The 535,460-nt window shown below is 50.6% G+C and overlaps 7 protein-coding genes and 5 non-coding genes across 30 annotated transcripts; 9 read left to right on the top strand and 3 right to left on the bottom strand.

Moving 5' to 3' along the window:
• Positions 1–16,904: 16,904 nt before the first annotated feature.
• Positions 16,905–60,685, bottom strand: AACS (acetoacetyl-CoA synthetase). The gene is made up of 18 exons (XM_072880392.1): positions 60,388–60,685; positions 57,005–57,108; positions 52,364–52,484; positions 49,236–49,349; positions 40,763–40,860; positions 36,808–36,922; positions 36,160–36,241; positions 35,334–35,481; positions 31,047–31,127; positions 29,803–29,927; positions 27,086–27,150; positions 26,785–26,907; positions 25,330–25,443; positions 24,702–24,827; positions 23,038–23,107; positions 22,061–22,119; positions 20,991–21,193; positions 16,905–18,238 (listed from the first exon to the last, which is right to left on the bottom strand). The coding sequence occupies exons 1-18, from the start codon at positions 60,503–60,505 to the stop codon at positions 18,101–18,103; spliced, it is 2,004 nt and encodes a 667-aa protein (XP_072736493.1). The 5' UTR covers positions 60,506–60,685; the 3' UTR covers positions 16,905–18,100.
• Positions 60,686–67,180: 6,495 nt separating this feature from the next.
• On the top strand, positions 67,181–73,676 carry BRI3BP (BRI3 binding protein). Of its 2 annotated transcripts, XR_012045272.1 has the most exons (4): positions 67,181–67,413; positions 68,327–68,429; positions 69,077–69,584; positions 72,282–73,676. XR_012045272.1 is itself a non-coding variant. In XM_072880158.1 (3 exons), exons 1-3 carry the CDS (start codon positions 67,225–67,227, stop codon positions 69,493–69,495), a joined length of 711 nt encoding a protein of 236 aa, XP_072736259.1. In that variant the 5' UTR covers positions 67,181–67,224; the 3' UTR covers positions 69,496–73,676. The 2 variants fall into 2 exon arrangements, 1 of the variants encoding a protein (XP_072736259.1); XM_072880158.1 differs by having other exon boundaries at positions 69,077–73,676.
• A 345-nt stretch (positions 73,677–74,021) lies between these two features.
• Positions 74,022–92,025, top strand: DHX37 (DEAH-box helicase 37). The gene is made up of 27 exons (XM_072880345.1): positions 74,022–74,187; positions 75,070–75,239; positions 76,356–76,468; positions 77,206–77,533; positions 78,247–78,395; positions 79,200–79,292; positions 79,779–79,875; positions 80,257–80,370; positions 81,086–81,187; positions 81,693–81,807; positions 82,151–82,246; positions 82,886–82,962; positions 83,734–83,872; positions 84,131–84,207; positions 84,786–85,018; positions 85,468–85,579; positions 86,165–86,271; positions 86,667–86,855; positions 86,984–87,108; positions 87,392–87,508; positions 87,632–87,804; positions 88,208–88,322; positions 88,760–88,897; positions 89,250–89,344; positions 89,806–89,879; positions 90,850–90,947; positions 91,647–92,025. The coding sequence occupies exons 1-27, from the start codon at positions 74,082–74,084 to the stop codon at positions 91,727–91,729; spliced, it is 3,435 nt and encodes a 1,144-aa protein (XP_072736446.1). The 5' UTR covers positions 74,022–74,081; the 3' UTR covers positions 91,730–92,025.
• A 1,511-nt stretch (positions 92,026–93,536) lies between these two features.
• TRNAA-UGC (transfer RNA alanine (anticodon UGC)) lies at positions 93,537–93,608 on the bottom strand. Its single transcript has one exon. It is a non-coding gene; the product is annotated as a tRNA-Ala (tRNA).
• Positions 93,609–93,887: 279 nt separating this feature from the next.
• Positions 93,888–93,959, top strand: TRNAD-GUC (transfer RNA aspartic acid (anticodon GUC)). The gene has a single exon. It is a non-coding gene; the product is annotated as a tRNA-Asp (tRNA).
• Positions 93,960–94,398: 439 nt separating this feature from the next.
• On the top strand, positions 94,399–94,471 carry TRNAF-GAA (transfer RNA phenylalanine (anticodon GAA)). Its single transcript has one exon. It is a non-coding gene; the product is annotated as a tRNA-Phe (tRNA).
• Positions 94,472–94,721: 250 nt separating this feature from the next.
• TRNAD-GUC (transfer RNA aspartic acid (anticodon GUC)) lies at positions 94,722–94,793 on the top strand. Its single transcript has one exon. It is a non-coding gene; the product is annotated as a tRNA-Asp (tRNA).
• A 376-nt stretch (positions 94,794–95,169) lies between these two features.
• Positions 95,170–95,241, top strand: TRNAA-UGC (transfer RNA alanine (anticodon UGC)). The gene has a single exon. It is a non-coding gene; the product is annotated as a tRNA-Ala (tRNA).
• Positions 95,242–98,441: 3,200 nt separating this feature from the next.
• Positions 98,442–99,873, top strand: LOC140659979 (polyubiquitin-B). The gene is made up of 2 exons (XM_072880300.1): positions 98,442–98,595; positions 99,099–99,873. The coding sequence occupies exon 2, from the start codon at positions 99,105–99,107 to the stop codon at positions 99,792–99,794; it is 690 nt and encodes a 229-aa protein (XP_072736401.1). The 5' UTR covers positions 98,442–98,595; positions 99,099–99,104; the 3' UTR covers positions 99,795–99,873.
• A 3,283-nt stretch (positions 99,874–103,156) lies between these two features.
• Positions 103,157–125,143, top strand: SCARB1 (scavenger receptor class B member 1). Of its 4 annotated transcripts, none has more exons than XM_072880285.1 (12): positions 103,157–103,382; positions 107,191–107,348; positions 109,107–109,248; positions 109,705–109,908; positions 110,244–110,339; positions 110,933–111,045; positions 112,986–113,152; positions 113,817–113,935; positions 115,589–115,662; positions 116,578–116,629; positions 117,106–117,252; positions 123,051–125,143. In XM_072880285.1, the coding sequence occupies exons 1-12, from the start codon at positions 103,263–103,265 to the stop codon at positions 123,171–123,173; spliced, it is 1,515 nt and encodes a 504-aa protein (XP_072736386.1). In that variant the 5' UTR covers positions 103,157–103,262; the 3' UTR covers positions 123,174–125,143. The 4 variants fall into 4 exon arrangements, 3 of the variants coding, with proteins under 3 accessions (XP_072736386.1, XP_072736388.1, XP_072736387.1); XM_072880287.1 differs by lacking the exon at positions 123,051–125,143 and adding an exon at positions 119,609–119,886; XR_012045287.1 differs by lacking the exon at positions 116,578–116,629 and having other exon boundaries at positions 123,051–123,187.
• A 74,982-nt stretch (positions 125,144–200,125) lies between these two features.
• Positions 200,126–457,769, top strand: NCOR2 (nuclear receptor corepressor 2). 15 transcript variants are annotated; one of them, XM_072880181.1, is made up of 47 exons: positions 200,126–200,507; positions 277,523–277,734; positions 292,370–292,497; positions 302,204–302,384; positions 325,002–325,181; positions 331,727–331,840; positions 344,615–344,671; positions 350,669–350,721; positions 363,124–363,190; positions 368,502–368,674; positions 370,023–370,116; positions 372,571–372,749; positions 376,414–376,468; positions 378,661–378,759; positions 393,784–393,908; positions 394,792–394,964; positions 397,986–398,048; positions 407,714–407,856; positions 413,374–413,521; positions 415,967–416,522; positions 421,908–422,028; positions 423,008–423,245; positions 427,924–428,079; positions 428,671–428,810; positions 428,889–428,994; positions 429,717–429,821; positions 430,732–430,835; positions 433,302–433,452; positions 437,350–437,502; positions 437,822–437,908; positions 438,394–438,671; positions 439,494–439,857; positions 442,023–442,250; positions 442,364–442,609; positions 443,273–443,422; positions 443,870–444,010; positions 444,122–444,284; positions 444,863–445,296; positions 447,646–447,789; positions 447,965–448,113; positions 448,452–448,645; positions 450,394–450,543; positions 450,851–450,996; positions 452,242–452,295; positions 455,156–455,383; positions 457,063–457,242; positions 457,354–457,769. In XM_072880181.1, exons 2-47 carry the CDS (start codon positions 277,630–277,632, stop codon positions 457,527–457,529), a joined length of 7,479 nt encoding a protein of 2,492 aa, XP_072736282.1. In that variant the 5' UTR covers positions 200,126–200,507; positions 277,523–277,629; the 3' UTR covers positions 457,530–457,769. The 15 variants fall into 15 exon arrangements, with proteins under 15 accessions (XP_072736282.1, XP_072736278.1, XP_072736279.1 ...); XM_072880177.1 differs by having other exon boundaries at positions 368,502–368,689; XM_072880178.1 differs by having other exon boundaries at positions 368,502–368,689; positions 370,020–370,116; positions 393,787–393,908.
• An 18,704-nt stretch (positions 457,770–476,473) lies between these two features.
• RFLNA (refilin A) lies at positions 476,474–491,674 on the bottom strand. Its single transcript, XM_072880097.1, has 3 exons — positions 491,381–491,674; positions 480,075–480,184; positions 476,474–477,861 (listed from the first exon to the last, which is right to left on the bottom strand). Exons 1-3 carry the CDS (start codon positions 491,588–491,590, stop codon positions 477,528–477,530), a joined length of 654 nt encoding a protein of 217 aa, XP_072736198.1. The 5' UTR covers positions 491,591–491,674; the 3' UTR covers positions 476,474–477,527.
• Positions 491,675–535,460: the final 43,786 nt, after the last annotated feature.

Here is a 535,460-nt window from a genome sequence, read left to right as displayed (position 1 = left end):
AATTGCAGATGAATCAACAAAATAAATAGTTACAGCTGATGAAGCGCAGCTTCCTCGGCAAAGCAACGGGACAATAAATGCTCATTGACTGAGTTTGCACAATTCATCGGAGCTTCTGGTTTCTGTGTCAGCCGCTGAGCCGTTTCCAAGCTCCTTAGCTGGCTTACAGCATGGCTTGTCTTTTCCTATCTTCTGCTGGTGCGAGAGCAGCAAAAGGTAAGTGAGGAGCTGCCGCCGAGACAGCCGAGCCGCCCATTGGTGCCGTATTCTGGGTCTCCCATATGCGATCCTCAAAATAATTCTTTTCCCAAAGGAGATTTTCTTTTAAGTTATTCTGGTAGGATGTTGCTATACTTTCTTTGTGCCGGCGTGATTTTGCACACAGAGGCAATCCGTGTTATGAAAGACTTGAAAGACTTTGCAGCATTATGGAAAGCTGTTGGTTTTTTACATCACTCAAATGTCAAAAACACCGCAGGCTTCGGGAGCGCCCCTAGGTAAACAGTAAGGACGAGAATTTTAAAGATGTCCTAGCATATTAGGAGGCAAAAACCCAGCTGGGAGTTAAGGGGAGGTAAGGATGGAGGCCAGATCCTGAGCTGTGTTTAGACACTTATGTGCTGGAGGGAATAAGGAGCCCAAGTACCCCGGGGCTCTGTACAGCACACGGGGGACTGCAGAAATGCCATTGCGTGGGCTAAGTTTGACTCGTGCGGTCACCGCATAGTCGAAGCAGGGTGAAAAAGAAACCCCTCTCCGGGAAGGCTGGGGGTGCCTCCCCATCCTGCCCCGTCTCGTCCGAACGCCCGGCACAGCGGTACTGCCGCCCTGCTGGGTGAAACCCTTGGGTGGCCCCTGCTGCAGGCTGGAGAGCCCGGCCGGCAGGCGTCACCCCTGCTGCTCTCCGCGCTGGGACTTGAGAGCAGGGGAGGGAGGATCTGCAGCAAAGGATCTGCAAACTTACCGCCAGTATGGGAGCGGTATCTGATAAGCGGGGCAGGCGTTGAATATTTTCTTATCCCAGCTTTTCCTCCACCAGTGTTTCATAACGATGGGAAAGAATTGCATTTATTTACCCTTTGAGGTGTGTTACAGTATTTGAAAGCTCCCCGTAGCTTTTATCACTTTGTACCCTTGTGGCCAAGGTCGTTAGACCAGCATTTGTAATAAAAGCCTGCCAGACCTAAAAACAGTTAGGTGATTCCAAAAAAACCAACCCTAGATTTGTCCTAAAACTGCTGTTTTGGGGATCGCTAAAGCAGCTTGTGAATCCAGGTCAAACTCCGCACACAGTTTTGGCTGGGGGAAGAAAATGGTAAGGTCTAAATATTTTTGGTGCTTTTGAACGGAAATATTTTGATTTTGTATGTTGAGCAGCCTTTGGAAATCGACCTTAGTTATTTATTTCATTTTAAGTACAAAGGAGGAGATTCTAGGAAAGCAAATCACTTTCTTTCCGGCTGGACAAGTCATGACCTGCGATGCACCGTGCAATCAGAGGGGCTGCGTTCGTCAAGGCATCAGGTGCCTCTAAAACAAGGAAACCTGTGAGCAGCTCTGGAATCAGGCAGTAAAACCAGGCCCTGTCCGCTGCACGGGGAGCGTCGACGCCACGACCTGCGGTAAGGTCCCCTGGAAGCCGATGAGCCCAGCTCCATGGCTGTCCCCAGGGGACTGCCCTGATGGACAGGGCAAGGTTGGGAAGAAACTGCTATTTTAGCTGGTGAATTTGCCACTACTGAAAGCCGCCGGCCACTGCCCAAGGAAGAGGCTTGACAGGACCAAGATGAAAGTTGCTTGTATGTTAGCATTTCCTTCTCTAAGTGATCAGAGCTTGTGAACAAACAAGGGTACCTTGTCCTATAGCTCATATTGGGCTTCAGATTTAACTCTGGGAGAGAAACCTCAGCAATGAAGAGAATCAAAACTCAGTCCCCGTGGATGTCTCCATGGCCCTGTGGACATCGTACCATGGCATGCTCCAGCTCCGGCACCCTGCGAGAGCCCAGTGCCACGTTACTCAGTGCAAGGATCCCAGGTGGAAACATGAAATGCGGCTGCACGAGCCGCCAGGCTGCTCAACCTCAGCTATTAATCGGCACCAACTGGAAGCTGTAAATCAGTCAGCCGGTTTCCTTGCAAGAAGCCTCCCGAGTGCTGCGTGCAGAGAGCGGATAGCCAGAAACTCTGCCAGTGGTGCCATCTGGCCCCCTTAGAAAAAGCCTGCTTCATTTAGGGCATCATTAAGGCATGCTGTCCCATCAGACCATGTCTGCCGACTGCTTGCTTGCAAGTTGCAAGAAAGAGTATTAGCTCCAGGTCAGAGAAAGCCCAGATTTTGCAAAAATATAATTGCATCCATTTCGCAATGTTGGAAAACACTGGGGTAATGAATCCCCAGTCTGCAGGGCTGAGGCTGGTACGTCGCTGGTGGCTGGTGATAGGGAAGTTACTGCCAGCAGCCCAGCCGTGGGATGTTATGCCCCGTACCTGCTCCGTAGGTTGTTGTACTCTACCTTGAGCAGATGAGCAGAGAAATCATCGCAGTCCCCATTTTACAGATGGGGAAGTGCATTGGCACTGCTATTTAGGGCTACTTTGAAGAAACCCAAGCCCTGTGAGCTGTCCTTCTCCCTCTACAGGAACTTTACCACCTGCACTACAGCTTGTAATGTGGCACCCCTGAAATGCAAAATGGGGTCCTCTGGGGATCTGCCCCTCGCTGGTCCCTGGCATCACCCACAGAGGGAGAAACCAAAGGGCCAAGGCAGGGAGAAGGAGCCGCTGTTCGCCTGGCAGCGTGGGGCCGGCGTGAGTCACGGAGGTAAGTGATTCACCCAGCATCACGCAGGAAACCTGTGAGCAAGGCAGGAACTGAATCAGGGTGGGTTGTTGGGTTTTTTTTTTTTGCTTTTAATCATCTTCTCTCTCTCATTATCCTTAAAGCCTCTTCCCAGAGGTGGAGGGGCTTTGCTTGCCAGAAGGGAGCGGGTTAATCACTCCCAGGAGGAAAAGCGCAGAGCAGTGGGAATTGCGGTGCCCCGCTGCAGCCGATCACCTGCGGAGACTAAAAGGTGATGAATGGCCATAATTTCTGCTCCCTCCTTTACCTGCGTTTAACTAAATTGGTTTAAGACAAGCCTGAGCATGAGACTGACTGATTTCTCTCTGTGTAATTTAAAACACCTGTAAGTGGGGGGGATGCTTGGCAAAACCCACATGTGTGTGCCAGGTTGAAATGCCCTGTGTCTGGCAGCTGCCTGCACTGCGAGCGACCAGCCAAGACCCCCTGCCCTGGGCAGCAACGCCAGTGACCCTGGCCCTGCACAACCAGTATGAGCCACCCGCAAAGGAGGTGGGGCTTGGGCACCTGGTCCCCAACCCCATCACGATGTCTCCTCTCTTCCTCTGGTCGAGGAAGCACCAGAGAGGGCGAAGGCAGGATCAGACCCAGAGAAATGGCTTATTTATTTATGGCAAGGAAGGGGCTTTGCTCCTTTGCTCTGCTTTGCTCTGCAAGCTCAGAGGGCTGGGGAGGGAGTGCAGGAGGGTTTCCAGCGCAGCCGAGTCTGTGCCGGGGGCCAGGAGGGCACCGGGGGGAGTGGGACCGTGGTTCATCACGCACCCCAGGTAGTGGGGAGCACAAAAGGGCCGGGGGACGTGTGTTCATCCTCCCTTGGGCTCCAGCCAGAAAGGCTCAAAGGATGACGGATGAAACCCCCCCCTCCACCAAGTCAAGCTCACAGAGTCATGGGGAGCTCACAAGAGCCTGGGAACTGCTCAGCCCTGGGGAAAAACAGAACAAAACCCCTAAAAAATAAACAGAAGGAGAGCGTGCGCTGCGTGCATGCATTGTGCTTCTCCCAGCAGCCCGGGGCTCTCACAAGCTCGCACAGCTGCAGAGTTTCAGTGCTGCCCTTGGGCCAGGCTGCACCAGCCCAGCTCACACCCCATCCTTCCCAAAACGACAAAAACCGTCCCCCACGCTGTGCCCTGATACCTGCTGTGCGAGGACGGGCTTGCACAGAAACCTGCTGAAGGATTTTGCTCAGTTGCTGTCACTAGACTGGGACCAGCTTGACATGCAGCAGGCAGGCAGCCCGCAGCCCTCTCTTCCAGCACTTGCTCAACAAAAGGCCCACATTCGTATTCGGATGCTGCGAGCACGGGAGCAAGAGTCTCCGCGAGCCAGTGTGACACACCAGGGTGGGAAGGAGGAAAAGTGAAGTGGAACGAGTTAATCTCAGATGACACCAGATGCTCCATCCCTGATCTCTGCTCACGAGGAAGGTGTTTTTCAAAGCACCAACAAAATTCCCCAGAAGAGCAGCCCTGGGTTTTGGATGCAGAGGTCAGAGGAAGGGTTAGGTTAGGGGAAAGGCCTGCTCCGGTTCACACTTCCATCAGTGGAAGTTTCACCACTGACCTCGGGAGAAGCAGGACTGGGACCCACCTCTCTACTTCAGACCTGCAAATCTTTGACAAGAACAACTTCCACTACATCCTTATTAGGGGCAAATTGTTATCCCGACTGCAAACCGCTGTGTACGCCGGCTCGACACGTAGGTGCTGGACACGGCTCGCCTTCGTCGGGCGCGCAGTCAGCGGCACAGCGTGTGCTGGGAGCAATTTGCAATACGCTTCTTCAGGTGGTACACGCTTTTCTAAGCATGTGATCTACTTCTTGCAAGCCAACATAATATCTTTAGGAAGACAATAGGAGCCCCAGGCCTCTTGGAAATTCATATCATTAAGCATCCTTTGATTATTCTTTCTTTATTTTTCCTAATAGCCAGTCATTAAAAACATTCTTTAAGGAAATAATTGTGTATGAAGAAAGTCAGTCGTATGCCACATAGATGCTGTTATTTGCATAATTACAAGGAATGTGATTTTATCTCTTAGCTTTGTCAAAATAAAGAGAAATTATCTCATACCATGTTTTGGATGCATCATTTTCTGATGCCTTTGAACTGATTAAAACGCCCAGCCCCGTACCTCTGGTGAACCCGGGGGCTGTGGCTGGTCCATCAGCTGGCTTTCATTTACCGCTTGGGACCGTGGCCGGGTTGCAAAGACAAGCCCTGATTCTGCCCTTTCTGAGAAACCGTCTGCTCTCCTCCCAGCAGCCACCCAACCCCAGATCGCAGGGCTGTCTCAGCTCTCCTGCTCAGAGCTGTGCTGCCTGGAAATATGACGGAGAGGAGATCTTCGTTAATACTCCTGGGTCCGTCCACACCCACGAAGGCAGCGTGGACTGGGCGGAGATGCTGGGGCTGGTGCCATTCAGGCTTCCCGCGAACTCAGCCTGGGCACCCACCCCTGCTTTGAGTTTTCCCTGCAAAGCGAAGCGATGATGCTGAAAAGCAGGGGGGACATTGCACCCTGCTGCGGGGCCCAGGGCAAACGCTGTGGGCCTGGGGACAGGAGGGACATGGCCATGCCTGGAGGAGCCGCCCTAGGAGGAGGATGGGGAGCTCAGCCCCCAGTACCACGTGCAATTGGGACCAGCGGATGCTCCCATGCTCCTCAAGTAGTCAGGACTTGGTGTTACCCAGAAAACAAAACCAACACCAAAAAATCAAGCGTTTTCCATGGAGGTCATAGCTGGGAAAGTTCTTGGGTAACTCCGTCACCGAAGAGTTGCTAAAAACAAGCGTCACACAAAGCTACCTGCCTGCCGGCTCATTAAAACAAGTCTTTGTGCTCCAGAAATGCATATAAAAGACGCACATAGGTCCTGTCATTCTTACAGATTTCTTCTCTTACATTTGCTCATTCTCAGCTGAACTAAGAAATGCCTGAAGCCGTCAAAGAGGCTGTTTCAAAGGCAGCCTGGAGACAGAAAGGGAGCAAGCCAGCACCTGGAAAGCCTCGCTAATCAAGGGAAGGGGATCCGCCTGGTTTCCTCCTTCCCCGAGCGCAGCTCATGCTTCGGCTTTGAAGACCTGTCATCTGTGACACTGCTTTGCTTCAACATTTATACTGAGAAATTTTTGCCTAGAATATATATATATTTTTTTTAAACCAGTCCGCCCACCCTTCGCCTTGCAGCACAGCTCTGGGATCTCCGAGCAGGAGCATTTCAGAGCCTTAAATAAAATGTAGGGGAGGTGGCCCAGGTGCCAGGACCACATCCCCACCCCAGGCCATCATCTGTATAAACAAAGGGTTTTTTCACAGCATGAGTGAGTGCCAAGCAGGCTGAATCGAATGCCAGGATCTTTAGAAATTCAGGTCTGTCTCTAATGAAAAGGAGAGACTTTTGCCCCCAGGAGAACTACGAAAATTAATGGATATTATGACTGTAACTACTTGAACCGAATGCAAAGCCATGTGTCACACAGCCCTTCTGCAATTTTAGCAGTTTATTGCAAGCCTGTTTACATCTGTCCCTGCCTGCTTTAAGCCAAGCAGGAATAAAACTAATATAAAGTGAGCAAAGTGAATCAGGAGCAGAGATGCTCTTAACATGACTTGTCTGAGTGCAGCCCTCTCCTGGCACCGGGCAGGGGGGTTCTGCTGAGTCAAAGCCCAGCAGGTACCGGGGGGAGGCCCAAAGGCACAAACCCAGACACATCCCAGCCCCAGGACCTGTTCCTTTGTGCCCAGTGGCACCTGTACCATGCAGGCAGGGGCCACCCCATTGCACAGCAGAGGTGCCCCTGCATCCCTCCAGGCTGCAGCAAGGGGTCAGGTCAGGGCATAGAGAGTGGAGTGAAAAACACCATCAGGATGCACTCAAGTAAAAGCGCGTTTCTACAGCAGCCCCAGATGCAGACGTTAACTCTGGGCACGTTCATTAAGCTGAACAATGCCTTCGGACGATATTTGAAGAGCTGATGTAGCTGCCTGTGGCGTGAAAGGCAGAGGTGTGAATTTTCTCCCGTTCTGCGCCGTCAGCGTCTTTAATCTCAACCTGCTCAGCGAGCTGAGCTCTGACACCGTCCGCGTCCCAGCTGGCAAACACAACTAATTAGAGACAGTGCCAAGAGACATCGCCGCATCAAAGGGGGTTTGCGGAGCAAAAAGTGACTGTGGGTACACTGTCTGCAGTGGGGGATTTGTCTTTCAGACAGGACGAGTCACTCCTCTCCCCCTTCCTAGAGGGAACAAGGTCCCTGGCTGAAATTTTAAGAGATTGCATGAATAGATCACCAAACTCATCCATCTGTCAGGGATGGGTTTGGTAGACAACATTTTGCAGGGAAGAAGCATGGATTTGGGCTGGCAGCCCCTGCCCCAAGTTTTAGAGCAAGTGGCAGAGCTGTCGTGCAGCTCCATCGACCCATTGCACTTGCCAGTGCAACAGTGTTTAAAATTACTTACAGGTAGTTGTAGTCCCTGGGCTGGTTTAATATTTTATTGTGTTTTCATCTGTCAGATGCAGGACAAGATCCCAGAGAAATCAAAGTCCAGGGCTGAGTCCTGTCAATGCCACCACTTAAGTTTGCTAAGGAGTCGCGACTGTGCTGCTCATCCCTGCAATTTAGATGTGATGCGCGTGACATGCAGGGGGAATTATCCATACCAAATAATTTCTCCTGCCCATATTAGCTTCTGGGAGAGGTTGCAGCAAATCCACTGGACCATATGAGCCAAGAGCTTCTGCTAAGCAGCTACTTAACAGAAGCAGATCCAAGAGCTGTGTGGCAAAAAGTAAGTCAGGCAAAAAAGAAAGCTCAGGGTTATCCAAAAATCACAGCAAAACCAGCTGCTGTGCAGGGCTGAATGCATCCAAAACCTTCCTCCTACCAGAGCAGCCCAAACTGAAGTCTTTGGCTGCCCAGAGCTCCCCAACACCCTTCCCCAAAGGGAGACAGATCAGCTCACACTGGGCTTTCCCCTCTTTCAGTAGCACAGTTTTACCTTTTAGCTTCCGTCAGGGCATGGCACCATTGTGGTTATCCCTTGGAGCACTGGCCAGGTTGGATCTAGATGATCTTTCAAGGTCCCTCCACCCCAAACCACTCTATGATTGTATAATGTGGGTTGCTGCTGCAAACCCCACAAACTGGAATTTGAAATCCTTTTTTCAAGGAGTTTTCCCTAGGAGCCTCTCTGGGCTAACACCACTTTGGCCTCACCTACGGGTCCAACCTTACTGAGGTAGCAGCTCTGGGGGGCTGCAGGCAGAGCCTCTGCGGGTCACCGTAAGACCAGAAGAGCTCAGCTGATGAGGCACTTCCCTCTGCAATCGATACACAATAAAATTTAAGAACAGCCCATCGCAGCAAGGACGGCTCCTCCTGGTTTCCACAGCTCTCAGCACCTGCCCAGTCGCTCTTCCCCTGCATGGCAGAGGCAGAACAGCAGGATTTGCTGCTCAAGTATTTTTGCAAGGTGTCTTCAAAACAGATTTCTCTGGAATTCAGAGGAGATAAACAGACATTAGACCAGAGCCGACCTCCCTCCTGGCAGCTCAAGCGGCACGTTTTATTCTGCAGGACAAGGGACTTGGACATGGGCCGGTGGCCCCGCTCAGCTGCTGACGGTGTCTTGTTAAGCCAGGGCAACTGGGGTGCCTGGACCGCACGTTTCTGAACTACCAAGAGCAAAACGATTGATTTTTGTTTCTACTTTAATAAATGAGTAGGAAATTTCCACTACTTAGATCAGGAGATGCTCTGAATATTTATGTTATTGTTCACCAACTGGAAAAAAAAGTGCTATAAACGAACATATTTGGTGACCCAATTTGAGTGGCTCATTACAATTAGATCAAGCTAATTGCCAGTCTTGTATTTCATTTGGCAACTTGTTAAGCTAATTGAACAAAATAAAACTAATGAACAATTATAATGAAGTTTATAATTAGACCATTGGAAAAAACTCAGTGTGAGAATATTTAAGGCATAATGAATGTTCAGGAGGTTGGGGGGTGGGGGGCGGAAAGGGGAGGTGTCAGTAAATCATGCCACTTCCCAGGAGCTGAAGTTCCTGGCATATTACCTATTCCCAAATTATGTCAACCTGGTATTTTCTTGATTATTAATTATATTAATGCCTTCAATGTACATACATGGCATTTACAGTGATCCTAAATTCAGGAATTAGCCTGCAAGGGAAGCAGCTCAGAGTTGGACATTATGTTATAGCCCTTCTCAACTCTTTAAGATATGAATCAAAGTCTCTATTAAGGATGGGTTTATAATGCTAAAAGTGAAAAACAAGTCTGCGGTAGAGACAGAGGAGTTCACAAAACCCCAACAAGCTGATCTATCATTTCAATATACAAACCTGCGTTTCCAGTTCAGGAGCCAGGAATGGGGAAGAACAGAAAGAGCAATGCTCTCTGCGTGATTAGAGCCATTTTTTAAAAATAGAGTTATTTTCGTCGCATTCAATTCCTACATAGATTTGAATAAACCCATTCCAGCTTCCTTTCACCCCCTGCTGCTGAAGCACAGAAAATTAAATACCATGATAAGACACAGAGAGTGACCTTTCGGAGTTTCAATTTACAGGGTCAAGCAGGTACCTACCGAAGCCTAATAGAATTGTCACATCAGACTCCTCACAGCTTAAAAACTTCTTTTCCTTCAGTTTGTACATGAAAGTAATTATTTCATATATAACTCAGCAGGAACTGAGGTTTTGCATCAGGGAATAAAGGCAGAACTCTTAAACTAGGGTGGAAATGTGTTCAACCTTCTCTTAGATGTCTAGAGGTTTCCAGTACTTCTTGCGCTCTGAAAGCAAGTGCCGGTTTTCAGCAGGAGCCCGTGGTGCCAAGTGCCATGCACACAGGGCAGGGACAAAGCACACACAGTCCAGATAGACCAGAGGGTGGGAGACGAGGAGAATCATCACCAGAGAAATTAAACAGCGTGGCACTGATCACACTCGCTATTTGTAACCACTGTAACCCCTGCCCAGAGCCCCAGTGATTATAACTTTCTTCCCATTTACATAGCTGCTTTACTTTTCCAAAGATTAAGACAATAAACTGATTCAGGAAAAAGTTTTATTTTTATGAGCTATCAAAGTCTCCATTCCTCCCTCCCCAGTTTTAATTCCAGCTGCACTAAGAAAAATCTCCATTCTTGCAGCAGTCTCAATATTTTTATGCCATCAGAACCAGCTGTCATCTTTTCAATCTAATTACAGGTTTCACCAGGGGAGTGATAACATCCTGGTAGCAGTGTGGGTTTGTAGCTGTCTTTGGCACTCCCCATGTTTCATCACCTCACCATCAGCCTTGTTTGGGGTTTTTTCTGCAGGTGTCTTTTCATCTGTCATCCTGGAACTGCTGGCACAAACACGCTGGGGCCAGGGCTGGCCTCTCCTTGGCTTACGCTGCTCGGAGCCAGGTCCAGTTCCACTTCAGCAGGGCAGGAGAGAGTTTTGGCAGGGAGGGTGCGGGGAGCAGAGCGCCATGGCCACCCGCCCCCCCCCGCATCCTTCTCTGCGGAGATGCAGAGTTTATTGCCGCTGCATCCCCTGTGAAGTTGCCATCTCTTTCCTCGCGCTGGCACCTGGAAGCCCGGGGGGGCCAGCACCGCACAGACACACAGTAAGACACAGCCGGAGCCTCCGAGACAACATTACCCGATGAGACCAGGTGGAGGAAGGACACACACAGCAGCAGCAGCCATGGCACAGAGACAGAGCAACCAGAGTCACCCGGAGAGGGGATGAGCTGAGCTCTCCCCGTGACACCCAGCGCACCCTCCCTCATCCCGGGCAGGACAGCGATGCTTTGCCTCCGAATCCCAACAGCCACAGGGCTGCCACCCAGCAGCATATGAACCCCCATGGGTTACAGATGTGGATTATTCTCATTACGCCAACCCTGGCAACACCTGTATTTTCTGTTTGTTGCACGAAATTAAAGAGAAATCCCTCTGTGTGCTTCCCCTGTTAGGCAAAGCACGTGGACAAAAGGAATCAAGCCTTTTTCTCCCCCACCCCAACAGCCCCAGTAATCCAATTCACACCAGCAGATTTTAATAATGCCTTTCACCAACACATGTACTGAGGACAGAGGGACAAGCAGGCTGACAGGCTGATCTCTCCCACTGCTTCCTCCCAACTATTTCATCTCCTGGTAACAACCAGGAGGGCCCCCGATGTGCTAAAAGCTCCCATACACACACAGGGGTTTACATGGGCTTGTGTGGGGCATTTCCTTCCTAGTTTCCCTCCCCACATGTGCACACACCCTCTCATAATGATATGGTTCAGGAAATGGGAACAACCCCTGAAGTGAAGCATGAAATAGGCTCCATGATTCCAGATAGCCAGGTCCATTTAAAACCTTGCTTGGCATTTGCATTATAAGAACAAATCCTGTACAAGAATCTCTCCATGCTTTATACTCTTGCATTAATTCATGAAGTGTCATGTATCTAGCATATTTTATTATACATGAGAACTAGGCAAATTAAAATTCTCAGTTGAGTATCACATTTGCACACTCAAGGCCACCTCCTTAGGCCCCGTTGAGGCTTAGAAGTCACACCTGTTTAAACTCAGCTCACCTTTTAAACCAAGTTAGTTAAACTAGCACAAATCCTCATAGTTTTCTTTATGCAATTTATTTCAATTTAGCTTTAACCTCTTCATGCTAATATAAGCTGAAGAGAAATACATCAGGTTTAAAGGGAAATAAATGCCCTGCCAGAGAAGTTAATTATGATTGAGTTCTTGGGGTGTGGTGCCTGTGCCTGTCCCAGTCCCTTCATCCAGGTGCCCGCAGGACCAGCAGCACCAGGTAAGTCCCATCAGTTTAAAATCCACTGCAAAGAAAGGACACACAACTCAAGTTGGTGAACTCCTAAAAAAACACCACACCTTTTTCTGGGCAACGAAAGATGCCACAGACCCAGGCAGAGTTCATGAGAGGTGTAACCGTGTTATAAGCAGACTGGGACTCTCCTTCCCTGGCTGCTCTAGAAAGAGCTCGAGATAAACTGTGCTTTTTAGAGAGGGGAAAAAGCCCATCATACTAAGCTGGGGCTTAATGAAAATTGGTCTGCTTGAACATTGAATGTGACCCTAGAGCTCTTGTCCCCATCGAGGTCAAGATAAATTTATCGGTTAAGTGAGACCAGGTTTTGCATATAGCTTCCAAAAGGTATTTTTCAAGGTACCAAAGCCCAACTGAACAGGCATCTCCTAGGGGTGGGCATACAGCCGCAGGCTCCCAAACATGACAGCATCCAAGGACTGCAGAGTGAGCACCGCCGTCACGACCTCCTCCGGCCTCACTTTCTCCTGCCCCAGACACGCACACCCCCATCCATCCACTCTCAAACCTTCACATCGATACTGATTTCAGCTCTCCTCTTGACCAGCTCTCACTGCTCAGCTTAGAGCTTGTTCTCATAAAACAGACCCGTCCTTCAAAGGGTGGCGTTCGAGCCATTCTTTTCTATAACGCTGCATCCAGGGCCTGGGAGAACAAGGTAATAACCAAGCCATGTTTCTAATGCCATGCAAACTACACAATGAGAAGAAATGCTCTCCTATTCCTTGGCAAAACACAGGCTGTAGATCAATAGGCTAGAAGTGTTAGAAACCATATTTTTGTAAAACTAAAACAGAAAACACACAGGAATATACCCATCAGTGGGACTGTTACCCTGCAACAACCAATTCTTACTTTAAGTCACTACAGAAGAAGGAACAGAACTGAAAAAGGGATTTTTTTTTTGAGCAGACCCCTTGTTAGTGATGTGAACTTCTACATGTATACTTTAATGCTATTGTATGTATGCTATTGTAAACTAATTAGCGATCCTGGAGATGATGTTTTTTTCCAAGGGACATTGTCATTTCAGCTGGAATCTTAGGCTGAATGCTGAACAAGCCTCTCGAACTTTGCAAAACCACTTGTCAAAAGTAGTAAGATGAGAATTCATTAAGTTCTTCTAATTAAGAAGTACAAGGTCCAATTAAGCTTTCACTAGTGTGCTACATAACCCTGTTAAACAATGGCATGCCAAGGATTTTCCCACCCCCGCCAAGGCTGTTTTATCACTTAAGTTCATCTCCAACCGGTGGTTTGGAAGAATTTCTCCGGCCATCAGAAGCAATGATGAGAAATTGTGTGGACAGCTGCAGCCTGCTACATTAATACTTTGGGACATCTTATTGTTCTGCAACTGAAATTGTTCTGAGACACTCTTTGACTCACTAATAGCATTTCAGAGACTGCTTCCCTCTCCTTTGCATAACAGATTCACTCCCACTTTGCACACAGATCATGTAGAGCAAGATGCTCAAACTGATGTTGATTATCTCATTATTTGAATCTAAAAAGGCCCCTAATTCCCAGCAAGGAAAATATGTGTGCTCTCATCAGCTCCAAGGCTGCCGTACTGGACTGTGGCCATGCTTCACAGCAACTCGTACCCTGATTTTATTTCTGGAAGAATACGATGTATGACATGTAGCTTCCTCTTTCTACAAGAGATGTAGAAGAAAATTAAGTTGCATCTTGTTGCTGTCTAAGACCTGGTTATTTAAGAGCTAAAAATATCCTCCTCACGAAGGGAGAAAGATGAACCAAGCATTTTCGGATTTCTCAGCTCTGTAGGACACGAGATCCAGCCAACAGACAGACACCTCAGGAAACCAGTAACAAGCTAAAAGATTTAAGTGGAGAAATTGCTCAATGCAGAGCTCCAAAGGTCACCTGTGGGAAGACCAAAGCCTTCGTATGTACTGAAACGTTTCTGATCAGTCTCAAAGGTGGGCAGAGGTTAAGTGCTCAGTAAAGTGACCCACTAGAAGAAAGGGAAGCGCAGAAACAGAGAAATGAAGTGTTATTCAAAACAACACTTCTTCCAAATCAGTGTCTGTTCCATGCTCTAACCCAAGCACAAGCACATCAGGCAATTTCAAATACATTAGTTGACAAACACGTCTTTCCCACCTCACCCAAGCTCTTGTACCTCTGAGCACCAAGGAGACAAATCACAGAATTTAAGGGCCTGATCTCCTGCCCCTCCTGCACCGTGCTCCACCACCAGCCTTCTCCAGCAAAGGTCTCACACGTTTGCAGAAGTGCTCGCTATCCACGAACCTTCTCCTCCCTCAACAGCCTGTTGAGCACCCAGGATTCACACACTATCTAGGAAGGTATTTAATAACTCAGTCTTGATACTTAGCCACACCAAAGCTGGTGTGCCAGCTGGAGCTGCACTTACCAACATGAAGACTATGGCAGCACTTGCATCCAGGGATGTGACATGGGGGAGATTGTTCCCAAACATCTTCCACAAAGACTCGCTCGGACACCAGCCATCACCTGGACACCATCTCCCTGCCAGAGCACTCCCTATAGACGCCGGTTTTCCCAGAAATGAAGCCCTGCAGTTTTGTCTCAAGAACAAACTGGTACTCTTTACTAATGCATTTTAAATATTATTTTAACACCCATTTACCTGTGTGACTGACTGCTCTGCCTTGTAAATGATATCCTTTCACATATGTATGCATTAAACTGAAAGACAATAATGGCCCCAGGGAAGTTGCATTCCATCAGGCAATTACCTGTGTTTTTAAAATCACTAAGTAATTCACACAACCAATTTCTCTTGCACATAACTATAAACAATTTTATCAGCTATGCCCTGCTTGGGCTGTTGTGTACCAGCTGAGAACCACCACTAACCAGGGAAATTAATTGAAATCATAAGGTAGTGGGAGGGGGAAGTACCTGCTCTAACAGAAGCTGACAATAGCACATTTCTAAAAGGGGAGTGATAAAACCATGTCTCTCAAGGAGTCAAGGGTAAACGAGCTGATTCCATCACATAATTCAGAGTCGCTCTCAAATTTGCAGAAGACTGAGAAAAGCACCTAGCCTGAAGTACCTCTGCTCTAAATTTCCTTGTGTTGAACATTTATGTCAGACACTTAAAGCAGTTTCCAGAACTAGTTCTGTTTGCATGCCACTAAAATCTGCATATGTAACTTTCCAGCCAAAACACTGTGAACCCCAAGTTATAAATGGGCAACAAAAATGAAGGGGGCTACACATTACAAGGTACAACTAGTTACACACTGGCAGCCCTAAGGCATCAGGACTTTCTGGATTAAAGACACCTGAGGTACATCAGCACTCCATCCACTCAAGACACATTTTTGCAAGGGTTACCCCGCTTATGCCTTAGGAGCATCGCAGAGCTATGGTACTCACGGGACCTTTTGTTTCTAACACTATGGTATCAGGAGCTGCACTACCATGCCAGACCTTACGGCTGTAGCCAAGCATCTGGGTGCCACCAGTTTCCAAGGACCCCCTTGAAACCACATTTGACCGCAACTACCCTATGCCCAAGCTCTGGAGAGAACACAGCTAATTTATAGCCAAGGCTGGGAAGCAGAAAGAAAACCACTCTCTGCTCTTCCTTTGCAAACTGTGATGACTTCAGCTCCCTGCTTTCATGCCAGTGATATTTTGATGGAGTACAGCCATGTTCACAGCTCCATGGCAGTATCCAAAGAAATGGGCCACCTGCATTTATCTTTGCTTACCTTTGGTGTAAGTTGGTTGTTTGGAGGACAGGATTTGGAATGGGAGGAGTTGGACGCAGGAAGTCTGGATGGTATTCCCAGCTCTGCCACAGCCTCCTTTCGAGTGCAAGTCATTTCACAGCCTAAGGCAAGTACCCACTTACCTCTCCTCCTCCCTGGACTTCCATGAGCTGTCAGTGTCCAGCACTTCTGAAACTCAGATCCTTGAAGCCAGCTATAAAGTACATAGATCAATATACAAATATATCTACTTTTTTTGTTTGTAACTATGGTCTGGGAAAAGCTTTGCAACATCTGACATTTGCAAGAGATCAAATTATATCCATTAACAAAACTTTCCACAGTGTTTCCAGCAAGATAAAGGATTAAAAAAGCAGCCTCTAGGCATTGTATACGTTCTTAATGTATCTGTGCTTCTAAACTATCTTTAATTAATGAAATGTCCCAAAATTACTTATTAATAAGGATCTGTGGGCTTTGTAAACTCCAGACATTTTGCATGAATTAAAGAACGATATAATGAAGTTTTAATGAATACAAAGTCACAGTTAATGTAAAATTTATATATAGCATGCCAGAGGGGAAAGGAATTTAAGAGTACTTTTAATCATAGGTTATTGGCAGCTGGATAGCTCATTTTTATACTTTTCTAATGGGTGCTTGGTATTTATATTATCACATTTATCATGCCAGCATGGTATATTGTCTGACTTGGTACAGTTCAGAAAGTCAAATGGAGACCAGCTCATCTAAAGCCTCATTTGCTAATGAGGCATTTCTGCATCCTGCAGTGAATGTGGAGCTGGTGTCCACAATGACTGTGTTCTTTTGATTCAGTCACAGACCACCTGAGAGGGGCTACTCCTCAGCTGCATTTATAGGCAGTTTCACTCTTACTGAATTATTAGCAGCGATATCTGACACATTCTGCAACAGCCTTTGGCTTACTGGAGCAAGCGAGCTGAGATCTATCACAGGGTGGAAGAAATATACAATAAACTTTCACTAGCTGCAGCTAAACATGAGCATCTAGATTTTCCCTAAGTAACAGAGTACGCACCTTTCAGTACACAGATGTATCCCTTTCAGCAGCATTAACGTATCACAACCTACAACTTCTTACTGTACTGACACAAGGCACATTTTCAGCATACTTTCTTCCACTCCTCTTCACCTGTGACCTTCTCAATGAGCCAACCATGCATACATAACTAGCAGCAATATTTTACTTGTCCTGGGCTCCGCATAAGAAAACAGGATAAAACTTTCAGAGAACAATAATTCTGTAGCAGGGTGGACTTGGATTAAAGCCATTATAATCCATAACAAATCAAGCTAAAAATGATTCCATGACATCCAGTCAAAAGGAAAATAAAAATAAGACAATAACTGAGTTAAAGTTGAAACAAATGTAATATATTTTTACATATATATATAAAGAATCAATTTATTTTAATTAACTCTTTACCAATGCTGAATGCATTCAACACACTTGTAAGGACATCCAGGATTTAAATGCATTAAATACTTAACCCACAAAATTCAAACAGTGCAGGAGATACTGAATGCCAGACGTTTGGTACAACTACTGCAACTGTATTTTATGAAAAACAAACCAACATTTTAGTGCTTCCATTTTACTGTTTTAGTATGCTCACTGCAGTATTTTTCCCTTTATAAACTGGAAGGATACAGAGCTAGAAAACATTTCAGTCTTTCACTTTCAACATGACATTTAGTAAAAAAAGTTACAAAAACATCAGCTTTTCATAAACGAACACACTGGAATTCTTCAGCTAACATAACACAGGATTGTTGCCTTACAGCCAAAGAACTTCAAAACAAGGAAGCAAAATGCTGTCTTCAACTGCAATGATGTTAATCCAGAGTAATGACAGTAAATTCCATGGAAATAACCTGGAGTTACAACAGGAATAAGGAGGTGATTGCTCCCTCACCTTTTGAACCCCTAGAAGTCTATCAACTAAAAGCTTAAAACAATAGGAAGGTTACATCACAAAATGAAGCAGCAATTACCTTCAAGAGTACCGTGAGATTTTCAAGACTGAAATTCTTCTGAGTCGAGTCAAATGGGTTTAGTGCATTATGATTTGGCTTCATAAAAACATTTAAGTGCACACTACATATAGAACACTTCCATGTTTTGCAGTCAAGTAGTTAAAATCACTGTATACTCCTTGCACGTGACAAACACATGGATTGAAAAAATGTTGCTAAAAATCCACTTTAAAAAAAAGAAAATGAACATTTTATGAAAGAAATATTCTATTTGCAACTTTAACTTATGCTATTGGTGCTCCCATTTGATGGGCTGCTGATGTAAATCTAACCAGAAAAGATGCACTCATATATATAAAAATCAAAACAGGCAGGTTCCTCCTTCCAGGCTGGAAAAAACTCCAAGATATATGGCATATCTAAGCAATAAAAGGGAGCTAAGCTTTACCCAAGCCTTTCATAATGCACTTGAAATATTTTTTCTTTTAAAAGAACCACTGGTATTAAATAGAGCTTTTTCTTTACATACAGTATTGGTATATACAAAACAAACACAGAACAAAGACAGATGCAAAAACCCAAACAAGTGACTTCAGAAGTTTTGAAGCTCAGGAATATTTTTGTACAGGTCCAAAGTCTCTGGGTTTGAGAAAGCTCCCCGCTGCTCAACTTCTTTCCCTGCAATTATTTGCTTCACAGCTACTTCCACTTTTTTCCCATTTATCGTATACTGGAAAACAAAACCAGCAATGATAAAGTTACACTTTTCATTTAGTAGCTTTACGGAAATCTTCATGAAACACCACACCAATCCCAGAACTCAATCAAAATTTAGCACAATGTCTTCCCTTTTGTGTTATACTTGAGGCACCAGAATCTTTCTTCTGAAAATCACTTGAAGAGTAAGTAGAATTCAAAGAAGAGTTTATATGTGATTTTAGTTTATTATTCCTATTTGGTAATACTGTGAGAATCTGATCAAGCTCCAGCTTAAACCAATGAAACCAGACCAGAATCATGTTATAAACACTAAAAATCTTTAATATTTTATGTTCTGACACATCCAATTTTCAAACAATTTTTAATTTTCTAAGGATGGGCTCAAACCAAGCCCACTCCACTGGACTTTGGGAGAAGAAAACCATGACTTTTGTATCTTAAATGGACAGTCTTTTTCTAATAGGGTAAAGTGAAACACTGAACTTAAGTGGTCCTCAACATTCAAATGTTTCAAAACAAGCCATAAGAAACAGAGGCTTCACCTCCACTTATAAATCACACAAGTTTATTACATTGTGTTACTCTAAAAGTAAGGATGTTGCAGAAAAAAAAAACCCTAATTCTTCTCTTCTTGGGATCAGACCACTAATTTCTGACTAGTAAAGTATAGTAAGGAAGAACTACTCCAATGTTAACAGGAACTGTCAGGCCCATTTTAGATTATGATCTCTGCTTTTATAGGCACCAAGGCTTTAATTCCACCTTCCTTGGGCTGGTACCACTGAGAAGTTTTGGGAGATGGCAACTTTGAAAAGCTGACCTCCAAATCTCTCCTTAGTCTTGTCTGTCTGCTCTGGGAACAGAAACCACACTTGCTTTACTACTGAATCTGCTGATTGAGGAACCCAGGTTGTTCCTGGCCTCCAAAGCCTCTGAAACTCCTGAACTCCAGGCACCACCACTTTTCATGAGAGATCTTTCAGAGCTGGCTAAATAATCCTCAATTCAATACACTTTTGCAATATTGCTCTTGATACTAGATCAAAAACTTCTCCTTATTAAAACTACTGAAGTCATGTGCAATCTCTTGAACCATCTTAACCAACCAGTCTTCCTCCTCAACAATCATCAACCTAATTTTCACAAGCAGTTAGAAACCAGAAGACCTGTGTGGCCTGCAACAGAACTGCCCCCTTTAGAAAAGGGCAGACAGACCGGTCAGCAAAGCAAATTTGTTTACTTCAATCAGTAAACATCTTGGGGATGTTGACCAGAATGCTTATCTGGTCAGGACAGGACCAGAAAGATTCACACTAAGAGTTTGCAGTATGTTTTTTAACACCTGGATATCTCATTAAAAATCATGCTTTGTATTGCTTCAACACAGCTATACTATTTCTGCCAGTATGCAGTGTCAGTATACAGTCAGGATTAGATTGTACTTTCAGATGAGGATTCAAATACATTTCTAAAACTAGCAGAAAATAGAGAGGTTTCCCTTCCAAGCAAAACTTTCAAAGAAAGATGGGAGATAGCTTTGATCACTTTACCACTGGCATATTTACCTGAAAGGTAATTAAAATTCACTCAATTGTAAATTCAGTCAAAGTGTGAACTAATTAATCATCTAAGCAGGCTTTCCTGAGGGGCAGCCCATCACAAACACCTCACTGCCATCAGCTTCACACTGTACATTCAGGTGATTTACATGGTTTACAAGTTCAACACTTCATGCAGAAGCCAAGTTGCAGCCCAGTAAATCTAGGCTTCGCCATTTAACAGGTGCGGGGGATTTTACACTCATGCAAAGAAGACATTTTGAGCCAAGTATTATTTGCCAACAGTGCCCTGGAACAGAAGTAGCTCAGACCAGAACCAGATTGCTGTATGCACTATAGAGGCTGGCAGTCCTGAACCCTAGACCACTTTCAGAGAAATCTACACTGGCAGTAAATGGGTATCAGAATATCAAACGATTGCTCTGAAGTCTCAAGCCTTTTCTCTAGACACACTCAAGTCTATGTGCAAATGGACTTGAGACAACTACACTCTGCACTCCCATTCTGCTGCTCATAGAGCGGTTGAGGAGACCGTAGCATCAGAGAGCCCTGGCATTCCACAGGCCATTCCCACTGCAAGACAGGCATTCCAACTGAAGAGTTCATACAGCAAGGAAGAGCACTGTAGAGTAACACAGCACCAGAAGACTGAGCATGCAGAACCTTTCGCTATACGCATTTCTCTCCCGACCCCCTTAAGCACAAAAATTTTATTTTATAGTTACTGCTACAGTTAAGACAGTGATAGAGCTACATTTAAGTGGCTAAACAGATGTAAAAGTGAAATGGTTTATAAAACGATTTTATAAATTTGCTCAGTGCTCTCAGCTTTCATAAGAATGTCATTCAAAACAGGAAAACAAAAACAAAATAAGCTTATGGATAGCCAGAAAACCTAAAGTTAAATTACATTTTTAATATTTTCCTTTAAAAGGCTTAAGTGTATATTACTGAGAAAACGCAACATTTATAAACTGAGAATGGGCATTTTTAGGTATTGTTAAAAAACAAAAACATGCTTAGCTGAAAAGGAGATGAAGTGATGTTGCTAGGCAACATAGACAAACTATTTATAAAGCTCGAATACACTTTTGAGATGCTAAAATTTCCATGCATGTGGGTTTGAAGAGTGATGACAACTGCTCCTTAATTACTATTCAAGGTGACAAAGAAAAAAAGTAGGCAGCATTTTTCATGACATACCGGAATGCCTTTGGTTTCTAGAATGAGGCTTGGAACATGCCTGGCAGAAAGCGCTATACGTATTGCATCTCGAATTCTTTTCACCAGATCCTCGCTGAACGCATGGTTTAATGCCATCTTCAGGAAGAGTATCACCCTCTCCTCCCCATCTTTGTTGTACTGAGGGACACAGAGGCTATCAGAAACCTCCTCAAAGGCTTCAACTGAAAATAAAGGAAGAGTCCTTATTAGCACTTGCATTTGTATGCTATTCGGGATGAACATATTTCTTTTGGTGCAACCACAAAAAAAATCACCTCCCCTAGAGCTGCAAAGGCAAAACAGACATCCTGGATAGGTTATTCTACAATGAGCCTCCCCTCTGGGTGCTCTGAAATTTTAACTCCTGCTCATTCAGGTGAAAATCCACATTTAAGGACTATATATATTTAGGCCCAGGACAAAAAAAAATTCTGCTATAACTTTTGGGACAAATAACAAGTTTTTACACTAAGCCATTTTCTTTGGCTTTCCTCACAATCCCTATTGCTGCATAGACAGAAAACTAGCACACGCGATGACACAAGAACAAAGAGAGGCAACAGGTCCTTAAGTCTCAGATTAGCACCTTTGCAGGCACACAGTTTCACCACCTTTCACAAGACAGACCTTCTTTGAAATATGAAGCACAAGCTCAAGAACTTAATCTAATTATTAGGAAAGATACAATAAAACCAGTGTCAAGAGCTTGTCTTGGGGGGAAAAAAGAAAAGCCTCAGAAGTTAGGTATTCTCTTATAAATATGCGTGATATAATTAGTCTGTAAGGCCTTATTATATGAAAGCAACACCTTATGGAGAACACATCTCAACTACTCATCTCCAGTCCTACAGATACTTCAGGAAAGCAACGAATTTCAAGTCTACAAAACAGAATTTTACTGTTAATGCTAATATGCTCTGTCCTGTCTTTCATTTGACAAACGGCAAGTCTTTTATTGCTTAATCCTTCCAAACACCTTTATAATGCTTACATTTCAGATTTAAGGCAACAATGTCACAGCTGAAAGAGGTGGAAAGTTAATTTCATACCTATGTTATAGATTTCAGAACTTCCGAATCTTACTCCATTTGGATTTAATGTACCATCACTGGAAATCACACACAAATAAAAGAAAGAAGCATTAAAATGTGATTATAGTTTGATGAAAAGAGAAAAATTGATGCAATTAACCAAGTCTCTCCACATTTCATGCAGTGAATATGCAGCCACATTAGAAAGAGAATTTTAAAAGAATTTGATTCAAAAAGGCATTTTGGTCATTAGAATGAAGTTGTACAGAGAACCTCAATGTTATTCATTCACCTTTCCTAGTCCCTCCCCTTTCTAGTAGCCTACAAATACACACATACACCACTGACAAAACAGACCAAGAATCTTTGTAGTACTCCATCATATTGCAATTACTTCCCAGTCTCTTATAGCTGGAACTTGTGTTTCATATATAGCAGCCTCACACTGTATGTCTGTTGGAGTAGGTCTATATAGTGACAATGCCAGACAGCTTCAAGGCACTCAGTGAACTTTGTTTTGCACAGCAACTTTTAAACACAAGCAGAAAATTTAGCCACAATTGTGATCTTGAAGGTTACGATTGCTAACACAAGCACAACTTAATACCTGACCTTCTATAATGAAGTTTTGCTGTAAAGCAAGTCAATGGCAAAGCCAAGACCAGAAGACAAGTTTCCTGATTCACCACCTTGAGTGTGCTGCACTCAATTTGAACTCTTATAGATGATCATTATAAACCATGGAACACAAACCCAAGTCCAATACTGTCTTGTGTTCACATATACAAAAGTGGGGTAGAACTTTGAAATGGGCTCTCTTCCCTCTAATCCAGCTGCTCTGATTAATTTAAGGGTTGAAATCTACAATACTGGATTTAACAAAACAAATACAAAGCTAAGAGGCATGACTGAGAATCATGTACATTACGCTCTAAGGTTAAGTTTGCAAATTTTAACACTTGTTTACTCAGAACACTTTCACCAAAATACTATACCTGCGACCCAGCATAACAATTCCTCCTGTTTTGGGATTAATTTTGCAGTAATCACCATGGGCCCAAACACCTATTACAGAACGACAGAGATTAAGCAGCTGATTTCTTATTCATCCAGTCACGGCAGACATTTGTGTAACTCAATTCACATAACTTAGTAAATACATACAAAAATATAACATACCAGATATACTTTGAGAAATACCCACAGCAAATGTAGCAGTACTTAACTACACAAACAACCCACCTTGCATTTACTACAAAGAGCTAGCACACACAAGAGTAGCTCACATATTAGGATCAAACCCTAAGTTATCTTCTGATTGCTTGTTTGCATGACTATACAGCACCCTTTAGAAAACAGAAGAATAGCTGCTCTGAACACCACATTGAGGAAACTGGAAGAATCTTCCACAAAGGTAACTATTCCCACCAGTCTTTCTTGATCCACTTTTATGATGTCAAATTCTGTGCATGAAGCTTTCTGGGTTTGCACAATAGGTCTCAATTCCCTAGGGAGCTTATGTGCTTAATGTTCTTAATTTGTGTTAATGTAAAATCAGATTTGACTTCTCAGAGCTGGAATAACCTTTGTGTTATTTTTAAGATTGATACCACTACAGCAGCCTGCCACAAACAGAAATACAAGCCAATTCTACTCAAATTTTTCTAAAGAAAAAATAAACCTCAATTATTTGCACATAAGATCATTTTCTAACTTATAACTGTTACAACCTTAAGCCCATTTACAAGGAAAAACAGAAAAGGGGTTTCAGACAGAACCTCTGGACCACAGTGATTTCAGTCTAACAACTGTCACAGATTTTTTTTTTCCCCCATTTATTGTTCTCAGGCTTACATGCAGACTGCACCTTCTACATTACTTCAATTTTCCTATACGATTATCTCCTGCTGCACATACTGACTTCTCTTGTGAATCCACTCTATATTGCTGCTATTTATAAAAAAGCTTCCATCTCCAGAAAGAAGCAGCTTGAGGTCCTGCTCCTATAAAAGCCCCTGCCCAGTAGGCAGCAGGGAGTTCAGCATCGCTGTGCCACATAAGCAAAAGCTCTGGATGAGCAGAGTCCTCCACAATTATTAGGAAGAAAGCCTCTGGCCCGCAGTACCTGTTCCTTTACTCTTACCACCACTGGAAGACTGTATGAATGCAGAATATGCATGTCTGAGGCAGCATATACTTAAACCTCACACTAATGAGGTAGCAGGTCAGCACTTATCCCTTAGGATTCACTCTTCCAGCTAGGTAGGAGCAGTCTGGCAGAGGTGCAGTAGCACTCATTAATGGAGGATTGCTCCCTGACCTATTCAGCACTTTCATTTCACACATGCCAAGCAGTCTATGTCTGCACTACAGGTTATCAGGCTGTTACAGTCATATCTGCCTAATGATAGCAGGAGCAAAATGGGATTGAGCTTTACGGAGATTCTTAAACTGATTTGGATCCATATTCAAAACAAAGCACTACAAAACAGAGTGAGATATTATGAAACATGCCATGGAGTTCTCACCCTGGAAATCTAGATTCAAAGCTGTACCTGCCTATCACTGGGCAAGAATAAACCTGTACCTTCCTAAGAGCAGCAATAGAATCTATATCCTTGGTCAGTTTGAGCAATATCCAAAGCTCTTCATTACATACCTGGGAATTTTGAAAAATAAGCCTTCCTGTATTTGTTTCCATTCTCATCATTCCAGAAGTGCGTAGGCTGACAGGGAATAGGCTTGGTACAAACCAGCTCTCCACTTTCACCCCAAACTGGTTTTCCTGTTCACAAAGAAAGAGGCATTTTCTGCATTTCCCTTCTGTAATCAAGAGTATCAAAGCTAAGAGCATCTACAGTTATTACTTACATGCCAGATGCTGACATAGATATGAAGAGAGCCATGACTAGTCATCTTAACAGCTTTTGTCCAATTCTTCAACTCATCCCTATCTTAACCTCAGTAACCTTCAGGAGAGTTACACTGCAGGGTGAAGCCAGCCTGCCATCCACAGCGACATAGCTAATTAGCACGCACACCAGAGGCTAGAATTTGGCCTGATGTGCTTTATCAGAGTAATGGAAAAGGAGGGCCTTTTTACACAATGGTTATCTTCACTAGAGTCCTGTACAATTCAGATCAAATGGATCCAGATCCAGGTTTTGCAGAACATGTTTCCAAAGTGAAATCGCCCATTTACAGCTGTTTACCCATCTGATGACTGAAACATAAGGTCATAACTACTGTATTTCATAAGTGTACACAATATTTCGGATAATAGTTACCTTCATCATTCCACGCTTCTACAGCCATTCCAAGATTTCTGCCCTGAATTTCTCCTTTGTATACTGGAATTGTAACATTCTGGCCCATGAAACACGAAATTATATCCGTCCCACCTACAGTAAAAGAAGTCTATTAGAATACACAGTACTTTTTGGAAAAAGCAAAACTGTTCTAGAGAACAGCAAGCTGACACCTTTGCCAAATGCTCCTGATCCACATTAAGCAGCATAGAATATACAGTCAGTATTATCTAGGATGTTATATGACTTAATAAAACAAGGTTTCTTTTCTTACTTTGTATGTCTTTATATGTGTATGCCCTTCATGCAGAAATATTCCTTAAGGTATAACTTTTCCTCTTCCAACAGTTTCTTTAATCTCTTTTAAGGAAGTTTCCATTTATATAAGAATGAGAATAAAGAGGCCCTAAGTTTACAGACTTAGATATTTAAGATAACTTAGAAATGTTTTCATTAGTTAAAACTAACCAGTCAAGCTATTCCACTCAATATTTACTTAGCTTTTATATCTTGTTCTCATCAGCACAGAGGCTGGGCGGGGGAAAGCCATGCCTATAGGATGAACAGTTATCTTAATAAAAATAGATACTGTCAAAGTGCTTACTTAACTGGAATATTTATAGTCTTTCTGTGACTTCAAGGAAGTAGAATTATAAGAAACAAATCAATCCTGTTAGCTTTACTCATAAAAATAGTCTTGTGCATTTGAGACTATTAATGTCTATAGTAGCAAGTTCAAGATTCAGTACTACTCTTACTAAGACCAGAGTCAGAGGTGACTTTAGAGGCAGAATAGTCAGACTTTAAAAATTAAACTAAACTGAGTTAAAAAGCCCTTTGAAAAAGTCAGTCCTTGTTACAAAGCAGAATGAGGAGTTTGTGGTAGACCTTACATGAACAGAAGCTGCCTCAGCTAGCACTCCTCACAACAAACTGCACAGTATGTGGGCTTGATATTTCTCTAATTACATAATTTACAAAAAATCTGTCTCCAGTGCCAATTACTTGGCACAAAAGAAATGAAATGGGAACATGGAAAAACCTCTCCAAGAGGTATTTTCTGCTAAAGTCAGCTATTTGCAGAACAGCATGTTCTGTGGGTTAATAGAGTCTTTTCTTGATCTCACCCTGCTACCCCTAAGGACAGCCAGTCAAAATAAATGATCCTGCTTAAAAAAAAAGCTAAAACCCAAAACATCTACCATGTCAGAAACATTCCACCTAAAAGCCTTTGAGTGTACAAGCTTCATTATGGCACACTGAATTATGCAGAAAATCTCTGCACTAAAAAGACAATTAATTCCAGTTTAACTATAACCAAGCCTGAATGATCCAAGGCTTAAGCTTCCCAAACATACAGCAGCAAACAATCAAGAAGGAAATGCACAGGCAATGAACAGAATTACTAAGATGCATGCAGCATAGAAGCATCACCTGAAACAGATCCCAGGAGGACACTGCTTTTTATGTGTTTGTAGACATACTCATAGCTTTGAGATTTCAGCGGTGATCCTGTAGACAGTATAGTGTGGAGTGTTTGGAGATTGTGTGTTTCACCTTACAAAAGAGGAAATCAACAAAATAGGTTAAGGTAGAATTTTTACAAGAGTTTGTAACTATTTGTCACTACAATCCAGAATAATTACATAAAGGACTTTGTGACAACAGGGCCAGAACCTGGAGAGGAAAGGCAGGAGGGAGGACAGAAGGGATTCAAGAGCTTTTTGAAGCTTACATGGTTTTAAATTTTTCTCTTCTAGCACAGCCAGCCACTTTGCACCTGTTCCAAGGATGGTGATCCTAGAGGGGGAAAAAGTTTCAATGTTTTGCATATTTAAACATGCTAAGATTCTAAAGACCTGCAATTCCCACTGTAGTAAGCAGAGGCTGTAGACACTCTGTACATTGGTTAGTCAAGCAATGCAGTCTCTTAAATCTGTTTAAGTGCAAGGCACATCCTTTTGAGCAATCAAAATTAGTCAGATCACATGTCATTTCTGCAGCTTTGGAACTTTTAATTCTATCTTTAAATATTAAGCAAAGCTTTCCCACCCCGTGGAAAACGTTCACTATCACTTACAGGAATTCATAACTGCAGAACACTCCAAAGACATCACAAAATCTTATAACATTTACTTCATCAACGGGCCATAATTGCCACTAAGCTGTTTAACACAAGACTGCTGCCTTGTTACAGTCTCACGTATAAAAATTATGCCATTTCAGGGCACAGTTTGACAAAGAATACTTCACACTGAAGACAGCAACCAGTGATTTTTAGACACCTGTTCAGTTTCCACTAATGAAAGTCTGAGTTGCAGGTGCCTAACTGAACATGAAATTCAGCCTAGCTAACTGAACTGAATTCTGCCCTTGCAGAAAGTGTATTTAGAGCTCTCCAATACAACATAATTAAAACTTGAAACGAAGGCTGTACTCCTTTCCTACTCTATTGATGGAAGTACTAGTTTAATGTTTCTGCTGACTTTCAGGAAATCCTCTTCCCTGCCTTCTGCTAATTAATTTTATATTACAGCAATAAACTCAGTCAAGAAAATGCATTAGAGACAGATAAGGATAAGGGATACAGTCTGAGTGCACAGAACATGGGCAATACATATATCAGTAGAACTTAAAATAAGATCCTGCTATCTTTGCTTTTACTCCAAAGGCAAGATGGAAGGTAAAACAGGCCTTGAAATAACAATACAGTTTCAGAAGCAGAGAGAGGGCTACTTCAACACTATCAAAAGGGGATGTCTTCCTTTGCCGTTTAGGTGGATGACAGTTACTGAGACGCTGCCACCTCTTGGGTAAGGACAGGGACAGGCTATTTGCACAAACACACTGGTGCATAGAGCAATTTATCAGGTACAGCACCGTGAGAGCCCACAGAAGTATACTGCTCCCTCAGTTACGTACCACAATCACATGAACTGTTTCTACTCTTGTATAATCTTACTTTTCTTCCATGCTTCAAATTATTGCTTATTTTACAGTTAGAATAAGTAATGCTTCTCTGTTTATTTTTAAGCTCTTTGACACTTCCTCTACAGCACATGTAGAGCCTATTCTCCTATTATTTCCTTCCAAATGCTATATAATTGGTGGTTGGCAACTAAATACAGTTCACTTGAACAGATCTTTAACTGATGTCCACTTAAGTAATTCCTGTCATGCAGTATAAGATATCCTGATGATACTACAAGAATATGCTATCTGAAGGAAAGTATGGTACATCTTCAGAGAAGTAAGGTAGTCTTAACATGTTGAAGCCTTTTTTTTTTAAATATGTAACATATGATTGAGTTGGGAACAGACTGCATTATGAAGTACCACACAGATGGCCACCGCTTTTAGTACCAGATTACAAAAAAGTGAGACATGCAGACACATTTCAGTTATCTTCACTTACTTTTGGCATGTAGAAACAATGCTTAAAAATAAGCTGTGTTATTTCTTGATTCTAAATTTTTGCCTGTTGTTCTAGTGGGGGTTTTTTGGGGGTGGGGGGTGTCTTAAGTTTGTGGTTTTGTGTTGGGTTTTTTTTACTGGAAGCATTCTGACTAGGCATTAACCTTCAATTATAATAGCCAGAGACAAAATGTCAGTCTTTAAATATTACATGTCACAAAAGACAGAGTGAAGTTGAAATTATTAATCATCAAGAGTCAAAGTGAATCTTTTGGCATCCACTTTCCACCACAAAGGAATTAATTTTAATTATAAATTAAAAATGACACTCATTATTTTACCAGTAATAGCATTCAGATCAGTTGGCAAAATAGGGAAGTTACAAAAAAAGTTTAACCAGTGTACAAAGCCAAATACCACCACAGAATTTTACAGCTGTTTATCTGATACCTGCCATTTCTCTAGGCTTCGAGAGAGGGCACTGTGAGCTTTTTTAGGCACAAAGAACTGTGTAAAACAATTAACAAACAGCTTGACAGGGAGAATTAGGCATTATAGATTAAAAAGCAAAACATGAAAATATAAGCAACCCTGCTGAGCCTTTCCAGTCAATTTATGTCTTTAAGTCAAAGTGCTATATTGAGTCTCATGTTGAGCTGCTTGAAATAAAAGATTCTTATTTTCTAAGTTCTGAGTGTGCTCAGAAATTACTCTTCAGATTGCTCCCAATTACTGCCTTTTGAAAAGGCTGCTCTTGAAAACTGACTATTGAACCAAAATTCTTTGTTTACTTGGAATCCAAATACTTGACTCAAATTTGAAACAATCAGCTCTTTGTCTCTTCTGCTCTCTCAAAGATTGCTTTAGTACAAAATTTTAAAAAGTAGTTTCACTCAAGGCTAAGCCAAAAGATAAACTATGTCATGCTACACACTAGTTTCTGACCAAGGGAATGACACCTTTAATGAGGTTGCTTGTATGCAGTCATCTTAACAGAGGCAAAGACCATTATCCTTCCATTTAACCTTGTTTACATACCCTAGTCTGTCAGTCAAGTCCCAGAGCACATTTGGCGATGGAATTAGAGGAGATCCATCATACAGGACCACTGAAGCTCCTGTAGCAAGTGCAGTCACTAACCAATTCCACATCATCCAGCCAGTCTGGAAAAGAAAAAATACCTACGTTAGTTGCAATCTTTGCCAGCTAGCTGTCCACTTTCCTGGCAGCTCTATCACGAGATCATGAGTGTTGCTTGCTGTCATGTGCTGGTAGAGGAGCTACAGGCAACTAGAAAATGATGGACAGGTGTAGCTCTTGGCAGAATCATCTGGACCAAAGCATGCTCCCTGCCCTTATGCAGGAGGTGCCATCTTCCCTTCCACTTTCCTTGCCCAAAGTTTTCCTGCTTTAAGAAACTGTTAAACCAACACTTGAGTTTATGCCCATCTCTGCTGATTACATCTAACGATACTATTTAGGAATCAGATAAGGCTGGAGCACTGTTTATCCTCTCACCTGTCCCAAGACAGGATCAGCTACATGTTCCTGACAGATGTTCATCTACCTTATCTTTACAAATACCTAGTAAGATGAGGATTCCACACCTTTCTATACACATACCTTTAAAGCATAAGAAAGCAAGAGACAGGACAACTTTGGAACAAGGTAATTGTAATATCTCCATGGAGGAATCATTATAAACTGACTAGGTGTGTTAAAGTTCAGAAAGAACCTCATGAGGAAAGACATTAGCCTTCTCAAACCGTTAGAGTAATAGAAGATTTTGGAATAATTTTCTTTACCACAGCATTAGAAAAAACCCCACCACATAACTGAACTCCTACATAGATCAGTTTTATTCTCTTTCCTTTACTAAACTTAGAGTTGTGCAGCTTCTTTCCTCCCCACCAAAACAAAGACATAACAGAAATTATCATCTTCAGTATGGTCAAGCCTTGCATGGAGCAAGAAGGTGGAGCCTGTTTTGCAGGTGGTATTGATGAGGCAGTTAGATCAATAAACCTAAGAGACAGTAAAAATCAATCCATTTTCCTCACTAATTAGATCAGAAACATTTAACATGGGTTTGACCTTTCATCAGAAAGGTCCCTGTTGCATTTTATTATTCCACCTGATTTTTTTAAACTCAGTTAAGTAGGACAATCCCTTGCAGAACAAGAATTAAAAACACATTAAAATGTACTTGTAGATTTGTAGGAAAAACTCTGATTTCTATTAAAAAAAGTGTTTTTTAAAACACCTTAATAAGCCACACTTGCCGTTGTATAGTACATAATAATGTCATTGCTGGTCATGTTGCCATGAAGAATGTGTTCCTTCAGATGCTGTATTAGCGTACCCTGGAAAAAACATAGTGAAAGAAAAATACAAGTTCATATAAATGAAAAGCAAAACTCTGACAGCACATTAAGACTTCAAAAAAAACCTAATGTTGTCAAGCCTTTGCAGGATGTACTCCAGGATTACAGGCAAGTATTTCCTTTTAACCACAGCCAAAATAAATCCCAGGGCCTATCTACAGCAGCAGCAATTGCATTCTCCATTTTCTCACATAACTTTTCAGCCTCCCTCATTAGACCTCAGCAATTCCCACTGCACATCACTTGTAATCCATGGAATAAATAACTTCCTTCACTTCCAACTCTGCCCAGCCAGAGTTGCAGAGTACTCCATGCAGGCTATAATTTTAACAGCATGCTTTTACCAGTCAGATTTTCCAAGATAAGCCCTTTGACAGAGTTTCATTTTCAATACATCTAGGCAACTGGGAGGAATGAGGGACCTAGAGCTGCTATAAACTGTAGCAGCTGTTACACATTAACACTGTTTATCCAAACTATCTTATCTATTAACATCTAGGAGGCAAAAGACCTAACTATACACATCTCTTGTAAATATTGGAGCGACCAGCAATGTGAAAAATCTCGCTGCTCAAAGCATCAATATCAACAATAAAGTAGTTAAATATATTACTTCCTTTCCTCTTTTGTTGGAAATGCTGCTGAAGTACCTTTCTGATCATCATTAAAGCATAACTTGTTAGGATAAATAAATTTACAAACTACTTCACTAAGTCACTTCACTGCAGTGACAAATTAATGTGGTTGATTTTAAAATAAAGATGGTTTTTGCATTTATGCAAGGAGTTATAGTGGAACTATTAAGAACCTCAGAAGCATGAAACAAGATTTATGCTTAAAGAAAACAGATTACAGATAAACATTTGAAATTAAAAAGGAGAGTCATAAAACTGGGACACACTTCGGGAGAAAAGGCAGAAAACAGTAAAGAAAAATAAAGGACTAAATCTTACTTTCTCTTCACAACTCAAAGCAACCAGGTCTGAATTCAGCTGCTACTGTTTGAATACACTAAGCTGTCACAATGCTGCCACCTAGCTATAGCTACCATTATCTACATTTAAAAATGAAAAAAAATTCGGGATTTAGAAACACTGTGTCTAACTTAACAGTTAAGGTTGCCAAAAGAATTGCAGGTGTTAACATAATTATTCCATTTATAAAAGCAAGCACATTGCCTCTGCAGGAAAATCTGAAAAAGCCATACAAAGTAGTGAAATTAAAAGTCAAATTTGATTAAAATAAATATTGGCTTTCTTTTTCCTCCATTTACTTGTTGCTATTCCACAGTTTTGGAGCCAAAAGGAAATTTTTTTAGCAATGACTTTAGGCAGAGGCTATGAACTATTCCCTGCAAAATCTGGTAACTCGCAGTCTGGAAACAAAGGTATTGTGGTAGAAGGCATAGCTGTTCTAAAGAGCTAATGGCCCAAGATGCTCTCTCAAGTTTATTTATAGGACTTGTATGACCCTCAAAATAAGTCCTAAGCATTTAGCATTTCATGACACAGATCTGGTAGCTGATAAAAACTTACTGGTCTGCTTGTCTTCATTGGGCTTAACATATGGCTGAAAGTGCTGAGCATCTGGAGTGTCAAAAAATCAGTAGGCACTGCTGCTCCTGAGCCACACTATCAGCACATAAGGGACCAGTGCTAAGCGGTTACATAGCTGAGAGAGAGCAGCTACTCATGGCTGCTGGTCCTGGTCTCAAATAAGCAGTGTTCTCTATACAGCGTTCAGAAAGTGTCTGAGCATGAAAAATCCTCAGAGAGATTTGCCTACAGTTAATACAAGAAGTCTGTAGCAGCGCAGCTATTTAAGCCCAGGTCTTGAGAGCCCTTACAATGGATAGAAATGAACTGATGAGGGTTTTACCAAAAAAATTCTTAGATAGTTGGGAGTATGGAATAATGGAAAAAGGGCCTATATGAATGGGGTAAGAAGCAGAAGCAACATTTTTAGGACTTAAGAATAACAATTACTCGCTAATGTTTTTTCAATAACCCTCCAAACATCTTTCTGTAGCACACCCAATTTTTCCAGTATGATACAACTTTGCTTCCAAGGCCAGAAAAATCTTACTCCCTCTGAGGCACTAATTTAAATCACCTTCCCTGACCTGGCTTCATTTTCATTATTTACATATGCTATTTCACTGTGTGTCAAGAAAACAGAATATGTGCAGAGAAAACAGACCAGAAACGTACTGCAGAACTAGATAAACTGAGCTACAAAATTTAAAGTAAGCTGCCTATTAGCATCTATAAGATCAGTACAGTAACAGAACAGCATTGAAGTGTGCTGCAAATAAGCAATAATTGAAATGTCTTTACTGAAATGTCATCTCTTCTTGCATTTAACTATCAAAACCAAACTTCAGTTAATCTGAGGCTGGAAAATGAGACAGATACCATGGGCTAATTCTGCTTTTGTTGAAATCAATGAGAATCCTCCTATTAATTACAGTGGAAACAAGATTAAGCCAAGAACAGAGGAACCCAATCAAGTGTGCACAAGACATCTAAGAATTTCTTTGTATGGATTTTACTGTAGGCCCTATTCAAACTGACACATACAAAGCATGCACACCAAGGAAGCCTCTGATGCAACAATTTGCTTTTAGGCCAGAGGTGTTAGCACCAGAACTTAAGAAAAAACACATCACCCTGCAATACAGGAACTACAGAGCTGCTCAGTGGGAACACAGAATCCTCATAAATAACATATCCCATTCAATAAACCATCACATTCTCTCCTCCCCAGCAAGGATGAGTAGTCTGTACCTAAACTCCAAGGTAGCTCCGTATTAACTGAAAAGATGTTTCAGATGGAGAGCAGGGGCATGATTAAGGGCAAGCTAAGCAGCCATACAGATAACATGGGAAGAGGAAGAACTTTGCAACAAAGAAAAATCCTGTTGTCTGATCTACATCTGTGGTTTTCATTTCCCTACTGTTTATCATGCATCACTGAACAAAACACCTGTCCTGTTTTTGCTAGTCCATCTTTGCAGTACTTAACCAGTCTAAAGCCAGCACAGCTTTGAAGTTTGACAGCTGTTTTGAAATATACCTCCTTCTTTCTTCTTCACAGACAGAGGATTTGTGTCCCAAAGGGACCATTTTATATATCACATGCTGCCTGGTATGACCTCCTATCGATAATATGTAAAGCAGAGTGTTTACAGCCAGCATGGGATTTGTCTATGGACAAATCCTCCGGTCCTTGCCATCAAAGAGAGACAATAACATACACACTATGGGCATAACAAAGCGATCCTGCCCTCAGGCTACCTAGACAACTCCATAGCCAGTCTCACAAGATGCTCATCCTGACTTTCAGAGCAAATAACAGAAACAGTGGACACTGGCTAATAGTTGTGCAGTTTAATTTATACAAGTGGGTACAAATGCACTAGACAACACATTCTGCCTGCCTTAAGGGGAAAAAGCCCTGTCTTTTATTAAGGACTATACTAATGGCAGAGTTAAAGTTTCAACACTATGCCTGACTGCTGGAGTAACTTCCTGAACTTTAAGTTGCCTAGAACAACTCTTAGGACATGAACTGTAAGTGGAAAGCATGTGAGCACAGGGGATTTTGGCAGCAATGTCGTATAAACCTTTAGTCATAACAAGACACTGCCTAAAGCAAAGCTTCCATCCAAAGCAAAACCTACACCTAAAGAGATAGCTAACCTTCTGGCTTCCTTCCTTAAAAACGATTGATGAGGATGACATGCTCTGAACTGATAAACATAGGGAGTAAAGTTTAAGGTCAAAAAAATTCTAGATAAAACCTGCAAGCTCCCTATGGCCTCAACTTGACAGTGTCCAAAAATCAGTTCCAAGCACCCAATTCAAGTTCTTTGGCCTTTTTTCTACAAGTATCAGCTGGGCCAGTTCTACTAGTGCTTTTGTGACAGACACTTGCTCCCAGGAAATAGCTGAAATCTCTGAAAGGTCTCCACACCCATCTCTCAACCAAATTATTTTATATCTTTATTAATCCATATTTGCTTTCAAACAGTCACGTACAAACAGACAGTTTCATTGCAAGTTACTGAAAAACTGTCAGCAATCAATTCTTCCTTAAAGTACATTATGATATGATACTGTTAAAGGAAAAACATAACCCAGGTAGTTATATATAGATAGTGCAGCTCCAGGAGGGAAGACATACCCCTGCTGAATGAACCATGCATTTTGGTGCCCCTGTGGTGCCTGATGAATACATGATAAAGAGAGGATGACTGAAAGGCAGCTGTTCAAACTCCAGCTGGGGGGGCTGGTCTCCTTTCCCAGTAGCAAGGAAGTCTTCTAAAAAGACACTGCATAAGAGGAGAATAAATGAACATTTCAAATTTTTTTTTAAAGCATTACCCCAGTGCATAAGACTACCTCTGTATCTAACAGTTCTTTTACAATAAACTATATACTCAAACTATATATATTATTTTTATTCCTAGTCTTTCTACTGTGTTTGAATTGCTAATTGCTTTGTTTCCTCCTCCTGTTTTAAAATAAAACATTAGCATAATATTGAGATGTAACACAAAATCAAGCCAATAAATCTGCACCTATGATTAGCTGCCAGCCTTAATAGCTCAAAGCAGACTGGAACAATCTGACCCCCACACAGTCTGGAACTCAACCATTTCCAAAAGGTATCTAACACATGTAATCTAGACCAGTAAATAAGCAAAACAAATTATCTCTAAAAATGTCACTTATATTATTAATTGTTCATTTCTGGAAGCCACTTTCTTCTCCCTTCTATACACTATTGAATTTTACCTTCATTTGAGAACTATTAATACCAACAGTGGTTTTGAAGCAAAACATCTGCAGCAACACACTAATTCTGTTTTCAGTATGAAGTTGGACCCACATTAAGAAATCTGGCTAAATCCTAGCTTTTGCAAGTTCAAGAGGCCAGGCAGTTTCAATAGCTATCAGCATCCATCTCATCCCTGTTAGGACAGTCACACCTCAAAAGCTCCCATTACCTGTTTGGAATCTTAGAAATATCTATGGTTTCCCTTGAGGAGACATATGGAATCACCACCACTTTTTTTATATCTGGAAGCCCTGGAAGAAAGAAAAAAAATTATTTCCTACATTCAGTTACATAAACCAAAGGTCTTTTCTGTCTGATTGGATCATACAGTGTAAGGCACTAAGTAACGGAAATAATTCTGATGCACCAAGTATTGGATATAGTTTTAAATGTTAAGAAACCCCAAAAGACTACATTGTTACCTAAGATATGATTTCCTCAATACTGCCAGCCTTTTAAAAATACATGTGTAAATCTGCAAGCTTTAATGCTGTAATACCTCTTCATTTGTCTTCAGCAGTACTTCACTTGGGCTTAAAAAAAAACAGTGTCATCAGTCCCTGTTCCCCCACTTATACTGCTGACTAATTTATGGTGACAGATTTAAACTAAGCTAGCAAAAGACTGTTAGAATTACACAAAAGACTGGTTAGTTTTTACTCAAATCAGTTTTGAAATTCTACGTGGCCACAAAGATACTGTATAGGAGGAAGGACAGAGACAAGCAGTCAAAAGCATCACTTTTAATGGCAGTGCAGGCTTTGAGTGCTCACAGAACTACACCATAACTAAGACTAGATGGTATGCAGTGAAATACCTTTTACCACACTAAGCAGCTTTTCCAAGTGGTTATGTTCTTTGCCATTGTATATAACAGCTTCAACAGAGAAGATAAGCTTAGGCTGAATTTGGGAAAATCTGTCCAGCACACCCTAGGGACAAAGAAAAACAAGTTAAAAAAAATGAAATTAATCACTACAGTAGGAAAACCCACTGGATGCTCAATTCAAGCAAGGAATAAGGACAGGAATTAGCAGAGAATTGTTAAAAGACTGCCTGCTTGTCTTTCACTCACTCAAGATCTTCGAAGTAAAACAGTTTTGTAACAAACTATTTCATGACTCCCAAATATATCAACCAATAACGAAGATAAAATCACCACAGATCACAGAACACCATTCACAGAAGGATCAAGTTCACAAAGCGATCTAAGTAGTTAAAAATGCACCTTGAGAATCAGACTTAAACTCATCTAAAGATAAGGACCTAACTGTGATGTGAGCAGGAGTTAGGCACTTAATTAACTTGAAGGCCCACAAGATTCCTCTCTGCATCTGCAGGCAAGTGCTCTATACGCCCTTGTGAACTGCCCCCAGTGCTGCTTTGACAATGTACCAGCAGTTTGGTAGTCTGCATGGGGGGAAACGTGAACACCACCAGTCTTCTGGAAGATGCGTTTATCATATGGCAAGGTGGCACTTCACATGAACTGGCAGCTTTGTTCTGCTACGATTAACAAAGGAAACTGTACCACTGATTTTTACCAGAACAACTAGATATTGAAAACACACACACATACATACCAGCAACAAAAAACTACCACCGCTCCTTTAGAACCTCTCAGGCAGGACACATTCAAATGCTAAATTTTCAGGTGTCTCCTCCAGCTTACACTGTTTTCAGGAATTTACCATAGCTATAATCATATTTGAGAGAAAAACCCTTCTAGCATTTATTTTTTTCCAGGTACACTGCATAAAACAGCCTACCAGAAATGGATCTTTTTGTATTCAACAGCAAGAAACAAATCCTTTTACTAAAAGCTCTCAGCACACAGTAATGTTCATCCCTCTCTAGCTACACTACTTGAAACATTAAGAACTACAAGATCACTTACTGTAAAATTGTCAACTAACTCAAGAACAATCTCCTAAATCATGTTGCAAAAAAATCAGACTTCAGTCATGTTCTTATTCTTCCCAGCATTCTTTATTCTTCTCCATCTCCTGCTTTGTCCTCTACTTTGCAGCCAAAATGAGACAAATTACTACCAAATCAAAAGACCAATGCAAAAACATCACAATCAGCTAATCTCTATTAAACGCCTCCTTTCCAAGCTGGGCTGGTCAGGGTTGCAAGAAAGCCTACTGCAAAAGTACAGAGGTCCTGTCCTGACAGCTTCTCCATGTTGTCTTTTTAGGAAAGCTCACTGAACACCACAGGTAAGGTACAGGGATATGACTAAATATAAATACGCAACTGTCTCTATGAATACATCACTTCACAGCTTTCTCTCCTGTCACCTGAAGATGCATTTCCTTTCCTTTGTTCACATCGTAAGAAAATACAGTGACAATGCACTGACACCTAACTTTATCAATTAGTGTAAAACAGAAATCACCAGAATCTGTTTCAGTGGCAGAAGAAGTTTTCAAGAAGCCCCTAATGCATTAGCTAGCAAACTCAGAAATGTACATTTAATTTATTAAAGTTACTTTTTAAGGACATATGAAATAAAATTTTCTGCTTTTTTAGGTATGTTATCGTACCTACTTCTTTGTACCATTTTCAAAGGACAGACCAAGCAGCCAAATTACATACAGCATGTGTGTGTGTATATACATGTGTGTGTATGTACATGTGTATGCACATTCATGCTGAGCACAGAGCATACATACCCCATATCCATGCTGCCTGATGTTTAAAAATGAAGACCAATGCGAGGACTAAGGGTACTCTAACAGAAGAATCAAATCTCAAGTGTGAATCAGAAACAGAGATGACTACAATTCTCAGGGTCTTACTAGTCCTGCTAACACACCCCATTGGATTCATTAGCACTAGCAGGATCAAATCCCACAGGGCAGCCTGGTATGATACAAAGGCAATACAAACAGATGGAACATGTAATCGCTACACTGGAACTTTAATCCAACCAGATGGCTCAGCAAGGAATTGCTTTCATGAAAAGCGCAGGTATACCAGATATGGCTCATTCTATAAGCCCCAAATCCAGTACTAAAAATTGTGCAGGGCCCCATGAATGGAGCTGCACTGACTTTGCTAGGGCTTAAAGGTTTCCCATAGTTCTAAGAGCAGAGCCTCTTTTTAAACTTACATATCCAACAATTTCTTATGCACAGGCCGCAAAGAACCACTTTCCTATTAATATACGTAAATGGATAACAGGGACTAGAGAAATGAAGCAAAAGCTGCCAAGAGTGGCATTCTGCGTGGGAGGGAGCTCACTGGTTCTCTGACAGCAGACTTCCTGAACACTTGCAAAGTCTTTGGATGTATGGCATTCAGAGCCTGCAATGTGGAGGCACTTCTGAAAAGTGACATTTCTAAGCTTCACAAAACATACACACAATTGGATCTGAAATGTTGAAAATGCTACACTATTTTCCAAACACAGACAAAATCTTCATTTATGTTAACAGGACTAATGCAACTGCACAGAAGGAAGAATATATTTTCCTTAGGGTGGAAGCCAATATCCCTGAGGACCACTGCTGATCTCCCTTAAGATTTTAGGGTTTGAATTCATGCCAACACATGCTGCCAAGCCAAAGGGGAATAAATGATATCGATGGCACTGCTGCTCCAAGGCTAAGCTTCATTAAAAAACTATCACAAAAACTAAATAAAGCTGGGCACTGAAAATAACAGCACATCAACATGGACAGAAAACATACCAGTACTCTGTAATGCAAGCAAAATGAACAATCTTCCCCCAGATGAGAGATCAAATCACATTGCAAAGAAAATATTCCATACTGTCATTTTCTGAGCAAGCAGAAAATATTTGTAGAACAGATTGATCATTACATGCTGTAATGATTTTTTTAATCGTTTTTTCCCCCAATGATATACTCAAAAGTGTAAGAAAGTGGAATGCTGCTGCCCTCTAGTGCTAATCCAGAGATGACAGTTCCATACATTTAACCAGCTACTGGGATTAAACACCGAAACTGAGGGTATATATTACCTAAAAACGTTGGTATTTTCTGTGTTCTGCAATGCACAAACAGTACATTCTCCAAATGCTTTCATGCAAGCTTTTAGATAGAAGAAAGGTTCAACACTCCATTTTAGAAGTGAATTGTATCTGTTCCTGCTTATGATGTGTGCTGAAGACTTTCCAAAGAAAGCAGAATATATTCCCAAATCTTCCAAGGCACACTAACATCTCTTTGGATATCATGATAATTTTTACCATATTTTACACACAGCATTTATTCCTACACTAAAAAGAGTTAACAGGTTAGCAATATTAGCCTGAAACTCCTCACCTTGTTGGCAGACATAAAGCCTTCTGGAAAAGACCAACTGGGGTGTTGCTCAGTTTACCCACAGAGGAGGCAGAGGAAGGGACTACTTAAGCAAAGGAACTGCACTATGGCTAAGCAGCCTGGGGAAAGATTTGGGAAGAAAGGGCCAAGCCCCAGACAACTCTGTTGCATTGCTGCTCATTTGCACATTTAATATAATAAAAGCTCACCAAGACTATGGATTCCGCCTGAAAATATCCCAACAGCGAGTTAGCTAAAGATACTCAAATTACTATGCTGAAAGTCATTACTGACAACTGAAAGCATGGGTTTTCATTCAGTTCGCGGTAACTAGAAAAAAATCTGGTGTACTTGGCTGTGCCAGAAGGTGGCAGTAAGACTAAAGTGAACAGAGTTTATCCTGCCACTTTAATTTATCACCTTCACATTTGTCTGAAACACGATAGCTTTTCTGCAACAGGCAATAAGGCTACTCACGTTAATGCCAAAGTCTGGTGACGTTGAACTCCAGATAGCACCAATACTTGCAGCAGCCAGCATTGCTTCCACCGCATGAATGCTGTTTGGTAAGTAACCTATGGCAGAATTTGAATGGTTAGAGATGGAAGAAAACTAAAAAATATCAAATCTTACAGTAAATATAATTTATACAATAGCCATTTTAAACTGATTAAAAAATGAAAATTCCTAGACTGAAGCATCCTTTAAAGTTTTCCACACAATCATAATGTCCTCCTTTGAAGTCAAATCAGTTATACAAGTAATTAGAAATAACAGTTGTATTAGTTTTTGTATCTACAAGGTTACTCCCAATTTACAAGTGTTTCTGCTTAATTAATGAGACTTTCAGGATAACAGGGCAGCACGCTGAAAAGAACTGGGAGAGAGAGTAAGTTTGTGGATTGAATAGGGTACATAGAGACTAGAGAATACAGCACCATGCAGGGGAATAGAGCAGGTCTGTAGAAACACCCATTAGAGAAGAAACAAGTATCTGGAAGGAAAGATTATAAATACTCAGTTCAAAAGCAGAGATTCAGCTTTACAAAGCTAAACATTGTCTGGTAGACACTGCCAGAATCTTAAAACACAAACAAGCAAAACCAGCGTCTCAGCTGATAAGGGAATACAGGGGGAGAAGCCCTGGAACATTCCCACGCAAATGCAGCTCTTCAGGTTTATCTCATTAGCTTGAAGCAAGATTTCAAGATTTAAATTCAATTTACCAAAGGCATACAGAAGAAATCAACATCAAGAGAGTTAGATTTTCAGTGGGCTCAATTTGAGCAACTCTCCAAAAAGTGCTGGGTGGCCAAGATTGACTCTCGACTGATCAGAAGCCAACCCACAAATGAACACATGCAACTGAAATTCACAAACTACACTAAAGTAGATCAAAGATCGGGAGTTTCAGATCATCCTTCTTAAACACACTTGGACATCACAAAGATGTCCAAGTCCTTAAAAAAGGCACATGACAGGTCTAATTGCAGTACTTGGACATCTAACTCAGTGTTTGAAAGCAAACTTGAATGGCAATAAAAATGCTTTCCAACCTGTTTAACAAAAGTGGTGAGCACTGACAGATCTTGGACTGCAGTGCAAGTTGCAGGTGCTCCACAAGTGTCTACCAGACAGCAAAAACTCACTAGTGCTAGGCACTTTTCAAAGATATTTATGGATGTACTTCTCAGGACAGGAACTAAGATCACAGATCTTAGTAGCAATTCCTGTTACGTTAACTTTATCAGATCTTAGTAGCAATTCCTGTTACGTTAACTTTATCAAGTAGAGGGTACTGAGCTTGATTTTTGGCAGTTTGTCTACACAGCTTGAAAAAATCTATCCTTTTTCAACTTTGTAAAAAGTAGACTTTAGAAGTCAATCTTAAACTGAGATTTTTCTTCACAATTCAAAAAACAGTGGAATCAGTTTCTTAAACCAGCCTGACCAATGAATCTGTAAGCTGTTGTGCTTTTGGGAGTAGCAACTTTGAAAACGGCATTATGACTTAAGCCCAACAATTTCTGGAAAAAAACACAACTGTGAATAAAAACCTCATAACATGTTAAGATACAAATTACTCCCGAGAACTGCTTACGGTTTGTGGTGTTTTGTTTAGTGAAGTTCTTAAGTACATAAAGTGCAGCAAAACCTCAAGCCCATAAAGGCATTATTTATTTTGCTATTTTTTCCTCAGGGTCAAGGTTCATGATACAAGGTACAGTATCCCAAAATTTTTGTGATTTTTCTTTTAAGAGAAATCTTCCTCCCTGAACAATAATTTGAAATATGAACCAGAACAGACTAAAATGTCATTTTGTGTGATGGAAGCAGTTCTTTTTTAATTGATGCCAAACATTTCCACTGAGCATTTCTCAGATAGGACTATCAGGGGGGCAGAGTGCAATGAAAACTAAGAGATGTCTCTTTGTGCTTTGGAGCAGTTACTCCTTGCCATACCTTACAAGCATCAGTTCTATTATAAGCCAAGTTCTCCTTTTCACCACTCTTACAAGAGCCCTCAAGGCAAGAACAAAAGTCTCTGCTTATTATTGTGAGCCAGACAATGAAATCATTACTTTCATTTGTCAGTTGGCTTTGAGGTGGTGTTTGAGTTTTAAAGGATATCAGCCAAAACTGCCAAAAGGTATGAAACATGCAAGGCAACTTACTCCGCATTTCTGTATTTTTACCTGATCATTGCAGGCAGCCAGCCTGCTTGCTCACTGGGATTTTCATGTATTTGTCCTAACCCCAGCACCAGGTATTACGAATAAAAATGTGGTTCTATTCTGGAAAGAGATCCTCCAAACACAGCAATGTAAGAAGTGTTGCTTTTCTCTTTACAGCTCCCAACTCTGACACAAACAATACTTCTCCTGTCAGTCTTTCAGATTAAAACTAGATTCTCAGAAATAAAAATGATTTCTCCCTTTCTCACATCAGAGATTCTGCAAACCAATTACAGCAACTGTCATGTATGTAAAACTCCCTGCATTTGACTGTGCTCCTTAAGATATCAACTGACTCTTCAAAGCATTCAGTAGGCTGACACAGGTCCTAAGTGTCTACAACTTGGTAAAACAGGAACATTGCTAACAAAGAGGATGAAAACCCCAACTTTTTTAGCTGGATTCACATCAGGGATCACAGAGCAGTGACCTATGTACAGAAGCTCTGTACTACAGAAGAGTAATGGTACAGACAATTTAGATATTCATCATATGTTTGTTCATATATTTAACTAGAGCCTCCATGATCCTTCATACAATATTTCAGCTAAGGATCAAAACTATCATTTGTCAACATAGGTAAAGTCTACAGAAGGTACTTCTCTATCTCTGTACCTTAACTTACCCCTTTCTTGAAGCTGGTAAGAAAGGTGGAAACTACTTCTGTTACTAGAAAGAGGATCTTCACGCCTTCTTTGGGTGAACTAGAAAGCAATTGAGTAGAGGGCTCAAAACACAGGAGTTGGGAACCCAGCAACTAGGAATCCGGAGTATGTCATATCAAGAGTCCTAGCAGCACTCCTCCCAACTCATAAGTATGTATAAAATCTCCATAACGACAAAGAAATAAAAGCTTTACTTTGACCTAAAACCTGTGACAAATGTCTAAGCAGGACAAGCAGTATCTTAAAAACACTGTATGGATTTTTTTTTTTTAAGAGGCACTTACAGCCCAATCTGCTCAGGACAGCATTTTCTGTCAGTTGCTATTTACTTAAACTAGCATACGCTAAGATTAAACTTAGATTTGTTCATTTACACTACAGCACCTTTAGCAACAGAATAGGTGAAAATTGTAGTCCAAAAATTTCTGGTATAATCATACTGGAAACTATGTCAAAAGTCTAATTTCTCAGAGTGCTGAGAACACATTCCCTGCAAGCATCTAATGCCTTCATAAAGCAGAATAAGTGTGTGCTCAGAAGCATCCAAACATGCGTAGTCATCTGAACAAAAAAAGCCTCTAACTTGTACCCTGCAAAGATTTAGTTCGAGCCTTGAAAGAAGACATCAGGAGGAAGGAAAGCAGGGAGCTGCAACTGAAATATCCTCTCAATGGCTTATATTATTGATCTGCACCAGCTCTCAAACAGAATAGACAATTCAAAGACCAGACTTCCAGTTTCTCTTTTTGATGTTAATATAGCATTTCATACTCCTTTAGGACTTCAAAGTAGTCATCCTACCTAACATTACTGTGGCCTGAGACTTAGTAACATGCTAATCTTCTTACAAAGCTAGCTTTAAAACCCACGTAAGCAACTAGGGCTAATACAGTTACTATAGATAAAATACCAGCTTTAAACAATGTAATTCATTGATGTTTTGTTGAGGATTTTTTGTGTTAACACATGGGGAAGATTAGTTTGTTTTTAACTGCTGACTTGTAATAGAACAATGCTGGCTACAGGGATATAATAGAAGCAACCTATCCGGAGATGAAAAACACAGATACTCCCCATTTTATTTTATTCCTGCTGCAGTCATTGTTATTTCCCAAAACAGATTTGTGTAGCTTGCATTAGGTATTGTATCTGTTTCTTCCAACCATTCAAGCATCACTGACAGTATTGCAAGACATCTTTAGAAGAGGAGATATGTTTCACCACACATCTGCTTCAATTTTGTTTACTATTAAGTACTATCTCCTTAGTGATGGAAAGGGAAGACTAGGATGAAATCAAACTGAAAAAGTGCTGACATTGCTGCTTGTCCACCCACATTCACCCACCTCCAACTTTAACATACTATTACTGTCATGATGCAACCATAAATTGTATTGAACTAGGGGATATGTTAAATATAATGAAAAGTTAAAGTAGTCTTGTCTTACAGGCAGTAAAGCATGGAGATGAAATTCACAAGAAAACAACAATGTTAATGGTCTTGTGTATAATTCTAACAGCTTAAGATTAAGTGATTTTAAGAGAAAGTGGCAACAAAGGGCATTAGAACCTGGCAGGCTGACTAGGCATTAGGCAACTACAATAAAATCAATAAAATATCTCCCTTCTATTTAAAAGCTGATTTTTCAGAAGCAGTGAAAGCATGCCCTCTATTACTGCTATAAACCACATGAAGAATCACCCTTCCTTCTGCCATCTGCTATAAATTTTGGAACAAATTAGGTCCCAGTAGATTTTGGCAAGCTTCAGAGAGCCTGATCTTTGATACCACAAGTGGGTGTATGACTCAAACTTTCCCACCCAATACTTAACATCTCTACCCCATTTCAGTTTGGGATTTGGAGAAAAGCCCCCAGCCTCAACCTCTGACTAATGTTACAGTTTAGCCCTTCCAAGGACTGCCAATATCCTCTGGCATAGCAGAGAAACATATGAAAGAAGTTGAGACTCAATTTAAAATATCTCTCTCTAAATAGCTGGATTGGTGTTAAAAATTCCTTCAGATTTCTTTCACAGGGAAGTTCTCCCTAGATATGGGCTACTGCTTTGCCCAAGGCAAAGCAATCTGTCAGAGGCAGGAGTCTAGGACTGGGGGCACCAGGCAAAGGGAAGGAGGGGGAACTGTGCAGCAACTCAACTGCTGGGAGCTGATACAGGTTCATCTGGCTGCAGATTACAAGGAAGTGAGTCTCTCACCAGCCAGGGTAAGAGGGCAGCGTGGAAAAAAGAAGAATGTGAGAAATTGCCCAGAAGACAAAAGGCACGTGAAGACTCTGGATAATTTTAAAAGCTCTACCTGAGACCAAAAACGTACCATGATTTTAAGGAAACAGAGAGGTTGCCTAGATTCATTCATCTTTTCTGTGATCAAAAGTAAAGGGCTTTGTAAGGACTGCAAGCACAATGCAAGCCTGCTTCCACAAATAAGCTATAACTGCTCGTAAAGACATGCTTTAAGCTATTGAAATGCTGGAGGGCCCCAGCACAGATACTTGGTACCTACAGCAGCTGGGCAGAAAGGTTTGTTTGTTGTTGGGGGGGGGGGGTTTCTAAATAACAGTAACACCACCAGACAGCCAGAGACTGCAATTTGTGCCTCCTCTTGAAATCACTAAAAATCCTTCCAGCCTTCCCACTGGAGTCAATACACATGTTTTCTCTCCCAATAACAGGACAAAGTGCACGGGTAAAATCTTACCCTTTCTGTGGGAGGAAGCCCTGACATTAAGGATGAATTTTCAACAGAAACTTGGAATTGCTACCTTCTGCAAGCATGTAAAAAAACTGTACAAATAAAAATAAGCAGTATCTAAAGCATACTATTTTATTCATACAATCTTATTTTTTTAGTGTCAACTATGCTTTTTAATTTAAATAAGAGGTGAGACAGCTGCCAAAACAACAAACAAGATTCAAGAGTCAGCCAGCCTCCAGTTGTGCTAAGCAAAATACAGTCATTAACTAAAAGGACCTGTTATTAAAATGACAATGATAATAGCATTATTAGCTTAATTATTAGCACCACTGACTACAGCTATATTTCAATAGCATGTTTTCTCCAGCTAGAAAGCACATTTCCCCTGCACAGTATACCTTACTAAGAACTGCTCACAAGATGAGCACAAAGTGACAGCATCATATGTTGTCATCTTCTCCCAAAAGTATCTCTAACTGGTTTTGATTAGAAGAGTTCTAGCAGTGATAACCAGGTTGCGAACAGGACTAATTCGCACCTTAGAACACAAAACAATCTCATGTAGATAACATTCTTTAATCTTAATTCAGAATGAATGTTCCCATTAAATGTGACTGCACCTGGTCATACTTAAACATATTACATCTGTTACCCTAGTGAGCAGTATTTTCTTCCCAGAGATTTAAAACCTCTCATTTAGCATCAGACATCAATATGTAAAGTCTAAGAAATGGACTTTAACCTGAGAATTAGGACAGCAAAGAATAGCAGGTTTCTACTTGCAGGAACACACCAAAGCTACAGCTGTTGCTACTCACAAATTTACAGCTACTGTCCTCCCCCATCAGTGTGTTCACATACACACAGAGCTTTCATTCACACAAAATATGAAAACATAACCAGTAATTACTCATCCACATTGTCCATCACTTTCCCACAACACATTTCATCATATGGGATCTGAAACTGGTACAGAGTGTCCTTTTTGCCACTTACACATGAGATTTAATCCTTCAGTTTAGCATAACCAGCAATACATATGGAAGAATTGTTTTGAGCCCTGTTATGACTTTATTTACAAAACAATAAGGAACAGTGTATTAAATCCCCACAATCAGTCTACAAAACAGAGCATTTGAATCTTCTTTATACACATCAGGAGAAATTTCATTGCAAAAGTCAAAAAAGAGTGCATTCTGTGTGCCTCACGATGACAAACAAAATTTACAGAAAGCATTAAAGGGGTCAACAAAAACTAGGACTTTGATTGGTTTCATGATGTCCAAGTTTCCAGTTATATGCATAATTACGTATTGTTTTGCCAATGTCTTTGGGGCAACTTTTTAAAATACACACAACCCACTTTTACCATTTGATATACACATCAGAGGACAGGTAGTAAGAAACACTACACTTAAGTTCTAAATACTCAAATTTTGTAGAGTGTAAGTTTTCCTGCTCATTAGTTTGATTTCAGACAGAGCCTGTTGCTCCTCAACAAGTTGTCAGATATTAACATGACAGTGTTAAGATTGAAAAAGGAGACAAAATTAGAGCATCTTGACTTAGTCTTCATTCAGACAAACCTTCCTGACTTCGCTGGATGGTTCTTACCCAATTAAGGATTTAGCTCTAATTCTATGTAAAACACCAAGCCATCAGCTGTGATAATTAAATGTTCAGTGACCAGTTCCATAGAATACTCATGCCATATGCATGAAGTATGACCTCTCAAGTATATTTACATTTACAAGTCATATTTGTGGGTTTAATAAAAATAATAATGCATAACCTTCTGGTTTTGAAGACAAGGGTTTGAGTTCTGGTTTGTAACATGCAGAAAACAAACCAAATAGTTTCATCACTTTAGGTTTGCATCAAAAAAGAATTTACACATACTTAAGATAATGGCCAAGTATTGCTCAAAGAACATGTGATTCGAGTAAGATGGATATGCAGATGAGCAGAACTACCAGGTAGGAGTGAAGGAGCTTCAAGGACACTACAGTTTTGACTTGCACCACACTGACAAAACTAAAGAACGTATGTTACAGAGCACATGAAGTACAGAGATGAAGCAGCTCAGCTGGAAGATCAAAACCAGAAATTTAGAAATAAATGGACCGAGGCCAGCGACTCCTTTCTATGCCTGGACTGTATACTGTACAAGCTGTTCACAAGACAAAAAACTGTTGATATAGAAAAATCCACATGACAGTCTTATGACAGGAAATATTGCTCTAGAAATTTCTGTGAGTTACTGAAAGGATCACAGGGTTCTAACTACTAAGCTCTGCATTAGTATGACTTGAAGAGTTACTGCTCACCAGCAGTTCACTACCACCATTCTGGAAGTCACTACTCCCAAAAGCACTGGTGGCAGAAGGTAGCACAAGTCCATTCCTCAAGAACTGCAATTCACAGTGCACCATATTACCTGGGATCAGTAATTGGCAGCTGGCACCAGAACCAACCAACCTGGGACCGTAATTTCCAAGATCACCCCTGTGTGAATCTGCCAGACCTTGTGAGTAAAAGCTTCAAAGATTCAAAGTCTCCATCACTTCCACAGAGTGCTTATGAAGCAGACCTTAGTGAAGCTTATGAATGAGGTATTTTCCTTCCCCCTCCAGTGCTAGAGAACTCGCAGGCTAATCCAGGTTCCTCCCCTCTAGAAGCGTATTTCATACAAGTGTAAATATAGCAGCATAAGAGCCTTTTCTTTAGAATGTTTCTGTGAAATAGTATTTCATATTCGTGTTTCTACAACCTTGACTACTCACATATTTCAAGAAAATTTCACCTCTTGTCCTTTAAAAAAAAAAGTTACTCACCCACAACTCTGTCTCCTACTTTTACTCCCATCTTCCTCATGGCTGCAGCATACAAAGCTACAGCTTGTCTCAGTTCTTCAAAAGTAACTTTCAAGATTTCTTCTTTGCCTTCCTCTGAGGAAAGAGGATTAAAACAACCAGTCAAAAATTATGCATTGCAACATTAGTAGAGTCTAGTACAAACAACTAATTCTGGAAGAAAAAGAATACGAAGGAATTTTAGGAGAAGAGTTTCCACTAATAATTATACTTTTTGCTTTTCAAGTTCCTCTTATGCTGTGCCAAGCTTTTCTTTTTAATGGGAATCAACTATTAGTCAGTAGTATTCATTCAGCAGGCACCAGGACATTTTTAAAGACAGGAATATATACCTGCAAAAATGCAAACTATACACTGGAGAAAGGTGTGTTCTTGAAGAGTATTAATGATAAATAGATTGTACTCACCAAGGCTACTTTCTAAGATAGAAAGAACAACCTCATGCTCCCTTTTTGCTCAGTTTTCTCATTAGGTCTAGGAAGCAGCAGCAAGGTGCCGACTTTAGATTTTATTACAGCAAGTCACCCTTGACTAGAAAATCATGCACATATAGTTTCTAAGGTCTGACTTCCAATACACTTTTTAAATATCTGCGTTTGCCAACATACCACAAAGCAAATAAACTAAACTGGACTCCATTCATCTCTGAAAAGATCTGCAGGGTGTTTTCATTTTTGTACTGAACATCAGATGTTACATAAGCCATTAATAAATCACTCGTGAAACAAAATGAACAAATCTAAATGTTATGAAAGGCAAAGTTTGTCATCTTAAAGGTCCCTTCCTGTACTTCCTCAATGTGACTCCTGCAAACCATTTGGCCCATCCTGTTTCCAGCATCCAGCACTTCTTATGAAAACACATATGCCAAGGATGTCACAAAAAAAAAGTGTACTGCATGCCCTGGTACGGCAGGTCCTTGCACAACTGCTACCATCAGTCTGATTTCCTTAAGCAGGGAACAGTATTTTTACTCTTTTGCCTTCTTAGACTTCCATCCCAATAAATGTAGACCTACATGGAGCAAAAAAGCAGGTTGTGATGGGAAACAACACAAAAATCAATGTAACATATAGTTCATAAGCTTAGCAGGGACTGCTGACAGATTCTGTGTTCCCGTAGAACAACAGAGAATGGGACTCTGATCCTGCTCCATAATTAAAGCCCCCAGGAGAAGGGAGTCATAAATAAGAGATCCACAGTGGGAGCCAGTGACAAGTGAAATGGTTTAGGAAAGTTACATTTACATTCCTGTGCTCTGTTACACCCACATTGCTCCCACAGAATCATCCCTAGCGAACACACAAATCTGACACAGGTTCCCTAAACACCACTCTGACCTGGCAGTGAGAGGTTAACAAAAGATACTCTGACTTAAGAGATCTTAAGAAGATTAAATACAGCAGAAGGTCATGAAAAGAAATGCAGGTGGAAGTCTGTTCACTGCAGAGAAGTAAATGTGTTCACTCCAGGACTGATACAGTATTCAACTGGAAAATAGTTTTGCTCCTGTTGGTATCATCACCTGTGATTATGTGACACAAAGCAGTGAGTGTCCAGTACACCCCATGACTTCCTAACAAGAAACAAGATCTACAGGGGCAATGTAATCACATATCAAACCAAATAATTTACAAAGTTGATAATAATTCCTTCAATAATTCGAATTTGCAAGTATTTAACTCCACTTTTTCTCAAGTTGCATGTTTAGCTTTTAGCATTAACAAATCAATCACATCAATTCTACATGCATTTAGAGTTGACTTACTAATCAGTGTTTGGCTTTCAGCTGTTGCACAAGATGTACCCAGTAACTACATTGATTTTTTTCCCCACTAAATAATACATAAGAAGCTTTTCTAATGATCTCAAAATTTGAAAGTGATGAGTTCATCACTTTGAAGCCAGCTTTCTGTTACAAGCCCTATTTCTACCAGACTTCACCAGATCAATTCTTATCACACCAAAACTGGGTCACAGATTTTCCCATTCTCTGAACTGGTAGCTGGTTTTATATATATGATCAGAGAGGTTTCCTTCAATACCTCTAAGCAGTAAAATGCAACTGATAAGCATTTCTTCTTCAGCAGTAAGCTTACAGAAGACGATTCTGTTGTCTCGCATTGTTTTTAAACAGCTATCAGAACGACAGTAATACATATATAACTCAAAAACTGATCTCCATGCATCAGAAATCAGAAACTATTCTTTTAACACCTACACAATCAATCCATAGTTCTGCATAATTTTCCCTGCTAACAAGCTGTAAGACTGCATTGTTTATTGTTAAGCTATTAAGAAGCATCACTGCTTGGTCAGTCTTATGATAAGGATTAGGTCCAGCAAAAGGGAAGCTCAGAATACAACTCCCTAAGGAAGCACCCACACACCTGCACAGAAAGTAATCCCTTCTAACAGAGATTAGAATAATTTTTTAAAATTACCAAAGTCAGCAGATATAGGGAAGGGACTTTGTCTTAACATGACCATCCTCATTATGAGTATATCTGGATTTTACCAGACTTATATCTTCTCCAGTATAACAAAAATTAAGACTGAGCTTTAGCGTTCCAGAAAAGTGAAATTCCAAGTCTTCCATGCATGTAACTGTCCTTCCTTTCTGTATTGTCAAAAGCAGAGTTAATTCTTACCTACACCCCATGTAGTCCTTAGTATTCCTAAGATAAAAGGCATAGAAAGAGGGTGGGAAAGACAATATCAAGCAACAGTGCCAAAATACTTCCTGAAGGCAAGCATTAGGCAAATGTTTGTGACAAATGTGAAGCAATAGCTCAAATATTGAGTGATGCTAAGCACAGCATGATCTCCACTACCTTAATGCAGTTAAGCACATTCTAAGAAAACTTCATTTAGTTTGCCAAGGACTTTTCAGAATCATCTCTACTCCCAGAGCATGTTTTGCTGTTTTTTGCAGAGCTGCATCATAGATTCTGCAGAATTACTAACTTTATTTTCCTCTTTTGTCCTCACTCAAGCCAGTTTATTTCAAGTTTTCATAAAAAGCACAGCTGTTTTAAGGCCTAGTCCTGTGAACTATAAATAAATACAAGCCATTAATTCTTTCTTACTTGCTGCATACAGTGCAATCTTGTCATTGTCCTTGTGCTTCAGAAGATTTTCTGCATAGTTCAGACGACTACCTTTAAACCATTCCGGGACATCTGCAATACTTTTGGACGTATCAACCACCTGAAAAAAAAACAAACACACACGTTCCTGGAAAACTGTAGTACAATTTCTTTTTCAGAGTATTGTACAGAAATCAGCTAATTAATTCCAAGCTCTTTATGCACTCTATTAGGCAAGAGTCATTTCTCCCAGCTTACAGATGGCAAACAGACACTAGATCCTGTAATTACAGGCCTGGAAAGATTAATTATTTGTCAACTGTCACAAGCAAAGACATTACAACAAAACTAGAAAGAGTTCCTTGCTGACAGTTCTACCCTTGGACCAGCCTTAAATACACCAGTGAAGCAAACCACTATGGCTACATTCAGACCACAAGATACACGCAAACCACTGTGCACGCTGGGGTTTTGCCTCTGCTACAGCATATTGTAGCTCTCTACCAGGCCATATGCTCCAGCCTCCCTCTTATATAGGAAGGTGTGAATATGCAGTCTTCCGCAGCATGAGTCACAAGGTACAGAGACCAACATCAGACACTTAGACAATGGTAATTCAATTTAACCCTAGGCTAAATGTGTGACCTATATAGTCAAACGTAACTAAAAAGTTCAAGCTTTTTATTCCGATTCTCCATTTTTAAGAATTAAGTTGCAGTAAACATTTAAGTACTCCACAGTTTCATCCAGAGTGCAGAAATACTGCTGACCTCTACAACTAACAAATACGGTATTGCAAACTGTCAGAGTGCACATTTCTACCATCCTTGATTTACTGTTTTCTAAAAAGAGGGGCCAACAACCTAATAAGCCCATATTAAGTAATTCCCCATTTAAGACTAAGACATGCAAGGAATTGAACAATGCAATGAAAATAAGTCACAAAAATATATTCAGCTGAAACAACTTCCCACCATCTTGCACTAATTAAGCCTCAAAATATTAAATTATCCCTTGATAAGTCACAGTTAAGACTATACCTTTAATAACAGTCATAGGTAAAGAACCCCTTGGCATTAGCCACAACGGTCTATAAATTCCTTCTGCAATGCTCCACTGTTTAGAGATTCAACTGCCCAGCAGCACATGTATTTTGTAATCTTTAAATTGAGACTTTATTTTACCATTGTGTTTTTGAAAGCTTCAATTTATACCCTCAGGTTCTCTCTCATGGACTACACATGCATTACAGAAACAGCATTCTTTTGGACCAAGTAAAAGGCTCTTCTGAAAGCCAGATAGAACTCAAAATACCTCCCATTCCAGAAAACCCAGTATTTTTGTGCTTTGAGATGTGCAGTATATGTATTACTGGAGGCAATCCTAAAATTAATTTTTATAAGAGAAGTTAAAGTTCATGTGGAAATGCTCTACTGTATTACTTTATTTCAAACAAATTTTCTAAAAATGGGAACCTAAGGAGATTTCTTTGCTTGTAACAATTAGCTAGAACTGAGTTATAGCATTTATAGTTTATCAACTCAGGCTTCAGAAATTTTTTTATACTAACCTATATTACTGCAGTAATTAGAAGCCACTCTTAAGACTGATTCATTACTGACTTCCTTAGCTTGAAGAAAAGTGAGCAGAATGTTTTCAGCATTTTCCAGGACAAGATCTAATATAATCTTTATTTTTTCCTCAAGTTGAACACCTCTTGGAAGAGCTCCACTAGCATAAGGTGGTGGATTGTTTATGAATACTTGATGCTCCATTATTTTCTACTCAGGTAATGCCTATGACTCCTAGTTAAACCAAATCTCTTTGGTAGAGGTACTTGTTATATGAACAATCTGACCTCTCCCTTAGAGGAAAGTTCTCAGCAAGCAACAGAAACTCAAGGTCTGCTAATTTAGTGAAAGATCCCAGTTCTAGCAAGTATATAAAAATGCAGACCTTTGCAACAAGCCTTTCACTTCATACAGTCCCAACAAGTGCTCAGCAAATCTACAGCAAAGGGCAAGAAGTGCAGTCTACAGTACCGCTGACTGCAGTCCTCACTGAATGAGTAAGGCTTCACTCCTACTCACAGCAGCACCAAGGCATACAAGGCCAATTTGTGTGGTTAGGTGAACATGCCAAGTATCAGCTGTACTCCCATGCCACCAGCTCCTGTTCTACAATTGCTCTTCACAGCAGCTAATCAGTGACCACTTCCCAAGCCTCAGTAGCTATGAATAAGCATCACATTAGCAATATCCTCTGTCCACCCCTCTACTGCATTTCCCCTCCTTGAAGTGGTTTGCTAGTTGTGCATAACCATGCATTATCATGCCCCAGAGATTCTGCTTATGCTAAGCAGAGACTACACCTTTGAAAATGAATCTCACTGTTACAGTGAGACAGATAATCCTTGCCTTACTGTGGTACCTGCTATGTTCTGTATGACCTGAAGAGCAAAATAGCATGCCTCATGAAAAGCTAGAGAGCAGATACTATCAGAATGCTCAAAGCAGCTCCTCCATGGGAACAGCTGTCAGGTGCTTCTTGCAGCACAAAGAGAAGTTTAGACTACATTCCTCATTTAAAATCAACAGCTACTTGTATTTTGACATAACAATGCCAGTGCTGCCATGCCAGGATAGCTTTGTACACTGCAAGTACCTTTGTTCTTTTCAGAGGTGACATGGGTATCAGTTGCTATAGAGTGACATGAGCACATCTACATCAAATACTTAAAAACTTTACTAAGTTTAAATAAAACACTGGCTGCCTGTATTATATATACACAAAATTTTTTACTGTTTTTCTTAGAATGACCTGTGAAAGTAGAAACTGTTTCACTGGCTAGGAACAAAGGAGTCAACTCTGGTTCACGAAAAAATTTATTTTCCTCAAAGCGTAATGCTTACTTCCAACAAGCAGCAGGGATCAAGTTGTAAGACACTTCAAATCAAACTTTTCAGCTCTTTAGCTACCACAGAACAGCTCAGGTACTGTGACCAGCCTTTCCTCCTGACGTGCAGCAGAAATGGACCAATGTTAAGGACTAACAGCAAGTCAGCTTCAAGGCTCAATAAAGCTGGAGTCAAGCCTTGAAGCTGACACTACGCTGACACTGAGGGAAAGTTAGAGGCAAACACCAAGGTCCATAAAGAGTGAGTCAAGTATCTTCTGCAGTACTTGTCTATCAGCTGACTCTGCCTCTCCTGTTTTAAGATCTCACATCGCAGCAAGACCCTTGTAGAATAGGCATGTCCCTGCACACCTAGAAGCTCTCAAGTAGCCTAGTTAAAGCCTTCCTAGGCATCCCCATCTTCTTGCTTCTCATCCTCAGGAAACATCCATTTTTAGGCCACTATTGCCTGCTTCAGTCTCCCTTCCAGTTCACCAGTCATTGGTGGTGTCTCGAGGGACAGACTTCCAGGAGTGCCAGTCCTGTAAGGCAACAGAACAAGATGTGTTACTGTCCAGCCTGCTCAGTACAGATACAAGGGTGCAAAATAGCTCCTCTGAACTACTTAGGACAATTTGCATTCATGTGGAAATTTAGAAAGATAGCCTTGCTAACAGTACAGAAAGTAGAAGAAAATAGACAGTATCTAAATACAATCTGGCCAGATTTTGAACTATAGAAAAAATAAAAGATTAAGTGTTTACAGTCTTCAGACTACACACTTCAGAAAACAGGCTAGTTCTTACATGCCTGCTGAATTCACTCTTCTAAAGGGTGGGTCACATTAAGACACCTGAGCATGCAGTTTCATGGCAGAAGGAACCACTTGATCTATCATAGCTTGCAATACAAATTTTTGTAAGACAGGAAAAGGCAAAAGAAGCTTACCAGTTCCCTCTGCAGAACTGCCAGTACTCTGAGTGTTCTTGGAACAGATGGCCTCCAGTGATTAACATAAAAGTCCAGTCCTCCCTCTGCTAAGTCCCAGGAAGGTTCTTCTGCATCAAGCTTCTGAAGTAATTAGTCCATCTTCCTCAGATGGAAAGCCACAGGATGATGTTGATATCCTACACCAGGACTGTACAAGGGCTCCAGCTTTGTCCTCCATTTGCAAGAGCTTCGAAATCACCTTTACCTCAAAGCAACACTGTGGCATGGTCTGGTATTCCACCTGTGATTGTGTTCAACCACTACTATTCCTGCAGAGATATTTCAAGCCTACATCTGACTGCAGAGACTTCCATAACCAGTTCTACAAAACCAGAGTGGAACAGGTGTGCTTATCAGGTAAGCTAACTCAGGGAACATAAACATGAACTTGACTGCATGCCAGCGTTTATAAAATCAAGATTATATTCTACCAGCATAATCCTAAAGCAGAAGGCAGTATATTGGTAGACTCCTGACAAGCAGCCAGGATTGCCAAGGTATGTGAGAGCACAAGACCACAAGGACACTAGAGCAGAATTGTTTTAGGACAATAGAACTTGAGGAGTTCACTGTGCTAAAGTAGATCAGCAACAGAACACCACCATCCACCACACAAGGAAACTAAGGACTATACACTTGACAGATTCTTCATACCACTTGGAAAGGTTCCAGGAACAGATCAAAAGACCAGCTGTAAAATTGGTTTATCTCCCCTTTGTGGTGCACTTGACTGTTTAAGATAAGTATTTACTTACCTCATCATACAGGCGAGAAAATATGATGTTACTGTACTTCCAGAATTCTGCCCAGAAGTCTGAGTAGGATTCCACCGACCACTGGTATAAGTCATCGTAGTTGGCTAGAAGTAATAGATATCTGTTAGCATTATGCAAAGAATTACAGTAATTTAGACAAACTACAATTAAGGATATCCCAGATAAAGAACATTTGTGGCTAAAACAACTAGTAAGATAAAACTGATCACACAGAGTAGATCGCTTCTCTGTTCAAGGCACACGATTATGGTAACAGAAGTAGTCTACTTGAACACCTGAACACATGGCATCACTTCACCTGCCTGTGTTACAAGCCATTTGCCACCACAGAGATAGGGACCTTTAATAACTCTGTGCAACATCTACCCCCCATCAGTGGAACTGAAGATTACACAGCAAGACGGAGTCCTGCTTGCTGACACTTCCACTCCCTATCATATCATCCACGTAGAGCAAAAGATAAGTCTTCCTGACAAGAGACATTTGCTGTACAGTTCTAGTCCAGGACCAAAGGTCTGATAGCGTGGTAACATGAAGATTAGATACGCTCATTATCTAACTGTAATATCAACAGCACTGTTACAAAGGAAGCATGCATTATTCCTCAATAAATAAGGGGTCTGACAGATTGCAGCTTACCTTTTCATGCTAAAGCAGCATGAATGAAGTGAAACACAATGTTTACTAGCTAGATATTAAAACCATGACCTGGCATTAAAAACATGGAAATAAGCAGTTGAAGTCTTACATGATTGAGACAGATTAAGTAACATGAGGAACACATACCAAAAAACCACAATTCAAACTAAACACTGAAACTCAGTGTGTAAAACAGTTTTAGGTATGAATAACTGAAGCTGATTTCTCATCCCCAGCTTAAAAGTCACACTCCCAAGTCATGTCCATACCATCTGAAGCTGTGCCAACAGGCAAATTAAACATGAATATCTGCCATTAGTGACAGTAGTAACAGTTTCCTGCTCTGCCAACTGTGTTTCCTATTTGATGCTTTCAGCTAAACACTTGAAGTCTTTTTCTCCAATTATCTTTGGTTCGTCGTCCTGTTATCCAGCTGATTGCTTCAGAAGTCATCTTTGCGTCCTCTTCCTACAAGGACATCTCCCAGCTTTGTAAGAGAAAAAACATTCAAAACCATCTCTACACTGTTACCCACACTTGATCACTACAGCTGTTTCCCCACCCAGTCTGTCCCTTCCACATCTTATCCCACTCAATCTTTTCCATCAATGTGAGCTTACTCTCTAGGTATTACTGACATAGTAGAAGCAAAGGCAAATATTCTTCTCCGTAACTCAGCTTTTCCTACATATTGCCTCAATGTCAGCCTCCTACATACCCTTTTTTACACTCCACCCAAATTACTCTTCACTATTCTGTACGCTGTGCATCAGCTGGTGTGATGATAACACTTTACCAAAGGAAAGTTCAAGCTTCCATCTCCTCCTTCAAAAACCAATTGTAGCACATGCTCCGAATCATTTGATAAATGCAAAAAGCTACAAGTCACCACTAATTTGATTTCTTACAATATGAAGAGTTTGTTCTGTCTTGTCTATATAGTTTGTCCCCAAATGAGCTTTAGCATGCAAGTCCTTCAGGGCACAGACCTGTTATTCAGCAATTAAACACTGCATCTCATTACTGTATTTTCAGGGTTGGACAGAGCCATGCTGTTTAAAAGGTTATATTGCCCTTAGCTTTCCTCAGTCAGTCCACATCTTGATGTTACATAAAGAATCCATTCTTGGTTGTTGAATAGCACACAGACCAATGAACATCAGTTCAAGTCTAACAGAAGTTGACAAAGGTTTCTATATATGCACAGGAATCCACTTTTAACTGGAGATAGCCACTTCAGAGTGAGGTGAAAAAAGTTTAGTTGTTACAGCCATAAATATGGGCAGCCCATCTGAAACTGCATTCAGTCTTGATCATATGACTACCAGTTACACAACATTTCTCCTCAGGAGTTATCTAAAATCCTATAGTAGCTTGCTTCCTATATAGCAGGAGAGTTAGACACCATATGTTCCTGTTCAAATGGGAAACCCCCCCAGCAGTCAAACTAATGACCTGGCTTGCCCACATATTAAGTTCCCAATCAATATGCAAATTTTTTGTTTTCCATACATGAACTGCTAAAAGCACCAGATACATTGCTACTGCTCCAGAATGTCTCTGGTTATACCACAGACACATTTATACTGGACTGACAAACTTGTCAGGCCACTTGCCAAAACCCCGTCCCCCATCAGACAAATTATTACAGGAAAGCTACACAAGCAACCTGGTCCCCAAGTACTCAAGGAGAACAGACAGCATAAAGCAAGCTGCTAGTCAGAACTGTAGGGTTTGACCCACACACACACTGAAGTCCACCTGGTTCATGATGTGAATGAGCCCACACAGCCAGCACCACTGACTCCTGATACCCTGGAGACACCACCCACAGTTAGCAGTCATTGAAAAACCAGAACAATCTAGGTTGAAAGACACATCTGGAGGTCCAACCCCCTACTCAAAGCAGGGTTAAATCAAAGTTGACAGGTTATTTCTAAGTCAAAGGACTGCACACCTGTTCACAGCCATCTAGGTATTTCTGAACAAGCATGAAGCAGAGCTTGAAGTTTAAGAGCTTGGGCAAAAAAGAACATAGCCAAAAACCTTGGTTTCCATCACTCAACCAACTTATGCATCACCTTTCACTTCCCAGCATACTTCAAAATTACAAAGACACTCTTCACAAGCAAAGATGAAGTTGCAATCATGGCCTTAACAAGTCTCACATGTGTATGTTGCTAAAGCACCGTATTAAGGCTTACACTAACCTCACAGCCATGATGGCAGTGATCCCTCCTTCCCACATCCCCTTAAAACACTAAGTCACTTCAGTACTGCTGCTCTCCCCAGGAAATCCCTGCAAGCAGGACCTCAGCTATGCACAGGAGCAGTCAGGAGCACACAGCAGGTACCAATGCCGACGCTGCCTGGGCTGACATCTAGCAGCAGCACCAGTAACAGAGAAGGCTGTCTGCATTTCCCAGCAGCGTGTACCTCCACGCTAAGGGAGATGCTGCACCGGAGGCCTCTGCACGAGCAGAACATCCCACTCGCAGCCTGGACCACTTCGCCCCCTCCTTCTGCGGGTACTGCCCGGGCACCCTGACCCCTCTTTAGGGTAAGGGCAGACAGACAGCCCGCAGCCCTGCCGCCGGCCCGCGGTAAGGCCAGCGCCGGAGAAGCAGAGCCCCGCCGGCCCCCACAGCCAGAGCGCGGCCCCGAGCAGGGCCAGAGGGCCTCCCCGCCCGGGCGCTGCCCGCCCGCCCCCGCCCGGCGCTCACCCAGGCGGAGCCCGCAGCTGCTGGCCACGGCGGCGCGGAACCGGTCCATGTGGGTGTTGCGCTTCGTGTCAGGCTCCCACATCACCTGCGACTCCATGATCTCGGGCTCCCGGGACATGGCGGCGGTGGCACACGAGCGAGGCGAGCAACCGTCCCTCCGTCCCTCCCGCGGGGCACCGACACCACACTGCCCCAACGCAGCCCCTCAGCCCTGACTGCGGGGCCCCTCCTCCGGGCGTAGCGCTTTAAGCACCGTCGAGCCCTGCCCGGCCGCCTCACTCCGTAACCATCCGCCGGCGAGAAAAGAGTGCGGGGCGTTGCGCCCCGCCCCCGCCCGCCGAGGGGGCGGCGGGCACGGCGGGGCGCGGAGGGAGGGGCGGCGCGGCCCAGCCCAGCCCAGCCCAGCCCCGCCACCGCCCCCGAGGTCCCCCGCCTGCAGAACGCGGGGGTCGTCCCCCTCCGGCTCCCTCTGGATTGCGGGGAAGGCGCGATCGGTGCGGAATGAATGGGGGGCAGGCGCGGCTGGCGCCCGGCCACGGCACGGCCGAGGCAGGCACTGCGGCTAGGCCCCTCACGGCGGCCGGGCCCGGCCTGCGCCTGACGGGGGTCTCAGCCGTCTCTCACCTCAGGCGGCAGCGACCCCCCCCGGGCCCCTCCCGCCAAGTGACGGGACAGCCCGACCCAGGTGTCCCCCCTGACAGGAATCCGGCGGCGGGATTTTATTTAACCGCCGGCTTGTAACAGGATTACACGGCAGATCCCGCCCGAGCCCCTGCGGCGGCAGGTGTCGTGCGGCGCCTGCGGCCTCGGGGCCATCTCCCGCCGGGGGAGGCCGGTCAGGGCACCGACAGCCGCCCGGCCTGGGCGCTCTGGACAGCCGAGACCCGCCGCTTGGGCCCCCGACACCTCTAAAGGTCACCGAACGCGCTGTCGACACCGCGGAGGAGCCATCGCCTCACGCTTTTCACGAGATCTCTGCAAAATTACGACCACTTTATTTCCCCCCCCCCCAGAGAGGTCTGAAGAAGTCCTCACTGACAAATGTCTTTGACCCAATAATGAGGCAAGACACGCATTTCTCCATAGCCTCACTATCCCAGTTACACTTTTGTAACACTCTCTGCCTCCGTATCTTGCACCTTGGATTAAAATCAATTGCTTCTCATCTTTCAAAATGTGAGGTCTGTCTCTTACTGACAATCGCTATGTCACAACAGCCAATTTCAGCCAAGAAGTGGTGGTAATGAAGTGCTTAATAACAATGCACAAGTGACTGTGTATACGTGCTGCTTATGTAACTTATTATCAAAAACACAGAAGCCTCGAAAAATAAGAATTTCGTGGTAAATTGTACAGGCATACAGTGTAAATATGAAAGTAAAATAAATGCACTAGATAGTAGTATACTTGCTATCAATTTAATTTAGATTCTTGTGCTACTGGGATACAACTACTTTATTAAATTTGCAGGCCACGGCAACATGATTTGAACAATCCTGCCACTTTTATTTGCCTCAAGAAAGACCTGACATATAGCAGATTTTTAAATAACTGTCTCCAGAGTCTAGAGGACTTGGTGGAATCAGGACACATTATCTGCTTTATGCGCCTCCCTTGCCTTGGCAGCAGTGCTCAGAGAGATCAGCGGAGGTGTGAAATCCGTGGCACAGACACCCTGCCAAAGCCCTGGGATAAGGGAGGGACACAGGGCGTGTGCTCCCGTGCCTGGGCCCCGCGTTTACCGTTTCAGCTGGGCTTGGGAGCCACATGTGAAGACATGTATTATGACAACAAAGCGTTAACCAATGCGCATATATATTCTGACTTGGAACACAAAGTACTGTGGTGCAGCTGCCAGGGTCAGATTTTATGGGAGTACTGCCTCCCACCCTCTGCTAGGGATCTCCAGGGACAGCAGACGTGTTCCTCAGCCGCCCTAGCCCTCCGCAGTTATCTACCCCCCGTTGATATATCGTCTGTCCTGTTCTAGGGTGTAAAGTTGAGCTTTTGGTCAGGTCTTCTTCAGTTCTCCGATAATTACACCTGACGCAAATACCTGGGGAGCCTGTTACGGCCGGCGCCGATGCGCTCCCAGCAAGCGCAGGAAGTGAACCTCACTTTCGTTTCATCCGGCCCCACTCTGAGGCCGCTCGCCCATCTGTGCCCCGAGGGAGTCGCAGCTCCGACGTCCCCCGCCGTCCCCTCGCTCAGGGGGCGGCCGCGAGGCCACCGCCCGCCGCCGCCCCTCAGGCGCTGTGGGACGGGGCGGCCCCGCGCTGCGGACGGATCCCGCGCGGCGCACGGAGGCCGCGACGCCGCCGCGCCTGATTGGCTGCCACGCGCCTGGCCCCACATCAGCCCAGAGCCCGCTCTCCTCACGGCTGGGCTGACGGCAGAAGAGCTGACACCATGAAGAACCAATTGAACCAGAGGTTTCTCAAGCCCTCTTCTCTGTTGACCAATGAGCGACCGGATCAGAAGGAGGTGTGCCCAATCGGGGAGGAGTTCTCATCCGGCTCGGCGGGAGGGGGTGGGGTCCCTCCGTGATTCCCTCAGCGCTGAGGCGAGGCCGGCGTGGCACCTCGGCGATGTCGGTATTGCCCGTTTTAAGGTAAAAAGGCAGAAGCAGACCAGCACCTTTCCTCCACCCAAAGCAACTTGTGCATCTAAAAAGAAAAAGCGCAGGCAAATCACCTGAGAAGGGACACAAAAATCCTCTCACTGAGCTGAAAAAGGCATAGTTTAACATGGACTGACCCACTTACTGTTCAAGGCGCACTGGGAATTTGGTGATAAAACTTGGGCTTTTAGGAAAGCCTGACAGACCTTCTCATTTATTAACAGCAGTTTTACTATTGCATCCTTATTTAGAATCGGTCATGCCTCCATGCTTCTCGCCCTCATTCCAGTTTTTCCTTATCCAAAACGATTTTTTCTTCTTTCAAAAGTGACTTCAGAAAAATGGGAACAAAAAGAAGGAAAATGAAGCAAGCGTTTAATGAGAAAATGGGCATTAAGAGGACTGCAGTGACTATTAAAAATAGTTTGGAGACTAGATTAGGATAGCTGGAGGAAAATGGCCAGAATAAGATTAACTGGAATTGGCCATTTTCAAATCTTTAAGCCTTGCTTTATACCTACTAACAGTAATAATAGGTTAAAAAATAAATCATGTTTTCTGCTTTAGATTGGATTAGGGGCCCTTCAAAAGATGCTTCAGAACCGATTGACAGTAATAATGATGATGATGGCACTACCTTGTTTGTGGCCAATGAGGTAACTAATCTGCAGTCAGTCTGTGAAATTAAAACGAGTGATGAAATGCATGGACCTGTGAGATAAAAGTTTCGTAATAATACCTCACGGTAATCTGTGCAGTATGCTGAGGCCTGACCATGATCCATTGATCCAACACCCGGATTAGAAAATCTAAAGATTTTGGAAAGTTTAAAACAAATCGTATAGTCAGAGTGGCCACCAGCTGGTTAATGAGCCTGTATAAGAATAAGAAACTTCTGGCTCATTTGACATCCATGATCTCTGCAACCGCTACATGGTGTCAGGAGTATGAGTAACCAGAATCAAAATCAAAAGCACTTGCAGAAAGGGAAGAAGAAAGAAAAGGAAAAGGAAAAGAGAAAGAGATAAAGAAAAAGAAGAAGAAAAGCAGCAGCGACACATTGCAAGAAAAGCCTCACAGGGCTAGCAGCAAAACATGAAGAGAAAAGACCTAAAATGACAAGAGGTCATAAAGCGATCAGCTATGACAAGTTAAGGCTGTGAGATGAAGTAAAGACAGAAAAATAAGGGTCAGTGAGGTTAAGGGCTGGTCCACAGTAACACCAGTTGGCTTTCCTTAAGGCTGTGCCATTTTTTTCAGCATAAAAATGATTTTAAAAGAGAGAACCCTATGATCTGCTAAAACTTTGACATCTAGAAGACCCCAGTTTATTCTAAATACTGTGCAGATTGTTGTTAAATCCTTATATCTGAGTAAGACATCTTACACGGTTTCTAGTTCAGATCAGGAAACAGAGAAGTACACTCATGCTTCTTCTTCACAGTAAGACCTTCATCAAAGGACCTTTCTACAAACCTCACAGTTGTCCTAATTAAAAAGTTCAGTGTGGCTGAGATCAATATTTCATGCCATGATGCAATGTATTCTTTGAGCAGACGCGATTTCATTTATTTAAACGAGAAGGGTGAAATACTGCATAATTTCATAAGAGCTGTGGATGAACGTACCTGAAATAGACTCATTGAGACAGGTCAGGAAATCAATTAAATACCAGGGAAGATTCCCAGATTATCCTGACCTCATGTGAAGGACAACCCTGAGCGCAGGCTTCCAAAGGCAGCCGCTAAAATAGGCTTCTGAGCCTCTGTAAAGAATGGATGGAAAGAAAGAAGAAGCACTTTGTGGAAGTGATTTTGAGGGGATCCCACGATGGAAACTCATGTAGAGAAACAGGAACGTCCCCAAATCCGCAGAAACAAGATCCATCGGACCAGAAACAGCACAAGGGGACCCAGAGAAGGCCTTGCCAGCTGGAAGCAAACTGAAGAATTGTAACTGGTGCAGGAAAAAACACTCATGACAGCTAATTATATTACAGCTGTGTTTTTGTACCGCAAGGTTCTTTACATGCAGGAAACACCCTAGAATTGGCCACTTTACCACGTGGTGGGAGTTTAGACACAGCGTGACACTGAGGGCAGATAACCAGAAACCTCAAAAATACCGGTCATCAGTCACCAACCCATTCTGGAAGACCATGAGATAGAGACTTCAGAATATACACAGGTGTTAACATATAAGCATCTTCGGGGCAACCTTAAAAGAGAATGAAAGCACCATTTATAAATATATAAAGCATCTATATCCGACCGAAATCAAGTAAGATCGTAAGTACCTTCCTGGATCTGGGCCCAACCCTTTCAGGGCCAAATAGAAATAAATGCTAAAAGGTCTAGGCCATTCTGCTAAATGTGAAAATAAGTGTTTTGGCCAGACTAAAGCTGAAAAAAGGCCATAGCAAAGATATCTATATTCCGGATGTCTACTCGACTACTCAGCAACCAGGCTTAGGCCACGAGGTTTAAACATGACAGGCACGGTACAAAATCAGAAAGAGATACTTCAGGTTATTCCAGTGACTGGAAGAGCTACGAGCTGCACCCCTGACTCTGCAGGAACTCCCCAGGAAGGGGCAGGAAAAGCAGAGCGCTGCCCTGGAATTTTGAGAACAGAGATCCTGCATGGTGTGCAGACATGGGCATGGGCTGCCTACACCTTCCCAAGCACAATCAGAAGCTCAGGGGAGGGTGTCGGGATCCCCTGGGCCTTGCACTTACTGTTGGGCAATTTAGCAAACATTTTCTGCCCCAGCTCAAGTCATCAGCCAGTGCAGAATCTACACTACAAAGCTGTTGATCTGTTTTTACATTACCATCGTTGCGTTCCTATCTCATCTAACTCGGGCTCCTGTCAATTAAGGATGAATCAGAATGTGCGCTGAAGGCAATAAAGTACTTTTCTGTCTCCTGGGGATTCTTTCTTCACTCTGCTAACATCCTGGCTGGGTTTCACTACCCAGAAGGAGCTGATAACATTGTCTAATTTATACTTCCCAACTGGTGTTTTGTTGGCCTGGTTACTCAGGAAAGATCAACGTAAAACCTGTCAGGAGGGGGAGTCGCACCATTAAGCGTGCTGAACTTCAGCATATACATCTGAGTCAGAGTTTCTCAAGGGTAAAGGACATGAGAGTCCTTCAGAATCCCTTGATCTGCAGTTGGTAGTGTAGAAAAGATGTCATTTTTTGACATTAGACTTCTACATTCCCTTTGTTATTTGGGGATCGCGCCTGGGAATCTCCTCAGAGAGGGATACCCACGCAGGAAAGGCAGCTCACTGTATGAGTGGCGAATGAGCAACGATGAGTCTCGAGAGCCCAAACAGATAGCTGAATAATTTAAAAGCTCCTCAGGAGAGGATCTGGGGGCCAAGAAAGCTGATCATGAGTCGGCAATGCGCCCTTGCAGCAAAGAAGCCCAACAGCATCCTGGGCTGCCTTAGAGCGTAGCCGGCAGGGCAAGGGACATGTTCCGTCCCCTGGGTTTGGCACTTCTGAGACCACGTCTGGAGTAGCGTACCCGGGTTTGGGCGCTGCGCTGCGAGAGGGGTATTGATACCGGAGTGAGTCCAAGGGAGGGCACTGAGCAGGGCAGGGTGCCCGAGACGGCTTGGAGAGGGCAAAGGCAAGATCTTATCTCTGCCTACACCTACCTGAGCGGAGGGTGCAGGGAAAACGGGGCCAGAGCCTTCTGGAAGGTGCACGCTGACAGCCAGGAGAGTCAACGGCCCTCCATTGAGACATGGGAAATCCTGATTAGACAGTAGGGAAAAAAAAATTGCCAGGTGGATTATTAAATATAAAATTTAGCCCAGAACAGGGTAAATACTGTGACAGGTCAAATGCTGGAGGAGGCTAAAAACTGGGACTGGTTATAGAGCGGGACAAGCTAAATCCCGGGGCAGGTTGCTGGGGGAGGCTGCGGGATCTCGTCCTTGGAGGTGTCCAGGGCCCGGCTGGAGCCAGCAAAAGACGTGAATAGACCTTTGTGGCTCGGGTGGGCTGCACAGGAAGACCTTCGGCTGCCCCATTTCCAACTGAATTGTTATTTCGGGATGTCAGTAAAGCTATTGCTTCGGGGGGAAGCACTCTGCGAGCGCACCGCCCCCCCCCAGGACGGCGGCGGAGTTCGCGGCGCGGCCTCTAGGCGGCGCTACAATCGCGGCGCTGCCTGGCGCGGGGCGCAGCGCGGGCGGCCATGGCGGCGGGGCGGCTGCCGGCGCTGCTGCTCCTCGCCCTGCTGCTGGGCGGCACGGCGGGACCCGGCGCTTGGGCAGCGCGGAGCCGCGGCGCCGAGAAGCAAAACAGCCTCCGCCGCGCCGCCAGCGGTCTCTACCAGGGCATCAGCGGCCTCTTCGGCGAGGACAACGTGCGGGCCCTGCAGAAGGTGAGGCGCCGGCCGGTTCCTCCCCACAAGCCCTTCGCTTCCTTTCCCTTCGCGCCCTCTCCCCGCGCCGTTGCTCCCGGGGGTGACCGGGCGGTTCGGTGAGGCAGAGCCCCGCGGGAGGCCGGCCCCCCCCCCCCGGCGCGGTGCTCGGCGCTGGAGCCGCGGCGGCCTGTGCGAGCCCGGCTGCTGGTGAGGCGGTGGAACGGCTGGAGCGTTGCTTTGGGAAGAAGAACGGGAGGCGAGGCTTGACGTGGAGCAAACTGCAAAAAATATTAATAGAAGAAATCTCTAAAGAAAGATTATTTTAGGTGGGGGAGGCGGCCGGGGCAGACCGCTGTCGGTGAGGAGCTCTCCAACTGAAACAGGGTCTGTCTGCATCAGCAGAGCATCCTGTGTTTGCGGGGCCACATATGAACTTGCAGGAAATAAGGCATGCAGGCAGGCGGACCTATACATTCCTCTGTTCCTTCTCTCCTCAGCCAGTAGGAAGAAATAATACTGCTAAATTGACCTGTAAATGCATTTCAGACACTTGGGTGTGATGCTGGGGACATCTCTCAGATGCTCGATAAAACTAATTCTCTGGTTTGCTTTACCAATGTCCATTTGCTCGTAACAGTGTTTTCTTTAAACTTCAGAACAATGGTAAAGCTAATAAAGTGCATTTTTAAATCCTGTCAACATATACATTTACATGCCAAAAAAACTAGAATAAGGACAATTGTAATAAGTACATTTATGATTCACAGAGTTAAAAAACATTTACAGAGTCATATTTTTTTCCGTTGGGAACTTCAAAATAGCCTGCAATTCTTGTTTAATGAATTGTAATTCTACTCATGACCAGTAAGTCTCAAAGTGTGTTTAAGGAATTGAGGATTTTTTTTTTTAATTTTCAATTTTTATTTCTCAGTTTTTCTCAAGGTTGACAGAGAGGTTTGTGAATGGGGTGGATATATTAATGGACACATTCTGGAGAATATGGACTGATTTGTTAGATGTTCTTGGAATTGATGGTAAGTGTGATGCCTGCTAACTCTTGAACTATATCAGCCTGTATCAATGTTTACAAGCATAGGCTGAGTGGGAAAATAATTACATTTTATCACAGTGTGTTAAACATCCATCAGTGGTATCTCTGTCCGCTTCACATGGCTTTGATTTTGCTATCAGTACCTTCAAACAAGAGGACTAAAACCAGCCATTCTGTTTCGGTATATGTATCTACAGGATGTCTATAAAACACGTTACAAGTCATGGTTGGTTTCGTGGTATCGTCATTAAATGGATGCACATGGCCAGGAATGGTGCAAAGAAATAAAGGAGGACTAGAAGAAGGAAATGAGAGCCTTTGGAATATAACTTTTACAAAGCAGGCTCTTTAGCCTCAGTATGAACTTCGACCTTAGGCCCTACAGTAGTTTGTCTTTAAAGAACCTTTAGCACCTCTACTTTAAAGGAATTAATTCAGTTGCATCATTGGAGCTGAGCCAGTGATTTGAGAAAGGTCCATCCAGAAATAGATGAAGAAACTTTACCCCTTACTTTAGAAAACACAGCTGTGACCCCATTGCATAGCCCTTTGAAGCTGTGCTTGCGTTTTTACCCTTATCACTTTGGCATGCGCTCGTTAATACTCTGTAAATTTTCCTTTGTTTTTCAGCCTCCAACTTGACTCATTATTTCAACCCAGCGGCAATTGCCAACAACCCGACCCGTGCTCTTCTGCTGATTGGTGCCATTTTACTTGCCTATTGGTTTTTATCTCTCTTCCTTGGATTCTTCTTCTATCTCCTGCACATGCTGTTTGGTCGTTTTTTCTGGATTGCGAGGGTTGCCCTTTTCACTCTCTCGTGCATCTACATCCTCCAGAAGTATGAAGGTGACCCAGAACACGCAATCCTGCCTCTCTGCTTTGTTGTGGCAGTCTACTTCATGACAGGGCCAGTTGGATTTTACTGGAGAAGAAACAGCAACAGCAGCCTTGAGGAGAAGATGGACCACCTGGATAGTCAGATCAGACTTCTGAACATACGTCTTTCTAGGGTGATTGAAAACCTGGACAGAGGCAGTGACCAGTGAACCAACCCTTATAGACCACTGTACACCAGCTCTAGAAAATTCCTAAGCACTGTCTCATTCGAAGTTACAAAGCAACAAAACATCACATGGTAAAAAGTGTGCAAAGTTATAACTTTTCATCATGTGTAAGACTAATTTATCTAGATTATACACTCAGCCATTATACTTGTAGGGAAAAAAAAACATTTAAAAAACTCAGCTGTATATTCAGAGAGTTTTATCCAGTACTAGAATTTTCTCAGTAGATAAACGCTTACTTTTACAAGCATTTAAAAACATCTTTTGTAAAGTTTTTATAAAAGCAAATTGAGTAGTCTTTCAAATATTGAAATTGAGCTAAACATATGCAAATTTGACACTTAAAAAGTTAAAAAGAAAAAAAAAAATCTCAAGCTACCTAACACTTCCATTGAGAAGTAACTGCTGTGGGTCCGCATTTTTTTTCAAAGTTGCAAATGTTTTTGTTTTATCATTGGCTTATCATTGCCTCCAAGTTGCCTTTCATAGAGTATCGGATGAGGAATTTTCTGGTATCCAGGCCAAAAAATTCGCACCATAGCTTTTAATAGGAGGTGGGGAATAAGGGAGAAGGAAGATTTCATCAGTTTGAAGTCCTTAAATGCCAGTCCAACATGAAGAATTGAGAAGTGCACGTGTGGCATTATTTCATTGCATTTCATCTCAAGAACTTTAATTTAGTGTCTGAAAGGAAATCTCTTTTAATAAATTGACACAAAGGGAAGAGATGTAGCGTGGCAAATTGTAATTCATATTTGATCTTCACAGTGAAGCATTTTCCAAGCATAAGTGCATAGAATAAAACATGATTTTTAATCTCAGGACCCACGTACTTTCTCAAAAAAGGCAGCAGTTAAAACACTTGCAAATGTATTGTTGCTTAAAGCTTTCTCAGGACCAATAAGCGGCAATAAATTATCTTCAGGAAGATCTGGATTTTTTTCTAAAATTGTGATAGTTTTATAGGAGCTTTTTGCTTGAAGTCTGTGTCCTCACTATATTGGGTTTTGGGGAAAGTGAGTCACCTTATGAGAAGGGTGTATTAAACAGCCGTATTTCAAAGAGATGTAGGAGCTTTGAAGCAATTTTATTTTGAAGGATTGTATGTATTTGTAACCTTAGAATTAACTAGCTTGGTAGACTACCACTGGCTTTGTAAGGTGTGCTGAAATGCATTGAAACAAAGGTAACCTCAGGGAAGAAAGTCCGGTAAGTGGTAACCTGTAGCATTCAAGGATATAAATGGGGGGAGGGAGGGGAAGCATCTAAACCATAGTGACGAGCACAGTATCAATACCACGAGAGGTAAAGCGGACCACAGCTGAAGAACTACATATTCCGTAATAGCTAAACCAACAAGTAGAGAAAAAAACGCAACAAAAATTGGTCTGTGATAGGGCCTGGCTAAAAAGGAAGGGGAACAAATGGGAGTAGATGATCCACGTGCTGTTGCTTGGCCTGCGAGTGCCGGCTCCAGCGGGACTGGCCAGGGGCAGCTGAGCACAGCTTGGCACTCGGTCTTCGGCTTCTTGTTGCCTTGGGTAGAGCTTTTGTTGGATGTGACGCTTAACTGAATGTAACGGGGGGAGGAATTTATTTTTCTCTTTATGCTGAAGTTTAATACTCTTCTTAAAATGCGTGTTACTTGCCTAACCTCTTTTGGTCTGTATGTGACGTTTACATGAGGGATTATTTTAAAATCCATGTTAATGGCCTTTACTCCAAACTGTGATCACTTAAGTTCAACGCGGTTGAAGTTCATATGCAGTTGGCACTGTCGTAATCCATTTTAATTTTTTATGTCCTCTGTAAATCCCCCTGCACCCCGTTTTTCAAGAAATACGCATTTAGAATTGCAAAGTAACTGCTTTTCATAACTTAAAATCTTCCCCATGAACAGATAAGTACTATGGCAACAAATGCTTTGTAAAGCTGAAACTGTACATTGCCGTATATTCATTTTTACAGCTCATTTTCACAGTTCATTTTCCATAGTATATAATAAAACTCAGTTTTCCCTGCTGTTGTGCACAGAGGACTGGGCTGAGACACCAACCTGGAAATTAGGAATTGGTTAGCAAAGCCTGTCGGGTCTTTATGTATTTTGCTAAATTTGAGGCCTGAGGACCAAAGTCTGCAAACCTTGCTCGTGTAAGCGGCTCCATTGACTTCAGTAGGACGATGTGCATGAGTCGGTTTCGCATAGATTGTATTTTATGTAATCCATATTTAATGTGGAAGTTAAAAATACTGAATCGTTTATATAGTAAGAGTTGTCTATGATAAATATTTCTTTTAAGATACTATATAAAAGTTAATTTGCATTATAGGTTCTCCCTGTCTCGCTCTAATAATTTATCTTAGTTTTGTAAAATCAGCCCTCCTATATTAATACTCTTAATTTTGATCACCCTGCTGCTTGAAAAAAAGTATTTTTGTATTTACGTGCATCCCATGTATAGCAAAATGTTATGTGAAAAGCAGTATATATAAAATTGGATATTTTTAATCAGTATTTTTCCCAGCACTCAGTTTTCACGTTAGTCAAATTCAGAAGTAATGATTTTTTTTAAAGCACAATCTAATCTTCAATATATATACTTTAAAAATGCTCTGTATTTTTAAACATGCACTGTAGTGAAAGCGCTTTTGGGACATGAATGCGGTATTGTATTTAATCTCTTTCAACTTTTGTAAATACCTTTTAAAAATATTTTCCATACCAAGCCATCTAGTTCATCCATCGAGGTTTTTGCTCTGTTTTTTAGAACTCGTTCCAGTGGCAGTGGTTGCACTGCTTTTGTATTGCTGTTGGTAGGAGCATCTCGTACGAGTTCGTGGAGGTGTGCAGGTATCACCTTGTCACCCACGGATAAACCGAGACACAGAATTTGAGAGACTTGCCCGAGTCGGTGGCAGAAATGGGAATAAACCCAGCTCTCGCAGCTCCGCGCCTTTTGCTCTAACCACTAGACGGCTTGATCGAAGGTGGGTAGCAGCACTTATGCACTGCTCTAACGGTCCGCTCCCCTCGGCGTCTGGCCTGGTGCAAGCTGCTTGCGACGTGGCACGGGTTGCCTGCGGTGCAGTCGGGTGTGGGGATGCACCCCGTCCCTCCTCTCCTCCGAAGGCTGCTCGTCCGGAACGGTTCCGCTTTATTAAAACGGACCTTCCCGTCTGCAGCAGCCGCTTGAACGAACGTCGCCCTGTGTAACCGGCTGGCACAACCGTTCAAGGTGGGCTTCAGGCCATCCAGTGTCAGAAATCCCGGTAGGGTTTTAAGTGTTTTGAACCTCATACTTTAAGACCTAATATTTGAAACTACTGTAGTATTTTAAATACATTCACATTTTTGCAAAACTAACATCGGCAGCAATGTCTTTGAAAGTACACGCCTCACCTATAGATAACCGATCTGTCGTATTCGGAATGTAATGCTTTTAGAAGTGGTATTGGGTGTCAGAGTACAACGTATAAAATCTGGTGTAATTCAGTGCTGTACTTAATAGTGCGTCCTTCAAATCGTGATTTGCTTTTAAAGACTTGTTGCATAGTTAGTGTGGAAAATAGACCAGTATCAATCTTAGCTCTTCGATGGTGTAGAAGTTTTTAAGTGTGATTTGCCTCACGTACTGATCTGTATTTGGCAGCTAATGATGTAAATGACCGTAAGTTCTCTTTGTCTGGATTGGAAAATAAAAGGTTTTATTGTATCCGCATGTATTTTAGACTTTTGGATAATTCCATTGAACTGTGATGACAGCACATTTAAAAATCAATCTTTTCCTTTTAATCAGAAATTCTGTTTGCGATGGTAGCGCTCGTCGTCGGCACTGATGTTAGTGATTTCACATCCTGTTTTGTACATCGGATTTCAAGATTACGGTGTTTAAGTTTGTACAATTGTGTTTATGTAAAAAATAATTTGGTCTGAAGAAATGATGTATGTATACTTTTGACATATGATCCATAGGGAAATATTAGATTCTGCTGATAATATTGTTAAGTAGTTACAAATATATGACATTTTTTACAGAGCTATACATGCCTTTATTACTTACCTGACCACCAAATCAGTGTACTATGTAGTTAAATATTTGTAGACCAATTTCACAAATCAACTATGGTATTGTGACAAAGCTTAAAATAAATGTTTACTGAGACTTTGCACTGAGAAACGAATTGTATTTAAGACTTCGCTTTGTCGGACGTCTCCCCCCTGGGGAGTTCTGGCGCCCGGCCTGGTGTCACGCCAGGGCTTCGAGGGACCCGGCTCGCTTGTGAAACACCCGGGAGGCAACGGAGGAGCGACCGGGCGGCTGAGCCGCGCCAGGCCCGGGGAGAGGGCGGCGGTGGGGGCAGCCCGGCGGCGGGGGCAGCCCGGCGGCGGGGACAGGCCGCGGCCGCCGCCACAGCGGGGCTCCGCCCCCGCGGGCCAAACCGCCTCCCGCGCCTGCGCCGGCCGCCGCGCCCCGCCCCCTTCTCGCGAGACCGCGGACCCCCCGGAAGTGGCGGCCACCGGAGCCGCACGTGGGGCCGGGCTGGGCCGGGCCGTTCCCGCCACCGCCATGGGCCGGGCGCGCCGCAGGCACAACTGGAAGGCGCGGGTGCCGCAGGGCACCGTGCAGCCTCCGCCCGCCGCCGAGCCGCTGGAGCTGCCGCTGGAGCTGGGAGGTGCGGCGGGCCCCGGCCCGGACGCCGCGTCGGGTCGCCCGGCCCGGCCCGGCCCGGCCCGGCCCGGCCCGGCCCGGCCCGGCCCGGCTCTCCTCTCCTCTCCTCTCCTCTCCTCTCCTCTCCTCTCCTCTCCTCTCCTCTCCTCTCCTCTCCTCTCCTCTCCTCTCCTCTCCTCTCCTCTCCTCAGGCGTTATGTTCGTGACTGCAGACAGGGGTTGTTAACGTTGCTAAAGTGACCGTAGAGTTGCTGAGATTAGAATTTTTTTGTCTGTCTTCACTCTATTTTTCTTATCCTTTCATTGGAAGCATTAAAATTGTTATTTAAAAGTTTCTCGTAGGCTTTTTGTTAATAGCTCTATTGAAGCAGTTACTGCGTTTTAGCGATTCTTCATTAAAGCAATTATTTAAAATATTTTTATGTTTAACATCTGCATTCTCAAATATTACTTTTAAAAAAACACGTTTATTGTCCTGTTTTTATTATTCAGACTTTATTAATACGTTTTTTTAGTATTAAAACCTGCCTATGCCTGGGAGAGGCGGGAGGCTGCGGGGTCACCCCAAGACACGCTGTGTCCCGGGCTGCTCCGCTGCCCCTGACCCTGGGGGGCTTAAATAAAAAAGCACAAAAATTTCATCACGTTGTTACCTAAGTCAAGGAAAATTACCCTCCCGGCTGTAGCGAGCACAGGGTTACCAAGTCCCCAGTTTCATGGTCTTTTGCCCTTGCTGATGATATGGGACTCTTTTTTTTTTGGCTGGGGGCGAGGGTTGTGTTTGTTTAAAACAGCTAAATCTGGTATGGTTGGTGATAAGGCTGTTAAACATTGTGCTGAAAATAATCTGCCTGGCACAGGTGAATAATCAAACAAATGCTTTCAGATGAAGCAACGCTGAAGGGAATTGATGGAAGTAATGCCCTGGTCCTGCCAGGAAAAAAAGCAAAGAAGAAGAAAGTACCTTGTGTTGTGCAACAGCAGAAGAAACCCCTAAGCAAGAAACAGAAGAAAAACTTGCAGAAAGTTTTAGAGCAGAAGGAGAAGAAAAAACAGGTACGCTGCTGCTTTTGCTGGTAACTCCAGCTTTGTGACTTCTGTTAAAACGGTAAAGTTAACTTAATGTCGGCGTATGGAAAAGGTTGACATTTATAAGCATCTGTAGAGGTTTCCCCTGCGCTGTGACTCTGGTGATCCCCGATACGTGATGTGATAGCATTGCTGGTGCGAAAAACCAGAGATGGGGTGACCACTCTGCAGTGCCAGCGAGCGGTGTTGGGATGTGAACTGTCCAGGGCGTCTCAAGGACGTGCAGATGCTGAAGTTTTAAGAGTTTATGTTACAACAGCATTAGCTGTCCCTTTGCTGGGTGTTTTGGCAAAAACACGCCACCACCCGTGGACTCTTCAGTGTAACCCCAGCAGGGAAAAGCATTCCCCTCCCTCTCAGTGGACCAGGTGTTGCAGGAACACATCATTTCTGGGTCCTGGTTCCTGTTCTCTCTTTGACCCTGACTGAATAGATGCGTGTTGTGAAGTACATCACTAGCAGAGTAAATGACGTTATATTTTAAAAGCATTCTTACAGATTGTATGAGAAGCTTTGTCCTGCTGCAAAATGCAAAGCGTGATGCACCCCGAACTCTGCTACTGCCGGTGCTTCTGAAATATTTATTTCCAACGCTTGTAGATTTTCTGTATGCAAATACAGCTTTTCTGTCTTTGTAAAAGCTTTCCAGGCAAAATTCCTGTTCATTTTAGTGTCTGAATAATGGCTTTGACAAATGAACTCTATTTTTGGAGGTAGTTTAAAACTGCGGCTCTCTGACCTCCTGCCAGGGCTGTGTCCCAATAGTTGAAGGGAAGCTTCCATTGCTTCAGCCCTCACTCCAGCATTTTAGTTCAAATCCATTTTCTTCGCTGTTGTTTGAAGGGTGCAGCTGAGCTTTTCATTGCAGTGATGAAGGGTCAAGTCCACATTTCTTCTATTTTTGCTCTAGTGCAGGGCTGAAATCTTCATCGGGGAGGAGTGACCATGTAGCAGCAGGAACGTTTTTACAACTTCACAGCAAGATTTGCCAGAGCACACCCTTTAAAACTCAAGCGTGAATCTTGAAACAAAATTATTTCCTGGTGAAAATAAGCACTGATTTTGGTTGTTTTTCCCAAATAGCGAGCTGAGTTGTTGAGCAAGCTGAATGAAGTCCAAGCTTCTGAGGCAGAAATGAGGCTTCTGTACACTACTTCCAAACTGGGTATTGGCGAGCGCATGTATCAGACTAAAAGGTAAAGCATTATTTGGAAAGAACCATTCTGGTTTACCGCTGTGGTTGAAAACTTGGCGACCTTCATAGCTTTTTTGGTTGATTTTTTTTTTTTCTTCTTGCTGCATACAGATTCTTCAGAATGGATGGAGTTAAATAACTTTCTATTTTTATCTGATAATATAGTAGTTGTTTTCCTAAGGAGAGGATGTTAGTTAAAATAACCTGGTCTTCCCTTTCACAAGGGGGTAGGGTGGGTGACAATTATATATGCGTGCTCTTACAATTATGCTAAACTACATAATTGGTGGAATAAACCTTTGCTTGCTTGTTGTATTGGAAAACATCGACTGATGTGGTCCTTAGTTACTGGATTTATCAAGAGCTGCATTTAGCAGAAGCTGAATTAAATTAAACTACAAAGATGCCTTCTAAAGAAATGAATAAATATCAGTATAGAGCATGCTTAGATACGAATCCAGCAATTGGGTCAGCCGAGGATTTACCTAGCAGAGTTGTGAAAACCTCCAAGAATGGAGATCCATGGAGAACTGGGGGAACCTCTCTGGGTAACCTCTTCTGGCGCTGCACTACACCCAAGGTACAGAAGTTTTCCCTATTTGAGTAAAACCTGGGTTCAGGCTCAGGCAGTGACTTTTGATGACATGACTTTTCTGGTTTGTGTGGAAGACGTGTCTGGCTTGAGGTCCTGGAGAACATTGACCGAAACATAGTTCACGTGTTGATGTTTTGTTCTAGGATGATACAGGAGCCAGGGACTGCTGTACCTGAAAAGATCAGGAGTATCAGCGGTGCAAACAAGGGAAGACACAGCTCAGATTCAGAATCGGAGCCTGAGGAAGAAACAAGTAGCTCTAAGGAGGAGAAGGAAGAGCAGAAACAAGAAATTGAAAAGTCTTCAGCCAGTGATTTGAATACTGCTGAAAAGCCAGAGGAAGGCATGAAGAAGGCAGAGGCTAACCAGCAGCCGGCTGGCCCTAGTGTGCCGGTTTGCCAGACAGCCTCCAACAAACCTTCTTGCAAGCCTGCGGTTTTCATTCCAGTGGACAGGTCTCCTGAGATTCAGGTGAGGCTCTGTGAACAGTAAAGTGCTTATTAAGGGGTTGGAGATTATGGTATCTTCCATCAGACTGGGTCACTGCAGACACTATAGCATTATCTTGTGTGTCTTGCAGAAGAGTGCATGCAGCAGTGTGCACTTAGGGTCCTTGTTCTGGCAAGTTGTACATGGACATTTCTGAGCTTTAAGCTTGTCTAATCTAGCAGAAGGAAAACTAGTTTTGTTTTAGGATATAAGCATTTGTCTCTAGTTTTAAATATAGAATCTATTAACAGTCTTTTATCATTCTTTGCTGTGAAGTCACTTTTAGCTCTCCATTATGCTGTATCTTAGGCAGAGTAGTTTTATTCCATTTGCTGTAGGTAGGGCGTTCTGTAGAAATGGGAAAAGCTCTGCATGTGTCTGAACAGATGAGACAGAGTTGTGAAATGAGTTTTTGCTTGAAGTGCTGTATTAATATACTCAAGGGACTCTGAAGATTCACAGATTAAAGTGCAGGGCTTGCCAGCTGCTTTCTGGGAAGCTGTTCTGATGACTAGTTCTTGGACATGCTGGTGTGATATTAGCTGGTTTAGAGCTTTTCAAGCCACAAAGCTTGCAGAATTCCTTTTTGTGGGTTTTATAATCTGAGGAAGGTAACAGTTTTCAATCCTGGGGAAGACAAAAACGGAGCGAGAGACAAAACAGTGCAACTAAAATACGTGTTTTATATTACTTAGGAAGCAAGACTAAAGCTTCCAATCCTTGCTGAAGAGCAAGTAATCATGGAAGCCATTAGTGAGAATCCCATTGTCATCATATGTGGAGAGACGGGAAGCGGTAAAACCACACAAGTACCTCAGTTTCTTTATGAAGCTGGCTATGCCAGGTATGAATCTTCTTTTATTTACAGCAAATGTAATTAGAAGAATTCACGCTAAGCTCAGTCACTTCTGATTTTGTTCTTTTCTTCTGATATGGCTGAACTGAACCTGATCTTTTCTGTGCAGTGGTAGTAGCCATGTTGAATGGGCTTTTAAAAAATCTGAAGGGCGTAAGAACTGACTTGCAAAAGTCTCTCCATGTAAGCAATCTTTTGGTAAGAAATCTCTAAGGTAAAAGTTTTCTTTGAAGACACCAGCTTGTTTTTCACAGAGGGGCTTTATTGCCTGCCCATCTTGTGTAGTTTAGCCTCTGCTTACAGAAGTTTGTTTTTACCTTTGCAAGAAAATGTGCATATTTCTTAAGAACATCTTTGAAAATAGCTGTGGCTCGTCTGGTGCTATTGGTAACATTTGTAAGCTTGAGCACCTCATAAGACGCTTCTTGCGTGCTGCATCAAGGTGTGCCCAGCTTCTGTGCTGCTGCCGCCCCAGCCTGAGTTTCTTCTGAAATGGACCCTGTTGCCAGAGGGATGTCCAGGGGGACTGGAGTTCAGTGAGCTGGATTTACAGAGACAACGTTTGGGGAAAAAATTCCTGTGATACAGGCATCTTCAGATCAATACACATATAATAGAAGGGTAATCCCAAAGCTTCCTTTCTGTCTTCTAACTGTAAAAGTGATAGTGTGTGAGTGATGCTACTTCATTCAGAACCATTGTGCAGAAATCCTGTTGTCATCTTTCTAAGTGTTTCTCTCTTTAAAACAAGCAATGAAACAAGCCCTCCTTTTCTTTCCTTCACCCCTTTAGTTCAAATGGTGCTATTGGGATCACCGAGCCTCGGCGTGTGGCTGCAGTGTCTATGTCCCAGCGGGTCGCTAAGGAAATGAACTTGTCACACAGGTGAGGAGAAAAAAGCTGAGACCTTGCTAGGAAGATAACGCTGAGATGCTCTGTGTATGCGATAGACTGGAATCGAGACTTGCACATGGCTTGTTCAGTCTTTGGTGAAGAACTGTGGGAAAGTTACTTATAAACTCTGTGGGATTGTCTATTAAAAAAAAAATACGCAGATTTGTTGCTACTAATGGTTGTAAGCTACTTTTTAGAGAGAGCCTTGTGGAGATGGTGCGTGGGAAGTGGTCCTAGTTTGTCTCCATGTGACAAAGCGTCCCGTAACAGTGAAATAATTCAAAGTGACATTACTGTATATCCCACCTTCTAGCATTTTGTGTGTGCTAGGCTCTGGGGAGCTAATGGTGTGCGTTTTGTCTTGTCTTGGCATCAAGTCTTAATTTAGTTAGGCTGAAGGCTGCCTCCTGATCTGAACGTGAATTTTTTGTTTCTCCCAATACTTTTTCTTGTGGCTATCCTGGTATTTCCTCACAGACTGGTGTCATATCAAATCCGATATGAAGGCAATGTTACAGATGAAACACAAATCAAGTTCATGACGGATGGTGTCCTGCTGAAAGAAATTCAGAAGGTAAGTTGCTGTCCCCGGTGCTATAAAAAGGAAAGTATTTTGTATAGCTAGGAAGAGAGGCCAGTTGCTTTGCGTGGATTTGTTGCCAACCTTTCAAAGCAAAATCCTTTTCAGCACCAGGGATGTATTTCATCTCAACCCTTTATACTCCTGCCCAAGTCCCTAAATGTTAGGTTGTCTTGCTGTGTAAAAAGAGAGGAAGAGAATCTCGGGAGCTAGGCTGCTTCATGTAGGGTAAATGTGTTAAACTCTGCTCAAATATGTGGGAGAGACTACAGCCATGAGGGTGGCGGGGTCAGTGTTTGCGTAGCCGTAGGTTGTCTTGACTTAAAGATAGCCTTGGGTGAGGTTTCATGTGGTGAAATTGATCTCTCTTCTCAGGACTTTCTGCTTTCAAAGTACAAAGTCATTATTATCGATGAAGCCCATGAAAGGAGTATGTACACAGATATCTTGATAGGCCTCTTGTCTCGCATCGTGCCTCTTCGTGAAAAGGTAAGAGAAGCAGTATTTCTATATTGCAGGTGTGCTGGGGAGGGGGATGTTAAACATGAAGAGATTCTGTGTGAGGAGGGACTCTGTGATGTGGAAGTCAATGGAAATCTGATGGAAACCATGGAATAACGCTCAGATAATGTGTTTGTCTTTCCATATGATTGAAGAAGCACAGAGCCTACAAAAAGGGGAAAAATAGTACATATCAGTACCAACAGATAGTTTTTCAGTCAATGTCCAACTAATTTTAGACTTACAGTGCCACGAGACACATGTAAATAAAATTAGCAGATGCTAAGAAAATGAGATGCTTACTGTTACACTGGAATAAGCCGCCAACAGCAGCGCTTAGGAAGAGACATTTCGGGGCTGATGTGTTTGGTCCTGAGTGGTGCTGGGGGACTGTAGGGCAGTGCTTGGCATCTGTTTCCATTTTACTTACGGATGTCAGGGAGATGGAGAGAGAATGCAGTGGTTTAGAGGCAGGTCACTGTCAGCATCAGGATTGCCAGCGTGGGTTTTTGTCTGTGTTAAGACACGTTGCATTTGAAGCTGTGTGTGTCTTCTGTCACTTGACACGACGCTTTTGTTGTCTTAGATTTTGAGTGCTTTGGTGCAGAGACTTGTATCCAGTCCTGCTAATAGCTCTGGGTTTGTGTGTAGCTTAACTGCCATATGCTTTTAGGCACAGAATAACATGTTTGTGTCCCTTCAGAAAGGGCTGCCGCTGAAGCTGATCATCATGTCAGCTACCCTTCGTGTTGAAGACTTCACCGATAACAACAGGCTGTTTTATGCTACACCTCCTGTTATTCAGGTATCGTTCTCCTCACTGGGATCTGCATCAGATGTAACGGCTGAAATACAATGAAGGCTTCCTTTATAAAACAAATTAAAAAATAGGGGCTCTCTAATCTTTCCAGTTGGCACTGAAATCTTCCAGATATCAATTTCAAAACAGTTATTTTGTTTAGACTATTTTTCTTTTGGGACTTGGTATTTTTCTTTCCACTTTTATCAGGAAACTGCCCTGGCAGAATCTGATTATCTTAAGGACTGGAAGTTACAGTTTGGGAGAACTAGAAAGCCTCAGTCAGAGTTGATGATCTGAAAGAGAGAAGAGTTTTGGTTTCTAACTTGGTTTTGTGGTGTTCAGGATAGACGACACTGGTAACTTGTGTGGGTCCAGTGTTTCGTAGGTTACCAAAAACAAGAGCTGAACAGAAATACAGGGTGAGCTTTTCTAGTCCTCCTGTGAAAGCTGCAACGATTGTGCTGGAGTTACAACAGCAAAAAAACCCTGTTTTGTATTTCCTCTCTAGGTAGATGCAAGGCAATTCCCTGTGACCGTTCATTTTAACAAGAAAACCCCCCTAGATGACTACAGTGGGGAGTGCTTCAGGAAGGTCTGTAAAATCCATCGAATGTTGCCCTCAGGTAAGGTCACTGCCGAGAACCTCTCAAATTCTTTACACTTGACATGTCTCAGGTTTTCTGGGTTTTGTTTTGTTCATTTTATTTTTGTAAGTTAAACATGGGACTGCAATGATGTATTGTGTACTTTTACTTAGAAGGTGTTTCTTGTGAAAATTACCCTTCAATTAAATCATAACATTAGCATGCTTTGTCAGGGAGTAGTAGAAGACAGATGCAGTCAAACGCCCTGTTCCTCCTTGTTACTTCACAGTATATTTGACCTGTCTTTTATCAGGAATGAGATCTGAAGCTTTCCAAGGTGAAATACCTATGCTGAGGTTGAGAGTGATTTCTTCTCTTGCAGGTGGGATTTTGGTGTTTTTAACAGGCCAGGCAGAAGTTCACTCTCTCTGTAGAAGGCTAAGGAAAGCCTTTCCGTTCCAAAAAAACAACACTGCAGGTAATGCTATAGAATAAAGGACTGTTAAACTTTGAATTTATCCCACCGAGAAGTGAGCTTTCTTTGCACCTAAAAATAAGAGCTTTTATTTAAAAAAAAAACAAAACAAACAAACCAAAACAAACCAAAAACCAAGGGTTGGGGAAAGGGTTCATTGTGGATGATTTTGATGACTGATTGTTAAGTTTGTGCTGTTTTCAGTTTGGGGAAAAGGTTTATGTGTGTGATGCCTTCCCCAGAATCCATTGCATTTCTTCACTTACTCTGTTGGTTGTGAATTAAAGTGGAAATGCTGCTGCTTGTTGGAGACTGGTTATTTTCAGGATAGTGGACTTCCCCAAGATGACTTTAGAAAGTCAAATTCTAATATAGCTCATCTAATCGTCTCCTAAACCTCAAGGCATACAGTTGCTCTGTGTGCTGCTGTTGATCCTCTGTATGGTTCCTAAATGGAATTATAATGCTAAACTAGTGTGTCATCGCTGTCCCCTCTGCCTTCGATGTGACTATTTGCTTCTTTCATACTGTGACACTTTTTGAATCCCCAGAAAGATGGGAGTGGGACCAGACTCTCCCCACTACCTTTTCCAAGAGGAAAGCATGCTCAGCTAACAGTAATTCCTCTGGCTCTTTTTGTAGGAGGAGATGATGACAAAGAAGACTCAGTGGAAGAAATCAGAAAATTTAGGAAATCGAGGAAGCGGAAGAAAGTTATGGTAATGTGTGATGGCTAGAATTCCTCCAACAGACAGGAAGGAGCAGGTACCTCCCTGCAAAACAGCACTCCTGTGTAGCTGTGTTTCTCACCGGGCTGTTTTAGATTTGCATGAAGCTTTGTAGCCTTTATAGCCTAGCTCTGTAGCCAATATGTCCTCTTCAGGAAATCCAGTAATACCACCTACACTGATAACTGCTGCATTACGAGCAGCAGAGTGCTAAAATGTGCCCCTGGATATTATGGGCAGGAGATTGATTTCGGTTGAGTACTGATCATTAAAACTTCAATGGAAGGAATTCCAGACTCGCTGGCTCCAAGGCTGCTCCTCATCTCGCCGTTTGTTACCCAAAGTGGAACAGATGCATCTGTGATGAAGGGTAGTGTTTGGCTTCTGCCCAAGTCCTACATGCGCTTTGTTAGCAGGAGATCTTGATGTTATAGATACACTGTCCACTCCACTGGCATCGGATCCTGGTAGCTGAAGGGGCCTGAATTAAAGAAGTTTTACCCTTTACCACTATCTTCAAGTGAAGAAGCTTGGCTTGTCACAAAATGATGTTTAAAATACTTGGGCTATCTCCCCCTGACTCTCACAGTTACCAAATGCTGAACCTCAGCCTTGAAATACAAATGAAATCTCTCAATCCCTCTGTCACCTTTACATCAACAAATGTTTGGAGTAAGTGCTCAGCTTTGCTTTCAAAGCAATAAAAAGTGCTGTTCGTGTCCCCCCTTAATGCTCTGTGGTGGTCTTTCCTGTCTTTCTCAGACACTCCCCAAAATTGATCTGGACAATTACTCTGTTGTACCAGTAGATGAAGGAGATGAAGACAGAGATGCCGAAACTGATGATGATATTGCAGGATCTGATATCGATCTTGATTTAGGAGATGGAGAGTCAGAAGAAGGTTTGGCACTTATGAAATAAAAATTCCGTGTCTCCTGACACCTGTGAAATGTGTGACATAAGCTAGTTGTCCTTTGCTAAACTGGTGTGATAGCACATCAGACCTGTGTCGTGGAAAAGCTATTAAGATTTTCCAGCGTCAGCTTTGTAGCAAATACTTTGCTGGTTTTAAATGAAGTGGTGTTTGAAGACATTATTGGGGCTAAGCCTGGAAGTTGACTCACTGTGTATTTAAGAGCATTGTTTTGTTTCTTCACAGATGAGAAATCTGATTCATCCCTTCCACTCTATGTGCTCCCGCTGTATTCTTTACTAGCACCAGAGAAACAAGCAAAGGTAAAGGATTTATTGTCACAATGAGTAAATAATTCTTATAGACAATGACCACGTATATCTAAAGTCATATGTGCTTTGTGAGTTAAAATTTCCATCTTGGACTATCCATCAGTGGGCAAATTTGGGCAAGTTGGGATGGGATCGGGGCAGGCCTTGCTTGGGCTGGGATCTCCCTGATGTGCCAGCTCAGCAAGTTGGGAGAGGTGAAAAGCAACAGTCCTTCAGCGTGTGTTAAATTTAGTCACGGCCACGAGGCACATCAGGATCCCACTGCTAACAAGCAGTTCTTAAAAATTCTTGCGTTCCCTCTTGGGCTGCGGAGGTGGCAGCAGTATTTCTAAATACGACTCAACACTGGTGTCTCCTCCACCTGGAGCCCCCGTGGATGTTTCTGAGGGATTAACTGAGCTGGATAGAGAGCTCCAGAGCTGGAGACAAAGAGTTAAGTCTTTGGTCTCACTCGGGTTTCACCTGCAGTGCCATGTGTATTGTCATCCCTTTGCAACCCATCCAAGTTGAGTGCCTGTCTTTTTTCCGTTGTTGGCAATGCGTTTCACATGCCCATCTGTTTCTTGTAGGTATTCAGGGCTCCTCCTCCTGGTACAAGACTGTGTGTTGTAGCCACCAACGTGGCTGAAACATCGCTTACCATCCCGGGCATCAAATATGTGGTTGACTGTGGAAAGGTCAAGAAACGTTTCTATGACAAAATTACTGGGGTTTCATCTTTCAGAGTCACCTGGATATCTCAAGCTTCAGCTAACCAGCGGGCAGGTCGGGCTGGCCGGACGGAACCAGGGCACTGTTACAGGTTAGCTACCTGCCATGGAGAGGGCTAGGAGAAACAAAAAGCCCAACGAGTGTCAGTGTGAATTTGACAGCTTCCCTCGTCCTGCTCCCCCTTTCACAAGGACCTAATGGTACTTGAAACATTTTGGTTTTGTCTGCTCTTCATTAAAGTAGGAGAGGTGAAGCCAAACATGAACTGTCACTGGTTATGTTGGTTTGACAATTTGGCTTCTCAGTGGCTTTTCTCTTTCTGAAAACCCATATTTTGGTGGCTAGATTAGCATGGATGCCACTCCAAGCCAAGTCAACGTTTTGTGAATAAGGTGCTATGCCCCAACCATGTAAATAATTACGTGGTTATGTAAATAGTACCCGCAACTGCCTTTTTTTAAATCCCTTGCCAATTTCTCATGCATATCTTTTGAGTTAAGATTTCTTTTAAGTCTCTAAGCAGCACTTCTGGTCCACTAGGTTATACTCTTCAGCAGTCTTCATGGACTTTGAGAAATTTTCTGCTCCAGAAATAACAAAGCGACCGGTAGAAGACTTAATTCTGCAAATGAAGGCATTAAATATAGAAAAGGTGAGGTGTAAATTGGCTTTGTACTACAACACTCATTAAAGTGGTTGCCCCTAGGAGCCAGAAACAAACACAAATGTCTTTTATCGTTGTTGCCTGAGGCTGTGCCTTGTGTTAGAAATTAGGATCCTGGGACTTGATTTTCATTCTGCAAATTGCAGAAGCTGCTATGAATTCCACCAGGCCTTAACAGATATGTTTGTTCAGGTAATAAGAGCTTTCTTATATTCTTAGTAGTGAAAAAAACTCTGTCCAAACATGAGTTGTGTTTTGGAGATACTTGAGCACTTGCAGAAAGCACAATACTTGGAGCTTAAAGCAGCCTGCCCTAGGTGGTGGCTGGAGTCAGTGGCAGCTAAGGGTGATGCTGGTATTCCTGTTTCCTAATGTTTTTGTTCTAAGCGTTTCCTCCCATTATATGTCCTTTCCTCTCGCTCCTGGCAAACATCCTAAATGTTTTTCTTTGGTATATGTAAGCAGAGGGGAGGGTTTCACTCCCTTCCACGACTTCTTAGTGCATTCAGACTCTGTTTTTCAGGGAGCCTTGTCAAAGATGTACTGAGAGGCATTTTCTCTTGGTGTCTGTAGGTAATCAACTTCCCGTTCCCAACACCACCTCCAACGGAAGCACTTGCAGCAGCTGAGGAGTTGCTGATAGCCCTGGGTGCCTTGAAGGAACCCCCTATGACAGGAAGGTAACATCTGTGGTCCCCCACAAATTTCCTCGCGGCACCAGTTATCGAGGCAGTGAACACTGCTGTCCTCCCGCCTGCTTTTCCATCTCAGCCCTTGCATCTGAGGGTGTGCTTTTGTACAGAGACTGGCATCATTGTAACAGTCTCTGGTTCAGCTGTGTTTGCTTTACTGGCCCTGGGTGTGTTTGGGCAGGGAAAGACTGTTCTAGGAGTGTGCCGTGCAGGGCAGGTGGGAGCTGCATGCGGAAGAGGAATCTTTCCCCCAGCCTTTGGGACCAGCACGTAACAAAATCTGTGAAAACACATCAAATTAATTGGGCTGCCAAAACCAGAAACACAACCTTGTTCTAATGCAGAAGTTACTTCATTACATGACTTTTCTTTTCCTCCCCCAGGCTGAAGCAGCAGCTGGCAGCAAAGCTGAGTTGCCCTATTAGTCCCCTGGGCAGAATAATGGCCACTTTTCCTGTAGCCCCCCGCTATGCGAAGATGTTGGCGTTGAGCAGACAGCACGACTGCCTTCCGTACACCATTACCATAGTGTCTGCAATGACCGTCCGGGAGCTTTTTGAAGAGTTTGACAGGTGAGTGAGTTAGCCTGACATCCTATTTACAGGATGCATCACCTTGTCACAGCTGATGCTTCTTTTACATTGAGGCCCCTCTGCATGTAAGCACAATACTCATTTATGCTGTTCTATGTTTCTTTTAGGCCAGCAGTAAGTGAGGAAGAGACAGCAAAACTGAAGGGGAAGAAAGCAAGGCTTTTACAGATGCAAAGGATCTGGGCTGGGCAGGGGCCCATGCAAAAGCTAGGAGACCTCATGGTGATGTTAGGTATTGCAGACAGCGATTTCCCTGTACTGTTAACTTCCATTCTGTTCTCCCCATCACCCTGAGCTCTCAGCTTTATACAACCAAAGGCATCCTTGTGCTGTAGGACTGAGTCCAGCACTATATTTTATAGGCTGTTCTCTGGGCAGCCTGCCGGTGTCCCAGGCTAACAGTGAGTGGGAACTGCATATGTGTGTGTCGACCATGACGGTACTGTCCCACAGTTGGTTTAATTAGGAGAACTGATCAGCTGAGTCGTTTTCTCCATGTGACTGTTCACTTCCAGGAGCAGTGGGGGCCTGTGAATATGCTGGGTGTACCCGTAAATTCTGTGAAGAAAATGGGCTCCGATACAAAGCCATGCTGGAAATCAGGCGCTTGAGGGGGCAGTTGACAACAGCAGGTGAGTGGGTTTTGAGAGGAATTGCCGTGTTTATCCTCTTTTGAGGAGTGACAAATCAACTGGGCTGTTTGTTACAATCTTTTTTTTTCTATTGAATCTTAACTCGTCTTTTTTTCCGCACAGTGAACTCAGTCTGCACCGACGCTGGCCTCTATGTTGATCCAAAGATGAAGCCCCCAACAGAAGCTCAAGCAACGTACTTGAGACAGATTGTGCTGGCAGGGCTGGGGGATCACGTTGCCCGAAGGGTTCAGGCAGAAGAGCTTCTGGATGACAAGTGGAAAAATGCTTACAAGGTAAACCTTGATTTGACCAAATTCCTCCTTCCTGTGGGGCAGAAAGACAGTCCTGTGCAAAGCCTGGGCTTCTGGCTAGATACAGCGTTGGGGCTGCGCACGCTGGCTTTTTATAACTTCTCTCCATAGAATTTAAGTTTCCAGTGTTGCAATTTCCCAGTCCTCACATAGGAATTGTTATAAAAGAGCTAAGAAGCTAAGAAGTAGCATTAGTCCATCTTGCGAAGTGCTTGATGTCTCCAGAGAAGGTGAAGCAGAAAATTATGGGGTTATTAAAAACCTCCATCACTTAAGGAAACCATATGAATGTACATCTGAGAGAGACTGAAATCAGGTGCAATCAAGAAATTGGATTGCCAGTAACTCATCTTACTCTGCTTCCATCCTCTGTGCTTTCTTAAAGACTGCTCTTCTGGACGACCCAGTGTTCATCCATCCAAGCTCAGTCCTCTTCAAACAACTCCCAGAGTTTGTGGTGTATCAAGAAATTGTTGAGACTACGAAACTGTATATGAAAGGTGAGACTGCTGCAGTCCCTACTTGTTCTGCAGGTATGGTGAGGAATTCAGAAATGCCTTAGCAGAATGTTTCCCTTGCTGCAGTGACCGAGTGCTCTCCTTACAGAGCGGTTGTGCCTCCTGAGATTTGGATCCTTGTACTTTCTAGATCTGGACCAGGGGAAAAATCGGCCTGCTTTATTCTTCCTCTAGCAGAATGGGCTGGAGCAAAGCTCAGCTTCTGAAATAGCTGCCCTGCACCAGCCCTCTCAGCAATACTTACCTATTGCTGGTCTCCGAACGAAAGAACATAAATCTGTACAGTTGACTTGAAAAATGAGATACAAGTAAATCTGTGGAGATGAGATCCTGACCATGTGCTTCACTCATGGGACTGCTAGCGAGTGGCAGCTCCTGGCAGCAAGCCTGCATTCAGGTGTGTGTGTTCCCTTCCTAAGGTGTGTCCGCAGCCGAACCTGAGTGGATTCCTGCCCTGTTGCCGCCTTACTGCCACTTTGGGAAGCCTCTGGAAAATCCTCCTCCATCTTACTGTCCCGAAACAGGCCGAATTCGATGTCACAGGCCAAGTGTCTTTTGTAAGTGTCTTGAAAAGCGTCACTCGGTAGTTTTGTCCGAGAGCTGCTCTGTAGTTACTGCAATGGTGCTTTTAACAAGACTGTCAGCAGACCCAAAAGGTCAAGCTCAGCTCAGGCTGTTCATAGAGCTTAACAGCGGTAGCTCCATGGGATTTGTAGCATTTAAATATCAGCATCTTCCCATTGGCGTGGCCATTTGATGCCCATCTGCTCCCCCTGTTAAGGAGCAAGGCGAGCTGGGTGGTGGCAGTATCCTCTCCACTTCTGTTAGCACCGGTGTTGCCACAGTTCCCTTGGAAATCTGCTGTCCTCTTCAAGCATTTAGGAGACTCGGTGTGATCTTTCTTTGCAGATCGAGTTAGCTGGCAGCTCCCTGCTGTGGAAGTTGATTACCCGGAAGGTATTGATCGCTACAAATACTTTGCCAGGTTCCTGCTTGAGGGAAAGGTAAGTGTGTTTCAGCTGTGTTACTTCCTTGACATTAGCAATAAGTTTTTAGCCCAGTTTCTGGAGGAGACGAGCCTTCTGGCTTTTTTCTTTGTGTGTGTGCCCATTCCTCATAACTTGCTGGTGACTGGAGGAGTTTGCTGCAGTTGGTGGGGTGGGGAAGAAATCTTTAAAATACCAAATGGCATGAAAATCAACATTTGGGTGAAGGAGCCCCCAAATTTAAGTCCTGTTTTTGCAAAGAAAAAAAGCTATAGCTCATGTCTTTGTCCATTCTGAGACATAAGAGTCATCTAGCAAGCCAGTCAGGACAAGACTGGTATGGAGACATGGATGGGAGAGAGATGGTAATAGTGGATATGGGATGGAAATCTATAGCGGTCCAAGTTCATTAATGATTGTCTCCACAGAACAATTCATGTACCTTGTTCTTTATATACTTGTTACAACAAACCTTCCAGGTCATTGAAAAGTTGAGTTCTTATAGCCGGTGTCTGCTGTCCAGTCCTCTCATAATGCTGAAGACATGGTCCAAGTAAGTTGTTAAAAACAAACTTAAGTTTGTTGTCTCCACAGAAAGCTTTTAACTTCCTTTAAAAAAAAAAAAGTAAAAATAATAAAAAATTCAATGCTGGGAAGGGTGTTTTAGATAGTGATCTAGGCTGTAGCTGCAGGGAGAGGAAAATTAGTTTTCTTACCAAGAATAACTGTGTCTCGAGAACTGGGCTATTGTAAGGGCGGTATGGAAGCACACAGCAACCCGCTGGTCACACTGACCTCTGCGGGCTGCTTCATGCAAATCAATGGCTCACACATGTAAGAAGCTGTCAAATGAGCACTCTTACTTTCCTTGCTTTTCTTTGCAGGTTGGCCAATTACACTGTCTTTATTTCTTTTCAAAAACATATTTCCAACAGACCATGTTTTTCTCATGGTTTTGATTCCATTTAAAGAACTGTGACCCTCAAAAGCGCTGTCAGCTATTGCTTCCCTTGCTAACCCCCCAATGTCCTCTCTTGTTTACTAAAATAACCTTTCTCTGAGTTTTCTGTGAGTTTTCATGGAGTCGATAGATGCAAGGATTTTGAAAGACTTTGTTAAAAGTGACCGATGTCACAAATTGTTATCTGAGGGTCCCACAATTACAAAGTATTTTCCTTTTTTAGTCAGTTCAGAGTTCAGCATGGAGCCTGTGGATTCCTTTTGTTTTACAGTGTGCGATGCAGCTGTATAGCAGACAGCTTCATGCTGTCAGCAACAAGAGCAACCTGCTGCTACTTTTAACAACAAAAAGTTGTGGCAGAGGGAACAAACTACTTCTGGTCAACTTTCTTGAGCCAATGACATGTCTCTGTATCCAGAGGTCATGTATTTCTACATCTATATTTAGCCTTTTAAAAATATTGAGAGTATGAATTCAGAAGGGTAAGCTGAATGCTGTAACACTTCGCTTAACTGCTAATGAATATTGTTTTATTGCACCATTTTATTTGGGACCGATTTAGGCTTCAGCCCAGGACAGAATCCCTCCTGCAGGCTCTAGTTGCAGAAAATTGTGATAATCGTGATGCTTTACTGGCTGCATGGAAGAAAAATCCTAAATGTAAGTGTCCTGCTTGCTTAATTATTAGCCATATCGGTGCAGACTTTGTTGTACCTCAAGCACAGTTGGTGTTTTGAATTATAATTTTAGAAATGGACGGTTTCACTTGATACACTCCAAATATTTGCTATTTTCTTACCAGAAACAATAATGCTCTGTGTTCTGGTTCTTGTGAAGAACTGGAGTATCCTTTACTTTAGAAAGCAACATTTCTTTGTATTTAAGATTTTTTTTTTTCTTTAGTTCTAACCACAGTTAAAATGTGGTTAGAACTAAAGAAACAGTTAAAATGTTTGGTTTGGGCCGTTGAAAAACTAGACTATGATGGTACTGTCAGTGGATACAGGAAAAATTCTTTGCCAGGTAAAATGGATTTTGTTCAATTTAGGGTACCAGACTATGCGAGTTCTTTTATAGAAGCAGCAGCAAAGATTGGGGAAAAAAAAAATAAATTCCTCCAAATGGGATTGCAGTGATGGCTTCCCCCCATACTTGATACTTTTATATCTGCATGCAGATGTCCGAGCTTGAACACTGTCCCAGTGATGGGAGGTTGGTTCTTGCTCTCAGCAGGAGAGGTGCCTTCATTCCCCAGCCTGCCTGCGAGCAGGGTGATGCCACAGGGCCTCGTCTTACCAGCAAAGCCGCTCTAGTCCCGGACTCCCGTAGCCGTCTAATCGCTCCTCTCTTTCGTTCCAGATTTGCTTGCAGCCTATTGTCAGTGGATCCCTGAAGCTATGCATGATGATCTAGCCAAGAAGTGGCCACCAGTAGCACTGTGAAGTGCCCGACTAATTCTTGAGAGACTCCTTTTCTCCAAGATGTTTCGAGAGCTTGGGTTTCCTTGGAAATCTGATGACACAGGTGGACTTGCTAACTGTTAGTGATACCTTTTTGTAAGCAAACTGGGTGTTACTCTGGTTTTCTGGGAAGCCCTCTGTGTTCTCAGAAGCCCTACCAGCTGTTTTGCTGCTATTTATTAATATTAATGTTTGGATAATTGTATCCATTGTATTTTACAGATTATTTTTCAAGTTTCTCTTTGGACTATATTAGTCATATGGACTATAATAAATATGTATAGTTCTTGGTTTGGATGGGAGAAATGTTTTCTATGTGGGATGCTGCAATAAGCAGAATTTCAGACCTTTGCGGACCCTTCCTCAGGCGTGACTGCAGATCCAAACGCAGACTGAACCTGTGGTCCTCGTGGTGGGTTGATGCTGGCCAGCAGCACGCAGCCGCTCGCTCCCTCCCTATCCCTCTGGCAGGACAGGAACCGCAAGAGTGAGAGAACTCGTGGGTTGAGGTAAAGATAGTTTAATTAGTGAAGGGAAGAAGACGAAGAAAAAATCCAAATGATGCAGAGGTGATCACTCGCCACCTCCCACACGATGGGCAGCTGGTATCCGGGCATGACATTATCTGGCATGGACTATCCCTTGGGCCAGCTCAGGTCAGCTGTCCTGGTTGTGTCCCCTCCCAGCGTCTTGCCCACCCCTGGCCTACTCATGGGGGAAGCAGAGGGGGGGAAGGAGAAGGCCTTGACCCTGTGCAAGTACTGCTCAGCAACAGCCAAAATACCGGTGTGTTATCAACACTGTTTTAGTCACAAATCCAAAACACCGCAGCATGTGGGCTGCTATGAAGAAATCAACTCCAGCCCAGTCAGACACAGTACGGTCCTAATATTTATTTTCCTGCTTCTCTAGGAGTTTGCCATGAGTTGAGAGTATCCATTAATCTTGCTTTCAATAATTTTTTTTCAAATCTCTCCTTCTACCTGGCTTGGTGCTGCAAGCACTCGGATCTCCTGGTGCCTTTGCTCTGCCACATGGTTTGCCCGTGCTGTTCTGCATAGTCCGGTGTTCCTGAGCCACCCTGCATTTCATGGGCCAGAGCACTTCTGGGAATGCAGCAGCTTTTAGGAAATGGGGCAGGCTTTAACCATGCCATCTGCTAATTTTGCAGAAAGAAATTTTGGTAGTCCCAGAAGAAAATGTACAGCTTGAGTTTACCTTCCCTTTCACCTGATCTTTTTCCTCCTTGGTAAACTTTGCGCTCACGCTGTGTTGATTTGCTGTTGCTTGCTTGTAACACCGCAATATGAGAAGGTGTGGGCAGTGACCCTCCTGTCCCCGCGTTCTGGAGGCATGGAAAAGGCTGGGTGCCTGCACGCACGGCTCCCACACGCTGCAGGGGCTGGGGGCCAGGACACAAATAAGTGTTGAACATAGCTAATGCTGATGAAACATCAGCTTTTGTTTTCGAGCAAGAAGGAAAATACCTTGTTGTAGCTGTGAGTTTATAACGTCAGTGCTGCAATGCTGTAGTGTTTTGCAGTCACCACAGGCAGGAGGGTGCTGGGAGCTCTTGGCTGGGCTCCTTTCTCTAGCAGGAGTTGCAGCAGAAGTTTGGAAACCACTCTGTGCTGATTGGAGGGAAGAAAAAAAAGGGAAACATCGAGCCTATTTACAAATTACAAAACTGAAATTACGGCTCCTTTGGAAAACCTGACAAGGGAAAGCAAAACAACTGGCCGGGCAGGAAACTCACCCTTCCCTTCCCCCAAGGCGGGATAAAAACGAGTGGAGATGCCGGGGATTGAACCCGGGGCCTCATACATGCAAAGCATGCGCTCTACCACTGAGCTACATCCCCTCGCGGTAGCGCCCTCTCTGCGCAGCATATACAGGCCGTGCCGCCGGCCGCACGCCCGGCCCCGCGGCCCCTCAGCCCAGCTCAGCTCAGTTCAGCCCGGTCCAGCCTCGCTCTGCTCCGCTCCGCTCCGCGCCGCCTCCCCCGGGCCGCGCCCCGACCCCGGCAGCAGCCGCGGGAGCGGCGCGGGGGGTGCGGGCGGCTCTGCCGGGGCGGGCCCCGCGCTGCGGGAGGCGGCTGCGTCCTTATACTGGAAGGCGGGAAAAGCGTCCTGCGTGCCCGTCCTCGTTAGTATAGTGGTGAGTATCCCCGCCTGTCACGCGGGAGACCGGGGTTCGATTCCCCGACGGGGAGGTTGCCTATTTTGGCCCCGGCTGCCGTTTTCCCCGGGCGGCCCCCGCGCCGGGCTGGGTCCGTGGAGCGGCGGGACCGGGGGGCCGCGTCCGTCGTCCCGTCCCGTCCGTGTGTCCCCCCCCCCGCGGGGCGGCGAGGTACGGCGGGCAGAGCTGCTGTTCTATGGCGGGGCGGGGGATCGGGCTCCGCCGCTCTTCCCCGGCTGCCTTCCGAGCACCCCGGTGCCGCTGCTGGTAGGGGGGGCGTTGCCGGGGTCCCATCCCCGCCACGCGGGGGACCGGAAAGCAAGGCGAAGGAAGGGGCGGGGGGGGAAACCCCTGAGCGCCCCACGAGCCGGGCGCTGACCCGCGTGGGGAGGGCAGGGAACAGCCGGGGCCGCAGGCATCCACGGGTGCGCGGGGCGGGGTCGTATCCGCGGCCAGCGTGGGGGCTCCCAGCCGCCGAAATAGCTCAGTTGGGAGAGCGTTAGACTGAAGATCTAAAGGTCCCTGGTTCGATCCCGGGTTTCGGCAGAAGCTTTTTTTTTTTTTTCCCCGTTCACCCCGCGGGTGACGGCGGGTCCTTCCGCGCCGAGCGCAGCGGGGGCCACGTCTGCGGTCCGCGACGCGGGCGAGGGGCGGCTGCCGCGCGTGTCACGGCAGGCGCTCACGCGTGCGGGAGTTCTGCGGCAGGAAGGGCTTCCCCGGGGGCGCCGCGGTAAATCCCTTCGCAGCGGCGGGGGGCTCGGCTATGGCCGGCCGGGCGGGAGAGCGCGCCAGGCCGTCCTCGTTAGTATAGTGGTGAGTATCCCCGCCTGTCACGCGGGAGACCGGGGTTCGATTCCCCGACGGGGAGGTTCTCAGACTCTTTTTAAGCTACTTTTTTTTCTTCCGGCACGGATTTTTCTAATTTCCGAAGGAGGAAGGAAAAAAAAAAAAAGGCAGAGTGTTGTGTGCGAACCCCGAGCGTTCCCGTCCTTCTGAGAGCTGTCTGGAGTTCACACGGGGCTTTGCACACAGCCGTACAGCACTCGCAGCCCGATCCCGGGCCTGGGGGCCGCACGGCTGCCCGTGTGCCCGCACTGCCTGGCCGCTGCCCGCGCCCAGGCCCCTCTCGGCCCTGCCTTCCCCGCACACGCCCCCTTCGCCGCTCCCCCCCCGCGCCAAGGAAGGGCAGCGCGGCCCCGGCCGGCTGCGGACCTGCCAACAGGCAGGGCGGGCGGTGAGCGGCGGGGGATGTAGCTCAGCGGTAGAGCGCATGCTTTGCATGTATGAGGTCCCGGGTTCAATCCCCGGCATCTCCACTATGTTTTTTAAATTTTTTTTTTTTTGGACGGGGGGCTGTTTGAGTGTCCCCCTGATGATTTCTTTTACCCGGGGTTAAAGTTTCCACGTCACATTAAACAACAGAAAACCGCACCGTGAACGTGCTGCCCGCAAAGGCCCACGATGGCAGTTTGCCAGTGGGCACAAAATGGCTTTTCTTGGTCACTTGGTTCTCCTCAGGACTATGCAAACACACTAGATTCTCGTGTCTCTCTGGATATTTCATTGCCACACTAAGGCCCTGCAGACGCAGAGCCACCCAAAAGGACATCAAACGCTGAAATGCAGGGGGATGCTGGCCTGCTAACGCTGCCTGACACCTCTTCCCCTCAGAACCTCGCAGAGCTGGCTACGTGCAAACCCACAGTCGGCACAGAGCTGGCTCCGGGTCTCTGCACCACGTTCCCAGAGCCAGAGCCAAAGGAGAAGGCACAAAAGCCGGGACGCCGCAGGTGCCTGCACTCACTGGCTGCAGCGGTGCAGGAGCTCTCCCCTGGCCCTGCGCTGGCTCTGCGGTGGCTGCCCACCTCTGCTGTCCTGCTCCAGCTGGAGCCTCGCGGGCAGCCCCTTGGCTTTGCTCGGAGCAGGCCGGGAGGAGCGCTCGGGAAACAAGCTCCCTGCTCTGATCTCCTTGGGTTGGCCGGGCTCACACGGTTCTGTCTCGCCCAGGAAACTCTTCAGAGCCGGGAGGGCTGAAAGAGAGACCACAGAGAGACCAAAGCCCACGCAGAGCTTGAAACAGCTTTTATCTACACAGTTCAGTTACCAGCTGTTGTATCTGCACTGTTCAGTTATCAACGGCGTATCCAGCTCTCTCTGGTAGGGAGAGCTGACTAGCGACAGATGTAAAATGACATTTCCTGCCAGAGTGGTTAAAATGCTCCTTGTGCTATTTATTTACTCGTGTTACTTGTAGCTGTTATTTTGAGCCAAATGTTGGCTACAGCACTGGTAAGTGTGAAGATCCCTGTTGTAAATAGCTCCCTGGACAGGATCTCTCTGGGCAGCTGTACTTCTGGAATATACCCTGCACATGAATACAAGAAAGAGACAGTTCCTGCCCCAGAGAGTTTGTAGTAACAGGCACGAAGTAACAGACTTTTTGGCACAGGAAATCAGTATTTGTCAGTATAATAGGTCATGGTCTGTTAGGACCAACATCCTACTGTTCACCGAGCTTGTCTTGAAATCGTAGCAAGGGGTACTTGTTTGTACAGACAGTGTCGGAGAAACACGGAGTGGCTTTGTTCACAGAAAGCCCCTCCCAGCTGGGGAAAGCACTGTTCTGCAAACCAGCCAGACGTATTTACGGGCTCTGTTGCATTAGGGCCTAACATCTGCCTCGCGATCTGAATATAACACAAACCTGAACCTTTAGGGGTGTGCTGCTCCACCATTTGATTCAGACATCAGGTACAAACTCACTCGGGATGCTCAGTGGTTGGCTGCCTTACCCTAATTAGATGAAGAACAGCACTGTATCATCTTAATTTCTTACCGTTACAAAACTCCCATCTGGTCACAAAATGCATTGCCGTGTGCCGTTTTGACTATTTCAGACCAGTCCTGAGTGCTCACTCTGTAACTAAAAGAATAAGCTTAGCATTATTATTCACTTCCAGATGGGGAAAGACCTAAACCTGAAAGGCTATTCCAATCTTTTATGTTTATACAACTCCGAATGCACACAATATAAGCCACTGAGCACGATTCTAACCTGAGAGGAAACCAAAAGACTTTTGTGGATTTTTTTTTTTTTTTTTCCCCAGCTAAACGACCTGGGTGTCTGAGATTATTATTCCTATGGCAATGCTGAGTTTTAATACAAACTCAAGGCAGCAGAGGCTGAGAAGCTCCCCAGAGCGTTCCCCTCCCACAAAAGCTCCATGTGTCAGACAAACGCAGGCCAATTTCCCTCAAACCAATCACAAAGCTGTTGCTGGGCCTCTGCTCCCTTCCTACTGGTGTGCAGCCCTGGGTGATATCTTCGTCCTTCGGTAGGCAGCAGTTTTCCTTGGGTGCCGGCAAACGCAGGATTTCGTAGGCGGATTGAACCGAATGGCATCTCATGAATCCTGCAAACAAAGCCCCATGTTGTTCTCAGCTATGCCCTTGAATTGCTGTATAGTTTGACTGGGATGGCACGGGAGCCAACTGAGTGCAACAGAGATCTACCAGAAGGTGCTCTGTAAGCGAGAACAGAGTAAGAATTAGGCATTATTTCTATTTACGATTGATTTTATCCCAGTGGCAAGGCCTTATAAACTCCATTATAAACTCTATTGTATCTCAGATGCATACTCCACTTTATGTGTGCATATATATGTAAATATACTCACTGATTATATCTCAGGCAGACAGACTGTCTGCAGGACTCGGATCTCTTTGTCCATCAGGCCTTTTTTGTCCCTCATTTCCCCTCTCCGGGCTGCCTGATCTCCATCCCCTGGCAGGAGCCTCCTGCAGCCTCCCTGCCCTGCTGCGGTCTCTGCCCTTCAGGCTGCTCCAGCCTCGGGCCCTGCCCGGCATCCCCGCATCATTACAGCTGCTGGACACCAACGGGTTCTCCCTGTGCCTTGCTCCACAGGCCGCGGTGGCACAGAGGGCCTGGCACAAACCTGACTGCAGGCTCCACCTGTGCCAGTCCCAGCGGGTTTGTGCCTCCTCACACCGGTCCCGGTCCTGGGTGGGGGAGACCACGCTCCCCCGCTGCTTCTCTCCCTCAGAAACACATCGGAGACTTCTTAAATAGAAATACGGGTCTTCCTCTGGACTAAAACAACGGTCCCTCTCCCTGCTGGCACCTCAGAGCCTGCCTCCCAGCAAGGCCCACAGGCAGAGCTGCCCCTCACCCTGCCCCAGGGAAGAAAATCAAGGAGGCGCTTTCGAAACAGGGACGCAACTGTACGGGTTTGCGTCCCCGAATAAAACGTAAGGCTCTGACAAGAAGCTTTAAGCACAGGGGCGTCTCCAAAGCCGAGAGGGCTCGGCTCGCGGAGGCACCACAGGCCCTGGCCCCGCTCCGGCGGCTCCACGCCAGGTTTTCCTCCGCGCTCCTTTGCGCACTCACCGCCGCCCCCCCCCCCGCCAACCGATCGGCATCACCGCGCGAGGCGCTGACTCCTCCGCGCTGCCGGGCCTCGCTTCCTTCCACCCGCACAGGAGAGCTGCGGCGCGCGCCACAGGAAAAATAGTGCCTGGCGGAGTGATCTGAGCCGCAGGGGCGGGGCGGCAGAGGCTATATAAAAGGCGGGAGGGGCATAGGTGGCGCAGTTGCAGCTGGGTAAGAGTTGGGGAGTGTCGTGCTGTCGGCTTGGCCTGCGAGCCCCGCGGTGAGTGCTCCGTGGCTCGACTTCGCCGTGCCTCCGCGGGGAAGGCGGAGGGTAGAGCCGCTTGTCGTGGCGGCGGCAGGGCTTAGATGCGTGCTGGGTGGCCGGGCGGGGGGTGTGTGCGCGCTGAGGGGGAAGGGGACGCGGCTAGAAGGGATGGCGGGCTGCGGGCGGGCCGTGGGCCGGGCCGTTCCCCTCCCCCTTAGCGGCAGCACCGCGAGCCGGCGGTGGAGAGGAACGGCAGAGGGGAGAGCACCCACCGGCAAATGGCGGCCGCGCAGGCGCAGCGGCCCCTCAAGATGGTGGCGGGCGCGCGCGCCTTGGGCGGGAAGGGGAACGGGCCGGGTGGGCGGTCCTTCCACTCTGACGTCACAGGGCGGGGGCGGGGACAGGGACAGGCCGCTGGCGGCGCGCGCTGCCCCGGCGGCGCGGGGCCTCGGGGAGGAGGCAGGCTGGTGCTGGCGGGGGGGAGAGCGACTGACGGGCAGCGGTTTCTCCTTTTCCAGAGGAAAATGCAGATCTTCGTGAAGACCCTGACTGGCAAGACCATCACCCTGGAGGTTGAGCCCAGTGACACCATTGAGAACGTCAAGGCCAAGATCCAGGACAAGGAAGGCATTCCCCCCGATCAGCAGAGGCTGATCTTCGCTGGCAAGCAGCTGGAAGATGGGCGCACCCTGTCCGACTACAACATCCAGAAGGAGTCCACTCTGCATCTTGTGCTGCGCCTGAGGGGTGGCATGCAGATCTTCGTGAAGACCCTGACAGGCAAGACCATCACCCTGGAAGTTGAGCCCAGTGACACCATTGAGAACGTCAAGGCCAAGATCCAGGACAAGGAAGGCATTCCCCCCGATCAGCAGAGGCTGATCTTTGCTGGCAAGCAGCTGGAAGATGGGCGCACCCTGTCTGACTACAACATCCAGAAGGAATCCACTTTGCACTTGGTGCTGCGTCTCAGAGGTGGCATGCAGATCTTCGTGAAGACCCTGACAGGCAAGACCATCACCCTGGAGGTTGAGCCCAGTGACACCATTGAGAACGTCAAGGCCAAGATCCAGGACAAGGAAGGCATTCCCCCTGATCAGCAGAGGCTGATCTTCGCTGGCAAGCAGCTGGAAGATGGGCGCACCCTGTCCGACTACAACATCCAGAAGGAATCCACTCTGCACTTGGTGTTGCGCCTGAGGGGTGGTAATTGAACTGGCTGGTTGTTGCTTACTTCTAAGTAAAAGCTTCTCTGCACTTGTTCATTCCAATAAAGCTGTTGCATCCACAAAAGTTCATGTCTCAAGTTATGTGAACAACTATTCATGCCATTAAATAGGTCTAGCTATTTAATAATTGCATAGCTTCCAGTTAAAAGGTATTGCAAAACTGCCTTATGCAAGGCTTACATGTGCCTGGCAAGCAGAACTAATCCTTCAGCTGTGGTTTCCCCGAGGTTGTAGAAGTGTTCTCATAACTGGCTGAAGTAGTGCCAATCTGCAGATGTTACACAGCTGCCAGGGTTGCATAAGCATGCATATGTAATGCAAAACCGCAATTGTTTTTTTGCTGGGAGGCTTTGGTAATGCTGCTGGGCTCAGTAGTTCCCAGGTCCTGACCCTGGTGTTTCTGCATTGACAATAACAGCCCCAGAGTAATCCTACAGTTCCTCAAAGGCCAGCAGCCTGCTCCGACAGTCGGATGGCTGCGTGGAGGGCAGTGGTAGAGTGCCGCTGCTGATCCTGCAGCCCTTGGAGCAGGGGCTCGGAAAGCGTTGTGGCTAGCCTGAGTCGTCACCCAGTTTATGGGGTAGACTTCATTTTCTGAAAAGCTTAAGCATATTGAGGGAGCTTTGTAATTTCAGATGTACTAGCTTCCTTAAAATTTGTAGGAACGTCTTTTCATTCCTGCTTTGCACTAAGTGGAAATACTACAGTATTAATGAGCTAAGGCAGTTGTCACGGAGCAGTTCCCGTAGGCTGTGAAAAGGCTGGCGAAAGGGAAGTCTCCACTGAAGTATTTCGTGGTGAAGTGGAGGGTGGTGAACGCAGGAGCTCGTGAGTAGTTGACCGTGCTGGGGATGGGGAAGTGGGGAGACTGAAGGGTAAAAACCCCGAAACGTCCCTGACCAGAGTGGTGATGGGACTTGCCTTTGGAAGGGGGTGTGGTGGGGGTCGGAATAGAGGTTTCACTGGTTTCACCAGTGGGACCTGAAGTGGTCGTACACCATGCAGAGTGGAAGGGTGGGCTGGCAGGATTTGACTCGAGTAGCACCGATTGTTAATTATTCTTGATGAAGAGAGTGGTGGAAGATCCTTTCAGTGCCTTGTGGCCTGTAAGGAGCAAGTTTGGATAATCAAGATCTGTGTTGAATTGGAGAAAGCTTTTGAATGCCACTGAGCTAAAACCTGGCGCCAGGTAAGAGTTGGTGTCGTGCCATCGCTGAGCTCCTGCTGCGTCCCCGGCGGGGCTGGCCCCGGGCTCTGCCCACCCGTGTCCTGGTGGCACGGGGCGGTCGGTGCTGGTGGGCTGGGTGGGAGCCTCACGGGTGGTGCCGGTGCAGCACCCTCGCGGTGGACGGAGGACCCTTGCTCGGGTTATGTACTCCTCAACTAATGTAACTGAACCCTCAACAAATACAAACAATAAAGCTTGCTGTTGTATGGTTTTTCTGGCCTCTTGAGTCTGAATTTATGCAGCAATTAAAAATTCAGCAGTTTTGGGTATGCTGTAATGGAGCTCCTGAAACGTGGGTGTCTGATCCAGTTCAGGGATGGGTGTTTCTGGAATGAAGGGAGCTGCTCTTACCTAAAAAGGGAGAAGTTGCAGCCTGGTTATGTGTTTCTACATCCCTGGGAAGCTTTTCCTTGGAAATCTGATTATCAAAATAAAAAAAAAAGCTGGGAAAAAACAACTGTAAGCAGTTCTGATGTGAAGGTGGCTTGGTCCCTGAGGGGGAAGAGCTGCGGGAGGATGTGGGGACGCTCGAGGAACATCAAAACCCTACACAATGACTGCAGTGCTGTGTTTTAAGAAATTTGTTTTAAATGCCTCGGTGAAAAGAACCCCCTACGATACTGTACTTTAAAACTACAATGCCATACAAATACGTAACGGCCTGGAGTGTGACCCAAGTGGCTGTGCCGCAACCAGGCGAAGCGCGGAGCTGCTTGGAGGAGAAACCTGCACCGTGGTCTCGTAAGCGGAGTCAAAGCACTGACCTCTGCAGGCCGCTTTGCTGGACTCGAGGAACTTGAAGGGGCTGTTAATGGTGGCAGTGCCAACGCTTCAGAGCGGGCACCCGTGAGCAGAGACCGCAGCTCGGGTAGGATAAACTGCAGAACAGCAATGTTTGATGAAAACAGCAAAGCGTTTCGTAAGTGTTAACGATGTCTTTTGTTCCAACCATGAAAGTACCTGCTGTCTTGCTTCAGTCAAGTTCACACGGCTCGCGTTGTCCCGCGGTGCCTCAGGGTATCTCCTGGGAGTTACTTGGGTTTACTGGGTTTTGAAGGAAAACTCCTTTTGTGGGATTTTTTTCCAGCAAAACATTTTAAAGTAAAGGAAAAAACAGCACCTACTTTGTGCTGGACCTGAAAGCGTTGCTGCTGGGGAAATGGGGTATGGCCAGCAGCTGCCTCCACAGCGGAGACCCGGCTGGTATTGAACGGAGACATGTTAATTGCTGCAGCAATTAAACACAGGCAACAAGCGAGGAAAAAGGTCTGGAATGAAAAAAAGACATAATTAAGCTTAAAGACACAAATGTAGGTGTTCCACCAAGGTGGAGGCCATGGCAAGAGCTGGGTCCTCTGCTGTCCTGGCCTCTGACCGGGTGGGAGCCGTGGGCTTCTGTCCCCCCCCGGCACCCACACGTCATGTCACGGAGACAGCGTTTTGCAGGTAGATGCACTCCGGTTTCTAGACCCTTTAGCTCAGATCAGCTTACAGTTTGGAGAGCGGGATGATGCGTATAATTCTTTTAAAATGGGCTGCCACAAACCAGACTCTCTGTTTTTCATTTTCTGCTGAATTCTAGACACTTAGAGATGCGTCTCAACCAGGCTTTTATTCCGGGCCACTTTAGAGGCCGAGCTAGACAAAAGACGGGTTAGAAGGCGGTGATGGGTGTTTTCTCCTCGGGGAGAGCCTGGGGTTGAGCCCCGGGTCACCGGCCAAAGGCCGCCGAGCCCCTTACAGCCGCCTGCGCTTGCCCCCTTTCCCGAGGCCCCGAATACCGGCTGTGACACCGAATACCGGCTGTGACACGGGGCTCGCAGCCACCCTGCCTGCGGATGCGGTGGCCACGGAGGGCCCGCTCCCTGCCGGGGGTGGCCTGGGCCGCATGTGTGTATGTGTGTATATGTGTATATATATATACACACACGCGCGTACATATTTTTATCTATTTAAACACATTGATACACTAATCTATGTTTTTAGAGTTATATACAGGGATCCGTCCCTCACAGGCTCACCCGCCTGCCGCTCCCCGCCCCGGCTGCGCGGACCGAGGGGGCGGGGCTCGGCTCGGGCCCGCCCCCGCCCCGCCCCTCCCCGCCCCCGCCCCCGGCCCTCCCCGCTCCCCCCCGCTCCCTCCGGCGGGCCGGGCCCGGCCGGGCCGCGGGGCCATAAAGCGGCGGTGGCGGCTGCAGCCCCGCTCCGCTCTGCTGCGCTGCGCCATGGCCGCGGCCCGGCGCAGGGTGTCGGTGGGGCGGGGGCGGGCCGGGGCGGCCTGCGCCCTGCTGGGGGTCTGCCTGCTGCTGGTGGGGCCCCTCATCATCAAGGAGCAGGTCGTCAAGGTCAGCGGGGCCGGGGGTTTTTGGGGGTGGGGGGCGCGTGTCTGCCGTGGGGACGGGGCGGGGGGGTGCGGGGTTGGTGCATGGCGGCTGGAGCCGGTGCGTGGCTGGGGGCTGGCTGTGGGGCTGGCGCGCATCCAGGACGCGGTGCAAGGTGCAGGGGGTGCCGGTGGTGCAGAGTGCGCTGGAGCCGGTGTGCAGGCAGGGCTGGGGCATGGGCTTGTGTTCCCTGTCCTCATCCCTGACTAGCGAGGGCTTTTTGCGGAGCTGGAGTTGGCTGGGGGGCCGGTGCTGGTGGTGCTGGGCTGAGCAGCTGGGCAGGGCTGAACATTGTCCCGAGCGCCGGCCCTTCCTCCTGTCCCTGCTGCCTCCACCTGCAGCACTCCTTTTGTCAATAGGTGTACGGGTTACCAGGCTCAGATGCGCTCTGGTGAGATGCTTTCCAAACTGGACATGGGGCAGGTGATGTGTGGGAGCGCTGTGAAGGAGCCTTGTGCGTGGAGCAGCCTCCAAGTCATCTTCTCCTGCTCAACTGGAAAACCTAAAGAGCTGCCTCTCTCAAGACCTCTCTTACCCACAAGAGAGGTCCTGAGGCCGAAGGGGTGTTTGACCCCCACGGCCAAGGTGTGGGGCTGTGGATGGGGTTGTGGGTCTGTTCAGTAACTGCTGCACAGAGACTTGGGAACCAGTGCTCCTGTCCTCGCTGTGGGGACACCAGTTATGCTGCTGTAACGAACCAATTGGCTCATTCCCACATTTAGCCAAACCTCTTTCTCCTTGCCCAAAGGAGATGTACCCCCTGCCTGGGCATTTCTCCAAGCTTGCACCTACGCAGGTCAGCACCTGGAAACGTGCTTCTGATGAAAGAGGTGAATAAAGACCCCATAGCCAATGGCTGTGGTTACATGTGCCGCAAAGTTGCTGCCACAACCAAACTTCTGCTTAAATGTATTCTCTAGAAGTGCTTCTGGCTGGGCAAAGCCAGACAGTCCTGCGGCTTAAGCAGTAAAAGTCAATCTTTGTCCAGTTTCATGGACATCAGGAGCTGGTACCTGCAAAGAAGAGGCTTAATGGCCCCTGCAGAACAGGAGTGACACTTTTTGTGCAAAAACCTTTCTGCCCTCTTCTTTTTAGCCAGTCCTGATCCTTTCTGCCTGATTAGCCAATTCCTAATAACTTGCAGTGAGAACAGATGAGGAAAAGATCAACCCCTGTCTCTCCTCAGGTCTCCCTTCATCTCAAGCCCTTGGTCTCCACATCTTCAGCATGACCCAAATGGTCCTGAGTTCTTAGGAAGCTTAATGTGAAATGGAAAAAAATAACTGAGTGCTGATGTCTAGGGTGGTGAGACATATCCAGAGCCTTACCGAAACTCCTGGGTTGTTTTCAGAGTGGCGGATAAGAAGTAGAGCTGTGCCTGAAGGGCTGGTGGCAGGGGTTGGGCAGGTGAAGGCTGGCTTGCCACTCCTGGCTTCCCAAGATCTGCATGGAAGGTCAGGTTGGTGTATCCTGATGGAAAAGCCCTTAGTTGCAAAAAAGGTTGTAGCTTTGGGGATATCTTTGAGTAAAGTCTGTAGGGGAATGCACAGTAGAAACAGGGAACTCGGAGTCCCATTTGCAGAAGCCGAATCTGCATCGGCTGCAGTCCTAGCAGCTGGGCTGCCTGTGGCATTGGCCCTGTAAAACCTGGGGATACTGCTTTTCTGGAAGCACCTGGAGTGCCATGGACCTGCCTAAGATGTGAGCTTTATCAGTGAGACTGCATCAACTCATCCATCTGCCACTTCCCATTTCTTCTCCACCTGGGAACTCCTGTGCTGTCCCGCCTGAAAGCTGGCAGAAGACGACAGCGCTGTCTTTGCTGTTTTAGCAGGGTGATGAGAATGGTGGTGAGAGGATGTGGAGGATGAGGTCTGACACTGAGGTCGTGCTTGCACGCAGCATGAGGGCTCCTGTCAATCTGAAGAGGAAACCTTGACTCTTGGTTTTACTGAGCAGGGTGGCTGAAGCCTCCCTCTTGGAGAAGCAGGATTTGGGCACTGTTGATGGAGCTGCTGGTCGTGTCTGGAGGAGATGAGCAGTAGCCGGTTCCTTTCAGTTCCTCAGGAACAGAGACCAGTGTGGTCAGGAGGGGTCGAACCTCTCAGTGACACTTTGTAACCCATCTAAGTGAAAAATATTCTAATTTTGTTTCAGACATATGACCATGTTTGTTTTGACCTACAAGTAGCTTAATTCTAAGGCTACCCTGTTAAGTAGATCTTGCTTAGCAGCATCTGTGGAGTACCTTGAGCTGTTGTGCCCAGATAGGAGAGGACTGAGAAAGGGAGCTGGGATGCAGCTCCATCTGACTGTGTACATTTTATAAATAAATGCATATGCAATAAGGGATCCAGGGAGTGCAAGACAGAATAAGCAAGTAAAGGGAAGCAGATGTTGCTATTCAGAATCTATTGGACACTCAGGAGTAGGGATGATAAAGCAGGCTAAATAAAATCTTGTCCTCTAACTGCTTCTTTGGCGTGAATTCCTTGAGGCTGGCAGGATGGCGGCTCTCGGCCAGCAGCAGGTGGGTGTTGACGTGGAGGTGGGAAGGGTTTGCTAGGTGGGTTACACTGCACTGTGGAGATGTCTGCTCAGTGGTGGGGCTTGGAGGATCTGGGCTCGAGCGAGGGGCTTGCAAAGCCCTGCTGCTTGCAGGTGGCACAGCCTCGCCCTGAAATGGCTAAAGAAAGATGGGGCATTGCGGGGAAGCCTCTGGCAGCTTTCCTTCTCAACCCCCTGTGGCAGCAAATACGTGCACAGTCAGGTCAAGCTGGTCCAGGGCAGGAGAGCTGTTGTGGGGCTGCCAAGCTGCGGTGAGATAATGCCCACATGCCTTCACCAATTAGCAGATCACACCCGCTTCCATAAGCTGGCTGGGTTACTTAACCACGGCAAGGGCTTGTGCTTACAGAAGAAGCAAAGATTACGGTGGAACACACCCCAGAAAAATAGTCAAGAAGGAACAGGCCTTTAGCCATAAGGCAGCCCCCAGGAGGCGGGGAGGGAGTGGAGACAGATGTGCCCAGATGCCGGTTCCCAGGCTGGGGAGCTGGTGAAGGTTTAAGTCATGTTTGGGCACCTGCAGGCATTTTCCAGCAAACAGGACAATGACATGGAAACCACGATTGTGCGTTGCCTTTGACATGGCTTATGACCAACCATGAGTCACTGCAGGATGGCAGCTGAGAAGAGGCAAAGTGTCCTGCACGGCACTGTCAGGACACAGCTGGGTCACCATCCCAGTTCTCTATCTGCTTTTTGGGAATTTAGTGGGCCCTCCCTGCTGGTACTCAAACAGTTGTGTGGATGAGTGTGCCACATCTCCCGGCCCTTGCCTGCTTCTGGCTGCGTGGAGCTGCCAAACCTGGCAGATGAGCGGAGGCCTTCAGGACAGGGTTGTTTGTGCCAGGCAAGTCAAACATGCAGAGCTGTGATTAATTCAGCGCTGGCTTGTCTCGCTCAGAGCACGCTTCCAGCACATCAAAATAGCTCAAAAATCCTGTGGGTAGGATCTGGAAAGTTGAGCCTGAATAAATAAGCCTAGAGACATCCTGTGGCATGAACTTGATGCTTCTGCATACATATGAGTTCCCAGTTTAGATCTGGCTCAGTTTCAGCTTGCATAACACACCTGGATCCTCTGGAGAGCTCCTGCTGGAGCGGCCACTTTTGGCTGGGCCTGAAATGGAGCCAAGGCTGGATGTGCTCAGCTGCAGTCACTGAGCTGAAGAGTTGTCTCCTTTTTTTTTTTTTTTTTTCCTTGCAGAACGTCAGGATCGACCCCAGCAGCATCTCCTTCAGCATGTGGAAAGACATTCCCGTTCCTTTCTACCTGTCAGTGTACTTCTTTGAAGTGCTGAACCCCAAGGAAGTCCTCCAGGGAGCGAAGCCAGTGCTGAACCAGCGTGGACCCTACGTTTACAGGTCAGGTACCACTTGTGGTCCAGTTAGGCGTGAGCCTGGCCACTGTGCTGCCTGCCAGGCTTCTGGCTGACTCCTCTGGCAGGAAGGCACGGCATTAGCATGCTTGGCGCAAGTCCAATGGCATAGGATTTTAAAGTGACCCAAATGTGCTCTAATTGCTCTGATCTTGCTAAAGCCACAAGTAGGACCTCTGACTGCTGGGGTGGTAAGGTTGGTCTGTGCTTCACTGAGTTGTGGAGCTCAGTCCTGTGCTGGGACCTGTTGGGCAGCCAGACCTGGGCTGATATGGTCCAAACATAGGTATGAGGGGTGTTGGTGTGGTGATGGGCAATGCTCATCTTCAGAGTGGACTTGTTTCACCTTCACTGTGCATTTAAGAGTCCAGCTCCAGAGCTGGAGTCACCTCAATATCAAACTTCATGGATTGGCCTAAGACCTCTTATCTAACATGAGACCCAGAATCTGCCTAATGTGAATGGTCTGGTCATGAGAACCAGTGTGGAGCACTAAAACTTGCTCAGGCCCACCTACAGCAGGGCTGGGTCTGTTTGCCATGGCTGAGGATGGTGGTTGAAGTCCCAGATGCTTCTCTGGACCTGAAATGTGAAGTGATGGTTGATGTTGAGTTGAGCATGTGAACTTACCCATAAATAGCAATATTCAACACATTAGTGCCTACACATGTAGGCAAAGTTAGGTCAGCAGCCTAAGCAAGCTCATGTGGGAAGATTACTGGTTTAATCCAAAGCTGTTTGAGTAGTGTTGGCGGGAAACCTGGCAGTACGTATATGCCCTTGTTTCCCCTCGGCTTGCTAGGTCACACCATAAGACCATGTGGATTCTGTATGTTGTGATCGCATCAGTCACTTGGCTTGGGGAAAAGGCTTCACTTACCATAAATAAGAATAAACAAAGGGGCAAAGCTTATTAGTGTCCTTGTGTTCCTGCTGAGGAAGATTAGTGCCCTTCCCTAATGTGGGCCATAAAACAGAGGCTCCACAATAAAGGACTTTGTTTTTGCTGGTGGGTTGAGCTTCAGCTTCCTCAGGAGCCGTAACAGGCTTGCAATGTTGGGGACAATCTCATGCTACTGTGGAGCATTGCAGCCCCCATGAGACTGGGCTGCACCCATGGCACGGAGCAGAGTGATGTTGGGCAGTGTGCAGGAGATGGCGTGGCCCAAAGCCCTGAGGAGCAGGAGAGCCGTGATGCTGCATGGAGGGTTGAGCTGCCCTGAACCTGGGAGCCATCAGGGAGCTCTGGGGCAAATCAGTGTGGACTCATTGGTGGGGCTTGTGCCATTTTGTTTGGTCCTCTCCTGTTTTGCAGGTTGTTTTGGCGTGTGGGTTGGTGTAGGTCTGCTTATCTGGGCGTCTCTCTGATAGGGCTGGGCTTTTCAGCGGCTGTAGGCGAAGTGGCAGAGGGGATTTATGCTTTTGTCTCAGACTTCTTGTCAGCTGAGAAGAAACACTTGGTGTCTGCAAGTTGCTGCAGAATCCCATCTGTCAGGGATGCCTCCCTCCCAGGCTGCCATCTCCTCCTGCTAGACCCTAACCCTGGTCGGGGTGCGAGGTTGATACCGCCTGTTCCCTGGCATGCTGCCTGCCCTGCTGTCCCATGGCTTCTTGCTGGGGTTCAGTCTCCTTCCTCTACTCTTCAGAAGCAAGCCGAGGCCTGTGCAGCCCATCCTTGCTCCACAGGCGTTGCAGGGGCACTGTGTGGGGGAAGGTTCCCATGATCTCTCTTGTCTCTTTGCAGAGAGTTCAGGTATAAAACAAATATCACATTCCATGACAATGACACTGTCTCCTTCCTGGAGTACCGGAAGCTCTTCTTCCAGCCAGACTTGTCCAATGGCAGCGAAGAAGAGTACATCGTTGTGCCAAACATTTTGATGATGGTAAGAACTTGCTCCTTGGGTGGGTACCAACTTCTGAGCTTGCGGGGAGGGCAATGATGTCCAATGCTGACTCAAAGCTTACTTTCTTGTAGGGCTTAAGCCTAATCAAGCCATGAGGTAGTTAAGCTTATAAAATGCAGTTTTCTGCTTTCTGGGTGTTGGTTGTCATGTTGGGCTGTTACCCTTCCAAAAGCAGAGTGTGCAGAGGGGCTGGCAAAGCAGCTGGGCTCAAACCTGCAGCCTTGTCTGAGTGTCCTCTGAGGAACTGAAGCCTGTGAGCCTTCAACTGCTTTCTTCCCAAACTGGGGATAAATGGTGAACCTCAGTTTGTCCAAAGGATTTCTCTTGGGCTGTAGATCGGTGCAGCAGAAGGACCTTGCTAAGCACCAAAGATGCATTGCTTCCTCTTTTGTAAAGATGGGGCTCTTATCTCAAGAGGTTTGTTTTCTTTCCCAGGGAGCAGCTGTAATGATGGAAAACCTGCCAAACTTTGTGAAACTTTTACTAAGTGGAGCCCTGGCTGGCCTGAAACAGGAGGCGTTCATGAACCGGACGGTGGGGGAGATCATGTGGGGGTATGAAGACCCTCTTGTAGACACAATAAATATGCTTGTTCCTGGCCTGATCCCTTTCAAGGGGAAGTTTGGCTTATTTATAGAGGTAAGCAAACTGTTGCTGGGAACACTAACATTGCAGCAATATTGGTCTTGGGATTGAAGTTCTGGGCTATCCCCCTCACAAACTGTTTGGAGCAGCTGTGTGTAACTGTTTGGAGCAGCCATGTGTAGGTGGTAGTGGTTGTGTAAGGCTGCCTTAATTCTCCCCTCAAGCAGAAATGCACGTGTTGGAAGCTGTCATACTTGGCAACTGAAATAAGTAAAAGTTCATTAGCTTCATGTGAAGCACCCCTAGAGCTGACAAAGCATGCAAAGTCACTAACATACTGCAGTCTTGCTGTGTATAATGGATTAAAAGTTAGTTTCTTCCCTCTGCAGTTTAACAACTCCAATTCAGGACTGTTCACAGTGAACACGGGCATGAAGAACATCAGTAGAGTTCACATAGTGGATTCATGGAATGGACTAAAGAAGGTAAGTGTCGGGCAGCAAACCTCTAATATGGGGTCAATGCCTGATCTAAGGCAAGATAAACTGAAAGCTCTCAGTGCTGTTGTAGCTTTGAAGGCAAGTTTCTATGGGACTTCAACTGCTGCAACTTCAGTCCTATCAAATTGCCAGAAGGCAGCCATATGACAAGAGGCTTGTCCTGAAGCATTAAGTGCAGCTCATCATCAGTGTCACTTGGACTCCCTTCAAATGCTGACCGAGGTGGTTGCTTCTAATGGTTGAAGTCCCAGGCTCCTCTGGCCTGTGTTTAAGGTGTTATTTAAATGTCCTTGTTAAAGAAGTGCTTATTCTTCCCTTGTGGAATTCCACTCCTAACTAAAATGAACTGAATCTACAGATCAGCCACTGCGGGAGCACTTGGGACAGGGGGATCTTGTCCTGTTTTTCCGTTAATTGGGCAGGTGTTTGAACGGGAAGGATCTTGGAAGCTCTTCAGTGTTGCTATCTCAAGCTCCTATGGAAGCAGTGTAGAGTGGTGGATGTCCCACGCAGGGGTGGAAGCCAACCCTCCAGCAAGCTCGTCATTCTGAGCTCTTCTCTCTACATCTGTCCTGCAGGTGAGCTACTGGCGGAGCAGCGAGTGCAACATGATCAATGGGACCGCAGGGGAGATGTGGCCACCGTTCATGTCCCCAACATCATTGGAGTTCTACAGCCCTGATGCCTGCAGGTGAGGCCACAGCTGCCAGCTCGTCCCCGTGCAGGTGGCAGGAGATGCAGTGCTTGTCCTGCGCACACAGATTACCTGTGCAGTGACGCAGAGGGCTCGGGACTAGTTTCTGTAGTTAAAGTTCAGCTGCAGTTCAGTGTTGCCGTATCTGAGCTTTGCAAACAACAGTAGTCTAATTAGCAGTGTCTTGTGGTATTCATAAATACCTTCCTGATCACTGGAGGAGTCTAACTTGCCCATGTTGAATCAGTAGAAAATAACCAGTCTAGATAAGAAGTGGGAGGCAAGAGGGAGAAGTAGGAGCTGTCATAAGGAAATGCTGCTATAACCATTTGCAGAACTCTTTCAGCTGACTCAATGCTTGCAGAAGTGGTGATGTGGAGGCTTGTGCCACCGTTTCCAGGCTTCTTCAGTTTTTTTGTTTTGCTGCCTACTTCATGCACTGCTGTGCATGTCGGTTCTGTATAAGACACCCTGACTGTAGCTGATCACACAGGGGTTAAAGTATCCTGCAGAGCCTGCCTGTGTGGAAACTCCCTGAGGCTGGAAGGAGGGGAGGCCGGGAGGCAGGCAGTGGCACAAACCCCTGTCCCCAGCTTGGGGAAGATAATCTTAATTCAGGCTTTGTAGATAGTGCTGCAAAACAAGCAAGTGCCTATGCTGAATAGAGAACAATGACCTCTTCAGCGGAACAAGCAAAGTCAGCTGAGCCAAGTATTAGTGCAGGAATTCCTCTATGCAAGGGACATCAGCAAATACCCAAAGGACACAGAGCCAAGGACTTACAGGGAAGTTTACCAGTAATCAAAGTTTAAATACACATACCTGTTTCTGTAAAACTACAGAAATTTTATGGGGAATGGAGCATGTTTCCAGGCAAGGCATGAAGTGAAGTGGAGGAAACCAAGCTTGGTTTCTTATTAGCGCAGGAGGTTCCCACAGGACAGTGCTGTGGAGGAAGTGGCTCTGCCTCTTCACCAGGCAGTGCTGTCTCTTCTCCCCAAATCTTTATTTCAGCCTCTCTGCTAGCCCAGATGGCTAGGAAGGAGTCACAAACATCAGCTGATAGACTAAGAGCATATCTGCCCTGCTGCAGGGCATGCAGGGCTCATCTCCTATGCTGTTTGCATGTTAAGTGCAGCTGATGCTGAGATGCAACTACCTGGATATTCTGCAAGGTAGGCAAGACTTTATCCTGCTGATGTGCTGCAGCAGCCTCTGCCTCCTTGCTGGAAGGTGAGCACAGCCAAGGGGCATGCACATAACTGCTGAACATGCCTTGAATCCCCCGTCCTTGGTCCTGGTGTCAGAAGGCAGCTGTAGGAATAAGCATCCCCTTGGCCTGCCCAGGCTTTCTGCATCCCTGCAAACCTTGCTTGAGTGTGAAGGGAGCAAACTTCCCTCCTGGAAACTTGCATCTGTCCTGGCCAGCTGGTAGCAATAATGCAGCATAATGTCACTACCCTGTGTATCAAGAAAAAAATCTTGCTGCATAACGTAGTAAAACTTTCCACTCCCCTGACAGCCTATATGCTGGAGTTGTGCTGCAAAAGAGATTTAGCTGGTGTTCATCCCCTGTGACAGAGCACTTCTACCTCAGAGCCAAGGCTTGCACAAAGAGGGTATTATCTCTTGGAGAGCAGTCCTGGGGATTACTACATGCCTTTAAACAAATATCGTCTGGATACTGCGAACAGACTTATAAGCCTGTGGCTTCTCTCCATAACTAGTCCTGACCAGCTCTTTATCTGTGCTTAAAACATGGAAAGGAAATGGCTTAAATACTCATGCCCCATCCAAAGCATTGGTCCAAGTGTTTATCTTGATCTCAAAGTCTAAGTTACGTTGCAGTGGCATCTTATCCAGTGAAGATAAGAGCTAGGTTCTGGAGTGGAAACCTGTTGGCTGATCCTGATCCTTCTCCACTGAAACCCTTCCAGATCCATGACACTGGTGTACGAGCAGTCTGGGAAGTTCGAGGGTGTGCCCACCTATCGCTTTGTGGCACCGAAAACTCTCTTTGCCAATGGCACGGACTATCCACCCAACGAAGGGTTCTGCCCCTGCATGCAGTCTGGCATCCAGAACGTCAGTACCTGTAGGCAAAGTAAGTCCTTTCCTCCCCAGGCTGTCCCTGCTGTGCTGTTATTAAACAGCAGGGACATGATATAAGCTTGTCTGTCTGGAAAATTGGCTCTGCATCTGCCAGAGTGCTCAAAGGTACTGCTGGGGTCTGCGTGCGTGGCGTTCTTGCTTGCACTCCCGCAGGCATCTCAGCAAGGAGGGAAGGAAGGAAAATCCTTGTGGCCAAAGTCCCCTTGGTCCATGGCCCTACGACAGCCTGGCGTTTGTGGGAATGCCCAAGGATATGATGGGAGCGTTGTGTCCCTGGGCTGGGGAGGGAGCAGGTAGGGGAGCAAGGGTGGGAGGAGGCAGGCCATGTAACTACCAAATTAAATGTTAACTTTGGATGCCAAGTGCCAGTCACGCAGGAGTGAGAATTCAGACTTAGTGTCCTAACCCGTGTCTGGGTACAGCAAGTTACCACAGCATTGTGTCATGTGTGGGGGGAGAAGGTGGCTTAAACACCGGGTCTCAACCCTCCCAGAGCAATGGAATAAGCTGCAGGGAGGGAAGGGAAGGAGCCTTCTGCCTGGGAGGAGAAGAGTATAAAAGCCTGTTCAGGAGAAAATGCTGCAACGGCTTAAAAACCTCAACAAAAAATCTCAGATAGGTTTGGATGAGCTTAAGGTGTCTTTGTTCTCATCCAGATGCACCAATGTTCATTTCCCATCCTCACTTCTACAATGCTGACCCAGCCCTGGTGAACGCTGTTGAAGGCCTGCACCCCAGCAAGGACCAGCACGCGCTCTTCCTTGACGTGCACCCGGTGGGTGAGCCTGGGGGGTCCTCTCCTTGTGCTGGGGGTCCAGGCTGGGCTGGGTGGGGAAGCCTGCCAACGGCTGCGTGGTGGCCTCGCTCTGCTCTCATGGCACTGATTTGAGCAGGTTCCAGAGTGCAAAGACTGGTGAGGTCGTGCAGATAAAAATGTTGAAGCCATAAACTAATTGAGTAATTAGCCTGGCTTCTAGAGAATTGCAGAACTAATTATAAGCATAATTGTTCTGATAAGCACAGTCAAGTTCTTTCTACTGACTCAGGTCTATAACACCAGGAGGTGTATCTAGAAGCAGCCCAGTTATGCCCCAAATCTGCAAACATGTACTGCCATGACTGGCAAAGTCTGAAGACCATGCTGTAGCTGAAGCTATCGCCCTAATTCTTGGGCTGGCTTCTGCTCTCAACTTGCTTATCTGGCTGCTTCTGCACTGGACTGTCGCAGTGTTATGCTTTGTGCATATCTGTAGCACAAGGGTGAAGTCCCAGCTCCAGTGGTGATGAGCTGGGCTGTCCTGAGCCATCATTATCCCAGCTGCTGATGGGGAGGGGACTCTGGGATCTTCTGCTCATGGCCTGTGTTGCATGTGGTCAGATCTTCCAGACGTTCAGTGGTGTTTCCTCAAGCAAGAAACCAGTCACCTCTCTTGAGGTAAAGTAAGATGTGCTTCTTATCTAGGCATTGGGTTCTCTCTGCTTTTCTTATCGGAGTTAGGGAAATCTAATTAAGCTTATTACAGTATAAAACATCTACTGATAACAGTACAATTAACTGTATTCTTATCTAGCTGCAGCCTGCTGAGTACAAACAGGGGAAATCCAACAAACTTTCTGACCTTAATGTGTTGCAAAACTGCAGTGTCATGAGAAACCAATGCCTTAATGGGTGTCAACAAGACCAACTTTGAAGTGTGGTGTTTTCATGGTCTTAGGGTGTTGCTGGACAGTGGCTGTTGGTTCCTAGTTATGAGAAATGTTTTGTCCTCTGCTGTGTGCAGGAATCTTTTGCATTGATGTGTTTCCATCCTGCTGCTGGTAGGATGAACAACAAGAGGCTCATCAGGCTTCAGAAAACACTGAAGTTGCTTTTAAAACATCCTGCCTAGGGAGTTACTTAGCATATGCAACCTGTGCTTGGTAATTTGAACTTGTCTAGGTTCAGTCCTACAAGCTCTGGGTCACACAACACCTCTCTGGTTCACGCTGTCTGCCCACAGAATGTGTGCTGCCGCCTTCTACAGCAGCCACGTATGTTCAGGTTGGCTTTGTGCCTTCAGACCACCCCAAGGGAGGTGCTCCCTTCTGGATGCTGCTGTGTGCAACACTTGCTGGCTGTTGAGCATTCAAGTGAAGGGGACAGACTGCAAACTGCCATGGGGACAGTGCCATCCCCCAGTGAGCAGTCATCCCCAGAGCCTGCGGACTGGTGCCTGGTTTGACCGATGCTTGTGCTTTGGTGGAAACCCCAGCCACGCTCCTGGTCTTGTGTGTGGTGACTGCAGGGGATCTCTGGATGATCCAGTCCATCGCTCTGGAAGGTGGCACCCAGAGCAGCTATGCTGAAAAGCAAAGGGCTGCTCTTCTGCAAAGCTCTCCAGAAAAATATTGACTGTACTGATGAACTGGTTCATCTCTTCCTATGCAGGTGACGGGCATCCCCATGAATTGCTCCATCAGGCTCCAGCTGAATCTGTACATAAAGCAGGTGTCTGGTATAATGTAAGTAGTCACCTTTTAGAAATGGCCATCTTCCTTTCTCAAGCAGGGAGTGCTGCTGACACTGGGGTCACTGCAGAGTTTACTCTCCCCAAAGATGAAGTAGCTATAACATTACCAGTTGTCACAGTTGCAGAAGCCAACTGGCTCGTGTGGTGAAGTATCAGCTATTCCAGTGGCCTCCAACTGCCATCCTTTAGCAGTGCAGCGTGTGGCTGCCTGTTTGCTTGGCTCCTGCAGCATTCCTGCACCTGACCGGACAGCTGGTAAATGGACTGTGTCTCCTGGTGAGGCACAGGAGCAGTTCCCCTGCACTGTGCTGCTGCTCAGAAGGTGTTACATCCAACATGGGGAGGCAACAGACACTGCCTACAGGGTTGGCAGTTGAAGCCTATGTCCAAAAAGACACTTTCAGCTCTAAAAGCAAACAGAAGGGCTCCAACAATTGTGTGGTGCCAGATGTTAAATACCCACAAGGGTGGGAGCGTGCACTTGCTGCTTTGACTGGCTCTCCTGCGTACACCAGCAGACAGCCCCGACGCTGTGAACTTGCCTGCACTACCCTCTGGTACCATGCAGGTGACTGAGACATCTTGGAGCTGCATGAAGTTTAGCATTCCAGTTCACTGAGTTCATGTCCCTGGAGCCCAGACTTGGGATGGCACTTGCTGCTGTCATCAGGCAGTTAAGCACGAATGGAAGCATAAGCTCTGCTCTTGCATGAAAGGCCCAAGTTGGACCTGGTCCCTCAAGGGGGAGCAGCTCACTGAAGCAGCAGGAATTGCTACCTCCTTACACCGGTTTCCTGGCCACTATCAGTCTGTCAGACCTGTCCCTTTAGGAAGAATTTTGACACTGGTTGTAGCCTGATCAACCAGAAATCTAAGTGTGTATCTTTTTTTTTCTTCCCCCACCTAGTCAAACAGGGAAGATTAAGCCAGTGGTCCTGCCGCTGCTGTGGTTTGCAGAGGTGAGCTGCCTTCCTCGACCTGATTCTGCAGAGCCACTCCTGTGGGAGGGGGGAAACTGCTTCCCCATCACCCAGGGCTGGGAAAACTCCACTTTGAATAATGCTTTAAGCCAGCCAGACTAATTAAGCACCAACAGAAGGCTTTGCAATACTTGGCTATGTCGTTTAATCCATCTGAGCTGAACAAACCCTGCACTATACTTGGTAAACCTCCGGCTCTGTCCTAGATGTGGGGTTAAATAGGGCCCAGAACAGAGCTGCCAGCATCCCCATGCTCATGTGGGCCAGGGAGTGCAGTCTCCAGCTGTGTGCAGGTCCAGCTGACTCCAGCTGTTTAGTAAAAGCTTCCAGCCTGACTGAATATTGCATAAATTCCCTAATCTGTGCTGGGAGGTGGTGGGAGAGGAGTTTGTGCAGCTGGTCTCGGCCCTGGATGAGAGGGAAATGCCACTGACAACTTTGCTTTTTTTGAGCAGAGTGGATCCATTGAAGGCTCAGTCCTAAAGCAGTTTTACACCAATCTGGTGCTGATCCCATCCCTGCTGGACTACCTGCAGTATATCTTCCTTGGGCTGAGTGTCCCGCTCATTATCTCAGCAGCTGTACTCATGGCAACAAGTCAGGTAAAACTTGCAGATGTCTAATGGGAAATGCTGTTAGTCAAATCAGACTTAATCAGATGATGTAGATTAGGCTGACAATCTAACACTCCTGAGGAAATATTGGCTGATGGCAGAAACCATGTCCTAGTGATGCCAGGTGCCAGCACGTAGCAGCAGGACTTCCTTGGCCGTCTAGAAATTGGGCTGCAAATAGATAACATAAAAGCATTTCTGGCCATCTCAGTGCACAACAGTGATGGAAGTGGGTTCCTGTAGGAGGAGGCATTTCTCAGCTCATCCAGCTAATCAAAGAGCAAGCCTAGCTCATCAGCCCAGCCTCCGTGGAAAGCAGCAGGTCTGTGCCATTGCACAAATCTGAGCATCTCTGCAGGGTCCCAACAGTTTTCTAATCTGAACAGAGCCTTCTCGAGGGGATGTAGCTACTTGAGCACAACTTTTCCACAAAGGAAATGCAGTCGCTGTGTTCTTGCAGAAGGGGCACAGACACCGTGGCTGCTTCTCAGCGCAGACTGGACCCTGTCTTTCACTGAAACTCACTCGTCTCCCTGCAAACTTCTCCAAATAGCTCTGGAAGTTAAACCCCCAGGGCCCTTGTGGATCTGGGCTTACTGAGAAGCAAAGAAGCCTGCAGGGAGCTGGCAGCTGGGTAGCAGTTGGCCCACGATGGGGCGGGCAGTGAGGGTGCCTGGCTGGCACATGAGTCTGAGCTGAGCTGTAAAGGCAGAATATAAAACAGCTAAAACACTTGACGGAGATCTGTGGCTCCGGCTCCAAAACATTCATCTGATAACACTAAGCTCTCTAAAAGCTTTAGCTCTTGAAGTAGGGATCTAACTCCCTACCCTAACCTATATCAAAGCAAGCTTATTTAGTTTTGCACTACAGTCAAACAGCTTGAGCTGGCTCTAAAGCTACAGAAGTGAAGAGGCTACTTATGGGGATAAAAAGGCAATGCTTAGGATGAGAGCAGGCTAAGGGGAGAGCACGTGCAAGGGGCTGCTTTTGCTCAACCTCCTGTAACTGCCCTTACTGAAACACTAATGCAAACCCACTTTAAATAGTGCCAGAGTTCTCAGAGTATCATGTAATTGGATTTTAACCAAGCCTACAACTGCTTAATTGACTTAAACACATGATCCCAAATCTCCTTGTTCCTCCAGGCACTTCCCTGCAGGGTGGGAGCGATGCTAGGGCCGAGGGCTCAGTGTTAAACCCTTACTGTGCTCCCGAGATGGTCAGGCTTTGTGTGCTGAACCTCTCTGCTTCTGCAAATGCAAGTGGTTGCTGGCAAACAGACTTCACTCTGCTGCATAGCACCAGCATATCTGAAAAATACCTGTATTTGCTGGGCAGCTATTTCTAAGACCTTATGCAGCCCTGGGCTGGCATTTCCTCACCCTGCTTTCTGCAGGTCTTAATTCCTGGTATCAGAGCCTTAACCATGCCAGAAAGGGTCAGGAAGAAAAGATGGATTTTAAATTCACTCAAGTCAGCTGAATATCTGCTTGTGAAATATCCCAAACCCAGGTGTAAGCCAGCTGTATTCGGGTGCTCAGCCAAAAGTGTCATGAAGTGCTAGAACTAAAAATCAACTACAGGAAGTGCCTGACTACCTGGGAAGTGATTGAAAAGCTTCAGTGACCTTATAAATCTCTAAGGAAGCTGTGCAACAACACATGAAATTCTCTGACTAATAAGTAGATAAGAGTTTATGAACTGGAAGATAGCAATTTGCAGCCAAGGTGTGTTCCTCATGTGATTGAAGTGTTGCTGATCTAGCGATGATTGCTTAATCATGTAATCATGCACAGTCCTTGCTCTTGAAGTCACAGGCAGTGTCAGAGGGGACCCTGAGTGGGGGCATTGTCCGCACCTTCGTGTGTCTGCCAGCACGAACGTCTCCCTGAACCCAACTCCTTCCTGGAGTATCTTATGTGCCTCTGGCTTCTGGAGGGAGCAGTGTGCTCTAAACCCAGTCCAGATGAGGTACTGTGAAACACTTAAATCTTAGTCTAGTGTATAGTGGAGCCAGTTTGAAATGCATCTGTTGGACCTGCAGTTCTAAAAATGTGTAAATCTACAGCCACAAAACATGCCCAGATGCAGCATTATAGCTCTCCTCTGCTAACATGGCCTAAAGCCTGTGTGGTGACACATTTAAAAGGCAAACAGACCATTTTAAAACTGGTTTGACACTGACCAAAATCTTAACTAGAGCTTAGTTTAACCTAAATTTTGAAATCTTCATTAATAACTAGATTCTAGTTAAACAATGATTTAAAATCTCCTCCTGAAATTGGAACTCTTGTAGAATTCATGTCCAAGTGCACCATAAACTAGCCTGATTGTCTTCTAGGAAAAATGCTCTTTATTTTGGAGTAGCAATAAAAAGAACTCAGACAGTAATAAGGCCAACCAGGCCGCCTCTGCCAAAAAGCTGCCTCCAGTTAAGGGGATGGTGTTGCGGGAAGCCAGACTGTAGGTGGGTACCCAGTCAAGGTAACACACTTTTCTCTCATCCTGATTTGATTAAGCCTTGCTTAAAACCAATCAAATGGAAATGTGTACTGTCCACATCTACCAGACATACCCTCTTGGCAATGATATGATGATGCTGTCTCGTGGCTTTATTCAGGGCACTTTAGATGTCTTGATACTCACACTTAACCGGGCTGCAAGCACATGCTCTTATTATTTCTCCTGGTGTACCTGATCTGCAGCCCTAATAATGTTAGCAGGGATCAGAGTGAAAAGTAGGACTGGTGTGAGGAAACACTTTTCTCACCTTTTCCCCCTCCTCTAAGTGTTTGAGATCCAGAGGTAAGTTTTTTAAATGGGTAAAAACTTGGGGAGGGTAACGGCGGTTGTCAACTGGTGGGTGGTCACTCCCCTCCTGCATGCGGGGAGCCTCGATGGAAAGGCTTTCGAGAGGGAATTTCTGATGTGGAAAATATCTGGGTTTGTATTACAGGGTCACAAAATCACTGAATCGTTGAGGTTGGAAGGGACCTCTGGAGGTCATCTAGTCTATGCCTGCTGCTCAAGCAGGGTCACCTAGAGCCTGTTGCCCAGGACCATGTCCAGATGTCTCTTAATATCTCCAAGGATAGAGATTCCCCAACCTCTCTGGGCAACCTGTTCCAGTTTTTATGGTTTTCACAGTAAAAAAAAACAACAGAAAAAGTGTTTCCTAATGTTCAGATGGAACCTCCTGCATTTAAATTTGTGCCTGTTGGCTCTTGTCCTGTCCCCTGGACACCACTGAGAAGAGCCTGGCTCTGTATTTATACCCTCCCTTCAGATACTTGTATACATTGATAAGATCCCCCTGAGACACCTTTTCTCCAGGCTAAGCAGTCCCAGCTCTGTTGGCCTTTGCTCACATACAAGATGCTCCAGTCCCTTAATCATTTTAGTGGCCCTTTGCTGGACTCTTTCCAGTAGCTCCATCTCTCTTGTCCTGGGAAGCCCAGAATTGGACACAGGACTCCATGTGTGGCCTCACCAGTGATGAGTAGAGGGGGAGGATCACCTCCCTCGATCTGCTGGCAACACTCCTAATGCAGCCCAGGATATCATTAGCTGCCTTTGCTACATGGGCACACTGCTTACTCATGTTCAACTTGGTGTCTACCAAGACCCTCAGGTCCTTTTCTGCCAAGCTGCTTAAGAGTTGGGTGACCCTTCGCATGTACTGGTGCATGGGCTTGTTCTTCCCCAGGTGCAAGACTTTGTACATCCTCTTGTTGAACCTCATGAGGTTCCTGCTAGCCCATTTCTCCAGCCTGTTGAGGTCCCTCTGGAGGGCAGTGTGACCCTCTGCTGTATCAGCCACTCCTCCCAGTTTTGTGTCATCAGCATTAATAAAGATGTTAAACAGGATTGGACCCAGTATTGACCCCTGGTGTACACTGCTAGTTACTGGCCTCCAACTAGACTTCACGCCACTTCTCATGACCCTTGGGGCCTGGCTGTTCAGTCAGTTTTCAGTCTACCTCACTGTCTGCTCATCGAGCCCATACTTCATAGCTTCTCCATGAGGATCTTATGGGAGACAGTGTTGAAAGCCTTACTGAAGTCCAAGTAGACAACATCCACTGCTCTCCCCTCATCTACCAAGCCAGTCATTTCATCATAGAAGTTTATCAGGTTGGTCAAGCATGTTTTCCCCTTGGTGAAGCCATGCTGACTACTCCTGATGACTTTCTTGTCCTTCATGTGCCTGGAAATGGTTCTTAGGATTAGCTGCTCTAGCACCTTCCCAAGGGTTGAAGGGAGGCTGACTGGCCTGTAGTGCCCTGGGTCTTCCTTCTTGAACTTCTTCAAGATAGGAGTGACATTTGCTTTCCTCCAGTCTTTGGGCACCTCTCCCAGTTGCCAGGTTGTTCAAAGATTATGGGAAGTGGCCTTGCAGTGACAGTACACAGCTCCCTCAGCACTCATGGGTGCATCCCATCAGGGTCCATGGACTTATGTATGGCTAGGTTGCTTAAGTATTATCTGACCTCATCCTCTTCCACCAAGGGCACGTCTTCCTTGCTCCAGGCTTTCTGCTGGTCTCTGGGGTCCCCTGCCTTGTTCAGCAGCAGGCCCACATGTCCCCTAGTCTTCCTTTTGTCACCTGTGTACTTACAGAAGCTGTTCTTGTCTCTGACATCCCTGGCCAGGTTCAATTCCAGTTGGGCTTTGGCTTTCCTAACTTCATCCCTGCATGCTGGGAGAGTGCCTCTGTATTTCTGCCAGGTTGCCTGTCCCTGCTTCCACCTTCTGTATGCTTCCTTTTTGCGTTTGAGTTTGGCCAGGAGCTCCTTGTTCATCCACATAGGCCTGCTGGCATTTTTGCCTGACTTGGGATGCTCGTTGGGATGGACCACTCTTGAGCTTGGAGGAGGTGATCTTTGAATATCAACCAGCTTTTTTGCCCTCGCTATCTCCCCCCACCTGAGCTCTGTAGTCACTTTTGATACTTTCCAGGTGGCCCTGGTGGTATTATTGGTGCCCACACAGAAGAAGCAGTAGGTGATAGTCAAAGGGTTAGATAAGCCTCACAGTCCCTCCACAACACCCTGGATCCAGGTCCCCAGCAAGCAGCAAATGTCTCTAGGTGGCTGGTCAGGTGGGCAGATGGGTGCCGCTGTCCCCAGCAGCAGGGAGTGACCCACTACTGTCACTTGCTGCTTCCTCCTGGGGGTCTTGCATGATTTAGGGTTGGGGGCCCACATGATCTGCTTTAAAACATAATCTGGCTCCTTTTCAACTTTGAGGGCGGTAAACCTATTTTGTAGTTGTAAGCCTTTAGGTGGAGCAGGAGCCTTCCTCTTGGTGCCAGAAAGCACCAGCTTCCATCCTTCGCTTTCCCCAGAGGTTGCACTTACCATTATACGAGGGATGGGTGCTGTCTGTGTCTCTACTGCAGCTGGGGTCTGGGGGTCTTCAAGCTGTTGTGTCCCTGAGAAGACCCTGTCCATCTCCCTTTCATTTTCCCGGATGCTGTGCAGCACGCTGACTTTGTCCCGTAGGTCCTCTGCTCGGTGACACAGCTCTTCAGGCTGGGCATTGGGGAGTGTTACAAGTGTCAGCGGGCAGGAATGCAAGTAACTTCCTTTTGTTAGGGGAGGAGGTGCAAAAATCTTCGGTTTAAGAAGCCTTCAGAAAAGGGTTCAGGGTCACGTGAAAGTCCAAGAGGTTTGGGGCACGTGTGTCCCAAGTGGGGATGTGGTTGCACCTGCGCACTGTAAGGTCTGACCCCAGTGCCACTGCTGAGTGCGGGGCTGTAACCGCTGTCCTCTCCTCTTCAGAGACCTGCCTCCAAGAAGAGCCCGCGCCATCCCACCGCACAGAGCAAACCGCCCCCCTCCTCCGAGACAACACCGCTCCTACACGACGCTGGCACGCTGAGCCAGGACGCCGCCGAAGCCTGAGCTGCCGGCCCCGGCACGCTTCCCACTGAGACACGTCTGTGCTGGGGCGAGACCTGCTTTGGATGCCCAGAGGTCTCTGGAAGGTGAAGTCATCCCGGGCAACTCAGCGGAGACCCTGCGCACCACGCCAAAGCCACGGGACAGTACTGCTGCACCAGCACTCCCACGCTGGGGCACAGGAGACCTCATCGAGACACCCAAAACACAGTGTTCAAGAGCCCTTGTCCCCAAGGGGCCGGCGTTTGCCACAGCCCCTCTCTCCCTGTGGGCCAGCAGGAATGAAGACGGTTGCTGGCTGATCCGAGAAGTTATTTTGCGATTTAAAACTGCCTGTTGCTAGGAATAAAAGGCACTTTAACAGGAGCCTTTAAAATAAATGAGGTTTGTATACGTAGCGCTGATGGGATTTAGTGATCTTTTTAAAAGCCACCGTTCATCTCAGGCAAATGGGGCTTGCTGTCCTGAAGCCACTTATGTTTTTATTGCCACTTGATGTGACTGGACTACACCGCAAATCAATTCTGGGTGCTGTCACTTCAGTTATGTCTCTCCTAAAGGCTTCCCAGGGTGCCTGGAGCCTGCCTGGGGTTGCTCCCGCCTTTGCGTGTGTTGGAGAGTACAGTGGTGACTTTTAAAGCCCGAATTCTGTGCCATGACCTTGTGCTCCAGCGATTCCAGTCCAGAGCCCTTTTACTTAGCCTCTCCTTGCTTTAGGTGACTGCGTGAGATGAGCCTTGCCAAAAAAGTTGGCGGTGCATCTGACCTGTCACTCAGCTCCTGACAGACAGTTGTCCCTGCTGCCGGCTCAGCCGTCCGGGGTCAGCTCTTCTGGCTGTGCACTGTCGGTGCTGGAGGCCATCGCGTCGCTCTGCCCGTGCTGCCTGCGCTTGACCCTCTCCTTGAGCATTAACGAAGATACTTGTGCTTTTGAGTTGGAGGAAGCTCTGTGCAATCGTGAAAGTAACGATGGCCTTAGTAAGATTTGATGAAACTATTGCAGATTTCTGAAATGAGGATTAACCCTGCATGTTAACTGGGGGGTGGGTGGGCTGGGGTCACTCTTTAGTGGGAAGGAAGCCCAAAGCCCAGGGGTATTCTCGGCTAACTACAGATCAGTAGTTGTCTACCACACCTGCCTTCCCTGCTTCCAACTGGGAGCCAGGGTAGCCCTTAGGAAAGCCAAAAGGGACGGTGCTGGTGCCTCTGACAAGGATGAAACAGAGTGTGGAGGGTGTCTGGTCTCTCTTGGACCAGAGGACTTGTTGCACTGCATATGGCATGGATACTGCTGTGAACTGGACACCATTGCAATTGTCTAGGACAGCCCTGTGACCTTCTAGTGGGGTAAGCAATACTTGTCCTCTTCCACCTCCGTCCCTCTTACTAGGCAGGACGAGCTAAAACTGACACCAGCAGTTCCTATGCTGGTGCATTCCTGGCCGGCCATGTCCCCAGTCCTGCAGCTGGGCTTAGGCTGTCTTATCATGGAAACAGTTGGGGTATAGCCCAGGCCACCAAGGGGGAGGGTAGCACCTACCCAGAACTTGGCCCATAGGCTGAACTCGCCTAGATGCCCAAAGCATGTCTTGCAGGGAGGATGGGACTAGCCAAGTCCCTTCTTGTGGCCAGTACTGCTGGATTATTTCTGCGGCATTAGTCCTCATGGATGCTTAAAATACAGCTGTAATTTCTCTCTTGCCTTGAATCCAAAATTATCTACCTGCAAACAGCGGCTTACAACCTACAGCCTCAGCAAGCGGCGACTGAGATGGGAAGAGGGCAGAGGCACTGTCTCCGGCGAGGCACTGTAGGAGACTCAACCGGTCAATTCACACGAATACAACCCAGCTCCATTCGGCAAAGCTAACGGCAGATCAAAGATAACCACCCTTGGGCTCACCTGCTTGAAGCTTTAATGATGTACTGGTGCTAATTGCTGTTGTACAGGTGAAAATAAATAATAAAATAAAGTACTGGAATACTGGTCCTCGTGCAAGCTTTTCTTTCTTTTTTTTTTTTTTTTGGTGTCTTTGCAGAAGAATATGTTGCAAGAGCTCTTGTTTTTAACGCAGCGCTGCACGCCGCGGTAGGTCAGTGTCTGGGGGGTGGTAGGGGGATGGGGTGTCTGGGGGTGCCTGGCTGCCCGGGGGCGTAGGGGGATGGGGTGTCTGGGGGTGCCTGGCTGCCCGGGGGTAGGGGGATGGGGTGTCTGGGGGTGCCTGGCTGCCCTTGGGGGTAGGGGGATGGGGTGTCTGGGGTGCCTGGCTGCCCTTGGGGGGTAGGGGATGGGGTGTCTGGGGGTGCCTGGCTGCCCGGGGGGTAGGGGATGGGGTGTCTGGGGGTGCCTGGCTGCCCGGGGGTAGGGGATGGGGTGTCTGGGGGTGCCTGGCTGCCCGGGGGTAGGGGGATGGGGGGCTCGGCGGGGTCGGGGCGGGCCGCCGGGGGCGCTGTGGGGCCGCGGAGGCGCCGGGCCGGGCCGGGCCGGGCCGGAGGCGGTGGTGGGGCTGGGGGCCCCGGGCACGGGGTCGGGTGCTGAAGCCGGCGAGCCGGGGGGGGGGGGCCGGGGACGGCAGGCGGAACGGGGACGGCAGCTCCCAGGCAGCGCGGCGGCCCCGGGGCGGACTCGCCGCGGCCGTGGCCAAGCCCTCCTCGCAGCGGGGAGCGTGAGCTCAGCCGGCCGGGAGGGCCCTTCGCCTGGAAACGGGGTGCCCGCGCACGTCTAATGCGTGCGTGGGCCGCAGGGCGCTTTGCAAACCCCGCTCCGGCCCCCGCGCGATGGTGGGGAAACTGAGGGGGGGATGGCGAGCCCCAGGGCCCGGCCTGCCGGAGCGCGGGTGGGCGCAGAAACCCCCGCAGGCTCTTCAGCCCTCGCCCACCCGGAGCAGCCCCTGCCCGCCCGGTTACAGCGCTGCCAGGCGGGCCTGGCCCGCAGAGCTGCTGGCGCTCGGCCCCCCCCTCCGGCCGGCCGCGCTGCAATACAGTTACTCATCGTCTCAGAGCGCTCTGATTACATTTCTCCTGCGCTTCAGTCACCTTGTTGGCTGCTCGTGAAGTTTCCAATTCATTTTAAAATGCTTCTCATAACCCCCAAGTCCTTTCCTGGCCCTGACTCATCCTCCCTTGCCAGTTCCCTTTGCCTTTGTACGCGGTGTTCAGGGCTCCTACAGCCCGAACGCCGACGAGGCACAGCCCGCACCCCTGGTGCAGCGCTCTCTGCAGGGGGGCCGGCACAGCACCTCTCCCTCCCCTGCTCCAAGGCGGGTTAAAGTCTTTCACATTCTCCCAAGGATTTTAACTGGCCTCCACAAGCTCAGGAATTATCACAGCAATCTCATTTTACTGTGCAGAGCTTTGGGAGCTTCCTCTCACCCAGGCTGGCACGGCCACAGGAGATGAACGGGTCATCTCCGTCCAGGAGGTGCTTCATGGCTGGGAGCGTCCCAGCTGTGAGCGGTTGCCTTTTGGTCTGGGCAGCAGCACGGGGTGGAATCAGAGGAGATGGGGGGGACTTTCAGGGCTTTGTGTCTACCTTATTTCCCCCCGCTGTGTGGCAGAGCCTCCTCCGGAAGACAGAGCAGGAATAACACAGCCCTCCCCATTCGCACCAGGGGTAGGGTGCTGTTATAAATGCTGTATAAATGCAGCACGGGAGCTGTTCCTGCTCCCTTCTCCAGCCCTATCCCACCTTCCCTGAAGCACAGACAGCCTAGCTCTGCTCTGGGGCTGCAGGGCCAGGGAGGGGACTCAGCCCCTGCTCAGCCCCTCCTGCACCAGGAGCAGCCTCTGTGTTAATCCCCTCCACCTGCACCCCAGTGCTCCCAGGTGCCCATCACTGGTTGTGCTGGGTTAAAACCCCAGCAGGCACAGGAAGCTGTGGTTTGAGTCCCAGCAAGTCTTTGCTCTGCTTCTCCTCATCACGTTCAGATTTGTTCCTGAGCACGCACAAGCTGTGGCTCTGGTCCCCTGCATGCAAGACTCCTACGGCAGTGACAACATCCCCCAGCGATGCGGAGTGGTGAGTGAGGCTGCTGCTGTGGAGGCTGTGGGCAGGCGCGTCTCCTGGGGCAGAGCTGTGGCTCTTACTGCTTAAAAAACTTGAAACAAAACACACAAAAAAAGCAATGTGTAGCTGATGCTGTTGCTGTTATAGGGGTGGCATCATGATGTTTGATGGGGGAGTGTTTTTCTCCCTGGCAGCTATAGGGGACCAAGCTTTGCGTGTGCACCGCCTGTGTGAGGCTAGAGTGTGGGACTGCAGGGCCCCAAGTCCAGCCGAGAGGTGCTGGGAGGACATGAAGTCAATTGTGGCACCTGGTTTCTCCTGCGTTTTGGCCATAATGAACCTCTCTGTCTGGGAGGAAATAGCTGGAGGGAGGACCACAAGCTCATGTGATTTTGGAGGAGAGCCTGCATGGCCTGCCCGTGCCTGGGCACAGCAGGGTTTGCCTGTGCTCCCATGCTGGTTGGGTTTAATCCTATCTCTGGCAGGGATCTCTGCTGTGTCACATCATGGTGCAGGACTCAGGTCCTGGTTGAGTGCATGCAGCTTAACTCAGCATCCCTCCTGCGTGTGAGCTGGGGCTTCAGCCTGGACCCCCCTCCCTCGCGTGTGCATGGGGATCTGCCCTGTTTTAAGCCTTTTCTCAGTCTGACACCGAGCAGAAAGTGTTTTTCCACTCTGTGCCGCAGTGCTGGCTCAAACAGTGCCCGGCAGCCCTGGCCCTCAGCTGCCCTCGGTGCTTGGCCAGCACAGCGCTCTGCGCAGCCGTCTGCCACCTTGGCTGCCGACCAGCCTGCCTGAGAGGTGCCCCGTGCTGCAGAGTTCTCTGCCTGCATCCCTTCCTTTGCAGCACGGTGGAGGGGCAGTGCTGGGTGACCCCAGCATCGCCCCCAGCGTGAGCCATGCTGTGGGTGCACCCTCCACGCGTGCAAACGTGTTGAGGCCTGTGTCGAGTGCGTTATCAGTGCAGAAAGCAAATAAGGGCTGCTGGGCTTTGGCAGCGAAGTCTCTGTTCCCAAGTGTGCATTGGCTGTCGGTGTTAAACTTTATGGTGTTCAATGCCTCATCTAAAGAGTGTGACTAAATGTCCTTCTACCTCCTGCTCGTGAGGACACAGGAGCTTAATTTTATCGCCTCACTAGTCACCAGAGTCAGGGCTGGACCATTTCTGGGAAAAAGCCTGTGCATGCACGAGCTCCTCCACCCAGTGCTGTCAGAAATTCTCCTGCCCTTCAAAAAGGGAAGGAAAAAAACACGATGTATTTGCTGCTTTGAGCAGTTCCTTTTACTGAAGTGCCGCTGTGTCCTGGCAGTGAGAGCCACAGCCTTAGCCCATCACACAGAGCATCGGGGATGCTCTCCTTGGGATGCTCCATCCTTGCTGCTGTGGGCACAGGGCTCCCCGAGTCACCCTGCCATCACCTTCCCAAGGCGGTTCACGTGCCGAACGCCGGCTCTGTTGGGGCAAACCAGACCGTGGCCCTGTATCAAGTCCCTGTTTCCCTTTCCCATTGCCTTGTGCATCCGTGCGGGGCAGTGCCCTGCGGGGAGGTCCCGCTGCGATCTGGGGCCGTGGGGCTCGGAGTGGTGACGTGCAGCCGGCGTGGAGCCAGGGCTCCCTGTACTCAGTGGCTCCCTGGGAGCGCTCGTTTTCTGGAGCAAGAGAAACAATTCCTAAAAAGGAGCAGTCAGATGGAAAATTGATACCAAATGGTGATACCAGTCCCTTGAGTAATAAGGTTTGATCTCTAAACCCATGGTTCCTGGGGGTTAGGACACAGGCACACAATGCTATTTTAGAGGGATTTTTTTTTTAAAGTTTATTATTTTCCCCTTTTTTAAGTTCATGATTTTCCCAGACGCGAGCTGGCTTCAGATTTGATGCTGATGGCACAGGCTGCCGCTTTGGATGCGCGCAGCGTCTGCAGGGTGAGGAGGGTCTGCAGAGCTGTGCCTGGCCCTGTTCCTGCTCTGGCCGCTTTATGGGTCCTGCAGAGCCAGGGACCATCCCCAGCAGCTGACAGTGGACTGGGGGGCTGGCCAGCCCCACACGGTCGTCGTCGTCAGGTAGAGGCAATCCTCAGCAGGCAGTAGCCGTGCTGGGGGCTGCCAGCCTGCTTCCCAGACCGGTGAGCCTTCCTGTCTCTGCTCTCTACCTTTGCGACTACAGATGCTGCTGCTGAGCACCGTTTCTGGGGGTATCCAGCTGAATTTCTGGGCTTAATAGTATTGCTTGTGGCTGCACTGGCTCTGTTAAAAACCCCACCTCCCTACATCGCCCAGCTGCTTTCTGCCTTTTCCATCTGAACTGGTTTCTGGACCCGTTCTTGTGGGAAATTGCCTGCTGAGCCACCGGTGCCACAGACAGGAGGCTTCCCCTTGTACCCACAAACCGTGGGGCCGTGGGTAGCCATGTCCTGCTGCACGTGCTGCCGAGCACGAGGCATTGCGTGGGCCTGGCAGCCGTGGAGGGGAGGGAGCTGAGCTTCCAGGGAAGGAATTTCCAGCAACTGCAGTTCCCATCCCCAAAGACAGCATGTCAAGGAATTACCTTCTCCCCCCTCACCGCAGACTTCCTCTGCTTTTCCAGGTAAGTCTCTGGCTTAGGGCCAAGTACGTAGAAACCGGAGTGGAGCAGATCCATGGGAATGTTAGGGGCTGAAGGTCGGTGCTGGCCAGGTTCACAGTGCGTGGCTCTTATCTGCATCAAGTGCCCCTAATTAAGATGCTGAGCCGCTCCCTCTTAGCTATTTCCCTTGTGAGCACCATGTTTCCACTGCTCTGGATGCCGCGAGGAGCAGTGAAACCACCTTCAGTGCCAACAAAAATAAATGGTGATTAGGATTTTTTTCTGAGCACTACTTTAGCAAATAGCAGTTCCCGGTGTTGGTAACTCAGTCCCCTCGCTTGTGGGATTCTGGCAGGGCTTCTCCGGGTCCAGCTGTGCTGAGCATCCTGGAGGGGTGTAGGGAAGGCCCCCCGTGGGATCCGTCTCGCCTGCACCCCGATAACCAACTAGCTTGTCTGACCCCACGGGGAGGCAGAGACCAAGGGGCAGTCCCTGCCTGCCTGCAGAGAGCTGCTGAACAGCCCCGTGCTTGCTCTTCCCTCTTATCTAGAAGATGCTCTGTGCACAGCACTAATTTCCGTGCCCTGGTGGGGATAGTTGGGGGGCTCTGGCCGGGCCCCCCGGGGAGGCAACTCATCCCCCCGGCAGCCAGGGCTGAAGGCAGGGGTCACGTTCCCCCCCTCCCTGCTTCAACAGCGCTTGGTGCCCTGCCGGTGCATCCCCAGAGACATACCTTGTGGATTTTCTTTGGCTCATAAATATTCCCCTGCCCTCCCCAGTGCTCCTAGCAAATAAATTATCTGAAGCTACATTTCCCCATTTCAAAGCCTTGTGAAAGAAACCAGAGGGTTTAGCAGCCCTGGCTGGCTGGAGTATTTCACATACCATCCACCCATTTGCATTTGATCTACTCCATCCTGTGTTAAGTAATCCTTGAAAGCCGCAGTGGGTTGCAGGCCCTCTGCGTGCCTGTAAATCATTGGGGCATGTCACATGCTGTAAATGAGTGGGTACAGAAGCGTGTCCCACCCCTTAATCTGATCGGAAAAGTCCCCCTGCCCCAGAAAGAAACCATCCTTGTTAAATCAGAAATGCAGCTTGCTGGGCTGGGGTCATTAAGGATGGTGGGGTGGGAGCGTGCCTGGCCCGGGAGGTGCGTTTCCACGCAGGGACTCGAGCAGAGGGCTCGCCTCGAGGGGCAGCTCCCTAGGGAGGCAGTTGGGGGATGGTTTTGGTGTCCTCCAGGTGCCTGCATTTGCCTTGGTCTGGGTGCTGCCGGCTCCCCTGGGCCCCTTGCCCGCACACCCCCCGGACCTCCCTCGCTCACCCACTAATGGGGGCTGCCCTACGGCTAAGGGCAGTCACGGCCACGGGCATCTGCTGCACCTCCCACCTTGCCGAGTTTGCTCTCCATCACTGGAAGTCTCCTGGGATGGAGAAGAAGCCCTGCCCCACGCAGCAAGGCTATGGACTCTCTCTCTTGTAATAAATCAAAGATTATTCCCCTCTTCCCATTGCCTCCCCCCAAAGGTCGCTATTGCTCAGCTGTGGCCTGACTTTAATTACGAAATAAGAGCAGCCAGAGCAGGCAGTAGGTGCTGTTAATTGGCTTTCCAGGAAAGGTTTCAGCAGAGAAAGTTTAACGCACCAGCGATCGATTCGCTTGGTGCCTCGCGTGCATTAGCTCAGCCTGACGCAAGCCCTTCGCCAGGTCCTAAATTCAGTGTACTGGGTGGCATTCGCCCAAGAGCTGCAGCCATCCTCAAGGCTCCAAGGTACTTTTCCCCGGCTAATTGAAGCCTCGAGGGCTCAGAGCTCCCCTGTCTGCACTGAGATGGATTTTAGCTGCTGAGAACAAATTCCAAGGGGGGATGCTGAAATAAAGCAGATGGGATGATTGCGGAGGTCAGAGCGAGGGAGAGGATGCCCTGCCAGGCATCATGTGATGAAAACATACTTACTGCTCCAGCAGCTGTCAAAAGCCTGAACAGATGAGGCAAGGTGCCCAAGGAGTGTGCGGGGATCTCATTTACCTGGTAATTAATGGAAATCGTGAAACAAATCAACACATGCTCCCTATGGAGAGCTTCACGCTCCGGTTTCAAACTGCTGATGGAGAACTGGGTATGGCTTGAATGTGAGAGCAGTGAGCGCTGCCATGGAGCCGAGACAGGACTTGGTCCCCACCGCCGTGTCACTGACAGAGCTCCTGGTTATTCGAGGGGTGCCCTTACCTGCCCGCGTGCTCCCCCATAACGTGTGGCTGCGGGATGCCTGACCCCACCTGCGCTGTTAGGGCACTGCTAATTGCTCTGCCCCCGCAGCACACGGGGGACTCGAGTGCTGCCTGTCACCGGCAAAGATGCTTTGACTTAAGGCTGCAGAGCAAGAATGAAGATGTTATGGTGGGCCCCGGCATCTCCCTCTGATCCCGCTTGGCTGAACATGTCACAGCTGATTGTCCCCGTCCCGCCACGCCGCACAGGCACCTACGCCCCGAGCACCAGCCCTGCCAGGAGAGGGGTGTTGGTGGGAGCCTGAGCTGGCGACCAGACGTGCCCTTTGTCTTCTGCTGTAAAGAAAGCTCATCCCAGTACAAAGTGCTGTGCCATTTTTTCTTGCAAGTTAATTAAGTTGGCTCAGTTTAAATACTAAAAATGCTGTTCTCTGATATTTTCCTCCTTCCAGAGCAGCGATGTGCTGCTCTGCAGTGCTCTCGGATGGGAGCAGGCACGCTTTCTCTGATTCAGGGATTTAAGGATGAGAGTGTGCTTTGGTTCCCCGTCTTGTTTATTCACTGTGTGCAAAACGGTTTTGCAAAACAAAATCTCGCAAACAATTAATGCCAATCAGACTTGCTGACAGCCCAACCCCGGCTGCTTGGAGCATGGGCTGAGCTGTGCACAGCAGTGTCCGGGCTCTGCCTGCTCCTGGGGGCTTCCAGGGAGGGGAACTAACCCCAAAATAGCAAAGGCGAGTGGGTAACTCACCTCCTCGGTCCCCTCCTGCCAGTAGTTAGCAACTGGCACAATCTCTGAAGCATAAGGTTTATGATCCCTTCCAAAAACTTTATCTGAATGTTAACTATATTCTGAGGTATAGTAAATGCCAAATCCCCTTTGAATCTTGCTAAAAAATCTTGTTTTAAAATATGCAAATGACCTTTCTGTCATTCTAAAAAGCGCCCTGTTTCTGGAAATTAAAAAAAAACCACAACCAAACAAAGCACTTGCTACTGGATAAAAATTAATAGCCCTTGAGCTTGTGTGAAGTGGTGCCGCTGCCCTGGCTGCGATGGAGGTGGGTCAGGTAAGGATCCTGCCCCTCCTCAACCTTTTGCAGGCTGGACTTTAGCAGAGCATTGAACTGCTGTAGTAAAATCTCTCCCAGATACCCTGACAGGAGAAACTGCAGAAACTCTGTCTGAGGAATTGGTGGGCTCTCGCTCTCTTTGATATCACTCACATTATAATTAAGAGATAATGTCAATAGAATAAAACATTGTCTCAGGATAATGGTCTCCTGCTGCTACAGGAGTGTCAAGGCGAAGTCAAATCATTTATCAAAAATGAATGTTCAGGCAAGTCTGGGACGTTTATTTTCACAGCAAGAAGCATTAATCCTGGGACAACAATATTCCAGTGCTTTTATTTCTCCTGCGCCTGGTGATTGATGCCAATGCATCATCGTGCCTGTGAGCCGCGGGTGCGGCTGAGCGATGGGCTCTCGTTGCAGCATTATTGACCAGGTGAATTTTGACTTGTTAAAATACATAACAGTAAATCGAGGAGCGCTGGATCATGCGGTGGTGTGTCAGTAAGTGTGATTTTTATTTCTAAAGGTGAATAGTGCTGTGTGCGTGCTGACTCTGGCTGGCCAGAGTGCATTTCGGGGCTGTGCCTGCCTTACTGCTGCAGCTGCTGGAGGGTTGCTTGTTCATTAAACCGTCCATGGCTAATCTCAGAGCCTGCTCCCGTCCCCAGCCTGATTTCACACCGCTTCGGACGTTTTTTGGAGTCCCCCTCTGATCATCGGGGCTGGCCGTGCCCCTCTGGCCGGGCTTGTCTGGGATCTCGGCACAGAGCTGAGCAGCTTTCTGGCTTTACGTATTTTTTTGAAGTGCTGCTGAGTAGAAATACCCACAGCCCAGCCGAGGCGAGTGTCCGTGGGTCCAGGTCCTTTGGCAGAGGCTGGGGCAGCCTCAGCCCCATCCCTGGCCCTGCGGAGGGCCGGGGGGCTGGGAAAACCAGTGCTGTCGCCTGACACGACACCAGTGCTGTCGCCTGACACGACACCCGCTGCAATCCCTGCTGCCTCCAGGGCTGGGGAGAGGAGCAGCCTCTGCAGTCCAGCCTCAGTTTGCATTAGGAGAAGTTGTGAGGTCAACACCTGAAATTAAAGACGTGTAAGTGCCAATTAGACTTGAAACAAAGTCCCAGGAGGGTGTACAAAAGCCCTTCCAGATATTTTTTTTTTTCCCCTCTTGGATTTGTTAGTGGAGAGAATTACACATCTAGAAAACATTTGGGCTTTGTACCATCTCCAAATGGCAAATCTGTTTTTCTGAAGCATCCGCGGGTACCTTGTACATAGAAGCTGCCTGTTGGCACAAGCACATTTGGTTCTCATGAGCCCCCGGCCCCTCTGGGGACGGTCCCCTCTGCCAATATGCTCTCCACAGCTCCGTGCCTTTTGCAGAAGAAGCAGGGGGATTAGGCTGGAGCACAACTAACTGTATTTCATACACAGGGTGGTCCTGGAAGAACTAATTGGAGCTGACTTCATTACACAGGGTTACTCTTAAATTGTCCCCTAGCATTGCACTAGTCTCAAGGACCTGAACGGGATCGAAGCCCGGTGGTGGCAGGCAGTGTCTGGATGAGTGACTGCTCGATTAACTTGTCCTCTCCTCTCCCTGGGCCGTTAATCCTTCGTTGCAGTACATTGCATCGAGATGCCGTCAGCAGCTTGGAGACAGGACAAGGACTGGGGTGCATGTGGCCTTTTGGGTGCAGACTCTGTCTTTTGAAGCTCTAGGTGGTCCCGGTCTCCCTGCAGAGCCGGGCGAGCTGCTCCCTTCCCAATAACTCCCAGCTGTGGGTCTGATCACCTGAGCTGAGTTTGGCAGCGAGGCTGCCTGCCGGGGCGTCCGCAGAGCTGACTGCGGGCAGCGCTGCCGGCAGCGGGCAGGAGGAGAAATGCCCTTGACGTTTGAGCAGCAGCAGCAGCAGAGATCTGCAGAGGTAGCTGGGGTCAGGCAGTGGCTGTGCCGGCACAGTGACAGTCAGTGCTGGAGTCTGAAACCGCCTGCAAACGGCTTTCACGTGCTCTGTATCCCCGGTGTAATGAGATGCAGATTCACTGGGGTTTGGTGCATTCTCCTCCGTCGTTTCTATAACCTTCCTCTATAGCGACTGCCCTTATGGTGCTGCTTTGCCTGATGCTCAGGGCAGGCGAGGGCATCCCACTGGGTGCATGGGGAGGGCAGCTCGGCTGGGGCGGGAGCACGTTTTGGACTGTGTCTTTCTCTTTTTCTCTTGCTCGCCAGCTCTAGGAAGGGGCAGGGGCCATGGAGAACGCTCTCCGTTCAGAGGAGGCTGTGACTTTCCGCCGTGGCATGGCTCGGGGCACACCAGGGTTGTGCTGCCCAGCAGCTCGCACCAAGAGAGCCCCGTGAGCGTCACCCCTGTGAGCACTGCATGAATGGCCACAGCAGAGGAGTGAGACCGGCTCAGGCTATTACAGGAGGAGACCGAGAGGCACAGCGTGACATAAAGGACCTTTAAAAGGCCAAGAAAGCGACCAGGGAGAGCCCAGCCAGCACAGATGCCTGGGGGGCAACCTGGCCGTGTGGCTGTGGTGTCTTTCAAAGCCAGGCATGCCAGGGCGGGCTGGAAAAGCAAAAGATGTGTGTGCCACGGCATGCTGTCGGGCAGCGTGGCAGGGAGCAGCGGTTTGCGAGCAGGGGGAGTGCTGCTGCCTCGCTCACTCTCCCGGCCCGGGTGCACTGCTCACATCATGCTGTGGAAGCTCGAAATGCAGCACAGAGCTGGGCCAGAACCTGCTGGCTGCCAATACAGGTGCATTTTGTGCATATCTGGCTTAAAAAAAATTAAAATAAAATTAGATTCCTCGATTTAGACACCCAAATCCACAGGCTTGGCACTTTTGCAAGAGGATAGTGGAGGCAGAGAACTGGTTCTCCAGCTGGGACTCAGAACACTGAATCAGGAGCTTAGAACTGTAATTATGCTTCTGCGTAGCATCGGGCAGGTTAACTAAAAGAGAGGAGGGAAGAAACTATGCGTCTTCTGGGCTGGTGTTAAAGTCTGAGGCCAGAGAGCTCCAACTTGTTTGAAAAGGGACATTTTCCACCGCCGCTTACCCACTTACCCTCGGAGAGTGGGCACTCAGACCAAGCTCAAATATAAGATGGGCACTCGAGGAAAAAAACCAGAAGAAAGCCTTGCCCTCTAGCTGCCAACCCCAGCCTGAGGCATAGCGAGCTCCTGCACACGTTGTTACCCTGGCAGCCGCAGCCATATGGTGATTTAGCCAGGAAATGATTCACTCCAAACGAGGGATGTTCAAGGGCGTCCTGAGACCCTGGAGCACCCTGTGCTGGGCGTTGGAAAATGCAATTGCATGTCGGGGTCTGTATGTGCAGTCCCTCTCCTGCACCGAGGTCTGTTCCTGCTGTAAACACCGATAAAGATGTCAAGCCGATGCGTGCGGGGAAATAAATCACGGCATTTGTTTTCTTGCCCAGAGCATCAAGGTGTCTTCTGGTGCGGCATAAGGGGAGCAGAGGAGAGGCAAGCTGTGACTGCAGATGAGTGCTGCGCTGGCGGCGAGGGCTCCCGTGTGCTGCCCGCACCGGGCACAGCCACTCGCAGCCCCTTCCCACTGTCACCGACTGTCATGGTTGTGCACAGCCACCAACCCAGGCGTTTGGGACGTGACTGCCAGCTCGCTGCAGAGGGGCCGCTTGCCCTGCCGAGCCACCCATCACCGTGGCCTCAGGGCGGATATGAACAGGAGCCCTCACCCGAGAGGCTCTGTGTCCCCTCACCTTTGCTCTGTGCTGCAGGAGGACCTGACTGTAAGATATTGCTATTGCCTGAGAGTGGTCAAAGAAAAAAAAAAAGGTGGAAAACTTAAAATGATGAAGTGCTTTGAGCCAGACCTTTGCTGTCAGTGTGAAACAGCAAGCCCTGATTTAAACAGCCCCTTCAGTAACTGACCTACACCGAACAAATCCATTTACAGTGTCTTGTTTCTCCTCACTGTTTAACTACCAGAGTTCAGAGACGATTCCTTAAATGTTAATGGTGCAGGAATTTGGAAACTTTCCCAGAGTTGCTAGGGGAGCTGTGCAGGAATATGTCCGCCGTGCTTGTGCAGTTCAATTTCCTGCTGAACATCAGGCGGGCTGTTCTCGCCTACTGCTTTGTAATTAAAGTGCTGAAAGACCATCACTCTTTGAGGTTGATCGTGCTCAGATTCAGCCCCTGGGCAAGGTCCGGCTTTGTGCCTAGCTCCAAGGAGGACAGGTTGCAAAATATATAAAGACGTGGTCCTAGCCTGCTCTCGTCCTGCTCCCACCGTCCCACGGCTTGGATGGGGACCGGGGACCGGTCTCTGTACCCTGGACAGGCTGTCTGATAGACCCACAGGGCCTGATCTCTGCTGCATCCCTTGTGCTACCATCCGTGGGCACCATCCGTGGTGCCCATTGCTCAGGGGCCGGGGTGAGGGGTTTGCCCCATCCCTCGAACAGCTCGTTCACAGGGCTGGGCGTCAGCAATCTGGCAGGTGAAGGTCGCACACCGTGGATGTGTAGGAGCCTGGCCGCTGGAGTAAGTCTGGGCCGTACCTGAGGCTGTCAGTGCTTCCCAAGAGCCCTTTTCCAGAGGAGCGTAGCTAGCTTTGGGCACGCTAAAATACAGGGTTTCGTGAAAGCTGAGCTCAGGGTATCGAGCCTTGGGCGTGCGTCAGCCTGAAAGGTCGTAGTTTCTCTTCTTCCTGCGATGGGGTGAGTGTGAATGTAAATGCATCGAATACCTGGGGCTGGAGGGCAAAGGGTAGAGCCCCACGCCTGGAAATGCAAAGCCTCTTCATCAAACCACACGTCTGTGCCCGCAGCAAAGGGGCGGCCGTGCCTTGGGGCACCCTCCTGCCCGCGGGCGTCCCGGGGCTGCTGGGGTCCGTGCTGAGGGATGTCCTGCCAGGGTCACCAGCACCTCCCGTCTGTGGTGGGACAGGGACGGGTCCTGGTTTGGGAGCAGGGGGAGCCAGCCGTCAGCACCAGGGCAACGCGCTCGCCACGGACGTTGCTGGTGAAAACAAGGGCTTTAAAAGGAGCCGCGAGAGTTGAGCTGGCATGTCCTCCTCCGGCTCTTTCGACTCTAAACTTGGATCCAAATCCTTCCACTGTCTTGTTAAGAACAAGTGCTTGGCCCAAGTTACATGGCAAATTTTGACATTTTAAAAATTGATGCCTTTTTCTGCTCATAACTTAGGCTGTCTAGTTTATCAGAGACATATGGAAAGTTTATTACATTCTTATTACAGATCCAGCCAAGTGAGCTGACTAATGAATGTGATTTTTTTTTTTTTTTTTAAGCTAGGACTTGGCATGGGAGACCTCCTCTGAAAGGGATAGCTTTGGGTCGAGAAATAAATCACCAGAAGTTTTTTCCCTCTGTCCTAAGAGATCAGCTCGGCAAAAGGCACAGCGTGTCTGATTTGGGGGTGGAAAGTGAGGCACAGGTGGAAATCAAGGGTTTGCAGGAGATTTATTGTGTTGCCCTGTGACGACCCCAGCGGCATCCAGCAGTGTGGCACCCTCGGTGCTGCCAGCTCCCTGCCACCGTCCTGCCCATGTCATGGGCAAGGAGCATGGACAGGCTGCCAGGACAAATTGCACAAATTCATGGGAAACCATCATTTTGTTGCTTAGAACAACTTGGGTTTTATTAATAAGTAGTAGGGGCACAAGTGTCCTGGGGGCCGGGTGGGTCTCGGGTGGCCCGTGACAGCCAGGGCCGTGAGGGTGCAAACCTGCACGTGGCTTTTGGCGGCCGAGGGAAGTGTTAAACTCTTTGCAGGCTGCTCTGGGGGAGCTCAGCCGGTTGCCAGGTATGAGAAAGTGGAAACACGGCCTCACGCTGGCCGCCCTCCAAACCCCGCTGCCGGGGGACGCTCCCGTGCTTTGCAGCGGACGCAGAGCTCCTGTACCCACCGTCCCGGTGCGGTGCAGCGGCCACCGCCCCGAGCAGCCCCTTTCCCTAACCCAGGTGCCTGCCTGCGTGCGGCTCTGCTAGTGTTTTTAGGTTGAAAACGGCGTGTTTCTGGGCTGTTGCTGTGCTCGGACTGGTGAGGCTGTGCTTGGTGAGGATGGCCAGTGTGTGCCAGTCCCATCCTCCGGCTGTGCCGGGTCCTCTCCTCCTGTGCATCCTCCGTCCCTTTCAGTCCCAGGTGTCAGAGGGTGCAACCCTCACATCTTTCAGAGCTGATGCCACAGTTACACACTTTCCAGCACAAACTGTTTCTTGCGCTCAGAAGATGCTCCATCCCTTCCAGCGATGCCCCGGTTAACCCTAGCACACGGCTCCCTGTGTCTCAGCGGTTCTGGGCACAAATTTTGTTTTTTGCTTTGTAGGAACCACTCACTTCAGCTTTGAGCTCATTTGATTCATGAATTCAGTTGGTTATAACTGATATTATTGTTGGTTTTCCACTACTCAAAATATCCGCCTGTATCTTTCCTCTGCTGTTCTGCAGTTTATAGTGCCCGCTGGGACGATGACAGCAGCACTGCAGAATGCGAGTTTTTTGGCTGGGCTGTTGTAGTTTTACTGTCTTGCCTTGCATAATGTGGAGATCTTCAGGCCAGCTCCCATGCTTCTCCTGCTTTACAGCTGGTGTTTCGTGGCGTGTTGTGTCACCTCATCTGGTGGCCGTTTCCACCCCCACCTGCCCCCTTTACGTCTCATGCGCTCTGTGTTGCATTTCTACCATCTATAGGCAAAATCTCTTCCTCTGACTCACTACTTGGTGCTCTTTCCCCCCTTCAGTCTGCTAACTTTGGCATAATTTCTTCTTGCTGTAAGCGGTGTAGGGGGTAGCACATACAGGGCACTTCTCCGGGAGAGGTTTTTCTCTGTAGCACACTAGGGATGAGCCTTTGCCAGTTTTTCTCCTTTGCTATTTACTTCTCATCTGTCTACGTTCTGCTTTTGTGTGACATCAGAGGCGCATTCCCCTGCCGAGTCTGGTAAATCATCTCTCCTCTAGACTCTGCTTCTTCCCCGGGTCTCTTTCTAGACCGCGTTCACCAGCTTTGAACACATTTGTAGGTCTTGGCAGAGCAGGAGCTTGCCTGCAAGGGTGCTCGGTGAGCCAGGGGTGAATGTTGCACCACATCATCTCTGTAGCCCTTTCTCCTTATGGCTCCACAGCCGAGCACTGGCTGAGCCCGAGGCCGCTCTGCTCTGTTCCTCACCCCTGCTCCTCCTCTACAGCAGCTTAGTGCATCTCTTAAACTTGGATCCTCACAACATCAGCCATCTGGTGCGTTTTAGCAATACAAAGAGCTATTGTTTGCTGCGGAATCCGTGTTCTGGCGAGGTAGCTCTGCTTCGGGAGCACTCTGCGGGTTTGCCAAGGGTCCTTCTGCTCTGCTGGCAAGTGCAGGTGCGTTTGGAGCAGCCTTTGTCCCTGACAGAGGCACTGCTCAGATTTTCTTTTCTTGTTTTTCCTTGTCTAATCATAATCCTGAAGTTTCCCACAGTGAGCCTACACTGAGAAGTGCCCCCATCCTTTGGCAGGGATGGGACCTGGGGGTGCTCCTGGCTATCTTTTCATGGGAGCGATGTTCTGAGCTTTGGGCTTGAAGTCTTAATGTCTTTTCTAGCATTAAATCTCTTAATGTCCTTTAGCATCAAACCCTTCCTCAAAGTCAGGGTCTTGGTCAAAATGCGATGCCCAAAGCATGCCCCTTGGGAAGCTACATGGAGAGGAAAGCAAGGGGTTAAAAGCAGAGCCCTGTTGCCAGCTGGGGACACTGGTGCATGACAAATGTGGCTTTTGCATTTCCCTCTGCAAATGAGCCCGTAGTCAGCCTAATTTCAGAGAGAGCCGCCTCTGAACCAGAGTGACTCAGAGGAATTTGTTTTGCGAACAGGGTGGCTGTGTCTGGCGGGGCTGCGGCAGCCGCTTGCAGGTTTAATTTGTAAATGCTGACACATGGCATTTCCTCACCGTCTCGTTGGGAAGGGCGGCGTGTCTGCCGGCACTTCCAATTTGTCACTGTCAGGACTGGCCCCATCTCCTGCTCATCTCTGAAATGTCTTCTGATTGGTGCCGGGGAAGTTATTGGCACATAATTTATCATTTAATATTACCAGAAGGGTTTCTTCTACAAACATCCCCCAAATGATTATCCAGATTATGTTAGGTAGCTCTTCCCTTCACCTGCAAAGATCTTTCTCAGTGTCTGTTTGGTGCTCTGCTGTAGTGCTGGGGAGAAAATCTGCCATTGATGTGACATCTCCTTCACCGAAAAGCCCCGATTAACAACCAGCTGAGGCTGCCCCAATGCGGCACCTTCCTACATCCGTGCTCTTGCAGGAGACGTTGCATTAGGGACTTTTTCAGGACTGCACCTTCCCATTCGCATGTCTCATCAGGCAGCTGGGGAACATTTCCCCAGATCTTATTTCTCTCTATGGAGGAAGGATTTGGGGGTGAATCAAGGCCACCAGGTGCCTGGACACCCCTGGATGGTGCAAGGGTGCTGGTACTGGGGTGCTGTGCCCCTGGGAACAGAGGTCTTCTGCATCGCTCATCATGGTGGTGGTGGCAACTTACTCTGCAGATGAGTGCTGAGATGTTGCATGGCACCCAGGGGGAAGCAAACCTGTCCCCAAAGGCTGGCACAGGGAAAGCACATCTCTGTGAAAGTCTGGGGCAGAAGGCACCTGGGCTTCTGTCCTGGTTCAGACCTCTCCAGTGCAGAGGAAGGGGCTGATCCTGATGGTCCCCAGCTCCCGCCGGTGTTCAGCAGGACCCGGATGCCACAGGAGCACGGCGTGGGCTGCGGTACCAGCACAGAAGGAGGCAGTTGACTTGCATGCGGCTTTCTCCAACTCGCAGCCAAAGGCAGGAAGTGGCAGCTGCTTTTGGGGCTAAAACACAGTATTTCTCAAAAGGGGCATCATAAAAATGTCTTTGCACGTGCTTCTGTAGTGACCAAAGCAGATCTGCAGGGTGGGATCTGCAATGTGGTGAGCTGGGTGCCTGCTCCTACCGAGCAGCCCTGGTGCCAGCCCCAGTGCAAGCACAGCAGGGCTGGCGGGGGGAGCTGGGTGCCACGCCGGTGTGCACCGGCCTGGCCCTGGGCACCCGCATCTGCAGGATGCTCTGGGGGATGCTGGTAACCCCCAGAAGGACCATGCTGAGCACTCCTCTCCAACTGTGGCTTTCCTCCCTGACTCTCTAAACCGCATCTTCCTGCAAGGTATCCAGTATCTCTGCAGCTCCAGTGCACCTCAGGGCAGTGTTAATGCTTCCTTCTGCCCGCGGGCTTGGCCAAGCTGCAGCACCCAGTGCAAACAACCCCGACCGCAGCGAGGCCGAGCCCTGGGGCCGTGCCACATCCCTTGTGAGGATGGGACACGCTCCCCCAGCACAGCCCCTCTGCTCACGCTTGTCTTGGCCGCCGCTTTCTCCAGCTCCTCCTTGGCTGCAGCCGTGCAATCAGTTAAAACCCCGGCTGGCGCCCTGACTCGCACAGGGCAGCTTTTCTTGGAAGCTGGCTCATGGTTTTATAGTTTGGCTTTATTAGAGACATGTAAGTGATTGTTGTTGTTGTTGCTGTTTTATGAGCCAGACTTCAAAGGATGCAATTACATGGACTGGGCAAAGACCTGCTGGTATCTCATGGAAAACTGTGGAAAACCCCTTCCCTTCAGAGGCTGTTCCACAGCTAGGCTGCACTTCCGTTATTTTGATTGAAATTTCTGATTTCTGGGGAAGAGTGCAGTCAGACAAGGTCTTTAGTACCTGTGGTCATTGCCTGCCTTGGCTGGATGTCCTTATCCCCCGTGACATGGCAGGAGTGGCCGTGGAAGTCACTGTGATGTTGCCAGCGGCGGATGATGGCTTTAGAGTCAAGGAGGATAAACTTATGGGAGACAAAGGAGACGTTGCTGGAGAATCATCTCAGGAAAGTGCAGAATGGCTGGAAAAGGGATGTTTTTCCCATGAGAGCCAGGCAGTGCTCCCACTGTGGGCAGTGCTGGGCATGGCTGTGCTTCGGCTCTGTCTTGCCGCATGTTCTCTCTCCAGCTGGGTTTTCGCTCTCTGATGAGGTCCCTGGGGTGGGGGCTTGCTGTTCCTTAGGGACCTTGCATACAGGCCCCGGTCCCTGCTCAGGGAAGAGGGGGTGCAGGGCAGGTACCTCCTAACCGGGCGTCCCAGGAGCGGTCAGGCACCTCCTCCGGCAGATGTCCGTGCTGGGCTGGTCCTTCACCCGTCCTCCCAAATCTCAGGCTGTTTGGGAGTCAGTGTTGTATCCGCAGCTGCTTCCCTCTCCGCACGGCCAGGGAAGGGTGCCAGCTCCCCTTCCTGCACGCCGCAGCTGAACTTGGCAGGGACCCTGCCTGAAACACGAGTGATGCTCTCGCTGGGTAAGGGGTTGGTTCCCATCGGTCCCATCAGATGGATAGTGTTTTGGGGGTTTTTTTTGATTGCGGAGGGATTGTGCTGCCAAGAGTTGCGGCTCAGATGACAGTTTTCCCTGTGTCCCCTGAGCTTCCTAATGCAGATACTCCCCTAAAAAATCCCTGCCAGCTTCCCGATTTCCAAAAGCAAACAGTGGGCACGGGGCAGCTTCCCGAGAGGCGACAGGTCTCTTCTCCCAGGCTTTGTTCTGCTGCTCTTCCCCAAGCCCGTAGGCGAGGGGAGCCGAGCCCTTTATCAGCTCCTGTACACCAGGAAATTTTGTAAGTGTCTGAGAAGACCCTGAGGCTATATAAAAGTTCAACTTGTGATTCATTTCCTTCCTATTCAGGGATAGGCTAATTTGAGAGTATGCGCTGAACATTAATTACCTTCCTTGCCACGGTTTCCTATTCAGGCATCCTTTCCCAGATGACTTTCAGCTCACTCAGGTCCAAGGCCATAAAAGCTCCCCTATTAGGAAAGGAAATATTTTACATCAGGTTTATACTCTATGCCTGAGGTCATCAGAAGTACAGATCGAGTGGCAGAAATACACACTGTGCTCTCTCCTTCCAGCATGAAAAATGAATCAATAACTCATCGATTTAAATTAAAATGTCTGCCTTGCAAAATGCCTCCGAGCGCTAATATTTGCAGTCCCCGTGTTTTGCGACAGCGATTGGAAATCTGCTGCCCCTGTAAAGCGTGCAGGGATCCATCTCCGCTAACGGCATGCAATTGCTGATGCCCAGAAAAAAACCTGCTTTCCCTTCCCCTGGAAGGATCCAACAAGGTGAACTTTTGGAAATTGCCTCTCCTGGCACATGAATTATGTATCGAACAGGCGGCAGTCAATATATCTGACTTCTTCACGAGGTAATTAAGAATGAATGTGGGAATTCAGGCAGAACTGTTGCCCTGCGCGGGAGGTGAGCGAAACTGTACGGAGCCGGCTCTGAAGCAAATGGCTTTGCGGCAGGGAGCGGGGATGCTGCAGGGATGCGGGGCTCAGGAAAACCCCGTCGGTCGCTTTGCCTCTCGCCGTGTCCTGCTGGTGCCCGGGCACCGTGCTGGACCAAGCCGCTGTTTGCATTCCCTCCTTCCTCCCGACAGTGGGAATATCCCAGATTTTCCATAATTCGTTGGGTCATTCACTGCTCCGGTGTACCTGTGTGTGCTGCCAGCCCTGGGTAGTGAAACCAGCCCAGATCTGGCTATCCAAGCCTCCACAGGGTTATTACCCCCAAAGGAGGCTGCGCACTTTAACTTGTGCCACCTCGGGTACCTTGGGATAATATTGACTTCCATTAAAAAAATCTGAGCTTTCCTCTCCACTCAAATCTCTTCTTGTGAGCTAATTAAAAAGTAGCTGTATTAGCGAACACATTTATGGTCATTAGCAAACAGTCAACTAACTAATTTTAAAGATTTATGGTGTTGGCAGCAGGTAAATTATAGTCTACGGAGAGATTTCTTGCAAATTATCTGAAAGTAAGGTTTGTTCTAGCCTCAGGGAAACATAAAGGAAGTGCATTTAATGACCACAAATTGCATGTGCTCATAGTCTCAATAAGATATTTAATGCCTACTTGCAATTTTAGTGGTTGGAAAAGTGCAACAGCCTTAATAGCAGTGTGCGGGCTGCGTGTCCTCTCTACCCCTCAGCTGGTTTGCTCCAGGATCTGCCATCTCCAAGCAGCTCATGAGGCCCCAGGGGAAGGATTTCCTCCTCTTACCTGGTTAGGGAAAAGCTGTGATGTATTGAAAATAAGTATGTGACTTTTGTTTTCCAGATTTGGTTATAAAAACGTGCTAGTCTCCAACCGTGACATGTATTATGGTCTCGGTTTCACAGTTAGAATAATGTTTAGGTTGGCAATGAAAGCCCTAAGTGTGCTTGCAGAGGAAAAGACACTTGCTACACTCACTAGAAATTACTTTCAGCCGCTCTGGTCTTTATTTCTCCCCTGGACAACCCTTTCCACCTGCACTGACAGGTCACTGCAGTATTTCCCTGGCATGGCCGAGGTTCGGGGCTGTGTTGCAGGCTCGGATGAGATGCGTCAGATGGGCAGAAGTCGGGGGATGGCATCTCCTCCAGCCCTCCTTTCTCCGGGCGTCATGGCAGGGAGCTGCTGAGAGGCGCCCGCAGCTGTCAGGCCCGTTGCAAATCACATATGGGCTATTAAATCCCCACTTCCGAATTTATCCCCAAAACCCCATGCGTGAGTAAGAGCACCAAGGCTAATAATGAACAGCTCTGGGTCCAGAGAAGCTGTAGATGGTCCTAAGTGATTGAAGAAGGCAATTTCCCTGATGGAGCCACGAGGCCCTGGCAGCGATTAGTGCCTGAGCAGAAATGCATCACTTAGCTTGTATTATTTAAACATAAGATACTTGAGCGAGGGCACGAAATTTTGTTTGCTGTATATTTTTTCCCTCGTTGGAAGGAGCCGTTATTTACACATGCAAGTGCTTGCGGTGTGCGTGGGAGCTTCCTTGCCTGCTCCTGGACCCACACGGAATATAAATGACCACGTTTCTCCTTGGTAGCAACGACTCCATCCAAGGGCTATCTTCCCTGCATGTTAACTGTTAATTATAGAATACATTTATATCATTAAGGTTTATCTGCGGTCCTTTCCTTCCCCCTGTTAAATCGCTAATGCATCTTGCACAGATTAATTCCCTAGACTTCCCCTTCTTTTCTGCAAAGGCGGTGGGCAGCCGTGCGGGAGGGACGCCCGTCGCCGGTGAGAGCGGGGCTGCGCTGGGCTGGGATCTCGGAGGATGGCCCAGCGTAGCGGAACAGCTGACGGGACGCAGTACTGATGCTCTTGGCTCAGTGCCTGCCAAAAACATCGCAGTGAAGCGATGAAAGGTGGAGATGCAGTGGTCCCCTGGATGAGAAAACCGTGCTGCATGGCACGGGCGAGGGACTTTGGTGTGAGCCCCGCTGCTGCTCGGGAGGTGGAAAAACTGTTGCTTTCCCTTCCTTTAATGAAGAGGCGTTTCACGGGCCTGGGAACGTGCCTGACTCCAGCAGATTATTAAATACCCGATGTGTTGGCTGGGGAGGATGCCTCCAGGGGCGTGCAGCTTAGCTGCCAGCGGGAAGGGCTCCTCTCTCCCCCCAGCCGCAATTAAGCTCTTGTCAGCCCGAACCGGCCCGGGTGCGGGGGGAGACGGACAGCCGTCCCCGCAGTCCCCCGGCACCTCCGGCTGCTGGTTGAGCAATTTGTATTTCAACTGCCCGTTAATTGGCATAAGCCCTGGCAGGGGCTGCTTCCCCGTCCTCCTGGGACAGGGCTGGCCTGCAGGAGGCTGCCCTGGAGGCTTGGGGGCTGGATCCTGCTTTTCTATGGAAATCGAAGGGGTTTTCATGCCTTTATTTTGGGGCGCCCGGTTTCTGATGTATCACGAGAGGGCTGTGTTTCTGCAGAGGTCTGAGGGCTAACGTGCTCCCCAACATTGGCGTGGGTTTGGGATGTCAGAGGCTGGCCCTGAGCGTGCCCTTGGAGCAGGGCAGGTCCCAAGGCTGTGGGAAGCCAGGGATTCATCACCCAACTTTATATTTATATGGTACCTGTTTATGTTGAATTACAAACAAGGTTTTTCCTGGGTTTAGAGAACTTGTCTGTGTGTCTCTGTCTCCTTCGCCTTTTCTTTCCATAACTGCTGATGGTGGATTTCTGCCATGCCTGAAAACCTGTTCACATAAAAACATTAAAGGGAGCAAATTATTTAAGAGCTGGGAGCATGGGTGGGAGAGGAGGCAGAAGGCCAGATCTGCGGTTTTTGGCCATTAAACTGTGTATCATGCTTAATATAGCAGGTGATATCTTCAGCCTCCCCACAAGTTCAGGGCAAGAGCCAAGAAACAGAGAAACTGGTTCTTGTCAAGACCGACTTACTTTTACTAGATACTGCCTTTAAGTGTATTCCTTTAAATATGTGGCCCGAGCTCTGTGGGCATTTGCTGGGGGAGTCGCTCCCGTTGCAGGAGATGTGTCCGTGGGATATGGCAGTCGCCAGGCAGATGCTGCTTCTCCTTTCCTCCCTTTCCGTGCTGTGGGAAGGCAGGACACGATGCCTGGTCCCATGCCTAGCCGGGCGAGAGGAGCTCTCGGGCACCCTGGGTGCTCTGCCCGGGCTCCTCCGCCGGCTGCAAGCACCGTCTGGGTCTTGGAAATACCAAGTCTGGGTGTTTCGCCAGCCCCAGGGTCTGTGTCACGGGGCCAAGCTTTGGCAAATGTCTTGTGGATCATTGGAGATTTAAAAAAACAAAACAAAATCCCCCCAAAACCTGCTTCCTTGGGTATCCCCTTAACTCCCCTGGGCTTTGGGTCTGGGCTAAGCCAGAGGGACCCAACAGGTTGGTGCCCCAGACAAGCCACTTACCAGGAAGCCAAAGGCAAAAGTCCTGGAACTTTGGATATTTGCAGGTTTTTGAGCGAGTTTCAGGCGTGCTTGTGAGATCAGGGCCCACTGGGTGCCCTTGCTGGACGGGAGCTGTGCCAGCCCTCGATGGTCCTCGGTGTGGGTACGGGAGGTGGGAAGCATCAGGGTGGGTGTGGGTGGCATGAAGCAGTGGTGTACAGCCACAGCCGGACCGCGCCGCTGCCTTGCAAGGCAGACAGTTAAACCCTGCGTATCTTCAAGCTCTGTTTGCATTTTTGCTACTAAAGCAATCATAAAACTTCAGCACAAAAGCGTTTATGTGTGTCAATAAACAGAGACGGGCTTGTTACGTGGCCACCCTTCCAAACACGCTGGGTTCCTGGGGAATGGGCTGACCAGGCAGCGCTGCTTGGCCGGCTGTGAGTGCCTACCTGCCAGATCCCTGCCTGTCCTTTAGAGGATAACTCTGACACTACGGAAAGCCAGCTTATAACTCCTTTAAATGTTTTGGCATCGGGGTCTGCCGAGCGCTCCATGTATCGTCATTTCCACACATTTCCTCCATCCATAATTCTATGTATGAGTGCACCTGGGTGCCAAGGTTGCTTAAAATATTCCTGCTTGGCACACGTGCACGTTACAGCTTGAGAAATGTGAATGTTCCAGAGATGATGGCGATACGGCAGAAGGCACATGAAGCAGTGAGAGGAAACCTAATGCGTCAACCTCCAGACTTTCCATCCAGAGCCGTGCTTGGGGCTTTTCCAGGCTTCGTTAATCGGAGGGAGGTGATGTTTCCTTAACCATCCCCAAGGCCTGAATTCAGCCCCTGCCTTCCTCCCTCATCCTCAGCTGATGTCTTCATTTGGAGAAGGCACGAGGTCAGAGGTATCCTCTTAAATCCAGCACACCGGCTCTTCTCACCGCCTTTTTTCCCCCCATTTGGAAAAGGCAGAGGGGGAGGCCAGAGGGTTCGTGCTTCGGTTTGCGTCTTACTGCGCCTTTGCTGTATCTGTGCCTAAAAACCACAAGTTCTTTTCCCCATCATAAGCTTTTCCCTTATTCAGAGCAAGCCTTTCACCCTGGGGGCTGTACCCCGTGGTCCCCCAGGATGCTCCAGTGTAGATTTGGGGCTCTTTACACCTCTGTCCAGTGGGGGATGCCAAGGCAGTTGTTTCTCTTAGGAATTCAGAGCAAAAACTCCCCCAAAGAGCCAATTACCCCCTGTTTAAACCAGGCTACTAAAAGCCAGGCTGGGACCACCTAAACCAGCCCCAATCCTTTTAACGTGCTCCGCGGGCTCTGCTTTGGCATCGCTGTGGGCTCCGTCCCAGAGCAGCGCCGGCCAGACCAGGGCTGTGAGGGCTGCCGCACACGTCGTCCCTGCTCCCGTCCTGCCTACCACCTTCTGCAGCCGCCTCACGGAAATGCCAGCACCCGCTGAATGCCGTGGTTGCAATTTTTGGCCAGCATGCCCAAGGACTCAGAGGGCTTTCCCTGGGGCAAGAGCTCTGCTGGCTGTTCCTCTGCTGCTCCACATCACTCAGTCCCATATTTGCAACCTTTAAATAGGTTTATTTTCAGCATTAATAGATTTTTTAGGGGTGTGTTTTTTTTTTTTCCTGCTCTCAGGGATTCATGAAATTTGGTGATTGGAGCAGCTGAAGGAGGAGCTGGGGGAAGCGAGAGTTAAAAATGATTAAAAGGTGGTGGTGGGAGCAACTCCAGCGCGGATGCACGGATGAGGCAAAGCCCCTGAGAGACGGACAGGAATTTCCTCTGTGCAGCTGAGAGCAGGAGTTGGCCCCTCTGCTTTTTAAATCATTTTATTGTGGAAATGACCTAAAATTCACAATCCCACAAGGTACAGCGTGGGGGGAGGAAGAGAGGGAGGCTGCTGGCACCGGTGCCAAGAGGCCACGGTGAGAGGCAGCCCTCCCTCGGGAGGATGCAAGCCAGAAGGAAGGGGGGTGAGGAGCAGCACCGGCTCACAGCCGGGTGACCCCACGTGGGGCAGGATCTGGCCCGGTGCTACCCTGCGCAGCGGTCCTGAGCGAGCATCTCCCATTTCCGGGCATTTTCAGGTTGCTTTTCTCCCTTTCCCCAGAACCCGTGCCTTCCCTTCCCATCGCCAGTCGTTTTGGCTGGGGACGGGAACTTTATCTTCACTTTTGTCCTTGAAGAAGATGTCATCGCTCCGGCGTTAAGACAGGAACATTGCCTTCTGCTTGCCAGCACTTGCCGTTCCCGCAGAGCCTCCTCAGTGGCGGTCACTGCTGCAATAGGCTTTTTTTTTTCTTAATTTCCTGAGTTTTTCTGTGGCTGAGCTAGGAATACGGGAGCTGCTTTGGGGCAGGGGCAACCTTGTTCACCAAATGAAGCCTGCGTTTGGGATAGTTCATTTGGCAGCTTTGAGGTCTGGTCATCTCCACCTCTGATGGGACCCAAAACCCACGTGGGTGTGTTGCTGTGGGCGTTGAGCTGGTATTTGGCGACTCTTTGGTGGCCCAGCTTTGTGTGACTCCATCTAAGAGAAATAACCAGCTTCTCCCCAAAATGATGCTCTTAAATTTAGCTTTATCTCCCCACTGTGCGTTGCTCCACGGGCACTGCGGGACTCACTCACTGCCTGGGCTCAGGGCTGGGTAAACCCATAGGCAGACGTTGAGCATCTCCAGGAGCCACCCCACCGCCCCGGTGTCGCCTCTGGTTTTCAATCATTTTAATTCTTTAGCAACGGCATCCCTGTATATTAGCTTAACACATCGCTAGTGTAATATCTGCGATGCTGATTAAATTAAAGAAAGGTTTCTGCTAAAACTGGGATTCGATTATGGCTGTTAATCCCTTTTTCCCCCCAGAGGAGACGTTCCAGGGAGCGTGGTAGGTGCTCTCCTGCTGCGTGCGAGGCTTTACCCAACGCGCGGTGTGAGCGACTGGGGAATTAAGATGACGAGAGAAGATGCTGCACAGTTGGGTTAGTCAAGCAAAAGGAACATTTCCTTCCCAGACAGGAAAATCCCACTTTATACTTGTCTCTAGTCTTCAACTTAACAAGATTTTGCTCATTTATCTCTTTAAAAGAAATTATCCTGTTGGAAATATTTGTTGTGCTGTCTCCCCCGTGGTACTGAGAGCACAGATGGAGCAAAATGGTAGTGGTTTTAAAAATTTATTTATTGTTTTTTGGATCGCAGGAAAGCTTGGGGATGTCTTCATCCGCGTCCAGGGAAACGCTGGTCCAGGATGCTGCTGGTAGGGCACGGCGCAAGCTCCCGTGCTGCACAGATGAGGCTTTCGTGGCCTGGGGCTGGGTTTGGGCTGGATTGAGCAGAGTGAGAGCAAAATCAAAAAGCAGAGGTGCTGGGGCTTGCCTCGGTCCTCTCCCTGAAGGGGAATTTCCCTCCCTGCCCATGCCTGGCAAGCAGCACTGAAGGTTTTTCAAGCACTTTGAGAGCTCCTGTTAAAAGGTGCTATCAAAATGAAAAATGTGATTTTTTCTCTGAGTGGCCCCACCTGTGACTCATCCATCTCTATTAGGGCAGAGAGTCACAGAGAGTTATGGGAAGTCCTTGTTAACCTCGAGGGAATTTTTTTCCTAATTTTGGGGGTGGTTGTGCTCGCTGGGGAGATCTAGCAGAGGTTTCTCAGGGAAAAAAATAGTTTAATGCTAATATAGCATTATTAAAAGCATATATTATATAGCATTTATTAAAAGGAAATATTTTACACTTCAAAGAATCTATCAAAGGCATGAATTTAGAAACAAAAAAAAAGACTTTATCTGACCATAAAACCTTGTCAATGCATTATCTGTTTGCGGTGGGTAATCAAATTTGAAACCGGGTTCTCACCAGGGCGGTTGTTTCCATCCCTGGTCAGGGAATGAGATAACTAGCTTTAAAAAACCCACCAAACAAATAAAAAGTAAACATTTAGTTTGGCCTGAAAAATGGAAACCTCTCTCTTCTGCAAGACCACTTGCTCCCCAAGACACTGCTGACCTCAGGGAGATTATTTTTAGACGATCTCATTTTTAGGCTTCTTCCCACCAGAGTGGGATGGGGCGAGAAAGCAGGACCTCTCCCCAGAGCATCGCCGGGCGGCTTGAGGAGCTTGTCGGTGTCGCTCAAACCCATCCTGACCCATCTTTACAGGGGCAGGGGGAGAAGCAGATGCTGTGACGGTCACGTTGGCAAGTCAAGAGGGACGGTGCATGGGGCAGCATCTCTTTGGGGCTTTCTGCTCCGGCCTTTAAGTTATTTAGTTGATGGTTTTGGAGCATTTTTCTTTAATTTATGAAGTTCGTGTGAAAGGGTATTGAATTAAAGCAGGGTTTTGCCAAATCAGAGCACTTTCCTGAAAGCTCGAAATGAGTTCTTGCTTTTTTTCTGCCTATTAGAAAGAAATATTATTATTTTCTTCAGAGGAGGGGAAAAAAAATCTATAAATTCCTGGTTTTAATCTGAAACTAGAAAATAAAATATTTCTCCTTGCTGCTGGTTGTTGTGAAAAGCCTCATTTGGGGATGGGCAAGTGGTGCTGCCCTGTGCTGCTGGCGTGGGCTACCCTGGGGCAAAGCTCACGCCATTTTCCATGTTGAGAGGATGGAAATCCTGGCCGAGAAACTTTCCCCGTGTCCCCCCGAGACCCTGGCATGCCATAATACCCTATATTTAACTTCGGAGTCCGCTTAGGCTAAATAGGAGCCCTTTTATAGGGAATGGGAAAAGTTAAACATATTGCTTGGGTTTACAAGTAGTCATTAAATATTTGTTGCTGGGCTGTGATGGGTTCCCATTCTGTCTCTAGCTCGCTGTCAAGTCTGTTTAAAGGGATATAAATAAGCTCGGAGGGGCTCTGTGGCTGCCGTGGCCCAGCTCTGCCAGGGACGAGCCCCAGGCTTTGAATTTTTGGAGGGATTTTGGCTCCCCAGGTTTCTCCTTCCCCCCGCTGTACAGAACTGCCTGATAAAGCAGTAACTCAGTTTTATTGATTATGTCAAAGGCAGTAATTCAAGAAAGCTATTTAAATTCACAAGCGGAAGCTATCGCAATTATAAGTGTCTGCAGCAGATTATTAATCATTTTTGTTATGGCTATCAAGCCACGAGACAGACATTTTCTGTAAGGCTTACGTGAGCGCCTGCTTTTCAGTAATGACTTGGGTTTTGCTCGCTTATTGGTTCATAATGTGGAATAAAAAATAAGCAAACTGTTCTTTATCTAAATCAATATGCATAAAGCTTTACAGGATATTGCTACAGGAGCGTACAAACTTCCAGTAGTTTAATCCAGCCAAATCCCAGCGCTAGCTCCGCACTCCCCTTCCCTTTCTTTCTCCAGCCTTATTCCCACAATAACGCCGCGATCTGGGGCAAAGCAAGTTGATTTCTTGCAGTATTTACCTGCATGTAAGCATTAGTGAAAGGCTAAACCCAGACCCCTCGCAGCAGCCGGTGCCCTTGAAGGAGGCTTGCCAGGTTGCAGAGCTCCCGGGGCTTTCGCCAGCATGCTGCACGTGGCCGTGGCCATATCGTGGTCCCCGGTGGGTTTTTGGGTCTGAGCCTGCATGTCCGGCACTTCACATCACCCGCCGCCGCCCAAATCACTGTGCCATTGTCTTCCCCCTCTGCTTTATTGATGCCTCGCCTCCGCCCAGACTCCCGTGATGTTTTGCAGCCCACGGCAGTGGGGAAACCACCCGTGAGCTATTCCTTCATACCAGGAATATCCAACAAATTAGCGGAAATTTAGGCAAGGGGAATAAAAACCAGTGAAGTGATGGAGAGCGTGACTGATGGGGAATGATTAATAAGAAATCGAGGACCCATGTGGGAAGGGGGACGTCGTGTCACCGGAGAGCTGTGATGGTTTGCTGGATGGGGCTGGGGCACCAGCGAAGGGAAGGGGCAGAGCTGGGTCTTGTGTCTCTGCCGTGCATTGGGTGCTTTGGGTGCAGAGGATCCGGGTCCAGGTGATGCCCTGCTCCCTCCCCCCAGCTGGAGCTGGCCTGGGGCCATTCCTCCCCATCTCCTTGCTCCGGGTCTGCTGCAGACGGGTGGTTTTGGGGCTGGTGATTGCTGTTCAGCTCTCCTGTGAATATCTGGCTCTTCCAGCCAGGGAAAATGGGCTTTTACACCACTCCTTTAAATTACTACTTACCTTTGGTTACCAGCAAGACCCCAGAGCTGATAATGCCGGCAGGTTAAAGCCGGGCAGCCTTGGCTGATGGCCAGTCCCCATTTATACTGTGGACCCTTTTTTTTTTCCCTGAAAGGCAGTTAAGCAGAACATTTCTCTATAAAAAGCTGCAAAAGAGATCAGAGCAGCTCTCCCTCTCCTCTTCCATCTCCTTTGCTTAGTGACCTAGAACTAAATGTTTTATTATTAGAAGGAAAAAAAAGTAATATATATATATATTCAAGGCAGGTCTTTGATACAGGGTTTTGGGAGGGCTGTTCTCTACAGCAGGATGAGCTGATGCTTGCATGGGTCACCCGCTGAAGAGGATAAGAGGCCTGAAGCATCCTCTCCAGCGGATGAAGAGCTGTGGGGTCCCTGCAAGCACGGAGTCAGCTCCCCGCTTTCGTCCGCTCCCTGCTGAACTGGGGCTTTGAAGCAGCAGCTTTGGTTTGGGAAGGTGGGGGGCTGGTGGGCTCAGCAGCCCTGCGGAGCGGGGTCCTCTGTGGGACCAGCTCTGGGTCGCTCATAAGGGACCAGCCCTGGTCCCCTATGGGCTTCTGATGAGAGTCCAGGTTTTGGTCGCTCGTCTCTTGTAAAATCAGGATGGTGGGGTGGGAGGCAAACTGCAGCAACACATCCCTTTTTCCCCCTCAAAGTTGTGCTGGTTTTGATTAAAATCCTTATCAGATGTTTATTTTGCCTGAAAGGAAGCTTTTGTTCTTGTTCTGGAGCCTTTCGGTTATAAAAACTTTAGCCGAAACCACTTAATTAAAAGTGTATTTTTCCTGCTCTGTCCATCGGAAGGTTATTTCAAGGCGCATCGGTACCATGGTGCGTAATGGGGTGTCTACGGGGGTAGCAAAGCCTGGACGTGCAAGCTGGGTGGGAGGCAGGGCTGCGGGCAGCGACGGCTCCTCTGGACCCTGAAAACAGCAGCGTGAACTCTCATAGAATCCTGGAATATCTCGAGTTGGAAGGGACCCGTAAGGATCATCGGGTCCAACTCAGAGGTGAGTGAGGACATGGGACAGGCAACAAGCAGCCTTCTTGAGGAAATGGCCTCCAGTTGCGCCAGGGGAGGTTTAGACTGGATATTAGGAAATGTTACTTCACTGAAAGGGTTATCAAGCATTGAACAGGCTGCCCAGGGAAGGGGTTGAGTCGCCATCCCTGGGGGTATTTAAAAGCCATTTGGATGAGGTGCTTAGGGACATGGTGTAGTGGTGGGCTTGGCAGTGTTAGGTTTACGGTTGGACTTGATGATCTTAAAGGTCTTTTCCAACCTATACGATTCTGTGATTCTGTGATTCTCTGGGAAGGATGGCACTATTTTCCTTTTGGGTCGGATTTACACTTGGAGGAAAAAAGTAATTCATAAAGTAGTCACGTTGGCTCAGGTTGCCAATGGATGCGTGACCATGATGGAGCAGAAAACAAGGTTTAATTTAAATGAAAGATCTCTTCCTAGAAGATGCTCTCTGCAGCATCCCCACAGCCCCGTAGGGCTTTGGCTTTCTCTCCTCCATCAATATCAGTTACTCCATGGCTGGCAAATAGGCCCTCCCCCGGGCTCTGCCTCTGAATACTCGTGTACATTCGGATAGCTAAAAATGGCAACGTAGAGGCGAGATGTTCCTCGCCTTACTGAGTGCGGGTTTTTTTATTTTGGCTCTATCACATCAGCTATAAACGGCTATTAGAAATTCTCCTGCAAGAGTCAACGTACAAAATGCTTCAGTTTCTGTCCCAATTATAGAGCAGCAGAATGGAAAGAATTAATGCTGCAGTAGCACATGTCAGGCAAAGAGGTTTTTCTAGGGGAATTGCCCTGAAAATCTATGTGATGGTCGCCTTGTATTTCTGGGTGCAGAGCACACAGCCCCTGAGAGATGCTGATGATTTTGATGCGAAAGACAGCTACGCCCGTGTTACATACACCGCAGGGCGGGCGTGATTGCACTGCTGGGTCATCTCTCAGCTGGGCATCGCAGTTCTTAATTGAAGAGCAATATGCAATTAAAAACTTGTCTCTTCAGGCAGCTCCTGGATGTTGCATACGGCCCTGGCCAAGAGCAAATGCATCCAGGACGGGTGCCCTGTTGGTGATGGTCGATAGTGGGGTTTCCTCTCGGTGCTGCCCTGGTCCAGGGCATGGGGAGAGGTGTCTCGAGGCCACGCTTCGGCCACCCCTCCTTAACTTCCCAGTACGATGCCCTCTTGATACAGCATCTCCATGGAGGAGCCGGTGCTTGCACATCCCAGCGGGTTCTGCCATGGTGAATTTGAAGCTGTGCTCCCCAGCACTGCTGCTCCCCGTGGGCACGGGCATGAGGCGCTGCCTTGCTGGCTTTTCCATCTTTCCTATCTTAATTTTCCAAGAAAACCTTTTTTTTAAGGCAGGCGCTGTGCCATTGACCAACAGAGCTTAGCTGGAGGTTTCACGATAGGTGAAAAAGGGACGCGATGTATTATTTACTGAGCTGTTGGTGCTGGGCTGCCACAGGGACAGAGCGAGGAGCGGCAGCTAAAAACTGCCCTTCATTTGGGGATGGATTTAATTTTCTTTCCTTAAATGTAAATGTGTCTTAAATAAATGGCCTTGCTTTATTGTGGCCTATGTTTTGGTTGCCTCGTTCATCTTTCTTTGTCCTTTTACACCTTTTAGTGCAGAGAGGGATGGGTTACGCAGCACAGACGGGAGGAAAGCCAGGCTGAAAAAGTGCAGTAATGTCCCCTTTCCCTTTTGTAATGGTCACGAAACTAATAGCCAGAGCCTCCACTTTGTAAGCAAACATCTCAGAACTGATGGATGCTGCCATTTTACTGTGCATCACTTGGATCATATTTTTATTTGCGCTATACAACCTCTCCCTTCCATTAGCACCAATGTTTTTAGCTCTCATTTTCACATAAATTTTGCTGTGCCGGCTCCCAAAGGCAATGATGCTTTCAGCTTCTCATCGCGGCTGCTGTCGGCACGTCTCGGAGGAGCAGTCATCCTGCTGGGATGCGCAGACGGATGGACGGCACTGCCTGCCCCGGCACCGAGGGCGAGACGGGAAGAGCCGAGGTGAGGGTTTGCCGTGGGTAGGAGGAGGATCTGGAAGTCAGGCAGGAGATGCTCTGAACGGACTGGGCACCAACTTCATTTTTCTTTCTTTTGTTTCATGCGAGACGAGGACTAAATGTTGCGTACGGTCTGCTGCGCCAGTTCTCGAGATAAAAAAAAAAAAATTACTGCAAACAACCCCCGAACAGTCTGTTCGAGCTGGAAATCTCACCGCTTACTTGATATGACCTTTTTGGCTGCGGGGAAGGGAAAGCGGGTTTGTATTTCTCATAAATAGCAATCTTGTACGACAGCAGGAGGTGCAGAGGGAAAGCTTCTCCCAGGGCAGCCCAAGGGTAACCCCATTTCGCAGCTAGCCCTGCCGCTGACTTCTGCCGGCGGCATCGGCTGCCGATCACCGTGCCTGGGTGATGCTCCCGCCTGGTGATGCTGGCACGTCCGCTGCAACACCTTGTCTTCCCGGGCGTGAAATTCAGCAAGTGACGGCTGTTTGGGGGGTCCATGTGTCCCGTGAGGGGTGTCTGCTGGCAGAGAGCTTCAGCCAAAAAGGCTAGAGGGAAAAATACATGTTTGTGGGGGTGTGGCGGCATCCCTTGGTGGTAGGAGACTTTCTGGTCAACATGCGATGGGCAAACTGGGGCAACAAACCCCGCTGGGCAACAAGCCAGTCTCTGGCAGGGACCTGTTATTGGGATCCGAGAGTCACCCAGGAAAGAGCCGTGGGAGACCTGGTGCGAGGAGCTACATCTTCCCTGTTCCCTTCCTTTCTGCCTCTCAGAAAGGATGGGAAAGGTGTAAAAGGAGCAGATGACACTTTAAACTGAAAACAGTTAGAAATGTCTTGTGTTTTGCAGGATTTAATGAAAAAAAAAAATTTCCTTCCCTGCCTCTTTTTGCTATCAGCTTGCTCTTTAAGTCTGCCTTCCCCGTAAGCCGGGCTGTATGCTGCAGCCTGTCTGCAAGCCTACAGAAAGCAGGTTTCTCTGGTCTGTGGGCGAGCTAATTGCACCAGCACAGGGACCAAAACCATGGGGATTTACCCCAAGATGAATGACTGGGCTCCGTGGCCCAACGGGGTCTTCTTATGGCTCTCCTGGAGCTTCGGCAGCAGCGTGGGGATGAGGAGGGAGCAGGACAGACCTTCCCAGGCACAGCCACATGGCCAAAGAGGTTTCAAAGGAGACATGCGTCCGAAAAACCCCTGGGCTGGCAGCGAGGGTTTGCCTCCGGCCAGCAGCCAGGCACCGGCAGTGGCTCTGGGCACTGTCGGTGGCTGCGGCCACCCCACAGCACGTCCCCAGGGCTGTCCCGTGGGTCCGCGTGCCTGCCGATGCCTGCATCTGTGGCGGCACAAGGCGCTTTCTCTTTGGCAAAACGATGGGGTAATTAATTTCAGGGCCATTGTGCTGCGGTGGCAGGCTCTGATTTATAGCCCAGGGAACAGCTTCTGGTTCAGAGTGCACATCCGTTGTGTTAATGCTCCATGATCTTTACCCCCTTGAGGAAATGGCAGAGAATGAGGAGATTATCGCCACCAGACTGGGCTCCCGGTATTACCATGATAAAGCCGGCACAGATGAGGGGTGGGCTGTGCATGCAGAGCAGCTTCCCCTCCCCGCAGCAAAGAGCCCGGCGGTGCCTTCCCAAGGACGGGGCTGCTGAGGGAGTGTTGGTCGCACAGTTCCTGTGCCCAGCTGCTGCTCGGGCCCCTTCTTCTTCCCCCGCCATCCCTTTTTGTCTATTTTGTCTATTAATTGTGCTGCTAAAAGGCACTTTAGGAAATCAGTGCGATGGGACAGGCCAGTGGGAAAAGCCTGGCGGCTGCCTGGCTCCTCCGGGGCTGAAGGTTTCCAAATTCCTCCTTTTCCCAAAGGAGAAGGCTCGGGGGCTGAGAAGGGCAGGTGGGTGGCGAGCGGGTGTGCAGGGCACTGCCCATCCCCAAACGCCTCCTTCCAGCCCCCTCCTGCCAGCAGCCACCCCGACCCTCAGCTTCTCAGTTCAGCAGCTTTTCGAAGCTGCTTTTCGATGTGCAGAGTCTGTGAGCCATGTAAGTCATTCACCTGGCAGAACAACATCTCTTTTTACTGGATCTTTTTACTGGATTGGTTTTCTGCTGGTTTCTGGGAGCGGTTTCAGCCCTGAGGTCCTGAGACCCGGCGAGGCAGGTGGGCAGTGCCGGGGATTCCCAGGAGCGGCTGTCAGTCTGCGATGAGTCTGTCTTGCCTTTCCTGACACCAAGCGCTGACTGATTTCGGGCCCACCGAAGCTTTTGAGAGTTTCACTTTTCATCCCTGCTGAGGATTGTTTTGCTTTTTGAAAATAAAGAGCTACGTTTCTGGTCTGCATCATTTCCGAAGTAAGCCCAGCTGTGACCAAGGCTTGCCAAAAGGACTTGGGGCAGGTCATGAGATTGCTGCGAGGAGCCGAGTGTTGCCTTTTTGGCTGAGGTGGGTGCCTGAGATGAAACAAACCCTGCGTGGGAAACGCGCTCTGGGCACCCCAGCCCACCCAGGCTCAGCACCGCTCCCCACGGTCGCGAGGGTCCCTTGCAAAATGGTACCTTGGTGGGGAGAAATGCCGCATCCAGCTCCCGGGGATGAGGACGCGGAACTGTTGCAGAGATGTGTGTTGGGCAAAGGATGACGTCGGGTCTGTAGCCTTGCAGGGTGAATGCGAAGAGGCAAGGTCTTTTTTGGAAACTCTCATCAACCCCCACCTGAGCTTTCATTTGGGAAAGATTTGTGGCTGCACTTGGGTGATTTGGGGTAATTTCATCATTATCTGACTGTTCCTTGGAAAGCAGCTTCTTGCTGCACCTGGTTTGGGGTCTCCCTGAGCCGCAGCGGCAGCAGCGAGGGGGCCCTGGGAAGCTCCTGAGCACCTTCACGGGGTCCATCCCTTCCAAGGGGTCTTACCCAGACCCCGGGGAGATCGGTGGGCTCAGATCCTGGGTCGCTTCAGCAGGATTTGGATCAAACCCGAAATATCCAGTGCCATGAACAGGAGGGCTCTGCATGCTGCTAGGGTTTCTAGGTGTTGTTCTAATACTAATAATTAATAGTGATGTGTATAATCCCGTGCACGGAGAGCTGAAGCATTCCCCAAAGCTTCTTTGCATCATAAAACTCCTAATCAAATACAGAATAGATCCCTGCCCTCTCCATAGCTTTAATCCTACTTCTCTTCCAGAACTAAATGGCTTTAAATTCCTCAGCCCTTCAATTGCAGAGGCAAAAACTTTGCCATTTTTAAATCCTCCCCTAGTGCCAGACCAAAATCTCTGCAAACACAGACTCCATAATCCTCGCTAATTTGTCAAAGGTGCTCCTGAATGCTAATTTTCCCGTGCTGCGCTCCTGGATCAGAATTACAATTGATTGACTATAAAATGATAATTATACACTAGGAGCTTTGCATTGTGTAAACACCTTAAATTGATTCTCCTGCCCTGCCAATTGTGAAATTCTTTCCGTCGTGTGCTGGCTCTATCTGAGATCAAAATGATTATGCCTTTTAAAAACTTTTCTACCATGTATGGATTTTCTTGTTTAAAGCAGGCAGCAAGCGTGCCTTCTCCTCTGCGTGGGGCTGCTGCTGGAGCTGCAGAAACTCCCCCTGAAAACAGCAAGTGGAAATGCAGGTTTTCTAAGGGCTGTGGCTGCAAAATAAGGTCTGCACAAGGACCACCGGTTCCAGGGGTGACAGATGAAACGGGGCAGTGGCTTGGGTGCTTCCCCAGGCGCGTGGTGGGAGCTGCTGGAGATGCTGTGGCTGGAGTGAGCCTGTCCCATGCTTGCCCAGGCACAGCGTGGGCATCTGGAGATGCACCTACTTCAGAGGCAATCACCAGCACAAATAGGATAGGATAGGATAGGATAGGATAGAATAGAATAGAATAGAATAGAATAGAATAGAATAGAATAGTTTGGTTGGAAGGGACCTACAATGATTATCTAGTCTATCTGCAATATTGCGCATCCCTTCGAAGACTGTGGTTCAGCCAGGGATGCCCTCCCCAGGAATCCCCTGGTTTTCCTCCAGCCTTCTGTTTCCTGCGTGCACGGGACTATCCCGCATTGAAATAGCGATTTCCTCTGCTGAAGCAAGCTCTTAACTTTAGACATTTTAGGAAAGGCTCATTTTACATCAGTGTTCGGGCTATAAAAAGAATCCCACAACCATAGCAGTGAAGGGGAAGAGCTGCCCGTCGATTTCTTGACACATCTGTATTTTTAGTCTCCTGCTTTGAATAGAAGAAAATATTCCTGCAATCTGCCTTTGGACTTTAATGTTAGTTCACATTTCACATATTGCAGGGAGGGCCCTTTCTGTGAAAGGCATCAAGAGGCATCCCCAGACAGCCAAACCATCTGGAAAACCCAGAAACCTGGACTGAACTGACTTGAAAACAAACTTCCCTTCCAATCCTCCCGAGTGCTGCGGTCGGCCCTGCCGAGGGGGGCAGCCACAACGGCTGCTGGGCTGCTCCGCAGCTTCTCCGTCCCGGCCGGGGGGAAGGAGAGGTTTTTCTCCCTCCTCTAATAGGACGCTAATGTAGCATTCAGAGGACCGCACAGCTAAATCAATATCGCAGCGGCAGCATTTATTTAAATGCATGTGAACGATGTCTTTAATGTCTGTTCGGCGGGCGCACGTGCGGCAGGAGGATGCTGCGGTGCGGGGGGACTGGGGATGGCACCGGGGCGGCAGAGCTGGGACCGATGCGGAGTTAATGCACCAAATCCCCGGTGTGACCCTGCTGCCGGGCAAATAAAAGGGAGGGCAGGCTCCCTTCCCCTCGTCCCTCTCCTGTTTGCGCGCAGGCTGATCCATCCGTCTCCGTCAGCCGGCGGGGAGCTGGGCGGATGGAGAATGAGCCTTGGGGGTGGGTGTCAATGCTTCAAACCCCCCACGTGCTCAATGGAGAGAGCATCCTATGTATGGGGCCATAGGGGAGGACACCGGCGCATCCCACTGCCACAGAGAATGAGCAGTGGCTGTGGGGACCAGAGGGAGAGAAAATTAAAAAAGGAAGATAGATAGGTAATTAAGTCTGGCTTATCCACAGTCCCCGGGGGCTCGCACTCGCTGGGAGGCTGCGCCGTGGTCTGCCCCACGGAAAGCGTGCGGGGTTTCACGGTGGTTTGCTCGGCCTGGAGGGCAGGACGGGGCGGCAAAGGGCCTCGGGCTTTCTCTAGGATGAAGAGTGCAAGAATTGTTTTTGCCCCTTTTTTTTTTTTTTTTTTTAAAGCTGCTGTGTATGTCCTGAGGTGGTTTCTGTCGGTGGGTAACCACCGGGCATACTCAGAAATAAATAAAGCCAACCTTACTGGGCATTGGAGGCTGTTGGGGCAGGCAGGGCTATCCCAGGGAGTGCCAGCACAGGGCTGGAACAGCGGCTCCTGGGAACACTCAAACTGGCCTTCCCCTAAGAGCAACCCCTTATACTTCTGGATTTTTGGAAATCTCTTCTTCAGTTGTTCCCTTAAGTATTTGTTGGACGTCTTCCTTTTTTTTTTAAAGTGTCTTCATCCAAATTCTTCGCTCTGTTATTCCCCTAAGGATCATGTTTGCATTTGGCAGGGAGGGAGCTGGCTTGGTCAACATAGACCTTGGTGAAGTGAAGCCAGAGGGATTGCAGAGACCTCTCTGTACCTCTGTCTGCAGCTCGAAATGATCTGCCTTTCTGTCTTACCCACGTCAGAGACTCGGTACGCACAAATCCTGGCATCCCGCTGGCTGGCAATGGCTCTCCTCCCTGGCGTTTTCCGTGCAGGAGGCAGGCGAGGGCTGGAGGACTGTGCTTCGTTATTTACTGCCCTGCCGAGTGTGCAAACACCGCATCGCATCGCACGCCTGCCTCGGCTATATGCTCTGGGAGGAGTAGATTACTCCCATTTAGCAATTTTGTTAGCTGGAGGAAGGATATTATTTTTTAGCAAGGTCATGTTTGCCCGTGTCACTTTGGAGCCCCAAATCGGTCTCCGTCCCGTCCTCTGCTTTCTCTGGGACTGGTGTGAAAGCTCCTTCAGCAGCGCTGGGGAGAGCAGGGGAGAAAACAGCCCCCAGTTCCTCCGAGGTGCCAAGAGGAGCAGCGTGGATAACCTGGAGATTAGGGGAGGAATGTGAACAATTCGGGACGAGCCAGCAGTACCATGGTGCTGGCTGGCACGGCCAGGCCTCCCTTCCGCCAGCTGTGATCCCCGGGCCCCGTGCCGGCAAAGCACCGAGCAGGGCACGGTGCACGGAGGGGCTCTTCCCCTCCCCTCTCCTCTTCTCCGGGATTGCAGGGGAGCCCCGGGATGCAAATGTGCATGGTACTCCAAGAAATCTCGTGAAATCCCTCGGCCCCATCACAGAGCCGGGCTAACGGGGGGAGCTGTGCTTTTTCTTCATTAAATGCATGGCCAGGCTGTTTTGCAGCATCTCCTTTTCTCTTCCCTCTCTCCCCTCCGGGGCGACACAACCGGGCGGTAATCTAAATCCATGTCACAAAGTAAATTGACTTTAATCCTGCGATTGCAGCTTCTGGTGGGCAGAATTGGCTTGGGCTGCCAATTCCGTGATCGTAGGTGGGCAAATTTGGCTTGAGCAGCAGCTACCTGCAGGGCCGATGTGCTGTTTCTGTTTGGCTGGGTTTTTGGTGGGCGTCCCCAGGCCCAGGGACCTGGTTTTGCAGCAGCACCCGGGCTCCCATGCACATGCGATGGGACGTGGGCACCCCAGTGCTGCACCGAGGGATCCGTTCCATCCCCGAGTTACGTTTAAATTCAGCTTTGCTCAGGTGAAGGCTGGGTTGCATTAACAAATGCCAAATACACACGGAGCCGCTCTGTATCCATTTTAAAACAGCAGAGCCCATCCCGTCAGCACTGTGGTGTGCCAGGGTGCCCACTCTGAGGCCACATGGGGTCCATGTCCCCCAGGACCCCATCTCAGCCCCATATTAAACAAGGCCACTGGGTTTGGTGGCCTTCAGGGCACTGCCCGTGGCTGGGGAGCAGGATCATGTCTAGGCTCAGCATTTTCTCCACGAGTCGGCTTGTTCTCGGAAAAGCGTTATCGCTGTAGTCAAAATAAGCTGATTTACATACACGGTCCTTTTACTGTTACAGCGAGTTTTAATATGTGGCTGGTCTGGTTTTCCTTTCACCTCCTTCAAATGACTCATCTTTGCATGCATCTGGTGTCCTTATTTCAGGCTAATGATTCATAACGACGACAACGCGCAGAGAGCGAAGGGAGAGGTGCAGGCTTGGTGCCTCCATGGGGAGACTCACGGGGTGAATCATGGCAAGCCGCCCGGCAGGACGTGGCATGCCGGGCACTCTGGCTTCCCAGGGAAAAACTGGTGACTCGAAGGCGGCAGGAGGCTCAGCCTGCCCCGGCGGCGCTGGCATCACCCGGGGGCCAGGGAGCTCCGACTCCAGCCTTCGCTCCTTCCCAAGCCAGTTATTCATCGGTGTAACAGCCGAAAACAAATCTCGTGCAGTATCAACGGGCATTTTCATCACCTTTTATGAATTACCTTGGTTTTCAATCCCTACATGCAATCGGTTGCTTAATCGCGCTGCGGGCATGGTCAATGCCAGATGTCCGTTGCCCCCCGCGGCCGCGGGAGCCCCTCTGCCCCTCGTGGGTTTGGGCAACCCTGGGACTTTAGGGGAAGCAGTTTCAGTGCCCTGGCCATGCTGGGGCTGCCCGGGTCCCACCGCAGCCCCGTGCCACCGGCGGGCAGGTGCCCGCTGGTTCTGGCGTGGGCGTTGAGAGGGTTTGCAGGGGCTGCTTGGGGATTATTCACTGCCCGAGCTACGTGGCAAATTGAGCACAAAAATAGATATTTCTGTTAATTTATTCTGGCCAAAACATTGAAGAAAAGCCATGAGCTGCAGGTGGGGGTGCCCAACGGGGCACCAAAGGTGCAGAGCTGGAGGGGCAGCTGTCGAGGATGTGGGTGCATGGATGTGGCCAGCCTCAAACCAGGGACCAGGGACACCCGGCACCCTGAGAAGGAGGGAGAGCCTCTAGTGTGGATATGAAACGCTTTGGTGCAATATGGCATTTCTGAACCCAAATTGCCCTGCTCCCAGCCCAGGAGTGGGAGAGCTGGGGGGTCTCCATCTGCTCCCGCACCTCGGGGAGGAGGGACAGACCCACAGGAGAGCGGGAGGAACAACTGCAGAAACAAGATTCCCAGCTACCCATCATAAAATGACTTCCACGAGCAGATAACTCACATATTGCAGGAGTCAAATGTGAGGAGCTAAGTGAAACTGTGGCGTAAGCCCTTTGGGCTCGGCATGGTTGTGGTGGGGATGAATTTGGCCCGGAGATTTTTGTTCAGCTGCATTGAGTTACCGGCCATCTGGCTCCGTGTGCTGTAATCCGCAGCTTCTCCAAGCCCATATGGGGAAGCGGTATTTTTTTCACTGTGTATGTTATGTTTCCCAGAACGTATGGCCCATACATTTAAAATATTTGAGAACTGCCTCCTGTACTAGCAGATAATCTGGAGCCGTGGCACCAGAGATTTCTTTGGAGGAGAATTTATTTCCCTGTGTTTTAGGTGGCTTTAAAACATGATCCCGGGAAATGCAGAGCCGGGAAGGGAGCGGTTGGCTTTGGGCATGCAGAGGTGCTGGGCAGCCGAGGGCTGGCAGCACGGGCACTGCCTGTGCCCGCTCCCTAATGCTGATGCTCTAATAATAAAAGTCTTTTTTTACCCTCTCCTCTCTCCATTTGCAATAGTCTGGGACCTAAAGCCCTGCCTGTTTGCAACCTGCCTGCCCCTGGGTTCAGCAGGGAGGGAGCAGCAAGCATGGGAAAGCACACTTAAGCCCAGGGTCAGCCCAGCCTGGAGGGGGGATCCGGGAGGACCCAGGGCACAGGGGGCTCCTTCCCCATCCAACAAACAAGCCACGGCTTTGCTGCACTCTGCAGCCCCGAACCTGCATGCCCTGGAGCCAAACTGGCCTCTGCCAGGGACGGGTGCTGCCTGGGCTTGGTGCCTGCCCCCTGTGCTGGCAGGGAGGGTTGGGGTGTTTTAGCTGGCTGCGGATGTGGCAGAGCATCGTGAGCATCATTCTCTGAAAGGCAATAGCTCCAGACAGGGCTCCGATAAAGATCAAGCATTTAAAAATATGTTCATGGTGTAATTTTATACCCAAAATACATGGCAGTGCACTATACAGCTTAAGTGTAAGTGAATGATTTTGTATTACTTTGAATATATGGACAGCTTAGCTTATGAAATGTATAACTCATCCGGTGTATGGAAAACCAATACGTCTTCCATATGGGCAACAAATCAGAGATGATTATCCTCGGGAAAAAAAAATGGCCATGCTGTATTGAGTATTTTGACTTGGAGTAGATGCAAGTTTTCATTCCTGCTTCATGACTAAATTTCCTAAGCTGAACAGTCAAATAAAATGATCTCACTCCCTCTCTGTGCCATGGCACAGGTTTGCCGAGAGCTTCTTGCTCTGCGCAAGAGCTGGAGCAGGCTGGTTTCCAGCCGGGGAGGCAGCGGGAGCCTCGCCATCAGCCCCCGGTTTGTGTTTGTTCGAAGGCGAAGGGCTGTTGGTGGCTCAGCGCTGGGTTTGTGGCCCCGGCACGACGGACCACGCCGGTGCCTGCCGGGGTGAGCCAGCTCTGAGAGCTGCGCTTTGGTGCCAGTATGGGGAGAGGGCGCGAGGTGTGGGAGCCGAACTCCCACAAAACAGCCAAGCCCTTGGCTGAAGCCCGACCCCCAACAGCGGGAAAAGCTGGCAGGGTGCAGGCAGAGCCCCGCTCGCCTCCGCTGGTTTCGGCATCCGAGGGCCACGGCCGCTCCGACACGGTTCCTCCTCCTGGTACCGGCTTGTAAATATGTCAAGCTCAGAAGATGATCTTGTTATGGGAAGATTATGCTAATGAAATGTTTCCTGAGATCAAACTCATTTTGTGTTCAAAAGCATTAAAATAAATGGCTTCTAATTGAATCTTATAAACGGTCCCCTCCTGATAATGAGCCGCTATTAATTATAATTGAAGGAAGGCAGAACACAAACACAGTGGCGGCACGGGGGGGGCGATGGCACGCCGGGGCGGCCGCGGCTCTGCGCTGCCCCTCCTTGAGGGGTCCCAACCTTCCGCCCCCCGTCCCTCCCGTGCTGTAGGGACCATGATCCCTGGGGTGACACACGGGGGCTTTGCCAGGGACGTCCCCAACTGCCTGGGGACATCCCAGGGGACCCTCCTTGGGTCTTTGGAGAAGAGGGGAAGCAGATGTGTGTGCTGAGCTGCTGCATACACCGCCCTGCAGCCTTTAAAATCTCAGTCCTTCATTACTACTATTATTGTTATTACCTTTTTTTTCTTTCCATAGGCCCCAGTCCCTGCCAGGCACAGCGTGTGCTGTCCAGCCAGGGTGACCTCATCTGCTTCAGAGCAGAAAACGGGCATCTGAGCTCAACCAAAGAAAATTTACAGGAATTAATCTGTCAACAGGGACGTTTCCATTTAATAAGTGCTCAGTTTGAGATCACATTAGTCCTTCAATTATTTATAAGCTGAAATTGTACAACTTCTCCATTTGGGTCTAAAAAAAGAAGCAAATGTCTTTTGTTTTCCCTCCACCTGAGCCTGTCAGCTGAAACTCAGCGGGGCCGTGGCAGGCGTCCCCGAGGGGTGATGGGGGTGACAGCCTTGTGGGACTGTCCCCAGTGCAGAACCGGGGGGGTTGGGTGCTGTGAATATGGGATCAGCAGAAAAACCCACCGAGGATGCTCGGTCCTTGGCTGCTTTTTGCAACGGGTGCCCATGGCCGTGGGCTGGAGTGCCCCTGGGGGGGTGGAAATGGGTGCTGGGGCACCCTTGGCAGTTTCCTCCTTGTTTTTCCCCCTTTGACGTCTCTATTTAAAGCGCTGCTCCCTCCGGCATGCCTCTTCCCACATGGCTGTCCAGCGCCGAGGTGGTAGGTGGGTGGTGTGATCCGGGCTGGGATTTGCTCTGCCCGCCAGGCTAATGCCCCTGCACATCGCTCCTGAGTCACTAATGGCCTTTGCTTTTATGTCTCATCTGCTTGGAGGGATTAAAAGGGAATAATTAAATAGCCAGCAATACAGCCATCGATAAAATTGCACTGGTAATGATGGAAAAAAAGTACCACCAGAAGAATATAAAGCTCTCCTGACTTGTGCACAGCGAGGGAGTGCTCCACAGCCACAGTGTGTTGGCAGAAATCATTAAGCCGGGGCAGGCTGTGCCCGAGAAGCTGCATGTCCCCTGGGCATGCCTGGTATCTGTGCATTTAGCTGCTGTGAAATCAATGAGAGACTCAGATTTCCAGGCTGGAGCAAGGCGGCTATTAGACAGCACTAATGCTATATTTAAAAATGTGCTCATCTTGTGCAGTCAAGGGGAGAGAGAGGAAAATTCCCCGGGAAGAGGGATCGCTGCCTTCCCCGCCTCGGCGTGCCTGTTGCTGGCAGCGTCGTGCCCCTGGGGTCCCGCACCTCGGATGCGGGGGGAGAGGGGGTCCTGCAGCCCGTGCACGGCCCAGACCTCCCCCATTTCAGCAGCAAGGGCTGCAGAGAGTAAACCCGCTGGTGCCGCAGAGGGGAGGATGTTAATTCAGCGCAGGGGATGCTTACGCGGATATAACGCGGGGTGAGGAGGACCTGATGGAGTTCCCCGGGGGAACGTGGAGCGGTGGATGCGATTTCGGAGGTTGACTCCATGTAGCTGTGGGTGTTTGCAATACCCAGAGGAGGCCCTTTGGGCTGCTCCATTGCTCGATGGTTTCGTGGCTTTTTGTGGGGATTAGGGCTGGGAAAGAGAGGGCCCAGGCCAGCTACACAGGGCCACATGCCGTTCCTCCATCGGGATGCTCAAAAGCCTCTTTGTGCAAAGATCCTTGTGATTAGAAGTAAAAATTTTGCATCCCTTTGGGTTGAATTTTGCTCTGTCCCAGCAATGATTCAAACCCACCATGAACTTTTGCACGAGGTCTGTGCACAAAATAAAATGAGCTCTGCTTACCCCACGGTGCTTTCTGGGTACTTTCCCATTCGACACAACAGCTCGTGTTTATTTTCCTGGCAGGGGGAGGTTGAGGCACCAGCGCCTTTGTCCACTTGTGCTCTGGTCTGGGGCAAAACCCGGCTTTCCGGGGCGCGGGGACGGGGGGAAGCTGCCAAAGCAACGCACGCCTTTGTCTCTGGCGGTTTGTAGGGATTCCCCCTGCTGTTTTACTGCTGGGAAAGCCAGCACCAACGTGCTAATTAGATTTAACACCCGAGCTAGGAAAGTGGCAAATTAGCCAAAGCATCGCAGTGTTAACCCTGCGATCAGGCTGGGTGTCTGCGTCCTTCCCCGCAGCAACCCGGGCGGCGTGAGCGCAGCGTGGATCACTGGCACGGCCAGCCACCGGGGATATCTCAAGGCGCCGTGGTGCGCGTTACGCCTGTTGCTCCGCTTTTGATGCCTCCTAGTGCAAATCCATCTGTCAGGATGGAACTCTCCGTCCCGCATCCCTTTCCGTCTCTCTCGATGAATGAACGCACGTGGGTAGCGGGGTGGGGAGAGGAGGGCAGGAGCTAGTGCTGCTCGCACGGGTCCCCATCACGGTTATCCCACGGGGGATAATCAACTGCTGAGGTTCCCACCCAGCTCGCGGAGCTGCCCCAGCTCCTGGGTGGAAAGCGCAGAGACCCCCTCTCCAACAGCACCCCCCACCCCAGCAGCACAAACAAGAGACATGGGGTTTTTTTAAGCAGCACATAAAATCCCGTCGTGCACTGAATCAGCTGCTCGTTTCAACAAGATGTGGCAGGGACGGTAATTGTATGTTGAGTGCTCTCCGGTTGATTAAGAACATATTTATTGAAGTTTATCTACTGTAATATGTATGAGTCTCTTATTTGATAATTGCTAAACCTCAAACACCTGTTTAACAGATCATATATATAACCCATTACATAGTTGTTAAACCACACTGGTTTTTAATTCATCAAACGCGAATGTGAAATCCATTCTAAATTAAATTCATTTTGAGGCACTTTACAGGCGGCATTCCCTCCCCTTCCCTTGTGCAAAGGGGATGTAAGCATCGTATTTCCCGACAGTGACGATGTCTCAGGACAGCTCTACCCTCCGAGTGCTAATATTGTCCTTTTTTGTTGGGCAGCCAGCTCACTGGAGATGTGAAAAAAAAAGCACTTAAGTGTTTTCATGAGAAAACAGAATTAAAAAAGCTTGGTGTTAACCCCAGGGATGCTCCCGCTGCCTGATCCTGTCTGCAGATATCTGGGGGAGAAAAAGGGCAGGGAAGGGGAAAGGCGGGTGGGCTGCAGGCAGGCTGTGCAAGGATGAGGGTCGCTAAGCCCAACACAAAATGGGACGGTTTGCATGGCTCTATTGCTTTGTGCCCTATATCAGCAAATTCCCATTTCAGCCCCGAAACGCCGCTGATTTACACCCCCTGCGAGCGTAGCGGTGCCGGGCAGCCCTGTGCTGCTGCCGGAGCCCCCCATCCATCCCGCCTGGATGATCAGCCCTGAGGTCTTTTTTCGTGGGTTTAAAGCCCTTAATCCCCCCAGCCGGCCCTGCCGCCCTCCCCGCCGGGGACGTGCTCGCTGACGTGCCCCGTGCAGACAGGGTGCAGCCCCATCCCGCCCCGGCCCTGCGCTCCCACATGCAGTGAGAGGTCTTTGCTCGTGCAGAGCTGATCCTTTGTTTTCTTCTCTCTTTATTTAGTTGTCCCATGGGGGAATCGCTGAGTGCCCTTCATTTTGCGATGCAGAACTGGTGTTGACACGCTTATTTATTAAATGAGTAAGGGTAAGGCCCTTGGAGACGCTATTTAAATAAGGGAGAAATCTTGCTGCTGGGTTAGGAACGAATAAATACGCATCGGGCTCTGGTAACCCATTTATTTCCATCCTGGTCCTGTGAAAAATTGTGCCAACATGGTTATTTGTGCAACTCTGCAGCAAACTGGGCCGTGAAGTTACAAAGCCTCCATCCCGCCGTAGACACATCCCTGCAGAGACCCATCCCTCCATCCCGCCGTAGACACGTGGTCTCCGTCTCCATCTTTGGGGGATTTTATAGCAAGATGTGGAACAGCCGAGTGATATTTATTATCAATATCAGGCTGCAGCCTCGCAGCCCAGGTGCGCGGTGCTTTATCCTCCTTTCCTTTTTTCGGAGCAGGCAGTTTGCTGCGTCCGTCCCAAGGGCAGGGATGGGTGGGTCGGCTCAGGGGCTCAGGCAGAGGTGGATGTGGGTGCAGGAAGGGACCCCGAGGTTGGGAGAGCCTGACCCAACGTCACCATTGCTGCGTTTCTGGCCGGTGTCTGCACAAAACCAGCACAGCTGCAGTGTTTCTGCCCTCATTCCCTTCCTCCCCTGCCGGCTCCGCGGGCAGTGAGAGGGCAGACTGGTACCCGGCTTTGCTGCAGCCCCGCTCGTAGTCATGCAAGGCTTTGGATGCTTTATCAAGGGTTTCGGCTCTAAAGTTAGCATAAATCACACAGTTGGCAGGCTCTCCCTTTCTGTCTCTCTCCCGTTATTTTCTGTTCGTGATAAAACAATGTGGAAAGGAAGCATGCAAGCCAAGGGGAGGGTGAGAAGAAACAAGATCCCTTATCTAATGCATGCCTGAGCTGCTCAAATGTTTCTGTATCAGCAATTATTTTGCCTGGCTTTGGGTTTTCACAAAGCTCTTGAGTCTTGCAAATGCCGTCTGAGATCACGCTGGCAAAGCACAGACCCAGATTCTTCCCTGCTCTCTGAATCTTTCAGTAGCCTTTGGATGAGACCCGTGAAACATCTCACGTGCGCACCGACACCGGGGAAGCGAGCTGGAAGAAAGAATTTGCCGGGCTCTGGGGAGATGCTGAGCATCTCCGGCTCGGCCCCGGAGCCCCCAGCGCGGGCTGTCCCCAGCCTCCGCTTGCTGGATTCATTAAAAACTGGACAGGATCAGGCAGCTTTGAGGTTCCTGACTGCTGTGAGCGAAGATGAATATATTCCATGCAAATGACTGCAAATGCACTATATGTTAAGGCATTGCACTCTGTGTAGGCTTGCATGGTGAATATGCATTATAGGGATGATTTCTGTACACATATCCGTGCCTGATGGCCCAATCGTTTAGAGCATGAGCTTATAAACTTCTTGCTAAGTAGAAAGAAAAGAGAAAAAAATGCCTTACTATTAATAGGAAAGGAATAATATCTCTTCATCTGGGTCTGAAACCACCTTTAAAGTTGTACATATATGCTACATTTCAACTAAAGCAATACACAGCGCTCAGAAAAGTAATACCCCTAAGCTCTGCTCTAGCTCTCGTGTTGATTTTGATATTTTTAATATCGCACTCAGACGACGGAGCCTGTCAACCACTATGCGAAGCGTTCATTTAACTAAGCCAATTTAAAATGTGTAACAATTATAAAGAGATGGGCTCAGATGAGTCAATTTGTCTCGAGTGTTTTCTAGCTGAACTTAATAATATTGGAGATGTGAGAGAAATTGGAAAAAATTCACCCTCTGCGTTCAATTCTTTTGAGAAGTTGAAATACCTAATTCACTCTGGCAAATGATAAATGTTCCTCCCCTCTTCTAATTACATCTTGCCTTAGTCACAGCGGTGTCTAGTAAATCTCCTTTTGAGACTATACACATCACATACCGTCCTTGTTTAAAAAAAAAAAGCGAAGAAAGGAAAAGTTCTTGATTAGATTTTTTTTTAAGAGCGATTCATTCTGCTCACACGGGATCTGGAATTGACTTTTCGTGCTGCTAACCCCCTTCATCGTCGCTACTCTTTCATGTGTCACATCCTAAAAAAACCCTGAGGTTTTACTTAAAAGAAGAGAAGTGGCGTGCTGTGGAAGTCGTTGGGTGGGTGTCCCTATGGGGTGCTTTATAGGCATCGACGGGAGGGAGAGCACCCCTGCACACATAGATTTTAGTGTCGATGGTGATTTAATCGCTGGGACGAACGAGGGGTTTGCATTTCCACGCCTAGAAGATGTGCTGTGCTCACGGGCAGTGCCTGTGGTTCAGCATAGGTGCAGTTGTTCCCCCTTATTTGAAACGGTTGCTGTTTCAAGGCACACTAAATTTTAACAAAATTTCTCCAATTAACAGGAAATTCAAGTTGTTCAACCAATAAGGATTCCAGTGTAAGAGTCGTTTTTGGCTCGCTGGCTGGGCTGCTGGAGGGGAAACCGTTCAAACCCCTCCAGCACCCCAGGAGTGGTGGCCAACGTCCCCCACAAACCTTGATGGCCAAGCCCTACCTGTGGGCAGCCCCATCACCTGCAGATCTGCCCCCCCAAAATCTTCCATTTGCATTTTAAATAGAGCTGCCTGGGGCTAAAATGCCCTTTACGGATGTCATTTATCTTCCTAATCTCTTACCTGCCTGGAGATAGTCCCCATCATACTGTGATTACAAAATTTATCAGCTAATGTGCTCTTTTTAAAAAGTTGGAGTGGTTTCATGGCCCTGAGTGGGTGGGAGGTGGGTTTGCCGCAAGGGCTGGCTTCCCCAGTCCCTCACGGAGACGAACTGGCAGGAAAAAAGAGACGGATTCATTCAATTTTCAAAAAAAACGATAGACTTGAGGCTCGCTGGTGGGTTTTGACACCAGCTGTGGGCTGAAAGCACCCGAGGAGAGCCTGGGGAGGAGGGGTGGGATCCCCTCCTTGGGGCTTCCAGCCACGTGCTTTTGGTCTGACCTTTTTTACTGAGCGTGGCCACAAATATGAGCAACATTTCATCTCGAGGGTGTCGCCTGGAGCAGCAGAAATGAGCTGGAAGCTGGGATTTACGGCTGGATTTAACAGCAGGTTATAGGGGAATGGCTCCGGCTGGTGCCCATAAAGCTCGTCAGTGACGGAGGCAGAGAGGAGGGAGGGAGAGGAAAGCCCTGCTGCCGGGGCGGTCAGTTGGGATGCCAAAGCGGGGTTTTCTGGCCCGGAAAGTGGCTCCAGCACCCCACGTGCACCCTGCCCTCACCGCAGGCTCTGAGCTGCAGAGGGGGCTTCTGCTTGTACCTGGGGGCGGCAGGTCGGGCACTTCTGAGGGGACACGAGCACCGAGATCTTTATTTTTTCTGGGTAGTCTGGCAAAATAACGGCTTTGAGGGAACAGGGACACAATGAGTCCAAAGGCTTGTCTTGGTGAGAGGCTGTGAACAGCTTTAAACCTCCTAACGGGGTCTGGGAAGGAGATGCTGATGCTCCTGCTGGGTCTGTTGGGTCGGAGGCAGGTGCTGGGTCCCGGTGGCCCCTCAGGGAGGGCTGGGGCCCCCACGCTGGACGTCATCCCCCCTCCTTGCTTTCCTTGGGGTTGAGAAGGGCAGCGAAGCTGGGGAAGGGTCTGGAGCACAAGGCTGATGGGGAGCGGCTGAGGGAGCTGGGGTTGCTCAGCCTGGAGAAAAGGAGGCTGAGGGGAGACCTCATCGCTCTCTCGACCTGCCTGAAAGGAGGGTGTAGAGAGGTGGGGTCGGTCTCTTCTCCCAGGTAACAAGTGATAGGACGAGAGGAAATGGCCTCCAGTTGCGCCAGGGGAGGTTTAGACTGGATATTAGGAAATTTTACTTCACTGAAAGGGTTGTCCAGCACTGGAACAGGCTGCCCAGGGAAGTGGTTGAGTCGCCATCCCTGGAGGTATTTAAAAGCCGTTTGGATGAGGTGCTTAGGGACATGGCTTAGTGGTGGGCTTGGCAGTGTTAGGTTTACGGTTGGACTCGATGATCTTAAAGGTCTTTTCCAACCTATACGATTCTGTGATTCTGTGAGCCACTCCCTGCACTGCCAGGGACATCCCTGCTCCCCCTGCGCACTGAGTTCATTGCTGCCCTGGTGCAGGGTGATGCTGCCCCTCCTCGGCATCGCAGCTCCCCGCTGGTCGTCTTCACTCCTGCTGAATACATACAGCCTTGATAAATATATGTGCCCTTGCTAAATGTATATGGCCTTCTGGGTTATGCATTGAGAGGACCCGTTACATTGCAGTGGGGCACTGCTGTTTGCATGCATTCACGTTAGCGGCTCGGCTGCTGAACCACATGCCTGTCGTCTTTCCACCCTCTTCTTTCGGGCCGCGGCACTAGGAATAACTGGCGTTCCTCCAGGAGGGAGAAAAAAAGGAATACCAGCCCTTTGCCATTGCAGCAGAGGCTCGGCGCGCCTGTCCCTGTGCACTGCCACCCCATGCTGTAGCAGGGCGAGCCGCAGCCGCGCATGAAAGGGGCCCTGTGCCGCCCCGACCCGCTCTGACGCCGCGACCTCCACTCTGCAGCTGGAGATAGAAAAGAGGTTTAGAAATCTGCTTAGAAGTCTGGCTCATTAATATCCTGCCCAAAGCTTTTATCAAATAATTAGCTTTTGTATTGCACTTCCCAGTCAGCAATAAATAAATAAAGAGGCAGATAAAATGAGCATTACGCTTAAGCCGTGCTTTTGGAAATGGCTCCTCTGACCCTGCCTGAGGCCACTTCCCTGGGCCCTGGGGCTCGGCCACTGGCCCCTTGTCACGGGGCTGGTAAGAGGCACGGGGATCTGAGCGGCTCCTCCTGAATTCGGCAGACGGGGCCAGCCCTGCCTGCCTTGCTGTGATGGGAGCTTTGGTCTGGTTTGCACGCTGGGATGTGCTGTCCCTGTGGACATGTGGTGGTTCGGCAGGAGGGTGTGCAGCGTGGTGGTGGCAGTGGCTGCATCCTCCCCGCATCCTCGCCGGTGGCTTGGGTTTGGTCCCCGCGGTGGCTGGGGAAATGCTGGACCACGGGGTAGCTCTGCTTGATGTGAGAGATGGGAACATCCCCGCTGCCATGCGGTACCTCCACGCTGGGCTCGGCACAAGCTCGAACGGGCACCGTGGGGTCAGCTGGCGATGCTCCATGTCCCTCCTGCCCGCGGGATGTCCCTTCTCCCACTGCCCCCCACCACTGTCCTGCAGCCATGCGGTGGAGTGAGCTGGGACTGTAAATGTGCCGAAGCTGCAGTTGCTATTTGGACTGTTTATCTTGTTTGGTCTAATTACGCCAAGAAAGTAATAATTTTATGCTCTTTGGATTAACGTTCTTGCCTGGGGCACCATAATTAGTGTATGGTTTGTAGCTTAATGATTCTGAGCACAGTCAATGCAAACTTTCTAACTGTAAATCAGGGGACTTAAGACGTGGGGACTGACATGGTAGCGGCTCTTCTCAAGAAATAAGCATTTATCTCCCTGTTTATAAGCTGGGCATTCGGCTTCACAGCACCCTTGAGCTCTCTCTCCATCCTGATGCAACCAAGATGCTGCTGAGAAATGGCAATGAGCAGCAACCCTCTTCTGAGTCCAGAAAGCCTCTCCCAGGCGTCTCCTGCTTTGGGGGGATCCTGTGGGGTGTTACTGTACGGGGGTCCTCAGCCCTTCACCCCCTCACCCCGGTGCTGCTGAGGAGCCGTCCTGCTCGGGGAGCACACAGCATCCCCTGGCCACCCAGGGAAACGGGATCCAGCGCATCCCTGGAAGTCTGCCCAGCTCTCTCCAAGGAGCAGGCAATTTCCATAATGATAATCTCTCTTTTAGCCTCAGCTATTAGTCGCTTTAAGCATCTCTTCTTTCTTGATTTTATTGTCAACAGTGGCCAGGGATGTCCGTGCTGGGGTTTGGAGGTGCTGCGGTCCAGGTTTTGAAGGACTGCAGCACCTCTACCCTTACCGTGGGGTTTATTGATATTTTAAAGAATATCGATATTCTTGATATTTTAAAGAAACCCATCATCCAACACACTGAGCTCCTGCAAACCTGCATCTCCACTTCTCCCGGGTCTTCTCACTGAGGGGTATTGATGGAGCCAAAGACCCCCGACTCATCCGTGGCATCTGCCGTCATCCTCCTGGTTTCTTATTTATTGCTTGTTAGGCTGGCGATGAGCTCAGAGCCCACGTGAGACGCCGAGCGGCCAGACTGCAGTCGGCTTGACTTGACAGATTGTTTGGGTCGAATCAGAAGCTCCTGGGAGAGTTTCACAATTTCTTTTCCACTGGCAAATGTCATGAATTCATTACCAAATTGTTGACAGAATCAGGGTCTCTGGTTTTAACTGAAGGATGTTCTCGTGATAAATGTCACGGTTTTCCTTGAGCACAAGTCCAGGGGAAGGTTAAAGAGCCAAAGCCCATCACCTGCAGTGCTGGGCGTCTCACTGCACACGTTCGGTTCCCACGGAGGAGTTTTTCCTTGCAGCTGATGGCAGGCTGGGAGCGATCCGTGGGGCCTTGCCGGGACTCCTGCCTGGGAAATGGGGTGGGCCGGGCCCATGAAGATGCTCCCCACTCTCCCAGACCCCCTCGGTGCTCACAGGAATATTCACAGAAGTGTAAAAAGCTTTTTGCGCCTAAAGCCTCTCCAGCCTGCGTGGCACCGGAGCTGCTCGGTCACCTTTCCTCCGCAGCGCTGAGGACCAGCGCGTCCCAGTGCTGCAGCCCTGGAGCAGCCAGGGAACGGCTGGGGTGGTGCGGGCGCTGCTTTTCCCCGGGGACAGCTGAGCTGTCCTGAGTGGGTGGTGAGCTCGAAGCCTTCAGCAGAGGAATAAATCGTGGTGAAGTGCATGTGAAGAGCAGCTATTAGATTTTGTGCTGGGGCAATTAAATTTTCATGCCGTTTTTGCAAGGCTGTCTTAAAAACAAAGCATTACCAAAACCCAGGGAAGGGATGCAGGGAAGGGAGAGGTGTCTCACTTGGCTGCCAAGTCTTAACCTCAGGGTTTTCCCCTTCATCTGCCGGGGAAGATGGGCTTCCCGATGCCCGGACCTGGGCGCTGGGCTGGGGTTAACTTGTGCTGGTGGCACAGCGGCTCTGCCAGCTCCCGGCGCTGGGGCCATGGCACAGCGGTTTGGAAGTGGGATGGAGAATGAGCTCACCCACTAGGAAGAAGCCAGCCTGCACAAGTGGTGGGGAAGCATTTTACACCATTAAACAAGCCATGCCTTTTTGTATTTTTTTTTTCCCCTGGCGCTGGTCTGAAGCCTGGGAACTGGCAGGGCCCTGGGGATGCCGTGTCTGGCAAACAAGGGACTCCTGACTTCTTCTGACGCTCGCAGCCCCATGGCACGGCATCTCAGTAAGGCATCGTGATTTCTCTCTCTCTGTAGTTCACGGTGGCTGGAGCATTTTTCTCCTCGGCATTTCGCTGAGGGTTAGCACTGTGCTGAGCTCTGCTGTCGCTCATTCCAGCGGTGGCTGCATTTCAGGAAACTAATGAAGTGCTGGTTTTCCTTAATTGGCCTCTCAAATTTGCTGAGCACTCTTAAGGATCTCAGGTTAGAAAGCAAGCTGGTGCCCATTATTATTGGTGCTGTGTTTCATGGGCAGTGCAGGTGTAGAAGAAGGTTTCGGTGCACGAGCTGGGTTTTCTGAGCTCTCTCGTGATTTACCATCCCCAGGTGCTCACCGGGACGGTGTAGAGTCCTTCAGCCGGCGAGACAGACGTATGGGGTCAGACTGATTTTTGGAGGTGCCTCGGTTGTTAAGGGGGGTTTCTGCGGCGCTGCCTCCATTGGGCAGTGCCGGCAAGGAGCCGGGTGTCACTGCAGTCCCCAGCCCCGAAAAACCCGCGGGAGTGGCTGGGAGGTGGAAACCCAACCCCAGGACATGGGGCCAGTGCCGGGCTTCCGGACAGGGAAGCTGTCGCTGCGGTCATCCACACGTGAACCAGAGCAGGGACGTCAGGGCACAGATGCCCTGGGAAGCTCAGAAGGGATGGATAACGCTTGAAACTACACTGGATAAAACCACTTCACGTCAGTGATGAGCTGTCTCTGTTTGCACTCGCCTTCCCAATGCATCCGGAAAGATGTCCTGCTGCGGAGCCCTGGGGGAGAACGGCGCTTGCATTTTAAGGATGACATTGGGTGTACGGACCCGGCGAGCTCCCGACTGAGCAGTATGAACAGTCGCTTCAAGTTAATGAGAGGCGACGGGGAAAGGGTGCTGCGGCACGCTCCCTGCCACGCGCCGGTTGCGCAGCAGCTCCTGCCGCGGGACGCGCTCGGCCGTGGCACCGTGGCCGGGGGACTTGTGCTGCCACCAGCCTGCCTGGGAGCCCGGCAGCAGGAGAAAGGTATTAATAACCTTCCCCGAGCCAAAGAGCTGGGGAGCGCGCATCGCTCCGGGAGGCTGTGGCAGGGCAGCAGCCCTTCACCGCTGAGCCGAGTAATTTGATAAGGGCAGTTAGCGTTTCAGGGACAGCGGCAATCATGCTCCCACTGCATCATCACTGCGGCGTTAGAGGGAGGAGAGGGGGGCCTGTCTCGTGGGGGTCACCCTGCCCCGCACCCCCCAAGTGCTGTCCCTCGTCTGTCACCCTGCCCCAGGCTGCGCGGCTCCCACTCATCTCCGGAACATGTGGAGCTTTGCAATGAGGGGGGATGATTTTGGGTAGGACGTCGGTGTGTTATTGCAATAGGAATAATTATTTTGCAGGAGGGGCGAGGTTGAATCCATAGCCAACATCTTGGCACAGGCTTTGCAAGGTGTCTCTCTGCCTGGCGGTGCGGGGCTGGGTGGGGAAAAACACGCTCAACCAGCGGGGAGGGGGAATCTGTTCCTCTCCAGAGTTTGTATCTTATTTGGCTCATTTGGGTAGCAGCATCTTCAGGGAAGGGCAGCGGCCGGGAGCGTTGCCTTCCAGTTGTGAGCTCAATAAAAAAACATGTTCATGCCACCACCGCGGGACGGCCCAATTGGCCGAGAAAAGAAACCCAAGTCCCAGATTTCATTCACAGTAAGTGCCCATCCTGGGAAGCGAGTTTCGGGAGGAATCGGTGCTCGTGTGAGCGTGGAGGAGCCCTGCGGCGGCCGAGCAGCTGGAGCGCAGCCCGAGGCACAGCTGCGGGGAGTTAAGTTACTCGGTTTCCAAAATTACATTTTTCTGTGGTTCCCTCATTTGAATGTGGAATAACGTAGATATTGTGAGCAGAGCCTGCCTGGGAGGCGCTTGTAAAACCAAACCTATGGCGGGTGCACTTGTGCTGCTGGTGGCACTTTGCTGGGTGGCGGTGGCACTGTGGGGACAGCGGGCGGGAGGGTGCCCTGGCTGCCCGCGGGGCTCTGGGAGGAGGCAGGAATTCAGCCGGTCACTTTTCAGGGAACGGATTCTGGGATCAGAAAGCTGGATGCCAACTTTACACACAGGGCCACAACCAGAGCACCCCCCAGAACATCCCCTGTGGGTGTCTGAGAAGGTTTGGGAAGAAGGGAAACATAAAACCGTGCATTGCCAGGGATGATGCCCCGAGCCGCGGCAGAAAACAGCCTGCACACAGCAAAGGGACGCGTAAGCCACGATGTCCCTTGCCCGGCATAGGCAGAACATGAGCGACGACAACCCCTCCGCCCTCCTGCTCCCTCTGCTCATTGAATGAAGGTCCTGGTCCGCCGTGGCGGTGAACATTTCAGCACAGGACACCCAAGGGTGCCAAATAAGCTCCTTGGGCGTGTGTTTGAGCTCATGCACCAGCAGGTGTGTGCAGTTACTGTCCCCATGTCCCAGAGCATCCCTCCAGCCGTCCCATCCCACACAAGGTCTTTGCTGGAGGAGCAGCTCGGTGGCAGAGAGGCCTCTGTGCATGGATCATCCCCACGCGTGAAGGGGAGATGCTTTCACAGTGCCCGGGAGGGAATCGGTGACAGCAGGGGTGTTGGCTCAGAACAAAATGATTTTGAGGATGGATTTGTACAGCTTAATCTCTGAACTCTTGTGTTATACATGCAATAGCCCAGCTTTACATCTGTCAGGCTGCCAATTCCCACCCCGCACCCCAGGGCCAGATCCTGGACAGGTTCCTCTGCACAAACAAGCCAGGCTGTGCTGACGGATGCAAAACCCCGTTAACAGGACGTTCAGCATTTCTATCATTCCAGAGATGCCTGCAAGGTTTCATCGCAGACCAAAAGGCAGCCATGTCAGGGAAACCAGCACACACAAATACTTCTCATTCCGGGCCATAACCCAGGCTTATTTTAACCACTCAGTGCCCATTTTTATCCTCCTGCCAGCGCAGAGCCCCCCGGGAGGGTCCTGGGTTGCACTCAGTGGTGTTGAGCTGGTGGGATGTCCCCGTCCCACTGCTGCTGGTCACCTTCACGGATTGCTTCTACCTTTGAACGGGGAGGAGACCCACACGGGGACATGAGCGGGTGCCTTCCCTGTCACTTTGGGGAGTACCTGGTGGCTGCAGAAGCCAGGAAGATGTTTGCACCCCATCACACTGCGTTCACAGCTCAGGGTGTCGGGGCGAAAGCTCTCCACCCAGCGCTGGCCATCATCTGGAGCTGGACACAGGGTGAGGCTGGGTTTCCAAATACAGCAATTCCTTCTGCCACCTCCTGAATTCCCAACCACTTCTTGTTTCGCAGCCTGTTGGCTGTGCTGCCCAGGGAGGCCGCCGCTCCCCTGGGTGTACCATGTGTGTGCGTATTACGCTCCCAAAATCTTGATCCTACTGATTGCGTTTCCCAAATATTTGTGCTTTGCCCCATGCTGCAGCCCATAAAGGTCTTTGGTGATAAGGGATTGCAAGATGAGGGATGACTTGAGCTCAGCCTTGCCTGGACTGACCCGCTGGCTGTGCCCAGGCTGGCATGGAGAGGGCAAGGCAGGGGCACCGAGGCTGTGCAAGTGGGTGAAGCCACTCCAGAGGACCACGGCTTTTGAAAACGAACACAGCATCTTGAATGTCCACCATGAGCACAGAGCTGTGAGGTGGGGAGGAGGCTCCGGTCCCCATGCTGAGCGAGTGCTACCACTTCAAAATTAAATGCAGTTGCCATAGAAATATTAATTGGGAACAAAATCTGAAGATGACACTTAAGCAGAAGATGGAGCGTTATGGAGAGATGAGGGTAGTGATGAAAATAGAACAGTTAAAAGGAAAATTCTTCAAAGGAAGGATCACGTAGGTGAATATTTAATGCACAATCAGCAGGTCGCCACGTCAGTGGTGCTTTTAATACTGTAGGGTGAAGGATGGGAAGTGCTTGCTGGAGGATGGCGCATCCTCTCCAGCCAAGGTCACCAGGCGCTGGAAGGTGAGTCTGAGGATGGATCCTGCAACAGCAGCAAGTTTCTTCTCTCGCTTGCAGCGGGGCTGGGGTGCAGGAGCCGGGCGGGTGCTGTCTCTGCTAACGGGCACCTGCCTCTGAGCTGCACGCTGTGCTTGCTGGTTTGCAACCAACACACAACCCAAAAGTCAGACGAGGCACATGATGGACATCCTCCTCGCAGTCTGGATTCTCTGCCTCTGGGCAGAGACTGGCAGGAGGTTCCCAGCGCACGGCTGGGTCTGGGCCTCCTCCTCCCGGGAATATTTGCATGGAGGGCAGGGAAAAGCTCCCAGCCCCGCCAGACAATGCGGGGGAACCGGCTCTTTCAGGTCCCTCTTGCCCACAAACCGTTTCTTGGCCTGGGTTTTTTGGGAATGTGGCTGGAACACCCATAAGCAGAGAGGGTTTTTTTAGGTGAAGGAGGGCTGATGCAAGGCAAAGTGGTGTCAAAGTGTCCCACTGAGCAAAAGTCCTGCTGGGACCCTGCTACAAGGGGTACCCAGAGCTCTCCAGGGAAGGATGTGCTACTGGGCCACCTCTTCTCGTGGTGGTACTGTCACCAGTGAGGAAGAAGAAAAGGACATTTCTGCAGAAAGATCACAATTTAATTTTTTGCAAAAAAAATATTAGGTGATAATAACAACCCGCCCTCTTTTAGGCAGTGTTCAGCCCAGCGAGAGGAAGGGCAGCTCCATCCTGCCACCCCGCCGGGCGCTCGCTCTGCCAGCTCCAACCCGATAAGCACCAGCTCCTGTTCTTCCCAGAGAAGACGGTTGCTCTTCCAGGCTGTTATCAGCCTCTCATCCCTTTTCTCCCTCTGCTTTGGGAAGGTGTCTCCTGGGGGCTGCGGTGTGGCATCTGCGTTCAGATGGAGATGGGGATGGGGATGGAGATGGGGATGGGAATGGGCATGAGGATGGAGATGGATGGGGATGGGGATGGAGGTGGGGATGGGGATGGAGGTGGGGATAGGGATGGGGATGGAGATGGGGATAGGGATGGGGATGGAGATGGAGATGGGGATGGAGATTGGGATGGGGATGGAGATGGGGATGGAGATGGGGATGGGGATGGGGTTGAGGATGAGGACGGAGATGGGGATGAGGATGAGGATGGGGATGGGGATGGGGATGGGGATGGAGCATCTCACACAGGACCACAGTGTCCCACAGTGCAGGTGGTGACCACAGGCAATCAGAGAAAGCCCAGTTGCTGTCCTAGCACCCTGCCAGGGCAGCAACACAGGGATGCAGCATGGGGCCGGCAGCTCTTGCTGCCCTCACCTCTCCCCAGTGGCAGGCAGCCCGGAGGGAGCGGGGGGGCTGCGACCTGGCAGGGAGCAGCAGCTGCCTGGGCACATCTATCTGCACCGATCTTTCCACTTAAAAGGAGGGAGGATTACAATGAAGTCGTACTTTTCCCATGAACCACCTCCCACTGTGTTATGCTCTGAAGTTAATTGCAAATGAGGAGATGGAAATAGCTTATTTTGACTTTCCTTAAACAGTGCTTCATTGATTTTTTTTTTTCCTTATTTTTTTTTTCTGTCTCGAGAGGCAGGCCTGTATCTATTGGAAAATAGCAATTATTTCTGTAATTCCCTAGAATTAGTGGAATTAGTTGAATGGGTAAAATCTGAAGCGAAATGCTGATTAGAAATATACTTGAGTTGGAAGCACCATGCACATTGTGGTGGAGCATCGGGCACTCCTCCTCCATCCCAGGCTATGATGAAGCTCAACAAAGGTTTCTTGGAGAGTAGTCAAAGACATTTCAGTTATGGTGGGAGCCTGTACCACCAGACCAGCTTGCCCCGAGACAGAGGGGAGATGCACCGTCAGCTTCAGCAAGCTGCCATTGGGCTGCAGACGTGCCTGCGGACGTGCCGAGCGGATTTGCAGCTCCGGCAGAGGCTACAATAATGCAGCTGAGGATGGGCCCGTCCTCCTGCTTCAGAAAAAGGAGGAAAAAACCCACCCCAGACACTTTTCTTAAATGAAATGAGGTCGGAGTGGTCCATCCTGGGCACCTCCTGCAGCACGCAGGGCACGACCCAGGTCTTGGGATCCTTGGTTCTGCCAAAGACTTGGGGCTCGTGGTACTTCATTAAAAAAGTAAAAATGATCCTGTGGTATTTTTAATAACCTGCTGGTTTAACTCAATTATGAGAGCATAATTAACTTGCTGAGATGAAACAGGAGATAAACCTTTGATTTTTTTTTTTTTCTTGAAGGATGCTGCAGATAGATTTTGAACTTTGTATTCAATTACTTAAAAGAGAAAAAAATTAACAGGTTTCTGATGAGAAAAGCATACTACCTCCTTCATAAAGAGAGATTTATTAAGGATAGTGAACGAGCGTACCTCAGGGCTCAATCATCTACTGTTTTTTTTTCAAGGGGTGATTCAATTACTTTAAGATGTGTTGCCTAAAAGAACAAACCGGGCTCTGTTACTTGGCAAATTAATCAAGTTCCTTTAGTGGTTTCTCTGGGTTAATAATTTCATTTAGGCGGCCTTCTGTTTCGTGGTTTCATCCCTACCAAGAAAACTCTCAAATGAGAGGGAGGAAAAAAGTGCTATTCATTTTCTGTACGAGGCAGCGAACACAACCGCGACAGGAGAAGTTTTTCCGAAATCGGCTTGCTCAGAGGTGCCTGTGAAAGCAGCAACTGGTTGGAAGATATTTAAAAAAAAAAAAGTGTTAAGGCTAATATTTTCACTGTGTAAAAAGGCCATTTGGATTTGTTGTCATCTGTGAAGGGCTGTGGATTTTATTCATAATTACTGCGAATGACGTTCTCTGGCTAGTGCGAGCCAATCCTGAAAATGTCACCAATTTTTAACACATTTTTCTCTTGAATATTCATTAGCTCTGCTATTTGATACAGATGGAGAAAGCGCAACAAGAAAAAAGAGGAGTATGCAAAACTGGGCTGTCCGTGCCCTCGTAATTACGGTGTTTTCCCAAAGCCCTGCCATGGGCACGGGGGAGGCTGCAGCGGGACCCCGCGCTGGGACGGATGCTGCCTCTGCCTGCGGGGTAGGTGCGGCGTGGGCACAGCATCCTTGGACTGGCAGCTTCCAGTCCTGCCAAAAACCACCACGAGCCGGTATTTTGGGAGTTATTCCCAACACCGTTTCTTGGTAGCAAAGCTTTCTCGGTGGAAAGCTAACTGCTCCCGCTGCCTTTGCCTGGAGGCAGAGGATGGGGATGCTCAGCAGACACGGGTCCCCCGGCACAGCCAGACTGGCCCTGGCTGGCTATTCCCGAACCCCATCAGGGAGACTTTTGGGAAAAGCTTTAGGGCTATTTTCGTACATCGTAAAACATCTCTAGAAAGGGCGTGCGCAATCCGGTTTTATTCTCCCATCGGTTGGTTATAAACACAAAAAAACTTGAACTGTGGCCAGGGCTGCATCCGCTTCACATGAAATATGGGTGTTGAAACACCAAATTCTGCAGCTGGCAACATTTTGGTTGAGGGGAGAGATGCTCGGTGTAACCTTTCTGCATAAAAACATGACTCCTGCAGGCACCTGGGGCTGCACCGAGGGCTTAAACATCAGCCTGCACCGGCAGAGAGCAAATACCGACCCTGCAAAAATGCCCTGGGAAAAGCAGACAGCCCAGGCGGGCGGATCCGTGAGCCCCGGCCCCGTTAGCCCTAACGAGGCCCTTCGTTAGGGGCTGGTTGGGAAGCACCTCCCTCCCTCCAGCCTGCGGCTGGGACACGGATGCTCATGCCATGGCTTATTGCTTTTCATTTGGGCAGGGTTCAGGCGGTGATCAAGTTAAAGGGAGGGACTGTAGCTGTTCCCAGAACAAGAGGTCATCTGTTTTCTTTCAGGGGATTTGACTCCAATTTCATCATTTTGAAGAACAGTGAGGCCCTTTTATCTGCTGGAGAAGGGCTTTTGGGGAGCGGAGCATGGTAAGCTTGTCTCTCCCTTGTGTGATAACTCATTTTAGACCCTCACATAAAACCTGAGATCTGCTCTGTGGCTTGGGAAAGTGCCCTAACGAGGCAGAGCGGAGGCTGGGGATGCTGCGGAGATGTTGCGACCCCGATCCCCGGGACCAGGCGGGGGTGCGAGCACCGGCCATGCCCCACGCAGAGCACCCCACTGCTTGTACGGTGCTGTGGAGATGGCCAAATTGTTCTTTTTCCCCTTTATATTCCCTGCAGTGCCTGTAATAGCTCTCGTCAAGGCCACAGCACCCGGTGCTAGTCTTAGCCTCCACCTCCCAAATACGTTTTTGGATAAAAATGGGAGTGCCAGCGTGCTGAGGTGGGGTGGATATTTTTAAAGCGGCTAGCAGACTCCACAGAGCAATTACGGTCCAGGTTGCCAAATAGCCCCGAGCTCAGCCACTGGCCGAAAATGCCGCGTGGTCCATTTGTCTGGGGCTGGTGTAGGTCGGGGAGCTTCGCAGGCAACCCTAAATGTTGGGATTAGGCACAGCTGGAGCTCGAGCAAGGCCAGAGGGGCCCCTTGCCCGGCTGCCCGAGCCCACATGAAAGGGAATGGCTCCCAGATGTTGCACAAAACTCACCTTTGGAAAAAAAAAAATCTCTGATCTTATCCTCAGGACTCCAGGCATTAACTTTCCCTTCTTCTCACCCTCCACACCAACAGCAGAGGCCTGGTGCTGCTAGTGAAGCATCTTTGGATGGGGAGCTTCTGTCGCACCTGGGTAACGGTGGCTTTTTGTGCAAACAATTCCCAGTTCTTTTAATGCTTTCCCACTTCGATTGAATGTGCTCAGCCCACTGCGCCAGCAGCTGCTTTTACGCTGAGAAAAATCTGTGAATTTTGAAGGTAGTGGATGGTCCTTTGCTGGGGATGCTCGGAGGTGCTTGAACACATGCTCGCGGGTGCCGGAGCAACTGCTGGTTTTTAGGACAGTAATTCCCCCTCGCTGTCCCCGGGACCGAGGTCCGGGAAATCTGCCGCGCCTGGGGAGTGGGTCTTTCCAAGGAAGGTTTATCGTTCCTTTTCAGCAGCTCTCCAGAAGCATCGCTGCGACTTGGGACCTGCGATGCCCGGCAGACAGCCCAGATCCTGTCAGTGCCCAGGAGGGTTTTTCAACCTGCATAGGAGGATATTTTGGGAACAAGGTGTTTGCAGGGGGCTGGGGGCAGGCAGAGACATGGCGAACCCCACAGCATTCATCCCTGGCTCCATCTTTTCTCCCCCCGGTTTGCTACAAGGGTTGCTTTTCCCACGTGAGCAAGGGAAGCGGTGATCTTGCTTTAATTATCACCGGCCTTCTCCTCTCAGCAGAGGATTATTGAATTAGAGATGGCACGCACCAACACTCGGCTCCACCTATTCCCCTCTTTAATGCCTTTTTGCACCACTGGCTGCTCCTGGCCCCAGGTTTCTCCAGCTGCCCATCACCGCCCTCTCCCTGGCCGGCTGCTGCAGGCAGGCAGTTGCAGGCAGGAACATAATGTGGCACAGCCCCTAGAGCTCTTTTGCTCTATGGTTTTTAAGACATCCAGGAGGGCTGGGTGTGCTGCCACCACCCCGTCCCCCCTCGGCTCCGCTCTGCCTGCCAGGCTGTGGCTCCTGCAGTCTGCAGGAGGATTTATCGCTGGGGAAATGCAGTGCTCTGACTTAAAAAAGTAGGGCATTCGCTTGGCAGCTCGAGAAATAATGGGAGATCAGTTTAATTATTCCACAGAAATGCTCAGATTGTGCAGATGCCTAACTTAGGTTTAATATAATTAAGATAACTCATGTCTATAAACATGTCTGGGACTGAACCTGATGTTCGAGCTGTGGATCCAAGCCTGCAGTTTTCCTCCCTGATTTCAACTGGAGCTTCAAGTGTCCAACAAGAGCAGGGTGCACCCAGGCTCGGCCTCGTGCCTGACCCCACCAGGCACCGCCGGGCCCTTCGGTTTGGGTCTGGGATGCTGAGGAAGATGTTTTTCCCAGGTTCCCAGCTGGTTTTTCACGCGGATGCTGGGGGGCAGCCGGGCAGGCATGTCCCACGCTGGGGCACGCTGCCAGCCTTGGTGCTGGCATCAGTTGTGCTTAATGGAACAGGATAGAAAAGAAAAAAAACACCTATTGCTGGCAATGTCAATGCTCTAGGGTTAAATTGAGCCTCTTTCTTCTTCTTTTATAGAAAATGGCCCTTTCCTCCCCGGCACACATTTGGGACCAGCCGGGCTGCCCTGCCTGGGGTAGTTTTGCAGCCTGGCTGAGCCCAACTGCTTCTCCCCGGGGCGGATGCTTGGGATCTGCTTTGCAAGGTGAGCATCTCCTTGGCATGGCAAATCCAGGAACTTGTTAGGCACTTAACAGCTGAAATATTGCCTGTTTTTCTCCACTTCCACCTCCCTCTGGGCTCTTTCCTCCCCCAGCCTGGCTTGTCCCTCCCTCCCCTGGTGTGCACTGCTCTTCACACCTTGAAATGCCTCCTAACACCCCTGTAATGGCTTGTCAGCCCAAAATATCGAAGCCGGGATGTTACTCGCTAGCGGGCACCTTGGCCGGGGTGGCCAGGGAGCTGATGCTGAGAAACACCAGGCAAAACCCAGCCCCTCGCCCTGCCAGGGGTGCAGCATCCCTCCAGCGCCAGCCGGTCCCCGTCCCCATCCATCCAGGCCGCAGTTAATCTTCTCATTTTTAACTCTGACTTTAAAGTCCCATGCAGTACCAAGGTAAATGTGCGAATGACACACATCACTGCGGAGTAATTAGACCAAACGCGTGCGCACACACACACACAGAGGCGCAGCAGTACTGATTTCTGCATTAGCATGATAATGAATGTTCTCACTAGAAGCTTGTAATTATGTTTCCTCTTTTTTTCCCCTCCCCCTGAAAGTATAATTAATTATGAATAGAGCCAGAGTTTGACGCTAACGCTTTTTTTTTTTTTTTAAATCCCTTTTGGTTCTATTTCTGCCCTATTAAAAATTTATGAAGGAACAAGAGGTAAAGTCATTTTTCCAGACAGTTGCTCCTATAAATTCAATGGGAATAATATTAAAACTAATAATAACAGAAGAAGGCAGGAGGGGACTTTGCAGAGGGTTTTCTCCCCTCTTCTTTAGGCCGTCGCTCAAGTAAGGAGCTGCATTTGCCAGTCGAAAGCCATGGTCCATCCATGCCGTGGCAGCTCGGGGGAGCAGTGCCAGGTGCTGCGGATGTGCCCGTGGCTATCGCGAGGGGACAAGCAGCCCCGGGAGGTGCCAACCCTGCAGGTCCCCTCCCCAAAGCCGCTGTAGCCACACAGGGTGGGGGTCAGAACGCGGTGGTGACATGCTCTGGGAGGAAAAAAACTTTATTTTTTTAAAATAGAAAAAAAAAAACCAAACCAAGCACTTTCAACACCTTGGGAAAGTTATTTAGGAATTGGATGCAAAATCGAAAACTTTTAAGGAAGTGCTTTTCTTTTTCAGTCAGCTCACAAAGAGGAATATAAAGGACGCGCTTCTTGCTGATAAAGCGTTAGTGCCTGTGTGGCTGCAGTGCACCAGGACCCTCCCGGGATGCCCATCCCCGTGGTGCCCCGGCTGCACGGATGCAGGACAGACCTCAGGGTTTGGTCCCAAAGGCTGTGACGGTGTGGCTGCTCGCAGCGGGGGAAGATGCTTCCTCCCCACCTCCAGCATGCCTCATCCTTTCCATAGGAAGCTTGTGTTTCATCACACCATCCTTTGGGGACAGAAAGTGGGAAAATGGTTGAAACCGGCTCAGCAGTTTGGGGTGATTGGTAGAGATGTGACACGTGGGGACAGGGACCGAGGACGAACTGTTCACAGGATCTCCATCCTTCCCGCCACCCCAGAAGAGCCCCTTCCAGTGCCGCAGGCTTTGCCCCCCTGCCGACAAAGCCCGTTTTGTTTCGCCCTCCTCCTCCGCCGGTTGCCATTCATACCACCAGCCTTCCCTTGCCGTAGGTGTGAACTGTTTTTCTTTTTAAATTGCATTTATTCTAACAAATGTCTCATGCAAACACAATTGCAGGTTTGCTAGAGGGAGATGCTATTTGCAGGCAGCCTTGCACAAAGGCAGATTTATTCTCCTTCCATTCATTTGAAGCTAAAGTAATAGCTCTAACTACATCTGACTTATAATAAGCGCGTTACTGGGAACAAACCTGTATTCTGCATGTATTTCCCTCTTTGTCAGCTCCATCTAGGCACTTTTTCTCCCTCTCTCTTTTTTTTTTTTTTACAATAACAAAATCAGAGCCTTGTCAGTTGAAAGTTTATATGCCCTATTTATAGCACTCCGCTGTCTCCCGGCTTTTATGTTCCAGCATAAGTAGCTCTTTAGCCTCTGCTCGCAAGGAGCCTAGCGTGAGCCTGAACAGAGCCTGCACCTCCATAATAGCTCTTTTATCCTTCCCCGCGGAGGGAAGCATGCCCTGCTTTCCATGGACTCGCCTGCTTCGGCTCCAGCCTTGCTGGAGGCAAGCACCCGTCCCTGTGGGCCGGAGGGCTCTGCCCTGGGAGTTTCGGTATCTTTTTCGGTCAGCGGGCCCTTGAACTTGGGGGGTTGCTTTAGGGAATGGGGGTGCATTGCTGGGCAGAGCACCAGCATGGTTTGCTGCTTGCGGGTATTGAGCAGCTTGCTGGTAGTCATCGGTCCCGTCTTTCGGCATGTGATGGCTGGGAAGGCATCGCCGAAGTTTGACACAGAAACTTGCCATCCGCTTGATGACTTTCATTAATAAGAAAAATATAAGTGTTCCTCCAGGGAGCTTCAGTGTTTTTTTCGATGATTTTTGTAGTTAAGCTGGCACCTCGATACAGTTTGTGTATTTAGGAGGTCTCCGTAGACAGGCAAGCAGGGATTCAGCATCCCCCACAGCTGCTCTGCGGGCTGAGGCTGGTTCCTGAACTGCTCTGTTCCTCGTCTCCAGGTGTTTTTTGGGACGAGGACTCAGGACGGGGTCCGGTAGAGATACTGAGGGAGGGCTCCCTGCGGGCAGCACCTTCCAGCACGGCGGTGGCTGAGATAGAAGGCAGAGACGGTGGTTTGAGAACAAGTCAGAGTCACCATAACCCGCAGCAGCCTTGCAACCCTCCCTCCCCAGTGTGCCAGCTCTCCCGGGTGCTTCCCAAACCTCCGGGTCTCTTGCCTTTATCCCGGCCGGCGGGCTGAGGGAGCGGAGCTGGTGGGAGCCAAGCGCGGGTGCTCCCATCCCACTCGGTGCTCCCTGGCCGGAGCACGCACACGCTCTTTTCCCCTCTCTCAGCAGAAGGCACAGCGTCTCCTCTGTTGCCGTGTCTTTCGTGGCACGTCATCGGGGCTCAGGCAGGACCTTCCCATCTGTTCCAGGTGGAAACATTAGGATAAAAGGGTCCATTGTGCTCTTCTCCCTCCAACTAACTTTAATCCTGGTGAAGGGAAAACTCTAAATGCTAAAAAACCTGGATGGAGAGGGTCCTGCTCAGATGAGATGTTTACAGGATAAACAACCATTACAAAATAAAATTGCAAAATAAAAAAAATTGCAAAATAAACAGTGTTTCAGGCAGTAACACAACCGTCTCTCGCCTGGTCCAGCGCTGGAGAGCCGGGGCTGGGGGAGCGCAGCTCTGCTGCAGCCGGCTCCACCGCGGGGTTTTGCTTGCCGAGGAACCGGCCTGTCTGTTAAATATAGCTGATGAGCTGTTCTTGAATTGCACCTAATTACGTCTCCTCTCCAGCACACCGGCACTTCCCGGCTCTTTGGAGCTACAAGGAGCTGGATGATTGCGGCTTGAACTCTTCAGGTGGAGCGGGACGCTCATTTGTTATCCCCCGTTTGGCTGCCTTGTGCTTGGGAGGAGAGAGATGAAAAGTTGAATTTTCTGAGAAGGGAGGAAAAAAAGGAAAAAAAAAAAAAATCCTGGTGAGATTCCTTTTGAACTCTTTGCTCATTAAGATGTCAAAAGGTTGGGTGCCCTGGCAACTGCTTCTCCTGCCTAAGCAGGGCTTGAAATTGCTGCAGTCATCATGCAGGGAATTCGCAGGCGCTTGCCCAGCTCCATGCCCATGGGAAGATGCCCGTAGCCAGGTGCCTGACAGCTACAGGATCCCTCCTGAAAAGCTTCCTAGTTTAAGCAAATACAGCTCTCCCAGCTGGGGGCCACCTCCCCTCTGGGACCTGGGTGCCAGGTCCCCGTCCTGCATCAGCTCACCACCGCTCCATGTGCCCCTTCTGCGCCAGCCACACCAAAAATACCAGTTCAGGGCCACGTGGGTCATTCCCGTGGCATTCATCCAGAAAGAGTCATTGCCTGAAAGATATTTGGATTTCTTTTAGAGACTGACTCCCAAGCATGGGTTTGGTTTTGCTGAGGGTTTTTTTTTCCCCCAAGATTTTGACAAATTTCAGCCAGCCGCTTGCCAGTCACTCTGCCCATCTCCCATTTGCAGGGCTTGCAAAATTTCTGCCCCATTTTTTCTGGCTCCTCCTTGGGATGCACATCTTCTGTCTTTTATTAAAAGATGCTTCTCCATCCCAAAGCAGGGCTCTCGCTGGAGTTTAAGTGGGTACAGAAGAGGGAAATGGGTTTTTCCCAGTCTCAAAAAATACCAAATGTCTTAAATGAAAAACCTCCATCAACAAAATTTCCCAGTTCGTGCACAGAGCAGCACATCCGAACTGGGGAAGCCCTTCTTTTGCAAGGACAGCGTTGGAGGGGTGAGAAGGGGCTCCGGATCCACTCCAACTTCAGCTCAGCTTTTTGAGCAAGGACACCAAATCCTGCTATCCCTGCGGGGCTGGAAGCTGGAAGCACAGGGAGGCTTCAGCACCCCGCAGCAGCGGGTGATTCCCTCCCGTGGGAGTTATCGCAGCGGGGCCACGTCAGGTCCCCAAGGGCCACCGTGGGAAAGGAGGGAAAAGGCGCAGAGTGAGGCCACGGGCTGAAACGCTGGTGAGGGGTACCCCAGCCCCCAGGAAAGGGGCCGCCCCACGTGGATGCGTGCTGGGGCATCCCCACCAAAACACCGCAGGGTGGGTGAGGCTGGGCCCCCTCCTCGCTGCCGTCGGGGAAGGCTCCCACGCTGCCGGCTGGGTTCAGCCGAGAAAGAGACAGCAGCGTAGTTACAAATACACTTCAGATCTCTTCCATGGAGGAGGAAAAGTGCCAACATGACCAAAACTATGCAAAAGATCAACTCTCTGGTTAGAAGTGGCCTGGCTACCAGTTTCAGTCTCAGGCATTTGGCTTTGCTGTGGGAAGCCCTCATCATTTTCTACTGTTTTACTCATAGCCAAAAATATGATGAAACCAGAACTGAATGTGTTTTTTTCTGTCTTATTACAGTAAGCATCATAAATTATTCACCCATGAGACTCAACCACATTTCTTACTCAAACGGAGCTTCCTTTTGTCTTCAGGGGCTCCGACCTTGGAGCCTTCCTGGGCGGGTGGTGGCCGTCAGGGCTTTCCCACCCGCCACAGCCCGAACACATGCGGATATCACTGCTGGCTTTTACCCGGCATCCCCACAGTCCCCTGGACCCAACTGTCCCCATGGTGGGAGCAAACCTCATTAGGTGGTGCGGGTGCGGGTGGCGGGTCGGAGATGGGGCAGAAGCAGGTTTTGGGGCAGTTCCTGGCAGGCAGTGAGGACCCCATCACAGCACCCACGCACCCCGAGCCTTAGTGCCAGATCCTTCTAGAAATGCACGTCCTAGGACAATGTCAGTCTAATCAGTGCCTTCTTCATTAGCAGGGACCTATAATTAGAAGCAGCAGCCAGCCATCTGCTTTTATCTCATCACATCACACGGTGCCTCTCCGCTGTCCTTTATTACTGGCCATCATTTTAGATCAACGTTTCCCTCCACCCCCACTGCGTCTTATCTCACTTTCGTTATTGCTAATGACCAGCACTGGCAATGCTCCGTGGCGGAGGAGCGAGAGCGGGCAGTGCTGGGAGAGCTGCAGAAAGCGAGCCCGTGTTTGCTGCCTGCCTGCCCATTATTCCCTCCCATGGGATATTTTTGGGGTTCACAACCTTGCCTGTGGATCTTCCCGAAATACCCTCTGCCTTGCACCAGGCACTGGGGCTGAGAATAAGAAAGCATTGGGGAAAATATACCTGATTTCCAATATTCTGAGTTTTTTCAGCTTGTAAAATGCTTTCCCAAGTTTCCATTGCGTCCTGCTCCTGGCGAGGATGGCATCTGCCGGGACATCGAGGGGACACCCTTGTCCACACCAAGCGGCCAGGGGCTGCGGGGTAGCAAGACCTTGGAGGAAGGGAAGGAGAAAACCCCTTTTTATGTATCTTTAAATTTGGTGCCTAGACAAAAGCGTAAGACATATAAATGGATTAACAGCCATGGTTTATTAGCGCTCCTTGATTCACTTCACAGGGCTGAGGGAAAAGTTATTAGCAGATGTATGGCCGGTAATAAGCTAATTATAACCCTGTCAGATCAGAGATTTGAAGAGGTGGGTAGTTTTGTGTGTGAGATAACTATAATTGTCTGTTAAAGATTATGAATTAATATTGATTTAATAAAGCTGTGGCCATTTATTTCCGTGCTAAAGACTACTTATTTATTCTGTGAGCTGCCCCAGCTCCATGGGAGGAAGCAACCCATCTGTCAGGGGTGCGTATTTGGGAGGCCAAAATGCACAGGGGACCGATTGCCGAGCCTGCGTCCTGCCCGTCCCCATCGCTGGCTTTGACGGGGACGGCTTCAGCACCTGGCTCCAAATTCGTGCTCCATGCCCCGCTGTACCGCGGCTTAGCTGCGGGGCCGCGAGGCACCTTGCGGGTGCGGAGAGCATCCCCTAGACACCTCTGGTCCCCGGGGACAGCACCGGCGGGGGCTGGGACGGCGTGCCTCGCGAAGGCACGGTGAGTCAGCGTGTGCGAGGAGCCATGGGGCCGCAGCGCTTTTGTTGTGGGTAGGAAGCAGAGAGCTCGCCATGCTTCTACCGAAGCGCATTAATCACTGCTCCGATCTTCCGCTCATTTTAACCATTTCTCTGTCTGATGCCCGTAAAAGGCGTCTTTATTCGGCACCAAAGGAAAGCACACCGCTGCCTGGCGAGGGATGTTTGCTTTTTCTGTCTTGTTGGGGGAGAAACTTTGCCGCCGCCGTACGCCATTACACACACGCCCGCCATAGGATGCCCTGCCGGATGAGGGTACCTGAGCGCGGCCGGCTGCCCTCTGCGCAGCGCGGGACGTGCTCCTGTGCCCGACGCCCTCGTTGCCAGGACGCTGGCCCGGGACAGTGCACAAGCACTTCTGCTTCAAGGCTCTTCCCCAGTGAGAGCCATTGGGTGGCTTTGAGTATTTTATTTTTTTTTAAGTGACTTGCTTCTCCAAACTGAGTTGGAGTTGAATGCATTCATTCCATCCTCTCTATTATTATTTCTGTGCCGTTTATTGAAATAATGTGGTAGCCATCTCTAGCTGCTACCACTGCATCTGATATTAGCCGGCAGCACCGAGGAGCCGCAGGAGGAGCCGCAGGTCCTTCGGGAAGAGGCACCGCTGCCCAGGAGCAGCGTTCCGTGGGCAGGAGGCAGCCGCTCGCCCCTGCCTGCTCTCCCTGCCAGGTCAGCAGGCACGAGGGCAGGCAGCACATGTCCGTCCAGCCCCACTGGTTTGCAAACAGCCCCTCTACCCATCCCCATCATGGGGCAGAAAATAGCATTTGCACTTGCACCATGAATGCATTTGCTGCTTTTAGCTGGATTTAAAAGCAGTCTGTATTTATCTGAATTTAAAAGCTGATCCCTTCAGGAGAGACGTGACCCTTTTGGGGTCCCGTCTGCCCCCTGACGCGTTAAAACCTGCAGGCAGCCTCAGCACAACTTGCAAGGAGCCGATGCAAGCGTGCAGGTCTGCTGGTGACGGGTGTTTTGGGGTGGCCAGACGGACCATTACCCACTGCCAGGCCCTGGCACGGGGCTTGCAAACCCAACCCAAACCTGCCGCGGGGAGGGGGAATGGGGCAGCTGCTCAGGACTGCTTGGCCCAGCTGTTTGGGAGACAGAGCCAAGGAAACGGCCAGAGAAAGAGGAGAGGCCAAACCTTGTGGCCGCAGTCAGGTCTGGCTGGGAAAGCACAGCCCCTTTGCAACTGCAGCACGCTGGGATGCTGATGGGGGTCCCTTCCCCATGGCAGGACTGATGCACTGGCGTGGGATCACCCTCACGCCTTGGGGACAAAGGCAGCCCTGATGCTGCTTAGATCATTTCCCAATTTAGAGCCACCATCCAGGATCACTTCAGTTTTTCCCCTCTCGGCACGTAGCTGAGTGCCACCTACTTCGGGATATTCACATCGCGTCATTTGTTTCCATAAACCATTGCCAGCTTGAAGGCAAGCACGGAAAAAGGCAGGAGCAGTCGCCTCCGGCAGACGGAGCGTGGTCGTGGGGAGCCGGTGCAAGCCCCCCGCACTGCCAGCCAGCTCCCCAGGCTTTTTCTTTCCTCCTCCTCCAGCCTGGCAGGCAGAGATCTTTAGTTTGGGGTTTTTTTTCCAAGATGGATCTGCTCCCCAAGGTGAACTCCAGCCTTTCATACCACCTGAGTCCCACCAAATTCCTCTCATGCCTGGAGCAAGTAAAGGCAGGTCACTGGGGCGGTGGAAGGGTGCTTTGGAGGGGAGTAGCGTTGCATCATGCAGGGCAGGGGTGCAAACCTCCTCACTGTACATCCCCCCCAGTCCCTCCGCAGTGCCGGGGGCTCCAAGCCCCCGCGTCCCCGTGCTGGCACCATGGGTCACGCGTGGTTGTGGAGGGTAAACTGCCGCAGTGGTTTTTACACACATTGGTCCTAGTGGGCTGATGCTCTGATAAAGTCAATTACAGGATGACTTAGTTTAAAGGCTGCAGCTTGCTTTAAATGTAATTACTTTCCCCTGAAGCTTTCCATGGGAGGTGGTTTCAAAGTGAGGGTGGCTCCTGTTTTGTATCTCGCTTCTTTTCCTGGAGGAGTTTAGGTGAACCCAAGCGAGAAAATACCCAAATTTCTTGCATTGGTGCTGGGCATGGGGCAAGTTTAATGTAAAACATCTCAAGAATCTGAGGCAGGACTCCAGTTTTCCACTGAGATCTGAAATCCCCGTCTTTGCTGCTGCGACGTTTCAGAGGCGTGTCGCATTACCATTTTATCTGATGGAATAGCTATCAACGGCAGCTTCGAAGTGAAACGCTACGGAAAAATCTGTGTAAGCTATCTGCAGCCTGGCAGTACAGATATACTTTGATTACAGCGACAGCCCAGATCTGTCTCCTGTGTTTAATGTGTGTGTACGTGTCCGGCTGCGGCACGGTGACCCGCGCCAGCTCTCCCTCTGCTCCGTGATGCTGAAGGCAGGCTTGCCATAGTCTCTGCTTTTGTGAAGCCGCAGCTCCCAGAGCCTTGGGATGCTGCCACAATCTCATCTGTGATTTAACCAGAACAAGAAGCTTCCAGCTTCCCCGATCACAGGGAAAAAGCTTGAAAACACGAAGCCTCAAGGCTCCGACAGCCAGAACCACGTTGCACAGAGCACACCGTTGCTGTCTGGTGTTTGCGATGCCATTATTTTAAAGCCAAGCTCGTTATTCTTGCTTTGACGTGGGGAAGGGGTTTGCTTTCCCCGGCTCAGCAATACCGTACAAACACATCCAGGCTCTTGTGTTTAGGAGAGGCACACGCTCCTCGTTAGGAGGTTGTTAAGATGAGGATGATGAAGACGGGATCTGGTCCAGAGGGATTCACCACTCAGTCTTGAACCACGCTGGAAGTCACCTAGCCCCACAACACTGGGGCAACCATTATTTTTTGGTATTATTGGGTAATTTGGGTATTATTTGGGGTATTTTGGGATTACTGGGTGCAGTGGTTTTGCGTAATGGTTTTATAAACACCATTGGGATCTGGTAGCTGCTAGTTACAGACAGCCAGGCTGCCAGAAGATGTAGAAATGCAAAAGGAAATCATCCCTGCTGTTATAAGAGCAACGCCACCATGAAAAGCCATATTCACACTGCGATACCGGCCCAGCGATTCCCTTCGGGACCATGGCCTTCTGGACAGTAGGAACATGGGCAAAAAATCCATCTGTGCTCTGGCAGGATATTCAGCATTGCTGGAAAGTGTGTTCAACCCTAAGGGGTTTTTTTAAATACATTTGATTATAATGTTGTTCTAAGGTCACTGGAATCTAAAAGCCTGTCTCCTGTCTCCTGTAAAATTAATGTCTTGAGTCTTTTTGCCATGGTACGGGACTTGCCTTCCATTCATTAAGTGAAACATCACAGATGTAAAAAAAAAAGAAGCTCCAGCTCAAGAAATGCTAAATGGCTGGAGCAGAGGCACCCCACAATGCAACACAGATAAATTCGGTCCTTTATCTTCCAAGATGATCGCATCTTCGAGGGGAAGATTTGGTCTGCTGCTTTGCTTCACAAGATGCTCAGCCTGTGAGACGAGCACTTACAAACAAGGACTTGAACCGCATGGCAGGTACTGCCCAAAATCGCTGGACACCCAGCTGCCGCGGGCACGGGACGGCAACTTTTCCTGCTTTTCTCGGCATATCAGGCTCTTTCGAGGCAATTTGACTCATGCTCCTGATGTTTACGCTCACGTTTATGCTCACACCGAGGCATGCATCTGTGCTTACATATTGAGTCGGGTGACTTAAGGAGACTGGGTCCAGGCCTGGGGAAGTCCCTCTGCCCCGTGGCGGTGCAGCCGTATTGGGGCAAGGAATGCGGTGAGCTGCCTGCCCCGCTGTCCTGCTCCCCGGGAAAATGCCACTCGTGGAGATGCGGCAAAAGAGAAATAAACTGCAGGGAGCAGAGTGGCAGGGAACCCGTGCGTGCCCACCTCTGCCCACATTGCCTGCTGCCTGCTGGAGCGGGGAGGGAACAGCGGAAGTTTGCAAGATGCTTTTCCAGCTTTTGGGGTCATGCATCACCCGTGGCAGGGAAGGGCGGTGGATTCGCCCTGGCAGGGGCACCCAGCGGCAGAGCAGAAATGGTGGTGGATGAGGGGGCCTGACCTTCCTTATCCCCCCTGGGAGGATGGAGGGGAAGAAAAATTACGAAAAAGCGGGACACTAGTAAAAAGCAGAAGCTGGGCTGTGAAACTGGAAGATGGGAAAGGCATGGGAGCGACTTGGGCTGCCTCAGCACCTGGTTCCTGCTGACGTTCACTTGTTAAACTGTTCAGATTTCCCTGCAAAAATCACCCCGCGGGGAAGGTTTTTGATGCGGCCGGGATGGCAGTGCAGACCCCAAGCCGGGGCTGGGAACGCACAGCACGGCGTCTTCTCCTGGAGACCCCCGCCTTCCTCCGGGGGAAAACCGAGGGTTCCCCACTCTGGCGCTGCGGGACAGACCCAGGCACCAACTTCCCATGGGCTGAAACTTTGCTGGGTGGTAGCTGTCAAGAAACACCTCCAACACCCTCCCCAAAGCCCTGGTGTCTGAAGAAGCACCGGGGTGGCTTTTGCTGGGCCAGCCCGTGGCGTGGCCGAGAATCCCAGATTTTCACCAAAACTATTATTAATTACACCCAATGGCATTAATACAGCCAGGGGCACCAGTAAAGCTGGGAACACCGACATAGCTGGTGGCACCAGTGTAGCCAGTGGCACCGATATAACCGGTGGCACCAGTACAGCCAGTGGCACCGATATAACTGGTGGCAGTGGTGCAGCTGGTGACAAGCAGCGGAGACCTGCCGGGATCCATCCATCCATCCATCCATCCATCCATCCATCCATCCATCCATCCATCCATCCATCCATCCATCCGCCCCCTCCTTGCCCACACGCCGGGTGCTCGGCGCTGCAGGCGGCGGGCGCGGCCCCTTTAAGGCGCGCGGGCGGCGCGGCCCCGCCCCGCCCCGCCCCGCCCGGCCGCCGGGGCGGCTGTGGGGCGGCCTGAGGGACCGCCGCCGCCTCCCGCCGCCTCCCGCCGCGCCGCGCCGAGGCAGGGCAGGGCAGGGCAGGGCAGGGCAGGGCAGGGCGCTGCTGGGCCAGTGCTGCGGCGGAGGGGCGGTCCGGCCCGGCCCCGCGGACGCGCGGACGGACGGACGGACGGACGGACCCACCGACCCACCGCCAAACCGCCTGACGGACGGACGGACGAACGGCGAGGCTTGCGGGGGAGCAGCCCCATGGCTCTGGATTTATAAACACGGCGCAGATGGCGGGGCTGGGCCCCCGCGCCGAGCGCTGCCCCGCCGGCCGCTGAGGCGGGAGGCGAGGAGAGGAGAGGCGAGGAGAGGAGAGGAGGGAGCGGCGGCGGCGGCGGCGATGGGGGGCGGCAGCTGCCGGCGGGATTAGGTAAGGCGGGGGCTGCCCCGGGCGTGGCGCTGCCCGGAGCGGGCCCGGGGCCGCGGGGACCCCCGCTGTCAGGCTGCGACCAGCCCGCTCGGGGCGGGGGCCGGGCCGGGCCGTGCGAGGCCGCTCCCCGCCAGGTAGGGCTGCGGGCGGCCGCCGTTACGTAAAAATGAAAATGTGCCGCGGGAGCTGCTCGCTGGGGAGAAACTTTCTTTTTTTTTTTTTTTTGGTTGGTTTTCCTTGCTTTACCCTCAAGGGAAAGCGCTGCCCAGGGAGCTGCGGGGTTTGGGGGTGCTCGGGGGAAGCCCCGCGCTTTGCAAACTAGCGGGGACAGCCGTCTGTGGGGTGAGGGGCACCCCAAGGGCCTCTTTTTACCCCCCTCCTTTTTTTCCCCCTTCTTCTTTCAATTCTGCTTTATTTTTTTATTCTGCTTCATTTTTCGGCTCTTGCCCCACATACGTATCTGAAGCCGGTGGTTTCACGCTGACACGAGAGCCCGGAGAAATAAATCTGCATCCGAGGCGTCGGTCAGCGCCGAGTGGGAAATCCAGCCCTGGCCGAGGCTCTCCCTGGTGCCCCAGAAATGTGACATTTGTGTGTTGGCGAGAGGGCCGGGGTTCTGGGCACGGCCAGCGGCGACGAGAACTACAGAGCTCACTTATCTGGCGATGTGGCGTTTGGTGGCTGATGTGTAAATATTTATGGTGGGTAAACAGGGCCGGTGTCTGCAGGCAACAAGTGTACGTTTCTCTAAAGCCCAGCTGCAGTCTCTGGAGTGATTGCTTTTTTCTGTCGATTCTTATAATTTCCTGTTCCCTCTTCTCCCTCGTCCCTTCCTCCTGCTCCCTTGCCCTGACAATGCACAAAGAGCAGGCTGCAGTGGGTGCAGACAGCTGCCTGCCATGTGGGCTGCTGCCAAAGCCACTGAAGCAGCAAAACCTACACGGCTCTGGCCCTCCTGGGGCTCACGCTGCCTGGGGCAAGGGGCTGTGTTGACCCAATAAACCCATCCCTCTTTCCACCGCTTTGAACCCGGTGGATGTCCCTGCCTGTGCAGCGCAGCATGCCTGCAGGCGCTTCTGCCTGCGCCGGAGGCTGGGTCTGCTCCGTGAACTTTGTGTTTTGGGTCAGCTCAAGAATTTGCCCGAGAGGACGGTGCTGCTGGAGGTGATCTGTGCAGTGGGTATTTCCTAACGCCACCCTTTCGGTTCACAGGCGTTTATGGTTTGAACTCTTTCTGCAGCCTCTCCTTCAGTATTCGCACAAAGCAAAGGTTGGTGCTCTGAATGCCTGAAAACAGCAGGGTTTTGCTGAATCCAGTATTTTTAATCTGACTTCGGTGGATGTGATGTTGTTCCGCTGGTATTCCTTGGCCATGTGGGCTGAGAGTTTTTCCATTTATTGTAGGGTTTTTATCAGCAAGGTTGAGTTCTAGTTTGCCGTGTGTTTTACAGATAAAGGTTTGGTACTACTACTAATTCATAAAGGGAAGGAATGTGAGTCGGGACAACTGGGTGAGTATTTCCATCTCTTCTGAAAGCGGTGACAAAACTCCTGGAGGGCTTTAGTGAAGTTGTACTTAATTCTCTGAATTTCACTGCTGACTCGTTGGGTGACTTTGGGACTTAGCTGAGCCTCCCATGTGCCTGTGTCTGCCCGGCTCTGCACAGAAGCCATGCCTTGGGTGGGGAATACGGTAAGCAAGGCTCGCAATGTGTTTTGGGGCTCAGTCCCAAGATGCCATGGGAGGGAAGGGAAGTTCTGTGTGTGATAATATTTTATAACTTCAATTGAGTAAGTTTCAATATGAGAGAGACTCTTGCAAAATGCGTTTAGTTTATTGAAAGCAAATGCACTCAAACCCCAGTTTGTTGTTGCCAGAAGGGAAAAAGTAGAAGCTATTTTTGGTGCGAGAGAGGAGATGGGGCACGCACATGTCTGGGGCAGGAAAACACTGGTACTTTGTTCTTCTGGCTTCATGTGGGTGGCGGTTTCTGTTATTTAGCTGTGTGTTTCTGCCAAGTTGCAAAACATACCTGGTTCTGAAAACCCTGCAGAGGTCAGGGCCGGCTCTGCAGAGCTGGTACCGGGCCCGTATGAGAACGCCTCCTACGCCAGCATTTCCAGCGCTGGAGAAGTGGGTGGATGCTTCTGGCTTCACACCTTTAGAGCGCCAGGGAGGTGACTGGCATTTTTTCGCAACGGGATCTGGACTGAAACCATAAACTTGTTTCACGTAAGCCACCAAACAGCTGCTGCTTGGCAATGCCTTTCACTTGCTAATGGCTGTGGCTGGATTTGAGCCAAGTTGCCTCGAGTGGAGGTTGTACCAGTCCCTGGAGCAATCCTGCGCTAAATCCAAAGAGGGTTTGGTTCAGACTGTGTTCACGTCTTGTAATTAGGAGATCCAGTCTGGTAAAGGCAGTTTTGTTATGATTGGCGATGAAGGCGTGCATGCAGCTGCGCTGATAGCTACACGTGTTGAGAGCTACCCGTCTCATCTCCACGGCAGCTCTGGACTGCGCTGGCTGGAATTGGGTCATAGGAGACGTCTTCATCTTTCCTGACATGGCTGTAAAGTATTTGATGGCTTGATGGCTCCTGGTGTTCCTCCCACTGCTGGTTCTGGTTGTTAGTGGCCTCTGCTGAAATACGGTCCTGTTTGTGGTCAGGTCATCATGGGAGAAACCCGCTTGAAATCAACCGTAATTTACGTGTTTGAGATATTGTCATCTTCACAGCTCTTTGCAGAGGAGGAAAGTTACGATCTCCCCAGTTTCTAGATGAGTAGGTAGGAAAGGAGGATTAAATTGGTAAATTTTCAGAAGTGGGGTTTGGGTGGCTGATCTGAGCAGTTGCGAAGGGGCATGGGTTTGAGAGGGCCTGTGTTTGGGGTGCAGTACTACCCATCCCTGACCTGGTGTCTCATTCTGACCAGATCACTAGACATGTCTGAAAATTGAGGCCGGGGGGGTTACGTGAAGTTCAGTGTGTCGGAGCGAGTCTACTGGAGAGCTGGTGAAGAGGAATCCCTTTCCCCATGAGTGCTTTGCCCGTTCAGCGTGAGGGCTCATTGCCCCCAGTGGCAAGGTGCTGGTTCCCTCCTGGGTTTTGTGCCTGTGAGCAGCGATCCCCCAAATGCAGGGGGTTCTTGATGCAGGGGTACTTCAGGATGGAAATCCAGGCCAATGTGTTCTTAAAAGGCCCATTTTCTTTGTGCAGCTGCGTTTGTGCGAACTGTGGCTCGCTTTAGTCTTCACTGAGAGATTTCAGCGGAGAGCAGGGTCAGCTCTAATGGCGCTAGAAATGAGGTGTGTAGCAGCACCCAGTCGCCTCCATGATTAGTGACTGAGGCTTTTGCAGCTGCTTAAGGATTTGGGCACCGTGAGGTCACAGATTCTCATCTAGGATGCTGTGGCATAGGCTTTTACATGGCTTTGAAGGGCCCTTGCTGTGTATTGACATAGGGAAGTGGTGGAGAATTGCTATTTATGGCTGGGCTTTTGCTGGCACGCAGGTGTCAGGGTCTCAGATTTGCCCCGTAATGTCGAAGGGATAGATCTTTGCATCACAGCAGAAAATGGAGATGCGCATCACTTAATGAACATGGCTAGAGCAGAGATGCTTCCTAAAAAAGGATTGAAGAGGGGAGCTGGAGCTCCAGAGCAAAGGGCATGAAAATGCCCGCAAGAGCATGGTCAGAGTGAGGGAGGGATCTGGTAGGAAGGGGAGGAGGACAGAAGAGCAGAAGGAAATGAGTGATTTGGCAGTTTTGGGAAGTGAACCCTGACCCGCGCACGAGGCAGCAGTGGGACTGTACTGGGAATTGGGAAATCTGGGTTGCACCCCCAGTCCTGCTGCCCACCCCACTTGTCACTTCCCTTCTTGAGGCCACCAGTTCTTCTTTCCTGCCAACCTGCCTCTGGCAACTGGAGGCTCTCTGGGGTGTGGGCTGTCCCTTATAAAAGGCGAGGAGAGTGCCTGAGGAGGGGGTGTTTCTGGTGAGCAGACAGTGCTCGTGCGGTGCTGCTACCCCTGCCATCTTCCTGGTGGGAAGACCAGAGATGGGACATGGTTGTGGCTGGGCAGGCAAGAAGAGGCGCTGATTGCTGAGGACCCCGCTGTTAACAGCGTGTGCTGGGCTGCTGGTCCGAACTTGACTTGGAGATGTCCGGAGAGGAGCCCTGCCTGCAGGGGAGAGATGACCGGTGCTGCCGCTGGAGGAAAGGCAGTAAAGACAGAGCTAGATGGCCATGGCTGTGATTGCTACCACAGTGCTACGGCTGGAGGAGAGCTGGGGCACGGGGGGGATGCAGGGAGAGCAAAGCAATCGGCATGGTTATGTGCCTGTGTGCCTGCTGGGTGGCACGGAGGATGCTGATAATGGTTAGTGCTCTCAAGCGCTTTATAGCTGCGGAGCACTGAACAAACATTAACGAATGTAAAGGATAGCAGCTTTGTCTAGTTACAGAGAAGGGAAGTTAACTCCAAATTAACTTTATGATCCGTGAAACTGAAGGTTATTTAAAAAAATAATAACATAAATGGAAATGCTGAAGTTTTCCAGAGTCGCTGAGTACGCTGCTTGTTGTTTAATGCCTTCCATTTTTTCACTCCCAGTCTGTGTTTTTGGCTTGGGAACAAATTACAAGCAATATCAGCTTACGCTTGGATTTGAACCCACATTACTCTTAGTCAGCTGAAATATTTCCCCTTATCGCCGCTCCCATAATGTTTATTTTAGACCAGATAGCATCATGGCTTTTCTGCTAGCTGTAGGGAAGAAGCCAGTCTTTGAAACAGCCCAGCACCTTGGAAAGAAATGATCTCAAAGGCGGTTCGGTTTCTGAACGAGGTGCAGCTTAATTTTCCACCAAGAGCTTTATGCAAGGCTGTATCCCAGAACGGTTTGCGGCGTTAAAAACCCAGGAGGCGGCAGATGGATGAATTGCTGACAGATTTAAAATCGTATGACAAACATAAAGCATTCGGACGTGAGGCCAAGCCGGGAGGAAGGTTGCAGGGGGAGGTGGAGGCAGAAAGGTCGAGTAAGTTATTCTGGGCGGGAGGAGATGTGCAGGCAAAGGCAGACTCCAGCGGGCTCAGCCTGCGACGGGAAGGGAAGGTCTTCAAGAGAAGGAATGTGGTCAGGAGCGTGTTCCCATCAAAGGGCAGGGAGCCCTCCTTGTCCTGGACCGGTGGTGGGAGGAGGAAGGGGGCAGAGTCCAGCTTCAGCTGGGGCCAGGAGGAGCGGGGCTGCCCAGGGAGGAGACAATGTGGCGTGGCCCAAATGGTTTCCTCCTGTGGGAAGTGGTCCGAGGGAGAGTGCCAGTGCCCGGGGAGGCAGGGCATGGTGCGGGTATTGTCTTTGGTAGCTGCAGCCCTGGCTGCGGCTCTCCCGGCCGTGCGTGTGTCGAGGGAGGGAGAGCCGGCAGGATTTCCTCTCTGCAGCATTGGCTCCCGGGTTAATAACTAACCAAGCAGTCTAGGTTTATCCTTTCATTGTGGAAGAGAATTATTTACATAATACCACTTGGTGTAATCTTTATTTAGCATTGTTTCCCTGACGTACCACTGGACAGAGTGGTGGTGCCCAGAAATGCAGTTTCGGCCCAAATACGTGGGAAGTTAATACGTGGGAAGTTAACCCTTACTGTCCGGGTGAGCAGTCTGGGCCTGCTTCTCCCTGCCCATGCAGGGAACTGGCTGTAAATTGAAGAAATACTCCAGTGGCGTGGCCATCTGTCATGTAGTTTTGGGGACCTTTATGTCTTCTAAACCCCGTTTTCTGCAGGCTCTGGGCTGGTCCTCTGTGCTGGTACCTGAATGCTTCTCATCAGGTTCCTAAGCCACATGGTTAAGGTTTGTCCTGTGCATGTTAGGGCAAGAGAGTGGTTTGTATTGCACTCTTCTGTGTCTGTAGGTTAAAGAAGGCAGAAGGAAAGAAATGTGTCAGCCTGTGGGTGGATGATGACAGGATTTGGGAAGGTTCCTGGTGCGGATCATCCCATCATCTGTGATCAGTCCCTGAGGACTCGCTGTCTCCTAGGTGGGCAGGTTCCATCCTCCTCGAGGAGTGTGTAATTGAAAGGTCTGGAGGCTTAGGTGGTTGTGTAAGGAGCTGGGGCCTGATTATTGTGGCACACTATGGTGAAGGACTGAACCCTGGGCTTGGGTTTCAGTGGGATGCGGTGGGAGACTGAATAGGTGAGTAGGGTGGCAGGCAAAGCTCAGCTTTCTGAAAATCTGCCTGTACCTCCAGCTGTGCAGTGCTGGCTGGAGAGGGTGGAGGGTGTCTTTCGTCTATGCTGCAGGATGCGTGGGCTTCTAACAAGCTGTGGCAAACAATGGAAAGTTGGCTTTCTTCTGAAAATATTTTAAAACCTTATAAAATGACTCCAACGGCTACATTTTTATAGGACTAGGTCTCAGCTGTGTGCTACTTGATCACTTCGTAAATAGCTCAGTTTTTGGCCTCTGCAAACTTCTCGAACACGTACCTCCCAGTGCTGCAGAAACACTGGTTAGCACATGGTTTATCAGTGGCAGCACCTGGCTCATATAGCAGAAGCACTTTGCAGCTCTGCATAAGTGTTTACTGCCGAGCCCGTGTGATCTCTTTGGCCTGATGTTGCAAGGAGCTGGTTTTGTGAAGGCTGCGAGCCCCCAGTGATTTACACTGGATTACCCGGTGGTACACACACAGTCCAGGCTGGACGTTGGCGTGTGACAGCCTCTCCTGTCAACCTTTCTGGAAGGCGATGCAGAGCCAGTGTCAGTTTTATGCTGGTGGTGTGGATGTTACCTGATCATGCCTGGAACTTGCTGGAACAAAGGTAACTTGTTAACACCCTCCTTGAATCAATTACACCTGGCAGGGTGAGTTTGCGTTGGATCAGCGCTGAGGCGTGTGACTGCAGCGTTCTTGATCCACTGCTTGAAGCCCTAAAGCTTCGTCTACTGACTCGTCAAGCCCTTGCTGTAACCGTCATGCAATTCATGATATCATGTGGTATGTAAATCTTGGATGTGTAACAGAGCGGTGGTGTTTGGTATCAGAGCTGTGCGCTCGGCAAGTTTCTCCAGTCATTTGCCTGGGGGTGTTTTTCTTGCATCGGGACCTTAAATAACTGTGTCCCCTCTTCTCTGGCACAAGAGTTTCTTCTGTTTGGCGAAGGAGATGACTTTTTCCTGTTGGAAAGACTTTCTTGATCAAGCCCTTGTTTTTCTGCATGTAATTCCATGAATAAACTTTTCAAGCTCCACCTTGAAAGCAGTTACAGCTTTTTTTTTTTGTCTTTGCTGCAGAGTTTCAAGCTCATGCCAAAGTCTCAGCTTCATTTCTAGGTCACTGGTCTGCCCTTTCATTTCCCCCCTCACGCTGAAGTTGGCTGGCTTGTTTTGATTTGGTAATATGTGAGGTGGTGTCCACAGACAAAACCAGGCAGGCTGGTGAAATTCATGTTTCCCTGCAGCCTTGTTCCTGTTGTGTGTGTGTGAATAATAATTTCCAAATGCTAGACAAGAGGTGATTAAAAACTGTCAAAGAAATAAAATGCAGCAAAGTCTGCATTACAGGAATCTGTGTATCCAGTGTTTTGGGAAAACTCTCTGAACTGTCAGTGGAAAAAGCCTTCAGTATTCTTTTTTAAGGCTTTCTAGTTTTAAATAAATGTCACTTATTTGGGAGGTGCTGATGAGGCAGCCTGAGCACATCCAGGCCGTGCAGGAGGCTGGTTGCCGCTGGCTGTGTGCGGGGGCCTGGGGCCAGTAGCGCTGCCTTTCTGCCCTGCTCTGCAGAGTTGTTTGGGATCCTGAGCTGCTCTTGAGATGTTTTTGCATGATGTGGCGCAGGCACCTGGGCAGCTGGCTCAGCTGCGGGCTTGTGGCTGGAGCTGCTGAGCGTGACTGGTGGAGGGGTGAAAGGCCTCTCTGCAGCCCGAGTGGATGCTTGAGTGGATGTGAAGAGCTGAAAATCCTACTGGGGAGCAGCATACAGTGTCTGTTGCTTGCTCTGAGTGAGTACAAGTGGTTGCGTTTTACTGAGCTGCAAGGCAATGGATGTTCAGAGGTTTTTACACAACTCCGGTGTTGGGACCGTGAAGCAGTTGTCATGTCATCAGTTGAGCATCTTTATTTTTGGAGCAAATGATCCTGCTGACAGCATGTATAGGAGGTGTCAGCCAGCCCTTTTTTCTTCTGCCTCTCTCTCTTCCCCTCCCCCCCCCTTGTAGATTTTAGTCTTGGCTTTGCTTTGCTGTCTTGACAGGGTAGCTGCTAAAAATTTTTGTTGTGCTTTTTGATTTTTTGATGTCTACGTGTCTTAAGATGCCATGATTAGAGATGCATGTAAAGAGCTGCTGTGGTTTTGGTCCAGAAGCCAGCCAGCTGCCAGCAGCGTTCCTGAGGGCTGTGTGGTGATGGACTGAGAAACGCTGCAGGATTTGGGGTTTTCTCCAGCATTATGAAACAAAAGTAGAGAGAGATGTCTGTGCATACCTTAAGGGTTGTGTTTTTGTTCTGACTCTCTCTCTGTAGAAAGCTAAGGTTTGCACCTTCTCCACTGAGACTGGTGCTCATGAAATCTAGAGCACTTCTGTGAATGTCCTTAAACCCTGCCAAAAGCAGGTGAAAGCTGAGAAACGGGGAGTTTGGTTTGCCCAGAGGTGGAGGAGTCGTGCTGCAGAGACAGACGCAAGCGTGCAAGCTCCCTGGTTGCTCCTGCTTCCCCTTGCCAAAAGCCGTGTGAGTTTTGCTGTCCATTTCAGTGAGACAAGAACTTTAAGCTCTATCTGTGGCTCTTTTTTTTTTCTTTTTGTTAGTTGTGCTTTTTGAAGGTCTGTGGATTTCTTCTCGGCAGGAGGTTTTATTCCCCACACAATGTATTATTGTGTTTGTCTTGCTCTAGTTCCTTGTTTTATGCGGAAACACCTTGAACCTTTGGCTGAGCTGGAAGATGGGTGCAGAGTCAGACCCCTGGCTGCAGGCGTGGGGCTGTTCCAGGAAGAACGTGTCTGTGCACGACTCTTCAGCCTTGAGTTACCTGGTTGCTGCTTGAAGCGCTGGACGTGTTTGGCTAACGCAGACGCTCCCCTGCGTTTTGATCAGGCAGTCTACACACACTTTTTTTACTTTACGGCGGCTGATCCCTAGGGTAAAGAAGGCTGTAGCCAGAAAAAAGTGAGTGTTCACACTTACCTTTATTAACTTCCTGAGTATTTTTCCAATTAATTCTTAGGTAACTGAGGCTAAAATACCTACTGTAAAGGACGTGGCCAGGAATGCTGCTAACCTGGGGCCTGATCTTTCTTCACTCATTCCAGTTTTGCATAAACTTGATAAGGTGCCTGTGATGTCTTGGCCATTTGCAGTCTGCTTTATGAAGCCTCTCAACCAGCAGAAGAAATGTCTAAATAAATACAGTAGCTTCACCTTGCAGTCTTGCCAAGTCAATTTAGTGTGCATGCTGAGGAGGCAGAACAATTAGTTACAGAGACAAATGGGTCTTCTCTGTGTTCTGCACTCTCGTCACACGGCCAGCTCCCAGTGTTGCGATAAGCCTAACGGTGAAATCTGTATTAAGCAACCAATTAAGGCATCTGCAGAAGAAGGGAAAAAAAAGAAGTAGCAGCTTAACATTAACCTGCTAAGAAAGGTGGAGCTGAATTGTATCTCTTAATGGGTTTGGGGCCGTCTCAAACAAGGGTGATTTCTTCTGCCTTTTTCACAGCATCTAAGCTGCCTTCTTTTAGGCTGGGTTTTTGGGATATGGGGGCTTTGGATGTAGTGCTGGGTAAAGGAGTCTCCACCTCTCTGTCCTTCACTATGTTCCTATCCCAGTGCTTCTCCCTCCTGTTGTATTTGACCTGCGTAGTTGAATGAATGTCTTCACCAAGCGGCCATGCTTTTGGTTGAGTTGGCACTGCTTTGGGGGTAGTATGGGTGCTGCAAGGAGGGACGGGGAGCAGGGACAGCCAGCCTGAAATCAGGGGGTAGTGGCTGTAATTTACACAGCCTGGTTACATTTCAAGCCTCTGTCTTTTGCGGGAGTAAACCCACAGTCCCGAAATTCTCCTCTAACTGGGAGATTTTTCTCTCAAACTTCTGTGCAGACAAGTGCTTATCTCTGATGTGTCTCCCTTTAGCAGGGGATAAACCAATTTAGCAACAGGCGATACAGACCCTCATGTAGGGTTTTATTTGCATTCCCACAGCAGCAGTGATTTCAGCCTGGAGTCGTGCTCAGGCAGTATTGGTGGAAGTTAGGTCCTTTCCTGCCATGGTTGGGGCAGCTGGGAAGGTCTGTGGCATTTGCTCCTTTTCCGTGGGCTGGAAATTGACTGCCTGGTTCAGAAACATGGCTGGGAGTGCTCCTCCGTGGCAGGGTTTGGGCTTTTTGCATCGCCCTCCGTGTGCCCGTTACTGCTTTGTGTTAGCTGCGTTACCTTTGTTCCTTGAATCATGCTTGTGCTCCCTGGGAGACTCAAGTAGTCTGTGTTTTTGTGCCTCCAGCCCTGCATATCCAGGGGAGAGCTGATGAAGAGGAGAGTTAGTCAGATGCCGTGCTCTGTGGCAGCTTCTGCAAGCATCACTTGTGGCTCAGTTAGGCACTTGATGAACAGAAAATGAGAGAGGGGAGGGTCCTTTTCCCAAGGGAGTTTAAAACTGCTTTTCTACAGGAGCTTTACTGAATTGCAAATTGCTATTTCTTTCCCACTTCTTTTCTAAATCTGCTGCTCTTCTAGAAGTGGCAGTAGTTTTTACTCGTGTGCTCTAGTACAGGGATGAATGTGTTGCAGCATAGTGTTGTAAGTGACTGATGTGGTGTTGGTAACTGACGTGATGTTGATGATGATTGGGCAGAGTGTAGTTAATGACACTTAAATTATTTGCTTGTTTGGGGAAATGCTGTAACTCGAAGTGGTCTTTCCCAGGCACCGGAATAGATAAACAAGGTTCAGCTGTATTTGGCATGGTGTTTGGAGAGGTGGACAGCTTTCTGTCACTTCTTTGACAGGCAGGTTTTGAATTTTTAAGAGAAAACAGAGCATCTTTTTGTTTCTTCCCCCACTCAAAAACAAATACACAAAAGCCAGGTGGGGGGCAGATCTCATGTGCATTCTGTTTATTTCCGCCTGCAAATGCATCTTCTTGATGTGTCATTAACCTGCTTGCTCTCTGGTGCTATTTTTAGCAGCCGTATGATCTACGGACAAGGAGCTCTTCCAGTAAGCATTTGTAAGCAGCCCAGCCTGGGGTGGGGTGGTGTTTCGGCAGACATTTTGTGTCCCTGGGTGGTGGGGTCCTCCTCCCTACCCTGCCGGGGGCCTGGAGGAGCTGGACACAGCTCTCCCATCCCCAGTCCCACAGAGGGAAATCTGTGTAAAGCATTACTCTTCAGTTCCTGTGACCATGGTAACCGACTTGGATACATCAAACTTGACTAATTAACCTAATGGAGAGTCGTTTCCAGGCTGCGTCTCTCCCCTCGGATTTCAGAGCAGAACTTGTGTTGTCTGATCCACCAGCAGCCTCTGTGGCCAGCGCTGACTTTCTCAGGGTGGTTTCTCTAGCAGGTTTCTTTCCCGGGTCCGGCTGAGCTGAGGAGGATGGCTCTGAACCGGACTGATGTCTCGGGCTCTTTGCTTGCTCTGCATTGCCCTCTCATTTTATCACACCTGAGATTCCCAGGAATTAGGGGAGGAAGGTCCCAAACTCAGATGGGAAAAACTTGCTCTGAGTTCCTCCTTAGGCTGAGTGAGGTGAAAGTGAATACTTTTCTGCATCTCTTCTGTTTCTGTACTGCACTGCAGGATCTCTGCCACCTTGACTTTTGCTGTTTCAAATCCAGTCAAATCCTCAGGCTTGAAGCAAAACAGCACATCCTGGAGATCTCCGTGCATGTCTTTGGGTTTGTTCATCTCAATGTACTAGTTAAAGGCATCACCACTTTGCACTGTTTCTCCTAGGTTTAATTATTATTTCACTGATTGGAGCTGCAGACTGCAGCAGGGACTTAAGAGTTCAGCCTCAGTTAAAAACCATCCTGTGCCAGGCAGATAGCAGCAGGCAGCACTGCTATTCTCAAGTGTCCCAGCAGTCCATCTAAACACCATGTGATCGGTTCAGTTGAGAAATCTGAGTAGGCAGAAAGCAGTTTCTGGGATAAACCTTGTGAGTGCTTCTCAAAATAGCCTGAAAGCCAGGTTTTGCTTTCCACACCCACTCTTGGTCCTTGAGGCTGATCAGAATTTTAGGTGGATTACTAAATATTGCAAACCTCTGATCTTCAAAAATCATGAGATCCTTTTTTTTTTTTCCCCTTTTGATGCTGCCTCTAATGTGTTTGAACTTAAATGATTTGCATTTTCATGTCTTTTTACCCTTAATTGTACGTACTGGGACCTTCCTTGCTTGCGGTTCCAGCTTTTTATATTTTTCAGCGAAGCTGAAATCACCATGCAGTTGATGACCTCGTGTCTGACCCTTCGAAACCTCTTGGGCAGCCCAGCAAACAAATGTGCTGAGTGAGGAGCACATGAGTACCCTGAGCCATTACGCTGGTCAGTCATTGACTAGGACTCTTGTTTTTCTTCCTTTGAAGATCTGCTTAATCATTGGCATTGCAACCCCCACTGCACTGGGCACCTGGAGGGGTTTGCCGGCCGCTCCCCGTGACGTCCCGGGTGACGTGGGAGATGGCAGGGGGGCTTTAGAGAGTCCAGTGCTGTAATCAGGTTTTACTGGGGAAGAGATTGTCATTGATATCCCTGGGATTTGGCATCTATATAAATACACGAGCCAAGCTCTATTTAAGTGTGTAGGTTCACGTCAGTTCATTTGCCTGGGAATGGGGTAGGGAGCATCCCACGATTGTGGTCCTTCCGTGTAATTTCTATTCCCAATATAAAACATAGATGCTGATGAGTTGGGGCTTGCTGAGGGTAAATCCCTGTAAATGCGGGTTCAGCTCGATGGAGGTGACTGCTTCAGACATGGCTGACTTCAGGCGCGATTGAGAGATGGGTATAAAAACTGCGTGACTAAAACTGGTACTGTCACCCTGATGGAGACTAGTGCCCACGGGCCTGGGTGCCGCATGGGTGACTGAAAGTTTGTGAAGCAGCTCTGAGATCTCACGGCTGTGAGTTGGTTTTCCACCCTTATTTACCCTAATACCTCTGGGTGACGCTGAGCGTTCAGGAGATGCTGCAGAACTGAATTCTGCAGCTGAATTCACACAGGAGAAATGAAAATTGCTGCTTTTCGTTGGGAGAAAAAAAATCTGCTTGTATCAAATGCTCGTGATCCTTCCCACTTGTGGCTTGGAAAATGGGAGAAAATTGATAGCAAGGGCTGACTGGCACGTGGAGAGAGGTAAGGGCCTGGCTTTCTGTGGGCCTTATTTAATGAACTTTCTTGTCCTTCATGTGTTTGCTGATGTGTCAATGGAACTAAATTTTATTGGCAGAAATGTGGTTTGAACGGATATCTTAGATTCACTCTCAATTGCTTGCCTAAGGGCCATTTTAAGCTAGGTTTCCAGGAGCATCCCTGCTCTTGCTGTGGCTTTGGCTGGTCCGCTCTCCCCTCCCAGCCTGGCCGCCTGCACGAGGGGCATCTCTGCAGAGAGCAGCGCGCGTTTCATGCTCGCCGTGTACTGAGCAGAAGCTGTGAAAAATGTCATTTGGATGACAGTGATTTGGGGTAGCTCTAGAAAATAATTTTCTGCTGGTGGATAGTTCCAAACTATTCCCCCTCCTTTCCCCAAAACAAAAGAAGAGATGAAAGGATTCATTAGGAATTATTCACTCAGCTCTGCCGCCTGTCTGAGATCTGGCTGTCTACGTTCATCCCCCAGCTCAGGGAAGGTCAGAGGGCATCTCCCTGGGGAGGATTTGCTGTTGACTGAATTGCACTCTGTCATTATCCTGCTGGATAACGAATGCAGTGGCCTCATTGGCACTGGCTTCAGAAAAAGCACGGTCATCTGCATGCGGCCTTGAGGCGAGAGGCGAAAACTTAAGGAGAGCGGTGTGGAAAACCTCATCTTGTGGGAAAGATATGGGAAGGACCCAGGGAGTTTGGCACAGCGGTTTGCTTGCTGCGTGATGCTGAACAGGTCTGTAGCTGCTCTGGACCTCTGCATTATCTTGCTCTTCCTTGGGAGGTGGGGGAACACAGCAAGAGGGTTTAAAGGACAAACCCCCTTCTGATGGGGTGAAACTAGTTAGATTTGCTCCTGTTTTCTTCAGTGGAAAATGTGGCATGTTTGTGACACAGTTTGAGATCTTTTAATGAGATTTAAACTATTTTTTTTGTTTGTTTTGTTTTCAAATACGTTTCCTGAAAGAAAAACATACAAATCCCCCTGAGCTAATTGGTGTGTGATTTGAATTCAGCTGCTACCTTGGAAGAGCTTTTCCAGCAGCTGATCTGAAAACAACCTTTCCCACAATATTGTGGGTTATCAGTCAGTGCTAAAGGATCTTGAAGTTGCTGGTGGGAGGAGAGAGATGTGTTCTGTTTGGTGTGCTGCATCTTTTAGTTCAAGTCATAAAATACTCAGAGATGTGTGAAAAAGACCCTAATGGAGGGAGGCTATCGGAGGGATCAAAGTCTTGGCAGCTGGAAATGAGTAAGAAAACAGTTGTGAGTGCCAGAGCCCGTTGGGCTGGCTGGGGAAGTAGACAGGCCTGAAGAAAGCTTACATTTTAAGCACCGGTTTCAGATGATACCCACCGCCTTGTGCCTTGATCTTCTGGCAGCCGCAGGCTTAGAAGGGCTTGAGGCTGTGCCCTTTTAGCATGTGGTTGCTTGTCGCTGAACTGCGTGGGGGTGGCCAGATGCAGCCCTGTGAAGTAAAGTATTAAGCTTCAAACATTGGCCTTCGTTGCCTTTAGGCTAAGTCGGTTGCCTGGAAGATGCTGTGATAAAATTGCTGGCCCAGGTAATTTGCGTCCTGATGACGAGCAGCAGAGAGGAGGGCAAGAGTTTGTGTGTCTGCTTATTGCTGTCATCCGTCTTGCAATCAGAGATTTATGAAATGGCCTTTTGTGTTACAGCGCAGTGTGTGCGAGTACATATTTAAGTGGTTAGCAAATATATTCAGTTGCTAGATTGGATCACATCACCATCTAACAAGTATAGACGGTGATGGTTCACATCTGGATGTCCTGACAGTACAGTACAGGAGGAGGTGGTCTTAGTGAGTTTTAAATCTTACATCTGAAGCAGGGTAATAATTGCTTGAAATCACTGTAATTCTGCCACCAGCATTAAAGGATGTAAAATTATCCTGTGCTGTAATAAAACAAAAAACCTAACAGCTGCCTGGGAAATTCTTGTTGCTGTAATCCAGCACAAAGTGTGTGGGACTGGTTGTGAATCAGTTTAATTGCTTTTGGGGGTCTGATCTTCCAGATCCTTATCACTGCAAGAAATCCTCCTCAGAAGGGCGGTCGTCTTTGGGCTGGTGTTCAGCTGTGTGATGCATGACCAAGTAGTAGCTTGTAGCATTTATGAACTAGGGCAGAAGTAGATCCCTTTATTCAGGCAGACCCGTATAAGCCTTCAGTACTCTATACTAGGCCCCAAATTTGCCTACGTTATAAATAAGTATGCGGCTGTGTGCTTGTGTGTGTTTCTTTTTTTAAGCTGAAGGCAACCCCTTAAGCTCTTTTCTGCAGGTCTGTTCAAGCTGGGGCATGGGGAATTCCTAAGAGGATTATCATGGTTTACTTGATACAGAACTTGAACTTGAGCAATGGCTTATCTTATCAGTGATAAAAGACATGGAAATGAAGTTTATGTAACCGAGGAGGCCTTGAACATGGCTTTTTTTTTTTCTTCCCCTGCTGGAATGACAGATCTCCTGAGTTCTTCCCTGTTCACAATTGCAGTGTTTTCTGTTATCTGGCGTGTAGTGCCCGGGTACCGCTGGTGATAACTTATTTCCAGTGCTGTGGTTGGGGTGGTTCTCCAAGAAAAGAAAAAGAAAGGGGTGGAGGGGGAGGGCTGCAGAGGCTTAGCAAGGGAGGCTGGGCATTGCTGCTTTTGCTGGAAAGCTTCGTGTCCGGGCCGGAGAGGCTGGTGCTGATCACGGCTTGATTGCAAGCTTCTGCGTTATACTGAGCTTGGCAGGTCATTTGAAGAACAGCAGAGAGCTGACCCACTTCACCAGTGGACTGTGAGCATGGGACTGGAAAGTCTCTAAAAGTTGTGAGTAAACTTGAGCTTGCGAACCAGAAAGGGCCCAGGAATAGGGAAAGATGCCTGGTCTGTTCCCAGCGAATTGGAAAAAGCAAATAAATGGGGAGGGCCAGGATAATCTCTTTGGTGGCAGCTAGTAAATAAATGCAGACGAATGTCTGCTGCTGTACTCCCACTCCGTTGGCCAACTGCACTGATACAGGGTGGGACAAAACACTTATGCCTCTGCACAGCGGGGCGAGCGGTGAAACACCCCAACTGCTGCTGCCGGAGGAGACTGGCCTGAGCATCGCGGCACAGCCGCGGTCTCTCCCACCACCCGACGCCCTGTGCCGGATGCGCCTTTGTGGCGGATGGGGTGAGCAGCTGTGTGCACCAGGGCTGCGGAGCAGGACAGGCTGCAGCTGCCTGCTCGCCTCCCCCCGGTGTGCAGGGGCTGGCTCTCGCTGCCCCGTCCTGTGCTTCGGAGGGGGAGATACGCAGTGCTCAGCCAGCAGCTAATGCGACCGGGTGTTAGGAAGAAGAGAGGAGCCCTTCCACCCTGCTGGATTTTGGTGGGTTTGCTTGCCCTGGTGTCCTACACCTGCCTCATCTGTGCTGCGTGGGAGGAATTGTATTTTTTTAAGCTCTTGCTGTCATAGCTTGTGACAATGCCACAGAGGTCTAGGCAGCGCCGTGCTTCACGCAGAAGGACTCGGCAGACAGTCGAAGGCTGGCAGGCTGACAGCACTTATTAGAGGTAACCTTCAGGAAATGCCACACACAGCCCTCGCTGAGCTTTCTGGCTCCGGGCGCATACAGTATTTACACCACGCTCCTTGAGTTTCCCTTAAGGCTCTCAGCCTGCAGCTGCCTCTCTGTGCTCTGACACCTGCCCCGTGTCCTCATGCTCCAGCGCCTGGGGTTGGTACTGGCTGCTGGGCTCCTCTGTCAGCAACCCGCTGTGCTGGAGGGGGCTGTCGACACCAGCTCTTCCTCTGTGCGTGATACAAAGGTCATCTCCTTTGGCCTCCTAAAAGAGGGGCTTGTGGTAATGTGCTTTTGGAGCCTTGGGTAAAGCCAGCACCAAGTATTCCCTGCACATGCAAGTGTGAAAGAGCTGTTAAGAAGTGCAGCCTCTGCACAGCAGCTCCTTCTTGAAATGCAAGGGAATTACATGGGATCAGCTCCTCTGTCTAAGCAGGTGACTTGCTTGGGTGGCTGTCTGGAGTTAAAAGCCAAATCCTAAGCACTAAGGTTTGAAAACTTTCCTCAGGTTGTCTTGATGGTGTTTCTTCACCTCACATGGGGTGGGAGAAAGGAAATGTGATAATATCTTGTTCTGGTAAGTGACAGTGCTAAACAGTGGCACCTGAAGTACTTTGTGGTGATAGAGCCTGGACTGTGTAGGTGTGGGAAGGCTGTGCTGTGCTGTGCACCGCATTGGGACGTTTGCCCCAAAGGAAGGTCAGATATTTTCTGTGCTTCCTGGGAGAGAGATTGGGGAATGTATATCTGAAGGGTGGGATTATGGGATGTGCATGGGTCTGGCCTTGCACTGCTGCCCCCAGAGTTGGTGGCTCATGTGTCTTCTACAGACCGAGGGGTGACTTTCCCAGCAGCAACTGGCTGGAGGCTGAGCTCGGGTTGAGTTGCCCGAGTTGGTTCAGCTGCTTGATCCACCCACTCTCATCCTGCTGCTTATAGTGCACAGAAGTCATGTGCTTGCTTGATGCTGTGCTCCCTTCAGCAGAGGATCAGCTGTGATCCCTCCCTGGTGGATCTACCATATGAAGAGCAGAAAACTGCTGTCCTCCTGGGTGCGACCCTTCTTGGGGACGACGGGAGCTCGCTGATGCTTGGGGCCAGTGGGGTTACACTTCAGGATGCTCCAAAGCCTGTTGTGGCCCATGCATTTGCAGAGTGGGAAGCTTTCCCTCCCCGCTACCTTGTGAGCATCAGCGTCAGAGGGGAACCCACGGAGGGGCATTAAAATTCCACTTTATTATTGTTAATTTCCAGTAATACTCCGTGAGAGGCTTGGAGTCACTCATTTCTTGGACTTGCTCGGTGGGGAAGAGCGGGACAGACTGCCTCAAGCTGAGGTGCCTTGGCCGTGTCGGCTCTGAATCCCCTGCTCCTCTAGTGTGGATTTAATTTCCACGGTGCTGCAAATGCTTCCCCAGTGCCCAGCTATCAATTGAAAAGCAGTGGGGGGGTCTGCAGGGGGGGTGGTGATGGTGGGGAATGACTTGTGGTCTCCATGGCAACCTACAGATGATAAATGGATCAATGTGCTGTTCTGCACCATCTGAAACTCAAGTGGCACTGGCTAAATCTGGGGGCTGCCTTTGCCTGCCAGATCCTGCTGTGGGGCCATTAGTGTGAGACGGCTCAGCACGAAAGCCTTCCCCCCAGTGTGCCTCTGATAACGGGCACTTGCCGCGTTTGTGGCGGAGTACGCGGGGTTTGTGCTGGAAACGCACGCCTGGCTCCGCAGGGACCTGCGGGGTGTTGGTGTTGGGTGTCTTTGGTGCTGCAACACTGCGTTGGGGTTAGGTGCTGTTACGGGCAACTGGCCAGGCATCTGAGTCCCTGGCATTTGGGGACAGTAAAGAGAAATGGCTTGTTTCCCCTCCACCACTTCTTAAAACCTCCATCTCTTTCTTCACAAGCACAGGGAGATTTATGCTTCCCTTTCTGTGAGTTAAAGGCTCAGGATCCTGGACGAGGTTTGTGTCGGGGTGGTGGGTACGGGCAGCTGCCTTTGTTCTCGATTCTGATTCTGGTGGTGTGGATAAACAGAAAATCTGTCTTGAAGCTGCTGCTCCAGTGTTTTCACAGTGGCCAGATTTACTTAACAAAAGAAAATATTGATCTTCCTCCACTAGATTTCGTAAAAACTTATCTTGGTATGAAGTTTCCAATCTGCTGCTTTTTAAACAAGAGTCTTTCCAGTGCCGAGGTCTCGTACGTGCTCTGGAGTCGCACCTGGCTCGGGTTCAATGAGAGACTCTCCAGTTCTTGGCCAGGACCAGGGGCTGGTGTTACTGGAGCCAGCAGAAAGCAGTGGCTGGCTCAGCCCAGCCAGGCGTGCTCAGCAGCACTTCTTGGGGCCGTGCTTTTCTGGCCGTGTGATGGGATAATCCCAGGTGTCCCCCAGTGCTTTGAGTGCTGCAAATCTAAGGGGCTGCTTTCTTTTGGCATTGGAGGTTGGCTGTGGCAATGAGCATCTGTGCAGGCGAGCTTGTGATCTGAGGCGCTGCCTGGCCTCTGCTGCTCTTGCATCTGGGTGCATCAATGCATTTCCCTCACAAGGGGAGGAAAACTGTTGCTTTCCATTTTACAAAGGGGCCTGGAGAGATGAGTTGCCAGAGGCTGCACCTGAGGCTTGTGATGAAGCTGGGAGTACCTTGCAGAGCTCGTAAGTTCAAGTTTTCTGCCCAGACTTATATCTGAGATGAAAACTGGTATCTGTAGGGATCTTCTCACCTTGATTTCCAAATGCCTTTCAGGATGATTGGAGGGACTTGGATTCCTCAGCCAAGTCTGTTTGGGCAGGGATGCGGGTGCATTTCATTTGTAATTCGTGGTGTTATGTTTGTAATTTTGTTAATGCAGACAGGGAGACCTGCTGTCTGCAGTGGGGTGGAAAATCCCCAAAGTATGCTATGAAACCATTTGTCTGTTGTGGTTCTGTCTGTCCGGCTCTGCCTGTAACCCCTGGCATGCCCTGCAAAGCTGTTAACGGGGTGGTGGCCTGTAACACATTCAGGCACCATTTCAGAGATCAGTATCGCTGCTTATAAAGCAGGGGGACAGCCTGGCCAGATACCTGAGCTGGTAATTGTGTGTGGTGCGTCGCTGAAATGTCCAAGAAATCTGCCATCTCTGTTGCCTTGTGAATAATTTATGGGTCTCTTGACTCCAAGCTTATAAAAATCGATAACTCTTCTTGGTTCTTTTTTTTCAGCAGCAGCTTGGTTAAACTCTACCATTCTTTTGAGCTGCTGATGTTGAAAGGCCATGGCTTGTTCGCTTACCTGAGCCATGTTTTCTTTTTGCAGCAGAATTGATCCAGGCTTTTGCACAGAGCTGTCTGTCGCTGTTCTTCACCAGGACGTCGGGCTCAGGTTACTGCAGGAGAGAATCGTCCTCCCTTACGCCTTTTCCATGGGCTGTCGCAAGTCTTTGCTGTTAAAACTCCTGCTCTGGGGCAAAGCTGTAGAGCTTGAAGAGGTCGAAGCAGTTTGATTTTCTGCTCGAGCATTGTGGCACCAGCTAACAAGAGGTTAAAGGCAGCAGCATGAGGCCAGTTCCTGCTGGCAGAACTGCAGCCCCCTTAGCCCAATGATTTGGATATGGATATGTTAATTTATTCCTGCAATTTCTAGGCCTGTCTCTGAACGCTGAAGCGCTCTGATGATCTTTGCTCCCTGTCAGGCTCGGAAACGAAGCCTGAAGTGTACCAGTAACAGCTGTGCCCTCTGTGTCGGGTTATTATCCTTTCAGAATTTAATAACGTGACACCCCTTTTTACTGGATAGCTTGTCCTTCCCTCTAGGAACAGATCGATAACAGACCTTGTATCTGCTATTTGGATGTAATTGCTAGTGTCAGCTGATGTTTCTCCAAACAGCCTGGGGAAGCGTGGTGGGCTGTGGGGAGTGAGGATTTCTTTTCCAGGTTGGTGCCGCAACAGATCTGAGAGCCTGAAATGAAGAGATGGTTTTGGAGAGAAGTTTCACTGTTCCCTTCTCTTCCTGCTTGCTTTTTGTGATGCGTGGGCTGCGTGTTGGGGAGGGGGAGAGAAGAAACGAAGCCTCTGAAGGCAGTGGCAGATGACTGCGTATGAGCCACGATGCTGCATTTGGAGGACTCCAAGGAAATTAAAGCTGACTGCTTAGTGATGGTCTTGGTCTGCAAAGCATACAGATTTCTGTAGGTTATCTGTAGATGGAGGAAGGGTTCGGCTTTGCGTGGGGAGCAGGCAAGAGGGCTCTCCATTGCAAACAATTTATTCTTCTTGAGTCTTTAGGGTAATTGAAGAGGGTAATTGCTGTACTTTCATGCATCTAATCCATGGGTTGCCTGGGGAGGAAGGAGGAAATGATTCAAGTGCAGTGCAGGGTGTGTAGTAAAAAGGGGAGGTTTATTCCAGGGCTGCTCGTCCCCTGCCTGGTCTTCCCTCTTCTTTGCTCAGGTTTCCTTCTCCCTGGTTGTGGGGAGCCTTTGCTGGGATAACTGTTGGGATGCTGTTGGGAAGGAGAGTGAGTTGTGGGCAATCTGAGGACTATTTTTCAAGGGAGCAGTACTTTTGTTTAATGAGTGGGTTTGAGGTGAAGATTATGTGTGGGGAAATATAGTACTCGGCAAATACAGGAATATAGTAACTATAAAAAGTCTGCAGTATCTAGAACTAAAAAAAAATACTTTATAAATACTTCCTAGCAGTGGGGTTGGTCTGTGTAATCCTACAAGGAAAGAGAAGCAGAGTGATTGATGGTTGGCTCCATCCTGCTTTATCCCTAGACACAGAATGCTGTATTAAATATGGTTGCCTCTTGGTATCGCACCCTTAACGGGAAACATAATATTAAGTTACGGTCTGTGTAGCTAGCTGGGGGAGGTCCATGCGATGGTATTCCTGCCTCATTTCAGTCTGTGGCAAAACTCCCGTAGATGGAGTCAAGGCCGGGCTCTTGCTCTGTGTATTTGTTTAATCGCCCTGTCTCCAGAGAATGCAGAACTGCTGGGAAGTGCAAAACCATTTCTTTAAGAATACTTGATGCCCATTTTCCTAGCCGAAAGCTGCGTGCCATCATGGGCATATTTTTGTTTATTTATAACACCTGCATTTACAGTGATGTGCAAATCATCTGGAGAATGGAATGAGTACCTAAAACCCGGAGGGTGGGGGAGTATTTGGAAATACAAAACCTGCCCTGTGCAGCTGCGTGTGCTTCCACCAACCAGAGCCGTGACCCGCAGTTGGCCTGTGCTATGTACTGCACTTCCCCCTCTCTTTTATTTTTTTATTTTCATTATTATCTCTATTTTTGTACCCAATTAAACTGGGAGGTGGAGGGGTGGGAGCGTGGAACAAGACAGATGGATATAATGGGGCTAAATCCTGCCCAGCTGTTTTCTCAGCAGCCATCTCCCTTACAATCCCAAGAAAATAAATGCTCCTCTTGAGGGTCCTGATGGTTAATGATGATTTGAAGAGCACACACAAACATCTCTGCAGATGCAGCCCGCCTGCGAGATTCCGGTCGTGCAGCGAGCCCTGGGACCCCGCTCCTCTTGCATTCAGTGCGATGATAAATCATTCATAGCCTCAGCAAATGCAATTCTCTTCCTCACTCTGCGCGTAAACAGCCCAGGACCCTGAAGAAAGCCTGCATTTGTAGTCCTCAGAGGATGAGGCAAGCTCTGTGACAGCTGGGAGGATCTGAAACTGAAGTTACGGGAAGGGCTCTGAGTGCATGGGTGTTAAAGCAATTCTGTATGGGTGGTGTTTTGTTTTGTAGCTGTCCTCGGGTGATGAAGGGAGAACAGGGATGTGCTCCTCTCGTGTCTGACAAATCAAAATTATTGCTGTGCTTGGCCCTTGTTTTGTAGGGATCTGGTTGCAAACATTGATCGTGGTGCCTTTTATGTGGCTCTCATGCTCAAGTGGTGAGGGGATAGGTGAAGAGGTGCTGAGGTGGAGAAATGGAGGGACCTGGAGTCCTGACTGTAGTTGTGCAAAACACAGGTTCACGAAGGTCTCCTGGGTTTTTTTGGTTTGTTCCAGCCTGAAATATGCAGCAGGTTGACTGGGTGCAGGGTGAGCCTGGAGCCAGCTGCAGCTTGGAGAAGCAGCCTTGCCCAACATTGTCCCCAAAGCAGGGACGAGTGGCAGCCGTGTCCACGTGAGCTCCTTGCACTGAAGCTGGTGTGGAAACAGAGGGTGTGAGGGAGGAATGGGACCCTGTGTGGACACCAAAATCTCAATGCATGTTACTTCAGACCTGGTTTGAACACCCCTGCTCTCCCGGCGAGCTGAGCTCCCAGCCAGCATGGCGCTGGCCCTGTTAACATCCGTGCTTGCTTCCCCCCTTTCCCGTACACGCTGTGTGTTGGCTGGTTGGTATTCCAGCCCTAATCCCCTGGAAACCCCGGGCGGGAGGAATGCCCTTGGCCATTAACAGCTGCCAGCTCCGGCCAGCGTGCTGAGGAGGGTCACTGGGCTGGAATAACTCCGTCTCTTTCTGTTTCAGACATCCAGCCCTTAGACTTCGCTCCCTTCTGTGAACTAATTTGGGTTTCTGGTTATGAGTGTTGCACACCGAGCTACTACAGGGAAAGGGGAAAACACACACGCACCTACACATGCTCTAGAAATATGTCAGAGTTGGGCTTGCTGAGAAACTCAAGCCCAAGCATGACCTACTTTGAGATTGTTATAATCTGCAGGGGAATGCCCTCTGGATTAGATCAGCATGATCCTATCAATTTGTGCTTTGAGCTGGAGGAAGCACTGACACTGAGTTGCTTATTTTCCCCTTTTGCACATGAGATGAGGGAAGACTTCCCCCCTCACCCCCCCCAGCACTCAGACTTGAGACCAGAGGAGGTGTGTTTGGCAAGTACAGCAGCCTGGGCTCTGCTCTTCCAATACCGATCTGTGCTGAGCACCTTCTTGCTGGGAGACATCTCTACCATGCAACAGCAAAGCCCACCCTTGTTTGTGTCTGCTCGATGAAGTTGGTTGGCAGAGGTTCTGGTCCTGGGCATGGAAGGATGCTTCAGTCGATCTCCTCAGTACCCTTTTGATAGTCAGCTGTTTCAATCTGTTTGTTTGGGTTTGTTCTTTTTGTCTAATCTGCTGCACTGAGAGATACTTTAATAAAATGTGAGAAATTATCTAACCCTTGTCCTTCTCCTCTTGTCACCAGCCATTGTTTATGTAGGAGCTAGAAAGCTTTCTTTATTTTTCCCAACTAACAAATTGCTTCCAGAGCTCAGCAAGGATGTGCATATCCACAGCAAGAAGGAAATAAACAGGGAAGCTGCATTTAATTTCAGCGTCTGCCAGAAAGGGGGAACCCAGCACTTGCCAAGGAAAGACTTTTTGGAATAGAGGTGCACCACACTTAATTTTCCAGGAGGCTTTCTGAAAATAAAGAAGCTGGAATGGAAATAAAGCTTGCTGTGATGAATAGAAATTGCTACCCGTTGGCTGGGAGTTTAGCCTTTGATTGCAGAAGTAGCTTTGCCTCGGGTGACTCTGGGGGGCTTTCAAAGAGGCTTTTCTCCCATCTGCAGTACCTGGCACAGCAAGAGAAATGAGGAGCAAGGGGTGTTTGGTCCACTGGTGTGAATTGTTCTGCCAGACTTCAAAGAGACGTGGAAATACCTAATCTGTCGCTTTCAAAGGGAGGAATAAAATATTCTGATAGATTCTAAATGGAATCGCATCAGCGGTGCCTCTTCCACCGCTGCCTTTGAGCTGCTCACTGATCTTTCTGATTGGGGTAATGCAGTGAGGAAGATACAGTATTCCCTCGAGGGGAGCAGCTTGTGAACATTACTGTTCAGTCAGCCTGAAAAGCTCTATTACAGACAGATTTAGACCCGTCTTTGTGTGCTGAGAGGCACAGCCTGGCTTCTGTGAGCAGGCTTTGTCTGGAGGACAGGTGCATGTTGGGCTGAATTATATTTACCCTTTTTATCTCTTGCGTGTACCACTTTCACCTGCTGTCTTGGCGAGGGGTTGGTGAAAGGGTTAGGGCAGGCTGTGGCGGGACCGTTTATCCGGTTTGTGGGTCCCAGCAGTGAGGCATCTTTCCAGCAGGACTGCAGCATCACTTGCAGGCCCATCCATTTTTGGCAGCTCTCCAGGCACCTAATGAGCTGTCCTCGGCGAGACCAGGAAGGTGAGGGGGGAAATAGATTTGCAAACAACCCGACTAGTATTGATTTTCTTCATTTCTCGCATGCCCCGCCAGGTTTCTGTGTGCTAGCCCGGTAGCTGTGGGTTGCGCTCATTGCTAGCGAGACCGGAGCAAGCTCGCAGTGTGTCTGTGGGGCGAGCTGGGGGGCTGCTCTGCCGTGACCATGGGGTTTCCCTGTGTATGTGGTCAGGCTCAGTTGGTTGTCACTGCACGATTCCTTCAGATGCAGTTGTCACGTACAGAAGTGGGAGGCTTGTGCCTGATGTTGGCTGCTTCTGTTGTTATCTTATGTATTTCCATGCCCTAGTGCTTGAGTTTCAGTCCTGAGAGTCTGATCTTGCAGTGAAAGACACTGGGTACTGCATGTGGAAGAAGTCCCAGGAGGTCTCTGTGTGTTATTGGGAGCTGCTGAAGACAAGTGGGGGAGATTAAAGTTGGGTGGATAAACCATCAGCCTTGTTAATGTGCTGCTTGAGTGTCTTCAAGGTTTTGTCGCTGTTTCCCGAGTTCTGTAATAGCTTGCAGTGATCTAGAGGGGATGTCATGTAGGAGTTTTTGGAACAGTATGAATATGGAAAAATGAGAGGATTTCCTGAAAGCACAGTACAGATTGTTCTCCATGGCTCAGCTACACTGGCACATTTGAGAATATATCTTTTATCTCCATCGTTGTGCTCTTCATGTTCATCCCTTGAGGAATTGCAGCAGGGCAGTTGGGATTGTTCAGCCTTCACATAGATCCATCTCTTCCATGCTTCTCTGTAGTCGTCATGTCTCGGGTGCTCTTTGCGTATCGTGCCTCCCAAGCATCCTGGAAAGACCACAGGCTCCCCTGTCTTGCCCTGCAGAGGCAGCACAGCTGGAAACAGCAGTACGTGCCCCAGAGTAAGTGCCGGCTGCTCACTGACACACTATGGGATTGGACCACATCAGGGAGTTTTAAGAGAACCAGTCTGTAAACCTCTCGTACCACAACAGGAGGGGGAGGCATTTCTTAGAGGTAACTGTGGAAATCCATTGCAGGGTGGTTTTGGTGCCCTGGCTGCTGTAAGAGAAGCGGGACTGATTCCTTTCATGCCTTGAAGCTGGGTATCTCTTCTCAGCAGTCAGCAGGAGGGAGTACACGTGGTGGTGTTGCTGGGATCACAGCCTCCCCTCTGGGGGCTTGAGCTGCTGCTTATGGAGGGCAGGGATAGTATTTTATGGTCGTGCTTCTGGATCAGGTTCATTGGGATGGGGGAGTGCCTTCGAGGCAGCTTCACAGCTGCAGCAGAGGAGCCTGGTCACACTAGCAAAAGTAGCTTGTGGAGATGTCCTAGCTCTGGCAAGCTGCTGTCCCAGAGCACGACATGGTCGGCCCCACAGAGCAGTCTGCCAGATCCGGCTTAGCGTGGTCGCAGCTGTTGGTTTGGCTGCCAGAGGAGCCGATGCAGAAGGGGAGGGAGGAAGGAAAAGTTCCCTTTGAAAAATAGCAGTGACAGCAGGAGAGCAGTGAGGGTGAGGCCTATTGATTACACGCTTATCTCCGTTTCTTTTGTGCCTCTGTTTGGAGGCACACTGTGTGGACAAAGAAACCCTATGCAGTGGTCTGAGGAGGACGGTGGTGGAGCAGGGCCTGGGGAGCCTCTGGGAACTGAAGCTGCAAAGTCTGGTCTGTTTGGGCTTGACCAAACTTTACCAGAAATCCTGACTTCTTGGAGACAACAGAACATCCCTGGTGAGACAAGCTTCCTGGAAGAAAGAGTTTTGCTCTTAGTATGGGGCCTGAACTATCTAGTGAAGGCAGCTAGCATGTGGGCTTACTGAGCAGCTCTGAAATTTTGAGGATGGCTTTGTGTGTCACTGTAGGAATCCATAAAAGTCCTATTCATGCAGTTGGCATTAAAAAATTTAAAGGACCATTTATGTAGGGAACTAGTCTTGCCCCTAGAAAGAGATAGCTGGCTCAGCAGCTGCATGCAGCTCAGTTGTGTCACCACATGGTCTAGGATTTATCCTGCTTGTAAAATGCTGCATTTAAAGAATCTCTCAAGCCCTGAAATGCTTCCCTCAAAGCCACTTGTGCCACATTCTTATTATCTGAGTGTATTCCCTTATCTTTCAGCTCTCTGCTTTCCAAGCACGATACAGATTAGCTGTGGAGAACTTCCAATCTTTTTGGAGGTGGGCAGTGGTGACTGAGCCATCTTCTGAATTGGGAAGCTTCAAGAAGAAGCATCAAGGTGGCTTACCTGCCTGGAAGCTGGGAGACCTGTGGTGATCTCCTAATTCAGGCTGACTTGCCTGGTTATCTTTGCCAGTGTGGTTGTGTCACTGTGTCAGTTCCTGCATCAAAGGTTGTTGGCAACAGGCCCTTCAGTGTAAGGGTACTTTTGTTCCTCTGTACAAGTACGACGACACCTTCCCTAAGTCTTGCTGGGAGTGCTGTATTCTCTGGTAATTGAGCCAAAAGTTGGGACCTGCAGGGCTTGGTGTTTGCAGGGCATTTCTGTCGTCTTAGAGCTGTGCGGAAGATGGGTCTCTTGTAGCAGTTCCTCCTCTTGTTATTCTGTGGCTGTTCATGTGTATGTGAGAGCTGGAGGCAGCCTGGTCCTGGGAAATGCCCCCTTTTCCCTTTTAGGAAGGACTGAAGAGCCAACATGAACTGGAGAAACAAGCTGGTGTCACAGGGCAGTTTGGCAGCCATTCGTACATAGGCTCTCTGGCCAGAAAACCTGGGTGTCCCTGGGCACGGGCCGTGCCGGAGAAGGACAGTTCTTGGTGGATGTAATCAGTGTGACCAACTGGTGAAAGCAGATTGCCTTTCACTCTGCGCACCTCTTGCTAAAAATACCAGGGTGTGTTGGGGAGGGTATGATATTGGTTGGAAAGCCTGTGTGTGGGCAGAGAGGTATGGTAGCAGCCTGTTCCCTTGGGGAAATGCTGAGGAAACCTGGCACCGTTGGAGCGAGGACCCAGCACATGGTGAGCCAGGTGTTGCAGCCTCTCACGAGGTGCATGGTCTCCTCGGGGAGGATGGATGTTCCTCACGGCGTTTGGGAGTGTGAAATGTGGTGGGTGATGCAGCTCCTTTCCCAGCTTTCTTACAAAGCTGGCTGTGTCCTCTGTGTGTCACTAACCGAGTAACACACTTGTTTTGTTGATTTGGAGTGGGAAAACATAGCTGGAGTGGGAGTGCACATGGCAGATGCCTGTTTTCTTTCAGAAAGCCTGGGGGTAGTAAAGACCTAATTAGTATTCTTGTGAAGGCAAGTCATAGGGAGACTCCAAGATTTAGGTTTGCAAGGAGAGAGTTGGCATTGGTGAAAACAACAGATTGCTGGAAATGTGCAAGCAAAGTACTTGATGCTCTGGTGGAGGAGAGAAGGTGGCATGGCAGGGGTGGTGGGAGCAGTCAGGTAGGTGGTACAAGGGCATGGGTTTCCTTCAACACTGATTGAATGATGGCTAGAGTCAGTGTCCTGTGCTAGTGCCTTGTACTTTCCATCGTGAACTCCACTCTGATGGTGCTGAGGTGGGCAGACCTGTCTCAGCGTTTCTGCTCGATGGGGAAAGGTGAGCTTTGCAATGCCTGGGGGTTACCAGCCTGCCCAAGTTCCAGACTCTTGATCCATCAGCACAGGAGTTAAGCGGCAGGTTGCTTCATCTCTGCAGTTCCACTTCATTTGCTGTTTTGGAAGGCTTTCTTTGGAGGTGATCCAGGGATAAAATCCTTGTGTGAGGCCAGTGATTTCCAAAAGTTTGTGATTGTTTTTCCCTGTACCCTTTTGTCTCTGAAGGAGACTATACATGTGCTTATGTTGGCTGGGAAAGATGCTCTTGGAGAAAAACAATTAATGTTTAAGACATTGAACCTCCGGTGTACGTCTAATCACCGTATTTCTGCATTTGGAGTATGTTCAGTGGGTTTCATTTATCATGATGAAGTTTAGTTGAGCACAGCTCTCTTGCTGGTCTTCCAGTCCTCTGCCTGAGGCACATATGCTTCCATTAATTTTCTGCTATTATCCACTCAGGTGTCCTGTGTGATCCAACATGCTTAATTTCATTCTACTGAGCACCAGCTCTTCCGATCTGAAGTTAGCAGTGTGATTTGCAAGCATCATAAGGAAATGAATCTTTCTTTTCTGGAGATAACTGCTTCCTGAATTTCTGTTCTATTTGTAATGCGCTAATAACCTCCATCCACCAAATCCTGCTCAACTGTTTGTGTCCCTTGGGTTTCTGTTGAACTGGAGCGTTCCTTGTTGTATTATCGTTGCATCCAGAGCCTGCTGAGGACCAGTTGTGCTTGGTGCTGCTCCAAGTGAAAGCTGGACAGTGTGTTAGACACATTACAGGCTCTTTGAGGATCGGTGTGGTGCAGAGCTGCAGCAAGCACTTGGAAGACTCGGGTGTCAGAGGCCTTGGGAAAAGCGAAAATGACTACGTTTACATAGGCTGAGCACGTAAATCCCGGGAACGTGGTGATGGGTGTGGTGTAAAGCTCCCATGTAGAACAAAGATGATTATATAAAAGCTGACTTTAAGTGGGCTGAGTTTCAGAGCTGGCCTGCCTACAAAGCATGACCAGGGGCAGAGTCTCTTTGGCGGTGGGTAGGCAGACAGGAGAGCTTTGAGAAGGCTGTACCGTGGCTTTGCAGCTGTTTGATGCTTTCAAAGCGTGGCTTCAAAGATGCGGTGCTTTGGGCGTCTTTGTTCCTGGGTGAAGAGGCCAGGGTCCCCCTTGGCTCTGACACCCTGGAGTCCTCCGCAGCATCCCTGACATCCACTCCGATGCTCAGATAGCAGTGTGCAGAAGCGTGTCTGCTTCTGATGCCTGATGATGCATCACTTCTCCTGCTGGGCTGAAGTCGTTTTTCATAGCCTGGGTCTCTGAGCTGGAAATGCCCGACTGTCAGGCCCTAGAGCTGGACAAAAATGCAGGAAACTTGTGGACTGAGCAAATACCTCTCATAGCAGACTGTTTGCACAGAGAAGCGAAGTTTAGAAGCAAAAGCAAACATGCACTGGCTAACCGAGAGGGTGAGGCAGGGGAAAAACGCTGAGACACGTTTGTCTGTCTGCCGGTCCATTTCTTACTTGGCTGCTCCCAGGATTTAACACGGACGATCCACAACTTGACAAGGCAGCATTTTGGTATGTACTTGTTAAACCCCTCAGCCAGTGCAAGGTGTTTAAAACCAAACAATTTATGATACCTTCTGCCTGCACAGTCACTTAATGGACTAGTGGCCCCGGGGGTCTCTGCTTCCCTTGGGGGTCTGACGCTGCCTGCGAGGGGTGAGCGGGGGGGTCCGTGTGCTTGCATGCAACCTCAGGAGCAGGAAAGAACGGTGGCTGGGCTCTTGCCCTTTGGGCTCAGACAATTGTGCTGCTCAGGTTTGTGTATAAAAGGAATCTCATGAGGCTGCTAACACGGTCGAGTTTCCTTTTGAATGTTCCCCTACCTAAGGATAGCTGTTTCCCAGAACCGAGTGTGAGTGGGCATGGCTGGCCTTAGAGGAAGGAAGAGTGGTGAGGTTTTTCTTTTGCAACTCCCTTTGTAGTCCCCGTGTCTTGCCTTTTGAAATGCTTTTGTGGATTCATAGACTGTGGGGGTCTGCAAGGCAGCAGGAGGAGGAGAGTTGTGTAATGACGGACCCAAATATTTCATTAGCTAATGATGCTGTATAATTTAATTAAAACTATCTTAGAATATCTAGGCAGCAGGAGGAATATGTCTTTGCCTCCCCTTAAGCCTACTGCTGATAAGTGCATTAATCCATTTGCATTTGTTCCGTAAAGGCATGTTTCTATCAGGTTTTCAGGAAAGTCTGTTTCCTTTTAAATGGAATAAAGATAAGGCAAGACACTTGAGTCCTTTGTGGGTAGAGCCTGTAGTCCTCCACGAGGGAAGTTCTGTTTGAAGCTTTGTGTAGTGTTTCAGTGGTACAGAATGTTGCTGGCTATTCTTAGCCTGCTTTGCATGGGTAATTAATTTGTCCCCTACAGTAATTTGTCTGTAGTGATAACGCAGTAAATGCCAAACTTAGGTGGTTATGTGTGAGTAAATGTAAAAGAACTAGTCATGGTATAAATGACTGAGATGATGAGATGGGTGTGTAGAAAATATTGTACATTGAGCGCTAACAACAGGCCATACTGTTTTCAACATGTAATGCAAATAGTTCACACTCTGAACAATTCATAGTCCAAGCCCTGATAATAGTGAGTACAAAGAGTGCATGTCACACTTGGAAAATCTTTTTTACAGGTGTTTTCCATTTAGCCCTTGCAGTGGCAAAGTTTTGTTGGCCTTTTTTTTTTTTTTTTTACAGATGGAGAAGTTGAGGTTTGGAGACCTTAAGTGACATGTTCCAGGAAGATGTTATCAGAACCAAGATTAGCCATCGGGTGTTTTGTGGCTTTCCATCTTGTGCTTGTGCTGCTGAACATCCTTGCAGAGAGAGCGTAGGTTGGACACCCTGAGACACGCCAGCTCTGTGTGTTCCTTTGGGCTGGATGGCGGAGTGCACAAATGCCAGCTTTGCCTTTTTGCTTCAAGGGGCAGAAGGGGCTGGTTGCCAGTGAAGAGAGCAGAGCTGAAGATGGGCGTTTGCTTGCAGTAAAGAGCAGGCCCTTTATGGAAAGGGCACTGTATATAATTGGGCTGAGCTGTGTGTCAGCTGTTTCCTGCTTGTATGGCATTTGATCTGCAGCAGAGATCAAGTCCTGATGACGTCGTCCATTGAGGCTTTTGCTGTTGTTGTTTCAAGGGAAGCCTGTGTTTCTGATTCATGTGGTTTTCAGAAGTTGTCCCGCAAGAATATGTTTGAGGGTCGTCTTGTTTTTGTTTTTCCTTCTCCAGATGCTTTCCATCTATTAGACATCCTCTTTGTCTGTCGTTTCTTCAGAAGCAAAAATTTCTGGCATTCTTGGTAGTTTATATTTAAAGGAAAGAAAGTTGAAAATCAACAAAAAGGCTTCTGTTGTGTGTGCATTTATTTCTCTGTGTGCAGGGTGTTTCACTGCTCAATTCTAAATGGTTGAATTATTAAACTTGAAAAGCATCTGCTCTTTAGAAGGCATTCACATGTACTGTAAACATGATGGATAACAAGGCAGAGCCTAATCTAATTGACACAGCTCTGTTGATGTTTGTAATATGGGTTTGTGTGAACTCTTATTTTAAAGTTGTGGTTTTTATGATTTACTGCTGGGGTAGCTGGTGACTGGTCTTCTGGAGTCATCTCCCTTCTGCAGGACTGAGCACGCTGTGTGGAGCTGGGTTTTCCCTGGGCCGGCAGGGAGGCAGCCCAGGGATGGCCCGTGGGTGGAGGTGAACGGCTGGTCCAGGCTCACCTTGGAGGGGCCAAAGCTCCCCAGCCCAGGGATGTTTGCACAGGTGCTGTTTGGGATGTCTGCTGTGTTCCCCAAGAACTGCAGCCACCCGTGAATGCACGTGTGACCTACAGGGGGGCTTTGGGCACACTTCACCGGGGCTGGAAGTGAACCAGTGCTAACCCGTGCCTGTCCGCTGGCCAGCTCTTGAAGGCTTTTCTTTGGCAAGGCGGTTAGCAGTTAGGGCTGTGTTTTATACCTAGCTGTCTCTTCAGAGCTGCGCTCCGTGGCACAGGGGAGGTGTGCGATGCCCGTGGCAGTTTGCTGCGGACCGGGGGCTCGGTGGTTGTCCTCCCAGCTGCGGGGACGGCTCTGCCTGCGACACGCGTGTGCCTGCCCTGCAGCAGCCCTCCTGTGACCTGGGACGGGTTTGCGCTGGTTTCTGGTGTGGCTCTGCCCGGGGAGGAGCTCGGAGACTGAGGTGCTGCGATGTCCCTGTTGTGTGCGGGGGGGAGGAAGGATTGCGCCCGCTGATCTGCTTGAGGTGTTTCTGGGTCTGTAAGATTTGGGTGCATTACGTTTGGTCATATTGTCTTCATCTCGGTATCGACTTCTAGACCCTTTTCTGGTAGGGAGGCACAAGAGGGACTGATTGATTTGGACCGAGGCGTTCCTGAATCCAGGGTTGGCTTTGCTGCATGCTTCCTTCCCAGTGCCTCTGAGCCTCATTTTTTAAGCTTACGGATCTGCAGAATAAGCAGCTCTGTCAGCAGCTGCCTGGGCGGAACAGGAGGCCTGTGCAGTCCTACCTACAGCATCTGAACCTCTGCTCCGAGTGGCTTCCCCTCCGCCTCCTTTCACCGCACCGTGAATAAGTAACCAGTACAGAACCGATGGTGGTTGGGAGGCCAAACTGGGGTTGAAAACTTTCCCACATGAAATGTGCTGGCAGTGCCAGCAGAGATGAGGGCGAGAGGAGACGGCTCTGCTGTGCCAAAGCACTCTTTCATCTCTTTTCAGCTCTCCCCGTGAGGGGTCCTGGCTCACAGCACATAGATGCCTTGTGCAGATGTCTTGGCTGGGAAAGAAGTGGCCCCTTTTCCCTCCCAAGCAGAGCAGAGAGATATAAGAAAGCTATTGATTTGCTTGTAGCCAGAGTGAGCTGAGCCAGGCTCTGCAGTGCTTTATTGAGCCTGGGTTAAGGCTTTGTTACTCACTGAAATTAAAAAACAAAACAAAAGTAAAGAAAAAAGTTGAAAGTAGAAGGTTTTTTCCACATTGGTAAGCAAATTGCTAGCTGGGTGTTGTTTACCTGCTGGTTATTTCCCAAGCAAATGAGAGGCAGGGACAGACGTTGAATAAGGCCGTGCTTTCTCATCCTGTTCAAGAGGGGAGTGGCGCAGCCCTGGGAGCTGCCAGGCTCAGGTCCGGGCTACTGAGCCTTGGGAGGGCTCGCAGCAGGCAGCCAGGGCTATCTCATCCCATGGGGTGGCACAAGTCCAGCGAGTCAATGGCAGGAGTCCAGTTCTTAATGGGCAGGTGCCTCTCCTGCTGGTGGGAATCGCGGTGGGCTTGTTAGCAGCGGTGAGAAAGATGCCAAGGAGTGGCTGGGGTGGGAAGCCAAACTTTATTGCAGCCCTTCACGTCGGTCGCTTGCCCCTCAGTGGCATGCAGGAGATCTGCCTGGCCGATCTTCACCACTCTATTTCAATTCTGCTGGGGGAGAAACAGAGCAAGTGGTCTCCGGGGCTCTTAATCTGGTCTTTTTACTGAGCCCTAAATTCTGCCTTGAAGGCTTTTCCCTCTGGCAAGCAGGTATTTTTGAGGGAAAACGAATTTTGGGAACAGTGTAATTTATTTCCTTGTCGGTCTCCTGGAAAAGTCATCAATCTTGGCTTTGCATTTCCTTTGCTGCCGTTGCGAAATGGTGCTTCAGTGCCACGCTCCTGGCGCTGCCTGCATCAGCCTGGGCAGGTTGGTTAATGCGTACGGAGCGATGGCTGCAACGGGTGCCAGCACGGATGAAGAGTGCTCTGGATCGCGTTCAGTGTGGGGAGGTTGGCCAGAGGACTGCAGCAGCCAGCTCTGCAAAGAGGATGAATTGGCATCGAGATCCTGCTGTCTAAATGTGTTAAATTTTAACTTTAATTGTGTGGTGGGGCAAAAGCATGGGATCATACAGAATACTTCTGTTGATCTTAAAGGCTGGAAACTCTGTTTGGTACACATGGCGCAGCTGGTTTTGCTTTACTTGATGGAGCCGAGAGGTTGGTCAGAATTAGTGCCTACTGCTTGTCTGAATTGCCCTGCTGAATTCACATCATCTTGTTTTATTTTGAGGAAATAAGGTTGCTTTGTGGTACCGCGTGAACTTCAGCCGAGATGTTCTCTGCATGGTGCCTGTGCGATTGCTGGTGTTACCTCATCCTCGCTTTGCTCATATGCAATGGAAGAAATGCTCCTTGGACTCAGGAGGGGAAAGGGGCTTTTCTGGGTGTTTTCAGTCGCTGGAGAGCCGTAGCGATCTTTAATCTTAAGGTGCAAATTGTCATTGCAGCATTTTCCGGGGGAAAAGCAGCCTTGAGAGGAAATGGAGCTATAAATGAGCCTGGCTGGGCTTCTGGCTGAGTGTTTTGAGTGAGTTTGTGCTCTCCCTTTTGGCTACAGGCCAGGCTTTCAAAGGCAGCTTGGCAGAGCCGTGCTGCGCGCTCAGGTACCTCCTAACCCTCGCCTGCTGATGTACTGATAAGCAAGTGCGTGCACGCTGTGTTGTGGCTGATCACGTGCGCGCTCAACCCTGCTTGCAAGTGGCATGCTTTTATGGATGTAAGTATATGCTGGCATTATGCAGTTTACCCACAGACTTTGAGAATCTAACCTTGTAATTTTAGCAGCTGCTTCAGTGCTGCTTCTGAGCAGATAGGCTGGTTAAAATAAATAAATAAAATACAGGCCTGTGTTTCCTGTGCGTGTCAATATTGGAATAATTTTAAATGGTGTGTTTTCCCCTGGTCACTGACCTATAGTTTATTCCATTATCGACTGCTGGGTTACTGGCTCTTTGTATTCTGTGGTTAAGTGAACTGTAAGGCTGAAATCATTTGGCTGGGATGGTGTTGCTGGGCAGGAACTCGCATCTGGCTGACTCAGATTGGGGTGAAAGTGTACCTCTGGCAACTCAAATACTCATTTATCTCCGCCTCCCCCCCCTAATAAACGGGTTAAACAACATAGTGGAGTATTGATCCTGCTTTCATCTGATGGCCCCAGGCTGTAGCAGTTACCTTTGTGCCACATTCCTGCTGCTTTCCCAACGATGCCGTACATTGTTGTACGTTTCCCTCGAGCTCCCTCCTTCCCCTTGGTGACCTTCTCCTGGTTCGGCTGTGATGGGCTTTGCTGCTGGACGTTGTCACTGCTGTGAAGTGCATACAGCACCGGCGTGGGGCAGAGCCTGGTGGTGTCTGTAGGTAAAAGCTTTCTCAGTTGGTTTGACGCTGTGAACACTGTAATGTTGACTTTGGTGGCTTGGTAGCATGCTTTTGTTCCTCAGGCTCTCTTCTAGGAACTGTTGGCCTTAGGTGGGGAAGTTGATCCTAAAATAACCATGCTCTGTTCTTTCAGGGGCCGTTACAGGTAGACTGAGGGCTGGTTGAAGACCATGCAAACCACCTTCTGTCTTTATTGGTGTTTGAGTTAGTGCGCTGGTTACTGGTAGATGTTCAGTGATTGCTTCCTCATGTTCTTCCAGGTCTTGTGGCAGTGGTGGACCTCTACTGATGCAGTGACTTGTTTAAAACTCTGATTAAGACTGCTGGAGTGGCCAGTATTGCTGCTCTTAGCAAGGTACTTCTTTCTCAGAAGTACCTGACACTTCTGACTATTGCTGGCATCCGAGTTGCTGGTGGGTGATTTGAGTACAACCGGATCCAAGGCCACAGACTGTCCTAGCTGTGCTGCCTGCTTTGTGTAAAGGCTCTGCAAGCATGGGTGCAGATAGCGATACACCTGGAAGCGAGTCTGTTAAGCTGTGCTAACACCCAGTAAACCATCATCCCGTTTCATAGCAACAGCCTGGGGCACATTATGAAGTGCTGAGGGTCTCCATCCTCTGCAGAGTCTCCATGCTGTCTTGCATACTGAAAGGCATGTTTTATTTTCAAGGGAGGAGGGCAGTTCACTATTTCTTTCCCTTTAAGGACCAGCACTTTTACTAAGCTTGCATGTCCTGCCTGGGACTGCCTTAGGCTCTTTGGGTTTTTTTTGCTGCTGTAGAAAAGTAGCTTTAATACACAAATTCTCAAAAATGCTGTTCTGTATGATCCATTCCTATTTCAGGTCTAATGAGGACTTGATCTTTGTTAGTGACTGATTTGCGTGTCTTGCTTGTGGGCTATGGGGGTGTTAAAAAGGCGTTTTTGTGTGCTGCTGCTCAGCTTCCCAACCAGATGCATCCATAATCTTCAAAAGAAGCTGGGGAGAAGGATGGCTTATACTTTTTTTTGAGCCACTGGTATTTGGCATCCAAATAAACAGGTGTTCTGGCACGGGAGCAGAGGAGTACTTGTCTCTCAGAGCTCCTGTCTCTTATGTCATGTGAGGATCTTCAAGGAGTTTCTATCAAAGAACTGGGTTTAGTAATTTTATATATATTTTTTTTTTTTTTTTTCTGCTAGGGGATTGGTGAATAACTGGGTTCCTAATGTCTGTGGCAAGGTAGGCTGGTGCAAGAGGTAAACATCTCTGGAGCGTAGCCCAAAAATCGCCTTGGATAGAATTAAACTCTGAAAGTAAATAACACAGCTGCTCTGCAAACCTCCAGCCTTACGAGGCAAATATTTGGGACTCTGTCAGTCCCAGCGTTATGTGCTGCGTTCAAATGAGGTCACGTCTGCTCTTACCGGTGGACAGATGTTGAGTGTAACCCTTGAACCTCTGAGGAACCCAAGTCTGAAAAGGTTGGGAGACCAGGAATTTTCCTGCGCCCAGCACTTTGGCACGCAAGATGAAATGTGGGCAAAAGAGCACTTTCGCCCTTTCTTGTCAACATTTTGTGTGCAGGTCTCCCCACAACCTGATGTCTTAGCTCTGGGTTTGACCTCTAAGTCTTGCCTTGTCAGTTGCTTAGTGTGGAGAAATCCAGTTGGATGTTACGGAAAAAGCCTTCTAATACCAGTCCTCTCTTGCCTGAGCCCTGCCAGGAGTGTGTGCAGAAAACAGGCTGGTCCTCCAGAAGCCCAAGACAGCAAACCCCGTGTTTATCACCGCTGTTCAGTCTTAACTTTGTTCCTTGGCTTCCAGGCACCGCTGATTCCAAGAATAAGGCAAACTCTGTGGTGGCCTTATCTAGGGACCTCGCTGACGTCAACGTGTGCCTGTCCATTAACCTCGTTGGACTTTGGGTCAGGTTTCTTTGAAGGCTAGGCATTGAAAGCAAAGAGCCGAAAGGCTAGCCGGGGTCACTCCGGTCTTTGCCGGGGTAACTCGAGCAAAGACAAGGGGCAGGCTGTGTGAGCTGAGCCTGTCGGGAAGGTCAGCCCAGATGTGATTGAAGGCAGAGGGGTTTTGCGTGGCCCTCTGTCTTGAGCTTCTTATGCCAAACATCTCTTACAGAGCTGCTGATGGGCCTCCTGACATGCATCTCCCTTTAAATGTTTGTTTATCTGCGTGTCTCCAGGGTGCTTTGAAAATCTCTGGGGGTGCCTGAAGTGGATTGAGGCACCCAAGAGTCTGTGCACAGGGTCAGTGCTGCAGCGCAGCATGTTTGGTTTTATTTTGTTCTTAAATAAAAGCAGCTCCTGAGCAGATGGAAACAGTAGCATGAGAGCTGTGCGCCTTTTTGTTTTAATGCTGTCTCCCTGAGCAGCTAGAGAGATGCATTATGAAGTTCTTCGTTTAAAAGCAGCCTAGCTGGGGTGGCATTGGGGAGGACTCGTATGCTGCTTGTTGGTGCTTTTGTGTTGTGGAGTGCTGCGTGCCTTGGGGGCTGCCTGTGAAACTCATTGCAACTCTTGTGACATTGAAAAATCCAGATGCAAGCCCAGATTTGTAAGTCGTATGTGAATAACATAAGCTGGCCAGGAAACATTGCTGCTTGGCTTTAGAGCTCTACATAGCAAACAAAGAAACAGAAATAACAAACATTGGGTTTACTTAGGAGTAATGTGGATTTGCTTTTTATTGTAAGCCACAGGAGAACAGTCATTTTCAGCTAGTGTGAGCGGCTTACAAACCACGGCATCTCCTTCATTTGCTGCCTATAGTGCACACTGGTGGATGTCTGCTCCTCAAGTTGTCTACAGTGTTCGCCATGTTGGTATCTGAAGTACCTTGATACCTTGCTGACTGTTCTGCTGCTCCTTTCCTCCCCCATGCACGTGCAGCTTCCTCAAGGCATTTTGGCACCAAGGAGAAGGCAGAAGTAGCATTTAAAACATAAAGGATTCCAGATGTGAGCATGCCTCGGACACTGCTGGTGGAGGAGAAAGGCATAATCCACACAGGTGTTTACATTTTGGTGTAGCCACATGCTATGTGTGGATAAATACATCCCAGATAAAGTTGCTTGCTTTTGTAGGTTAGTTTCCTCTTTTCTTTTTAAACTGTAACTTGAAATCCACACCCTGGGGAACATGCAACTGTATACCTGTTAGCTGCATTCCCTGCTGTGGTGTCAACTTGATGGTTGGAGCTTCACATTCTTAAATGTCAGCGATTAGGTGTTAGAAGTTCCCCTCTTCCTGCTGGAGGAGGTTGGAAGAGGCCCCTGAGAACTGTTTGCCGTAGGAAATGAGAATTGCCAAGATCTTCTATTTCTATGGAGTCTATGTGATCCCTCTCACCTTGTGAAGGACGAAATAATCCTGGCATCGCCACTTCAGCCCAATTCCTGGCCAGATAGCAAAGCCTGGTCCTCCTTCAGATGCAACGATTAGCCTCTGCCTCCATTCTCTCAGCAAAATGGCTTTGCTGTGAGACTGAGTCTCCTTCCCTGTTGATGGGAACTCTAGCACTTACACTTCCCCCAATGCTGTGCAAATAATTTTGCGAATTTTATTCACAAAGGCAAATGCTCATATTGCACTTGGGGAAGGTTGCATGCTAATGAAACCGAAAATTAGATTTTCTTTTGCTTTGTGTGAGGTTTAATTTTGAGCATCTTGAACACAAGATCAGTGTGGGGTTATGAGCTAGACGAAGTTTCGTTTTTACGAGAGCTAGCTGGAAAACTCATCGCTTCTGCTGATGCTGGTTCTCCTTGAAGGCTTTGTAGTGACTGTGGTTATTACTGCTGTTGACTACGTGTTGGCTTTGTGACAGAACTGTTAATCTTTGTGGCAGTGATTTTAGTCCTTTTGTTTACCAGGTAACCTCAAAGTAAAAGACAGTACCTGTGGATCTGTATCTCTGCCATTAACATAGCAGATCCCCAAGCGTGCAAGTGGGGAATGGATTGTTCATAAGGCTGCTCTAAACTTCTGATGCTTCAGACAAGCCCTGTGCATTGACTGGAGCAAATTACATTGAACTCCTAAGCTCTTAAATTATTTTGGGGTCTGGAATTAATTTGGAGTGTGAAAAATGGATGCCACAACACTGTCTCCAAGGCACTGCACGAGGTGATGACGTTCGTTCCAGGGCCTGCAAGCAGCTCGCCTGCACGATGGTGAGCAGCACCTCTGCGCTAGCAGGGCTGGTGCACAGGGGATGGAAGGGTGCCTTGGGGTGTTCCTGGTTTTGTGCTGCTGTCCAGCTTTTTATTCTCTTAATGGATGCTGAGAGTACTCAGAGCAGCTTGATTTAAAGAAGAAATGTTGAGCTGAAGAAAGAATTAAAAAAAAAAAGACAGACAACAGAGGATTACCTAATTTCAAGCTAGTGTCTACACCATTTCACACTCTTGCTGCTGTCAATCATGCCTCTTTATCTATATATCTCTATATATATGAATTTTCTGAGACAGACCTTGCTGTCTAAGGCTGAGGTATCTTCCTACCTACTGCAGGCTATTTCAGGGATCTGCTTGAGGTGCCCTTTCTTCTTTTCCATTTTTCACCCATGGCGCTGCTTCCCTTCTGATCGGGCAGGGAATTGAGGCTTCTGACTGAGTCCTCCGAGGAGACTCCTGAAGTTGAGCAGGTAAATGCTGCTGTGTCTGAGCAGCTGGAGCAGGCAGGCAGAGCTGGCAGACGGGGAGGGATGCGGCTGTCCGAAGTGGTAGGAAGGCGGATGCATGCACTGGTCGGATCCTCCGTTTCTGGGTTTGATTTGGTGTGAAAGGTTCAGCTTCAGGCTGCTGACCTCCCTGGCCCCAGAAAGTGTCGCAGGAGCAGTTGCTTCCGTGAGACCTTATTTGATTTCTGTCCTGACCTAACGTGTCATGCACTGGAGATGATGGTTTTATAAGAACGCTCTTGGGTGATGAGTGAAGTGCTCTGATGTGTATCGCCCAAGCCCCACAGAGTATTATTTTTGGGTATTTCTCAGGTTGAAAAGAAGTATCTGGCAACTGTGTAGGAGGCTGCTGCTTTGACTGGTGTGCCCAAGCATTTACAATGATAAATCTGCTTTTTTGTTTGTGTGGGTATTTTTTTTTTTTGTCCTTTTTTCCTCCTTGAGCTCGTCTGGACTTCTCTGCATGCAGGCACAAAAACAAAGGCATAACACCTAAGACATGGTAAATGCCTCCATCCCAGGAGAGGTGCTGAGTGTTGGGGGAGCATGGGCTTGGGGCTACAGCATTCCCAAATGCATCCTCTAGTGCATTTCCCACTGAGGTGGGGCCCAGAGCAGTTATCTGAAACAGTAGTAACATAAATTGAATGAGCAGTCCGGTTAAATAAGTAATGAAGTTAGCAGGGTGCCTAATTAAATTAAATTCAAAATTATGTATGGATGATGCCTTTTTAATAATTGCTGTAGGTTTGTCATTGAGGTACTCCACACTGCCCTCTTGGAGGAAGATTCCCCTTTCTCAGATGAATACCTTGGTACCACAGAGGGATGCGTTTTACACTGCAGTTTGCTTTGGCTCCTTCTTGATGCTCTTGTGACCATTCCAGTGTTGCTGCTCTCTTTTACTGAGACATATGAGGGGAGTTTGGGTGATTTCAGTCTCTGCTGCTTATATGTGTGTGGTTTTGGGGGTGTGTGTGTTTGTTTGGGTTTTTTTCCGCCCCCCCTTCCTACAAAGCATTTCTGCTTTGCTCTTGCCCTCCAAGACCAGCCCTGGTGCTTTTTCGTCAGTCCCTGTGCCACGCTGATCTCGTAGGGACTGTCCCCTGTCCTTCCTGTCCCTCTGCGTGCCTGGGGAATCGCTCCTGCCTTTGTAAAGCATTGGGGCCCGATGGCATGTGTGGTAACTCTGGACACAATGACTTAACCCATCGCTTTATTTGAAAGTAATCTCTTAATTTCCATCTTTCCGGGCTTCTTTCAAACAGCAGCGCTTTGAAGGTGTGTGTCATTTTGGGGATAAGCGTTAAGCTGAGGCGGAGGAACAATTTTGAAGCGAGGGAAAGCTGCTGAAATTAAAAACACTTGAGAAGACACAGCCATCACGGCCGCCGAAGGAAATTCTCCTCTCTCCAGACAGCACGTTGAGGGCGTCTCTTGCAGTCCTGGGCACAGTCAGGCGCTTAGTGCATTTTGAAGATGGGTTGTCAAGGCAGAGCTGGCTCTGGCTGACAATTGCTGACCTTTGAGGTAATGTGTCCTTAATAGAAGGATATGAGTACATCAGGGGAAGAATTATCATTGTCATAACCATCTTTTCACCTCTTTTGAGGAGGACAGGTCTATTAAACGACCTGTGCTCTCATGAAACTGGTCCTGCCCCTCCAGGAGATGAACGCTGTCTTTTCTGAAGGCAAGAGTAAATGTGGGAAAGAGGAGCCCAAATGACCAGAGCTCTGTTGCTGGTTTGTTAATTCCCCCCCCCACCTCTCTGCTGTTCATTTTGCACCAGGGCTTATGTATTAAGTCCCAGACAGAGCCTTCAATGTAGTTTTCAAGCTTGCCTGGTACAGGACCCACAGCTGGCAGTGCATCTTGAAGGAGGAGGCTGTTCTGCGTGCATCAACATGTGCATTGCAGAGAGACGCCTGGGACGGCAGCTACGGTGATGAATTACGGAAGATCTTTGTCACGTTTGGGGCAGAGTCTGATTCTTCCTTGTTGATGGTCTCCCTGGGAAAACCTGGTCTTGAACAGGAGGCTCTTACACCCAGTTTGTTTTCTCCAGGAATGCAAATGCTTTGCAGTAAGTTTCCCTGGGCTGCTTTATCAGAGCATCTGAAGGTCCTTTGCAAACCTTTAATTAATCCTTGATTTGCCTTGGCACCTTTATGCCTACCGCCCTTGTGACTGAGCGGCGACATTGGTGAGCCTTGTTACGTCTCCCGGAATGGAAATATGGAAGTAGAAGGATCTTGGCCAGAGCCCTTATGAAGCCAGAGGAATTTAGAAAACCACAAGGTCTTAGTGACTGATATAACTAAGCGACTTGCATGGGTGCAGTGACCTGAGCAGGGCTCTGCACATTTCATGCACAGTTGCTTTAAAGGGATGCTGATCATTTTCAGCATGACCTGCTAATTATTAGAGCAGATGAAAGCCTTTTTTTTCTTTTTCTTCTTCTTTTTAAATCCTCCTCTCGCTGCGTGTCCTCTTCTTCTCCCTCCTCCTTCCCCAAGTCCTTATCTAAGCTAATCAACGTGACACAAACAGCCAAAAAAGCAGTATTCTTACAGCAGCTATTAACTAGAAAGGAGACAGCAGGCGTCTGGAGCCCCTCAGGAGGGACTCGCCTGGTATAACCCATCGCTTTTAACAGCCAAAATGAGAGCTGCAGAGTCAGAACAGAAAAGGTTTAAGCTCCTTTCTTTTGAGGTCCTAATACGCCGTGACCTGTATCCTATGATGTAGATTTTTAAGAAGGCCTAAGTGTGGAATTTCAGTAGTGATGAGAGGCTTCCCAGATATCTGATACATCCCTGATTAAAAATGAATTAATATCAATATCTATATATCTTTTGCTGGTAAGTTTTCAAAAGTTCAAGACATATGGCTGGGTCCTTCAAGGAGAGTCTTTCCATCCCAAATGACCATTTCATGTTGATACAGTGTCCCTCAGCAGCAGAAAACACAACTAGGGGAGGGTAATGTTAATGTGTTGCAGAAGTAGTTTCTGTGATTGCATCAAGCTGGACACATGGGTTTGTTTTCTCCCATATTTCAAGATTTTTCTTATCTAGAGCCATGGGAGGGATTTTCCAGCATCCTCTGCTCTGTTTTAGGTGAATACTTAGAAGTTGTGCTGGTGGTGATAATGGAGTAGGCTGAGACAGAGAACAAACTTGTCTTACGAATTTCAGCTGCGGTGGTATGTTGGAAGGAAGCTGAGCAAATGGACATGATGTTTAAATAGTGTGTCCTGAATTGCTTTCATTTGGTTCTTATTTTGTAAGCCATTGGCTGGGTTTTCTGTCCCTTCAGAAATCAGCAGCTTCTTATGAAATATGGAGCTGTTTTTAAACAGACAGCAGCTGCTCCATCCTTGCGTCAGCAAGGACTCGGCAGAAGGAAGGGGAATGGTAGACGGTTGTTTAGCTGTGATATTCTTCCCTTCATTGCTGTTGTCATATTGTGTTAACAGAAGGCCTGATCAAATATACACCAGGAAAGTAAGACTTAATGTTTCTTTGTTCTCCTGGAATGGTGCTGGGAGGGGAGGGGGGGGATGTTTGAATGAGACTTTTATTTATGTGGTTCAGATAGCTTGGCGTTGCCTGTGTCGGTAGATATGTTGTTCTGCTCTTATTTCTTAGGCTGTTCACTGTATTTTTAGCTGGGAAGGGTCTTTACTTGGTTGCTTGTACAAAACCTCTGCTATGTGATACGGAAACCTCTGGGGGGGGTAAATATTTAGTGGGGAGAGTAAGCTCTGTTCACACTGACTTCCTAACTTGTTTTAAACTATTTTTTTTTAAATCTCAGCCAGATTATTTAAAAAATAAAATGAAAAATGAGGAACATTGTTGCACAAGAACTGGAAAGAACCCAAATAGTTTGCTTACTGTTAAAATTGCAACATGACTGGAAACATTTGGTAAAGAAAAATTAATTGCCTGGTGTATTTGTGGTTTCCTGTTGAATCTTAATTTCTAGAGGAGGTTGAAAAACCCATGGATGTTTCATCAGATTACTAGATAGCATTATACCTTGTGTGCATGATGAAAGACCTTCAGCAAAGCGTGCCAGATATCCATGGCTTGCTATAAAAAGTCTTTCCCATCTGGAACATGACTGTTTTCTCCTTTTTAGTAGGATGGTTTGAGCGGAGAGAAACATGCAATGAAATTTAGCCTGGTCCAGTCTTACTTCACTGAAAGAAATCTGAGTCTAGGTACTGTCTAGAAGCACCCTACCTGTCCTCGAGTCAGTGATAGGGACGGGGTTTCTGAGCAGTTTCTTGTGCCTTCGTCCTTTTGGTAATGATCTGCCAGCATGGACTTCCTCCCAGTCAGAGAGTCACCTGAAGAAGGATGCTCCTGTGGTTGTTAGCTGCCAGGTAGACCTTTTAATGAGCTTTGAAGCCATGGACAGGGCTGGCTTGTAAGGGGGATGAGGGTCAAGCAGTCATTTAGCAGAGGAAGAGCTTGAATGTGGTTAAAGATCTGCTCTGGCCCATCTCGCATCACTCTTGAGTAATGATCCTGTGCCTGTTGAGCTGCAAAGCCAGAGCTCAAGAGAATCAGATGGGAGAAATACCAGGACTGCTTGGAGTCCCCTGTAGTCCAGGGATGTGAGTGGGCTGATCTGGTATCATCCTGGGAACTGGAGCCATGGCTCAAGAGCAGAGAATTTGTCAAGGTGAAGGTACCTGCAGACGTCCTAGTGTGGACACTTCTGTTTCACGCTGTATATGGCAGGACCATATACAGCTGGTAGCTGCTGCCCTTTGAGAGGCACCACCATGGCCAGCTGCAAAGCCACTTCTGTGTGAAGTTGGAGCTCCTTTTGAGGAGCACCTGGCTGTGTACCGGGTCACGCGTAGGAGGGGCTGGGTGGACAGGTAGGGTGATGAACGCCGCGGCAGATTGCTGAGGAATGTGGTGGTTCCCATGCCTGGAGGCTTGGGGAGCAGCATCTGAGAGCTGCTGGGTGAAACCCTTGGCTGGAGACATCTGGTCAGAGGTTAGATCAGAGGATCATAGCTCTCCTTTGGCCCACAGCCCCTGCGTCTGTGTCCTCGTTTGATCATGCAGAAGATGTTTGTGTACACAAAAGTATAACTTGTGATGACACAGGGCTTCAGGTTGTGAAATCTTTGAGGCTCCTCTGGGTATTCCTGTGGGAAGGGAAGAGTTATCCCTCAGATAACTTCTGTGGGGAAATAGTTAATCTCATTAAACACCAGAGGTTGTTTTCTAAAGCAGAGGCTGGGGGGGGGGGGGGGGGGATGGTTAACCACGTAGACTGGAGACGGGCTAAAACTCATAAAGGAAAAATGTATGTAGGAGTTTATAGCTGTGTATGAGTGTATTAAAGCTTTAACTTGAGATCACTGACTGAGATGAAAATGAGCTGCTGTGAAGCTAAGCCGCATTCAGGGAGCTGAAAGCAACTTTTTGAGATGGATGTTGGCCCCCCAGCTGCAGGCCCTTGATGTCTGAGAACAGGCACAGCTGCTTAAAACCTGCTTCTGGTTGCCCTGGAAAATGGTAAAGCATTGGGTTTTTTGGTGTAATTTGAAATAATGAAAAACTTATTTAAAATGTAATGCTCATCCAATCCTTTAGCTTTCTGAAAGTCCCCCATCCAGTTTTCAGTGTGTGTGTTTGCTCTTGGGCTGTTGGGAGTTAAATTTTCCTCTGACTCAACTGTGGAAACAGTCTTCATTTATCATTTCCCAGTTTAGCTCCTGCATTAAAATTATAACAAGGCTGGGGTTTATTTTTGTCTTGTGTACATTTATCTCCTGTGTATCCTTGTGTCTATTATTAGAGTCCTGCTCCATTGCTAAATGGATTGGCTGAGCTCTTGAGGGCAAAATATTGAAGCATATGACTAGTCTGCAATACCCCTCAGCCACTCTGCTTTTGCAGTGTTCATAGTGACTGGGTTTACCCAGTGTTTGTCATAGCTCGCTTATTTTAAATGCCGAGGATGCGGTGGGCAGAGCCAGCAGATAGCAGATCTTACACGGCATATCAGTTTGTAAGTGGAAGGAGGGAGGAGGTGGATGTGGAGGGGAAGTTCCAGCTGAAAATAAACAGAAAGCAGTGGTGTGTGTTTGGGAAGCATCTGAATTGCATGAGCAGGGTACAGCCCTCTTCTTGTTTGGCTTTTTTATTGGGGGTTTTTTTTCATGATGGGATATTTCTGTTTCAGACTGCAAATAAGGGAATGTCAAATCCTCTGAAGGAAGACTGCTGTGGTGGTTGGTTGGCTATGGACTTACCCTTTCCTGAATGAAAAAATAAATTGGAAACTTTTTATGGGTTTCAGCCTTGTTTCAAAATCCCCATGACTACCACTTCTGCTGCTCCATGGCTGGACACTTGTCCTCAAATCTGTACCTAGCTTTTTGGCTTGCACAAGAATGATTTGTACTTCCGCTGATCTCACTCGCCTCCTGTTTCCACATCCAGCCTGAGCTAGCTATTTTTTTTGGTCTTTCTGGGATTTACTACATTTTGTAACTTAGCTATTGAGTATCTGAACCATGTTCTTGCTTTGCTTGCAGGGTCTGTTTGTCCATGTGGCCCCTCATATTTTCTGCAACTCTGTCCCAAGTCTTAGGAAGATACTTAGGGTCCTGCACACTGTAGTGGTATGCCTTTCAGAGGACTAGTTTTTGATGCTTTTTAATTTTTTTTAAATAGCCTAGGCAGCGTCTTTGGCAAGGACACTGTCCAGAACTCACTGAAACAATTAGAGAAGTCTCTTACTGGTATAGCACGGCTTTGGATCCGATTCTTGATTTTGTTTTTCTTTCCTTCTAATTTGTTTCTCTAAAAGGCGTGATACTTCCCCTGCTCCCCTCTGGTGTGTGTGTTTTGTTTTTGTGTTTTGTGTGGGGTGTCGTGGTACCCCCCCCCCCCCCCTTTTAAGCTATCTTCTTACTAGCACAGATTTTCTCCTTTCATTGCTACTTACCACGTGCCAGTTTTGGTTGTGTGTAACCTTGTTCTGCTTTGCTGACGTGGGCTTGTTAAGTCCACGGGATACGCTCTGCTGCTGGGCTTCTTGATCCAGTTGGAGGGGTGCTGCCTGGGAATGCTAGCTTTTGCACAGAACCTTGAATGAGTCGTCTTTTTCTGCCTCCTCCCTTCTTTGTGTTCCTCATCCAGCATCCTTTCGTTCCTACGTACATGCCACGTGCTTCCTTGTTTTGCCTGTGCTAGCAGCATTTTCTGACGTCGGAGCCTGTTCCTAAAGACGCAGCTTGGCCCATGAGAAGCTTTTCTCTGCTGCAGGCTCCGCTAGTAGAGGCAGGTATGCCCAGTGTGTAATTTTACCTGGGGCTGGGTGTGTTTTTGAAGGCTCTGGCTTGTGGAGCAAGAGGGTGGTTTAGCCCTGGCCACGCAGCTGTGGGGGTAGGAGGCTGGAACCTGCGTGGTAGGATCAGTGCACAGGACTGCGTTGCCTGAATGATTTGCTACTGTGGCCACAGAATTACTTGGCAGGTGGGGGAGAGTTGATCAAACAAACCTGCTTCCACTAATTGTCAGGCTTTTGTGTTTGTTTTTGTGAATTTTTTTTTTTTTTAATTTTATGAACTTTAAAGCATGCATGACTGAACAGTTTAATTAGCTGTGGGAACTGCTGGAGAACTTACTGGGATTTTCTGCAAACCTCGCTGCCCTTTTCATGTTTTTGACGCAGCAGAGTTGCTGTGAGCAAGCAGACAGGAGTGCCTGTGAACGTAGCCCAGATAAGATGTTATCACCCAGAGATGAAAGCGACTGTGCAGTTGAATGATGTGTAGGCTGGCTGCTCGCTGCTGGGAACCGGTCCCTGATCCGGTACCCTCCCCGGGCAGGCTCCTCGTGGGGACAGGGCACACCTTGGGCACAGCAGAGTGGAATCCAGCTGCACGCTTGAGCTTGTGCTCGTTGGGGATGTCCACACACATTGTGGACCTACCTCTTTAATCCAACAAGAAGGTCTCCTTCTTGCATGCCTCTGTTGCAAGGGGAGACCTTACGCATCCTTGCTTCATGAACTGCGCTCTAATTTGTTAATTTTTGGATCTTCTCCTCTTCTACCCACCACCCCAAAATGTTTCTGTGGCTGTGAAACTGCTTACAGGAGGAATACCAGCAGCGTTGTTAAAGTTATATGGGCTTTATGGAGATGTGGAGGTTTGTCATGGTGTCGTGGTTTAACCCCAGCCGGCAACTCAGCCCCACCCAGCCGCTCGCTCCCTCCCCCCTGGTGGGATGGGGGAGAGAATCGGAAGGGTAAAAATGAGAAAACTCATGGGTTGAGATAAGGACAGTTTAATAGGGAAAGCAAAAGCCGCGCACGCAAGCAAAGCAAAACAAGACATTCCTTCACTCCTTCCCGTGGGCAGGCAGGTGTTCAGCCATCTCCAGGAGAGCAGGGCTCCATCACGCCTAACGGTGACTTGGGAAGACAAACGCCATCACTCCGAATGTCCCCCCCCTTCCTCCTTCTTCCCCAGCTTTATATACTGAGCATGACACCCTATGGTATGGAATAGCCCTTTGGTCATTGGGGTCAGCTCTCCCGGCTGTGCCCCCTCCCAGCTTCTTGTGCACCTGGCAGAGCATGGGAAGCTGAAAACTCCTTGACTAGTGCAAACATTACTTAGCAACACCTAAAACATCAGTGTGTTATCGACACTGTTTTCAGCACAAATCCAAAACATAGCCCCATACTAGCTAGTATAAAGAAAATTAACTCTATCCCAGCCAAAACCAGCACATGGTCTACCAGCACGTGTTCAGAGGCTGCTAACGGGTGATATTCCCGGAAACTGGGCTTGAAATCCTGCTTCCTGTGCAGTGAATGGAGGCTCCCCTTGGCTTTGCAGAGGCTGGCATTCAGCCCAAGTTCTTCTCCCAGTCCTGTCAGGAAAGTTGTCATGTCTGGATCCCTTGCCATGGCTGAACGTGTCCTTTCCAGACCGCGGGCACTACCTGAGTGGTGGTAGAGGAGCTGTAAATGGCTGCAAGCGGCTCCTTCTCCAGGGAGAGCAGGAGAAGTGAAGACCCACCTTGGAATAACGGAGGTTAGAGCAACAAGGTTCTGGCTTGTGGTTCCAGCTTTATTAGCAATGACCAAAATTGGCTTTCTGATGTATTTTTCTTGTGCTCATGGTGATTTTCTGTGGTCAAATCTGCCTTCCTTCTTGTTTTGTCCCTGTGCGTGAATGGATTGTATTTGGAGCTGGCTTCCATGCTTTCTGCTTCATCCTGGCACCCAGCATTGAATGCATCCTGATCTTGCAGTCTGTCCAGAGGCTGTACATGATACGTGTACATGTACAAAGTTTTAATCGGTTTTGAATTGTTAAAGGTCAAGGATATTACTGCGAAAGATTCATTTAAAAAAAGGCATCCTGTAAGAGGTGCTGTTGGTTATTTTCTTTAAATCCTTAGATTTGGGGTTTGAGGGGAAAAATTATTAAATGATGTCTTAAAGCTGAATAAAGAAGTCAGTATTGAATGTTTTAATGTCTTACAGATGCTGTGGGGTTGCAGGATTTTATTTTAAATTTAACAATGGGAGTTGGAGTGGCTCCAGCACTGTAAAGAATAGTCTCTTTAATTAAGGGTTTAAGCTGGAAGAGCATGTGTAGTGTGATGCCATTTTAAAGTTTCAGCGGGGCTTTGTAGTTATAACTTGTTATTCCCCATCTTGGATCACACATCTGCGTGTCTGGGGTCATGGTGGGGATGTTCCTTGCCCGGAGAAGGGAGGTTGGTCTGTGTAAGGGTAGCAAGATTTCTCAGAGGTTTTGGCTCTGACTTTATTATTTTTTCTTTCCTGTGGCTCTTGATGCCCACTTTGAAGGTACAGCATCTTTGCAGGCACGTGCACGTGGTGCATTACACCCAGGAGGAAATACCATCTTTGTTTTTCCCAAATAGTGGTGTGGTTTCTTTTTTTTTTTTTTTTTTAACTTTTCAGGTTAGGGGTAGGGTATTTTGTAGCCATATTTTTAGATGTCATCTTGGTAATAGCGAGTTGTGAAGGAGGTTGTGGGGCACAGGACAGGAGACCGGGATCAAATGCGGTCTGCTCAGGAAGGTATCCCCGAGACCCGCCGAGGTTTCACTGGAGTAGCAGAGTATGAAATGTAGCTGTGTGCCTGCAGCGTTCAGCAGCGCAGGGCTAGATCCCATCCCTACACAAGTCCCTAGGTTTCGGTTCTCTGTGGCTTGTTTGCCTGTTACTTACTGGGGTGGAACCCAGAAAATTGGCCATTAAAAATAAAAAATTATTCTCCCCTAGAAAATGCAGGTGTTCCAAGCACGTGTCCCTGACTTCTCATCTGAAAAAACAGCATTAAATTTAAGAGGATGTCTCTTGACTTCAGCCCATTCTCAGCCCATGGGACTCTGGTAGATGCTCCGTGCCAGTTCTGATTTTCTCCCTCGTGCATGGCTTTACCTGTCTCTGTGGTAGCACAACGTGCATTTAATTATTGGAGGCAACAACTGCTACTTTTGGCCATCTCAGATGCTTTGCTGTAAGAACCAGCATCTGCCAGGGTTTGCTGCATCCCGCTTTGCGTTAAGATGATTGCTTGACTCTTTTTCAGTTAGTTGCTGTGAGAATTAGGCTCTTCTGTGGCATTAGGAAGTGCAGCCTCATAGCAAAGGCTGAGCAGCTGTGAGCCTGCCAGGTACCAAGGAACCTTTATGGTTTGTATTTAGTGTCTCCTAGTATGTTTATCCCCATAAAATAATTAATTGAACTGGAGCTTCAAGCAATGTTATCACCTTTGCACATTAAAAAATCATAATCATGCTCTCCGACTTAATGAGATTTAGAAAGAAATGTTCTTTTTTTGTTTGCCTTCTGGTTTTCGAGTGTTAAAGACTCCCATGGGTCATGCATTCAAGCCTTTTCTTGAGATCGCGGGGGCAGTGGGCTGCCTGTGTGCGGAGGGCTGGCCGTGGAGACTCACCGGCCACCAATGCAGAGCAGGAGCCTTCGGGTTTCCCAGAGCCGTTGCCAGACTTGGAGCTGGATCATGAATGCTGGCAACACTATTTTGAGTGTTGAGAAGGGAGCTAACTGTATTTTTGTGGTGGCCTTGGCTCTGCTATTTTTTAATTTTCTCTTTAATTTCTATTGTTTTCTTTGCTTATTTGCTAACTTGCAAAATTCAGCAAATTGCAGAGGATCTCCCAGCCCTCGGGGTGAGTTTTACTCAGAGCTGCAGTGAGCCAGCGCATGGCAGTGGCACTCGCTGAGCCCTTGCTCGGAGGCGTGAATGGGGCTGGTGTGATGGACCTGCTGGCCTTCAGGTGGTCAGGGTCTGTGCCAGGGTGTGGAGATAGTGGGGTCATCCTTTGTGTGTGTATTAAGGGTAAATATTAACTTCACAGGATCTTGGGAGCTGTTGGGTGTTTGTGTTAGCTGCTCATTTTGGTAGGATTTGGTTGAAACTCAGTGACGAGGCTCCTTAACTTCAGCAGTCTTCACTACACCATTGACTTGAATGATGTCTTGAGTGTCTTCTCCTCCTCTGTTTTGAGTTTTGCTGCTGGTCCTCAGTCTCGCTGGGGTGTGTTAGTGCTTGTAACTTATTCAGCTGCAGAATAAGCTCAAACTGTGTATGGGCAGGTTGCCCTACACCACCACAGGGGCACAGGGTGTCTTGAGTGCAGTTGGTTCTCCAGGACATCCCTGCAATGCTATCCCAAAAGGACAGATGAGTTCTCCCAGGACTTGCTGAGAGAGGATTTGTAAAGCATCTTGCTTCCCTGCAGCTGTGCAAATCACACACAGAGCCCCACAAGCCTCATCACTGCTCACATGGGAGGGCAATAACAAAATTGCATGCAGAAGTGTTGTTTCGCTGTCTGTTTTCTCTCGAGCTAGGCGAGCTGAGAGGAGAACCTTGTGCGCAGCTTGCTGGAGCGAATGCAGCAGAGCAAACTTACCTGCTGAGTAACAGACTGAAATAAAACTGGAAAAACCCAAACATCGCGCTGAGTCTGTGGCAGTTACTGCAGATGCTGTGCTGGTGAGAAGTCAACAAATCCATTAAATGGGAAACGGTCCCCGCGCGCTGTCCCTGGGAAGAGGAGCATCCCCTGCACCACCACCCAGTGACCCTGCACCCCGTGCATCGGGGCGATGCCGGGCGGCAGCACAGGAAGGAAACGGTTAAACGAGGAGAGGTTGTCGAGTTGGGTTAGCCATCAGATAGCTAATATTTTAGAGGTTTTTCAGAGCTAAGCTATAAAAAGGCCGTAGCAGTATTTCAACTCGCCCATTGTCTGCTGGAAGCCAGCCAGCGTTGCCATGCCGACGAGGAATTATTACTTGCTGCCAGAGCTGGAGGAAAAGCTCATACTTTTGGCTTCAAAACAGGAGGGGTGGACTTATGTAATCCACTGTGTTTATAGGCTGAGACTGGCAGGAGCATTGAGAAATAATTACAGGCTTTCCATTTCATTTCCAGCTTGGTTTTAAGGCTGTGTGGCCTCTCTTTATTTATTTATTTTGAAGTTGAGAGGGTGGCTGCTAAAGATGCAGGAGGTAGCGGAGGTGATGCGGGGATGCTGCTAGGTAAGTACCCCCCCTTCCCTCCCCGGGCTGGCTGGGCTGCTTTTGTTTTGGTGGCGTTTTGTCTGGAGAGCTAAACTAGGCCACAGCAGAAAGAAGTTGCTTTGAAAAACTGGGACTTGGCCCGGCGACACAGAAACAGTGTTTAGTGCTGGAGGCTCAGAATACACTTTTGCGGTTGCCTGGAGGTGGCCAGCCGTTTGCCAGCGGAGGTGAAGTGCGAGGTTTTGCGAGCCCCTGTTGCTTTCCGAGGTGATTTTATCCCTCCAGCCCTCGTTGGCTTGGAGCGTGTATTTTTTGGGGAAGGGTAGCAGTAAGGAAAAAGAGGAAAAAAAGGTTTTTTGACGAACGTCTTGGTCTCACACGTTGCTCTGTCAGCTGGAGAGGGATTTGTCGGTGTGATCAAAGCAGTTTTGCTGATGTTTTGTGCTTTTGAGAGGTGAATTGCAAAGTTTAGCCTGTAATTAATGTGGGTTTGTTCGTCCGGGAACAGTCAGCAGATGATGCTGTAATTTGGGTTTGCCTGAAAAGCAGTCCGCGGTGTGTTTTGACTTCGGTCAGGCCAGTGGGAGTTTGCAGCTGCTGTTTTTGTGCTGGCTGTCGCATAAAGGGAGTTATTGCTGGTAAACTCTGCTCTCAAAACTTTGAGGTCGGGTGGTTTTGCTGGTTCTAAGGGTCGTGGTCCCGTAGTCCTGGGAGGATGCTTCTGGTGCGATGGGAATCCCTTGCTGGGGAGAGATCGCGGGATCGTGTTTTTGCTGCTGCTGGAAAGCCGCAGCTGAGGAGGGGGATGCTGCGGGTGGGACGCGAGGGCTGGGTCGGGGCAGTGTCGGTGCCGCCTGAGCTGGGGTGAGCTGTGCCTCGCTTCGTTGTGCTCATCGCTCCTTCAGTAAATGAGAATAATGTTATGACTCTGACTTTTAAAATCTTTCTACATGGGTGTGTAAAGCTCCTAAGAGTGGACGAAGCCCATTTTTGGAGGGGATATGATATGCTGCAAACTTGTTGTAGAGGTTACAAAGACGTATAGAAGCTGCAGTGTGCTGGGATTTTTTTTTTAAATGTTTTCCTTCATTGCACAGTGTCCTACTAGGGAGTTACATTCTCAGTCCATGCTAATCTGACTTTTTGCCGTTGTGGTATGGTGTGTACAGATTAAATATCCCTACTGCTGTCTCAGTCTGCTCTAGAGAGTGGAGTCCGGTGTTGGCTAGCATGCTTAACTGCAGAGATACTGCACTTTTCAGGGACAGTTACGGTCCCATATGAACATGTTTGGGCCCTAACTTGAAATATAGGGATGCCTCAGTGGAACTGATGTATGTGAGGGGTTGTCAAGTGCACACTGCAGAAATAAACTGCTTTTTCCACAGTTTCCCACAGTTGCTGTGTGTGTTCAGCAGTTACGGGCAAAAACTTGGGAGAGTGGTGGCATACTTCAAGTTGGGAAATGTCCCTTGAAACAGAAGGCTTGAGTGGCGTTATCTGAGACACATGGGTGTGTTATACAAAATAATTCAATAATTTAATGATCCATAATACTGCTGTAACTCCTACCACAGATGCTGTTGTACTCAATGCGAGTTAGATTTGTTACTGCAAGGCGGTTTTTTTTTTTCCCTTCCTCTGGGATTCATGCCAAGATGAACTGTGTGTTCTGTTCTTAAGAGCTATGAGTAATGTATGTGTGAATCTATAACATAAGTAATACGAGTATATAAAATGTGTGAGTGTGCAGGATTCGTGTATCCTGCGTCTACAGAGCGCCGCACACATGCTGTATGTGTGTTCAGAAATAGGGTGCGATACATGTCTGGGCAAAATTAATGACATGCCTTGGAGTTACTGCTCACTGCAGAGCCCTGTCTGATGGCCTGATCCCAGAAAGCTGAACCGAAATCCCAGTCGCCAGCTATGGGTTGCCTATTTAATTGCCCTTTTGGAGGAGTTACAAATTAGAGAGAGTTGGAAGTCCCTCCCTGCGCGTACAGGGGAAGCCAGCCTTACCGATGACGAGAGGAGATGCTTGCACCGTAGCCTGATGTTTCCTGAGTAGTCGGTGGAGCAGTGGGGGGTCTGGGGGTGCTGGGGGGCTATGCCTTGGTGTGGGGGTCCCACTCTGCACCACCCCAGGTAGGAGCTTCTGTACAAGTGATGCACTCCAAGGCAGGCCTGCTGCTTCTAATGGGATTTTTTTTTTTCCTTTTTTTTAGACAAATAAAATGGGCTTTCTCTCATAAATTATTTTTTTATGTGAAAAATGAGAAGGTGGCAAGTAGCCAATTCCCCCGCCTCCCTCTTCCCAGCTCCAATGAGGTCATTGCCTCTTAAAGTTTATACCACGCACTGTGAGCCATGGCTGGAGGAGCAAGAAGGCAACAAATGTCTCTCTCAGGGCGGGTGGGAGTGATGACCGCCAGTCCCTGAAATACTAGCGAGCTGTAAGTGATGCCTGAGCAGGACTTGTGGGTGGGGAGGGGGCCTGATACAGCTGTCTGGGAAAACCTTGCAGGATGCAGATCCAGGTGGGAGGGGAGCACCCTGGTCCCTGCCCGGTCCCCGCACTGCTGCAGGGTGGCGAGTGCGAGGCAGGACCTGGGGCGCACCGGATGCGGGCCCGGAGGGTGGTTGTGCTGCTCGGGGGGCTGCTGGGTGGAAGGAGCGTGCGTGTGGAGGGCTGGGCATGTGCTTGGGCGAAGAACGATTGGCAGCAGTTCTGGCACTCCTCGGCTCAGCTTGCTCTTGCATCCATTTACTTTTCCTTGGGAATTTCCTCAGCTCTGTTTTTGCAATGGGGTTGCAAAAGTTCATGACCCAATGAAGGATCTCTCCAAGATCTTTGTGTCCCTGGCTGAGTGGCTGCCTGGAGAAGTTGTGGGTTGTTGTTTTTTTTTTTATTTCCCTTGAATGCCATGCTGAGCTGCTTGCGAATTCCTGAGCTATTGTTTTCTCCTTGTCTGTCCACCCTGCTGTCCCAATTTCGCTTTCCTCCGTGGTGGAAGTGATACGGAAACAGGAGTGCCAGACCATGATGTCGTCCTTGGGGCTCTCCTAGAAGCTGCAGCCCAGGAGGATGGATTTTGAGGGCTGTGCAGATCTGCCCTCCTCCTCACAGCCTCTGCTGGGGTGCTTGGGGATGGTGGCCTGGACTGTGTGTGGTTTTACGGTGGGGCATTGGCCTGAAACAACTATTTCATAGGTGCTATAATAAATTAATAACTGAAACTTTCTACGGGCATACTTACTGCCTTGTGCCTTTGCCATGGCTCTGATTTGGGCCAGTGCAGGGGTGGTCAGGAAGATGCCGCTTTATGCATCTCTAGCTTTTACTGTCTCCCTGCCCCATCCTTGCTCTGGGAAGGTGCAGTGGGCTGAGTCGGTTCTGCGTGATCCCGTCCTCAGAGTTGGCCCGAAGGCGTGTAAATCATCAGTGAATTTGTGCTGTAGTCCAGAAATCAAATATTTGCTGTGTCAGAAAAAGAGGAGTTGTGGGGTGGCAGAAGGTGTGCAGGTAGTGGAGAGAGAAAGTGAGAGGGATGGATACTCACTGGGGGTTTTTTTTGTTGTTTTGGTTTTTTTTTTTTTAATACCTGTGTAAAGCCCTTGGCAGCAAGCACTACACTGGGTAGAAGGGTAGGTTTGCGATTTACAGGTTCATTCCCCCGTTGTACTTGTGCTGTAGGGTGCTGTACGCAGCCATCCCTCACCCGTCAGCAGTGGGTTTCAGAGGTGGGCAGCTGCTTCCACCATGGGTTATACAAAGTGAATCTAGGAGGAAGCTGTGAAAAGGTTAAGAAGTGGGAAGAGGACACGAGAGCTGAGATGTCATCTGCAACCTTGGAGGTTTCTGAGCAGAGGACAAACACCAAGACTGGCAGATCAGCCAGCATCTGCAGGGCTTTGCAAGGATGGGAAAGTCTGGGAGGTGCTTCCATTTGCTGATGCAGGGAACTAACATCCTTTTTTAAAATGAAAGCTAGCAGGTAGCGAGATATATATATATATATATATATATATGTAAATGAGTATCTGAGGGCCCTAGGTGCACCAGTGTCAGCAGCCTAAAACTTCCCCTCATTGGCTTTGGTCTTGTGCCAGTAGAGATACAGTTCTGGTCTTTCCTGGCAGCAAGGGTGAAAATGAAGAAGTGCAGTTGGAAGTTAGTAAAGGAGGGGACTGGGGGGGGGGTCTGATGTGCTGCTGTGCTTTTAGGCACAAACTTAAAAAAAAAAAAAATAAAAAATTAAAATTGCTGTTCCATTGCAGCTTGTCCATTCTGTGGAAATCATTTAGTCATTCCATTAATTGCAGCTGCTCTTGTGCTGCTGCACCTCCACAGTATCTTCTGTTCACTTCATCTTTGTTCTTCTCCTTACCAGCCTCGTTGATATCCCCCCCCCCATGATACAATCACTCCTTGTTAGCCTATCTTGCTCTTTCCTCTTTCAAGGAAGGGAAGGAGCAAGGGAACCAGATCTGATAATTCCAGTGAGTAGAACTGTTCCCCTGAGCCCTTTATAAAGAAATAAAAAGGCTCTCCTTCTCTCTGCTTCTCTTTGAGTACAAGCACTTTACCCTCTTGGATTCCCTGCAGGCTCCTCATACTGCTAAAATTGAAACATCAAGATGTCTGAGGCAGCAGGAATTACCATCAGTGTTTTGACACCTGGAGGTACAATTTCTATTAGCTTTTATATAAAAACAACACCAGTTTTGCCAACAGAGTTCTCGTTAAATAATGCATGAAGACCCCGCTCCTGACAGTAGGTATTTTTCTTTCACTTTCCTGGACTCTTGGATAATGGCTTAATTTTTGTGACCATGGGGGAAAAAGATACATACACTTGCACACAGAAATATATATGCGGACACACACGTGCTTAACTCCCGGGCAGAGAGTCAATTATCCTGCTTGCTAATTAATGTGGAGAGATGGGGGAAAGCAATTTAAGGTTGGTCTGTGGAGAAGGCTTGGATCGTTGTTTTCTTTTTTGGAAGCAGTAGAAGGCAGTCTTTCTGAGACCTTTGGCGGTAAATAAGACTGCTTCTATGTGATATAAGAGAGACCCTAGGAGGGTCTGTGTGCCCTTGAACGGAGATGAGAGCGGGGTCATCAGAAACAAAAAATGGGTAACTTGCATTTTTGCCTGGATGCTGCTTGGCATCAAGCATATGCTCTGTGCTCGCTTTTGGGGGAAATGAAGTGAAACAGAAGGGCACAGCATGTGGATGTGACTGCTAATAGTGAGAATCAAAGTACAGTTTTGACATTTCTAACCTAATAAGTGGTGCTGCGTGTGAGAGCCTGCTTATTTTCCTTTTCACCATGAGATGCTTTGACAGAGGAGTAAAGTCCCATTTTGACATTTCTGTCATTTTAACTAAAGAGAGAGATTACAGTAAATTGGATTAAGTGAAAATCTTCTTCAGATGTTTGTGGTTTGGGCTGATTTATGGATAGATGTCATTTGAACGTCATTCTGCATTTTTTAAGCATCTGCTTGACGGTTGCTCTAATGCTGTTGCTGCAAATAGTCCATGCAGAGGAGGGGGAGGCTGAGCAAGAAGCAGCTACCCGTGACAGATCTTACGCTGGTGTGTGGCATGGGGATAGCAAAACACTGTCCTTCTCACGTTCCCAGCAGCATAGCACCAGGTTCTGTAATGGGTGCTTCATTCTCATTTGAGTTCCTGTTATTCAACTTTGTTATCTGCTGCTGGGAGTCATTTAAATAGGCTTTTCTAAGTATTTTTCCCATCTTGGAGAGAGGTGGTTCAGCACACACATTCCTTATCGTGCACTTGGCAAATCTTGGGTTGCCCTGCGACCAGTGAGGACATTCTTGGTTTCGCTCATGCAAAGTCTCAGTCTTGGCCGCCTTGTTGCAGGGTCCTTCACTCCCAGTGAGTTTATGGGTGCATGAGTTTTCCAGGAACCAAAATATTCTCATAAGCATGTGCTGGCTCACTAACGTAGCAACAGCACGCGAAAATACTTTGTCCATGTACTGATATTTCCAAAAGATAGTGTTGAAAGTCCTTGTGTTAAATTAGCAGCATGAGACTTCTTAAATATATATGTCCTTCATGGCTTCCTCTAAGCTATTTAGAAGCTGCTGGTGCCATTTGGAAAGCTGCATAATCTCTTGTGGGTGATGATGTAATCAGCACTGTAATCAAATCTGCCAATGATGTCATTGATGGAGTAGTCCATTGTTGCCTGGTGCAGTGATTAAGGGGATGAGACTGAAGTCTTTGTGCAAATGGTGATGGGAAACTGGGAAGTCCGCATCCTTAAATTGTGTTACTTGCATATATAGGTTTTAATTTCCAGGACAATGTTGGAAAATATTTCTGATCCAGCCTCAAAACCACTAGACTTGGGTCTAGGCGTAGAGGCTTACGGATTTCAGTTGTGGTCTCTGAAAGTTATTTGCAAGTTTAATGTTGGTTTAAAGTTTTGTACCTACAGCGGGAGGTGTAGGGTGGTTTCCTGCCAGCTTAGCTCCTGGAGCCGCCTCTGCTCTATGCGAAGCGAAGGCAGCGCGGGCCCAAGGGAGCGTGTGACTGGGGCTGGGAGTGAGAATGTAAAAACTGCCCTTAATCCTCTGAAGGGGTTGGATGGCTTAGGCTGTGTCTGTATCGATTTTTACAGTCCTGGGGCAGGAAGGGGCTGCCCAGATGTAAGTTACAGGTACAGAGAAGTACTGTCGGAAGCAGAGCGCATCAAATCCCAGCTTCTCGGGGTGAGTCAGCTGGTGATGCTTCACATCCTCCCTCTGAACCAAGCCCCGCTGGTTTGATTCGCAGTGTCTCAGCACTGTCTGGGTTTTCCCATGCTACTGTTGACACCAGGGTTGTGGTGTTTTGTTTGCTGCATCTGTGCTCCCCCTTGGTGGTTCGTGTCACCCTTGCAGTTAAAAAAAAAAAAAAAAAATTTTGCCTTTTGCTGTGTGAACATTTTGTGCCTTGCTAGTGACTCAAAGTGCAATTCTTAAATTATTTTCTATATTATTTTCCGTGATACGATTATTAGTGGAAGATCACGCTACCGAGGGAAGATAAATTTGTAATCCTGCTTAGTGGCTGATCTTATCCTAGCTGAGTAGCTGTTGTTGCATAAGGGACAGTGACCTGAAATCATCTTTTTAAAACAGCGGACAGGATGCCTTTCCCTTCTCCCCTTCACACATGTGGGTGTGATACAGACTTTTAAAATGGTTTAAAGTTTAGCGGTTTTACTTTGAAATCTGAATACCTCCTGATAACTAACCTTTAGGTTAGTGTGCCAAAGAGAACAGCGGTTCTGCAGGAGGTGGGTTATTTTAATGCATCAATCTACATGTTAAACAGGCTTCCCTGCATCTCTTGCAGCCTGGCTTGCTTTTCGGGAGTGCTGAGAAGTATTTACAAAGGTTACCTGGCATGAATGACGAGGAGGAGCAAGCGGAAGACCTCGATCACAACCCGTCCCAAGGAGGCTTATGAGAGAGGCTGGGGTGGGAGCTTCGAGGGATGGCTCCGGCACTGGGGAAGGGCTCTGCTCCATCCCTCGGCATCACGCTCCCACCACTGGATGCCAGCAGAGAGGATAGGTGGGTGAGCAGGAGGGGAAGAGCTGCTGCTTGTGAGCAATGAAGAATTAAAAACATCTGCTCCAGCTGTGTGCCTCTGTGCTTATTGTTTTTAACTTCTCTCAGTAAAGCAAATGAGGAACTGGCAGTGCGTTTCTTGGCAGGGACCTTGTCTTGTTGGAGTTGAAGAGATATTTCCCTTTCTGCTTAGTTGGCCCTTTCTCCTCCCATCCCTCCCAGACACGTAGCAGCCCCAGGTTGAGCTCAGGTGAGACATCTGGTCTCTCCTTGCTGGGGAGGACGGTGGGAGTGCACTTGGTTGCTTCCCCACCCCTTGAGAAATGCTACATTAAATATCATAGTGTTAAGAGCTCCATCTAAAGATGTGAGGCTCATTCTGTCACCTCGCCTGTCTGCGTTCAGCAGTCCCCCCTTGGAGGAGAGATCACAGGCTGCTCGTGTGTACAACCAAAGAGCAAGGATGGGAATTGCTTCTCCCAGGCCTCGGCTCCTCTTTGGGTCAGTGGAGCAAACTCTCGGATTCCTGTCGCGGGTCAGACCTGGGGTGTGCCATTCCTGAAGTCCCGACCGCTCTGAGCCGGGGGCTGCTGGCGCTGGATACGGCCGCAGGCTGCTCGGGAGCTTCCTCCAAGCTGAGCCAGCATCCAAGCAGGCGGATGCCCCCTCTCCTCTCCGAACGCTCACCTGCAGTGGGATGTTCGCAGCCCCCTGGAAGTCGCTGCTAAGGCTCAGGTTTGCAGCCTGTGGAGTGAGGGAGGTTTACCAGCTGCACTGGCAGCAGATGCGAGGTGTTATGCTGTAGGCAGCACTCTGGAAGAGATGCTTCCTTCATTTACCGAAGGTGATATCCTGGTGGCTGGCAGTGGGGAAGGAAGAAGAGGTGTGTTTTCTCTCTGGTGTGGGTGAATCAGCGCTGTCTGTGATGGATTCTCACTGCGTCAGGCTCTAAATGGGAACTCTTGGGGGAAATTAGCCTGCAGCTTTTGACTTTATTAAATATGCTCCAGTGCCATCCCAAAGGACCACTTTTTAGTGCTCTGCAATGTTTTGTCTGTATTTTTAACATCACCTATGTGAAGTGTGACCGTGTATGGCCTATATTTACATTAAAGTCTACAAACAAATAGTTAAGAAATGATAGATAGCGTGTTCTTCAGGCCTGTAACGTGATGGTGTCTTACAGGTAGATACAAGAACCTCAGCTGGAGATATTGCAGATTATTATAAAGTCTGATAGCTCACTTAGAGCTATGGCTTATAATGATTGATTTAGCCATTTATTAAAACACCTATTTAATGATTGATTAAGCCTTTATAAACTATTTGTAACTTTTAAAATGTGACCTGATGTATTGTAGCTCCATTAGCATCTAGCTAATAAAATACACTGTGGACCTGTAATGCCTATTAAGTTGACAGAAATTATATTTTAGGCCTTACATGTGTCAAAGTTTTAAGTACCTTGTTACAGATTATTCTAGGTGTGTTGTAAGGCACAGCAGTACAATCTGCTCCCTTAAAGCGAGCCGCGGGGCTGAGCTGGTTGTGGTGTGGTTACCTCGCGGGTCTCCTGTCTGCTGGGACGGACCCCGTTTGCTTTGGCATTGCTGGGCTGTGTAATCTGTCATCACCTGGTACCAGCATTGAGCACCCCGGTAAAATGATCTCTCCCTGCTCCCGATGAGGAATGAGTCCGTCTTGTGCTTGCCCGAGGACAGAGCCCAGATCTGGGAACCAGCAAGCGATGCTCTTGCTTCTGCCCAGTGCCCGCAGATGCTGTCCTTGGGAGCAGCTTTGACAGAGCATTTGGTGATACAGAGCAGAGCCCCGGTAATGCCGGTGACTGTTAATACCGATCCCAGCTGACTTAGCCTCCTGCTAGGGCAGGTGGGGACCTGCGTTTCCCTCTACAGCCCTGTCTGGTCTGTGCTGAGGGAACTAAAAATTGCAAAGGGAGGAGGGGGGTTCGGAGGCGCGTGATGCCAAATTTGAATTTAGTTAGAGGCTGGGGTGGAGGTGGGGAGAGGGGGAAGGCTGCCCTGAAGGAGAAGAGGTGCAGGCTAAGCTCTGCATCCTGCTTTGTACCTAGAAGTGTGTTGTCTTCCTGGGTTTTCATAGAATCATAGAATGGTTTGGGTGGTTGGAAGGGACCTTAAAGATCAACTAGTTCCAACCCCCCCTGCCATGGGCAGGGATACCTTCCGCTAGAGCAGGTTGCTCAAAGCCCCATCCATCCTGGCTTTACCTTTATTTAACCAAGTACCAAAACCTAAAGGTAAATTCTGCATACAGAATTATAGGGGACTTTTTTTTTTTTTTAAATCTGCCTTCTTTGTCCTTGTATAGAAGCATTTTTTCCATGAACTGATCAACTTTCCATTTGCTCAAGCTGTACAGAGTTGGCTGCTGGGATGAGCTGTGTAATGGGATATCTGAATTGCAGCAGGAAACCTGCTCCAGTTTAAGCAGACCTGATTTCCAAGCAAATTCAGTCAAACCAGTACAAACTCCTGCATGGAGAAATTAAAACGGCTTTATGTCCGATTGATACCACTTTTGCTCAGGTCAGGAACTACTGCTGAGGGATGCTCCAGTGGACAAGGAGGAAAACCTCTGAAGTGCAGGTTGAGCAATGTACGTCCCTGATGCTCTGCCTTTCTCACTGGGCCATAGGAAGTGGGTGAAGTTTGGCAAGGAAGGGCTGTTGGTTTAATGTGCTAACTTTTCATCTGTCGCCGTTCCTACCTAGCAAGTGCGTTTCTGCTGCACGTGGTTAAATGATCTGCCTTGCTGAATGGCGCATGTCCAAAGAGGTAATGGTGTGCTTTTCCTTGGGAGTCTGAGCTTGTAAGGCTTGGTAATGTTGTGACAAGGCTGCTGATGTACATGAGCGCGTGGGGATTCACGGGATGTGGGAATGGTCTTGCCCTGTTGGTGGCTGATGTAAAAACAAAACTGGGAAGCCTTTTTTGGGCTCGGGCTGGGGGAGCCGGGAGGTGATTTTGGGGAAGGCTGCAATTTGTATTTCTCTTTCCGTGTTGTTAAACAATTCAGCATTCATTTGCTTACCTCTAGCATCTGTCTGCAGTATTTATTTGTTTGTTTCTGGAGATTTCCTACTAATCGGTAACCAGCCATGCTGTAGGAGATGCAGGGACAAGGAGTTGGCTCTGGTGGCCTGTGCCCCGTTGTTTGGTTCCCAGGCAGCTGTTCTGCAGCTGTTTTCACTGCTGAGGCTGCAGGGATTTAAACTGGGGGGGGGGGCCCAGAGCTCACCCCTATGCTGGGCGGGAGGTGGTGGGAGGCAAAGGTACCCCGCTGCCCTGCCCGCTGCCCTGCCCGCAGTCCCCTCCACGGGGATGTGTGAGGGTGCTGTGTTTGAGTGCCAGGTGCCTCTCTGGAACACTGAGATATGGTGAAGAAAGTGAGGGTTTATTTACCCTTTCTGACTGCTTAAGTATTTTTTTCTTGATTTTTCTTTGTCTGGAAAGTTTATAACTTTAACCCCAGGCTCAGAATTAAACCATGGTGGACACTGATGAATTGCGAGGGGCGAAGCAGCGAATTCCTCTTTGGGTGAGAGTTTACCATTCAAGCCTTGACCTTGTTAAAACATGTTAACTCAATAAAAGCCTGGGTATTTAAAGACAAGTGACTTCTTCCTGCCTTGAGGGGCATAATTAAGCCATTCCACACCCCTTAAACCAGAGTTGTGGGAGGAGGACTAAGGAGCTCCCTATCCTGCCTGCCTAAGTCAGTCAGCAACCTTCCACTGGGATCATCTCCATCCCACAAGGCAGCACCCAGGAGCTGCTTGGAGCTGCTGCTGGGAGGCTCTGGAAGTGCTGGGAGAGTCTGGCAGTGATTGCATAGGAAACCCACTATTTCCCAACTGTTGGGAGGATGACATTGCTCATTTTGCAGGGCGGGCAGTTCTTGTATCGGTTGAAATTGTGGTTAAGTGTTTTGTATTAAAGCAGGCTGAATTTCCTGGGTAAAGCATGCAACAGAGCTTTGGGGGAGGAAGTGGGGGCGGTTATGTTCATCCATAAAAATTCCTCTACAACTTAAAAATGGGAGAGTTATCCCTTTTCTCAGGGTTTCCCTGTTTAAACATTCCTTATAAGTTTGTAAAGTACACTGTACTTTTGTATTAATGTCCACAAAATGGATATTAATACAAATGGACACATTAATGTGTCCAAAAGCACCTTCACCCCTTAATCTACTATAGATTTTTCAAGGGAAATACAGAAACTTGCTGAGTTTCCAGTTTTAAGTGGCATGTTTGTGCCTACTGAGTGGTAATCGGTACCCACTGGTGCGAATCCTTCTGGAATTGCGGCTCAAAAGATGAACAAGTAAGGAGTCCCCCATCCCAACCGAACCCCAGGAACATGCACACGCTAACCAGCTGTGCAGAGGAAGAATCCCTGCTGCGACTGCTTCACTCACTTCTGTGCTATCTTCTCCCTGGGAGAAGTGTGTTTTCCCGTACCTTTCCCGTAGGAAGTTTTTCTGCAAGGGCAGGGTTTGTGCTTGGCAGGAGGCTTGTGCTCCCTTCAAGAGGAGGGTCTGCAAAGTCGCAGCACCCGACCGGAGTCATGTTTGTACAGCCGTTTGGGAGACCTGTACCTGCTGCGCAGGACCACTGTTGACAGCCCGTGCCCGGTGGCAGAGGTTGGGTGGGCTGTGAAGGGCAGGGGAAGGTGGCTCGGTCGGGTTCATGTTCCCTGTGTGGGCTGTGGGGGGTTGTAGGGCTCCCACGGGGCAGCGGGAAGGGCTGTGGCTGGGCCTCGGTGCAGAGTCCTCATGGGCACCGCAGCTCTTTTCAGTGAAATCCACCATCATTGGCCACTCCCATTAAAATACCAGGGCAGTTAACTGCAGTTGTTTCATGAGCAGCTCAGCTGCCCAAGCAGAGGTGATGGTGATTTGGGGACGGTAATCCTCTTAGTTATCCCTGTGTAAGCTGTCCTGCGTCAGCTTGATACCAAGGGAAACTCATTCCTTTAGCAGGGATGATTTTGGGTGCCATGTCTTTTCTTGCTGTGGGTAACCAGAGTTCATTTTAATTTAAATCTGAGGCCTTCATCAAGGTTATAATGCATGAAGGTGCTGGGAAACATCCTTAAGTACCCCCAAATGGACTCTGGAAAGATTATTGTGCTGTAATTTGTTTCTGTAGCTCCACAAAAGCAGTATTTGACCTTGGGAGTATGACTCTGCTGTTCCGTCTGCTAGCATCCCTGGTGCTTTTGTCCAGACCAGTTTTGTCCAAATTAAATGACCCTGTGTTAGAGCTGCTGTTTGCCCATGAGAGGTGCTTCCCAGCTGAGGAGGGTTGCTTTGCATCAGACGTTTCCCTCATGGTTTTTCTTTTTCTGCTCTGTGGCTGAAGGATGAGGAACCAGCTGAAACCTCAGCCCTGGGGCAGGTAGGGGCAGGGTGACAGGAGGTACCTGCTTGTGCCTGCACAGCCGCAGCAGCAGCGAATTGGGCCAGTGAGTCATCTTAGGAACAGCTTCACGCTGGCAGCTGAGGTTTGTTTTTTTTTTTTTTTAGTAATAATAATAATTATTATTAATAAATAGCTTTGAGTTCAGCAATTGCAAAACAGGGTGGACTGATAGACCAGGGACTGGGCATTTTGCCGGGAAATGAGGCAAAGCTCTCCCCCTCCCTCTGCTACGATGGGGTGGGGAGGCCAGAGGCTTCTGACCCCATCTTGCTGGTGCTTGTTGCTTCCCCGTGGAAGAGCGGACCCTTCGAGATGTGTCATGTCTCTGTGGTGTGAATTTCAGTCACCTTTCAAGGACTCCTTCAAACTAGTCTGCAGCCTCCCAGAAGCCTGTAAATGACAGGCTGAAAACCATTGCTCCAAGCCCAGGAAAGGCAAATTACAAAGGGTATGACCAGGCTGCAGTTTGAGAACTGTCCTGATCAGAAAGCCAGGACTCCTGATCTGCTGGGGACTGACTGACAACTTTGGACAGCTTGTTGTCAGCGGGACTGAGCTTGGCAGGGAAGCACTGAAATCCCGTTTGCCTACTTGTGCACATTCAGTTATTAAACACATCAGGAATCCCCATCTGCTTTGTAAGCCTCTCTGTAGAAACGTAACCCAAAGCTCGGCTCCTGCAAAGTGCCATTTGCCTTTGAGTGAAGTGGGAGGGAGCTGGAGCTGTGCAAGACTCCTTCTTTTTAGGGTAAGACTCCCCTGTGGATGGAGAAGGGGTGAAGCCCTTTGCATTGCACTTGCTGCGTGCCAGGACTCTTGTTGAAATAGGCTGTTGGTTTGTGTACCGGGGTGTTTGAGAAGGGGACGGATGGGAGGAGGAGGAGGAGATGTTCTCCTGACCCCCTTCCCTCGCTGCAAATTGTCCAGCGTTCTGCGAGGTGCTACACATTGTATACAAATGTTGAAATTTTTTTGTTGCCTCTAGAGAGGCTTTGACTTGCTGTCTAGAAGCTATTAATTACCTAGGCAAGGAAGGCAGAACATGCCCAATTAATGGCTCCTACCGCTTAGACCTGGCTCTCTGGCTGATCTGCTATGAACTAATGAGCAGCTCCTTTTGCTGGGCCACCAGCGAGCTTGAACTTCTCATCGGTTTTCCTGGGGAGAAATGAAAGCAGGAGCAATGTGCAGGAACAAATGGCTGGAATTTGGTTGTTAACCTGGGCTGAAAATTGACTCTATCTGCTAGTAATTACCCGGGGGATGTTAGGAGAAAGGCCTAGTGGAGGGTTCAGAGCTGGTATTTGACAGACGATCACAAGCAATTCAGTTAGCATTAGTTAAGTTCCCATCCTGCGTCTGAGGTGCAGCGATGTTCTGGGTAAGTGTAGCGACTGCAATGCAAACCTGGAGTAAAATGGGTTAGTTTAAAACAGCTCCGCTCCCAAATGACTCCCTTCTTTAGTGATATTTTATGGCACAGCTGCATAGCATCTCATATATTTTTGAGTACCTTAGTTTACAGGTCATTTAATTTATTTGCAGGCTTTGTTTTGGTTCCCTAGGGTAATTTTGTTCCTTTGCACATGTCTTCCTATGGAGGCATTAAATTGTGCAGTTTGTCACAATAGTTCAGCTTTTATGCTGGCAGTCGGTGCTCTTCAAAGATCTTTGTGTGAAGTTTAGACTCCTGAATCATTAGAGGATCATGAAGGAGAAGGAATAATTTAGAAGGCGAAGATGTTTTGTCGTCTTTGAAATTGGGAACGTGCAAAAGGAGAAAATGTTTAGCAGTACAGTCTGCCTCAAAGAACTTATCTTAGGAACCCCAGAAAATTAATTTCCCTTCTTTATTCAGGATGTAAATAACCAAAAATGTCACTCCTGAGCTGAGTAATTTGTTCAACAAAAGGATCTCGAGGAGATGACTCCCCTAGCTTTCATGAACGTGCCCGAGACATCAGAGGACCTGTCTCTGCAGCAATATGAACTGAAGGGTTTGAAAATCAAATGAGCAGCGTGTTCTGTGCAAAATATATAAATAAATCTCGCAGGTGCTTTGTAATCTGCCTTGCATTTTAAAAGCCTTGTTTATCTGGATAGTCTGGGGTTTAGGTTAGCTCCTGGGAGCTGCGAATGGGTGTAGTGATGATGTGTTGTTACAGCGATGGTCGTTAATGTGTTGTTTAATGTACTTGGGAGCATGGCTGAAATAGTCGTACGGTTACTATATCATTATTGCACGCTGGCAAGGAATCGCATTTTTTTTCTCGATGTAAAGTTGCTTGTGTGTGTTTATTAAACTGAGATTAGTACCGCGTAACAGTTACAATATTTAAGCCCATGTTTAATGTAAGAAGAGGCGGGCAGCTGAAGTGGAAAAGATGTCGCATAGCGTGTGCAGGGAGGGGATGGGGTAGTGGACGGGAGCGGATGCTCTGGGGATGGTCTGCACTGCCCTGAAAAGCAGTGTGCTCCCCGGACAAAGGAGGACCCTGGATCCAGGCTGATTCAGCCGGCTGGGCTGAGAGGAGCTGCCTGCCCTCTGCCCGCTCCTGCGGCAACGTCGCACGCTCTGCTGCGGTGCTGGGGCAGCGCTGGTGAGGACCGTGTGTCTGTGCAGACGCTTTCTTAGCAGAGAGAGTATCTTAGAGGGCTTGTGAAGTAAGGAACTGTCTGTCCTTCCCTGCTGTTTTCCCAGAAAAGACAAGTCTTGGTGCTGTGAAGAACCCTCCCCTGGTTTCTGGGGGGTTTAAGGGCGGGAGAGAAAGAGCTTTGCCCTGGAACAGGCTGTCTGCGCTCGCCCCACGGTTAAAATTGCCCTGGATCCCGGGTGGACGTGGCAGCATGGAGCGAGCATTGCACCATTTCAAGCTGCCGGACAGGGGCTTGGTAGAACAGGAGGAGGGTTTGGTTTGTGCCTTTGCAGACCCTCTTGCCTGGAAGGTGTGCTTTTTAGTTTCAACTTGTGCACTTCTATATCTGGAGCTTTCAGCTGGGCTTCTGTCAGAAAATGGGGCATTTTCAGCATTTTTTCCATCCCTGGAATCTTACTAGTCAATTCTGCTGGTTTGCTTTTGCTGTCCTGCACTGGTTTTCTTATCTGTCTCCCTTTTGGCTGCCTGATCTGTGCTCTGGCATTTGACCGTCACCCCTTTCCTTTCCTCTCCTCCTCTAGTCCCCTGCCTTGTTTCCCTTTGCAGTCCCAGTGCCCGGGTGGTTTCATGTTTGTTTTTTTTTAATTTCCTCTCCAGGCATTTCCATTTGTCTTTGCAGATCATCTTCAACAAGGGCCTTGCATGGTCTAATTTGTTTTCTATTTCCAGCCTACACTTAAAATAACTCCTTTGTTTCATGAATGGCCTGTGCATGGATCCAAATCCCACCCCCCCTTTTTTTTAGCGTGGGTTTCTTTTTTGCTGTTCCTTGTCAGTATCTTTAATTACTTGAAGTGTCCCTTTTGGGCATTTAGCCTGCAGCTGTCAGTCAGTAGCTGCGGGTTGCGTGTGGCCGTGTGCGTGCCGGCTCTCTCTGCTTCCCAGCGGAGCAGCATGGGAATGGGTTTGCAGGGCAGCGGGCGCCCTGGCATGGGAGCAGCGATGCCGTTGTGTAACGGGAGCAACTCTGCCATCGCATCCCTGCTGACAAGCTCGCTGTCCAGATGAACTGTGGGTCGCCTGTGTGCTTTTGCAATCTCAACTGCAAAACCCAGGAGATGCTTAAGTTGTTTTAATTGATTAGGAGGGGAAAATCCAGCAACGGGAGTAGGGAAACTAAAGGGAGAGGCGCACATTATGGCAGGATTTGAAAAGCAAAGGCTCAGGCCAGCCATGCTGATGCTGACCTGCTGCTGGAGCAGTGGCCAGGCTGGCACTTGGTGTGTAGCTTGTGCATTTTAATAAGACAGCATCCCTGCAGCTGGGGAGTGACAGCCGAGCGCTCTTGCAAAGAGAAATGGGTCAGTCTTGTACTTTTAAGCACATACGTGCCCCTCTGGGAGCTGTCACAAGGTCACTTGCAGCCTCTTTGCCGAGGGCTGGGAGGTACTTAAACCGTGTGAGACCCATTGCAAGTGCTCATCTGACAAGGGGTGTCCATGGTGGGGCAGGTGAGGCAGACATCTCATCTGCTCCAGGCAACCTGATTACACTACTGAGGGTCGGGGTCTGAACGAGGGCTGTTAGCAGCAGGAGTTGCAGCACACAATTAGCACGTACGTTTTCCGCTGCCAGAAGCATCAGGCCAGCATCATGTCGCTGCCGAGAGCAGCCTGTCTGGCACATCTGCCTTTTGAAACGCAACCAGGAGCGGGGCTGGCAAAATCCAACCCTCTGACCTTGCTCTGTGCAGCTGCAGTGCCAAGATCTGTACACAAATGCTGGCAAAGGTTATCTCGGGGCAGAGCTAAACATGGGTCCCGTGCCCAAAATAGCTTGGAAAGACTGAAAAGGAGAAATACAAGTCGCAAATCCTGCTTTGCTGCTTTGGGCAGTGATAGCAGCAGGGCAGAGAAGTCACCTTTCATTGGGGATCAGAACCGGTTCTGCATGGAGCTGTGCCGCCGTGGGAGAGCTGATGCAGCCTAGAGGCTTCCAGCAAGGAGGCAGCAAACCAGGATGAGAGACTTCAGCCCCTGAGCTTCTGCCGTCCCCTCCGTGGCCTTGGGGACCGGTTGTACCTTCTTACAAGGGTAACATCCTGCCCTGGGCAGCTCTGTCGTGGTGCTGCAAGGCTCCTTCCCCCAGATCTGCTGCTGTAATTGCTTGTGCATCTGTACCAGCAGTCGGGCTAGGAAATTAATCTAGTTCAAAAGTCATCTGGCCAAAAGAGCAGAGGAGGAGGGCTGCTGTTGACAGGAGGACCTCAGAGCGAGCTGGGGATCAGGGCAGGAGCGTTTCGGGTACTGCTGTTTGGGGTGCACGTGAGGAACCGCAGGGTCTGGCTGTGATGTGCACGACGCTGCCAGCCCACCTTTGCTTTTGTATTCTTCCAAAGCAAGAAAAATGCTTTAAGATCACATGCAGGTACAGGCCTTGACCCCTGGGGTTGAAATAACCTCTCCTCCATGCCACAGAGCTCAGGATGTGCCTGATCTTTCCTGTTGACCCTGTGCTGCTATTTTAATTTAAAACCTGTGTACCCCGCTGTGATTGAACGCAACTGTGGATTCCCAGGCTGCAGACACTGACATTGTCGTCTTTGTTATTCTGAATAGCGCCCTAAATTTATGGCAGACGGTCTGATTTCCTATTGAGAGGACTTAATAGATACAGTACATACAAATATTTGTGTATAACGTCAACTGTCTTCCAAGAAAATTTCACGCACAAATTGATTAGACAAATCCATTATCATTACATTGTGGTGCATTTCTTAGGAACCTCTCTCTACCCGTTTTCATCACATCTTAATTATTTTTGCTTCCACTAGTCCTTTAAAGCAAGTATGGGTAAATCTCTAACTGCTTTTCAGGTCTGGTTTTGATCTAGAGCTGTACGGCATGTCAATGCCGTTACCGGCCATGGGACAGCTGCTGACAGGCAATGTGCTCTTCTGCTGTGCCGTACGCAAGTCTGCGCTGGGGTTTTTTAAGCGCTGTGGGTTGGTTGGTCTCTTGGAGGTGAATGTTATAGCTTGGTATTAGTTAAGCATTATAAACAAAGGTCTCCTTAACTTTTATTTCAAAATACATGAGTTGACTGGAGGGTATATACCTCTTTTTCTTGTTTGAGGAGGAAAATTGTCATGTATATAGCATTTGAGTAAAGATGACTTGGTTGTATTTTCCAAAAACTGGCATCATTTAATGTAATTAAACATTACCTTTGTCATCAATACTCTTCAATTAAATGTGCCCTGGTACTCTAGTGAGCAGCATTTTGCTTATTTGCCTTGTCTGCATAGTATGGTGGTACCAGTTGTTGCCTTTTAATAAGGTCTTTTGCAGTCATTTTGTGGGCTACATCCTAACGTCTTCTGTAGACCATCCATGGTCCGTAGACCACAAGTTGAGTAACATTACTCTGGATTTAAGAAACCGAATATTCTGTTAATCTTATTTCAGCATGTCCTTGCTTTGAACTTGAGCAGTGTTTTCATTGGGATCTTTAAAACCTTTATAAGGATGGAGAAACCGGTATTTTCTGTGAGCTGGGAGTGTTGTCTTGTTCTCACCTTTCAGACAGATGACCTAAGGCATGGGGTAATTACGACAACTCGCCCACATTTATATCATGTCAGTGGCAAGCCAGGGACCTCACCTGGGAACTCTGTTCTCCCTGAGGAGTATGGAGCCGATCGGGAGGGTTGGCTCTAACTTCGAAGAGCAACAAGTGTGTTGAGTGACGTTAATTAAATTTTTTGCAAATCAATTTAATTGCAAAGCCTTATTTTAGACCTGCAGGGTTTTTGCTTGGTCCTGGCTGTATCGGTGTGTGCTTTTGCTACGCTCAGGAGCTGGGCTGAAGGACCGGCACAGAAATGCACAGCCCTGTGTCTAAGTGGTGTTGACTGTGAACCCGTAGATCACTGCGGGGCATTGTGAGCTTGTCTGTGCCCATCTTTTGGGCTGGACATGAGTCTGCTTGGCCCGGTGCTGTGCACCCCGTTAGCATGGGATGCGCCCGAGCTGGCGTATGCTGCTGGGAGCTGGCAGGCGTTCAGGCAGCTGGGCGTGCAGGCACGGCTCCTCTGTGTGCAGGCAAGCCTGCAGCAACTTGCAGTGGCTTGTAGAGTGCTTTCATGGTGTAAACCAGGGAGAACAGGTGATGGGGAAATGATCGTAGACGGTAAATGGCACATGAAGAGGAGAAACAGAGGAGCCGGGTGGTGGTGATTTGCTGTGTGGAGTTGGCAGGGGGGAGGACGGTGAAGTTTTTGAAGGCTTTGGCAGTGGGGCGGTCTCCCAAAAAGGTGACAATAAATGGGTGCAGGAGCCTCCGCAGGCTCTCGCCTCCTCCACGGGTCTGTGTTGTAGCCCTGGTGCCGGGTTTGCTGGTAACCTCTGGCTTTCTCCTGTTCCTAATCAGAGGCTGTAAATCTCCTCGTACCTAGTGCTGTAATGGCTAATGCAGGTCTGCGGATAAAACACTCTCTGATGGAGACTCCAACTGGGGGGGAAATACTTTTCCTGTGAGACAATGTCTGTTCCTCATCAAAATCAGTTGAGAAAAGTAGGAACCAAACAGTTCAATCTTAAAGATTTAAAGAGCCTGGCTGCACTATTTCTCTTTTATTTCCATTAATCTGCTCCTATTGTTTGTGTTCCTCTCTTAATGATAATTAATTAAGGGTCACTGATGAGGAGGCACCCCAGTATCTTTTGCTGGGTATAGCTGGCCAACCAGCGTTCCCAGCTGCACCCAGCTCTGAAGCAGCACCAGTACATCCCCAGCAAGAAGTTACGCTCCCACTTTGCTCCCCAGTGGGAGCACCCACAGCCCTGCTGCTGGCTGGACGTGGGCCTTCCTCCTCCACAGAGCGGTGCTGGGCTGGGCGTGCTGCAGCAGCCCCTTTCTTTGCACACGGAGCGTAAAAATGGGATCTAAGGCGATGGCGTCAGTGGAGCTGCCCCAGTGCTTTGGGGTCCTCATTTGGCTCCAGCCCACAGTCCAGCTGTGGTGGAGAGCATCCAGGGCCTTAGACGTGCACTGAGATCTTGCTGGTGACCTGCTGCTCCGTGCTTTGCAGGTGTGGAAATGCATGGGCAGTGCTTCTCCTGTTTGCAAGCACATGATTTTTACTCTTGGCTTTCCAGGGCTTCTTGTTGAAGCAGAGGTGCTATTTGCTGCCCTTGGTAAGGAAAAAACCTTTTGTGGTCCTGCTTGCATGTGGTTAGTGCACACCACCAGCACACCAGCACGGCATGGCTTGCAGGCAGTGTGCCTTGGTGCAGGACGGTTTTGTTGGCCCCTGTAATTTCACCCTGTGTGTGTATATCCCTATAGTAGAGAGTTAATCCTTTTTAAAATTTTTTTTTATTTTGCTGGTTGCACAGATGGAAGCAAAAAGCTTTTAAACTGTTCTAAAGCTTGACACTGCGTGGCTTTGCACTTGGTGCCGAGTTTTAAAGCTGCACTTGTGATCTGAAGAGAAAGAAAAAAAAAAAAAGAAAAATCATCCCATTTCTTTTACTGTAGACAGCTGCCATGGCATGGTCTGGTCCACCTGCTGAGCTTCCAGGGAAGCACTTGGCTTGCTGAAAGCTGCCAAGGGCTCTGGGCCCCCCCAGCTTGCGGTGTGTGGATGCACATGTGTGTGTATATATATATTTACATGTGCTAATTACTTCTTAAGTGGCTGCAAGCCAAGATGTCCAAGTTTGAATCCATTATTAGGAAAGTACCTTAAACTTCTGCAGATCCCAGCGAGCTTTTGGAGGCTTTGAGAGCGTTGTGCACGTGTCCTTGGCAGCTGTGGGGAGGGTTGGGGCACGGTTTGCCCCTGTAGAAGCACACGTGGGCTACAGGAGAGCTGGGAGGGTGGTGTGTGTCCCTGGAGGGTGAGCGGAGTGGGTGATGAACCGCGTGCTCCCGGCACGGCCCCCAGCTTTGGGTGGGAATCGGCGATTAAAATCGCATCCAGTCGGAAGCACGAGAGGAAGTGGGGTAGTCATACTGGAAGTATAAATACGCATTGGCTGCCTTCTGGGTGCCTCTGAATTCCCCCGTGCGCGCAGGGGCTTTCCTGCCGCGGGGGTGGATTGCACCGAGCACACTGAGCTCCTGCGTGGGGAGGCCGTCCCTGTCCGGGATGAGGGTCGGGCTGTTCCCGGGCCACCAGTGCTTCCTGGGACCAGGGCAGCAGGTAAGGTGCCCTGGAGCTCGGTGGGGATGTGTGGGTGCCGGGCCGGGGGGAATCCCAGCTGCCCCGCAGGGAGCGAGCTGAAAGCAGGAGGAGACCTGGGACCTGCTTGTCCCTCCTCTCCCTGCCCTGAGAGCCAAACCTCGCTGTGTGTTTTCCCATATGTAACTTGGCAAAATACCTTTTGCCAAAGAGGCTCGGCTGACCCTCGGCAGGAGCATGGAGATATCTCTGCATGTCTGTCGTCCTTAGGCCTTAATGAGAATTTGCTCAAAAATATTGTTTTTGTAAAACTTGACCTCTTTGTAAGGGGGCCTCCTTAGGCTGCTTTCCTCCTGCTGTTGTTGCCCTGCTGCTTGTGCCCAGCCTGCCAGGGACCGTTGCCTTGGTTTGATTTTATTTCTGGCTGGTGAGCAGTGCGTGGATGCTGGCAAACCAGCGAGGTGGTCCTGGGGCCGCCTGCCTGCAGCAGATAGCAAGTGGTTTATCAGTACAGGCTGATCTGTGGTCTCACAGGAGGGGGGGAGAAAAAAAGAAAGAAAGAAAAACTTCCTCTTTTTTTTTTTTTCCTTTCCCACCCCCTTTTGGTTTTTGTACACACCAACTGCTGTTTCGGTTGAAATTGCGTTGGCTCGGGCTGGCTGTGTTCCCTGTGCAGCAGAGACCACGAAAGCGTGGGGAGATGCTGCTGGGGAGCTCACGGCGCTGGAAGCTTTCTCTGCTGCTCCCGGTGTGCTGATGAAAGATTTTGATACTGCCAAAAACCTTGCACAAATCTATATGTAACGTGTAACTCTGCTGGGGAGGAGGCGTGCAAGTGTGCTCAGCGTTGGGTGGGATGAAGAAGGGATCCTGGGGAGGGGGAGTCAGGAAGATGCAGCTCTCATGCCCAGGATTGGTCCTGGAAGCATCCTTCGAGCCCAGGCAGCGGTGGGAATTTATTAACCATTAATATGAGAATAATGGTCAATGCCTCTTAAACTGGCAGCGATGAAGGGCAGCATTTAGACATTTGTTACTTTTTTGTTGAAATCAGACAAATAGCAGGAAGCTTAAAATCCTCTCCAAACAAACTACGTGAAGTATCTATACAGATCAGCAACTTGTAGATCTCCCACTTTGTTGGCTTTCCTGACTTTGTTACAGGTGTGAAAGGAATTGCAACACATGGTGAAGCATCGAACGTGTGGGTGACAGGGGTGTTTGTGAAAATACCCTCAGGGCCATGGTGTCTTCTCTGGCTCTTGGTCCTGATCAGAAAGGCTGATCTAATATTTACATGGCGCTGGAGGCATGTGACATGCTTTAATCTTGCATTTTAGTGTTTGTCCATGTCTCCAGCCACGTGGATGGAGAGAGCTGCTGGGGAGGTCGATGCCCGGTGTCCCTCCTCACATAGGTCAGGGTTTGCTCAGATGGCTGCAGAAATGGCCACGGCTCGGAAAGGAGGGCACTGAAAGGAGCGTTTGTGGATGTGTGAAAGCATCGATGGGGAAAGAGGTGGGCTGAGGAGAGACCTGGTGCCTTTGGACCTCGTGTTGAAGTGCCAAAACTCCAACTTGTGTTTTTGGGAACCAAGTCACCCCTCAAAAAAAATGCCCATCTCCAGGAGACTTTGAGACGTGGATCTACAGGGCCCAAATAAATTGTCGGTGGTTTGCAGGCCTGGTCCTGCTGGTGCTGGGGAAGGCTTTCTGGGGCCGTCGGTTGGGATGGATTTGGGATAATCTTATATTTGGACTTTCCTGTGATAGGAGTAATCCACAGAAAAAACTTGGCAGTGGTGTTTGCCAAGTGGGAAATGGGGCTGCTGGAGAATTGCAAGGGCAGTCAGGTCTTGGTGATCACCCAAGGCCTGATGTTTGGTTGTCTTGTGGGACTGTGGTTGACTGAATTTTAACCTGCTGCTTTCCCATTTGCTTTCAGTTGTTGCATGACGTGGAAAGCACACACATGATGAAGAGGAGCTCTCGGCTCTCCTAATCCTTCGTTGGTGATTTGGAAGCAGCGACCGCCGTGCCTGCTCTTTCGACATGTCTGGATCTACACAGCCCGTGACACAGAGCTGGCGTGCCACCGAGCCGCGCTACCCCCCGCATGCCATGTCCTATCCGGTTCAGATTGCTCGACCACATGCGGTAAGGCAAGAGACTTTCCTTCCCTACCCGCTCGCAGGGTAGGAGTTGCGTGGCGCGTCCCCATCACTGGGGCAGTGGTTCAGCTTGCGCTGGTCTCGGATGTGGCTGTTACAGAGAAATCAGACTGTTTCCGTGCCTGTGGTACAGGATTTCATCGTTCCTCTCTTGTGGGATCCTCTTTTGTTTCTCTATAGAGTGCTTTCAGCTTTTCTCTCCCTTTCCAGCCTCTTTCCGGTGCTTGCCGTGGCGGTGCTCACGGGCTCTGGCTCATCACTTCTGAGCACCCAAGTCCGTTTGTCTTCCTGGCAAGAGCACCCTTGGTTGGATGCAGCAGCCAGCTTGGGGGGAAAGGGGAAGGTTGACCATCCGTGGGGCAGGAGCACGTGGCCTCCAGCCCTCTTCAGCTTGGCCTTTCCTTGGCGCTGGATCACAAGGGAGCGAGCATCCTCTCCCGTGTGTGGGCTTACCACTTCCCAGTGAGCCCGGTCCTTGCTCTTCACACCCACGGGAGAGCTCTCCTGATTTCCAGGCAGACTGCTGGGGGTGAACCTGCTGCCTGCCCTTCGGTCAGGAGACCTGCCCCTCTCTACGTGGTGTTCCTGGCTGCTGGTGGTGCTCCTGGGGAGCGAGAAGAAAACTGATACGCTGATTTTTTCCATTTTATCCTTCCCTACTTTTTCCCCCCCTTATCTTTGACCCATAGTCTTGTCTCCTCTTAGATCAAGGCATGAGCTGGTGGTGATTTTTTTGTTGGCTGTGTTTTGTTGAATGCACCAGAGCTTGCACGGGTTAATTCACCCAGATTCAGCCTCTCCTCTCTGTGCCGTGTCACTCAGTCTGTGCTTGCTCATCCTGGATGGTTGAATGTTTTAGGTTTAAGCCCTTAACGGAAAAAACTCTGCTTAGTGGAACAGCTTTAGTCAGCTCAAGCTGCTTAAATGAATCTTATTAGGTGCTGGAGTGTGGCACATGCTGGTAAGGCTGCTCTTTGGAGCTGCTTCTTGGTGGGTTATAGCGAGGTGGCCACAGCCGGGAAGGTGCTTGTACATGAGTTAGCAAGGAGACCTTACCTCGGGGTTACGTTTCTGACAGCGGCAGCTATTGAATTGTAAAATTCCTGCTGTGAAGATTTTAGGGTTTGACTTGAAAGCCTGGAAACCCACAAAGTGTCAGTGAAGGGGTGAAATTGCCTCGTCTGCCCTCTTTGCTGGGCTTCAGCAGAGCGGCACGGGGAGCAGAGCTGGAGTTCGGAAAGGCTTTGAAACAGAAATGTTAAGGAGGGCACAGGACGAGCTTTTAGCCACGTTAGCTGGCTCATCTAGATCGCTCAGGGCCTGCATGCTTCTACACAAAGAAGCTTTTCATCCAGGGTATGAGACATGCTGACCTGGTTGGATTTATGGGAGTTTTGCTTTCATCGGTGCGAGCATGTTTGTTTGGGGGGTGGGACAGAATGAGAGTATTTGTCTCAAAAAGAAAATCCCAGTTCCCTTCATATCAGAAACCCAAGCAGGAGGAGGATGTGACCAGGTGAGCAGGATATGCAGTTGTTGCAAAGCCGTGATTTAAAAACAAACCAAAGAAACCTCAATACCCAATGTGGAGACGGATTTTAGAAGAGTGCGAAAGGCTCCTAGCCTCAGGGGTGAGTCCCTGTCTCCTGCAGACCCCGGCTGCTTCCCCGTATTGTTGCAACAGCAGAATGAACCAAGCGGGGCAGTTGTTTGCAAGTCAGACGGAGCTCTGGGTTTCTCTAACCTACCCTGCTCTCTGGCCAGAGTGAATACTGGTTTTATTCTATCGTATTAATGTTGGAAGAAGTTGCTGGCGTTTGCTTCTAGAAGCTATTTTTACAGCCGTATGTAATCTTCTGAAGTTATGTGATACCTTTTAGGTGTCTGGATGCAGGAGAGGTCCGAGCTGAGATTTTTTTGGATGGAAAGCCGAAAGGCTCCTCTTGGCAGGAGTGTGCCAGCCCCACGCAAACCCAACACACCTTGCCTCTCCTCAGGAGAGTAGGCAGAGCGTTTCTTCAAGCGTGTTCCTGCATGATCTGCCCTGCCACTCTCAGCTGTTTGCAAACACGTGTCTCTTGCTCGGCAGCACCATGAGCTGGAACCTGGCCATGGCTCTGGGGCTGAAGCTGATCTCTGGTGGGATTGCTTGGGAGAGGAGAGCCCAGTTGCTTTGAAGTTGCTGCGCTGTTTAATATTAAAAGTCAGCAGTGTTTGCTTGCATGTCTTGGCCAGGTCAGTTTTGTCATGGGGTGTGTTTGCACAGTGAGAGCTTGTTTGGAAGAAAGCAAGAGAGGCCAAAACCAACCCGACACTAGCATGTCTTGCATCTAATTAGGTTTTGGTTCTGGTTTGCTGCATTCCACGACATCCTTTCCTGAGAACTGGGAATTCGTCAGCCCGGGGATCCTTATCCTGGCCGTGGAAACGCCCTAGGTCACCTCCTGGGCGCGTGCGCAGGGCTGAGCACAGCAGGGCTGCAAATGCTATTATAATATAAATAAATAATCACAGTCCAACTGTGACGGTCGCACCCAGGGAAATGTGGCGCGGCAGGAATACTGAGCTCAGAAATGAGCCGTGACATTATTTTAGGCTTGGAGACACTTTATGAAAAGTGATTTAAAGGATTGCAGCTGTTTGATTTCACAGATGAGCCAAGTGAGAGGGGATGTTGTGAAGGGGCAGAAGGCAGTGGAAGCAGGCTTGGGCATTTTTATTCTCCCACTGTATAAAACCCAAGGGAGTACCCAACAAAATGGGGAAAAAGACGTGTTTCAAGTGAACCAACAGAAATATGCTTTGTACCTGTGGGCGCTATCTCCCAGCAGCGCGTTCCAGGAGTCACTGCTGAGTTCGGAGCTGGTGGAGAAGATCCAGTACCGGTCGAGTGAGGATGTTTGTTGGCTGGTTTCACTCTTAGGTGCCAGCTTTGGGCAGGGCTGTGAACCCGTGGGTCTGATCCAGAGCGAGCTCTGATGGGTGATGCAGTGAACAGGCTCTTCCACTGGGTTGGTCCCCATCTGTATCGGGATGTCCTCCTCCTCCTCCTCACTGAGAGGCATCTGGTCCCAACCGCTGTCAGGGAGGCTGGATGTGAAAATGGTGCGGTATTTTATAATGACCCTAGATTTAATTCCATCTTACTAAAAAATGACTTGTAAAAAAACTTTGACAAGTGTGCATGCCCTTAAAGGGAAGAAAGAAGCTTAGTGAAAAGGTTCTGGTTTGTTTGAATTTCTTTAGGTAAAACTAAAATCACCAATAATCAGCACTTTCTTCTTGAGAGCACTGTGTGGTTCTTGGCCAAACTGCAGGGGAAAAGTTTTTGTTTTCCATATTAATTAGCTGTAATGTTGGGGTGCTTAGTTGACTTCTGTCATAGAATCACAGAATCGTATAGGTTGGAAAAGACCTTTAAGATCATCAAGTCCAACCGTAAACCTAACACTACCAAGCCCACCACTAAGCCATGTCCCTAAGCACCTCATCCAAACGGCTTTTAAATACCCCCAGGGATGAATGTTCAGCTTGGGAACAGAGGAATTGTTTGAATGCTTCATGACCTCTAGCTAAAGGTGAAAAACCACATTACTTACACTCTTAACCTTCTAATGTGTTCAAAGTTCCTGCTTGTTCAACGGAAACTTTTTCATGAAGAATATTCATTTTCAGGCAACCTGCAGATATTTTCTGTAAACAGATCAACATCCCTGCGTAGCGCAAGTCCCCCTTTCCTTTTAAAGCACCTTCGTGATCAATATTCCCTGGGGACAGAAGGGTTCCCCTCTCTTCCTCCCCAGTGGATCCAGTTTCTGGCTGTGCCCTCCTTACCAGTCATCCTTCTCCTGTTAGGGCCCTGACATCTCAGTGCCACAGGAATGATGCGGCTTCGGGTGCAGGCTGGGGTTACCAGGAGGGTGGTACCAGCTGCAGGAGATGGTGGGGGTCGGGGCACACAAAGTGTCCTTGTGCAGCAGCCTCTGTGCCAAAACAGCTTCTGCTTTTGGGGTGCTTTTAGCGCTTTACCTACGAGAGATATTAAACAGGTTTGGGGATTGGTAGGATTGGGGTGTGTGCACATGCATATAAAATTGGTGCTCCATTGGGGAGCACCATCCCCTCCCCGCAAAACAAGAGGTGCTCACCATGCCTCCTACATGCTGTTTGGCCTTGTTCCCCCCACATTGCTCAGCTGAGATGGCAAAGCGAGCTTAAACCCTCTGCTCCAGCTTTGAGACCTTCGTGCCCCCGCCTGTGCCACCTCTCCTGGCTGGGAGCAGCTCTGTAGTTCCTTCGTTAAACTCCCTGTTTGCAAAACAGCACTTGTGCAGGAGCATCCCAGGCAGATCACTCATTTTTCTTGGCCCACGATAAATACTTCCTTGTCTGTTGAACCAGAGACAAGAGGTTGGTGCGAACTTGTGTGTTGATTTGGTGTCCTAGCCAAATGGTGGCCTGGGGGGAATCGAGTGCCTTCCCTGCCCAGACTCCTCCTCCCAGCAGTTGAGCAGGGAAGGTTAAGCCCAGCATCGTGCTGTGGAAGGTGCTGTAAGGAGATGCAAGCTCCTGAGATGGCAGGAGCTAGCTCCTCTCTGCAGTGACATGATCAGCGTGGCAAGGCGACGCCAGGTAAGCCTGCAGAGAGACAGTGTATTTTGCAGTACATACACGAGGCACCTTTGCTGCTGTGTTGGTTTTCCTTGGAGGAGTTATTCACACTTTTATCTGCTGGAAGCAAAATGCCAGTCTGTGTCGGTGCTCCAGGAACTTGCAGAACGGAATAGTTTACGGTGCCAAATGCTAAAATCCCCCAGGCTGCAAAGAGCCTTCTCCAACCACCTCCGAGTGCAAAGAAGAGCCTCCTGCTACCAGCTGCGCAGCTGAGCGGGGAGCAGTTCGTGCCAGAGATTCACATCCTGAATTCCTCCTGCTGGGCTCCAGCTAATGTTTTAAGGAATGACTTGGAAATCAAAAACATACCTTGGAAATAGCGACTCTGATTGGGTCTGTCACGAGAACTTGGCGCGATCTCCCTTGAAGTACCTTGAGGTTGCCAGTGAAGGACTGCGTGAGCTCTGAGCAGCTCAGCAGTGGATTTGGGGAAATTGGCTTTCTGCTGTGGGACTGGGAGAGCATGGAGGTGAAGGAACAGGACACCTAATTCCCTGCCCTGGGGTCTTCCTCCCATTGCCAGGAAGAAGGAGTTGGCTTACAGCAGTTTGTATTTAAAGCTCATTTTCCCTAGGATACAGCCTTTATCCAAAACAGTTCTTTTTCTTCAAGCTACTGTAAGCTTCTATGGTTGCTCCCTAATCTGCTTTTTGGACGTGATCTGATGCAGAGGGTGATGCTTTGCTTTTGGTTGATCTCAAGACTGTAAATCCACAGGGGAAGAAAAAACTTCTGCTGTGTATATGGTTTGGCAAAGGTAGAGAACCCACTAAAGCCACTTTTGGGAGACGTAAAGCCTTTGCTTGCGCTCCTAGCCTGACTGCCCGCCTTACCCCAGCAGCCCCTGGAGACACCTTCTGCAAGACTGGGAGCTTTTGCTGGTTGTCACTGTCACCACATTTATGCAAAATACTGAGCAAGTCAGGTTCTTTGACCTGAAGGATTTGCTGTGGAGGTGTAAGGAAGCGTAGGAGAGAGCTGAGTGGGGAACGTGGAAAGACAAAAGGGTCCTACATGGACCTGCAGATAGGTTATGGGTGTTGTGTAGGAGCATGTGTGGTGGGGGACTACTCTGCAGAAGAGATGTGATGATGAGCAAAATGACCTGGTGCTTTTAAGGTGGAAGTTTTGGGTTTGTTGCGTGAAGAAAGCTGCTCACCCCGCATGGGTGTTCGTGACCACAAGCGGCTTCAGGAAGCGGAGCACCAGGCGTGGGGAATGGAGGAAGGGCACACGGGTCATTCCTGGCTCAAAGGCGCCTGGATGTGACTGGGACAAAAGTCTTGTGATGGAGAGAGGCTCAAAAGCAGCACTGTAATGGATGTGCTGCTGCTCTGCCGGCACCTCTGGCTGCCGGGGAGAGGGCTGGCGGCTGGCTCCAGCACCAGGCACCGGTCAGATGACTGGGAAGCCACAACAGCTGAGAGCTGCCCCCACTGAGACGTGACTTCTTCTCCATGAATGGCATATTCAGATGGGACAGCTAAACGCTGCTGACAGCTCCAGTTTGCTGGAGAGGGCGTCGGGAAGGATACGTTGTTGTGCAGCTGGTAGAGATGCTAATGGTGCTGGCAGCAGACGTGGCCTCAGTGCAGGGATGGCAGCAGCAATCAATGCCTTCCAAGAAGGGGCCACGCGCAGTGTGGTCACCTCCTAAAACAAAAGGCCAAGTCAGCAGCTTCTGAGAGATGGATGGCAACGAGACTGTGTCGGAACAATAAGGGTACTTGTCTTTTCAGCACATGTTGCATCCCTGTAGGCAAGATAAAAATGCATGTATTCAGCCAGGTTTTTATTACTGACCTTATCTTCAGCAGTAGAGCTGATTGTGGAGGAGTTTGTTTTTTTCCGTAAATCCGCAGTGAGCTCCTCCCAGGTATTTGAGGAGGAAGTTGGGCAGACAGCAGTGTACTTGGGGACAGCCTGTTCTGATCAATAACCACCTCCTTTGCACTTCAGTGGAGGTTTTCAGTAACAGAGGATGGCTCCTCTTTGCTGGGGAGGCTGAGGGCGATAGGCTGTATGCCACGCTGGTCCCCTCTCAGCCCGTGCTGTGTCTGGACCTCATGCAGCGACGGCTCTGCTACAACCCTGGTTCCTCCCAAACCTTCCTCCTTCCTCTTACCTGAATCAGCTTTGGGAAAAATTATTTTCTGCAGGCAAAGGCTAAAAAGTGCATTTCTCGGTCTGATGAGCAACCGCGGTGCTGACGGTGCCAAGGGGTATCCAGGCACCAGAGAGCTTTTCCTTTTATTGCTAAAATAGGTCACGCTCACTGCTGGCAGAAAGAGATTTAAAGCAACTTCTTTTTTCAAAGTTGAGGGTGTGCAGAGCCGGGGTGGAGGGCATCCCCTGTCTCTGGCAAAGCCGCTGGAGCGGTGGCCGTGCCGCTTTGGCCACCCCACCTTGGACTGGAGAGCTGGTCTGCCTGGCTTGCAGGTGGCACCGATTGCTAGCCCAGCCTTCTGCTGCAGCCAGGGTTGCATCAAGAGGCTCAAGCAGCAGCTTATTGCACAAATTAATTGCTGGACGGTCCGAGGCCTTGCAGGTTTCAAGTCGGGATATGCTGCTTCATGCTGGCTGCGTGCTCCTGGGGCTGTGGGAAGCTCAGCCTGCCACGTGCTTCCCGGCGGGACGGGGTGGCTTTGCAGTCCAAGGCTGTGCGGTCAAGTCTTGGCCACTGTGTTGGGCCACTCTGACTTGTGTGTCCCCTCTGGCCGTCCTTGTTGTATGGGGAGTAGCTCTGGGCATCAGAGGCTCAGGGCTTTCTCTGATTTGGGGAAACACCAGCAGAAAAGCAGGAGGAGGAGAGGGGTGGAGGATGTGGCCGGTGTGGGCGCTGCTCTGGGCAGTGCTGCCTGCCAGCCGCTCTCACATCTCCTCTCCTCTTGGGAAATACCAGTGGAAACCAGGACATCCAGGATGAAGGTGAGGCGTGGGGTGGAGCAAGGTCCCCAGATCCCCCAGAGCCAGCGCGATGATGTTGGGGGGACGAGAGGAGTGTGGGACATGCCAGGGCAGCAGCTGTAAAGTGCCCAGCTCTGGCTCTGCGTGCCACCGGTGCCGCGGTTTGTGGGGGCACCAGCCCCGCTGCCCTTGCCCATCAATTCCCCTGCGGTTAAAAGGAGTTCCCAGGATGGCACGCGTGCTGCTCTCGAGCAGCAGGAACAGGCCAGGCATCCTCTTCTGAAATTAGATAAGGGACGATTTATAAATAGTGAAATAAATAGGGATGCTTTGGCATTGTTTTTTGCTCACTATTCGGACCACACCATTATTAATCGGCCTCGTTTAGGCTAAACGCTTGGGAGTGCTTCAGCAGAAATAGCACGTCATTAAGAAAAATTATTCACAATACAACGCTGGGCCAGCTTGTAACGAACAGCCCATGACCTAATCCTTGGTGGAGGTGGCGAGGAGCTGGGATTCGCTCCTCGATGAGCGTGTGCAGTGCCCTGGCCTGTTTGCCTGCCTGCAGAAGGTGACGAGGACAGTGTGGGGCAGTGGCTCGTAGGTGGGTGAGGGCTCCTGTGCCTGGGGAGCTCCGCAGGTGAGGTGCTGGCTGTGCCCGATGCCGTGATTAGAGGCAGCTGCTGGCGCGAGTGCCACCCTCTGCCGGGGAGCTGGCTCAGCTGGCGGATGTGGTGACTGACCCCGGGACCGCTCCTCCTCGGCGTCACTGCAAAACAAGAGCCGGTGGTTTTTAAGTGAAGCTGTCTTTGCACCGAAACTTGGCAGGGAGCTCTTGGTTGCTTTCTCGGCTGAAGACGTGGTAAGTGGCAGGGGACGGATCTAACGCTTTGGGCTGCTCGAGCTGTGCTACAGGTGCTTGTCTGGCTGTGCTCTAGGTCTCCGTGGGTTTGCTCAAGAGCTGTTTTCCAAGGAACCCAGAAGCACTGGGCGTTTGCACTTGTTTTTCTGCTGGTGGGAGCAAGAGAACAGGAGCACTTTGCCTTTCTTGCTTTCTGCAGGCCTCGAGTCTCTGGGGTCTTCTCCTCGGGGGCTAATTCTTGCAGCTGCGGGAACGCTGTCTGGATGGAGCAGTCGGTAGATGCCTTGTCCGTATGGATGAGCTCTGCTCTGGAGCTGGGAGGGCAGGGTCAGAGCTGCCGTTGGCCATGGCACAGCGTTGCCTGGCTCTGTGTGCTGCAGGTCAGCACCTGGGGGTGCTTCCAGCATCGCTTTCAAACCCCTCTTTCTTCCTCCTTGTTGGAGGTCAGGCAACCTGGACCTGGGCAGCTGCAAGCAGGGGAAGGAGAAATGAAGCGCACCAGCAAGTGCATGCGTTCAAAACAGAAAGCGAGAGAGGCAGAAAGGTTGCGCGGCTGCGTGCAGTTATTAGTTTAGTGTGTGGGTTATCCTGAGGTCGGGGACAGCACAGAAGATTTTACTGGAGACATTGTGATAGGTAGGGCAGCAGGCTGAAAGCTTTAAAAAAAAATTTAAAAATAGGGGGAAAAAAGCTGCTTTTTTTTTTTTTTCCCTTCCACAGCGCTGTCTGGTTTTGTGTTGCCGAGGGTTTTTCTGTAATATTGCATTCAGTCTCCTGGTTTTAGACAGTTTGATTAGCGTACCTAAATGAGCCTGATAGACTGGGGTTATTTAGGGTCAGAGGATTTTCCAGGAAGGGGAGGGAGACGGCGCTCCTGAATCAAGTAATAACACAAAAGGACCTTGGGCCAGGGAGTGCTTCCACCGGCTCCCCTCCCAGCACCCTCGGGCAGGGGCAGCGTTGGACGTGTCCAGCCTTCCTCGCTGGCAGCAAAGGACGCTTTCGGCACCTCTGGCTGGGCCCAAGTACCTCTTCAGTCTGCTGCATGAAGAAGCAGTATATTTTAACGAGGCTGCTTTTGGCTCTTTAGCATTTTATTTATCTAAATGTTGGCATTATGCTGTATTGCTCTGCCGGGGTGATTTATGGCACTGTAGGCACTCTCAGTGTCTGTCCATCTTCGGTGACGCTGCTAGTGCTGGCCCAGCCCAGCCAGCGGCTTTGTGGTGTGGGGCCAGGAGCTGCTCGGAAGGACCCGCCGGAGCCAGCTCTCCTCAGGGCAGGTTTCTGGCGTTGCGTAGGCAGAAAGTGGCTGCGTTTCAGTCGTGTTCCCCGCAAGACCCTTCCCCACCAGTCGCTGCAGCAGGCAGCAGCCGTGAGTTCTGTCTTCAGCATCACCCATGTCAGGCTTCGACTGAAACGCGTTTGGTGTAAGGGAGAGGGAATCAGACCCCTGTGTAAAGGCCAGGGGTTTGCAGCATTCGCGTGGGATGCTGAAGTCTGCCCCTGGGTACTTGTGGCTCTGCTGCTGAATTGCAGTGTATGCTGTGCTGTGGGCGCCCAAAATCTTCTGCTATGGGGAGCTGCAGTTCTGGTGATGGTACCAGCAGCTGTTTGTCTGTGCTCCCCATCACCTGCCTCCCAAGCAGCAGCCGCACAGCCCCACATCGCTGCTGTGTGTCCCTCTGCTTACGGCAGTGTGCAGCCCCTTCTCAGTGGGTCTCTTGGAGCTGGGGCAGTGCAGTGTGAGGCTGAGCTGCCTCAGCCCTGAAGAGCTTGCTCCCTGATTTGATTTCATCCGGGTGATGTGCTCAGGAGCTAGCGCAGGTGCATAGTTTGAAACTGAATAATGTAGATTTTCCTTGTTGTTTTTCTAATTTTAATTAGCTGGCTTCAGCCTAAGCTTTGGAGATGTGGCTTGCTGGTTTTGAAGTGTCTGTTTCTTGTGTGTGAGGCTGATGGTCTGGGCCAGGGCAGCTATCCAGCATGCTGTAATTCCAGGTGGCTTGTGAAGGACAAAGCAATGCGTTTCTGGGACTGGAAGACAGAGACGACTCAGCCTCTTCACTGCACTTGGATGCCAAGCTGCTCCCAGTGACAGGAATCCAACCTTCCTCTCCTGGCTGGGTGACTTCCACAGTTTTCCAAGCCTGCTCCTGACCTGGAGCACGTCACTGCTGCCCGTGGGCAAGCGTGGGTTGGCCGGGCATGGGTGGGTGGGTTGTTGCAGGAGGCACCAGAGCAAGGATGTGCGTTGCAGGGTTGTGGCGCGGAGCTGCCGAAGGGATGCTGGGCACAAATGTCTGTGCTGGAGGACGGGATCCTCCCTCCAGTGCTCTGCGGTAGAGGTGTTTTTGGGGACCTCTGTGCTGGCTGTGCCTGGGCCCTATCTCCCCAGTTCATACAAGCTTTCTGACAGCTTATGAGGCTGCTCCCGTGGCATCGTGTGGATTTGCTTCCGTTGGAGAGGACGGATGCCCCAGGGACTAGCCTGAATACAGCTCTGCTCTCGTGGCCGGCGGAGAGCCGCTGCCAGAGAGGTGTGTGGGGGACAGGAGGGTGTAACCCTGACCGTGGCAGCTCAGCCTCGGCATCGCTGGGCCGGTTCTCGAACCGTTTATGGCTCTAGTTGGTGCAGTCTAGGGAGAGGAAACTCTGGCCTGTTTGTTTGTATTCTGCCTACATGGTTAGAGGGGACACAGTTCCTTTCACCTGGGGTTATATTTTGGGAAGCTGCTGTTTTATCAGGAGAATAAGGTCTTGACATTGAGAGTTCCAAAAGTGATTTTGGTTGCTTTGCTTTGGTTTTGTTTTGGAAATATTCCCCCTCTTTTGCCTGAGTAGAGAAGCTTAATTTCTACCAACAGAAGTGGAAAAGGTGCTCAATTCTACTTCTTGCTCATCTTCTCTTTGCATCTCTTCCTGCCCTCTGCAAACCCTCCTCCCGCCCCCCAAATCTGTTGATGTGCCAGAGCCCCTACCCATGGTCTTTCTGCTTCCTTAATTTCTATTTCATGACACTTACTGAATTTATGAAATTCTGCAAATCTTCCACAAAGTACATCTGTGTGGGAACACCTGAACCACAAGGAACAACAGGAAGGTTGGTGTGAAAGGAACAAAGTCCTGACCAGAGGCAATGGGAGAATTGAGGACCCTGGAGAAGGTGCTCCGACACATCAGCAGATTTGGGGCATGGGAGGAGGGTTTGCAGAGGGCAGGACGGGATGCAAAGAGAGAAAGAGGGAGAGCAAAAAGTAATTGAGCAAAAACCAGCAAAGCAATGGAGAGGAAATGGAACAACATGTAGCTTGGGGCTGCAGAATTTTTTAGGTGTTTTATTTCAGGTGTCTTATAGCTGTCCTTGAGCAGGTGCCAAGGCTGCGCTCGAAATTTTAGATCGCGATGGGCACTAAATCACGCTTGTGCTGCGTGCTTCAGCGGTGGGGAATTCAGGTGGCACCCGCTGGACACCGCTCCTGCATCTCTGCCCGCGAGTGGAAGGTGCAGCGGCGCTGGCAGCAAGGTGCCTCCCAGCATACGTCTTTAAAACACTGCTAAACAAAATTGAAGCCTCTTCCGAAGGCAGCTCGTAAACCTTTCCGGCATATTTGTGAGTCATAGCTCACAGTGTAATTTACTGTAGTAACTTTCTGAGCGATTAATCCACCCATGTCCTGCCAGGTCTCCCATGGTTCCTTTGACAGTTCATCACAGGGCACAGAAATTTGTCTGTTTTAATGCTCCTCACTAATTTTTAGGTTATGTTGTCTTCTGGTAAAACCGAACGCTGATATGAGCAGAGCGGAGCGAGTCAGAGAGCGAGTTGGGCGATGTCTAGAGAAGCCGGAGGGGCATGTCTGCCATCCCGGCCCCAAGCTAACCGCTCTGCCTAACCAGCTTCTCTGTCACTTCAGGCCACGCCAGCAAGCTCTGAGCTCCACCAGCAATTTTCTGACGGGGGTTAGAGGAGGAAAAGGCAAAGCTCAGCTAAGTGTGGGCAGCGGGAAAAGGAAAAACAGATGGTTCTCGGGACATGCAAGAGCCTTCTTTTTTTTCTCAAGGGCACAGCCTTCGAGCCTCCCAGACAGGTAATTCTTGTTTATACGCCCACAGAAGGTGACGGTCCTGCTTGTGGGCCTGTTGGTGTGTCTTCCCAGACATGGTGTGTTTGTTTTGTAGGTGGATGTCAGGAGCTGCATTGCTTTTTTTTTTTTTTTTTTTTTTGGTTTTTGTTAAAACCAGGACAAGTGCGAACGTGGGGAAGGCAGCGTTGTAGGCAGTGATTCTGCTTTGGCTGGGGCTGTAAGAGCTAAGGGGCTCCTACACTTCAGATGTCCAAGTTTGTCCTGTCTGTGCTTGGCCCCGGGGTATATTCTGTCCTGCAGCCCCCCAGAGCCTCCTGCGTGGATGAAGAAAAAGCAGCATCACGGGGTAGCATCCTCTCTTAACACCTGGGTTTACAGCAGAAGTAGAACATCCCCACGAGGATGAGTAGACGCTGTCCCAGTAATGCCCTCCTTATGTCGCAAGAACCTGTCTGAAGACACCCCTTGCCCCAGAGGCCGAGGTCTGAAATGGCCAGGCTGGAGGTGGAGTCCAGGAATTTGGGGCTGGCAGAGGTCCCTGATTCCTGGTGTTTCACAAGATCAGTCAGAACAGAAAAGGAGCAGCACCACACTATTGCCTGATGCTGGGGAGAAATGAACCCGATTCCAAAAACTGGTGCACCTTTCTAGGCACAAGGAGAAGTGGTGGCCATCAGACACCACCATTCCCTTTCCTCCTCCATCTGTTATTTGGCCTGCTCAGCTTTTGTGCGAGAGCGCCTGCTTTTCTTGGCTCCCCTGGACCGCGTGCTTACAATTTCAGTTTTTCTTCCTGGCTTTCCAGAAAGCTGCTATGCAAACATCTTGTTTTACCCTCTGGTGGCCAAAGATGTTGGGCTTTGATATTCCCTTCTACTCTGCAGCCCACTGGAGGAGAGCATGGCATCCAGCTCTGGGCTGCTCTGTTCACTTACAGCTCGGGAGAGGGGGTCTCTAGGGGCAGGTTGTTGCTATTTAAGCTCCCAAATCCTTTCTTTGCCTGCCGTGCACCTTGCTGGGGCCACTTCTCCAGCTTCCCTAGTACTGGAGCATGTCAGTCTTCACTACAGCAGATCAAATAATTTCTGTTGCAGCTGTTAGGGCTGAGAGTCCCCTGCCCGCACCCCCAACTGCATGCATGTGGTATTTTATTTAATGATTTATTTTTTTTCCTTAGACTCTGAATTTTTTTTTTCTTTTTGAGGGAGTTGGAGCTTTTTTGTTCCAGTTGAGAACTGTTCAAAATAGGCTCCCAGGTGGGATTGGTTCTTCTAACATAAATGTGTGTCAGTGTTACCAGGGATATTCTGTGGCAGGGCTTTCTAAGCCATTGCTGAAGGTCTTAGTTAATTAGATGATTAGTCTTCTGGTCAAGTATCTATCTGCAAATAAAAAATAGCAGTTGAATGTAGCTGCTAAAATACTGTTGCTGGAATCAGTCTGTGGCACAGAGCAGGAGGGCTTCTCATTTAATTAAAATCAGGAACATACTGTACTGTACTCTCCAAGGGTCAAGGAACAAAAGGGATGTACACATAATAAGTAGCAAACTGTCCTTTCAAACCCCTTGAGCTCAGCCCAGGGGAGCTGTGTTTAAAGGGGCATTCTCAAGATAACATTTGTGATTTCTCTTCTTTCCTTTTTTTAATTTTCTTTTTTATTTCTTCATAACTGCTGCGTGGATTATTGAAGCTGAAAGTATCCTGTGACTTTTAATTTTCTTCTTACCTGTTCTTCCTCTCGGATTTGAAGTTGTCATCAGGATTGCTTGGATGCCAAAAATCTCTGTGTGCGTGCCTGGCGGCTGGGTTGAGCTTGCTGGGGTCCCATCGCAGGAGCCAGCTGGCGAGCAGCCCCAGTAAAAGGCTGCAGGCAGGTTGGACCAGGGGCCGAGCTACCATCCCAAAACGGTGCGGGACTGGGGGTTACTGGGAACCCTTTTGGGGGGGGAAAGCACTGAGCTGTGTGGTCCGGCACCCAGTGCTTCAAAGGAGGAGTATCTGTATGGTTTCTTCTGAGTTGCCGGGGTTTGCTGCTTGCTTGAAAGTTGCCACCAGCCTACCGAGCTCTCCTGTGTTTTTCTGCAGGACGTCGCGCTGTTGGAGTACCAGCATCATTCCAGGGATTTCGCTTCCCACCTCCCGCCGGGGTCTATCATGCAGCCGCAGCGGCGGAGGCCGTCCCTGCTCTCCGAGTTCCAGCCAGGCAATGAAAGGTACCGGTTCCCTGCCTCCTCCCGAGCCGTGGGCATCCCGACTGCCTTAGCAAGTATTCTGCGCAGCGCTGTGCTGCAGAGGAGGGCTCTGAGACCTGGGCAATGCCATGTTGTGTGTTGCTACCGACTGCGCTCAGTCTCTGTGCCAGTCTTAGCTTCGTTGTGCTAATGCGAGTGGTACCTTTGCCTTCTGGTTTCTTCCCTTGGACTGTCATGCATTTTAAAGACATCTTAAAAATACCAAACAACAAAAAAACCCATCCCCCTCGCTTCTGTGAAGCTACACGTCGCTGTGACTGGTTGCACTGGCTTTGTTCAACGTAGAAAATAAAGCCGTGTGGTTGGGTTTGGTCTGCGGCTCCCGAGGCTGAAGGGAGGAGTGAGAAGAGCTCATTTCCACTGTGCATCTCCGCTTCCTCTTCTGCTGCTCTTCCTCCCCGGTTTCATTGTTTTTGTTTCTCTTTCTGCATTCCCCTCACAACTTTCTCCAAGCTGCTTTTTTCCTGTCTGCTCCTCTCGCGGCTCTCCCCGCGTCACCAATTGCTTTCGTAGCCTCCCATGGGAGGCTGGCAGTGTTTTTGGGTGCGACTCGGGCAAGTGCCGTGTGGCTGGAAATGCTGTAGATGCTTTAACCACAGGACCTGATCTGTTCTGAAGGCCATCACTCTCACTCTCTGTTTCATCACAAAACGCTGCGCTCGCACAGTTTCTCTTCTGCATTTGATGCTTAGTGGTTTTGGAAAAAACTGGCCTGGAAGTGAAATAAGAGCCTTGCTGCAGTAGATTTATGCAAACTATTTTTTTATGCTTATTCCTTAGTCGGGCTAAGAATAAAAACAGTGCAGTCAGAGAGATGAATCTGTTTCTCTAAAATAATAATTATTAGGGGAGAGGAGAAAGACCTCAGGGTGCTGGATGCATAAGGGCATAGATGCAGACAGGACCCTCTTTTTCTGGTGGGATGGATTTGGCTTGGTGCTCGGCAGGAACAAAACCATGAGAATTTGGAGGCAAAAAGCAGCCTCCAAAGTCAGTTTTGCATCTGCCCTCCTGGATGTGGTGTTCTGGGTTGTGCCTGTGGCACCTGCACGTACAGAGGGTAATGTCACTTCTGATGACTAGTCATTTATAGCTGCATGTTGCATTGCCTTGGCTTGCTTTGATTTCTCAGTGCTTTTATTTCTTAGCAGAAAGTAACACGGTTAAGTTGGAAGTGGGTCAGATTCAGCTAAATTTGGGGGAGGTGGGTAAAGAAGACCTGGCAACATGCTCATGCCTGGTTTTGTTTTTCACACTACTTACGGTTTGCAAAATGGAGAACCAGTTCTCCTCTCCAGTTCAATGAAGGTTTCAAGGTCTGAGTATGCTATTTTAAAAAATGTATCTTGGTTCTTCCACGTAACTAAAAAAACCAGCTGCAAGCCTTGGTGTCTACTTTACCACACGCCTAATCTGGTGTGGTCATCCAAGCATCTCGCTTTGGCTTACAAATGTTTCAAACTCTCCAAACTTGTTTTTGTGTTGACAATGACATGAATGTGGGTAAGTATCAATCGAGGTTGCTGGGTCTAGATACGCATCCAAATGGTTATCATGGTTACTTCAGCACTTTCATCCTGAATGGTGAAGTTTCAGCATGCTATAAAAAGAAACTTTTTCTGGAACAGACCCAACTTACTTTTCACTCCTTTTCCCTGTAACATCCGAAAAATTGAACTTTTGCAAAAATTATACTGGGTAATAAAGCTAAAAATTCCACTTAAGTTCAGCTCAGTTGGCATCTTGTGCCAGAATGCTGGGATATAGACTCATTAAAAAAATTTTTTTGGGCATCTGGGGATGCAGGATGGGGGGGGTCTGCAGAAATTTTCAACCCAGTGTAATTAATTATTGAAGCCATTCAAACTGGGTGGAGTTGGGGAGATGTTAGTCCATTTTGCAAAGCCAACTACTGTTTCTCTGCATCTTTAAGCACGACACTTAAAAATCTACCCTATGGGGGCTTTGCTTTTTCGTCTTTGTGGTGTGAGGATCTCCTCTAAAACAGCACCTGATATGTTGTAAATGGAGCCCCTTGGGTGTTTGGGTTCCTCGGGTGCTCAAGGGCCAAGACCCGGGAGCTTCTGGAGCAGGTTGGGTCGGTCATGGATGTCAACCCCCAAAAAATAGCTCTGGCTCTGCCTGGTGTGGAGCAAAGCCTGGGCAAGGGAGGGCGGTGAAAGCAGCCGTCTCTGCAACTGAGTCCCTTTGGCAGGTTGACGCTGGGCGCATCTGTAAGCACTTTGGCTTTGTTCCTGGGCTGGGATTGATGGTTTTGAGCAGAGGCAGCTGGCTCTCAGCGTGAGGGACTGGGGAGGAGGGAGTGACCAAAGGCAAACAAGTAATGTCTGCAACATGGACATAGGAGGTAAATAGAGAGAGAAACAGGGGTGTGCTGTGTCTGAAAGGAAGACCCTCACCTTGGTTCCCTGCTGGATACCCCACATGGCATGCAGTGGTGGTGGGCGTGAGACAATCCTCCCCTTGAAGCAAGTGTCGGCGGAGGGGAACCCTTCCAATCCCCCATTGCTTTGGGTGTTCAGAGGAAGCAGCCTGTCTGCTGTTGGTTGTGGTGGCTGATGCTTTTCCAGGACCACTCCCCTCCTTAAAGAAGTCAATTTGCGAGTCTGGTGCAAGTGGAATGTGTGCAAGTGGAATGTGGCGGACTGACAGCACTGGAGATCGAGCCCTGTGCGTGTTCCCAGATTGACATCCCTGCCATTGCCATGCCTCGTGCTGATCCAGAGCAGTGCCTGCAGCCGGAGAGTGTGGTTCGGCCCTCGGGCTGTTCAGTCCTGGTTCCTCTGGGCCCACCTGCCCGGCGGGCGGCCACTGTTGCCCTCCTCTCCTGGAAACCGCAGGGATTCGCTTTACTCTGTGCCCGTTTTGGGGATTGTCCCCCAGTTTGGCTTTACCTTCACCTTGGGCAGATCTCTAAAGCCTGTGCAGGCTGTCTTTGCACATGGTATTTGAGGCTTGACCCCATGGATGCTTTAAATCCTGCAGAAATCATTTGGGCTTGCTTAGATGGTCTTCCTACAGCTTTGCAGGTTTTCTGTCTCTCCTGGCTGCAGTTTTGCTGTAGCCACCAGGGTGGTGGTTAGTTGTGGCCCGGTGAAAAGGGAACAAGCGGTGAAGCATTTCACCATGGGCACAGTGTTTTAAGCTCGTTGAATGTCAGGCTCAGGCAGCTGGACGTCCTCCAGCTGAGCTTGGTGGGTCAGGCAGGATGGGGAGAACCAGTTCCTGAAGTGTCACCATCGTGGGCTCTCCTCCTCGGGGGTGACGTGCCTCCTGCTTCCCACCCTGGGCAGCCCAGTCCTGCAGGAGATGCTGGGGAGTCGCAGACTGCCCTTCTCCGAGTACATCAGTCTTGAGAGTAGTCATCACCCCTTGGTGAGTGGGTAGAGACTTGAACTCCCTGTGCAGCAATTCTGGCTTGGAAGACGGAAGGAAAACTTGAACCACTTTGAATCTGTTGCTATAGGGAAAGTTGGCTCTGTCTGTCTTTGCAGGGATGTGCTGCTTTCCTTGATGGTTTTTTTGGTAGCAGGCTTTTTCTTGGAAGGATCCACAGACTTCCCCTTAGCTTGTTCGGTTGGCTGTGCCAACTGGACTGCAGGAGCGAAGAGAAGTATTTCAGGATCTGCTGTTGGTACAAGTCGTACCATGAATACTTGCAGAGGAATGTCCTGGCAAGGTGACAAGGATTAGGGTTTTTTTCTCTTCTCTATAGATTTTGGTCTGCAAAAGAAATGAGAAAAACTGGGTTGAGTGTTAAATGGCAGGTGCCAGTGAGGTGAGGGGTCTGAAAAATCAAGGAACTGGATTTTTCTGACTACTTATAAACATGACGATTTTGGAGCAAGATTCCGTATTAACACAGGAATGTTGGGGTGGATAATGGCTTCTCTGGCAGAAAATGTGGCTGTAAATAAGCGGTATGCATGTTAACACAGTATATTCCGCCTTTATCCAGAATAAGATGAGTCACTATTTTCATAGGAGATTATTTTCCCAGTTCGTGGGACCATGCTCCTTTTTCAGAGCCTTTCTGCTTAGCAGTCATGAGGAGTTTGAAGAGTTTGCCCGGTGTTGATCTGAAGTATGACATTTAGGATACGTTAAGCAGCTGCTGTGTTTCTGCAGCCATCCGATACAGCCATGTGCAATATAGCATGAGAGCAGGCCTAATTACTGTGCTTATTGAATGTGATTAATCCTGTTGGCTGAGGAGCCCGGGGAGCGGTGGGAAGCCGGGGCGGTGTGCGTGGCTGCTGGAAATCACGTGCAGCTCTCGGTCTTCATCTGTGCTGGGCCAAATGGCACCAACTGCTCCCGAGTTAACAGCGTGACCGATCTGATTTTATTTATGGTCTTTAATTAAGTTTCCATTTTTAAAGGTGACCCTTTTCTCAGGAGTGAGCGGTGGTGCGGCTGAAATCCCTGCAACCATACATCTTTGTCTTTTCGCTCTTGAAGTGATGTTCTGGAAGCCACATTTTTTTCCTCCCCATAAATGAACGTGGGAAAATAACGGCTGGAGAGGGCAGATGCTGGCATGTAGGCACTTGGTGACAAGCCTTGTCTCGCAAGTACCCTCTGCTCTGGTGTGGGCTGTGGGCATGTCCACGGGTGGGCACGGAGGGTGACCGAGGCTCCACAGAGATGTGGAGACCCTAGGCTTCGTGGAGTGGGCCAGTGTGCCCTGGCAGGAAGGTGTGAGGGGAAACCTGGGCTTTGCCTTGGCTGGGACGGAGGGGTAAAAGTTCATGAAGCAACTTTCCTGTGCATAATCTTGAACCAGATTTATTTTGGGGGAGGAAAGGTGATCTTGCAATGTGTGCAGCAGCCCTGGTGAAATGTGGGATGTCCCTGAAGGCCATTAGTTCAGGGAGTGCTCCAGCTACCCAGGACTGCCAAGAAGGCTTTTCCTCCAGGTTTTGGATGCCTGGAGAAAGCATGTGGGGGAGCTTGTGGAGAGACACAAATATTCCGTCTCCTCCTCTTGAGTGAGGCACTGCCGTTGGGTGGCACAGTGTTAAAGCTTCTGCTGGTCCCGTCCATGAATAATTCAGGCTCTGTGTATGGGGATCTTCAATATGCAAGTTGTAAATAAAGCATCTGCTCTCATCTAAATTGCAGTTGGTTTGGAAGAAGTTGGCTGAGGGGGTTGCGCGGAGCGGCTGAGGCACAGCTACCTGCCCTGGTGTGGGAATGCACAGCCGGAACGCCACGAGGGTGCATGTGGGACTGCCTGGTCACAGGCGCTGGGTCAGACCTCGTGAGGACCTGGGAGTCCTTGAGCTGGACTACGTGGTGAGCTAAGCATACTGCTCGAGGCTGTCCCACGCCTTTTGGCTTGTGAAGACTCAAGAAGAAATCCTGCTGCTGGCAGACGCTGCTGAGGGCGTGAGAGCTCCACCTTCCCCATCCAGACAGGCTGCTCTTCCCATGGCCTCTGTTGTTAAGTCGTGATGGTTTTTCTCCCTCTCTGCCCGTACGACAGAGGGAATGTATCAGTTGGCCCTGTACGTGTTTTTATAGCTGCCTGGTGGCAGGTTTGCTCCTACAAACCCTCCAGTTTCTCTCTTTAACAGGCCTCAATTTGCCCAGTCTCGCACTCTGGCTATCATTAGCTGTAAAGGGGTTGCTGAAACCTCTGACAAATCTTAGCGTTGGCTATAAATAATTCACTTCGACACTAGTGGTTTTCTATATTACTTGCTCTCAAAAGCATTTTATTGTCTGTCTGTACCTGTGGGGGCTGGAGACTTTTTTTAAAACTTATTTTTGGAGGCAATTTCCCACCAAACCATCTCAGCCAGAGGAAATAAACAGCTGCAGCAAGGCGATCGTTTGTCTTGGTTCTGGTTCCAAGACAGCGAGAGCCAGTTTTCCAGCCTGGTTATGTTGTTTGGCCCCGTGATGTGGGGAACAATATTTGCAGATGGGAGCAAAACTTAAAATGTGCCCTTGCTGGGAAGTTGGTGGGAGCCGGCTCAGAGTTGCTGCTGGTGTTTTGAGCCCTTGGTGCAAGAGGCACATCTTCGTGAAGTCAAGCTGGTTCACTGGATGTTGCAGAATAGCAGTCATTCCTCCTGCTGCCACCTTCTGCTGCTCAGCTGATGGAGAAACAGGAAGGTTTGAAGAGCAGGGGAGGGTTGCCTTGCTCTGAAGAGCCGGGCAGTGTGCTCCTGAGGTGGGTTAGCGGGCTGGGAGAGTCCTCTTTGACCTCCCAAAAAGTTTGTACTTGCCCATTTCCCTGTGATTTGGCTTCAGCAAAGTAAAGAAAATAAAGGTAAGACCCATTTAGATCTCATCAGGGCTGCTCTTACAAACCCCAAGGGCAGCTCAGGATGTCTCATTTGATCCTCTCTCCCAGGAGAGAGATGCTCTCAGCTTCCTCTATACCCAGCTAGCAGCCAACAACTTTTTTTTCAGCACATCTTGTGCTCAGCTGGTTCTGGTGTAGGTATAATGCAGCAGAAGATGTTTTCCCAGGTCCCAATGACCTGCATGTACTGGAGTGAGTCGCAGGTGCCCTGCACTTGGTGTAGGATTTTAGCTGCTCATACCTGCTGTGAGTCTGCTGAGGAAATGGCCCCCATGAATGAATAACGTGGCCCTGCAGCTGGTAGGGTGCGATTGGTTTGTCAGATTAGTAGTAAACCAACGGCCTAATCTTGGGTTGTCTTGGTCTTCTGGGCTCAGACTTGCCCAAAGCAAAGCTGTGTGCGGTCGGCTGGATGACGGGGCAAACCCTGGGCACCCAGCCTCGGTGCGTCAGCAGATCCCATGCCACTCCGCTTCTTTTGAGTAGTTTAGTGTTTGTGGCGAAGGACTCCAGGTGAAGACTAACGTGCTCCACTTCATAATTACGGCTGGCATTTAGTTTATTTCATTTAATCATGCATAACTCGCATACAATTAAAAACACTCTTTCCCTTCAGCAAAGTAGGAATCTCTGGAATAAACCAGCCAGGTGGGAACTATTTGGAAAATGCAGCAAAACCCCAGACTCGGTGTAACGGGAGGGTGTTTCAGGCAGGGCTGGTTTTATGCTGACAGCAATGTCATCACTGTATAGAAGTCTGTTGTAAAGAGCTGGCTGCAGGTGTGGATGTAAAGAGTGAAAGGTGCGAAGGCTTCAAGCAAGAGCATTTGTATTTGCAGCCGGGACAGGCTGAGCGGGTTGTGTCGGGCAAAGCGATCTTGGGAGCGGCTGGAAATTCCAGTGGATAAAGTTAATAGCAGTTCCAATGGATGTGGAAATGGAAATAAAATAGCACCCTATAACATTGCAGCTGCTTTCCCCGGCATGGCCCCTGCCTCGCTGTAAGTAACTGCCTTTGTAAAGCTGAGTGTTGCTCTTATCTTAAAAATACATGTTTTTTCTGAGCGTAGGAGTCATGTCAGGTTGGGTTGCGTTCTTACAACTGCAGAGGTCTCAGAGCTGTCCTGTGTCAGTTAGCAGCTTCTTGGTAATACAGCCTTAGAAAAAAAGGCCGGGGGGGGGGGAGAAGTGAAAATAAATACATCTGATTTTTAATTGCCTTGGTACAGCAGAGCCTTGGGTGTTGGAATATTTTAACACCTGCCCAGCTCAACAGTTGCTTATTGTTACTGGGTTTTACAGCAGAGCCTGAAATGTCGGCGTGCAGCTGCGGGCAGGCAGGGTTTGCACGAGGGGTTGGGACAAGCCAGCAGGAAACCTGAGAGGTGCCAGGAGATATTTCTGGGCTTGCTGAGAAAAGTTGAGGATCATTCAGTGTGAAAGTGTTTGCAGGTGAAGCGAGCTGTGCTCCAATGCCAAATTTAAGAGCTGTTCTGCGCTGAAAAGTTTGCTGCGTGAGCTGCGCGTTTGCTCTCTCATAGGCTGGCGATTGGAGTGCCAAGGCAGTGCCAGAGCCTCCCCGCTCTCCCGTCCCCTTTGTGCTGGGGAGGAGGAAGAGGATGAGCCAGATTCTGTTTCTGTGTGTCAGCAGCAAAGCTGCTGCCTGAATCCCAGCGCTGGCCACCTGTGCCAAACCCACAGCAGCAGAGTTTGGCCTGCACATGCTTTGTGCCTGCTGTTGATGTTTAAGTAAAAAAAAAAAAAACCCAAACCCAACTTTATCTTGCTTCCCTGGAGCAGGGTTGAGTTTGCCACACTGCTGCAGGGGAGGGCAGAGGGCTTTGCTCGAGGTGGTGCCCCCGAGAAGGTGGCTTTCGCTGGGTTCCTCCTCTCTCTGGATGCAGTCCAGAGCTGTTACAGCCACTGGAAAGGCTCCCGCTGGCTTCAGAGGGCTCTGGGTCCTTCCCTTTTTGTCATCCTCTCTGAGATATTTAATTAGCTAGGTAAAAATTAACATCAGCAGTTGCAGTTTGTGGGTGGGGGCCAAATGATGCACAAGACCCCCTGTCTTTTACGCTTGCTCTTGGCAAAACGCATCCCCTCCCTTCCTCCCTTCGAGTAGCTTCAAAGGCTGTGTAGTTTGTCGATGTTTGGTAACTGGGGAGGTTACTTCACCACGCAGCTCAGGAGAACTTGAACAATCTTGTTTAAGGGGAAAAGAAAAAAAAGCCATGTTTTCTTCCAAGCTTGGAATCTCCTGTGCTTCATTTTATTTTTATTTTTTTAAGAGACACTTCTGCCTGAAGTGTTAGAAACACACCCTTGGAGCTGCTGCAGCAAAGCTGATCCTTGGGCATAGTAAAAGGTTTAATGTGTTTTTGTAGGATCCCTTTACAATTCCCACAAGAGAATCCTGCTAGGAAAAATAGAGCTACAAAAAAAGTTTCACATTTGTTTAAAAAAAGCAAAACCAAACCTAATTTCCAGGTATTACCAACTGCATCATATTTAACAGGTGAAAGATATTTGAGCCCGGTGTGACTCGTCGGTGCAGTTGCTATCACTGGATAATGTGCCTTTACAGCTTGCCAGGTCTGTGTCAGAGACGTGCAGCTACATGTGGCCGGTTTCTTTCCTCCCCCATCCTGGAAAAATAAATCCCTACTGTCTAGCCACGGAGGAGTATGCATTTTTTCCCCAGCATATAATCTTTGGTATTCCTATAGAGGATGCTAAATATAAACAGTGGTGCAGGTACCTTTGACTAAATAAGCCAAACGTGGCAGAAGGGAGCTCCGCCTGGTCTTAGGGGCCACAAGGGGATTTATGGGCCAGGTTTGAGGATTTTCCGAGCTTTGGCTTTTTCTGGCCAGCCCAACCCACGTGGCATAGCAGGGAAGGCTCAAACCTGCAGCCTCGTTTAGTTTGCCCTGGTGTAGGGACAGCCACGCACCGCGTGTGGTGGGACAGGAGATGGCAGCAAGGCTGTCCAGGTGACGTGGCAGCGGTACTGAGGAGGGGGATGGCAGGGTGGCCTCTTGGGCTTTTAGGGTGGCGGTGATGCTGCACCCCACGTCCTGCTCCCCGGTGATGCCTGGTTCTGCCTGCGTGCAGCGAGCGCTCCAGGAGATGCACCGTGCCCAGCTGTGGAGCTGTGCCTCCCGGGTCTGCAAAGACCTGAGATGTTTGAGTCTAGGGCCGCCTGGCCTCCCTTCATGCATCCTTCTGGGAAACGGGCAGAAGTTGAGCCCTCTGTCCTCCTCGTAGTCGTAGAGCAGGGAAGAGCAGAGGTGGTTTGTTTTCTAAAGGCTCCTTTCTCTTTGTCCCCAGATCTCAGGAGTTGCACCTGAGGACCGAGGCGCATTCCTATCTCTCTGACCTGACCAAGCCGTCGGACTTGGAGTTCATTGAAACCAAGAGACCGCGCCTGGATCTGCTGCAGGACCCCCTGATGCGGCACTCGCCTCTCCTGAACCAGAGCCAGCAGGGAGGGACAGAGGATCTCTCAAAGGTAAGGGGGCAGTGGCCCGCGATGCTAGCTGGGTGTGGGATCCCCTTGGCTTGTGTAGAGCTACCCTCGAGGCTCTGAGCCGCTACTGAAATCAGTGTAGATGGTGGTTCCTGATGCATCAAGCAGTGCTTGGTAGTGTTGGATGGTATTCACTGAGATGGGGTGACCACTTTGGGGAAACAGAAGCGTATCAGCTTTCCCCATAACTGTTACAGTCATGGGCTTGCATTTACTGGGCTGTTAGATGCACCAGAACAATTTGGAAGCTCCTGTAGGCTGAATTAGGGATGGTAATGTCTGGCTTTTCTGGATACTGTGCCCTGATTTGATTTTTACTTGACCTTTCTCATTTATCACATGTCTTTATTTAATATTGGTGTTTGAAGGGTTTGAATAGGTTGCTGGTGGTTCTTTAATATAATCTTCCCCAGGAAAGCCTGCCTTGTCTTAGTCTCATTTAACAAAGCAGATTGTTTACTTGCAATTGTCCCCTGTGCACATGTAATAAATGTTGCAAAGAGAAATCCCTTGCTTGTGTGCCTATTTGGAATTACTTTCATGCTCTGTTGGGGTAAATTGTATTTGATTTTACCTCGGGCTTGGACATATTCCTGGTTGGCAGGGAAGTCTTGCTGGGGGCAGCTGGCTTGTGCTGCCGATGCAAGCTCCAGTGCTGTGAGCACTGAGGGTTAATGCAGCTGCAGGCTGGGCTTGGGAGATGTCTGAGCCCTCAGTGAAATGAAATGGAAGTCGGCGTCCTCACCTGGGACCACAGGATGGTTTGCTGTATCCCTGTGAGAGCTGACTGAAATAACACGTGGGCAAGAAAGGTCTTGCTTGGGAGTGCCAGGATATTCAGACATCTCTGACCTGTACAGTACCGATGGGCTTTACATGAGATCCCTCTGACCTGTCTCGAGTGAGAAGGACATTTAACTTTTGGGGTAGTTCAGATGCCAAGGGAGGCCTGGCTGGATCTGGAGGAGAGGGCTGCAGGGACTGCCAGTTAGGAATGGTGAGCTGATGCTGGAAGGGATGGAGCAGCTCTTTAAAGAGCTGTGTTTGAACTTGGAGACCACGAGAAATGCACCAGACACATCAGTTTGCTCTCCTTTAGCTCTTGATAGTGTGTTGCCTTGGAAAAGGTGCCTCTGAGATGGTGTGGCTCTTCTGTGTCCCATCTTTGCTGCTCCCTCCGAGATGTATCTTAACGAGGCGATGCTGTGACTAGCCAGGATTCTGCTCTCTGTGCCGCTGAGATGTATTGTGGTGGCTCTGAACCATAGAGTATACCCGTGGGATGCTGGCTTGGGTGGCTGATGGGAAAAATAAACTGTTGCCCATGAAACAAAAAATCCCCCTCCAAAGATGTGAGGAAACCAGGACGGCTTTTCTGTCTGCACATTATTTCCATCAGCAATTCTGTTCTGCTTCTCACCAAAACCCCATGTGTTGTCTCAGCTATTTGTTTCTAATAGGCAAAGCTGCTGTTGAGGCATTAGTTGGTGAGTTCAGGAGCTGCATTTGTTTCTTGGTCTGTGACACGTTTCCAAGAATTACATGCATTTTATGGGGCTTAAAACATTTGTTAATGAAAGAGAGAGAGAGAGGGAAAGCCGTGAGATACAATTCAACAAGACAAGATTATGCTTTTAGTGGAGCCATTTGTAACTTCAGGGTCTGGAAGGAAGAAAAAAATGTGGTGTTCCTGACTGGTGAGAGCTTAAGTGGAGCTGGGATTAGTTGCTCAAAACTAGCAGTGGCTGTTTCCGGAATGGGTTTGATGGAGCTCGCTGCCAGACTGGGATGATGACCTCAGTGCTGTTCAAGTGGTTAGGAGCAGAAGGCAAGTCTGGGGTGTAGGACCACCACTCTGAAGGTATATCTGCCTTTGCAGATTGGGAAATTGGACTAATAGCAGTCTTTTGCCTTTATTCTTGAGCAGTCATCCTCACACTAGGCTATAAACTGCTTGTGGGCATTAAGGCCATGGTAAAGCTGCTGCAGCTGATGTGTGCATCGCCCTGAGCCCTGGCGTGTTAGAGGAGCTGTTCTGGGTGTGCTGGTCCAGAGGAAATGCAAAGAGCTGAGACTGGTCTTTAGCCACAAGCTCTGGACACTTGCATATCTGGGCTATTTACACATGTAAAACTACTTCTTGCATCCATGCTAAGCCAGCAACAGCTGAATTCAGCACTGGGCTCTGATGGTGTAAATCACCATCTAGAACAGCTGATAAAGACCTTCCTGAGAGGCTCTGTGCTGAGCTCCATCGCTGCTGTCAGCTCCTCTGCCTGGCTGATGTGACCTCCTAAAACAACACGTCACGATGCAGCCCGTCCTGGCGGCTAATTCCCACTCTGCTCCATCCCTGCGGACACTAGCCCACGCTTCACTTCTAGCAGCGCCGCATTTTTCCTGCTTGCTCGTCATGTCCTCTGTTCTCAGGGGTGATTCTGCAAGCTTCTTCCCTTCCTGCAAGCACTCTGCAAGGTGGGTGCAGAGCCAGAGGTCTCTGTGTATCTGCGAGCTGCGTGTGGACCAGAGCGGTGGCACACGCGTGGCGGCAGAACGTGTGTCCCAGTGACTGGAGGAGAAATTTGCTGTTCCATCTGTGCTGCTGACTCAGTGCCTAACGAAGTCATTTCATACTTTATCTAGGGCAGCTTTGCAAGCTGGGTGAGCTCTTTAGGTGAGATTCACCACGTGAGCCTGGTATTACTAAACATGCTGGTGGTTGTTTAGACAGAGTATCCTAGGAGTTGTTCACTTACCCCTTACCCCATTCCATGTTGTTGCAGTCACTGTGTGGGGAGGAGCTCAATTTACTCATCCAAGTAACAGTGCTAGGACTGCTTTTTGTGGTGATTTTGCAGATTGAGCTTATTTTTGCACAGTAAAGAGTTTCACAAAACCCTCAATAAAAAGGGTAGGGGTTTGCTTATACACTCTGGGTGCCAGCCTGACTATCCCAAGGGCCGTAACTGTAATGCAGCAGCAATGGATGTTGCTTTCAGGCAGCGGGTACCTGTTGGTCTCTGGTTTCAGAGCAGTGTCGGAGCTGAGGTGCAGAATCAGGTCTCTGGTGGTGTGAGTTTAGCGCGTCCCTGAAAACTACGGGTTATATCGTGTTTACCAATCTTCAGCCCAGGGGAGAGAAGTTAACACCATTCCTGCACATTTCCAAGGCCTCTGTTTTGGGCTGTAATCTGTGCTCTGAACACAGATGAAGTAATTGATGGGGCAAATGCTGGTGACAGGTTCTAGACTTTTTCCCATTACCACCACCAGAAGAGAAGTGGATCTCTTAGGTCTTTTATTCCTCATCTACTTCTCCCAAATGTAGGGTGAGCTGGGCCCCTTTACCCTGTTCAGGATCACTGCAGCCTTGCTCCAGGTGAGGCTTGGTTTGAAAGGAGAAGGTAATGTCTTCTGTTAGATCAGCGCGTTATAGCTGGAGAAGAGAGACATGCTTTTGGGTAGCGTGCCTTTCAAAAGCAGCAGCTTTACAGCTAAATCTCAGTTGGTCTAGTAAAAGATATTACCTTTCCTTATGAACCTCGCATTACTCGTATCCTCGAATGCTGGTGTTTCTTTTCAAGCGGGGGAAGAGAAGGTTGTTTTCTTGCCTGCTTTCCCCAACTTAAGCATCTTTTTCCCTGCAAGAGGGGTTGCTGTGACGTTGCTGCAGTGCATGTAGTCCTGTGCTCCTACTGCTGGACGGAGCCAGGAGGGCTCAGGCGAGCTCGGTCTGCTGGGGGAGAAATGAAATCTCCTCGTGCCCTCTGTGTCAGCGTGGGCTGACGCTGCCTCTGAGAAGGTACTCCCTTGAGCTGGCTGAGAATAACCAGGCAAAACTAAAGCAGGACTGTTTTTTCAATCACTGCAAGCCTGGATGTGAGATGTGCTGGAAGAGCTGCCGTGATGCAGACTTGCCGGGTGTGCTCTTGGCAGAGGTGCAGGAGCTGGTTCCCAGGACCCTCGGTGGCTTCTGCTTTCTTTCCGATAGAGAAAGTCACAGACCTCCATCATGTAACAGCAGATAAGAGTAAAGCAGACGGCTCCAGAGCAGGCCAGTAATGTATCTGCACGATCCCGTCTCTGTGCATACGTGCGCAGCTGGTGCTGCGTGCGATCCTGCCCCGTAGGGACGGTGAGCGTGGCACGTCTGGTCGAGCAGCGCCTGCTCTCCCCTCTCCAGAGCTGGAGGTTAGTCCTGCCTTTCCCATCTCTTCTTATTCCCATTATGCTTCCACTTGTTCTTCTTCCCATTTCTGAGACTGCTTTTCCACCACGTACGTGGTTTGCTGCTCCTTCCTATAGGATGTGAGTCAGTTGTGATCTGCATTTAGTCCCCTTGCAAGGGCTGGCTGGCTGCACTTACGCGTAGCCTATTGCTCCAGCAGGAATGCGCTTACGGGGAGCCATGTAGTCCCACGGGTACGGGGCTGGGTGGAGGCTTAGGAAACCTGAACCTCGCTGCCATCTGCCCTGGCAGGCCGCTGGTCACCGGGTAAGTCTCTTCACCTTTCTGTATCTCAGATTTCCCTGTCTGTACAAGGGACAATGCCACTTCCCTCTTTTGTAAAATAATTAACAACTATTGATGGAAAAAAGGCTATTAAGAAGCCATGTGTTGTTAGGACTTGGACTCTGCTTTACATTGTTGAAGGATTTTAATTTCTTCCCTTTCTGCATGAGTGTTTATGTTGTGCTACGGACTAAAAAGGGAAGAGGAGAGTCCTGGAAGAGACAGCACCAAGGCCAGGAAATATGTATGGCAAAGCAGAAATTAGAGCAAAGGGTATTTTGCTTTGATGCACGTTAATGTAGCTTTAAAAGCAATTAATTGAAAAAGGAGGAATTAACACATTTAAAATGCCCTTGTAATGACGCATTGAAGCCAGCAGCATACATGCCAAATTTCACACTGGCTACCCGTTCCAGAGCCCAATTTACAATAAACTCCTGGAAAACAGGCTGTGGGACGGAGAGGCTCTTGGCTAGCCTGCTAACCCCTGCCCTGGCCGCAGGCTGGCAGAGCACCGAGGACAACTGAAAGGCCTTTCGGGAGCCCTGCTTCCTTCTCGCCGTGCTGGCTGGTGCCTTGGCAGTGCCGTTCCCTGGTGCTGCTCCAGCCCTTGCCGAATGTGCCGGGGGAGAGGAGCGGGAGGCTGGGGACTCCCGCAGCAGGGTTTGCCCCAGCACGGGGAGGGATGCTTGGAGGGGCAGCGCTGCAGCTCCCAGTACGGATATCTGGGCTGGCTGGTAAATCACCAGTGGCGTTTCTGCTCTGTGGCTTTGTTATGGGAACATTGATCTGTTGCTGGGATTAACCTCTCAGAGTTTCCAGTGGGTTGGTCTCGCAGTTATTAATGAAACTGGCTGGAACTTGTGTTGACCTTGGCAGGGGCCCCACTTGGCTTGGAGGTAACTGGCAAAAGCATAATCTCTAATTGAGTAATCCAGTGCTGGGGGAAGGGAGCGGAGGGGGTGGAAACGCAGCAGTGCTTTGAACTGGGAGAGCTGCGCTGCTCCAACGGGATGCGTAGGAGTGGAGGGCTCAAAGGTGCTGAGCACAGCGGCCACTGAGGGCATGAGCAAGGAAGAGCGAGGCAGCGTCTCGGTTCCCGCACCCCGGGCTCCCTCTTGTAGAAACCAGCCCTGAATTCCAGCGCCTCCCCCTGATTTATTGCCACGGAACAATAGCACAGAGGGGCTGGAGAACTAAATGAAGCTGTGAGCGTCGGCCATCACCGGGCGCGTGTCCTCCCGTAGCCTCTGAAGGTGCGGCATGGATCACATTGGGCTCTCCCTTCTCTGCTGGAGGTTGTTTTTCACTTGGGAAAAAGAGCTCTGGGCTCATTATTTGGGCTTGTGATGAACGTCTGCAAGCAGGGACCCAGCAGCAGCGCAGGGCTGTCCTCCTTGGCTGTGCACCTCTGCCGCAGGACAGGGAGCCGTTTCCGTGGCCAGCTGTGGCTGTGCCCACATCTGGTGGGGAGGGGGCGGCTGCCAGGGAGCCCTGCGGGACACCCAGGCAGAGCGATCCTGGCGGAGCAGCGGTAGCGCTGATGGAGAGGGGACGTGCCGGTGCTGCCAGCACCCTGCCGCTCGCTCCAGGTTATCCGAAACCCAGCTGAGATGCAGAGCTCTGTGCCTTGCACAAAGTGTGTGGCTTGATCAGCCCTGTGAAAGGTGAAATGCCTCAGACGTTTTGCCACGAGAAGAAGAGTAATTCTCACCCTGTGAAAGGTGAAATACCCCAAACATCTTGCCCCAGGAAGACAAATTCTCACCCTAAGGACTGCAGGATGCTTGATGTGAAGCGTGCAGACGCTGCATGGCTCCCCAGCCGCTTCTTGGAGGGGTGGACTGCTATTGAAGTGGCTCTAACCTCAGGTCTGAGCAGTGAAATGCAACAATTTTAGTGGGTACAAACATACCTAAGTCTTTCCTGCTTTTGTCCTCCTTCCCCTGCAGAGAACGACATTTCTTATTAACTCTCCTTGCACGGGGAGGCAGGCTGGGCTTTCCCCACGGTCCCGAGGCTGGTGGTGCAGTTGGGCACCCATCGGGAGCGAGTGGCATGGGGTTGTCGAGTTCAGCAGCTGTAGGAGGATCCTCCTGTGATGTGTTCAACATCCACCCATCTGCCGTGTGGTTGCTGACGCTGTTGACTTGTGCTTGATAAAAATCTGATTGCAAAAATGATTCGGTGGGGGGGGGGAAGGGGCGGGGGGAACTTTGCGTTAGAGCAGCAATGACTCAAAGCTATTTCTGGGAAGATGAGGGAGATGTTGGCATTCTCTGTCATTCCAAACATATTTAAAAGCTGAAATATTTGCATTGTTCACGTTGTCACAGTGCAAACACTTCTGGCTGGATTTCTCCTTTCCCCTGCTTTCCTCCCTGCTCTGCAGATCATTTCCAAATCGTGGGAGGATGCGTGTGAGCGTGTCGACCCCTGCTCACCTGCGCGTGAACACACACGTTCGGGAGCGTGCGTCTGCCTTGTGCAAGCAGTCTGGCTCTCGCGGCGTGCCCGGGAGTTCATTGCATCGCCTGCTGCGAAGTGGCCATGCCAGGATGGCTGCGAGGGCTTGTCAGCAGCCTGTGCCATGCACCAGCTCGGGACGGGAAGCCCAGGGAACAAACAGCCAGAGGAGTGTTGTATCTGGAATGGGATGCTCTGTCCCATGCACGGACTCATGCTGGTTTCATTTGAAAAGCAGACACTGTTAGGCATTGCGTAGTCCTTGTGAGATGTTTGGCTCCTCCAGCTAGCCCTGGGGCGGGGGGGTAAAAGGAAGGAGCACTGAGGTCGACAAGACAACTGATTTTATTCCATTTTTCAGCTGAAGTTCCTATGGCCGAAGAACTGAACCGTGGCCTGAGAGACTCGGGCATGGCAGGGAAAGCCCTCGTGGGCTGCGGAAACGCTCCGGAGGCAGGATGTAAAAACTGACCTTGACCTTCCCCGAGCCGCCTGCAGCCCGGCTCTCCCCTGCCCCAGCTGCTCCAGCCTGCGGTGGTCCCCGAGCCACGGAGAGCGGGGCCGAGGCTCAGCACAGCTGGAAAACCGACGGGCAAACTAACGGTGCCTCAAGCGCAGGTTGTTGTTTCGCACTTCTTCAGCTCATTTGTGGTGATCGACATCCAAAACAACCTTTTAAATTGCCTTTCAAGCCATAGCGGTGGAGAAGGGCGGCGTGATAAGGCTGGCTGCTTCTCGGGAGCCTGCTTCATCATTTACATAATTGGACTTTTCTGTTCCATGCAGTCAATATTACAAGGCTCGCGCAGTGCAACATCTCACCTGATCTGCTTGAGGGAAAGAAAGTCCCTTGACTTTGTGTGCCTCACCCCTGTAATTGGAAGAAATATTGCCAGTTTTTTCTGCTTGCAACAGGGCAGCGTTGCAAGCTGGGTGTGCTGTGTGGATTCATGGAGATTTTCTTCTCCATCTTTGAAGTGCTTGTACATGTTATATGTATCTGTTTTTTTCTTTAATAGCAAGGGTTCTTATGTGCCCTGTTATGTCCTGGAAATACAGGAGAGCAAAGCTAGTTTGCTACTTAACTTTGTCAGTCCTCAGGTGGGACTTAGGAAATGGGGTTGGTGTGGCAGGAACTGGCAGCGGTCTCCTGTGCGTTGCTCCAGGCGCGGGGATGGTGCAGGCTGAGGAGGGCTGTGCCAGCCACCGCTGCTGTCTGCCTGCAGTCAATCTGTTTTTGCACATTCGTGGCAAAAAGGAAACTCCCACCTGGAATAAATTTCCAGGAAAGAGTTCAGTCCTGGTACCAAGAGTGATGTCCTGGCTATTTTCTTCTCCCCCTGCAGCTTCAGCCTGATCTGGGTTTCTTCTCTTCCCCTCATCTTCTGGGAGGGGGTGTGGGTGCTGCCAGGCACGGAGCGCTGCTCCAGCTCCCTCCTGATCCAGGCGTGCTCCGGGATATAGGGTCTGTGGTTCCCCCTGCTTCCACGTGATCTGGCCGGTTAGTGCAGGCAACAAAGCAGCAGGAGGTTGTTACCCATTCGCAAGCACGTACATCTTCTTGCAGATGAACTCAGCCTCCCTCCTTGTTCGGCGTCCCTGCACACCCCTCCTTGACAAGGGTCTGCCTGGGGAGGGTGAGGGATTTGGTGGGAGCAGCTCGGGTGTCTTCTCCGTGAACATACAGCACCGAGCACGTTTTTGGTGCTGTACTTTTCCGTTGTTATGAAATGCAGCCCATCCACAGTTCTGACTCCGAGAATGAAAGCCAGTGAGTTGTGACACCGATCAGATTAATTTTGCATGCTGTGTTTTGAGGAGGAGGGTATTTCATGCTAAATCCTTCCTTCCCAGCACTGGGTGGAAAGCCGTGGAGGAGACGCAACAGCAATCGATGGTGTTTGCCTGCTGCTGCTAGAGGGGATGGAGTGGGGGAGTGATTTCAGAGATGGATTTGGCAGAGACAAGTTGCTGCTCTTTGTGCCTGTGGTGATGGAGCTGTAATAACATATTGAACAGGCAACAGCCCTTGCTAAAGCTCCGTGACTTCACATCCGTGCTTCGTGGAGCCTCATCTCTTAACAACACCCTCAGCATCGATAACGAGAGAGGAGCTGTCGAGTGCCAAAGGGCCTAGTTATAGTCGCTCGCTGAAAACCTCCGTTCTTTTTGGACCCAAACCTGCTTTTTAAACATAAAAACTCTTTGGCTGTGTTTTAGGCAGAGAACATTCAGAGGGTTTTCTGGCTTGCTCTACCACGAAATGCTTTGCAGCTTCACGCTGCATGGGGGGGCCAAGGGGCGATGGACACTGGTGTGCGTCAGGAATGCTGGCTGCGTGCTCAGCAAGCGGAGAGGGGTTGTTTTAGGACAAGCTGACAGGCCCTTGGCTTGTTCTGCTGCTCTCGAAAAATGTAATTCTAATTCTTGGCACCTTTTTCCAGGAGGATAAGGAGCGAGAGCGCGGTGGAGCCTGCTCCCTCTGCCCTTGGAAATGGGCTTTTACCCAGAGGCAGAGCTGGCTCGGGGCAGGAGCGATGTGCTCTGTCCTACCCCCACTTTGGTGAATCGAAAGCAGAAATTAGTGGGGGAGAAGCAGCGTGGGATGAAATGACCTGAACCACCTCCTCGCAGTCCCGACCTAGATCTAGTTACTCTTTGGTCACCTCAGCCCTGTGACCGAGCATCTTCTGCACGTGCCAGTGTTCAGCCCAGCTTCTACTCGTCTTCATCCCGGCCAAGGACTGGCAGCCCCTTTCACCCTGCACCCGGTACCTTTTCCTGTGGGATGCAGGGGAAGAGCAGAGCGCTGTCCTCTGGCAGTGCCAAGCAGCAGCAGAGGAGGTGGGCAGCAGACGTGGGGTTGCCCGGTGTGCGGTGCCTCCGCCGCATCCTGAGGGGTTCCCCGGGGCTGCAGAGCCCGCAGCACCCCACTCCAGCGCACGCCGGCAGCGGGTTTCTGCGCTGCCTTGGCACTTTATCATCTCCTCTGCTGCACCGTAATGCTTCCTAGGCTTGCCTTTGAACGACCTGCTCTGATCGCTGCCCTGACAAGGGACATGGCTGATTTCTCTCCTCCCTGCACTGTTCCCCAAGGAGCGGCAGTGATTGTTTCTGCCTTCTGATCTCCGCGTTGGATGCTGTCGTTCCCCTGGCTGCTTAAGAAAGAACCATTGCCTAGTGCAAATCAAGCCGTCCCACATGGTTACGCGACCAAACCAAGCGCAGGCTTTTATTTCAGGCTGTTTTTCAGGTCTGTGTTATTTTATCTCATGCCAGCCATCACAGGTATGACGTAGAGCAGATTGCCCCCAGCAGCTAATGTGTTTCTGCCTCAGCAGCAGACAGAGTGACAGATGTAAACACAGGAACATTACCATCTTTCAAACACTAAAAGCTACGAAAGAATAGGCAGGTATGTGTATATAAATATATAGTGTGCATTATATTAATGGCTTTCAGTATATTTGGAGAGGGATTTATAAATTCATGCATCCATGAATGTTTCATGTGTGTATACTTTTTCACAGGTTTTTAAGTAATTGAAAAGCCTACATTTTTATATATATACACACATATATATATGCTGCTTCATATACTTGTAAGCTGTTTTTTCAAAGGCTGCTTCTAGCTGTGCAGTTCAGTGATCCTGCCTTCAGCAGCCGCATGAAGAAAGGCTTACAGTCTCGAGCAAAGCTAAATATTGATTTGAGTCAATCTGGGTGCACTTGGAGACATCACTAGTGTTCATGAATACAGCATAATCGCTGATTGGAGTGGGGAAATTTCATCATAAAGGCCCCAAAAGGGAGGTTTATTATTGCTTTCTTCCAAATGCCTGAATTTTATTAGCTTCAGTCATTCTTGGCAGGGCAGTGGAATGGGATTTTATAGTTAGCAAAGGAAAAGTAAACACAGTAATCATTTCACAGCCCTGTGCCTGCCAAACCAAGATGGAAATTCCAGCCTTGGTGGGAAGCTGCTGCTTTGCTAACAGATAATAACAAATTCACTGTGGGCTTATTCTTGCTATGGGAGCTGAGATGTTTGGGGTTTTTTCTGTAACATCCTGGCCTGGAGAGGCAGGGGTGCTTCCCTGCTTTTATGCAGGAACAGCCTGGGCAGAGGTTTGCAGTTTGAGCAACTCCCACAGCCATTCACAATTAGAAGTGGTGCTTCTGCCCTGAGCCTCCGGGAGCTGCTTTATCCTGCGCTCTTGTCGGTGTTTGGTCTTTCCTTGGTCAGTCTTGCTCTGACGGCAGAGCTGAGTGATGCTCGAGGAGTGTCACGTTTGAGACGCTACGATGGTCCCTACACCCCGAGACCATCTCTGCCTGCTGAATGGGGGAAAAAAAATATTATGGCAAAAAAATTCTCCAAATAAATCCAAAACTCTCATGAAAGGTTTGTTTTGCATATTTTTCTGGGCTTGTCGAGGCAGAGGACTTGGCTGCCAGCTCACGTCTGGACCAGCACCCGCCTGCGTTTCCTGCTGCTGGGGGACGTTATTTCCTCCCACCTTCCTGCCCCGCCGGCCATGGGGATAGCGGTGGGGATGGCCGGCACTGCTGCCCCTCTGCCTGCCGCCCCCGGCGCTCAGGATACGGCCTCCTGACGGAAAAGCAGGCGGAGCAGCGAAGGAAATGGCTACTCAAACAAGCAGCAAATGTCGAGGCACCCCCTTCCACGTGTCTGCACAATTATTAGAACAATAAACCATTGAACGCAGCCGGCGGCTGGCTCTGATTGATGGTGCAGCTGACGGTTGCTTTGTACCACCCGTGCTCCCCTGTCAGCACGTATCCTGCGTGCGGCGGTGTGCCTTGCTCGGTGCTACACCCACTTCTTGCAGCGCAGAGCGATGCCTGCTAGCAGCTGGGGCCATGTGTCCTCCCCGTGTGTCCCAGCGTGTTGTCGTAGCACCGCTGCTTGTGGGGTGCTTGGAGTCATGGCCAGTGCACGCTTTGTATGTCCGGGGGGCTGCCCGGCTGCTGGTGGATGCCTCGGGCAGTGGAGGGGCAGGCGGAGGCGTTGTCCCCCCTGTGTCCCATGCACGTGTTGGGGACGGTAGGGCCAGCACCCCCTTAAAGGGGAGATGCCAAAATGAAGGGGGAGTTAAACAGGCTTCAGTGGCTTGTCGAGGACAGATGCGGCCACTAAAAGCTTCAAGCCTGTTCTTTACGTTGGTTAAAAATTTTTCAAAAGCATCTAAGCATCTGTGGGCCTTGTTTCGTGCTTAAACAAGTTTTCCAGTGCAGCCACCTCGACATGGAAGTCAGATCGGCTTGGATTCCTGATGAAAAAGTTGCTGGTTTTTTTGTCTCAGCTGGTGAAGTTCACAGGTCAGATTCACCGGCGACCCCCTTCCAGGCCGCTCAGTTCGTATCTCATGTGCGTGTTTGAGTCTCACAAGACGTGTACGTGTGTAGTGAGGTGTTCTGACAGAAGTAAAGAGACTTTACTGATAAAAATTGAACTTTTGGGATCTTACCAGATTTTGGGGACAGGGGAGGTCTTTGGTGTATTGCCATTACGTCCAGTTTTCTTGCAGTCTTAGAATTTCTGTTTTTTACAGATGAGAGGTATCTGATGTCCCGCTTTATATACCCGAGAGCACAGCTAGAATGAACCTCTATGTTAAGTGACCTTAAAGACATTAGAGCAATGAAGTAGTGGCATGCAGTTGGTGAGGGGAGCTCGGTGGATTGCTGTAGGAGCAGTAACTTCTGTTTTTCGAGCTGACACAGCTGGAAAAGGAGCTGCAGGGAGTGAGCAGGAGTTCAGTGCTGGGACCCGTCAGCCCGTGCCCGATGCGCTGGGAGTGCCCAGGGGAGTTGCTGGTGATCCTGGCTTGGGGCAATGGCTCTTGCATTAAGAGGAGGTTTGGGTTGGTCCCACAATGCGCCTCAGCCACCACTCAAACCATCTTGGGTCTTGCTTGCATTTCCTTTCTCCATCAGTCAGGCTCCTTCTCAGTTGGCAGCTCAACCTCCAGGATTTGGGGAAAAATAATTTGGGTGCTGGTTGTGCAGGGAGAACGGAGGGAGGGAGTGCGAGCAGCCTTTAGGTATATCTTGCTTGCGGCAGTGGTTAAATAGAGCTGTCTTCATTCGTTCCCTTCCTTCTCCTCTAAACCTGATGCCCCTTCAAGCCGACTTCCCGACATTAATGCCGTGTGCCGCTCCTGATCAACTCCCTGGCAAATCCAGCCTCGACGGGGCCGCCCGGGTGCTGCCCTGAATGGAGCCCCCTTTGGATTTGTGTGGCTGAGGGGTCCCTGCTCGCTCCTCTGCCTCCTTCCTCCTCCCTGGCAATAGGAGGAAATTTAAATGTTTCTGAAGAGCGACATTTCCATTTCAAAAGCTGTTCGCTCAAGTGCGTCTGGAGTGCGATTTCTCTCCCCCCCACTCCTCTCTGAATGGGAGCTTTAGAAGTCTCATTTCCTCTGCTTGATAACACCAGGCTGAGAAGGGCTTTTGTCTTTTCATTTCCCCTCAATTTTTTATTTTTAAATAAGTGAGGTTTTTTAGAAGCTGCTGTGGTGGATTTTCCCTCCCCCGGGTTCGTCCATGTGCTGGAGGATGCACCTGGTGTCACCCAGTGAATGAGCGGGAGCTTCCTGGGGTGCAGGGCAGGCCCTGCTGCCCGGCCGGGGGGCTCGGGAGCTCGGCCGGGCAGGGGGCTGCTCCTGCCCTGCCCTCCCTGAGCAGGCAGCGCCTGGCAGCACCCTTTCTAGCACCCCACTAAGGCTCCTGCAACCGGAGGAGGAGGTTTGCTGGGCGCACCCAAGCTGAGGAGCAATGGGCTGCTCTTCCCGGCCATCCCGAGCCCGTGCGTCCTAGCGCCCGTGGTCAGCAGTGGGTGTGGGTGGTGCTGAGCCTGGCTCAGGATCTGGCCCCGTGTTTGCAACATAGGACGCTGCATATCTTCAGTCATGCTGACTTGTTGCCCTCCTGTTTTTTGGCTGGTGTAGCTGTGCCAGTTGGGGTGAAATTGTGGTTTGTTTTGTTTTTTTTTTAATGCAATACTTAGCGGAGGGCAGATGCAGTTGCCTGGCTCCCACCTCTGTGGGACTGATGCGTACTGATGCAGGCACTGTCACACTTGTGCGATGGCATTCGTGCTGGTCACTTGAGTATTGTACTAGTATAAAAGTAGGGAGTTTTTTCTGCAGAGGCCTTTTTTACAAAAGGCAAACTCCAGCATGCTTTTAGCATGGCATCTAGGGCTTGAGAGCTTTCTACTTTCTCGAGGACCAGCTGGGATTTGGCAGGGACTATTTCAGCATCCTCAAATCAGAGGCAACGCGCCTGCTGGGATTAGCGTGGACCTTAACGCTGTGTCCCTGCCCGGTTGGTGTGCTGAAAAGGCTCGGACCTTGCTTTGCTGCATGTGGCAGTTGAAAGAGGATGGGTGGTCTTGCAAAAAATAAAAAAAATAAATAATATGATGGGAGGCTAAAACTTTCAAAGGCATGGAGTAAGTGTTATGTTCCCCTGAGGTTTGTCGGGTTGGGTGACAGCGTGCTTCCCGGGCTGCTGGAGGAGGTCTGGGGGTTGTGCAGCAACTGCCTGCAGCCCCGGGCAGGGGACCCTCCTACCTAAAGAAACTCCCCAAGCAGCAGGCGCGGGGAGAAATGCGAAAGGGGAGGGTGACAATTACATGGGTTAACGTGTCGCCATGTCCTGCGTTTCCGTGGAAGTCCATGGCAATTATTCAGAGGTTCCTGTGAAAGCTGCCTGAACTCGGCTGGTTCCAGGGAAGGGGAGGGTGGTTTGAGCCCCAGTGACCGGCTGCTTTGCTGGGAGGAGTGGTGGCCGGTGCTGCAATGACCTCCCCCGTTACCTTTAAAATCTGGTTCTGCAAAGCCGGGAGGTGCTAACCCTGCTGCCCTGGCCGAGCACCAAATTGGGCAATTAAAAATTTGCCTCCCTGCCTTCAAGCTTAATGTAATCGGAGGCATTTTTCACAGTTTGCTCCTTTTTAAGAGACATCAAACAAGCGCTTGCCTCCCTTGTATTTTGTTCGTATGCCTCCTGAGCGTTTCGGTGAGCTCGGGGCAGCCCCCTCCTTTTGGCCTCCGTAAACCCGAGCGATGTCTTAGTCACTTGGGTTGCGGTTTTGAATATCCTGGTGCAGGATTTTGACGTGCTCTTAAGCCGATGGGTTATGCGCCTCGTGCCTCTTTCATGCAACCTTTGCCTCCCCAGCGCTGTAATTTTGTGGTTGTTTTCCATTGCTGTAAGCCAGCGCTGTTCCCCAAAGAAGCGGTTTTGCTCCTCAAACCGAGGCACCGATGCTTTCCTCCTGGCTCCGGCCGTAGGGTGAGCCAGGTCCCTGCCGCGGTGCGGGAGGAGGCTGCGGGCAGGACGTGCCTGGCAGGCACTGCCACCATCATCCTGTGCCCGGCTCTGCACGGGCTGGCAGAGGGCAGGCTGCGAGGGGCTCCTGTGCCTGCTTGTCTTCCAGGTTAGCAGAAGCCCTGCTTGTTTCAACAGACAGGTTTGGGTTTGCGAAGGGGAGATGGGGATTTGGGGCTGAGATGGTGTGTTGCAGGGACGATGATGTTCTCGCAGCACATCGTTGGGTGCAACGTCAGCACAGGTAAAATGGTGCTCTGGGTGGCTGCTGGGTGGACAAATTATTAAAAGAACACTAAAGTTGCAAACAGAGGAGTAGAAGAGCTTGCTGCTCTGCAGGCTTCCCTGACAACCTTAATTTCTCCTCCCCATTATTTGCTGAAAGCATCAGGACGCTGTCTTGGCTTTACACGACCCTCCGTTCAGTGCCCAGGACGGCCTCCATCTCGTGCCGAGCGGGTTGCTGGCTATTCTACTTCACCCTTATCATTTGGTGGGTGGTCTCAGGCTCTACCTGCTGTCCAAACCACGACGCCTGCAGTTGTTCACGGCTCTTTTAGGGCACTTGTTGCTGTTGGCCCGAGGCGCTCCACACGTGCCAGTAAGGTCCTTCCAGCTCAGCCCTTTCCTTTCCTTTGCAGGAGTATGGGCAGAGCGTGGTACCTGACCTGGAGCTCCTCAGGACCCCGCTCCACTCGCTTGCTTGGTTCAAAGTAATTTCCCCTAGGCAAGCACCAAAATGGGATTTTTATTAATTTTTTTTTTTTATTATTTGGACGCTTTTTCCAGAGTCAACAAAAGGCGAATCACTGGCACAGAGCAGTCTTGCCAGATGTATCAACTGCGCCAAAGATGCTCAAAGAAAAGGTTCCCAGAATCTTTCTGAATGTTGCAGAAAGGCATATTTTCCTGTAAACTTGTTCTTGGAAGCGGCAGAGTTGTTTTGGCTGAAAGTTACTATTTAGAAAGAAGAAAAAAGCCTAAAAGTGCCTGAAGCAAATATTCAGCATGGAAAATTTCAGTCCAGACAGTTAATGTTTTAACAAACTTAGGGTCAACTGAAAATCCAGTGATGCAGAATAGGCAGTGTTGGGCAATTCTTAATGAGAGGTGGAGCGATTCGCTCCTCTTTGTAGTGAGTAGATGGGTAGGTGAGGATTCATCATGCCTGCAAAGTCAGTAGGGAACGTATGCGTTCAATGCAATTATTATCCACTAATGGGGAATCGCAAGTAGGCGCAAAGAAAGGCACAACATCCATTTGTCGGTATAATGCCTTAAGCTTCGGTGGGAGTTTGCCTGAGTAAGGTTTTCCGGATTTGACCCGTTGTTCTAGGCTACCTCTGAGTCCATAAGCTGTGTTTGCTGCCGCTTCTGTAATATCCTGCGATCTCGAGGTCCAGAGGCAGCATCTGTTAAGGATAACGCTGTAGAACGGCTTTTTTGAGCACAAGCAAGTTTTGCAAGACCAGATCCCAGGCTTTGGGTAGCGCATTTAACTGCAACACTCGCTGGCGAGGTTTTACCACCCTCGTAAATCTTCTGGTGGGGGTGGGGAGGGAGGGTCAGCATTTGGTACTGGTTTTTCAGTTAAATTGCTTCAAGCTGTTGAAACATTGGGGAAGTTTTTTGACCTACTTTTGTGCAAGCTTAGAAATTGTTGAGATGTTTTCTGCCCTGGCTGCGTGGAATTCAGCTGGATTACAGGGGAAAGGAATTTCGTAGGCCTTTTCATAAAGTCATAGATTTATTTTAAAAAATAAATAAATAAATTTAAAAAATCAGCTTTGTCTTCAGACAGCTTCTTGGTCTCCAGCTTCATGAATTCCCATGAGAGCACGCACTGGGCTGCATCCAGTGCAAGCGACCCCTGTTTAGCTCGGCCCCCCCTGCCTGCAGTGCCACGGAGCGTGGGGACGGAGGAAGGAGGTGGGTGATGCCGCGGTCCCACGCGTGGCATCCCTTGGGCGCACTGGTTAGCCTTGCACAGGGATGCCCGTGTACTCGTGGCTGGTGAACAGCACCATAGGTGCTCCCCGGAGTCACGCCGCATACACCAACACGCGCATCTACATCCCGCTTCGGCAGCTTCGGCAGCCCTTTGAGAGGCTCCAGGGACGCAGCCCAGCCAAGAGCCGGCGGTATTTAAGAATTAAAACCCCGTTTGAAGGGTTGGGCTGCTGAAAGAGCTATTAGCGCAGCAGATGGTCACGAACAAAAGAATTGCAATAACTCGATGTACTTTTCACTGCTCAGGCTCTCTGACTTCGTACTTGCGCATCTCCCTGGGGGAACGACGTTAGTTTTCAGCCTCTTTGACTGCAACCCCCCTACCCCGTGAGTGCTGCTGGTACGCCAGAATGTGTTGGACACTTTTCCAATTAAAAAAACAATCCTTTGGTCTCTATTTGGCCCAATTAAGGCTTTTATATGCCTGTTTTTGCCTTAAAACTTGATGGATGGAGGTGTGAGGTGTTGGCTCTCCTGCTTGGTTTTCATCCCGGGGTGTGTGCGAAAGCCCCGGGGCCCTGCGTCCGCTGGAGTGTGCGGTGCTGCTCAGCCGTGGGCTGCTGGTCGGGGAGGCCGAGCTGCTGTCCCTGCTGTCTCGCACCGCTCAGGCGGACGGGGTTTTGGGAGTGGTGTTAGTTGGTGGAGTTCGGCGGTGTTCGCTGGCTCTGTGCTGCCGCGAGCGGCTTGGCTGGTGGAGAATCCTCGCAGGCAGGCCCTGCTCCGTGTGTGTCTGTCTTATCACAAGCCCACCTTTTGTTCTTTTTTTTTTTAGGGAGGAATTAATTTGAGCGGCCCCAGCCCATCCTGCCTGCTTTGGCAATCTTCTCCAGCCCACAAGGACATGAGATGTGCAAGTGGGCAGGAATTGGAGATAACACCTCTTAATCCCTCCTGGTGCTGCAGCAGAAAATGCTGCTGCCAGCCCATAATTAGAAAGTGAACAGACTGTGGAAGAGGTGACGTCGACATCCCCGAATCTCTGTCCTGGGCTTGGGGGAACATCACTAATGATATGGTTTAGAAAGGCAGAGAGAGACCAGGACTTACCAGAGATGATATATAGGGCAAACACCGTGGTGCCGTGCTACAGATCCTGAGGGTCATCCCAAGCAAGCGGCTCCGTTCGCTTGGTACACACTCGTTCCGTGCCGGTGCTGGCTGGGGGTGTGGAGGCTTCGAAGCTCCACCAGTGCAGTCTTGAAGAGGCAGCCGGTGCGGTCAGGGGATCAGAAAGGTCAAAATGCATTTTGTAGCGCGTTAGGTGCAGATGGAGCAGAGCTGCCACTCTGCCGGCTCCCCAGGGTAGGAGGCGGCTGAGAAAAATTACCCTTCTCAGAGGCTGGGCTGCATCCAGCCATAGGTGCTGGGCTGACACGTGGCCCAGATGCCCTGCATCCCACCAGCTTCCGTGAGCTCCCTGGGAGCATTGCGAGGTGGGTCCGTAATGGAAAATGAGGAGGAGGTGATGGTCTGGTGCAGGTTCCAGCATGTCCTGGGACCAGGGTTGGGGTTCCCAGTGTCTTTTCTTTTGTGGACCCGGCTGCCAGCATGTCCGAAGGCAGGGACATTGAATTTGCCCGGAGGCTTACTCGTTCTTCAAGGCACTGATGGGCAGTTGGCTTATCCTTTTCCTTTCCCCTCTTTCTCTCATGTCTTTTAAGCCACAGCCTAATAGCATGTAGCAGGCTTGCTCCATTAACGTTATCTATGTTAGGAATAAAAGCGTGTAGAAGAAACCCACCCCCAAAGCCTGGCCTTGCTCTTTGATAGACTTCTCGGTGATAATTGTTTTCTTCAGTGCCAGCATCCCCTCTTGCTACGGGAAGGTTTATGCAGCCTCTGCCCCCCGCTCGCCCACCCTTGTTATCATACAAATCACATAATAATAAGGCCAGGGATAAACAGGAACTACAGTAGCTGTTAGCCGTGTATAAAAACAAATCACATGGAAACAGTATAATTACTGAGAAAATATCAACTTGAGTAATGCAGTAATTGTTTTCTTCCCTCCAGCAGATTTATTCCAGCTCTCCCAGCTCATGCTGGTCTCGAAGTCTGTGACTTCATGTTAATAAGAAGAATTTCACATTTCACACTGCACTTGTTCAGAGCCTGGGTATGACACTATCTGAAGCGGAGGAATATATTTTGAGCGGCTTCTTGAGAGTGCTAGGAAACAGAGCAGTAGTTAAAATATCTCTATCCATTAGAGTCCACTCCAGGCTCTGGGTGGACCCTGGTCTTTGCAAACCTCTTTTCAACCCATTTTTGGGATTTAGAAGAAGGGCCTCTTCATGCCTTGTGTAAATCTAGGAGCTCTGCTTTTTGGACTTTACCATTGCACAGGCAAGATTTTTTTTTTTGCCTTCGGTTTTGTTTTTTCCTTCCTCTTGCTGCTTGTCATTTTCTTTATTTAGAGAGGTGCTTGTGAAATGACAGTGACCAGTTATTTGAGGTCGAGGGACGTTGCCTCTCTCTATTGCTATAATCGTTTCCTAATACCAGATTATGATGGGTTTTGTGCTGTGACTTGCAGCTGTTCCCCTTACACAGCTTTGCTGCTATTTTACTTCAGATTCTGCAAGGTAAAAAGATAAAAACATATCAGAAACAAGGTTTCCAAAGGGTTTTGTGCCGAGTAGGAGTTTAAAGATGCTCTGTCTTGCCTATTGGCAGATGTGAGATAGTATCTTTTGTTTCACGTGCACAGAGAGAAGTCTTTCTCCCCTGCTATTTGGCAGGCAGCTTGCTTTCCTGTAGAAAAACCTACCCACCTACAAGCCACTGCCACTTCCTCTTCCCATGCCTTAATCTGAACAAGATTTTATGAATACCTAATTTATCTTTTGCTTCTTGTGTTTGTCCTGCTCCTCTTGGCTTGAAAAAAACCCACCAAAACCGCCAAAAAAACCAAACACCACCCCACCCCCCCCCCCCCAGTTGTGGAGAATGCAAAGCTTTCCTGCTGCAGCAAGACTGACCAATTTTGGTGTCTAATGCTGGGGAAGTAAAATAAGACAGGAGCTGCTCTTTGGGATTCTCCAGAAACCTTTGATGTTCTTCTAGGTTCTCTTCTGAACGGATGCTGGAAACAACCAGCTTAGCTTTCCTGTGCCTCTGTGTTCTTAGGGCTGGACGAGCCCCACGTGGGACAGCGAGGAAAGGGTTTCAGTTTGCTCCTTTGCTTTCTGTCCCTTGACGGCAGCAGTGGGAAGGGCGTTGATGCCTCCCGGCTGCACCCAGCAGTGTTCCTCCCTGGCTGGCTTGATGTCCCCTTCAGCTAGAACGGGGTTTAGCAGGGGAGAGGAGGAGGAAGGCACCAGTGAAGGATGCTGGTGTCCTGGGACACGGCTGCTTTGTTGGGAAGCATCCTCTCTTGCCTCCCCTTGTTCCAGCTTTCCTGTGGATGATGTTGCCCATCCCTTACGGAGGGGAATAGGGCAGAGCTCACCTCAGCACAGCCCCACCACGACTGCCTTCGAAGCCAGGTCCCCTGCGGCTGTGCCGGGCTGCGGGTGCAGCCTCCCCAGGAGGGACCTCACCATGCTTCATGACCAACAGCAGCAGGGTGGAGGCCGCCCTGTGTGGTTCTGCTTCCCCATAAGCAGATGCTATTGAGATGCTGAGCGGTGCCAAGGTGGCATCTGCATGCTCGCCACGTTTGGCGTGAGCTACAATATGGCTGGCGAACAACCTAGGGCCATCATCCATGTGCCTTGCTAGTTGGAGGAGCACAGAGGGGTCCGCGCCATCTCAGTGCCACCGAGCTCCTTCGTGTCACCCTCGCTCCCACAGGAGGACCATCCCGGGAAGAGGGCCAGTGGGTAGCCCTGGCTGCTCGCCGGTGGCCGTGAGTCAGCGCGGAGGGGAGGACGCTCAGCACCAGTTGGTGCAGAACAATGTCGGCTTTGTATGTGGGCGCAGGGCTGCTGTAATGAAGGCAGCAAAGTTATGTGAACTTCTTCACTTGTTTGCCTCCCTGCTTCGTTTCCCTCCCCTCCCCAGCAGCTGCAGCGTCCTGGCTGCCCGGCCTGGCAGCGGTTTATGGTTACAAACCAAGCTGCAGCTCCTCTTCCTGCCCCCTCCAGGAAAAGAAATCCATCCACTCACTAAGCAAATGAGTAGATAAACTTTTAATTAAGATGTTGGGTAGCTGCCAGAGAGGAGTGTCCTGGGTCAGGGTAGGCTGTTGGTGTGCCGTGATCCCTATCTGCGTGGCCGATGGCTATTAAACAGCTACTTCATCCCAGGTATGTTCATCAGCGGGGGCTGACCTCATCCAGGCACGCAACTTGTGTTAGCAGGAGATGGGCTCCTTCATTTGGAGCAGGAGAGGTGAAGGGTGCTGTGCAGGTGGGGTGTCCTGGCTCCGGGGTGCTCCTGGGATAGCAGCTCCTTGGGCTCAGCAGAGTCGTTGCCTGGCTGGAGGAGGAGCTGAGTGTTTTGATGTGTTTTCTTTCTGCCCCCAGCTCACGGTCATTAGAGCTGCTCCCTGTGATGGCCGCGGAGGTTATGCTGATCCGTCCGGTCTCTGATTTGAAGGGTCTTGTTGAGCTGAGAGCTTCTTTACCTGGAATTTAAAAAGCTGGTTTTCATCAGTTCAGTCTATTTTTATCTCAGCTGACCTCGCCTATCCCCATTCTCTCCATTTCTGGATGGATGCGTTTGACGCTCAGAGCTCTCCCCAGAATTTAACAAGAGATGGAGGAGGTCCTCCACGAAGGAGGTGGGGGTCCTCTCTCCTTCTGGGGGCTGCCCTCATAGCCCCTTCTTGTTTGGCATGGTTAATGCCACTCTTCTCTCCAGCACGGCCATGGCTGTGTCAGAGGAGGACACATCTGTGCCTACCTTGTTTTTGTGGATAAGATGTAGCCTTGAGCTGGCTGCTGAGATGTGAAGACGGTGCTGCCGGGAGCTCCTGAATATTCATGGGTTTATTGGTCCTGTAGGAATGTGGGTAGCATTGAAGGTGGTGGCAGCCTCCAGTGCTTTGGCAGGAGGAAGAGCTGCTGTCATGTCTGCAGGAGACTAACCTGGTGCTCTCTGGAGATGCTGGAGGTTGCGGAGCCCTGCGGTGTTGTGATCTGGCGGCTGGTACTGCTTAGCCTAGCAGGTTTTTTTTTGGGGGGGGGGGGGTGTCTCAGAGGGCTGGGAATGGGCCAAGGAGCTGTGGCAGCTGGCGTGGGAGGCTGAGAGGAGGATCCAAAGTCTCCTGGGAAGGAGCTGACCTGGTTGTTTTGTGCTCCCCAGGATCGTGGCCTGCCTGGCAAACTGGAGCCGGTGTCGCCTGTGAGCCCTGCTCACCCTGATGCTGAGCTGGACCTGCTGCCGGCCCGGCTGTCGAAGGAGGAGCTCATTCAGAACATGGACCGCGTGGACCGCGAGATCACCATGGTGGAGCAGCAGATCTCCAAGCTGAAGAAGAAGCAGGTAAGAGGCTGTGGTCCAGAGGGGAGCATGCATCCTCGCTTCTGCGTGCTGCCTTACGCCCCATCCTTGCCCATGTACGTCCACAGAGGGGAAGCGGCAGTGCCACAAGGATGGTCTGTGACACGGGGCAGTTCCTGCTGTGCTAGCAGTCTGGAGCTGGTAGTTGCAAAACGAGGGAGCTTTGGAAACCTAGCTTGTGGGCTCTTTTGCCTGTCAGAGTACCTTAAAGGGAGAAAAATCTGTTCCCGGCGACTTGCCCATGGTCGTGCAAGAAGTCAGTGGCAGAGCTGGTGTCCTGGTTTTGGCTGGGATAGAGTTAGTTTTCTTCCTAGTAGCTGGTATAGTGCTGTGTTTTGGATTTTAGTATAAGAATAATATTGATATAACAATAAAAATGTATAACAAATTTATAACAATAAATAACAATAAATGCAGCCTGGGTTGCCAGAGTCGTCCGTACAGCCCAGCGTTGGCACAAGGTCTTTCCTTTTACCTTTCCAGCAATTGCTTCTCCCCGGTGCTGTTGCTGTCACTGTGGTAGTGCTGGGCTGTTGAAAACATTGCTGCGGTGTCCTAATGGCCCTTCCTGTGCATTTAGCCCCCTTCTCCAGGGCTTTGCAGCTCTGCAGCCGTGAGCAGCGTCTGGTCCAACTCCGGTCAGGGCTGTGCCTGAGCCAGGGATGTGAATCTGATCTTCTTGGTTAGGGCTTTACCCCTGCACAAGAGCACTCCCCAGCAGAAGAATCGCCTGCTTGATGTTGCCATATATACAATTACCATAAACCCATTAAGAGATTAAGATGACAAAACCTTGGGGGATGTCTGTGAAAAAACCCACAGACTTAAAGGCTTTCACTTCCTAAAGCAAATCACTTCTCTCTGCCTCTCTTACCGGTTGTTTTATTTCCTTTGCTTGGGGCTGGTTTCTAAACTCCCTGACGGCTGCTAATCCCAAGCTGCCCGCGGAGTGACCTCTCCCGAGGGGTGTGCAGCAGGAATTTGAGAATGGAGCAAAACCTCTTCTTGGGCTGTCGGACAGGGCCAGTGCTCCTCGAGGATGAGCATGCAGTTGACCTTCCTCCCCATCAGATCTATATTTTCCCATACCAGATACTATCCCTTTCTTTCCTCCAAGACAAAGCAGAATGTTTTGGTTTTGTTTTCAAACAATATGGTTTAATTAACGCAAAGGACCTTTTTTTTTGTGTTGCTTTTATCTGCAGAGGTATCGAAGTGCTTAGGGAGAGGGGGCCAGAAAGGGACAGAAGCAGCTGTGCTGGGGGTGCGAGGAAGCAGCCCTGCGTGCTGGCTCGCAGGGACCAAACATTTGGAGCAATGTAAACCACAGAGGTTCCTCTTGCTGGGTTTGGTGGGAGCTGGGCAAAGCCAGCCCTTCCCCTCTCCCTCCTTAGGAAGCTCGACAAAATGTTGGTGTCCTCTGGCAGCCTGGCTGCTGGTCCATGTTTTTGACTCACATTTGAGGAAGGAGATGCAAAACGTGGTCATTTCCCACTCTGGAGAGGGGTTTCCAGAGCGGGATGCGTGCCCGGCACAGCGGTGAAGGTCCCGCTCACGGCAGCCGGGAGGACTGACAGCTCTGCCCATCCACCGCCTGACTTTTTTCAGAGATGCTGAGGAGCTGCTATTGAAGCTGACGGGAGCAGCATATGCTCCTTGCCGTTAAAATCAAGCTGTCCTTCCGTAAGGAAATGGGTTTTTTATTGTTGGCTGCTTGGTTGCTTTATTTCTTCCCTCGGAACGAATTTTACGGTTCTTCCTCCCCACAGAAATGATGCTCTGCTGAGTGGGGAAGAAGGTGAAAGTGGCTGTTGGCAATAAAAGCATACCCTCCCCTCCTTTTCTTTTTTTGTGGGTTTTTTTTTTTTTTTTTTAGCACATGGTGGCAAAGTCATTTGGTAGCAAATCCTGCCCCCCCAACGTGGCCTCTTCCCTCCGGCAGGATCCTTCCCCAGCCCGGTGCTCCGGCAGAGCTGGCACATCTGGGGGGAAGCATTCTGGGGGGGGAGTCCTGTCTGAGATGCTCCAGGAACGTTTTGTCCATCTGTGCATCTGAGCTGTCAGCGCAGGAGAAAGACGAGTGAGGAAAAGCAATCAGCCTGAAACAGATACCGCTCCTGCAGGAACGGGCGGCGGAGCAGGGGAGAAATCGTACGCAGCCGGAATATCCTAATGCTTTTCCCCTCTGTCTTTGGGAGGCCTTCTCAGGGTAATTAAATACATTTGTATGGAAAGGCCGTGCAAAAAAAAAACCCCAAAATCCCAACCAACCCCAATCCACCATCTCTCTTTTTTTGGTTGTTCCAGAAAAGGCAAGGAAGGCTCTGCCTGGACTTTGCAAGAAGCAAACGTCTTCAGCAAGCTGAGAAACCGTCCCCAAACCCTGCGCACCCCTGGCAGAAGGCCACCTCCGTCAGCCATCCCCCGCTCATTCATGCGCCATATGCGCTTAAATCTCTCGCTGAGTCCTCTCTCCCCCTCTTCCTGACAGGGAAGGATAATCCTTATGCATTTATTCCTGGCAGCGGTACCGGGGATCTGAAGGAGAAATAAACTGCTGGGCTGTTCTCGCAGCGGTGCCTGAGCCTCCCTGGGTGCCGAGCTCGGCGAAGGGCTCTCCGGGAGTACAACACTCCCACCTGGTGATGGAGGTGGAGCCGGCTGGGTGGAAGAGCTCCAGGGTTTCCCCTTCCATCTCTCTCTCGTCTCAGTTTCCTCTGTTCTCCCCTCGGCTCTTTGCAAGTGGTTTTCAGAGATGCCCTGTGGCCGGAAGCCCTCTCCTCTCCCCCGGGCAGGTGAAGCATCCCGGCGACGGCTGCCTAATGCACGGCAGCACGGCGGCTGGGTGCGCGCGGAAGGACCCTGGCTTCATCAGGCAGGTCCCTTCAGCAGGGGGGCTGGTATGTGCGGGGATGGGGTCTTCCTGAGATGTCACCCACCTTCCTGCCAGCGCTGCAGGCTCCGATGGCCCCTCCGCAGCGTGTGGTCCAGCCAAAGGGACTCTTACCTGTAGAGGGCACCTCCTTCACTTGGAAGCGGGCTGGCCCGCGGATGCTGCGGGAGCCAGGGCTATGGCGAATGATGGCATCTTGCGTCCCTTCAGCACCGCTGCACTGACTTTCGCTGGGGAGGGGAGGGGGCTTTCAGGCAGCCGCTGCTGGGAGCGGGGAGGGAGAGAGTGTGGAGCTGTCAAGACTCATCTCTCATCCCACTTCTCTCCCTGTAAAGGTCACAGCCTAGCTTTTGTGGCAGACCTTTAAGAAATCCATTTTGTCCGTGTCTGGGAACCCTGACCTATTTTGCTTTGCCATTTCCCACAGCTCCCGGGGTAGCTGTCACGGGCTGAACCTGCTGTGGTCAGGTGTGCTGCCGGCAGACCCTGCCCGCGTCCTTACCTCTACCACCTGGGCCGTTGATGCCCGTACGGTGTTATGCCACAGAGAGTAGAGTTTAATTCTCTACTGTATTTCAGCTATAATTAGATTTGTATTTTTCTTTTAACGAGCTGCTTTTAATGAGCCTCCACTTACTGGCAAACTTTCATTTCCTGATACGCCATGAAATCCTCTTGTCTGAAATCACTTACAACATACCCGACCGCTTTGCAGAATTTTTGTGGGTTTCCAGAACAATGTAGCCAAGTTTCTGACTTTTTTTTTTTTTTTTTTTTTTAACCCAAATATTTTCCCCAAGAGAAGTAGAGGATTTGACTGATCCCTTTTCTGGCTCTTTGGAGTTTTTGGAGTTTATGATGTGGGAGCAAGGGTGCGTGATGGGGTGCCTTGGCTGATCTGAGGACACCGAGCAAGAGCAGGCAGGTGCCTGGAAGCGCTGCTTCCGTGCTGGGGCTGATGCTGAGAACTGCTTTGCAGCCTGTGGTTTCAGCCATGGCTTCTCGAAGAGCTCTTGTCCCCTTTGCAAGGTGCTGTGATTTGGGCCACCTGAGAAGCAGCCGTGGCTGAGAAGAGAAGGGAGCTTTCGGGCTGTTGCATGCGTGGTTGGAGCCTTCGGCGTGTGCCGCAGTGGCGCAGCTCTTTGCGGGCAGGAGGGGATGGATCCCCGCAGTGCTGGGGAAGGTTCCTCCCCTTCCTGGGTGCAGATGGTCCAAGCTGGCCATTTCCTGGCCATCCTCATGCGTGGCTGGAGTAACCCCTAGGTTAAGACCCTGACATGGGCATGCTGGTGCCAACGTGTGGAGCCTGGGCTGTCCTGCCCTGGCCAGAGCCTGCTCCCCAGCCGGGATGGTGCTCAGCCCTCTGCCTGGCAACGGTGGCTTTTTTTTTTTTTTTGCTATATATCGGTGTTCCTTGTGCTGCTGCTTTTCACTGTATGGGAAAAGATGTCCACCTGTGGGGAGGTGGAGCATGAGTAAAGTCCACAGCACAAGGTTGCTTCATCTGTTGAAACACATTTCATTTAAGGGGTGTGAGTTATCGCAGACTGGCTTAAGTGTTTTCTTAGACGGCATCCTACAGCCCAAGCGTTGCTAAAGGTACCATCAGTGGAAGCAGAGATGATCTGAAGGAGGAATAGGTGCCCACCTTCTCAGACCACCAGACATCACTGTCTGGGAGGATGGTGGTGCGCTCGCCTCCGGTGCAAGCCAGTTGCTCTCAGTCCTGGGTGCATTTTCTTCCTAGTACAAAACTCACTTGATTTTCCCCTTGCTTCAGCAGGGGATGCTTTAGCTGCAGAAAAAAAATACAAAGATTTGGAGATTCAGAGCTGAGCAGTGAAAAAATCATAGGCATTTTTTGACAATCGCTCCCTCTCCCGTGCCTGTGCTGCCCCGCAGCTGCCGTGCATGGCGTGTGCTCTCCCTCCTCGCAGGGAGCCGGTGGCCCCAGGAGGAGCCTGGAGGAATCTGTTATTTCCTCTTTCAGCTGAGCAGTTCCTCAAACTTACTGGAAGGGCTCAGATGTCTCCTCCTGCCTCGCACCCATCGGGAGAGCCGAAGGCGCAGGTTGTACATCAGATATACCTGCTGACCGCGGTGATATTCAAACGTACTTTCTTGGATTCCCTGCTTCATAATTAAAGTTTGCTATGGCCTGAGTGGCTCGCAGATGGGTAGGAAGGCCTTAAAAGATAAGTGATCTCTAAAGGCGTGTACGTGGATGTGCTGCTTTCTGCTTTCCATCTCCCGGGGAGGTAGTTGGCGTTCAAGCCAGCTTTGGGGCTGGGTGCGTTTGCGTATGTGATGGGGATGTGGTGGACATGCTCGTGGAGCTGCTGTTGGGCTCCTGGGTGTTCCTGCTGTGAGTGGGAGTGAAGCTTGGGATGAGACACACACCTTGGGTTGCGTGTGTCCCAGCACAGGCAGGCACATGGTGCTGGAGGGGACGGCGCGGCGTATCTTTACACACAGCTGCCGCACCTCAAGGCGTAGATACCATGAAACGTAGAGCTGTGGCCATGCAGTAAGAACAGTACGAAAGCAGAAGAGCCAACAAAGAGAGCTTCTCGGCACTGTTGTCTCTGAGGGCAGGACACCTAGGTGATGGCTGTCCACCCCGACTGGGCTTTCTGTAGTTGGAGCCTGGACTTACTTGGTTTCTGCTCAGGACAGCTTGTCCTGTGTGAAGGGAGGAGAGGAATGAGTCTCAAAGCCACCTTCCCAGGAGAGCATGATGGCTGACAGCTGGACGGCGGCTCATGCTGTGCCGGTGCCCTCAGCAGCCCTTCCTGTGCCTGCCGGGACAGCCGGAGCCACGTGGCATGTTCATGCTGCAGGCATTTGCAACCTGAGTACTTGGGCTCTCTCTGAAAGTTCACCAAAGGGTATCTTGGTGGCCCACGTCTGAGCGCCGTGCTGTCCTCTGCGGGTCCTGTAGTTCTTGCTTGCCCTCTTGAGCGCTTTGCGTCTCTCACCTTGGCCAGGAGGGCTGCCACATGTCCCATCGAGCTGACTCTGACCAGAGACGTCAGCTTTTGCGGTGTTATTGCCTCCTCTGCCGTACTTACTGGCTCATCTGGCTGCGCGGTGCAGGGGCAGCTGGTGCACAAGTCATTTCATCTAGAACAGTCATCCTGGGGCGTCTCCTCCAACCACAGCATCGCAAGATAAAGCTGAAGGTGGAGAGCAGCCTTGCTGCTAACCCCTCGCTCCTCCATTGCTCCCTGCAGCGTGGCGGCAGCTCTGGAGGCAGGTAGCAGCAGGGAGCTGGGCTGGAGCCGTGGTTCCCTTTAAGCGTTTCCAGGAAAATCATTATTTCTAGCCTCGAGTCCTCTCCAGGAGGCTCGTTCAAGGCAGGTCTTCATCCTCCATGCCTAAAAAGCACCGACCCACCAGCACGGGCCGGGTGCCTGGGGCAGGACAGTGCTGCACTTGCGTGGCTGGGGATGTTACGCAGCTCTCCTCCCTCTCCCCGTCCCTCCACGGCCTGAGCCTGCTCATGTCTCGCAGGAAGCTTCCTGCCATGGTGGTTTCTGCCTGGGTCGTGGCACCGCAGAGAGTCTTGTGTGGATGGGGACGGCTGCATTTCTCGCTGTGACTCACCCTCCTCCTCCCCCCTCTCCTTCCACAGCAACAGTTGGAGGAAGAAGCAGCCAAACCACCAGAGCCTGAAAAACCCATCTCCCCCCCTCCTATCGAGTCCAAACATCGCAGCTTGGTGCAGATCATCTACGACGAGAACAGGGTGAGTCTGGAAACGATGGAAGTACAAAGGTGCGATCGTGCCGTGTCACCTGGCCAGGGACAGGGAGGTTGGTAAGGGGTGGGTAGGGGATTCCCCTGGGCAAGACCCCTGGGGCGGAGGCTGTGGGAGGTGGATGGAGAGATGGTGTGGGAGATGGAGCCCCGTCGGGGACTGTGACAACAGAGGGGACAGAGGGCTGTGCTGTGAGGAGCTCGCTCTGCTGTGCGGCTTGAGCACAAATGTCTTTAGAAGAACCTGCCTGGGGGGGTTTCCTGCGATCAGCCTTAGATTTGAAGTGTCCAGGAGATGCTTCAGAGCCCTGTCTGTTAAATAGCTTGTTTCATCCTCTCTCCTGGGAGTGAACCCGGTCAAAAGCTGCCTCAAAGGGTGGGCTTTGGCATGGTGGGGTGGGCTGCACAGATGGAGGGGGACATCCGTGATGCTTCAATACTGGCAGGCCAGCTACGAGCTCTCCTGGCTGCCCCTGAGCCCCCCAGGCTGGAGCAGAAAGGACGTGCATACAGCCGTGTCTGGATTTGTGGATATTTGATGCTGTAAATAGCATTAGCAAAGGTCAGGCTGGCATCCCTGGCTCTGGATCTCTGCCTTGACCGCTCATTTGTTGCACTCAGCCATTGCCTGTAATAGCAGCCTGAGGAGACACAAATTTTGCTGTGTGCTTCAGAGCGATGCTAGGAAATTGGGCCCTTTGGTAGATAATCAAGCATATTCATTTTCATTTAGGTGTTGGATAAAAAGGATGATTTTGCATAAAAGGAAAACTACCAGTCGCTAATTATTTTGAATTGCGAGGCCTGCGATTTCACTGGGAGCTGCAGAAATCCAGGTGCCTGACTCCTAAAAAGAAAAAAAAAAAAATTGCATACCCTGCGCTCCCAGGCAGTGCAATTTTCCTGGTTTTCCTTTTTCCATCTGCTTCTCTCCCTGAGCCATAGGAAACCAAACACTGGCACGGTCTGTTGTGTGAGTGGGTGAAGGCTGAGGTCGATGTGTTTGAAGCGATAGCAAGCACCGGCTGGTGGTAGCTTTACAGACACTGGGCTTTGGGGGCAGGTGCCGAGTGTTCCTCAAAGCCGTTCTCCCCATGGCACCACCAAGTGCCCTCTTCAAGGGTCTTGGGCTAGATGGCTTGTGCCTCCTGTGCAAGGGGTTAGGTTCAAAAAAAGGAGGTCTCAAACATTTTTATTCCTGTTCCCTTGAGCGCCATCTTCCTTGGACACTCTCACGTACCTGGACCACGTTACAAAGGGAAGAAGTGGGTGATGGTGCTGAGGCAGGAAGGAAAGGTGTTCTTCAGCCATTGTATCCCCAATGGCCTGTGTCGTAGCAGTCCCTGTTAGCTGGACCTGGCTCAGGGCTGAGGGTCCTGCCAGACCCTTGTCCTGCTTTGTCACCTCTTGTCTCTGCCCACGCCAGCAGCAGGGTCACCCTTTCCCTCCCGTCTCCCCGAGTCTCCCATCACCTCCTCCACAGCAAACACGATCTGCTCTCGAAGCCTCTGCCACGGCTCAGGGCAGTCCCTCGGCGTTGCTGCCCTGTCCCACAGGCGGTGGCAAAGAGTGCGGAGAGCAGGCGTGGAGTTCTACATTTCTCCTTGAAAGTGCGTGGCCATAATACCCGGGACGCTGTCGCATACAGTGCTCGGAGCTGGTGGCATCCATTTGTCAGCGTGCCCAGCTTTATTCCAAGTTACGCCGATCCTCAAAGCCAGGCTGCTACCAGGAGCGTTTTGCTATTAACCTTCGTGATAGGGTGCTCTTATTCCAGGTGGGTGCTCAGCAAGCGAAGGTCACATCTGACACCAAATGTCTGCGTAATTTCAAATCTGGCTCCGTGTTCATGTCTGCGTGATCCCTGGGATGGGTAAATGATGATTCTTCCCCTGTTCTTGTAAAGTCCCCTTGTGAGTAGCGTGTAAGCAAGCTCATCCGTGGATAGGAGACTCAAACCAAACAACCCTTCCCTTCTGCTTGATAGAAACCATAGCGGGCTGGAGGGAAGTTCCTCCTTTGAAGAAGGCATGATGTATTATGGGCAACGGAGAGTCGACAGAGCCGTGCTGGCCGATTACAGTGGCTGAGGCTGGGTGATGGAAGGACCCTGTTAAGTGCCGTAGCAGGGGGATGCCGAGCTGCGGGCTACAAGGGGAAGGATGTGCTGAGCCTCGCCGACAGCATTGCCTTTGTCGTGCCTCCAGTAACAAAGGCGGGATCCAGGATGCAATTGTCCTTCTAAAGAGCATCCCCAGGCTCAGCTGTCAGTCTCTCGCCTCCGTTGGACATGTTTGGGATGCCTTTTGGTAATGACTGCTCTTCCCCTTGGGGCCAGGAGGAGGAAAAGTGGAAGAGGAAAGGACGTGGGAGCAGCGTCAGTTAGGATTGTGGGTGGAAAAGAGCGGCTGGTGGTCGGACACCGGGTTGCTTTGGGTGGGTTTGGTGGCAGCAGAGCGTGCCGGCGTACCCAGCCGTCTGTCGGAGAGGAGAGCCCCGGGCGTGGTTGTGCTGACCCGTGGCTTTGCTGCAGCTGAACACTTAATTGCAAGGTGAGTTGGTAGGAGCAAAGGGCTGTGAGGCAGATAGAGACATACTGATCAAGAGCGGGGAAGGTCACTGAGCCAAATTTTAAGCCTTTTCACCTCTTCTGTGCTGCAGAAAAGCAGTAAAGTTGGATGCCTCGAGGTCTGCTCACAGGAAAAGCGGCTGTAACGGCTGATCCAGGGCTCCAGCCTGTACGCAAAGGGAGGAAAAGCTTGGTTTGCTCTCATCGCTCAGCTTGCGGCTTGCTTGAGGGAGGCAGCGTGCAGTAAGACATGCAAATAAAAAGAAGATATTCAGGCCTCGGGAAGAGGCGAGAGAGCAAAGCACCCCAGAAGAACTGGCAAAGCCTGAGATGATCTTTAAAGAGCAATATTGTGGAAGGGGGAGAAAGCCAGCACTTGTGCCGACGCCAGAGCAGGTGGGAGGCAGCGCGCTTCGTGGAGGGGCTGTCGCCTGGCTCTGGTTTAATTTTTCATGAACCGCGGGTCTGTGCTTCACCGAGCGCGCGGGTGCCGCTGTGCCTGTTCCCACCGCTCCTGCCAGGCTGTGCCGGAGTTACACACTGCGTGCAGTTATACCCCGAACAAAGGAGACACCAGAAACGGTCCATGGGAGAGAGGAGGTTACGTAAGGACAGAGCAGCTAGCAACACCGGGAAATCAAGTTAGCCAGCCGTTCTGTGACCTACTTTCCTTTTGGTGATAGCTGTGGCTTTGCAGGGGTGAATGGTTTCTAATTTTGGCTTATGGTTCATCAGGGAAGTCTATATATTTTTCTTACCACTGTGCTGGGTATGGATGAGGGGCTGGGATGCAGGTTGGCGCTGGCCTATATCAGATTTTCTCAGAATTCAGGTTTTCTGATGCTAAACGCCTATCATGCTGGTTTTCCCTCTTGTGACCTATTTAACATGTATGATTTGAAAAGTTCCTTGGCGTCGGAGAGGATAATTGTGGAAAAAGTGACCTGTAATCCCCTCTTGCTACACTCTGCTGGACAAGTAATTGATTTCCAGAAAAAAAAAGTTGACTGTACAGATTCTGCTGGGGAAGAGTGGAGAGAAGCTGCTCTTGACTGTGGTGAAATCCTGTACTGTGAGGCTGTGGTTAACATTTGGGAAGCTTTTAGGAAACTTGGTTTATAGAGAGGCAGCTGATATTCTTATTTGTGGTCACTGAGATCCAGGTGCCTCCTGCCCTGGGTACGTGCTGACCAGAGCCGCTTTATCTTGTCTCCAAAGATGAGCTGTGAAATTGCACCTGGAAAAGTACCTTTTGGGAAGTGTTTGCAGTATAACACAGAAAAACACGTGCGTGTCTCCATGCCAAGATTTCAACTGTGAGTGCAAACTGTACCGTTTCTGAAAGGATGTATGAGAATGGAAGTTAACATTTTTGTTACTATCTGTAGACTAAACTGAGAGTAAACAGTGGGTAGCATTTTCAAAAGCATCTGAGTCCTATTTTCAAAAGTACTTTTAGTCCTTGAAGAGCCAGAATGATGTTTGAAAACAGCGATGGCTGCTAAAATTGCCGAGATCGTTCAGAAGGTGTAGCGGGGAGCTCAGGGGACTGTTTCGGCTGCGGGGTGCACGGGTGCAGGATGGGGTGCGCTTGCCAGTCATCAGCCCCTCTGCGGGAGCCGGGTGCTGGCAGGATGGTGCAGAGCCTGAGGAAATCAGGTTGTGACGGGTGTCTTGGTTGCTGCTAGAGGCTGACAGCAATGCAGGCCTTGGGGATCTCCTGAATTAAACTGTGCGAGTGACCTTTAGTGTCTCCCCTGCGGGGGGAAGCTGATCCCTGCTGGGTCTGGCACCTCTAAGGTGGTAGCTGTGTGGCACAGCCTCCTTGCAAGCTTTAATTTGCCCCTCTGGGATGCGTTATTGTATCCAGAGAATTTAGCTACCTTCACCTCAAATCCCTGTAACCAGGGCAGATCCTCTGTGCGTATTTTTAGCCGTGGCTTTAATCCGCTGGGCCGCTCACGGGATTCCTTGCATCCGTCTTCCCCTGAAATTCATTGAGCATACCTGGGCTTGAAGATGTTTTTGTGCGTTAAATAGAAATTTCCAGGTCCCTTGCTAAGCATGGGGAGGAAGGCAGCATTGGTGTTGCTCCAGATTGCTCTCCGTGCCTTTCCTGGGACGCTGGGCTGGCTGAGCTCTCCTCGTCAGCGTGTACTGGAGGATGCTGCACCGTGGCAGCCGTGGCCGTGCCAGCAGCCCACCGGCGCGTGACTTTGCTGGGTGAATTCTCCTCCAAGTCCCCTGCATGCCCAAAGTCCCCATCAGCTACCGTGCACGCATGCACGCAGGCGTGCTTGTGCCTTCTCTCCGACCGTCATGACGGATCCGGGTGGTTGAAGGCTCTCTGCGGACCTGCCGTGCGTTGGAGCCAGGCGGGATTCCTGCTTGGAGACCAGTGGATAAAAAGCAGCATCCATCCTTGTGTCAGCCCTGTCCCTGCAAACAAGTGCACGTCAGCTTTCCTCTAAAACATTCAGCTCACTTATCGGAGAGGGAGAGGTCGCGTCAGGACACGGTGTGACTTTGCCCTCCACCGCCGTGCCAGAGAGGGGATGCCGCGTGCTGCGACCCACTGCAGCGTGGCGAGGGCTGGGACGAGTCCCCCCGCATCGCCCCTGCGTACTGCGGGTGCCTGTGGCTTGCGGCCGCGCAAACCCATCCCTGCTCTGCTGTCAGCCCTCCGAAAAACTGGGTTTGATGCAGTGCAGGCAGTGGAAGCAGGCAGCAGCGTCTGTCTCGCTCTTGGGATTGAGTTGGTGGAAATCAATATGATTAAATTTTAATTCGTTTTCTGTCTCGGTGCTTGTTCCTTCAAAAGGGCACAGCTATCTATCTATAAATTCAGCATTATGCTGTAAAATTGGAATTCAAAGGATTGTTTTGAACTTTTTCCACCCTCTGTTGCTGTTGTGTCTGTGCGGAGCGTGTTCCCAGCTATCCATTTACCCTCCTCAAATACCTTCATAAAGCATTAATGCCCCATCCCTAAATAAGAGAATAAATAAATGAACACTTTTAGCATTGCAAAGTATAATCTAGCTGTTAACTACTCAAAGGCACTGAGTGTGACTCAGATCCCATGGGGATTTTATGTCTGTATAACTCGGATTTTCTGTGAACTCCTGATTTACATTAGAAAGGGAAGAATCAGGCCTGCATCGTCAGCACGGAGCTGGTGCGGTAAATAAAACCTTATCAGTGAAACTGCTTTGGAGCATTAAATCTGCAGGGTTTTTTTCAAATTCTAGTTTATGTGGTAGTCGGGGTGGGGACATTTCGTATTTGGCTGCTGAAAGGGCCTCGTTAGTTTTACTTTTGTTTCTAGTAACTTTTGTTCTGGGGTTGCCTCATCTTGGCTCAGTGATGCAAGATGGGCTTTCAGATAGTCCAGAGGAAGACTGGAAAGGTCAGAGGTTGGATGCTATTAGCACTTCTGCATTATAGCAAGATTTCCAAAAAGGTAAAATTGAACCATTTAGCCTGGAGTCATTGAGAATCCTTTTATTTTTTTCTCGGATTTTAAGGAAATTTTGGTGGTGGTGGTGGTATTTTTAATGGTCCTGATGTCTATTTTTAATGTCTGCCTCAGGATCTGGAGTTCCCAGTAGGTGCGTTGACTTAGAAGCTTTGTCCATGACTAACCCAGACCAGATAATGCTGTGTCCTGCATTTTCAGGTCCTGGAAAGAAGGACGAGAAGTGCAGAGAACCCAGATCTCTGAGAGGGAGAAGTGTAGACCCTGCAGCAGGGCTCTGGCTCCTTGGGTTGGGTGACCGGAACTTTGCCGTAACTGCTCCAGTGCCGAGGCTTTGATTTCTAAAAGCCTGCTGTGCAATGCCAGTGTTTTCAGCAGTTTGGGAACGGCAAAACGTTAAGCAATGGTTTGCAATGGCAAAGCCTTGTTAGCACCTTGCTTTAAAATTAATGTGCCTTTGATTGTCACCGTAACCTTGCAGACGACAGAGTGTGATGCTAGGTCAGCGTGTGAGTGGAAACCCGGCTGTGACGGGGGGTTCACCCCTTGGCTGTGGATGGAGTACGAGTGAGCCGACCACAGAAACTGGCTGGCAATGACAAGGCAAAGCTGGAGACGGGTGAGCAACCGAAATGAGTCGACTTGTCACACTCTGCACAGGATAGGCGGGGACTGGTATTAAGACACAGCTCCAACGTGACCCGCTTCCTCAGTTTTCTCGCTATTTGTGATTAGTCGTTCGTAACCACTGCTGCATGCATCTGCTGGCCCGAGCCTCGGGGACGGGGCTCCATCGCTGCTGGTGCGGTGGGGAGATGGCTCCAGCCAAACACAGGGAGGTGGGGAAGTGGGGAGTGTGCAGGCACCCACATCCCATGGGCACCATCAGCCCCTGGGCCGGGTGAGAGGAGACTGGCACGCACCACCGAGGCTGAGCGATGTCCCCTGCTGCTCGGGGACGTTTGGGTTCAAGGAGAGCCTGGGGGAGGGCACACATCCTCCGGCTCCTGCGGCTGGGTCGAGAGCACCGGTGGTGGCCATCCCTGCCGGCGGTGGGAGCTGGGGAGGGAAGAGCATTGCTTTCCCTTCCCATGGTGCCGGGGCTCATCCCACCTGCTTTGTGGGGAGGGCAGCAAATCGCTGGGGTGGTTTGGCTCTTGGAGGGAAGATGCTGAGGTTCAAAGGGGAAAAAATTAGTACCCGCGGTCATAGGAATGAAAACCTTTCCCCATGAAACTGGTACTGCCAGGTCATGGTTTGGTCCCGGCAGATCTTGGCGCAGAGGTAGGGCTTTTAAATCCCCCCAGACTGTTTGCTTTTCTGCTTCATGTAGAAAGGTGTCTTGCCTGAGAGTTTCCACGATTTCTGCTGACTTGCCACACTCCTCCCGAATTTTGTTTTAAACAAAGTCCAACTCCAGCCTGCCTCTTTGCCGTGCCACTCCTGCAGCTCCGCCTGCCCCTGGGACATCCTGCTGCCGGGACAGGAATTTTTCGCAGTGCCGCCCTGTGCGCAGCTCTCCTGCCTCTCGAAGGGCTTTGCTTATCTCTGTGCAGGACATGCCTGGTCCCAAGTAGAAACCTTTCCATTCCCCAGCGCTGCTGCTTTCGGGCTGCTATAAATAACCCCGGGAGCACGGTTCAGCTGCAGCAGCTTTGCACTGCATGGAGCGATGGCTGGAGTCAGTCCAAGAAAATGCCGCCTCCTAATTTCAGATCCGCTTTCTCAAAATAACTCTTGTGTTTCCTTCTCTTCCATTTTTAAACTTTGCTTTAAGAAGAGCCCACGCAAAATCCCAGACTCTCCCTCCTCTGGTTTTGGATGCTGCACTGCCTCGTGGGGTCGGCTCGTCATCCCCGCGGGAGCTCACATGGCCGGGAAGTTGCTCTCCTGCCCACTTTCCCCTCCCAAACCTATTTTAAGTTTCTTCAAAGGAAAAACAAGGGTCTGGAGTTTGCTTTGGAAGCCAAATGCTTTTTAGGCGAGAATGGAGACTTTCATAGTCTGCAGGGAGGTTTTTGTTCTTGATGAAGATATCTTTAGTTCCAGGCCTGCTGGAGGAGCATGAGATGGGGTAAGAGTGTGACCTCCCCAGCCGTGGTCTGCCTGCCCGTGCCCCTGCCCGTGGGGAGATGGGGAGGGAGGTTTTTGGGGGGCAGGTGCTGCTGCTTGCCATATCTGCGGGTCCCCTTTTGCATCCGTGGGCCCTGCAGTGGCACAGAGCAGTGTTTGCGGTTCAGCCACACTTCTTGAGACACCTTGATCCCTCCGAAATGCACATGGAGGACTAGTATGTGATGGGCTTCAGCTCTCCGTCTGAGTCGTGCCTAAACGTGCTCCAGAGGAGGTGCCTCTGCCCTTGGAAGTGCCCACGGTTCGCTCATGCCCGTGCCAGTGTGAAACCCAGAGCCGCTCTACCAGAGCAAAGCGACTCTGATGGTAAATGGGAGCAAAATTCAGCCTTGGGGCTTCAGTCCCTCCGCGAATGCCGCTGCTCCCAGTGCTGTAGCAATATTTCAGGAGTCTGTACCGAATCGGGAAAAGGGGTCATTAGCTGCTTGCTGTGGAGCTGCAGAGGGACTATAAAACCGGTGGGGATCTTCATGCATCTCACTAGAAGTAATGGCTAGATTTGCTTCCTGACGCGTTTCTTTCTGTTAAATAACAGGGATTGCAGGCATGGGTGGGGTTATTCAGCAAATGTAGGATGAACCCTCTGGTTTCCTTCTGCAGGGTCAATCACTAAACGTACTCCTAACGAAATCAATATTGGAACCGAGTCCTAGGTGGCTGTGCCTTTGGAAAGGAAAGGATTTAACAAGGCTGCTGGCGGTCTTCAGCAAAGGTCCTGTGTCTGTGGAGAGAGCTGGGGGCTGCTCTTGCACGTGAACAGTTTGAGGTTTGCCTAAATTCCCCAGCCAGGCTTCTGGCTGTTTGGGTCCCCAGGCGGGAGCATGTCTCCCCGTGTCTGTCTGTCCTCCAGGACGAGACCCAGCATGGTGGGAACCTTCTGCTGGGCATAATCGACCTTCCCAATTCTGCCACCAGCTCTCACCTCTGTCTGCGTGGCCTTTCAGACAGCTCATTATGGTTCTGCTATGATCTGATAAATGCAGCAAGGAGCATCAGCAATTACAGAGGGTGTCAAGTGTTAATTGGGTAGCTTTCAAGATAGAGGCATTTCTTTGTGTACGTACAAAGATATGACGTGCTCGGAATAGCTTCCCCTCCTGATCTTTCGTTCTGGAGACGTGTACGTTACAGGCGGTTAATGCAGGACAAATTATGTCATTCTTCTTGATTCGCCACATGTTCTGCCTATGGTGATTTGCCTCTAGGTTGTCTCATTAAGTTGTCTAAACATGGCAAATGCAGCAGCTGAACATACTCGGCTTTTTCTTGAAGTTAATCGCATCGTACGCACGGACCTCCAGCATCATCGGTTCCTAGCTGTGCCATCCGCTGCCGCCAGGGCATCTTTCACCAGCGCTGGTGCCCAGGAGAACGGGCCTCTGGTGGCACAGGCTGCCTCGAGCTGGGGCTGCAATCTTCTACCCACAATTACGCTGCTTGCAATTAATCAGGGTGCTGATTTTTGTCCCCAGTATGCATCAGAAAATATTCAGGTAAGCTGCTGCTTCCTGCTGGCCAGCAAGCGTGGGGGCAGGAGGGCGGTTGGCCAAATCACCCTCTTGGCAGCGGATGCAGTGTCTTTTGTAGCAGTTTTAATGCCCCCCCGAAAATCTTATCCCCTGGTTTTAATTGTTTAAAGTTTCTGCATGCCACGATGCTGATGTTCTCCAAGGTCAGCAGATTTTATAGCTCTTGGAGACCAAAATATTAAGCTCTGGCTGGGAGTTCTCCATCACGTGATGAATATTTCCAAGGGGCAAGTCTCCAGGCAGACTTGGCTTGTTCCTGTTGATGGATTCAGGTGCGCAGCGGTGGAAACGTCTAATGCTTTGGGGGGAGCCAGGCCGGGCTGTGCGGCTCTTGGGTTTCTTGCCCGGGCTGCATTTGCTGTGGTTTGATTTCCCCATCATCAGCTGGAGCATCCCTGGGGACAGCAGAGCTGGGTGCTGTGTTAGCCGGGTCTCTCCTGTCTTCTGAACCCGGTGGGAAATCCCCGTTATGGGGGGGGATCTCATATGGAAGAGGCACGCGCTCTGTAGCAGATGCGGTATTTTATGAGGAGGGTTGATATATCTCTTGCAGCTTGGGCCACATGTTATGCCCCGTTGATCGAAAGCTTTGCGAGTGCTGTGCTTTGCAGGTAGGTCCTGGTGCCGTGGATCACTTTGCTTCCCCTGTGGGGAAGGTGGGGATGGTCCCTTCTTTCCCTTACGTGTCAACGCACTCTCACATCGGCAGCAATCTGGCATGGGAGAAGAGCTGGGAGCAGTTTATTGCAGTGCGGAAAATGTAATTGCTGTGTGTAAACACGTGGCTCCTTTCCCTGGAGGCCGAGCCCCAGGCAAGGGTAGGCAGTTCCTTCTGTCGCAGCTGTTTCCCAGCGTGTTTCGGGATGCGCTTGCTCTCCAAAGACCCACCTCCATCACCAGGATGGCTGTACTTCTCGCCACTGGTCCAGCACCGGACAGAAGCGTGGCGTGCAGCAAGCGGCACACCGGTAGTGTGGGAGCAAGCCCCGTCTGCGCATCCCCAAGGGCTGCAGAGAGAGCCGGCGCTGGGGGCACCTCCCCGCCCGTGGTCCTCCTAGGATGGAGCAGGGACTCGGGAGAGGCCAGAGGGGCAGAGCAGCTCGCTGGGACGGGCTCCAGCTGCGTTTCGGGCTCTGCCACAGCATTGCTAGCTGCTCCACTTCTCTGTGTGTGTGTGTCCTTGCCTGTGAGGTACACGCAGCGATCGTGACATCTGTCAACCCCAAGGTCTGCTGCGCAGGAGCGCTGCAGCTGAACAGGCAGGGATGCATTAATAGCGGGGCTGCTGCGTGCATCGTGCGTACGTGTGGGGACGGTGCTGGAGCAGGCACGCTTCATGATTACATCTCTCCTAGCATCCTTGAAGTCGCTTCTAAATTGCAAAGAAGCTTTGTGTCCTTCCGGGTGTGCAGTAAAGAGAGGAGCTGGAAGCGTGTCCTGGTCGCCCTGTTGCGGTGAGGCACCTGGCGCAGGTTTTGCAGCTGGGCCGGGGCTGTTTCGTCAGGGCCCTGAGCGTGGCTGCGGGCAGCGTGACTCATGCAGCTGCTCCCGGGACCAACTCTGCAAAAGTGCACGCTGGCAGATCAGACTGTGTGTGGGTGTGCAAAGCCCCGGTGAGGAACTTGCACACTTACCGGCTGCGTTGGCGCTTCTGAGGACTGGCCGGCAGCGGGGGGGTAGGTGAAGCTCTCGGAAACCCACCAAGGGGGGCGGATGTGGGGGCAAGCCGGCAGGGCGATGTGCCAGCTTTTGGTGAGACATCCCCTGTGCCGAGACCCTGGGAAACTCATCCTGCTGTGAGCCGGCGGGAAGGTGAGAGGTGCCCGGTGCCGGGGAGCAGCACGAGCCAGACCCCCGCAGCTTAAATCCCTTCGCTGCCGGGTGGGGTCTTCACCCCGGGTTTGCCAAAGCCCCGCTGGCTCTGCCGGGGAGCCCAGAGCCCAGCCCTCCCCAGCTCCCCAGCCCTGGGGCTCAGCTCCCATCCTGCAGTTTTTATTGGGTTAAAATGTTGGGTTAAAAATTTTATTGGGTTAAAATTTCTAGTGCTTATTGGGTTAAAATGTTGAATGTGCTTCAAAAAAGGATTTTCCCCTCTTTCTCCTCTCCTGCCCCCCCCCCCCCCCCCCCACCCCGTGTTTAAATCCTGGGAAGCTCAGCCCTCCCACTGCTCCTTCACCCCTATTTTAGGCAGTGTGGATTTTCTCTCCCCCCTACCCCAAAATAGCTAAAACTACCTATTTTATTGAACAAACGCCTCTGAAAAATCTGTCTCCTCACCCCCCTCGCTGCCAGGTATTTGGCTTTATCAGCTCAGCCCCGTGGCTCGTCGGCAGCGTGCAGCGATCTGTATTTATTGGACTGTCGGTAACCTCCACTGAAAAGCCTGGCTTTGCGAGGAAGTGCTGTTTACTGAAACTGTCATCTTTTATTTAGACTCCTGTTGCAACCAACCCATGTCTTTTTTTCAGGCCTGTTTAATTAGTAACCACTGCACAGCCCGTGACACGTGTTCCTGGGTGGTTTTTTTCTTCTAATAAGCACTAGGTAGCTTGGCCGGGGGCGGGAGGGGGCAGAGAAGGGCTCCTCTGCGGCAGGGAGGGGAGGGAAGCGAGAGCAAGACGAGGAGCCAAGGGCAGCTCAAATCTAATGATCACATGCTCGTGAAGCGATGAATCCTAGAAAGGGCATCTCTGTGCGCGTGCTGGCTCACCCGCCCTCCTCCTCGCACGGCGGCCGTGCAGAGGTAGCGGGTGCGATCCCCCCGCCTGGCACCCAGAGGGGTCGGGGACTCGGGTCGCTTCCCGGGCAGAGCTTGGATGCGTTCAAGTCGTGATAACTCGAGTGCCGGAGCCCTTCGTCCGTGGGGCTTTCCTGCAGGTCCAGAGGCTGAGCTGAACCTTGCCACCCACTTTCGGGCAGGGGTGGGATTTGTGGCGGCTCTGCGGAGGTTTGGGAAGGGGTTTTAGCACAGGGGGAGAGCTGGTGCAGAGGGCTGCGACTGTGACCGATGGCAGAAATAACTTTTCTTCTCCCTCTCCCCTTTCTTCCCTGCAGAAGAAGGCAGAGGCTGCCCACCGGATCCTGGAAGGACTGGGTCCCCAGGTGGAGCTGGTGAGTGTTACCTCTTGCTGCGGGGAGCGGGAGCCGGGCCCGGTTTGGAGAGGTCCCCGGGTGGCGAGCACGGCACCCTGTGTGTGTGTCTAAGCTGTCAGAAGGAAGCTTGCGGCTGGCTGGGACCTCTTGCTGGCACGGCACCAAAGCAGGAAGCGAAGCGGCTGAGATGAGTACTGAAGCGCAGGCAGACACACACACGCAGCCCTCTTCGGAGAGCCTTAACCCTTAGGCTCCTTCCTCGCACGCTGCAGCGGAGCTGGGTGGCGGAAGGGGCTGCGGCACAGGCTGCCTCCGCTTGGGATACCGATGGCTTCCTCTGCTGATGGCAGCCGCAGCAGCGGGGCTGTGGGGCGGCTGCCTGGCCAGCCGGCCGTGTGGTGCGGCGTGGGAGGGACGGGTGCTGGGACGACTCTCCTCTGTCCCACCCTGCTGCAGGCGGAGGAGGGTGCTGCAGGGTGCTCTGCAAGCACAGCCCGGTTGCAGCTGCAACAACCTGCAGGTATCGGGACTTGCTCACATCCTATTGCTGTCTCCCTCACACACAGGGAAACTGAGAAAAACAACTTATAACAAATTGTCAGTTTGGGGCTGCCCCCTCATCCAGCAAAATCCATGTGTAAGTCAAGCTATTGATTTCTGGAGGGGTGGCTGAAAACAACCCCTGCGGGGCCGAGTCCTGGAGAAGGGTGCTGGGAAAGGGTGCTGCGACGCTGCTGGAAGGCTCGGAGGGGGACAGATGTGGTCTGACGGAGCATCTCTCGCCTTGCACTGGCCGCGGGGTGCAATGGAGGCAGCCGTTCCTGCCAGGTTGGAGCGGGCAGCTCACAGGCCGCGGCAGCTGTAATTTGGAGTGCCTTGTGGAGGTGGTACTAATCACCATCTTCCCCGGGTGTGTAAGGGAGAGGTCACAAGGAAATTAGTGCTCGCTGCTACGTGTCGAAGCCCGCTTCCTTGTTTGGGGAGGTAGTGCTCGTTATTTTTCCTTTGAGTCACCAGGGTCAAACCCTTTGCTCTCTTTCTGCTCTGAAGGTTGGCAATGCCTGGGGTTGGTGCTTCCAAAAGATGTTGCATTTCCTCCCCCCCCCCCCCCTTTTTTTTTTCTCCTTTTTTTCCTTTTTTTAGTTTCTTGATGCTTTGTCCCTGGGCGCTGACATCACACGGGGGGAGCTGTAGCAGAGCCCAGTGCAAACTCCGTCACCCTGCCTTACTCCTCAGAGGGGAGGGGAAACCTCTGCTGAGAAAACCCTGCAAAACCCCGGTTGGGCTCTGCGCGCGTCTTGCAGACTGTCTCATCTGTCTGCCCAGAGAGAGACGCTTCCTATGGCCCAGCCCCCATGCTGTGTCGGGCAAAACAGCAGCCGGGACCTGCCAACGGCCTCTGAGAGACGAGATGAATAGTCAGATCTTCTTCTGAGTTGGAAAGGAAGCAGCTCTAGGAAGGAGAGCAGCTTTGCATGCTCTGCCCGACGTGCATGTCTGCTCCACCGTGTTGCACGCAACGTGCACCGGCCCTGGAGCTGCTGCAACCCAGAGGTCTCTTGCGGGGAGGCTGGAGCAGCCTGGTGCTAATCCTGTGCAAAACCTCTGCGAGGAGCGGTGCTGACTGTCACCCAAATGCAGGGTCTTGGATTGCTATCGGCTCCGCTCAGGCTGCTGGCGTCTTGCTTTTGGTTGTTCAGAGAGCTCTGGTTATTGCATTTGCAAGAGCGATGGTGACGGATGCGCATCGGCTCGGTCGTGGGGCAGCTTGCCAGGGGCTGATGGTGCAAGGCGAGAGGTCATGGTGGAAATCGGTTAGTCACAGCTGAGAGAGACCGGAGGTTACCGCAGCGTTGGCGAACGGTGGCTGCGAGCAGTGTGAGGTTGTTTGAGGTCTTGGGTGCTGCTGGCAGGACGGAGCCGGAGGCTGCGTCCCCGGCTTGTGCTGGTGTTAACAGGCGGCGGGGCCGTGGTGGGGCTCTGCCTTCTGTCCTGCTGGCGGCAGGGTGCTCCGAGGGGCTTGTGTTTGAGCAAAAAAAGAAATCTTATTGCCTGAGCACATCGATGGACTTGTTGAGGCTGCCTGTAGCGTTAGCTGGAAGGAGGGGTTTTGAGAGTGATCCAGTATAGCATAAATAGGGATTTACCCAGACGTTTTGGGTCTGTGTCATGGGTTTCCCATCAAGTTGGAAGTTGCTGGGAGATGGCCCAGCTCTGGTAGGAAACTCTTAATTCCTGGCTTCAGTCTCTTAAACAGCTCCCTCTGAGCTTTCAGGCTTACAGGCTCTTCACTGAAACTGGTGTCCTCGGGTTGCAGAACTCAAGGAAGCAGCAAGTGTTTGTTGCTGGTTCCTGGCTTCTCACTGCTTTGACCTTCCAAGGTCTGGCCCTGCACTTTTTATCTTAGAGGTGTCGTTCATGTCTAATCCTCTTCGGAGGATCCTCTTTTTTGTGCTCCTGGGGTTTTAAACATGCAGAATTGTCCCCGAATCCCTTTGCCCATTACTCCTTGCTGGTGCCGGTCTGCTGGGGTTTTGGGTGGCCCTGCACCTCTTCCCTGGCCCCCACGTCAGCCCCAGCCGATGCAGAACACACCAGCGTGCTGCGTAGTCACGGCTGCTGCCCTTTGCTTGGCTGGGCTCGGTTCCTGTCCCCACAGTGGAAATTGCCCCTGCCCAGAGATCGTTGGGAAGCAGGAATCCAGTTCAGGTCCCGGGAAGCTGGCGCTGCCCTCTAGGTTAGGAGGAGGTTGTGACTCAGTAAAGCAGCACTCAGCTCATTTCACCCCTGCAGTGTAGCGGGACCATTTTAAAAATGACCCCGTGTTTCCCCAGGGAGAAATGTCACTGAGATGTGTAGTCTGAACGCTGCAGTGGCCAGAAAGCAATTGAGACCTTTCATTCTGTTTTATTTTTAAAGAGCTTGCAGTAAATTCAAGGTTTTTTCCAGTAATAGCTTTGCATTGCAATTATGTTTTTCTTAAATGTCATTCCCCAGAGAAATGCATTGCATGTCCCTTACCCTGGAGAAACAGTATGGATGTTTTGAACATGTCACCTTACCCATCTGACCTGGCAGCTTTACTTCTGCTTACTCATTGAGAAAGTTGTGATTCTGTGCAGGTTGCAGATGGCTCTGAGGGAAGATGCTGTTTCTCAGTCCCTGCCCTGTTGAGAATAAAGTTTCTTTAACTATTTAGTCCATGAGGATATGTTCTCTCTGGGGTAGGTAGAACTTGTCTCCTGGGCTTGCTCCACTGCGTGGGCTGAGGTGCAGTGCCAAGGCTGTTGTGCAGACAAAAATCTCTTTGAGATGCTGGTGTCATGTGGATGTTGGGTTTGGGTCCCAGAGTTTCTTATTTCTGAATGTTTGGGCATTTCTTTTCAAGTGATGTGTTCCAGTGCTTGTCTGTTAACACTTAGGTTTGCTAACTAAGAATTTGAGTGGCTGTTTATATCATAGATAAGTAGTAGTGGAAAAGGATCGGCAGCCTTTGGTGAGCTGAGTGGCATCAGGGCATCCGAGATGTCCACATGCACTTGAGCATCTTCCAACCCAGGCGCAGACCAAAACGGATACTCCACTGCCTTCTCCCAGGAGGAAGGTCTCTGTCACTCACCATACGCCAGCTTCCTCGCTTTGATTTTTATGAGCACAGAGGGAAGAGAGGTGCTTTTATTTATCAATATTTCCAGTTCCCGGAGTCCTCTTTTAAGAGGCAGTCGCTGGTCAAGGCAGCCCAGTCGAGCCTTCCCAGGGTGACTGTGGACGTGATGCTCCAGAGCCACAGCTTGATTTCTTCTCTCTGTGGTGCAGACTTGCCTCTCTCGAGCTACGTGATGAGACGGATGTCTGTGTTCCTCTGAGCTTTCCAAGCGTGAAGTGCACAGCCAGCTCTGAGCCTGGAGCTGGACCAGCAGGTCTGAGAGGATTCATGATAGAAATAGCCCTGGGGAAGGGACACCACTGAGAACGTGTCTCCTTCTGGGGGACCTGCTTGTCCCCTCTCGTCTGCCCTGGCACTGCCAGCTCGGGGTGGCCAGTCGTCTCCTCGCGAGTGTCCCCCGGCAGACTTGCAGCCCGCCGTCCCCTTGCAGCGTAACCGATGCCCGAACGCTGCCGGCAGCCCTGCAGCCCTCCTGGGAGGCAGCAGTTCATCTCGCCTCGTCTGTCTGCCTGGGCTCCTCTGCATGCCTCTTCCGCGTGGGGGTTACTTGTGCTTCCCCAGCCAAGAGGGACATGTCCAAGGGCAGCCAGAAAAAGAAGCTGATGACCTGCTGGTGCCAAGATGCAGCAGTGATGGGCTGCAGAGAGTAGGGAGAGCTACATCTGATCTCCTTTCTGTGCAGATTGATGTGGCTGTCCCAGTGTGTGGCAGGGGAGAGGTGAGGCAGTATCTCTTTTTTACAGGGCAGTAGAGACAGGCTGGGTGTGTGGAAAAACAAGCTTCTGTGCCAAGCACCTGTGATGGTGATGGGGCGATACCCTGGAGGAGGTGAGAATAACACCTTGTTCAAACTGGAGGAGAAAGGGACCCACCTGTGTTTGCAGGTCCTGTCCTCTCCAGGGCTGCTTACCTGTTTGAGCAGATGTTCAGCAGATGTTTAGCTTTTTTCCTATGATTAATCTGAGATGAAATTGAGTGGATGCAGAGTTGTAGCCTCAGCCGTATGGCCACAGTAGGAAGGTGGGCTGGTTTGTGTGTAGCCATGGCCAGGATGCTGCCTTCAACCAGCACCCGGCCATCACGTGTCCCCCTGCCTGCGTTTGGCCACAGATTTTAGATCACTCACAGCCGATTCAGTGGATGTTTGTGGATGAAGTGCTTGAAAACTTGGGTGATGTTTCTGTGGTTGGACAGGAGCTGCGCTCATTAGGCGCCCAGTTGCGGATGACGGTTGGGCCACGGCAAGGGTTTGATTAGCAGAGTCTTGGACGTGTTCACACCAGCTTAGTCAATGACTAGAAAAGCATTGAAGGGCTTAATCCGGGGCACCCTGTGAGCCTGCTTACGCAGACAGAGCTGGTGGCAGCTCCTGGAGCACGGCCTGAGCTGTTAATCACAGTGGGTGGGATCGAGCGCAGTCTCTGTGGCACCTCTCCCTGCCAGAGGTGGGACGCTGTGTTGCGGCAGGTTCCCCGAGGGTACATCACCCTGCGGATGGGAAGGGAGAGGCAGCGAGGGCAGTGACCCCCTGAAGGTGGCCAGGGATGGATCCAGCTCTCCTGACTCCCCGTGAAGGGCCCCGGCACGTCTCCACTGAGGGTGCGGGGGTCAGAGCAGCTCCACGATGGGTGCTCGCATCTGGTGCTGGAGACAGCCACGGTCGCTGGGCTCTCCAAAGGGCAACCTGGACAAAACACTTGTCCTGTGAGAGCCCAGTGCCCCTCCTGAGGGAGGGACAAGAGCATCGCTCTGCGCATGGGTGCTGGGGGACCGTGCCGACACGCCCCGGGGACCAACTCACCCCGGCGTTGCTGGAAACCACAGGGGCAAACACTTGCCCTGCCTGCAGTTGCCTGCACTTGGCTCCCTGGGAGAGCTCAGGCAGGCTTTTGCCGCGTAGACATAACAATTTGCAGCACACAGACTGTCTCTTCCCGCTCCCCAAGCCCCCCTTTCCCCTTGCCTCCCCCGTGTCATATGTTCCAAAGCGCACTGCGTTTTTCAATCAGTGAATAACAACCACGTACTCCGCCGTGCCGTGTTTATATGGATTACGTCGCAAATTGCTTGTTCTGAGCCAGCTCGCTCGAGCGCTGCCTGCCCTCCCACGGGCTGAGCCGGGATGCACCGTGACTCGAGCGGTGCTGCCGGGAGCCAGCACCCTCCAGTACGGCCGGGGAGCAGGGCTGGGGGTGACGGGCGGGCTGGGGGGCGCGGGGACAAGCACCTGGGCTGGCACCGCTCGGGGAGACGGGAACCTGCACCACAGCGGCAGCGCTTCTCATGGGTTGAAGTTTCTAAATGTCAGACCGTACCATTTATGCCTTCGTTTTTCTTATTTATTTCAGCCATTATACAACCAGCCTTCAGACACCAGGCAATACCATGAAAACATTAAAATGTAAGTACGTGGCAATAAAGGCTATTTTAAATGTCAGGTTGGGCATTAGGCTGGAGCGGGAGGGATGCTAGCTCTCTCCCAGACCCGGTTAAAGCTGCCGAGGAATCGCGAGCATCCTTTTAGAGCTGGTGTTTCGCTGCTCCGGATGCCTGAAGCACAAACCAGCTCTACGAGCAGCTCCAGGAGCCCAGCAGTTGGGAGCCGTAGCTTCAGACGGATGCTGAAGGTGCTGTTTGATTTTCTCGGGGGGTGTGGATGTGGGTCCTGGCTGGTCTCTTGGCATTTTCCCAGCGAGCACTCACCTTGGGTGCTTTCTTCTGTGTTTCACGCATACTGGAGTATGAAATCAGCTGCCAGGGCGTGTGTGTGTGTGTTTGCATGCGGGAAAGATGAGGTAAAATGAAAAGTTGCAATTACAATTAGATTTTCATGAAGCACCTCTCAAATGTCTAATAACAACTGGTTATTTCAGAGATACTTACCAAGACTTAGCAATCATCTAATTTGACTTACCACCTCAATACACGATTTAATAATCAACCTGCATTTAATAACCACAGTGGCTTCCTGAACACAGAAGAAATATAACAGATAATGGGCATAGCAATAATTGTGATTATTGTTGGAAATTTAAACAGTCAAACCAGATCTGAAACTTTTATCTGCCTTGAATGAACCGATGATTGCTCTGAGCTGCCTGCAGTGTGTCTATTTTGGTACGGGCTCGGTCAGCTGGTGATAATCATCTTTAATAATCTATTAGCAAAAGTTAATAATCTTTTGCTTTTCGGCGGTATGTTAATTGATGCCAGGGGGATTATAGGGAAAGAGTTAACGTACCTCTGCTGTTCTGCTCCACTGCAGGGGAGTGTGGTAGGCACTGGCGGTGTTTAGGTGCTGTCTGTCCCCACGGGCTGTGGGGAGGAGGCAGGTTTGGTGACATGACCCCACTGCTTGCTGCCCGGCCCCGCTCGGTTCCTGCTCCACCCAAGGCTTCCTGTGCCATCCAGGCAATGCACTCGCTGTAAAACATCCAAACCCCAGAGTCACCCCGAGCCCTTCGGTTCCCACAGGGCTCGGCAGGTCCCTGAGCAGCCTCGCTGCCAGCACTGGACACTGGCACCCTAAATGCGAGGGTCGTGTTTGGGTACTTGGTGTTGGTGGGGTGCTGGGAATAAACCCAAGGTGCTGCTGTGCCATGCACCTCTGAGGTAGGGGAGCACCATCTCCTGTGGTGGGTGGAGAGGATGGAGAAGGCTTCTGTGGGGAGGGGAAGCGGATGGAGAAGTCAGCGGGAAACGATTGCTTTTCCTGCAGCTGAGAAATCCCAACAGCTTTTTGCTTCCAGACGTTTCCTTTGTGCTTTGTGTTGGTGATGCATTTACCCCTGGTTGTTCGAGCTTGGCAGATATTGCCACAAGTCTTGGGCAAGGATCCCCCAGGATTTTGACACTCGTGTGCTTTGGCCCGGGGTCTCCCGTCATTTCAGCCCTCTGGCCGTTGTCTTCGGTGGGCACGCTGCCTGCGAAGGCAGCGCTGAGGGGCATGGGGCATGCAGACGTGTGCCCTCTGCACTGGCTTCCCACAGCCCACACCGCTCAGGTGTGCTTTTCTAGCTCCAAAGATGTAAAAAGAGCAAACAAAACCAGAGCCACCCCCTCCAGTTCACTGATTCAACGTAGGACTAATGAAGTAGGTGGTGATTTTACTCTTGGGAGAGGTGATGATGCCTGGCAGAGGGTCTGTGCTCAGGCCCCAGCTTTTGGAAGTCTGCTTTGCTGTCAGTTCAGGGGGTTGATGGCTGATAAACCACTTTGTACAGCATCAAGTGCTGGCCCAAGGACGTGCTCTCCGCGTTGCTGGTTGTAGCTCACCCCTGGCACTGATGGCATGTGGCAGTCAGCATCTCTCGAGGTCCCCCGACCCCCCTCTTCTCTTGAAGGGCTCCACGGCCATCACAAGCTGGGCGCTGAAGGTGGCAATTTCAAGCTGCTTGCTAGTTTTGTCCTTGAAAGAATGAGTTAAAAGTGGATCCAGATACTTCACCCACTCTCCATTCCCCTGCCAATATTTGTGGGTTTGTGATCACATTTTCCTGTGATTTAAACGATTTCCTGTCCTTGGTTGCTGCCTGAAAGACGGGTGCAAACAAGAGGGAACTGACTGCGCAGGTCAGGAGTGAAACCGGTAATGAGACGTGAAGCCCCATCAAACCAGCTTTCCCGTGCCGTCAGAGCAGGCGCTCCTCTCCATCCCTTCCTTTGTAGGCATCCGTAGAGTTATCCCAACCCTCTCGTGCGGCTGTAGCGGTGGCGAGGATAGGCCAAGGAGAGGTTGGAGCAGGCAGGCTTGGGGTTAATGTTCACTGTGATTAATGCTGCAAAAATATGGGAAGGAAACCACACATTTTAATGAAAAGCCTCCGTCTCCTCCTTCCAGGAACCTCGCAATTAGCTGCCTTCAGCTGGTTATTGATGCCAGCCGAGCGCATTCACAGATCTAGGTCAGCGAAAGGCCCTCGAGCGATCTGGGCTCCAGATGTTTGCTGCTTTTGACCCTGGGCCTGTCTCGGAGGTCCTGGGGTCTGAATTGCAATTTGCTACTTGTTGATGGATGTGCAGAGAAATCACTGTGCCTGTTCTCCCATCTCTTGTGTCCCTGTTGCACATTAAAGCACATTTGGGTGCTTGGGAGGCAGATACAAAATCGAGATTTCAGTGATTCTTCTAAGCAAATGATTCAGGGTTCTTTGACCAAGAAGAAAAGGTATTAAACTTCTTCGTTATGACCAAATCATGCTTGGATGTTCAAATCCTACCTACAACTTCTCTGTGGGCTGCATTTGAAGATATTTTTTGTTCTTTCCTTGCTCTTAATATGTTTGTGCCTTTCTGTTCTGGAAGAGCAGCTTCTGCTCCGTAGCCTGAAGGTGGCTGTTTCTGTAGGAGATGGAGTAAATCCTCAGGGTGCTGGGAGACATCAGCCAGATGCATTAGAGCACCAGAAGGACAACCGCCAGGACACCACAGGTTATATTTTGCCAAGGTGTAACTGGACGCAGGTTCTTCTGAACAACTTCACCCTACGCAGATTTAGCCATGATGAAAAAACCTTTTGGCAGGTTGCTGGAAAATCATCTAGGTTGTGATTCTGTCCACAGAACTTCATTGCGTGCTGGCTCTGTTGTGCTAAATAGAAAGTGCTCCCACAGGAAGCTGGTTTGGAGCCTCATACCTGGGCACAGGAGGATGGCCGGGCTGTTACTGTTCACAAATACCTTTCTTCTTTTTTTTAAACATTTCCTAGGGTGGATTTTTTTTCTCAGTTGAATGTTCGGAAGTGTCAGTGGGAAGGCATTTGAATATCACAAAGCCAGGATTCCTCGATTTCTCTACAGCGATACTCTCCGCCTTGCAACACTAGTTTAATTCTTCCTGCTTATTTGCTTTGCTTTTCAGCTGGGATGAGTCACTTTATGCTAATAGAGCTGACTGGGGAATTACGGGGAGAATTTCTACTCTTACTAAAATGTTACCGGTCTCTTATTTTCATGGAGTTTTATGGCCTGTCTCCTATTCAGTACAGTTAAAATTAATTTCATGCCCCAGTTCATTCCAGTGTTTGCAGCTTCAAAAGCTTTTAAGTCCTATTTAGCTGCCTCGCTGTGCTCTGTTACCCGTCTGCTTGGGTCCCTTTGGTTCACCTGCAAGTGCAGGCTTCGAGCAAACATGGTTAATTTTGTATGCTACATCTGCCGCGTGATCTAAGGCACTGTTGAGTGGTTTGTGCCAAAGACTTGACCTACCTTTGATGGGACTGTGTCCTTTCTGTTTGAAATACCTGCTTTGTTGGAGGGAAGGGCTCTGCCACTCTCATCGAGAAAGAAGAGAGCAAGACGGCGTTCAGTGCCATCGTTTTCATAGGGGTGGGGTGAGCTCTGGCCCCATAGCTAGCTTGGCCCTTGCTGTTTTTGAAGGTGTGAATTTTTTGGCTTTGCAATGGACTGACAGGTTCCTCCAAGATGCATTGCAGCCCTGAACACAACTGGAGGCCACTTGAATGATTCTGCATCAGTTGAGGAGGTTGCAAAGACCCTTTTTTTTTTTTAGATTTTGCTGAAATACAGTAACAAATGCAGAGGACGCTTACTTGTGCACCAGTTAAAGCACCAGTGCATCTGGTCCAGGTCTCTTATCTTGGTGTTTTGCCAGCTGGATGTACAAGGACGAGAGCTGCTCTTCCTACCCTGCCGTGGGAGTGATTTTGCGTATTTTCCAGACTCCCGGCACCAAAGATATTAACCTTCTTTCCTCAACGTGTTTGAAAAATGACAAGATGTTGTTCACATGAGCAGGATCAATTACCTGCTGTCTACCTGGAGAGATATTCTCCAAGGGGGCCTTCATCTCTACGGCAGGAGATTCCTGCTCGGTCAGCTATGAAAAACAGCCCGGTAGGACCCTCCTCCCCCCTTTCCCAAAGCAGTCATCTTGAAATCATAGTCCGTGGGATTTGTGTTTGAAAGCAAAATGTGAGGCTCTGAGCCTTGAAAAAGCACACAAAACGAAAACTGAAAAAAGCCCAGGGTAAGTACGTGCAAGGTGCTGTTCACAGGGTTTGCTTTAAACCTTCCCTTCAAGAGCTTCTCCTTGCTTTTATGCTGAAATTCAGAAATGTCAGGGTGAAACCAGGCTGCATCCCCTTGAGATGCTTGGAGAGATGTCGGAGAACCAGCGTCTGAGTGTACCGTTAAAACAGATCAAGGGCTTGGTGTGATTCTGGTTTTCTTGTGTGTCTGGATCCGGTGGCAGCAAAGCTCTGTGTACTGTTAATGTTTGCACATCTGGGTTGCTGTCTGCAGCTGATAGCTTTTCTTGGGGGGGGGGAAACTTTGCCTCTGCAGAATCAAAATCTGAAGTCAGGATTTTCGGAGAGGTTTAGGGGCTTCTGAATATCTTTTTCTTTTTGAAATGCCAGCCCTCCCCCCCCCCCCTTCTCCCGAAAGAGCAGAACAGCTTTCTTCTGAAAATCTAACAACTACGGCTCTGCAAATCACTTGTCACTTTGGAAAATTTAAGTCATCTTTTCATTACTGGCTGTTTAGGGGTTTTAGTAGCACTGGATTGCCTCTACATTCATAGTCGAAACCTGACAAGTAACACAAATGCTCTTCCAAACCCTGTCATTACTAATGCATTCTCTTTCAGGTCTTTTTATTAGTGCTCGTAGACATTTTCCTCATTAGAAATTCACCTAGCAGCTCCCCACTCATCCCATTCAAGGTTTCTCATCTCTTATTCTCTATTGGCATGCACTAGGGCAGAAGTATTACCTTGTGATGAATTACTAAATGATGGAGAGACACTGCAACCTTCTGCTTCTTTCTCTTGCCAGTGAAAAGCCAAGTGCTGGTTTTGGATGGACTGTCTTGCAACACTTGGGCTTGCAATGTCAGCTTGGGCTTCAAGGGAAGGCAAAGGCGTAGGGCAGGTGCCCGACCGATAGCCAGAAATGCTTCTGTGCTTGCACTTGTCTCATTTTGGTCCTAAGCTCGTAGGTGCTAAAGGGCATGGGCACGAATTTCCCATCTGATGTTAAGAGCTGTGGTTGTGGAGGTAACTGCTGCCCAAGGGAGTCACTTGAGCGTCTCAGTGGGAACATCTTCACAAGGAGGTGGCACTGCAGGGACCTGGACCGGCTGTGCTGGGAGCGTCTCACTGGCCTCAGTGTGTGAACCGTCAGGTGAATGAACAGTGCAAACTTTTTCATGAATTATAGCGATGACTTTGGACCTCCAAAGCTGAATGCATTTTGGACCTGCAGAAGACATGATTTGAGAAGCTTGGAGATCTCCGGATGGCTTTTTTCTTGAGTGTTGTTTCTGGGCACAAACATAGCCTGCCTGACTGTGCATCCAGAGTTACGAACCTCTGCCACGCCGTTCTCAGAGGCGCTAATGCTGCTGGGGGTTTAGTCCAGCCCAGTGCTCCACAGATCTGGGGTAAATTAACTGAAGATCTGCTTTGCTTTTCTTCCCCAGAAAGCGTTTCTGAATATTGCAAGGAAACTGCTCAGAACAGCCGGCTTTCCAGGAACGTGCCCTGCCTTGGGGTTAATAGGTTACAGCGTGTTACCAGCTGGAGCCGTGTGCCCCGGCGATTCGGAGCAAGGAGATGAATGGGTGCGATGACCTGTGAACAGGATGCCCTGCTCCCTGCCCTCTCTGCAGGGCGTCTTGCAGCTAGAGGGGCAGGGAACCGGTGGCTGCCCTGAGCTGCGGCTTGGGATCCTGGCATCAGCGATGCGTAGGAGCGGGCGTACCTGGGGGGAAACAACCGTTTCTGTACGCTCTCTGTTGCCTCTTGGCTGGTTTCACCTTGGAGCGTTCTTGCTGAGCTCCTCGGGTCCCGTGGTTTGCAGATCTCCAGTCTCGCTGGCAGCGCGTTGTTTGGCTGGAGTTGCCAGGAGGCTCCTCCGTTCCCAACCCTCGCCTGCGTGATCAATCTCGCTGTACAATGGCTTTGCCAGCGACTCGCTGCCTCCTCCCCATCGCTCTTTGCAGGCTTGATCCCTACTTTGTTTGCACTGGCTGTTTGATAAAAGACGTTCCTGTGTAATTAAATACCCCTAATTAGTTTTGATCAAATAGCAAACTTCCTTTCATCTCGTCTTGCACCGGCTGAAGGTCTCTGCGGGCAGGCTCGGCCAGGTGTGCTGCAGTGCATCGGCTCTTTGCATCCTTGGGAGTCTTGTCCCGGGGCTTTGGCAGTGTCCACACGTGTGTACGCACCAGCATCGACGCGCATGCGTGCGCGCACATCCTTTTAAGATCGCAGCCGCCGGAAGGGTCGTAGCCAAGTCATTCACGTGGACCTGAGCCAAGTAACTCAAAAGTCAGAGTTATGGGTTTTCTCCTTGACTGGCTCCATTGTGAAAGCCAAAAACCAGCAACCACCTTGCGCCAAGCCAGTTAAGGTGGAAGCGGCTGCTCCCCCAGGGCTCCCTTTGCTTTGCTCGGAGTGGGAGATGTATTTCACTCGGGTACTTGGTGGTTTGGAGGTTGGCTCTGAGAACCACGCTCAGGTGTGGGGCTCACCAGTTAGGTCAGCGGGGCTGTGGGATGAGGATGAGTTTTGCAAGTGTAGAAATCCTGGAAGCGAAAGTCAGCTCGTTTAGAAAGGGAAGATGAAAGAGCAGGGCCATCACAGGGAGAGGAAGAGGAAGAACTTGTAAATGAGACAGAAACCACCCGATCCCTGTCCCTGAGTGAGCAAGCGGCTGCGTGGTGCTTAGTTCCCGGCTGGGGCTAAACCACGACAGCAAGGATGAAAAGCTCTTGCAGAATCACATCCAAAATTATACATAGTATTTGAATCCTGCTTCCTGTGCTGGTGGCAGGTGACAATCAAACATCAAGTTCTGAGTTTGGTTTACCTTGTTTGATCTCTGTTTCCTCCTCCTGCCTGCTGGTGCTTGTAGGGAAGTGCTGTGCACTGGTGGGGCTGCCCCAGGCTCCCCCCCCCCGGGTCGTGCCCCATTTCAGGCTGGTGCCTGGTACTGGGGCTCTTGCCGCACTCATCCAGTTGATACCTGGTCCCTAAAGCGGGGGACCTGCTGCTCCTGAGAGCCTCTGCCACCCCAGGCTACAAACAAATGGGGAAAAACCCCAAATCACCCTCAGCCTCAGTGGCAGGCTCAGCTTACCTTCGCCCCGCAGGGATGATGGGAGGAGATCATCACAGGGTTAGTTCAGCGGCAACAAGGACGGAAATCCTCGAGGTGTTTGCAGAGGAGTTGAGAGGAGCAGAAGCTCTGGGCTCCTGGTGCGAGGCTGCATGTCCCCGAGCATGGCCGAGAGCCCCCGTTCTGGGGACTGTCTGGAGGTGACTCCGTGCCTGGGGGCTGCAGGAGCTCACAAGGTCAGTGTCTCTCTGGAGAAAGCTGTGGTGGTTGCGTGACCCGCGCTGGCTGGTCCCCCCCCTCCCTACAGAGGAGCAGAGAAGGTGCAGGAAAAGCTCCTCTGGTCACCAAAGGGCTGGAATAGCTTTTGGCATGGAGAAGGTACCTGGATGTGGTGTCCTCACCTCGGAGAAGAGCTGCCTTCAGAGGGAAGCGTTAGACTGGGGCTGCACTGAAGTAGGCGAGTGGGAAATGCATATTGACGGTGTCATTGCAGCCCGTGCTGGGGGATGCCACGTGAAGTTGAGCGCCCACCAGAGAGAAGGTCTTTCCCCATAGGTACACCAGGGAGCTGTGGAGCCCATGGCCGCGAGGAGGGCAGAAATGCGGATGGGCTCCGGCGGCGATCAGATGAATTGTTGACCACAAGGATGGGGATGTGCCATCTGGCAGCCCCCGAACACCGGCTCGCCAGAAGCTGGGCAGGCTCCGTGTCTCGCTGGGCCCATCCCAGCCAGCCCCTGCCCTGCCTTAGCAGCTGCGTGGGGCAGCGCCGAGGACAGGGCAGGGAACTCGCACGTCCTCCCGACCCGGCGTGGTGCGTGATGTGCCAGCCCAGCAATACTTAAAACTGTCCACAAGAGTCACTGTTGCTTTATCTAAGGAGCCTCCATTCCTTCTGCCTGTGAACCGCCCGATTTCTTCACCCCGTGGAGGCCGTGCAGCTCAGGTCTCCATCCGTGACGCTTTTCTTGTGCCCCAGCAAACGGCAGGCGAGGAGCTGCAAGGATTCAGGCTGCTGAGGAGGACGGTGAAGGAGGGCTGGCGCGTTGCAGGAGCGACCTTTCCCATTGCTGCTCCACGCTGGTTATTTCTGTGCAAGACTCCCGGCAGACAGCCCTCACCTTCCCCGCCTGTGCCGCAGCAGTTGCGCTTGGCTCCTTGATTTGCCCAGGGAGCACAGCGTGTGCTTCGGAGACGCGTGGCCCGAATTAACCTCTCTGCAAATGGTTTCTAAGTAACAGCAGTACATGTAGCAAGATAAACTGTGAAGCCTATTTATATTTACTGAGATTGTATTAACCTTTGAAAGGTTGACCTTATGCCAGGAAAAAAAAAAAAAAAAGATAAAGTGGCAAACACATTTAGAGCATGAGGGGGTTTTGTTGTTGTTTTTAATCCTTTCACTCTTTGATTACTTCAGCCTTGGCGGTGGTAAACATACACTGGCTTTCAAGGCATTCCTGATTTTCACAGCTGCGGAGCCATTAAGTCTTTGCCTGTATGAGCACTTTCAAGGTCAGCCATGATGCAAAACTCAAGGCAACGCATCAGCTGTGTGAGAGCTGCTAATTTTCTTCATTTACTCTCCTGTCTCCTGATAACTCGTGCGGCAGATCCATCAGCAGCGTGCCAAAGCCCCGCATTGCTCCTGGATGTCGCCCAGGCTGGCGTGGGGAGGGCAGGGGTTGATTTGGCTGTGCCGGCCCCAGGGGACAATCCGTGACCCCTAGCTGGGGGCTGTCGCACACGTGATCATCATTACCAGCACCCCAGTGCTTTCCCAGTGTTAGACTTCCCATCAGAATTGGAATAAACAAACAAACAACAGGAATGCGTCGTTTGGGCACAGTCTTCTGTCGGAGCTTGTTCTCACAGAGCTGAAGCCTTGGAAGGAAGTCTGTCCGACGGGGTCTCTGCAGGAGGATTTGCTGCCCGCTGCGGCACCGCACGGCGCTGGAGCCGGTGACAAAAGCTCGCCGTGTGCGATGCGAAGGGATGCGGGAGCATGCGAGGAGCCGGGGCTCGGTCGGGAGGAGAGCCCGCGGGCGGGCAGAGGAGCACGCAGCGTGCAGCGCTGGCAAACGGGTGCTGGGTGCTGCTGGACCGACCTCGCCTGCGGGTCCGGAGATGGATGCTCTGGCGCATTTGGCACAGCACAGCCCCGCTCCTCGTTTGTCATGCCTCCCTCCCCGCACAAGCGGGCAGACGTCACTGCCGCTCGATGCCTCGGTTTCCCTAATTTTTAAAGGCACGTGAATGCTGTTTGCACAGAGGTGAGCGGTGAGGTTTAGCTCAGCCAGTCGCCTGCAGCCCTCTTTGAGGCTCCTTGGTGGATGCACTACAAACAGAAACAAAAGACAGTGGCGTTGTGTGATCCAGCAGGGAGGAGCCCTTGGCAGCGATGTTTATTAATGTATCTAATGAGGTGGCCTCTGGTCTTTGCAGTGCAGCCCAGAACAACAGCGGGTCTTTTGTAAACATGCCGTCAAAAAAGAGCAAAGACAGAAAGTGCCCTGTGCATGGATTTATTAGATATCCCCCCCCCCCCGCAATTATCAATGCCGCTTTGATTTCTGAAACAGAATCAAAGGATGTGGCTTGATATTCAAGCCCTCGCTCGGAAAACCTTTGTGGATCCAAGTGTCTGCTCTGCAGGAGCCTTCAGCCCCGTTGCTTGGCTGTGCCTTCTGCCGATGCTGGTGCTGCCTGGAATTGGGAGTGCATGGGGATTTGGGGCTGTGTGGGTCGAGCTGGGGATACTGGAGTCTGTTCCCAGCCGGTAGCTGGTGTTTTCGGTTCGTAGGAGGACTTATGAGTGCCGCTTGCTAGCACTGCCTTGGAAATCAAGGTCTGTTTTTGCACCAAAGTGTTCAAGGCAAAGTCAAAGGGGATGAAGATGTAGTGCAGCTCAGGCAGCGGTCAGGGACTCTGCGTGTATCCCATACCTCTGGTAACTAATTAAGAGGGGAAAAGAGAAGTTACAAAATCCAAATAGTACTATTAGGACCGAGAATCAAGCCCGACGTGTTTCCTCCTTGGTAAACTAAAAAGAGGCCACAAAGCTGAGTGTGGCTGTTCTGTGCTGGAGAAGAAATCATCCTTGTCCCAAATCCTGCTGCCTTTCCTCTAGCAGCCATACTTGGTCTTGGAGGTAATGGTGATTGAAGGCCTCACACCCAAGAAATTGCTGCCCTAAATAAACCTGCTAATTATTGGGTGCCAGTATTATGGCGGTGGCCCCAGGCCCTGCTCCGGGTCCCCACGTGCAGGCGGTCCGGGATGCCCTGGCATGCTGCCGGAGCGGAGCTGCAGCCTTGGCGTTGGGCTGGAGGGACCTGGGGTCCCCGGGGCAGCGCTTGCTGCGGGATCGCTGTCGTTCCCTGTACGTGCCAGTGTGTGGTTTAGCGGTGTAGCAAGAAGAGAGTTTTAAAAGTGAAAAATGTTGATACTTTCTGCGATGTTCTCCATCCCCAAATATAGGCGGGACTGCCCCCAGTCCTCTCTCTAAGTGAGCTGGACCCTTTGCCCCTTCCCAAACAGTCTCTTCTGCTGCTGGTTAGGTTTAGGGATTTACAGGGGAGGAGGGTGTCTTCTCCCCTCCCCACTAGCCAGGCAGGGAGGGGAATGAGGAAGCAGCAAGGGTGTCTTTTCATTCTGCTAAATCCTGCAGAACGTGCCTACATGAGACTGTTAAGCTCCTGATCAGTAATTACACACTGCAGCTCTGCCTTTAATCGGGATAAAAGACTTAAGGAAACCCCTTTGCCCCTGGTCTCTACCTTCTACCTAGAGATTTTATTGCTGTGAATGTTAGTAACAGGACCAACTGCAGGAGCTCAGCTCTTGGGTTCACGCAGACTCTGGGAGCTCATGCAGCCTTTCCAGCTCCTTACTGCCTTGGCGCTGCTTCTCGTTGAGCAATTATTTCACGCTGTCTTTAGAAAGTAGAAAGAAGAAGAAACCAGGGGGATGTCTGGGCAGACGCCGGGTTGGTTGTGGTTGCAGTGGCTAGTTTCTCTCTTGAGGCCCCAATTCTGCAAGTGGCTGAACTTCCCTGGCTGGTTTGTTTGCAGCTTTGTTAGGCACGGCTCCAGGAAAGCAAGAGGTTAGGAGATATGTGCTGCAAGCCCTGCCGCGATCCTGCCTCCTTATCAGCACCTCGGAGCCCGGGGGTGAATAACCCCTTGGGAGCGTGTGTGTGCTGACAGCTCCCTCGCTGCTGGCCCTGGGGACCAGGGCGGCTCGAGTGGCCTCTGCGTGGGGGTGCTGGGGGGAGCCACCCCCTGCTACACAGAGCTTGGCCTGAGCCCCCCAACTCTTGGGACCCCATTGGGTTTTTGCAGATCAAAATGTAAAAATAATCAAGAAACAGCCAGGCCCGCTGTTAAATGCAGAGCTGAACGTCTGCACGTGTTCAGTGCTGAGCACACAGTAAAGGTTTGCAGAATTGGGAGTTTATAATTTTAGTTCTTGACCTTAGTCCTGGTTTTACCAACAGAATGTGGGCAAAGGTCCTCATGCTGGAGGTTCGTTGGTCTTTCTCTAAAGCTGGCGCAAGGTCCCCAGATAACCACGTTTGCGGCTCTGAGGTTGATGCAATTCCGAGTTAAGGTGGAAGCTGCGTTGCGAACTCCTTTGGGAGTGGGGAGAGCCAGGCTTTGGATTTTAGCCGCCTCATTAATCGGATCTCATCCTTTTTTCTTTTTTTTTCCTTTACAGAAACCAGGCAATGCGGAAAAAGTTAATTTTGTACTTTAAGAGGAGAAATCATGCTCGCAAACAATGGGTAAGTGATTCCCCTATACCTTATTTTATATGTATAAAGCAGAGTAATTCATTATGTGAGAAAGAAAAGGACGTTTTCCAGCAGAGAAGTACTGATGCTCAGTACTTTGCCTGTTTCATTGCTGTGGCATCTCTTATGCTTAAACTAACTTGGATGTAAAGGAGAGGTGCAGCAGGCAGCACCTCCCTCCCCAAGTACCCCCCGCAGAGCAAGCATGTGGGGTTGGCTTAATCACAGCGAGCCCTTCCTTGACCTCAGCGAGCCTATTCACAGCGTAAATGTCTACTTTGTGAGTAATTGTACCCTAAGAGAGGTGTGAAACAAGCTGACTCTGCTTCCAATAAATGGTCTGAAGACTGATCTGACTCTTTCCAGCTGACCACAGAGCGATGTTCTAGGAATTTGTGGTTTAAAACAAAAATCAAGCCCCGGCCAGTTAATTTCTAGGCAGCTTTGCCTGTGAGATAGTTCCAGTGTCCTTCAAGGAGATGGCTCTTGGCTAGGTAAGGGGGAAGGTGGGGTTTATTATGGGACTTCAAAGGTGTTCGTTGCAAGGCCCTAGTAAATAGAGGGGAAAGTTCAAGTGGGATTTACAGAATTTAACATTTTCAGCGCTGACAGTTGCCTGCGGTAGTCGCCAGCGGGAGCTAAGAGGCGAAACCAGCCCAGAGGGGGAAATGCCAGCAGCAACGAGCAGCCCCCACCGGGAAGGTGGACTTTACGACATCTTTCTGTGAAGGGTGATGCAGCTCACGATCCAGGGCTTTGTGTTCTACATGGAAGGTGTAAATACCGGTTCCTGACTTGGTGTCTCCATTCTGGGGGCAGGCTCAGGTGCTGGCGTTAGCATCTTAAGTTGCCAGCGGTGCAGGTTTTCTGAGCGTCTCTGGTGCTGGTTTTGGACAGAAGTGCTCCGTCTGGGAGGAGTTGTTGGAAAAATTCAAAATAATCAGCCCTGGGAAGTGGTTGGAAGGCTCTACCTTTAAAAGCAGCTTCCAATAAGGCTGTTGTAGACATTTCTGAGCCAGTGATCAAATTATTTTCTTATTTTTCCCCCATTTTATAGCAATCTTCCAAAAGCCACGGATCTTGCACTCCAAAGGGATGGTTGTGCCCTCTGTTTGTGTCCGAATACATGTTTGTTTAGTCTTTTCCGTGGTAAAACTTTTATTCCAGGTTTCTAGCAAGGGGCTACAGGGCTTACGCCTTCAGCACGGCCCGGTGTGGCAGCCGGTGCTGCTCAGGGCACCTCGCCTGCTGCTGCTGAGCACTTCTGCAGTTGCGGGAAGCGGATCAATATTCCCTTCCTCAAAACAGGGATTGCAAAGCATCGTGTGGTTTTATTGGAACTAGAAGGGAACTGCCCAGGAGCTGCTTTCTGGTGGAAATGGCCGGTTACTGCACTAAATCTAGAGTGAGTCGCTCTGTTGTGAATATCGAGGAGCTGGGGGAAAAGGTTTAATTAGGCTGCAAGAGCACAGTTCCTAAAATACAGCTTGCAGTAAAGTCGCCTGTCATGCAAAATAGGTGAATTTCTGCCAGCCGGTTTATTCAGTGTCCTTGAAAGGGGATTTTTCAGTTTAGGGAAGCATTTTGCCTATTCTATAAAATAGGCAACATACGGTTGCTGAATTTGCAAAGTGAATACATTTGCTGATTCTGTTTGCAAAATGGGTACGCTTAGCTATTTTTCTGCCTATTTTGTAGCAGACCCTATTTTTAGCAAAGCCCATCTATGTGCCAGCGTTTCTTTGTGGCTCTTCTACTTTCTGGGGTATTGTCGCTGCCCAGGGCTGGCTGGAGCAGGGTCAGAGCTCGGTCCCTGCAGGGTCCAGCCCTGAGAGCCCCACCAGAGGATCCGCAGGGCTTCCTCCTGCCTCCACCAAGGTCGGCACAGCGGAAGACATTTAATTGCCATCAGAGGGGTGATGCTGCAGGGAGAGAAGGGTAAAGGGAGCTGTTCTGGCTGTAAGAGGTTTATCTCCATCAGCCAGGGAAACAAAACCGTGGGGCTTGCGTAGGAATTGGACTGGTACCTCCTGTCACCTTCGCTCTTCCCCTCTCCTCCGAAGAGCTGCTCCGTTCCCTGGAGCTGCGAGAACGTGGGCTGCGGGAGGGCTCGGGCTTGGCACAGCCTACAAACTGCCTTCAGCTGCTACGGCGGCGTTACTATTCATCCATTTTTAGATACGCATGTCAAGTCCGATTTGGCTCGCCATCACTTACTTGTGTGATTGAGAGGCTGATGGGCTGGTGAGCCCAGCCGGGAAGGGGAGCAGAGGAGGCACCGATGCTAAAAGCCGGCACAGATGGTTGCTCAGGAATGGACACGCTGGCTTAAGGCTGCTCAGAGGATGCTCGAAGAAGAAGGAATAGATGCTTCTGCTTCTGAAGCGCCTGACCAGGAGCTTCTCCTGGTGATTGAGCTGTGAAGATCTGAGGAACGCACGGTGCTATAAGGTGCCTGTAATCTTGGCTTCTGAAGGATGGCAGAAGATTGCGGGGAGCGTGTATCCCAGCTGGACCAAAAAGCACTAGAGAGGGATGCTGCAGACCAGCCCCACTGTGGTGGGGTTTGAAGGTTGCGTGGCAGGGAGGATCTCTTTGCTCCATGGTGGGAAGGGGCTTTAAGAGAGCCGATGCAAGTCAGAAGTGTTTGGCCGGTCCATAACAGAGCTGTGCTCCAGAGGGCTGAGTCCTGTGAGCAGGGAGCTTTGGTACTGCCCACCCGCTGCCGGCGTGTGAGTTACTGGGGAAATCAGCCGTGTGACATTGATGTTGCTTCTTCCATCCGCAAATACCAGTTCCTTAAAAGAGGAATTCTGGATAAAGCTTTCATCCAGTTGTCCCAGAGAGTGGAGGAAAAGGAAGAAAAAGAGCTTCCCCGCCGGCTGTGAAACAGCCCAGCGGCCGTGCCAGGCGGCTCTGCCGGGGCGGTGGCGGTGTGGGACCCAGTGCTGGCTCATTCCCACGGGGAATGAAAAACCTTTCAAAGCCTCAAAGCTTCTCACCAGACCGAGCCCTCGTGCTGGGCTGTCCCCCGGCCGCGCCGCGGGCTGGCACGCAGCACGGGGTACCGGTTGCCGCCTGGCGCTGAGGCTTGATAAACTTTGCGGGGTATTTTTAGCCTCTTCCCAAATGCGATGCTCTGAAAGCAGGAGGATGTAGCATATTTGCTGGCAGGGTGGGAGCTCTCATTTTCAGGGGGGCTGATAGTATTGCTTCAGGAGGGGTAAAAATGCAGCAGCTGTGATTTCTCCAAGCTGCCACAGTTTGTTGGCATTACCTATAGCTCCTCGTCCGCAGCGCGAGATTCCCCTTGGTGGCTTTTAGGGCATTTTTATTTTTGTTCTCATTCCTCGCTTTCATCTTACAGCCATTTCCTTTAGCTCCTGCCAAAACCCAAGCATCTCCTGTGCATCTGTGTGGGGCAGGAAAGCCTCTGGCTCCGGGCATGCAAATGGGAATTAATGTATTTGCTCGGGGGAGTGTTAGTCTGCATCAGCTGTGGGGGTTGAGGTGCTTCGCCCCACAGTATTGTCGAGGTGCCTCCAAAAGGCCACGGGGATCACAGGACGTGTTGCTGTGCTTGGGTTATTGCCAGATCTGGGATGGCTGGACCAAACCCACATGCTAGGATCAGCGTGACGCTGGCCGTGGGTTGCTGCGGGTACCTGGCACCAGCGACAGGCCGTGGAGCTGCCGGTCCTCAGGGTCGATGGCACGACTGACCCGCTTGGCTCGGGGTAACCCTGCTGCCTCCTGACCTGGAATTGGGCGTTTCCATTGGTTTGGGTTTGGGTTTTTTTACCTCGCCCCATTTTTTTCTTTGGTGGCTGAGAGCGAGCGAGACAAGAGCAGAGCGTATCTGGGAAATCCTACAGCCTTGGACTTCCCTCCGGTCATGGGGTGGTGGTGGCAAGAGATGAGTTTATTCCTTTGAAATCTGGATTCCCCCCGTCTCTGCTGCGGTGCCGGGCGCGGTGCCGAGCCGCCCGTTCTGGAAAGCGGCGTGGGGGGTGGAAGGCGACCTGGGGTTTGCCATTGATTATTTTGCAGAGCGACATCTGCTTTCACTTCCTGATTTGGGGCCTAGAAGGCATTCGTTTCACTCAAAATGAAACCTTAAAACCCCCTCTGGTCGCCCAGCTGCTTTCACATGAGGCTGGGTGCCATTGCTCCTGTCACCGCTGCAGCCATCGGGGACCGTGGCCGGGCATCTTCTTGGCGTGGACCTCATCTGTCCATGGGTGTTCTCCTCCAGCAAGAGTGGCCGGAGGAGGGAGGAGTGATTCGGGGGTGGGGGGAGGGAGGCTCATTTGTGTTGCAAATGATGTTTTAATGTTACGGTTACCAGGCTGGTCCCATAAATACCAGGCAGAAGTGCGGTGCTGGACCTGTGTGGGTGGCTGGGTGGGTGTGCCAGGAGGACGTCACCTGGGGGGACGTGGCGTGGAAACCCGCTGCAGCGCCGCGTTTCGGCAGAGCCTGAGTTTGCCGTCGGTGGGGATGCGCTCATCCTGCTCCTGGGCCAAAAGGGAGGAGCAGCAGCTGGAAAAATACTTTTGCTTTCCAGGACAGTGGAGGAGCTGGGGGCATCACGGCGCGGCTGGGCCACCATGCCGTATGGCCTTGGACAGGGGCCAGGTGCCCGGCTCTTGGTTTCGGGGAGCGGGGCCCATGCACGGAGCTGACCTGTGGCCCCAGTCCCATCGGTGTTGCCAGCGCAGAGCCGTGAGCGCCGGGGCCGGTGCGTGTGGGTGGGAAGGGGTGCCTGGCTGTGGGCGCCTCAGCGAGCCCCTCCCGGCACAGCGAGCTGGCGGCTCCGAAATTACAGCTCTGCATGCCCTGCCCTCCTGCCTCTCCTCCGAAGGCCATGTTTCAGTCCCTTCTTGCTCGGTGGCCTCAGGCCGGCGACTTGCCCTCTTCCCGTGCATGGCCAGCCGTGTCGGAGCAGGGGCTCCCTCCCCGGCTCTGGGGCTTTGGCTGCTGAATCAAGCAGCCAAGGTGCGGGAGGATGCTCAGGCAGAAGGTGCGGTGGGGTGGGCAAAGCCACACTGGGCAAGAGTCCTGGTTTCACCAAAGATGTTGGGTCTGGAAGAGAAAAGCCTGAGGGAACCTGGTGGCCTGTTTTGAGAATTTACCCTCGGGTTGGTCCCGGACCCTGCAGTGTGTCCATGTCCTAATAAACCGTATTTCTTTAAGCAACGTGACTCATGCTCAGCCTGAGCAGCCATCGAGGGACAGGCCTGAAGGAGCTGCCCTTCCCAGGCACGTCTCCTGAGCTCCCTCTCTCCCTCCACCCTTTCAGGAACAGAAGTTTTGCCAGCGCTATGACCAGCTGATGGAGGCCTGGGAAAAAAAAGTGGAGCGCATTGAAAATAACCCCCGGCGTCGTGCCAAAGAGAGCAAAGTGCGGGAATACTATGAGAAGCAATTCCCAGAGATCCGGAAGCAGCGGGAACTGCAAGAGCGCATGCAGAGGTTAGAGGAGAAGCGGTAGGAAGGGGCTGAGCTGGTATCGGACAGCCTTTCTCTTTTCTTTGGGGATGGGTGTGGGATTTGTTTGCGGAAGGAGCGGGCTGGGATGGCTATTGGTCCCTTTTCTCCCCTTCTAGTTGAAGGCAGAAGCCAGCAGACAAGCAGCCTTGCTGCTTTTTCCCCAGGGTGGCTCAGCAGAGCCAAGAGGGAAGGAAAAATGTCAGGAATGTGGTTGCCCATCTCCCCCGCTGCTGCTGGTCTCCCGGCTGGCCACGTGGGAGCAAGGGGCAGCTCCCTTGTGCTGGCCGCCTGGCCGGGACGACGCTAATTGCTGCCTTACGAGCGGGCCTAAATGAAGATGTACGAGACTTGCAGATGGATTTGGTTGTGTCGATGATTTAATACGTGCACATGCTTTGATGGGAGCATGGGCAGGGAGAAGAAAGGTCTGCAGAGGTTATAGGAATGACCGCAGACGATGTGAGAGGAGCAAAGTGTCTCACTGAAAGGGATGTCCCCTGTCTGTCCCATCCCCTGTCCATTTTTTCCTCCTCGTTGGAAGCGCAATTGAGGTCATATTGTTTCCTGCCAGGAGGAGACATGATTTCATGATCTCCACCCTTCTTGCTGAAAACTCCCTGTCCTTCCCATTTCAGCCCCAGGATCTTGCCCAGGGACACCTGATGTGTGCACAACCCAAACCCTTGTGCCCTGTAAACAGCTGGATGGGTCCAAACTTCCTAATCGGTGGCTTTATTTTATCTTAAAGAGAAGGGGAGAAATGGTACTGAGAAATGTTTTAAGCTTTTACGTGCTTAGTAAGAAAAGCTTTAATTCCTTGGGATGCGCGGCTGTTATGTTGGGTGATATTGCGGGGGAAAGATGTCGATGGCTGGTTTTGATTTAAAAGTCCCTGCAGCATTTGCAAACCAGATGCGGTGGCACAGTGCTAACGGCTCGGTGCTAATGCTGACGCCTTTATGCCATTGCTGCGGTGCGATGAACAGGAGAGAATAATGTGGGGAGAGTGTGGTTGGGTATGAAATCTCCTTCTGTTGTAGCGACCCAGGAGGTGGCTGTTGGCACAGGTAAGGAAGGTTGTTTGAGGCTCTCGACCCGTGAGCCCTGAACCCACGGGGCACGGGGGACGGTGCTCTCCAGGCAAGAGTAAGTGCTGTCAGAGCCCACGGGGCTGCAGCGGGCACCGTTCCCGCAGTGTGGGATGGGGTGGCCTGGGTGAGGTGTTGGGATATGGCCATTATGGAGGACAAGAGGGCCAGCAAGTTGTCATGAATGTGGTTTACAAAATGGAGCATCAGTGTCTGAGTGTTTCACTGCCCTTTCCCAGCAGGGTAGGACAGAGGGGCAGTGGTGGGCTCTCCATGTCGGCTGCGCGCAGCGAGCACGAGGTGTCAGAAATCATCGACGGGCTCTCAGAACAAGAGGTGAGACTGGGTTGTCCTTTCTCCTCCTCTTCACCCCTCACTCCACTCTTCTCCGAGGAAGCCAGGAGAATACCGCCAGGTCCAATGGTAAAATCTGATACCAAATCCCACTAACTTCAGGCCACGCTGAGGCTGGGGAGGTTGCCATGATATCTAATGTGCTTTCTGGACAGGATCCAAAGTGAGGTGTTTGTTTAATACCCAGCAGCATCTTTCCAGCCGCCCAAGAGATGTAACGGAGCTGTGCGATGGTTCTGTAGGAGCAAAACATGGAGCAAAGCGCCCCAGGAGCTGGTGGCCAGTGGGTAGGGTTTATCGGCAGTCGACTGCCTCTTAGGGACCTGAAACCCCAGCCTGCTGCTCATCCTGGGTAGCACCCCACAAACACCTCCTGGCTGTTGGTTTGAACTGGAAGTGGAGGTGGGAAGGGAAGGGAAGGGAGCCAGCACCCTGGCTGCCGGGTGGAGGGGTTTTTCTGTTTCGTTTTGTTTTGAATGGGCTGTGCGGCTTGACACAGGGGAATCCTATGGAATGAATGGTTTGTACGTGAGCCAGTTGGCCCACATCTTCTGGGAGTGCTCCATTCATCTTGAAACATCCCCGTGACCTTGGCTTCGTTTGGATCTGGTTTCACAAGGGTTCCACTCTCTTGGCACGGAGGCGAGCTGCAGTGAATGGATCGCGTTTGGGAGGGGAGAGCAGCCATTGCCCAGCAATAGCTGAGATATTTGCTGCCTGCGCGCCACAGTTCACTCCCTGCCCTGGGTCCCAGGCAGTTTGCTGTTAGCCAGTTAAGGTGATGACCCAGAGGACACAGATCTCGGAAGCAGAGGGAAATTTCACAGCTCTACAGAGGTTGTGGCCAAGGGGAGCGTTAGACGATTGCCTCTGACCTCCTGCACAGTGTGCTGCTAAACTCCACCCCGATAGCCTTCTGCTGAGCATCAAAGCACCGCTTTGCTTGTCTCAGAGGACCTGAAGAGCTTCCAGCCCTTCCACAAGGTTGGAAGGAGCAGGGAGGTGAGAGCCGGGGAGCATCGCTGGTGGCAGGGGCCAGCTCTCCGCCCCGACACGTTGCTGGAGAGGAGAGCGGTCTCGCTGCCCACTGGCGGAGTGTATCTGCAGCGCCGGGCACCCCGAGACCCTGCCAGGCGAAGGGAGAGGCCCTGCGCTCTCAGCTGCAGGCAGTGCTCCTGCCAGCTGCCCCTCTGCTGGCCCAGGCTCTGCACAGGGGCTTTCTCCTTTTGGCTGGGGCGGTCTGCGGCTGTCAGGGTCGATGTTCTGGCTGCAGGCTGTTCCTGACCTCTGCCGATGAGATGACAGCCCCAGGGCGTCTGAAGGAGCCAGTTGCTAAACGGGAGGTGTCCTAGTGAGGATGAGGAGCGTGATGAAATGATTGAAACGTCCGTGTCTGTGCAGAGAGCTGTGTTTTAGGAAGAGGAGGTTGGGTCTGATCGGTCGCAGCGGGGAAGCAGAGCGGTGCTGGGCAGGCCTGGGTCGGCAGCTCGCTGGAAGGATTGGACGTTAGTGTTCTCCCAGGAACCAGCGTCTAGCTGTAAACTAAAATAACAGCACTTGAGACCTGGCCTTCCTGGGTCAAGGGTTGGAATTTAAGTCTGACCAGTGCCATCCCAGGTGACAGGGAGGACTCGGAGTGGCAGTGCTGCTAGCAAATGAAAGAGGCTGGCCAGAGCATCCCTTCGTCCCCGCAGGGCAGACCCCTGCCGGGGGACCACCAGCAGCTCAGCCGAAGGGACAGTCCTGGCGTTCGGGCAGGGGACAGCACAAATGAGACATCACGTTGGCCACTCTTTGCAAATACTTAAGGAAACCAGTGTGCCCAGTCTGTCCTGTCCTGGTGTGCAGCCAGGGCTCTGGATGAACTTTGCGCTTGAATAGGATGGAGTAAAGGCATCAGATTGTGTCCCAGGGTGTTGCAGTAAGAGGAAAGAAAGGAATGACGACCCTGTTATGCTGATATTTGAAACCTCCTGGAACAATATTAGGTTTCCTGTGGAAGGGAAACACAACGTCTCCCTCTGCCCACCCTTTCAGAAAGCTTTGCAGAGCTGACCCGCTTCCCTCGCAGTTTGGGGTGGGGGGGCTGAACCTCCCCGTAGCCGTGGGTTTGATGGCTGGGAAGGGGTTTGCATTCCCTGTGCCACCGCTGCTTTGACTTGTCTCTCGTCATGGTCAGGAGCTGTTTTGCTTAAGTCAGACAGTTCCACATGGTATCTTAAAGCCTTTTATTTCAAAATGAAAGATTAATTGTTTCCTAGCTGACAGCGATAGCCTTTTTCAGCGTTTAATTTACAATTACTCTAGCAATAAAGCTGTCTAGTGCTTGCCTTTGAATTCTCCCGTTCCTCTGCCTGTCCTTTCCTCTCTAACATCTATGCCCTGCAGTCCCCACGGGCCCGTGCTGACCAACTGTTCTCTCTGCTCTCCCCACAGAACCTGGAGAAGCAGATGCGCCAGCTCGCTGTCATCCCACCCATGCTCTACGATGCTGACCAGCAGCGCATTAAATTCATCAACATGAACGGCCTCATGGATGACCCCATGAAGGTCTACAAGGACCGGCAGGTGATGAACATGTGGAGCGAACAGGAGAAGGAGACCTTCCGGGAAAAGTGAGTGCAGCCCACACACCTCTCTTTGCGCAGCCCTTGGGAAGTGTAGACAGGACCCGTGCAGTTCTTTGGCCAGGGCCCCGGCACACTGAGGCATGAATTTCCCAAGGGCTTCTCTTGCCCCCAAGGGACACAGTTGTGGTCGCTGTGTTGCCTTGGACCTGGGCACAGGGTGATGTACCTGCACAGAAACCTCAGGCCTTTCTGTATGGTTGGTGTGTTTGTGCCCACGTGCGGAGATGTGGGAAGCCGCTGCTCACAACAGGGCGAGAACTAGAAGTTTTTCTGCTTCTGCTTCCCCCCGTTGTATCAGCCGGCGTAAGGATAAAGCCAGTGAAACCCAATGCTCCATACACCCTTACGTCTTTGGATTTACATGCCTGTCCTTTGGGCACTGCGTGTCCAGAGGGATTCTCGGGGCTGTCAACATCCAACCCCGCCGTGCAGACCCCCTCAGGCTGCCACTTCCAGCCGGTGCCTGTCCCTCAGCGCTCCGTCCTGCTCTCTGCAGGATTTGCCAACAGCTGCTTTTTTCATGGATGCATTCCCACACCAGACATGTGCAAACTCTGGCTGCGGCGCTTTCTCCTGTTTGCAAGCAGTACTTGAGAACAGCTTTGCTTTATCGACTGAGGTCACCTGGGGGATTGCTGATCCCTTCCCTGGGTACCACTGCGCTGTCAGCCAAGCTGTGGGTCCCAGCTCAGTCTCACATCCAGACTCCTCCGTACCTCATAGCCTAGCGTGTTTGCAGGAGGACCCGAGCATCCTTGGTGCCTCCAGTGTGCCCTGTGTCTGTAAAAGCAGAGCTGGAGTTCAACTTCCAGCAGGCTGAGCTCTGCCAGGGCTCGCTGCTCTGGACATGAGGGACACGGGGGTACGTGGGTGCGCCAGGGCCACCTCGTCCCTTGCGGCAGCACCACCTTACTCTGGCCTCCGGACGATTGTGAGACAGCTCCGTGGATTACCAGCAGGCCCACGACCAGCCGTGCTGGAAGCCTCTCCGTGTCCGGGATCCCTCCTCCTGTCCCTGCTTGTGACGACTCCTGTTTGCAGCTGAAATAACTAATTGCCAAGATGGACTGAAAACGAACAAAACAAGCAAACCAGCTCCAAGCCTTTGGTAGAGGAGAATCCTCATTGCTAATTAGCCTTAAAATGTGACACTCCAAACAGTAAGGCTTGCCTGCAAATGACGCAAAGGCTAATTACTTGGTCTTTAATGGCTGGGCTGTGCCTGGCTAATGGGGCTGGAAGAATCCACACCCAACTCATGCATCCTGCTGTGCACGGTGGTTTCTGTGTCATCGCCGTGGGTGATGCAGAGCTCGAGGCATAAATACAGCAGCATTTTAGGGTTCTCACAAAGCTCATTTTAAGAGATTGGTACTTAGGAGCTGTAAGGAGGGCCAAGAGAGTCCTGCCCTGGCTCTCGCCCCGATCCCGGTGTGCGGGTAGCTGAGCTGCCCGGTGTGCTGCAGCTTGCGGCCTGGGTATTTATGGTGAATCAAAGTTGTGTCATCTGTGATCATGACCCAGAGCCGGAAAACCTGGTGCAACCTCTTGTTCAGCCCCGATGGCAGGGGCTCTCGGAGAAGACAGCCAGGCACTGCAAGACCAACAAGCTCCAGGTCTGAACTCATTTTAGCTGTTAAAACATAACCATGAGGAAGAGTCTGATTTGATTTGCTTCTGGGCAGGATTTCAGGTCTCCTTATTGAGAGCCTACTGCTAGCCTGCTCCCAGGGGGGCCATGTTTGCTGGTGAAGGAGCAGGGATGGCTGCGGTACCCCTTGATCCCGCTCAGGCATCAAGGCCCTGTCGTGCTGGGCACCGTGAGAACGCAGCATCCGTCCCGTGTCGTGGGGACACTGCCTGGCCCATGAAAAACAGTGGATTGTCATCTGCATTGCCCCCAACGCTGCGTGAACATCATTGATAACATGGCCTTGAAAACCCTGGCCCTCGGTCAGCCCTTGGTTTGTGCTGCATGCAGCGTGACGAGCCAGCTCCAGAGCTGTGCTCTGATCCCAGTCTGTCTGAGCAGCCCAGCTGCGTTTCCTCCCCCCCCCCCAGCATTTCTGGTTTCTTTTTTCTTTTACTTATTTATTTAGTCATGTGTCTTGGGGGATCTCCCTTGGTGTCTGTGTTATATCGGGGGGGGGGGGGGGTAAGTTTTGCCCTTCAGAACACTTGATGGCAGAAAGGCTGATAGAGACTTGGGTCCCCATTAAGCGCCTGAGCGCCACACTCCCATTGCTGTCCATGCTCCCACCTCCCATGTTCCCCCCCCCATCCCACACTGTCACCCACAAAAGCCTCGTCCTGGCTGCAGCGGAGATGAGATCCCTTGCTCTGGTGACCAGTTACGGTGACAGGGCTCTTGCAGTGCCATCCAAACCAGATGGGGATCCTGCATCAAGAAGGGCATCGGTGTGCGGGTGACAGCACCCACATCCTGCTGCCGTGGCTGAAGTCAAGTCAGGCCCTTGCTGAACTCAGCTCGGTGCCCTGACCCTGAGTTTGGCAGCAGGGCTGAGCAACGAAGGCGGGAGGAGAGGGCTCGGCCAGTAGCCCCGGGGGAATCACCGGCAGGGCTGGAGGCAACGAGCTGCTCGACATGTCCTGCCCGCGTTGCACCCACACCTCAGCTCGCCCGCCTCTTGCCTCCGAACCATTTGTCCAGGGCACAGAGCCGTCAGCTCCTGGGAGCCGGCAGAGCCACACATGCCGAGCAGGGCTGGCCCCGGCCACTCGGCTCTCCAGGACAGAGCCCGTGCTGGTGGCAACCTTTAGGCTGGGGCCAGCACTGAGCTCCAGCCCCGGCACAAGAGCCAGGCTCCCCGCGCTTCGGTGATGCACCAGTTAACTGTCCTCCTGCCAGCGGGAACACCTCGTGCCAAGGGCTTGTTGGCCTTCGGCGCTTTCCCACCAGCTAGGTGAAGGGATTTGTTGGAGGTGACGTCTTTGCGCCTGGGGACAACTTCCCCGCAGTGGGCGATGCTCCTTCCTGGGCTGCCGGATCTGCGGGTGAGCCTGCTGACAGCTCCTCGCTGGGCAGGAGGCGGCGTTCCCCGGAGCCGCCATGCCACCGGGGATCTCTTGAGCAACTCGGCAACGTGGCAGCTTTGTGCTTCCTCCTGGGGTTTGGGTTTCCCTTCCCGTCTTTTACAGCTGCTCCTGACAGCCCAGCCAGGCTTGGGGTCCTGCTCAGCAGCGGGGGCACCCCTGGCCATGCTGCAGGGTGCTTGTGCTCGGCCATTGACGATTCCTCAAGGAATCGATGATTCCTCGCCCTTTCCTTGCCGTATCCTGAGGCCTCGGCCAGGTGTGCAGCTGCCCTCCGTGCCCATCCTGCCATTGGTATGGGCTGGGGTGGCCGTGGGATCAGGCAGGGTAACGGGCAGCTGTCGGGCGCTGCCAGCCCCCCTGCCCTCTCCCACCCTGTGATGAACATCTGCGCATTGAAGCTCCCACCCAGCCTGGCTCCACTGGTCTAATTTTAAAGTTCCTGTGTTTCTGGGAAGCTGAGCAGCAGACAAATATTTTCTCAAACCCCTAAGTCCCTCGGGGAGCTGACCTCGCCGCTCCGGGCACAGCAGCCCCGCAGCGAGCGGGGTCGGAGCTGGCACGCACGCTAACCCTCTCCCTCTCACTCCCGCAGGTTCATGCAGCATCCAAAGAACTTCGGCCTGATCGCATCCTTTCTGGACAGGAAGGTAAGCCTCCCTGCCTGGCTTTAACCTGCCCAGCGCTCTCTCTTCTCCATCACGTGGCTCCCTTTGGTGCTGGAGCAGCCGGCGGATGCTGGGCACCTGTGGGTGCTGGTGGCTCAGAGCCCCGGGCACGGTCCAGACGGCTCCCTGCAGAGACAAGGGATTGACTCAGCTGCGGAGAGACAGGGAGCTCAGAGCCGCGAGATGTGTGAACGCATCCAGCCTGGCGCGTAGGCGTTGCAGCCCACCCCGTGATCTGCCTGGGGGAGCTGCTTTCCAGCCTCTCCTGGAGGCATTTTGCACCAGCCAGGCTATCGTGCAGGGGGTGTGGGCACCCGGCTGCCCAGCACAAGGCAGAGGGGTCCCCTCCTCGTGCAGGGTGGGGATCTTGAGGGTGGGCTGAGTCCCAGTTCATCCCGCAGTTCGGGTTGGTGTCACGTAAACCCACACACCTCCCCTTGGTGTTCAGGAATAGTTTGCTCGCAGGAGGGCCTGACCTTTCCCAGGCCTCTGTGTTGTGCCTCTTGGACTTCTCCTTTTTGCTGTTAATTGGGCTGATGGAAGAAAGGTTTAAAAAAGAGATCTGAAGGAAGAGCGATTCTCTGGTCCCATTCTGAGCAAGGCCAGGTACCTTCTGTGGGACAGGCCGTGTGACAGATTCTGGACAGACCCAGCTTGGAAAGACAGCGATGGACCGGGTGCTCTTCTGAGCCAGAAACACTTGAGAGCTGCTGCTGCTCTGGTCCGTGTAGTTAGGTGCGTCCTCTGCCCATCCCGTGCAGTGTTACACCTCTGCGGCGTCCACTCGCTCTGGGGGAACCCCTCTGCTTTCAGGGGAGTGGCCTGCAGATGTCCCTTCCAGCCTAAATTATTCTCTGATTCTGCATGACTTAGGCTGGGGAAATAATTTATAAGACCTTGATTTTCCTGTCCAAAGCAGCAAGCAAGCAAAGGCCAGCAGCAACCTTGTGCTGCTGTTGTTGCTGTAAAATACCAGGCTCTTTTCAGCCTTTCCCACTTGTTAAAGCCGAAAGCGGTGGGACTTGGATGATGCTTACAATCCAGTCTGTGTTCCAAGCTGTAAAATGTCTTCTAATTTTATTTGTACTCGTTTGTAAATCAGGCTGTAATTATGATACAGAACACATCCATTATCCTGTTGGAGAGAGATGCAAAGTATGCCTCAATGTAATGAATTAATAGATTTTAAAATTGCATTATAAAAAAATAGTGATCTTAGCCCTTGGAACAGATGACTGTAAGTTTTTGTGTTCGTGTGTGTGTGTATAATCAGGGCTAGATTAGAGAGAGATCCAATTAACACTTTAAAAGTTGCAATCTGTTTTTGCAAATGGTTCCACTCCTTGCACAGGGATGGGGAGAGCGCAGCCCCCAGGCACCCCCCCGGCAGCATGCAGCAGCCCCCTCTTCCTAGGCGCTTGCAGGCGTGATGGCTCTGTGGGATTACTTCTGTTCACGCAACCGCTGATCCTGTATGTGAAGGTGTAGCCCAAGACCAGTGTTCAGGTTCCCTCCCAGCTGAGCAAAGGACTTTTCCCAGCACGGCGTGCTCTGTGCGGTTCAGGAGCAGAGTATGTCCCAGCCATGGCTCCTGATTTTCCTAATGTGTCCAATCTAGGACAGCGCTGGCGGGGCCAACCGCTGGAACAGGAGTTGGGATGGTGGCTCCCGAGCGTCGGGATCTCGATCCGTCCACGAGAAAGTTGTGCGCGCTGGAGCCAGCGAGCTTAACGGCTGGAAATAACACTAGCTGACAGTCGCGTGGCAGGTTGTGCCTCACGTAACCGCAACAGAGGGTGACAGGCAGCTCTCCTTCTGCCTTTAGTTGCCACAGTCATCTGGGGTCAGCCCTTCCCCCTGCTTTGCTTCCAATGGGGGATGCTCTCTGCTCTGCACCCCCGTCTCCGTCTTGGCACACCTGCGGGACGGCCCCGGTCTGTCCCTTGGAAGAGCTGAACTTTTTTTACTAGGACAACGTGCATTGCTCCCCCTCTTCCAGCTCCACCCAAGGGCTTTGGGAGGGAGGTGTGGGGAAGCCTGTTTGGGCTGCAGATCTTCAGAAGCAGCAGGAGCCCTGGTGATGGCAGGGCCTGAACGCTGCTCCTGGAAGTCTGCACCCCAACAGAGCGAGGGGCCAGCGCCTTCTGTTCCCTGACTTGCCCGTGTCGTTGCAGACAGTGGCAGACTGCGTCCTGTATTACTACCTGACCAAGAAGAATGAGAATTACAAGAACCTTGTAAGAAGGAATTACCGGCGGCGCGGGAAGAGCCAGGTAAGAGCTGGAGGAGCGCGTGGAAACGTCGTCCCTCAGGCTGAGCAAGGAGCTGCAGCGCTTTGTACTTGCAGCTTCTCGGCAGCACTTTCTCCGAGCACCCCAAATGCTTCTTTTCTCTCCTCCCCAGATGGAGATCTTGCTTGCAGACTGCGATGGGGCTGTGGTTTTGCTCTGTGTAGCTTTTCAGAACATGCTGTTTTCTGGCAGTTGATGTTTGTCCGTCTCTGTGCCAAGGTCACAGTAGCTTTATAAAAGCAAACAGCAAACCCAAGATGCTTGAAAAAGGGGATGGAGTGAATGCAGAAAACCTGGCCAGGCGTCAGGAGTAGCACGGGGTTGCCTGTGCAGCCTGTGGCTCTGTGCGAGAATCGAGCGGGGCCCGTTTCTCTCTGCCCTCCGGAGACGCAGCCGGTGTGCCAACGGGGAGAGGGCTCCTGGGGGCTGCGTGCTGGCTGGGGATGCTCCTGCCTTCCAGAGCCTGCCCGAGGCTCTTCCTGTGGGCAAAGGTATGGGAGGAGGATGACTTGGGTGGGAGTGACTTCTGGTGACCACCTGAGCAGAGCCATCTAAAGCTATCTGAAGTGCTGGAGGGTGTCTGAGATCCCCGGGGCTGGCAGATTTGGCGCTGAAGCTAGAGGAGACTCTTAACCCTGTGGTTAAGGGCTGGGCAGGTACCTAGGGCACCACGAGGTGCCTGGGGGTAGGTGACTGAATCGACCCTTGCCATTACCATGGCCAAGATACAAATCTGGACATGACCATGCCAGTGTTGCTGCTGATACCGCGATACCCAGGTACCCAGATAAGTGCTAACATTTTGGGCAGGTACCTTGTTCCTGCAGATGCTTTTAGCCAGAGGAAGGTCCTGCTGGTGGATCCCCAGGTCCGTGAAATGAATGATTATCCACGTTATGAGGAGAGTGAGGTGACCGCAAAGGGAGTATCTCTCCAGATAACGTGGGGATAAGGATGGAAAAACTGCCCTGGCCCGTGCCACCGCTGACATCAGCAGCTCCTCACACTGCATGGCCATAAAAAGCAGCACTTGGGTCTAGATCCTGATTGGGAGGCAGATAGGTAGCCTCGCTCCAATTTGATTTCTGCAGCCTTAAGACATCAGAATAGCTAGCACATGACGAATGTCATGGACGGGGCCCAATTTTCCCTTCTTTTTTTCAGAGACATTAGAGATGGATAAAGCCCTATTAGATTATCCAGTCCCTCTCCCAGCAAACACAGGGTGGTTCCCTCCAGTACATTTTTATAGTGTTTACCATGGTCTGTTTTGGTAGATCACAGCAACTAGAACATGAGACCACATTTGTTTCTTGTTAGCGGTGGAGACATTTAGCACAGCTCATTCTGGTTTCAGCGTTAAGTTGAGCAAGTAACAAGTGTGGAGGGAGAGAGGCAATCTAACGCTCTGCTCTGCATCTGCCTACCTACCCTTGCGGCCACAGACCTGCCCGTCCTGCACCCAGCAGGTACTATTGGTATTTTGGTTTTTAAAAGTATCCAAAGCATCCTTGGCTGCAGAATTTCCCACGACGCTTGCCCTCGCTGATGAGTCTGGTCCAGCCTGGTGCTGCCATTGGAGCCTCGTTCAGTGCCAGCCTTTGGAAGCAGGGACTTGCTGCATCAACCGTAGTAAAAGGCAGGACTGGTTTTGCAAGTAGGGGACGGCAATGTTTGTAAATCATTAAGAGGGAGGCTGCTGGGCAGCGAAGGGAGTGGATTGCACCTCTGCTGGAGCAGACCTCGGCCAGAACGTTATTGATTTTGAAAGAAGAGTCAGATGCCTGAGTCTGGGGGGAAAGCAAAGCAGTGAATATTTCCCGTTACTGTTGGATGCTCAGGTGGAAGGTGGGATGTTCAGACAAGCTTTAAGAGCCGAGGGCTGGCTGCACGAGTAGCAGAAGGAGAGTGGTGCAGAACAAGAGTTGCTGCATACAATCCAGCCTGGAGCAGCTCTCCCCCAGAGATCTTAGGGGGTCCTGAGATGCACATTTTGTGCTGCGATACCTCCAGTGTTTCTGTATGTCGCTTGCGTCTGTTTCCTGCGAGGCTGCGTGCAGAGGAACGCTAGAAGAGCCTGTGTGCAGGCTTGGGAAGGGCATGCTGCTGCGGAGGGGAGACAGCGGAGCTGACGGGGCAGCAGAGCTGGGTCTGTGCCGCAGAGGGAGGCTGTGCTGGGGAGAGAGTTGTTTTAGGGTGGGATTTTAAGGTCATGAAGGAAGGAATGTTAAAAGTCATGCCAGAAGCTGGTGGGAGCGGTGAAGCATCTCCCGTGCACCCCTTCATGGAGCTGGGGTCTCCCCTGGGTGCAGTACCGATGGGACCTGCTTTTCCTGGGACCAGGCTGGGTCACCATGCGGCTGTGCAGACCAGCATGGGAGAGGTTAAATACTGGCAAATCTGGAGGGCTAGGATGGAGGGATGCTTCTGGTGGGATTTTTGCTTAATAAGGACCTTCAGAAAGTGCTCAAATTCTGCCTACACCTGCAGAAGGTGTTCTCATTTGGGAGTAACCTGTCCCGGAGGCTCAGCTGGCACCTTGGCTGCGCGTCCTCCCTGCTTGTTCCCAGGGGGCCCCCCTTTGTTGTACCAGTTCACCCATTTGCGGGGCTGTCAACTGAACTGGGCTGTGAGGAACTCATCTGAGTTTAAAATAGCTTCTGTTGGCCCCAGGTTATTTTTAACCCCATGCAGGTCCCTCATCCTGTGGCCTCGCGAAGAGTCGGGGCTGTGGCTGGGGAGCGGGAGTGTTGGGCTGCCCCTGCTCTGGGGGCTCTGCCTTCGCCTGCCCGGTCTCAGCCGCCAGAGATGGCGACGGGATGAAGGACGGGGGACACGGTGGGACGGCACGGGGACAGGCAGCGTGCAGGGAGGAGATGGGGCTGCGAACAGTCTTCCTGCAGCACCGGGAGACGTGCACCGCACTGCCAGCGCTGCCCGTGCGCCAAGCACGGGTTTTCCTGCTGGTAAGGGTTCAAGCAGTTAAATGCCAAAAGTGAGATTTAATTGATTTAGAGGAGGGGAGGAGAGGTTGGCTTTGATATCAGATGAGAGGAGCGGATGAGGTCTGATATAAATAGCGTTTCAAGTGGCCCTATGCTGTTTTCTTGCTCCTTTTCTCATGGAGAGTTTGGTGGTCTTATTTGCTCTTGGAGGCTGCGGGGAGCTTGAGAGCGAAGTGGAGATAATTACACGTAGAAATAAAGCTGCTCTGGTGTCAAGATTATCATTGTGGCCTACTTATTAAAAGTCCATTAAAAAATAAGAATCCCACTGCTCCCTGGCTGATGGTCCCCTGGCAAAGGATATTCCTCATAAAGCTGCTACTTATTGCTAAAAATCTCCTGCCAAGAGCAGGGACTTCACATGATTCTGCTTCCAGTTTGTCAGAAAACCAAGCAGCTGCCCGCTCCGAGGCAGGGCACATGCTCCCGGCACGCCGCCTTCCCCGACACCGATGAATGAAAGGCGCACGCATCTGATGGATCATTATGCATAATATTCAGGCTCCCGAGATGAATATCCTTTCTAAAATAATCCTGTGCGTTCGGGTATGGAAAATGCCTTTTAACCCTGAAAAGGGGAAATCAATGGGAAGAGGAATAACTTCCAAGCGTGTAATTTCTCATTGAAAAAAAAAAGGGGGGAAAAAAGTTTGAGTCATGGTAAAACGATCTGCTCCAATATTCAATGTACGGTAATAAGCATAAATTTGCATGAGCTCGTAATGAAAGGCCCTTGCGTGGATGTGTCGCCTGGGGGGCTGTTGCAGTCGCTCTTCAGGGTATTTCAAAGAGCATCTCTCTGCAAACACCCCTAATTCTGTAGTGAGGGGTGCACCCAAATTGAAGCTAGGCAATTGGCGCCACATGCTGTGCCCTTTGGGCAAGCTGCTCAGCCGGGCTGTAGTAGCGCAAGCGTTGGGCTGAAACCGTGCTGGAAGAGAAGTGACTCTATTTCAACTCTCTTTCAGTTACTCCGTGCGGAGCGTGGGGTTTTTATTCCAGAATCCATTCGCTTTGATTTTGGAGTAGCGTTGCCCACGTGGCAGCGGAGCGGCCACAGCATGCCGGTTGTGCTTCTTGCAGCAGTGCCAGTGAATTCCCAGGGGGAGAAGCCGCCCAGCTCCCGCGTGGTGCCGGGATGGGGAGGCGGGTGGCCGTCCCGCCAGGCAAAGCCGCCGGTGCTCTCGTTGGCAGGGGGTCGGTCGGCAGCAGCAATGGGCGGCCGGAGGAGCCGCCTGCCCGCCCTGGGGATGACTCAGAGGTGGATGAAGTCATGCGCCGCGGTGGATGGACATGGCTCGCAGGACGTGCCGTCATGCTGGTCCCCCTCGGTGTTGCTGTTAGACGGCGCTCACGTATTCCCCGGAGAAAAGGCCCCATGTGTTAGTGCTGACGCTTTCGAGGACTCGCTCCAGGGGGACTGGAGCTGCCCGGACCCCCCCCATCCTCTGCCGGGGAGCGGTGCCGGAGCTGTGCCAGCTGTGCCAGGGGTGGGGGCTGCGGCGTGACCTGCCCAGGCAGGTCCCTGCCAGGGCTGCCGGCCTTTCCCAGGCCCACCCTCTTCCCTGCCCCCTGCCAAAACCCAAATTGAATTATCCGTCCCGCTGGCTGTCCCGCCCTCCCCAAACACAAACCATTCCCCTCGCCGACACGGATAAACAGCCTCAGCTCAGATTTTTATAAACAACCCATTTACTCTCTTCGCGTAAGCGCCGTCCCAGCCGGCGGGGCTGGCAGGGCTTGGGCTGCCAGATGGGTGCTGCCTGCCCGCAGCTCCGGGTCTCCCTGCACCCCGTCCCGGTGCAGAAGCAGAGCACCGGCCACGGACCAGCCTTGCCCTGCTATCGCCTCTCCTCCGAGTGTGAGGATCAGGTCCGGAGCTCAGCAAACTGCCTCTTACACCGCAAATTGTGCGTGTGCCCCCGCTCCGTTAACCACAACGGCTAACGAGATGAATGATGGGTATTTATTTCTGGGAAGCATTTGATTTTCATCAGTCCGGGGAGCAGCTCCTCGTTAGTGACAAAGGGTTTGACAACTTCTCTTTCAGACACAGGGAGATACTTGTCTGGTTTAATAATGTGGCACATCATACAGAAACAGCCCTGGATGTGGGCAGTAAACTTTGCTGCCACAAATACCGAGAAATTATTCTGCAAGCATTTAAGCCTGTGCTGACTTGAGCACTGTATTTTAAACAGCACTGAGATTATCAGTGGAGCGGGCAGGGGGAATGGTTGTGGCTGCAAAGGGGTCTGTAACGGAGCAGTTTGCGTGGTTGGAAATGGCGCCTGGGATATCAGTCTTGGGGTGCGGGTTCATCTTCTGCCGATGGATATTGCTGCGAGGTGGCCCTGCTTGTCGTCCTGTCCCCCCGGCTCTGCCCCATCCCGCCGGCTGGGCTGGGTCGGCTCGCTGCTGGGACACAAAGGGGATTGAATTTGGCTCATTTTTTGGACAGGTCTGCAGTGTGACAGCACTACTGGTGGCTGGGGAAACCCGCCTGGCCAGACTGGGGTGCAGGACCTATGAGAAGAAGTCAAACCCAGCCAGACCCCGTGGTCCTGGTCCTCCTCGAGTGCGGCCACATGGGGAGAAACGTCTCGCAGAGCGTTTATCCCTTGGGTGCTTGTGTGTGCGCTGCTTGGCACAGGCTCTCGCTCTTTAAATCTACATCTCCATCCAAAAAAAATCCAGACAAAACCAGCTAACCCCCAGAATCCTCAAAAGTCATCCAAAACCATCCTCATGGAAAGCAGCAGGCTTCCTGTGAGCACAGAGGGTCATGCTGGAGCGTGTGTGGAAGCAGCAGGTCCTGCTCAGCGGCTGGCGGTATACAACTTGCAAAGAAACTGGTTTCCTTCAGGAAAAGTGGTTGTTTCTGAGAAAACACCCATCTCTCGTGCTTATCCTACAGCTCGGCGTAGCTCGGGCACTTCCCGGCTCGCAGGGCAGCCTGACAGCAGCGCTGGGGGGATCACGGGCGAGGGCTCGGGGTCTGCAGCCTGTCCTGTACTTTGCTAAATGCTCTCTGCCGGGGCCCGCATTCGCCTCTGTACTTCGGAACGGGAACATCCGCCTGCCCCCGCCGGGGTGCTGAGATTGGCAGGTACCAAGCGTGCGGTGGGGCTGGTGAAGGGCTGTCACCCAGGGGCTGTCGCTGCCCTGTCACGGGGGAGGTTGAGCACTGGGGTGCCTGCATAGAGGAGGTGGGTGAGGTGTGAGACGTAGTGATGTTCGAGCTGATGCCAATCCTGTAACCCTTCCTTGGCGCCTGCTCTTTCAGTCTGGGCTCCCGTTGCTCCCAAGCCCTGTCCCCACGTGTGGCCCGTAAGGTGCACCATGCCCATTCCCCCATTACGAGGGCAGGGCAGCTTTCCCACAGCCCTGCCACCCCTCCAGGCAGCATATTTGGGCAAACACAATGGAAACTCGCATTCCTGAAATCCCAGCTGCAGTTTTGGGGGTGATTAATGGAGAATGATGTGGCCATATTTGGGAAAAGAATCGAAGGATGCGTTGCTGCGGGAGGATGGCTGCTCGGTCCCCGGCTCCCGACGTGGTCTCGTGGGCTGCTGGCAGCGCGGGGACAGCAGCGAGACCGGTGGGCTCGGAGTGGGGACAGGCACCGGCAGGCGGGGACGTGCGGCCGCTTCCCTCTGGGGTAGCACTGGCACAGGCTGCCAATGGACCACTTGCTGATGGACGCTTTGGCCACCACAGCCGGGCTGTTCTGTGCAGCTTGATCGCGTCTGCAGTTAGCGATAATAAAATAGCCACTTAAAAGTGACGTGAACCCTCCCGTTCCGGTTGGCCCCCGAGTTCGGACTCGTGTTTCTCCAGCAGCAGGTCGATGCATCCTCCCGGCGAGCGCTCCGCCATGCCTGCGCCCACGTGAGTACTCCTCAGGACAGGGGTTTGGGATCCAGGCTGGGCATTACCAGTCCCAGCAGGGGACCTGCAGCGTCTTCCCGACGGGACAGGGCGTGATAGAAGCGGTTGGATTTTGGGATGAGTTGTTTTATCTGTTGTTGTGATGCAGGTTTGACTGGGAATGGACGGGAAATAGGTCGCGTCATTGCTAAGTTGCTTTCTAAAGTAGGCACAGCTGAAAATCCTGGAGAAAGCTTCTTCCGTGAGGATACGGGGCGTGCTTTGCCCCTGGTGCGTTTGTGGCATGCGTGGATGCTGTGTCCCACCAGCCACTGACCCGGCACCTTCCTCTGTCGGCAGGGCTCGGAGGGGGGTCGGCATGCGGCCGGGGGGCTGCGAGCAGGGGAGAGCAGGGTAAAGCAAACCACAGGGAAGAGAAAACACGTGTTCCCCGCCTTGGACAGAGCGGGGGCTCATCTCCACCGCTTCCAAACGTTACGCTCTCTTCCCCTCGGGTCATTTTCCCTTCGCGAGCAATCAAATCACTTTTTAAAAAACTCAGCAGCGACCCAGAAAAGAAACATTTCCTCTTATGGAAAAGCCCTCGGTGATTTAAGCAGGGATCTGAGCGAGCAGGGCCCTGTAAAAATCACTTCTGTGCTTCACTGAGATCAAGGAGTGAGCGGTGGGAAGGCGTCAGTGCCCGCTGTGCTGGGCTGAGCTGCACAGGGGCCCCTGCCCGAAAGGCTCCCGTGCCCAACAGGCTCCCGGTGCCGCCCGAGATGAGCCCACGCTCAAGTGCATGCACTGGATGCGGTCGTGCCGTGGTCTGGCGAGTGATGCCGCAGGGTCCGGCGTCTCTGCAGTCCCACAGCCGGCCCCTCTCCTCGTCCCCGGCACGCTGCTCGCCCGCAGGACCAGCAGCCTGGGAGATGGCACGGAGCTTTCCTGCGGCAGGGCAGGGCAGCCCAGCTGCGGCTGCCAGCGCTTTGCTGCTGGCACCGGCCGTGTTTTGTGGCCTGCGGTGCCGGAGAGCTGTGCTGGCGAGCGTGCGTGGGGCCTGTTCAGTGCCTCCCGGGACGCTGGGCATGGCCCCGGCATTTTCCATCTCTGCCATGTAACGATTGCTGTCTTGCAGAGTTTGTTGTTTACTGGTGGAGGAGCAGCACAGCTCCGGGCCGTCACGGTCAGAGCTGAACCGAGTGAGCCCCATGCTCGCTATCATTCTCCTTATCAAATCCGAGCTTGGCCCTTTGACTTTTCAACTTGCTTCCGCAGCCAACAGCATCAAACCCATCCCCGGGACACGAGTGATCAAAGCCAAGTCGCCGGCAGACATTCCTCTTCCTCTCCTTGTTCTTTTGGCAGCGGCTTGTTTTGCTTTGTGGTTTCTCTCATGAGTGGAGGGTGCTGCGCATGGTCGTGAGAAGCCAGGCTGTGCGGCGGTGGGTGGCAGCAAGGGCTGAGGCATTCCAGACCATCGGATCAGAGGCTCCGGGCCCTGGGATTTGGCTACATGATACATACGTGTATTTGTGAGCCATCCTCCCTGTGCTCCGTATCCAGCCTGCACCAAGGGGTGGGTAGGGACGTGCAGGGAGCGCTGTTTGCAGCGGCCGTGCGGTGTCAGGCCTTGGTGGTGGGCACCTCGACCTCTGCTACGGCGTTGGGGAACGGGGGAGGATGCTCCAGGGGAGACCTCAGGTGCCTGGGGAGCGCGGTGGCTGAAGAGGCGGCTGGTACTGTGGGTGCTCGGTGGGGGAGTCCCTGCCCTGGCTCTCGCTGGTGTGACCTGCCGGAGGGAGAGTTTGAAAGCGGGTGGAAGGATGGATGTGGGTGGTGGAGGAGAGAGGACGCTCCCGAGCCACGGCTGTGTGGTGCCAGCCCTGCTCCTGGCAGAGATGCTCTGCGCAGCGTCCCACGGGGCCGGGGAGACAGGTGGGAGCCGAGTGCCGAGTCCTGGCAGCTGTGCCGCAAAGGGCGCGGTGCATCCTTCCCCGCGGTGCTGGTACCGGACCCCATGGGACATCCAGGGTGATGCCAGCAAGCACCCACGCACGCACACGGCCATCGCAGACGTGCTGGGGCTCCTGGAGAAGCAGCAAAGCAAACCCCAGGTGTTCCCGGCCGGCGTAGCGTAGGCCTTTTGTCTTTGGCTTATCTTGGGCTGGTTTTAATTTGCGGCTCCCTGATTGCGTGCAGTGACCTTGGCCTGAGCCTGCTCCACAGCCCAGTGCCCCTGGAGAACATCATAAATGCCATTGATCTGAAGTCACCCGCAGGGGAAGCAAGGAGCCGGCACCCTGCACGCAGGAGAGGCGGCGCAGTCGAGCGGGTGCTCCCAGCTGCTGGAGGGAACGGGGCTCGCACCGGCGGGACGTCACTCCCTCCAAAGCCCCTATCGAGGCAGACTTCAGCGTGAGCGGTGGGGAGACGGTTGGCACGCGTCACCGCGCTGCTGCGTCGAGCCTGCGGCGAGGGCTGCAAAGCCACCAGAGCAAAAACCCTGGAGCTCGCTGCCTGCGGTGCCTGGGGGTGGGCTCGAGTGGCACTGAAACGAGTCACCTCGCAGCTCAGGCTGGCACGCACGGCTCCCTCTGCACCAGGGCGTAGAGGGTCGTGGTTTGCTCCCTCCTGATGTAAGGAGCAAACAGGAGTCAGTGGTTTCCATGGTGTGTTCATCTTCTGTAAGAGGGCACCGTAGTGACAGCAATGGAGGTGATGCACCTGCTGGCAGCCAAATGCCGTCCCCTGTGCAGCCAGCCTGCCCTTGGGAGAGAGGAGTTGTCACCCCCAGCCAGCGCTTGGGCTCGGGGACGGGCTCTCGTACAGTGCCGTCAGCGTGACCCGACCACCAGCACATCCACCTGCAAGCGGTGTGGCCGGGGGTGGCAGGAGCTGGTGGTCCTGGGGTGGGAATGGGACTGCTAGGGATGAGCACAGCTAAACTTCACAGGGAGAGCTGCTGTGAAATGATGGCCGTGCCTGTCCCTGTCCCCAGCAGGACCAGGGCTGGGGAACCGAGCCGTGCTAGCCACAGTGGTGTTTTGGTAGATATTTTGAGGGTGTTGCGGAGCAGGGAGCGAGGGGGCACCGGGAGAGGGCACGGGTGCCTCGGTTGCAAGGTGCACGGTCCAGCGGTTAACGCCGGGATGCCCTGCGGGCAGCGAGGGAGATTTCTTCACGGGGCTTTGGCATGGTCCCCGGTCCCCTGCCGCAGCCCGGCACATCTCCCTGTGGAGGGGATGGGGAAGGCAGGAGCAGTCATTTTCCGGAGGTTTGCAAGTTTGGAAAATAAATAGCCCTGCGCCGTAGGTTAAGCTTGGCATCCTGGTGGATTAATCATGCTGGCTGCAGCCAGCACTGAGAGCCCCGGTGACGAGAGCTGTGGTTTATAGATGATGATTCATCGACTCGACTTAGCGCGACCACGTTATTCCAGCAGATTGCAAAATCATAAGAGGAATGTTGTGGTTAGTTTACGGCTTAACTATGCAAATCGTCAGGAAGCCTTCAGAGCTGGAGAATGTAAGGCACAGCGCGCCCGGATGGCTGGGCGGTGAGCAGGGGCTGGGAGCCGGCGATGGGGCTGTCAGGGACCGGCCGCTCGCGGGAGCCGGGGAGTGGGGAGGTGAGTGATCTGGGGAGAGATGAGGGTCCGGAGCTCGTGGCGAGCATGAGAGGCGCCCTTCGGAGACAGGGGACACGCCGCCGGCTGGGAGGGGGTTTCTGGCTGGTTTCAGCGTCTCTGTGCCAGGGTGGCAGGCGTCTTCGGGGCTGGGGAGGGCGAAGGTGGGGATCTGCTTCCCCCACCTCCTCCTGCCCTCCCGTCCTGCTTCCAGAAGCAGGCAGAGCCTCAACAGAGGAAGTAAACAGAGTGGGAGGAGCTGCACCTCTTCCTCGCCAGGGCTTTCTCCCAGCCAGACCCACTGCCGGGACGTGCAGCGAGTTGGTCGGTTCTCACAGGGCCAGTGTTTCGATGTCCGGGACCTCCCTGGAAGCTGGTGTTCCCCAAAAGCATGCTTGGAGCCGGAGCTTTGCGGTGGCTGAAATCCCCGTGATGTGCCAGCCCGATGGAGCTGGCCAGGCAGAGCGAGCAGTGTCGCTCCGGAGGGGAACCGGGTGCCGGGGCGAGCGTGCGTGCCTGCCCACGGGCCCCGGGGAGGGGTGGCTGGTGGCGCACGCGGTGTTCCCGGGAGGGCTGGCAGCGCTCCGCTCCTCTCCAGCTGCTCCGGGGCCGGTGGGAAACTGGGGTAGAGGTGAGCAGATGTTTGTAATTATGGAGCAGCTCACGCCGGAGCGTGGGGAGTGTACGGGGAAGGAGGCCGCCCGTCCCCGTGGGCTTGGAGCGGGATCGGCCTCTCGCTCACGCGTCCCACGTGCGATTTTGTCCTGGGGCCTTTTTAAATAAACAGGATGTGTCGGCAGCAAAAACAAGCAGCAGCTATGCTGGGGAGGAAGGGCGGTCCGGCGGTTAGAGTGTCCGACCTGGGAGGAAGGGACAGGAGGGACAGCCCTGCCCTCTGCCACAGGCATCTTCCCTGGCCTCGGGCACATCCCTTCACCTTCTCGTGCAAGGTGGGGAGCACGTACCTGCCTTGCCTCCAGGAGGGGGGGTGCCTCATCCCCAGGGGGGCAGGGATGCAGGTGAAGAGAGGTTTTAGCTTGCTGGGAGCCAAGCAGTTTTGGTGCCAGCCTTTGGTGTGTCCACTAAGAGCTGACCCACCTGCCGGTCCACCTCTAACCGGGGCAGCATGAATCAGAGGGAAACATCAGCTGGTAATTGGGGAAGCATTTCCTGGCCTGTCACGCTTTGGGATGGCGTCCCGTCCCTTGAATCATCCAGAGCTGGTCCGCGTCCAGCGCTAAGAATAGCCTCCCCGAGCACCGCGGGGGCAGCCACATGGCGGGGCCGGGGGGCTGGACCGGCCGGCTTGCAGGTTCCCGGCTGTGACTTCCCGGCGCTGTGCCGTGCCGTGGTCCGGCTCTGATGCTGGCCGGTCTGAGGTTTGGGGCAGAGCACGCAGCACAGATGGGCCGAGGCGGCTGCCACAGTCGGTCCCTGGGGGGGTCTCCCACCTCCTGTCCCCACGTGCCGCTTGTAGCTGAGTTCTCGCCCAGCTTCGTTTGGGACCCTGGGGTCCCCTCTCCCCCCCAGAGCTCTGGGTGTTTCAACCAGCCCCGCGGCCTCCAGCCCAGCACGTACGCCTGGATGGGACGTAAGGTGGCATTTGTGAGCGTGGCCGTCCCCGGAGGGGCTTTCCAGGGCATTTGTGGGGTGCCCCACCGTGCAGCCGAGCCCCGGCACAGGAGATAAGCTGTCACCGCATGCTTGCCAGGGTTCAAAGCAGTATTTGGCCAGGAGCCTTCTCCAGATGAAGACATGAACACAGCCATGGGTGGAGCGGGGGACAGTTTTCGCCATCGTGGTCTCATGGCGACGATGCTGCCCAGTTTATGCATTCCAGCCCGGCAGGAGAGGGCTGGCGAGTGAGAGCTGCCCCGTCCCGTCCCGCCGTGTGCAGGGTGCTGCGCCCAGCCGGCTCTTGCTCCTGGCATCGGGCACCCTGCCGTGGCCGGAGCAGGGCAATCACTAGAGGGCATCCTTGGATAGAAATGCTCCTCTGCGGTGGGAGAAGCCCTAATTTGATGTCCCACCAGGCTGGGCTTGAAACCTCCCGGAGGAGAGGGATGCATAGCGGCCTGCTGAAGCCAGGCCGGCTGGGTTTGCCTGTCCTCAGCACACCGGAGCTCGGTGGATGCCTCTCCAGGGAAGCACCTGCGTTGCAGCGTGAGTCTCCGCAGCCGCTCACGCCTCTCCCTGCCTTTCCACCCCTGCTTTTGCCGGCTGGCGCAGGGAGCTCATTAGCATCGCCGCCATCCAAGCCTGTTCCTCCGGGGAAGAGCTGCGATGGCTGCTCGGGGTGACAGCCCTCTGGTTTGAACAAGCGCGGAGACAAGATGAGACGATGCTAAAGCTTCCCTTGAGAGCCCGTACCAGCCTAACGCTGGGGCAGGGACTCGTGCGGTTGCAGCTGGGTTTACGGCTGGAGGAGAGCTGGGTTTACACCCCGGGGAGCTGGGATCTCCGGGATGCAGGGTTTCCCCCATCCGTCAAAAGAAAATATTAATGATGGGCTGGTAGAAATACTGTGAAACTCATCCGGGTTCCCCTCCCTTGCCAAAGCGCTTGGTGAAGGGAGCGCAGGTGGGTGATGATGGCCAGGGCTGGGGTAGAGCCTGTCCTGCTCCCAGCCCAGCCCTCGGAGGTCACAGCCCCCACCTCGTGGGTGTTTGTCTGGGCTGAACCCACGCTCGGGGTTCGCTGCGGCTCCACGGCGTGGCTCAGAGGATGTCAGAGAGTTCACGGCAGTGCTGGGGAAGCGCGCGTGACGGATGCCCCTTGCTCCTCTGCTGCCAGCACAGGCTTGCCCACCTCCCAGCTCCGGCAACCTGCTGGCTGCCCCCCTCCTTCTCCCCGTGTTTGGGGGCTGGCGAGGGTGGTGCCTGGCAAGCCAGGTACCACGCTGTTCCTTGGCCAGTTGCTGCAGGAGACAGCCCGTTCCCCAAGCCTTAGAGATTTACGGACACTGGAAAATCTTAAGCAACCAAGTGCTCATCCCAACCGTTCCCCAGCTCCCCTTCCCTAGATCCCCCCCAGCGTGCGTCCCACCGAGCCGTTCCCGCTGGCACGGTGGGGGTGTGAGCGGATGCGGCATGGGTGCGTTCGGCACGTGTGCCGGCACGGAGGTGCCGCAGGGGCCGGCTGAGCCTGTCACACGTGTGCTGCCGAGTGGGGTCCTGGTGGCCTGGCCACCTCCCCCCGGCACGAGGAGGAATCGAGAGTCTGCGGGGTTTCGGTGATGGCAGCACCTGTGTTTTAAGGACTTGTGTTGAACCAGGGCCTGAAAGAATCAGAAGCTTTTTTGTTAAACTGCTCTAAAGCCCATTTTGACAGCTCCACACTTCTCGTTTTAGCACCAGCTTGTGGGGGCAGAGGGTTTAGCTCGCACCCAGCGCATCTGCTGTGTTCAAGGCAGCTTCCCTGCTCCCGCAGAGTGGGGACAGGCCAGTCCCCCTGGCTCGAGGGACGCAGGCCCACCTCGTCTGTGTTTGGCCGAACGCCAAACAGACCAGGCCACCCGGGATCATACTTTCTGCAGATAAATCCACTTTACGGCAATTTTCCCCCCCGTTACGTCACCAAACCCTTTCCCAGGGGGTGGTGGAAGCCCTGCAGCTTGGGCAGTGGCCGGGTGAGCCCGGGTGGGTTTCCAGGCACAGGCAGCCCTGCGTTAGCCCAGGAGCAGGATGGTTTCATAAAATATTTCCGTCTTTAACTTCTTCTTCTCTATGAAATGCCTCTCGTTTGCCGGTCACCAGAGGGAAGGGAGGTCAGGGGAACCAGGCCTCCCCAGCATCCTCCTTCCTGCAGCTGTTGAAACAAAATCCAGAACTATTACAAGCGTTGGGTCCCTCCCTCGGGCACCGCAGCACCTTCGGTCCGAGCGATGGCAGCAGCGTTGGGGCGGTTGGGTGCACGGCCTCCACCGAGGGTGCCGGACGGTACGGAGCGGGCGGGGAGCCGGGCATCTGCCCTTCTCGGTGATACGGGGCCATAAACTTTCCTTATGGGCCATGTTACATGCTCGGGAAAAATATCATAGCGTTGGTATCGCTGAGCCTCGGGGCATCTGTGGTGCCCCCGTCTCCTTCGTGCTCCAGCAAAATGCACCCTACCAGCTGCAAATTGCGATCAATGCTGCTGGCATCGATGCTACGGGGAACGGGGGGTTGTTCTCACCTCCCTGCCTCCCCCCGTCTTGGGTCCCTGCTCGCTGCCTGCAGAGCCCAGGGCAGCCGCAGGGACTGTCCTGCTGCCTGGAACGGGAGCCGGAGCTCAGCTGCCGGGGCTGATCCCAAACTACCTCTGATCTCCTCGGGAAGCTTTTGGCCCCCGTGGCCTCCGTAAGCACCCTGCCTGTACCCTCTGCCTGCAGCACTTTTTCCTCTTGGCCGCTCGCCCCCCAGCATTGTTTCGCCGCGTTTGTTTAGGTTGGCCCAGGTGCTGCGATGTATCCGCCTCAGCTCTGAGGGTTTGTTTTGTTTTACATCCCTTGTTTTGCAGCAGCAGCAGCAAATGCCCCGGAGCAGCCAAGAAGAGAAAGATGAAAAAGAGAAAGAAAAGGAGAAGGAAGGAGAGAAGGAGGAAGACAAGCAGGAAACAGAAAATGACAAAGAAGAACTGACAAAGTAAGGACAACCCTCCCTGCCTGGCTCGCCTCCATCTCTGGCGAGGGCTGGGCGTTGGGCTGGGGCTGCGGTGGTGGGATGCAGCGGTGGGACACGGCGTGGTCCAGGGCCACCTGACCCCGTGCAGGACCGTGAGCGCCCACCTCGCCTCCGCAGGGAGGGAAGAGCAGAGCGTGCCCTCCCCTTCATTCCTGCTCCCTGCTGCTCCCAAACTGGGAAAGCAACTCTGAGACGCCTTTTTTTTTTTTAATATAAACCCAGTCGACCCGCAAAGCCCCTCTGATTCTCCCGCTTGTTTTGTTGCGAGAGCCTCCAGGAGTCAGAGGAGCAATCCGGGCGCAGCCGAGCGTGGCACGTCACCTTTAGCGTTATTGATGGCAATGTGAGCGCTCCCAGATGAAGGGCTCCAGCCAGCCCTGCCTCCCTCACGCCGAACGGGGAGCATCAGAGCCGTGGCGGGGAAAGGTTGGCACGCAGACCGCTAGCTATCTGTAATGGGCTTAATACTTGGTTTAAAAGAACATCTGGCTTCATTATATCTAGGCTGCTAAGACATTTACCAGCAGGTCCCTTTCAGGAAGATAAATGAGGAGGAGGCAGGGATGAATTTGAATGGTCTGGTATTAAACCTGTCTCCGTCAGGTCTCTGCGTGCACTCGGTGGTGGAGCTGCAGCCAGCTGCAGAAAGAAAACCCCACCACAAATAACCCCACTGCCAATCCAGCCAGGAAAAGAGCCTGCGTGTGCAAAAAAAAATGCAGATCTGCCCCCCAAAAGACCAACAAAAAAAAACCCATCCCCAAACACGTGCAGAGAAATAATTGCTTGACCTAAAAATCAGACCAACCCAACAACGTTTTTTCTTCCCTCCCTGTTTTTGCAGGGACAAGAACGACGACACGTCCGGGGAAGACAACGATGAGAAAGAAACCGTCACCTCCAAAGGTCGCAAAACCGCCAACAGCCAGGGCAGGCGCAAAGGCCGCATCACCCGCTCCATGGCAAACGAAGCCAACAACGAGGAGGCGGCCGCCCCGCAGCAGAGCGCAGAGCTGGGTGGGTAGCGGCGGGTGCGGGGGACCTCGGCGGGGCTTTTGGGGTGTCCGCTCTGCTGGGGTGGGACGTCACCCTGCTCTGCTCCCTGCTCACAGAGGAGGGGGGTTTTCCTCTGTGAAATCCTCCTTTTCGGAGGGGGGCAGCAGTGAGGTTTCTCTGTCCCACGAATTACCCCGTGCGGTTCGCCTGGATGAACCAGAGGCATTTGCAAGCCTGGGTTGTCCTGGCTGAGAGTTAGTGGGTTTTAGGGCCTCGGAGGGAAAGGATTACAAAAGACGAAAAGGGAAGCCGTTGTTTTTAGGAGCGCGTTGGCTGGGTTCGTGCAGGGCTTGTGCGCCTCCTGCACCCGGAGGTGTGTTTCCCTCTGCAGCCGCTCAGGCTCCAAGTACCCTCAAGCTCTGCGCAGGAGCCTGCTCTGCCCTCCTGGGCTTGCCTGGGTCTCTGCCAGTTCTCCTGCCCTCTCTGTTTTCAAATTTGCCTGGAGCCTGAGCAGCTGCAGCCTGCGGGGTCTGTGACCCCCCCCGGCCTTGGGAATCGGGCTGGGCCCTTCCTCATCGCTGCAGCTGAAGGTCGTGGCGAGGAGGCAGTGGGTTACGGCTGCTCAGGAGCCTTCACCCTGGCTGCAGTCGTGCTGTGCACCCTCGGTTGCGCTTGTTTTGCCCAAAAAGCAGCATTTCCCATGCTGGTCCCCAGTGCCCCTGCTCACCTCCCCATCGGTAGCCAGCCAGGCGCAGCGGTCAGTATTTTCCTTCCCGTCCTGCCTGCGCAAGGCTGCAGGGTGCCTGAGCACAGCGGGAAGAGCCCGGGAGCGGCTTCAGAGCGAGGTGGATGAGGCAAAGCGTGCTGCCCGTAACGTGGCACCCAGGGGCATGGCAGCCCGCAGCGGCGAGCGGCGCTTGGCCAGAGCTGCGCGGTGCTGCGCGCCTGCCTCGGGTTAGACAGGAATTCACGGCAGCATCCGCAGCCCCACGTCGGGTGCATCTGCTTCTCGCGTCTGCAGCGTCAGTAGTGGTCACCCTGGCAAACTGCTCACGTATTGACTTAAGAAGCCAATGCATCAAGGAATTTGGCTGATTTTCCTCTGTTTTGTACTCTTATCAAGTATAAAATTATTACTGCTCTGCTGAAGGCAAGTAAAAATAAAACCAGGGTGACTCCTCTCGGTTTCCTTGCTCTGCAGTTTCTTGCTTGCTCTGTTCCATGTGCTATAAATCACTCGGAGGTGTTTCGCCTCCCTGTTCCTCTGCTGACAACTGGCTGGAGCCTTGATTGCAAGCGCTCTGTTTTCATACAGGCGATATAAATAGTTCCCAGCGCAACGGAGCCCTGCTCTCCCTCTCGAACTTGTTAAGCAATGCTGCAAAGAAGCAGCAGATAATGCCAGTAACTTAGATGGGATTTTTTTTATCCCACCATCTCATAGTCCTCGATAAACTTTACTGTGAACACGGGGAAAAGACTTTAGACCGTGTTAAATTGGGAAAAGGGAATGGATCGATTCCAGTGACATATCTGAGCAATTGGTTTCACTTTATGTCTCTCCAACAGTGCTTTAATTTAGGTTGGCTAAGAAAGTTATTGCATTTTAAATACCAATTGAACATTAAAAAACAACACAAAACCGTATTGTGGTTTAACTGCAGCGTGCCGGAGCTCCCCGTAGGCATCTGTTTCATAACTGTGCAACCTCAGTAAATACCATTAATCAAACCAAACGGGCCGTTTCTTTGACATTTCTTTACCATACAATAACAGTCATCCTCACGCTGAGCAAAGGGCCTTGCGCCGTGTGTCGGGGACACTTGCTTTTACGTAAATGAGTGTGGTGGCCCTGGCTCTGCCCGCGCCGGGGGAAGCGGTGAGGTATCGATTTCCCTTGATCGTCATCCGGCATCCCGGGGGGATGGTGTTTCTGGGGGAGGCGGTGACCTGCGCTGACTTCCAGGAGGTGGCACCTGCAGTCGTGCTCAGCTGGCTGTGAAGGAGATTCCTCTGCCCGATGCCATGGGCATCGGAGCCCGCGTTGTCCTCCCGCGAGGTCTCGGCTTCTTGTAGAGCTTCTTGCAAGATGCTTCCTTCTCTCCATATCCTTTATCCTGAACCTATCAGCCTGTTTTCCATTTTAAAAGGACACTGTCAAAACATCTCTCATCACTGTTGAAATAACGCTTTGCCTGTTGTTTAGAGTAATAACCCCTTGGCAGCCTGAGCCGGAAATCTGTTTCCTTACCGAGTTGTTTTTTGCCTCTGACTCACACCCTGGTTTGTTATTGTAGGGTTTGCTCTAGTGCCAGCCTGCCAGCAGGACTGTTGCATAGGGAAGGCTTTATGCAGGACCTCTGTGTCCCCAGCACCGCGTCTGGGGTGGGGCAGAGGGGGAGCATCAGGTGCTGACACCCGCCCCCGACTCTCCTGGCCGGAGCAGCACGGTCCCCCTGCGATGGGCGCTGCTCCGGGTGAGCTCCCAGCATTGCTGGAGGTGGCTCTGAGATGTCTGAGAGCCCGGGGATGGCACCAAGGGAGCCCAGGGTCGAGCACGGCCAACTCGCTTGACAGATGCGGTCGGCCAAAGTCACCGCCGAGGTGACGGTCTTTCTCCGTCTCCGCTGAGGGTGATGGTCCCACCTCTGCCACCTCCAAAGCACACAGCCAAAGTTGGCTCCATCTTAGGTACCTGTTGTTGGTGGGCCAGTGTGCGTGGCACCAAATCAGCAGGAAATCTGCTGCCACCCTCAAGCCATCTGGCTTCGCTTCCAGTCCCAAAGGAGAGGTTTTGCATCGCCAAGACGCATCCCGGGGGGGATGCTGTGCATGGGTTACCATGGCATGGGAAAGCCTTGAGAGCCTGCACCACAACAGCCTTCCCTGCAGAAGCACTTTTGCACTGCACAGCGTTTAGTCGTGCTGCCGGGGAACAGCGTGTGGGACGGGGTTTGAGTGTTCGAGCATCTCCTCTGAGCGCACCGGGCTTGCTGGGTCCCGCTCACAGCTGACTGCTCTCCTTTCCTTCTTCCCTCCCAGCTTCTCTGGAGATGAATGAAAGCTCTCGCTGGACTGAAGAGGAGATGGAGACGGCTAAAAAAGGTGAGCTGCTCATTTTCTTTCTCCTGTCGGCTCTGCTGGAGCTAACATAGCAGTCGGGGATGGATGGTGTCTGACTGCTGGAGACTCTGCAGGGTGCTGGGTCCCGAGCCGTGGGGCTGGATTCTGCCCGTCCCGCTGCTGGTTTATTCCCAGTGAGCCTCGGTGGGGGGTTTTGGGGGAGGCAGGCGGTGGCACGGGGGGTGTGCTCGGCCTCTCCGGCCCGGGGAGCTGTGCCGACACCGGGGATGTCTGGGCTGCAGCCGGAGCCTGCGCACGTCCCGCGAGGCAGGAGCTGGCCATAGGAAATGAGGAAGGCGCTGCGCCTGTTGCTTTTTGCAGCTTGGTGTCTGTAGTGTGAGGTGCGGCTTCGTGCCGCTCTCTGGAGGTTCGTGCTATAGGCGCGATCTGTTCCAGACACACCAGGAGTGTCTGCCTGCGTTCGCAGCTCTGGGATTTAGAGAGAGGACGGTGAACCCTGGCGCTTGGCGGCCACGTGTCGGGGAGCTCGCGAGAGCCGGGGCTGCGGGCAGCGCGGGGTGACTTTACATCCTGGCACTGATTCAGAGCCTTTGCTGAGACCGTTTTTAAAAAGTGCTGAGTGTAGCACAGCCCTTCTTGCCACTTCCCCTCCTCGTGCCGCTCCTGTGCCAGCTCTTTTGCTGCTTTAATTTTTTTGCCAAAGTCACGTCCTATTGATGGGCTGTCGAGCTCACGTCCCCAGCCCATGCATCCCGCTTGCGTCGCCGCCAACTCTCCTGGCCCGGTGAGGATTGTAAATGGGAAATTAAAATGGAAATGAGTGCCGTTTGGGGATGGCAAACGCAAACAGGCGTGTTCGCGGGTTCGGCTCTGCTTGGAAAATGCACCTGCTGCTGGGATGGTGATTACACGTTCTGGAGCGCTGGCTGCCCAGGTGCCGATGGGAGCTGTGGACTTAGATTACTTTGCCTGTGAATATCCCAAAGTGTTTGGCTCGCTCGCCTTTAAGCTGTTCCAACCCTCTTTACAGTCCAGTGCCAAGGCTGCGTGTTGCCGAGCGGGGCTCTCTATAGACGCAAAACTTAGTAGATAGACTTTAATCAAGCAAACTGGCCCAGGGCCAGCTAATGGGGCGAGCAGGTGCTGAGCAGGAGAGGGTCGTTGGAGGGATCTTTTCCGAGCACTGCTTTGTTTTGGAGATCGCATCTGGTTGTTAAAAAGTGCCTCTTGCTGTTTTATGCTGGATGCTGGAGGTGCGCTTGAGGAGTCTTAAAACCAGCTGCCAAAGCCTGCGTGGAGGAAGGATGAAGCGTGGGAGCACGTAGCATTATTCCAGCCCAGGGGCCAGGATGGGGCAGGGAGATTTGCTGGTGTAAAGCCCGATTGCTGATGTTTTCCCCTCCATTACAACCTGGGAAACTGAGATTGCAACACCAGACTTCTAGAGAGAAGCCAAATTCCCCTTTGCCAGGAAGCTGCCGCTTTAATGCTTCGAACTGGCTCTGTTTGGCATTTCCAGGGACTGGTGCGGTGGGGCTTTCCGACTCGCAGCGGCTGCAAAACTCGAGGTGAGCTCAGAGGCTGGAGGAGGCAGCGGCAGAGCCCGCTGCTGGCACGGCTGGGCAGGGGTGGAGGAGGCAGCAGGTACCCGGCTCGGAGACGCGGGCACCGTCCTCCCCACCGTAAGGACTTGGCCGCCCCAGCCACACTTTTCCCCGGTACTGGTACCAGTCTGAGCCCACAGCTGGCAGGTTCGGGGAGTTAAACAAGCAAGATGTGAGTCCTGTGGAAAGTCAGCCCTAACACCCCGGGGTGCTTGGGCAGACGGGGATGGTGACCTCTGCTCCCAGCACCCACCAGCCGGGAGATCAGCCTGGCCTTGCCATCCACCCCCGGCCTTTTGCTGCGTGGCATGAAACCCCATGTCATTTCTGCTCAGGGAGGTAAGAGAAGACAGCCCTGGGACAGTGAGATGCCAAGCTCTGCTCTGCTCCAGAGTCACAGAGCTGCACGGAGAGTTTCCAAGCGGGAGAAGGCAGGACTGTGTCTGCTGGGAGAGACAATAAAGGGGAGTACCGTGTTATTAAAGTTAACTAGGGGAAAGAAAACCTAGCGAGAGGAAAGTTCTTGCTTAATGACACTTTTATTACGCAATAAACTTTGATTCACTAGTCTGTCAAAGTGTGCAGAGATTGGTATAATTATGGGGTAGCGTGTTTTTCTGATACTGTCTCCTTGCACCGTGGCTGTGATCGTAAAAGCAGGAGGTTTTGATTAACCGGAGTTGCTCGAGGATTTTCCCCCTTCCCTTCCCGAGCCGGGAGCGGGCAGCACCCGCTGCTGTGCCTGGCTTTGCTGCCGGGCAGGGCGCGGAGGCTTTCGGCAGCGGGAACGGGGCTGCTCCTTAAAAGGCAATGTTTAGGCAGCTCCTGCCTTTGGGGGACCCGCTGGCAGGAGCCCACGCAGGCAGGAGTTAAAGGTAGGCTGCAAGGGAGTTTGTGAGCAGCGGGTGAGCGCCGGCCTGGAGCAGCCGGGTGGGTTTAGTGCCCCCAGCCCCTCCGCCGAGTTTCGCCGCCAGCGCCCGGCGTTGCAGAGCAGCTGCGATAGCGCTGGAGCTGAACTCGATGAACTGGGAGGTTTCGGCGTGACCTTCGTTACTCTTTAAAGTCTGGTATCTGTTCTCGCCCTGGCTCTGGGTTTTCCCCGTAGCGTCTAACAAGTGGTTTTGTTCTTTGAAAAGAGGCGGCATGGAAATGGCAGTTTCTTGCTCACCTGAGGTCCTCTTGCGCCTTGCCGAGGCTCTTTGCTCCTCTCCCTCAGGGCAGAGCCAAGCTGGGGCTTTTTGTGCCTTTTCCCAGGCCGAGGAGCCAGAGGGGCCATGGGATGGAGTCAGCACGATGTGAGGCAGAGGAGAGTTGGGCACGAATATAAAAAGCTGATGTCAGAGAGTTAAATAACCCACGAAGCCTCCTGAATAGTTCATTTTGGGTAGATGTAAAGTATTTCCCTGGATACAGAAGGTATTCTTTTGGGGCTGATTTTCAGTTCTGCCAACAACCAACTCAGAAAGTAAGATGAGTTTTGGACTGACTTGAACTATTTTTTTCCAGTCCCATTCTGTCCACGAAACTAAAATAAAGTGGATTTTTTAAAAAAATACTGATTTCTTCAAATTAACACACAGCCAAACCCACTGACACGAAAGCCCACGACAGAAGCCAGCCACCTCCCATCGCCTTTTGAACGCGGCTGTCTTTCAGCGTGCTGTCTCGCTGCACAGGATCCTTCCGGAGCCCATGCGGTGTGTAAACACGCGCATGAGCGTGCACTCCTCCAGCCCTAATTTGAGTTTGCACTGTTATTTCTAACGAGCCGCTGGCTGAAGGGCGGGGGGAGGTAGGTCTGTGTGGGTCTTCGCATTGTTCTCCATCGCTTCTTCATGGCAGGGCAGCCGTTGCTCTTACAAGGAGCTGTCTGCAGCACGGGCGATGCTGGGAAGCCAGGACGGAGCCGAGCTCCGTACCTTCCTCCCTTCATCTCCCTGTGCTCATGCTGGAGCCTTCCCCTCTCTGGTCAGAGATATTTACTGCTGTAAAAACCTGCTGATGTGCATAGATGTGGGCTGGAGAAGGTGGTTTGCAGCCCATGCCGGTCGCTGCGTGTTGACCCTCTTGCTGGTCTGGGATGGGACGTGCCTTGGAGTCCCCCACCCAGGTGCCCTCCACCCAGGCTGGGTGCAAGGACAGCCCATCCCGCTCATCCCTGGTGCCCGCTGCCGTGGCCAGGGCACTGGCGTCTGCCCGCTCCGAGCAAGCCACCTCTTTGCCATGAAGTTCATACGAAGCGACATGGAAATTATCGGGGTGGGGCGGATTAAGTGCCACGAGGGCAAAACCGCATCCAAGGCATGAACCGGCCACGCTTGCCCTGGAGGAGGCTGTGGTTGGCTGCAGTCCCATCCCCGCCATCCCAGGCTGGGGCTTTGCTGCTCTTTGGCCAAGGTGTTACCCTTGGGACAGCGCCCGTAGCGCTGCTGCCCACCGTGCCCCCCGGAGCCGCGCTTTCTGCCACCGTTGGCTGAACGTTTCTCGAGCACGTAGGAGAAACTGCGAGGATTTGCTTAGTGAGTGTCAGCGAATGAAACACAAAAGGCCTGTCAGGGGGAACTGCTGGGTAATTACTATAATTTACAGCCTACATTTTAATTTTGAGCGTTATTTTTTCAACAATAAGGGAGCAGGAATAATATCCGAACCAGGTGAAGGGAGAGAGCTGGGCCCACCAGGAGCAGCTGCTGCACGTGGACTCACTGCCTTGCGCTGGAGGCTCGAGTTTGCCCAGCCGGGCCGGAGGGGACGGCACCTCAGGGAGCAGGGAGGCTTCCCGGCCCTTCCCAGCCGTCGGGCAGGCTGCTGCTGGTAGCAGGGTGCTGCTCCCCGTCCTTTGGATGGGTAGGAGGACAGGCTGTGGTAGGAGGGGGAGAGCCGGGCAGGTCCGTGGTCAGGGCACAGGGCTGGATGTTTTTGCAGCAGGTTGATGCAGTGGTCTGGCGACCGGCTCCTCCGAAGGAGAGACCTGGGAGCTGAGGGTCCCCAGCCAGGGCCAGCGGAGGGGGGAGATGGCACTAGAGCTGAGCTGGCCGGGGGTCCCGACTCCGTACCCACACCTCGTTTGGTGGCACTGCCTCCCTCCGGAGAGGTGGCGTGGCGGGTGTGAAAGCTGCTGGGGAGTTTTGCTGCAAGCTTCCTCGTAGCCGTGGGGCACATCAGAGATGCGCTCGTGTCCGGACCCTGAAGGATAAGTCCAGTGGGAGCACGACAGGCTGGTCCTGGCATCGCCTTCCCGAGGAAGGGTAAGCGTCACCCGCCGCCGCGGTGAGAGCACACCGAGGCGGCTGCCTGCGCGACGGTCCCTCCGGCAACACCCCCAGCACCTGCGGGGACGTGGGCTCGCCGCCCGCGTACCGTCCCCGCTGCTTTCCTTGTCAGGAGCCCGGCATTCACCCGGCTCTGCCACCCACTGGCTCCGTGGCCCTGGAGAAGTTACTCACCTTTCTTGTGCCTCGGTTCTCCCACACGCTGCAAACCGCCTCGAGATCAGCGGGGGAAAGCGGCGCTGCGATACGCTAATTCGGTGATGCCGACCACGCTTTCGGGATGCCACGGGTGGTGTTGCTGGCTCCGTAGTGCCGGTCTTTCTCTGGAACGGGCTTACGGCACGTTTTGGGTGTGCCGTAGCCAGAACTGCCTCCATCCCTTCCCCGAGAGGGTGTGTGGGTGCGAGAGGGGCTGGAGGACTGTACCAGGTACCGTCGGGCGTAGGGGAATGAGATCACTTAGTTTTTCCCCTGTAACCTTGATCTGTTAATCCACGCGAGCTCCATTAAGGGACCCTTTTATGGGCTCCCTCCACCCTCGCCGAGCCCTGGGTGGAGCAGGGCGGCTGTGCCGGAGAGCCTTGGAACGGCTCTGGTAAAAACCCGCAGCTGCGGAGAGCCGAGGGGGTGCGAGCCAGTGGCCCGTGCCCGTCGACGGCCCTTGCCCGCCGGGCTGCCCCTCCGGGTCTCTCCTCTGCGCTCCGAGACACCGAGCGCATGCTACCATGCTCCCGCACTCCTCTTCCTTCCAGCCTCCGCTTGCCGGTGCCGGAGCAGAGGCCCCGGTTCGCCCATGGTGAGACCAATGCCAAACCTCTCCCCATCCCTCCTCCGCCGGGGCAGCGGCCGCGGGGCCGAGGTGTGCCGGGGCACCGCAGCATCCCGCCTGTGCGACACTGGGCTCGTCAGCACGCACCTCCCCAAAGAAAAGCGCCTTTGATTCACTTGAGAGCGGAGGAAACTATTAGCCAAGCTTTGTTTTCCTGGATCCCTCCCCCTGCCGCTGACATTCAGACGAGAGTGAGGGAGACAGAAAGTGAGAGAGGGAGGGCGGGAGCGGGTGCCAAGCGGCCGCACCCCTTGTCAGCTTGGGTCAGCGCCACGTTCGTTATTAATGCTCTGTCTAGAGGTCACATTCAGATGCAACAAGCCCCGGGTCAGCCAGAAGAACAGATTAGAGCTCGCTCGCTGCTCCGCCACATACCGACGGCACCGGCTCCCCGTCCCCGGGCTGGCAGGAGCAGAGCCGCAGCGCACGGTTGCCTGCTCCTTCCCCTTCGCCTTTCTCCTGCCTTTTTTTTTTTTTTTTTAAATTATTATTATTTCTTGGCAACGTCGGGCATCTCCTGAAACTGCACAGCCTCCCTGTAGCCCTGAACTGCTGAGCGAGGAGGTGAGATAGGGGAGAAAATACCGGAGGCGCTTCCATCCACCTTAACAACCGCGGCGGCAGCCGGCTGGAAAGCTCTGGTGAGCGAGCAGGAGGAGCGCGGAGGACGCTGTTCGCTCGCCGCCCCGCCGGAGGGAAGAGCGCTGGGGCTGGAGCATGTGTTCCCACCAACTTCTGGCATCGGGGTCAGGAGTCTACCGCCTGTGACCTGGTTTCCAGTCTCTGTGCCCACTCGCTCGCCACTCTCGCCGCCCATGGCTCTGAAATCCTCTCGCCCCCAGGATTTAAGGAACCGGCTTTGCTTTCTTCTCTGTCTCCGGCTGCTGCGAGGGAGCGAAAGCAAAATGCGTGGGGAGGGTGTGAGCGGAGCACTCGCAGCGCTTCGCAGCGGGCTGCTGTGCCCAGGGGGGCTTTGAAGAAGTGCCCCGACGCCCACGTCCTTCCCAGCTCGCCCGCTGCGCGCTCCGGGCGCGCTCCCTGCCCGTCAGCACCGGACCGGAGCACGTAAGTCCAGCGTCGGGGTCCGAAGGATGGCGTTAACCTCAGGGTTGCGTGTAGCTGCGTGCCTGCGGGCAGACCCTGCGTCCGAGCCCCCACCCCAAGCCAACGGAGCGCGGGGTTCGTTAAGATCAGATAACTCGGTTAGTCATAGTTTCAGTTGTGCTGCGGAGCGAAGGGCTGGGGTGCCGGGGAGCGTGGGGCGGAGGCTGGGGGGTGCAGGGGCTGGGGGCTGCCATGCTGGTGGAGCTCATCGAGCCGGGGTGCCCGTTGAGCCGAGGGCTTACCGGCACGTCCCGGGGTGTCTCGGCTGGTGTCCCCCCCGCAAGCGTGCAGATAATTACAGCGTGGGGAAGCAGGTGCTGCTGTTTTGCTCTGGTTTTACTGTAAAGAGAAGAGCGGCTGGGCTCCCTGCCGGGTCCTGCAGGCAGGGGCTGCAGGCAGCTTCCTCCTCACGAGCCCGGCACGAACGCGGCCACCTGCCCGGCCAGCTGCAGGCTCCTCTGGCAGCGTCCCCGGCCTCCGGCCCTGTGGTGGGCAGCGGCACAGCGAGCCTGGGCAGGGGAAAGGGCAGCTGGGAGCTGGCATCGCCCGCGGCTGGCAAAGGTCACGCCGTGCGCACTGGCAGCCGTCGCCCCCCCGGCCCCGGGCTCTGCCGTGCCGGGTCCTGCTTCCCTCCGCCAGACGGCACGGCATCTCGCCCACCGAAGCACCGGGGCTCACCGCGCGCCGCTGCCAGTGTTTGCGTTTTGGGGCTTGGCCAGGGCGCAGCAAACGGCTCCGGCCCCGGCTGTCACACTTGGTGCAGGGCCACCGGGGCGGCGATGAGCAAAGGGGGCCGAGCCGCTTGTTTGCTTTGGATGGCAGCGACGGGTTGTGACACAGGGGACGGGTTGTGACACAGGGGACTGTGCTGTTTTCCACTGCAGCCTTCAGCGACTGCAGGGCGAGGACTCCCACCCCAGCTCGTTATCTCTCGTGGTTGGTGGCCGGACATCCTTTTTTTTTATTTATTATCATTTTTTAAGAAGTCCCAGCCTGCCAGCAGGGTGACGGAGGTCGTGGGTTTGGCTGGAGCGAGGCTGGGAGTTGCAGCGTTAAAGCTCAAACTTGTTTCTTGGCTTGCCACGGGCCTTTTGTGGTGCTCAGCGCCGTGTGATGCCTGCTTCTTACATGCAATTTGATAAGCCCTGGTGCTAGGACGGGGCAGGATACAGGCACCGACTGGATGTTAACTCCTGCTGTGCTGGGTACTGCTGGTTTTCTCCAGGACCTGGGAAGCAGGGAGGGGGGTTTCATCTCTCCTGGGGTACGGTACGTGGTGCCATCTGTTCAACGCAGACATACCCACAGCCCCCATGCTGTGCCCTCACCTCGCACGGGCGCGCGGATCCTGGCCGGAGGCGCGTCCCTCGGGCCCTGATTGCGTGTGGCTGCGCTGTCAGTCCGTCCCAGGGAGGTTTGTTGTTGGGCTGAAGCAGAAGTTGGGCTGGCACTTAGGTCCAGGCTGGGGCTCGGAGGTGACACGTGGCAGCAGCGTGGCTGAAGGCTGGCATCAGGGCTGGGGCACAGCTGCCACGGCTCCTGGGCACAAGCGGGGCCACGCACGGGAGCCCTAACGTGGGACTCGCTGCAGTCCCGAGCCCCGCAGCATCAGAGCAGCCAGGGAGGGGTTTGGGGATGGAGGACAGAGATGCCCAGGCAGTGCCCGTTCCCAGGCACTGTGGATGGTGGCTTCTGGGCAGAAAAACCCCTAACAAAAGAGGAGGACGCCCTCAGCAGGTTCATTCCCTGCTGGTTTTCGTCTTGAAGTCACCTTTTGTGGCAGTACCGTGCCCCTGGGCTCATAGTCTCTCAGTCCTGCAGCGTACACAGGGTGCAGGGGAGGGCCTGGGGAGCTGTTGGCTTGATGGTGGCATCATGTGGGCAGCCAGACTGGCACGACCCAGCTCGGCCGGCAGCATCCCGCAGGCTGGTGGAAGCTCCAGTCCCACCAGCCACCACGGGAAGGACCAGCCACACACCGGGAAGGATTGCAGGCAGCAAGGCTTTATTTCCCAGAAAGCCTGGATGGTCCTTGCCCAGGTCACCTCCAGGAGCCTGGCATGGAGGGAGCAGGGTGCCGCTGCACTGCTGGGCTGCGGTTGTGACTTTGACCTCCAGCTGCGGGGCCCAGACACCCCTGCAGAGACCGCAAGGACACGGGGTGCTGACTCGCTCCTTCCTCTTCCTCCTCCTCCTCCACCCTGCTGGGTTGCCCCAGCGCTGGCAGGAGCCCCGTGCTTGGGTGGCACCATCTGGGCAGGATTGCCAGCCCTTGGCATGGTGCCTGACCTGAGAAGCTGCTTTTGCTCATGAGCCTGCGATCAGCACTAATCCCCTGGCACGCCTCTTCCCAGCCCGGAACGTCACCTGGGCTTCGCTGCCGCTTCCCTGCCTGGGCTGTTCCTCCCCATCCATAACAGGACTCTGTGCTCCAACCCCTGAACTGCCTTGTCACCCCGGTCAAAGTCATCACTGGGGCACAGGAGGGTGGGAAGAGCCTTTGCTTTGTGGTTGGGACCGAGAGCTGCTGCCCCAAGTTCTCCTGGGCACGGCAACACCTCCTGCAACCGTCCCAAAGGGAAGAGAGCAACCGCTCACCCTCCTGACTGCCCGGCGGCTGGCCGAGACGTGGCTGTGGGATGTGTTTTGTTCCGGAGGCGGTCAGCATAGTGCCTTTTTTCCCCTTGGAAAGAAAAACAGGCTCTCATAGGTCATCCCCTGGCCTAGGAAGCCTTGCAGACGGGTGCTAGTGACCATATTGTTCCTGTGGAGTTTGGCTTGCGCAGAGGATGTTTCCCATCCTGCGTGGATAATGCTGCCCTTGTGCGAGCGTATCTGGTGTTAAACCCTTCTCCTTTTTCCCTCCTGTGACCACAGGTCTCCTTGAGCATGGGAGGAACTGGTCGGCCATTGCCAGGATGGTGGGCTCCAAGACCGTGTCGCAGTGCAAAAACTTCTACTTCAACTACAAGAAGAGGCAGAACCTGGATGAGATCCTACAGCAGCACAAACTGAAAATGGTGAGAGCCCCTTCTCAGCCCGCACCCGTAGACACTTCCCAGCAAGTGCTTGCGTGCTTCCCACAGCCAAGCAGGGTCTTTATCATCTCGGAGTGAAAGCTCTGGGGACTGGGGAGCGGGAAGCAGTGCAGGAAAGGGTTGTCCACCCGTCTGGCCCCGGGAGGTCTGGAGGAGGGGAAGCTGCTGTGTGGGAGATGCCTGGGTGCCCGGAGTGTGGCTGGTACACGGGGAGATAAGGAGCAGAAGGAGGAGCCGGGGCTGTGGTGAGTTGGGCAGGACGAGAGCTCGGTCCTGGCTGCACGCATCCTTCGATGCCGGCGAGGCTGGTGCTGTTCCACGCTGGGGAGTGGAGAGCCCCATTGGGCACTGCAGCTCTGTGCCTTGCAGGCACCTGGTGAACTGTCAGTTTGCCCCAAAGAATTGCAGGGGTTTAGGACAACGCGAGGAAAGGCTGGTCCTGACATGGACGTCGGTTGTCTTTGGGGCTGCGAGCAGATGCGCGCGTCTCTCCGTGCCTCAGTTTCCCCATCAGAAGGGGCTAATGCTGCTTCTTTTCTGGCATGCGGTGCAGGGTGTGAATGAAGTGCAGCTTGTTCAGCGTTCTGGAGATAGGACGGACTGCTAAGAGCAACTAAGGATTATAATTATTTCATTTGTAGAGTATCCTGGGGTTCCCAGTTTCTAGCTAATAGAATTCACATGGCTAAACCCCCAAGGGGTGCTTTGAAAATGCAAAGGACAATGTTCAATGCAGGAATCTCTCCAAGCAAGCTATTACAGCAAGAGTAAAAAGAAAGACAGGAAAACATTCAGTGACTCACCCAGGAATTTAATATCCTAGTCAGTCTATAGGAATGAGAGAAAGAGAAGACATCAGTGATTCTTTTTTATTAATCCTCTATGCACAGAGACACTCCTGTGTTCCCATGTTTCACCAAATTGTTTTTAGGAAAAAAGCAAACAAACTATATAAAAGACTCCAAAAACAATATAAAGACTGGAATGAAATGTGCATCAAGCCCTCCAAATATAAAATGTTACATTATAAAGATATCATTGTTCATTACTGGGGAGAATCTGAAATAAGATCATACAGCTTAGCTGGCAGTGGAGCCGGTGTATATTAATTTACTCTGCTTCCTAATGTTTCAGAAATTATATCACGGAAGTGTTTTTCTGCAGAACCACATTTTTCCCTGCATCCGTCCCTCCAAGGCAGCCGCTAGACTTCTCCAGTCTAATTGCTCACTCTCACTTGCAGTTTATATCAGCATCATCATTTTATTTTTTGAGCATTGGAGGCTATGGGATTCAGTTGTGGAGAAGAACAATGAACGTTCAGCTGTTATTTATTGTGCTCTATTGTTTTGTGGCAACAGCAGATGCCAGAAAGCTGAATAAAATAAAAGAACAACTGAGATTAAATTGCCATAGACCTTCCTTCCTGACTCCTAAATATATTCACAAGCAAACCGAGCCTCCTAACCTCATCCTATACCCAGTAGTCAGGCGTGACCTCTGCGGAGGAAGCACGTGGCGAGGCAGCGTGGCATCGCCTAGTTTTGCCATGACATCCCCAGATTATTCCCCGACCTCGCCGCCAACAGCTATTGCTGATCATGTGTGGGGAAACACAGTGGCTCTGCTTTTCTTCCTCTTGCTTAATGAGACTAAACTTAATTAGCAGATCTTACTCGTTTCCCAAATGAGGCTCGTTAATATGGTAGCCTCCTCTTCCAAATAGGTGTGACACTGGGTTTCAGCAGCATGCAGGTGCCTCGGAGGAGCTGCGGGGATGAGCAGGTGGCAGTGACTGGTGTAGGATGGAAGCAGAGCCTGGCAAGGTCCCTCCGTCCCTGAAACGTGGCATGGAGCAGGATGTCCCCACTCCCCGTGCTGGGACAGTGCTGGGTGGGATGGGGCCGGGCGTTTTGGCAGCCCCTTGTCCCCTTGTGTGCTGAACCCTGGCTGGCCAGAGCCAGGGGAGCTTTGGGGATGGGGGGACCCTCCCTCTGGGCATCCAGGGAGCATCCAGCGTTAGGAAGGAGAAGGGTTTGGGTTGCAACAGGCAAAGGTGTCTGGCACGGCGACGCTCCTTTTCCACTTCTCCAGAGCCCGCGTGGTCCGTACACTCCCACGTGCTGTGTTTGGGGGTTTAATGTGAAGACCCACCCTTTTACTGGAGAGGTTCTCCCCTGGGGAGAGGGGCTGGGGAGCTGCATGGGGGCTGCGTCAGCACGCAGAGCCCCATTTCCCCCTCCCCCGAGCTGCTCAGCGCTCACGAGACCCTTCTCCAGCCTGTTCGAGGAGGGGAATCCCACTGCGCTGATGGGGCTGGATGCCGCAGATCCTCCCCCTCCTCCCTCTGCAAGCACCCCATGGATTGGGGTGTCCCTGCCAGCCGGCTGCACTGTGGGACAGGCAGCCTGTTACTGCTGGGGCAGGGTCAGGCCACCTTGAGGCTTCGCTTTATCTGTCCTGCTGTGTGTTTTGGCTTGGTTTCGCTGCCGAGCGGCTCGGATGTGTCCCAGGCATCAGCGTCACTTAGCCTTGACCTTCTGCACGCTGCACTCTCTAATCTCGGCATTTAAGGAAAGCAGGGCATTGGGATACGCGGTGTCCTCAGAGCTGCTCTTTTTGTTAGCAGTTGGAGATTAGGCACTGTCTTCACCCGGACCTCTTTGCTGTGTGGTTGTCACTTTGGTCTAGTGACTGCTGGGGCTTGTTTTGGCTTGTGCAGCAAAGATGGGCGAGTTATCCCCTGGGCTGGTGCTGGTCCTGCTTGGAGGACCAGTCTTTTGGACCCCTCCAAGCAATTGCATCTCTGCAATTCCTTGCTTTTTGGGGTGGTGCTGGCTTCGCACAGCAAAGCTGCTCTGGGAGGAGAGCCTGGTGGCCTCTTCTTCAGAAGGGTGAAGAAGTCTACCTTGCCTTGGTGTGCAGAGCCTTGGTCTCGGCATGGGGAACCGAGGCCCTCCTCAGCACGGTGGGCAGAGAGGTCCTGCCTGCGGGATCATCTCTCTGTCCCTTCCCATCACTGCTGGCTGCTCCTGCAGCAGAGCATGGGGGTCCATCTGTGGTTAGCCCTAGTTCTGCTGCCATCTCAAATACGCATCATTACGTCACACCAGTCTGGGACTGCCTGGTCCTGCTCTTAGGACAGGCCGAGGCCACTGCTGATGGGAGGTAACCATGTCGGTAGCGGGGTTTGGAAGCTGTTTTGGCTCTTGCTGCCACATCAGGTGGTGAATGCCAGGAGAGGCCAAATTAGTCAGGACAGCTGCTCTGCCTGCGAGGCAGAAGGCCAGAGAGACGTCACGCCCAAGGGCTGGTGGCATCTCCATCTCCTCCCCCAGGACAGACGGTGCAGGTGAACTTGAGCGGTGGGAGGCAGTGCCCAGCACCCGGGATGGCAGGAGGGGAGGTGGGAGGCTGGGAGTCAGCGTGATGGGGCTGGCTGGGGACCAGGTGCCTGGGAGGACGGCACGGAGGAGCAGGCGTGGAGTGACCCCTTGTGCAGGGTTCGGTGTCCTCGCTGTGCACAGCGTGTCTCCTCAGTGGTCTTGGCCCGGCAGACTGCTCAAGTGGCACCAAGTCCTGGATGCTCCTGCAAAAACACCTGGTGGCAGGTAGAGAGCAGAGACCCCATGGGCTGGGATAGCACAAAATGAGCATCAAAGTGCCCATAGCAAATGGTCCTGGCACCTTCCTGTGGCCTCGCTGGTCATCACTTGGATTAAGAGTACACTGTGACGATGGGAGACACCTGGTCCCAGGCATGGCTCACAGAGACTCTTCCACGTCCGCCGCAGTCATGGTTAGGATCCTGTGTCGGAGGTGGTGGCCCTGTGGCTGCTTCCAGAGGCAGAGCAGAACGGGACCCCTTTCCTGGGCAGGGTGCCAGGAGCAAGACTGCACGAGGGGGCCAGAGCTGTTGGCGTTATAAGAGGCGAGGTGGTGGCCTGAACGTATCTCTAGATGTAGCCAGGATCTGCCGCCTGGATTTCACATCATCTTCCCTAAATACCAGCCGTGGGGACTGCCAGGAGAGGGACCCGCAGTGCCCGCGGGGAGCTCGCTGCTCCGCTCTGCCGGCAGCCGCCGGCCCCCGGGCTCTGGCCAAGTAGGGTGCTGAGGCAGGGGCTGGTTCCCGGCTAATTCCCCAGCGAGGAGCCTGCTCCTGCCCGCGGCTGAGTCACGGACCCGTGAGTAAGAGGCAGAGAAGTCTTTGCCATAGTAACGTCGGCGCTTTGTCACCGCATTAGCGTGATGGGGAACTGCTGCTTCAGACAGAAACGTGTGGTTGCCGAATCGCTGCCGTGGCAGAGGCGCGAACGCTGGCAGCAGCGCTGGGGCATCGCCGCTGCCGCCGGCACGGGGCGAGGGCACCCCAGAGCCCTGCCTTCCTCCCGCTGCGTCTCCGCGCCTTCACAGAGCCCTTTCTCAAGTGCCTTTTTTCCCCTCTCTCCTGCCCAGTTTGATAAAAATAGATTTTGAGCAAGCAGCGTTTCCAAGCAAAAAACAGTTGTATTTATTTGTTTTATCTGGAAGTTTTTTAAGGGATTGAAAAGTTGCGGGGGGGGAAGAGGGGGACCAGCTCTTCCCAGCACAGAGATCCAGCAGCAAAGTTAACGTTTCCACCACGGCTTTATCTTTTCATCCATGTAAATAAACGTCCTACACACGTCATTCATGTGGAGTTTGCAGGGAGAGCCGGAGATGATGGGCCTGTTCCTACTGGTAATATTTACTCAAGCAACAAGAGCAGGAAACAATAGCAAAGCCGAGACTTTTCCTTTAGGTCGGCGGGAGGGAGCAGCTCTCCGCGCCCTCGTGGCTGCGGCACATGCCCCAGTGAGCAGGGACGGGGCTGTCTCGGGGCGGGACGGTGCACCAGGCAGCTCACCTTCGGGATGTCGTGCCGCACGGAGCATCCCCACCGCCCACCGGTGACAGCCTCCCCAGCACGGGAGTCAAAGTCCTTTGGCAGCACCTGCCGTAGGGGACACGAAAGCTGGTGCGTGAAAATGTTGGCTGGGCCATATCTGGGGCGTCAGCTTTGTTATCTGCAGATGAGCGTCAAGCCGCAGCCGCACGCGTTTGTGTAGCTGCAGGTGGTGCCTGGAAATGCGCGGGGACAAACGCATCGCATGCGTGTAATGAGCGGACGCAGGACCACCGGGCTCTTGCCAGCCCTGCACGGGTGACTTCTGCACGCACGTCCCTTGTCCACGCGTCAGTGCCACCCCTCCCGCAGAGGCTCGCTGCCGCCTGGGCCGGAGCTCTGCGTGGAGCCGGGCTGGCCATTGCGCGGTGGTCAAAGTCTTTTGGCCAGGTGAGACCATGCTGCCGGGCTTTCAGCAGGCAAGTCTGGTCCCAAGGACTGATTTTCAGAGGGTTTACCCTGGGGGGCCATGGTGATGATAGCATCCCTCTCGGCCCTTCAGGCAGGACCAGTGCCGTCTGCTCCCCGTCCCTCTGGTCTTTCCTTCTCACCATCCTCTGACTCTTCCCCAGGAGAAAGAGAGGAACGCCAAGAGGAAGAAGAAAAAAGGCACCGCCGTTCAAAACGAAGAAGCCGCCTTCCCTCCCGCAGCCGAGGACGAGGAGATGGAGGTGTCCGGGACGAGCGGCAACGAGGAGGAGATGGCCGAGGAGGCGGAAGGTGAGGCGGGTGGGGAGCTGCGGCAGGGGGGATGTGCTCGGCTCTCCCAGCTTTGCTGCACGTTTGCGGCAGAGGCACCGTGCATAGCCTCCCCGGGGCTGCAAATGTCAGCGCTGGCGGGGGGCCGCGCCTGTCACCCCAAAGCCACACCGAGGTGACGGCATCCTGCAGCGCAAGGCGCTTGTGGCCTTTTGGATGCCTTCGGCTTTCATGCTTGCAAGGAGTGCCCTGGATCGCTGCCCTCCTCCCCGTCTGTCTGGAGGATGTTTATTTTGGGAAGGTCGTGCAATGCAGGAGCTCTGTTACCAGCCGGCCTCTGCCGTGGCTGCCGGGTCGAGGCTGCACGTAAAGGGCTTACCCAGAACTTGGGGTGCTCCCAGCGGCTCCTCCTCGCCCTGGAGGGGAGCAAACCCTTTGGTTTCTGATTTCCATCAGCATGCGCTCACCAGAGCAGCCAGGTTACCGGGGCCTGGCACGCTTGTGTGCTCTTATAAATCACATTTCATGGTGTTTTCCCCCAAAGGGGAGTCCCTGCACGTTTGGCAGGGTTAGATAGCCGCTGCCGCGGGCTCTCGAGGAGCTTATCGTGGGCTCGAGGAGGGATAACCCGCTGAGGTTTGCGTGTGCCCATCCCCGTCCTGTCAGGGCATCGCTGCCGCTGTTGCCCCAGACAGTGGAGCTCGCGCTGCCAGCAAAGGCAGGGGAAGCCGTGGTCTCTCACGGCAAGGCTGGTGTACCTTGGCGGGTCTTTTCCTCCTCCTTTCCCTTTTAAGGCAGTGTTTTCCTCCCTCCCAGCCATACCAAAGAAAGGAAACAACTTGAAAGTGACAATTTTCAGCTATTTATCGCTTAGAAAGCGTGGCAGTGAGTCTGGAGAAAATGTGCATAATTTTCCAACAATAGCCCCATTTGACTTTTGTCAAAGTAATTTAATAACTTAACCAGCACTGCTGGCACCACGCTGGTTCCTGGCCTTAGCACCCAGGCTAATGGGACTCAAAATGGGAAATCTTTTCAAATTGTCGTTGCGAGTGACTCATTACAAGGCAGATTCCAGGTAAATCTTTGTGCGAAGTGATACGTGACTCAGAGGCGCAAAGTAAAAGGTAGTTATTGCTCTTTGTAAGAGTGCCTGAGAGGAAACAAGGTATTTTTGAGATTAGAGATGGATCTCTTGACATGTTCCCAAGCCTTACGCTCCAAGCCTTGTCCCTTGTTCTGGGGTGGGCTGCAGGGCTGAAGAAAGGTGTAAGCAGAGGGGGATGAAATGTCACGGGGGTGTTATGCATGAGACAGCCGCTGGCTCCGGTCTGACATTTGGGGATGCTCAGGCAGTAGCCTGGGGTCAGGGGGCTGTGCGGCCGGCCGGGGATGGGGGGGAAGGACTTGGCGTGGGGGTTACGGTGTAGACCACGGATTCAGCATCCGGAGGGAGTGTGCTGGAGCCTAGAGCTTGGCTGAGCCAGTGGTGGATGTCTCGGCGTGGCATTCAGAGTAGCATCGAGCAGCAGTCGGGGAGACTTTGGCCAAACGCGCTGTTAACCTTGTCCCTGGGCGGGGGACGGGACACCTCACTGCTTGACTGCAAGTGAGTAAAGGCTGGAGAAGGCTGAGATTCCTGATGAGTGTGGCACATTTTCCACATGAGTGTGGATGAATTTTCCTGCCAAGGAAGGATGGATGTGCTCCGACGTACAGCTCTTGGGACACAGTCCCTGTGTTTGTCCAGCGAAGGCTTGGAGGGAACGATCCTCTTCCCAGCCGTAGAAACGATCTCTTGGCAGCACCTCCATCTGCAGTGCTGCATGGATGCTTGTGCTTCCAGCTCGCTTCAAGCCGTTGGTGGCAGATTTGAGAATGATCCTTTCCATGTAATAATTAACCTGTCCAGCAGCACTGCCAGTGCTTTGCTTTCGCCGACCCTGACCTCCTTTCTTTTGCCACTGGCAGCTTAAATAACAACAAACATGTGCAGTGTTTTAGGACGGTCCCAGCTGCCCCGGGGGTGGCAGAGCCAGGGTCATGGGCGACGTAAGTCAGCAAGCAGGGTGCCAGCGAGGTGCCGGGCCCCGGGGGAGCAGAGGTGATCCAGAGCCATGGGTGAGAGGGCGAGGAGGGAGCGGGTCCTGTCCTGCGGATCCAGCCAGCAGCCACGGTTTTCCCTTAAAAGCCAGTCGCTCGGTCTCCAGGCTTTTGGGCATGTGGTTTTGCGTTTGGGTGGGGGTTAACAGTCATCGTGCTGGGCAAGCAAAGAGGTCCCCAGAGCATCCCTTTGCTCAGTAGGCTCTGGATCCGGGGATCCCGGCACAGCTCTCCCAGCCCCGGGATCGTCTCCCCCTCGGAGGAACGAGGGCGTTCTCCTCCCATGGGAAGGGGGCGGAGGCAGCGATATGGGAAGCGAGAATCTCGGGCTGATCCTTATTTTTATTTCTTCCCTTTTCTCAGCTGCAGTAAATAACAGCTCCGACACCGAGAGCATTCCCTCGCCGAGGCCCGAAGCCAAAGAAGGAGGCGAAAACGGGGCCAAGGCACCACCCGGGCCAGGAGGTGACTCCGGCGCAGAACCGGCAGTCAAGTTGGAAGAGGCTCCAACACCCCCCGATGCTCCCCCTGCTCCCCCCGCCAACCCCGCTCCTGCCACCAGCCCTCTGCCAGAGGCAGCTCCCGAGCCACCCAGCAGCGAGGAGAAGGTGCAGGAGGACCTGGTGGTGGACGTGGTGAAAACGGAGGAGCCAGAGGAGAAGGTGAGCGAAGAGCCCTGCAAGAGCGAGGTGAAGAAGGAGGAGAGCGAAGACAGCCAGGAGAAGGACAAGGGGAATGACAAGAAAGCAGAAAGCGGCGTCAGCGGTGGAGGGACAGCAGGGACGGAGGGGACGCCCAAGGCTGAGAAGAAGGACAGCCATAAAGGCAGCAAAGGCCCCGGGGTGAACCCCGACAGCGACTCCAGTGCAACCTGCAGCGCGGACGAGATGGACGAGCAGGATGCTGTGGACAAGAGCAGGTAGGATCGGGGAGAGAGGTGGGCAAGCGGACAGCCCGAGGGCCAGACGAGCATCTCCATTGCATGCCGCAGTGCCCACACGCGCTTTCGTGAGCTCCTTCTTGGGAATATCACTGCTCAGGCGCTCCCCTAGGCGAAGGGACGTGCCCGACTGTGTCCCCACGTGGCTCTGACCCTTTGGCCATCACTTGCAGAGGGGCCGTGACACAACGGGCAGTGCCATGTCCCAACATACAGGTGCTACTGGGCAATGGCCGCGGGCAGGTGTTGGGTGCAGAGCCTCTGCGTCTGCTGGCCGCAGCCCATCTGGGTGATGCAATGGAGCGGGACATGCCCTCGGGGACAGCAGAGTTGTGCAGAGGCACAGGCTGGTGTGCCAGCATCCGGGGTTGGGAACGGTTTCTGTCTGAGTCGGCACTGGCGGGAGAGAAGTCACATCAGGGACGCATTCCCAGTGCAGAGAGGGGGCGAGTTGCTCCCTCGGCGGAGGTGCTGCTTGGATTTGCAGGGGGGAATTATCCGTCCTGGCCGTAAAGGCAGGAGAATGGTGTGGGTTGTGCGAGCTTTCCTGGGGCCATGCCACTGGGTCTTCACCTGAGCCGCTGCGGTCCCAAGCCCTCCACCCACCCCTGGGGCCGGCAGCCGAGGGTGCCGCTGAGCCTTGCTGGGAGGCTCTTAGGACAGGGAGGGGAAACACTGGCCTCCTCCTCGGAGAAACGTACTGTTCCCCTCCTGGCCCTTCCCACAGAGCCCTCCCCACCCAAGAGCCTCACAAATGCGGAGGGGGTTTCCTGGTTTTTAAAGAATATATATGAATACATGTGTCTTTGTAGCGCCGATTTCTCTAATGGCTCCTGCTTCCATCCACGCTGGCTCTGGGGTCAGGAGGGACTTCTGAGCCCGCCCTGCCGTCGCACGTGGGGACGGCAGTCCCTCCCCGCTCCCCACCTCAGAGCTGGGCTGGGATGAGAGGCCGGCATCCCACGTCCTGCATCCAGCGTCCTGCATCCCACATCCCTCCCATGGGCTCGCAGGGGGCAGTTTGGCAGCGAGACGGGTGCTGCCAGGCCGGGTGGGCTGGACGCAGCGCTGTGGACGGGGCTGTTTAAAAAAACCAACCGAGCAAAGCAGCGGGACGAGGCTATAGGGAGCTGTCGTGCATCTCCACCACTCCTAACGGCCTCCGCACTTTCGTGTGATGGACGCAGGAGCCAGTGGGTGAGTGCTGCTCGTGCGGGACCATTCTCCGCGCTGCCTGGCCCCCCGGGGAGCAGCCCCTCTCGCTGCCGAGCAGCTGGAAGCAGTGCTGACGATGCCGAGGGGTGGTGCGGATGCCGCTGGCCCCGACCCCGTGGCAGGGCTGAGGCCTCTTGGCTGCAGTGCTCCTCTCCGGCAGTGGACGGAGTCCAGCACCACCCCTCCCCACCCTCTCCTCCTTCCTAGACGGGAGAAAACCTCCCAGCAAGGGAGAGCGAGGCCAGCGGGGCTGCGCTCCTCAAGTTTAACATTAACCCGACCGAAAACAGGACAGCAGTGACTTGTACCGACTTCCCAGCAGCAAAGGGGCAAGTCGTCTTGGGAACGACTTTTTCATCCCCGGCTCCTCGCTGAGTCAGCGCCTATCTCTCTTGTCAAACAGTTACCAGCTTCCAGGAATATTAAACATTAAACAGGCATCCCGCAGCTCCTGGGCCACTCCTCTTATCCGGTGCGGTGGTGAAGCGCGGGTGATAGCAGAGCCTGCCGGCATGGGAAAGCTGCAGCCGATGTCGGCTCCTGGCACTGCCCAGCCTGGGAGCCCCAGGAGCGCCCACGGGGCCGGTCTGCAGCCGGATCGGAGGCTTCGGCACCGTCGTGCTCGCAGCAGGGACTCTGTGCCCTTCCCTACACTGTAGCACTGCTCCCTTGCATTTCCCACCAGCCAAGGGCTGCTCGCTCGCAGGCGGTTACTGCAGCCCCGCTGTTGCAGCGTGACTTGCGATGAGCAGGACGAGGCTGCTGAGATGCCGCGTGAGCCGCCCCGTCACCGCATCACCCGATGCTCGCCCGCCCACCCAGCCCCGGCGGGGCGTGGGTGCTCTTCCCTGCGCTTGTAAAAGCACCGAGCTGTCCGCGGCATCTCCCAGAAGGGGACGGAGGGTGGCTGGGGTGTCCCCGCAGCGAGAGGGAAGGGGTGCAGGGTTGGCGTGAGACGTAGGGGCACGCTTTCTTAGGTCCTCCTGTGGTTCGCACTAGCAAAGACAAGTCCGGGATAAGGAATCGCAGCCTTAGCTCATCAAAGCTGAAGAAGGTGGCTAATTGTCTGTGGTTCCATACCGCGTGTGCTGCAAGAGGGCTGCTGCTAGAGCTGTCAGTGCTGCGGTTCAGCGGGAGGTCACGCCAGATGGGAGCGCGTGAGGGAGGCCATGCGCAGTCACCCGCTGCAGACCTGCAGCGCAGAGAGGAGACACCTGCCCGTAAGCATTGCACCGAGCCGCCCCTGCGCTGCGCGTCCCGGTCGCCGGCTCAGCTGTAGGTGCGAGGGCTGTGCCAGGCCAGCGCCGCGTCGCTCCCGTGGCCCTGGCTCGGGAGAGCTTGCCGGGGAAATCTGGTAGCCGTCACCTTTGCGCAACCACTGCGTGTGCAAGGAATTGCGTTTGGCTGGGTCACGTATCAGTGTGTTGGCTCATCTGGCGATGAGACTGGTCCCCGTCTCCATGGCAGAAGGTGAAGGAGTTTGGGGAACGCAGTGTCCTGGTCACCCCCAAAGCTTCGTGCCTGGGAGGGGCCATTTCCACACTGCTGAGGCTGAGCCGTGTGCATGCCGACCCCTTCCTGCTCAAATCCTTTTCCCATCCCTCCCAACACCATTACCCCTGGTTAGGGACTGGTGGTTGGTTTGGGAGGCCCCGGGCTGGCAGCGGGTGGATACGAGATGCTGAGGGTTGTTCATCCGGTGACTTCCAGAGCAAAGCACCTAAACCAGCCCTGTGTCCAGCGCAAGATCTGCTGGGAGGGAGATAATAAATGATGCAATTTGCATAATGTTGAATTTCATACTGACTCTGGCTTCCTAAGCGTTAGGATCCTGGAGGGCTTTAGGAAACCCAAGGATCTTAAGTGTGCTTAAAGGGACCTTAAAGGTGCTTAAATGCTTCTCTGCAGGTGCCACAAGTGCACGGGGTGGCTGCTGGGGCGGTTGCTCTGCCGGGGGCTGCCAGGGCTGGCAGGACCCTGCTTGCTGGTCAGGCTTGCCAGTCTCTGGAAAACTGGGCTGTTTAGCTATGTGTCCTGCAAGAATCCCTGCTGAGGAGGAGAGCGGTGCTGAGCACAACCGCGGCTGCTGAGATCTGTCCCACGCCACTAGCAGTGACAGTGACATGGAGCTGGGCCAGTGCTCCCAGGTCTGTCACCTCCTGGCGAGCACCAGGACCCGTCTCAGCCTGGGGGTGACGCGTTGCCGGCCTGGCAGCGCTGGCGTTGGGGGTGAAGTGGCAGGAGAGGAGCTGATCGCAGGCACCGGGAGCTGAGGCGGTGTGGGGCTGGCAGCCTGCGCTGGCTGCCCTGCCTCCTAGATAAGGCTTGCCCAGAAAAAATGTGACCTTTTTTAAAAATAATAAAAAGAAAGATTGGCTTCTTTTGGGCAAAGTCAGAGCCCAAAGTGCTGGGGGAGTGGGGCCAGGGCTGCAGAGTGTGCTGCGAACACGGCGTCTCTGCAGCTTGGCAGCCCAAGAAGAGCAGTGCTGCAGCTCAGCATGGCGTTGAGGTCTGGGGAGCAAGTGCCGGGTCCCTTGTCCCCAGCCATGTGTCTCAGCAGCCTTTGGGGCGTTGCATCCTGCCGGGAGCCCCATTCTTCCACAGCCTGACTTCCCAACACCCATGCGGCTCCATGGGCAGACATCGTTGTGATTATTCAGGGAGCAGCCGAGATCTGTTGCCCCTCGCCTGGTCTCCCCTGGGTGCCTAACCGGAGCACCCCAGTCCCAATCCGGAGGTGGGTCCCCTTCCATTCCGATGTCAGGCACTGCACAGAGCGAGGGCTGGGGTGGTCCCGGCACCGTGATGAGTTTATTCCCTGCACATGGCCCCGCCACGCTTGTTTATTCATCCAAGGGTGAGCATGGGATGACCTTGAAATTTATAGGCTGAAGAGAACAGTGAAATAACAGCTAAAATAAACAGATCAAGCTGTAAAGCTTGAAAACTATGAACTGGCTTCAACAAATTGGAGTTGGGAGGGAGAGAAAGCAGAGATGGCCTGGAGAAACGTGGTCCCCGGGGTCTCGGCACAGGCTCAGGAGCTGGACACACAGAGGGCTTGACCCATGGGCTTCGCATGCCTCCATCCCCATCCCATTTCGGTGGCACTAGGGAGATGCCCACCTCTCGCCATTTGCACAGGGGCTTGGCGCGGCCGTCTGAATGTCTACCAGGCAACTCATACAGCCAAGGGGAAGAGCAAATGGAGAGGGCGCAGGGCTGCACAGCCGCTGGGCTGAACACCAAATCCCATCCAAATCCAGCCTCTCATCTTTCCAGTGATCCGAGCGCCTCGGCTGCGTGCAGGTGGTTGCTTGCCCAGGCTTTAGCACCTTGACAAAAGACAGTCCTTGAAGAGGAGCATGAGGTTGATCCCAAGTGCTGGGCGAGCACCACGTGTGAGCTCTGGAGAGTGGCGAGATGCCCAAATGAAATCTGAACTGGTTGCCCTGCTCTGTAACTCCCGGCTCCAGGCTCCAGTTCTCCCTCAGGTTTATTCTGGACAACAGAAATTCCTAGAAATAGTTAGCGTAGGGGATGAGGGAAAGAGGGCTCGAGAGCCTGTTGAGCTGGACGTAATGGTCTCGTTTGAGCATGGAGCCCCGTGGGGGTGGTCTTCTCTGGAAAGCAGGATTTGAATCCCATCCCACTCTCTGCCTCCCCTCATCACGTGGCAAAGCTGCCCCGGATGCTATCCGGGCATTGCTGGGCCGGGCTGCGTTCCCCATGTGCCTGCCCTCGTAGACCAAAATGACCCGGGAGTGGCTGCAGCCCACCATGGTCAAGGCTGAGACACCTCCCCAGCAGCTGCGGGTCCCCTGTGCTTTGGGCAGCGCAGCAGGTTTTCCTGGTGAGCAACCTCCTGTCGGACCAGCATCCTCAGAGTGGATCTTTGGAGTGGTAGTTGCCATCTAAACAGGTCTGGGGCCAGGGCAGCAGCTTGCAAGGCTGGAAGCCCCAGTGCATGATGTGTTCAAGAGCCTGGATTCCCAGCAGCGAGCAGTGGTCCAGCGCGCTCCTCTCTGATGAAGATTATGTCCCCTAGGCTCGGCAGCATAAAACGGAGGGGTGCAGGATGTGGGGGAGTGCTGGGATGTGGAGCTTGCCCATGGCATTGCCCGGCTGACGTGCGTGTTTTGTGTCCAGGTTGCTGTCCCCCCGGCCCAGCCTGCTCAACACCGCCAGCGATGCCCGGCTGAACTCCTCACCACAGAAGCCGCTGGACCTGAAGCAGCTGAAGCAGCGTGCCGCTGCCATCCCTCCCATCGTGAGTACCCCACCAGAGCGGGCCGGGACTGAGAGCGCGGCACGTGCCTCGTGCATGCTCTTGCACTGGGCTGCGTCCCCTGCGTGGCATGCGTCAGGGTTGCAAGGATGCGCTCGTCCCTGTGGATGGCCGAGCTGGTGGTCTGCAGAGAGCTGTGCCTGGGCAGTGCGAGCTCGCCAGCAGGCAAGGTGCTCTCTGTGCAGAGTGTGTTCCCAGCTGCTGGAGCAACTCTGCCAGCAGCGTTTGGATGTCCCTAGAGCTCTTATCAGACAGTTGTGGGAGGTCCGGACAGAAAAAGCTTCTCATTGCCACATGACTGCTGCCTCCCGTTGCTTTAAAAAGCAAGTGTGCACCTTCCCAGCCCTGTGTTTCTCTTCATCTCATGTGTTTGAAGGATACCACATAAGAAGCATTTATGCTTTTCCTCATCCAGAAGCTCTGCTTGGTCCCCCTTTTTGGCTACCCAGTAGCCCTGTACTGAAAGAACACATATTCTCCGAGGCTGGTGGTTCCTCCTGGTGCAATGGCTTGGGCTGTGACAAAAAGCACCCTGGTATCTCCAGGGTCCACACCAGAGGAGCAGCATCGCAGGGCAGCAGGGAGGAAATCCCTGCTTTTGGGTTTTGGGTACTCGGGGAGGACCCGTTCCTGATGCTCTTTCAGTTTCCCATGTTACAGCTTAAGATGTGGCTGCTGTAATGTGACTTCTGGCAAAAGCTACAAGCACTTAACTATAGATTAGAGGTTTTAAACAAGGGAAGTCTGAGACTCTCCTATAGTGTCACCGGCACAGAGCTGATACTCTGTTGTGGGCTTTTTTAATCTCCTGTGGCTGGTGAGCTTTGGAGCCTTGTTTGGGCTGGTAAGACTTGCAGTGATAGCGTGGGGCAGGTGCTTCTCCTAACACCTTGATGTCTCCAAGACTGTTATGGATGTCAACAGCACATGGCAATTGTCACCAACTCTTACTGCTTTGCAGATGTCCGAAGGTTTCTCGGAGGGAATATTGCAGAGTGGAAGTGTGAAGCCTCAGGTGCCTCCCCATGCCTTGGCCCTCTACCAGCAGCAGATCACGAAAGCCCATGAGTCTGCCCGTGAGGACATGCCCCCAAGCAAGCTATCGCAGTCCCAGCAGCAGCAGGCTGAGAAGGAGCAGCAGCAGCCAAGCAGCAGTCCCAGGGGAAAGAGCAGGAGCCCCGCTGTTGGCGACAAGGAAGGTAGGAGGGTGCGCACGTCGGTGGGTGTTTATCCGCACAGAAATGCCTGGTGTGTGCAGCTGGACGCAGCCGGCAGCTTTCCTCCTCTTAGGTGAAAGCTTGCTTCAACCCTTGAAAGCTCTTTAATAGCATCTTGAAGCAGGACCAGAGAGGCATGGCTAATTTCCCATGTTCATTAGACAGTACATCATGTCTCATTGAGCCTACAGCAAACACCGGGCCAGTGTCGAGCGCTGAGGAGGTGAAGATTGCCTTTATTAGCATCTCTGCCATTCACTTGAGAGCAAAGGGGCCTGGAGGCATGCCAGGGCTCTGGGTACAATGGCTCTTTTCTACCTTGCTGGCTTTCTATAAAGAATGCTTTTAATGCTCAGCGGGGACCATTATTTCATTTAAAATCAATGCTAATACTGTGACTCGCAGTCCAAAGGTTCCTGTAAAGATTCCCAGTGCTTTCTCCCTGGAATAGCTCTGATGTGGTTTGGCTGCCTAATGAGCAATTCAGAGTTTCCCACCGTAGAGCATCTGAAGTGTTATTAGCTTGAGCACCTGGGGATCAAGGTTAGGGAGAGACGGGAAGTACTGATGAGACTATCCTCTAAATGTGTTTTTAATCTGAGTGTCAGAGTCTGTTCCAGTTCAGAGTCTGCGTCCCTGCCCCTCGTAGCCAGCCTGCGGTTCAGTTGCGTGTGAAGATGAGATGCTGTGGCACAATCAGGGGAGCAGGGAGGTCAGGCTGGGTGGGTGCGATGTCCCCCAGTGCTGGATCCTGCACGGGGATGGGTGCAGCTGCAAAAATTACCTGCTTATGCATGGAAATGGAAGGTGGATGAGACTACACTGACAAGGCGGATCTGCACTGGACCTGGGCTGTGATCTTTGCTGGAAAATCGGTGCACTAGCTCACTCTCCGCTAGCCAGGATCTTAGCAGCCTGCTCTGCAGTGTCCAGGCCCAACTATTTATTCTTCAAGCAGTCATGTCCCTCTGGACAGAATGGTGTGCTTGCAAGAAGAGTTGGTTGGTGGCACTTGGCCACATTTTTTTTAAACAACAAGTAGCACCATGTATGCATCACACCTCCAGAATGCTTTGCATGTAAGTAAGGTGACTGCTCACCTTGAAAGAAAGGGAGTTTGCCCCCAGTCGTCATGTTGCCACCTGTGAAGTCCCGTCTCCAGCTCTGCTCGTGTTTGCTGCCCAGGCAGGACAGTTCCCCTCCAGCTCTCCCTGCTGGCAGTGGGTAATCAGGTTTGATCTCTTCCTGCGCCGTAATCCTGTGCGGATCTGGTCTTGCACAGCTCAGCTTCCTGGTGAGCTGAGTGGCACGGCCAGCGCTCGAACCCGGAACTCTGCATCACTGGCATGCCAGCACTGTGGCTCCAGCGTCCTCCTGGCCGCAGGAGGATGAGGAGGTGAGGCAGACTTGTGTGTGTTAGGTACAAGGCAGGGTTTAGGGGTTGGAGATCAACCACGCCATTCTGTGACCTGTTGACACTATTATTAAATGCAAGGATCTGATACCCAGGTGGATTTTTTGTGGCTTTGTTCTCTACAAAGCGCTAATGATATGAAGCATTTTATTCTCTCCTCTCACACCTCTGTAGTGCTCTGAATCTTCCATGTTAATGAAACTTATTACGCCTCCCTGTACCCCTGCAAACATCTTAGCAGGTCTTGGGCTCCAGCTGTGTGATCTCCAAACCCTGCGTAGCTGTGTATGCGTGCTGGGTACCAGTGTGGGTCTGGGCTGCATGTGGACCCTAGGGAACCATAAGCTGGTCTTCTCTTTTTGTGGTGGGAATGCATCTCCCATTTGAAAACTAGCAGGTCTGTGATGAGGGTCACCTCAAGGGGAGAAATCAAGTCCCTCGTAGCCCTGGTTTCAGTACAGGTATAGACTCAGGCAGCTGCTCAGTGCTGTCTCTGCCTCTTGGAGCACACCCCAGCTGTGGATCAGGGGCTAGAGGGAAGATAGCCAGATAGTTCCGGCAAATCTGTGTACGTCCCTTCCCTCCCCTGCTCTGCGAGGCGTCCCGGTGAAGTGGCAAGCATCCAGACTGCGGGCATCGCGCTGCCACACCACCTCTGCACGGACCTCGTGTCAAACGGGAGAGTCCAGCACAGCCTGCAAAGCCTTCAGGAGAGCAGCCCCGTGCTGCCTCCTAGCAAGGGGCCAGCTCTGCCGGAGCAGGTATTCCTGTTCTTCCCCTGCTCGATAAGAGAGCTTGAACTCTTGCAACCGCTCCAGAGATCCACATCCTTCACGCCGCTCTGGATCCGCTTCAAAGCCAAGTCTTGCACACATCCTGGCCGAGGCGTTGGCTGCCTCGCAGCCACTGGCTGTGGCCGTGTCGGCTTGGAGGGCAGCCAGCCGAGCCGTACCTTCCTGAGCACTGCCCTCCCCTCCCCTGCCTTCCAAAACGAGCTGCTAATCGCGGGGCTGGACAGAGGCAGGCCGCCCTGCCTGGATCTCACCGACAGGCAGACGGATCCCTTTTCCCATTGCCGAGTTGCTGTTGGGCATATCTTTGGTTATCACTCGGCGGTTTGAAAGCCAGCGGTATGTTTTGTGTTGATTTAGTTGTGTTTCATTTGGCCTTTGTAGGCGACGGGGAGCCAAGAGCATTAATTTGGATGACGGATCATATAAACTCTGACTCCTTCGCTCCCATTCCAGGGGCTTGATAAACGGTAATAGGAACTCTCTCTTCCCCGCGTAAGTGCTGTTTTATCAAAAGCTGGCTGAGTTACAGCCACCCTGTAATGCGGGGGCAATTAGGAACTGGCCGCATTTCACAGGCTGGAGAGGCACGCAGGGGAGGGGACGGCTCCCGCGGGGAGGGGAGGAGGACGGGGCTCTCCAAGAGCCATCCAGGGTGCACGTAGCCTTGGCTGACAGTGCCTTGGCATTGGAGAGCATCTTCAGCTGGGACATCCCAACGCCGTTCACCCCCACGTGAGCAGAGTTGAGCGGGGCTGAGCTGGAGGGGAGAAAATCAGGGAGCGCGGATGTCCTAGGGACTCTGTCGGTCTGGAGGACGTGCCTGGGTTACCCCGTGATGGCAGGACGAAGGGATCCTCTCTGGGATCCAGCGTGGGGAGAGAAGAGGCTGTAGCCGAGGTCCGGCCCCACCAGGCTGCAGAAGTGTGTCTGCCTGGACACCTCTGCCTGCCGATAATGAATTTCTTTGCTCACTGAAGGGGACAAGAATAATCTCCCAGCTTCTGAGTACACTGAGCATTAATAATGATAATGCAGTAAAGCCTCATTAAATTGGGCCTCTGATAATCTACTTGCCCTATTATTAGGCTTAGCAGGATTCAGGCATCTATTTTTATCAAAAATTGATGGTTAAAGACTGGGTTCATTTGTGATTGCTATTGTTTACTGCCCAGTTTCTAATTTCTGGTCAATGCGGACGTTATGCAGGTGGGTCTGGGGAAGAAGGGCAGTGCAAAATTAAGTGTTTATCGATTACAAGCAAATCCTACCAAACCTGCCTGTAATCCATCCAGAAAAGGCTGTCTCATCTGTCTGCTCAGCAAAGCGTGAGGATGCACTTGGGATGGAGCTGATGCAGGTGAAGCCCCTCTTTTCCCTGGCACCCTGCAGAGCATGGCAGGGTTCAGGCATCCCCAGGCACTTCTTGGCCTCTGATCAGCCTTTCTGTAGCCAGGGTGGACCCAGCCTGGCATCCAGTGTACCCCAAGCCAGATAATTTCAGGAAGCTTTCCTGCCCGGTGGACCAGAAAGCTGCCTTGCTCCCTGCAGAAGCATCCGGTCGTCCCGCGGAGCTTGTCTTGATCTTCATTTGCCTTTGACGGTCTCGTACAGCGCAGTTGTCCCAGGTGTTCAGAGAACATCTGGTCACTTCAGGCACTGCACGTTATTCCCTTGCTGTCCAAGAAGCTGATGCCGTTATTTCTGGCCGCTTCCCACAGCCTGCAAATGGTTTATAGCCGGCAGCCATCCTTTAAGAGGGGCTGAGCTTTTGCGTCGTGATGTGATGTGGGGATGAGCTTATTCCCGGCGTGCCGGTGCGCAGTGGTCCCTGGCAGCGGCCTGGGGCTCCCTGGGTGCCCCGTGCCCATCTGCACACCACAGACCGTCTTGTCATCAGCAAGCTGGTGCCTGCCGGATGTCCCCCGTGCGCCGGAGGAATGCCGACGTTGGTACCTCTTGGCTTGAACCTCAGCGAAGGGTTTGGCAGGATCATCGTTAATCCCCCCAGCCCTGCCGTGGTGGCTAATGCGGAGCTGTGGGCACAGGCAGGATCTGCCCAGGAGCGGTTTGCACGCGGCCAAGCCCTGGGCAGCAGCTGGACCCTGCGCTCGTCCCAGTGACCGGCTGGCGTCTCTCTGGGTGGGGTGGGATGTCCATGGAGGGCCCGGCTGGCAGTGAGCACCAGCAGAGTCACCAACGCAGACATCCGTCCTCCCTGCTGTGCTTTAAGCTTCTGAGTAAAATAAATGCTGTCAAATCCAGGCAGTGACACTGGGACTTTTTCTTTTTAGTTTGGCTGGGGGATTCCTCCCTCATCTCATGGCCAGGTTGGACTGAACTGAAGCCGCTTCCCATCCTGGGAGCTGGCTCTGGCTTCCCTGCCTGTGCTCACAGGGACTGCTCGTCCGTGGGGGACGCTGAGCAAGCTGGTTGCTTTCTGTTTCCCTTGCAGAAAAGTCCGTGCATTTCTCATCCATCGCAGAGGCTCAGAAGCTGAGCGCGGAGCCGACGGCCGCCTCGTGCTGGCCCCCTGTCCTGTCCTACTCCCGGGATGTGATAAAAACCTCTCCCCAGGCGGAGCCCCACTTGTTTCAGTATAACCCACCAGGCAAGTAAAAGCCGCCGGCTGCGTGGCATATGTCCTCCGTCCTGACCCGGGGCCGAGCACAGAGGCAGTGGTTGCAGCCAGCATCGCAGGTCGCGCTCTTAAGTCAGTGCAGCTTTTTGGGGAGGGGGTAAGAGGGAGGGTTCAGCAGAAACCTGCTAACGCCTTGCTTTGGCCCGTCACGGAGCTCCCTCGCTGCTAATGCCAGCAGTCTGAGGGCGGCCAGGCGGGTCTGCCAGCTCTGGCCAGGGCAGGTTTAGGGACATGGTTTGTCACAGCACAGTGTGGGCACTCCCTACACTGCCCTTGGTGTGAAGTCGGACAGGTTTTATCCCTCGCTGCGCTGTCCCTCTGCGGCTGGAGGGCAGACAAGTCGGGCGCAGAACATCCTCAGGCTGCAGAGGGGACAAGGCAGCCGTTTGAACTATTCCAGTCCTTTCCAAAACAATCGTGTGACTTGGATCCCAGTGCAGGTTCACAGCCAGCCCGTTCACCACATCCAGCCCCTGCTCCCTCCCTTGCCCCTTTTCTCTCCGATAGCTGCAGCCACTCTGCCTTCCCTCGGTCTTGCTAACGCTCGTGTTTTCTGCACAGGACACCCCATCCCGCTAAACCTGCATGAGAGCTCTCGCTCAGGGCTGCAGAGACTAGCAAGCATCTCCAACCCTCCTCCCCTCATCTCCTCCACCAAGCACCCCTCTGTGCTGGAGAGACCTGTCGGATCCATTTCCCAGGTAGGGTATCGGGTGTGAGCGGCAGAGACGCCTTGCGGGGGCCGGCAGCCTCTCCTGACCGCTCCTCTCGCACCGCAGGGCATGCCCATCCAGCTCCACACGCCCTACAGCTCCGAGCACGCCAAGGTCCCCGTTGGCTCCATCACCATGGGCCTGCCGCTGACCATGGATCCCAAGAAACTGGGTAAGGAATTGGGTGGCGAGTGGTTTCTCACGTGCTCTGAGAGCAGCGGGGAGCAAGCTTGCCGGCGGCATAGGGGAGAGGAGGAGCGCAGGACACGGCAAGGGAGCGCAGAGAGACCTGCTAAGAGGATGAAAGGATTAGTCCGTCGGGAGAGCAGAGACACAGGGAGCTACATTTGTGCGGTATAGGAAAGCAGCAATTCGGTCAGAACGCATCCCAGCCTATAAATACCCTCCAGCTAATACTATGATCGAAGGAAGGAAATATATTGCCGCTCACCAGGCCGGTAGGATAAAGAGTAAATGGCCTGAAGTGAAAAGAGAAGGTGTTTGGTCTGCAGATTTGGAAGCATTTCTTAACAGCAGGAGGGGATGGGCGAGGGACCAAGTCTGGGTGGGAGGGGTTCGGGCCCTGTTTCCCACTGTGCACGTGTCCTGTTATAACCCAGCACTGGGTTTGCAACGCCAGCCCCGTTCCCGGTGCGGGCAGCACCCAGCAGTGCCTTCGCCAGGGTGTGAGGACAAGGGTCCTGTTTTGCTCGCTGGTGGTTGTGCGCTCTGCCGACCGCCACAGCCCCGGCGAAGGCCGTCCCGAAGCGGTGGGGACAGCAAAGGCACCGAGAAGGTGCTGACGGGGGGCTGGCGGAGATTAAAGCCTCAAGCAGCCGAGGGCTGTGGCCCTGTGCCCTGCACCTACGCTGATACATGGTTAATGTTTTCCAGTGCCTTTTCCTGGAGTAAAGCAGGAACAACTTTCTCCTAGAAGCCAGGCCAGCCAGCCGGAAAGTCTGGTTCTGCAGCCGTCCCAGGAGGGCTCCATCCTGCGGGGTGAGGAGCTGGGGGCGGGAGGGGAGGGATGCTGGCACTGCCAAGCCTGGTGAACGCCGTGCTGGCTGCAGCTGCCCGGTGATTTCGGGTTTGATTTCTGGGGTTGTGCCCAGCCAAAGGGGTCTCTTCACCCCTTTTCTCCGGCTGGCCGCGTTGCCAGAGTGAGGGCAGATAGGTCTGTGCAACGTCTCAACGTTTCTAGCCATCTCCTTGAATCAGGGCTTCAGGCTTTGATCCTGGTGGAGGTTTTGTGTTCAAAGGGCACCCCAAAATCTGTTGGTTAAGGCAAAGCAAGACCTGTTTAAATGCCATTAATTGGTTTTCAGGCTCTTCACTGTTGCTGCAGCTGGGCAGGGACCACATTTTGTTTACATTTAGCCCTCCCATGTTTTTTTCCCCATTAGCTAGGCAGAAGAAAATAAATGCAAAGGTGTTGCTTTAAGTGCAAATTCTGGTTTGTGAAAGCCCCCAACTAAGGCAGTCGGATGCAGGGAGTGTGATGGACTCGCTCCATCCGGCACAGATAACACACAAACGAACTCAGACCACCCCAAGCTGCATCTTGCTGGAGATCTGTTCTGATTGCATCAGGAGAGGCTGAGACAGGCTGTGCTTTCTCCCAGGCCTGTAAATCTGCCCGGCCCCTCCACGAAGGCATGAGGGAGCTGATAGCTTCAAAATACCCATTTTTTCCAGCTCCAGGCTCGCAGGGCTGGGTCCCTCGGGGGACGGGGTGGGAAGGGCTCTGCAAGGCATGGGATTTAACACTGATGTCTCTTGGAGGGCTTCCCCTCCAGTACCTCGGCTTGCTAAAGATTGGGTCAAATCCTGCTCTTAGTAGTCTCAGCCCCACAGGTTTTGTGCTGAACGGCAAATCTAGCCCCCGGCTCACTGGCTTTGTGTCCTGCAGGAACTTCCCTCAGCTCTGCCTCGGGAGGGAGCATCACCAAGGGCACACCCACATCCAGACCCCCTCCAGAGTCGCCCATCACCTACCGAGGGTCCATCACACACGTAGGTCCCTCGTCTCCGGCGGGTTTTGCTTCCTGGGTGCTGGTGGCTGCAGCTTGCGGTGCTGGGCACGGGGCCGGGGGTTTGCGGGGCACGCTGAGCACGTGGCGCAGGGCCGAGCAGCGCAGGGCTGCGATGCTCCCGTCCCATGGAGCCCCTCGGAGAGGTCTGCGGCCAGAGCCTTTGCAAGCAGGCTCTGCTGGGGTTGGCACGAGCCCTGTCCCATGAGCCGAGCCTGCAGAAGAGCAGAGCTTGGCGAGCAGCGATGCAGAGCCTTACAGCACATCTAAACCCCCCGTTGCTTTTCGTAGCTGTCAGGAACAGAGGCGAAAGCAGCTTTAAAGGGCTCTGGGAAAATAATCTTGCCAGTGCAAGGAAGTGGAGCAGAGAGAAGGAGGAGATGGGTGGAGGGCCCAGGCAAGGCGGAGGAGAGGGAGAGGCTGCGAGGTGCACGTAAGGTAGCGAGGTCCCTGCCAGGCCTGAGCATGCTGCGCTGGGGGTCCTGCCCAAGGCTCTCTTGAGCAGGAAGATACTTTGGCCTTAATCTCCACCATCCGTCTTCAGAAGAGCAGCTGGCAAGCGAGTGATAGTTTTTGCAGTGTGAGTTATTGCTCATCTAGTAACAGAGCAGAGAGCTTTTAAAAAAAAATATCTGTTTCCCGTGGGGATTTTATCTGGCCATCATTCAGATACTTAAAGCCATTCGCACTCAGATTTTTGCCTGCCTCCTTCAAGGAGCATGACCATGTTCCCTTTGGCCCTGGGGACCTGAACCTGAATCCTGGCCCAGACAAAGGCTTAACTTGCCTGGTGCCCTGCATCCAGCAGCTGCCAGGAGTGGATGCTCGAGGGCTGTAAATAACCCGTCAGAGCAAATGCAGGCTCCATCCCCTCATGTGCCGCTGCAGCAGCTATGGGCAGCAATGGGTGGGCATGAAGGGTCTTGAGCACCACGTGCCAGAGATCAGAAGATGAGCAGAGCTTGTTTAGACACTATTTTACATCCAGCTAATTAATCCATCTAGATTTCTTCGTTTGGCTTGGGAATAAGGTACCAAGCCCAGACCCAGGGCATTACCTGCCGGCCCAGCAGCCTGCATCCCTCTGCTCCCGCTGGGGAGAAGGAGCCCCCCATTCTGGCAGCAGCTCCCAGTACCAGAGCTGATATTTGATCTCCGATTAGTCATCCAGTTCACAGAAGGCAGATCTTGAATATATGCTCTCTGCTCTGAAGCCATCTGTCATCACTTGCTTTCAAATCCCCTCTGAGCACGTCCGCAGAAGGAAGATGACTTACCTGGGTCTAGGAGCACCAGTTGGGAAAGCCGGTACTGGGAGTACTGCAAGGGCAAACGATTAGAGCATTGAACCCACGTGCTGACACGTCCTGGCAGCTACGGCGGGGTTTTGGGGACCACTGGTGCTCAGAGGGCTTGGTACAGAGCAGAGGCATCTGCAGGCTGGGCTGGGGAGGTAGCCTGGTCTGGCACAGCCTGGAAGCACCAGCAAAGCTGGCGGGGGCATCGCTTCTCCAAGGCTTCCCACAAGCATCAGTCCTGGGGGTTGGTGGGGTTAAATGAGTAGAGTAGGCGGGTGTCAGTGAAGAGCTTCGCCCTGACAGCATCGCTGTGCCTTCCCTGCAGTGGCGGGGGGACCATCACCCCGCAGCGGCTGTTCCAGGTTGGCACCGACAGGCTGTGATGGCAGAGGGGTGTTTATCACCAGCGATGTCTTCAAGGACATCCATCTCTGGGTGTTTTGAAGGGGATTTGCAGGGGGCAGGTGGCTGAGGTGTGTCCGTGCGTGCCTCCGGGGAAACAGAGGTTTCGGTTCACACCAGTTTGTGTAAGGAGCCTGAAACCGTTTCTGCTGGAGAGCTAACCGGCAGGCTTCGCTCCCTGACCTGCTCCAGGACCGGTCTCGTTGACGCCTGCCTTCTCGCCCGGGCACGCTGCCAGCCGCCAGCTCCCGCGTGCAGGCAGCTCTGTGAAGGTCACACTTGCTGCCAGCAGATGTGCCCTGGGTGGGCAAGACGTCTCCGTGGCTCCTGTACCAGGCTGGGAGAATAAGTTGCAGGGAAAAGCCAACACTTGAGCGGTCCTTGCCACCACCGAGGTGTCCCCAGGGGGGCACCACCCTGTCCCCTCAAACCTGTGGGGTGGAAGCGAGCCAGGTAGCTTACTCCGAAACACGCAGGGCGAGCGAGTTGCTGTTTTGGAGGTCTGCGCTGTCCTCAGCCCCACCTCTTCCCAGCAGCCTCGCACAGATCACGTACCTTTTTACCGCTCCTCGTTGTCATCCTCATCAATAATTAAGCTGCAAGTCCCTCGCTGGTGGCTGCGCCAGGAAGCAGAGGCCAGGCGCGCTCTCCCTCCGTTCAGGCTCCCACGGGGAACAGCCTGTCCCTGTGCGCGCGCGCGCTTAATTGCTTGTGACACTGTTAAATATGGATCTTGGTGGCTTTCCAAGGGCACCCCGGCAGAAGTGCTGTACAAGGGAACCATTACCAGGATAATCGGAGAAGACAGCCCCAGCAGAGCAGAGAAGGCGAGAGAGGATGCCATGCCCAAAGGACATGTCATCTACGAAGGGAAGAAAGGTCACGTGCTGTCCTACGAGGGTAAGTCGTAATCCTCTGCCTTTTTAGGGCAGGCGCCGGGGGTTTGTGCCGCCACGGCTGGGAGTCGGGAGCTATTTGAGGAAAGGCTGACGAAGTGCAACGGGCCAGCCTCGCGTCTTTGCTTCCAGCATCATTTCTCTCCCTTCCCACCCCCCTGCCTGCAGCCTGGCTGGGTTTCCCTCTGTCCCGTGTGGTTATCTTGCCTTGGAGGCGGCTTTGCCAGCAGGCGGGGGCACGATGGGGCCGTGGCCGTGGACAGGATCTCTGGTTTTGGTTGGTTTTGGGGAGCAGGGGAGAGGAGAGGACCAGATGGGAAGGTATTGCCTTCATCCCTAGCACCCTGTGCAGGAGGGGACTGTCCGAAAATGTTATGAGAGCATCCCCAAGCTCTTGGGCCAAGGCGGGACTCAAGAACCTGTAAGATGGAGGCAAGTCAGGTAGTTTGGCGTAAAGGTTTATTCGGACATCAGATTCCCACCTGCAACGTCTTGGGCACCGTGCAGCTTTCCCAGCATGGGGCTGCCCTGCAGGAATCCTCCTGGGCCTGGCAGCACCGTGCCTCAGTATCTTGGGAGCTTCGCTACAGCATCTGTAGCCATTGGAGGGGGTGAAGCCATTCCTGTGTCCCGCAAGGAGCCTGTCTGGGGTGTGCATTGGCCTCTTGCCAGCTGCTATCACCCAGAGGTGCTGAGGACCCCAAGGGACCTGCCCGGAGCCCTGTCTGGGGTGAGAAGCTGTCCCCAGCACAGGCGGTGTGACTTGTTAGCCAGGCTAACAAGTCACTAAGGCTAACAGGGAGCAGGCTAACAAGTCCCTGCTCCCGGCCAGGGAGCAGAGTATGGCAAAGCAAACCCGGGCAAGTGGCTGCAAGCGAGCCTGACGCTGGGCTGCTCCCAAGGGGGCTCCGGAGAGACCCAGAAGCCATATTGCAGCTTGCACCCCCGCTGCACGGTAACGCGCTTCCTCGGTCAATGCCGACGGTGCCTCGCTGCGTTAGCAGTATCAGCAGGCACTCACCAGCTGCTCCTGCCTCCTCTGCGCCTGCTCATCCCATCGCAGCACTGGCCATCAAAGCTGCTCTGCGAGTCCCAGTGGCTCCCGTTAGAGATAAGCAGATGTTCCTCTCCAGCGAAGCTGGAAACGACTCTGTGCTCGCCTTTTGCCGTGTGCTGGGTCGGGCGTCTCTGGCGTGGAGCTGGGCTCCTCCTCGCCCGCAGCTGGGCTTGGGAAGAGCTGAGTTACAGACGCCGCAGCCCCGCGTCCTCTTGGGGTAAAATACTGTCGTGTGCTCTGGCGTGCACGGGGACAGCGGCCCTCATGTGTCACCTCTCTTCTTAGTTGAATTTGGTGATGACTAAGGAGCAGATCCTAACCTCAGCTGCACTGGCCCACCTCAGCAGGTATCTGGTCGGCTGCTGTGCTGCCTGAACCCTCTGCCTCCCTCCCTGGGGCAGAGCAGCCCTTTTAGCCTGCCTGGCAGCCTGGGCCCTGTGGTCAGTCCCGCAGGCAGAGGGTGTCCAGCAGAAGTCCCTTTCCTCCTGCCCACAGGTGCAGGCAGGTGGTTTCATCGCAGGCTGGTTGTTTCATCCGGGGCTAGAGGCAGACGTTTCAGGTCAGGCCATGGGGGACAACTCGCAAGCTTTGGCCGATGCCACCTCTGCGTGTGCCCTGGGACCGCAGGGACCTTTCAGGACAGGGCTCTGTGCCGTGCCTCTCGCCTGCCGGGTGGAAACCAGCTTGTCCCATGCCTGCCCGCGTTTGCTGTCAACTCTAGCCCAGATAAGAAGTGTCACTGTGGAGACTTGTGTCTGCGTGCCCTTTGGGACAGTTGGCAGGGCTCAGACCAGGGAGGACGCAGGAAGCATTTCAGGACTTGTTTGTGCAAGAAGCTATTTTAATCTCCTTTGCCCGGGCTTGGAGTCGAATGAGGTTGATCTCAAAAATGGTGCCGCCAAGGGAGAGACGGGGAAGGCTCCCAGCAGCGAGGACTGCCCGTGCCCAGAGCTGGGAACCTGCCCCAGGCAGCACAGGAGACCTGCAGACCAGACTCTTCCCCATTCCATGCACTCGTCGGTGTCAGCCCGAGTCTCCGCGGCTGCAGGCTGAGCCCATCGCCTCTCGTCCGACCCGCCGAGATGAGGAATTAATTCCTTCCTCTCCACGGCAGCCTTTTACATGCTTGATAGCGTTTATCACATCCTGAGTAATCTCGCCTGCTTCTGCAGCCTAGCCAGCCCTGCTGCCTGCCTCCTTCCCCCCGTACAGCCCAGCAAGGCTTCGCAGCCTGGAGTGGAAGAGTTAAAAAAAAAATTAAATAAGAAAACTGAAATTGTTGGTGATTATGAATTTTGGCAAGCAGAAAAAAAATTGCAAATTCTTTAGTGTCATGAGGGTGCTTAAAATAAAAGAGCTGTAATGAGACGAGATCCTGTAGCATGTGCGAGCTGAATTGTGCTAGATTGGTTATTCTCATTCTGCATATGATTGCTGATGGCTTCTGCAAGGCAAGGGATGTGGTTTTGGAGTGATTTTCTTTCTGTTTAGTCTCTCTTCTCCCTCGCGCCCTCCCCCTGCTTCCCAGAGGTACAAAGGGTGCCCGGGACTGCGTCCCTTCTGCAGAAGGGCTGTTAGCAACAGATGTGCCTTGATGACAGGGTGCAGGCACATCGCCCCGCATCTGCCGCGAGGTGCTTGGCTGATTCTGAACATCACCCCCGGATTTCTCCTGTCAAATGAACCTGAAGTGAAGGCTCGGGGACAGATCCCCCTCTTATTTCCCTGCACACAGCCCCAAACCCTTTCTGGATTGAGTGGGTGCTGATTGCGGAAACCAATAGTGGGTGTGAAGTTGTAATAATCCTATTTTATTAATTACTGGTTTTGCCGAGGAGGACTTTTGTTCCCAATTGTCCGCGATGGAATGAATGTTTTTAACTACTCCTCCATTTTCTCTAATTGTATAACCACCTTCTCTGCCCACAAAGAGGAGGATCAGGGCATCCTTGGCAGGGGCGGCCAGGCCAGGGACGATGGGCAGAGGCGTTTATCTCTGCAAGCCAACATCCCCGCCTGGAGCTCGTTACATAAACACGAGGCATTCGGCTGGATCAGAAGCCGCCTGCTAAACTCACAGCTCGCCGCACATGATGGGTGCCCACCGCCCCGGGCGGGCGTGATGCTGCCTGGCACGGGCAGGGCTGTGCTTGCAGCGGCGGGGGGGCTGTAGCTCAGGACAGTTGTCCCGTGTTGGTTTGCAGAAGAATCTGCTCCAGGCTTGGATGAGGAGGTGGTCGGTGGTCTCCTGTCACGCTGGTGCTTGCTCCATCGGTCCTGCACGGGACTTTTCACCGTCTCCCCCAGTTCTTGTGCGCGCTCACCGCTGTTTCAAAGGAATTGCTCTCAGCTTTGCCTCTCCCCCCTTCTCCCTGATTTTCTCACCGAGGGAGTGTCTCGGCAAATATTAAGGCTGGCCAAGATCCCAAACAGTAGGTGTCTAGCAAAAATCAAAACAAACAGGGGGAAAAAAAAAATCCCCAGACCCACAGGGCCAAGTTCAGTGGAACCGCAGCCGCTCACACCAGCGCCGCGCTGGCTCCGGGCTGTCCCGCTGCCTGCGTCTGGCCTCCACCAGGGGAGTGGGACACGACAGGGCGGGTGCTCCTGCCCGGGCGGGAGGCACAGATCTGGAGTCTGAGGCAGGCAGGGAGGGGAGAAAACACCAGCTGAATTTCTTGGAAGCCAACCTCGTGCGACGTTTCTGGCATTGCTGAGCGCTGGCTGATGCTGGGATGGGATCTGACCTTTCAGCAACGCACGCAAACAGCAGTAAACACCCTCCCTTGTCCGGTGCTGACTTTCTGTGCTCCTGATGGTGCTTCTCTGTGTTCCCTTCCCCAGGTGGAGTTGCTGCTTCTCAGTGTCCCAAAGAAGACAGCAGGAGCTCAGGATCTTCGCATGAGACCACAGGAACCAAGCGGACCTACGATATGATGGAGGGGAGGATCAGCCGGGGCTTGTCAGCCCGTGATACCTTATCTGCCAGCATTGAAGGTGGGTCTGGGTAAAACCTTTCACCCGTGCTGTGTTAGCAGTGACGCACAGAGACCCCATCTCGTCTCTTGTCTCCATGATGCACCAGCACATCCCAACAGGACAGCATCTGGCCAGCATGGGAAAACAAGGGACGCAGACCGGCCCATTTGCCTTTGGTTTCTGTTCTGGTAGACCAGTTTCAGGACTACAAAAAAAGGAAGCGCATTTTAAAAAAAGAGAAATCAAGTCATTTAGAAATTGTTGATGTTTTTCCTTGTTGTCCCAAGAGTCCCTGGCAACACTGTCGTGTATTCTTTCCCCCTTGGATCTGTTCTAGGTCTCATGGGTCGAGCGATCCCTCCAGACCGACACAGTCCCCATAACCTAAAGGAGCAGCATCACATGCGGGGCTCAATTACACAAGGTAAAGCCTGCAAGCAGAAGATGGCCACAGCCAGAGGTAACGTGGGGAAGTATCTCACATGCGTGGCCCCTTGTTCTTGTTGTCAGGAGACAAGCCTTGTGGCTAGGGCAGGGGGAAACAAGGATGGACACATCAAGGTCCAGCTGCAGATCTCTGCAGGCTTGGCTGTGTGCTCAGAGAGGTTTTCAGTCTTGCTCAGCTTCTACCAACCGAAGCTCTCACCAAAGTCAGGGGTAAAATTCTCAGTGTCTCACATGAAGGCAGGCTGAAACTAGTGTGAAACGGGTCCAGAAAGTGGTGGTAGATGTGAGGTGGTCCAGCTGCATTAGTGATGTAGCTGTTCTGTGTGCTCAGTTGGGTACTAGTCCCCAAGTTACATGCATTAACTAGAGACCCCCTTGAACTGAGCATCGCATGGGGACTGGAAGTCCAGTGTCTGGCTGGGGAATCACCCTCTGCATCCATCGTCTGCTTGGGGGTTGCAGGAATACCTCGGTCCTACGTGGAGGCCCATGAGGACTACCTCAGAAGAGAAGCCAAACAGCTCAAGAGGGAAAACACTCCACCGAGGGATTTATCTGATGCCTACAAGGTCAGGTCTCACGAGGGCCTTACTCCTCTGAAAATGAAACCGGCCCACGAAGGCCTGGTGGCCACGGTGAAAGAAGCGGGAAGATCAATCCATGAGATTCCCCGAGAGGAGCTGAGGCGGACACCGGACATCTCTCTGACAAGACCTCTGAAGGAAGGCTCCATCACGCAGGTGAGTGTGGGGCGAAGAGCAGGTGAGATCAGTCCTGCTCAGGCTGCTGTCCTTGCACAGACCCTGGGGACCATTCCCAAGCTAAAAGGAGAGCAGAGAAGGCTTCGAGTTGCAAGCGCATCACTGGTCAGAATTGAGGCTCTGCTTGGGTACAGGTTGCCCTTCCCCATCATTTGATCTTTAAAGGTCCCGTCCAACCCAAACCATTCTGTGATTCTCTGAGTCTTCCCAGCAGATAAATGCAAAACCGGGGGAAGGGTGCTCAGCACCCCCTGACCCGTTAAGAAAGCAATGCTCCATCCACACGCACACACAGAGGGGGACACGTTTGGCTCTTGTTCAAGGCCAGAGTCAACTCGGTGCCCTCGGCAGTTGTGACTCTGGGTGCGCATAATCTTGGTCTCCTCCCTTTATGGGCAAGCGTCAACCCAGCAAGGCCAGCAGTTAGGGTGAAACATGGCATGCTGTCTCCTGTTGGGCTCCAAATATTTGGAGGGTTCCCATGGCACCTCATAGTCCTACCTCATTTCACAGTGTGTGTAGGAGAGAGGCGTGATGGGGACAGCCAGCCTTCGGCGGTGACTCATCATCATCTTGTTGGAGCACAACAAGACATGCAAGATGGGCACTCCACCCTGCCCTGCGCCGTGCGGAGCTGTTATCTCTGCTTTGCCCGTGGCTGTTGCTGTTTGACCAAGTAAACTGGTGTACTGACCCACTGAGCAAGGAAGCACGAGTCCCATTGAAATTTGGTGGGATGCGGTCGCTGCATCCCCTTCTGCTCTACGCCCCTTTGACGTCCCCTCTGCCTTCTGTCCCCAGGGTACCCCACTGAAGTACGACAGCGGCTCTTCCTCCTCAAGTACCAAAAAACATGATGTGCGGTCCATCATCGGCAGTCCCGGCAGGACTTTTCACTCTCTGCACTCGCTGGACGTCATCCAAGACCCGAGGAATCTGGAGAGAGCTTACGAAGAGAGCCTGAAAAACAGGCCAAGCCCGGTGACAAACTCGGGTGGCTCCATTGCCAGAGGGGCTCCTGTGATTGTACCCGAGCCGGGCAAGCCCCACCAAAGCGCCCTCGCGTACGAGGACCACCAGGCAGGGCACAGCACGGCATTCGGCAGCCACTTGCACAGAGGGTCTCCGGTCTCCACGCGGGAGTCCACGCCACGGCAGCACGAAGGTACTTGGCGAACCTATGATTTGATGCTAAGATTCCTAGCCAGCTGAGCGGGCAAGGTGCGCGGGAGGTGGCTGCTGACCCCACCTGCCCGAGCCATTGTGGCAGGTACCCGTCAAACCCGTTCTCCCCAGCACCCCACGCCCGCTCTTGCCCGCAGCCGCAGCTGACTCACGGCACTGGGGCGGCTGTTGGGGACAGCTGAGGCTCAGCTCCCTCCCCGGGGGTGCTTGCATGGTTGCAGCGAGGGCACCCCATGTCTGCGCCGGGGTGACCGAAGGGAGATTGGACCGTGGCTGGTGAAGCCGATGGTGTTTAGAAAACGTCTTCCCTGTCCCAGCATTGGCCCAGGCACCCCTGCTTCTACAGATGGGCAGGAAAGCAGTGCTCAGTGCACTGGGTGGGGGGATCTTCAGGCTTTTCACCGATGTGGTGTGTGTTTGCCTACCTCATCCATCGCCTGGGCACCCGCGTGCCTCACGTCCAGGAACATCTAATCCCTTCTGAGCCGATGGATCCGGGCAGTGCGGCTGGCCTTTGGGATCTGCTGTCTCCCCATCCCGTCTGCCTGCACCAGGCAGGGTCTGCCCGTGCCCCCTGCCATCAGCCGTCGCCTGCCCCCAGAGCCAGACCTGGGGCTCCCGGGGAGCAGGCACATGTCTGGGCTGGGCTCAGTGATCTGGTGAGACAGGCTCAGATCCAGGACACAAAAAACCCTCTTGCTTCATGGCACATTTGTGGGCAGGATCAGTGCTGAAGCCAGTCCCTAAGGCACCTTGTCCCACCAAGCTACGGGTAACTGCTTTGGGGCTGTTTGCATCTCCCGCCTGCAAATCCTTGTCCTAACGCCAGAGTCTCATGATGTGGGGGTGTGCAGCACAACGCATTGCAGTCTGCCAAAAACCAAGGCCAGGACATGCCTCCCTGGCGAGGAGCGGGAGATGGGGCTGTGCAGTGCAGGGCTCCTCCAAAAAGCCTCCCCCATCGCTCGCTGCAAGCTGGGCCAGGTCCAGCTCTCCGTGGTCAGCATGTCCCATTGCTGCAGCCTCTGCTGTCTTCCTGGTCAGGTCAGTCATTTTGGGGGAAGCCTTCGGGTGTTGGCAGCTCTTTGAGATTGTCACGTACAGTGAGCGCAATGCAGGGCAGGCAGCGCCTGGGCAGTGGGGAGGGATCCCAAGAGAAAAATCAATGTTCCTGCAAAACGCCAGTGGGAGAGTGGATTTCTGCATGTCTGGAGCTCACAGGGTTTTGGGGTGCAGAGGATCTGCAGGAGGAGTCCCCAAGGCACGGGTCAGAGTTGGAAGGCAGCTTTCCTGAGTCACCTGAGCTTTCCTTCTGCCCCAGCAGTAGGTTTGGTTTATTAGCAGCCGCACCGAGATGCCAGACTTCATGAAAGGAGCATGAGTGGCAGTTCGCATGGCCCCTGTTGCAGCCCCGGTTGTTTTGAAGTCAGCAACGACGGGGCTGGATCCGTCTGCATGCGCCTGAGGGGGCTGCTCCTTGCTCCCCCAGCCAGGGCCGGGCAGCGTTTGGTGTGCAGTCTGGGGCAGGGGGCTTGGTCACATTGCTTGGGGTGGCTCTGTGGCAGCCACTGTCCCTAGCCTGCTGTTACAGACGCAGGAGCTGGTGATGCTCGTCCCAGGTGGGGCGAGGAGTGCCACCAACGCCCAGCTCGGGTTGGGAGAGCCAAGAGAAGTCCCTGACGTGATCCAACCTCGCCTCCGTGTGCTGGGAAGGAGCTTACAGCTCCAGAGGGCAGCGGGTGCTGAACGCTCTGAACTGTGTTTCATCACCATTGCCGGGAGTTTCGGGATCCCCAGCTCTGCCTGGCAGTGGTGACCACCTCGTGCCAAGGAGCACGGCAGCAAGGCTCCACCGCCGGCTGCTTACGCGGGCTGGGACGAACTCACAGACTGCCCGGCGTGGATGCGCTGGGGTGGAGGGATGGTTTGGGACAGGCTTCTCCTCCCGGCTGCAGCCGGGGCTTGGCCCAGCTCGGCCTTGGTGGTGTAACGTGGCATGGCAGTGCAAGGAGGAGGGAAAGGTCCCTCGAGTTCAGGGCAAGCTGCGGGCGTCTCTGGGGAACACACTTGGCCGCAGGCACCCCTCGGGGACACGGCTTGGCCGCGGCGCTCAGTCTCTGACTCATTTCCTTCTGCTCGCTGCAGGGAGCATCACTGCCGGGAAGCCGGTGTCCCAGGACAGAAAGATCCCCCCCACGTCGAGAGAGCTCACCAACTCCAAGTCTCCGCACGCCCCCGTGGCCGACCACCACCACCCCATCTCCCCCTACGAGCACCTGCTCCGCGGCGTTAGCGGGGTCGACCTGTACCGAGGACACATCCCGTTGGCTTTCGACCCCGCCGCCATCCCGAGGGGAATCCAGCTGGAAGCAGGTACCTTCGGCAGGGGCACGGCCTGTTTGGGATTGGTTTTTCCCTTGTTATGCTCCGAAAGCCTGAGGTCTCTGGGGAAAGCCACTTCATGTCTGCATCCTTTTCTCTCCCAGCTGCTGCTTACTACCTGCCGAGGCATCTGGCTCCGAGCCCCACGTACCCCCACCTCTACCCCCCGTACCTCATCCGGGGCTACCCGGACACGGCCGCCATGGAGAACCGACAGACCATCATCAACGACTACATCACGTCCCAGCAGATGCACCACAACGCCGCAGCCACGGCCATGGCGCAGCGGGCGGACATGCTGCGTGGCTTGTCGCCCCGGGAGCCCTCCCTCGCCCTCAACTATGCAGCAGGTCCTCCCACCACGGCACCGTCCAGGGGTCTGGGGGCATTTTGGGAGGAGGAGGCTGGGTCAGGCCAGCACCACCAGCTTCAGCACTGGGGCCAAGGGCTGTGCCAGCATCCCGGTGTCACCCAGCAGTGTAGGAACTTGGCTGGTCAGCATGTAGGACAGCTGGGGGGAATTTGATGTTTTTGCCATCTTTAGTTACTTGAGGCTCCTTACGTGCAGCTCTGGTTTGGGGTCATGGGAGCACTTCCCAGCCTGGCCCTGCTGGCCTTTGGAGATTAAAATGCACTCGCAGAAAGATATCTGGCTTTCTGCAAAAAGCGGAGCGTGCTGGGGAGTGTGCGGGGTGCGGTGCTCCTGCCCCTCTGCAGGCAGAGCAGCGTTGGTCTCCGGCTGGTGGGAGCTGCGGCCGATGCCACCCGCAGCCCCCTCGCTCAGCGGGGATAGATCTCGGCATTTTTCTTCCCCGTTATTCCCAGCAGCAGGATGTGCTGTATTTGCCCACAGAAGGGTCCCCTCCCCGGGGGCCGTGTGCTCGCTGGCACCTCCTGCGCTGCACCAGAGTAGCGGGACGGGTTGACCCTCCCCAGCATTGCTCCCCGCTCCGGCACGGCCAAGCTGCAGCAGCTCGGTGTCGTCCTGACAGACCTTTCGCTTCTCTCTCCAGGCATCATCGACCTGTCCCAAGTGCCGCACCTGCCTGTCCTCGTGCCCCCCACCCCCGGCACCTCCGCCACCACCATGGACCGCATCACCTACATCCCCGGGCCCCCCCAGACCTTTGGCAGCCGGCACAGCAGCTCCCCACTCTCCCCAGGTAACGCTGTAGGTTGCTTTTCCCAGGGGAAAGTAATTGGGCAGGACGCCCTTAACCAATGCAAGGCTGTGAGCTCAGCGTGCCCGGGCAGATGGGGGAACCCAAATTCATTCTCACTCAGGGACCGGCCCACTGGCTCCCTCAAACCAGCTCCTCTGATCCTGCTTGTTGGGGGCTTCCTTGCTTTTCCCCCTTCTTCCCCAAAGTGGCGGCTGGCAAACAGCTTTGTGGAAGGTCGTACCCTGGAGACGGTGCCAGGACAGTTACTGCGTGATTTGCCTGGGTTTTGTCACACCGGTTGCCCCCATCTGTCCTGCTCCGGGTGACCTTGGATGGAGCCGTTCCTTATCTGCTCTGCAGACAACAGCAATGTGGAGAGCAGGCGGTGTCCCCCGGGGGGAATCGCTCTGTCTGCAGCCCTTTCACTGCCTTTCGGTTGGGTTTCAGGAGGCCCCACGCACATGACCAAACAGTCGGGATCGTCGGTGTCCGAGCGGGAACGAGAGCGGGAGCGGGAACGGGAGAGGGAGCGTGAAAAATCCATCCTAGCATCCACCACTGTGGAGCATGCTCCCATCTGGAGACCAGGTAGGCTGGGGAGGAGCCCGGCACCACATCTTGGGGCCCATGCTGGGTGGAGACAGGATTGGGACTATAAAACGAAGAACTGAAGAAGCCCTTCCTTGTATCTTTCCCCAGGTACAGAGCAGTCCAGCAGCCGTTCGTCCTCGCACTCTCACAGCCACCAGCACTCTCCCGTCTCACCCCGCACCCACGAGACCATCCAGCAGCGCCCCAGCGTGCTCCACAACACAAGCATGAAGATCATCTCCTCGGAGACCCCTACCCCTTCCGTCCTGCGGTATGTCTCCCCGCCATGGTTCCTGCCGCTTGCCTGGACCCCTGCACCAGGCCAGCCGTGGTGGTTAATTAATGAGCATCGCATGGGGCACCTCTGAGATGGAGCGAAGGTTGTTTTGGCCTTCAGTCTCAGCAGGAGCAGGACTGGGGCTTACAGAGAAGTTGTGATGGGGAGAGGTAGATTTTGGTGCCCAGTTCCTTTGTTCTTCCTTGTGGTTTTTACTGCTGCCAGGAGAGAAAGCAGGAGCCTCCCAGGGCTGTCTGTGCTCAAATCACATAGGCAAGAAGGTATCGCTCCTCTTGCTGAAGGTTGCCTGGTGGTGGAGTTATGAAGGCCTCTGGGACCTGTCCCATGGGTTTTGTTCTCCCCAGTCGATGCATCCAGGCCACAGCCAATACCCCATGGCCAGTTACTGTGGTGGAGGCTCCGTCTGAGCCCCCCTCACCTGCTCCAGCGTGGGCCACCCTGCGCTCAGGAGACCTCGGCCAGGCAGGGCTGAACACCAGGGCTCTGGTAACAGCACTCCCCTTTCTCCACGTGCTTCGCTCATCTTCGCCTTGTCTTCGTTTGCCTCCCAGATCCTCCTCCACCACTACCACGTCGCCAATCCGCTCCGCCACCTTCCCCTCGGCCTCCACCCTGCGCTCCTCCATCAGCACGGCGGACGGCTACGCAGCCCTGATGGACCCAGCCGTCCTGCAGAAAGAGGCCTCAAGGGCGCGGGAAGCCAAGGCAGAACGACCCCAGACTGACAACAACGTCTTCACCTCAAAGCTGCCCAGTGGGGCCAACCTCGAACAGTCGCCTTCACCCATTAAAGCCATGGAGTCGAGACCTTTACCTGCCTCCGGACCTGGTTCTTCTCATCACTATAGCAGAGGACAGGGGAAAAGCCAGCAGCACCATCACCCTCTGGACCAGCAGCACACAGCCTCGGGCCCTGAGCAGCACAGTAGAGAAAAGAGTCAAAGTAAACCCTTTTCGATGCAGGAACAGGAGCTCCGAGCACTCGGTAAGACCACCACGACAGCGGCCAACTTCATAGATGTGATTATCATGCGCCAAATGTGTTGCGATAAGGGGCAGCGAGAAAGAGGCTCGCTAAGTAACGGCTCCACTAGTGATGGTAAGAAATCGGAGGGGAGAGGCAAGAGAGCTGTGGCCTGAAACCCATTTTATTTCATTATTTCTTATTTTTAGTTACACATTTTGGCTATTGGCTTTGTCAGCTCCCCCAGTGTGCTTGTCCCTCTGCTTCCTGGTTGTTGTGTTACTCCAGACTTTTTTATTCGTGTGTGTTTTAGGGATCTTCCCTTCTCCCACCCTCTTTTATTTTTTCCCGTTGCCAAGTCCTGTTTTGCAAACGTTGTTCAGTTCCTGGTATTGCTTTTTACAGACAATAGCGATTTGCTAATTCTGATTTCCCCATCATTCCCAGGCAGTCTGTAAGGAACAATTGTGGGTAAGAAATCGAACGGACGAAGCGTAGAACCGGAGTGTGAGCAGGACAGGGCTGCTGGCCATCAGACATGTGCTTCCCCGCTCACGGTTGTGCCGCTGAGCGTGCAGGATCGCAGAGGGCTTTGCGGGCTGCTGCGTGATGCAGCTCAGATGGGGTCCCCTCGCTTGGGGTGACCTCGCTCAGGGTCCTGGTGCTGGATGATGCAGAGTACAACACGGGCAGGGCTGTCCAGGGATCGCTCAGCCCAGCCATGCTCGGCAGCCATTTCCGGAGCAGACCACAGGAACCACCTAACAGCAATCTTGTGTAGGACACAAAAGCCCTGGGATGAGTTTCTCCAGAAGGAAGTTCAGGGAGGGGGCTGGATTCAAGGTCTAGGTCATTCTTGATGGGACCAGTCTTCACCCAGAGCATTCATCCAGGCTCCCACCAGCGTACAGAAGCAGCAGGCAGCCCACGGGGATTTGATGGGACCCCTTCTTCAAGTTGAAGCATCTGCCTTGGCCATCAGCACTGGGGGTTGCTACCCAGCTCCCCTTCCTGTAACCCAAAGGTGGAAAGGACACGGCAGCGTGGCCAGGGGAGGAGAGCTGCTCTCGCCGGTGCATCCTGACCCACCCATCCCACCACTTGGTCATGTCTGGTCCTAGAAACTTCTAGCAGTGTGCTCCAGGGCCAAAGATGTGCCTCTCGCCACGGTGCACTGCCTGGCTGAGCTTTTTCTACACCTTTTTCACTGGCACCAGTGTTTCCCCCAGCTGCGCGTTGTCATGCTGTGAAGGAGAGGGGCTGCTTTTCTATGGCCATGAGCTCACAGAAAGGAGCTGGTGTTCCCCAGGAATTAACTGTTGGTTAGGGATCTTTCCAGAGCAGGACACTTTATCTTGGGTGGATCTCAAGCGTGGTCCCTTCAGTCCTGGCATGCATGGGGTGATGGGGGATGCTGCATCCCCGTCGCTGGCGCAGGGAGGTTCTCCATGGGGGTCCTCCCCTGCCCGTGCCCCAGGAACGTGCAAGGTTAGTGTATCGTGCCTGGGCACCGGGGACCCTCCAGCAGCGCTGTGGGTCGCCTGCCAGATTTGCCTGCAGTGCGCAGTTTCTAGGAATTGAGTGTTAGGAGGGTAAAGATCTGTGGAGGCAAAAGTCGTGAGCGTTACCAAACGTGCTTAGCTGGCAAGAGGCAGTGTGTGCCTGCTCCAGGACTCCTCTGTCCTCTGCCCCTGGTCTGTGGAAGCGTGATCCATTCATGCCTCACTTTCCCCTCTCTGTTGAAGGATAATGGTGGTCCTTCATTCCAGCTCTGCTTGCTTTGATGCAGCTTGAGTCCATGCAAAGGTCTTAAAAGGCAGGGAAGGGCCAAGAAGCCTTTTTGCCCCTGCAGTGTGCATGTCTGCTGTCTCTGGAGCAGGAGCTGGAGTCTGCAGGGCCTCACACCCAGTTTTCAAGTCCCTGCTTTTGGCCATGCTGGGCTTGGGGCTTTCCTTTGTAAAGCACTTGAGACCTCCCATGCAGCCACCTCCGCTCCTGCAGAGTGTTGCTTTCCCTCCTGCCATAGTGGGGTTTTTATTTTTCTGTTTCAGTAGGTGGGGGAGAGGGGGGGAACAAGTTGTGAACCCGCAGGGGTTGAATTTGGTTCCTGACTCCCGTGCCATCACTGTGAGCTGCTGGGTGTCCAGCTCTGCAGGAATGAGACATCACCTCTTTACTGCAGCCATCACCACAACTGCACATCAGAGGTGGCTCCGGGGGTCCCTGCAATACAATCTGCCAGGTCTGCCCTCATCTCTTTTTTCCCCCCTTTGCTGAACGTGTGACTCTACCTGCAAGCAATGGTTGCCACAGCACTAGAGAAAAACCAAGCAAGCTCCTGGTTTTAACTCCCTTCTTCCGTTTCCCCAGGCTTTCATGGAGGCTACAGCCCCGAGCGGATGGAAGCAGTGAGTCCCGTGAGCTCGCCCAGCCTGTCCCACGAGAAAGGGGCCAAGCTGCTGCAGGATGCCGAGAAGGGGCACGGGGAGCATGACCTGAGGCAGAAACAGCAAGGTGAGGGCAGGGACTGGCAGTGCCAGCCAGCGCAGGAGAGCCCCAGCTGGCATGGGGGGCTTCATCACCCACCTCTTGCTTGCCGTGCCCCAGCCCTTGCAGCGCTGGGATGGCATTCAAGGAAGGGGACACAGACATCATCTCACGCCTCCTCTCTTCTTTGTGCCTCCCCCAGGCTCGCTGAAGGCCTCGGCTCCCGAAGCAGCCCACCTGCAGCACCTCCGGCAGCCCGACGGCCCCCAGCCCCAGTGCCAGCCCCTGCAGTCCAGCCAGAGCATCAAGGGCATGAACCAGCGGGTGGTCACGCTGGCCCAGCACATCAGCGTAATGAAGCTCGTTCTACCTTCCTGCTGGGGCTCCGGGGAGGAGGGAAGAGCTGATACGAAACATGTCTGATGGGGAAGGGCTAGGAGTGATGCTAGAGACGTCAGCACCCCCGGCTGGGGGCTGGAGAAAGCAGGGTGCATCAGGCGTGTTCAGCCTGGGTGTTTGCGTCCCCAGTGAGCCCATCACGAGAGCTGCTGCAGGCAGGAGGCAGACGTTACGTCCCTGCAGGGACAAACCAGCCTAATTCCCTCCTGCTTGCCCTGTCTTAGTTGAGCCCAGCAAAGCAAGAGGTAGAAACCAACTCTATTTCTGACTCAGGGCGTTTCTTCTTCTAGGAGGTCATCACGCAGGACTACACACGCCATCACCCGCAGCAGCTCAACTCCCACATCCAGACGCCGGTGTACTCCTTCCCTGGGGCCGCGTGCCCCGTGCTGGACCTGCGCCGCACCCCTAGTGAGGCGTATCTGCAGCAGCAGGAGCACGCAGCAGCCTCCAGGATCTCCCCGCAGAATGAAGGCGGCAAAAGGTAAGGTCAGAGTCCAACCAAAGCTGCAGATGGGTTTCTGCCCAGCCGCTGTGCCAGTCTGAGCTCAGACAGACCAGGGCTACCCAGGGTGAGGAGCCAGGCAGGTGCCTTTGGCTACCTGGTACCCTGGTAAGGCAGTGCCCAGGGCATGCTGGCATTTGGCGTTGCTGAATTTATGCTCCCCAGCTCAGTGCTCAGATGGATCACTTGCTTACGCGGCCCAGAGTGTAAAATTGCCTTCTGATCTGGGCATTTTTCCCCCGTGGTGGTGCCTCTCTTGCCATTCCTGTTGTTCTAGAGATGCTCTCCAGATCCCCTTAGAGTCCATGCATGATCCCCTTCCCGATCTGGCCAGTGTCACAGAATCGTTTAGGTGGGAAGGGACCTCTCCGCATCGTCCAGCCCAACGCCCTGCTCAAGCACGTCAGCTGGAGCAGGTTGTGCAGGGCCATGGCCAGTTGGGTTTTCAATACCTCCACTGATGGAGACTTCAACACCTCTCTGGGCAACGTGTGCCAGCATTTGAGCACCCTCACGATAAAAAAGTGTTTTCTTGTGTTGGGATGGAATCTCATGTGTTTGGGTTTGTGCCCTTTGCCTCTTGTCCTGTCACTGTCCTCGATCCCTGGCAGATCACAGTGCAGTGACCTTGCAGACTACAGGTGGTTCCAAAAAACCCAAAACAACACGTTTTCCATTGGTTCAAAGTTAATTTTATCTTCATCAGTGTCAGTGAATCAGAAGCTTGTTAGACACATGTGCCATGTCACCTGCAACTGTCCATTTCAGGCACCACCTGTATTTCTTTTAAAGTCCCTTTCAAATCCTTGTGCTGATACCAGCACAAGGCAGGTCTGATTGCTGTTGTACGGAATTAAAAAATGGGAAGTGTGAGAATGGGGTCTATCCTCCCACCCAAACACTGACAGAAACCCAGATGTACCCAGGAAAGAACGGTGTCTCCAAACCTGTGGTTCCTTGTTAGTAAATGTAATTATTACTCCCCGCTCTGCCTGGTCCTAGCTTTGTAACGTTAGGGGAGGTCCTGGCTTTGTAACATTAGGGGAGAGAGCCCAGCCCTGGCCACCCAGCAATGAAAAAAAGTGGGGAAAAAAAAGAAACCGCAGAAAGAACAAAGACGTAAATTCCCAGAACTTGCCGTGAGGAATTCCTCGCAGACTTGAGCGTGGCTGTCTCCCAAGCGCTGGCCACGGGCAGCCATCGGGGGGCTGCATCGGTCCTCTCTGGGCTGCCCCAGCGCCTGCAGCCAGCGAGCCCCTGCACGGCCCCAGGCAAGGTGGACAGGAGGTGGCGGGTGCTGCCCTCCCCTGTGTCTGCAAATATGATGGAGAATCAAAAGCTGCGTCCTCAAAGGGTTAACGTCCCAGCCCTCCGCAGGGATTGCCAGCCAGGGACACTTGGGCTAAGCCAGCAAGTCCCAGGACGGGTCCTGCCGTGGGCAGCTGTATTTGGGGCGGCTGCCCGCTGGCCCGCTGCCTGGAAATCTGGGCCACGTCTCGGCTCAGTCCTGCTCCGCACGCCTGCGGTGCAGAAAAATGCCCAAGCTGTGCTCTTCCTCCCGCTTGCATTAAAAGGCACCGTAAGCCCACAGGGGTGTGGAAGGTTTGGCTTTTTTTCCCTGCTGTAGGAAACCTATTTTAGTCCTTCTCCCCCCCGACCCCAAGCTGCTGTGCAGAGACAGAGGATGTTGCAATAAGCCGATTGCATGTCCCCATCGCTCTCCGCAGGTCCCCAGAGCAGAGCAAAGCCTCAGCAGGGAGCGGGTCAGACAACTGTATCGAGCCGGTCTCTCCACCAGACGGCGTGGGGGAATCGGAGCACGCCAAGAGCGCCACGTACCCGATCCTGTACCGCGAGGGCGAGCAGATAGACCAGAGGTAAGGCCGAGGGAGGGGAAGCGGAGACAGCGTGGGGACGTTCCCTCCATCCCCACGCTCGCCCTGGCCCACGCTGCTTTTCTGGCAGCCAAAAGCAATGTTACGTCCCAGGTTGCTGTCTGTTCGTAGGGGCTTTTCAACACCATGTGGTACATTTACGTAGGGATAGGGAGAAAAGTTGGAGATCCCGAATATCTCGGGAGCCCCCAGGCTGATTTTGAGGACTTACGCTAAGGGATGAGTCTCTCTAGGTAGGACTTTGTGAACTGGACGTTGCAGAGATTTGCAATGGTCTTTTGCTTTGCAGGATGGGTTCCAAGTCCCCAGGAAACAACACTCAGCCTCCAGCTTTCTTCAGCAAGCTGACTGAGAGCAACTCTGCCATGGTGAAGTCCAAGAAACAGGAGATCATCAAGAAGCTCAGCACGACCAACAAAAATGAAACGGAGTACAGTAAGGACACGTGGGGAGGCAAATGCGGGGCACCAGGGGGGGAAAACCATTGAGGACATGTGAAGCAAAGGACATTTGGGAATGGGTGCTGCTGTGTTAAGGGCTGGGGACTCCCAGCCAGCACTCTCTGCATCGTGCCCTGGTTTGTTGGGAAGTGCGAGGTCCAAATGCTTCCCAGGATGGTGCGTGCTGGTGCCAGCAGTGGCTGTGTGCATCTGGGGAGGCGATGGGAGGCTTCCCAGCCCCGTGTCTCCTTGTTCTGGGGCTGTCAATCCCAACCGCACCAGCTAACCTCAATAGGAAGGAAATAATGAGCTGAGCATGGAGAAGACGTAAGAGCAATTGATATTTTAATGAATGGCCAGCCAAGCTGAATCCTTCCTCCTTGAGATGCGTTTCCCTCCAGTGTTACTTTAAGCCTTACATCAATATTGGTATAGCTCTGTAAAACTAACCAGGCTGGCTTATATTAGAAATTCAGCCCGTTCATTCATTAACCGCTAATAGAGCAGATAGGATCATAATTTAATTTAGCCCAGCATTATACAGTCAATACTAATTCAATTTGAATCCATCTTACAACAGCTGCGTCGGATAAGAGGGACCGAGCTGTCTCATCTCCTGGATGATGTTACCATGAGCCAACAGTATTGTTATGCCCCTTTGGGGATGTGAGGCTGAACCCCGTGACCTTCCACACTTTCCCTTATCAAGGGAAAATATATAGAAATAGGAAACACCTCTTATTTGATGAGAATTTCTGTTATTCTAAGGAACATGATATCCAAGTCAAACAGCTCAGCTAAGAGGGAAAATATTGATTTAACATTTCTTCTCCTCCTCCTCACCCTCCCCGCCGCCCAGACCTGCTCCCTGGATGTGGGGATTTGAGCCTTTGGAAATCCCATAGGCAGGAGAGAGGGTTTAACTTCGCGGAGCTTGTAACGCGAAGGGCTGGAGGGAGGGAGGTCAGCGCTGAGCACAAAGACGTCGCCCTGCCTCTCTGGGCTCTGCTTTGCTGCCCTTTCCCAGCTGGCGAGACGTGCCCGCCGTGGTTCTCCCAAAGGCAATTATTCCTGGTCCCAGCCAGCGCCCGCAGACCTACCCCCGTGCCTGGGGGAGGTGGGCTGCCGTCAGCATGGGTGCTGTGACGGGGAAACCAGGATCTGGCAGGGCAGGTCCCTCCCTCCCGCCCGCCTGCACACGCTGCTCGCCGTACTGAAGAGCGTCTTTGTTTTTCTCTAGATGTTGGGCAGCCTGGAACAGAGATTTTCAATATGCCAGCGATTACCGGAGCAGGTAACTCTCCCATACACCTGTACCTTGTTCCCTACAGGGCTCACAGCCATGGAGAGTGGGATACTCAGTAGATTTAAGCATCTCCTTTTTTCCTTTTGCCATAAGACCGAGCATAACAGTTGCTGGGAGGCTGAAGCCTCCGGACACACCGTAACTCCCTGCTGTTGAGTTGGGGACAGTGCAGTGTAATTCCTCGGAAAGCCTGGCAGAGTTTGAGGAGAGGTTAAAAGCCAAGCAAGCGTTGGCCATCTGATACCCACAGACGGTTAAACTATATAGCAAGGTGGACCTCACGCTTGGGAGAGAGCACCCTGCTCTTGGTGGGACTTTGCAGTTGCCCACGGATGGGTAGGAGGGCAGCGGCAAAAGGGAACGTGAGGGTGGGAAACAGGCTCTGTGCCACTGCGGGCTGGGCAGGCTGCAGGAGCCGGCTGCAAAAGCAAACTGGAGGGAGAGCAGTGCCCCGTAGCCTTGAACGGTGAGCGCTGGGCTAACGGACGGTGGCTGAGGACCGAGAGGAGGTGTTATCCAGGAGATGGAGGGGTGCTCGGGCACAGGGGTGCTGGCAGCATGCTCAGTCCTCCAGGTGCTGAAAGCACCGGTTGACTGGTTTCTCAGGAGCTGGGAGGAGGCGTTCAACTGGTGGCCAGGTCCGGCCACGGCGGTGCAGCCCTGCCACGCAGAAGGGCTTTGTGGGCAGGACCGCTTGGACCTCTGCTGCTGTGCAGAGGGCAGCTCCCGGCGGGTGGAGGGTTTCAGGCTGATCACCTGGTTCTGGAGGAGCAGTTTTGGTGGTGGTATCTGAGCGCTGCTGCAGGCAGCCGTGGTGGCCTTTAGCGAGTCCCCGGCCCTAACCAGCATTAACCTGCCGGCTGCCTAACCAGGGGTTCGCTGGCTGACACCTGGGACTGCACCCCAGCCCCCAAAGAGCCCCCTGCTCTCAGGGAGAAAGGGTGCTGAGAAGAGCTCAGGGTGTTCCCCCAGGCACCCATGGAGACGTATTTGCGGTGCCGAGCCTGAGGACCACCACGCAGGAGCTGAAACGGTGCTTTAGGAGCTTCCCCGGGGGCACTGCACCCTCCCCACCTCTGCTGCCCCTGCGGCTTTCAGCCCAGCTGGGAAGGGAGGAGAGGGAGCAGCTGGAGGAAGGGATTTTGGCAAAGAGGGGCGGAAAACAGCCCCGGGGAGTGGGGCGGCCGACATGGGCTTCCCCGGCACAGGACAGAGACCGGCCCGAGGGGGAAGGACAGCGTGAAGGCTGTTTGTTGAGCTGTTGCCACCTGCTGCAGCAATGCCCGGGTGGGCATGCGCATGAATGAAGTGAATTCCCATTGAGGAGTATTAATTGATACTTAATTAATTAAGTATTAATGCTCTCCTACAGCAGGAATGCCTTCAGGTTGTTAGTTTTAAGTAGGAGGAACGGCAGCTTTCCCACAACCCAGGGAAGGAGGTGCTGTGGGCAAGGACTTCACGCGGTAGGAGGGCCAGGGGCAGCCGTCAGCGGCGTAAGACCGCTCGCTGGTGCGGACGTGTTTGGGAGAAGGAGCCAGCTCATGTCGGCAGCTGGGACGAGTGGGTGCAGCCAGCCAGGACCCAGGGGTCCGCAGCAGACAAAATTTGGGGAGGTGAGGCCCAAACTCCCAAGAGCCTCCCCTGGTTAAAGCTGCTCCTGCTGTGCCGGAGGGAGGTGTAAAGGCAAGAGCGTAGGGAGCTGAGGGCCGGGGTCTGGCTGGAGGGGCCGGGGAGAGAACCCTGCCCATTTACAGGAAGACAAGCGAACCCGGGATCCGTCCCTTTCCAAGCGGAGGGGCAGCGATCCCAGCGCGAACACCCCCGGGTCGGGGTGAGCTGGGGGGCTGCCGGTGGGGCTCCCCTCGCCGGCCTGCTGGTTTTGTGTCTGTATTTTGCCCTTGCTTGTTCCCTGTAACTGCCGCGTTGGGAATGACGGTGGCGTGGCTGAGCCTAGTGCCCTCTGGTCCCTGTGCGGTGCTGCACCATAACTGCATGGCTTGAGACTCACAACCACGCGGACACACCACTCTGCCTCTGCATCCTGTCCCGTAGCCGTGGCTCAGCCCGGGAGGGGGCCCTGGTCTGCAGCGGGCACCCGGCCCAGGGGGAGGAAGGGAGCGGGCTGGGACGATGGGCAGGGGGCTTGCAAAGAGCGCGAGGAGGGACGAGAGGACTCTCCCCAGCGTAGCCCGACCCCGTGCAGGCTGCGTGCCCTCGTCCGGGGGCTGCCTGCGTTTGCCACCTCTCGTGCCAGGGCCAAATCTGGGCACCTCTTTCCGATCAAGTGTTTTTGTGGGGTGCCCCCTCTTCCTTCCCTGACTTTTCCTCCATGGGAAACTGCCCCAGCCTCCAAAGTCCTGACACACCAGCTTTTGATCTGTGTGTGCATCCGTATGGACCCCACATCCAGGTGACTCCTGCCCCCGTGCTGAGCCTGGCACAGCCCCCCCTTCTTGCAGTTGCTCCCCAAGGCTCAGCGAAGACCCCTTCCCCCCATCCTCCAAGCCCTTGGCCCCAGGGAACCCTGCCTGCCTGCAGCACTCCAGAAACCCACATCCCAGAGTAAGTCCCATCCCATCCCATCCCACCCCAGCGCCAGCCCCTGCCAAGCCCTGGGGCGGGATGGAGTGGGGAGGAGGAGGAGGAGGAGGAGGATGGGTGCATCGCAGCGCTTTAAAGAACAAGATGACAAAGTTTGTTGCTTTGCGAGAATGTGCTGACTGTTTGTTTCTTCCCTTCTCCCTTGTCTCCTTTCTCCCCTTTCCCCGTCCCCCCCATCTTTCTTCTCATTTGGCTCCCCCCCATCTCCCGTCCCCTCTCTCCTCCCCCTCCCGTTATCTCCCAGGGCTAATCAGTTGTAGGAGCCAGTCGGTCCAAGAGAATTCCAGTACCAACATGGGGTTGGAGGCAATAATTAGGAAAGCCCTAATGGGTAAATATGACGAGCAGTGGGAAGAGCGCTCACCTCTCAGTGCCAATGCTTTTAACTCTCTGAATGCCAGTGCAAGCCTGCCCGCTGCTATGCCCATAACTCCTGCTGATGGACGAAACGAGGACGTGCGCTCCTTGCCAGGTCTGCAGCCCTCTCCACCTTTGCTCTCTCTGTGTTATTAATTCTCAGCCTTTATATTTCCCCTTTTGTGGGTGGATTTATTCCCCCCCCCCATTTTTGTTCATTTTGGTTTTCTTTTCTCCCCTCTCTCCCCCAGCTTCGAGCTTTGTGAATCCGCTGATTAATCCTGGTCTTGTTTGATGTTAATTTAGTAGTCTCAGAAGGTGCTGTTGCTTTCTCTAAACCACTGACTGTGCTCCTTTCCCCGTTTGTTGGTTTTTAATACCTCCTTTTCGTTTGTTGTTTTTTTTTTTTTTACACCATGGAAAGGTTTATGAAGGGGGAAAAAAAAACCCCACACCCAAAAAACCAAAGCCATAAACTTAAATAGCCACCCCAAACTGTCCATAAACCCTGGGCGGGATCGCCGCTCCCGAAACAGGGCAAGGAGCTGAGAAGGGCCGGCAGGCGGGGACGCGGGGCAGGGTGGCCTCTCCCTCCCCACCCCGGGCTCAGGGGGTGTGGGGCAGGCTCCGGGCTGGGACGGAGGGTGGGGTGGGACCTGGAGCGAGAGGGAGAGATGGAGGGAGCTAAAGGTGGTAGAGATGGGGGACGACTTGAGAGAGCAGGGCTGGGGGCGAGCTGCCGGGTGGGCTCCAGCAGAGCTTGCAAAGCTGGCTGGGCACCACGGCGTGGTCTGCCCAGCTTCGGGGGAGGCTCGAGCAGAGCCAGGAGGGTTGTTCCGCAGATCCCCAGTGAAGGAAGAGAGGAGGGGGACCAGGGATGGATGGGGGAGAGCGTTTGTCCCCTGCGCGCCTGCAAAGGGCGGATTGCCTCTCGCAAGCGCCCTGCGCAGAGCATGGCAGCCGGTGCCGGGGGTCACCCTTGGCAATCTGGGCACGGAGCCCCCGAAGCTGAGGAGCAGGGTCCCGGGGGCACACGTGTGCCTTCCTCCAGGTCAGCTCGGACCAGGCGCTCTTCAGCTTGCTGCAGAAAAGGTTTTCAGGCTCCTACATGAAACCAGCAGCTTCCCCATGCCCAGCAGAGGCTGCCCAGGCAGGCGGGGTGGGATGCAGAGCCCATCCATGCCTCCTCCTTTTGTAGCTCCCCGCCGTTTTAGCCAGGCTAACCTACCCAGCAGAGGCCGTTTTAGCTTTAAACCTTTTAAAAACTGGCTAAACATCACCAGGGATCTTGCTGTAAAAACTTGTTAAAGACCATCCCAGCCACGTAGACCATGGGAACGGGGAATGTGCTCGGGGCTCCAGCACCCACATAGCTTCGGGGGGTCCCTGCTAACTGGCTGCGCAGCGGCACACGGAGCTCCCGTCCCTTGACCCGTGTTTGTGGGCTGAGCCACGAGCCGGCTCGGGAGCGGTCCCTGCAAAGAGACAGCCTGGCCAAAGCCGAGTGGCTGCTCCTGCCCCAGATCTGCTCCATGGGATGGTTGGTAGCATCAACCCACAAAGCAGAGAGCGGCACAGGAGGGGACAGAAACCTCCTCGAGCTGCCGTGGCCACCCGCCTGCCCCATCAGCCTTCCCCACCGCGGTGCCATCAGCCCCCAGGGTGAGCTTTTCCCCTGCCACCAGCCGTTTTTGCAAGCCCTTAAAAAGGAAGCGCTGGGTACCCGCACCCCCTCCCTGACCCCCCGAACCCCGTCGCGATGAGCGGCTGACAAGCGGCTGCTTCTCTTTGCAGGAGGAGGGGGGAAGCCAAAGATCGCTGCCAGACCCAACAGCCGCAAGGCCAAGTCCCCGGCACCAGGTCTGTCCTCGGGCGAGCGGCCGCCCTCCGTCTCCTCGGTGCACTCGGAGGGAGACTGCAACCGGAGGACGCCCCTCACCAACCGCGTCTGGGAGGACAGGCCGTCGTCCGCAGGTAGGGCTCGGGGGGGACGTGTCCCCGAAGCGGCCGTGCCACCCTCTCGGGGGGCTGCAGGGGGGCAGCCACCCCCCGGCGTTGATTCTCTGCTTCCTCCTCCCCACGCAGGTTCGACACCGTTCCCCTACAACCCACTCACCATGCGGCTCCCCAGCGGGGTGGTGACGACGGCCCCCGCCGCCCCCCTGCCGCAGGGGACCCCCAGCAGCCAGCACCACGCCTGGGACGAGGAGCCCAAGCCCCTGCTCTGCTCCCAGTATGAAACCCTTTCGGACAGCGAATGAAGTGAGCCAGGGGCAGGGAGACGGCGACCAAACCCAGGGCGCGGGGAGCGAGCGGACGCCCGGGGCGAGCGCCCACCACCCCGGCCCCGCCGGCTCTCACGAGCGAAGATGCAGGAGCAGAGCTATTTTATTTTTTCCTTTTCCTTTTTTTTTTCCTTCCCCTCCCAGCTAGCCAATTTGGGGGGATGGTTTTTTTAATTTGTTGTTTGGTTGTTTTTTTTCTTTCTCAACATCTGGAAATTTCTGCATCCTCTTCGGTCTGGAAAAAAAAGAAAAGAAAAAAGCCTTAACGAGACAAAACCCAAGGAACCCATCTTCGATCTTGGCAGCCTTGCCGGGCGTTGACCCCCGCGCTCAAGAGGGACTGTGAGCGGCCGTGTGCCCGAAGCGCCCACGTCCCGGGGCCGCGCGCGCTCGGACGCTCTGCCGGCGCGCTCCCGCGGAGTCGAGCGAGGGGCTGTGGGATGCTCCCGCACATCCTGGCTGTGGGGCTGTGCCGCAGAAATGCAAAACCTTGAGTGGGTTAAAGAAAAAAAAAATATGTTTAAGAAGTGAAATAGGACGGAACGCCCCAGTTTGGTTCCCCCCAGCTGATCTGAGGGCTGGCAGCCCGTCGTACCCACGTCACAAGATGTATCGGCCCCGGAGCAGTCTCAACATGCTTCAAACATGGCTGGGATGAGCGGGCAGGGGAGGGAGTGAAGAGCTATTTCTTAAAAAAAAAACAAAACAAAACAAACAAAAAAAAATCCTGGTCCCTTTGGTGGAAGCGATCCCGGGCTTAAATCGGAGCGGGCAGGGATGTTCCCGGGCTGGCTCGTGCGCTGCCCGTGGCGGGGGCTGAGTTGCTTTAAGTGCATTGTTTTCTGAATGGTGAGAAAAGGCAATTGTAAATTGTATTGGTCTACAGGGTATATTTTTGATACCTTCAGTGAATTATGTCGATATTTTACGCAAGGAAGGACTTAAACAAAACACAGTATTACGTGCTGTAAAAGAGGTTCTGTTCTTACATGCAGGCTTTGATGCGTTTGTCCATTGTATGGAAGGGTTTAAAAAAAGAAAAAAAAGAAGAGAAGGTAAAAATGATCCATCAAAGTTATCTGTAAGTCAGGAGAATGTATGAACTTAGTTTAAAAAAAAAAAAAAATCAAAATCTTGCCATGATTGCAGGGCCCCCCGTTACACAGACCTTTGCTGAGTCAGCAGAAATCGTTTGCTGGTTGTAGATGCTGATCCTCTGGAGCCCTCCGAGCTGGCTGGGTGCAGGGGCAGAGCGGGCAGGAGGCCGGCGTGGCAGGGAGTTCACAGGAAACTAAAAAAAAAAAAAAAAAAGAAAAGAAAAAAAAGGAAAAAAAAAAGTTTTTATTGTATTTTTGTGATACACACGAATGCTCTACTTTACATTATTTTTTTCATTCCATGATGTTGGCTCATATCTGCAGTTACATGGTTAAAGAACAAATTATTAGACTTTTTTTCATTCACTTCTGCTTTCTCACTCTGGGGAAAAAAAAAATGGCAAAAAAACAAAAATATGTATTAAATGCTTTGCATTCTATACGCTAGAGGAACCCAGAGCATGGCACAGACTTTCTGCCTCTCCGGCTGCCGGGTGGGCAGCCAGCCCCCGCAGCCTCCCGGCAGCTCTCACATCTGACGCGCGAGGCCGGCGCCGTCACCGTCACCATCCCCATCCCCTTCCCGACGGATCTTTCTTTTCCCCCTGCAATGTTCCCAGGTTGATTCTGATTTCAAAGCAAGAGAATGATGGTGTTTGTTGTTTGTTTGGGGTTTGGTTTTTTTTTTCTGGGTTTTTTTTTTTGTTTTGTTTTTTTACAATGTACAGGTTTTTAATGTTCATCAATGTTTGTGTCTTTTCTGTTGTGCTTTTTTTTTTTTTTTTAAGAAAAAAAAATACGAGACAATGCACAAGCGATGTGGAAGTCTTTCCGTTCCCAGGTTATTGCTGCTGGTGTCTCCGTGGCTCTGAGATGTAAAAACTAACAGAGCTGATGTCTGGGCATAACGCTATTAAAGTGTTGCAGATTTTGCTGGGGAAAAAAAAAAAAATCCAAATCCGACCCATCTTCAAAGCCGCCTCCTTAACCTTTTCAGAAAAAAATCGCAAAAAAAAAAAAAAACCACAACAAAGAATAAAGTTCCCACTTGGCACAGTAGCAATACTGTGTGCTGCTTTGGTGTCTCCAGAAGTCCAGGAAGGTTCCGGTTGCTGGTGGACGCAGCTGCGGTGCTCGCAGCCCCACGGACCAGCGGCTCTCGCCGGCAGGGACCCGGCGTGGGGTGAGACGTGGAGAGGGGCAAGAGAAGCGCCTGAACTGAGCTGCTGCCCCTGGGGCGGCCGCGCCGAGCCTTGGCTGTGGCTCGCTCGCTGCGGTTCTGCCTGCACCCCGCGGTGTGCCGGGATGGAGGCGCTGGGCTCCTCGCCGTGTGGCTCCGATGCCCACGGCATCCCGTGCAGACCCCGCGGGCTGAGCGCGGCCGGGTGTCGGGACATCGGGAAGGGCCACGGGCTCCAGCCAGGAGCTGCGGAGCCGCCTTCTCGCTGCCCCGGCCCGAGCGGCGTTGGGTTGTCCTCCCCATTAACCCCACGCAGCATTCGCCCGCGCCGTAGCCAGCACTTGAAGCCACGGGCTGGAGGGTGAAGAGCTTGTCCCACCCCTCGGTGCTAACCCCGCAGCTGCGTTTCTCTTTTCCTCTCGTTTCCGCCACGTCTTTCTTGTATGCGGGGCGAGGGGTCGGAGCTGGCGGGGCTGGCCAGGACTCCCGAAGCACAGCTGATGCCCGGGGCTGTGCTGTGAGGATGTCAAAAGAGTTTTCAGATGTTTGTGAAGTTGTTTTAGTCCTTTTGGGGTTTGTGGCTCAGTGCTGGTGGCTGGATGGTTGGGCAGATGTTATCCACCATCTTCTGGGCAGGGCAGTGTTGCAGGAGGGGACAGCGCTGCGGGGCTGGGAGGACGTGGAGGTGCCGGGGAGGTGCTGGTGACCCCCAGCCACCGCGAGGCTCCGGCAGCCTCGCGCCCTTGCTCAGTGGGATCCTTTGGGATCGTTTCTGGAGCGGGGAGCAGGACACGTCGCTGATGTTCCCGGCTCTGTGCAAGAGCTCGGGCCCCGGCTGTGCCGCGTGTCCCCATCACACCAGGACAGCCTGCCCTGGGCTGGGAGCCGCGGGAGGGGAGCAGCCCAGGGTGCCTGAGAGCAGCCGTGGCAGCCGTGGCAGGGGTGCGCGTGGGTTTTGCTCCAGCACGATCCTTCGCTTGGGGAATCCCACTTGCAGAGAGCTCGGCCCCGCGGCTGGCCACGGCACAGCTCGGTTTTGGCGCTTTCTGTCTTGCTGTGTCTCCATCGTCTGGTCTCCCCACGCACGCCCCATCCCCACACACCCTCCTGCAGCTGCCTGTCCCCCAGCGCGTCCCCACAGCAGCAGGAACAGGGCACGGGGGGACACGTGGGGCAGCGGCAGCTCCTGTCAGGGAGCTCCGCACCTCCCGTGCCGGGGTGCTGGAGCGGGGAGCATCCTCCCACCGCAGATGAATTAATTTGGGTCAAATTGATGAGTCAGCAGCACGCCGGGTGGGAGGCCTGCAGCCGCTCGGTGGGGATGCGTCCGGCCCCGGGAGCTGCTGTGGGATGGTCCCCCCGTTTCCCTGTTCACACGTGGGCTGGGGGAACATGGTTTTGGGAAGAGGAGGAGCTGCTGCTCCTGCAGGTCATGATGCTCCCCCGGTAATGCCCCGCTCTGGCCCTTGTGCTCCCCCCCGCCCACCTCCCGGCCAGGGACCGAGGCATCCCCGAGCACCCCAAAACCTCACGGCAGGGTCCAACCGGCACCTCCTCGTGCTGACGGCTGTGGTTGTGCAATCCAGGAGAAAGTCACGTTAAACTATTAAAAAAACCCAAGTTTAAAGTTGACGTTCGCCACCTTTGTAACTTGTACAAACAGGCAAACAAGTTATTGGACAATCTAGCGCTTGAACTGTACCGGGGGGAAATATCTATCTTTTGTACAACCAAACTGTGCATAGCTGTTTTGAAGTGAGTTGTATGATAGCCGGGGCTGTACAGAGAAACCACCAGGTGTAAATATTTCCGCAGCTTGCTCGAGAGGGGTGGGTTTCTTCTACTAAAGGTGAAGGGGTTTGTTCACTGCTATTTTGCTCGGCGTGCCCACCAGCAAGCGGTGTGGGTAGCAGTGTCCGAACACTGCCTTACTGGTTAAAAAATAAAAAAAGCAAAGAAACCAACCCCCCCAAAAAAAAGCTTATTTGGCAGCAAAATATAGCGCTCTCCTGCCTGTTTGTGTGCGTGAGCCCAGGCAGGGCGAGCTGCTCGCCAGGGAGCCGAGTCGGGAGCGGGATGGATGACGGTGAGGGGGTGCGGGGCAGGTCGGGGGCCCCCACGCTGACGGGGCACGGATGGGGGTGCCCGCGGTAAAATGGGCTGCGAGGGGGGAAAGGGCCAGCGGCAGCAGTGCCCCGAGGCGTGCAGCTGGCTCGCCCCAAGGCTGGCTGTGCCCTGACCCTCCCGGGGCACCGCTGGCGATGGGGATGGGGCTGGTGGAAGGACCTTGGCAAGGGGGGAGTTTGCTGGGTAAGGGATGAGTTTGCTGGTTGAAGCACAGGACATCCCACCCTAAAGCGTGGGGATGGGTGTTCTGGCCAAGTTGCAGCCCCACAGCAGCTCTTGGAGGAGTGGTTTCTCATCTCCATTTATTTTTCTTTATTTTTATCTATTATATTATTATTTTTTTTTAATTTTCATTATATTATCATCATCATCACCTTTATTATTATTTTATTTTAACATGGCCAAGCTCCCTCCTGCCTGCGGCTCCCCAGAAATCAAAGCCTCCCTGTTCTTTTCTGGCAGCACTAACAACATCCAGCCGCATCCCCACCACCAAGGCTTCTTCCCGCATCCCCACACCCAGACTGTTTTTGTTGGCTTCTCGTAGCAGAAACATGAAAACCCTTTGAACCGTCCCAAAACAGCTTCTCGCATCTCTTTGGGTGCTCTGTCTGGGCCTGGGGAGCAGGGAGGGGGGCCAGGGGCTGCAGTCACCAAGGGAAGCTGGTGGCACCCAAGGGTGGCTGTGGGACCATGCACCCCGTAGCTAAATGCCCCCAGACAAGCGATACCTGCATCTCTGCCAGCATTGAGCAGGGGTGATGCTGGAGGACACCTTGGCTTCATTGCTCTTGGACCAGCAGCCAAGGAAAACTGTGTTCAACTGTGATTGAATTTAAAAATTGAATTTAAATGGAATTTTTTAAAAAATCTTTTAGAAATAGATATTCTGGTAATGGACAATCCCTCACAAGCCCTGTAGGAAATTATTGGGGAGGCTAATTAGCCACTACCTAATTAACAATTGAAACAGAAGCCCTGGTATCTATTTGCGGGTCTAAATTGCTTGACCTCTGACATCCGTCCCACAGGGTGCAGCTGACTTCGGTTGGGGCCAGGAGCCATTGGGCCCTAAGTCCCCTCCCGCGTCCGCCCGTGCAGGGACGATGCCAAGGGGCTCAGGACCTCTTGCCACTGCCGCGGGGTGTGCGGGCAGTGGCATTTTACAGGGCGAGTGATGAATGAGGAGAGGGCTCTGAGTGAGGATAAATTGGATGACTGTATGGAATTTAATCCATTGAAGGGCTGTTAGTTGGTTTTGCGCTTGGGGGGCCTTCTGCTGCCTTTCCTAGGGCTCAGAAATGGGTTTTACACAGAAGATGTTTTCCTGAGAGCAGCAATGAGCATTTCTGCCAGGCCGTACCCGTACCTCCTGCCGGCTCAGCGTTTCGGGTGGTCACCCTGATCCAAGCTGCGGCAAGTCCTGGAGGAAGGCTCCCCAGTGCTGCATGACTGGTTTGTCTGTCCAGGGGATGTCCAAAAGGCTCCTGTCTCTGTGCTGGTGAAGCATCGCTCTGGGTCCTTTGTATCACCCAGACACCATCTGAAATCCCTCCAGGTACGTACCTGCACCGACCAAACCTCCTCCGGTCTCTGCATGCTCCTCCAGCCACCAGCTCCTATGGCGATGCACTAGGTAGATACCTGCTGGCTCTCAGAGATCACTCTAAAGATCTCTGAGACCAGCTATTTTGTTAAAAACCTTCTTGGAAAGGCTTTTGCTGCTCTGAAGGCAATTAGAGTAAGTTAATAAATAGTACAAACAGAAGCCAAGCTGTTCAGCCTCTCGCATCAGGGTTTAAATGCTGACGAGGGCTGACAGTGGTAGCCCTGGTCAATAATTCACACTGATGCTGAAGAAACAGAAGGTGGGAAAACTCTAAATTCAGGGCCAACAGTTATGATTTAATGATGGAAAACTTTAGGTCTACTTGAAAAGCTCTTGCATAAGGAGATGAAAATGAAACGGGACAAAAGCAGATGGCTTCAAAAACTAGCAATAAAAAAAAAGTCAGAAGTCCAGACTCACTCATATTTCGAGTGGGTGGCAGACGGGTTTTTGAAGGGGAGAGGGAAGACAAAAGATGGTCCATGATGCCTTTGTCCTGGACAGAGGCCATGAGAAGGCGCAGGAGCGTTGCGACCTTCTCCTGGTGATGAATTGGTGTTTAGTTAGGATTATGGGGATTTTTTTCCTTTTTTTTTAAAGAATGAAAGCAAGAGGAAGATTTTTTTAGCTAGGCCAGGCTGAGTTAGAAGAAGAGGGAGGAAAGGGCACGAGACTGAGGCTGTCCTTGCTGCACGAGCCAGGACACTGTGCATTGGGCTTCAGCACCCTCCCGCAGGCTGCGTGTGCCCCGCAGGTGACGGGGAGGGGAGAAGGACGTAGCTGTGGTACCCAGCGATGAGCAGGGTAAGATTTTTAACAAAAAAAGGGTACAAAACACACCAGAATCCAAAACCCATGTGCTGGTAGCACCCAGACCCATGCCCTCCCAAGAAAGGCAGCTTGCGGTCCCTACACACCAGCCCCCAGCGCAGCAGGGGCTCTTCAACTGAGCGGCTGAATGGGTCAGACGTGCCTTTGGCCAGCAAAGCCGGTAACCGCTCCTGGGCTCCTCACAGCAGGAAGCATTTTATGCTCTCCTGACAATTGCAATCCAAATAGTCATTCATCAGTTCTTGTGATTTGCCATGAAATTATATATGCTCTCTGATAATGATGCGGAGGGCTAAAGAGCTGATCTTGGCAGGGGATGAGACGTTTCAGGCTGGCGAGTAACTTGGAAAGAAAATAGAGCGGCTTTTGATGGGATGCCTGGATCTTATCGGTGTTGAGACACTGAAGGGCACTGGGGAGGGGCAGGGGTGTTTTGGCTGCCTCAGCTCTACCTGGCTTGTGTGCCCATCTGGGAAGAGTTGGGTTCGTAAGAAACTTGGGAGTGAGTGTCACTGTGTGTGGGGGGGGGGTAACAGCTGAATTAATTGTCGGGTTTATTTATCCTCTCATTTTTGGCCTCCTGTAATTACTAAAATGAGTATTTGTCAGGACTCCAGGCAGCAGAGTGGTAATAAATCACTTGCCACCGAGGGAAGGTTGGAGCAGTTGTGTCTGAGCGAGCTGAGATCGGTGTTGGCTTTAGGGAAGTGCAAGTGCTGTAACAGGAGCTGGTGGCCTGGTGCACCAACAAAAAACAAACAAACAAACAAACCCCAAAAACAGCTTTGCAGAAATGCTCCTGAAATAAAATCCTTGGACACAGAGTTCTCCGGCCTGGAGCCACGGTTGTCTCAGCCGTTGTGAGGAGGAATCACCTAACGGGACTTGGGGCAGGGAAAGCCTCGGCAGCCCCCAGTGCATGGGATGCTGCCGGAGCCTGCGGGGCTGCGGGTCCCTTCCCGTGTCCAAAACCACCCAAAACCACCACCCCACCGGGGTGTCCAAAAACGCTGCTGTGAAACGCACAGCAGGGAGGGCATCTGCCTGCACGCCCTGGGCTGAAAACCTGCAGAAGCTGGGTTGAAAGGCAAAATCCTTGTGCTGCAAACATGCTGCTTTCTGGGTCTTGCTTTCCAGAGTGTTGCTCTAGTGCAAGTCAGGCTTTGTTGGGCTCTGCCCTCCCGGCCTTGCTGGTGTCACGGGCTCACTCCTGCTGGCACGGCAGCAATGCTGTGCCAGGGCGTGGGAGCGTGTCCAGATCCCGCCCGAGGAGGGACCACGCTCATCTTGGCTGCAGACGGAGCAACCCTCGCGTAACCACCGACAGGCGAGACTTTCCTCTTGTTGGCCCTTGTAAATGGAGAACAGGGAGAAAGAACTGCCCGGAGATCCATTCTGCCACCTACATCGCAGAGAGGAGAGCATCGGTCACATGTCGTTTCGAGTCTGTATTTTTGAAGAGGCCAGTGTGTTTCCCTTCTTTGGGAATAATCCGAATGTCTCTCGCTGTAAATGCATGTAACCTGACGAAGCGCAGGGTGTTAGGAATGGTGGTAAACTCCATCTGGAGAGCTCTCTGCTTTGAAGTCGGACACCGTTTTAAACTCTGCAGGGTACTGTCGCTTAGAAAAAGCAGCAGTTGTCAGTGAAGATTGATCTTGGTCCAGAAATTTTTGCTGCCCCCTGACTTCTTTTCATATTTATTAGTCATTTGCAATCTCTTTGATGACTAGATGCCTGTTCAGCTCAGAGAAAACTCTGTTGCGGTATTTTCTGAGGCGATGCCGGGGATAGAAAACACCGATCATGCTAGCTGTGAGGTCTGGCCATGCGACCGATGGTGTATTTCGAGTTGTCATTATTAATTGCCATGGCAGCCCCCAGTGCTCCTGTGCAGAGGTTGAGGAAACCCATGGAGGAAGCAGAAGCCTTGGGGGGGGTTGGTCTGAGGTCTCACCCATGGGCATGCAGCCCCAGTTGAGCCAGCCAAAATCGATTGCGCCGCACATTGCACGTCAGCGTTTGCAGAAAATGCTGTGCCTGCAAGAGAAGGGCATCTCCATGGGCTGCTGGGGGCTCCTCTCCTGCCTCCGGTGGCGCAGGGGGAAGAGAAGGCTTCATGAAGAGCAAAAAGCAGAGCAACACTGTCCAGAAGGTTGCTCTTGAAGATGCTACATCCTTATTCAATGCATTCCTCAAACTCTGCTCAGAGCAGCTGTCAGTGGGTGCGGCATGATGGGCCCTGAATCAGCTCCGGTGAGACGCGGAGTCTGACAAGGTTTGGACTCCACTGACTTGGGTGTTCGTTTGCCAAAGGCCAGGGTGTAGATATGCAATCCTGATCCAGCTCTGCCCAAGATCCAGGAGTATTTTCTGCTGCTGTTTCGTCCTGAGCCCTTTCCAGAAAGCAAAGCAGCTGCCAGAGGTCAGACACAAGGACCCTGGTCGGTCCGTGCCTGAAGATGGGTGCTAGGTCTGGATCTGCATTCCAGTTGGATCAAAGCAGAGCTTTTCCCCACGGGAATGTTAATCCTGGGCCTTGGCTTTGAGCCATCTCCAGCTTTTGTGTTTTCAGGACCGAAAAGGAGCGCCATTCTCTTCAAGGGAAGAACAAACTCTTATACCCCATCTCTATACCCCGATGAGAAGGTGCAACCAGTTCAAGCATTGCTGGCTCCTTAGAAGTGAAACCCGTCTAACGTGACCCTGCTGGAACAATTTTTAAGCTACCAGGATAAATCCAGTCCCCGTGGGCTGCTGGAGCATCCTGCTCCCCTTCAGACCAGCAACAAGCCCGGAGCTAGAGCTGCCTCCTCCGTCCACCAGTGAAGGAGAAACCAAGCAGCAGAGGTTGGAAACCAAATAGCAGAGGTTGCTCTTGGGTCTCTTTGTGGAGGAGGGCAGCTTTTTTATTAGGTCCAGATGTTGCTTTCTGCCCCGGGCCATGCTGGGAAGTAAAGCAAAGCGTGGTAATGTTGGCTGGAAGAGCCTCGCTGGAAACAGGCTCAAAGGGAGCGGGGTTTCTCCTGCACCCCCATTTCCTGGGGGCCCGGGGGAGATGGGCTGGCACGGGAGGCACAGGCCCTGCTGCTGAGCAGCCCTCTTCCCTTTGCTCTCCAAAAATCTCCCAACAGCGAGTATGGCTTTACCCGGCCACCTGCTTCTCCAGGGCTCTTGGGTCCCTGCTGGCCCCCGGTCAGTGGCCTCTGTTCCCAGGCTGATGGCACCCGCAGGGAGAGTCGTCCCCACCACTGAGCTGATGGGTCCCTTCTGGACCGATTTCCTGTTGGGTTTCGTATCGAGATGTGGAGATGGAGGACTCTGTGTGAGGGGCTAGGCTGTTCTCCAGATGTTCTTTTTCACCATTAGGCAGTGTTTAAAAATATATGTGATTTTTTTTTTTCCCCTCCCCCTTTCTGAGTGCATATAGAGGAGAGACCTTTGGAGGGGTGAGCGGCAGGGGAGGGGCTGGGTGGGGGAGGGTGGCAGGACTTTCCCCCAAATCAGCCGCTCCTCCGCAAATGAAGCTTTTGCAGAAAGTGCTGAGCTGGGCGCTTTGCAGCCGGCTCTGCTGGGCTGCAGCACGGCGTCGCACGGCCAGCTAACAGAGCTGGGCTCCGATGGGTCCCCGTGATCTGGTGCCAAGCCTGGAGGGCTTCGAAACACGTGCCTCATTAACAGTGCGCTTCAGCTACGGCTGGGGCTCGCACAGAGGGCTGGTGCTGCCAAAACGTTTACAAGTTCTGGAGGACTCGGAAAGGGCCCAAGCTGCAAAGTTCAAGGGCTGACCTGGGGGCAGAGCAGTGCCGTGCTTAGCGAAGTACCCCAAGCCTCAAGTGCTGCTCCGCCGCTCCCTGCTCCACTCCACCTTCACTTCGATAACAGGCTCAGGCTAGAGCTGTAAGGATGCTCAGCTCCTCTCCTGGATACTAGTTAGGGATCTGCCTGGCTCTGGGTGCTATCTCCTCTGGTTCCATCTATATTCCGGGGTAAAGCCTGTGCTCAACCAGCCAAGGATGCTCTAAGAGGCCTGAGCTGCTGCCAGCCCAAAATGCCTCACTGGAAGCTGGACCTGAAGCTAAAAGCCCAGTTCTGCACCTCCAAGGCCATCCTACTTGGCCACAACAGGTCGGTAGGTCCATAACACGATGAGCATCATCACCTCGCCAGCCACAGGCACTGGGGATGCCTGCGCTTAAAACCATCCCCCGCGTCAGGCAGCCGAGCCGTGCTCTTCAGCAGCTAAATGAATGTCCTGGAAGCGCAGGCGCTAAAAAAATAACCCTGTCGGAAGCCCAGCAAAAACTCATCTGTGAGTGGAAGAGGTCAAAGAAGAATACAAAGGCTCTTATTTCCTGAGGCATTTGTCAGCAAGGCAAATGCGGTTTGTTTTTTTTAAAAAATTTGCTGCCTTTTCCTAGCTGGCCTCCCACGCAAACGCCAAATGGACTTTCGCTAGCATAAAGCAGGGTGTTGGCTTGTGTCCTTTGTAATCCAACGCTCGAGGACTGAGACGAGGCATCAGCTGGATCACTGTTTATTATCAGTAAGTGGGGCATATTTAAAGGCAATGGGCAGATTTCAACACTACATCTATAACTAGTTTATTGCTGGCGTGTTCCTCTCTTGCCCTTATTATTTATGTTGAAAACGATAAATGAGGGATTGATGGTTCAAGCTGGTTTATGAATAATCAGGTTATTTCACTGTAAAGCCCCAGGGGAAGGTAATGTATCTACGATCCTCCATCAAAGAGAAAGCAGTTTGCACTCGTGTGTGTGTGTGTTGCTTATTCCTCCACTGCTTTGCACTTGGCATGTTTTTGCACCCTCCCTCTGCAACTGTGCATATCCCCACGCGCTCCCATGGCACATCCCAGTGCCGATGCAGGTTTCCCCGTCCATGCAGCCCCTTGGCATCGTCACCCACGGCCACGCACAGGGTGTTTGGAGAAGCTTGCTCTCCAATGCAGGAGGTGATGGGTGTCTCGGTGGCCCACGATGGGAGGCTGCATGGCCGGGGTGCAAGCCAGGTGCTCTGGGGAGGTGCACAGAGGGCCCCAACCGCAGCAGTCAGCTTGGAAGAAGCCCCGATCCCATTTGTATTTCAAGGAGATGCAAATAGCCGCTGGTCTCAGGATTTGCTTGCGAGACAGGAAGAGCCCCGGGGAGATGATTTGAATGTTTATGTATATAGAAATGTCTAATCACTGGGCTTAGGACAGGCTCAGGAAGGGAATCTGGAGGTGGTTAGCTGGAGAGGAGGATATTTTTATGCTAGAAATGTGCTGTCTGCCTGTTTGCAGGGTAGGAAGGATACGATGAGAATCAAAGGCTTGGCAGGATGAGCATTTTCATCCTTGTAGATGTGAACTCCCCGTCTGTCTTGGACTCTAGGCGTGGAACTGTTTAGATCCAGTATCATTATTAGAAGCAGAAAATAGAGCTCGTAAAACTCCCTCCTTACGCCCCAAAAAAGCAATTCCAGGACCCTCTATCCTACTCGTGAACAAGCCATTCCTGCATTAATTTCCCTGCTGTGGCTGGGCACATTGCCAGGGGAAGGGGACTCGGTGCTTCGGCAGAAGCTGTGCAACCCTGGGGCAGGTCCTTGCTCCTCTCCTGTGTAACCAGGCCAGGGGATTTAGAAAGAGGCAGGAGAGCTGGGGATGGTTAACGTGGTGGCACACCCACGTGGCCAAGCCACATTCCTTCTGGGCCACGAGGTAACCACATGGCCCAGAAGACCCATTGCATCTGCTGTGGGAATCGCTCCCCCAAGCAACTGGCTGAAAATCGGCACTGGATACACTTCTTACCATGGCTGGGCAGACACTGCAGAGAGCAGTCGGGAGCGCCAGCCAGGGAAGCCACCATCCCACCACCAGCCCAAGCATCCAGGGGCCCATGCAGCCACCTGGGGTCTCAATTGCTGAAGCTAAGGTGCCCCCTGAGGCACTGAACCTGCATCATGGGACGAGAGGAGGTCGCGGAGCTGCACCTACAGCATCTCAGGTGGGTTCAGTCATCCTGGGATGGCTGCTCTGGGAGGTAGTTGTGGAGCTGCAGGGTCAGCTGCTCTGGGGACAGAGGGACCTCGAGGCATATCTGCTGTGACAGACTCCCATCCCACGTCTGCTCCCCACAGAGATGGCCTAAGTGACAGTTCAGCGTCCTGTGCCAGAGGAGACACAGTTTGTGCCGGTGGCCATGATATGCATCAGTCCAGGTATGCTGCTGGTGGTTCCTTTGCATGGGCACAGATTCATGACATTTTTGAGGACAATACAACTTTCCTGCTGCTTGGCATTGTCTAGATCTCCTGAAGACGCTTCTGCACATCCAGGCTGTGAGATTGCCATCTCCTAAGCATAAGGAGCAGAGACCAAGCCCAAGGTCTTGCACGTGGTAGTTTCAATCTGATGGCTTGGCAGCCAGGGTAAGTTTTTACTGCTCCAGTACCGGGTAAGGTTCTCTCTCTGGCAAATCCTGCCGTTGTTTGTTGACTGTACATAGCTGTGGAATGAAATTTGATAAAGGCATCTGTTGTTCCCTTACAGCTCTGCTTTGTTGAGTGGAACGGGGATCCCAGCATGTGGTTTTTTATTATTATTTAATTTGTAGTTGCCCATTATCAGCAACTTCTTTTAGGTGAGGCTTTTGGCATTTTACACTCAGCATTCTTGCTGTCTGTAAAACCAGCCTAAACCTTTCCTTCTGTTCATAAAGGCGTCTAGTCTAAATTCAAAGTCCATCCATTATAACTTCAGCACCTTGTAATCCCTCAGAGATATGTGCAATTACTCTCTGAAATATCCCAGGAGCAAAACTAATATCAAGCATCATCTGCTTAAATTTACAACATCCAAATGGCACAGTAAAAGCCACTAGCTTAGGGGTTAGCTCATCTGAGCACACTTGCCAAAACACATATCCTGCATCTAATACTGCTTTTGCTGCTGAGGATTTAGCTGCCACCTCAGGAATCTTCATTGGACAGCATTCACGTTTTATGGTTTTATTTAAATAACAGGAGTGGATGCATGTGTCCTTCATCTGGCGTTGGGATTTCAACCATTGAACTCGCCCAGTCTGTACATCCCCTGCCTTCTCCATGTTCTTGCGTTTCCTCAGGTGCTTGAGCACGAGCGTGTCTCCCATCCTTCATCCTAGGAGCAGTTCAGCCGTGATTTGTGTCAAAAAGCTTGGGATGAGGACACGGGCACTTCCCGTGCACCTGAAGCAAGCCTCTTGCATAACATGGCTTTCCTTCTCCTCTCCATTTCTTAGGGTTTAACAGCTGTTCTCGTCCAAGCCTATTGACTTCATCCCTATAAATCCAATATGATTTTTCCATAAGGATTAGTGTCAGATTCTCCCTGCAGACATCTTAGGTCTTGGAAGACAGCGGAGAGCTCTACTAATAGCTGGCTGGCAAGCCTGAGGCATTTACAGCAATGGCTTTAAAACGCACTCCATGGCTAGGCAGGGTTTTAGCCCTGATGCAACCCATCTGCCTTCATGATTTGGAAAGCCAGGACGTAGCAGGGGTCCCGATACTGTACTAAGATGTGGATACCTGGATGTGAAATAAGCATTATGTCGGTTCTTCCTGCCCTTCAAGGCCATGGAAAAGCTGGGAGAGGAATTAGCTAGATTGAACACCAGGGCTTCATAGCTGGGTAGAACAAGATTGAGCAGGAAGAGGGAAATTTAGGGTGAAGAAATGGTACAACTGCCTCTGTAGGAAGAGTGAGTTTTGTGCCCTTTGCTTGAGCTATTTCAGCTTTCCCTGGGCATACATGACAGAGCAGGTTTTACAGGGCTGAAACCACAGCCTCCTGACCATGGGGAGCTGGGCTGAATCCCCCGGGCAAGGGAGGGAGACACCAAAAACATTCCCTCTGGAGGGGAAAGGGGCATTAGGGATCAAGTAAATGGGAAGAGGAAGGAAACTCCGGATACATCAGCATGACAGTTTGAGCATTTTATTACGATATATAAATTCTGTCTTCTTAAATTACTCTCTATGAGTTGAACAGGAAGGGATTATTGTGGAGGGGGGAATATACAAAAATAAAAGGATATTGTGAACTACTGCATCACCACATATACAACAGTAAAGTACTTTACAAGCACTTAGAGAATCAGACTTACAAAAATAAAAATATGACACATCCTTATGCATTTCCACCAGTAATATGTTCTTTTCTTCCCTCTCTAACCTTCAAACACCTTTCAGCCCCATCTTCAGGTCACGATTCACATGGTAGGATACTTTGCTAATTTTGATGGCCATCACAGTATCTGAAAACGAATTAGTGCCTCCCAAGACTTATAAAATACAATGGTAATCGGAGAGCTTTAGGGGAGATGTTCAGAACAGATCAATTTGTGAGTGATGGGGTGATCCTCAGGGAGCAGAGTTTATCTGGCAGTAGAAATGTGAATATCCCACAACCAGATCCATCATTCCCTATTAAGTGTTCCCCCATCTCCACACAGGGACAGCTCTGTGTATCTGTGCTTGATACACAGAGTCCCCCGCGAGCCTGGGGAACGCTGACCCTCACAGACTTCAGTGGGACTGAATGACTGTGACAGAGGATGGATCTGATTTTGTTTCAGCTCTAAAGGCAAGGATGCTCTTCCCTGCAGGAAAAAAGGTAGGTTAAAACTACAATGGCTAAATATCCTAACTCACAGTGTTCACACACAGAACCATTCACCTCTAGATCAGATTCACGCAGCCTTTAGTCCTCAGTTTGCTCTGCAAAGTCTTTTGCTCATTAGCCTTCTAGTGACCTTTCCCATTTTTTTTAAGACTCACTCAACATAAATAGTAAATAGCATTCACTTCTCTGACCAGCAGCTCACTCAAACACTGCTATCAACACCCGAACCTCATTTCATCATTCCCAGAAAGTATGCACCTAGGGTGCGAATCTGTCTGTATTTCACATTGAGAAAAGTAAAGCTAGCTTAGAAAAAAAAGAAGAAAAATAAAAAAGATGAAAGAAGCAGTAAACTGTTTTGGTTGGAGTTGCTCTCTGCGTTTTGTGCAAAGTATTCCGCAGATTCTGAAAGGTCAGTATTTAGTTTGGGTTCCCTCTTTCTGGCCCCAAATGCAATGACAGCAATGCAGGCAGAACAGACACAAGCATGCTCTGTTGCATACAGGGGCAAAACAATCACAGGAATGAAGGGGATGAAGGGCAAACCCCGCACCTTTGAGATAGATAGTGACTTTCCATACTGAAAAAAACAACCTTCCCTTCCCCAAAACAGATGCCTTCTGAGAAACTTTCCAATCTCAGAAAATAACTACTGACAGAAAATAATTCCTGAAGGCAGAGTCTGACTCTACCTGTCAGGCTTACAGGACTGTGGGCAACAGGCACATTAAGATCTTGGGGAGAAATCGTGTAGCCACAGTCCCAGCTGCTCGAGGAAACTCACCTTTCTAAGGAGCATTTCCATGGTCTAAATTTATCATTTGTATCTTTGAGAAAATATACATGAACAAAGATCTGTTGGTTGAGATGAATAATACTCCATTTAAAAGAAAAACACCTCTCTAGTGGGACTAATCATTCCTTTTAGATGTACAAACATACTACAGGTAAGGCACTTCTTGGCTGCCGGGAGCAATTCTTAATTGGCAACACACAAATACAAAATTCAGTTTCTGGTGTTTAAGCAAAACGAAAAAAGTCATTGCTTTTCTCAGTCATGAGCAAGATGAACTTTGGCTCTTCTACCACCGCCTAACCCAGCCACAGGGATAGGAGCAATAGGGAGAGAAGGTGGGCAGGCAGGGTGGGATCTGCACCCACATGAGGGTGAAGACCTGACCCTCTGTGGTTTTCTCGTGCTCAGGAAAAAACAAAGACCCTTTCCAACGCCAGCTTTCACTGAGAAGAAAAGCAGCTTGTGATGGGCCCATCATATAAGAAGGTATTTTTCAAAAATTGCTACAGATCTCAGGCACTTGGCAATGTCACAGCTTGGATGTGGTCCAGGGTGGTAGCCCACCATGGCCTGTCCATGGCTACACAGCTCAAAGCGTGTTCGGCAGCCGAGAAACCCAAGCTGCCGGCTGGCTTTTTTTTCCCTGACATGGCAAAACCAGAAAACCTGCTTAAGCTCAACAGAGCAGGGGCATGTTAGGTCCTTTCTAGTCTATTTGCAAAGAAAACAAAGCATGCAGCTTCAAAGGGGCCTGGCCTGGACATGTGGGGACCCTACAGTGCCAAGGATGCAGCCCTCCATTGCACCCTCCCAGGGGTCACATTGACCTGTGAGACTTTGCCTTAGCAGCCCCTGTCCCTGCATGGTGAAAGACCAGGCTGTGGTGGTTCAGGTCTCTCCACTGGATTTGTATTCGCACACTAGTTTTCTGGCTTTTTTAAAATTACGTTTTTCTGTTGCAGCCAAGATTTACAAAGCAGAACTAACTGGACAAAGTGGGCAGAAGCTTGCAGCTGGCCATGATAAAAGATTTTTCTGGGGAAAACCTGTCCTGCTCAAAGAACAGTGCGATCAAAAACTGCAGGTTTGTGCTTGGAGCAGGGGAATAATCCAACTGTTAACAGGATAAAAGCCTGATGTATGGTCAGAATAGGGAGTCTCTGGCATCCCTTTGGCTTGGAGGTCAGCCTGTCTCCATGCTTGCTCAGTGGAGGTGCCTGCAATCTAATCTCTCATCATGCAGGGATCTCCTGGGTATAAGTATTGGCCCTGCTTTTGAACCTGGATTACACCATTGCTCAGCTTGGAAACCTACCCCCTTTGCTACAGACTCTCACAGGCGCATGGAAAGAGCCCTCCAGAGCCTTCATGATGGACCCAGGAGGGCAGATGAGTATTTCCACTGGTCGCAAGGCTCGCTCACCAGCACTTGGCGAAACAGGATAGACCTCAAGATGAGCTAGCAAGTAAGTGCACCACCAACTTGCAGTGCACTGGGACCACATTCATCCTAGCTTCAGTTGCCCTGCTGTCTAAGTTAACTCGGCAGCACTCACGTTTGCTGGGGAGAAGGGTTGCTTCAGGCATAATAATCCCTTTGGAGGCAGGCGTTGCTTTTCCAGGCTTTGATGCTGACAGTCAGTGACAGCAAAATCTGACCAATAACAAACACAATCCTTGTTTCTGTGTTGCTGAAAAGAATTCAGCAGTAGGTGGAAGCCTTGGAAATCCTTTGAGAGATTTCTTCCTACCAAGTCCTAACTCCCAAATAGAGAGGCAGAGTTCATCGCTGCCATAGCATACATCTTGTAGTACTAATGATACTTCAGCTGTCAGGATTTAAGTTTGTATATAAAGACCTTATATTTACCTCTGGTGGAAAAACTGTGTTTCATTTTAAACAAGAGAACTCTGTTTCATAAAGGTCACAGTTCTGGTCACATCTACCAATTGCCTTTTGAAACTGATGGAAAAAAGTATACATCACTATTTAATTTTTTTTTTTTTTTAAAGTTTTTCAGATTTTTTTTAAATCTCTGTGGGTTTGTGCATCAACTGTTCTGGGCAATCAGCTACGTCTTGTTGATATTGTTAATAGGTCTTCTGACTCAGCTGCTCAGTTGTGTTCTGAAATAACTTGATCAGACTCACAGCAAGTCAGGAACAAAATGGAAAGTTTAGAAGAGGGAAAGCTGGAAATTAATTTCTGGAGCTGTGTGGTTATTTTCTAAGTCTGGGCTCTTCTGAGCAGCATGCAAAAATTCTTGGTAAGATTTTTGGAGACAATTCCATGCCATTTTCAAAGGTTATATGTTTGCAGGAATCCAGGCTCTTGCAGATTTTCAACGAGCTACCAAAGTGAAGAGATATCGGGAGATGTGATTCATGAGTGGGGAATGGTTTACCTTAGGATGGCTGTAGTGACTCCTGCCCTCTCAGTGTTTCTTGATCCTTTTGCAGAGACAGCTCAGCTGTTTGTAAGTACCTGTTGAATTGCTACAGCCTGGCTGATTAAGGAAAACCTGGACTGATTTGGGCTCTTCAGTACTTCAAGCTCTACACTGAGAAAGTTTGGCTGCTCCTCCACAGTCAAGGAAGCTGTCCATGCCACAGGTATGGAAACAATTATTGAGAGGGTGAGCAATCTTGCTCAGGAGTTAACCCTGCACTGGCTTCTTTGAAGCTAGATAGCATCTTCCTGTACTACACTCCTCTCTGCAATACAGCCATACCCTGAAACTCAAAAGGGTTGCAAGTGCGTAAAGATCGCTGTAAATTGGGGGTGTTCAAGACAAAGAACAGCATGGCACACTTGGACTGACTACTTTTGAAAAAGGGCACTGGGCTCCTAAATCACTTGGACGTTTTTAGAAAATAGCCCTTCAGCTATTCAGTTTCCTCGGTCTCCCCTGCATACTCTTGGCTGGGCTCACAGAAGAGGTGGTCGTGTGTCAGGGTAGGCCTTTCTCCCATCTCCTGGTTGTGCTGTGCCTTGCTATGGTATGTAAACATCTAGCTGCTAGCAAGAGCACCGTGAGCCTGTTTTCTTCCTCTTTTTCTTGGCGACAGTGCCCACTTCTCCCAGTAACTTAGGCCTGAAGTTACTGCGGTGGTGTAATATTGCAGCTATCTCCCAGATGAGCTGTTGGAGCAAGATGTGATGCATTGATACAAATAACTGCCTCCTCTGCGTTTAAACTCTAAGAGAACTGGCTTGGTGTATGCTGGGCAGGCTGGATGCTGACTCTGCAGTTGGTCTTCCCTTTGCAGAGATCAAAATAGCTCTGAAGGTTACAGTGAGTCTCACCTATGTGCTAGACGAGACCTGCAGAGCTCACAAGGCAGCACTCTGCTACGGGTAATAGGGTCCTTTGTCATCTTGATTTCATCTAAACACAAGTCAAAAATAGATATGCTTGGAAAAAAACAAAAATAAAATCCAGATCATGAATGTAAGGAACGTCGCAAAATACAAGCCAGCCTTTCACTGATCAAAACCATCCCGTGCCCTGCAAGCCGCCTCCCAGCCAGTTCAGCCTCACCCAAGACGATGTGTTCTCCAGCCATTAATATTCAGTCGCCATCAATGAAGGCCCAGCCAGAGACCCAGCAAAGGCCACAGCCTCCTTGAGGTCACAAGGTTGCCAGCAGCAGGGCGGATCAGAGGGTCTCGCTGTAAATGACGCACGGGCTGGTTTCCTCGCAGAGTTCCAGCTGCACGCTGGAAGCAAACCAACGCTTGGCACAACCCAAGCTGTAGTTGAGGGTGGTCCGGTAAATGTTCTTGGCACGCTTAGGAAAAATGATGGTCGTGCTCTGAAACCTCAGTGGCTTCTGGCGGGGCTCAAAGATCAGCTGCGACTTGTAGTTCCGCCAGGTGCAATTGGGAGCAGCAATGACTGTCTCACTGTAGGTGGTGACGGTAGGGATGGGGCCGTAGAAGATGTCATCCCGGTAATGCTTCTCAGAGTCGTACTTCACCTCAGAATTGCACCTACAGAGGACAGCAAGGTATCAGAAACACAGCCCAGGGAGCAAAGGAGAGAAGACAGTCAGGACTCTTCTCTAACCCTTTGGAGCTGGGAACTTTTATGACCTCTTCCAAGCACTGGGACAGATGCAAACCCTACAACCCAAAGTGGAGGGCCAAGAAGACTCTGTCCTGCTGGTGCATCTTGGTGGAACCGCACCTTGGTGAAGCCATCTCAGCATTTCTGCAATGCATGACCACAGAGGACCAAGCCTGCCTGGTCATGCCAGGGCAGAAATGACCTTGTTGCACAGGCTCCAAGCAGCCTGCTTCTTCCCCTGGTTTCCTCCATGAGCCCCACTGGGGCTTCAGCTCAATTCTGAGAGCTACACTGGAGGCAAACACCCTGTCAGCAAAGGACATCAAGGGGTGGTGAAATCCCTCAGCTGGGGTAGATCAGAGGCTGAGGAATGGTCATTCATCCATGGATTGTGCAGGAAAAGCTTGAAATCCCAGGAAAATTCTTGACCCAGCCTTTTCCCAAGCATTTTTAATAATTACAGCCATGCAGCATCAACTTGAAATGCTGTGGGCCCCTGTGGAACAAAGGTCCCCTGATCATTGACTCACAGTAGATCTCACCACGCTCCCTACTGCTAGTGCTAGGCTTGGGGGGTGTCACTGCCCCAGTGGCCAGGCTGAACAGATGCTGCTGGTGGGCCATGGGCATGGGATGTCACATTGGGGTCAGGGGGAACCTACTTCCCAACACTGCATGCCTGCTGCTGCTTTCACAGGCCCTGTTGTCCATGCAAGCTCTGGCTTGGCAGGAAAATAATGTCATAAATAAGGTTTACATAGATGGCAGAAGCATGGTGTAACAGACACTTCTTGAGCTGCCAAGGCTGTGTGTTTGTCTTTTTTTCTTGATATTGCCCTGCCATCAGAGCACAAAGAGACACCCAGGCTAACCAAAATCAGGGTGCTGAGAGATGAGGGGTGAGGTTGCTTGTTGGGGCCTACAGAAAAATCCAAGCAATGGTCCACCAAGCAGGTGGAGTAAAGAGATGCTATGGGCTGTGGCTGTCCAATATCCAAACCATCGGTCTCAAAGGAAGTGGCCATGTTAACAGTCATCAGATGAAGAACCCACAAAACGTGGGATGTCACTGCCCTGCCTGTTTTCTGCAGGTCTCCAGAAGGGATGTATGGACACCAGGCCACGTAAAGGGCTTTTCCAAGAATCCCTGGCCATGGGGAGCAGCAGGACTTTCACTTGTTTTCCCCGTTCCCCAAACGTTCTTCCAGTAATCAGTAGCCAAGGAATGTGCAGCTCCGGCAAAAAAAGATTAAAAGCTGGGTGTGTGCTTGTCGTTACCTCCACCCAGAGGGGGGCTGACTGATTGTGCACTGCAAGTAATCTGAGCTGCTGTAATGTATTTTGCACAGCTAGGGTGTAAGCAAGTCATTCAGCACACGTTAAACAAGACTCCGATGTAATCACCATAAAAACATGCCCGCTGGCAGTTCCTCAGCAAGCAGAGATTTACTGGGGTACATTTCCAGAGAGACGTTTGCATAGGTTGAGGGGGGTGGGAATTGGGTTTACAGTCCTCCCACAGTCCCTGCCCCAAGCTGTGTGTAACTGCTCCATACTGTTTGCAGAGTACATTCCACACCAGCAAAAGAGCGAAAGAAGAGCAGAGACCAACGTTTATCTACCGGCTGCAGCACCAGGTCCACAAGAGGTCAGAACACCTCCACCACTGGCTTGAGGGACCACCTCCTCATGAGGAGGAGCTCATTCTGCCTCTGTGGGCTGGTCTAATGTTGGTTTCTCTGCTGTAAGGGCTAACAAAAACAGGTGCCAATTATAAGGGTGTTGTTTCTTCTGAGGATACAAGTCAGCAGGGAATAGGATGAAGACCATCAGGTTACTTAGTGGAGGCCATCAAGCCAACAGATGGTAATGGTTTTCTCTCATAGCCTTGCATTTGAGCTGGCCTTGGAAGAAAAGCCCTCTTCTCTTACAACCTCCCTCCAGTTCTTGCCTCCTCCCCTCCACCTCTGCTGCTGTCAGTGTCTTTTTAATTCAGGCATTACTCTCCCACCTGTCCCTCCTTTCCCATTAAAATAACCATTACTCTCATTTGTAAACACATTTTAATTTTTTGCAGAAGGACAAGCACCAGGAAAAAGACAGAAGCCTTCATCTACCCACCCAATCCCATCTGTACCTGATTTCCTGCACGGGCTCAGGGCTGACCTCAATGCTTTCTCCAAAAAACACAGGGTACATTCGAGGCCTCATCTCTGGCATGGACGGGTTCAGGAGCAGGTAAGGCATCTGCAGGGGAGAAGAGCACAGCAAGTGTTGGGACACAACAGCACAATAAGCAGCCAGCAGCAGCATGTTCAGCACTGACAGGAGACACCAGTGCCTCCAACCTTGCTGAACTCCATCTCCTCCAAGTCCCGTGGAAGACGCTGCAAGTGACAGGCTTTTTGGCAATGAGAACAGGTGACTGGCAGCATTAGGACTAACTTTGTTTCATGCAAGCTAAGCTCGCCTTGCTTGCACTCTCAGCATCATTCAGCTCCCCCTCACAGTCCATGTCTCTTCCAGGTTTGTAGCAGGGCTCCAGGTTAGCGGAGTGTTCATCACACCGACGAAGGCACTCTTCTCCACGCTCAAAGGGGAGGACCATTGTCAAGTTGCCAAAAAACAGCCTTAAGGTGGTTGGCCGAGAACAGGACCATTAGCCCCCATCCTTGCACAGACAGCCCTTGTACAGGCCTTGCATTTACGATGCCTTGACTTTCTGCTCTGCCACCCGTGGCTGTATCAATTTACAGACTGACTTCCAGCTCCCAAGGCTGATGTGACACAGTGGGCTGCCCTCCACCCACCAACAGCACCCTCTCCACCTCCCTCTGCCCAGCACATCACCCAGGTAAGTGACTCTGCCCAGATCTCTGGCACTCCATGCTGCACTATCTGATCACTGAAATTTAGCCCTTCCTTTCCTCTTCCTTTCTTGTTTCTCATAGGAATTGCAATTGTTCGGGGGTTTTCTTTAGCCCTGATGTTGCCTTCACTGTTGTGAATTAACAAGTCTTACAAAGACTCAAAGTGCACCAGCATGGAGAAGTGCTCTAAGTCTGATGTAACACAGAGATAGGGCCTAAGTGTGCCGACTTAAAGGATGTACATCTACTTAAGTGAGATGTGTATATATATTTATATATATTTTTATATATATATATGCTGAAAATAATGTATCCCTTGCAACGATCCAGCAGGGGAAGTGGTAGACTTGCTATTGCTGAAGTCTCCATGCCAAAAATGGCTGTCAGGCTCCAAGGGACGTTCTAGTTAACCATGCAAAACTGAGTGTGGGGTGAGACACTGGGGCACCTTGTGGCCTCTGCAATGCAGGAAACCAGTTTCAAGCCAGGACTTTTTAATGAATGGAGCTGTTCCATTCATGACACCAAAAACCGGATTGTTAAGACTAATTACACCCTGAAGTTACTTACTCTCACAAATTGTCACAGTCCAGCCTAGGCTCCTCTGCCCACCACAAAAATGAGTAATCCCACTTGTCTATACTGGAGCGCCCTTAAACATCAGTTCCCACGTATAGGGATCCTGTGTCTGGTGACTGGACCAAGCCCAGCAGCTAATTAAGCCTAATACTGCCCTCCTGGAAAAATGTCATTGTGGGTTTTGGTCCCTGCCACCACTTTTCTGTCAGCAGCAATTTAAGACACGCAGGGACACAGGATCTCTTTAAAGGAGATGGCTAGCAGCCTCTGTGTGGGGTTGAAAGGTCCCTAGATGGCTGAAAAGCTCATGGAGTTTTTCCACTTTCCACCCCACATAGCCCATATGTGCTAGAATCACAGCCATATTTCATCAGTCCCTAGTCAGTAAGACCATCTCAGGACTCACAAAATCCACTGATGGTAGCTGAGGATACAGCTCTTGTATTGGCTTGCTCTTCCCATGCCACTCCTTTGCACCTTCCCCAGCATCTCCTGGTTGGGTGGTACAAGAGGGAACACTGGAGCTGTGACCTGGTTCCTACTGGCAGTGCTGGGTAAGAGGTACTGCAGCTTGTGCCCTACCCTGTACAACATGCAGGTCCCCAAATGCTCACCAGGTTGTCCCTCAAGTTGGTGTTAACTGGCAAAGCTCTGCTGAGTCCACTGAACAGCATCACCTCCCACTAGATGAGGTCTGGTTTTCTCTAGGGGCTTGGGCTTTCTGCCTTAGGCTAAGGCAAAAAATGTCATTGCTTCATCTGAATTCACCAAGCCCTTCAATTCTGTGTCCCAGAGCCACAAAGCTGTTTATGCTTTCCATACTGAAATATCCCTGCACTTTACTGCTGTGTTAAACTGTGAAGTAAAATGGCCAACCCCTCTTTTTGACTGAGTATTTCTGTTCCATTGTCAAAAAAGGACAATATTTGCAGGGGGGGGGGAAGTTCACCCTCACTACCAAACACTGGCCAAAAGGCAAAGTTCATTCCTGGATTGCTTTCAAGACTCTTGAGAGGGGAGGGCAAGGGCAGCCTTTCTGGTCATAAATAAAGCTCTTTGCTTCTCAAATGTGAATTGTTTAGATCAGACGAGCCTTAGTTCACAAGGGTGCAGATCTCCAGCTTTTAACTGTCTGCACATGGCCAGAGCTCTTTCTAAAGGCATCTTGTGCATGAGGAGAGGTTCATTTGGGTGCAGGAGTCAAACACCATGTGCACATGCACTCGTGGGCTCTGTGAACAGCAGGCAAGAGGCCTTCTGGGGGTTCACCTGCGAAGAGATGCAGATTGCTTTAACTGGTGAAGGAAGAAGGGCTGCGGATTCGTGTCCCTCCTTCAGGAGATTGTTCTCTTTCTCTTTATACTCCTGTGGCCATACCCAACATTGGCAAAACTCCAGCTGAGAACCTGCCCTCTTTTTACGCTGTGCCCACTTAAGGAGAGGTCTTGTCCAAAAGGCCCCAAACTGGTCTCTGCTTGCAGATGAGGTGAGAAAATTATCATCTCTCCTCCTTCCTTTGAAAAGCTCAGCTCAGCAAAAGGTGTTTCCAGCTTCCCAGATGAAACACTGAATTTGCATAGGGCAGAAAGGCGGACCTTGTCCTGTAACATGAAGAGCAGACCTAAAGGTATGAATACCTCTTACTGGAAAATATTTGAACGTCCTATTTTTACCATGAACCTAAGCAGCTTCAGGCTCTCAGCACAAAACAATGCTGACTTCTAAGTGGTTTGGGCTTTTATATCCCATCCTGAAGACAACGCTGCTAACCAGGGTGCAGGTTTGCAACAGACTCTGAAGGGAAGGCCCCTGGCCCTTGAACTACCGCTGCCTCTTCCAGCATCACCCAGATTTTTTTCGGAGGGCATCCACCCAAGTCCAGGCCCAGTCCCACCCTCCTTCGTGTGATCCGACAGCCTAAGAAAGTGCATCTGGAGTGCTCTGCGCATCCTGGTCTCTTCCATGCACTGCCTTTGGGGAGCCTTTGCAATGCTCACCGTGGCTGGGGAGGGGCAAGAGTTCTCTTTGAGTGTAACCAGCAAGCTGGTGGTTTGCTGTTTCCCGTAACAGGTAAAATAAGTCACAGGCACCAAAGACTTTCACACACTGGTACTAATCCCCAAAAAAGTGGAGAGGCAGAATAGAATTGGGAAGGCTCTTCTGTACCAGCTTCTAAACAACAGATGTTTTCAGGCCAGGCTGACAAAACTGATTGCAAACTTAGATAACCAGAAAAAAGGTTAGGAGGCACTGGTCTGAGCTGCATAGGCATCCCAATGTTGTCTTACTGTGAGTTTAGCCTATGGGAGTATCTTCTTCTACCGGCCAGGGACAAGCAAAGATTGGGTAAAATGGAACAGTTGTGAATTAAGCTGCTTTTCAGATCCAGACTAGCTTGCTAGAATGCCAAATAACAAACTCAGATGGATGGTAACCAGGAGCTTCTTCGCTAGATTAACGCAGGAGAAATCCAAATCTCTTAACGGTTCCACAAAGGGCATCTGTAAGGTGCAGTTTTAAAGAAGCAGTTTTAAAGAAGCCATTTCAGCGCTTCCAGGCAAACAAACCTTCACACTTCTTGCTAACATATGCTGACACTAAGTGTGCTGTAAACATCCCTAGAGATGAGGATGCAGGCGGCGAGGTCCTTCCTGTGGCTTAGCAGGAACGTTGCTGGGGCATCTGGCCCCCAGCATTTGTACGGGAACAGGCTTCACAGCCTGCTGCGTGCCAGGGGTGCTGCTCCGTCAGAGCGTGGGCACAGATGCAAATGCTGTCTGTTGAAATCACAAGTCCCACAGCAGGGAACAAGAAACAAGAACATGCTGCAGAAACAATACCAGTGTGCATGGAGAAAGGGAGGCTCTGTCATGCATGACTGAAATAAATCAGAGTCAAAAAGTTGCCACTGAATTTGGTGAGAGCAGGATTAAGTCTTCTCCAGGTTAGTTCTGGATGGAGTGGTGATGAGACTATTTCCACTGTGGGTTATAGTTTACCTTGCTCTGGGCAGGGAAGGGTGACAAAAGGCATTTCATAATGCATTTCATATGCTGTAAATGAGCACCAACTTCAGACCTGCAGGCTTGGCTTGATTAATTTAGAAAGCTGGAACAATTGCGGACATTGGCAAGCCAAAGCCAACAACTCCTACCACCCGTCAGAGACAATTACAGATTCACACTTATCTACCTTGAGTAGTACTGTGACCTGCTGCAGGTCAGAAACCTTGAAGTCACCTGGAAGTCTGCACATGGAAGACGTAAATAACTTACAAAGCACGGTCTAAAAATAGAGATCATCTGTAAGACCCTGCAGTCTGCTCACCAAACAAGCAACTGAATTGCTTGCACGGAGTGAAAGTGTCACTAAACAGTAAGCACAGGTTTTACATAGCAGCAACTGAAGGGCACTTCAGATGACATTTTGTTTCACCTCCAGTGATGTTCTGAAATATCTGCTCCTGCATCTCACCTGGAGTTGGGAAGCAAGGAACAGGGGATATGAGTTTTCCAAAAGACTTGTCTTTGGGACTGAAATGTTATATGCTTGGCACATGTCAAAAGCTGGCTTTTTGGCAAGAGTTTGACTCCAGCTCCTTCCAATCTGTTTTAAGGTAAAAACAAAACAAAAATGTTCTGCCTGTCAAAAAAAATACTGACTCAATTCTTTTTCCTTCTGCACAGGAATGGTTGAAAGAAGAGGAACACTGGACTGCTGAGCTCCCTGGAGAAAATGATGATTGTTGGCTCATTTCTAGCAATCACTCAGCGATCTCCAGACACTTCACAAATAAGGTGAGTTTCTTTATAGCCCTGCACCACAGATGGGCTGGCGGGGAGCAGAGCTTGTTGCACACTACTGGGGGTCACTACTGGTGAAGAGGAGAAACCCACATGTCTTTAGACCAGGCTGTCCACAAGTGATCCACAGTCAAGGCCTGTCTATCCAAAGAACAAACCCAATTAAGGCCTGATTAATCTGTCCCTAGTAATAGGAGCTGTGCTGCTACTTATCAGATGCAGCTCTGCTAAAGCCACCACAACTCTGTAACCTTTATGAAAGGAGGAGTCTGGTAGTCCAGGAAGGTTGAGGAGGTGAAAGGGAAGACACTGGAGAGATCAAAAAGTGAGACCCACACGTACACATTATGCCCTCAAAACAGAGCCAGGGTGAAAATCAAGCAGTAAATGTGCTATCATTTTAATTTCCTTTTTGGTACATAATTTGTTTCAACCAGCAAAGGGTTACGGTATTATTAAAAAGTTGAAGTGATTTCTTGTTTGGCTGCATTTTTCCCTCTGTCTTAACTCCGATGCCTTTCAGGCATGTAACGGCCTGGGCAGCTAAACTCTGCCTTTTTCAAGTAGGACATAGATAAACACAGATAAAATCGGTTGCTGAACAGAATTCAATCTACAGCTAACCAACAGCACTTCCTTTACGGTGGCTTAAGTGTTACGGGGGGCTCTCGCATTAGGACAGATGCACGTCCTTCAGCTCCATGTCATTGTTTCGTACCTGCCATGAGTGCCATCTCAGGGACTGGTTCCTGGGGATATGTAGACCACAGAGTTCTGAACAACAGCAAAAATAATGTAGTTGGCAGAATAATGTTATTTTTACCCCTAATAATTACTTAGAGTCAGTGGGCTCTGTTAAGATACTTTTCATTTGGGGTAACTTACAAGAATGGAAGCAAAGTTATCAAACAGTAAACAAAGATGAGGAAAAAAGTGCCATGAAACGGGCCTGAAATATACTGACTGTTCCTGTAGCTTCCAAATTCCAGGCAGCAAAGCAACAAAAAGGAAAGGAAATTAACATGACTTGAAATAAGTAAAAACCCCCAAAACCTTTTCCCCGGAGAGCACGAAGGACCAGAACTGACCGACTCCTTTTGCTATGGTCATTACGTAGAAGGCACTACGATGTGGCATTAGATCTCTAGGGACTGTAAGGGGAAACGGTTTTCCAAGCATCAGGGCTACAAACAGGATACAGCTTCCCAAATTCCCAGCTCCTAACTTAGCTAGGGCACAAGCAAATCTCTCACCACGTTTTCCCACTATGGTAACACATCAGGTCCATGAAAATGTCACTTTACTCAGCTGTTATTTACAGCTATAATGAAAGATCTGGCTGAGTTATTTGACACACATCTACATTCTCCGCTCTAGCTGATAAGCAGTATTTGTTTAACAGACCATTTGTTTTCCCAATATCTTCACGTATTGCACATTACGAGTAATTTATACTAGAGCCGGATGAGATTTTATTTGGAGGTGATAACAGTAAATGCAGACCTCAGGTAGAAAGCAGGGCTTTATTATTTCAAAGAATTACATCCTTCCTGCCTATCTCCCTCTTCTATTTCAAGTGGGAAATGTGTGCTGCTTTGTTTACTGTCCACAGCATTACGCAGGGACGGAATGGAAATTACACAGCTAGAAGACACCACCCTAGATACAGCCGCATTTTTCAGAGTAGATGATGAGACTGCTATGACTGTTTCCCTGATCTGCCCAGAAGGGATGTCCGTCACGGTTCGCAGATTAGGTGAGGCCCAGAGCCATTCCCCCTCCTTCACTGCTGGCATTGAACCAAGGAGGAGGAGGAGTGGGTGGGTGTTCAGAACTGGACGGGGCTGAGGGACCGGGGACAGCCAGGTGGGGTTAGCCTTTGCCAGGCAGCGGATGCAGGCGTGAAATTGAAACCACCGCCAACCCCTGCCGGGGGAATTCCTGCAGGATCCCGCCTCGTGGGAGCGGTTCAGAAGTGGGTCAGGATGCTGGGCTGCAAACGCCAACCCCCGAGGCAAGCCCTGCTGCTGTGCCAGGTGGGTGCCTCGCTCCCCGCACAAGCCTGGGGCTTTCCCCAGAACTGCTGGGACCCACGTGGTCCTGGAGAGTCATGTCCCCTGCTTCGTGTACGGGCTGCAGGCTGGCTCAGGTTGGGGGTGCCGGGCCTTTCTCTCACATGTGCTTTCACTGCAGGTGTTGGCAGGTCTGGAAGTCACATATTGCCTGGAAGCCCTTTGATGGCCATGTTCCCCACCCAGTCCCCACAAGACAGTCCCCCTTCCTGGAGTGCTTTCAGTGTAGAATGAGATGCTGGCTCTGTGGCCCAAGGGCTCCTCAAAATGCAGCATGTCAGGAAAAGGTATTTTGGGTTTGTTTTTTTTTTTTAATATCAGCCATAAATCCAACAAGGTTGAAACACATGCTGACCTGGACCCCATTGTTGGGACCATGCCTGTGAAGGCTGTGTCAAGGGGCAAGGTATCCTCCTCCTCCTCCTCCTCCTCTGCACTCGAGATGAAGCTGGAATCTCCTCCCACCACACAAGACTGATTCTGGCACCGCACTGTTGTCCAACACAGCTGAATGTAAGTAGAAATTCCCTACATGGGGGCATTCATCTTACAGCTGATCCACTGGGATACAGTCCTACAGAAGTCAGTCAGTGAGGCAGGCTGAATGCACAAATACTTAAGTCTTTCAGATAAAAAGGAACTCATTGCAGTGGTGGAACTCGTTGCAGTGGCAACAGTGCTGGGAAGGGACAAGAAGTCTGCTGCTTCAAGAAGGCACGACTGATAGTTCTGCAGATGAATGTGATCCTGATCTCCCCTGATATCCATTAGGAGTTATGCTATTGAATGCAAAGCACGTATTTCAGCACAGCCCAAAAGCAGTTGTTCTAGCCTAAAACTATATCCCAGGGCAACAACAGGGAAAACTCTAAGCAGATCTGGCTACCTTGATGTCATTTCATTCCCTGTCCTTCCAGAAACTGCGTCTTTGTGCATATTATTAAGAGATTTATTCCATTGTATTTATGTTCCTTTTGGCCCAGCATTACACACAAAGTCTAGGGAACTCAGTAACGCAAGTCCTAAGAATCAATTTAAGCACATTTCAGATTTAAAAGGCAGAACTAGGTAAAAGTCACCTTCTATTTTCATTAGGATATTTGCACTTGCACACAAAACAATTGACAAATTCCCTACATGGACTTTATTTGAAGAAATAAAAGTAAATTTCTCCTGCACTGCAAGTAAAATGCAAACAACAACAACAAAAAGGTCCCTAAATGGTGTTGAACTTGTGGTATTTATGACTCTGGCCCTAAACTGCCTTTCATATTTTCTTGGATCCCAAAGCTGTAGCCAAATTGGCTGGTTAAGTGTGAATAAATGGTGCATTGTCTTTGAAACAAAGTCATGCTTATTAAAGAGAGTTTACTTTTTCAGAGTCACAGTTAATAACATAAAGCAGGAAGAGCATGGATTTTACACACAAGAAAGTCTTCGATAAGGGCATGCAATCTCATTTTAGTCCGTATGAGAAGAGCTGTCCTAGAGCAGAAAAATGCTTCAACATATTTGTGAAGCTGGAGCAAAATAGCTGACTGCAAAAGAACGCAACTGGGTTCAGACTGGTGGTTTTGATAGGTCTGGAGCAAGGAATAGTATGAAATACTTCTCACAGTTCTGGAATGTTGTTTTCTTCACCTGACAGCAATTTATTGTAACCGTACATACTAGAATTTTGGCCATTAGTGACTGAGCTTATATATGGTTTTATAGTATTACAACACAAAGGGTGCAGGCTGCATTCCTGGCTCTGTCACGTTTATAAGCAAAACAAACACTAATATAATAGGCTATTAAAAAAAAGCATGCCTTGGTGTGCAAATAGCTGCAATATTGATTTGCCAATTCTGCATGCTCTGATGAACAGCAGAGTAGTAGAGTTAAACAGAAGCACATTCATGGATTGCGTAATTGCTCATAGATCTGCAAGTCCTTGTTAAATGGCAAGATTAAAGCTAATTAGACACTGCAATTTAGAAGTATGAAGCAAGCAATGCTCTCCATATTTTTCCTGCTTTGTTAATAACAGCTGCAAGTACAGTATTTGCAGAGTGGAAATGAAAAAGTGAAACTCTCTGTACAGTCAAACAGAGTGAAAGTTCCTATTCATTATTTTGCAGTGTACCAAGCAGTCGGAGTTAAAGAGCACAGTCGTGCACCACTCCAAATAATACAGTCAAATTGGTTTCAGTGTTAGGATCTCTGCAACCTTCTGTACCTACTAAGGGCATGGAAATATACACAATGTATGAAACTCATACTCTAACAGCAGGAGCCCAGGGCTACCCATGCTGTTGCAATGTGATATAAAATTTGGAAACATCTACAGTGTGAGTTCCTCTGAAATGTGTAAAATGTTCATCTATGATCAAAATTTAAAAATAACTGGAAAACTTAATTTTGTCTTACACAGATCACAGGAACAACTTTTTTCCTTAGGAGTCAAGCACTAAAACTCTCAGTCCTAACAGTCCAAGAGCTGAAATGGGTTTTTTTCATGCTCTTTCATCTTCGATATCTAAGGGCTTTCTTGGGAGGAGTGGTGGCCAGCCATCATATTACTGGAATGGAGGCTGTCATATGCCCATTACAGAGCTTTGCAGACACCTCCACCCCAGCTGTTTTCTGGTCCAGCAAGCCTTCATTCATCTTCCTCCCACATTTTATTTTACAAATACATAGCAACAGCCTGATCCTGCCAAGTCAGAGGCCTCTTTGTACATATACAGTCCCATCAAGATGGCACACATGCCCAGGCATCTGCAGGTAAGGCTCCATATTTAGAACCGCAGCGTTAGCGGCTTTGAGATTTGATTTTCATAATTAACACCTCACACCCTACCCACCATAGTCTGGTGAGAAGGAGTCATTGTTCATGGGGAAGGTTTTGGCATGTTTGGGAGTAAAAGGCAGTTTTCAGTAATATGCTAAAATAGCCTTAGAACTTGAGAAAGTAAATGAGGGTGTGAGAAGTCACTGCAAAATGCCTCTACGGGGAAGAAGTCTTTGAATTGTCACTAATCCATAGGTAGATAAATTTTTCCCATGGAAAGATTTGTGCTGCACTTTTTATTCCGTATAGAAGCTAATTAACCATGTTGAATACACTTACAAATGTCTTTTATATATGTTAAAAAAAATTTGAAAGATCCCTGGGGAAGAACTTTCATCATGCTTTAAAAACCTCCACCACCATTGCTGATGCTCTGAACTTCGCGTTTTAAAAACAGGTTTTATAGCTAAGGGATAGAAGTAAACAAAATAAAGGAGAATAATAGTCATAATAAATCTACCCAAATCCTACTCCACAGTCAACCGCTTCACTGGCACTGTGTCAGGCTAACCGAAATCTACAGTGCTACTGCCAGCTGTCTGCGCTTACAAACCACTAACCCTGCCCCACTCAGCCATGCAGCGCACAAACCTTTCATGCAGACTCATGCCACAAAACCCCACTCCAGCAAAGGGCAGCAGCACACAACCTTCCCCAGATCGTGTCTCCATACCAACTCCCTGGACAGACTGCCCCGAGTTAACGGACAGTTTTATCTTTCTTTCAGCCAGGGCTCCAGCAAACGTGGCTCCACGCTCCTGACAAAACAAATGTGGGATGCCGGAGCGTAAGGATGGCTGGGACCTGGACTCCCCTGCCTCGGTCTTGACGGATGCAGCTCCAACCTCTATCTACCAGGCAGGACTGTGTCACTGAGAAGCAATTACACTTTTCTGTTCTTAAGGTAGGCACGGGAGCCTGTTTCGGACCTGGCTTTCGCTCCCACACCATTATTAGAGTTTACCCAGGAAACTGCCAACACTTCTGCGAGCGTATCAGAAAGCCCCCGGCCAGCATCGGGCCAACCCCAGGCCTGGGCACACCAGCAACGGTGCCAACACCGGACTGCAGCCACGATGGGGCACAAGCAGCCCGGGAGAGCCCTCGTCCACCAGTGCAGGCAGACGGGCACTGAGGGGGGACACGGCCGGGGTGTCCAGGGGTGCCCCAGTCAGCGGGCACAGGCCGTTTCCTCGCTGCCCCCCACTCTGGGGCTCGGCCAGCCTTTCTCCCCCCCGGGGCCCGGAGAGGACAGAGCCCAGCGCCCAGGGTTTGGCTCTTACCACTTTGCCGTCCTTGGCCTCTCGCCGGTGCCCCGGGGCCGGGGGGTCCGCACCGCCGCTGCCCCCAGCTCGGCCCTCACCAGGCGAGAGGGAATAGAAAGGGGGGCTGGGGCTGGGGGGCAGCCCCGAGTCCGGGCTGTCCAGCAAGCCTTCCCGGCTCTTCTCCTTCAGGCTCTCGTCCATCCCTTGCAGCTGTAGGTGACCTACCATGTCTGGGGGGCAGCGAGGGGGTCGCAGCGGGAGAAAATCCTCCAGCGCCGCCCGCCGCGGAGGGAGGGAAGGGGAAAGGAGCCCGGGGGGCCCCCCCTGAGTCCCGATCGCCGCCAGCAGCCGGCCAGAGCCCGGGCTGAGCCTGCTGCAGGGGGGACAGCCAGCATCAGCCGGACCGGGCTACCCCGGCCGCCTTCCCTCCACCCGGCTCCCGCGCCCTGCCCGCCCGCCCGCCCGCCCGCCAGGCGGGCCCCGGGGAAGGGAAGAAAGGCCCGATCCCCCCGCCCCAGCCCCGCGGGGGCTGCGGCCGTTTACGTGCGGCGGAGCCCGGGGCGGCCCCGCCGACAGGGAGCGCTGGGCGCGGTGGGGGACGGGGACGGGGACGGGGACGGGCGGGCCGCGCTCGTCCACAGGCTGCCGCCGTCCGCCCGCCCGCCGCCTCCCGGCGGCCCATTTATCCGGAGAGGGTGGGAGGGGAGCCGGGGAGCGCCCTCCCCTTCCCCCGGCCCCCCAGCTCTGCCCCGGCCGCACATTTTCAGGCACTTCCCAGGCTGGGAGCGTGTTTGGCGCCGCCCGCCCGCCCTCTCCCCCCCGGGCGTCGCCCCCCGAGGAGACCTGAGGCAACCCCGCGCACGGCGGTACCCCCCGGGCTTCGGGAGAGGGGCCTCCCCACCCACCCACCCACCCGCCATCACAGGGCAGAGGTTTCTCTCCGCGGATTTCCCTCATTTCTGTCCGAGTTTTCCCTCACTTCTGTCTGAATTTCCCTCAGTTCTGATTTTCGTCCCCCTTTCACCCCCACACCCTCCAAAGCAGCTTTTTCCCCTCAGTGTCAAGGTGCGTGGGCATGAGGGAAGAGCTCTTCTCAAGAGCCATTGTCCTCTTTGCTTTGAGGTGGCTAAGGGTGGCTTCACAGAGGCAGCAGGTGACCATGGTAGCATTGGCTACCGGGCCGTACAAGCCCGCCATAGCCCTTGTGCCAGCCACACCCTCATGACGGTCCTTACACGTCCCACTTAGCGCAGCCCAAAACACAATCTCTTTTTTTGACTGGCTCCGCAGCTGCTGGCCCACAACCACCGAGGAGCTGGCCTCCCCATCCCGGCCATCATGTGTTCGAGGCCACCATAAATGCAGTGGGAGGGCATCCCAAACCCCAGCACAGCCGCTAGCCAGGAGGAGCAGCGTGTGCCAGAGGCACTGCCAGCACTGAGGGGAGCGGAGAGTCCACATCGACCCTTGGGGTTCGGAGAAGCAAGCAGCGGTTAAACAGGTCAGGCTTGCTGAAGCCGATACGGACATTTATTGCACAATAACTGGCTGACACTAATGTTACCTTGTCCACAGCCCTAGTTATGTTTTTCTCATCATGTTTTCTCTCTACATAGAGTCTAGACTGTGAGAAATCTGGGGCAGGCCCACTCATACGGCTCAGCCCAGTGGAGCTTTATTCGAGGCAAATAGGTTTCCATGGGAAACTGTTGAAATCCAACTGGCTGCCTCCTTTTGGTCCGAGTTGTTGGGCCAGCACCCAGCAGAATGGAACTGTGGCTGTTTGTGCTACAAAACCAACAGACACGTTTGTTGTGGCAGCTGATGAAAATGTTGGGGGTCTGGTATTGCACCTAGTGATGAAGGCTTCCATGCCCAAGCCCTGAAGATGGCACGAAGTCCTCGGAGGTAGGGTTGATCCTAAAAGGGCCCGCACTCCATCCTCCTGAGGGAGCAGGTCACACTGTATGGTGGTAGGTGAACTCACCAGCTAATAAAGATGGATTTGTTTAGACATATTCTTGCTCAAGTCAAAAAGAAAGGCCAAGGATGCCCAAATCCACCCTTGACTGAAAGGAGGGGCCCTCCTCAGAGTGACTGAAGCAATCTGTATGCACTGAGCTGTGCAGAGGAATGTCACTGATTTATAAATGTCAAACAGGCACCGAGCAGCCCACACACGAACCTCAGTGAATTCTTACCTCTGACCCGCTCATCGGCTCCAGCAGCCACACAGGCTGATTTAGAGCCCCTTACTGTAAGGGCTCTAATGTCTCACACAGGCTACAGCTGATCTGAAAATGTCAAAAGGGATCGAAGGTCAAAATTTCCATAAATGAGGCCCTGGCTTACTACCTATCACGTAATAGGATTCTCCGGCCAGTTAACACTGTGAACTACAAGCATTCAGCCCAGGAGTTCCCCTGCAGCCCTGTTCCCCTGCCCCTCTCCTGAACTGGCAAGACCATATGTGCAAGGGGAAGGAGTGTCTTCAGAGCTGCTTTCCTCCAAGGAGAAAAAAGAAGCAGGACAAAGGGGTGCTGGACAGGGGTGAGTGCGCTATCCTTTACTCGTAGAGAGGTATATTTTAGCTTGGGGAGCAGTTGGAGGGAGACTGTGTTTTTCTGATTCTTGTTTTGAGAAACTACAATCCAGTTTTTCCTGGAGCTAAATAACATATTTTTAAAGGTAAATTTCAGTACAATACATTTGTTCAGCACAGAAGTGGGTGTTCATGGCTTAGGGTTTGCTGAGCATTAGAAAGTTGGAATGCTAGGCAATGTTGAGCATCCCCAAGCATTTGTAGGGGTATTGACTTCACTTATGACGGGCTAAACTGCTGCTGGGTTCTGCAGGGCATGTGTGTGCACATATTATGGTGGTATTATTGTTGTTATTATTATTATTCTGTTTAAAGTTAGTAGTGGGTCGCTCACCCAAGATGGAGCTCTCTTGTGTAAAGCACAGGGTGGGCAAGTGGTAAGAAATGCTCCTGTCGTGATGGCTGTGATGGAAATGACTCGTTCTTTGGTCAGAAGTCTTCCTGGAGCCACAGTACCCGGCTCTTGGCCAGTGAAAATTTGCCTGAATGGAAACTCAGTGAAGGATACAGTATGCAGACCCAGATGTATATATGGGGTGGTAGAATTAGACCTGTTGAAACAGGACGTAAATATTGCACAGCGCCCTACCGAAGGAGAAAAACAACAAGTGTAGGATTTTTGGTTGAGGCCATGTTGCTCTGCTGAAACCCTCCTTAGTTCAGCAGTTCTTAATTTGCTGGAAGTAATCACTAGGGACTGGTACATTCCTGTGTCTTGGCTTGGGAACAGGAAAACTGGGCCCTTGTGCGTATGGTGGGACAAGGAGGAAGGAAAAGTCTGGAGGGAAGTTTTCTGAAGCAGCTGCGTGTAGACAAACAGGTGCAAACACAGTGGTACAAGGGCAGCAGTGTGTGAAGGCATTGGCTGTGGGACAGTGGCCTCCACTACCAGCGCTAACTCTGAAGGAATAAACCTGCCTAGCTGGGAATTAGAGTGTAAAACAACAATAAATAAGGAGTGGGGAGTCAAGTAGCAGAAAGCTAGGGAAAAATCCAGCAGGGCTGTATCTGTTAAAATTCACTTTTAGGCAGAGATGTATTTCTGACAACATCGATTAAAGAGGGCTTTATGAAGCACACATTTCTCAGAGCGTCTCCAACTTTTTTTCATTGGTCTCTTTTGTTATAAAATGCAACCCCCAGGCCCAGTCCTGAAATGGGTGAAGAAACACATGTGAAGAAACCCTTGTGCTTTGCTGGGAGCTGCAGGGGCTCAATGCTGCTCAGCACCATAGACCTGCTGTGTGCCAGGCTGGTGATACCGCACATGGCATTGACAGATCTTCTCCGGTAATGAGCAGAGCATCAGGGATGCAATGGGATCTGCGCCCTGGCTCACTGGGCTGCATGCAGTTGTCTGAGGTTTCCAGGTGAAGCTTTACAAACCAAATTCTGCTGAGGGCTGTGAGGTCTTCACATGCTGGGACTTTGTCCATGTGCTTGGATGTTTGTTCCTGTTTGCTACTGACTGCCTTGCCAAGTACCATGGGACTCACGTCTGGCACTCCTCTCACTGGTGGTATTCCTGGGATCCCCTTGCAGCCTCTCTACAACCCCGACCTTTTCTCTGCCCTCCTTCCTTATGTCCAGGTTCTGGCTGGGCTCCTGTATCCAGCACAACTGTGCTACAACATCCAGCAGCCCTTTATGGTCATGAATATCCCACTAGTAAGATATATCATGAACAGTCAGATCACTAGCAAAAAAAGATGCAGCACAGGTGGGAAGTCATGAGAGAGGGACTGTGTGGGCAGGAACCCAGACAGCCTTCCTGGTGTGAGCAGCCCTGCTTCTGGATAAAAGCTGGTATCCCTCCTTGAATCTGCTGGGATTCAAGCCTCTCCATGCTTTGATGAGTCCTCTGCCTCCTGTTTTCCTACCTATTCTCTTAGCTAGATTTGAGTACTTTAGGAATCTGCCGTCCTGCAGACATGGCAGAATGTCAGCATCACGTGCTAAGTTTCCTTCCACTGCTGCCAGGCTTGAAAGACAAATACAGTGAGGGAAGAAAGAGACAGGATATGAACACCTACATCAGGACTTTTTCTGAAGCAGGCTGGGTGGCAAAATGGGAAGAATGCTAGGAATGTCCATTCTGGTTCACTGTCGAACCCGATCCTTCAGAACACCCACAGCATAACTAGTCCCAGTAAGAATGGCTTGGGCCACAGTTGGATGTAACTATGCTCTTTGATTCCCTCCGAAGAGGTGCAGCCTTTCCTCTCTGCAGTGTGTTCCTGACAATAGTGTTGAAAGGCACCGAAGCAGCAGCATCACTGAGAGGAATATGACCACAGAGAAAGACCCAGGCACATCAGGCTTACCCTGGCCTGGCACCTCATGGAGTTGTTCACCTCAGCCCAAAATGATCCAAAGCACGAGGTGGCATACCGCTGCTCACTGCACAGGTGCAGATGATGATACAAAGAGCAGGAAGCACATCTGTAGTGCTGGACCAGGAAACCACATGCCAATAATGATTCATTTTGCAGGGCAGCATGGCAGAGTTCAAATCAAAGGAACCTTTTGGCCTGAAAAGCAGAGGCCATTTATCAAGAGATAAAATCACCTCCTGAGAGGTCTGCTCATTTATTTTTAGGCAGCCCCCACATCAGAAATTTTTTCGACCTGGATGCTGAATCTTGGCTGTCTGGTCCAGTGAAGGCCACAGCCCAGAAGGAAACAAACTAACGTAAGCAGTTGCTTCTGAGAGCTTCTCTCAGGAGATACCTGGTCTTGCAGCATCCTCAGGTATGGCTTTGCCAAGTCACTACAAGGGCTTTTAGCTTGTTCCTGTCTCCTATTAGCACTGTGTCAGTCCTGCACTGTGGGAGCAACTGGAATGCTATGCAGCTCCCTTGAGTCATGGCTGCACCTGCCCTGGCCCTGTTACCCTCAGCAGATAAACAGTCCCTCCTAGCAGTGACTTGGAACAAAATGTCTAGCAGGAAATGGGAATGAAAGCCACAAAATCTCCTTTTCTGGGGTCAGGAGTGCCTGTTCTTGGCAATAAATCAAAGGAAGCAAATTTCCTTTGAATATTCTGGGCTTGACATGAAGGCAGTGCATCTCCCAGACAAGACAGCAGACTTTGCAACTGCAGTAAAGAAGGATGATCTTTGAAGAACATGCATAGGGATATGTGCAAATATTGCCTTCTCACATTTGACTGCAGTTTGTACAGTTTGTGCCACAATCAAGGCAAAAAAATAACTGAATGCTGTATTATAGAATGAGCAAAGGATCTGAAGCACAGAGAAAGCATCATAAAGACTTCTGCTAACTCTGCTTGCCTTTGAGTAGGGTGCTACATGCAGACTATTCAATTACCTGTGGAGTCCAGTCAGCATTTGCTGATATTGTGACTTACATACTTGAGTTAAAACACACCTCCCTGCCTCACTGCTCTGGCGAAGGACCTACCCGTTATCCTGTGAAATTTCCTCTGCTTGTCTGTCAGGGCTGCTGTGCTGTAATCTTGGAGGATAATCAACAGCGAAACCATTCATAAATCACAGCTAACAGAAAAGACACCGATAGGGTCTTAAATTTCAAGCCTGCGAAGCCATCATTTCAACAATGACAGTCAAAGGGAAGATTAAGAATTCTTTTACATGGAAAAGTTTTTCTTGGAAGAGCAACCCTTTCTTTGGTTGCCTGTAAATACAGTCATGTGGATTTGATTTTTACATGGCCCTTCTGCCCGCTTGCAGGGAACGCTCTGCAACCCCAATGGGCTTGTTCTCGCACCAAACTGGCGTGTGGAGGGACTGCGGTGGGATTTGACTAAGGCCTCAAAAACGAAGAACTAAAGCTTTGCCCGGTGCTAGCAGAGGCCAAATGGGCTGCCTCTTTGGGAGGCAGTGGCAGGACGTTTCAGAGAACCAGACCCCTCTTGGCTCAAGTCCACCATGCCTCTGGGTCCGACTGCAGAACGGGAATAAGACCGGTGCCTTGTTTTATGGTGCAAGTAAAGCATTTGGAGATTATCTGTACTTGCACCTCATGGTGTTTAAGGCTGTAAGGGTATCATGAAGTCTATTGCCAAAAAGTGAGTGCAGGGCTGGATTAACACCCCACTTGGAGGGTAGGTGATCTCTCTCTGATCCCAACTGAGTCTTGTCTTGCTTTGTTCATTTGGACTAAGCATTATACTAGGAAGAAAGGAGGGAGAGTGTCCCTGTGTAGTTCTTGCCCTCCCTGCTGTGGATGACGACCAGCAGTGCTCACAGCATCTCTCTTCAGGTTGAGAAGAGTGAGTCCTAGACAGGCTCCAGACTTATGCTCATGACTGTCCCCAAACAGCCCAGCTGGAAATGAACTCTGCCTGTTCAATGAAACTCTGGGATAACAAATGTTTACAGCATGGTTTCCTACTAATGCTAACGAGTTCTATTTGAATAATGACTCAGAGTAAGGTCTGACTGTAGCTGCCTCCATTTCCATCCACAGGGCAGAGCAGAAGAGCTAATAATGGCATTACTGGTCAAAGATTAATTCACTTGCTCAGACCTAACCATTTTCAGAATCACTGGTGGACAGCTAGGGCTTGCTTAGCACTACAAGTCCAGTGGTAAGGCTTCCAAGGGTGCGTAGCACTGATGCCACTGTGGTAACAGGTAACTTGAACCACAAAGAGCTTGAAAACTGGAGGAATGTATCTTCTGATTTGTAGAGGATTTAGTGCCAACCTTGCCTGGGGCATTCTCACTTTCTCATTATCAGGCCCTCCAAGAGAGATAGATAAACAGCCCATTTCAAAGAAAAAAGTCTGATAACTGCATGTATTTAGAACTGGCTCATTAAATTAAAAACAGCAGATTAGTTAGCTCAGTTAAGCTACCTGAGGTTGTGGAGCCTGAAGGAACCATTTTTTTAATGGAAGAAAAAAATATCAAAATCAAATCCTTCTTCATGGAAGGATTCGGGTTTTTGTTTGCAAAGGAAGCATCACCCCTTACAATGAGAAAATATAACTCATAAAGCCTGGTGATGAAATCCTGCAAAGGAGCAGAGTTGGAGGAATGAAAGCCTGAAGAAGATGCAATGGGAGCAGGAGAAGAAACACCATGTGGAAAAATACAATCTGCTAATATATCTAATAAAAATGTTTCTATAAATACATTAGCAACAAAAGGAGGGCTAAGGAGAATCTCCATCTTTTATTGGATGCTGGGGGAAACATAGTGACAAAGGATGAGGAAAAGGCTGAGATACTTAATGCCTTCTTTGCCTCAGTCTTTAAGAGTAAGACCAGTTGTTCTCCAGGTACCCAGCCCCCTGAGCTGGAAGCAGGGACAGGGAGCAGAATGAAGCCCCCATTATCCAAGGGGAAATGGTTAGTGACCTGCTACACACAAGTCTGTGGGGCTGGATGGGATCCACCCAAGGGTACTGAGGGAGCTGGCAGAAGTGCTCACCAAGCCACTTTCAATCATTTTGCAGCAGTCCTGGCTAACCAGGGAGGTCCTAGTTGACTGTAAGTTAGCAAATGTGATGCCCATCTACAAGAAGGGCCAGAAGGAGGATCTGGGGAACTACAGGCCTGTCAGTCTGACCTTGGTGCTGGGGAAGGTTATGGAGCAGATTATCTTGAGTGCCATCACACAGCATGTGCAGGACAAGCATGTGATGAGGCCCAGTCAGCATGGATTTATGAAAGGCAGGTCCTGCTTGACTAGCCTGATCTCCTTCTATGACAAGGTCAGTGGATGAAGGAAAGGCTGTGGATGTTGTTTACCTAGACTTTAGTAAAGCCTTTGACACCATTTCCCACAGCATACTCCTGGAGCAACTGGCTGCTCATGGCTTGGATGGGCGTGCTGTTCGCTGGGTAAAAAACTGGCTGCATGGCCAGGCCCAAAGAGTTGTGGTGAATGGAGTCAAATCTAGTTGGCGGCCGGACACAAGCGGTGTTCCCCAGGGCTCAGTACTGGGGCCAGTTCTGTTTAATATCTTTATCAATGATCTGGACGAGGGGATCGAGTGCACCCTCAGTAAGTTTGCAGATGACACCAAGCTGGGCAGGAGTGTTGATCTGCTTGAGGGGAGGAAGGCTCTGCAGAGGGACCTGGACAGGCTGGATCGATGGGCCGAGGCCAACTGTATGAGGTTCAACAAGGCTAAGTGCTGGGTCCTGCACTTGGGTCACAACAACCCCTTGCAACGCTACAGGCTTGGGGAAGAGTGTCTGGAAAGCTGCCCAGCAGAAAAGGACCCAGGGACATCGGTCGACAGCCAGCTGAATATGAGCCGGCAGTGTGCCCAGGTGGCCAAGGAGGCCAATAGCATCCTGGCTTGTATCAGAAATAGCGTGGCCAGCAAGACTAGGGAAGTGATTGTCCCCCTGTACTCGGCACTGGTGAGGCCACACCTCGAATACTGTGTTCAGTTTTGGTCCACTTGCTACAAGAAAGACATTGATGTTCTGGAGCATGTTCAAAGAAGGGCAACGAAGCTGATGAAGAGTCTAGAGCACCTCCTCCTTATGAGTAGCGGCTGAGGGAACTGGGGTTGTTTAGCCTGGAGAAAAGGAGGCTCAGGGGACACCTTATCACTCTTTACAACCACCTGAAAGGAGGTTGTAGCAAGGTGGGTCTCAAGTCTCTTCTCCCAAGTAGCAAGCAGTAGGACGAGAGGAAATGGCCTCAAGTTGCGCCAAGGGAGGTTTAGACTGGATATTAGGAAAAATTTCTTCACTGAAAGGGTTGTCAAGCATTGGAACAGGCTGCTCAGGGAAGTGGTTGAGTCACCATCCCTGGAGGTATTTAAAAGACATGTAGATGTGGTGCCTAGGGACATGGTTTAGTGGTGGACTTGGCCGTGCTGGGTTAACGGTTGGACTTGATGATCTTAAAGGTCTTTTCTAACCTAAATGATTCTATGATTCTATGATTCTGTTGTGCTTTCCTTCTGTTACTCTTCCATTGAGAGTGGGAACTAGGTGGCTCTCTGCTGGTATGTTTACACTCCCTGATTTCTAGACATGCACTGTGTTCCCTACTGCTGTTTTTCTAGCCTGCTTAGTCTTGTGACAAGCAAGGGAAAATATCACAGTGGGAAGGATGCTTCTGTTCTAAGCGTGATTAAAGAAAAACAAGAGCACACCAAAATTACTCTGAAGAATTAAAAAATCTTTCAAAAAAGCAAGTGTTTCACAACTTAAGATTTTCTGGTGTTTTTAAAAAAATGGAAGAAGCATAACAGTGAGGATAACTCTCCCCAAGAAAAAAAAAATAATTTTTTTTCAGGTTTTTTTTTTAAGTGATCATTTAGAATGCAGGACTAGAGGAGAGATGTAAAGCCTCACTGAACAGCTTACAGATTAAATTCTTGACTCAACAAATAGGTGTCATTATAAGGACCTTATAGTTCATATTCTTGGCTAGCCTGTTGTGATAGTGTTGTATCTGATTTATGACACATTTTTCCCTCCTTTAATATCTAACAGTCAATGGCACATTTCTTCTCCAGGTATCCACCCCATTTAGCACATTTATAAAGCTTGGAAGGACAACCACAGCTCTCAAATTGCCTGTTGAGATGTGGCATGTTGAAAATAGGGCATGACACAGTGAAACATGATGGACAATGGGGGAGATGGCTTCACTGGTCTCTTAGCTCTATTTCCTACAGCTCTAAATCAGGTATGACATGAAAGAAATTATTTGTGCACCATATGGTGACCTGAGGATTGGAAGGCCATCTTCTTCCAAGAGCAGTAGCTGTCAACCTGTCACTTGTGGAAGGAAACCAAGAAAAGCAATTCTAGTCAGCTTAAATTCACTGTACAGGAGCTGCATCACTGCTGAGAGTCCACAAATGGAAAAAAAAAAACAGTCAGAACTCACTGTCCTAGGGACCTTTTCAAGTTAAAAGTCATTGGTTCCCATGTCTAAGTTAATATCCCACTGAAAACCAATTGCTTCATGATCTCAGCATCTCTCCTAATGAAAGAATGGGAGTTGAGAATTGAGCCTTCTTGAAGGATATCAGTCCATAGATGCTGGAACTCAGTAAATTTGTTGTTAGAGGTCATTTTGCTGAAAATCCAGTTTCCTTCTTGTTTATCCTTATCAGCAGGCTCTTAGCAGATCACTCACATCTAGCTCTCCCCTGTGGCTATCCAGGATTAACCCTGTATCACTGGGAATCTACTCAGCCTTTTCTGATTTCTGTAATAATCAGAGACAGAGGGGGACTGACCTCTCTGTATGTGGTGCTCAGAGGGACTGATCTGGGTACCTCTTGTCAGTATCTGACCGTGCTGTATCCAGCTGCTTAACAGATGGGTCTGAAACAATACCCCCAGGCATGGGATTCAAGTTTGGGCTAGGCTGGTCAGTCAAAGCTCTCTGCATTTACTGAATTGCCATCAAGGTTTTATCATTGGTGGATGGCCAGGTGTGGTCACCTGTCCCCTGACAGCTGGGCTGAGACCACTGGAGTCATCAGCTAAATTACCTTGAATTGATGACCTGCAGATTTAAAGCACTACAACCCGGTCCCCATTATGCACACAGCTCCCATTTCCTTTTGTATTTCTTTAATAGAAAAATAACAGGAAAAGCAATTACTGGCCATATGAAATGTAAGTTCATACAGTATTTCCTACAAGACTTCAAGCAACTCCTTGTTAAAGCAGATAAGTTAATCTATCTTTTGGTTCAGGTCACAGTAGGTTTTCAGCTTTAAATCACCATGGCACAGTAAGTAATGGCATTTGCCATAGAAATTATGTTGAAAAAACAAGGAATCTGGGCAATTATTAGGTGTATATTTCCGGTGAAAACAACCCACGTAAAGACAGTGTCAGTGAAAAGTATGATTGATCATCTGGATTTTGCTCCCTTGTGTTTTCTTGCCCAACTTCTCTACAATGTAGTATTAAGTGTCGCGCAATTATTATAATGAAATCTGCTAGTGGACTTTTCAGCGTGAGGAACTCTGGCACTGTCAGGAAGGGCTCAGCAGGGCTTTTTACCTGGGGAGGCTGAAACTGCACAGCAAGAGGAGCATGGTCCCTTCAGGCATTCAGCTTTCAGAAAGACCAAGGTAAGAGCTTTGCCAGAGTTGGTTTTTTTCCACTTTGAATTCTTGGTAAAATGCTGTATGTTCCAGTCTTGACTCAGAGCTCATTAAAGTCAGTGCAAAGACTCTTGTTGACTTTAATGAGCAGTGGTTTGAACCCTAAAGCTATTACATGATCAAAACTCCCAACAAACTGTAAATATGGAGGTGTTTTGTTTGCATTGCAGATATAATATTTGGCTACAAGGCAGGGATGCTTGGGATTGTTTTCTGTATGGTCTCTGTGCCTCTTTCAGAAGCCCAGTAGTCTTACTGGATTGTTTATAATTATAATTTTGTTTATTAGGTTAAATAAATTGGCCAGATTCAATCTCAATGTAAAACAGAAACAACTGAAAGCTACTGAAGTCAGTGAGTGAAATTTGGCTTCTCTTACAATATGTATAGTTTTGTTCAGCTGTTGGCCGCTGTTTGTGAGAGAGCTTATTCTCATGGTACATCTGGTCTACCCACATGCCATAGCACCATGAGAAAAGTTCTAACACTGAACCTGCAATACATATTTTGCAGTGGGCAGGGCAAGTCCATGAAGCAACAGGAAGCAAAGAAAGTCAATGTGCAATAGAAAAAAATGTGCAATACACACAGATATATTTTATTTCAAGCCCGCTCAGAAAAAAAAAAAAGAAAACAGGACAAAAATCTGGAGCTCAGAGCTTCTCACTGAGTGGTATCGTTCTGAGCAGCCTTTGGAAAGGTGTGTCACTTGTTCTCTAGACTGCCACAACACCCTGGGATGCTGTAAAAATAGCTGGCAGTGCCTGACTGACGGGCAGGAGACGTGTGACCCTAAATTATGATGTTTTCCTTTTCATGATGAAATGAATGCTGCCTTAGACAGAGGCTGAAATACATCTGTTTGTGGTGGGAGTGCCATTTTAGGGCCGTTTCTTTTGAAACTGGGGTTGGAATTGCCAGGGATCAGCAGAGCTATGGGCTCACAAAGAGGGCACTGTCTTTGAGGAATCTTTACATAAGCCCTGCACAACCGAGGCAACAGGAGTTTGCACAGCTGCTGCTGGAAGCAAACATGTACTTTTAGCTGACCTGGGCTGATGACTTCAGGCGTTAAATCTGACGCTTTCCAGATGTACAGATCTCTCCTGCCACAGTCCCCAAACATTTAGTCCCCAGGTAAAAAGGAAAATAATAACAATAATAATAGCAATAATAAAAGGGCACTGTAAATACCACTCTGTATTGTATATTCCAGAGCGAACATTTACAGATTGCATGGTCCAGTTCGAAGGTGAGTGGCATTATCCTCTCCTAAGAGCTGTGTTTTGAACCACATTTGATTCGGAGTTAATTAGTGCTGCATCTACCTTCAGTCTCATCTCTGGTCGAGCACCTTCTTCAGAAAAGGTGGCTAAATATCTATAGCTCTTATTACCTGCTGGGAATTAGCGAATATCTGTCTGTGAGCATAAGACCTTCAAGGAATAGCCCTCAATCTGTGCTGGGGCCCAGGAGCATTCACAGGACAAAGGCATCTTGCCAAATAGTTAGCAAATTAAGTTTTGTGCTTCATGGCAAAACAAAACCTTGCGCATCAAGGACAGACTTACCAGTGAGAATGGGATGGGACGCTTGTGAAGTATTGTCACGACAAGTGACAGGGAGGGGGCTGGCTGCTCGCCCACACCGTGTCCTGACTCCATCTGTGCTGCTGCAGGTTACAAGCTGTGCTGCGGAAGTCACTGATGACTGCACAGCAGGCTCTGGGATGACATTGTTCACTTGATTCTCAGAAGGAAATGGAACCTCGTCCTTGCTCCAGACCCAGCATAAATTGTTTTCCTTCCTAGACTGGTTATTTTTAACAATAATTCCCTCCCCCATCCATCTCTGCAGCCCTTGGATGTTGAGATGTTCTTAGGGACAGTGATGGAAGGGCGTGGGGTGCGTGAAGAGGATTGTTTATTTTATTCCATTTTATTTAGGTGTGGTATTTATAAAGGCTCCAAAATTGGCAGCAAGAGAAAGGCAAATATTCTTCTGCACTGGAGACCGCCCCAACACAGACAGCTGCAGCCCAGCCTCTCCTCATTCTCCCTTGCCAGTTCTCTCAAGCATGACCTGGTTTGAGGACCACCTTCAATGAGATCAAAAGGTGATTTTCCCAGTGCTTGCTCCACATGCCACTTTACTTTCACACTGCCTATCAACTGGGTGGCGAGTATGTGAGACAGGAATTAATTCTGGCCTCCCTTAGTTGAACCATGAATAACTCCAGGGAAGCCAATGGTGCAATGGAGGTCAAATTAGATCTGGGAGAGCCTACAAAGCCCTAGAGATGTGTTCCTGCCATGGTGAGCTGGGGCATCCAGGGAAGTAGTTACTCAAAACTATCTCTCATCAGCTGGAAATTCTTTAATTGCTCCAGGCTGGGGGATTGCCTGTTATCTTGGGAAAGGATCCTGGAAATATGAGGCAGACAGCTGCTGAGAGAGGGTGGATGTTTGGTGCTCATTTCTGCAGGGCTTTTCAGCTATGGAGCAGTAAGCCTCTCACATCTCCTTTCTTCCTCACCTTTCTTGCTTTCTTACTAATTGCAGTGCTGTGAAAGGGAGATTTGCTCCCTTGAAACCTTTGTTTCTCTGGCTGTGAAGAAACACCGATGTTTCCAAATTTTTCATGGAATAAAATTTCAAAACATCTTGGTTTGCAGAGGGAAATAAGTTTTACTCTGACTTTTTTTAATCAAAAGTAAATATTTTGGCATGCTCCGAATTGCCATGCTTCACTTTAGTTTGTTCAATTAACCCAAAAAGCTTTGCTTTAACTCTGTTCAACCCTGAACATCAGCCTTGAATTGTATTTCCTCCTGGCAGCTCTCATCCAGGAACTTAATACCCATATTTTTCAGGGGACATGGTGGCTGCTATCATGTCTCACAGACCTTAGAGCCCACTCTGCATCGTGGCAGATGTAGTCCTCTAGGAAGCAGCCTGCAGGAAAGATGAGACATCTAAACCACAGCCCCAGTGAGGCAGTGTACTTATAGGGAAATGAGGTTTTAATGGTTTATTGAACACATTCAAACCAAAACATAGTTTTCTGATTTTGTTCCAACTGGCCCTGAAGAAAATACTGCTTCTTGACTTTTCTTAATTGAAAAAAAAAGTGTATTTTTATTTCTTTATTCTGAAAGGAAAGAGGGTTCAAAATCAGGATGTTTTTCTCCCTGAAAATTTCAGTTTTGTGAAAACCGCCTCTTTACTGGGCAGCCTTCCCAAAGGGAATCCCCAGCCAGCCCCAGTGCTAATATCAGTGCACAGTCTTTGGAGCTGATCCAAAGGTCATTCACGCCATTAGACATTTTTATCGTGGACTTGAATAAACTTTGGACCAGGCTCTTTTGGCAGGAGCATACACAGTCTGGAAACCTAAAAATAAATCCTGATTTGGAGCCATCCACAGCTTTTCAGCAACCATGATGGTACATAGGTATGAGCTTGTCAGAGGGAAGGTGATGAGGTGCTTTGGCCACCTCTGTGGCCAGCGTATCTTTAGCTGTTTGTTGAAATAAACAAAGGGGAAGATAGCATTCTACAAGCTCAATGTTAAGAGCTCTTGATGAAGAATTTCCCTGTGAAGCATCAACCCCAGAAGGTTCAGATGGAAGATGTTGTCTCAAGATGATCTGGTTTTCTCTTCAAGAAGTTTTGCAGCAGTAATAGCTCCTGGAATATGTAACACTGTCATCCTCAGTCCTAGGAAATGAAGAGGTCTCTCCATGATGCACTTTGTCTGCAACAGTAGTTTTGGGAGCCAGTAAAAGGTGCTGTCCCAGAAGAGAAGAACTGTTCAAAGCACAGAATTTGCCCTTTTCCTTACTTGTATCCTGTCCATCTTCTGAGAGGTTCACAGGAATCAAGAGTGAGAAGAAAACCCTTGGTCACAATGAATCATTAATCCTCTCATTCACCCTGTCCATTGCTATGCACCCTGAAGGGATTGCTCTACAAATACTGACAGCAAATCTTATGCTGTAATTACCATGCCTAAACCATTTCACCTGGAGCCTGCTCCAACTCTCTGCAATGACCTGAGTCAGATCTGTGTGCAGAAAAAGCAAAGCATTTCCAGCATCTCAATTTTATTTCTACTGCCACAAGAGTTTGTGTCCGTTACTGCTTGCTGGCTGATGAATCATTGGCTGAACACAAGTAACTGGTCACTTGTGTTGCTGAGGTTGTATGAGTGGCCATATTTCCTGCAACATTGTTTAGATTCAAAACAAACAATATTCTCATTTGTATGATGTATATTTGGTAGTCTAGATGTAGTAGGTGTAGTCAAATTTATGCTAATTTTCATAGTCTAATGCATCTTTGACTCAGTTGGGAAACTGGGTGTGCAGAAAATTACAGGGATTTTGGCTTTATGGACCCTTCCCAGATTCAGTAAGTCTCTGTGGGGTTGCTCTTCTGAAAAAAGCAATTGCAATGGAGAAGGAGCATGCTTGGCATATGAGATCTGGGAGGATACAGTGAAGAACAGGTGGTTGTACCATGTCAGGATATGAAGGCAGAGGGAGAGAGACAAGGTGATGAGGAGAGACAGAGAAAGTTAGAGGCTCTTGGTCAGGTGGCAGTGGGCTTGCTTGTGCCAATAGGTTGTGGTGGATGCCAGTCCTAATTCCCACAGTGCTAAGTGACAGCATCCTGCTAGAGCAATGTTGTTGGCTGTGGTCAAGCCACCAGGCAGTCCATCCAAAGGGCTCCATCTTCAGCTGGTCAGTCCATTTCCTTCCTACACATCTTTTTCCATCCATCTGGGTACCAGACAGTTTGTTTTCTATCCGCAACAGGAAAGAGTTTGCCTCATCCATGAGGTTAATAGCAGCCACTCTTCTTTTCTGTGGGTCCTTCATCAACTGGTTGCTGCAATTGTCCGGATTCCCAAGACAGCTCTCACAGCTGCGGCAGTCTCTGTGTAAGGGTGTTAAGTTGTGGCAGTAATAATGCTGGCCCTGGTGAGAATACAAATGTGTAGTTTGTTGATCCTGGACTGCAAAGTAGTACTACTGCCTGGCAACTACACCGCAAGAGCTGGCAGGTAGACCTATTTCCAGCACACTTCTCTGAAAGGGAAAGGGTGTTTTCAAATTTCTTCTTTCCCTCCCTCTCCTCCAAGTCAGAGCCTGCCAGGAAGCTTTGGAGAGAAGCTCTGGTGCTTGTCCATGCCTCCCAAGCTGAGTATGGATGGCTGGGCTCTTTCTCCAGGGCTTGGATACCCAGAAAACTTTGCTGGATCTCAGCAGTAGGTGTGGGGGGGTCACTGTAGGTTGAAGGTGAGCCAACCCCCCAGCACCTGGGGCAGAGAAGGAGAAGAACTGTGGTCCTGCCAGTGTGTGTTTTTGAGGGACTCCTCCTGCCAGAAGTGAGGGTCACTTCTAATCATCCATTGGACAATCAGGCTAATTCTAAAAGTAGGAGCCAGGGTGTCAGATGCTCATGTTGTCACACATTGCAGGGAACATCACACACTGGTACCCCATCACTGAAGAACTGAAGCACGTGCCAAATGTGCTTGGCTGTATCAGGACCTCTGCTCAGTTGTCCTGTGGCTTACTGTGCATTACCACTGCTGAACGGCAGTAAGGACACATTCAGAACTGGGGGCTTGTCACACCTCCAGTCTGCATTGTGCACAGATTTGAAGTAACTCATACAGATATCTCAAGAGGGAAAGCTGCAGATTTCTGCCCTTTACCAGTGATATTTCCTGTGTTCAACCCAGGTCCTCTAAATCAGGGACAGGTTACATACAGTTATTCTAAGGCTGTATTTTGCATCTGCCTTAGTGGGACTGTCCTATCTGATAGGGGGAGGCAGAAGCTGTGGAGAAATGGGGCTTATGTCTGTCGCTGGCACTTTGCCACCATCCCCTCTACAAGGAAACCTGCAAACCCTTTTTGGGAGCAGCATATTGTCTAAGCACAATCATGTGTTCAGCCCATAGAGCAGTTAAATGTCTGTGTTAGGGGCCAACTTTTCATTGAAGCCTGGTCCCATTTCAGACTCTCTCCTGAATGTTCAGAGGCCTCAGCTAAATATGAGTGAAAATGTGGCAGGGGGCTTCACTGGGATTATTCACCAGCAGAACAACTATGCCAGCAAATTAGGGAGAAAACAAGCACCACCTGATCTGTTCTTGCCCAAGGGCAACATTAATTTATGCATCCTGTTTGCTCTGTATAACATGGGTACACATATGTTACCCTGTCCAGCCAGCTACAAAAATGCTGTGGACCCTTTGTGGCCCCTGGGAAGCCTGTCACTATCTTTTCTCGGGATGTGAATGAAATTTTTGTATCCATGGGGCTCACTGTGAATTAGACATTGCTCCATGGTGGAGCTTTCTGTTTAGGATGGGGCAAATGCAGAGCACAGAAGGGCCATCATGCAGATGTTCCTGTGTTTCTTTGCAATGTTGAATGATCTGGATAAATCTGGGGACCAGCTGCATCATTCATATTGGGGGAATAATGGGGAGGGGGTGCTCCCATAGCTACCTGTCATATAATCCATGGCATGCCTGTCACAACAGAGAGTACGAAGGAAGGGAGATCATTCACCCCTTCCCTTCTTCCTCCTCTCCACCATGGCAGATCTGTTTCTGCCTTTAGGGTAGGGAAACCCCTGTAATTGTTCCCCTGTCAAGGTTGGCATGATGGGGCAGAATACACAGTATTCTTTCCCTACTGAAACTGCACACTTCTCTCACCTCCTAAACCAAACCTCCTGTGGGCTTGCTCTCTTCTTTTTCTCCACTGCAGATCCAAGCGAGGAAGGCAGGGAAACCTACAGTGCAGCTCTTCCCATCTATTTTCTGAGCCAACAGTGATCAGCAACACAGCAGTCTCACAGTGGTCAGAGCAACTACAATGGCTGCTGTCATGGCCATTTTTGCCTGGCTGCCTCAGGGTATGTTGCCAATGTGGAAGACAAGCATGGGGGTTGTAGGGGATTTAGCCAGCCCAGGGGACATTAGCTTTTTCAAGTGCACCCTCATGGTCTATGAATTTTAGGCAGTTTCTTCATTAATTTACCCTTTACAGCAATAACATCTCTGACCTGGTTCTAGAGTGTCTTTCACAGCTTGCAGTATCAGATTTACCTGTCAGTGCTCTTGTGAAGATGGAAAAGCCTTCTTATAGCCACAGCATGGCTTTGGTTTGGAACTGGGTTGGGATGTCAGCTTGCTTGACTGTCCGAGTTTGCACGAAATATACCCAGGAACACATCACCTGCCCCCAAGGTACAGCCACCTCAGGGTGAAAGACAGCAGCTGTTTCATCTTTCACATAAATAGTGATAGAAGAATATAACGTATAGCTGAAACTTCGGAGGGGGATCTGTGCTGGCAAACGTTAATTGCCCTGTTTGAAAATGGTCTAGAGAGAAAGCTTAATGCCCAGGGATTGTACAGGCACAACCTCAATTTTCCATCTGCTTTGATGTCTCAATTAGCAGAACTCAGAGCAAGGGCAAGGGGGAGCAACTTCTTGGCTGTTTCCAGCTTTTTGGGGGGGGGGGCAGGGAGAAGGTTTATTTATTAGAATAGGCAGGTCACAATTTAACTGAGAGATTGTTAAAGGAATTCAGAGCCTGTGGGATTTATGACAAGGTGATGAAAGAGGAACTCTGATAGTTACCCAATAAGCTTCTTTTTCCAAGAACATAAAGCTAAAAAAAATAAATTTAAAAATGAGGATTTTTTTTTTTTTATGAATGGTTTCTTGTGGTGTGCAGGCTGCTAACACTATCAACATTGTTTCTGGGGAACTCCAGGCATCTAATCAATCTTCATTCTGTAAGAAAGCGTTCCAAATTATACGAAAACCACATGGCTTCTCCTGTTTGTAGGGAAAAACCTGACCTGACCCCATCTGTGCTCCAGAATGGCTGAGTCCCCATCTTAGGACTAATTCCAGCAGGACCTGTGATCCATTTTCATTGTCCTAGCACTCAGAAGAAGGCACTTTGTGTAAGGATGCAGCTTTCCTTAGGAAAAGAGGGAACATGTGGAGAGAGAGATGTTCCAGGGAACATGTGGAGGGAAAGATGGGGCTGGGACACCATTGCAATGCACATCCAGGCTATTCCCAGGCTGTTTGTGTCCTTTAGCATGTAGAGGTCAGGGCAGATGCATTCCTGATCTTCGCCTGGTGTAGCGAAAGCACCATTTGCCTCACATTGACTACATCCATTTACTCCATCCTCTGAGAATTGCGTCCTGTTATTTGGTGGGGGCAGGGTTTAGAGTTCGTTGGGTCAGGACAGTATCAGCCACTGTTTATAAGACACCTCTCGGCTGCCTCCAAGGCCAGGTTTGTTGCCCATCAAGGCTGTGACCCAGAAGCACAGCTGTGGGACAGCTGGAGGCTACTCTTCAGCATACTGCAATGCCCGAGCAAGCCCGGACCACACAACGTTAGCAGGCTCCCCTGTGCGCCTTCTGGCCTGCTCAGGCAAGCAGTTTGCTGCCTGGAAAGCCTTGCTATGGGAAGGAGGCAGACAGATCAGCCTGGAGGCTGTATCCAACGCCATTCCTCAACCCACTGTTTAACAGCAGGGGACAGCATTGAAGAGTTTTGTGGGGGCAAATTAGGGTCATTCTGGCATTTTCCAGATAGCTCCAGTTGCAACAGGGGGGCAGTGAAATGAGTTGTCCAGCATCAGCCATCAGGGCAGAGCCACAACTTCCCAGGCCAGCACTACAGTCCTGCCTTTCTAATTATCTGCTTGAGCTTGTTTTCCCTGGAGACTTCTTGCTGCCAGAGTCATCCCCACAGGTTCCATTCCTCTGTCAGATGCTGGCGTGCTGTCTGCTCCGGCTCAAACGCCGGCCTGTAGGAGGCCAGCCCTTGCTGGTTGCTTCCATAGAGCATGTTACAATCCCTCTTTAAATTGCAGAGGGTTTGGGAGCAGTCATCTTCAGACAGCATCTTTTCCAACACTTTGAGGGCAGTTGCTTTCATTTGGCCTTTATACACACACACATCATGCCACAGACATGGTGGGTGTAAAATAAATATTTGTTATATGTATATATATATAAAAATTCAAGTTCACAAGGCAAAGGCAAATTTTCCTTTGAAGAAAAGGGACTTCTGCTGAAAAGATGTTATCCTTTGAAGACTAGTAGCTTGTCTCATAAATTACCCTGCTGTTTCCTCAAGATCTTGTGCAGAAGTGTGGTGCATCCTGGTCACTAGTTTCAAAGCCCAGTTCAAACCAAAGCAAACTGCAGCAAGTCATCTCTGGAAAGCAATTGACCTATGAATAGCTCTGGAGATCAAAAGAAAAAAGCTACAGACAAGACAAATCAGTAGGCTATTTAGAAATACGTTGCAGTGACAGGACTTGCATCCAGTTTTCAAACTCCAGCAAACATGGGGGAGGATTTTAGGTCCCAGACCTTGACTTAAGAGAATGGAGAGCAGTGTGTAAATAAAATTAAAGGCAACATGATGTAGCAGAGCACTAGGCTGGGATCCCTCAGGTAACTGGACTAGCTGGGTCACTGGAACTTCTCTGTGCCTCATTTTTTCCCGTTGTATAACAGAGGACATGCTACTCTTTTGCAGCACACTTTAGCAGTGAGCAGGATTAATTCACTTTCTCTCTTCAGTGAATGGATGCAGCTTGTCAGAGTTGAATCTAGGTAAGCCAGTCTTTAGATCTGTGGTGGTTTATCTGAATGCAGTAAAGCGCCTGCATCCTAATTTTCCCTGTCCCTCCTCTTCATACGAGAGGGTGTGCCAGGACACACAAGCAGGGCCTCTTCAGCCATGCTGGAGATCAAGGTGATAACACAGTTTGACATCTACGCTTCCTGTGTTATAGCAGAATGAGGAAGTGCCCAGCGAGACACTAAACTCACATGTAAGAATAGCAAGACTAGAACCAACCACTTTTGACCTCTGGAGCCGTCCCATGTAAATCCAGAAAGCAATTTTTGATCCAAACAGTAATGTCAGTACAGGTTAATTAAGTTCTCACTTGCAACTTTATCATCAAAAGCATTAAATCAATCCTGGACACTCTGTAGTAACCTTAAAAATAATTTATTTTTTCAAAGCAAGGGCAAGTTACATGAAGTTTGTTTTTGTACCTGTTGCATATAATTGCTCAGTAATTTGCAGGGACATGTACAGAAAGTTATAGGCTGTTGCATGGCATAATGAAACAAAAGCGCATGTGCTGGAATGATAGGCACCAATGAGACTTACCAAGAAAATAGCTGCAAAACTGTAGGATGGGCCAGTAACATCCTTCCGCAAGGGAAAGCCTTGTTTTGAGCCCACGTGTATTCAAACATTGTCTGTTCCACTCTGTAATTGTCTGGCTCGATCACAACATCTAGCTTTCTTGCATAAACAGTGCAAATCCTCATGTGCTTCTGTAGCTGTGAAAGAAGGTACTTCCTGACCACTCCTAAAGGCACATTCCCATACTGCCAGATCAAACTCATCTGGATGGAGGTTCACTTCGCTTTGCATAAATGCATAATGTATTAATTTCTGAAGCATCTGTTAAACAATCCATAGATTTTTAAGGTCAGAAAAGACCACTAGATCATCATCCAGTCTAAACCCCTGCTGACACTGGACACAGATATTCATCCATGTGCCCAGCAGTAAGGTACACTGCAGTGTTATCTGTACATGTAGTGGTATGTGTCAGTAGTGAACAGCAAAATCCAAGTTCACTTGCTAATGATGCTTTGATGAGCAAGTTCATCGTATCTTTCTGTCACTGCTGTCTCTTGGGTTTGGGGGTCTGTAACTTGGAAGGAAAGATAAGCGCTTTTCCATTGAGCTTCCTAACATGTGGGCTGGTAACCATGGAAAAGATCACCCGTTGAATTGAAGGAACTCTGGATCATCACTAACAGATTGCCTTGAAACTGCCAAATGAGGAACTGCATTTAGTGGAGGGAAAGGCTGCAGGCAGTAGAAACCAGACTTTGCTCAGGAGCTGGCATTAAATGGAGGTAAATGAATTCTTACTAGTCAAGGTATCTCAAAGTGTTGATTAGCCTGGAATTTAAGTGCCCAAGGACAGTGATGTGACTAAGAGCTACAACTGGGATTCAGAAAGATTTGGGATCTATATCTATGGTTTTAAGGACAGGAACAAGACGGTATCTGACAGAAGCAATAGAAGATGCTGTTAGCAGTACCTTTTATTGAGATATTATGGCAAAACCAGTTATTGAGTTTCAGCCTACTGAGGTCCTCACATAACAAAATCCTCTTCAGTTGTTTATAGCATAAACTGCAATCATGAGGGCTGAAATGTGTCCTCACGTTTTCTCTCTTGTACGGCTGCTGTCACTGCTTCCACCCAGTGCAGCTGTGCTTCAGGCAGTCAGTTGGCCCTGAGTGCCTTAATGGCCCTGACCAGCCTCACCTGGGGCCTCCACCCACACTCGCTGCTTATGGGCCTCGTGACTCCATTTAAGTTCAGACCTGAGGTTCTAGTTTCTCCTTGAGCTATGTTGTAGGAATGCATGCTAGTACCTCCAACAAGCTATGCCAGTGCCTGGCTATGGACCTTGCTGACGTGGTCCCTGACCTGTTGACTCTGTTCTTGTCTTGACCTTGGATGTGCCTTGTCATGATGGTCTTGCTTGGTGATGACTGGACTGTGCCTGACCCTGACCTGACTTCCCAGCTTGACCTCAGACCTGCCCTATCACATGGACTTGCCTGATGATCTGGATTCAGCTGATCGGCTGAAGTTGGCTGCCATCTCCATGTCTGCCCTGCTTGCTTCACTCGGGTATTGTGTAGCTGGGTGCTGGCTGGCAAGGGCCTGGCACTGCTGGCCTTGTTACCATGCTTGATGTTTGGCTCCCTGTCCTGGAGGGAGCAGCTGGCTCTTGCTGCTCCCTGACAGATCTTTATGCAGAAGATGCCCTGTTAGCAAGGGAACTATCTTGAGTAACTGTAGCCTTTTAGGTCATAGCACCCTCAGGCTTGACTTGCTTTCCTGGCCAGATCTGCTTGGGGCTCTGCTTGTTTTAAGACTGGCCCTTTTTTGCTGCTATCTGAATGGAGCAACGGGTGGCTGGAGCAGTCTGGCAGAGCTGGTGCTTCATGGGACTGTTAGTGATATACTGCTGAGTTTGTTAGACTGCTGCATTTGACCTGGATTTAACTGCCCTCTCCAGCCCATTAGGAGGCCAGAGGGCTGAGGGCCAATCTTTTAGCATTTAAAAAAAAAATTAAAAAAAAATCATACAAGTAGCTACAACAGTACGGGACTGCTTCTTGTGTGCATATCTAAGTCACATCTGGATTGTCAGGCAAGGTATCCATAATCTCAGCCTACCAGTGCCACGTGCACCAGCGTGCTGCCTCCCTGGAGCTGGCTGTAGAGCTGTCCTCTGTCAGTGCCTTGGCTGTACAGCCCAGCTCTCGTGCCACGTGGTCTCACTTGTAGACAGTGTTAGCCAGTGACTAGCTCCAGGGTCTGGTGCAAGGCTCTTTGTTCCCACAAAAGAGGGAGAAAGAAAATAAGTCCTCTGAGGTGAACCTGCCTGTACAAATGTTTTCCTACTCAATGAATGTTTTTCTAAATATAAAACACCTGCCATCTGGCTAAATACACCTCAAGGAGAAAGAGGTAGTGTCTGGGGCAGGTAAGCCTGCCTGGACCTTCTCAAACATGTTTGGAAAAACACAGTCAACTGGAATATCCTAAATATTGGTGCCTCGGCACTGCTGCACTGGTCTTTGCCCAGAAAGCTTGGTTACCAGCGTTCATATGACCAAACTCAGTGATATATTTAGTGGTGTGTATGGGCTCCAGTGTCTCTCAAGGGACCAGTCTGTCTCATCAGCTACAAAAACAACTTCTGCAGAGGCAGTTATCTGAATGCTGTGCTGAAAGTAACACATCTAGGTGAGGGACGGAGAAATACTTTACTGTATCCTGACACCCCTCTGGCCATGGAACAGGTTTACCCTTCTCTTGACAATCAGCTTTTATTTTTTTTCTGGAGTGCCAGGATCAGGTATCATTAAAGGCCCTGGCATTCAACGTGCTGCACAGCAACCCTCTCAAAACTTACGGGGCAAAGGCAGGTCAGGGAGATGTTGAAGGTATTCTGGTTTGGGTGACTACAAAAGCAGTGGCATCTGTCCCCTCATGACTGTTCCTGAGCCATGTGAGCAAGTGGCTTGTCCTAGGTCAAAACTGGGGCAGGGTGAGGCCTAGATTGCCTGATTCCTGGTTCTTTCCTTCCAACCCTGCATGCTATAAAAAAACCCTACAATTTTATTTATCCAGGAAACCAAGCCTGCTCTGACAGCCAAACTGGTTCCCTGAATGAGGAAAAAAAAGCATATTTTGAACCCTTTCTGTGAAACACACATGTGCTTGCTCTTTCCTTTTTAAATAATGTCAAGGAAAACTGAGAAAATTCAGCAAGAAATCTGTCCTGCCCTTTCCTTGTCTACCTTCAGTGTGTTTTTGTTTCTTTCCAAAACAGTTAGATTTCTGGACAAAGAGAATTGGGACTTTGCTTTGAGTTTCTTGGCTCTTCTCAGTTCATGTCTCCCTGGCCATTCCTTTATTCAAACAGAGGCTTTTGTACGCAGTATATGAGGTTGAACCGAGGGCAAATATTATTACAGTCTCATGTTCTGAATCGACACCAGCCAAGCCTCCCTCTGCACTGCTCTAGCAGGATTTTGTGTCAAGTTGTTCCCCTTCTCCAAAGCTCTGACTGTGCCCGAGTCCTTTGACTCTTCAGAGCAGGACTGTGAACAGTGCTGTTGAGAGAAAAGCATTGACTTGCAGTCACTGCCTGCCTAACTGGGACTGGGTTGCACAGATGAAATCCAAGTTCTTTGGGGAAGGCGAGCGCTGAGACTTTCAGTGGCCTTTTCAGTCAGAAGAGAGAAAGCAACAGTTAGATCTGGGCCCTGTCCATGGACAGGGAGTAGCACAGAGTTCAAAAATTAAGCAGGTTTGAAGGAAAGCCACTCCTCCAGGGACAGGGTGGGAAGAAATAACTGGAGGGTAACATCCAAGACTAGCCTTGAAGCTGCTAATAGACTGTTCATTATCTCTCCCTACTTCTTTCATCTGACTTTTTTACCATTTTGCCTCTTCTTGATGCCCTCCTCTTTCAGCTGTTCCACTAATTACTTCCTTGCTTAACTTTGAAGCCCTCAGTGGCTGTTATTTATTTTCCCTTTCAGCTGGTTAATTGTTTTCATCCTTTGCTCTCCTTTTTGGCAGGAGCAAAGAGAAGGAGATGGCAAGCAGGAAAAGTGTGGATGGAGGACGCTAAGCCAGTAAGGAAACTGGTCCCATGCCTTTGTGGAGACATCCTGAAGAGACTCTTGCTCTAGTCAAACATTCCTGCAATGGGAAGTGCTGTATATCTGAGGAAACGATGGCCTGTGACATGCTGTCACTGTGGTGGAGTACCTTGCTGGGAGAAACTTTTAGTGAGTGTTTCTTTCAATTTTTCAGGGATATTATCCCACCTTAGTCTTTGGTAGCACATGAACTGGGAATTTAATCAGAAGTTACAGGTACTGGCAAAGTGCTAGACTTGATACTGGGAAAGGAGAGGGAAGTCTGTATGGCTGCCTCTGAGCTTTAGGAAAGGGCACTTAACTTCACAGTTCAGTAGAGTATGAAGCATTATGAGCCAATAATTGCACTGTCCATTTAACTGCTCACCCTGCCCTGTCCTTTTGTGTCCCCATCAGGCTCCATCAATGTTCCTGTTGACCCATCTCTTCCTCTGCTTTGCAGTTTATGGTTCAAATGCAGCCTTCACCCTGCCCCTCTGATGGAAGCCTGCATGCAGATGTAGCTAGGTGTGGGTCTGGCTCTCCCTGGGAGCTGGTCCTTCTCTGGTGTGACTGCTGTCTCCTGTGAGCCATTTGGCAGGGCTTCTTTAATGTTGTGCACTTTGGAAAGTTTCCAGACTCTGTCTTTTTCTGCCCCTTGCAGACTCAGAGGCTAATATGCACATTGCTTTAATTTGTTCTTCAAATGAAACTCAATTATACCTGTAGGTGCCTGGCTGTTAAGTCAGTAATTTACTTCACGGTAGCTTAGCATGTTTTTTAAATGCCTGTTTTGCTATGGGGTTTCTGTTCATTGCAAGGCTGTGCAAACCTGTAAAAGAGCACTGGAAAGAATTTCTTTGGAAAAAAGAGGCCCAAGGTGAACCATACTTCTTTTTCTGTTCATCCATAGGGCCATAAAAGAACTAAAGGGTTGGTGCTGCTTTACAAGCTTTCAAAACTTGTAGACTCTGCCATAGTTGGTTTGTGTATTGGGTAAGGATCTGGGGAGAAAGGACAGAGGATGTGACATGGGCCTTCGGTCTGCATTCTCAAAATGGTGCCAGTGTGGTTTGTATGAGGTGGGATGAGCTTCAAGTGTCAAAGCATCTCTAATCTCAAAACATCTCCCCAGCCCTGACAGAGGACCTAAAATCTCTCCCCTTGTGAGAACCATCTTGTCTTTTCCAGCCTCTCTAGTGACATTGCATTTTTCCATGTCCTGTGTCCCTGTCCTGCACCTGATTTGGGCTGTCCCTGCCCACATAAAGCAAGTTCTCTGGTAGAGACTGGATGTGCTTCCTCAGGGAATTTCCTGAATGACCTAAAGAAAAACAGAAGCCAGTGCTTCAGGGCATGCATGTTGGCTACTGACCCGACCCTTGTGGTAGCTAGAAGGGGTGATATTCAGATGCCCTTTAGTTCTCCTTTGCACCAGTTTATTGTCACATCTCTGCTCCTCCAGAGGTGAAAGCAGCAAAGATGGACACTACAGATGGAGGCCTGTTTTGCCAAGACTGTAGAGACTTGCTGCACAGATTGGATGCGTGCTTTCATACTGGGGTAAACTGAGAGCAGCATCACTGAAATCAATGAGGTAGTGCTGGTTAATGCATCAGGAAAACAATTGAGATGGGGAAAGACTGAGAGCAGTGGGCCAGAGAAGGAGGGACTTGGGCTGAGAGGAGGCAGGGAGACTGCATTTCATTCTGCTCCATGCCAGTGGTGCTGTAGAGACATCAGCAGAGCTGCAGGGAGTAAAAGCACTTGGAGGAATCAGAGCAGCAGCTGCCAGCAGCCACAATAGCAGTTGTGTCAAAGTGGGGGAAGCAGCCCTGCACAGCCTATGAGGACTGCATGAGCACTAGTACATTTATGCTGCAGCAGCCAAAACTTTAGTTTAAACGAACCAAATCTGTCTAACCTCAAAGCTGCAGGCATTCATCAGCCTTCACAGAGGCAATGTGTCCTGGGGCCAACTGGGACCTTTGCCTGAGGATTTATTCCTGCAGGAACCCTTGGTTCCCAACTGGGTTAAAATTCTAAGCAGTCTTCTGCATAAAGCCTTACTGATCTGAAGGGATCTGCTTCTGAGGCTGCTTGAAGCAGGACCAAGGATCTTTGTGGAACAATTCTACAGGCCCAGCATGGACAGAGCAGCACCAGTCCTTTTTATAGCAGCTAAGCTGGAGTCCTTTCCAACCCATGTGCTTTTACTTGGTCCTCAGGTTTGTGGTCCCCAAATGTAACAACCCTTGTTCTTTCAGCTCTGTTTCTGCATATGTGTCTTTAAAACAGAAAAGCAAAGTATTTCAAAGCTTTCTCTGTGTTAGGGCTGTCTTTCTGGTAGTGTGGCTTGGGCTGAATTGCTGTATTCCATATAACTCTGTTCAGTAATAAATGGTATTTGCTTCATTGGCAATATTCCTCTCTGCTGGCTACCCACTTACAAAGTAATCGACTACACTTAGTTTTAATAGGAGGCTCAAGCAATCTGATGGGGACTCACTTTTCTCAGATGGGATGCTTTGAAATGAGAAGAGAATCAAAGGACACTGCTGCTTTGCTGGGAACAGGACAGGGTCACATCTCTTGATAATGTGATGTTCTTTAGGACTTTCTAAGAAACAAACAAGGCTACACTTTCAGCTCTGAAATCTTGGTAGCCTCAGGCTTTTGGAAAGCTCTATTTCATTTAGATTCTGGCATTTACTTTTGTTTGCTTGGACTATAAAGACCTTTTTATTCTGATCCTCAAGAGCTGTTTACCATTCAGCACATGTGGTCTGCATTGCTCACACTAAAATCTTTTGAGGACTTGGCAACCCTTTTTAGTTCTCTGATCAATGCTGGCTAAAGAACAATGGCAAAAGCCCATGGAAGTCTGTTGCCCAAAATGTGCTGCCCCTGTTCTGATTAACTATCAGCCTCAGCTGAGGTAGGGGTTGCTGGCTTGATTTTTTATTTTTTTTTCAGCAGTGCTGGTGCAAATCTGGAGTCACTATGAACTGAAAGCAGGTGTGTCAATGTAAAACCAGAGGACACCTCTGCTAGCCACTTATGCATCCACACAGAAAGTTAAGATCTGAGTTTTACTGTCTACCCTGATTTACAGCTTAGTGCTTCTGTGCACTGTTGGTACTTTCCTTTGGTCAGTTCCATGGGCAGCTGCTCTCTAAAGATGCATAAAGCTGGCACCAAGGCCTGTATCCTGTAGGATTCAGCCTGGGCATACTCTGCATTGAGCTTAACTGGAATCTTCTGTGCAGGAAAACCAAAGTTTGGGCCTTGCAATAGCTTTTATCTGAGCTCTCAGTACTCAGGGTATCCAAGAATCAAGACTTGGCTTCAGCCCCTCTGTGCACAGTTGAGTGGAAGGGTGTTAACCCAGTGGGAGAAAACATTGCCTTCCTGCAGCAATTCTCATTTAGCAGCTTGGAAACTTGTCAGTCAGAGAAGCAACTTCTCATTGCTAAATATTGCATTTTCAATGGCTAGGAGAGGTGTTTGTAAAGGCAGGGGGATAATTAACCACACTAGTTTTTGAAGAGCAAGAGGATGGGGGGGGGACAGGACAGGAAAAGATTTACAATGACTGCTGAGAATGTCATGGCAACAAAGTCCTAAAGGGAGCATTTTGCTTGTGCCCTGGATCAGCATGCGCTCCTAAAGAAGCTATCATTGGCTGAACATGTAAGATGCAGTGGAGTGTCTGAGCTGACATGCTCCACTGAGAAGGTGCTGCACTGTGGAGTTGAACCTATGTATGCAAGGAGAGGTCAAGCAAGTTCTTTTTTTAGTGATTAAATCCCAATAGCTGCATCAGCACAGCTACCCAAGGCTTCTCTCCTCCTTTTTTTACATCTCTACCAGCACTATCCTACGTATTAATTTTAGAGGATAATCGACATATCTGCACACATGGGTTAGAGCTGACTGCTGATCTGACCCTGCCTTTCTCTAAAGCTTTTGTCATGCCTGAAGCTCTGCCTTTATAAGCTTCTTCTCTCTGTAAAAGAGCTAAAGCAACAGTATGAATCCAGTTCCTTCCACCCTGAACTGGGGGATTTGTAGGTCAGGTGCAGAACTTGCCACCTTCTGTTAAGGGTGATGTGAAGTTGTTGGGATCCCCAGCTTGGGGTGGAGGAAGCAAGAATCAGATCTATTGCTGGCCATAGGCAGTGGCCAATTTATAAAGAGTTACCCTTAGCTAGCCTTTGTACATGCTTGAGGGCCCTCATTTCTCCTCACGCGCAGAGCTCTGCTTGCCACAGGACTGGTGTGTTGGCTGTTCATGGCAATCAAGGACTGAACCCACGCCCTCAGCGGTGCCCTGGTAGGATCATGCTGCTGGAGCAGCTCCTGTGAAGGAGCAGAGGTCCTAGGAGTCCTCACTGTGCAGTAGGTCCTGACCCTGCTGGGCAGGGAGCTGTGAAAAGGCAGAACATAAAGCTATCCCCAGCCAGATGGCTTCCAGTTGCAAGAGCACTGCACTGAAGCACAGTCATAAAATAACTAGATGGCGTTTAATTTCACTGATGGTTTTGTGGGGCTTGTAGAGGCTATAGCTTAGCAAGGCACCTGCCTAAAATTAAGCACACTACTACCTCTATGTCCTGCTTTGCTTTACTGAATTGGAGCAAAAAGAAGTCTGGTTCTCTTCCTATCAGTTTATTCAGGCAGCAAAGTGAAATAACTGTCCACTGTGCTGGCTTACTTGCACCTCTCGGACTCTGTGCTTAAAGAAAAAAAAATAAAATAAAAACTAGAGGGTGTGAGTCATGGGGGAGGGAAAAAAAAGTCCGTCACTTCCTCAGGAAACACCTATAACAACAGTGCTTGGAAAAAATATTCAAGAAAACCTCTCCTGTTTTGATTTTTTTAAAAAAAACTTTTCTGCTTTAACTCCACAGCATTCTCGTTTTATTTATTTTTCTTGAGACATGGACCAATTTTTATTTTTTGCTGAGTTAAATGAGCAATAAGTAGTAATCAGATGTTGACATAAAGTTATGTGTACACCTGCTGACTGCCTCAAAAAGAACAAGAATGCTTTTAGTTAAGAAATGGCAAGTAAACTAAAATACAGCAATTAAGTTCACTAATAAGAAACCCAAGCAGTTAAATTATATATATTTATTAAATCACACAAGACTTCTGAATGACCTTTTTTATTTGATGGTGCCTGATGAAAGCAGTTCTGATTTCAGTTCTGACTCAAAAAATCTGGTACTCTCCAAGGTTTTGCCAGTCAAATTGTGTATTTAAAGGAGCCCTCAGTTGAAAGGGAGAGGAGCTATGTTGCACATCAGTGTAAATTCTTGTGTCCCCAAGTCTGGGTATGTGCCAGTTGGGGATGTGACTATTGGATTATTGATACCTCGTTGAATTCTTAAAAGGTGTAAAATTATCACTCAGTGCCCCAATCAGATGCACTGGAGGTTCATGAATGAGTGAACTGTAGATACACATGTGCACCTCTGTCTCCATCAGCGCTCAAGGCATTGAACTGAGGGCCTGCACTGCAGAAACGTGCGAGTTGCTGCGATCTCAAAAACCAGCAGACTGGCTGGCTGAGAGCTGGGGTAGGTCTAGATCTGAGTACGTTAGGGCCTGTGGGGATTTCTCACGGTTTCTGGGGGCCTGAGGCATCCAGGGAAGCAAAACCAATGAGCTCCAGGGTGAGTGTGTGTCTGCACTCCTGAGGGGATTCTTGCTGAGAGAATTTGTCATTTCTTTTTTAATCTGAGGAAGCAGAACAGGTATACAAAGCAGCTAAAGTGTGAAACAGAGAAGATTAAGGTTCTTAATGTAAGCACTAATACCATTCTAGTTGTAGAGAGCTTTTGAAGGGTTCTTTAGATGGCTTTCAAGACAATGGTGTTTTAGAGAAAAGAAGCTATCAAGAAGGCCTGGGATGATGATGCTGGACTTTGACTGTGTTTCCTTGAAGGCTTAAGGTCAAGCAAATGTGAACTTTGGGATGGTAAAACCAGAGTACTTAGCGTAAAGGGGGAGAAGAGAGAGGAGGGGTGAGATGAGAGAGAAAGGAGGCAAATGCAGTGCGAACATAAGTTCCTTGTCTGACTGCTATTGGAGACTTGGCTGAAGCTGGGGAATTGTGAAGGTGTCAGTTCTCCTTTGGATACATTGCATGATGGGGTAGCAACAGCCTGATGGAGGCTCATCCACAGCTCTCATATCAGGGTCAAACTGAGGGCCCTCTCAAATGGGTAGGTCATTCTCCCATTTGTTGTGTCCAGCTATTAAGCCCTATAACTGACTGAGCAGATTCTGCTTCTGGTATGTGCTCTGCTTTCATACTAAACGCGATCTTTGAGTGCTCTCAGAAGCCCTTTTTATTTGGACTAATACAGTCTTCCTAGTTTTAATATTGTCAGACTTACTATAATCAGTTTTCTCAAGCAGACTACTTTGGGCTTGTGTTGGACAGTGTAAAGTATTAGGCCTCTTCAACAAGACCAGAGTTCTGTGCAGACCACAACAAGACCAGAGTTCAAGGCTGCGACATGTCTGTGAACAGCATGTCAATCTTTAATGGTTTTCCAGTCAAAAAAAAGTAAGTCACAGCAAAGGGTGAATTTGATCCCCTCACCATGGGGTGGAGAAAAAACAGAGAGGTGGTCTTGAATTTCAAGCATGAGACTTGAGTGTCTTTGAACTGAACCTCTGGGCCAAGAACAATATCTCAGTAACAGGATATGTGATGTGAATTTTACAGCCTATAACTGCTTCCTAGTTAAGACAGATACTGATAAGCTATACTCATGAGGTGTACCGTGAACTCCAAAGGCATTCTTGGTAATGTCTCAGTGGTCCCTTGCAATGCAGTGAATAACACCTGGCTCATTTACAGGCTGTATTAGTGCTTGGGGAGCCTGGGAATTCACGGCTGTTGGTTAATATGTATTAATCTAGAAAAGCTACATGACTGTTTTGGTCATGAGGATAACGTGGACTGTCATGGGCAGAATTAGGCTCTTGACATGCAAATATCTTCCTGATGGTGGATGATGGTATGATCTTGGGGGCTCTGTATGCATGAAATGCTACAAAACTGCAAGGCTGGACTTTGAAAGGCAGCCACTCAGTCAGTGAAGGGCCAGGGTCTGGTCTGCTGTCACATCGAGCAGTTGTCCCAAAGAGGACCTCAGGATGAGGGCAGGCTGGAGCAGTCTGGGCTCATAGTTGGAACTCGGACTCAGACAGCGTTTCTGAGCTTAGCAAGTGTGGTCTATCAAAAGGCTATTTGACCAGCCTGCATTCCTGCTGCTCCTCTCTCCACCAGGCAATTTGCTTGTACAGCAGTTAATGGGGGTGCTGGGACAGAGCTTTGCTTGTTCAGATTTCAAAGAGCATTGCAAGGAATGCAAGGAAGTTGTTGGACATGTTAATCAAAGAAAACTCATACTCAGGAGTTTGATTTATACCTGTGCCCTAGACACAGATCATGTAGGCTGGTAGACTGGCGCTCAGGCTACAGGTTGTAAAACTTCTCACACGGATTCTGCCCTCTGCCCCTTCCAGCCACATCAGACTGGAAGCAGCTCGTATCTGTGTCCCAGATGCCTCACATGAAAGAGGGTCACTTTTAGCCTGTCGAGAGGTGGTTGTGAACTCAGAGCTGCTCTGTATCTTATTCTTCTATCTCCTCTTCTCCAGCCCAAATCTGTTCACTTAATAAGGACTAGGACAACAAACAGCCCTTGTCCAGGATCCAACTCTGTAACAGAAGAGAGTGCAGTCCCTAAATCTAAAAGAGTCACTCCAGTGAAAAAAGCAGGGGGGTATTTATCCCTGTCCGCCACATCTGCAAGCTCCAGCTGGGATCTAAAAGCTGAACTAACATTTTTGTTGTCATTAGTGCCTCTTTCATGTAGGAAATCCTGCGATAGAATTGCTTGCAGAATATATCCTTCATGCTAGAAAACAGAGATAAGTAACATGATGTGTCACAGTGCTGTAGCGTGCCCTCCGTCTGCAGCTCACAGCATGTTAAGCAGACAAGGAAAGGCCACCAGATTGCCTGCAGAATGTATGCTCATGCTTATGACGCTGTTGGGGAGATTAGGAGCCAATCCTGAATTCTGAGCTCCCATTACCAACCCAGCTCATTCATGAGGCCTCAAAAAATGCTGGCAGCTTTGATCCTTTCAAGTCGTAGCATATAACTGGGGATGCCAAGCTCTGACTTCAAAGTCTGTCAGTCCCCAGATCCATAAACTGATCAACAAGCACTTGCATGTCATCATGCAGAAGGTCTGATGAGGGGGTGGGGTGGGAGCACATTCCTTCCTTCCCCAAAGCTCCTGGGCCATGCCTGGAGGAGGCTGGATGCTTTGGTGCGATTGCTTCTGGTCTTTTCTTTCCTTCTTCACATTGTAAATTATTTAGGTGACAGCATCAAAGATCAAGAGAAGCACAGGAAAAAAATGCCAAGTAAATGCTTTATACTCCTTGGGATCATCTGTCCAAAGAGCTCTGCTCACTTTGTGGGTATGGGGCTGTATTCAGCCACAAAACATCCCTATAATAGTTTACAGCTGGGGAAACTGAGGCATGGGGCTGTTAAAACGTGACTTGGCTAGAGCATCTGCAAAGTCTCTGCCAGAACTGGGAGGAGCATTCTGTCCCCCGACACCTCCTCTGCATCTGCAGGAGCATGCTTCCTCCCTCCAGCAGCGTGCCAAAGGCTATGCGAGGGAGACCCTGCTCCTACACATCTCATCTGTGCTCTATAACATGGCAATTCTGCTTCCATGGAAACTCGCTGCACAGCACAGCAGACCTGCTCCACATCTACACCCAGCCTGCTGGCCAGTTACCCTGGCCCCATATCTCCAGTGTATTACATATACCCCTACCCCTCTGCATTCCCATCCCAAAACATCATCAGCCTTTTCTGCAAAACCTTGGCCCACATACACACATTTTGAGGGAGTTCTGATCCATCTAAGGCTCTCCAAATGGCTTTTCCTTCATTTGTTTTTCCTCATTGGAATGCGAAAGGGCAAATGTTTAGAGATGCTCTTAGGGGAGACTTTCCCCAAGCTCTGCTCGGCTTGATGCTGTACTGTCCCTTTCCTGGGTCAACATACAGGAGTGTCAGGCTCTCTGTGGATGCTTTCTGCTCTGTTTGGTTTGTCCAGCCACCTGAAGAGGAGGGGTGTCTTGTTTTGTTTCTCTTCATCTGCAAAGTAACACAGTAGGTTTAGTCAGCAGTGGAGTTCAAGGTTGCTATAAATAGTTTTCTGCCTTGTCATGGGAGTTACCTATTTATTATAGTTCTCTTCCTTGTCAACAGCCTTTCTGAAAGTTGGCTGTAGCAAAAGCCTTGGGAGCCTGTCACTGCACAACTCCCTTTGAAAATGCCCAGAGCACCTGATCTAGCATGACTGCAGCTCCCTGATGGGGGCAGGGATGTCTGATGTCCTGAAGAGCCATGCCTGCTCCAGCCATCTAGTTTTATAACTTAATAATGTGGCCTGCAGCCTGTTCAGTGGGTCCCTTCTCCTGGAATGAGTCTTCTTGTATCCTTGTTAGTTCTGCAACCTCCTTCTGCTTCCCCTAGGAAAGACTAGTCAAAGATCTCCAAATAAGGGGGTAATTACTTTTTAATTGCGAGAGGAGAAAAACAGACTCTACAATGTGAGTTAGGCTTCACAACATCCCTTCAGGAAACAGATCATAAAAGGATTGCTTCCTTCCCTAGTCTCCGTCCCCCACTCCCATTTTAAATGAGTTAAATCCAGCCACCTCTGGGGCGGAACACAGCATCCACTGAGCAGCGTGTGGTAAAACCACCTGCCTACCCAGGATGATTTTATCCCTCTTGGAAGGTTACAGAGAGTACAGGGAAGCTTTGTAGCTGGCCCAGAGGGAAGTGCCAGGCCATGGCTCTTAGCTCAGACAAAGATTGCTTGTGCTGAGAAAGGTGGTTAAAGGTGAACTGAGGTTTCTCACAGCCCCGAGCCAGTGGGTAGCCCCTGTCTGGAGTCTGGTTGTTGTTGGCTCTGGGTATGTTTTTGGGTGCTGGAGGAAGTAGGTATCCAGGGAGGTGATAAAGTTTGCACTCTTGGCAGATCGTACATTTGTGCCTGGGTGCTGGTGATGTCTTCAGCATGTGCATCTGCCAGAAGGGTTTCTGTATTGCTAAGAGGGGTATAAAGCTTTCATCAGGAGCAGAGAAAGGCTTGCCCGCAGAGACAGCCTTATCCAGCACTGAAAGGGCAGAGATCTCAAAGGCACCCCTATCATTAGTAAAGTGGGATAGGTATTTATTGCTTGGGTACCAAAATGAGGCTTTGGGGATTGCCATTGGCTATTTTTTTTGTTTTGGCCAAATCACATATTTGTCCTAACATTGTGCCTCAGGTTCCCCACCTCTAAACTAAGGACAAAGTGTTCCTCAGCCCTTCCCTACCACACCATACAGCTATGGAAGAAAACCTGGTGGATACTGGTTCAGATCTTGCATTGTAACTCCCAGTACTATATGCCTTTATCAGTAATTCAGCCCCACAGAATAAATCAACTTATAGGAAAGCTTTAAGCATGTACCATTCGTAACCTCACCAAAAGGATGAAACAAAAATATCTCATCTCGGAAAGAACACATTAAAGAAATCCTCTTTTTCTAAAGCCTTTCAAAATCTTAAGTTTTTCCTCCTGGGAGTTTATACAGCTTGGGAAGGTGAAGCCAGCACTCCTCAGGTAAACTTGTTAACCTTCAAGGGAATATAGAACAGCAGACGTTGGAGATGGAAATCTTCAGTTCAGTGTGCTGTAGGGAATGGTGCAATCCAGGCCTAGGATGAAACGCTTCAGCCAGGCTGCTCCCAAATCCTCTGGCATTCAAACAGAGAAAATTTCTGTCTTTTCTTCCTTTGGCTCTGTCTCATCCTCGTGTCCAAAAATGCCTAGTGCTTCTCAACTCTGTTCTCTGCTTGGTTCCTGCAGCCTTCACATGCATGGAGACAGAGAAAATTAGAATTTATAAATTGGACTGATGAAGACAATTCATACAGAGCTTTCAGACTGGATGGAGATTCCTAATGTCCTGCTGGTTATTTGAGAAGCTTGCTCAGAAAGGCTTGTTGATGCATGCAAGAGTTGAATGAATCCAAAGGGAGACAGCGGGCTGTTGGAGAGAGAATGGGAACATCATGTTCCCCAGCTGATGGATTTAGTACTTGGTGGAAGACCCCAACATCTGGCACCCCATCTGCCCTGGGGCTTCAGCCTCTCACTGTGTCCCTGTAATGCCTTTGGATTCTTAATATTGGTGGGTGCCTGGATCTGCTGACCGGGTTATGGCCCCAGTGCTATTTTTAGCTACTTATTTAACAAGCAATCTGAAGAGCTGTTAGCAGGCAGGAAATAAAGTCCCTCCAAAAATACAGAAGGGTAACTTTTAAGACATAGATTTTTAATTGCAGCTTGAACAAACTGGTTTTAGTTTCCATGAGTCTGCTCCTTCCCATCTCCTTGCAATCTGGAGTTTCACCAAAGATGAACTTGTCACAGTTGTAGCCTTATGGGCCCATGAGTCTATGACCCTGCTTTCCATGAGCTTCTGGCATCGCTGCAAAGATCATGCAAGAGCAGCCACCGAGAGTGCCTCTTCAAATATGCGTATCTGCAGTCGGGCTAAGGGGAATCCAGAAAGAGAAAAACTGAGGAAATTGCTTTCCTCCTTCTTTGGGGTATAAAATGTTCTCTTCTTTCAAGTTAATTTGTTTTGTGAAAGTTCCCCTTGAAATCATTTTCCAACTACTTTGAAAGATCAAATAGATTATATTGAAAGCTACTGTAAGATGAAGTGCCCATTTGGATTTAATAAATGCTGGTTTATAGAGCTAGCCTCATTATTTCTTTGGGATAAACCTATAGAGAATGGAGGGGAGGAAAGATTTTAATGTTTCTGAAAAATTTATCCCACGAACAGTAAAAACATTCCATAGAAATATACCAGCCACAAAAATGACATCTTAAACACACTATTTATGACTTTCTATATTTGTTTTGCATAAACTTTTCTGGTTTCTATTACACAGATTGATTTATGGAGTTTATTTGGAATAAATGTAGTGCATATTTAAAACAAACAGAGCCCCAATCTGCTAAGCGCCCAGGAGCTATAAAACCTCTGTATGGTTCAAACTGGGACCCTCCAAGTCCTTTTTATTGGAATATCTTTTTCCATTAAAAAAATGCAGAAAAATCATAAGAAAGTAGATGAAGAAAAGCAATTTGTGAAAATATATCTAGCCAGTGTTTCAACTAGAATTGGTCTGAACTTTTTATTCAGTGCCTCATTCTGTTCCTTAATGAAATGTTCTTTATCCAAATGGAAATTTTACCACGAATATCCTTTTTCACAGATTTGTTTGGGAGGTGTGGGGAGCTGACAGGGGCTGGAGGGGATTGAAAACTTCTCAGAAAACATTTTGGTTTTACTGACATTCACGTAACTTTGGAAGACACACCAAACTAGAACCTTCTTAGTAATTTTTCCATTAACTTCACCTTTCAGAAGTGAAGGGAAGCAAACAAGGAGCAATTTGCCTGTAAATTGATTTGTAAATGAGCTAATTGCATATTTTAGCAGGTTGAGGGGAAAAACAATAAAACAAGGATTGTATTTATTGATTTATTTTTAAAGCACATAAGTTGCATTTATCTCTGCTTTCCTCCTGTTCCCCTGACAGGCTTGGCATCTGCCCTGTTCCTTCCTGTAACTGGATTAGTCGTGTTCTTTTAGTGCATTTCTAGATTGGCTAAAATAATACCTTTTCTGTATATTTTAGAGTGGGTTTGCAAGTCATCACAGCACAAAGATTCTCTCAGAAACCTGACTGATGTCCTTTACATGCCCACAGCAAAGCACCTGGGACTTGAATACCCAAAACCAATGCAATTGCTTGTAAGTGATCTGCAGAGTGATGATTATTGGGTGAATAAAATTTAGGATTATCCTGAATTTGTTATTCAAAAATTGCTGGCAGATAAAAACTGAGGCTTGTCAGCTTTTAAGTAACTTAAAATTATACTTTAAGCTGCATTTGCTGAAAACATGCCTGCTGCCACAGGGTCTGAGTGGCTGCAGACAGGAATAGTGTATGGTTGTATTCTGTTCATAACTAATCAGTGGGTCATTCTCCCAAGTGTGTCATCCTTCCAAAAACCATCTGGTATTTACTGTCATGAGTCTATTTTTCACAAACTATCTAGAGTTCTCTCTATAAGAAGATCCAAGGCTATAGTCAGGCTGTTGGCATGCTAAATGAAAGGAGAAGATTCCCAGCTACCTCCCACCTACTGGCCTGACCAGTATGACCTGTATGGTCGCTCCCTAACCCAGTCTGATCTAGGGGGGGATCTGTTCCAGGTTAGCCTCAAGTCAACTAACTGCAGGTGTTAGTTGGACTGTCCAGCTGAAGTCCTACCTGTGGAGTTGTTCTGCCACATCTTCTGAGACAACAATAAATGGTAGAAAAGAGGGATATTTTTAATCTAATCCAGCATAGCGCACTGGACTGCAGCCTCAGCATTGTCAAGGCCCCATTCAGATTAAACGAGGTTTCTTTGAAATCCAGGGTACGCTGAAGTGTATGCTCACACATGCTGTTGGTCTCACCATTGGCCATGTTTGGTGGATTATGTGCTTGTGTGCTGGGCTCCTGCCCGACAGCTTGTACCATCCCCTTGTGACTCCACGGTAATCTCTTGTCTGTGACCCCTCCCAGCAAGCCCACATTGCTCGGGCATAGAAAGCACTGAGAGTGCTGAGGCAAGGTATGCCTCCTACCTTGCCAAGCAGGAAGGCTTGTGCGCTAAATAAGTGACTGCTCGTAATTAGGCACCACTTGACAGAGAAATAATTGGCTGTGGCACATGAGTGCTGATGTAACTGGGTTTAGGAAGCATCTTTTTCAAGTTGGCTGAGTATAGAGCCATGGGGAATGGAGCCATGGAGAACAGCACTAAGAAAAAAATCCTCTCCTACAGCCTGTGTGCACAAAGAGCTTTGATCCCCAACTGTTAATTGCTGAAAGGACACACAGATCCCTCTAGCAAGGTATTCTTCCTTAAGCATCTGACACTGCACTCTGGCAGGGGAAGAGCTTTGAGATGGCTGTGCTTGACCCACTCTGCCCCAGGACAGCTTTAGTTGTAGTAATAGTCGTCTGTCTCTCAAGGGTTGCAAGTGTGTGCTCTGATGGAAGTTTTTTGTATTTTGAGCTGCCTATTCTTCAGGAGTTACCTTGAGCTTCAAAGAGCAGAATCGATTAACTTTTCTTTGCCTTTCTTTGCTGGAGGAAAACCTGGGCTGCTTGCTTTCTGATGTGCTGCTTGTTGTAGTTTACAGCCCTATTCAGAATAGTGTGGTGTTAAAGAGTAAAATGCTACAGGTGGTAGGATATCTGCAAACTGGTAGGAGAAACTGGAGCCCCATTGCCCCATGCACTTTAAAAATCTCCAGGCATATTGGCAGAAGCCCAAATGTGCCCAAGAGGCCAGGACTTAACTTCGGATAGCAAAGCTGGGACCGTTGTCCTTCCTCAGCCAACATGGCTCCAACGAAGTACACAGCCACATGGAAAGAAGGGATACTTTGAGGTGGGGACAGACACACTTGTTTGTGTGGGCAGATGACCTGCAAGATAACAGGGCTGTTTTGAATTTGGGAAGGAATAAACAACAAATGGATGACCACAGGTATAGAGGCTCACCCCACAACGTAGTGTGTATTGTTCCTCTTCTTTTCTCCCTGGTGCTTTACTTCTCCAAAGGTCGTCTTTTTCTTCCCTCCATGTTCAGAGGCTCTGCACCTCCACACACTGCCCTGATGTCTTTCAGGCAAGCACAGAAAATGGAGCTATAGGAAGAAAACCCAAAAAAACAAGCAAAAAAAGTCTTTGGATTATTCAGATAGTACCAAAATTCACTTGTCTGCTGGTAAGTGCATATAGAGCAGATGTACCCTCTGGCACCAGTGATTTATTTAGGGAACTGTGAACTCACAGGCATCAAATGGCTCTGTGGGGCTCTGCAGCACAGTCGCATCTGCCAGGGAGCAGCTCTCACTAGTAGAGATGATCATGTGTATTTGGTCTGAGTAGCAGTGCTTCACTGTGGCCTGATAGCAGGGAAAGGGGCTGGGACAAGTCTATGTGAAGCTTTACTAGTAAAACTAATTGTTTTAAGGATCCCTCTGCCAGCAGAGTGGGCAGGGTTCCCCAGGAAAGCACTCGGTGGAGCACAAGCTATTGTTAGGGGTAAAACCCAGGAGGCCAGACCCCACTTCCTTCTCCAGCTGCTAGCTTTCCCTCAGAAACCTGTTTTGCTCTCCTGGATAGAAATAACTGTGATGTACTCTAGCACGTGTCTTGTTTGTGATGGCCCCCATCCAAAGCCTACTGATACCAGAGGAATGCTTTGCAGGGACTCAGAGGGATTTTAGATCAGATCCCAACCTTTGCAGCTGCTTTTGTATTGCTTTCCTGCCAGGACTTACTGACCAGCCACCAAACTCCTGAGAAAATCAGCATGAAGTGTCAGTCAGGGTTCAGTTCAAGTGACAGCTAAATATGCCTCTCTGGAGATGAATGAGAGCTGGCGGGCCTGAAATGCAAATGACCTCAAACAAAGCTAGCCAGTGTCCACACCAGCTAGCTTTTAAATCATACAGTAGCTGTCAGCCATTAACACTTCAAACACTGTCCAGGCCTTTGAAAAGTCAGTTCATTTATTAATGTTCCTGTTAATGTCCCTTCCACACTCTGTTCACAGGATGGCCTCCTGGGTTGGTCAGACCATGGCTTCTCAGGCCTATGCAAGCAAGGATGAAGACCAGTCCTGAAAAGCTTTAGGAGAGACAGCAGGATCCAGTGGTGGGATGCAGAGCTCTGGAGTCTCTCACCCGTTCTGCTAGGTATGGGCTCTCCAGGTTTGGGTGAGTCGTGGCTCCTTCCCCTCTCTATCAAGGCTGGGAGACTGCTCAGACCCACATGCCTGCCCCATGTTGGCTGTAGATACAACTGGCATGCTGTGGTTCTGGGACTGGCAGAGAGTTTCTAAATTCACGGTGCTCCACTGCTAGTTCCTACTCATTGGCACGTGCGTGAGAGCCAGTAAAGGTCTTGGATCTGCCATGCTCGGGGGTGTTACCCTGTCTGACAAGAAGCATTCTGGGCTGTGAGCTGGAGGTGCAGAGCTGCACTGAGGTATTTTCAAAAGTCTGTCTCTGGGTTCTCTGAACATAAGGGTATGCGGAGCCCGTGCCTTCAACTCGGATTCCCCACACAGCAACTGACCTGCATGTTCCCCTTGCTGGGTTTGGAGATCTCCTTTCTTGATTTAAAAATGCTCTTTAGAGCAAAAGAACCCAACTATGTTGTCTTTTTTCCTGTTCCATGGACAGACACAGTGCAAGCAGAGTAAGCATGAATTGCACCACACTTGCTGCTCACCAGCTGGCCAGGGGAGAACAGTGCTTGCTTCTGTCTGGGCTGCGGGGCTGGAAAGGTGAGGCTAGCAGCAGGAGTCAAGACAAATAGGAGCCTGTTTTTGATTTGCCATCTGACCCCTGCCAGCTCAGAGCACCCTGTCTGTAATCGTGACCTAAATTAAGCCCAAATGCCATCAGCAAGGCTGTTGCTTTCTCTCACAATGCAAGTGTTTCCAGGTACCTAGTCAGAGATTTATAATCCACCTCTAATTACATTCTTGTTTGTGTCTGCTGTCATGCTGACTTGGTCTTTCTGTGGTTTGTTAAGTCCAAGAGCATGCTCCCAGCCTGTATGCACAGACAGCAAGGGGCATCTATGGCTGACAGCTCAGCTGCTGGAGGAAACCTGCTGTGCTGGGCTGTGTGTCTTTAGTAGCCCAAATATCATGGGAAACATTTTGGCTTGTTAAATTCTTGACTGCACAGGTCTGCTGTCCACGGTAGGTTCACTTGATAGAAATAGCTCTGGCAGGAGCCCAACAGCAAGAACACTGCTTTTCTCTTAAATGTGAAAGGAGACAAAGGCTTGGTGTTCCTTACCCAGACAACTCTTGCCTTTTCGATGGCAGATGACCAACACCTTTCTCTAGCTGAGCTTGGGTGCAGTGTTTTTGCTACGAAGCTGAAGACTAGATCCTTGTAAATGAAGTCTGGAATTGATTACCTGTAATTAGCATACATTCTTCAGTCAGGGTGCTGGAAGGACCAAGATGGAATAACATGCCTCGTGACACCACTCATGCTTACACAGTGTTAGCTATTACAAGCCTTGCCCTGCTAGGGAGTGTGCTGGGCAAAACCTTTGTGAGAAGTCAGTGTCTTGTCCCACAGGGCTTACACACAGAAAGTAAGCTTTTAGTCTGAATTTCAAAGCCTCTCCCCAGAAATACAGGAACAGTTTCTGAAGAATCCCAGCTGGGTGTATGCAGAACCATTGGCTTCTCTAAGGAGCAAAACTGAGTCTTCACTTGTATGCCCTGTGCTGATTCCCTTCTGCCACTCTGTGCCAAGTGACACCACCATAGCAAGTGACTTAGATTCCCCAAAATTGCCATGGAGGAGAACCCTAGTCCATATTACTGGAAAAGCAGTTCCAAACATAATCTATGCTCTATCCTGCCCTTTGTTTGTCTGCTGTGTTTTCTCACTGTGCCAGGAGTTCTTGAAGTCTGTGCTATGATTGTGACATTGGGGCAGACAAGCCAGGCAAATGCTTTACACACACACACACTCTGAGCAAACCAGACATCCGGTATTTAGAAATAAACAGTGTAAAGAGATTTGGGAAATTCATTGTTCATGCCAAGACATTTAAGAGGCATCTTGGTTCAAGTAAAAGCCTCAACTCATTTCCATTTTAATTTTTTTTCACTTTGTTTTTTTAACTGTTGAGTTAAAGTTACTTCAAACCAAAATGGATCGTTTCTGTTTCCAGTTGATCACAATGAAGGTAATTTGTCTTCCACTTACATTTCAAGGTGCTAATTTTCACCTAAGTATTTTCTCTGTCAGTGAACAAGCATTTTACTGATGGCAAAAT

Source organism: Ciconia boyciana, chromosome 15 (genome assembly GCF_034638445.1).
Source record: "Ciconia boyciana chromosome 15, ASM3463844v1, whole genome shotgun sequence".
Classification (NCBI taxonomy): domain Eukaryota; kingdom Metazoa; phylum Chordata; class Aves; order Ciconiiformes; family Ciconiidae; genus Ciconia; species Ciconia boyciana.
This window is presented reverse-complemented; position numbering and strand designations above follow the sequence as displayed.

Excerpts from the sequence above, each read along its gene's own strand:
- AACS (XM_072880392.1), bottom strand. The coding sequence starts at position 60,505 with ATGTCCCGGGAGCCCGAGATCATGGAGTCGCAGGTGATGTGGGAGCCT. Across the intron at positions 40,861-49,235 it reads AGTAGGAGACAGAGTTGTGG|GTTACTTACCAAACAGCATT; the intron begins GTGAGTAACTTT and ends ATTCTGCCATAG. Across the intron at positions 21,194-22,060 it reads TTCTGAAATCTATAACATAG|TTGAAGCCTTTGAGGAGGTT; the intron begins GTATGAAATTAA and ends CTTTATTTTCAG.
- BRI3BP (XM_072880158.1), top strand. The coding sequence starts at position 67,225 with ATGGCGGCGGGGCGGCTGCCGGCGCTGCTGCTCCTCGCCCTGCTGCTG. Across the intron at positions 67,414-68,326 it reads ACGTGCGGGCCCTGCAGAAG|TTTTTCTCAAGGTTGACAGA; the intron begins GTGAGGCGCCGG and ends TTTATTTCTCAG. Across the intron at positions 68,430-69,076 it reads AGATGTTCTTGGAATTGATG|CCTCCAACTTGACTCATTAT; the intron begins GTAAGTGTGATG and ends TTTGTTTTTCAG.
- DHX37 (XM_072880345.1), top strand. The coding sequence starts at position 74,082 with ATGGGCCGGGCGCGCCGCAGGCACAACTGGAAGGCGCGGGTGCCGCAG. Across the intron at positions 75,240-76,355 it reads AGAAGGAGAAGAAAAAACAG|CGAGCTGAGTTGTTGAGCAA; the intron begins GTACGCTGCTGC and ends TTTCCCAAATAG. Across the intron at positions 87,109-87,391 it reads AGACCTCATGGTGATGTTAG|GAGCAGTGGGGGCCTGTGAA; the intron begins GTATTGCAGACA and ends GTTCACTTCCAG.
- LOC140659979 (XM_072880300.1), top strand. The coding sequence starts at position 99,105 with ATGCAGATCTTCGTGAAGACCCTGACTGGCAAGACCATCACCCTGGAG.
- SCARB1 (XM_072880287.1), top strand. The coding sequence starts at position 103,263 with ATGGCCGCGGCCCGGCGCAGGGTGTCGGTGGGGCGGGGGCGGGCCGGG. Across the intron at positions 111,046-112,985 it reads TACAGCCCTGATGCCTGCAG|ATCCATGACACTGGTGTACG; the intron begins GTGAGGCCACAG and ends AAACCCTTCCAG. Across the intron at positions 113,936-115,588 it reads TCTTCCTTGACGTGCACCCG|GTGACGGGCATCCCCATGAA; the intron begins GTGGGTGAGCCT and ends CTTCCTATGCAG.
- NCOR2 (XM_072880175.1), top strand. The coding sequence starts at position 277,630 with ATGTCTGGATCTACACAGCCCGTGACACAGAGCTGGCGTGCCACCGAG. Across the intron at positions 450,997-452,241 it reads CAAAAATGAAACGGAGTACA|ATGTTGGGCAGCCTGGAACA; the intron begins GTAAGGACACGT and ends GTTTTTCTCTAG. Across the intron at positions 452,296-455,155 it reads GCCAGCGATTACCGGAGCAG|GGCTAATCAGTTGTAGGAGC; the intron begins GTAACTCTCCCA and ends GTTATCTCCCAG.
- RFLNA (XM_072880097.1), bottom strand. The coding sequence starts at position 491,590 with ATGGTAGGTCACCTACAGCTGCAAGGGATGGACGAGAGCCTGAAGGAG. Across the intron at positions 480,185-491,380 it reads AGGCCAAGGACGGCAAAGTG|ATGCCTTACCTGCTCCTGAA; the intron begins GTAAGAGCCAAA and ends TCTCCCCTGCAG. Across the intron at positions 477,862-480,074 it reads GAGCCCGTGCAGGAAATCAG|GTGCAATTCTGAGGTGAAGT; the intron begins GTACAGATGGGA and ends TGTCCTCTGTAG.